Source organism: Myiozetetes cayanensis, unplaced genomic scaffold (assembly GCF_022539395.1).
Source record: "Myiozetetes cayanensis isolate MyiCay16 unplaced genomic scaffold, myiCay2020 scf4, whole genome shotgun sequence".
NCBI lineage: Eukaryota > Metazoa > Chordata > Aves > Passeriformes > Tyrannidae > Myiozetetes > Myiozetetes cayanensis.
The window spans coordinates 39,648,078-40,060,332 of NW_026087631.1; the positions used below are offsets into that span (position 1 = coordinate 39,648,078).

General features: G+C 39.3%; 6 protein-coding genes and 2 non-coding genes across 18 annotated transcripts; 6 read left to right on the forward strand and 2 right to left on the reverse strand.

The window, feature by feature from the left end:
- Positions 1-79,694: 79,694 nt before the first annotated feature.
- Positions 79,695-79,768, forward strand: TRNAE-UUC (transfer RNA glutamic acid (anticodon UUC)). The gene has a single exon. It is a non-coding gene; the product is annotated as a tRNA-Glu (tRNA).
- A 30,482-nt stretch (positions 79,769-110,250) lies between these two features.
- SLC24A2 (solute carrier family 24 member 2) lies at positions 110,251-223,092 on the forward strand. Of its 3 annotated transcripts, none has more exons than XM_050329215.1 (11): positions 110,251-110,386; positions 112,237-113,304; positions 167,312-167,350; positions 168,400-168,508; positions 183,066-183,116; positions 189,140-189,235; positions 190,925-191,007; positions 205,092-205,220; positions 213,243-213,332; positions 213,769-213,935; positions 215,991-223,092. In XM_050329215.1, exons 2-11 carry the CDS (start codon positions 112,372-112,374, stop codon positions 216,238-216,240), a joined length of 1,947 nt encoding a protein of 648 aa, XP_050185172.1. In that variant the 5' UTR covers positions 110,251-110,386; positions 112,237-112,371; the 3' UTR covers positions 216,241-223,092. The 3 variants fall into 3 exon arrangements, with proteins under 3 accessions (XP_050185172.1, XP_050185174.1, XP_050185173.1); XM_050329216.1 differs by lacking the exon at positions 110,251-110,386 and adding an exon at positions 110,485-110,618; XM_050329217.1 differs by lacking the exon at positions 183,066-183,116.
- A 21,212-nt stretch (positions 223,093-244,304) lies between these two features.
- On the reverse strand, positions 244,305-261,332 carry ACER2 (alkaline ceramidase 2). 2 transcript variants are annotated; one of them, XM_050329225.1, is made up of 6 exons: positions 261,185-261,332; positions 255,563-255,677; positions 254,544-254,685; positions 250,205-250,342; positions 248,170-248,307; positions 244,305-247,395 (listed from the first exon to the last, which is right to left on the reverse strand). In XM_050329225.1, the coding sequence occupies exons 1-6, from the start codon at positions 261,290-261,292 to the stop codon at positions 247,209-247,211; spliced, it is 828 nt and encodes a 275-aa protein (XP_050185182.1). In that variant the 5' UTR covers positions 261,293-261,332; the 3' UTR covers positions 244,305-247,208. The 2 variants fall into 2 exon arrangements, with proteins under 2 accessions (XP_050185182.1, XP_050185181.1); XM_050329224.1 differs by having other exon boundaries at positions 261,119-261,330.
- Positions 261,333-262,225: 893 nt separating this feature from the next.
- RPS6 (ribosomal protein S6) lies at positions 262,226-267,048 on the forward strand. Its single transcript, XM_050329226.1, has 6 exons — positions 262,226-262,337; positions 263,166-263,297; positions 264,173-264,383; positions 264,712-264,858; positions 266,008-266,165; positions 266,912-267,048. Exons 1-6 carry the CDS (start codon positions 262,332-262,334, stop codon positions 267,005-267,007), a joined length of 750 nt encoding a protein of 249 aa, XP_050185183.1. The 5' UTR covers positions 262,226-262,331; the 3' UTR covers positions 267,008-267,048.
- A 2,354-nt stretch (positions 267,049-269,402) lies between these two features.
- Positions 269,403-333,904, reverse strand: DENND4C (DENN domain containing 4C). Of its 5 annotated transcripts, none has more exons than XM_050329211.1 (33): positions 333,729-333,904; positions 316,918-317,245; positions 312,592-312,844; positions 311,598-311,667; positions 310,251-310,420; positions 308,435-308,676; positions 307,536-307,602; positions 306,835-306,893; positions 305,009-305,153; positions 304,488-304,663; positions 302,847-302,947; positions 299,867-300,085; positions 298,753-298,898; positions 297,588-297,623; positions 297,230-297,360; positions 296,006-296,138; positions 295,331-295,537; positions 294,549-294,677; positions 293,702-293,846; positions 293,327-293,374; positions 290,917-291,042; positions 289,972-290,109; positions 287,487-288,634; positions 286,595-286,775; positions 284,906-285,015; positions 282,396-282,571; positions 281,269-281,451; positions 279,611-279,800; positions 278,464-278,709; positions 276,957-277,074; positions 276,201-276,354; positions 275,050-275,114; positions 269,403-274,390 (listed from the first exon to the last, which is right to left on the reverse strand). In XM_050329211.1, the coding sequence occupies exons 2-33, from the start codon at positions 317,226-317,228 to the stop codon at positions 274,254-274,256; spliced, it is 5,760 nt and encodes a 1,919-aa protein (XP_050185168.1). In that variant the 5' UTR covers positions 317,229-317,245; positions 333,729-333,904; the 3' UTR covers positions 269,403-274,253. The 5 variants fall into 5 exon arrangements, with proteins under 5 accessions (XP_050185168.1, XP_050185166.1, XP_050185167.1 ...); XM_050329209.1 differs by having other exon boundaries at positions 293,228-293,374; XM_050329210.1 differs by lacking the exon at positions 297,588-297,623 and having other exon boundaries at positions 293,228-293,374.
- A 22,468-nt stretch (positions 333,905-356,372) lies between these two features.
- PLIN2 (perilipin 2) lies at positions 356,373-371,675 on the forward strand. 2 transcript variants are annotated; one of them, XM_050329222.1, is made up of 9 exons: positions 356,373-356,497; positions 358,488-358,542; positions 358,625-358,820; positions 359,473-359,555; positions 360,060-360,341; positions 361,672-361,860; positions 362,607-362,741; positions 363,415-363,705; positions 370,424-371,675. In XM_050329222.1, exons 2-9 carry the CDS (start codon positions 358,513-358,515, stop codon positions 370,556-370,558), a joined length of 1,341 nt encoding a protein of 446 aa, XP_050185179.1. In that variant the 5' UTR covers positions 356,373-356,497; positions 358,488-358,512; the 3' UTR covers positions 370,559-371,675. The 2 variants fall into 2 exon arrangements, with proteins under 2 accessions (XP_050185179.1, XP_050185180.1); XM_050329223.1 differs by lacking the exon at positions 356,373-356,497 and adding an exon at positions 357,000-357,329.
- Positions 371,676-371,861: 186 nt separating this feature from the next.
- HAUS6 (HAUS augmin like complex subunit 6) lies at positions 371,862-395,096 on the forward strand. 3 transcript variants are annotated; one of them, XM_050329218.1, is made up of 17 exons: positions 371,862-372,001; positions 373,079-373,174; positions 373,893-373,959; positions 374,914-375,046; positions 375,610-375,757; positions 379,183-379,248; positions 379,368-379,419; positions 379,621-379,788; positions 380,368-380,549; positions 381,153-381,279; positions 381,803-381,896; positions 383,540-383,621; positions 384,312-384,359; positions 386,004-386,058; positions 386,757-386,927; positions 387,361-387,496; positions 389,837-395,009. In XM_050329218.1, the coding sequence occupies exons 1-17, from the start codon at positions 371,907-371,909 to the stop codon at positions 389,848-389,850; spliced, it is 1,734 nt and encodes a 577-aa protein (XP_050185175.1). In that variant the 5' UTR covers positions 371,862-371,906; the 3' UTR covers positions 389,851-395,009. The 3 variants fall into 3 exon arrangements, with proteins under 3 accessions (XP_050185175.1, XP_050185176.1, XP_050185177.1); XM_050329219.1 differs by lacking the exon at positions 371,862-372,001 and adding an exon at positions 372,107-372,211 and having other exon boundaries at positions 389,837-395,096; XM_050329220.1 differs by lacking the exon at positions 371,862-372,001 and having other exon boundaries at positions 373,156-373,174; positions 374,878-375,046; positions 389,837-395,095.
- LOC126647707 (small Cajal body-specific RNA 8) lies at positions 384,710-384,840 on the forward strand. Its single transcript, XR_007630655.1, has one exon. It is a non-coding gene; the product is annotated as a small Cajal body-specific RNA 8 (non-coding RNA).
- Positions 395,097-412,255: the final 17,159 nt, after the last annotated feature.

Sequence of the window (412,255 nt, forward strand, 5' to 3'; positions counted from 1 at the left end):
AACTCATTAAATTTCATGAAACAATGACCTTTACCAGAAGATGTCTGAGATGTTGAATTGCTCTTGCTGCTCTCACATTAATGACAGTGCTTTTTTTTAGATATATATTTACACAGTGTAATTAGTTTGACTTGTAATTATCTTTCTGTTGTCATGAATTATTGTTTATTAGGTATCAAGAGGACAAATGCCAGTATTCACGAGAAGGAGCCATGACTAACCTGGTGGGAAGGCCCAGGGTTGACAAACCCATAATCATCTGTAGCTTCACTTTATTAACAGGCTTTGTGTCATCAGATGGACCATATAAGTGTGTACAAAGCATTTCCCTTTCTAAGAGAATGAATGAGCTGTTACATTTAGAATGCAACTTCTAATCCAACTATTTTTAATAAAAAGGCAGAGCATTTTACTGAGCAGGTAATGTACAACAGACAGCCTTGGGCATAAGGTTGGGTCACCAGGTGACAGGGCATTTTAGGGGCATGCATGAAGCTGATGTACTGGGGCTTTAGTGCTGTGTCCAACTGAAAGCAGGAACCCTCAGGAAAGGATGATTGCTGAGTTAAAAGGCACAGGAGACCATGTGTTCTCACGGCCTCTGGAGAGGGAGGGCAATGGTGGCATTTCCAGGCATATGGCCTGAAGTCCGCCCAGGTCTCAAGAGGCGTGTTGGGCCTCAGGAGGCATAATGGCCTGCAGTAATGAATCCAGACTTCAGGAGAGGGCAGGCTGAGGTGACTAAAGTGGTTGTGAGGAGTGCTTGGGAACCACAGTGGTGGTGAAATAAGCAATCTGTCTTTGGGAAGAAGGCAAAAGGACTTGTACTGAGATCTTAACTTCTGAAGAGAGAGCACCAGGGGGCAAGTCAGTTAGTGCTGTGAATGTTTTATTGTATGATCCCTCACAATTTTAGATAAATAGTGCTCACATGGGTTGGAGTCTAGCAAAGGAATTATGTTCTTCTTGTGCCAGCTGAAATTTGGAGCAACTCTGTCTTCACAGGAACTCTTTTTTTCCTCATCCCTCTCCGTGAGTGTTGACTAATGAGGTGGCAATCAAGAGTTGCAATCTATTTATTTTCTTGTAGTTTCTTGAAATGCATTTCCTAAAGAAGGTATACCAGTTCTACATGGCATCATGTACCTGTTAGACAATCTACCCCAAAAGTCTCTCCTCCACATCTGCTGGATTTGTCTTCTCTTACAATGAAATTTACCCATGTTCCCTTTTGGCTTTAGATATCTGGCAGTAGAAAGGAGCTTTCTTCTTAGTAGTTTCTGACTCTGAAAAATATTGTTCAGGCTACTTCTCAGCACTGTTGAGGATACTTCTCAGCTCATCTCCACAAAAAACTCATTTTCTTTTAGAAAGGAATAGGAATATTGAATCGCTTGTTTAGTTCTAGTGTATGCTGGCTTTGGACTAATAAACCCCTCCAAATCTCTTGAACAGATAATCCATCAGCTACTATTGTGAGCTACCTCTAGCATTAGCCTGGATACAGGGGAATAAAAATGAAGGAGACTAAACAAATGTTCTTGACAGTCTTTCACAATTTCATCATCAAATGCTTGATAGTAGCAGTGACCTCTCAAAGAGAAAACATATGTCAGGTATGCATTTGGAATACCTTTATAAACAAACTGAATTGATTCCAAGACAGACTTTCTTCTAGTTTTGACCTTTTGTATTTGGTTTTCTGTCCAGACATCTGCAATCAACAAAGCTCTCCAAGCATTATGGGCCTGTTCAGGACCTGCCCAAACACTGGTGCCTCCACACTACTGGATACTTGCATGCTTTGCAGTGCAAGAGTGCAAGTGTTTGAAAGCTTGGATGTGAAGCACAGCTTAACTATCAAATGCAGTCATCTGCAAGTAGGAGATGTTGTATTTTGCTAGCAGCTGAAAAACCATGCCCACCACATGACTGGGGAGTTGCACATAACACTGAAAGTGACTGAGGCTGTAGTTTGATGGTAGAAAGGGGTGATATTAATATAAGTATTTCCACCCTTCTTCCAGTGACTGCCCCATGAGCTCTACAGTGTAATGAGGCAGTTATCTTGGATTTGAAATCCAGTAATCTTTTGGATAAGGTTTTTTACTGCAAGCCATGTCTTCCCTCATGTAGCTCCCATTACTGAGTCTGGAGTTACCTGCGGAAGTGTTGCTGCAAGGATGCTGCTCAAGCAGGAGGAAACACAAGGGAGATCTTCAACCATGAGCATGGCTGCGTCATTGTTGCAGAGCCCATGCTACTATAGTGGTCAGTGGTATATCCCAAGCTGCAATGGTCAGCATGGGCTTACAAACAGTAGGAGCCAATGTGCAAATCAGTTGAGTGATGCTACATCTCTGCTGGTGAACCTTGTGAAAAAACTGCAAACAAATTCAGGAATATCCCTTCAGTCTTCCACATGAACTCTTCTTGTCAGGGCATGTGCTGCTGCAGGAATAACTGTAGTGTCCTGGTGTGTAAGGTAATAGGCTGGACTTGCCACCAAGACTGTCCATTCTGCTGAATTCAGCCATGTAACACTCACTCTGTATGTGATATCAAGAGCTGTTTTGTTTTGTTTGTAATGTGTGTTGTATGGCCACGTGGTCTGCAAGTCCAGACTCAAAAAGATCTTTAAATATATGAAACAAACCACTCGCAAGCAGGCTGCAATTTAAAGCTCTGTATAAACAAGTGTAACTTATTGAAACAACTTCACATACCCATTACAGTGGGGAAACTGTTGTCTTATAGATGAAAGTTCAAAACAGGGAGAGACTGAATATTGTTATAGGTTAGTTACTTTGTCTTATTGCAGATATGTATAGTAATTAGAAATAGAAGAGGCTTTGACATGTCACACACAGAGACACTGTCTTGAAATAACTCTCAACACTTTAGCTTTGATGCAGCCAATATGAAACAACTCCAACTCATTTCCTAATATATTGGACACTGTATGACCTTGTTTATGTAAGCCAATAATTTCATCATGATTTACAGATTTACAGACATTCTTCATGGCTTTTTATTGGGATGACTTACAGAGATAATTCCACATGCCCTGTGTGTCATCTGTATGTATTGGTGTATCAGCAAACTTTTTGAAGCCTTACATAATGATAGAAAGACCACCTGAAGTGCAAGAAAACACTTTCCTGCCCTCTCCTGCTGCACTGAGTCAGTGCACAGCATTTCTTTGCGTGTTTGGGTGTGTGTCAGGGTTTAATGGCAACTAAGCATCATACAACCACTTGTTCAGTCCTCCCTGGTGGAATGGGTAAAGTGAAAAGAACTCCTGAGCTAACGACAGTTTAGTAGGTAAAGCAGAGTCTTCCCATACAAGCAGAGCAAAACAAGGAATTCAATCATACTGTGGGCGGGCAGGTATTCAGCCATCCCCAGAAAGCAGTGTACCGTCATGTGTAACTGTGACTTGGAAGAAAAATACCCTCACTTCAAATGCCCCCTTTTACTCCTTCTTTCCCTCTTTTTATATACCGAGCACAGCATCATATGGTGTAGGATATCCTTTGGGCCAGTTGGGGTCTTCTGTTCTGGCTGTGTCCCCTCCCAACTCCTTGTGCACCCTCTGCCCATTCTCTGGTGGGGTGGTATGAGTAGCAGTAAAGGCCATGAATGACACTGCTCAGCAATAACAAAAACAGCCCTGAGTTATCAACAGTCTTTCCAGCACGAATCTAAAACATTTTCTCAGCTAAAATCAGCACAGGAGAAAAACCTGACCTAAACATGAAGCACTGATCGTAAGAGTTTTATGTTCTCACTGCAGATGGGTCTGGGGTGAGCAGTCTCTGCAGTGGCTGAATCTTAAACATTCTTACTTGGCAGCATCTTTGGGAGAGATTGTCACAAATATTGTCAAAGATGCCACTTTTTAAAAGTATATTCGGGTAAATAGACAGGGCCCATGAATTCTGGAGAAACATTATGGCTTTGAAGATGCTACTTGAGATGTAGGAGATATAATGAGAAATTTTGAACATACAGCATGGCCCAAAGTGCCTATTGATCTGGGCAAGAGATCCTGTCTTAAAATAATCTCCTCACTCAGGTCTGAGAAGCTCTATCAACAGTAGCAACAATGGGAGCTCATTAGTGCTAGCTATTTTCATTCTTTCAATATTTGACAAATAAAAGGGTTCAGCAAGAAATTTTGTCGTATGTGTCTTGTGATTCCTACAGTGGAAATAAAAGAATAATAAATGAATAATAATAAATAAATGAAGCAGAAAAAAAAAACTGTTCTCACTTGAGCCCTTAATGCTTTGCATAATGCTTGAATAAGGAAAAATATAAAAAAAAATTTTAGCTCTAGGTGAGACAAATTTGTTCATTAGCAGAAATATTTGTTAGTCAAGGGCTGAATGAGAAGCTCTGAAGCACTATCAAGGGCTTGAATAACACTTGTGACAATTTAGGGGCTGCTCCTTCACAGTTTAAATTAATTAAAAGTCAAATCTTTGAGTGAGGAAAGTCTCGCCTGTAAAGCCATTACTTTTAGAAAAAGTGTGAAATGAGAAATTCAGATCTTTAATGAAAAAAAAAGGGACTTTTATTTATTCTTGTCCGGTTTAAGTTTGAGACTGCTTACACATTGGTTCTCGCAGTTCATTTTAAGGAAAGAGCCTGAAGTTTATATGCTAGACTACATAACAGTAGCAGGTCAGTCAGATGGTTTGCTGAGAATAATATAAAAACCATAATTGAGCAAACATTCCTGAGTAATAAATAGGTTGTTCCTTCCATTAATAGCATTAAAATTCACTGTGTGAAGATAAAAGGAAGCACCGTATTTCCAGCAAAGCATGACACGTGTTCTGGCTTCATGGTTTAGTGAAATCATTTAATGAAGGGAGAATGGAGAAGTCTTCTGGCCTCTGGGCAGCTGGATAACTACAGACTTGGCAGTGCAGGGTTAATAGTTGTACTTGATCATCTTAAAGGTCTTTTCCAATCTAAATGATTCTTATTGCATGATACTCTGCATCATCTTTTTGAAGAAAAGATATACATAACAATTGCAAATACCATCTTCACCTGCCATGTTCACAGTATGACTTGAAGTCTCTGCCACTGTTGGTTTTCTGTAAAGCACAAAGATCTGAGCCAAAACTGTTTCTGAAGCCAGAGTTAAACAGAGGACACTGAGGCAAAGCAAGAGGAGGACCACCACCCCTAAGCTGGAGGAAGCTGACCCTCTAAGCCCCCACACCTCCTCCTGGAGCCCAAGAGCTTAGCTCCAGAAGGGCCTCCAATTTCTGGGAGAATTTCTGGAGAGAGATGCCTACCAGGAGGCCATATCCTTGGATGTCACAGCTTCCACAGTGTCGGGATCTGCTTTGTCTGGGAAAAGGCTATTTCAGTCTCATGTGCGATGAAGCTGCTCTACAGTTTGTACTTTCTCAGCCTTGTTTTGCAGATGTGAGCAGCAGGTGCAATAGACTGATCCTTAGAGCTCAGTGACAGTTAGGAAGGCTCAGTAAGGTTGGACATGACTGTAGCTGCCTATGGAGCACAGGCGGGATGGGTAGTGCAGGCTTAGGAGGGCCTGCTGGTCAATTGGGCTGTTCCCCGGCAGGTCTGTGAGTGTTGAAGTGCTGGGGGAAGGTGAGAGCTGTAGGGAAGGTCTCTGCATGGTTGTACTGCAGAGCAGATGCCTTATCACCCTTAGGGGGATTTTGCACCTACTTATGGGGAAATGCAGCAAACATCTCTGAAACTGCGTAACATCTCTACTGCCAGGGATGAACTGCAAAGTCCAGCAAAAAGGGGTGATGTGTTCTGAAGGGCAGTCAAGATGCTTCTCACTCAAAGGAGCTGTGAGGAGGCCTTGTGAATCCTGAGCACTGGGCCAGCTGAGGGTAGAAGCTTTCATGGCAGTGCTGTGTGAGAAATGATGAGATCTGCAGAGTGTTGTGCTTTCCCACCAGCATCAGTTCAATCTCATGATGATTCAGCTTAGTCGGGGCTCTCTGTATTTGGCAACAGTGCAATGCCGGGAACAGTGCAATGCTATAAACAGTGCTGCTGCTAAACAAAATAAACCTAATAAAACACAGGCACTGTCTGAACAGATCAAACTTCAGGTCCATCTATTCCAGTCTCTTCTCTCTCACATCAATGAGACCATTCAAAGAAACTGATGGAAAATAACAGCAAGCAGATGTGGATTGAGCTGCCCTGTTCCTTCCCTGCCACTGTATTAGGTCTCATTTTGGCCCATAGTAAATATTGGCCTGAGCGGTAAAGTATGAGTTTTAATATTCCTTCCAAAATATTTTTCACTGATTATAACTCCAGCTGTTGTCAGAACTTGTTTATAAAAGTGCACTTCTATTTAAGGCTTAATTTGATTCTTCTAGGTGATTTCAAAACAAAATTCACAGTGATCTTCCTATAATTTATTTTTAAATTTTTGTAACATTTTGACGAAATTCTGTATGTGGCCTTGGCATAGGGACAGTGGCTAATATACACAGAAATCTTTCTACTGTTCCCACAAAATTATTTTTGAATCCAAGTTATGAATGATAGGTAATAGAAAAAAGTGACAGCAAAGCAGGGGGAATACAAGTCTCGCTAACTCTGTCATACAGACAGCATTCTAGATCATTTCTTTTTCTACTCTCAAGACATAGCTTACTTTTTTGCTGTTTTGCATTTCTGAGTCCCTGAGTGTTTCAGGGATTTGCAGGACTTTTTAGTTTCCTGTTCTTGGATACCATAGCGTGAAAAATACAGGACATTTTGAAAAATACAAGAACATTTACAGAAAGCATGATTTTTATTTGTTCTTTGGGGCTTTATTGCTCCCTTTTATCTGCTAGCACGTCAGATGTATGCTCTTGTCAGGCTTTCCCTAAACAATTTCAGTTTTCCCATATTTGTTGTTTGTCTCTGTGATCACCTAGCAAAACTAACTTCTTGTCTTTATTTCTTTCTTACTTGCTTGCTTCTTGCTTTTCTGTATTCCTTCTTCTATCTCCAACTTTCCAACCACAAAATCCATCTCTATGGCTACATTAAATTCATTCCCCCGACGGTAAATTCACATACAGAATTCTGTGTGGCAGGTTCTGACCAGGGCTGCATACAAATTAGCTTGCAGAAAATTGCATCAAGTTAGGTAAAGAACAAAAGCAAACTGACTTCAAAGGGAATGCACCAAGTGGAATCTACATTTACTATACACCAGGGGTTTAACAGATCCTGTGTTAACAAAAACAGAAACCACCTACAAAACAAGCAGTAATCAGACTCTCCTTTCTTTCTGTGGTACATAGAAATTGCTTTTAGAAAAAATCACAATGAAAAAGTAGTGCTTTGATATGTGTTTGGGTTGCAACCATTGCTAACAGCACTTTGTTCTTCCTGGTATTCCACAATAATTCACTGTGACTCCTTGACTCACCATGTCTGGACCAGTTTATAGATACAGAGAGGGAGAGAGTCTCAGCTGGCAAATCTGAATTGGCTGGCTATAAATGAAATCTGGCTAGCATCCCAAAGATTAGGTGCCTGGACATGCTTCCTCTTGCTGGTTTGGGGGGTTTGTGCTTTTTTTTTTTTTCCCTTCCTCTTTTCTAGTCAGTCACTGATGTGTGTATATCTAGCAAAGACGCGGTGAACTCACAAACTGTCTAGCATGTTCTTATGCTTGTGCTCCCTGTTTCTTTTTCTTCCTTTCTTTTGAGAGGATGCAAAGGGGTTTCAAAACAGAGAGAAGGTTAACAAGACTTTTAAAGTCATTTCCCCTCTCTTTTGCTCATCAGCATAGCTGATTAAAATAAGAAAGATCTTGTTAAAACCATGTCTGCTCTCCTTTATGAGATGGTGTGTATTAAAATGCTATTACCACTTTAATTAGGTCTGCCCACTTGTGGATTCTATTATAATTTATAAGATTCTTCCCTTTTGAAGGCAAAACAGCTTTACAGACTGGAATTCAGAAGCAGCCATTACCTGTGGGTGGGTCTTACTGGCTCTTTTAACCCGAGGGGCCATGCACAGCAAGTCAAACCTGTATCAGACAATAGGAAAGCACCTATTTTTTGCATACTGAAAGTTCTAGGAAAGAAGTAAGAGGAGATGGAGGAAACAAAAGAAAACAAGGGACAATTTATATCCTAAATATGTAGAGGAGTGTTCACTATGTATGCCCTAGATCTGAAAAAGGCAACCATCCAGCAAGTTTGGACTTGAATGCCTGAGCTATATCACCGTCACTTCATCTTATTTTACTTTTAGGCATTCTCCTGTGTGCAGGGTATGAAGCCAAATTGCTAATATGTTAGTCACAGCTTTTATAATAACATTTTAGGTGAACTTTTTTCTCTCTCCCTCACTCTTTACTCCCCCCTCAAAACCCATTAAAATAGTTGATTGTCCCTGATTTGTCAGGTGCAAAAGAAATGAGTTGCATTGCTCTGGGAGATGAAAGGCACTCAGTTGTTTGATGTGGGACTCTGTGAGGGGTACCCCACTGTCTGCACGACGTGCAAACACAGAACACTCTTCCCAAGACAGGTTGAATATCCATTCTCTGCCCTGCATGCAGCAAATGACACTTTTTAGACTCCTGCTTGTGGCATGGAGATGTAAGAGAACATACGTCCGTTGCAAAAACCCTCTCATGTAAGTATGTAACCACAGGAATATCAAATAATTCTGTCTTTGTCCACTGACTGCCTTTTTCAGCTTTCCCAGATGAGTCTGCCAAACCTGGCTTTGGATACTTGTTAATGAGTACAGAGTAAGCAGGGAGAAAAGATGAAAGGAAGAATACAATCTGTGTGAAACAGTGGCCCTGACTCTAAAGAAGCAGATGATCTCAGGGAAGGAAGAGCTTCCCTTTAAACAAGAGACTAACATGCAATGCAAATGATCCCATATGCAGCTGCCACTGGCAGGCAGCCACCCGTCCACAGAAGAATAAAGTCAAAGCAACAATTCCCCTGAACCCTGAAGCTCAGTGACTTCAAACAAGAGAAAAAGAAAAAGTGACATGTTTTTTTCCAGTGAACTCTTTCCATCTCTCAACTGTATTGATGACCTCATCAGCTACAGCTGTCAACTTGGTGCTCAGCTTCTTTCTGTCCAATGATCAACATCTGATACCATCTATGTATTTGTAGCTAGAATGGGAAACATGTGGACCATTCTGCCTCAAAAATATGCAATAAGATCTTAAAAACAAACCTTGGCTTTTGCTCACAGCAGCAAGCACATGCAAATCCATTAACTTCATGTGAGTTACATACAGAGAGATGCATTGACATAGATAATTCAGGAACTATTGGCTCATTAGGGAAATTTTACCGACAGCTAGCTGTGATCATCTCAGCTTTATGTACTTGTGTAATCCCTACACAGAGTCAGAATGATAAGGAATCTCTCAGTAAGTGAGGTAAGCTTACTATCCCCACTGGACCCATCTATCCTCCTCTAAAGAAGACTGAGGGGTCTTGGTAGTGTATGTAGATATTTTCATGCATGGACATGTTGTGCACCTTGAAAATGAAAACCTTGCCTTTCTTTGGAGACAATTTTTCAAATCCAGCAGTGTACTCCAGTTTGCAATGTCTCTTGCTCCCCAGACATGAAGATGCAAATGCTTGAAATAAGTTGGGACTATAGTACCCCTGGTGCTGGGAGCATGGTAGTCTTCAGGGGGCCTTCTCTGTACTGTATACCAATGTATATTTAAATGAGTCATACTGGACTTCATGACTCCCCAGCAAATCTCTTCAATCATTGGATGCCCCCTTAGTAGCATGGGGCTGCCAAAAGATGAAGGTTGGTAGCTCCTGTCACTTTGATTGCTGTTTGCTGAGGAGCACCTTCAAGTGTCCACACAGGCTTATGTCTTGGTGCCAAGTACTTTGCAAATTCATGAAAAGAGTGGTGCCTCCCCAGAAAACTTACTGTGCAACATCCCAGTTCAGCAAAAGACATTTTGCTGTGCACTCATACACATGTATGTTTGTAATAGGGAGGAGGCCACTTGAGTGAGGATTAAATCCACATATTGAAGTCAATGGCAAGATGAACCAAAGTTTACTGGGAGTCAAGGAAAAGGACCAAGAGAGGGAACGTGAGAAGCCACGTGGCAAATTTAAAAGCTGCTTATGTGTTGTGTCTTGCTAACGTGTAGCTAGAAAGCACAATTTGTGATATCTATGTGCTAGGTGCTTAGTTTTTATAGTAGATGAAAATGAATTTAATGGCAGGATTTGAGGAAATGAGGAGATTTAGACAGTACTGGCAAAACACCCCTGTGGAAACAGCTGACAAGCTCACAGCTGAGACTGATACTAAGTGGAGTAGTAGAAATTGACTTCTGAAAAAATAGAAGTGGATAAGAGGTACACAAAGCTGTAGAAGAAGCTTAGGAATGAAAAATACTACTAGCTCTTTCTCTCCATCTGTTTTGGAACATGTGATGCTATCTTCCAGAGGCGTTAAGCTTTTGGAAGTCTCTTTGCAAATGAATTTAAATATTATCATGTTAATTAGTGTATTGAGCTGTGAATGCCACCCCTCTTCCTCACTCTTGTTGTAGTGGGTTGATCCTTGCTGGATGCCAGATACCCACTAAAGGTAGTTTATCACTTCCCTCTGCAACTGGACAGAGGAGAGAAAACATAACAAAGGATTCATGAGTTGAGATAAGGACTGGGAGAGATCACTCACCGACCACCGTCACAGGCAAAACACTTAAAGTGGGGATATTAATTAAATTGATTACTATCAGAATTTGAGCAGGTGAAGAAGTAAAATAAACCTTAAAAACACCTTCCTCCCACCCCTCCTCCCTTTCAAATTCAACCTCCTTTCCCCGCTGCAGCTCAGGAAGATGGGAATGGGGTTTAAAGTCACTTCATCGTGGGTTGTCTTCTGCCACTGCCCAGAGAGAGGAATCTTTCACCTACTCCCTGCATGGGAGACAGTCCTGCATGAACTTCTCTAGCCTGAGTCCATCCCACAGGCAACAATTCTTCGCAAACTACTGCAATATTTGTCATGTTTTCACAGGGTGCAGTCCTTCAGGCACAGCCTGCTCCAGTGTGGGTCCCCCCCAAGGGCCACCCACAAGTCCTACCAGGAAAACCTGCTCCAGCGTGGGCTCCTCTCCCCATGGGTCAGCAGGTCCCTGCCAGGACCCTGCTCCAGTACAGGCCTCCCCCAGGGTCACAGCCTCCTTCAGGCATCCACCCACTCCGGTGTGGGTCTCCTCCACTGGCTGCAGGTGGATCTCTGTATCCCTGTTCTTCACATCCACGGGCTGCACAGGCACAGCTGCTTCACCATGGGCTGCACCATCGGCTGCAGAGGAACCTCAGCTCTGTCACCTGGACCACCTCCCCCGCTCCTTCTCCACTGACCTTGGTATCTGGAGAGTTCACATGTTCTCATTCTGCTCCTCTCAGCCTGCAGTTTTCATCTGCTCAACAACTTTTTTTTTTTCTTCCAGTCTTAAAAAGGTCATCACAGAGGCATTACTGTCATTCCTCATTGGCTTGGCCTTGGCCACCCGCAGGTCTGTCCTGGAGCCAGCTGTCATTGGCTCTGCCAGATCTTAGGGAAGCTTCTGGCAGCTTCTCACAGCAGCCCCCCCTTTAGCTGCCTTGCTACCAAAGCCTGGCCATGAAAACCCAACACACTTGTCTTTTCAAAGATCTGGATTTCAAGCATTTCAGATGAATGAAAAATCAGCACTAAAAATAAATGAGATATGCAATAGAGTAAAGTGAAGGGAGGACACCTTAATATCCTCCCTATAGCCTCCTTAATATCCACAATCTGTCAATTTAAGTGGAGCAAGGAGCCTTCAGTTTTTGAGGAAGGAATTTGGTTGAAATGGTGGATGAAGAATAACTGAAAATTATCGTATCAAGATTTACTCATGGAAGAAGCTCTTCTCTATCATTTGTCCTATATCATGGGCTCTCTGTTATACTGCTGAAAAAAAAAAAGGCAGAAACAGGAATGGGCAAAACCACAACCCCAGAATCTCTAATTGCTATCCTTGCTTACAAAGAATGAAACTGAATGTGAGCACAGGTCATTTCAGACTTTCTGGGCTGCTTTGTCGCTCACAGGCCTGCATTTGGACATCAATAGACTTCAGTGGACTTTCTGTTGTCTATGAGACTATTTCACTTCTCTCCACACATGGATCCAATGCATTAAGTTTGGGATATGAAGGGAATTCATGAATGCAGCTGAAGACAGAATTTAGCCCAAAAGCCAAAAATATAAGTCTGGAATCAATTACTCTAATTTTTCCCATTTTTAGTTCCTACAATTACAAGGAAAAAAGTAGGTGTCTCATACAAAGAAAGTTCAGTGCCAAGAGCACCATTACCAGTTTGTTAACTGTTTGTAAATTATGCATCTCATCTTAAATTTTGTGAGATGTTGGTCAAGATGACAAATAGCTATGGTAAAACATTCTAGTTAAATTCAGCAGAACAGAACTGCCCCTAGAAATGTCTAAATTATACAAATTTCTGTGGAAATTTTTTTCTATTTTGTCATAGATTTCTAGGATTTTCCAGACACATTAGAAACAGGACTAAGTTCACAGTTGCTACTCATGCTAATAAACAACATGCTAAGTATGTCTTTTGTGCCATTGCTGAAATACTCGGCTGAATGTTTTCCTCAGCAATGTTAAGAACTACTTAGCTTTGAAGTTGTTCAGTACATGTATATGTTCTTGCTGTTCTGTGTAAATCCTACCTGTACATATTTTCAGTTCACAAACTGAATTAATTTCAGCTCATACATAGACACACATAATCTGTAAGTATGATCTGTGTTTTATAGATGAATGCAAGTTCTGTGCTTTTACTGTTACATACATAATACACCCTGGGACAGTGTGCAATTATATTGTGAGATTTAGACTACTGACTTGCCATTTGCTTTCCCAGCTTTGCCAAAAAACTCTCATATCTTTCTCAAAGAGGAACATCTAGAGTCAAGAGCTCAGTTTAAGTCTTTTTCAGGTGAAAATGTCTAGCTTCCAATGGAATTGTGTGCTTATCATATAGACCTGTGTTTAAAACGTGCAATCAGTCAGACACGCTAATATGTGTATCAAGAATGATGGGAATTACTTTTGTGCTAATATTCTTACTTGCCTACAGTGCCTCATCTGAAATGTTATTCTGCTCCTGCTACCTCTTTCTACTTCTAGCATTGCCACTGGTTCCAGCAACGATTTTATGTTCAGTATTAGAAACATATATCAAAGGAGTTATGTTTTCTAGGAGGAACAGATGAGAGAGATTGAAAGATCATCTGCAGATGTGTGCCTCATCACAAACTGAGACAGCTGTGAGCAAGTTATCTGTGATCTGAGGTGTGAGCAGAAATGCGAAACCCATGTCTTGTTTTTTTTTCCTATAGATGGAAAGGATGTAGAGCTCTTTTTATCTTCTAAAAATGAATAAAAAGTTCAGATGGGAACAACAGTATTTTTTCCTTAGTGAATTTTTTTACTGGAATCTCTGGGAAATTTGGTATATGTATAAGCCTGATAGAGAAAATATAGTGTTAATCAACTATGTGGGAAGTAACCCTCAATACCAATCCTGCTAAGAAGAAACAGTTCTTCAAAGAGGAGCTAGAAATATGTATACATAACACAGTCTAGTTTCAAGAACCAGGCTTTTGAATTTCAAGAATGCTTTAGGAGGAAATGTGAATATAATTTTAATTATATTGATTTGATCAAAAGGCTGAAGTACTGATCTTGCCATAAGATGTGTCATGCTGTCTTGTTATGGACAATATCTTGGCACACAAATTTTATTATTATTTTCTGTCATGTGAATTTATGAGCCAAGTCCACACTTTTAGGGCTGACATGTGCCCTAGACTGCGCTGTAGACTTCATTGATGTGTATTTTGTTTCACAGCAAAACAGTCTAGTAATGGAGTGTAATTTCACACAGATCACAAGATTTATTTCCCTAAATCACAAGAGAACAAATAGCATTTTCTTTCTGAAAATGTCTTTGAGTTCCTATTTGAATGTTATTTGTTGCCCTATTTGATTGGACTTTTAAAATTTATTCTTCTTTTTACCAGGAAACACCAGTTTAGGTTCTTCTTCATCCTTCTGCAAGATTACTGGTTGTTTTGAGCTACCAGTAAATTGTATTTCTTCCTTCAGTGGAGATGCTCAGCAGACTAGGGAGATAGAGGATGGTAGCACACTGCATTTGGACACTGCAGTCTACACTACCCCTTTGGACCAATTGTATGATCATTCCTCTAGAGCAGTAAAAGTATGTTACAACCCTCTCTAGCTGTATAACCTAGTAATAACAATTGTAAAACTCACAAGGCCCACAAGTTCAGTCTCAGTAAATGTAATTGAGTGCTGTAAGCAAGTTAGCAAGGCAAGGATGAGGTAAACTATTTATGAGCACCATGTGGTGCTTCTCTGTGTGTGATCTCTGAATGGCATCATTAGGCTGATGAAAGGCTTTGACCAGTGTCACACACTAAAGGAGAAAGAATTGGATTTTCTGTAAGTCTTTCTAGACCAAATGCTCACTATCCCACACTGTGGACATCTGTGATGAGATTGCAAAAGAAGTTGCTCTAGGAGTTCTTCTCAGCCTTGCTTCTCCTGCATGTTATCATAGAAATATAGAATCATGGAAAGGTATGGGTTGGAAGGGTCCTTAAAGATCATCTGTTCCAATCTCTCTGCTAGGGGCAGGGACACCTCCCACTACACCATGTTTGTCAGGGCCCCATCGAACGTGCTATTGACCACTTCCACTCAACTTCTCTGGACAACTTGTTCCAGAGCCTCACCGCCCTCACAGTAAAGAATTTCTCCGTAATATCTTTTTTAAACTCATTGTCTTTTAGTTTGAAAACATTCTTCCTTGTTTTGTCACTACATGCACTTGTAAATAATCTGTCTCCATCTTTCTTGTAGGCACCCCTTAGGTACTGTAAGGCCTCAATCAGGTCACCAGAAATCTTTCTTGTTTCCAGGCTGTACAAGCCCAAGTCTCTCAGCCTTTCCTCATAGAAGAGGTGTTCCATCCCTCATCATTTTCACATGTACAGGTGAGACTGATTCTGAGATAGGTGAGATACAATTATGAAATCCTTTAGTGTTAAGTGGGGTAATGACACTCAAAAATTGGAATTAAAGGAGTGTGAGATGATTTGCCGTAGAGTTATGACTAGTGACAAACACATAAATTAATTTCATTCCCTGCATGAGATCTAGTGCTGGATATACTGTGTTTTAGTGCAGCTGTTAGCCATCTGAAGATCTCACAGGAAGCTGCATTGCTGTGAGATGTGCTAACCTGTATCACTGCTGCACAGCAGGGGCTGTGATTAAGCTGTAATTCTTCCCAAACAGTTTCATACTTCTCCTTTTGCAACCATCACTAATTCTAAAGCATGGCTTTTCTGACCTTAACCCTCTCTAGACCCACAGAGACTCCACTGGGCAGGACTTTAGTATTTTAAAGAATCTGAGACTTCTTTTCCTAGTCAATCAGTCCTTCTTGAGGCACAGTTTTAGGGTAAACTGAGCACAGGACTTGCATCGGAAAATGAAGAGGAGTTTTTAAGAGTATGTCACTTGTATGAAAAGCTGAATTATGTAGCAACTTTACTTGGGGAGATAAAAGAGGTTTTAGCCTTGGATGCAAAAGAGAATATGTCATATTCAAACACTTTAGAACTCTGGTCAAGCTCATTGTTAGCTATTCAAAGGAAGTATCATGCTATGTTAAATGTAAAGCCTTTAAAAGCTTTTCTTTTGATGAGATCTTTCAAAATGGGTAAGTCAAACAATCTGCAGGATTCATAATGTCAAATGAATTTCATGGTAAAGATAGATCTAACATCACTTGTTAAAGCTTCTCCATAAACCAAGACTACTGAAAAGTTCTGAATTTCTCATGGGAGGGCATTGACTTTTGTATTTTTATTTTTTTCATTGAAAAAACTTTTTTTCAAACATTTTTGCCCTAGGATTTTTCCCTTGGATTTCTGTGATGATTAGCCTTGTTACCAAGATCCAGAAGCCTGAAACTGCTGGTTTACTTCATTACAATAGGTGACATCTTCATTGTTGGTATGAGAGTTTTGGCCTTCACAGACTAAAGAGGGTCTGAGATATAAAGATTACATTGAAAAGCATAAGCAGTCCCAAATAGGAATCTATCTTAAAAAAGAATTAACCTTAAAGGTCAGAATAAATGGGCTATGTGTTTCAAAATTTCTAGTTTTAGAACTTTAAGGATGAAATTTTTAGGTTTTTCTGTCTCATCATACCTTTCAAGTATTCTTGAATCTTTCAAGATTGATCAATAGACATACTTTTTGAAGTCCATACATTTTCTTTTCCTCTCTCTCTCTCTCTGAGCCCTTCTTCTTATTTATTTAAGCAACTAAAGATTATAAATTTCAGATAACAACAAAAGAAATGAACCTGATATGCCAGCTGGAGGTACTTGCCTTCTATTCCCACAGTGTAACTATTGACAATTTTAAAAACATGGCTGAACAGAATTCTTCTTTTTTCTAATGATTATATTTTTTATTTTTTGTCAAGCAAATCCATAGGAAACCATACCTCACAATATCACCACTATGCTAGGTTTCTCAGAATTCTGAAAGTAGATGGGCACATCACAATTACTGCAGATTCAGGTGATGACTCTGGATGTCCTATTAAAAAACCTCCACATGCTGTCTTTTAAGAAACAATAGATCTCTGAGAATTTTTCTACTTCTCTGTTTGTGCAGCAGGAATTTTTCTGAGGACTCAAAGTCTGGGTTCGAATTCTGCCATAGTCAGAAGAAAAGCGTAAAATGTGTAAAGGAGTAGGAAATCTGCAGTGCCAACAGTGTTGGCAAACCCCCATTCAGCTGAATACTGGCTGCTTTGACAAATAGCTTGTGATAGGACATCACTGCTCTGAGCAGGTCTCTGCTCTGTGTAAGCAGTTACATCGCCATTATCACCCAGAAGAGCTCCCTGTTTTTCTTCCTGAGAAGGTCAGATGATCATTAGTGTCTGATGATTTATTTTGGTTGCCATCTAGGAGATCACTGAGTAGCTGCACACATTTGAACAGGTAGCAGTTTGCGCTCCTTTTTTTCTGTTGTTAAAGAAGGCATACCAATCAGTCTTAATGCCAGTGTTAGTGCTTTCTGTTGCAGGTTTGAAGATAGCAGTATGTTTACTGAAGTGGTGGATTACCAGTATTTCCACAGCCTGGTTCATTGCAAATGATGCCTAAATTCAGATACCTGCTGCTAAGAAACAGCAATAATCCAGACTACAGGACTAAATCCAGACTTGGTGACAGGTTGTTTTTCACATAATTTCCCAAAGAGAAGAATAGTTGCCTTGGTATGGTAAGCATAGCTATTTATACTGGCATGAATATGGAGATTTGTATGTTCTTGAAACATTTCCTGATTTTACTTTCAAGTATCACTTAGCAAATGAACAGTTTTACATGCGCAGACAAATAGATGTTTTATTGCTCTGCTAGTAATGAGAGGTCTTCCTTCAATGCCATGAGTCTTCAGGACTCTGGAATAGACTACAGAGGGACTGTTAGCTGTTTAACTATCAGAAAAAAAGACTATTCTCCCCAGGGTGAGCCACACAGATAAGTTTGTGCTGTCAAATCTGTGAGACTTGGTACTAAAAAGTTGCATCCAGGTTATAACTTGTGATTGTTTGTCTCTTTAAACTCTTTCCAGGTGCTGGGAATCAGTCAGTCACAAATGATGATGGGAGCCTTGTGATGAACTCACTGGAAGGAGAACATGGTTAACTGTAATCTCTCCCAATCACCTAGATAATTGTGTTCAAAGTAAGGTGAAGTCTTAGGCAACTTCTCTATATTACTGGATCTCAAGGACACACAGGAATGGACAAATAGGGAAAGAGGAGAATTTATGTTGCTCAAACTATAATTCCTTAGGCAAAGCAGAGAAGTTTACCCAATAAATATTGTTCATGTCTCAGTTCTGTGTTCACTGGTTACCAAGATGTCATCAGTAATTTGCTAACACTTTTTGCCTGGGTGTTTGCCATAAGAAAAATTTTTTCAAAGATACAGACATATAATAAATTACTTAAGAGTATTTCACATATTTCGAAGGTTTCAGTAAGTGGAAATTTCAGCTGGGTATAAAAAAAGTGTTGACTATTTTAGAGTACAAATGAAACATTCAGAGAGTGGGTAGAAGAGAAGGAAGGCATTCTTATGCCTTTCTGACAGTAAGAAGCATAAGTATACAGATGTCTCAGTGCACTTCCTTTCCATGAGATGGAGGATTATAGAAAGACAAAGATTTCCAGCTAAGTCGATTTTATCCTATGTATGAACTTCCTGTAAAGAGAATAGTGTCAGCACACGGGCTCTACCACATGTAAATCCAGCAAGGACCATATCTTGGGGGTGTCTTTGTGGGAATTTAATATGCTATTGGTCACTGGGAAGGACCTCAAGTTCAAAATAAATTTTCTGCATAAAGCTTTGAGTTGTTCCAGAACCTGTTTTCAGAAGGCATTTGGACTAAATTCTCTGACATCTTTATCCGTCTCTCTCTATATATGTAGAATTAAGATGATTAAAATAGTCTCAGCTTTATCAAGCATTGTCAATAACACTTATCTGTTGTTTTTCTTGCTATTTGAAATGGAATAATCGAATTCTTCAAAGAATAATTTGTATTTTCAAGACAGGATGCTTTTTAGGTTTCTATGCTGGGACTTCTGTAAGTACCAAAATTTGACTTCTAAGGCAACAAGGCCAGTTCACACTGAACCTCCTCATTACTGTGCTAAATGAGGGATCAGATTAGTAGACAAGGAGGTAAAGGCAATGAGAGGGTGAGGGAGAAATCTTTTGTTAGCTTTGCCATGAAGAGAAATGAAACTGATACAGAGAGTATAGGATTTAGGGAATCCTAATCCTATGCTCCGTGCATGGATTGAATAGTTTGTCTGTTGAGCTCTTTCTTTGTACACATGCGAGAACCAAACACTCTTAAAAAAAAAAACCAAAAAAAGCCTCAAAAAAACAACACACAGTAAGAACTTAATAACTTCAGTTTTCTAGAAGGTAATTTCATGGTAATATTAATACACCTCCTATAGGTACTCTGAATAACTGGACATATTTTATGATTTGAACTGTGACAGATGTACTGCCTTTCACTGTCTTACAGAATAATGTCACATTATAGATGGTGTCAGCAATGTGGGGACAGACTCCTTTAACTTACAAATACCATACTTATGATCTCTTTTTTTCCCCGAATTTTAGTGCAAATACAGCTTTTTTTTGTCTACATCTTTCCCACTGTGTTATTTCAGGACAAACTAGTCCTTGTATTAGCAAAGTGTAGCTATTCTCACTTAGTGATGGTCCTGGAAAACCACAGATATGTAAAAGAACTTTCAGATAATGAGACTAATACGGAGTGAACTTTTGTTCTTACCTTTTTGACAACCACAGCAATTTGATTATCCTTTTTGTTCTCTTGACATAAACTGTCAAAACATGATGTAATGCAACTAATGTATCCACTTCTAATATGTCCATTTGTACTCAGCTAGCAGTGGAGATTATGAAGATTTTCTTTTTATGCAAACTACAAATTAATATTATTTTGATATTTCTTCTTTCTTTTCACCAATATTGGGGTGTCTTCATCAAGCTATTTACTGACTATAACAATAAAAATCTTATTTTTATTTCCTGAAATGGGAAGCCATGTCTTCAGTTGAATCAAAGTTTTGTTCTCAATGTGAAAATATCTGATAACATCCCTTGGAAGTTGGAAGTCTTCTATGTTCTGAAAGTGGAAACCAGAAAATGTAAGGGAAATATTTTCTATTTCTTTAGATATTTTTTTTAGCCTCCAGATCTCTTATTTGTTAGATTTGGTAGGCAGTTGAACACATTTGCTGAAGTTTCTAACAATCACTAAGACTTACCTAGCCCTAGGGAGGGACAGCATGTATTCATAAGATGTGTTAGACTACACAGAACAGCAGCAGATATTGTTGTTTTTTATAATCCATGGTCATATAAATTGCCTGAGTTCTAATTTCTATAATAAATACCTTTCTGAGCAAAACTGCAATTTACAGAAGCCTGGATTTTTTCTGTTTCCCCTAATCTGAAGTTAGTTGTCTGGTGAAATGAATGAAATCTGTTCCTTACATTTTGGAAATAGAAATGGTCATAGACTCATAGAGTGAAAGAAAATGCTGAGCTGGAAGGGATCCATTAGGATCATCACGTCCAAGTACTGGCCCTAAGCAAGCACGTGCCAGCAAGCATTGTCCAAATGCTTCTTGAACTCAGGCTTGCTGCTGTGACCACTTCCCTGGGGAGCCTGTTCCAGTTACCAACTACCCTCTGGGAGAAAAAATTTTTCCTGATATACCACCTAAACTTCCCTTGACTTAACTTCATGCCATTTCCTTGAGTCCTGATTCGGGTCAAGAGAAGGAAGAGATCAGTGCCTGCCCCTCCTCTTCCCCTCACAAGGAAGTTGTGACTGCACTGAGGTCTCCCCTCAGTCTCCTCTTCTCCAGGCTGAACAGACCAAGTGCCCTCGGCTGCTCCTCATATGGCTTCTCCTCAAGGCCCTTCACCATCTTCCTTATCGTCCTTTGGACCCTCTCTAAGAGCTTAATATCTTTCTTATATTGCAGTGCCCAAAACTGCACACAATAGTCAAGGTGAGGCCACCCCAGTGCAGAGCAGAGCAGGACAATCCCCTCCCTCGATTGGCTGGTGATGCTTTGCCTGGTGCCCCTCCGGACACGGTTGGCCCTCCTGGCTGCTAGGGCACTGCTGACTTACATTCAACTTGCTGTTGACCAGGACCCCCAGCTCCCTTTCCACAGCACTGTTTTCTGGCCTCTCATTCCCTAGTCTGTATGAACATACAGGGTTGCCCAGGTGCAGAATCTGTCACTTTCCCTTGTTGAACTTCATATGGTTGGTGATTGCTCATCTTTCTATTTTGTTGAGGTCTCTCTGCAGGGCTTCTCTGCCCTTAAAGGATTCAACAGCTCCTCCCAATTTAGTGCCATTGGCAAATTTACTTAGTATTCCTTCAATTCCTGCATCCAAGTTATTTATGAAGATATTGGAGAGAACTGAGCAGAGGATGGAGCCCTGGACAGGACACCGGCCTGATGTTATCCCATTCACTGTAACTCTGTCTTCTGTGACATTTCTGTAATTGCTTTGTGTTTCTTTTACAGATAGATTTTAGAAACTGGATTATTACCTTTTCTGGTGTGTGCTGGAAAGCTGCCAAAAAAAATAGGTACAGGTGCAGTGTGATTACATCACTAGGCTCCAGATGTTTATGTACCTGACGTGAAGGTGGAGTCAGGCAATTTAATAACCATGTTACCTTAACTGTGTCCAGATATATCAGCCCTTGCTGGGTCAGGGGAGGGCATATGGATTACAAAGAATGGTTCTGTCATGTTTTAACTCCAGCAGACAGCTGAGCCCCACATAGCCATTTGCTCCCTCCCTCATCATGTTGTGGGGGAGAGAACTGGAAAGGTAGAAGTGGGAAAACTCACAGATTGAGATGAAGACAACCTAATAAGTAAAGCAAAAGCTGCATGTGTAAGCAAAGCTAATTAAGTCATTCATTCACTATTTTCCATAGGTAGGGAGGTGTTCAGCTGTCCTGAGGAAAGCAAAAGAGCAAACCAAATTAAATGATTCCCTGTACAAATACAAAAGTGGATTTATTTCTTGCATGCACCATTAGTTTCATTGGGGATTTGTAAAATACATTGGCTGGGTATTTCAGAGCAGCCATTCTCATAACATGAAACCATAACAAATACCTAAAATTATTACAGGTGGGGAATAAATGGCATTGCATTTTTCTCACGAACAACCACTAAAGCAATAGTAATTTATTGTTCAGGGAGACATACTGAATTGCACTAGAGGCAGCTAACTGGGCTCTTTGTTAGTGTGCTGCTTGTCATTATTATGAATTGACATTTCTTGCTAGTGTGTGATTTTGTTTTTGGTTTTATAGGTGTGTGCATATATACTTGTGCTTGCTAGAGAAGTCCATGGTAACATTCCATTACTGGAACGGAAAATTTAAATAGTCTGTATTTGACTGACTGTTTTGAATGATTCTGTACAGCCTGTGTTGGATCAGCTAGGCCCTTGCATGTTAGTGCTTTAAGTCTAAATAGCATAGCACCTTATTCAGACTAAACACCATAGCAAGGGAAAGTGAACACATCCTTTATAAGAAACCAGCATGACTGGCTGTCTCTCAGAAGTGTCTGTCCCCCCATAGGGTGGGGTACACATAGGTGGAATTAGAGGTCTGTCTGCCTCTGCAGGTTATGGTTTTATTGGAATCACAAAGATGTGGTGGGATAGTCCACATGACAGGATTGTTGCCATGGGTGAATATAGCCTTTTCAGAGGGACAAGCCAGGAAGATTTTGTGTAAGGAGTTGGTGTAAGCCCTTTTTGTGAGATAGCGGTGGGAATGAATGGAGCTCTACCTTGGCAGATGGGCAGTGGATGGGCAGTGAGCCAGCTGAGAGCTTGTGATTCAAGGTTATTTAGCACACCAACACATGAGCTGCATTGCAGTGGGTGTCTGCTCCAGATCGCTTGATCAGGAAGTGTAAGTAAATGAGGCCTTCAGAGACACCTGCAAGAAACCTCACACTCATAGGTCTTGGTCCTCAGTAAGGACTTCAATCACCCTGGTAACTGCTGGAGAGACAGCCCAGTAGAGCCCAAGCATTCCAGGAAGTTTCTGGAGTGCATTGATGATAACTTTCTGACAGGTGATCAAGAAGTGATGAAGGAACATTGTCTGCCTAGCAGCTGACTTTGGGGAACCTTATGTGTCCTTCTACCTCAACAACACTTTGGTTATCATTTTTATTCTGCCTGGTGTATCAAATCCTTCTAGGGACATTGGTGTCCAAGCATTGGCTTCTACCTGAGAATACATTTCATGTCGTGGTGACTCTAAGTGCTGCAGCTACAGCATACACAAAATAACTTTCTTACAGTCTTTCTTTTGCAACCACTTATATTTTCTCCCTGTCCCACCACATCTTACCCCGAGCAGATGGTAGTTTATCTCATCAGTGAAGGGGCCATCTTATGACATTGGCTTTTTGAGCAGCTGGAGCTCTCAACTGCCTGTGATGAGCTCCCCACTGAGATGATGACTGGTATCATCTCAGGTCTGTCAGGAATAGAGTGAGATCTTACTTCTGTTATTCCAGCATGTAGCAGGCGAGAGAAGCAGCTGTGCAACGAGCCAGTGTAATTTACCTTCACTGGGTTTAATTATGCTTCCTCTGTAGTAATGTAGTAACAGATTCAAAAAATGCTTTAGTCAAAAGACGAGAAGAACTCCTTTTCAATTCAAATCCCTTTCTTGTAACCTTTGTATATTTCCCAATTACCTGCGAGCTAAGTTCCCCAGATGTTACTAGAAATCAGTTTCTACTGGACTTATTAATTGCTCATAAGACTCTCAATAGCTTGAAAGCTCACTCACACAATTGGAATATCATCATGGAAACTAGATTTCTGTCTTACAATGCTTATATAAACAAAGGTACAATTGATTATTCTCATTTCCTTTATAATGCTCTGCTGTGTATTATATGAAACAGATAAAATATATGCAGAAACACTGTTTACTTTTCTCTATTAGAAAGCCGGGATTTCCAGCTAGGGAATGTTATTCACATGCTGTTCTCCAGTGTCAGTCTCTACTGCTTATCTGAGTTCAAAAGCTGAGTGTGTATCTTATATTGTAAACTGAATAATCGGGTTTGCAAAATAACGATTGTCCCTTGTGCCTCATTAATATGCAAATACTGAATTAAAATGCTCAGTGAAGACATCATTGGGCTTTGCTAGTACAGTTCATATAATTCCTGTTGGGTCCTCTGACGGCAAGTGAAACTACTCTCTCTGAGGTCTCCCACCTGCCAACACACCCTGCCGTTTGGGACATCATCCTGCTCTATTGTCTCTGTTATTCTTGGAGAAAGAATTCTGCCTATTGTGTTTAAAAAGTAAAACAAACCAAAAAAAACTCGACTAAAATTGAAACTTAGGAAGGCTTTTAAGTAGGCCAGGTAAACACTGCGAGAGGAAAGATGTGCAGAGGAACAAGGTTTCAGGCTATGCTGTTACACCTAATTTCATGGCAGTCTTGGCATGGGAGCCTCTGTTCTGCCTGTTCCAGCTCAAGAGAACAGATTGCATTATTTGTCTTGCTTTGACTTTTCATTGCTTAGGATTTCTGTTCTGCATAATGAAATATATAAAAATATTACTGAAAATTGTAATTACTTCTTCATCCTCTGAAGCTGTTTGGAGGAAGGAGTTCTGGCATTTTGTCAGTTGTGTTCAATGTTTGATGAAATGTGTCTTTAGAAGGCAGACAAAAATGTCCTTTGTCCCCTTTGTTTGGGTTCTGTCCTGCACTGAGGTGGACTGATGCAGATGGCTGTACTGAAGCACCACCCAGGTTTGGAAAAGGCCCACGGAAGCGCTGCATTATTCCAGCGTGTTTTATGGAAAGATGGATTCAGATTGCTTGTACCATAAGTCAGCACCACATACAAAGTTTTGAGAAGCTGCTGCCTAGCTACGTGGAGGGCTTTGCCCAGGGATCTCAGCTATTTAGAGAGAGTCAATCACCTCCCTCATCTCCCTTCAGTACAGGCAAAAGTAGTAATAATGAGACTGGAGTACAGTAATAAAGAGGATTTCTTTCCTCAGCACTTTCCAAGTGCTTGGTAGACAGTGGTGAATGGTGTGGGACTGGCTGTGGTTTCCAAGCATGTGCACAGGCATCAGTCTTAAACTTACTTCTTTTTTTGAAACCATGATGACTTTTAGCTAATGTACACAAGACTGGAGATAACAATAAAATAAACTAATGTATTATTTCTTAATTTAAACATGGGACATGTGACATTGCTTGGAATGAAAAGCACGCTGTAGTCCCCAGGGTTGTCACATTTCCAGCCTCCTGAACATACAAAGGCCAGTCTGTTTTTGTCTCCCTCAGCTGCAGTTCTGCATGAGATCCTGCAAACTATCACCTGAGATGCGTGAGTCCCAGTAGTGGAGCTAACCTCAGGCATATGTGAGGCTCCACCTCAGCAGCTCCCAGATTTCAGTGGGTAAAAAACAAAACCAGCAGCAGGCAAAATTGATTCTTCTGGACCTAGATTTTTATTGCCCTCTCTGAGAGGTAGTGGTATATAACTTTCAGACACAGGGAGTAGTGTTGTTCTTTAGAGCACCTCTAGGAGCCCATTAGTCACTTGCATGACTGGATAAAAAGTTTTCTGTCCCTTGGATGGGGAAGGGTTTCACTGGTTTCAGAAACAGAAAATTTTCCATTCATGCTATACTACTATTATTGCTTGGCTTTGCTTAATTTATTTGCTTTGGAACATTTTTCATCTGGGACAGTTAATGAATATGAAAGAGATTGTATCTGTGTTGATTCAACTGGTTCCTTTATAAAGTGATCAAGACAGCTTTAATGGCTCAAAATGCGGCTGTTTTTCTTCAAAAACAAATGGTATCATAGCTGATAAGTCAAAGTAAGCCTGAATAAGCAAATCTAGACTACATCTCAGCAAGTTTAAAAATCAGTTTTAGAGACTTAGGATACCACAGTGGATACTATTCTGTATTATCTCGGTGTGTCATGATTTATACATTTATTAACTATTTACCACTAACAACATAGACACAGAAAATCCCAGTGAAGTATAAAGTATGCAGAGTTCTCACTAGTGTCACGGGGCCTCCACACAGAATGGAAAGAAACTGAAGAAACTAGTTTTGGATGTGTATAAATCCGTGCATTGGCATCCTTCCAGTGTGGTGGCTTTGACATTTTTCCTTTCCTTTTAACATTTTTTGAATATAGGAGGTTTCCATTATGAAGTCTTTAGTATGACAGAGGACAAGAATAAACAGAATTTGCACTGTTTAATATAGTCAGCTTCTCAGTTACTTCCATTCTACTGTTTACATCAGGACCAGTGTTGTGTGAGCTTTCCTGTTTTTCTATGCTTAACAGATTATTTGGTTGCTTATAAGCACAAGAAAACTGCATTTGATGCACAGATAAGCTGAAATTTAGGGAATCTTAAGCTTTAACTGTGCTAAATATGCTTTCTATACGGACACGTATCTCTGGGTAGCATAGTTAGGCTGCAAAACTGTATGTTGCCTCAAGAAAGGGAAGGACTCTCCCCGAGAGAAATTTTACGTGAGTTCATTCAGTGTACTGGCTGCCACTGTAGCAGAAGCAGCCACTGCTGTGTGCTGGTCTGCAAAGGATTGGCTTACTGCTCAGGAGGACCACTGAACACACACAGCCTCTCTCCGTCACAGGGGAAACTCACCTGGAAATTTTGGAGCTCAGTTCTTTGAATGGCAATATGTTTGAAGAAGTGAACTAACTGCTATTCACCTTGTTCTTTCCTTATCTCTCACCAGTGAACCTCACCATATATTTAAATTATTTAAAGAATTATTACCCTTGAATGAAGGAGATGGGGAAAAGCTTCATTTTTTATTGGTCACATTATTTGCATATTTTGGTCTATAACTTGGTACATTAGATAGCTATAACTTTTTAAAATAATTTTTATAATTGTAAAAAATGTTTATAATTTTATTTTTAGTAGTACGAATGCACCCTTTCATTTTCACGTTGCTTTCTCAATACTTTCTACACTAGAAGACATTGCCCCCATGACATAAATGTGTTCTCTAATATGCCTTTTTACATTTATTTACTCCAATCTTGTAAGACACAATCTATCAAAGATTTTAAGAGTTCTAAACTCAATTTCACAGGGATACAAAAGGAGAACCCCCCCTCTGCCCATTCACCACCCCAGTAGCTTACAACACGTAGGTGACACGAAGAATTCCACAGAGGACATCTATGTACTCCACAGTGGAGCAAAGCTCTGCAGGGCTCCAAGGGAGCTGGTGCAGTCACATGCTGCAGATGTGTTTGTCTGGGTCCTAATAAAATGAAAACTGAATTGATGTAGGGTTTTGCCTGGTCTCATGAAGCCTACCACAGATACTAGACAGTGTCTGGTCAAAACTGCATATAAATAGTACACGGAAATTCGCTGATGAAAGCAGATACAGGCATAAGTAAAGATTTCTAATTTTGTGACTGAAAAAGGAGCCACACTGAAGAAAAATCTAGTCATTATATCAGAGGCAGACAAGATAGACTGTGCTGTTTTATGAAAGTTTTGAGCAGCAAAAGTTCCAGCAGCAGGTTGCACAAATATCTGAGAAAAGAGTTGTAAGGTTATTTTACAGGTCTGTTTAGTACCTTTTAATCTACTGACTTTTATTAGTCTTACATTGTGTCCCAGCACTATCTCTGCTGAAATGTGCCATGACACTTGCTTTGCATATTCCGTTCTGGCCCTGAAACAAACAGGTTTTCAGCAGCTGGCAATGTCCCCTGAATATGGAAGGAGCTGTAGGACACTGTGTGTAAGTCTAGCCATTAGCTAGGGCATCTTTTATTCTCTCCAGGAGTCTGTTTGTGCTGTAGCTTTTCCCTTGGAAAATTTATGGTAATGTTACTTAACCACAGACCTAGTAACCTGGGAATGCTTAATAGGAGAGGTGGGAGCTGAATAGCAGTAATACCGCTCTTGGGCATAATCAGTTGCTTCTGTTTTAATGAGGAGTACAGAGAAACAAAATGCTTTATTAATATGCAGAGACAGGCCAATTTTACGAGGAAAGTGTTCAAAAAAGGCTGAATGCTTACATAAATAACCCCAACTAGAGTCTTTTCTGCAATGAATTGACCCTACCCTACACACTGTCATAAAGGGCTGGCTTTTTCAAGCCCCTTCTCCCTCATATCAGAATTTACCTGAGGACATAGCTTCAGAGAGTATTCCTGTCACTATAATGAATTTCTACTTTCACTCTGCGATCAACTGTATAAACACCGTGCTGCTCACAAACCAAACTTCATCAATTTAAATAAAGGAATAAGGAATAAATGATACTCCAAAGGCATGGAAATGCCTTATATGATGCAAGACAGTCCACTGAGGGATTTCAACCCAGCATGGAGCAGATCCGGCAACTGTACCTAGCTTGTCCCTTTGCATTGTAATTCATCTCTTATTTCTTCATCAGTTGTAATGAAGAAAATAAAATCAAAGAAGCTGGAGGCTTGATCTAGAGCAAAAGTATACTTGTCACATTAAGCTGTAACTAATTACCTACAAGCCGTGTCTGGTCACTGTTATGAAACTGTTGTGGGCTTCTTTAAAGGAGATTTGTAACTTTACAGCTTATGCTTGCTTAGCAGCCTGCAACTACCTGTAGTATTCATTCCTAAATAGTTACAAACCATTTTAAGCCATTCCTCAGCACTTTTCTAAACCTAAAATTCAGTTTGAATTTCGTTCCACTATTGTTTAATGCAAGTCCACAACATTTGCCCTCTCATCCTGTATTTTTAAAAACACTTTAGAAAAACTGATCATTACCTTGATGCCTATATTTTATCATATGCATTTGTTTTCAGAATAGCTTTTGAAGTTGCGCATCAATAGAAATAGGCCTGCAATGTTCCTGTGTCCTAGGGTATGCTTGGGCTGTTCACTGCCACTGAACATTCACGATTTTATTTATATGGGTTTTTTTAAACTGTCAAGAGACAGAGAAATAAACAAGTTGTGCTGTTCCTTTAGAAGTTGCTGTTCAGCAGTGCATATGAGACTTTTCGAGATCCCATGCTGCAAGGACTAATATGTGTGCTGCTCTTTGTTTTAGCTCCACACTGAAAACCTGGTTAACTTCCAATAAAAGGTTCTTGAGTAAAAGCAGTGTAGTTGCTGTTAAAAAATATTAAGCAACATGTGAGTGATTACAATGGCCCTTTTATCCTTCCAATCTTATCAACTGGCCTGAACTTCCTATCATGTGTTCCTTCCTCTGTAAATTTATGCCCTCTTACAGTGCACATACCTCTCTGATTGCCTGGACAAGAGCAATGAAGAGGAAGGCCTCCTGGCATAGTAACCATCAAAGTGATGAGGTGATTTTTCTTTTTTTCATTTTATATAGCAGGGAAGATCAAACAAAAGCAGTTTTATTTCCAGTCCTGGTGTCTGATTTTAAAAATAAATCCTCCTACTCAGAGTTACGTTAATTTCACCTAGCTCTGCCTTAAAACCCCTGCTTTTTGTAAATCTACCAAATACTTTCCTTTTTTTGTACATGCTGTTAGTTGTGAAAGGTGAATACTTTGATGTGAAAAAACTCCAGGTTTTTATTCTTAGTAAAGAGAAAGCTACAGAAAGCCAAATTTTTACTTTTCTATAGAATTTCTATAAAAGTAAATATTGCCTATCAATCACACAAAGCTACATTAGAACAAATGTAAGGACACATGCTGAAAATCCTTTTAAAACCTTTCTTCACTCAGTTATATTAGTAAACATTGTTTTCCATTAGTCATACTCAAGCTCTGAATAAAGCTTCTCATCACTGAAGAAGGAAAAATGCTCCTTTTTACAGCAGTGGTCAAGCAAGTGAAAGAATTGGGAAATAAGATAGGGAAGCTGTAACAGGAATATGAAATTAGAGACTTGAGAAAAGAAGAAATTGAATAAAAAACAATCTGCTCTTAATTTGTGTCAATTGGCAAGTAACAACCATGAAAGCTATTTTGGGGATGGATATTCCTTCTATAAGTCAAGTAACTGGAATCAATCCAGCATGGTTTTCCCATATCCTAAATTCTGAAAACATGTTGTACCTTGCGGGCAGGAAAACCAAGAAAGATTATTTTTCTCCCTTTGCTTTTTCTCCTTCCTTAAGGCCAAATTTAATTAGAAGAAGGACAGATTAAAAAAGAAAGGAAATCTGCTTTGTAGCTGCCTTGAAGAGCTATTTGAGAATGGGAGGAAAATGTGGGACACAAAACAACAATGGCTAAACAACAGAGCCAGTTCTGCTGGTGTGACATGACTAGACCACATCAGTGTCCTGACTCTAATCATTAGTGTCCATACTATTATGGTTGACCTTTCCTGGAGAAAGCCAACATATTTCTCAAATAAAGACACACTTAGGTGTTAACCTAGATCAGTCAAAACCTATTCCCATTTACAGAAGGAAATTAGGACAATTTTATCCTTTAAATGGAAGGGAAAATTTTCTGTTACTCTTTCAACTTAATGAACCTATTCAATTAAAGTATCCAACAAATCCTTAGTATGAAAATGCTATTTCATATTATCAGGTAAATCAGGTATTATCAGGTAAATTTCATATTGTCAGATGTTATCAGGTGTGAAATGAAAAGTAATTCTTAATGAAAATAATTTAAAGAGGCGTGGCCATCCTTTCACCAAAAAGAAAGAGTACAAACAGCACCTTATGTATGTACCTGCCACAGTCTTAGAAGGTAAATAACATCAAATTTGAAATAAAATTAAAATTATAAATATAATTGGATTACATGCCACCATTTTCTGGCTATCAAAACAAGTTATATGAATACTTCAAGGCACCCTTGAGTCCAGACAGCTTTAATAGTGTCATTAGATTTCACAATCACTACTTAATTAGCTAAAAATCACCTTTAAAAATTTCACCTCTCAGTTTCTTCCTGCCACATTAGTATAGTCAGCTTTTTGCACATATTAGCAAACAATAACATTTTTTTTTATTAATTTCAGGTTGCTGAATGAGCATTTGTCACTTTGTGTTAGTGGTATTTGTCACTTTGTGTTAGTGGCTGGCAACCTTAGACCTTAAAACCATTGTGACATTAATAAAATGTCATGCTAACTGCATGTCATCCATGGCAAACTGTGTTTTGCTCATTTTAACAGTATCAGACAAGATTGCCTATCAGTCACAAAAGATCCTATCTAGAGATGGGCACTTGGATACGGAGTGTTGTCTGTGGTTCATGGGGTTCAATGGCTGTTACTGGAGGCAATAATGACCCTTCCAACCTTAAAAACAACCCCATATGGCTGAAGTAGCAACGTCTGAGTAAACAACAGTTGGCATCAAAACCTAGGACTGCTTCCTTAGTCAGGGTATGTCAGTTGCCATCCGCTACAGGTTTGGGGTTCCTGGGGCTCTCTTGATTGTGTCAAATGAGGGAAAATTATCTAAGTGCACATTCCTGTGCATTAGTGCCTCTTCTAGACCTCTTCTTGGAAACACTTCAGATTATCTGTATTGTCATAATTTCAACAGAAATAGCTGAGTCTTGTCTACCAGGAAGAAGGCATTTCAAAGGAGTAGGGTCTTGTATTAGCTGTGTATTTAAAGTGTCTTGTGGGATCACATTTTCCTTGCTTTTATTATGTAGAATTTGTGTGGAACAAAACACCCACTTCACTACTTGTGTGAGAAGTTTTGGGAGGGGGGAAAGTCTAACACTTTTAAGGTGCATTTCAGTAACTATGAAAAATGAAACTTCTCTGCAAAAAGCCTTATGTCAGGATTCATTTCATCTGATACATTAAAAAAGTGTAATACAATATTAAAATTGTATTAAAAATCATAGACACACTGTAATATTTATTTGAGGAGTAAAATATAATTTTTTTTTTCAGGAAAACTTACTCAGATTTTTACAAGAGAGCAGAACCCCTCCCCCTGCCAAATGCACATTTTTTATCTTGTATACATGTGGTGACTCTTTGTCTGACCAGCTAAGTTGAGCTCTATCAAATACTGGTTGACATCAAAGAAACTGAATCCATTACTTTTCAGCAGGCATGTGTGTCAGAGCTGTTAGGTTGTCCCTTCCCTTCCCCCAGTCTCTTCAAACATCACTATTGGTGGTCTGAATCAGCACAGCTGGTCACTGTTCAGAAGCAAATTAACAACAAGGTCCAGGCTTACATTAATGTCAATGTTTGCTGTGTGTTTAGAGGTTCAGAATAATTTTAATGTCATAGCACTGGGGAACTTATCCCAAAGCAGTGCTTTTGCAACAGCAGTTTAGTCACATGAGCTTCCCTGAACTTGGAAGCAACTGTTTTAATGAGCATGGTTCAAGAAACAACTAGTCTTTTCTCCTGGGGAACAGCCAAGGGAGAGTAAATTCTTTAGCACAGCTGACAACTCAGTATTATGAATTTGATTATTAGAGTTAGTGAGATGTGCTATGTGTGTCTATCTTCACTTATGCACTTAGTTCTTTAGAAAGACTTTTCCTTTCTTTCTGCCTATTATCTAGTGTAAGCCTCTGTAAAGGTAAACAGCATATGGTGGCACCAATCCTGCCATCCCCCACTGTGCATGTGCAAGTGTCAGGTGTGCACACCCACACAGAATGCAGTTCTCTGGCAACTGCACTGCAGTGCTTCCTTTGCAATTTTGACAAAGTGGTTTGCAAACTCAGAGTGATTTCCATCATGAATGTCAGAGGACAACTCATGTCACTGCCTATATGTGTGGAAGCACATATGGCTTTGCTTTTTTCTCAGTGTTGCTTTGGGACGCTGGTGGAACAGGGAAGAACCTGTGCCTTACAGTGACCTTAGCTTCATGGCTGAAATTAACAATATTGCTCCTAGCAATATGTTTTGGGCTATAGCATTGGTAGACTATCTGTTTTGCAAAGTTTATTGAGAGCTGACAGTGACTATCTGAAATTGCCATGAGAGAAAATCAGTGCAAAAAGATGACCCAAAACTGTCCCCTCGACTGCTTCAACTCAGCCATTTCTTTCTAATCTAGGAAAGTTTATGATGTGCTATTCACAGCCATGAACATGACACTATGTGAACTGGTGATAACCAGGTAGTGCCACTGGAGCAGGGAAGGCAAGAAAGGCTTAAAAATTGTCTCCGTCTGCCCCTGATCTGCCAGGGCTGCTGCTGTCATGTAAACAGAGCCTCTGATGCCCTTGAAGCCTTGAGCTGAAACTGAGGCAATCCCAGATCCTATATCCCTGCCAAAGCCCTGTTTTCTCAAATATTCTGACTGCCAAACCAGTAAAATCAGTAAAGAATGGCAGTTGTTTTCTTATTCCAATCCAAAATTTAATGCAATCTCTTGACACTTCTGTTGTTTTGTGCCACTTTCTCCTGAGAGAAGCTCACATTAACCCAGTTCAAAAATAGTTTCTTGTTGTCACCAACAATTAGAAAATTTTACAGTTTTTCCCACTTTTAAAACTTTGACTGTCTGCTGATCCTGAACTAGGAGTCTCAACTTTATTTATTGCCGAGTTTTGCAAAAATGTTTTTTTCTTTTGTTTTGATCTTTATACTTCTCTTTACTTTTAGAATCTTTTAATTTTTCTGCTTTTAATCAGGTTTGTGCAATCAAAATGATGTTCTGCCTGCTGGCCTGGATTTCTTTTCTATGTCTGGTCTTCCACAGAGCTGACAAGAGATAAAAAAGCTCAAATGATGAATTGTTCATGGAAATTAAAGAAAATAGCATCAGGTTTTCCTGCATACAAAAAGCAATCTTCTGTTTCTCTTCCCCACCCTCCCCCGAATGGCCTTTTAAAGGCTATTCCTTTGTTTTCCTTTAATCTAAAATAAGTTTCCACAACCAATTTAGCATCTTCTTTTGTAGCTGATTGCATTAACCCAGTTTCACAGTCCCAGCTGCTGAACAGATCCTTTAGTACACAGCAACATAAACGCCACATGTGTTTCAAACAGGTAGACATTTTGGAGAAGATACCAACACTCTCCCCACCTCTAATTAATTCAGGTGTAAACCATTAATGGTTTGTAAATCTGGACCCAAATCTATAACCTTTGTGAAGTAAATCAAACCATCATTTGATTTGGTTTGATTGAGTTTGAACTGCAAGATTTGGGATGAAATAGGACTTCTGTAAGTTAGGAAGAATAACTGTGGACTACTCTCACAGTGAGCTGGATGGGGAAAGCATAGTGGATACGACTGTTACAATGTCTTTTCACAAAACTTCACTGGGTAGCATTTCAAGGAGGTAAGTTTAAAGATGCACAAAGAGTAGACATACATAGCTCTCTTACATTTGGTAGGTAAATAAAATTATTTTAGTATAGTACACCTAAACCTGACAAAATTAGACTTACCTAGGCATGGTTAAGATGTAAAACAGGTCCTAGTAGCATTGGGGACTGATGTGCTGTCAATATTTCAGTAGTATTGGCTCTAATCCATGCTGATAGGATTTAACATGTTTCCTGTTGATAAGCAGGGAATCTTTTTTTTCCCCTTTGAAGCAAAGGTGGTCTCTTCGGGACAGGGAAGGAGGCTTTTCCACTTAGCAAACAAACTTCCAGAAGGAAATCTGGTTAGCAATGTTTCTCCTTTGCTCTTGAAAACCAGCAGTGGCTGGTTAGATCTACATGTTCTGAAATGCATGAGAGATCAACCATGACCAGGGAACAGAGAGGAGGGGACTAACACTGAGAGTTTGGGACTTGAGTTCAGTTTGGGAAGTTCTGTCAATCAACAAATCCTTGGTTTGATTGTGAGTTTCCTCAAGTCACTGATTTCCATACAGTCACCTGGAAACCTCAAGTGTGGACCTATAGGTACGGCTAGGGGTGTTGGGTTTTCCACACCCTATTGTTACCCATGGAGAAGAGGCTTTTTCTACCCACAGATGGTTGCTTCAACTCTCCTTCTCTTACAGTGCAGGCTCAGCTGAAAGGGTGGTTGTTTGGCAAGCCCACTACCCTCACCCAGGCATCAACAGTGTGGGGTATCATAGTGCGGGTCCACCAGGAATACGGTGCAGCCCTTAAGTGAGGGTTTGCTGTGGTAATGGATTTACCCTATGTAGGATGGAAAAAGTCCTGTCAGAGATGGACTAGTGAAGGAAAAGAATAAAACAGCTCAGGTGTTATAGAAACAGAAGTTTTTAATGTTGTTTAAACATATCTTAAAATGGCTTTTCTGTATTTTTGCAAAGTCGCTGCTTCTCCTTCCCGACACCCCCTGCAAAGAACTCTTATACAGGAATGTCCTGGGAAGATATCCTGAGGTCTTCTCATTTGTTAACCCTTTTCTATTGGCTATTACCTCTTTACCTGATTGGTTTTTTCTGAAGTACCCTGAGACTGTAATTGGTTCTTTCTTAATCCCCCCAAAAGCCTTATAAGCCCCCACCCCCACAATAAACCCCTCTTTCGTGTGTCCCTCTGCTATGGTTTGTGTGAGCTTCTTACGGGCTCATAGAGCCACGTGCTGGGGGGGCAGGGTGGGAGAGCATTACACCTCCAGAGAATGGCTTAACACCCAGGACCTTAAGGTTCCCCCCTCCGAATCAGCTGTCGTAGTTTGCCTTCTGCACCCTTACTCTAGTACTGTGTGAAGTCCACCATGTTCATGTCAGACAGAAGAAAATTGTTACTCTGAGTTAGCTGGCTGAAGAAGTTCCTGCTTATTCTTCTTAGGAGAAATTCTACTAGACTTTTCCTCAAGAGCCAGACAGGTGATAAGTTAAAGATATCTGTATCTGGGACACTTTGTACTTCTCATCCTAAGAAGTCAGCATACCTTAAAATGAGACAGTCTCAGCAAGGTATCTGTCATTAGACAGCCTGGCAAGAAAACATTGGTGTTTCGAGTTTCTCATCTATTATCTCTGCTGAGGTCAAGTTCTACCTTTGTGTCATTGTACCCTCAAGAAATATGCCATTTCTCCTCACACTCACGAAGGCGTTTTGATGGTGTGCAGTTTTGGTGCTGACCTTGTTAGGAATAAATTCTCTTGTGGAGCATAAGTAATACATTTCTTAAACAGAGATCTGAAACACTTTAACAGCAAGTGATAATTCTTATATTAGTTGGCAGCTTTTGAGAAAAATTATGTGTTCTTCCAGCACCTTCATCAGCTTTGGGTACAGTGGGAGGATGTTTGTTCTTGTAACTGAAGCACTATACTGTTTCGAGTTTCAGGTTCAAAAGACTTTCCCTATGACCTTGAGCAGCCATATGCCTTCTCTGTTCCTCACTTCCATTCTACAAATGGACTGCAGACTGTGTTCTCAACAAGGTGTATTTTTTTCTAAAAAACCAAATTTTTTTTTAAAAAGCAAACATTTTAGCACCTATCATTTATGATCAAAGGTTCAACAGCAAGAATTTTGATATGCTGGTCCTATCAGTACTTTGTAATGAGAGAAAAAGAGGCAAAGGACTTAAACACTTTCCATTTTCTATTTGAAAATGCAGCTTTCTTTACCATTGTGTTTCACAGAAGCTTTTGAAAGCTATTACTTTTGTATTTTAAGAAAAATAGTTTTTGAAACATAGTGGCTTACACAGAACCAAATTGTCTAATTCATCCTTAATATGATATTTTTTCCCACTTAATCTGTCTTGATATTCTTGAGTGGGACCTTTTCTCCCTAAACAGTCCTTGCCTTTTATCAAAGTCCAGATTCTGATAAATTAACGTGATCATTTCCACATCTCTTCCAATTATCCCATTTCCTTCAACTTTCACCTTGCTTTCGGAATCAGATCATTTAATATGACTGAAAATATTTGGAAATATATTTCTGTTGTGCATATGGAGCATGTCAGTATGAAATAGTATTATAATAAAATTCATAAAAAATGTGAAAGTCTTTAAACCTGATTGCTTTTCTTTGAATCTGGTAACTATATTTTTGTACTGGTTTTAACATCACTTTTATCTGTGTTTTAACATTCACTTTTATTTGCCAACATTTCTGCCTTCCTCTCTGTATGTTTACAAAACACAGTCACAATGTTAGGTCATCTTTAATGCTTCTCTCTCTCAACTCTAGAAAATATGAGATAAAAATTGAGACCACATTTCTGAAAAAATAAAATCAAAACAGCCTGTTCTGAGAGGAGTATTTCTAGAAATGCAACATCTGTAAAGAATGCAAAGGAAAAGGAAGCAATACAAGCCACATATGTTTATGTTTGGAATTTGAAGAAAAGATGATGTTGTGCAATAAATAATACTCATTCCTTCTGATATTTTATTAGAATGTTATGAGACAAAAAGTGCTATGAGTTTTTTGCTAAGAGGCTCTGCAGGGTAGACAGTCATTCTCTACATCCTCTTTGCTTGAAGTGGTACAGGTGAATGTCTACATGAGGATTCAGAAACAGTCTTTGTGAAATGGTTCCTTTCTCTTACAGACCGTTCATTGAGCTGAAAAAGATTCTGAAATACAGGAGAAGCTCTGAGTTTTAAAACCAATATGGTAGTAAAACTTTTTTTTTCAAAGGTTTCTCGTGGAGTATAAAAAAAGGTAGAATTTGTCCACCTACACCATTCATATTGGAATGTGTTTTCAGAACTATATGTTTCACTTTATTTTTATAAAGTGTTTTCCAAAGGTGTGTGCTGAAGTGTCATCTTTAAAGTTTATCTATGTTTCTGTTCTGCAGACAAACAATAAAAGTCCTATTTGTTTGGGTTTCTGGAATGTCTAGTGCAGGTTTTGTGCATACTATAGTGCTTTTAGATCAGCCAAAAATCCTTTCTTTTTCTTAATGATAATGTTTTCAGCTCACTGAATGACAGTGCCCATGCCACGTGCATGAAAACACTACTACCAGTTTATATTCAGGGGTGTTGAATGTCTGAAACATTTAAACTGCCTAAAAACAAAGCCAGGGCTGAAAAACAGATGAGCATCTTCTTTGCATGATGGACTTTGAGATCCACCTAAAGACATCCATAGTTGCTACAAAATCTCTTGAAATATCAAGGTGGGCTCTGAACTGTTATAAAATTTTACGTGCTAGCTCACAATCTGACCAACTGCAGTTTTTCTGTTTGTGTGTGGTCAGGATGTGCTTTTAAATCATACATGGCACTAACTGACTGCAGTTGGAGGTTCTTTGCTCAGCATGTTTAAATGTCTTTTTTTTTTTTTTTTAATGCCTAAATATAATGCTGAATATCAACTATGAGGCACCTGGGTTTTCAAAAACTTTACCAATTGTTAAAAACCATATATAGAACTCAGATTGTGTATATACTTCTGCCAGTGAAGATAACATAGCTTCTATGAAGAACCCTCAAGATCTGCTTTTGTTGGACACAGAATATGGGTGACAATATTAGTGATGCATTTTTGACCAAATTACCCTATTAACATAGAAGTGTTTTCTCTGTGATCAGCTTCAGTGGGAGAGTGAGTGCATTTCCTGTCTCAATTTTTGGAAAAAAATTACTGTATAGTGTTACTTAGTCAGAACCACACTTCAAACATAGTTTATTGCACTGTTGACGGATACTTGAGTTATTTAACTCTCCACTCATAAAATTCTTGCACTGCACAGTCTAGACGTGTGAAACTCCTGTTCTCTCTAATGTAGGCTCAGAAGAGCAACTCTGCCATTGGAGTGGAGCTTAAGGAAGTGTAGACTTTTCTACTGAGACCTTTTATTAATAACAGATTATAATAATGTAATTACATCCATTTGCACAGAAATAGCAAGATGATTCTCATTTGCTGGTGAAGTAGCCTGCAGTGCAGAATGCTGCCACTGTATTCACAGATCCATATGAAGGGAGGACCTTAGAAGTAGCAACAAGAAGATAAGCTAATGCTTCGGAGAAACTCAAATCTGTTACAAAGGGTATTAGGAAAGAGAGGTTTGTTACCCTTGTTCCTCACCCAGTCTTTCTGTGGTCTATGTGCTGGAAGCAAGCTTGCTGAAAAACTTCCTGATGTATAGTGCAGAAGACGTACTCAAAGGATTCAGACTAGAAACTCCTCAAAAAGCCTGCTGGTTCTCAGTCTGGGAGCCAGCTAACAGCTATAAAATTCCAGTGGAAATGAATAAAAAATAAATACAAACAAAATAAACAGACAAATAGGATAGTAAGTCCATACTCTCCCTCATACTGATTACTTAGGCTGTTCATAATGCTTGTTCATAGTGAGAAACATGTTTCAAACAGGTTGCACAGGCTCTAAGTGACCAAAGGAGCTTGTACTCAAGGGAGGAATGTGAAGAAGAGGTGAGGAAGGCAAACACTGGTAGTTGCAGGCAGCTCAACTGACTTCCAGGTTTTGTAGGCAGATGATTGGTAGGAAATCTTGGGAACACGAGGGAAAAGACCACCTCAGGAAGTCCATAAAAGACTTAGAGGCTGGGTTGAGATAGACAGGAAGGTGGTTGTGGGAGAAGGCGACAGAGAAGCAGTCAATGCTCTTGTTCTTCCCCTCTTCTGGGAATGTAGGGGGAAAAAAAGGACTGATGGCTAGAGCATTGATTCTGTAGAGAAAGCACTTTTCTTCCCCACTCCCTCTTCAGAAAAAAACCTCTGCTGAATTAGTTGCAGAGATAGCACATCTCCATCTTAACCAGAACGAGACGTGAATGAAGCTCTCACTTAAAGATCTCAGGCATCTGGGTATATGTGCCATCCTTGTGAGCGCTCAGCCTGCACCCCTAGTGTGTTGGCAGGTGGTATCTGGAGGCTGTCAGCAATCTCTGACAGCTGGTCTTAAAAACTCTCCACTGGCTGGTGTATACAGAACAAAACCACACTGTAAAAATTCTCTGTGTGTAATGGAGAATTACCATGGCTGGACCTGAGGTCCTTCAGCATGGGACTTGGCAGTGCCATTTATAAAGATTTGGGAAGCAATATACCATGTGAGTTGCTTTTATATAATCCTGGCATTTTAATAAAACTGCTTGCTTCCCATTGTAACACTTTAACACCATTTCTACCAGAAGTGATATTGGATGCATTTGCTCATTATCAAGAAAAACAGACTGGAGATTCATTCTGAAAGGATTAAGAGGTAACTGAGAAAGAAAGGAAATTACTTCTGCATCACAGCAAATATTTGAATAATGTCACTCTCCTTAAGGAATACAACCACACATTGCCATGTGTGAACAAAAACTTTCCCAATCAAAGAGGATATAATGATAGTCTGAACTACTCAATGTTCAGTTCTCAATAGAGTCCAAATTAGTTAGCACCAATTGATTTGATGGTTTACTGCACAACAAGTTGCCCCTAAGTGAATAAGAGTTAATGGAACAATCACAAGCATCATCTTTTGCAGAAGATTACTGTTCTTTACAAGTCTCTGCAAGTATGAGTTTAATAATAATTTGAACGGGTACCATACTGTCATAAAGCCATCAGCATGCCAAATTAAACTTAAAATTCTTCCTAGACAATGTGAGGCTTGAATTAATTACAGATTTGCTGTTAATGCATCTATAATGGTACATTAGAGAAGGAATAATAACAAAAGCAGCCTGAAGCAAAGTATTCTGGTAAGAAAGAGTAAATTTTTAGCCTGTTCTCTCTGCTGCCATTTCCCAGACGGATCATGATTCATTATCAAATTGGATGGGGCTCTGAGCTACTTGGTCTAGTGGAAGGTCTCCCTGTACATGGTAAGGAGGTGGAACTAGACGATCTTTATGGTCCTTTCCAACACAAACCATTCTAAGTTTCTACTGTTCTATTGTTTATGTTTTATGTCTCTGGAATGAAATTCTTATCTGTGAGTAAATTGGAAGTAACTGTTTGGTGGCTCTCTCTTACCTACTGCCTTTATGGAGTCCTCTTTTCCTACGAGTTATTAGCTACAATTCTGAATACTCATACTGTGTTTTCTGGGCCTGCCTAGACTGTTGCTGAGAGTGCTACATAAAAGAACTGTTAGGTACAGTGTTAATGATGACATTGGTTCAAAACTCTGAAATCAGGAATAAACTGCTTTTCAGAACATTTTATCCTGTCTTCATATAGCTTACCTGGAGTTTCACTAATATTAGCAAGCCTGATCTGACAAGAGCTTCCTTTAGATTCTACACACTAGCAGTGAATCCCACCCTTTACACTACCAAAAGAGATAAAAACATGCATGGTGACTGGGAGGATAAAATTAAAATAAATTTGGCTGTTGACCTCAGGCTCTTCTGACACCAACACAATCCCTCCCTTCTTCCTTTTTTTTTCCCCTCCCCATCTCTATGTATCAGGAGCTCCTGAAAAGCTACAGGGGTCAAATGTTTGTATTCCAGTTAGGAGATGCATGCGGGGTCTCCCAAAAGACTCTCAATCACCTGAACGTTGAACAAATCCTTTGGCATATCAGCAGTTAGTGCAAAGACAAAGCTGTCCAGCTCAGGGTAGCTATCCATTAAAAGAGTTTGATGTTGCAGAAGGATGAATATGTGAAAGGAAAATTTCTCTAACACCCCTGCCCCTTCTTGGTTTATGCTTCCTGATGGAAAGAAGCGCAAGCAATGGAAGAATATGTGCTGAAACCTGAATTATGTTGTCTGTGGTGCTGATAGAAAGAAGCCTGCAGCCTCTTGCCTAGAATGTGTTCCTGGCACCAAAACTCAGCTGCAACTCCAAAGAAGCCTTGCTGAGAAGAAGTGTGATGAATATGTGAATGAATACTCTCAGAGAGGAGAGCAAGCCCAAAGCATTCAGTTCTGGTCAGTCTGATTCTTTTCTGCTTGCAGCTACTGAATATGACCGTATCTCTTGTCCAGGGCTTCTTTCATACAGGAATTTCTTGACTATTGGTCCTTCCAATCATCTGTGTCCTTTACAACTGCTTTCACACGCAGTGTAAGAGAAAAATACAAAACAATTGGTGCATTCTAATCCCACAGGACAGATATTTGTTCACTATGTGGATTTGCTACAGAATTCCTCTGATATTAAATGATACTCATTCACAGCCCATCCTAATGAAATAGTTGGTTCCTGTAATGCTGATTAGGAGGTAACAGGAACAGCAGTGCTTGAAAAACCAACAGTGCTTGAAGAAGCTACTTGTTGGATTCATTTTTCTTCTGTGAGAGGTGAGTGGAAAATAAGTATTAGTCTTGAGGGGAGATCAGCTCAAGCTCAGTTTGTAATGTACACATGAAACATGTAGCAGTGCACTGCAGCTTTTTATAACTGCAGTCAGAAGGATAATTTCAGCCCTTATAGGTCTAGCTTTGCTTGTTTTTCTCTAGGCAGTATGGATTGTACAGCGCAAGAGACATGAGTGCAAGCTAGCAACATAAAAAAACACTCACAGTCTCCAGATGACTTGTATTGCATTTGCTGAAGTTCATGATAGTGTTCCTATACCTCTTAACCAGATTAAAGTGAATCTGCATGTTTCTGTTTCTGCTGCAATCATAGCTTTGATTGCAAAGTAGCCTTAATGACCTGTCTCTAGGGGACTGCAGAGCCAGCCAGGAGAATACAGGTTTTGTTTTCAGCTCTGTCATGGTTTTATGTGGTGAGTTGGGGCACATCCTGTATCTCAGTGTCTTTACTTTGGTTATGAGGGGAATACTATAATTACTTTCCTGATTCTTTGGGGTGGTGTGAGGTAAGTGATGGTGAGATGCTCAGGAAAAGGTTTGAAGGTGTATATAAAAAAGACACAAATTATGCGCCAGTACAGTCGTATGGAAATGAGAGATCTGAACAAAATTCCCTTTGAGAGTAAGTCTTGAAGTGACAATGACACATTGTTGTAGTCAATCCAAGCACTATTGAGGGAAGTCGATAGTTGAGTAAAAGTGACATTGGTTAATATTGGGCATTTCGAATAATATTTCTAAGCAGAAGAATCATGTTGCGTCTGATTTTTTAGACAGGCACCTTAAGCAACATCTGTGTGACAAAGAACTTCTCTATAGTTTGTATTCTTCCTCAGCTATATTGGTCTACCCAATAAAAGATGGTATCTTTTGTCTGTAAATCATGCCTTGCTAGGACAGAGTATGTTATTTTAGCAAAACCCAAAAGGATTCCAGTATTAAGGTGCTTGTAAGAATCAGAGCGGTGGGGTATTCAAAAGCAAGAATGTTGAACAAAACCTTTTTCCAAGACAAACGGTGGGTGGTGGAGATGAGTTTTGTTAGAATTAACAACATCCATGATTATTATCAGGGTAATAAAATTTACAGCTGCCTAAAGAGCCAAAAGTTGGAGAAGGACTTTTTTTTTCAGTAATAACAGTTAGACAAAAAAAAGTACTTACCTAAAATTCCATTTTTGCATGTTTCTTTGGATGATTAAGTCTGTAGCACAACTATTACTGAGGTTTGTTCTCATTACTGATTAAACCACAGAGACTGACTTAGTGAGTGTTAATTGCCACAACAGTCTTGGTTTTGTGTGCTGCAGTGAGCAATTGCAGTAGGTGCAAAAGGTAAGTGCAATCTACTGTAGGAAAGAGCCTTGTCAATAATGCTGTACCACTCTGCATTCCATAGCATTATGTGTCTTTCTTTGAGAAAATAGTTAAAAACTGAAATATCCCACCTACTCTGACCTGGACTGCTGTATGTACTACTTAAAGCGTGAATCACTTGAAACATAATGCAGCAGACTGCCGAGGGAGCAGCAATCCTTCAGTGGAATGGATTCTTTCAGGACAATGTAACTGGGGCAGTCTAAATGGCTGCACACTCTTTTGAAGACAAGACTGTCCTTTCATGGTGGAAAGTGCCTCCCATTGCCAGCTTAAAGAAAGGAAAAGCTGGCAAGTCAAAGGTCACAAAAACTAAGAAGAGGAAGTTGTAAACTGATTTCAGCTTACAGAATTACAGAATCACAGAATATTCCAAGTTGGAAGGAACTTACAAAGTTCGCCTTAGGCACGATCCCCTTAAGTGCTGTCATTATCTGACACCAGAAGAGGATTCTTTCATGAACATAATAATAAGACTTCAATTTTTTTTCTATTGAAAGAGTGGAGTAAAGCATAACATCAAAGATCATACAATATAATAATGAAATTATATACCTGTATGTGTTTCTGTAATGTTTTATGGCACTTCTGTGATATCTGCCTATCTCCGTAATACTTTATCTAAGTTAGCATTCCTGCTTACCTATTAAATTTGTGTTGTAGTTTTAAGCAGCTAACACCCTGATACCTGTTCCACTGAAAGAAAGTAAGACAGGTTGGATACTGTGCCAGCCAGGTATGAGTTGGATACTATACCAGTCTGCCTGTGGATGCAGATTAATAAAAATGTATATTGTTTGTCAAGTAATGTTATATTGTTTGTCAAGTAATGTACGCTCTTCCTGAGGGTGGTAAAAGCCTCTGGGTTTAGAGCCTTCTGAACTGATAATTTCTTCTAGCAGCTGTGGAGCAGAGCAAGCACCCTTTAAAGGCACAGTGTGAGTGTTTTTCTGGAGCATTATCAAGAAGAATGTTAGGTCTTAGTGCACCATCAACATGCAACACTGCTTGTGAGGTACAGTATATGCATACTGAAATGTTGTTGTTTACTCCTCTCTGAAATAACTGTATTACATTTGAATGATCTCTTTGTCAAATCTCTTTTAATTGGACATTGCTGTAGTGCTGAACATATCCACATTGCTATCCATTTGTCTATGAAATCATGTAATTCTTCCTGTGGTGAATAAAAAGAAAGGTTTGTATTAGTTTGGCTTCACAAGAAACTTTGTCCTTACCACTAGAATTTGTAACTCCTTTTTCACTGTTCTACCCATCTGGAGCTTTTTTTGTACTCATATTGGTGTCTTTCATTATTATTAGGTGGAATGCTGCACCAAAGTTAACTCAATTAGTTCATTTTCAAAAATGCTCTAAACTCATTTACTTAGAGGCTGGTTGCCAAAAATCAAGAAACAAAATCTTTCTACTATTTTTGGCATGTAAATATAACTTTTTTTATTTGTAGTATACTGAGATGAACCGAGATAAAGCAGCTCAAAATGGCATCAGAATAACCTTATATTCCTAAAGAGAAAGTATAAAATTTATATCCTTTTTGTCCCTTTGTTCTCGTATGCTGTGTTTTGATCCAAAACCCTCTGCTCTATTTCTCCAACAAACTTGCTCATCAAAGAAAAATGTCAAATGCTACTCCACTCAGATGCAGGCATAGAAGTGATTTATAATTCTTAAAATTCCAAAGTGCTTTAGAAGGCAAAATTGTCCAAAACTACCATAGAGCTGCTCCACAGAACAATTAAACTTAGAAATCCTTCAGTTCAGCAGTGTCCACACAAACCAGAATAAATTTCTGTGGCCTGAAAGTCTGCCTATTGGGGAATGTCATCAGCAATAGTCCCATTCAGATGACTTTCACGTTTTTTTTTCATGTACTTGCCAGGTACCTTAAGTGCCTTTGTAGTTACATATTTATTACTCTTTATCTTGTTTTTATTCAAGTCATATGTTCCTTAATGAATTTTTTTCATGTAATTCTGAAACTCTGGAAACACTCAGGCATAGTCTGATATTCTACATTCTAACTTCCTTTACCAACTAGAGACCTACTTTCCTGAAACTTAGACTATATTACCAGACTCAGTTTTGGTGGAATAAATCTAACATACTTTCTCATTCAATAGTTAATGTTGAATATGAGCAACAATATGAACTGAATAAAACTCACCTTTTCCTTTTCCTTTTCCTTTTCCTTTTCCTTTTCCTTTTCCTTTTCCTTTTCCTTTTCCTTTTCCTTTTCCTTTTCCTTTTCCTTTTCCTTTTCCTTTTCCTTTTCCTTTTCCTTTTCCTTTTCCTTTTCCTTTTCCTTTTCCTTTTCCTTTTTTTCTGTTTTTTGTCCCATGGTACACATTTCTGCAAGGTAGGAGCATGTGTGTATATCTGTGTATGTGTCTGTATGTGTATATTCTTGAAAAACCACAAAGACTTCTATAAATTTTATTAACTTCTCTCTGTGGCATTAGAATCTCTGTCATTCTGAAAAATATCTGTTCAAAAACCGAGAGCTAACTTATTTTTGAAATATCACCAGAGACATCAATGCTACCTCTTTTTCTGAGAAGAAAGGAATATATATAGGTTGACAAAATTCCCCCAAACTGCACTTTTCTGAAGTATAGGATTTTAGAGTGAAGAATAATTGGAAGGTCAAGTATCACAGCAGGTCTCTCAGTAATTTCTGAATATTTCAAAAGAAAGATCAACAAACATGTTGATTTGCTTTTCTCCTCCTTTTATGTACTCCTTCCTTCTTGTCTTGCAAAGCTCCTTATTCATTTCCTAGAAAAAGCGCTTCTTACAAAGACACACTTGGAAGAAGGAAGTCGTTCTTAGAGCTGTCAGCAGCTGCAGGTCTGAAACCAGAGTTGAAAAATTCAAACAAAATAACAAGGAAAGGAAAGGAAACCTATAAACAATTAATCTGAAATTATATTGTTACTTTAAAATTTGCTTGTGCAAAGTCAAAAACATCTTTTTTTTTTTTTTTTTAGGACAGCACCATATTTCCAATTGTGATTCATGACTTATTTCTCACTCTACACAGGTTTATTTATTTCCCTTTTCTTCAGTAATACATGCTCAGTGTTTTTTACTCCTGCATGTTCACCAGCTGTGAACAGCCTGAGAGATTCTGCAGCATCCCTCACCTTCTCACTTGCTAAGGCCATCAACCAGATTCTCAAAAGGCAAAGCAATCGTTGTCAAGGCTACCTGTGATAAGATGTTGTTTTTCCTTCCCCTCCTGGTTTTCTGAGTGTAATGTGTTAATTTGAAGAAGGATTTGTGCCCTGTAAGATTTGTCCAAAATCTTACAGCAGGGAGCCTAGATGAGCTGTCACACAAGTGATGTGTTTGGGTTATGAGAGGGAATAAGCAGATGGAAGTCACAGTGTGCAGACTGGTCCCTAACCCCTCTTTCCATTCTTACTGTCTCTTCCTCTCCCAGATAATTGAGGAGGTGCTCATATATGTCATAAATAGCATACAGGTCAGGTGAGGGCAGAGTGCCAAACAGAGAAAGAATTTTGCATAAATTTAGTATTTTGTTGGATGGATCATTCCCAAATCAGGTTAGAGCTTTAGATACTCTTATTTTTTGTTATGGTTGTCCTTTGAGATGCAATGCAATGTGATCTTACAGTGACAAGAGCACAGTGTGGCTTTTACTTAGAAGCTGAGCTATGCAGACTTGGTGGGCTACATGTGGCCTTTAAAGCAACGAAAAAAGGTTTTTCTCTATTTATTTTGAAAGGCATATGTGTTGTTGATGTCAACATCAGCTTAGGTTTGGGCTAACTGCGGTTCCATGAATAAGTACAGGAAGGCCAGTTCCAACTTTTTGGAATCACGTTGGCAAACCTGTGATGAAATGGGCTCATCTTCTTCCTTCTTCAGTTTGACTAATTGGCAAACTTTTTATCTTTTGGTTTTCCTTTAATCATTCCTCATTCTTCTGAAGAGCAATCTAATAAATTCCAGTCTTCATTTTGGTTTCAGGTTTTTGGGGTTATTTTGAACTAGGGCTTGGGCTGAAAATTTGCAATAATATGGATGGAGAAATTGCAAAGAAAACTCTGTAAAGTTAAAAACCTCTTTTACTCTCAGTTTCTTATTAAACAAACACTTCTGTCAATATTCAGCAACTAGATATCACTTCTGTAGGTGCTCAAATAGGAAAAAAAAGAAATCTGGTTTGCGTTATCTCCCCTCACACATGATTCTTCTGGATTTCAGTGGTTTAAATTGTTTATTTAAGACAGAGGGGTTTTTTATTACTGAAACTGTGTTTATTTCTTACTGATCCTGGGGGAAAGAAGGAAGGATTGCTTACATGTTCACTTGCTTCATTCTTTCTATACACAAATCAAGTTTCACTTCAGAGATGCAAGTTCCCTGCAGTCAGAAGAGTGTGCATGTCTTTCTACTCTTGCTGTATAAGAGATGAGAAAATAATGGGAAACCTTCTCCCACAATAAGCAATGAAAAGCAATCCATGTTCTTAAACTTCTGTTCAATGTCCAGAAGTTAATGCAATCCAAAGGCTACAATTATAACAGAATTTTAACAGAGACACATTGTTCTCACATTAAGTTTTTCTGTTTCTATTTGCTTTCCTTTATGTAAACTCAGGTTTTCTATTGTGTTCTGCCAGCCAAGCAGTGCAACTGGAAATCATATGGAAGTCAGTCATCGTATAGGGAGCTTTTATTCTAGTTCCACTACCTGTACTTGGTCCCAGTGCAGGAGCAAGCTGTGGTAGCACAGCAACCTCCTCTTACCACACAGAGGCAATTGCTGCCATGCAATGTGCCGTGTAATGGAAAATGGCACACACACGGCACAGGGTAGAATTTCCCAGCTGAGGTAGAGAGTAAAATGCAGTAAAATTCTGTTTAACAAAGCACATTCTTTGCAGGTAGATAAATGGCTTTTAGCACAGAATCATGGAATCCTTTACATTTGAAATGACCCTTAAAATCATTAGTCCAATCATTAACCTAATACAGCCAGGTCTGGAGCCCCTGGTGGTCTAGTGGTAAGGACGCGGCGCTGTCACCACCGAGACCCGGGTTCGATTCCCGGTCAGGGCCACTCCCGGACAGATGGAGCTCGTTAGCCCTTAAAGGCAACCCACCTACGTCCTAAGGACCTCGCTGCCACCGTCCAAGCTCGCTTGGCCCCAGCAGATGAACCTTAGGATTAAAGGGTGGGCTCAGTTCCGTGCACACTGTGTCTCACCTAAAAAATCCAATGCGCAGGCTGGAAGGTGGAAAGACCTTCCCCGGATCTTCGCTCGCGAAGACTTGCCATTATTACAGCCAGGTCCACCACTAAATCATGTCCCTAAGCACCACATCTACATGTCTTTTAAATATCTCCAAGGTTGCTGACTGTACCACTTCCCTGGGCAGTGTGTTCCAATGTTTGTTAACTCTTTCAATGAAGAATTTTTTTCTAATATCCACCTTGAGTCCATTTTCTCTTGTCCTATCTTGCCCCCTTGGAGAAGAGACTGACCCTCACCTCACTACATACTCCTTTCAGGTGGTTCTAGAGGTCAGTAAGATCCCCCTGAACCTCCTTTTCTCCAGGCTAAACAACTCCAGCTCCCTCAGTTGCTCCTCATCAGACTTATGCTCCAGATCTTTCACCAGCTTCTCTTTTCCAGAGATGACAAAATTCTCTGAACTAGAATATTTTGTAAATCAAAATTGACAGTGACCATGTCTTATGCAAAACCCATAAAGAGACTTAGAAATGCCAAGACTAAAATTGTTGGTTTTTCAGAACTTCTGAGCACCCTCTTCTATTATAATTTTTTTTCTTGTTTCAAGAACAACAAATCATAACAAAAGAACATGAAATAAGATCAAATTTGAAGAGTCCACAAACTTCTTCAAAAAATGGTTTGCTGTGCAAAACCAACAAGGAATTGAAAATCACTGTTCTGATTCTACTGACAAGTCATAACAAAAAATCTGTCTGTACAGGAAGCCCTTCAAATAATGAGGAAATGTTTGCATTTTCCTAATCTTGTTTATTTCTTCTTTTAATTGATATTGTGAGTTGATTGGTTGAAAATTCATATATGTGAATCTTTCCTGTGTAGAGGATATTCTTAAGGATAAGTTTTTCCTCTTCAAAAGACCCATATTGGGATTCCTTGTTGATTTCGTTTGTTCCAATTTTCCTGGGGTACTGAGCAACCTACAGAGATAATCAGAAAGCTAGAGCCTGCAATCCCAGTTTTCTTTAATGTAGAGGGCTTGGACCGAGTAATGTCCAAAGTCCTGCCAATCTCTTCTGACACCTCTTCTATCAGGTGGACTGCGAAAAGCCTGAGAGCACAGAAAACTAACAACTTGATTTCTAACAACAGACAGTGAACAAATAGCTACAATGGAAATAACTACAAGAGAAACAGCTGAAATATTTTCATACAGATTCTTGTTTTTTTCATTGTATCTTTGATAATACCAGTGCTATCTTTTCCTAATGGGTGAAATGCAATACCCTAAAAGCTTTGTTCAGACTTGAGATTTTTCTTTGTGTCTCTAAAACAGCTGTTTCAAAGTGTTTTAAACCATTGGGCTGTTGCCAGTCCTCAGTGTTTTTCTGATTTCAAACACAGTTTTTACAAAGTTAAAATTGGAAACTATTTCATGCATTTCTGTGAACAACTCACCATGACCTTAGACCAATGTTTTAGTGGAAATAATGAACAGGAAAGGATTGTACTCTGTGAATTTCTTTACTGAAATACTCTTTTCACGTTAAACAAATAACAGAGAAACAAATTATTTGCAGCATAATCACTTATCCTTTGTAGGAGACAGACTGGATTACAGTTTGTTCTGTGTAACTGTGATAGTGTAGCTGATTTAGTTAGTAGAATTAGCATGATTATTACTGATTTACATGGAGATAAAATTATCATTGATCAGTGCTTTGTGTGTTCCATAAATTGCTCCAAAATCTGCCCCCAGGACAACTATGAAACTTGAAGGCTATGATATTTTTTAACAAGCAGCTTTTTAATGACTTTGTCTAAGAAAAGCAAGTGTCTAGCACCTGGGTGACCAGTATATTACAGGATGGCCACATCTTTAGAAAATCTCTGCACTACTTCACACTTTTTAAGAGTGTAGAAGAGTTCAGCGTTTGTGGTTGTTCTCCTCCTGCAGGTAGTTAAAATCAAAAACTAAAAATGCAAATTTTTCTTTGCAGATGCCTGAATTCATTAGTGAAGAGCGAAATATGAGAAGGTGCAGTATTTTAACACTTACTGTTAACAGGGTTTGTGATCCCAAGCCATTTTAAGTGAATCGTACTGGCATAAACCCTGAACTGCTGAAAGAAGAGTGTCTATGTGTTGGAGCAGTCTGAGGTGTATTTTAGGTGGTGATGTTTAAAAACTGTCTGTAAAAGCAAGCAGTGCTAATTGCACAGTGAAGTTTGCCAAGGTTGCAAGGAAATTCCCAGTGCGTGTTACAGCAAATACCATCAAGACAATTAATCAGTGACTGGATGACAAGCACAAATAGGGTAAGATTTTGTTATATTAGTAATGCCATTTGCCGGAACTAAAAAGGCCTGTCCATTTGCTTCTCCCTGTTCTTGTGTAGAACACCTACACTGATAGTTGGAAACATTATATAGAAACTGAGAGTGTTCACCACTCCCAGCTGGTGTTGGTGTGCAATCCCTTCTTCCTTATATCAGCTTCTGCCTCTGTGCTTTCTGCTCCCTTTCATAGTCACCACCAGCCTTTGTCCTCTGTGCAACTTTGTATGAAGTGCAAGTATGACATGGAACAGCTTTTCTGATTAAAAGAACAGAGTGTGAAAAGAGTTTAGGGAGGTAAACAAAAAGACCTGAAACAATCTCTGCCCCTGATGACTTTATAAAAAGGTTTAACTTTGGCTTTATCACCCTTGCCAGGGATTGCAGCCCTGTGTAGAACAAGGATCCTGAATACTTTGCCCGGTGATGTATAGGCAAGTCACCTGATTCATTTAGTTAGAGATTCTTTCTCTGTAAAACTAACTCAACACAATGTGTGAACACTATGAATCCTTTGTGCACTGTGACTGAGGGAGAGTAAAGTAATGAATCACTTTTCCAGTGTTTACCTAAATCACTGTGATATGTCGATGCAAATGGAAGCATAAAAATAAATTAAAGATTTTAATTTTAAGATAACAACAACAGCAACAACAATAATAACATCATCATATGTTCAATATCAAATAATCCATGGTGTCCTGGTTCTGGCCAGGGCAGGGTTAATTTTCTCAGTAGCTGGGAGAGAGCACGGCCAGGACATGGAGGTTATTCTATATCACCTTACATCATTGCTGGAGTGGGTGGTGGTGGAAAGGACTCTCATCCAGGTAAAAGGATTCCTTCTGGTAGAAGGGAGACAAACAATATTGTCTGTTATCAGGTTTTTTCCCTGTGTGAATCGTTTCTCTTCTTGTACACTCTATTATTAGTATTGTTGTTGTTGCTGTTCCTGTTAATTTTCTTATCTCGCTTCTATTTCCAGTAAATTGGTCTTATCTCAACCCATGATCTTTGCCTTTTGTGCCTCCAATTCTCAACTGCATCTCACTGTAGGAAGGGGTTGTGGAAGGGGGAGCAAGAGAGAGTGGTATGGTTTTGGAGAGTCTCAGTGGGGGCACTGAATTGAGGAATACCATTCCCAAACCATGACACACTGTAATCCTGACATTTGAATTATATTACCTTCAGGTCTTATTTGATTGGTCGTACTATCTGTCTACTGGTCTTCTCTATACCTTGTTTGAATATGTGGCACATAACTGTCTCTGTTTTATCTATGTATCACCTGTGGTGCTTCATGAAGAACACTGTTCAGCATGGTTTGTCATTATACTATTTCCAGTAAATAATATTTTACTTTGCTTAGAGATTATATTAAGTGTTCCCTCTTTGTGTTTCTACTTTTGGAATTCTGCACTAAGTGCTAGCCATCTAATTATTTTAAATAAAATGAACCAAAATAGCCTCATTCTGTCCTTTCCTAAATGACAGACACAATGACTGAAGAGTAACCAGGTAATTATGATTGAAATAAAAAAAGCTAATAATTTTTATGCTCTGTGATTATTATTACTTATCACTAGCCCACTTCATTTTCATTGTACCACTTCTGCTTCCATAGAACCATCATCTAGAGAAGTAATAGAATTCCAAGAGATGGAAAAGGCAGGGCAGGGAGTAGAATTAAACCTGAAAAATTATGCCTCATGCCTTTACTTAATTTAGGAGATTAAAGTGAATACTTTTAAAAAATAAATTGACAAATTCAGTATGTTGGTCCCAAAAGAAATAGTTTGTATTGGCCTCTTTGGAGTTTACTACACGAGACCTGGAGCTGCATCTGAGCACTGCTGTTGCCTAAAAGTCGGGAGCAAGAAAACTCCAGGCAAATTCAGCATAGATAAGATACAGAGCAGGTCTTTAATGAAGGCCTTCTGGCACAGGGAGTAGAAAGGCACGTACATGTCCAGTGGTTTTACAACTTTGTAGTATTATCCATCCAATCTGTCTGCCCCCAAATCTGCACCCGTGGCACACCTCCCCTGAATTGAATCAGAGTTTCTATGACCCCTTTCTTCCTCATCTTCACTTCACGAACTGTCTTTGGAGCTTCTCCAAGGTTCCGGGCTTGAACGTTGCTTTGACTATGATGGTATCTTGTTCTTCAGGCCTGGGGTGAAAACAGGAGGTGTTTACTATAGTCCTGCCTTGAAAGGAGCCTAAACAAGCCTAAAGAATTTAGAAAATTTGACACGAAATGGGGGAATAGGGTTTGTTAAGTGTTGACTACTATTCTAAAGTGTGAGAGACTACACAATTATACTAAAAAATTATATTTACTACACAGTTACTTTAAAATCTACAAAAAGCTAAAAATCCTAAAAATTCTGAGGCATCAGTACAAAACAAAACTCAGCAACTGAACTTACTTACACTCCTTTTTCCATTCTTGGTGATGATACAAATGCTGTGATAAAAATGCAGGAAGAGATCCTGTTGTATCTCTTCTGTTGATTCAACACAGCCCATGATAACAACTATTTTTAGGCAGAAAAATATGGGAGACAAGAAGCTTACAGGGACCCATGTTTGAAACTAGGACCTTTTGTTTATGAGACAAAGTCTCAATACCTTGCATGACCAGCAACTTCAAGCAAGGGCAGGCTACGTTCTTAAACGGAATGAAGGCCTGCTTTGAAAAGAAGTCTAAATAAGCTTAAGGAATTTAGAAAATTCTATATGAAATGAGGAAATAGGGCTTAGTGAATGCAAACTGCTATTCTAAAGTGTGTGAGACTATACAATTGTATTAAAAATCTGTACTTACTACACAGCTACTTTTAAAATCTACAAAAAAAATCCTAAAAATCTGAAGGTATCACTTGTGACAAACTCTGATATTGTTGTATCACTTGGATCACATGCAGTCCTCTGGTGGTGGAAGGCCCCAGGAAGGAGTCTGGGGGGTACTTGGGGTACTTTAATGGTTTATGATCTCTTTTCACCTGGTTCTCATGTGAATGTCCTGAGTATACGTGGTCTTCCCAGAGGGTGTGGGGTTTACTCCTTCTGTTTTGTGTGAAGAGATTTCCTCATCACACCCCCAGAGCCTTACTCCTCCACCACCCCCTGAGCCCAACTAGGGCTGATTCTTAGCACAGCTGCTGAGTTTGGGTTTATTTGTGGATATATTTTTCTTCCCTGATCCATGTTTACTTCTCCTTAGACCTGAGATAATTGGACAATGGACTTATTTTAAGTTGTTGTCACAGTCCAAATTCCTGGCAGGGGGTATGTTTGGGGTAGGGAGTGGGGATGCGATGGGAGGAGAGAGGATGCACTTCAGTGTCACAGAAGGGCAGTTTTTCCTGTGCAGTTTGACAAAAGGTCCTTCTATAATTTTGACTATGTTTAAAACATTAACAATATTTCAGTCTCTTACAAGGATGAGGATGGTCACTTCACAAACAGGGACAGAGTCAAGGCAGAGGTGTTTAATGCTTTCTTTGCATCTGTCTTCAACATGGATGAGGGACTAAGGGTGTCTTAGCGCCCTGAACTGGAGGACCATGACAGAACCCTGAATGATCAACTCCCAGTTGACCCTGAAATTTTGTGGGATCTGCTTCTCCAACTGGATCCCTAGAAACCTATGAAGCCTAATGGGATTCATCCTAGAACCCTCAAAGAGTTGCTGATGTCATCTCTCTCAATGATTTTTGAGCAGTCTTGGATATCTGGAGAAGACCTCGCTAACTGGAAGCTGGTAAGCGTTGTCCCAGTTTTCAAGACAAGCAAGAAGGAGCACCCCAGAAGCTACAGGCCTGTCAGTCTCACTTCAGTGCCTGGTGAAGTTATGGAGAAGATTATTACAGGTTGTATTAAAAAATACCTGAAAGACAATACAGGCACTGGTCATAGCCAAGCACAGCCTCATGAGAGGAAAGTCCTACTTAACCAACGTGCTTTCCTTCTATGACAAGGTTATCTACCTACCTCATCAAGAGAAGACAGTTTGTGTGATCTTTTTGGATTTCAGTAAAGCTTTTGATACTGTCTCTCACAGAATCCTGCTGGACGAGATGTGCAGCATGTAGCTGGATAAACACATCATGTAGTGGATGAGCAGCTGGCTCATGGGCTGAGCACAGAGTGTAACAGTGAATGGGTGACATCAGACTGGTGACCTGTCACTAATGGGGTTCCACAGGGCTCCATCTTGGGCCATGTGCTCTTCAGCATCTTCGTAAATGACTTGGTCACAGGACTGGAAGGGATACTGAGCAAGTCTGCAGATCACCCAAAACTCAGAGGAGCTGTTGACTCCTTTGAAGTCAGGGAGTCCCTACAGAGAGACCTCAACAAATTAGAGGACTGGGCAATCACCAACCAGATGAAGTTCAACAAGGGAAAGTGACAGATTCTGCACCTGGGATGGGGCAACCCTGCATGTTCATACAGACTGGGCAGTGAGATGGCGGAAGGCAGGGCCATGGAAAGGGACCTGGGGGTCCTGGTCGATGGCAAGCTGGATGTGAGTCAGCAGTGCCCTGGCAATCAGAAGAGCAACCATGTCCTGGGGGGCATCAGGCAAAGCATTGTCAATTGGTTGAGGGAGGGGATTGTCCTGCTCTGCTCTGCACTGAGGTGGCCTCACCTTGAATATTGTGTGCAGTTTTGGGAATTACAATATAAGAAAGATATTAAGCTGTTAGAGACCATCTGAAGTTGTGTCAGGACAGGTTTAGGTCGGATAGTAGAAGAAGGTGATTGGGCACTGGAACAGGTTCCTCAGGGAAGTGGTCACAGCACCAAGCCTGACAGACTTCAAGAAGAGTTTGGACAATGCTCTCAGGCACATGGTGTGGCTGTTGCATATGGTCCTGCTATGGGTTGGACTCACTGATCCTTGTGGGTCCCTTCCAGCTCAGCATATTCTGTGATTCTGTATCATAGAGAGCGGTATCAATCCAGTAGCAGACAACTACTTATACTCTGTCTTTTTTTTTTGGATTCTCCCAGCACTGCGGAAGTTATCCTCTAGCAGACTGTGAGCTCTTTGTCATCTCTGTGATCACTGCCTTGCCTCAGGGGCACACTGCAGCTGAGTTACAGTCAAAGGTGATTCAAAAGTGGCTGTTGGTGAGGAGGAGCTCTCTACAGCATGAAAAGCAAGGCAAGGTACAAAGCCTAGGAGTTACAAAAATCCAGATTAGGAGAGGTGTGAGGAGTATGTCAAGACACTTGTCTAGGCTCTAACTTTGTATCCACTAGTTTCCTGACCTTTCCCCCCTTCCTATGATTCCATGAATAGATATGAACCATTGTTCTAGTTACATGTTGCCTCTGGTCCACATTTTTTTCTCTCTTCATATTTCTTAGAAACTGGTAAAGACAACTACAATAACTTTATTATCATGTACAAACATTTCGTAGAATCATAGGGCATCCTGAGTTGGAAGGGACCCACAAGGACCATGAAGTCCAACTCCTGGCCATGCACAGCACAACGCCAAGAATCACATCATGTGTCTGAGGGCACTGTCCAAATGCATCTTGAGCTTTGGCAGGGTTGGTGCTGTGACCACTTCCTTGTCCAGTTCCAGTGCCCAACTACCCTCTGGGTGAAGAACCTTTTCCTAATATTCAGCCTGAACTTTCCCTAACACAGCTTCATGCTATTGCCTCAAGTCCTGGTCACCAGATAGAAGAGATCAGTGCCTGCCCCATCTGCTTCCTCTTTTGAGGAAGTTGTAGATTGCTATGAAGTCTCCCTTCAGTGTCCTCTTCTCTGGGCTGGACAAATCAAGTGATCTCAGGGGATCCTCATACGGCTTGCCTTCAGGGCCCTTCAGCACCTTCATGGTCCTTCTTTTCCTTATTTCCCTCATCACAAAGATGATCAAAACCTCTGGACTGCAATGCAGCCTTGCTGTTGTGATAATCCAGGGCAGGCCTTCCACGGCCCATCTTTCCACAGCACCTTGTGAAGACTTGTCCTCCCCCAGTCTCTACGTGGATTATTCAAAAGCTGGTAAGGTAAACAGGGTTGGGAGAACATATAATTTCAGAGCTGTTCTGTCCCCAAATCCACACTGGTGGAGGCAAGGACCAACCCTGATATTCCTGTGCTGTGACTCCTACAGTGTTCCCTCCAGATGGTTCACATAGAACCATCTAAATGATGAAGACTCCCCAGGCCTGTATTTGTATAGGATTCCTCGGTAAATGTTTTCTCTGACTGCTAATGTGAGATCAGATTCATTCCCACCTCACCCAGCACAAGCACTCACTGTAACAGCATATGAGCAATTCTTTAACTATAGCAGATTCTCTTTTTGCCTGAATCAGGCTAATGTTGATTATAGTTCATGCCCAAACAGAGTTTTCCACCTCTGTATTATAGAGTACATCACAACAATTGACAGTGATGACTATCTAACAAAGAAAACTGAGGCAAAAAGAGATGATGTGACACCTATGTCACTGAAGGTGACCATATCTCCTGTGTCATAAGCAGACTAAATACATAGCTTCCTGGTACAGCTGTATTCACTTTGGACAATGATAGCCACTCCAGCAAGTGCTTTGGTGTAGCAGATACTGAACACTGCAGGTCTGATTGCAAGACAGATGGAAGTTCATGGGAAAACCTCCCATTGATTTCCAGAGTTTTTAAATAAGTCATAGCAAGCAAGGAAGGAAGGAGGCAGGATGTAGGGGTGTGTGGAATTAAGTTGCTATACATGCAGCCCTCACTTGTTTCATCAGGAGTGGTAGGAGTGTATTGGAGGTAGAGTTTGACAGATGGCATCAACACTGCAACAATGTTTATTTTACTATGTCAATATAAATCTTATTGCTCCATTTAGAGAATGAAGTGGGAACTGCCTGATGGCTGATTCCAACCCTACAGTTTCCCATCGCTTTTACATTGCGTGGAGGACAGGGGCAAGCACATTTTATTATATCTCCCCATAGGGCCTACTTAAAACAAGCAGTTGATTTAAGCTTTGTCTTGAAGTCTTTCTCTGGCGCTTACAGACACAAAATAACTCATCTTTGTGGGATATTCTATCTTGAGAAAAGACATTCAGTGCTCTTGTTCAGTGGTGACACATTACCACTGAGTTTAATTAAAACCAAATGTTTCCTCATTGTAGTCAACAGTCTGACAGTACCTGTCTACATGCAAGAGAGTTCCTGGCAATATCAGAATGGTACAGTATTTGTGTTACACCTGTACATGCACAAGATAGTATCAGAGAAAAAACAGAACATAAAATATCTTCAATTGCTTTTTCTGTGCTTGTGAAAGATTCAGGGATTTGTGCAATGTCTGTGCTGATAGCACAACTTAATCGCTGAAAAAGGAGGGCTTTTTTCCCCACCACTTCTGATAAGGTATAATTAGCTTGTGATATTCAGTGCTGCAAGATATTATTAACAGTACACACTTTAGTAAACGGACAATGAGAAAGTCTCTAGTTTCAGAAGACAGGAAATGCATGCATGTATAAATGTGTTAAGAGGGAGAAAAACCACTCTGCTTTCCTTGATAACTTTTAGCATAAAATATTACCCTTGAATAGATTATACTCCAAAACTATTTTTATCTGCCTTCAGGATAGCCAGTGCCATCTGCAGTCAAAAACATTCTATAGGAGATGGAACGTGTAATATAGTCCTCTGTATTATGTTAAACATGAGAAATAAGAAAAAACCCTACAATTCTAATAAAACAAGTCCAGAAAAATATGCTATGAATACTTCACTATTTAGCACTATAACTAGGCTAATTGTAGGCTAAATTAAATAGACTTAAACAACTTACAGTTGACTGATATAAGCTTCATACAGAAAATTACAAAGCAGATACGGCAACTGATGTAGAATCACAGCCCAATCATCCTAAGTCTCTAGAGAGAAGGTAAGACATACAGGAAGACATAACATTATGCAGGTAAGACATACAGTCCCACAGATTGGTATAGTTAAATAAGAAACTGAGGCAAAGAAAACTGAAGGAGAGGACTCTAAAATAGAAAAGGGGTGAGGATGGTGCAGGTTTCACCATGACAAGATAGCACATAATGAATGTGTGCATGGAGGTAGAGGATGAGAGGATGTGTGCTGATCCAAGCAAGGATGAACTTGAGACTGGGTCATTACTGACTGTTAAACACTGAGCATGATATCAAAGTTATGAAGATTCTTTTCCAGCACCACTTCTTTGCCTTCACACACCTGTAATTTTTGGCCACCGTTGCCATTGCAATACTCAAGTGCCTGACAGAAGGCTGTAATCATACAGACCTCACTTTCATTGCTAGTGAAACAGCAGCTGTTGGCAGCTCAAGATTTTCCCCTTCCTCTTTCTTCCTTTTAAATCGTGGCCTTTAGTTAGAGGAATACTTTAGGGAAAAAGTGGAAATAGCCATATTCTCTGTACATGGTCTGTTTTGGCTCCATTTTATTCAATTCTATTTATAATTCTGAAGTTCAGAGACTCCAGCTGGGAGTAGCTTATCTCTGACTCCTGTGAGCTTTACTCAGTCTATTGAGCTGTATATGACAAATTATTTTAGAATTAAACCTTTGAAGGAGAACCCCCTTTGTCTCAGATGGCATAAACAAGACAAGACAAGCATGCCAAAAGCATGCTTAGAGAACTTTATTTCCTCATGTCAAACATGGAAAATAAGATATCCTGGCATGAGTCTTGGAACATCAGGCCTGTGCCATGGAGATGTCTGCCTATGTAACTGGATTGACAAAGAGGTCTGTTAGAGAGAGCTGCATGCTGATAGATCTTCTGCTCCTCAAGGTTGGAAAAAGCTTTGCTCCTATTTCAAAAGTTCTCAGAAAAGCATCTCATAAGTGATCTCCACCAGTCAGGATAAAGTTTCTGCAGGAGTTCATGCTCACCCTTTCTTAGTTTGGAAGCTTTTATGGAGAAGCTATGGATCAGTCTGTATTACTGTTGGTTTAACATTGCATGTAGAATGTGATGACAGCTAAGAACTTCCCTGTGAGAAGGAATTGCCCAGATGTACAAACCTATTTAGACCACATCCTTCTCATATAAAACCTTTTGTAGACTGCTGCCAGTAAAATGATATAAGCAGTTTACCCTGACTTTTCTTCCCTGAAGTATTTATTGTAAAGCATTAGATTCTGCGGGTTATCCCCTATATATCAAGTTATTGCTACACAGCTCAAACAGCTAATATAATTCTCCATGCTGCCCTAAAAAGCCATATCAACTGCCTAAGAATGTAATTACTACTGAATTCTCTTGCCTGCATTTTTGATGTATAAAAAAATCACCCCCAAGAAGACCACAGACAACCAGTCAACAGATCAAAGATTGACCATAACATTTCACATGAAATCACAAACTGATATGGGTTGATTTTCAGTTTACAGATATACCCGTGTTCCCTAAAAGCTCTGGGTCTGTAGTGGTAGGGGATACGTACCTCAGGGTGGCTGAACATCTAAAATGGTGAAGATGGTTTGATCTGGGACAAGGGGTGGGGTGTGTTTTGGTTGGGGTTTTTTGTTTGTTTGTTTGTTTGTTTGTTGTGGGATTTTTGGCTGTTTTTGGTTTCTGCTTTTATCTTCACATGTTGTGAAGGAGAAACTCTAAGCATACTGGACTCCCTGTTGCAATTAACTGAATCCCTCTCTTGCTGATGGTAGGTTATATGGATGGCTATATGATACAAATCAAGTTTCTGAGGTCATGGAAAAGCAGTGTCATTACTGTTAAACAAAAATGATAGTTACTATTAAAAAGCAAACATTTTCAGCTTGTCATCAAGAAAGATCAAGCACATGAAATCTGAATTTGGAAAGTAACTGTAAAAGATTTGGGGAGCTTTGGGACTGAAAATTAAAAATGGAAAAGAGGAAATAAGTGTAAATTACATTTTAAGTAAAGCACAAAAGTTTTTAATCCTGTGTTTTTAGCATAGGCTGTATAATCTGATTTATAACAACTTGTACTGCATGAGATATCTTGCTTTGTAATTTTCAAGACACAAGGAAAGATGGTGGATGATTAGGCAGCTTAAACATACCTGAAACTGTGCCACTTTTAGTCTACCAACTAAACAGATCAGCAGAATATTGTCCACACAAGACCTCAGCTAGGTAGGATAATATGACATATTAGGAACTTTGACCTAAGAGCAGGATGGAGATGGGATGTGAAAATACCATGCGTTAACCTGCACCTGTTGAGGCTGATGGAATTTTTGCCTTATGTTCTACAGAAACAGAAATGGGTACTTAGCATAAGCTTGACATCAATTTCTTCAGTGCTTTTGAGAGCTAAGATGAGCCCTGAGAGCAATTTGTAAACATAATTTCATTTTACATTCATATCAGTTTCCCTTAATGAGTATCTGCTGCGTCAGGAACTAGATATATATTTCACAGCTGCATGGCATTGTAGGCTTTTCTAAAAATTACTTCATCGGGAAATTTGGGGTGCAGATATTGAAACTGAAACCAGAAAAACAAAGCAACTTGACTGACTGAAAAACGATTTCTGGTCCCAAAGTCTTTACTGACATTGTTTCCACATGGCTTTCCTCAATGCAAGGCTGTTGGTAGCTCTGACCTGGAGGTGTCCAACAGAAGTGAACGGATATCTCTGAGTTCCCCAGGATCAGAAAAGGATTGTCAAGTGACCAGAGCATTGGTGGGGCCTCTATGCCTGGTTTCTACTTGGTCAAAACCTTACATTCAGAAAATGTGACCAGAGCCTAGCTCTGGATTTCAGTGGGACTCACAGGCCCAGTTCCTCAGATTTCAGCTCTTGTGTCTCCAGTTCCAACACATGCTGGTGTTCAGTTTTGCTGTGGCTGTGCTTAAGCACTTCAAGACATATTTTCAGGCATTAAAGTGAGCTAACAGTGGCTGAATTTCAGACAACTCTAGCAAAATTGCTAGTAGCAGAAAATATAGCTTTAAATATACCAAGTGATGATTCTGTTTCAGTACAGGCACAGCTGCATAGTACAAATAGGAGAAAATGCTCCTGCTGAAAATGCTAAATTTTGTAATTCAGCACAAGCAGTGTCTTATCTCCTTTTTCTTTCAGATATAGAAAATTTCATTCCTTATTAAAATGCATGAATTTCATCTTCGAATGAGCCTGTGGATAACCAAAGGCCTTGATTTTCTCAGTCAAGTCTGTTTAACTGTCTTTGGACGTCTCAGTAAAATATGACTATATTTGGTCAGAGGATTATCCAAGAAGATGTGTTCTTTCATTTCCGTCCTGCAAAAAAGCTGTACTAAGGAAGGTTCATGGTAGCTACTACCATTACATCCATCATTAAGTCACTTTCTTTCTCATTGCAGAGGCCAGTCTTGAGTAAAATGTGGCCAGCTCTGTGTCTGGTATAAACTGGAGACTGGACTGCAGGGAAGGTGGGATTTCAATTTTTGCCTGCAATGAAAATCAGAGATTCCTGGGAATCAGGATTACGAAAGACGGTCTAAGTTTTGAAACCTTGCCAGGGTTCAGTGAGTGGAGAGTCACTCTAAAAGTTCAGCTTGGATTCATATTCCAAGAAAACTCAAGACCTTTTAAGTATAACCAAAGCCTTTTTCAGTCCATCTAATTCTTCTCATTCACTAAATGAGGAATTAAAAGCCTATTACTGATTCCTGTGGGGAACTGAACAAGCACTGAAGAGGAACTTAGTGTTCCAACTGAAACAAGATCTCATGGAATCATGGAGAAAGCAGCGAGAGCTCAGCATGACAAAGAGTTATGGGGCAAAAGACAGGAGCTCCAACCCCACCATAGAACCTGCTGAGATGAGGTGTTGGGTTTTTTTGTGCTGCTAATTGTCTCTCCTCTGCAATCAGTGCAGAAACATTTTCAGGTTTGTGCAAACTGGCCCCTCCATCAGAAAAGTGAAGCACTTTTCTAGCAGTTGACTCTGCTTCTTCTGCACCCAGGCAGAGGCCTCTCCTCCAGTCCTGCTTATAGAGGGTTTGTAGAAGGCAGTGATTTTGGTTTTTTGGTTTCCATTATGCAGCTTTAATGTCTGCACATTTTTTAGAACATTTCAGATGAGATCATAAAAAACTTGGAAGAGGCATTTTTGACATCTGAGGAGGAAAGATGCTGAAATAAGGATAACTTACATGTTCACAGAGTTGACATACACAGGATATGCACTTATCTGCTGTGCCTGGAAGTTGGTGGAGAAGTTGTGGCCCCATTTAAACAGGATGACACTAAAGAGAAAGCAGACATGCTTGGATTTCAAGGGAATCTGCCAGACCAGAAAAACTGCGAAATGCCTTTGCTAAAGACCATACTAAATCACATTGAGGAATAGTAACATTTTGTGGTATGTATTAGAACAACACCTGGGAAGCATCATCTCCTCAGACGGTAAGATTGATGCAGAAATAGACAACAGGTTAGCAAAGACATACAGAGCTTTTGGTAAACTCCATAAAAGAGTGTGGTAAAACAAACACCTGAAGAAAAGTACTAAGATCAGCGTTTACAGAACCATTGTACTGTCTACTTTTTATATGGATCTGAATCATGGGTCATTTACTGCCACCACTTGCGTCTCTTAGAACCCTTCCATCAGTGCTGCCTCCGTACAATCCTAAACATCCACTGGACTGACTGTGTGACCAACACGTCTGTCCTTGAACAGGCAGCAGTCACGAGCATTGAGGCCATGCTGCTGAGAACACAGCTGCGCTGGGCAGGGCACGTCTCCAGGATGCAGGACTACCGCCTCCCTAAGGTCGTGCTCTATGGGGAACTTGCCTCTGGCTGCCCCAAGAGAAGAACCCCGAAGAGGAGATCCAAGGACTGCCTGAAACAATCCCTCAGCCTTGGCCATATTGATCACCACCATTGGTCTACCCTGGCCTCCAGTCAGGAGGCCTGGAGACACACCATCTATAACGCTGCTGCTGCTTTTGAGAACACACGCAGGATCACTCTCGAGGAGAAAAGACAACGCAGAAAGAATCGCATCTCATCGGTATCACCTGGGGAGTCTTTCTGCTGTGCCTTCTGCAACTGGACTTGTCTATCTCGCATTGGCCTTTTTAGCCATCAGCGCGCTTGTAGCAAGCGTGGGTAGAGCCCTTCTCAAATCTTCGTTCGCGAAGCCTAGCCATGATTAGAACAACACCACAATCATCAACTGCAGGAAATTCTTTAAGGCTTCTCTGCTTATGGAGCAACATAGCTGACTGTCCCCCTTTGTGTACTTATATCGTGTGAACCACAGAAAAGAGCCTGGACTGATATAGTACATCTGAAGGAGGAAAGCACTTAACTGTTGAACTGTGAGTCATCATTTTTCTAGTATAACTAAATTCTCAGCAGGGATTGTCTGATCAAAGCTGCTAATGAAAGGAACTTGTTCTGTACTTGTCGTTGTTTGTGAGGACAACCAAAATAATAAAACTGGGCATTCTATGATGACGGCCTAAATTCAGCTTTATTGCTCTTCGTCTAGTATATTACATCTTGTTCTTCACACAGCTGCACTCACACACTGTCTCCTGTAGAATCTTACATACTAACACTATTCTTAGCTCTATTATCTATATTTACCACTAGCCTTCACATATGATTGGATGTTCACCTCTTATTTACATTCTTTTCCATGCTGCTAGGCACCGTGGCCTTGCTGCATCCTCCAACATGTACTTATTCTGCAAATATTGAAATTAATGAGCCCAGTTTTTCAGTGGATTGATATCCCCTTGCCACACTTGCCACAAGAAGTTTAATTCCTTCACAAGCTTTCTTTGACCTCACAGGCCTTGCTTCTCCCATCATGGCCAGTTCCTTTGACTGTGTCCTCTGCACTGAATGCTGAGTAAGGGTGCTGGCAGTCTGGGCCAGTGCAACAGCAGCAGCACTGAAGCCTGTCCTCCCTCAGTGGAGGCATTTAATAGCTACTTTCTAATTTTAACAGCTACTGATCTTCACAGTGTTTGTAAATACTTGATATTCCTGAGCCTAGTATACCTTTATCACATTGGTCAATGGACTTTTAAGAAGGAGAAAGCATATCTCATTTTCTAAGGAAATGTGGTTGAAAAATCATACTCCACAGAAAGAAAATGTTGAATTGCAGTTTGGAAGGTTTCTTGGTAGTATACCCTAATTTCTCATCAAATACTCCTGCTGCATTCCATTTTTCCTACATGCTCACCATTATGTTGCCTATTTTAGTATGCTGTAAAAATACTCTATTTTTGAAACAAAGGAATAGGTGTTGATATTTTTGAATTTTTGTCACCATTTTATTTTGTGATTGTCCCTCTCCTACTCCCTTCACCCTGCTCCCCTTTCCCTCCCTGCTCCAGCAGAGAAAATATATACTAAGATGAAATTATTGTTTGGCACCACTTATATAGTGAAAATCTTCTGCTTTTAATTAAAAACACAGCATAAAACTTTTCAATATGATACTAGAAAAAACAATCCAACCTCAACCCATGTAGTATAATTTCATATTCCAATAAATGCAGCCCTCAGGGGAAGTTATTTAGTGATTTGCTTCCATAAGCATCAAAGAATTTCACATAGTATGTAATATTTTTTTCTTTTTATTCAGTGGTGGGAAGAAGTGACTAGGAGTTACAGAAAACTAACTGCACTTTCAGAACTAACAACACTTCAGTTTTGATATTACTGCAAAACTATCTCGTTTTGAGGTCAAATCCCCTTTTCTTTCACTTTTCTCAACTTCAAGGGCATAAATTAGATGCAGATAGCTATTTGTCTACATAGTACTGAAACTACCAAGTCAGAATAAGCAATAAAATAACAAAGATGGACTTCCTACTGATAAATATTTTTATCTGTATCTTCTATATCTAAAATATATATATGTGTTAAAGAAATATCTGTAAGACCATTGTACACAGTCAAGCTAGTCAGTACCTCGTGGTATACCTATACTTCCTCTGTGCTGAGCTTATACCAAAACATCTCTTTTGTTTCTGTATCTTGCACAAAGGCAGAAAGGGGTGATGAATTTTGCTGTTGTTGGGGTAGACTGAAATATCCAGAAGTGCTTTCATCACTTTTCTCTTTCTTAGACCTTGTCTTAAGCATGTCAGCTTTCTTTCTTCATCTCCTTTCATACCACTTCCTATTCACATATGATCCTCCCTCCCTTGTCTAGTTCCCAGTCAAGCATAACATGGCCAGCTGGTTTTATCTGTGCTGCAAACAATGGTACCAGACTCCACTGAATTATATTCTCCCAATGCCAGTCATGGTTCCCTGTGTCCTTAGTTGGTTTCAAGTTGTGGCCCAACTTTCTTCCCATATTTAAATACTATGTTTATTGGGGATTAAAATCTGTGAATGAGTGTTGATGGGATGGGGGGAGGGAATGGGAGGAGGAGGTCAATCTGAGTCCAAAGGGAATCAACACAGTCTCTTTGAAAACATCCATGTCTGTTTCCCAGACTGACCATCTGGGACACTGTGTGACACTAAATCAACTACAAAGACAAAAAGGGAAAGAGGAAAATGTAATTAAATTAGAAAAAGGAAAAAAAAAAATCCCAGAAGCTGTCATCCAATGAACACTATTAAAGAGAGATAGTGAAAAAGGATGGCACTAACAGAAGTCCACTTCCATCAGTAAAAAAATATCCCTCGTATTGTGAATGTGTCTCTTCTTTAATTTCTAATTACTTCTCTATTTTAAAGCACTTTCCAGTGGCCATGATGTCAAGAAGAAGAAATATGCCTACAAACACAGAAAGTAATGGAAACATACTAGGTTCAATATCTCTTCATAAACTCTGGCAAACTCTACCACTTGGGATGTGTTGTGTTGTCATTTAAGAACATTAGGTTTTTCTGGTTTGGTATTTATCAGAGAATAATACAAATTCACAGGATGCGTTAGCTGAGACACTCAGGTTTCAATCCATATGGAATTCTGGGTTCTGCATTTACAAACCAGCTGGGTGATATATTTGCTTCTTCAAGTGACAACAAAATCTGTCCATTTCCAGAACTAATCCAAGAGGATAGTAAACAGCAACTTCTGAAGCTAAACATCTTATATCTGCAGGAACTAACTTGATTACTCCCGTGAGTTTCTGAGCAGTGTTGCTGAGGAGCTGTCTAATCTACTGAAGGTGAAATGTAATACATCTTCAGTCATCAGGGAAGATTCAAAGAGTATGGGGAAAAAGCCAATATTGTACCAGTATATAAAATGGGTTTTAGAGTCTTGCATAAAATGCTGAAGAACTTTAAAAAGGACTCTGTGAATAATTAGTTTCCATTTTGTGCAATTACTGAGGGCAACAAAAGGATTTTATGGACAGTAGGTATTGTCTGGCAAATTTGAAATATGGAATGAGAGCACGTTCTTGGTTGCAAAAATAAGGTTGCTCTAATGCATACACAATATCATGTCATGTCACAGGAGATTTATCAAAATAAAAGAACTATGCCAAATGAATATAGTGTATTAAAGATATTGGAGCCCCTGGTGGTCTAGTGGTTAAGGGCGCGGTGCTGTCACCGCCGAGGCCCGGGTTTGATTCCCGGTCAGGGCCACTCCCGGACAGATGGAGCTCGTTAGCCCTTAAAAAGGCAACCCATCTACGTCCTAAGGACCTCGCTGCCACCGTCCAAGCTCGCTTGGCCCCGGCAGATGGACCTTAGGATTAAAGGGTGGGCTCAGTTCCGCGCACACTGTGTCTCACCTAAAAAATCCAATGCGCAGGCTGGAAGGTGCAAAGACCTTCCCTGGATCTTCGCTCGCAAAGACTGGCCATTATTAAAGATATTAAATAAAATTTATTGATAAATTGCAAAAGTTACTTTCAGTGTTTAGTTATTTGTCATTTTTCTTATGGATGAAAATGCAAACAGTGTCATTTTTAAATTTGGAAGATTACACCAACGTAAAGATTATTGTCATCAAGCAATTCCCTGCAACTGTTGTTTCTTACTCCTTTCTTTTGCATAAATTTATGCAAAATTTAGCTACAGATGTAGCTTCTTTAGGGCTTGGGTCTTCACAGTTCTAATGGGAAGGTTGTTCCCAGAGACTTGTTACTCAAATTATTAGGACTATTATAATTCCCAGATGACATGAGGGAAATGACATAGCATTTTTTTCCTCTGAGCTGAAGTTTTTTTTCTACAAATAACTCTTCTTCCTAAATTATATATACACCAGCTACATCCCTCTCAGGTTTGTTCTCATATTCTTGCCTAGCTGTTAGAACCCTCCTCTCTGACCTTTTCCAGTGTGAATTCCCCTCAATACACAGAATTCTGGATGAGGTTTTGTCAGTGATTACCACTGAGAACTATGTGTCATGAGCAACATATGCTGCAACACAGCAAACATATCAAGGAGTGAGGTATTTTGTTATAGAAGTAAGGAGTTATAGTGGGTTGACCCTGTTTGGAAGCCAGGTACATGCTAAAGTTGTTCTCTTCCTCCCCTCTGCATCTGGACAAAGGAGTGAAAATACAATGAAGGTTTCATGAGCTGACATAAGAGTTGGGAGAGATCTCTTACTGATCACTGTCGTGAGCAAAACTGATTCAAATTGAGGATATTAATTAAATTTATTACTGACAGGATCAGAGCAAAAGGGTGAGAAATAAAATAACCTTAAAAACACCTCCCTCCTCTGCTCCTTCCTTCCAAGTTGTACCTCCTCCCCCCCAAGCAGTGCAGGGAGACGGAAATGAGGGTTATGGTCAGTTGTTGTTTCTGCCACTGTCAGGGAGAAAATTCCTTCCCCTGCTCCCATGGGATCTCTCCCATGGAAGACAGTCTGACATGAACCTTTCTGGTGTGAGTCCATCCCTTGGGCAACAGTTCTTCATGAAACTGCTGTCCTGTGGGCCACTTCTTCGTGGGATGAAGTCTTCATGAACAAGTTGTTCCAGTGTTGGTTCACCACAGGTCCACAAGTCCTACCAGGAAAACCTGCTCCAGCACGGGCTCCTCTCTCAACAGGCTGCATGTCTCTGGTAGGACCCTGCTGCAGCATGGGCCTCCCACGGAGACACAGTCTCCTTAGGGAATCCACCTGCTGCAGTGTGGGCTCTTCCATGGGCTGCAGGGGGGTCTCTGCACCCTGGTGGTCCCCCGTGGGCTGCAGGGGCACAGGTGCTTCACTATGGTCTGCACCAAGGGCTGAAGAGGAACCTCAGCTGTGGCATCTGGAGCACTTCCTCCCCCTCCTTCTGCACTGACCTTGGTGTCTACACTGTTGTTCACATGTTCTCACTCTGCTCTTTCCTTGCTGCAATTTTCATCTGTGCAATAACTTTCTTTCTGTTCTTAAATATGTTATGACAGAGACGTTACTGTCATTCCTAATTGGCTTGGCCTTGGCCGGTGCAGGAAGCCTGTTCTGGGGCAGGCTGGCATTGGCTTCACCAGACACTGGGAAACTTCTAGCAGCTTCTAACAGAAGCCTCCCCTGTAGCCCTTCCCCCTACCCAAACCTACCCATAACAACCCAATACAGGAGTGAATGCTGGAGGACTAAGGGTTGTTGGCATGTGAAAAAACAATGCAGTGTGGAGGCTCAGAGTGCAGGCAAAGCCTCCAGACGCAGGAGCAGGAGGAGAGGTTAGTCTGGTGAGAGCAGGAGATGCCAGCAGCTGGAGTAACTTTTTTTTAATAGTTCAAAGGTAGATTACCTTGACTAAAAAATAAATGGGCTCACGGGCTGAAAATTGGTAGTTCCTTGTAGATATTTGTTTTTGCTTAGGACTACAGTGGTAATCTTGGATCTATGTAAGTTTGTGAAGCATGCCTTATAGCAAAAGCTTTTGCATTACACTTCTTTGCCTCCACCTTTACCATCCCCCTCTCTTCCAGTGAAGTACATTCTGGGATTCATCCACTCTGTACTGATGGAAAATCCTTTCCTGGCTATACCACCTATGCTTGACATCAAAATCTGACCCTCTCTCCATTTCTCTTTCAGCTTTCACTGTACCCTTCCATATTTTTCATTGTGCCTTCTCGGTTTCATTCTAACTTGTCTTCTCCTTCTCTATCACTTTTTACTGCAATTCTTCACAAGAAGAGGAAGTCAGAAACGTTTAAATATAACATTTAAGCCTGTTGAATGTCTGATTTGTAAGATGGTTTTCAAAACTAGACAAAGCAAACTCATGTATCCTCAAATACCACCTGGAACAATCAGACCAATTTTCATAAACTGTTGGCATCAGCATTTTGCCTACAGGGTTTGAAAAAAAGCATTCTCCACTCAAATTATTAGGTAGGCAACAAATCAAGTTCACAGGCTCTTTGTATCAGGCTGAGACTACAGTTATGTTGCAGAGTAAGGAGTGGAGAAGAAATGGCCTGGGGGGAAAGAGGGCCACCTCAGAGTAAAGGAACTGATCTGTTTAGAAAGCTCAGTCAGGGAAGAGACAACTTGCTTCCTCCCTAGTTCCATCAATGTGTATCCCACCAGCAATTCCCAGGTGTGGAGGGCAGGGCAGATCACATCAGGTAAGCCAGCTGGCTGGCAGACTTCCCCAGAGACAAATGTTTTACCTGCACACCTGGAAAGTACTGCCCTATAGCAAAGTAGAATTATGAGTTTGTGCATTAAGGGACAGACAATATAATTTTGAGGCTCTTGTTTCACTTTCAGCATTCTTCTTTGTAAACTTACTGTCACTATGCTGACCAATACTCCTTGCTGGATTTCATCAGAAAGGTAACCTTGGTAAAAATACAAAGAACTTCAGAATTTTGGCTCCTGTAGCTAACATTTCTGTTATTAGATTATCTGGGAAAATTCATACTTGAATGTTTCATTGAGTGAAAAACTTTCTCTACAGACAAGTGATAGATATCTCTGTGCTGCTTTTTGTTTTTGGTTGGCTAATTTTGATTTCTCAAATGACTTGGATTTGTCTCTTTCTTAAGGATACTTAAAGTACTTGAGACTAGTATTTAAGGATAATACAAGGATAGGTGTTCTCCATATGAACATGCAACTTTCTTGCATAGAAAGTGAATATAAATGCTGTGCTGAATCAGGTTAGAGAAGCTCCTTAACAATTTATTTCTGAGTATCTCATACCCCTTACCTGTTTATCTTGCCTTTTGAACAGGTGGAGGAAGCTGACATGAGAGACCCCTAGAGCAGAAAAGGTGAAGTTAACAAAATCTGCTGGATTTTTAAGAGAGAAAGACAAACAAAAAATGAAACAAACAACATACCAAAAAACCCCCTCCTCTCCAAACTCATCAAAAGTCATCTCTGCTCTTCAATTCTAGCAGCAAAACCCACTGCTACTTACTGTGCTTGGAAGCATTTCAGATGTGTAAAACATACAGATTCATGAGTTTTGTTTCTCATGAGTTGCTCAAACATCCCAGTTAGTGCCAGATTGTTCAGACTCCTTGAAACAGAACTATAAGAAAAATGGTAAGGCTTTGTAAGGATTGTAAATAGGATGCATATTTCTAGATTTACCTTAAGTAATGTTCATGCCTTGGGACAGGACAGCTAAAAAGGGATGCTGTCCATAGCAAGAAATTGCTTGATGCAAAGCTGTTTCTGCATTACAGGGTCAAGCACAGTACAGTCATCCCAGCCTCTGACAGCTTTTATCTCTCTCCTGCTTCTTTCTACTGCCCTTATCTCCCATTTTCCATATAAGAATGCCCCAGACTTTCTTTTTGGAATCAATCATAGAATCAAAGATTATTCTGAGCTGGAAGGGACCCATCAAGATCATTGAGTCCAACTCCTGGCCCTGCACAGAACAGCCCCAAGAATCACACCATGTGCCTGAGAGCTTCTTGAACTTTTTCAGGCTTGCTGCTGTGACTATTTCCCCGGGGAGTCTGTTCCAGTTCCCAACCACCCTCTGGGAGAAAAAATTTTTCCTGATATACAACCTAAACTTCCCTTGACTCAGCTTTGTGCTGTTTGCTCAAGTCCTGTCACTGATCATGAGAGTGAAGAGATTGGTACCTGACCCTCCTCTGCCCCTTGTGAGGATGTTGAAACTGCAATGAGGTCTCCCCTCAGTCTCTTCTTCTCCAGGTTGAACAGACCAAGTGATCTCAGCTGCTCCTCACATGGCTTTGCCTCAGGGTCGTTCACCATCTTCATTGCCCTCCTTTGAACACTCTCTAAGAGCTTAATATCTTTCTTATATTGTGATTCCCAAAACTGCACACAATATTCAAGGTCAGACCACACCAGTGCAAAGCAGAGCAGGACAATCCCCTCTCTCGACCAGCTGGTGATGCTTTGCCTGATGCCCCCCAGGACACGGTTGGCCCTCCTGGTTGCCAGGGCACTGCTGACTCATATTCAGCTTGTCATAGACCTGGATCCCCAGGTCCCTTTCCATGGCACTGCTTTCCACCATCTCATTCCCCAGTCTGTATGAACAAGCAGGGTTGCCCCACCCCAGGTGCAGAATTCAGCACTTGTCCTTGTTGAACTTCATCTGGTTGGTGATTGCCCAGTCCTCTAATTTGTTGAGGTCTCTCTGTAGGGCCTCTCTGCCTTCCAGAGAGTTGACAGCTCCTCTCAATTCAGTGTCATCAGCAAACTTACTTAGAATTTCAGTGTTTCCTGTATTGCAAAGGAGCCTGAAATAGCTTGATTTCTTAAGTGGTCTGATTTCCTACTACCCAAAGGTAGTATTTCTGACATTTTTAAAGAGGAGATGATTTTTCTGTATTTTTTTCCAACACTATAAATGCCTCCTTATCTTCTAGTTGGCCTCAATTAGTCCAGCTGAACACACCTCACACAGTACCTCCCTCAGCAATGCTAACTTGAATACAAGTAGGAAAACTTTGTGTTTCACAAATACAGTTCAGTCAGGGTTGGAATGTTATTTGTTTTTAATCAAAAATTAATTTGATATCTCCTAGTGGGAGAAATACTGAAGTCTCTCTATCACGATTTTAAACAACAGTGACTTTTTAAGATACCACTTCTCTTGTTATATCACTGCCTGTGAGACACTTAGTTCTGTGGAGTGTTTGAGCTGTTGTCACTGAAGTGCTTCAGTTTTCCTGAGTTTTTGGTATGATTGTTCATCCTTAGAATCTGTTCATGACTGTTTTAATTTGATTCTATTACAGAAAAGGGAGCAATTCTGACATGTTCTTTTACAGATTTATAGTAAGAGTACTAGAACCTTCATAGGAAGAATTTGCCAAATACTTGGCCACCAAATCATCTGTGATGACATTGATGTTTAGGAAGAAACTGGTAACTGCCTAATTTGATATTATTTTAACTATGTTCATTAAAGGAGTTTCTATGTTTAATAATTGCAATAATACTTGCCAAATCTCACTCATTTTACAGTTCTGTTTTTGGCAATTATATTGTGAAAATAAAAACTATCCACAACAAATTGTGATGGGTATTGTGTTGAACCATGTTTTAGAAAGAAATTGCAAGATAAAGACATTGGAAATAGTGCCATGCACCTTTTTATTTGTAGGTCTGAATCCACTCCAGAAGAGTTGCTGTGTTTTAATGCCTATAAATTTCCTTTCACAAAAGCTGTTTGATCTCACTCTCATTCCCAGTGGAAAAATATGTTTGTCACAAAAAACAGCTACAAGTCTCACTAATTGGTGCCTTTGTTTCTAGTTTCACAAAGCTTAACAGGCTCTGAATGGCTTCAGATATTCTCACCAGACCAGCACTGAAGTGAGCTACAACTGCAGAAACAAAACCATTAGTGCTATTTGTATTTGATACACACGTAAATGGAAACTCTGTCCTATAAATTCAGTAGCTTTTATGTAGGTACACTGGAAATACATACAAATGGGAAGAAAATGTGATTTTAATTTCATGTTATTGCAGAGGTCCAATCTGGATTCTTCACTCAGAAATCATTTTTAGTACCATTGATAGGACTAATGAGGAAGGAATGAATTCCATGGAGCTTCGAGTTTGTACAATTATTCAAAACATATCTATCTCAGTAGCTTTCCTTGTACATGATTTGTGATATATTCCCATACTCTATCTACAAGGCTTGATTGTCTAAGGCAACTTGTATGTATCAGGCAATTACTAAAGAAACTTTTGGGTAGCTCTGTGGTTAAGTGTCTGGTCCCGGCCTCAAGAAACCTCAAGCTGACTGTTTAGAGCATGACAAACTTCCTGTGAGTTACTGGACAAGGCAGTTTTGGTAGGACCAATATTGCCTATTTAGTGTGCTTGTGAGTGAAATGTCCAGTCGGAGTGAGCTCTCTTGGCTTGATTTTCAGTGAGGAGAGTGTGAAAAGCAGCTTCACAGAGGAATTACTTCTACAGTACAAATACTTTGTATCAGGAGTCTGAATTGAAACCTGGAAATGACAGTGTTACTTTCACTGAAATAGGATAGTGCTAGTTATTGTACAGCTCTTGTGAAGTGACTCCTACCTTAAGTTCTGCCTGAGTCAGCTCCCAGGTAAGTGTTAAGAGTACATTTGTCACACACATGTGCTAAGAAGCATACTAAACAGATAAATACAAGCCATATAGCTATGGCAGGCTGAGAATGATCATCTGAGCGCAAAACAGCCGGACAAAGTGATGTATGCATGCACAGTGTAAAATACTCCCCAAAAACTATTAATGGTCCAACTGTTCCCATAGTACTGCATCCAAGTGCTTTCTCAGAACTGGACCCTAAATCACAGCTTTTATGGTGCCATCACTGTTCTGCAGAGAGAGAGAGATCAGTCTCCATACTGTGTAGTATCATTTCATGCACTAAATTCATAAAGGAGGACCTCCCATGGAATAAACAGGATCCTCTACAAATAGACAAAGTAAATAAGGTTATGGTCCAAGTCAAAGTGATATGAGATAATCTTGCTCCATTTCTTTCTCCTGAAACTCTAGAAAGAAGAGCAAGTATCATCGATTTGCAAAGGAAACCTTTGTGATCACCACGGTAGCAGTTCTCACTTCAGGAGATGAAGCACCGTCCTCTGCTGGCAAAAGGAGGCAATATTGGCTTGGCTTTTTATGCAACACAATGTAGTGGAGAGCCTGAAAACACTGGGAACCTTGTCTCCCTGATTCCATTTCCACATGTACATAATCTCGTGGGGAGGTCACTGAAAAGAGACACTCTGCATACCTAACTTATGAAAGAAAATGTAAGCTCCAATGAGCTGGGGGACAAAAGAGAAGTCTAAATGCAAGGATACAGGAGAATGCAATGGTTTCCAGAGTTTTAATTCTCTTTAGTGCCAATCTGGGAAGAATGCCTGTTTGGGTTTGTTCGGTCTTGAGAAACTAGCAACAAAGGCACCAATTAGTGATAATTATGGTTTCTAATTTTTTAGGGTTTTTTATTTGTTTGTTTCGTTGTGGTTTTTTGGTGGTAAAAACATTTTTCCACTGGGAATGGGACTGAGATTGGTGATACAATTATCTCTATGTATCATGCCATCACTAGTTTGTTTTGCACATTTACTTGCATTAATTAAAGGCAGAGTGGTACATGGGTTTTTGAGACATCTAACACTTACTTCCTTGACACAGAAGGGCTTGTAATAGGCTCTGTTTTGTTACCATGACACATCAAGCCAAACCATTGTCAAAATCAGCTGGGAAAGTGTGGATCTGGAATTGAACCTTGTCAGTGCATCCTGATGCACAAAATGGGTGGGGTTCTGCTTTTTGCTGTTTTCTATCCAAAACCATGAATCAGTTGCTCAGGCCCCCAGATGTTTATATTTGTTTAACTACTGAGTCACCGTGTTTGGGGTTTCTCCCCTGTTAAAAATCAGCAAGAGACAAGTATTTGATTGGGATTATTTTGTAAGAAAATATTCTGACTCTGTTAGGCTTTATGTGTTTATTGACAATAAACATGCCACATGTAAGTGCTAAAAGTGTGGTGTACATATAGTCATCACAATGAAATATTTGGAGGGCAGCTTCATGGGCTTTTTCTAACAAAGGATACAAAACACTGTCAAAAACAAAGCTATGGCATTGGTTGATGTAATTTCTTATAATCATGTTTGCAGTATTCAGAACCACTACTATTATATGAAAACAATTTAAGGCCCGAACTTCAGGAGACTCTTTATAAAAGACAGATGACTGCATAGTCTGATGTTGTGATGCAGCACAAGATGCCTGAGCAAGCATTGCACACATAGTTTAGGACTGTGTAGAGCTGTAGAATTTCGACTGTGGCCATGAATCCTGATATGATACTGTTCAGGTTGAAAAAATAATCCATTACCAATGCCATTTTGTATCATATAAAGCTTCACTAGTTGTGGAAAAATGCTCATGTGTTTTAAATCTCTTGGGCCACAGATGGATACAGATGGACTTTGAAACTGTTGACTGCCTTTCACCTTGCTTCCAGACCTGCACTGTAAATTATACTTAGCTGTTTCTATCCCTGAATTTGAAACACTGATTTGAAATTAATTAATCATAGTTTTCCGTGGGCCAATGGTATCCAGTGGTATCCTCCTCAGCCTGTGGGGGCTCAAAGGGCAGGGGGGAAATTGTCCTCTTCCAAATAGTCCTCATCCATCCCAATAAAAGATCTGTGACTATTTTCTTAACCTACAGCAGTGCATATGTATTCTCTTTCTGCTTGGAAATTGTATCTCCAAACAAGATCCTGGGAACTACATATTTTTTAAAATGTGTCCAAAATTTTCCATCTCTTATTCTGTGGTTTGTTCTTTCTCACTCATCATTTCCTCACTCTTGCTTCATGTCTGCAGCTAATGCTTGACCTTGTCATAGAGCAACCCCAAACATTTTTAAATGTATACGGTTGATCCAGAAGAAACAAGCACTGGTCCTTGTATATGTTGAGAAATCAATGGAAGAAGCAAAGCAAAATTACAAGTCAATAGATTTAGTAAATATGAAATGACTGAAATACTCCCTTGTAGGAACACATATCTGTTATTTCTGAATATGACTGAAACTTTGCAGATACCAGCTTCCTAAAAACCTGAAACCAAACAGAAAATACAGATCAAAGTAGTGTGTTTTCTTGCAATGCTAAGACTGGATCCTAGAAAAAATACTGAGCAAGAGTTGTGGTATCCTTCTTTGACTACTATTGTTTTTAAAGGGGCTTTTGCACAAGCTTGTGGGACTGGCTGATGAGCTGGCACTGACTTAAATGTGTTTTTCAGGAGATTACAGATAATCCAAGAAAATAAAAATTGTCAAAATATGGGGCTATGTCTGGTGGGATTAAATTGTCTGGGAATTTGAAAACCGGAGCTCAATTTCCTATTTTCTGTATCATTTGAGTAGACTCTATGTATTTCTTTGGGCTTGTGCCAACTTTGATTTGGAAGCAGAAAGTAAGGAACATCTGGAAAGGAAGTATGGTGTCATCGTGTCAGTGACAAAATGCCTCTTCTAAAAGCATTGCATCAAAATAGGTAGTGATAAAAGAGGAATAGGTGCAGATAAAGAGGCTGAAAGAAAGCTTTAGCTTTTGCCTTGGTGCATCACTGGTATTCTGTGCATTAATATCAAGTGCCCTTCTATGTGTCCCTTCAATAAAATAAAGCCCACATGGGCAAAATTCTTCCTCCATTGAGACTGTACAGCCTCCTTAAACCCTCCCCATTTTTACGGGATTTAATATTCTGTTCCCCTTTACAATTAGTATTTTTGTCTTTCTCCCTGCACAGGCAGAATACACTCGGTCTCTAAATCTTCCTCACTCACCCTTGGAAGTTTGTAGGGGCTTTCGGGTGGACTTGCCTGAGTGTCATTGACTTCTGTGGCCTATGTTATTGACAAGAATGCAGATTCTTCTGCCCTCATAATAGATGCCTCTTTATCTCTCTGAAAGACAAAGAAATTACTTTTAGAATGACCAGGACCACAATAAAATCCAAAGCTAGTTTCCCAGCTTACCTTGCATTGCTGGACTTTGCAAGAATGCAATCACATAAGGGATCAGCATGCTTATAAAGGAGTGCTTTGAACTCTCTGATTAGATGGTCATTACTTTCCTGATGATCAGCTTAAATAATAACACTACTGGCAGTGTGTTCTGCTTGCCTATTATCAAGGTGAACACTGTTCTTGAAGAATAAGCCACATCATAAAACCATTGTAGGCAATGGAAATGTCCAGATCACTTAAACAGTCCTTTGTAATATTTGTGATCTGCTGAAGGTTTTTCTAAACCAAGTTTGAAATAGATGGAGTCCCACATGTGCGATTACTAAGCTTTCAGAACCACCAGCTAAAAATGTTGCCTGGTGGCTTTGATTTTCCCTTTACATAAGGATTCGTGTACATCCCTCAGAGCTGTCACAGCCTGGGGTCTTCAAGAAAGAGCAGCTCTCAGTCAGTTTCAGCATTTGTTCAGGAAGTCAGTACAAATGAGAAAAAAAGACAAAATAGATAAGTGTGGTGAAATACTTGTTGGGTGTTCTAAGCAATTGGCATGAAACAATTGAGATAAATTAGACATAAATCAACCATAAGACTCTTCATAAGTTAATGTGGGGAAAATTGTCTTTTAAGAATTCATTTTCTAGCATAACAGAAAGCTTGCATGAGTGTCTTGATGCAAAAGTAGCATTTGTAAGAGTGAGAATAATCAGTAAGGCGTATATATAATTGAAAGAAAAATAATATCGTACCACTGAAATCATGCAAAGGTTTGTCATACCCAGTTATAAAGGATGAAGTTTACAGTTAAGTTATTGAGGCATTATTAGCGTGGCTATACTTTTCAAGCAATGTGAAATATACATTCAAGATTTTAATACCTTACTAACGTGTGGTGTGTATTTGTGGGCAGAGATATGTGTGCATGTGTGCATGTATTTCTGTAGCAGTGTGTGTATATATTTAAGTTTCTGCTTACATTTTCATGTAACTCCAAAATCTCTCTTGAATACTTGGTATTAGAATATCTTAAAACTGATGGGAGAGTCAGACACCACTCTTCCATATCTTCAGAGATGTTTTTGTTTAAATATAGAGAAAACTAAATTTTCTGTCTCCCTTTATGTATGAAGCATAGGTATGCACAGAATGAAAACTGACACATAAGAAGGTGGTAAAATCACCATTTTTAACCCCCTACTTTTATTTTAAAAACATGATTTTTTTCAGCTTCTGCCAAAATCCAGTGGACAGCAAAATGGGAAATTTCTAAGAAAATGTAGCAGATTTTTGGTTTTTTTCAGATGTCAAAATTGAAAGCATTTTTGGTAACCATATCAGCAATAAATAAAATCTTGCAATTTGGTCCCAGTTGCGCAAACAGTGAGATATTCAGAAACTTACATTGGTAGGCACAATGGGTGAGTACAATGTACTGTTACTCCTTCTTTCACAGTGTTCTGGTTTTGATCAAGGACAGGATAAATTTTTTTGAGTAGATGAGAGGGGGTGGAGCCTGGAGCCATGTAGGTGTGGCCAGGACCCCAATGTTATTTGATACAATCTTACATCATTGCCAGGCTGGGCAGAAAGGGTCTCTCACTTCCCTCCAAGAAGGAGGGTGTCCTTTTCCAGTCAGGGAACCAAGTGTGTTTGGTGTTGGGTCTGCCCACCATTGTTTCATTGTCCCAGGCTTGGTGAGCATTTTGCATGTAAATCACCCTTGCTTTGTACACTTTTGTTATTTTTGTTATAGCAACTATATTACTGTTATTGTTGGTGTTACCGTTTGTTTTCTTATCTCATTACTGTTTCCAGTGGAGCCCCTGGTGGTCTAGTGGTTAAGGGCGCGGCGCTTTCACTGCCGAGCCCTGGGTTCGATTCCCGGTCAGGGCCACTCCCGGGCAGATGGAGCTGGTTAGCCCTTAAAGGCAACCCACCTACGTCCTAAGGACCTCGCTGCCACCGTCCAAGCTTGCTTGGCCCCGGCAGATGAACCTTAGGATTAAAGGGTGGGCTCAGTTCCGCGCACACTGTGTCTCACCTAAAAAATCCAATGCGCAGGCTGGAAGGTGTAAAGACCTTCCCCAGATCTTTCCTCATGAAGACTGGCCATTATTATTACCGTTTCCAGTAAAACTGTTCTTATCTCAACCAATGATTTTTGTCTTCTGTGCTTCAAATGTTCGACTCCATCCCCAGCGTGGGAAGAAGGAGGCGAAGAGGCGAGAGTGAGCAATGTCTGGTTTGGAGAGTCTCGGTGGGTGCACTTAATTGGGGAGTATCAATCCTAAACAATGCCACATGATCACCATGAAAGAAACGAACTCAGTTTCAGGTACATGGCTGTAACTGCATCCAGCGATCGTGCAACTGCCTTACTTTCCTCCTGTCCCTGTCCTCTTCCTTGAAGAAGCCATTGCTCACTAGAGATTTTTACAGCCTTGTCCCCAGCCACCCTGACTGCTCCCCACTGCTGGATCACATGTCCCTTGCAAAAGCCCATTCTATGTGTTTTTGTGTTAGCCTTGACGCTTTCCCTGCAGATCTCTGAAGGGAGTGATCTGAAGGTGCTCTGACAGAGAGGGTCTGGTGGCCTTATGACACTCAGATGGCTCCCAACAGGAGCTCACGAGTGCTCTTAAGGTAACAGAAGCTTTTTACCCTTCCTCTGGTAGAGATAAGAGTGGAGCCTCACTCTGACTTGCTTGTGATTTAAGTCAGACATAGCCTTAAGTGAATAACAAGCATGGTCCTTAACTCGATTACAGCTGCTCTAATCAGCAAAGCCGTTAACCTTTGCACTTAGTCTAGGCCGACCTGCATACCTCTGGGCAGTACAGACCTGCTTTATGAGGCTTTTCAAAAGTGACACGTTGTAATCAGTGTGCCTACATCCCCCTGCTGGGGGATGGGGCTGCGTGGGAGAAGATGCAACAGCTGTGGCAGTGGGCAGTGGCACCCGGCTGTTCTGGTGACAGGTACCTCTGCCTTGCTCAGGTCTCACGCAGCAAAGGTAGAACTGGAGCTTCTTAGCTGGCATTAACAGCTCAGCTTTTAAACCTGCCTTCTCCTTCCGTTCAGAATAGCCTACTCTGACATTTACTGACTTGCAGAGCCAGTATGGGACTCCTGTGTCACTACTTGGGTCTTCACTGTGCTACACAGTGCTTCCTGGTAGGGTGCACTGAGAAATGTGAATAACTCACATAGCATACCTTTTATCTGTTTTGTGCAGCTTCTGAACTATCAAGATCAAGGTCACTAAACATCTTGCACTGGGAGAGGAACTCATTCAAAATCTACATAACACCTGAAGAGTTGGTGGCACTGAGGAACTGAGTTCACCTGCCCTTCAGTAATCACTATGTATGTGTGCTACACATTAGCTTGAGTCTTGGTGAAACAATAGCAGTTAACAAATCTGTAGTGGTGAGTCCTTGGCTTACAGTGGGGCTAATTTCTTCATCCACAGCTAGCAAGTCTAAAAACTTCAATCTGCCATGGAGATTTTGTTTGTGTTTTAGACATGCAGAGCCATATTTCAGGATACCCTTGGAGACAAAAATGAGGACATCTATTACACAAAAATTCCTACAGTAAGACAGGATAGAGAAGAGAAGGGAGTTTGAAGTGCTCATAATGAACTTTTTTTAATGTCTTACTCTGTTTTATCTTTTGCCAGGTGCTGAGTGAAAAGACCCAAACTAAATTACTTTTTACATCAGTCAGGATGTACATTTGTTTGGCTGTAGACTCCCAGACAACATAAAGCTTCTTCCCCCTCCTTCCTTCTCCCACCTCAAATGCACTGAGTCTTCCCTAAACACCGGATAAGAACTGGATTAGGAAAATTATATAGCACAATTGCAAGTACAGGCTTGTTTTGACATTTCTTTTATTCAGAGCTCAAGAAACAAGTGTCTTAACATCATTCCTTATGAATCAAAAAAAGTGAACTATATGCCCTGACAGTAGCAATAATACCTTTACACATAGTGATCGATTTTGGTATAAGATGTTAAATTCTTTGAAAATCACTATTTAACATAGACAGTTATTGAGTTAAGAATGACAGTGATATTACCCATAGCGCATCTAACTTATTTATCAGTTGGATTGAATACATTTAGATGGGTACTGGAAGGAAGGCTAGAATTCTAACACCTTGCAGGGCTGACTGCCTATGTGTATTTTATTGTTGTATAAGCTTTACGTCATTTTTACTCTGTTAATTCTCCCACATTTCCATGTGACTAATACATTTTGGAGTTGGGAATTTTGATAATAGACATAAGAGGTTAACTTGTAGTTTCAAAAGAGATCAGTTTCAACTCCCTAATTTTTCCCTGCACCCATAGATCTTGCAAAATAAATCTTTCCATTTCCAGGCCAGCAACCAATAATAAATGCTACAAACACAGGAAGAAGTACCACCATCTAGTTCTCTCCACACAGAGGGTACCTTCTGTTCTATGCTTGTGCTCCCCATGACCACACTAAAGTTCATAGCTCTTTGTCTGCACGGACTTCCTTCAAATAAATTTATTTTGTTGAAGGGAAATCAGTGAAAAGACTGAGACAAAGATACTCAGAAATCACTTCTCCATTTATATATCTGGGGTATGTATATAGGAGGTATATATATATGCCTTTTCTACCACTCGTTTACCCTGTTTTATTTTATTTTTTATTTAATTTTTTTTTCAAGATGAGAATACTGAGAATTTATTATCCTCACTTTAAAATGATGGTGGTTAAAGTTATGACCCTGGATATTAGATGTGACTATGTGAGCTAGTCTTGACCTTCCACATGATACTAAGGTTGATTTATTACCTAACTCATCTTTCCAATATACTTCTATGCAACAACTTTTTCTGCAAGGTACCATATTTCTTGTCAGTGGTGGGTTTTTATTTGTTTTCTAGTTTCTGTTTTCCCAATGATGTTAAGTGCCTGGTTTCTTCCACACTGCCTCAAATCCCATAGTTAAGAGAATCATGTCTGCTTCTTCAAGTCCTTAATACCTTACCTCAGTTGCATCTCTTTATTAACTCTTTGATCTCAGGTATTTAATTTCTCAGTGGCAGTTCTTGGTGGAATGTTTTGCATAATCCTTCAGGAATAGTTCAGAGAGAAAATTAATATTTTCTGGTAGAAAACATTTCTGAAGGGTGAGAAAAGGAAGGCAATCTTGTTACTTGGATATTTTTATAACTGCCTTCCTTTAAGTCCATGACTTTGCACATATGACTGTAGGAATTAGGACCTTCCCTTGTAGCTGTTAACTGGACAGAAACGGCATGTTACTTCCAAAAGGCTAAATCATGTAGTGTAACACTCACACCTTGACAATATTAAACAGGTTCCTTAAACCAAAAGAATTATATTCAAGGTGTCTTTCTTGAGTTGCAGTCTAAGACAATTACTCTTTTCCTTACATGGTAGAGGTCTACTTTTTCAGAATACAGTACTGCTGTTTCAGCTGATATTTCTTTTAATAAATAAAAGGAAGCAAATGAGTAGACGTAAGTGCAACTACCCGAGTAGTTTCAATTTTCAGATAAGCTTATCTCAAGAACCATGGTGTTACATTTTTTAAGAAAATATCATGAAAAGAAAGACATTTTGAACTCATAAGTAACTCCTGTGTGCTTCACTGTATGTAATTATGTTCTGTCAGGTGTTGTGGACCTGTAGATGTCTTAGCCTGCTAAACCTGAAGTGGTGTCATAATGCAGGCCTGAGACATAAAGACAGCATTCCAGAAAATAGTTTTCTTGTGTGTTTTATCTTCATATTTCAGTACAGAAATAAGTGTAAAAAAAATTAATTATCTGTATTCTGTTTTTCTTTTACACATACTTGTAAATTGGAGGCTTTAAGCCACTGTTGCACCTTCCAGCCTTAGGTTGTGGTTTAATATCTGGAATATTGGATTGGCCCCCACATGCGTATTTTTTGGGGAATAGCTTCCACTTCTTGCATGCAGCTCATTCATTTGGATGTAGTCCTAATGACATTTCTGATCTGGTCCAGAGCCCCCAGCTCACAAAAAGGTACAGGAGAGCTAGGAAAAGTAAAACGAAGTGTAGCAAGGGTGATCCTAGGAAGGATGTGGAGAAGGTTTTCATGTGTGGAAAACTTTTTGCTTAGGTGCTTCACTTCATAAAGGAAGGAAAAAGGGAGTGTAAAAGAAATCTGTAACATCGTCTGTGGCTGGAGAAGCAGCTTGTTTAATGTATCTTCTAAAAATGCATCAAATGCAAACAGGAAATAAAGGGCTTCAAAGCAAACAGAATACAATAAAACTGGAAATCCATGATTCAGATTGCAATTACAAGTTTAGTCACGACAGGGAAGAGAAGCTGAAGTACAGAGAGCTATAAAATGACAATGTGCCCAATCAAGGTCAGAGATAAGTAAGAACTGTGGAGTACAAGTGAGCAATTTGGAAAAGTAGCTGTACATTCTTGGGGTTTTATAGTCTTCCTGAGGCATCTGCTATTGGTTACACTTGGAAACAGAATCACTAAATTGGATAGAGCTTTGATCAGATGGGATATGATCATTCTTATGGTCCCCATATGCTGCTATAAGATCTGGCCAGCTGGATATCTGTTGGCTTCATCTTAAGAAGCCAGGAGAAATCTAATAGATCCTTATATTACTGCAGCTACCAAGCTTTACATAGGGACTATGCAATGCCTTTGGTGCAGCCTACTGCAAGGCAGTACATCTCCTGGTTTCAGGGTTGAGGTGTTTCAGTTAAGGAGCACTGTTTTGGGCAGACTTAGTATTGTGGGAACTCTGTGCAGGATGCCCCAAGCTCATCACTGATTTTCACTGTTTACTGGAGCAAAAGACCCACCATCTAGCTATTGTGAGTGCCTTACCACCAGATAATGACTGCAACCAACCAGAAAATACAGTACACATGGCTTCCAGATGAGATTGTTAAAGCTTCTATTTTACAGCTTAGATTAAGAAAGGGCTAGAGAATGGAAAAAAACTAACACAAACCCAGTGCTGAATAACTGAAAATTTCAGAAATCTATCTCTAGGCCAAGTCACCATGTGAAGTTCCAAAGGCCAGTTGCTTTCTCCCTGAAGAAGTACACAACTTACAACCCAACCAAACCCCATCCAAAAAACCCACCACAACCCAATCCCAACCAAACCAAAATAAAATTACCCTCTCCCTCCCCCACAACACCTCCACAAACAAACAAACAAACAACAAACAACAACAACACTGCAAACAAACACACAAACAACAAACCAAACAAAGATGTAATCTTTTTGGATTTCAGTAAAGCTTTTGATACTGTCTCTCACAGAATCCTGCTGGACAAGGTGTGCAGCACATCATGTAGTGGATGAGCAACTGGCTCATGGGTGGAGCACAGAGAATAACAGTGAAGGGGGTGACGTCAGACTGGTGACCTGTCACCAGTGAGGTTCCATCTTGGGCCATGTGCTCTTCAACATCATAAATGACTTGGACACAGGACTGGAAGGGATACTAAGCAGGTTTGCAGATGACCCAAAACTCAGAGGAGCTGCCTCCTAGGCAGAAACTCCCTCGAAGGCAGGGAGGCTCTGCAGAGAGACCTCAACAAATTAGAGGAGTGGGAATCACCAACTAGATGAAGTTCAACAAAGGAATATGCCAAATTCTGCACCTGGGATGGGGCAACCCTGGATGTTCGTACAGACTGGGGAATGAGATGCGGGAAAGCTGTGCCAGGAGAGGGACCTGGGGGTCCTGGTCGATGGCAAGCTGAATATGAGTCAGCAGTTCCCTGGCAGGCAGGAGGGCCAACCGTGTCCTGGGGGGCATCAGGCAAAGCATCACCAGCCAGTCAAGGGAGGGGATTGTCCTGCTCTGCTCTGCACTGGTGTGGCCTCACCTTGAATATTGTGTGCAGTTTTGGGCACCACAATATAAGAAAGATATTAAGCTGTTAGAGAGTGTTCAAAGGAGGGTAGCAAAGATGGTGAAGGGCCTTGAGGGGAAGCTGTGTGAGGAGCGGCTGAGGTCACTTGGTCTGTTCAGTCTGGAGAAGAGGAGACTGAGGGGAGACCTCATTGCAATTTCAACATCCTCATGAGCGGCAGAGGAGGAGCAGACACTGATTTCTTCTCTGTGGTGACCAGTGACAGGATCCAAGGGAATGTCCTGAAGTTGTGTCAGGGCAGATTCAGGCTTGATATTAGAAAAAAGGTCTTCACCCAGGGGGTAGTTGAGCACTATAGCAGGCTCTCCAGGGAAGTGGTCACAGCACCAAGCCTGACAAAGTTCAAGAAGCATTTGGACATTTGCTCTCAGGCACATGGTGTGACTCTTAGGGATGCTCCTGTGCAGGTCCAGGAGCTGGACTCAATGATCTTGATGGAGCTCTTCCACTTTAGGAGATTCTGTGATTCCATGAACATAAAAACAAAACTCCCCCACAAACAAAATATATTATTATTGTTGTTCTCATAATAATGACAATCCTAATTACTATTATTGTTATCATCAGTATTATACTAATAATAACAGTAACAATCAACAATCAAAACTTGCATCATCAACTACTGTACATAAAAAAACATATGGGAAACACACTTTGTAAATATGAGACCCCTGCTCTCAGAGTGAGAGTGTGTACAATCAGTGAATACTGACGGGACCTACGTGTGCCCAAGGAGGGTGAACAAACTCCTGGGTTCCGTGGAAGGGGGAGCTCTGCAGGGACGCCTCCGGCCAATGGAAGGGGGCTCTGCGGGGTCTGCGGTCTGGGGCTATCCCCACGATTCCCACTGGGTGGTGGTAAAACGCTGCAGATGATCTCGCTGCATGCCGCTGTCTGCGAGGTGCGTGTGTCTGCACAGAAAGTAGTTCATGAACAGAAAATGTTTCAGGGTTTTTTTAAATTCTGAAGAACTGGTACATCTTTACAGCCTGCAGTAACACCCTGCTTATCTCCCTGGTGACTGAAGGACCTTGATGTCTACAATAGCTGCCCGCTCTGTACCCAGAGAAACCCCAGTGGTGGAAGATTTCTGGATGCCTACATAGTGTTCTGTAGAAAATAGAATAGCCTGGGTTGGAAGGATCTTAAAGGTCACCTAGTTCCAAACTCCCTGCCGTGGACAGGGACACCTTCCACTAGACCAGGTTGCTCAGAGCTCCATCCAGCCTGGCATTGAACTCTTCCAGGGTTCAGCATCCACAGCTTCTCTGTGCAACCTGTTCCAGTGACTCATCACAGTAAAGAATTTCCTCCTAATATCTAATCTAAACATACTCTTTTTTCAGTTTAAAGCCATTCTCTTTTGCTTTATCGTTATGTTCTTCTAAATAGTCTCTCTATAGCTTTCTTGTAGGTTCCCTTCAGGTACGAGAAAGCTGCAACTAGGTCATCCTGAAGCCTTCTCTTCTCCAAGCTGAACAAGCCCAATTTTCTCATTTTTTCCTTATAGACAAGGTGCTCCAACCCTTATATCATCTTGGTGACCCTCCCCTGGACTCACTCCAAGAGGTCTTTCCTGTGCTGGGGACCCCAGAACTGGATGCAGCACTTCAGGGAGGGTCTCACCAGAACAGAGTAGAGATGGAGAATCATCTCCCCTCATCCTGCTGCTTTTGATACAGCCCAGGATACGTTTGGCTTTCTGGGCTGCAAGTGCCTGTTGCTGGCTCATGTCCAACTTCTGATCCAGCAGCATCTCTAAGTCCTTAGTATGGCTAGAAAATTACCAGTGCAGAAGGGATTTCCAGCTTTCACAACTCATCCCCATGCTCTACCCCAAAGCAGCCAGGAGGGTATGGTGGCTCTTCCTGTGTGAGGAAACAGGCCTTTTAACATGCCAAGGGCTGTATGTGCTGCTATTCTGCCACTGAAGGAGACAGACATAGACACACCTAGGCAGACGTATGCATGCAGATATGGTGCAGCATTTAAAGTGCTGCCTGGCAGAGGCATATACTGTCTCCCATCTCTATAGTTAAAGGATTAGATGAAGTATCTTGTGGGACACATAATAACAAATTATACAAATGCACAGTTTTAGTTTAAATCCTTAACTTTCAGACCTAGGAATGGAAATATGACCAGAAGTTTCATAAACTCTAGAGAGTCAGACGGAGAATTATCCAGATCCAGTTCAAACCATGCAAAGATTTTTTTTTAATCTGTACTTCTCTTGACACAATTGGAATTTCTTAGTAATATTAATCAAAATCTTAAGCTCTAAAGATGTGTAAAACATACTTATACTTTCTCCTTCCTTATCTATTTCTCACAATTTCATCATTCTGGATTCCTCATATCTCCTTGGGAATGTAAGCTTTCATAGCATGCCAAGAAATGGGTTGTTCAGTAGGAACTGGAGTGTGAATACTGTGTGTGTAATAATGCACACATTACTGTGCAAATGTGTCAAACCAAAATAGCACACCAATGGCAATACTGCCTCTCTCTCTAAAAGTTACCATTTGATCTAAGAAATAATGTTAGAAGCATGCAACATATAAATCTACACACAAAGAAAGAGAAAACAGTGAATGTGTGGTCAACATCTATGTTACAAATAAATTTTCTTATGAACAACAAAGTACTTTTACTAGAGTTTCTTGGAAATGCAGTATGGATTTTGTGCCTGAAATTTTACTGGTTTAGCTGTAGACTTTCAGAAGGCCAAGTATATGCCTTTTTGCAAGGTGCAGTGTAACTGGATGCTGATGGCAAATTTTGTTAGCAGCCTGGTTTGTTTCCTGGCTGGCCGTATATAAGTTATTTGCCAAATAAGCACTTTTAAATTATCACATCAGTGGGTTCAGTTGGGCCTAGGGGAAGAATTGTTCTGCCTTTAGTCAAGGTAACATAGTACTGTAAGGTAACTGAAGCGCATGTTTTCTAACTGCTACATCAACTGCATGAGACTGGTCATCACCTTGGGTAAAGAGTACAAGGTCAATGCTGAAATCTACATCAGCTAAGTACCAAAAAGACTGAAGAAGAACACAAGGAGGAGCAATATCTCAGTATCAGGACACACTCCAGGTCCCTGTGAGCTGGACCAGATGTTAAAGACTAAGCTTGTAAATATGAAGCTGGTTCTAGACCAAGAGCATTCTCTTCTCCATATGTTCAGATTGTTATTTATATCCCTGGGATAAAAGGGCTTGTCCCTGTGTGGTAAGTGACACTTTCAGATCAATAGCACAGACTGAACTGTTACCGTTTGAAAGCAGTGGGGTCTGTACTGTTGGAGAGGACAGACCGTGTCCTTGTTAACACCTCAGGAAGTGCAATCCCATCTGGCTCTGTTTAGCTGAAGCTTTACAGGAAAGAAACTGCCTTCTGGAGTTTGTCCTTTTGAAAGAAGACTGAGGAAATACTGAAGACAACTTTGTCTAGCATTTTCAATTTTATCCTCTCATTGCATCAGGAGAAACTTTCCCCCTGCTAGGTTGTTGAAGGGCAATATCCTGTGCTTCAACCTGAAAAAGAGATGAGTGGGGACACTCTGACAGGCTCTGCATTCTTGTGGGTGATATGAAAGGCAGGTATCTACTTCTCTTCTGTCAAAAGAAACTGTGAAACAGGAGACATAAAACTGAAAGCTCACTTACACATTTTTTAGCTGTCTTATGAATAAAGCTGTGGAGCTCACAGCCACAGGGTAATTTTAATGGGCTTAGGGGAAGAATGTAGAAGTTAATGGAAAACAAAATCAGCAAGGCCCTTAAAAGGGAAGGGGGAAAAAAAACCTTCTGATTAAGTCCTTGATCATGAAAACATTGCAGTCTGGGAGAGCATATGGGGGAAACAGTGCTGTGTGCTAACTCTTACTTGGGCAGCACCCTTCAGCTGCTTGGATCAATGAACCTTTGGTCTTTCATGCTGTGGTGGTTTTCTTCCTGTACCATGAGGGAACTTACTTTGGACTGTCTTGGCAGACTTTTAAGTTGCCTCTCTGGCAAATTGGCATGATTAATAATCTCACTAGACGCTATTAATAACTTTCTCACATTTATTGCCATTGGTGAGCAGCAGGTGTACTTCGTAGAGTTTCTGAAGCTTCAAAGAGTAAGACACGACTGAGACAAAAGAGAATGATGCCTCATCAGGCAAACCTAAGGTGCTGAATAAGATATAGGATATGGAGTCTCTGTAGCATTCATAATAGTTTAAGAGCTTAGATGCAGTGCATGTCATCTACAATCATGTCTTTGTAGTATTACTTATTAACAATGATCATAAAAAAGTAATTTGCAAAATCTAAAGCATCGTGCTTCCCACTGGTAGAAAAGAACCAGGGCTTCTGAGTTCAGCTGCTTAACACTGCAAAATGTTTTTTCTGCCAGTACTTTGCTGGCAAACTCTGAAGAGGCACAGACGATAAATATCAACACTCCACCTGTAAATATTTTACCTACTTGCATTTCTACAAGGAGTTTGGGTCATCTGGGGAAAAAAATACACAAAAAAAAAATCTACATTTTTCTGCATTTCTTTAGCCTTATGATTCTTTAATAACCTTATGATAACCTAAGCTCTTTGTGTGTTTTGGATTGTTACCTTGAAACTGCGGACAATGGTCACACTGCCAAAAGTCATCCCTCTGCATTGCATCTGTTCTTCACACTTCCTTCATAGTGCAAGGCTGCCTGCCTTATAAAAATGTTGTATATATGTGTGCTTTTAGCTGTAGAAGCTTGAAGAGAGTTGAGCTGGTCTGACATTATTCTTTAAATGTCAATGACATGAGTTTGTTCTGCACTGAATATATAGGCCCCACAGGAGTCAGAACCTCAGTGTAATCAGTCATGGGCTCCAAAGCCCTGCAATTTTGTTTTCAGTAAATTACTTATCTACTGATTAAGTGTCCTCCTGAAAATTTATGTAACTGTGTTAGAGCGCAGAATTTCATTTTCTATTGTCCTGGTTTTCAGAGGTGAGTGGCTGAAATGCCAGCCCAGGCCCTGTCAAGGAAGTAGGATGCTCTCTCACAGTCAAGGCACACAAGGTTAGACCCAGTCTTCTTCATCTTCTTTATCTTTTGCATCTTGCATCTTGCAACTTTGTGCTGCTTGAGGTGTTTGACTTTGTGGTCTCCACTGAGCCAACCCATAAATCAGAGGAAAAGACAAGGAGACAAAAACCGAAATAAGTTAATTATTGGTTCCCCAGATGAGATGTGAAGTGTAAGTTCACTTAGCAAGTGATAACTGATTAGCTGGAAGTAGCCTCTTGTGATAATGCTTGTGCTATCTTTAGCCTGTACAGATGGGCTTCAGAAACAAGACAAATCATATAGCAGCCTGTATACCTTCAGATGTATGAAGGCCTTCATCTCTTGATTAATTAATTAACTTTTTAATCAAGACCTTAGTAAACATATGTGTGTTGAAGACCGGGCACTTCCATCAGAAATAGTCAACACACAAAGGACTGTCTGGCATAAAGGAGGTATGTTCCTGGCTGCTGTGCTAATCACCTCCCACGACTCACAGATGCACTTAAGAGTCCCAACTTCCTTTATTACCTCAGCTGTGAGAATGCAGATGCCACTTGAGTGAGGAAGAAAGCAGTTAAACATACAGCTGCAGCATGAAATAATTGCTTCTCCAATTCTCTTCTCCATGTTCCCTGAGGGTATTCCAAGAAAGTAGACCAACCCCATTTTTAGCTCAGTCTTAAATTATTGAACATACTATATACCAGGCTATTAACCAACTGAAAAAATGTTTAAGAAAAAGACTTACACGTATATAAGAACACGATATTTGTTAGAAAAAGCAAAGTACTTTCTCTTTTTTTGTGTGTGCCTCTGTGTGTGTGTGTGTGTGTAAGACAGATAAATCACGATTTAAAAAATAAAAGTTTTTTATCCTCTGAGAATCCAATTCTCAGAGTGAGTAGAATCATTACAATGATGGTAAATGCCATGAAATAAATTTCTTTCTTTTAAAGTCTCTTTATCCTAAGAGGATCATATAAAATTTAATGTTAATTCATGTGCATGTGCATGGAAGTGCTAACAATCTAATGCCTCTCACAGTAGAGGTATGTCTGCACTGCAAATCCAAGGCATGACTGCTGTTCACAGAATTATCTGTCTCACAGGTAAAGCAGTAAGGTACAACTGAGCAAGATGCATTCAGTGAGTATATAGAAGCTGTGTGGTAGAATAACTGTGCTGCGAGTGGTCTGCAAAACATTCAGTAAATCTACATCCAGATAAACTGTAAAAGCATCTCTGCATACACCATCACTAGTGGTACTAGTGAGCTACTGATGTTAAATCATGTTGGGCTAAAAGAAGGGAAAACAGACTGAAACCTGTACCCACAAAAGTACTCCACAGCAGAGCTGGCACAGGTGTACCACAGTAACAGTGCCACACTAGTGGCACAGCTGGCATCTGTGGCGTGGCATCTGTCCTGCCCTTCCTCCAGCATACTCTGCTTGCTCCATGATTCTCCTGGGAGCCCCAGGACCTCCAAGAAGAATGGCAGGAAGTGGTGGGGCACTGGGGGAGGAAGGTGCCTCCACTTGGGGGTAAAGGCTGAAACACCAGAACTGGATTGGGTTGCTTTAAAAGAGATTCAAACACATGCAGTGGACATCTTTCTAAATGGTTAACATTCAGCTAATGGCAGCAAAAAGAGCAATGAAGCAGCAAACTAGGACCTTAAAGAGCACAGCTAGTTCCCACCACTTCTTGCTGTGCTGATCTGTAACCAGGTGAAGGTTGCTGGCATCTCAAAATCCAGCCTGACCACCTGGACAATTAACCCACAGCAGCTCCCACATCACTTGCAAAATGCCATGTCATGTCAGTGCTGTCAGATTTATGCACATGAGAGGATGAATGAATTATACAGGGCTTTTTGAATGCATCTGTGCAATCAGTGAGGAGGAGTTACATAAGGCTCCTCTTCCTGATGAAGGAGAGAGTGCCTTTCTTCAGTACAGTTCATCCAGGGACAGGCTCCACACAGGAGAGCACTGACAGGCTCCCTTGTAAAAGACACAGAAAATAAGGTGACAGTCTTCTCTACAACTTTAAAAAATGTCTTAGAAGAGCCAAATCCTAGATCCTGTGGCAAGCTTGAGCAAAACAGCTGTTAGGCAAAGGATCTCATCAGGCAAGACTTTGAAAACATTGCAACTGCAGGTCAGCCTGCAGTTTGTGCAGTCCGTAGACCCCTTTTGCAAACAAGAAAGACTAAAAAATAGACATACATACTTACAGATCCCCAATCCCATATTTACATAATTTCCACTCTGGTAGGCAATGTATGAGCCCCTCTGGTATGCAGGAGTGGTGACCCACAGCTTCTATGTTAAGCAATCTTCAGAAAAAACCATTTTGGTATAGCTGCCCACAGAGCTTCCGGAATTCACAAATGAAACAAAACTTGTCTGATGGCTTGCAGACACAGGAGGGTAACCATAAAAGAGCACCTACAGTGTGAGGACCATTTCAGTGACTCCTTCCCAGTGCACAGAATAGTTGCTGATACCTCATGGCAAGTAGTGGGAACAGACATTTTTTCCAGTTGCTTTAAGAAGCTATTAACAGATGGACAGAGAAATGGGAGACCTCTCCTGAGATTTCTGCTTAATATTTGGAGGAGAAGGGGAAGATGTCTCTCCCAGAGATGCTATTGGGAACAGGTTTATATTTGAGTGAAGAAGAGTAGCTAAAGAAATTCCTGTGCACACACTGAACTGCAATGACAACACGCTGTTTATTAGAAGAAAATGCACTGTAAAGCATGCTATCCCTGTGGAAGGCATTTTTTCCTTCACTCTGCAGTGGATTAAGAGTACCAATATGGATAATTACCATAACTCAGCTACCTGTGCTAGCTTGATTTAGGAAATCAGTTTGTGTTTTCTGAAGATAATCTGTAGGAGAAAAGTTCTTTCTTATTATGTGTGTGTGTATACACTTTTTGTGATACCTGTGTGACAAAAAATGTCATTGCCCCCAAATGTTCCAGATACTAATTAGAAGTTTCCTACACAAAACCTCTGTGATTGCCACTGCTTTTGCTGATTAAGAGCCTTTGTTCTGACCACATTCTGTACCTGAATGCCTGGTTTAATCTGCAGTAACTCTTTTACCATTTTCTGAATCAAGCTGGCAAGAAACCAGATTTCAGTGTTTATTTACAGTGCTATTTAAAAATAAGAGATTGAGTAGAGAGTCTCTGCTGCACATGCCTTGTTGCAGATGGACTATCCAGCCACTGATCAGAAGCCATCTGAGCAGCAGATGTGGATTGTAAAGCAGTTTATTCATATTTTGTAACTGTGAAAATGCAGCTTTCTTCCTATGTCTTTGTAGCCTAGAAAGAAAGATCCAACAGCAGTAATAGTAACAGAAATACCCTAGCATGGACCAGAGCCCTATTAAGAATAAAGTTTTAAGTTTCCTCTGTCTCACACCTTTCTTTCTGTCTTGAATTCCCAAGTTTTTTAGAGTTTTTTTTTTGGCTACTAACTCGACAATCATTATCACAACAATATCAAAAACCAGTCAGGACCTAACTCACAGGGAGCAATAAGAATACAGCCATGAGTAGGAGTTTCATTGGTCATTTTACATATTTTGAATTCCCTGGAAGGAAGAGAGAAACATTTCTCTGTGTGATGCTCCTTTTCTCTTCCTCTGCAGTCATTGACTCAGTGGATCCTAACTTGCAAAGTCACCCTGCTCATTGCACTGCTGATAGACTTACAATCAGCAGATCTGCTCTCAACAGAGTTAATGCAGAGCAAGGGGCTTGTGCTGCTCACACCTGAAGAGCCAACGTCCCTCCAGGTAGGCACAAATCTGAGTACCCACAGCACAGCTCAATGTGAAAAACCCCAGCTGTCAGTGATGAAATACCATATTGAAGAGGTCATCTGGAACAACAAGAAACCTGAGCTTCTGAAAGGGTCAGAGAAGAACCAGATCTTTGAATCGCAATTGCAAGCTGTAGCTTACACCCCACAACTCCAGAGAAGACATGCGGAGGCTGGGACAGATGCTAGTTGAGCAGACCATCTCCGACATAAAATTGCAAGGCAGTACTGTTGCAGCTCCTTGAAAAAGAGGTCAGACAAGCATATGAGCAGACAGGTAGATGGGATGAAAATATACTGTCTTGGGTGAGTTTCTGCAGAGATAGGGAAGATGAGAAAATTCTTTTAATGTAGTAGACTGATGGAACAAACCATATTCTGGTTCACAGATATCAAAGTTATTTTATTTTTCCAGTCAGTCTAGTAAACCTTCTCTATCTGTCTCTGTGTTGCTTTTTCAGCAGTAATACGTCTCTCAAAGCTGCTAACACTGTAAATGGGCTAATAAATTTGTGTGTGCAAAGACATCCTCATTAAAAGAAGTGAAAGACTCATTAGTGAAATCAGCAGCACTTGAACACATAGTAGGCCTGACATTTTTTTATGCCTAAGCTTCTAGGAAAGGGACAGGACCTTACTGAAAAGATAAACACATGGAAAAGTCTGTAAGAGTAACAGAAAACATGAAATGAAGTGGAAAAGGAAGAGGAAGAAGAGGAGGAAAAGGAGGAAAAGAGGAAAGGGAGGAGAAGAAATTTGTCAAACATGTAATGTGTACTAGTTTGGTCAGTAACAAAATTAGGATTGCCAAAATTTGAAGTAAGTTTGAACTTCCAAAGGCAATTAAATTTTGTAGACACCAGTAGAGAAAGAAAATAACAACATGAAAAAGACACAGGACATTCCCCTACAAGGCTGAAGTAAAGATTAAGGTGATTTCACATATGTTCCAAAACAAAATGAACTTTTTAAAAAAAGATGATAGTGTTGAACATGGAAACAGAGCATGCAAATAAGAACATGGAAAAGGAAACTATAGCCCAAGTAGTAAGATTAGAGCTCAATATAGAGTAATAAATATAATTTTGAAGGTATTTATTATTTATTTACAAAACATGCTTTTTGAGGTTGATACTATGCAAGACACTAGATACTAGAAAGTGGTATCAATAGTACTTGTATTTGAAATAAAAGGAAAATGCAAATCCAGCCACTAGGCTGTGGTCATATTATTATTAAAGTCACATTTGCACAGTAGCAGATCATCTGGCAGAGAAGAGCTGAGCTGGACCAGAAGGAACACATGAATCCCATTTCTGTTGAATTAGCCAGCATATGTGATACTGTGTTATGTCAACTGCACTGTCTATAGAGGACAGATCTGGTGGAGAAACCAATTCAGTTCTTTGCTCTACATGGATAAAGTTTTGAAGCAGTCCTTTGAAACTGTATTTACTATAATACAACCACTGTGTAACAAAACCTTAATAATACAATTTTGAATAAGAGAATAGTTAAAAACTTGGTTGCAAATGGGGCAAAATAAAGAAGAGTTATACAAACTGCAAATGAAATGAAAACATGTTATCTTTATTGATCAGAGTACCTGAATTTTCCTGTTTCTCAGAAGAAATCTCATAGAGCTTCTGTGAGTGAACTTTTAATAAGCTTTTAATATACTACCATATGCAAAATTAGGTGATACAGCATAGTATTGAACTGGAGTTTATCCAGTCATATGTAGCAAGTTTTGCAGCAATAAAAATATAAATGATAACCAGAAGATGAGGGGCTGCTTGAGAGAGTTTCTGCTGAGCATCATGGTAAGTCTACTGAGTTTTGAAAAAGTATTATCCCTTATGCAGTGTATTTCTTTTACTGATGGTATTATAGAGTTTTTACTCACTCTAAACACTTAGTTCTTTGCAGCTCTCACCCTTTCTTAATACCTACAGAAAGTTATTTTCCTTCCTTAAAGAACAATAAGATACGTGACAAGGAGAAGGGAGCTTACTGTGGACTGTATGCTCTTCAGCACAATTTAGCAGTGCAGTGGTTGCTGTATTTTCTCACTTGCTCTAATACAAGGAAGTTTTACTTTGTCCTTACATCGCTACCCACAATGCATCATTAGAAGCCCTGGCTGATGGCAATTTATGTACACCTGATTACTTATTAAGTCTGATCTCAGTGAGGTCAAGGCTAATCTGTTCTAACATCCAGACCTTCTGCTTTTGTTTAATATAGCCCACTGAGATTAAAATAGGATTAGAGCTCATCTGATTGGGAGAATAACCTCTGCAGATGAACTCTTCTACTGTTCTTCTGCAAAAATCACGATGGTGTCTTGCAATGGCCATGTTTTCTATATATAAATAGACTTAAGACATTTGTGGTTTGTTTTTTTTTTTTTTGTCCCTGTGACAGTCAAACCAGACTTTGAGTGGATTATTTCCTGGAGTCAGATCTAATTGATACTCCACATATAGAATACATGAATGTGGATATCAGAGTGGACAATTTTCTCATTCATCTCAATGTTTTTTTCAGATTACTAAGCAATAAAGCTGAACCAAATTTAAATAACTGGAAATTGTCAAGAGGTACATTTAATAAAGTTTAATTTTTCACCTGCTTTATTAACAAGTTTTCATTTAAAAAGTTTTTTTTTTCTTTGAACACATGCAAATGCTAATTGTGAAGAAGTAAGATGTTTTCAATTCATCTTGGTTCAACATATACATTATATATAATCACAGAAATAAACATGTCTATCTTATCCAAATTATATGCCTCCAGCTCGATTTGTGACGAAGCCAAGCATAAGGATTGCTAAATTAAACTAATAGTACTCTTCTGTGTGGATATTTTTGTCTCTAGTATTTTCAGTAAAGCCATTCTTCTGCAGTATTTCCAATCTTGACACATTATTTTTATGTTAAAGTATAAGATTATGATGTGAGCCTAAAAGTAAATCAAAGCAAAAGTAAAAAGAACAAAATTATTTTGTCAATGTTCTCATTTTCCAGATTCTAAGAAATGCAAAATTATATAACTGTCAATGATAAGGATTATATAAAATATCACAGGTAACATGCAGCGAAAAGATCTACAGCGAGAGAATTTTGAAAGTGTTATTTTTGCACAGACTGGCTGCTTGGCTACTGTCCTAGATTTCAGCCTGCCCTAGGTGAGGTCATGCTGTGGCTAAAGTAATCACCAAGGTCAATCTGACCAGCTCAGTATAAACCTGGAATAACTTTACTCAAATATAAAACAAGAATAACTGAGAAGAAAACTTAGTATTTTTGTCCTGGGTTGCAGTACTGCCCATGCTAGCAATGATACCAGGTTAAGCTGCAAGCAGAATTTCAGGACTTCTTGTCTTTGGGATGATCCTTGGCCATTTCACTCAGCTGATGCAGGGAGTTATCTTTTGGGTGATGTTAGTTCCTAATAGCAGTCTGAGAATCATTTAACCACCAAGGTTTGATCCTTACCTTAATTAGCAGTTAAGGTGTGGTCATGTTTGAGTATTGAAGTGAAGAAAAACCCTCTTAGAAGACAAAAGTGCATGATAAAGAGTTGTTTGAGTTCTTAAAAAATTTTCAGTGGGAGCAACAGAAGAGACCTTTAGTAATATGTGTAATTACACTTCCTTAATTATATGGAATGACCTCCCACGTGCGTTTTACTTCAAGAGACAATGCATCAATTGAGAGTATCATGTATGTCACTAAATAAGAATGTGTGAAGACATCAGTATCATTTCATAAACTTTCAAATTTTTAATCTCATCAGCAAGTTCATAATTTATAATCTAATAGCGCGCAACTGCGAATACATGAAGATAAAAAAGCAGCATTATTGCAGACCTGGAAAGCAGATCTGAGACTGTTACATGTTTGTTTATCAAAGCTTTTCTTGCCAAACACTGTACAACTCACCTTATTCCTCTTGTCTATGTTTCTTACATAGGCATAAGTCTGATTTCTTAATCATTAAGACAGAAGAGCACATGACCATTGGACATGCATGTGCCTGTAGGAGAAATACAAGCTTTTAAGGACCAAAGCAGTAATTACCTTTACGACCTGGAGTTGAAGATGCATTCTGTGCTGTATATTGCCTATGAAATTATTTTCTAAATGTCATTTCCCGTTCTTGATTGCTTCTTGTGTGCTAGGTAAAGCAATGCAGTGTTGTTGGTTAGAAGGAAAACTGCTTTTCTAAGTTAACAAATACAGTCTTTTTTTTTCTTTTTCATACTCACAGAAAGAAAAATTTATTTTGCAAAAGTAAGAATTGACATGCAGATGATGTTGCACAAATAGTACTAAAATGAAAGATCTCATCCACAACTCTGTTTTCAGTTAAAAAGCTAGAATTTTTCCTCTGTGTCAGATGATCAGGCCAAGACAACACCATAAACATTTACACTGCAGATCAGGAAAAATTTGGCCCCTTTACCAAACCTGAGTTTTGTTGACTGGGCATTGCACTATTATTCTAATATCTCAGAGCCTACTTTTCTGGAAAACAGGTCACAGATCACTACATAATTGTTTACCAAAGTCTTTCTTGCCAAATACTATACAATCGGTGACGTCTGACAGCAGGATATTGTACAATAATCATCAGTTTAGGTAATTTTCATGAAGGTATATTTTGTGATTGACAAACCCTCAGAGCCTTGTTCAAAAAGTTGGTGGCAAACAATATAATAATAATAAATCAACCAACTCAAATGGTATTTGATGTCAAACTTTGAGGATAGTCAGCACTGTTAAATGGTAAGATAGTATCACTAAATCACAATTTGCCACTGCAGAGGTTTTTTGGTGACAGCAATTTGAAAATTGGAATATGTTGCTAAACTGAGGGCAGGAATCTGACAATTAGAAGACATGATGAAATGGGAAAAGCTGCACTTAAGAAAAAACAAACTATTTTTATGTTTATATACTTTTGATGGAAATTAATGATTGGAAACGATAGGAATTTCATGGTGTTTGAAAACGTGTAGCCCTCTTCTGGGACTTCACAGCAGTGGTATGGATGGTGAGAGCTGGGTCCCTTTCTGCCTGTGGTAGCATGTTGTGTTGCGCATCATCCGTGGGCCAGGGTACCTGTGAGGAGCAACCGGGAAGCAGGGCTGCTCTCTGCCTCATGCCTCCCCTCTGCAGGACACGTGCCTGCAGACTGCACCAAGCCATGGCTGCTCAATTGCCCACAGATCCTCACAACTGCCCCAGCAGCAATGTCTGACAAGGCTGTCTTGAGACCATCTGTGCAACACCATTTGGTAGCTCAGCCTAAAGGGCCATTTCTTACTTCTATCTGCAATTCATTCTTCATATGTTCATACATGAAACCAGAAGCACCCTACCATCATCTCTCTCCTCACAGTCCCCTTATTACATCTGTGTCTTTCGCTCCCCTCTAAAACTCATGGTAAACATACTGTGCTCATTTATGGGAAACCTAAGTTTGCTGGAGAGCAGAGAGATATTGTTTGGCTCTGAAGTGTGTTGACTTATTAAAAAAAAGCATTATTTTCTATTCCAAATAAAGTTTCAGCAAAATACCTTTATAGCATCTGAGTTTAGTATGCCTATATGAAGAAGGGTGTATCCCATCTGCATATTTAATTTTGGTTTTTAAATGTATTAATCAGCAGTTCAACAAAATTACTGACAGAATGTGACGGATGAGAAAAGAAATACAATAAATAATTACACTTCCAGTTTCTGTTACCAGCGAAGTCCTTCCTTTTGAAGCAGTCAACCTCTTCCCTCTCACACATCCAAAGTAAAACATCAAGCTGGGATAAAACTGAGTTATAATTAGACTGGTAGGATTTCAAACACCACATAAAACCTTGGTGATTCAGGTAAATCCAACAACTGATTCATCCACTTTGAACTCTTGGACTACTTAGGCCACAATTAAATAAAATATATTTCCAGCTTTAGAAGGTGGCAGAAATCACTCATAAATGGAACAGTTTCACAAAAGTAGATTTGGTTTTCATGGTTTGCAGGCAAGCCCACACAAGCCACTTCAGTGGAGCTAATTTCGTTCTGAAGGCACCTAATACACACATTTTTTATTTACTGTATAAACCCTTACACTGACCCAAGTGACTGAATGCCGGTGTTGAACTGCTTGATCCTATAAGTTCTTGCTCTACTTGAGGAATAAGGATGCACCTTAAAAGATGAAAATAAGGAATCTGTCCAACAAAAATGGATTAGCAATTTGGCCTTCTTTTGCCAGGGGTGATTTCCAAGCTTTCACTAGAGCTTAAACACACAAAACGTCAGTATGCAGCCACTCTTTTCCTCAAATCATACAAAATTGCCCCTTAACATGGTATTCTGTTCATTCACTGTTCTCCAAAGAATGTCTGACAATAAACTAATTGTAAAAAAAAAAAAAAAAAATCATATTGTCATAGGCTGACCTGTTGGATCTGCACTCGGTAGATGCATGAAAATCAGCAACACTGTTCTGAAATAGTTGTGTATTACCACACTGATTTCCAGGCCTGTTCTTCCTAAAGAAATGCCAAAAGTGTGCATCACAAAGGTGAGAAAGTCTCACAAAAGAGGTACAGCTTTCATCTCATCCTGCTGTAGATCTGAATACGTTCTTTAAGGTTTTAGATTCTACTTCTCTTGCTCTGTGCTAGAAAGATCACTAGAACAAGCTTCAGGCTAGTCAGTCTGAATGACTGTCAGTCATTTGCTCTATATGTTTAGGGAGAGTGAACAAGTTGAATGGACTCTCACTACCTGAGCTCTGCTGGAGCGGTTCCCAAGTGCATGGAGAGTACCACAAGGCATTAATTCCCTTTCTTGCCTCCCTGTTTCTCCCCAGGCACAATCTGCAGAGGCAATCCTCTTTCTTCTTTTACAAGTAAAAAGATGCCCTTGGCTCTAAGCTTTTGTGTCCCAAACTGTATTCCCATACTGAGAAAAACTGCTGTTTCAAGCAGTTGGAAGCTTGCCCTTGTAGCATCAGCTGCAATATCACTGACAAAAAATTTGTAAAGTCACTCTCCTTTCTCCCACTGTGGAGTAGTTAACCTTAGTTCAGCACTAGCATTGATTAGTGCCACTTTCATCTCATGAGAGTTTTTACAAGTATAGCTAAAATTATGGACCTAATGTTGTTATAGTCCAATACTGAGCTTAGAAACATTCACTTACCTGAAGAAATGTTGCATAGTCAATGGTATACATGTTTCTTATGGATCGGACTTGCACTTGCAGACGTGATCATGGATGTATGTGATAAAGACTTCATAAGCTGAAAAAATATTAGCTTTCTTTCTCCAGCTAGTGCTGCAAAATACAAATCTAGATAAAAGGGAGTCAACCTACATTTTATACCATACTTATAATGCTTGGTTTAATTTTAACTGTGTGTGTAAATGTTAGGTCTTCTTTGACCTGGGGCATGGTGCATACCATTTACTATTAGATATAAAGAAATCATAATAAGGCAACTCTTTTCCAGTGATTACAGACGTCAGTTATCTTTACTAATCTGTGGCATTAAAATAGAGTTATGTGAAATATAATTTACCATACAGTAAGTATTTTAAAATACTGTTTATATTCATACGTAATATAATTTATTGATAATTGATAAACCGAGTCTGAGCAGCACCTTCCCAGATCTTCTGGCATCAAATACTGATCACTGAATTCAAGGCAGCACTGGTCATTTGGTATTTGGAGGGAGACTTTAAGATTCTGCAGGAACTGATGCTCGTGGTCCAGCTGCAGAGAGCTGCAAAAGTCAACATCTTTTAGATCTGACATAGAGCAGAGGTTCTTAGCATTAAAGATCGCATATCTGGAAAAAAAAAACCCAGATAAAGTAATTGCATCTGTCTTCTTGAATTGTTCTTAATGTAATGAACATATTACAGTGACCTTTAGACTATCTAATGGGCGATGCATTTAAGCTTTTTGAATATTTAAGCCACCTTCAAATTATGCCTCCTTTGTTTATTCCTATCTTAGCCTGCACATTAAACTGCACCATAATCAAGATGGATTAAAAAAAGCACAGCCCAACACCTACATATGGATAGTTCCAGATCCTGTTATCATATTTTCTCTTAAATCTCAATTATAGAAATAATTCTTTGCTGTTTCTCTTGTGCTCCTGTGTTGATCTGTTTGGTTTTTTTTTTTTCTAATTATAAATGGTATATATACAATATATATATACAATGGTACACCAAAAAGATCACTGCACTTCTTCCATGTTCAGAATCATCTTACAGAATAAAGATTTGTAATCTTTGGAAATTTGACTGGGGTTTTGGGATTTATTTCTGTAAAGAGATCTTAATGAATGCAGGAAGATTGCACACACTTGAATTATTTAATTTGTAATAGAGAGTCTTCCATTTAAAAAACCTGGGAGTCTTGTCTTCTGAAAGCTTCTTAAATAATCAATTTATTTCAGTTCCAGCTTCCCTTTTATGTTCCGGTTCCAGATTCCCTTATCAGTTTGAAAGGTCTGGAGTTTTTTTCTTTTCAGGGGACCTAATTCTTTTGTGCTGCTTTAAACCACTCTTTTCATCTTATTCTAAAATTCAATATACCACAACTCGGTGCTGTGACCACTACCAAATACAAAGCTTACTATGTCAGCTATTCTTTGAAAGACTTTTGTTTCTATTGCAACTACTGCAAATTTTGAAATTCTGCTGATAGATGGGGTTTCTGGTCTATTGACTATGTTTTAGTCCATGGTATAAGCACTTTCTGTGCACGTGCACAGGACTCTTTAACTGAGCAATACTAATTGGTACTGTGCATGCAAGGACCTAGAAATGTTAGAGGGAGATGACTCATGAATTTCCTTTCCTTTCATTGGCAATGTCAAGGTGTTAGCCTTGACTTCAGTCCTAAAATGTTTTTTCTTGTATTTTTCTCTTCCATTGTGCCTCCTCTGCACACCAGCTCTGTGCATAGTTAAGTATAGTTCATAAATTCTCACCATTTCATACCTCACTATTTTAGGACAATTTTTACCTCATATTTATTTCCCTGAAACATTCCACGAGGGTGGAGGAGTTTACCTGAAAACTAGATTATAGCAGAGATGAAGACAAACAGCTTGTAATTCATCAAGTGCAAGGAATATGAGAAAACTGAACATAAGGATAGAGAAAAGGAAGCAAAAGGTAATTGCTCTGTGATGGTATAGCAATAAAGACAATTTAGTTTCTGAGAGGAGTACAGTCATTGGGAGACATTGCCTTCACCTTTGTCTGGACAATTGCCTTGTCAAAAATAAACTGTGTAAGAATTCCAAAGTTGTAGCTAATATCAAGTTTGACCTCTATCCCTGAGGAACTCCTTAGTGTTGCAAGTCACTGGGAGCAGAGGGTTTTAAGGTGAGGCTCCAAGCAATGTGATGTGTGAAACTCCCGGGCAATTGGCAAGGATGCTGGAGTTCATCCACCGAACCAACAACTGTTCCTAAGGCAGCTGACTAGCCAGTTTGCAGGTGTTCTTATAAATGAGGCTGGTAGGACACAGATTACGATGAAATAAAACATTCTCATCGACTTTTGGGCAGCTCTAGAGTTACATTAGATACAAGAAGCTTCAGAGGAGCAAGTTAGCACATCTGAAGGGGAAAGTAATGTGAAAGACATGTTGCTCCATCCTATCAGGGTTTTTGTAAAGTACAGTGACACCAGTAAGTAAAAATAATTATATGTTTATAATATACCAGAATTTTTAAGTGGATTTCAGTAATGATAATTACTCCCATAGTGTATTTTCTTCTGCCATAGCACTATATGTTAGGCTGTGGTGGTTCCACTTTTGTATAGATTTCTCCCGCCTAGCTCAAAGGAAGGAAGATTTGCACTTTTATTGAAGCAGATTGTCCTTTAAAGAGACTGGCATGCTACAATGACAATATTTACAACTGCCATATGTCTAATTACTATTGTAAACATTACATTAGAAAAACACATTATTTAGTGTTCTGTAAACATGGCCAAAAAACCTTTTGTCTTTTAAAGGTATACTCAGTTTATATTTTCCCACCACTGTATTCACTATCAGAAACTGGAATCAAAAAAGCAGTTAGCTTTAGCCTCCTTAATAAAGATAACAACAGTGTTTGGTGTAACTAGGCAGAACACAGGCGCAACCCCCATATTTTTATCCTATTGATTTCTAAAAACGAACAAGCAAACCAACCAAAACAAACAAAATAAAAACCCCTCAAAAACTCTCAAAGCCTTTCAAATCAATTGTTACAAAATGTAAATTTTCATTGCAGGTGATAATGGCATATAATAATCGTACCAAGGCTGTTTCAAAAGGCAAGTAGAATTTAACTCACTGCAAGTGAAACAGAAATATCAGATGATCTTTCAGGCTTAATTGTAAGCCAATGCTTGCAGTTAAAGGTAAAGCATATAGTTTGCATCTTTTACAGCTAAAACCCTAAGTCTGGTTAGTTGATGGTGTGATAAATATTTACAGTAGTTACACAGTGACACTGTTCTAAATGACAATTTACATTACAGTTTTGACTCTAGTGAAGACTGTACCATTGTGTATATGTTCATGTTTTATTTCCCAATATACGGTGTGCAAATAAGTAACGTTCCTATCTTCAGGCACTTGTAGGATTTACTCATCACTGAGAATTTAAAGTAGTTTCTGAATATTTAGTCTAAATACCCTCTAATGCAGGCTGCTGGAAACTTGTCACTGTAGTTAATTTAAAGAAGTCTGTTTAATTTTGCTGAATATATTCCTCAGTAATATATTAATCAGGTAATATAAACAGTTTCTGCTCCTCAAATACCATGATTTATATGAATTGTGTTTGATTATTAATACAAATTAATATTAAATACAAACAAATTATTCAACATATTTTAATTATAAAGACCATATCAGTGTCTTTCTGGTTTTCTCTGGGATAGAGTTAATTTCTTCATGTAGCTCGTATGGGCTATCTTTTGAATATGTGCTAAAATCAGTTTTAATGACACAGGGAATCTTTAATCACTGCCATGCAGTGTTTACACAGTGTCAAGGCCTTTTCCTCTCCTCACCCCACCTCACCAGTGGGTGGGCTCGAGGTACACAAGGAGTTGAGAGGGGACACAGCCAGGACAACTGATCCCAACTGACCCAAGGGATATCCCAGACCATATGGTGTCATGCTCAGCCTACAGAGCTGAGAGTAGAAGAGGGGATGGTTCCCTGCACATACCTACAGTTTCTTCAGGAGCAAATGTGCTCCAACATGGCCTTACCCATAGCTGTAGTCTGTCCAGGGGCATATCTGCTCTGTTGTGAGCTTACCCATGGCCACACATGTTGAGGTGCTTCAGCATGACCTCGTGTACAGCCTCTGATTCTTCAAGGTGTACCTGCTGCAGCAGGGACTTATGCCTGGGCCACAATCCTTTCAGAGGTGTACCTGGAGTGGCACAGACATAAAACCTCCCTGCATGTACTCCACAGGTCACAGTCCCTTTCAGGCAATTTCACTCTGGAGTCCCAGCCTGGCCAGTGCAGCAGCACAAAATGGGCAGTGAAGCCCTGGCCCTCTGCTGGCCCAGGCACATCACCATTGGCGTTATCAGAATGTTCCCAGGCCCAGCAGAATACGATGATCAGCAGCACAGCAACATGGCAAGCAGTGAAAGAGAAAAGCAGTCACTAACGAGCACTAGACTCTAATAGTCTAGGCAGGCAAATGAACCCCATGGCAAGCACAGGAGCCTGTTTATTAATAACTAAACAGCATAATTGCTATAAATTTGATCTAGCATATCCTAATCAAATGTTACTTCAAATGCTGTGAGACTCAAAACATTTTGGGTGCCAAAAAGAACTGTTGTGGTTAAACCCCAGCCATCAACCAGGCCCCGCACAGCTACATGCTCACTACCCCACAGCAGGATAGGGGACAGAATTGGAATGATAAAAGTGAGAAAACTCATGGGTTTTGAATAAAAACAGTTTAAAAAGTGAAACAAAAAGCCACACATGCCAGCAAAGCAAAACAAGGAATTCAATCATCATTTCTCCTGGGAAGGCAAAAGCTCAGCCATCCCCAGGAAAGCAGAGTTCTATCGTGTGTGATGGTGATTTCAGAAGATGAACACAGTCACTAAGAAAATTTCTCCTTCCTTCTTCTCCCCCCAAGCTCTATATGCTAAGTATGATACCATATGGGCTGGGATATCTCTTGGGTCACTTGTGGTCAGCTCTCCTGGTTGTGTCCTCTCACAGCTCCTTGTGCACCCCTAGCCTTCTTGCTGGTGGGGTGCTGTAAGGAGCAGAAAAGGCCTTGACCCTGCGTAAGTGTTGCTCAGCAGTAGTAAAAACATCTCTCAGTTATAAACACTGCTTCCAGCACAAATTCAAAATATAACCCTATACTGGATACTATGAAGAAAATGAACTCTATCCCAGTTGAAACCAGAACCAGTGTTTTAATTTAACTCTATGTCGTCATCTTTCCCACCCTATTTCAGTTGTTATACATTGCAAAGTGTGAAATAATTTTGATGTTTCAAATGTCACCTGTTCCCAACTGCAATTAGCATTTAAAAGCTTAAGATCCATTTTCATTCAAATATGCCGCCTCTGTAGTCATGGTAACCTCCTCATCAGTTTTATCTTTCAGCTTTAGAAGGTACTGCTGTGGTACTTGGAGATGCTGTTATTTAGGATTTTTCATTTGACTCCCTCCTCCTTCCCTCTCCAGTGCAAAAACCACCTCTGTGCTTGCTTTTACCCAGTCAAAGGTCTATAACAACAAAAAAAAGAGCTAAAATGAAAATAGTGTTAAAAAAAAAAAAAAATTATATTTCATGGAGTTTCCTGGAAATAAAAAGTGGTAAGGAAGAGTGGCTTATGATTTCAGATGGCTTGTCACAGATGATGCAGTAAACTACAGATAAGGTATTAAAAACCACGTATTCAGCATAAATATAAATAAATATAAATAAAAATAAAAATGAAAGCCTAGTCATATATACAAATGTGTAGGTGCTGAATCTAAGTACTTAGCAGATGTGTCTTCCCTTTTAAGAGGAGAAACATTGAACTAGTTGAGAGCCAATATTGTTTGCTTTAAAGAATGTAATTGTTCTGTGCTTAACCAGATAACAGGATATACTCTGGTGTTTAATTTTATGAGAAAAAATGGGATTTCTTCTATTGTTAGTTATCCTTCTTATACTAATTTAACTGTGGGGTTTTTGTTTCTGCCCTGATTATTACTCAGGATTTATACGAGAAAGGGTCAGCTGATTCAAAGTGCTTAAGTTATTGGTAGAGATACCCATCTGTGAACCACACAATTCTTGTTACAGATAGTGTTGACCTTGGCTTGTAACACGTATTTATTGTTAGCAGAAAAATCATTTCAAGTACAGAGAAAAAGATGGCTATTAGAATTCAGATGTATGGACTTTGGGCTAGTAGATAATGTAATTATAGGGACTAAAATAGCAGAATTAAATGGAATTTTCTACATATTCTCCCTGTGGCCATTTTCAAAACTCACCTGCTTCCACTTTTAATTCAGAATTTGATAGAAACTGAGGTACTACACACATATCCCAGCCTGACTCTGGACCATTTGTGAAGCTGTGCGATCATTTTTTGTACCTTTTTTAAGTGGCCACTTCTCAAAGACTACAAGCCAATAATTCAGCAATCACAAGAAATTGTATAAGCTTTCCCACCCTTAATCCCCATCACCACTGTATAGCAGGCACAGGCTGAGTGTTTGAGATGTAGCTACTTCATTTGGGTCTTGCAAATGTGGATATAGACAGTAAATTTGCATTCTAAATAAGTCTTATCTTTGTGGGGGCTCTAGAAGCATGGGTAAAAGCAATCTCCATGTCTCCTTGCATCATTCTGAGCCTGAGCAATGGAAGTCTTGATAATCAACAGGCACGTTCTATCAGCTGTCAGCCACTAATGAGAACCTCCCAATATGTAATGTAAAATAAATGTACTCTGCCTATGCAACTCTGGCTTTGAAGGGCACTTTGTGTGTGTGAGTCCGCCATGGCTCTCACTGGAAATCATTGAAATTTTGGAAATATCTTCTTAACCTTCTACACCTCTTTCATGGCCACATAGTCTCTAAGATGTTTCCTTGTACTTTGTTGTATCTGCTTTTGCCATTTTATATGCCTTTAGAGGAACTTACAGGTTTCTAATCAATGCTAAGGGTGACCCAAATTGCCCAGGTGCTATAAACTGATAGTGTAGAAATACAGAGTATTTCCACCCCAGGCCTATCCCTACAATCCTTATGTTTCCTGTGATACCCTAATGATTCTTGCAATATTTGTGTTTTATCGCTTAATAAAAATTCTTTTAGTTTTGTATTCTTCATGGAGCACCAAGTATCAGTTATTTTCTCTTTGTCAAGGGATGAAGTCAGAGTTCAAAATGAAAAAGGTAGAAGTTGTAAAAAGCAAAGTTATTCTTCACCCCAAAGAGACTGAGAGTTCACCTCTTACAGTAGGACTTTTCAGAATGTGAAAAGGATGTCACTGAAAGCAGAGCAGTGTTAGTGAGCTGTTTAACAAACTGCTCCCAGATTTCAAACACTGTCCCTCCCAATCCCCCTGAATCTCTTTGGTCTCATCTGCGGTCTGCGTTTTTTAAGGATTTCCACATGAAGGATCACTCCTAACTGCCCCATACCAATGAGGGTCTTTCAGGGGTGCTAGCCTTCCTACACCAGATTACTTTGATTTATTCATGAATTACCATGCAGGCTTTTCTAATAATGGTATAGAGGATGAGTGCAAGTGATATTTCAAAAGAGCATCACGTGTGTAACTCTAATAGATCTACAGCATGTGCCACTGGGAATTACCTAGGATAGAGCTGCATTGTAATAGTTTCAATGCATGTGAGTTTTGAATCAATTACTAACTGAAACACAGTTTCTTGGAGAAATAATAATGTTGAAAGATGAAGACCAAAATAGAAGGAGACAGTTCTGGCTAAGAACTTAGCCTATTTTCTTGTGTGTTCAGTGCATCTTTATTGTTCTCTGCGGTGACTTTGAATTGCAGTTTGAAGAAATCTCTGTTCAGAAGTAAACGAATCAAGATTAATAACTTTATCGTGGGCATGTCATCTTCCTTAAAAACAAAACCAAAAATAAATGTCTTTTTCTTTCATGTCCTGCTTTCCCTCCAGAAAACATTTGGCATAAAGGATATTTTAATCAGAAGGCCTTGAAATTACCTTACTCCTCGAGGCTTATGACCTTTGCTGGAAACGCTGAATTTCACCTAAGTTAAACCGTACCTGCTAACGCAAGATGAAGGGGAAAAGGGGGGGCAAAAAAAAATAGATTCCGTGCCAGCCTGGCTTGGCCACTGCCCAAGCTCCCGTGGGAGCGCGGCGGGCGGGGCGGGGCGCCTTCTGCCCCGCCTGCGCGGGGCGGACCCGCTGCCGCCGCCCGCCGCAGTCGGTGTGCCGAGGGACCGCGCTCGGATCGCCGGTGCCCGTGCCCAGCCCCGCTCATTCCCGAGCCCCTGCCCGGCGCCCGGGCCGGCGCGCAGCGCAGCGCAGCGCAGCGCAGCGCAGCGCAGCTCCGGGTGAGCGCCGCGGGGTGCGCGGGCGGGGGTTGGGCTGCGGCGATGCGGGGACTCCCGGCCGCAAATTCCCGCCTCCATGGGCGGGACCGGCTGCCGAGGGGGGACCGGTGCCCCGAGCTGCCCGGTCGGTGCCTCCGGGGCTCTTCGCTTTGGAACTGGACCCACTGCCCTTTCGGAGGGGAAAAAAAGTTTGTTTGCGGCGCGGAGCGGTGCGAAGTTGGGCTTAGGCGAGGTCTGCGGCATCTCCGCGGGGGGATGAGGGAGAAGGCGGGGCGGCCGAGGTGCTGCGCTGCGCTCCACCGGGGTCTGAGGTCCGCGGTGTCGGGAGCGGTGTAGCACGGCTGGCCGTGCAAGTTCCAGGGCAGGAGAGAGCTGAGCGCTTTTCCCCTACCCCGTTCGTGTGATGGTCAGGGGACCGCGGTCATTGGCCCGGCGCCGCGGGCTGCGCAAAGCGGCTACGGTGTCGTTCAGATGACTTCCCTGCTTGATGTTTTCGTGACAGTCCGTCGAGTAGTAACTCTGAGATGGAAAATAAAATATCTCCGCTGAGGTGCTGCACCTTGAGGATGGAGTATGTCTTAATGACATCGGCTTAGTATGGAAACTGTTTGAAAAAAAATCAGGAGAAACTGCAAGTTACTTATTAAGTGTTAGGGAAATAACCGCATGTAATAGCTGAAATCCTGCATTTGAGAATACAAAATCAATATTCTACTGATTAATAGATTGTTCAGTATTCAGCTGTTGCTACAAATTACTTGAAAAAGAGATATAACAAAGTATCTTTTGCGCAGTAATACTAAAGACTAATAATCAGTTCTATTAAGAGAGTATCTTATCTTTTGTTTCATATAAAATGCACACTACTGAGCATGATGCATATGTAACTAAGTTCTACATTACAAATATTCCTCCAATTCAATAACCAAAGCACCTAGATGTTGTCTAGATGTTTTTTTTCTGTTTTAGAAGTGGTGTTGGTCCAGTATGCTCGTCTCTGGCATACATGAATAGTCATTCTCACATAATTTCTCACCATTTCATTTGTTTCAGGATCAACTCTTTTGTAAATCTAAACTATTTTATTAAGGATCTGTAAGAGGAGCACTTTTAAAAAGTACCACATAGATATTCTCAGTAACATCCCACATTTCTAGATGAATGCTTGCCATAAACCCAAACGAAACCAGGGGTGACTGAAAATTTTTTCTTGGCTCATTCAGGCTAATGTCCTAGGTCTGATCAGAAGCAAGCTGAGTCTCTGTAAACCTGAGCTGATTTTACAGAGGAGCTAAAGAAACTCCACATTGATCCTGTTCGAACGGCATTGTGCTTTACGTACATATCATTGACTGTTTCTCTGTGCATGCGTAATATTTCAATTAATGCTGCCTCAGCTGCCCAAAGGTCTGATGAGATGCTTGTTAGCACGTTGCTTGTTTTTTTGGACATTATTGCCCCTGCATTTGGGATTTGGACATTATATGATATTAGTAGAAAGTAGTTAATGAGATAATAATCTTTGGTTTATCCATCAAAATAGTAGTTTCTTCATTTTTATGCAACATCTGTGGACAGTTTTTACCTTCCAGGAGTTGGTTTTTTTTTTGTCAGTAACTGAGGAGGACAGTGGCTCGTAGGCATATGAGAGGCATAAAATGATCATAGACTGTTATTCACAGAGTTATTGCTTAAACCAAAATGTCATTGCTGTGTCTGGTGGAATGTGTCAGGTCTTTATGTTACAGCTGGTAATATTCTGCTTTAAATTTTAAATTTCACTCAGTCCTTTAGAAGTTTCTAATTACATGCTCTTTCACTAATATTAATAATATGTTTGTCCTTTTAAGACTAATGAAGAAAATACATCCTGCGAAGAGTAAAAGTACTTGATTCTGGGAAGACTCTTAAAGCACTTCTAACTTCAAAGCTGGAGAAAAGTATGAAGGAACAGTTCATCTGACTCCCTCAGCATCTCACACAAAATGGCTCTTCAGAAAAAAACTCTTGCTGGTGTCTTGGAGGAGTGGTGTTTGGAAGAACCACTGTTTGGTTGCAGATGGCACCAGAATGTTCGGAAAAAACTGAGACTGATACGAGTTGTAGGGCTTCTTGTCAGTGTAGTTGCCATTAGTACTTTCTCACTTTCAATGAGTGCCTTTTTCAAGATGGAACCACATAGGATGGCACCGGTCAGCAGCCTAGATAGCCAAAAGCTGGTGCGTGGGCACCAAAGAACTCTGTTGGATTTCACTGAACAGAATCAAAGCGGCAGTCCAGACCAACATGTTTCTCTGAGATATGAAGCTGGGCATGACAATGAAACAGATGATCATTCAAAGGGAGAGTATCCCACGGACCTTTTCTCTCTTGAGGAGAGAAGGCAGGGAGCAGTGATCCTCCATATAATTGGAATGATTTACATGTTTATAGCCTTAGCCATAGTCTGCGATGAATTCTTTGTTCCTTCCTTGACTGTCATCACTGAAAAACTGGCCATTTCTGATGATGTGGCAGGGGCAACCTTCATGGCTGCTGGTGGGTCAGCCCCAGAACTCTTCACTTCTTTAATAGGAGTGTTTATATCCCACAGCAATGTTGGCATTGGTACAATAGTGGGATCTGCCGTGTTCAATATCCTGTTTGTTATTGGAATGTGTGCTTTATTTTCTAAAGAGATCTTGAACCTTACTTGGTGGCCACTCTTTCGAGATATGTCCTTTTACATCATTGACTTGATCTTGCTAATCATCTTTTTTCTGGATAACTTCATAATGTGGTGGGAAAGCATAACACTCCTGACAGCGTATTTTTTCTATGTGACTTTCATGAAGTTCAATGTTCAAGTAGAAGAGTGGGTGAAGAAATTTTTAAACAGGAACAAGGTTGAGAAGGTAACAACAGATGCTGAAGGAAAGGTTGGTCAATTTTCTATTGAATTATATGTAATAATATCCTTATAAGTGCTGAGTCCTTTGGTATTATAAGGATACTAATATAGTACAGTAACCAATATAAAATAGTTCCATGTTTTGCTCAAATGTCTTTTTGTTTAGTCAAAATCGACAGGACTGAAAATAAAAAACAAGGGTAGCCTTCTAGTAAATCAATAGCTTTTTGCTTCAGAATTATCCTGATCAAATAGAAAGAAAGAAAAAAAAATGCCAGCATACAGACACAAACCTTTACTCAGCAGTCTGGCACATCGATGAGGTCTGAAATATAGCTACTATTTTTTTCCCTAAGCTTTTGGATAAAGCAGTAACAATATCTGGGGAGAATCTTGTGGCAAAATTTGGCTTTTTAAAGACTTCTAGTGCACTTTCTTCCTCAAAACCGCCCAAATCATTCAGAACAGTATACAAATTTATTTTTTTATGCGTTTTTCGTCTACTGATGCTGATAATGAAATAATAACTTCCTGCTGTAGTTAGTGGCAATTAAATGAAAGAAATCTCTGAAAAACAGTGACCACAATGGCAAAAGTCGTAGATCCTCTGTTTAAGGAGGATGTTTCCCATTTAAGGTATTTCCAACTATGCGAACTAATTTTTGGCCTCAAGTGGAGAATGAAATTTACGCATAGAGGGCTTGGTGGGTCTTCAGCAAATATTACAATCTTTTAAACAGCTCTCTTCTTAAAGCAGGCAATATTTAAGGGATCTATGAAGCTGAACCCATAAATACGTATGTATGTAATAGTATTTTAACTGGATGCTTAATTCTGAAATTGAATTGTCTGTTTTTATATGACATTGGGGTTATTCATCAGATAAGGTTGTATTATGCAGTAATTACTCAAAGTATCAGGCAGCTGAACTGAAGTTCACTGTTTCCTTTCCTTTGTTTAACAGTCCTGTATGAAGGGTTTGGAAAAGACACAATCCAACAACATAAATGTACAACCATACAAACAGACCACATAAAACTGTAGAGAGGGCCACTTGTTCATGACTCACAGAAGCCTATATGCCTATCTTTGAGGAAAGAGCTGGATATTTTAGCAGTTATGACAGGTGCATTCAGTTTTAGGGCAAGAACAAAACAAGTCCATCAAAATTAAAATCCAGAAATTCTCACTTATTTATTTTTTTTTCTAACCAGGATTAACAGCTGTACACTTAACTTGTAACTTTATTTTTTTCACTTTTGTTATAGTTTTTTTTTTCTCAAAATAAGTGTACTCATCTTTATCTTTCTCAAAATGCGCAATTGGGATTTTATAAGTAAATGAAAAGAAAGGTCAACACCAACAAAGTACTTGCTCTAATTAATGAAGGGCTTTTTTAACTATGTTAATTGGTTTCTAAATAATGTAAGATTTCACAGTACATTGTAAGTACTTTGACAGTTTGTCTAAATTTGGGTAATGACAGGAAGACTACTGTATTTGAAACAACCATTTAATGCATTTTCATCTGTCCATAAACTGGACAGAAAATATAAATCTATAACTGGTCTTAAACAATTATCAATATGAAAAGCAACTGCCTTGTGTTGCCCAGGCTATAGGGTGAGGTAGTGAGAGTAGCTATATACCAAAGTAAATGCTCAATTATTTTGAACTGAACAGAAGAATAAATCATTTGCGGGCTGTTTTGAACATTATTTATATTTGAAGTACTCTAGGTGGACTAGATTTTAAAAATATACCTTTAGGACCACTCATTTATTGTTTCATATTTTTATTACTTAGAGTTTGTTCATAATATAGGTACACAATTTCAGGTAGTGATGAAAAAAATCAGAAAACTGGCTACTTTTCCTGAAAACACAAGCTTTGCATCATATGTTTCATGAAAATGTTTTTCCTGAATTATTTTGAAGCTAATTAAAATGATAAAATAATGTGTTCAAAAATCATTGAGGGGTAAAGGAAGATAAAAGATGCTTTAATTTTGTTGCAATTTAGCTAACAAATATTTTCTGCTTCCTGGTGAAGACAGTTTCTGAAGGTGTCAGACCATGTTTTTGCTCTTTAAGTCATGCTGTAAAGACTTGTTTTTGAATATTCCATTGACACTTTGAAATTATAAGTCATTATGAATTATTTTATTCTTTGATTGAACAACATTTAGCAGGATGAATGAACTCATTATTTTCTCATAGCAAGAATTATATTACAGATTATGTTCTTTGGGAAGAATCCCTGTGAAGTTCTTTGTTAATTTATTTAGTATTATTAATTACTATTTTTCTTGCTTTAAAAACAAACAATAAAAACAAAAGAAAAAACACAAGGAAAAAACCCTATTACATATCCTAGGCCTGATAGAGACGTCTAGGTTTTTTAGCTTAAAAGTTATAATCTAAAGCAAAGGATAAAATCTTTTTGTAGTCTGAGATCTGGTGCCTAGTACCAAATGCAATGCACATATATGTTTGTTTCATAAACACTGAGAGTTTTCAGTATCACAGAAGTGGTACTCTTGGCTATTGGAGGCAAAGGATACTTAATTTCTACAGTGTTGGCTGTTAGCTCAGGTTGTTCCAAGTCATCAAAAGTGTGCTTTGTCAATGCAAAATGAAATTGTATATAATCAAGTTAATATGCTAAACACATAATTTGCACTCTCAGGGGCTTTTAGGTAGAAGTTTTTTCACTCTCTTTTCCCGAATTAGGGCAGAGAATTGCTAGGCAGCTCTCTGAAACTGGTGGGTTGGTATGTCTTGGAATAATTTTATTTCAGGAGAGTGTAGAAAATTCTCTTTCCTCTAACCAACACTCCCTCTGCCTATCTGTTGTTGATTCTGCTGCTGCCAAACTGGCAAGTGTTCTGCTAAAAAACTTGTGTGTTGTATTTATCTTTAAGACTGTTGTAATCTGAAAGCAGCTCAAGAAATTTGAGAAGTCTAAATAAGGCATCATAAAGCTGGATAGTTGAAGGGTTAGGTGGCTTATTAGCAAATAAGTATCAAAGAGTAAAAATCTGATCAGATGAAAAACCTCTTGAGATACTAAAATGTGTTTTAACATTAATTTCAATACTTTTATTATCGGTTGTCTTGAAGGGTTGAAGAAGCTTTTACATTCTCAAGGACAGTATTTCCCATGAGAAAAGGTCTTAGATATGAATGATTTTTCTACTTAGCTTTCACCTACTCTAGATGTATTCATCAGGTTGCTGGAATGCATGTATATCTCTATAGATGCCTTTTAGATTCCTTTCCCATTTTTAAGAATTAAAGCACTTTTTTTTTTTTTTTTTTTTTCTGGTACTAGAAAAGTGTTACTATTTGAACTTAACTAGTTTTTCTGATCTTATTTAATTTAGTATGTTGGCTCCTTGTACAAATGTGAAAGTAGACAGAGTACTCTACATGAATTTCATTGTACTCACTATTGTCCTTCACAAGCTTTCAAAGAAATACAGTCTGGACTATTAAAGGGTCCAGGTTGACAAAATCTGGTAACTTGAATTTTCTGAATAATTTTGTGACATGGATGAGAACAGACTACAAGCTTTATGCATTTAGAGTTCATAGGGTGTATTGGCAAGGTCCTGTTCGAACTGTGGAAGTTGAGGTGTGGATAGCCCCATGTAACCATCAAGGAAACCTGATACTGAGGAGCTCTGGAGATCACTGTGAAAAGGGTGAATAAAAGAAGAACGGATGAAAAAGCAAGACGACATGAAAAGACAAAATAAAAAGCAGATTGTTTTGAAGTTGTACAATGTAGGATGGCATATGGCATATGCAGATCAAGGTGGGTCCCTGACAAGTGGCACTGAGCCCTGTGAGCTGCTCTGAATGCGCCGGACAGTAGGTAGTACGATCCCACCACCAGATACCCGCACAAGTTCCTTCCAGCCTAACTAATTCTGTGGCATGATTTTTAGGTTTTGTGTAGCTATCCTGCAAAGATGATTTTTTAGTACCGAGATGGAAACTTTAAAATTAATTTGACATCTTCCGTAGCTAGTGAAGATATTTAAAAACAGCAGCCTGAAATTGAGTATAATAGACAGGAAGAGGAAAATGGGAAAAACTGATGTTCAAAGTTCTTAAAAATTAGACTCTTTTGACCTTCTGCTAAGGTTGCCATCTTTTCTTTGTTGTCTGTCCTGGTGAAGATAGGTTGAATATATTATGTTGTGATAAAACGTCATATGAAACTACATGTCAGTTTTTAAGTACTTTCTTTAATGTAGCACGGAGGTCACTGCAGAAATGCTTGAATCTGATGGTTTCGGTAAATAACTCAAAACAGTTCTGTTTGGCAGCTAGGAGAACAGAATGTGGGTGGCACAAGGATATTGTGCAACGACATCTGTTTCACTGACAGTAGCGTTTCAGATAAATAGCTTATGGTATAGTTAAGACAGGTTTTCTACATTTACGGAGAACTGCATTTGGAAAATGAGCTTTTTTTACCAACAAGGCATAGTTATTATTTTATTGACAATTTGGTTGTCTTGAGAAACTTGCATAGCTTGTGTGTGATATTTTAAGATCCACATTGATCTCAAGTGTTGCCATGTTGTATCTGATGGCAGTATTTGCATTCTAAAGGAAAGGTTGTTAACAGTATTTTTGGGTACTTCTCTGCTCAGTGGCTGTATTAACACTACATATGCACAGTCAGTATTAAAATGTATGATCTAATATGTGTGCATTACAGGAAAAATATTAATTACCTGCATGCATATAGGAAAAACCGAAACTCCTGAACAGTTCTTTTTCAGGGCTTCCTAATGTTGAACCCATAGTAACTGTAATTCTATCTATAGATAACTTTTCTTCTCTCACTACCAGCAAAGGATTTTTTTTTCATAGTTTTCATAGTTCGTAATATTTCATGTTCTTAGGGAGGTAAGAAGCTTATTCTACAGACATTTCACATTTGGTCTACTTGTGCAAGCATGTGTGAGAATATAGAGCTATGATATCTGGATCTTGCAAGATAGCTATATTGTTTAAAATACATGTTTGGAACATGAGCATCATCACTGTCATTGTCCTATCTTTTGATTTGACAGAAGTCTGGTTTTGTGTTACATTTTATCTGCTTTTTTATGTCCAAAACTTTCAAACTACTTCTGTGTTAACTTACTGTTAGTCCAGTAGCAGTAACTGTTAGTTAATTTGCCTTGGGTTGTTAGGATTGCTGTTTCCGTTTGGGCTATTAACTGCCATAACCAAAGGCTGGCACTTATATATGCAAGTATTAATACGGTGAAATGGATACTATTCTCTGTTTCTTTTAGCACCTCTCAGTAATTTGCTGACTACAAAGCAATGATTATAGTTTTCACTACTGGAGTCTCTTGTTTTGTACATTTGTACCCTGGTAATGAACAAAAGTGACAGCATGCAAATGTACTGTAGATTAAATGCTCTTAAATCATGGGCATCTACTAAGATTCATTAGGCAGTCCTCATTAATTATGCCAGGAAAAAGAAGGCTAAAACCGTGCCACCTTTAATTAATAGAAAAGGGAAAACATACCCATCAATATATTAGAAAAATAAAAAGCATATGCAATTAGAAAGAAGTCAGATGATACTTCTTAGAGACTGCACGAAACCAGCTGTGTTGGCAATTGTTCACCATGCTGTATTTCAGAACTCCAGACGTGATTGAATTTGTTGTGCCAGAAGCTCTACAAGGAGAGGAATATGCTGTCCCAAAGTCTTGAGACTTTATAAATGTTTTTCCGTACTTTCGTCCAGATTGTCAACAGAATGTGAGAGCTACAGGAGACTGTAGGTGGAATTTCAGTCCCCAGATCATTATAACAGACCTCAAAATATCTGCCTGCTTTGGGGTTCTTAATCTCTGAAGGAGCTTTATTTTAAAACAGAGAAAAACAGAGAAGATGTTCAGATGCCTGTGTTTTGCTTCCAGGCATATTCAGAAATGCCAGACCTAGGTACAGCGGCATCGTACTGCTTTTCCATCTGACCCATATTATTCTCCTTTTCCCCCCAAGGTAGTTCTCCATATTTATCTCACAAATAAATGTTTAAAAAAATCCAGTGGCTTTTACAAGTTCTTCAGAGTTTGGGGATGAGAGTGCTCAGCTTCTGTGCCATTACATACAGATCTCCCGCATTCACTGCTCACTTTAAGTGGTGCTGCGCTCATCATATACTAGTTGTGAGTGGCAAGGCACAGCTGACTCCTCTATTTTTCTCATCTTGTTTTGAATGGCAGTAGTAAGCCTTCCACAACATGTGTTTCAAAGTGTGTGTATGGGATGGGAGTGGTGGAAGCTGCCCTAGAGCAGTGATTGTTGCAGTGTTGAGGGTGCCACACTTAGTGATGCTCTGGGCACTGCTGGCTTTGGGGTGACCTTGGCCTTTCTGAGTGGTGACACTCCCCAGCAGCCAACACTGCGCTGCCAGGGCCACAGGCCCAAAAAAATTAGATTTGATGAAGTGCTTCTTCCCTGCTGGTGATCTGGGGGTTTGTTGGTTTTATTAGCAGGAGTCAGTTTTCCACTGCCAACTGTAGAGGTGAGAAAACAGATTCTTTTGTGTCCTTTCTCTGATTTTTTTTTCCCCAAGAATTAATGGATTTTGCTTTTCCAATTGTAGAATAAGATTATAGCCAATTTGATTTTTTTGCTACATAATGGATAGTATGTTCAGACTGAAGAAAGTCCTACAACAAAAGAGATGTAGAAGTGGAAGTCAGGAAAGTTCTGAAAAATAAGGTATGTTCCCCTACTTGTCTTAAAAAGATCTGTGTGAGATAAGTGAGTTTTAAGTGTTTTATACACAGGATATAGAACAGATGGTAAGACATATTAGAGATGAGTGTAAGTAAACAGCTGCAACATCTGTAATAAGACATATCTATTTAGAAACCTCTTTTGCTGTTTATAAAATAAACTTCAATATGAAGAATAATACTTCCTAGTTTCTCCCCAGACATTTACCAAATTTTGTCTAACCTGCAAACTGTGACCAGTGTGGTGTTCCTATGTCTGTAGAATAAAGAATGGTGTTTTCTTTACCATAACCTAGATTAGACATATTCCATCGTATTTCAGCCATCTTTTATTTAAACATTCTTTTTTTTATTATTTATTATTTAACTTAATGGCTGGTTCCATAAATCTGTATGGCAGTAAGTGTGCTATTGGCACAAACTAGAGATTCAAATTACTTCTTGGCACTGACAACTATTTTATAACCTGCAATGACAAGAAAGAGCAAATACTGGGTAATTGTAATGAATTTATTATGCACAGATATGCATCATAAGAGGAGACATAAGAGATTTAGAAAAAGAAAGGTGACGGTTTTATGAGGTTTTTTTTTTTATTCAAAACCCCTCATTAAGTACTTATCTGGAAATCACAATCTTCCATTATCAGTACAACCCAAATATCTTAGTAATACTTTACTGTGTATTTGAAAATTCTGGAAATTTGGGCGGTGAAATAAAACTCTTTCTTATTGAATGCTCCTGACACCTTATTGTTCTAAAACAAGCACAAATGTTTTAACTATTATTAATTTTCTTACCAAAGTATTGAGATGATAATCTGGTCTCCATTAGACTAGGTCCTTAGACAACAGTATGAAATCACAGTTCCTTCTCTCAGTACCTTGTGGTGTACAAAGATAAATACTATTCAGAGTACCTGGTGAGAACATGATTTATTGTGTATATAGTTTTATTTACACTGATATGTGCTTACTGTTCTTCTACAGTTAGCATACCATTAGTCTTTTCCTCCTCATCCAAGCTGTTACTGAGTTGTTGATTATTTATTAAACATAAATGTCCTAGAAATAACTTAAAGGAATTGTTTATTTCTCTATGTGATCTAACAATAGATCTTTGCAAGTATCAGTCAATGATACAGCTGGTAGAAGGCAGCATTTTTTTGTAGAAGAGGACCTAAGTCAAAGTAGTACTATTGTTGCTCTGTTTTGCTTTTGGAGGAAACAGGCAGATCAGATGGTATGGGTATAGTTTGGTTTTGTTGCAAATTTGTGTGCATGAAATTCTTGCAGTTGTATTGTTAAGTGCAGGTCAGTGACACATCCAAACTGAAAATCCTAAGTTAGAGCAGCCTTAGGGCATACTCTTGGCAAACAAATTACATCTGACAGACAATGTATTGTAGTACATTACCACATTTCATTATTTTGCAGGCAATACCTGTATCTTTGAGGAAATACAGTTGGTATTTGCTGTCACTGGTCATTTGTTGGTTGGTACGTGTTCCTACCTGAAAAAAAAGAAATGAAAAAAAAATGCAGTATTGGAAAAACAGCCATTGCTTTGCTGGTAATGGAACAGAGCCTTGAGTCTTGGGAGAGCAATGTGAATTTTATGTGTTGATCATGTATTTGTTTCTACAGCAGGTGACGGGTTCAGAGCTCATGTTGCCTGCAAAGCAGCTATATCTAGCAGTATAACTATTGCTTTACTTTAACCAACAGTGGCTCACTTTGCATGATTTTACTGTCTCTGCCAGATGCAATTTCATCAGAACAGTTCAAAGAACAGTTACTGCTCAGTTACTGTGTTTTGCACTATTCTGTTACTATTCCAATGTCTTCTGTATCGTGATTTACATGAACAGCTATAAATAGCTGTGTTCTTGGATGACTTCCTTTTTGCAATGATATTAAAATTGCTATGAAGCCCTACACTTAAGGAATTAATAGATTGGCAAAAAATTTTTTCTTTTTTGAGGAAGAATTAAGATAGCAGGGAATTTGTACTACAATCTACACTGACAAATTAATCAAAAATTTTCCTCAGGAATTAATCCTTCTTTATCACCTCTTAACTGCTTAGTGCTACGAGTCTAGTCTGAAGTCAGCAGTAATACCAGTGACATTTATTGCATAACCAACTAGTGTAAACTCTTCACCCTCTCACATTGCTGTAAAACAGCTCTAGTGGATATAGAGCACTAAGGAAAAGGCACGTCTGCTGTCACAGCCTGTGTTGAGTGACCTTCAAGGCATCATTCAAGACCTGTCCAGTTATGTAGACTTTTGCCCAAGGGATAAAGTTAAAGTTTGCAGGGTTTGTAGAGGATGAGCACCTCTTTTGGGATTAATCAGATGTTAATTTTGTTGTTTTGTTTTGCTTTGTTTTGTTTTTAAATTTGTGCTGCAAGCTTTCATCAAATTGCTAATTGAAGTCCTTTTACTGATACCATGCACAATCATCAAATTATCATTTAGCTAAAATTTATGACAAACAAGTGTTTGAGTCGAAAAAATCAGATTTTAGAACTCCAAGAATTGCTTTGTTCAGGAGTAGTTAGAAATGATTCATATTATTATTTACAGGTCATCTGAAGTCATTTGAAAGCATCAGGCTGTCTAGCAACTACTTTTTCTGTATATTATTTATGTATATATGTATACATATATACATACTTTATGTATATTTTCTGTATAATTTTTTCTGAATATTATTCAAATATTCCTATTTTTTTTCACCTTTATTCTTAAATTCATTGTATTTATTTATTACACTTTGTTTTAATTTAGAATGTTTCTGGTGGAAACATATTCTGTTTGAAGTCTTGATCTGGGCTGGATTTATAATGCTGCAGTGATATACATAATTATTAAATACTCTGCAAAGCTTGGATTAGGAAGTGGTTATTATTTTCTCTATATATTGAAAACCATGAAAAACTGTGAAGTTCTCCAGTTCTGAATGAGTTTTTTGGAAGCAGACACAGCAATCCTAGTTTCTCTCCAGAAGTCACGAACAGAATATGTGAGTCTCCTCTCAAAACCAGTGGCAAAATTCCTTTAAAATTTAGTCAGAGAAAGATCATGGGCTGCATTGTGGAGGAATATTACCATTGTTTTTCGTGTTCAGTTTCTGAAATAAAATCACTATTTGCTGCCACTCAGAATCTTCTCTACACATTATAATTAAGTGGTTTTGTAACCTTTTGATTGTCTTAGTCTGTACTGGAACCATTAACCATTTGTGTGTGTGTGTGTGTGTGTAGGCACACCTGTGCATGTATGCACACAATTTTCAGTCTGAAAAGATAAGTTAGAAACAGTGCAGATCCATAGGGTGGTAATTTTGCATGCTTCCTACACCGTTTCACCTGTCTTCTGCCTAGTGACCCATTTCTGTAAGACCTACTCAAATATTTAAAGTTTCTGAGCAGCGCATTTCTCATAGGTTCGTTCCAGATTAGATATACAGGGAAAAATGTTTGGTTTTCTCCTTAAATTTGGACACCTAACAAACAAAAAATCATTCCTGCCTGAGGCCGAGGACATGACGTACTGAGCTATTGGCATATTTTATTATACCTTAATATGTCATATTAATAATTCCCTATCCTATGTCTCTACGGAGATAGAAACAGGAGGTCTTTATCGCTGTAGTGGGATGATTTCTTGCTTTCCAGTAAGCTAATGAGGACTTGATTCTATCATGGGAATGGCCCAGGGTGCTATTCTTTACAACATGACATTTCATGCAGAAAAAAAGGCCATTTCTTATACAGATGAAAGGCCAACAGCTGCAATTACAGTTACTTAAATTTGTTACATAAGCAAGAAACTGTGTAGTAAGTTGGGACGCGAATTTAAAGTATTACTTTCTTCACTTAAATTTAGCCAGGAAGCATAAGTCTTTTTAAACAAAGGATTAGAAAAGTTGCCAAAACTATTCCCTAGTTATTTTACAATATATTTGTACATACATTTGCAAATATATTAGTAATTATTTGCAAATATAAATATTGAAAATTGGTATTTTAAAATATATTACTGCTGAAATTACTTATTATTTGGATAACTTCCTGAGTCCTTTTTTTGCTTGCAAGCAATACCATAAGGGTATTTAGAATGTAACATAGTGTATATATATTTAGGGGGGGGGGGGGAAAAAAAGCATGCTATGGGAAATAAATCTGGATTTATAATCTCATACATGGACACATCTGAAAAAATACAAACTTTCATTTTAAAATAACGTCAATAGGCTCAGTAACAGGCATGGACTGAACTGCAGACTCATGCCTTAGCTTTGGATTTAAGGGTCAAGATGTCGTTCTCTCTTTCATTTAATCGTCTTAGAAACCTGTGGCTTTCAAGCCTTCTAGAAGATTGTAGAGTGTGCTGTAGGAAAGTTTTATTTCTGCTTGCTTGATTGGATTACTGTGGGCAAGAAAAAAAAGGTCAGCATATTGACAGCAAAATAGTCTTGAGGCAAGGTAAGAACATGTGACATCTGAGAGAAACATGGTTAGGCTTGGTGGAAACAAACCAGGTAGGATACATGAGACTGTCAGTTAGTGGTGTGCTATTTTTGAAGCATCTTGGTAAGCATGAGCTTTTTGCCAAAGTTTTAAATGTTAGTAAATTTTCTTCTTAAGATTCTTCCCATCACTAACATTATTGCCCCTCCTTAAAATTTTAGGAGAAATAGTAGGGAAAAAAAATTGAAATGGAAATTGAACAAACCTGTAGGTGTAGATTTTTATAATTACACTGAATAAAAGGTAGTTTTGACGTGGATGACAAGTTTTGCTGTCAATTTTGTTGAAAGTGAAATTAAATCGAAAAGTCAGGGCACTGAGAATTATGATCTTGCTGCTTCTCAGATCTCTATGTACAACTCTCTCTATATATATATCTTGTTTTTTATTAAATCATCCTTAGCAAACAAAGAAAACAATTTCTTTTGTACTTGCAGCAAGTAAAACAGGCATTATCAGTTTTCTGTGCCCTTGGACTCAAAGTGGAAAAGGGCACTCATGTTTCGCAGCCTGATTGGTCCTGTCGTGTGGTTAGTTTTTGGATTATTGATAAATATCAAAGCAATTATTATACGGTGGGACTATACTAGAATTTTCGTGGACACATCATCCCTAGAAACCACTGCTGCTGCCTTAGTTGTTTTTAAAGGGTGTGTCTCTTAAGGGGAATACTGGATATGGGTAAACTCAGTTAATTACTTTCTGAAAGGTAGGAAAAGCTATTGCTCTACAGTTTTTTAATTACTACACATGCAGGTACATTTTTGTGAGTTATACAGGGGAGGAAAACTTTTGTCTGGTCTTCCTATGGAGAAACACTTTGCAAAAATAAAAAGACTAATTTTAAAATCTACATTCAAAATTGCCAAGGAAAAGCTCCAGATGTAGACAATTGCAGAAACCAGTTCTTGGCCCCAGATTCATTTGGCTTAGCTGTGCTGTCTGACCTATGAATATAGACTCCACAGGTTACTTTTGTGATCACTACAGATCATTTTTATAGTATCACAGATTCACTGAGTTGGGAAAAGATACTTAAGATCATCTAGTCTTGCTATTAGCCTAGCACTGCCAGCTCCACCACTAAACCATGTCCCTAAGCACCACCTGTACTCAGCTTAAATACCTCCAGGGGTGGTAACTCAAAGCACTTCCCTGGGCACGCTGTTCCAATGTCCGACCACCCTTTCAGTGAAGAAAATTTTCTTAATATTGCATGTAAACTTTCCCTTGTACAACTTAAGGCCATTTCCTTTTGTCCTATCCCTTGTTACCTGGGAAAAGGGACCGACACAACTGGTAACAACTGGTAACTGGTAGCTGACCAGATAACAACTTTCTTTCAGATAGCTGTAGGGAGCAGTGAGGTGCCTCCTGAGCCTCCTTTTCTCCAGGCTAAGCAACCCTGGCTCCCTCAGCTTTTCCCCATAGCTCTCGTGCTTCAGACTCTTCACCAGCTCCATTGCTCTTCTCTGGACATGCTCCAGCACTGCAATGTCTGTCCTGTACTCAGTGAGGGGCTTAGAACTGAAAATGAGATCTGAGGTGTGGCCTCACAAGTTTGAGTGTATGAGGATGATCACTGTCCTTGTCCTGCTGCACACATTATTGCTGAGAAAGGCCAGGATGCCACTGGCCTTCTTGGCAACCTGGGCATACTACTGGCTCATGTTCAACCAGCTGCCAACCAATACTCCACCAATAATTCTTTCTTGTAAGGATTAATCTTTTCCTGACCTGAAACTGGGCAAAATTAATCTGGGCTGTCATCTGAAGCAATAGGCTGGTAAAATCTGAAAAACCATTTCCTGTGCTTTTATTGCAATACCCTAAATACTTACCTCAGTGTTGCCTTTTCTAACACCTGGAATTACATCAGGTGGTGTGAGAGTGACAACCTGATGTCATTTTGCAGGGAGTCACCTTTAAGATAGAGGTAACTGAAAGTTACTGTTTTTCTATGCTACCAAGCAAAATGATATGTGTATTGAACAGTTAATCTAGTCTGTGAATATTTCATTTGCTCATTCTCTGTTCAGGTCAGTATGTAGGTATCACGTGTGGTTCCAAAGAGGTACATAAGGCAAATAAGCTATTAAGTGAGGCTTACTGTTATTTATAGAAAAGTTACTGGCACTGCAGCCACAGACACTGTTAACATACATGATTCATAGCAGATTTTTCTGGATTATCTTTTTAATAAGACAAGGTATAATTTTAACTTTCAGAGAATTACAGTATTGGTTGACTACTTAACCCATTTGTTAATTAAGTAAAGTTTTACTAGCCTTCCGTGTGCATGTCTGAACATTTACAATGAGTGAATTAACTTGTATAGAGCTCCTAAAATAACAAGAAAACCCTTGCTAGGATTCTGCAACTCCAGCTTCCAAAGAAAAAGGAGTGATTAATAATGAAATTTCAGAATACATTTTTCCTGCCCATCTGCTTTAAACTGGTTTTAGATGTTTATTCTTCAGAATTAAATGGTAATTATTGTTTTCAAAAATTTCACAACACAGTGAAGGAATAGAGCCTGCTGTAGGGACGTATGTGTACACAGAGGCCTTAACAAAAGGAAATCAGTTTACAGTCATGGCTTATTCAGACTTGTTGGTTGAGTTTGGGCAAGTAATTTATTTTACAGCGTCTCAGATATGTAAAATCCTATGCCTGCCTTATTCATTTGTGGAAAAAACCCAACCCCTGAATGTCCTTGGAAGTCATTCCTTTAAAATAATCAGTGCTACAACATCTGTGTGTAGCATTTCACTCATTAAATATAGAGCATCGTCTGTTTCTTCCTCTTTCAGTGGTTCTGACCATCACCCTTTTTTGACACCATCAGTGAATTGTCAAAATAATGATTATCACATCATCACGTATCAATGTAAGAGTAGAAAAATAAGGCCTAAGGGTAGGAAATTGGTGATGAGAAATGTGTCTTTTTAAAAAGGCAGAATTCCTTCCATTGAGGATGTGATGCCATACCTCATTGTTATACCTATGCTACTTCATGTTGATCACTGATTTTGTACCAAAGATACAACTGTCCATTTGCCATGGAAAATGAAAAATTTACTGTCTTCCCTTCACTAAGCACACCCCTGAAAAATTAGTACATTCTAAGTGTAGAGGATGGGGTGTGGAGGATTGGCCACTGCTAAGCCTCAGTCCATGCTCCCTGACCTCCTCTAGGGCCAGCACTGGTTGCAATTTGTTCACCGAGCCTCTTGCAGCAAAGGAAGAATAAGCAAAACCAGGAGGTTTTGGTCAACGAGCTGACTTACTGGATTTCCTTATATCTAGACATTTCTGTCTGATGTGTAAAGTTTGCCAGATGCTGTCAGGGACTGAGGTTGTTGCATCACTATTTCCTTAAGTGGGGGTCAAGAAATCCTTTCTGGCAGCATGTGAAAGATCACATAGCAAAATGCTTCCTGACATCAAGAGCAGAAGGATCTCTTCTTTCAGCTCCAAACATCAGCCAGGATTATGCATTGCAAAGAGCTGACCAGCTGCGTGGGGCTGGCTTTCTGTTTACTGTGGGTGGATATTGGCATTGTTGTTTTTAATGAGTTTTGGATAGATTCAAAAAGCTAAATAACTTTATGTAATTGCAGCATGCTCTCTGCAGAAAGTGCTGACCATTATGATGTTGCTTGGCATCAAACACTGTGACAAAGGGAAGCAGGATTTTCTGACTCTTGATGGCATGCTGCACCTTGCTGACTTTTTTATTAGAGAGGGGCTGTACTGCCCAATATTAACACCTCTAGCAAGAACTTTGATAGAAATATCAAAGCCTTTCTAGTTTTTCTAGTCTTGAGAAAAATAGACCTGTTACTATAGGATACAGAACTATTACTCTAGGTGCTGTGTTCCTGATGTAAGAAGCTTACTTAAGTTTCTGAAATTACTTGGGATGAATATAAAGCTCAGTGATGAGTGGAAGTGCTAATTTCTATGATCAGAAATATATATTGAATATATCTGTGTTTATGAATTCTACTTTTGGTAAAATGCTGCACCATTTCCTGTGAAAAATGCTGCTGCCTTATTTATTCTACTACCAAAGTACAGTGCTACTATAGTCATAGTTGTTTGTCAGCTGAGAGAATTTATTCCTTGTAAAATACATGAAACCTTGAAAAAAGAAATAGAGGATAAATGTTTTTTATGTGATTGAACTGTATGTGGTGACTTTTTCAGTGCTCCCCTGGGCCTGTTGTGGTGTTCTGTTGGTTTTGATGAGTTCCACTTGGGTATGGGATGTTCAGGCTAGCATGAACTCTTCAAACCGGAATTTAGGAGGAAAGCTTTTATTTGGATCACCAGTAAGATCAGATACAATACTGAAAAGGATCCTTATCAGCAGAGGTAGTCATGTTTCTGATGTTGGCCAGTCTTTTTCTTTGCCAAGTTTGCTAGCATCTCCAATGCAGCATATACGTCAATAATTCACTTGTCATTAAGTAAACCTCTTTTATTAATTCTGCCATCACATGGATTCCATTTAAGATTATGGAGGAGTGACTGCATTTTGTCAGAGACAGATTCAGTCCATGAACCATGTGTGATTCAGGACTTTTTGTGACAATCGGGCATTTCAAAGTTTCCTCGCCTGATTTTTTTCACCTATTTTTCACCTATTTATTCACCTGTTTCACCTATTCTGAGTTTATTGATGTATAAGATATAGTTAATAAAAAATGTGTTTAATGGGATATGTGAAAGAAAAATAATGATTTTTTTTTTTGTCCTGTGAGTCAGGAAAAAGCTCATAAGCAATTTGTATAAGCTTTCAATAAAGCCGTATCTGAACAAAGCTAAAAACCCCCTACAACCTCAAAGAATTAGCAAGTCTAAATTCTTATTCTAAATTTCTTTTCCAACAAGCTATAGAATTAATCATGACACACATATCAGGGGATCACAAGTCAGTAGCCACGGAAATGCAGAGTGGTTTACTATTGTAAAATATACCTATCAAGAGTTGCTCAGGCCATTTGTAAATGTTGTGTCAATTAGGAATCTTGAGGTTAATATTTCTTCTCATGTTGTTAAAAGATGAGCTGAGGACAACTGAGAGAGGTTCAAATGTCAGCTTTCATTGTATGGAATGTTTTTCTGATAGGTGTGCAGATGCATTTAAATTGGGTCCAAGATGCAGCTTGGATATGCTGGCTGTCTGTTAGTATAACTGAGAAAAGTTCATATTAAAAGCATAGCTAGGGCTTTTAATCTCTGTATAGTGGCAGCAGAGGGTTTCTGCTTACCAAAGAGGAGAAATCAGCATAGGCAAATGTGTGTGTGTTCCTGCTGTGATGTGTTCCCATTGCAGATACATGCTAGTCCTTGAGCAGAGAAAGACATAAATAGCAGAACAGTCCGTCCCTTCATTCTTTGTATGTCTGTATTTAAATCTGTGAAAGAACATCTGGTTCTTAGAGGACAACTCCTCTGGAAGAATTTGTTAAGGCTGCAGAGATTAAAACAGAGATACTACTCATTGCACTTGTAATAAATGTAATGCTGCAGTAATAATACCACCAGTTCTTCCACAATTAAAAACTTGTGTATTAAGAGCCTGAAATCAGGATGACAATGTGTAATAGTGCCATCTGGTGACCTTCTTTCAGACTGTGGAGTGAAAATATGTGATTCAACATAAGACGTCTCACTTAGAAACACAAAAAGCCTTTAGGTTTAAGGTTTTTTAGATTCAGAATTCTTTCAAAGTTCACAGTTACCAGGAGAGGATATTGTTTCAGCCCACAGATAAGGGCATGCTGTTTCAGCATGGGTATAAAACACTGGAATGTTTGTTTGTCTAGTGATACTGACATTGAAAAAATACAATTTTTACATATCCTGATAGGCATTTATGGCTTCTCATTTCAGCTGAGAATTGCGGTGCCCATTGTTTGATGAGGAAATCGAGTTATTATTCCACTTGCAGGAGAAACACTGTTTCTCCAGGAAGTGGGATGACACCTTCTGTAACAGGCCAGCCTTGCTGATGCTGATTAGAGCTGTTCTGTCACGCCATTTGTCATAAGGCGCTGTCTCCGGTGGGAGCAGCAGATTCTCCACGCTGCTGCAAGCTGTGGCTCAGTCTCTTGCTTGATCCTGAGCTAATGGGGCTGAAGATCCTGTTCAACTTCCTAGCTGCAAAAAGCAGCAATAAAAAATATATATAACCTCCTAGCTTTGCAGATGGATTGCTTGGAGGTCTCTGTGCTGCTGCTGGGTCTACTCAGATAAGACAAGAAACCTTAATGTGTCTTGCTCAAAAGCAGTTGGATAATGAAAGATCATCTTAAACATTTTTTTTCTAAATATGTCTTCCATTTCCTTTACCTTCTGGTGTTAGAGCAGGGCAGGGATAAAGGAGATACAGTTGAGATCTTAAGTAAAAGAAAACTAATGTATGTACACTATTGTAATCAGAAACACCTTTCACCTGACTATACAGGTAAGTAGTTATCCACACTGTAGGCTAGAAAGTAATAAATCCTTTCACAGATCAGTCATCATGTATATCACGTACAGCAGATAAGTTCATATAAAGGTCCAGTTGTGTGGTGGATGATTTTCAGTAAGTTACCAATGTTGCAAGTTTAAACATAAAAGTACAAATAAATGAGTGCTTTTAACAGGCAAGGCTATACTCACAAATACTATAATTTTTGTTACTGGCAGTAGTAAAAAGAAGTACTGCAAGGCACACATGAGCAAAAGTGGTTTTTTTCCTCCAAGTCCTTAGATTCCAAAAGTTAGTTGCCTACGTTATATTTTGTGAGCTAGAAAGACTAGTATAAGTTTTTAGCTTTCTTTTGTTATTGAAGAAACTTGATTGTATATATTGCTCCTCTGAGCACAGAGAATGTAAGCAAGCTTATTGAAATAAACAGCTTTCATTAAAGTACCTCTAATGAGGTTCTGCATTTAGAATCACACCAGGGCTGAGGCTTATGCTGCCTCTGGAGATTGTCCAGTCTCACCCCACCTTAGGCAGCTCAGCCACCACAGGTCATGTCAGGGCCGTATCTAGTGGATTTAAGTATCTCTAAGGAGGGAGACTCCACACTGCCCTGGGATACCTGTACCCATTTGACCACCCTCACGGTTCAAAAAGATTTTTTTCCAAAGGTTAAGAAGAAATTTCTTCTATTTCAGTCTGTCCATTGCTTCCTGTCCTTTCCCTGGGCACTACTGAGAAGGTCTGGTCTCTTTACACCTTCCTGTCAGGTGTTTCACATCCACATGTGAAAGTTATCCCTGAGCCTGATCTGCTCCAGACTGACCAACCCCAGCTCAGTCTCCTTCTATGACATGGTCTGGCCTGCATACTACCTTGAATGCCTGGAATGGTAACAGGCATTTATTTTTCTTTCCAATTGGCAAATTCAAGAGTTCACCCTATTTCCTGAGACTGAAAATTGTCAGTTTTTTAGGTCATTATTTTCATTTTGATTATTAGTTTTCTGTGGGTTTTCTGAGATGACCAAGAACTTTATACAGAATGCATGTCTGTTTTGTGTATGAAATGAAAAGGAAGCAAGAAATGAAATTAAGCTTAGTCACATGCACAATCCCTGCATCAAAACAGCTAATTGTGTATCAGCTAAATTCTTATTAGTAGCCTCTGAGTCCAGTTTTTAGCCAGGGCAGTGAGTATTTGTATGCTGTGTATTAAATGTGTTAAAGATACTTTTGTCCCAGATAAATGTTTTACATTTTCAGAACAAATTCTTTCCAATATATTTCAGCTTAAATAATTGTTCAGAAGGGGTTACCTTGTCTCTGCATAGCGCTAGGTTAGATGGAATGATATTGAGATTTGCTTTAATGTTGATCTCCTGGACTTCTTGCTACCTATTTAAGATATCTTAGTGAAAGGAACAAAAAAATGGATATATGGAGAGGAGATAAACTCATTACCTGATATCCATGAAGAACATGATATAAACCGAAGTAGAACAACCTGTCCTTCTGGTGCAGATGGAATGTGAATGAGTAGGAAACAGAGCACTTTTATTATGGTGCTAAAAAGTAAAAGATGTTTGTTGAAAATGCTGGAGATATGCCACTTTATAATAGCACAAATCTGTTCCTTTGCCTGTCTTGCCCAGGACAGCCTTGTGGCTTCATCTTGCTGGAGAAACCCTGAGTAGTGCAGAGCTGCCAGAAGAGATTAAGTTCAGGAGAGCAAAAAGCAAGGTGCCCTAAAGCACCACTAAGACCAAGTCCTGGAAAGCTGGTGCACATTACAGAAATTCTGTAATTTCTCTGATTTCTGTTGGTGCATGAACTGGTATGAGGTATCCTTGCAATTATGAAGAAACAAGTTTAATTGAGACAACACCTGCTTTTATTTTATGTGTGATTATATTTTAAACCAGGCAGCCTAGTGGTAGCGTTTCTGAAATTTTGCTTTCCTAATTGTAGACTCATGTTTTAAAGACTATTGAGACAAAGGGAAAGTTTTTGAGAAGTTTTGGTAGCCTTGACTTATCAGGGCAGGTACACTGTCCATCACAGTAGTAGCTTTGTGATCTGGCAACAGAAACAGGAAGCTATACTCAGTCACCTGTTTTGTGGTAAGTACTTGCTCTTTGCAATAGACATATATAGTTTTGGCATATTGTTTTTTTGTTCAATTCATATTAAGTCTCTTGTGCAAAATGTAGGATTTATGTTTAGGTAAATGAGTTATTCCAATAAAACATAGGGAGATGCAGTTTTAAGGATAAAAAAGTATGACACATGAAAAATATTTATATGCAATGCAAACAGTTAAGAGTTTGCCTGCAGAATCATACCTTAATACCTGTCTATCTATAGGAGAAAACAGACAAAAAAATGATGTGACTGCATTCTAGAGATTTCTTTAAGCAATTTTTTTAACAAGTCTCAAGTCATATAGAGAAATGTGCCAATCTCTGATGAACGTGGGCTTCCAAACAAGGCTAAAGAGAATTAAAATTCTGTGTTCTCACTAATTTTTTTGTTGAAATTACTACTAACAGATCCTGTTCCTGAGCAGCTGTTATCTCTTCTCATGAAATGAAAATAAGTTTATATCACCTTTATTTTACCAACTGTTTCATCCTCAACACATTTATCCTGTGTGCCTCACAGATTAACGCCCCCCCCCCCTTATATTTGCTTACAGATACACTAGCATTTAGTTTTGGAGGGGAATAAAAATGCATAGAAAGTCGTATCTGCTCTCTTGCATGAACAACGAGGTGACATTATCTGGCATGACTCTTCCAGTAGGGCTGTTGTGATCTGACTCTCTTTACACACAGATGTAGATGCAGCTGTAGTGAATATCTAAGGCAAAAATTCCTCCGTTGCCCCAGGAAGGGTTTCTTTCCTTGTGATGTGCAGGGTGAAACTGTAGAACCCAGTCAGAATTAGATTACTGTATTTAGAATGATGCACCCCATCTCAGTCACCTGAACAAAGTTTGTCTTTAATTATATAGTCACTGCAAGGAATAAGGTTTCTGTTAATTTTAGGGCTAATTTCAACTCACATCAGCTGATTTCCTTCCAAGTATCAGATCATATCTGACAGTCCCTAAATGTGAAGATATTTTTAAAAGAGACAAGTAGCTGAGCAGGTATGTGAGACATGAGGTGAGGTGGAATGTGGGGCTGCACCCCACCTTTTTAAGGTCCCCCTTATTCACTACCCCAGCAAGACTCTTCACATATGGCAACACAGGCAGTCCTCCGAAGACTGATTGAGGTTGCTAGTACGGGATTGATCTGTGCCTGGGAGCCTGTAGCTAGCAATCATCATGGGCACGTAGGACATGGTTTTCTGCCTAACGTGTGGCAGGTACTAGGAGCACTTTGCCACAAAGTATTAAATCAGACTGAATTTCAGTTATGTCAGTAAAGTGGTGAATACCTTCAGTATTGAAGTGGGAGAATCACAAATATTTAAAGGATTCACAAAAATTTACCACCCTCTTCATTCTCCCGCAGTAAGCACATCACCCCATCGGGAGCAGAGAGGATTAAAACAATTGAATAATAATGGGTAACTGCCAAATGCAGTGTAAATGATCAAGAGGCAGAAGAGGAGTAGAAAAATCAGCTGGCAGATGTTGTAGCATTGCTATTTTCTATCTACCATGCACTGATGATAGAAAAATATCCTAAATCTTTATAAAAATAGAACTAGTTTACTGAAGAGTTGAACAAGGTGAGTGGCAGCTGTCAAGCAAAAGGGCTAATTGCAATTTTTAATGAGTTGCTTAGGAATAGGCAGGAACAGGCATTTGCTGCTGTGGGCTTTACTGAAATAGACATAATGCAACTGTTTACTTATTTCAGGTTTCTCCACTCATAGTTTTATGCCCATGTGCTAAACATAGAAGTATTTATAAGAAATCCTCTTAAGATACAGCAATGCTTAAACATCCATAGGTATCATGGCACACTCTGCCAGCACCAGGCCATGGTGCAGTGGCAAGTGAAAGCTGTGATTTGCTATTGTCTGCCACACCAATGTTCCCTGCCCTGTAGTGGTCTCAGCTGTCTGCAGGAGCTGTTGTGGCATTGCTGTGTTGTGTTCAGTAATCAAGGGGCAGTTTTAAAGCAGTTGCCTAGTTCAAATGTGATAAAATTTAAATTGTTCTTGCAAGGAGGCTTGTCTGTGTAGGAGTCCTCACTGAATTGCAGTTAACTAGGCACTCTGCATAAATTACACTGGGACTAAGTAGGGCTCTGTGGGGTTGTTATTCAACAAGAGCGGCAGAAACGTATAGTAATGTGGTTTGTGAAGCTGGAACACTTTGTGACTAGACAGTCTTGCTGTTTGTGTGACCAAGTCCTTCTACTCTGGTGGCAATAGATGGGGGTAATGTTGAGCTAAGATTATGTGATACCTGACTGAAAATGTCTGGGGAAAATTAAATCTTGGATAAGACCTAAATACTGCTACATCCGCTATTTATTTCTTCTTTCAGGAAAATGTGCAAAACATCTGGGAAGAAGGTTCTTACAAATATGGATGGCTATTTTATGATTCTCTGGGTAGAAAATAATCTTTTGTCTTCAGAGGCAGAGAGTGGTCTTTCATGCTGTATACAGAAAAGAGATATGAAACAAGATACATTCAAAGCAATACTACAAAACTTTCCATTTATGACCCTAATACAGTGACCCTAATTTGTGACCCTAATAAAGTCCTTCCTAGACTTTAATCTTTTTAGGTTCTTATAGGAGGTTATTAAGACTTATGTATGACAGCTCAGATATAGAAATGTAGCAGTGAAGACAACTTTGGTTTAAAAGTCCATAAGGAGTCCTCATCTCTTGAGGAAAACAGTCCTCAGACCCTACCTGCATCATCCTATTCTATGCAAAAATCTGTGGAACAATGGTGAATAATAGGCAATTAATTTTAAGGAAGCTAACCAATAAGGATAATGATCCCTCTGTCATATTAAAAGCTCAGAAAGCCTAGTAATTACTTCAAGTGAGTATTTACATGACAGCTAGAAATTCAGAGCTGAATTGTTTTATTAATCAGCAGGTATCCACGTATCTATCAGGTACCTGCTGGTTAACAAAACAGGAAAGGGAGAGAAAATCACATTTCACAGAATGTTCAGTTATGAACAGGTCAGTGGATCCTGGTGATTTGAAGCAAAGCTGTCTTTTAACAAACATGCCCGTATCTTTCTGTAGAAACACCGTTTCTTCCAGCCATCCAGCAGGAAGCAGAAATACTTGATTCAGTATAATTTTGCTCTCTTCCTACTTCAGGCACTGCTCTTCACCTTACACAGGCTTAGCATTCAGCAGCACTGTTATGTAAACTGAATTATATACAATTTTGTTGAGTGGAGCTCAGTAAAATAACTTGCAGCCCCTGGTACCTGTTCCTGGTACCTGAACAAAGACAGCATTCCGTAGGTTTAGCTCAAAATGGAGTTGTTGACACCATGAGGAGTGGTTACTTGTTTTTTAATTAAAGTCTATATGTAGCAGCACTCTTAACTGGCAAGGGTGATTTTCTGATAAAGTCAACCAGTTGTCGGTTCTATTGATTCTCTCAATAGAAACAATAAAACTTTTAATTATTAAATTGCTGCATTACAGTATCCATCATCTCGTTTAGGTACTGTGCTGATTCTAGCTCTCAGATAAGCCAAGAACAGCACTGTGATTCCTTTGTATTAATGAGCTGATTTTTCTGAAAACTTTAATATAATTTGGTCATTCTTAGGTAAGTGATGTTAGCCAAGAGTAAATTTCTGAATTAGTATATATTGTTAAGGGAGTGATTTATGTAGCAGTGTCTGCACCCCATAAAATGGGGATTAACTTGCATAAAGTGTAGAATTTTGATGATTTGAAAAACATTTGCTAATCTTGGAAGGACCTAACAGCAATGTTCCTGAAGTGTGAATCTGCACATGTATGTAACACTTTTTTATTGGTATCTTTTGATAGTTGAGCAGCTAGCTTGTACAGAACATGGTGTCTTATACATTTTTGTGAAGAGTATTTCAATGATCTTTGAATTCTTCGTTGTCATGGACCTGGATTGTGCTGTGTGTGGGCTAGGGAGAGGCAGAGGAAGGGGAGAACCAGTGAGGTCAAGGGACTATACAAGTGTTTTTCCTGGGGACCTCAGCAGCAGCAGCAGTGGTTGTTGTGTGGTGCCTATCAACTCTAAGGTGGCTTGCTGCACCACAGCGTGGGTGCTTCTGCACTGAAATGTGGGCAGCAGTAGCAGAAATGGCTTTTCGGCAGGCAGGAGCAATGCCTTCCCAGCTTTCTTAGAGCAATTGCTGACATTTAGGAGCCAGCCATAAGCTGGGGCACAGAAGCAAAATGTGCATCTTCTTGCCACCTGGGGTGAGGTTCTGAAACCTTCCTCTGTCTGTGTCGCCATGCTCAGCATGTCCTACTGTCTGTCTCAGTAGGTTCCCTGCTCATGAACATGGGCTGAGCAGGACTCCATTTTGAAGCACTTGTTCCATACACTGAATGGGAAGCCAGTGGGCCTCCATTAGGAATTTGGTTCCAGGTTCCTGAACCTAAGATCCTTCACTCTCACAAAACCTCACCTGTGTCTAGCTCTGGGGTCGTCAGAGAGGACATGGACCTGTTGGAGTCAGTCCAGAGGAGGGCCACAGAGATGATCAGAGGGCTGGAGCACCTATCCTATGAGGAAAGGCTGGCAGAGTTGGGATTCATCCTGGAGAAAAGAAGGCTACAGTCTGCCAGTACCTGAAGAGGGCTTGTTGGAAAGATGGGAGAGAGACATTTCAGCAAGACCTGTTGTGATAGGACAGGTGTTAGTGGTTTTAAACTAAAAGAGGGTAGATTCAGTTAGATATTAGGGAGAAGGTTTTTTTGCAATGAGGATGGTGAAACACTGAAACAGGTTGCCAAGAAAGGTGGATGCCCTATCTCTGGAAACATTCAAGGTCAGGTTAGACAGGACTCTGAGCAACCTGATCTAGCTGAAAATGTCCCTGCTCATTGCAGGGGGTTTGAACTAGGTGATCTCTTAAAGATCACTCCCAACCAAGACTATTCTATAATTCTAAGGTGTATTCAGAGGCCTGAAGACTTTTCTTGCAGCTGTATACAGCTCTGTGTAGTCTCAGCTACGTTTTTGCTCAGAGTGCATTGGAATATGGTTCCTCTGCTGTGCCTTGCTAAGCAAGAAATATTGGCAGGATGGTAATGGAAGATGTAGAAACAGAGGTGACCTTACTTTTGGTGACTGAAAAGCCTGCAGAGAAAGTGACAAACAGATTGTTTCTGATTCTTTAATAATTTCAAATAGGATGGTTTAATTTGGGTTCAAGGAGCTCACAATGGCATTTTCTGCTACAGGGCTACTGGTAGGATGGTTTAAATGAGTACTCCTGTTCCAAGAAAAGAACAAGATGACATGTTTAACTCCAGAAGTTCTTGGCTCACTTGTAGGCTATGTTTTTAACTGAGGATTTTCCAAATTTTGGAAAGAATTATTGGCATGCATCTTTATGAGTAATTTCTGCACATCTGAAGTATAAGCAGAATTTTTGTAAGATGTGGGAAAAGAGTGCACTATGCTTATAATGTGTTTATTGCTATAATTTATCTGATTTTATAATGTTTATTTTATTTCTTGTGTCTTTAAGTTTGCACTTATAATTGATGAACTCAAAATTGCAATTGAAAAGATTTCAATTATCTAATGTTACCGCATGCTCACTTTTTATATATAGAATATTGTTGATGTTAAGTAAAATTATGTATTTGACGATCAGGTTCCTCAGGGCCCTATCCAACCTTGCCTTAAACAATTCTCAAGATGGGGCATTCACAGCTTGTTTGGGCCTCTTCTAAGTAAAGAATTTCTTCCTAACATGTAATTGAAATCTGTCCATTGTTAGTTTAAAACTATCACCATTGTTCTACCACTATTTGCCTGTGTAAAAAGTCACTCTCCCTCTTTTTTGTTAACTTTATAAAATTGTAAAATATTGATGCTATTCATGTTACAGCCACAGGAGGGGAAATTATTTCCTATAAAATGTCATTAAGCTGTGTCTGTGCAGTAACAGAAAGTGCTTGAAAATGATCATGTTTTATCTCAGTTCATGCTTTCTTACATTCAGATGCACTGATATGCAAGAGTTTTCATTAGCACATTTTATATTCCTTTTTTGAAACATCCTATGGGTTTAACAATATTAAAAGGTTGCTACAGGTGATATTGTGTCTCTGCCTGATCCCATATGAGGTCCTAGAGGAAGGGCATCAGAGCGGCATCAGAGCAGCATCAGAAAGCTATTGCACAATGGCTAATTTGTGTCTGAAACTCAGTTAAATTTATGAAATATGAAATCAGGATCTCTCACCACACCTTGAGAAAGAAAATATCTTTATTAAGACATATTCATAGGACATAATTTCTGCCTTGGAGATTTAATTCCTTCTTTCTTCTTGCTCTAGAGACATGACTATTCACTGCTACAAGCCATTCTAGCTTTTTTTCTTCCATCTCTGTAATAGCTCTGATACATGATTCTTGGCATTTTGGAAGATTAAAGTGAAGGTCACAGTTTTCTTGAAGTCCATGTCTCTGTCTTAGCCAAAAATTAACTTACTACTATGTCACATTATCACATTGCAATGCTATTGCTGGCAAAGAAATCTAAGGGCAGTGGTAGGGAAAGAAGTAAATTGGCTATGCTTTTTTTCTAAGACTCTCTATATACATTTTAAGCAGATATTTAGTGGCTATTCTTGCTTAAAGTAATTTTCAGTCGAAGATAAAAAGAAATTATGCATTCAAATAACTCCATAGGAATGCTCTGAGCAAGTGAGTAGACGCCATCATCAGAAAAGCTTTTTTACTAGTCAGTAACTCCCTCTTCAAAAAACCCCCACCCAAACAAAAAAAAAAATTGGAAGAAAGAGCTAGACACTGCTACCCAGTGAAGCAGTGCAACAACTAATCTCCAAGCTGCAGGGACTGAACTTTCCCTTCCCTCTGGAGTGGAATGGAAGAAGAAGAGGGAAATAAAAAGGAAAATTTTAGTCACATTTAATGTCTTTTCTCATAAAACTTCATCCTTATCTTCTTTTGGTCTGAGAGATAAGACCTAAGAGAACAGTCTTTCAAGAAGTGGACTGGGACAGAAGAACATTTGGCCAGTTTTTCCCAAAGCTACATCTGCTTGAACTCATTGATCCCATTTCTAAAGGTTTAAACTTCTGCCTTATCAGCAGCTTTAGGAGAAATTGAATGAAATATTTGGGAGATAGGAGGGTTTCTGAGTCAGTTTCCTTGCCTCTCTACTTCTTAAATGAGTTCCATGGATGAGACTGCACAAATGGTCATGGAGGAGTTTAAGATGCCTGTTATGCAAGGCAAAATAGCACAATGGGTTTAAGGTGTCTATAGCCACCCAGGCTCCTTAAAGAACCCAAACTATGTTTGTAGTTTTAAATGTTATGTGCTTTCCACAGGTTGATGTCTGCCAGACCCCAGTGGTATGACTCAAAGGAGTGCATTGAATGCTTGCATTGAAATAGGAAATTGAAAATGGAAATAAAAATATGAAGAAATGGTGATATCTTCATCTTTTAGCACTCTTTTAAGGTACATTTTCTTAGCATCACTTGGACTTTAACCTAGGCACTTTATGTTCAGTTAAGCATAAAAGGTGCTTCTATATTTTAGCATTAGTGGTTTTGAAGAATATTTCATAAAATCACATAAATTAACTCCAATTAAGTGGGGTTATATGAGTTTTTTTTTTGGCTTTGCTATTTCTTTTTAAAGTCATAGACAACAGTGTGCCACTTGCCTGTGTATTACATCAGGAATAAGGGATTGCTACATCAGACTTCCAGCTCTTAGAAGGGTTATCTAAATATTCTCATGCTCAAATATGGTATTCAAGGTGATGTTGTTTTAGTAAAATGTTTTAATTTTTATTGCATTAGGAGGTCATTATTTTGTATCACAGCATATCATAACACTATGGTAATTTTATTGTGTTCTTCTTAAGTATTATAGGAACTAAATTTCTATATACAACCCAAATTAAATAATCTGTCTTTAAATTGAAACATTACAGTAATATTTATTTGGACTTCCTGTCATATAATTTTTATTTCTACCATGGGGGTTTATTTCACAAAATATACTAAGTGGATTTCTCATTTGAACAAAATAATTCAACACTGTATTGTCAAAGAATAATTTTTTTAAGTAAATCAGATTTATCTTATAAATTGTTTGTGATTTTGTAATATTTTAGCAATATGGATAAGTATTTTAATTAATATCTGTTCTGATAAATTAAATATACTGTTAGGTTTATATACTAGACTTAGTCAACCACATGATTTTCCAAAGAAATTAATACTGTTGCAACGTATGTCAACATATGTATTGCCCTGAATTTTAAGTGCTAGTACAGATACCCTTTTACAATTGCTAGGATGGAAGGATTTAAAAGGCAGTGATATGAATACAGTCCCCTGCTGAGTCCTCGATATTAGTTGCTATCTTCCATGGCTTAAGCACAAAATATCCCATCTCAGTAGCCATGAAATGATATATAATCTTGAATTAACTCTGATTATCACTTCACATCTTGTTCTAATTTGCTCATAGTAGTTCTGACTACAGTAAAAACCTGCAGAAATGTTTGTTTCAAAATTTCATTTAGTATGCACATAGAAAGCAATTATATGAACCTTCTTGCTCTTCCATGACAAAAATAAGCAGGTTTCTCAAAGTGACACATGCATTTCACTGAGATGCAAAAATTTGCTCACTTTCTGTCATTGAGATTTCTTTTTGTAGACCACTATAAAGCTTTCTAAAATATCTGTTCTGTCCAGAGTTTCTTCCTGGGAAATAACTTACCCTAGTTTTTCAATCTTCCCCATTCCCACGTTTGAAGTGGGGAACACTACCCACCCATCTTACCATGATTCTACAGAAGTCTACAAACAACTGTTGAAGTGATGTTGAAGTGAATCGTGTTAGCTAGAAGACAATTTGGAAAAAATAGGGTTTACTTATTAAAATAGAATAATGTAGTAGCAGAAGTAGTAGCAGTAATAATAATAATAGCAACAACTCCAACCACCACCACCACCACCAAAACAAAACCACAAATTCTGCTTCACTCTAAAGTGTAGTATTTTTGGGAGTGGAGAGTATGTATCTGTGTGTGTTGAATGTGTGTTGCTGCTTTGAATATCAGCCATTTTCATTTTATAATGAAGGAGAATTTTGTTACTTGCATATAATCACCAAATGGATGAAATGCTGTTTTGATAAATTCCGGTGAATCTTGCTCTGGTTTTTGATCAGGATATGCTGCAAGTACTCATTGCAGAATCTGACAACATAGCATTGGGGTGGACTTCTTTGTCCTGGTACTTGCATTCAGAGGCAATTACGTTATGCTATCCTTTGTAAACACTTGTCAAAGCCACAAGAGAAAAACAGATATAAGTGTGGGTGCTCAGAATTTCACCATTTCCACATGTTAAATACCTTCTTATTTCAAGAGTAATTGTTTCCATAACCAGTTTATATTTTTTTGTTCTGTCCTTGTTTCAGTGATAAATTTTTAAAAGGCCTTTGTGTTCCCATTCTCCCATTTTTCCTATACAGAGAAATCAATCTCTGAGGTCTTTTTTCTCCTATTCACCTGTGGGTCCTTCCCAGCATATGTCCTAGTAAGAACCCATATTTCCTCTTGGCATTGGACTAGAGCTGTTCACCATCTTGCAGCTGAGCCTTTGTCAGTGCCTTTTTGAAGGGCTGCCAGTCTCTACTGGAAATACTTTTATTGGCACATCCTATCATTTAGCTTTTTCACAATGGAAACATGTACATACATGGCTCATCATCATCCCATGACAGAATATGACCTGTCTCCTTTTCCATAATTTCTTACTGATAGTTCCTTGCAGATAGAAGAAACTATGGAACAGTTATGTTACTACTTAATGTACTGTGGGAAACATGAAAATTACATCACCATGGTAATGAGTATCTTTATAAAGCACCTTTCTCTATATGGACATAATTGTAGAGATCTATCCAAAATATGCAAGCTATTACTTATAAATGTAATGTCAGTGATTTTCACTGTTCAGTTATGGTAGGTGACTTCTGAAATCAGATGGTGATCCTTATTTTAACAGCAAGCTTGTGAAGCCAGTGAAGTTCATCTGTGGATCAAAATGTCATTAGAAATCATGCTAAAGAATTCCATTATAATTTTGTTAAATTTGAACAATTTTTAAGAAAACCAAGAATACTTGGTTCACAGATTTGATTACCATCATATTTGTCTTCATCAGTACAGAAGGGAATAAAAATGCTTAGGCAGTGAGATAGGGACAATGTATCTTGCTTGATTTGCAGCTTTCTGCTCCAGTAAGTGTCTAAGGTCAGACAGCATACACAGAATCATAAAATCATAGAATCAACCGGGTTGGAAAAGACCTCTGAGATCATCAAGTCCAACCCTTGATCCAACCCCATCCTTGTTGGTTATGAGACCATGGCACTCAGTGCCACATCCAGTCTCATGTTAAAAACCTGCAGGGAGGGTGAATCCACCATCTCCCTCGGCAGCCCCATTCCAATGTCTGATTATTCTCTCAGTAAAAAGTTTCTTCCTAATATCCAACCTAAACTTCCCCTGGCAGAGCTTAAGACCATGCCCTCTTGTCCTACTGCTAGTTGCCTGGCAAAAGAGACCGACACCCACCTGGCTACAACCTCCTGTCAGGGAGTTGTAGAGAGTGATGAGGTCACCCCTGAGCCTTCTCTTCTCCAGACTAAACAAGCCCAGCTCCCTCAGCCTCTCCTCACAGGATCTGTGCTCACGTCCCTTCACCAGCCTCGTTGCTCTTCTCTGGATCTGCTCCAGCACCTCAATATCCTTCCTGAACTGAGGGGCCCAGCACTGGACACAGCACTCCAGGTGTGGCCTCACCAGTGCTGAGTACAGGAGAATGTTAGATTTTTTTCCATTGTCTTCTCATAGATGTTGTTGCTGCTGTGTATTTTGTAATCAACATATACTTTTTGTAAGGTTGTAAATTAGGTCCTATGGAATTATTGAAAACTTTACAAATAGTAAAAAAACCCGAAGTCATCTCTTAACTCATATGCTCCCTTTTTCATTGTCACAAAACAATTCAAGTGAAAATACTACAGTCTATCTCTTTCCAGGCAACATTCAGTCTTTTTCTTTGACTTTTCACGTCTGCTGGGGAACATCTGCACTGTTTTCATCAGACAAGAACAGACTGCAGTCAGTGTTGTCAGCCTGGCTGACTTATCTGCACAGTAAGAACCATATTACAACACATGCAGGGAAGGACATGGACTGATTTCCAGTGCATCATTAGTACAAGGAACTCATCAGTCAAAAAACTCATATTACCAAATGCACTACTTAAGCCTCAACATTCTTCATGAAGTCCAACAAATCACAGTTTGTTTGTCAACAAAGACAGTTGAAAAAAACTTTACCTTACATTACTTCTGAAGAATGCATAAAATATGTACTCAAATAAAACAAATCAAAACAAAAATAAAGAAATCTTCATTCCACTGCAACTGATGCAATGGAAGATACTGCATCAATTAAAATTCTGCCCACTGTAACTGGAATCAAGGAGAAAAACAGTGGATGGGAAAGCTATATAAAATGATAAGAAAATTACTTGTTTGAAGAAATCTTACTCTGTAGGCTTGATTGAAAAAAAAATCATGGTATATACATTAGGATTTCATTTTCCTTTGCACTGTATTTTGTATCTCCTTGACTCAAAATTGATCAATAAAGCCAAAGAGCCATTCAGACTATTGGAAGATGCATTATGCATGCACCTGTAAGTGCCATTTTGTGCGGAGCAAGAAGCAGCCGTGGCAATGCACATTCATTTAGTAAATGAAAAGTATATATAGAAAATACTGGAACAGCAACATCAGATCTGGAAGAAAGATTTAATTAAAGGTAAAAACAGAACAGATCTTGAATTGAGATTTACACAACCTGCTATTTTGACAGTAGTCTAGCCTCATGTACAACAACTAAGAAAATTTAAGCTATCTGTGGCAAGGTTAATGCAATGTCAATATCCCTCCCTCACATCTCATAATGTCTGTGAAAATACAGATCTGTACAAAAAAAGCCTGTGTGTTGATAATGCTATTGTAATGACTAAAAGTACCTGAAAGCAGTGCATTTTTAGAGCTCTGATATGTCATGCAGTTTCAATGGTCACCACAGGGAAAACTGTGGTATCTGAGCTTAACCAGCATATTTACTGTGGACTCATTTCTTTCTTTATCATCATTTGGGTAAGAAACAAAGACCCTAGACTTCTAAAGAATTGGTACGTGACTTCTACTAAATCTGAGATGTATAAACATCAAAAATACATTGGCCCTGTCAGGCTGTTGAATGCCAAAACTCCTTCATGTAGTTTGAGAGTAAGATTTAATTCTTGTTTCATTCCAAGACTTCAGAAACAGTACCAGCAAATGTTCACCCAAAGGACAGGATCCTGCTCTTCTGCAGAATTCCTGAATGGGTACAGTGTGGCATCAACTCTGGGGGTCTGTCTCTACTCAAATCAGTGGATATTTTGCTGCTGACTCCAGAGACAAAAAGTTCTTGCCTTCAGTTTGACTGGAAGGTCTTGCGCATTTCGTTATAGTTTTGCCAGTATCCGAATATGAGTGCTCTGGCCAAGGACAGAATAGGATAGTGTCAAAGCTAAGGGCTCTCACTGTGGCCTGGGTGACTGACAGAGCCTCGCTGACACGAGCATCCATCTATACCAGTGGAACAAAGTACACCAGAGAAGAGTTTTTAGGTGAACCTGATCCAGTTTGTTAGCAGACTTCCCTTTTGCTCTGCTTAGAAGATTCCTGCTTCATGGAGTATTAACTGGAAAATTTATTAGCCATAACAGCAGAAAGCTAGAAACTACAAAAGGAGGATTTTACACATTCATTTCACCACTCTGCTGATGATTCTACTTATACTGATTTGGTCCTTGCTTATTACAGGTTAACATGATGGTACATGCTTACTGCTGGGCTGACTTACAGTACAGTGTTGAAAGGATGTTCTGTTTTGCAAATCTCAAACATGAAAAGTAAATATTTCTGACAATATTTCTAAGACATGCTTTGAATCTGTTTGAATTTATGTATGTATTGCAACAATAAAAATCATTCTGAGCATCACCCAGAAAGGGTAGCTCTTCAGACGTTTTTCGTCAATGACCAAAAAATATTGCCCAAGATGCGTGGGGTTAAACTAGAAGGATATGAAAGTAGAAATATCAATTGGCAAGGGAATAGTGAAGATCATGGGGGCTAAAACCAAATATTTAGCTCATTCTTTGAATTTTCCATGTGTGTTTAGCAAAGCACTTATTAAAAATCCATATTATTATCTTAATTTTGCAGATGGGGAAACAAAGAGCAATACAGTACATCAAAGGGAGTACCAAGAATACTTAATCTTTTGACTGTTTGGTCTCACTAAGTAGTGCCTATTTGTAGTTCATTCTAAATGTACAACAATGGTGCAACTCTCTCTAGAAAGAAAATCATCATGGAAAAGACAATTTTATCTCTTGACAGGTTGCTCTTGTTCTTTTCATATTTTCTATGGCTAGTCAAAAAGCTGCATATTCACTGCAGCCCTGCTTAACGAAAGTTCTTAAGCACACATTTTAGTGGTATCGAAGATACACTTAATAAGATTTTCAGTTTCAAAATAGGCCCCTAAGTTTTCAGCATCTCAAGCAGAGTCTGCATGGGTGGAAAGCAATATGCAAGTTATAGGCAGAAGGCAGATTAGGTTTTAGCTTCAACTAACATTATATAACCTCAATACTAATGTCTTACTGTATTTTTGCTAGCTATGTCAAAGAAGTACTTGTAAACATCTCTGTACTCTTTTCTAGGAGCCCCTGGTGGTCTAGTGGTTAAGGGCGCGGCGCTGTCACCGCCAAGACCCGGGTTCGATTCCCGGTCAGGGCCACTCCCGGGCAGGTGGGGCTCGTTAGCCCTTAAAGGCAACCCACCTACGTCCTAAGGACCTCGCTGCCACCATCCAAGCTCGCTTGGCCCCGGCAGATGAACCTTAGGATTAAAGGGTGGGCTCAGTTCCGCGCACACTGTGTCTCACCTAAAAAATCCAATGCGCAGGCTGGAAGGTGTAAAGACCTTCCCCGGATCTTCACTTGCGAAGACTGGCCATTATTATTATATTACTCTTTTCTCCTCCACCTCTGCTAGGACTGTCCAGGTCATCCAAGTCTTACCTATCTTAATAAACAATAAAGATTTCAGTAAAACCAAAATTCTCCTGCTTTAGGTCACCATTCACAGGACTAGAAAAAGTGCCTAGAGAACATTTTTAAACCTACCCTTTATTGGTAAAAAATTAGATCAGCTCCTGCCTTAAAGGAATATAACTGTATTGCCTCACATTGTAAGGATCATTGTTGAATCAATACTATTTTTGCTGTTATATTTTAAAGAATCAAATAAAGCCATATACAAATTCTACATCAGTGTCTGCTTAGCTACTTCCAGACTGTAACACGAGAACTTTCAATACCTTGTAGGACTGTTTCCTGCCCTCAGAATTGTAGAAATTCTGTCCCTGCTTTTGGTTATAAAGGTTGAGAAGTGATAGGACGTACAGGATTCAGCAGCATTAACTGGTGCTACGAGGGCCTGTTCCAGCATTTAAACAAAGAATTCCACCACAGTATAAAGAATTCCATTTTCTGTCTAGAAATAGGAAAACTAGATCTAGCTCAAGAAGTTGACACCTTCTTTGCTAGGACTCATGTTTCTTTCTAGCTCTTCCTTATCACACAAAACTGAGACCATTTGCCTGTCCAAAATGAAGGAAATACTAAAACTCAAGCCTACAAAGCAGGGCTTTGTCTGAGCACTCCCCTAGGTGACAAATCTGGGATTCTGCCTTCACTTGGAAACAGCCCTGACCAAAGTGTATAGATTGGCAGGTAAATAATCCCATTTTAAAGAAAATGTTAATAAGTTACAGTGTACTGAGGCAAATTCGGTAACTATCATGTGGAAAATCTGGAGGTGCTTTACTGAGGTAAATGGAATTGTTGTCAGGTGCACAATTGTTTGATATCTAAGTAAACTTGTGATTTACATTGTTTAAATAAAAAAGTAGATATATTGAGGGAAGAGACCTTTCTTCTTATGGAGCTAGGATTAGGCTCCCTTATCTCCCATCAGAGCAGAAATCTAGATACGGAGGGACGTAAGAAATGGATATTCTTGCACAGTGTGGGAATCATTTTTCTCTTTAAGAAGTATATGAATGAGTTTCGAGGCTTTTGAGAGAAAAGTGCTGTAGTACCCAGAAAGCTATGTTAGTGCAAGCAGGAATTGTCCAAGGATGAATGTATGCTTGTTCCAATAGAAGAAATTGAAGGAAGGTCTTATTCCCTCTCTTCTGCCAGGCAAAGTTATGGCCCTGCTGTGTTCCAGCAGATCACAAGGAGATGTCACAAATTTGCCTGGTCAAATGCCAGATCCTGATTATCCTTTCCATTTGCATAAGGGATAGCACAGCTGATCTAAGCTGACTGTAAAGCACCTCTGGTAAGAGCGATTTGGATAGCCTAAGGATCTTATATTTAAATGCGGTTTAAGTACACTACTAATTTTATTCCGTTTGAAGCAAAGATGTTTCTGCAAAGTTACTTAGAACCTATGTAACTCATCGGGCATGGCAAATTCCATGTACAAGTGGAAGTGAGTTTTCATAATTGTTTCTGTAGATCCTTCAAAGGACTGTAGGGACAGTTTGCAGTCATCTGCAAACCTGCTATTCCTCTCTGGTTCTTATCATCCATGTGGTATAAGCAGCAGGTCAGTGTTTGCCCCAAATCCACAGAGGACTACCCCCTGTTCTCACTTCAGTGGTTTATAGTCATCTGCAGTAGAAGGCCTTAGCAAAATTTCTGCTATGTTAGTCTAATCTGCTGATTTACGTAGATATTCATCGTAGTAAGATATAGGACAGGGGAATAGGACACAACAAAGAGAAGTCTCCAGAAATTATGGGACTCCTGCCTTTGGTTGTGTGTAGATGTACAAGGGATGCTATGAGAATCAGTACACAGCAAGGAAAGAAGCCTCATTAATCACAGCATGGGTGTGGCCTTCCACTGAGATTTGGCGTAATCCTTCTAGGATTTATGCAAAAGTCTTTTAATAATAAAACATTGGAAGGAGCAACTACTGTTACCTCTTATCCAGAAAGAAATTTTGAATGAAGAATACTGTAAAATAGATGGGAGTACTTCACAAACCACTTGACAGATTTGTGAAATGCAGGTGAAACACAGCAGCCATGTGGCAATGTACTACAATAGAGTGTGGCAATGTAAATAAAAATAAAGAAAAATATCACACTCTTCAGTAAATATTGAATATAAACCAAATAGCTCCAGTTTTCCCAAAAGTTTCTTGGCCTCTCCCTGTCTCAAATTTTTGTGTTGTTTTACAATGAACTGTAGCTGTCTTTCAGCGAGGCAGAAATAAAGGGATTTTCCTTGATAGACTGAGAGAATTAAAGGCATTAAAATCAATAGAAGTTTAGTTTTAATACTTCAGGAGCAGACATAGTGGTTTTCAGTCCACTTTTTGAAAAATGTTTTGTAAAATAAATACACAATCATTACAGTTATTTACATAAGGGTTAAAATAAACGAAATTACTGAAATTTGCTCCTGCAAGCCCTCTGACTGAAAAAAAGCAAGGGTTTGGTGTTTGAATAAAGGTACTTTATTTTAGCTTGCACTGTTAAAATATTTTTTTTATTTTGTGTCATTGAGACAAAACCTGGAGTATCTAATCTGAAAAATGTGGAAAATCATATAGTTGTATCCTTAACAAGAGCTTATAATATATTCTCTATCAATTCAAACTCACTATGCTCGTTCATTTTGAATACTCCTCAAACATGCAGATAGTGAGCACTATTTGATGAGAACAAAAATTATAAACATGGTGAAGATATTATTTCTATCCCCTCTCAATTCATCCTCCAAATAAACTTTCTGAACCACCAGTTTTTGTAATCTAAGACTTTCTGACACATATTTTCATTTGACGTGGTGGGTGGTACTTAAATAGCAGCTGGCATGAAATAAGGTAAAAGGGAAAAATAATAAAATCAGCATTACTTAAGATCAACCCTGGCCTGTTGTTAGACTCAAGCAAAAGATGTCTTCACTGCAGATTCTGTTTATTGCTGCAGTGCCCATCTCTAATATTGTAGTTACATTTTACCATGGAAACAGACTTATCTTTTTTATTTCCAGTTATAATCACTGTTGTTTGGTTGACTTATCTGTCAAGCCTTTCTAATTGTTATTTTCAGATTACAGTTGTGCATAGTCTTGTAAGTTAAACTTTTCCAAAGACGGAAAAGGAAAAAAAGTTAAAATTAAAGAAAATGCGAAGAAATAGTTTGTCAAAATGGGGACTTGGCAATTAAGTGAGAAACAGTGCATAATCTTATTGAATGGCTTAATTTTAACCACATTTACTAGAAGGACAAAAGAACAGTATTTCTGTGACTCTGAAATAGTAAAGTTTTGGAGATAAAAAAAAACAGACACCAATTTTGGAGACATTGATGAGTGCCATTACAGCGTAATGAATACATTGCCATTTTTCCTGTCATTAGATTACGATTATTTTGAGATATGTATAGGAAACCTCATGTCTGAGAATACAATGCCACATTTATAAAAACAGTGCCATAAACTGTTTTCATTCTGAAGAATGAAAGCTTCTTTTTCAACATAGATTAAATAGCCTGCTGTTGGGGGTAGCAAATGTGCACTTATTTGCTTATGGCAGAAAAGCTCTGATTATCACCTGAGATTTTAGCACATATTCTAAGGTCGCTATTTATACATTTGTGTTCGGCCCTACTTGATGTACCAAAAGAATATAAAGTCTATTTCCACTTCACTGAGCTAAAAACATATAGCTAGGATGCAAAATGGCAACCTCCAAAGAACATTAGCTAAAAAGTTACGTTTAATTGAGTTTTATTAGTTCGTAAACAGGCCTGTTATGATGAGCAAAAAAATGTGACCTTAAGTAGATTCTGAATGAAAGTGAAAAGAATAAAAAAGAAACAAATGCTTTTGGAGAACATCCAGCCAATTGCATGGAGCAGTAGTAACTAGTAGTAAGTGGAGCAGAGATGGCCATGGGAGTAGTGTGGCTGATACATTTTGCAGCAGGTGAAATACTGCAAACAAGTAAAAATATAAAAAGGCTAGTGGAATTTTAACCTTTAGTTAGTGTATTTTAGGCTAGTGTATTTTAACCTTTCTCTTAAAGAATGAAAAATCCTTTTAACAGAGAAGACATTTTCAAATATTTAAAGCGTGACACTGATATAACATGTTATAAGAGTGGAAGAAGTTTCCGGGATTTATATTCTTTTATAACAGATGCCGAAACATAGAAAATTGTCTTATAGAGAATGATTTCTTCAACCCTCTTTATACCACTAAGGAAGCTTCATGCTGAGCATTTAGACTGGAGACAGATCAAAATGCAGATGCTTTATTTGGTTACCTTAATAGCTTAATAGGCTTTACGGATTATTACTCTCACAAGCCTTTTTGAGCTTATAAAATCCTGATATATTTGCTATTAGAAATTATGAGCTCAGTACCAAAAACTCTTACTTGCATGAGCCCCTTGGTGAATTGCCTGACCTTTAAGGCCTTGCAAGGCCACCATCCTGTGCTTACAAAAACATGGAAAGTTCAAGAAATTCCCAAGGAGAGCCAGTTAGGTTATAAAACTATCTTATTCCATTCCACTTAGTCCTTTCCTAAAAATTTTTGCCCCATTTGCATTCATGCCGTAGCTAACTGAAAAGCAAATGGATTGTATGAGGTAGATGTTAATCAAAACTGTACTTATTTAAAAACTGTGGAGTTGGATGATACTGGCAGGAAAGAGGAGTCTCCTCACTTGGAGCAGGCACAGTGCAGGAGTTTGTAGGAGTATCAAAGTCTGTTCTTTCAATTTCAGAAAACTAGCTCCTCATAGGCAGGCACAAATCTACTCAACAATACATCTCCTCTAGTTTGCCATGGTTTTCCCAGGGATTAAGTTACACTGCCACTATCCCCTGAACTGCTGGGTGACCATCCCCTTGTGTATTCTAGCCCTGCTTTTTGTTTTGCTTTATGATGTGGATTTTTTCATATTAGACCAAGTCTTCTTGACCATTAAGCTGATAGACCATTAAGTCTCTTATGTTGTCATCCTTGGTCCAAAGTTAATGTTGATGGAAGTTTTGCTTTTTGACTACATTTCTGTCTGGAGCTGTTGCAGCTATAGTGTTAAAACATCTGTGAAGTTACTTGAAAAGGTGTAATGAGGAGTTTGTTATGAAAACTATGCACAAACTGATAATTCTTCAGTGTCCAGGGCTCTCTAGTTGACAGGCTGCTTCTTTTAACACTGAAGCTGTTTGTTCTTTCAATGTTTCTATAGCTTTTCCTCCAGATGTTTCTCTCATTTAGTGGTGTAGTTCAGGAAAGAGATAATTACCAACAATCGCTGCAAGAATTTCTAGCTTAAGTAGCATAAATGTGTACATTTGGAGTGTATCGACAGGAGTCATAATTGCATCTCTCCATGATACTTACTCAAAACTGAGAGTATTTCATCTACAGTAAACAAATGCATTGCCAGCATCATGATTTTTAGTAGTTGTGTCGATCTCTTGTGATGAAGTGAGATTTGCACTGCATGGTATTTTCCACTGAGGTATTTAAAGTTCTGTCAGATATTTCAGACTGCAGCAAAGGTCTTATGTAGCTCTTAGTCCTGAGATTAGTGACAGACCTTGCAGAAAAAACTGGCAGTTTTACAGAAAAACACAAGATATGAATATGTTAGTGCTAGAATCCTTCTCAAATTAAAAAAAAAAAAAAAAAGCAAGACTGATTCAGAGAGTATTAGGGGAAAAAATTACACAATCAAACAGTCCATCTTCTGAGAGTATCAATCTGAAGACCAGAACAGAACGAGAGTAAGAATCTGTGATCAAACCTTTTCTGCAGGACATTGTGAAACCTTGTTCGTTAAGTGGGATTATTTCTGTTTAACATCCTACAATTGTAATTATGTTTAAAGGACTATTATAAAGGCATAGGAAAAGGTTCATTTTTGTTCATTTGCGTGATTTAGTCACCTATTAGTTAAAGCTGAAGTTTCACTTAGAAGAACCTAAGAAACTAAGAAAAAACAACTATGAAGAAGCCAATACCTTCTCCCTGTAACTTTTTTAAACGACCCTTAGTCTTGCTGCAGCCATTGCTGAAAATATTTGCTGATGCCTTGGGGAAGATAAATAAAAAAATGTGGGGTATAATGTATAAGAAGAAGGTTTGCTTCTAACTATATGCTAGACTAGCTCTTGCATGTGACTATACCACCACTTTCAGCTCTTTAAAGCAGAAATGAAACTTGCTTGCTTTAACTTGTTTAATCCTAATAAGTGGCTTATGTCAATCTATGTTTCAAGGTTGTCTTTACAAGGATAAAGCAGCAAAAATAGCATTTTATAAATAAAACCAAGATTCATCTTCATGGTTTAGTTACTTTCTGGAATCAGAAGAATTTGTAGGTATTAGACACTAGGCATTACTTTGCATAAATAATAAGTAAGGCATATTTAGAGGAGATAAATGACCCAGCAGATGAAATCCTTTTTCTCATCAGTAAAAAGCAGTTCATAGAATTTGGATCACAGAGCAAGATTTCTCTTCAACTAATTAAAGAAGGGAGCAAATGAATTAAGAAAATCTAATGTATTTTTTCTAAAAAACTCAGACATGCAGACATCACAATAAACTGTGAGGTCCTAGATAACAAAACAAAGAGCAGAGATTATTCTAATTTTCCTTTCTGTACAGGGCTACACATTTTGAGAGACAAAATATCTGAAATAATTAACCAGATTAGTACTCCAATTTACCTGTTGAAAGAATTACATGAAAATTGATAATGAAAGATTTGCTGCAAAGCCTTTAAATCACTCTATTTCAATTAAATACCAAGCAGGGTGGAAATTCATAGTGCAGTAATGCCAGTGAAGAAACTCGCCTTTCTAAGTAAATCCACATTGTCACATCAGATTTTCACAGTTCTGTGCAACCCAGCTTCTGTTTGCAGAACTTGTGATGAAAGTGGTTGAGTTTTGTTTGTTTGGAACATTGCTACTCCTAGTTCTTTGGTGTTCTGATTTACTCAGTTGTAAGGTGCACTGTCTTTCTATTATTAGGTTTCCACAGTACCTTTCTCAGAGACATACAAAAGTCATTTTGTTGGGTATTCTTTCATGGTCCTGGAAGGCATTAAGTTAACTTGTGCCACAAATGTTTCATGATCACTATGATTTTTATAGAAAAAAATGCAGTCTTAGATCTAAAGATTAGTTTTACTTGGCAAGTCGTAGTAGGAAAGATTTAGCCAACAGGTCGACATTTCTCTGGAAGATTTCTGTCCTGTGTTTCTGAGCGGTGAATAACAAAAATTCAGTGTATTCCCCCAAGAAATCAATGGTTAGAATTCAGTCTGCCCCTGTAACTGCTTCTTGGGTAGAAAAGAAAGCCCTTATAGACAGAATTTTCAGGCAGTCATTTGATGTTTTATTTAATAAGAAGATAGATAAGAGAAATGTACCACTGATACTGTGGGTAGCACATTTTCTTCAGGCTCACAAAAATTTGTACTTTCTGTGTTTTGGCAGCATTTTTGCCTTTTTTAGTTTTACATTTCTCAACTTGTTTTCATCCAAGATACCATGTCATTGTCTGTGGTCTAAACCAAAGGATGAACCTTTTCTGTATTAATACAATTGTAAATAAAGCTTTTATAGCTGTGTTAGCCAACTTATTTGCATCAGTGGAATTAATATGCGTAGCTTTTCCACAGGACTGATGAGGCTCTAGAGAGCAGTTTTTCCATAGGGTGTACAAAAGCTTTGACTCTATGCTGGCTTTTCGGTCCAAAGTCTTTGGTGAAATCACCAGTCCATTTCCATGCAAATCTGTGTTTTGCTATTCTACAGCTGTGCCCAGAAAATTGCTAGGGATGGGCAATGCTCCGATAGAGTCTGTTAGTACACTAAAATCTGCTATCACACTGGTCAACTCTGGAGTCCTTTTTTTCACAGATGGCACTATTAATCCAGCAGACAGGAACAGTTCTTGTTTATACCCAACCTGAAGAAGCTTTCTTCTAGAAATGAGACATGAGAGGGTTTGAATCCTGTTATAGTTCCTGCTTTGCCATCCTTTAATGAGCTCAGAGTGTAGTTTATAATGTTGTCCTTACTTGCCTGTGACTGACTGTGGTGGTGGCCAAGAGTAAAAACAGTGAGTGGTGTGGCGTGTGGCTGAGCCACAGCGTGACTGCTCTCAGGGTGTGTAAAGCTGCTCTGGATACTGCTAAAACAAGAGTGGCCAGGCAGTCCTTTATCTGGGAGAAAAAGCAGCACAACTCACCATAATTTACTATGGCACTAGGAAAGCAATTTTAAACATGTACTATTTTTTCAAACAGCTGTTGATGTGAATGTTAACAAACATAGGTGTCATATGAAGTGACATAAAGGCTTTTACAAAAATATTTAGGCAATTGATCTTGTTGGAGCTGTTGAACTCCCTAGATCACCAATGCAGTCTGATCTGGCTTGTCAGGGTAAGTAACTGGATCTCGAGCCCCCGTCTTCTCAGCTCTGAGTGTTGCATGTCAGAGACATGTGACTTGAAACTGCACCAAGGTCTTGAAATCTTTGCATCAGGCTGTTTTCTGGGAGAGGTTCCAGGCTGAGCTGGCAAAATCCCGACAATTTGCAAGGTGGAGGTAGATCCTGACTATATAACTGCAAAAGCCGCTGTCAGGAAAGGTCTGGGAGAAGGTGTAAAATAGAAGCACATCCTAAAGATAAACGATAACTCAATATGGAGGCAGTAACATCCAGAAAGAGAGAATTTTTATTTAGTAGCTTATGATGGTTAGTACTTTAGTGATTCTTATAGCTGCAAATGCAGAGGGATCTGTTAGCCAGTAGAATTTTGAGGGTGGCAAATATTTGTATTGCAAAACATGTTTTATTTTTACTGTATTTTGCTTTGTATGTAACAAATTAAGAGATGGACACCTTTTTTGAGTGTTTGGAATAAATATCACATCTCTTCCTGCATGTGCAACCAGATCCTGCTCTCAATTAATTAGTTTTATGCTAATCCCATGGAATAAATTCATAGTGGTGTGAAACCACACTTTAAGTGAGGCTTTTTTGTTATTTTGATCTCTTGGAGGTTTTCCATGGCAGTATGCCCTGTGCTTGTTATTTCTTTAGTAAGATCATGATTTTACCTCACCTTCTTAATGTTTATCATGTAATTGCTAAATCTGTGTGAACCAGAATGAAAAGATTTTTGATAATTCAGATTTGACTAGAATATTGAAAAACATGAATAGTTTGAGAGCAGATTATTGTGATTGTATGTAGAAAAGTTCAGTTTGCAAACAGAACACTTAACAGTGACAGTTCTAATGATACTTTCCTGTTCAGTAAGCATAGTTTTGAATCAAAAGGAAAGAAAATACTTCTTTTCTGAAGATATATTTCTGAAGATATATTTTCTTCAGATAAGAAAATATATCTTCAGATATTTCTATAGATATGCACAGCAGAACTGCAGGAATACTATTTATGAAGCATATTAAAAATTTATGTACACAGAGATAGCTACAATAAAATTGCCAGTAAAGCAAACAGGAGGCAGACAGACTATGGGAGTTTTAAGCTGTCTTTCTTCTTGTTCTGGCCACACTGTTTTACAAATGGAAAGAAACATTACAAGATTCAAATACATTTATTCTTTTTATTCCCCTGGTCAGCACTGCCAGCATAAAAGCTCATTATCATGAAAGACCATATATAAAACCCCATATAATAAAAAGTGACTGAAATTCAAAAAATCCTGATTGGAGACTCACAAACTCACACATGTAAGAATCATGTTTACTGACAATTTAGCTTGATAGAGACAGAGTTACCTGAATTTCAAGTGAATATTATGAAGAAAATCATGTGTACATTGTTTACTGAAGTTTTTACATGCTTGTAGAATGATTACAGAATCATGTTGAAATATAAATATGTTGATTCATAGCAATAGGAATTTTCTAATTTATGGCTTACTTCCAGACAGAAGCAAAGCATATAATGTCTTCTGGCTTATCTTGCCCTAAAGTTTTCTTTTTATGATTAATTTAGTTGTATATAAAGTTTATCTTGGGGAACTAAGTTGTTCCCTCCTGGAACAGCCAGATTTTTGTAGATCCAGCCGTATGTGCATTCCCTGAAAACAGAGGTTTTCTTTGAGATGTCATTAAAGTCAAAAACATGGCAACCTAGAATGTAGGCACAGGAACTATTAAAGAATCAGTAAATATTTATACTAAGGCACAGAAAGTATTCTTATTTGTTTTAATGGAATTCATACCCAGTCTATTTCATTATGAGGGCCCAGCTTTGCTGTGCAAGTTCAAGTCTTAGTTTCAAATTCCCTCTGTCTTGGTGACTTCACTTAATGTAAGGGTGTAGTTTTTGTTAAAAACTTTCTCTGATCTTTCCATTTTGTGTACCTGTTATACTGAAGAAAACCTAGTTTGGCTGAACAGTATTGAAAGCAGTGGGGTGTGACAGTGGTAAATGCAGAGAGTTATGACCACACTTCTTATTGAAAGCAGATAGCTGAAACACTAGGTACATCTCTCTCAGGTACAAAGGTGTGCCAGTTCCTGAACCAGAAGTGCCCTTGGTGGGCTGGGTTTCCATGGGCATTGTGTTATGCGCCTGCCAAAGAGGTAGGAGAAAAAAAGGCCATAGGAGAGTCCAAGATGAAAGAACTACAGATTATGGGAGAAAAGTCGTGAGAGGAAAAGACCTCACTGTAGTCACAAATTCCTTGTGAGGGGAAGTGAAGGAGCAGGCACTGATCTCTTCTCTGTGCTGACCAGTGACAGGATCTGAGGCAATGGCCTGAAGTTGCATCAGGGGAGGTTTAGGTTGGATATTAGAAAAAGGTTTTTCACCCAGAGGGTACTTGGGCACTGGAATAGGTTTCCAAGGGAAGTGGTCACAGCACCAAGCCTGACAGCAGTTAGGACACATTTGGATGATACTCTCAGGCAGATGGTGTGAGTCTTGGGGCTGTCCTGTGCAGGGCTGAGTTGGATTTGATGATCCTTGTGGGTCCCTTCCAATTCAGGGTATTCTGTGATTCTGTGATTCCATGACAGAGGCAGACTGCATTTGAGGAATAACTGTTGGCTAAAAGGAGGCTTACAGCTGAGAGTAATGGCATGGTCTTATGCTTGTGACTCCTGCAGTCCTTAGAGAAACCAGACTTTATTTTTTATTGTAGTGGAACGGAATTACATAAAAGATGGATGGAGTTACTATGAGTTTCTCTTCTCTCTCTAATTCAAAGACCTTGCAGACTATGATTTTGACTGGTGTCCAGAGTAACATTTTTCAGCAAAAGTCTCCAAGAAATTTCATTTTTGCAATGAAGATCTCCTGGCAGCTTAGAGGTGAAGAAATGCATTTGTCATAGGCTGTAAATAGGAAAGAGAGGTGGAAGGCAGATACAAGCCTGAGATACGACCACTGGCTGCTTAGGCTGCCACCCTCACTACTTCACCATGAACTGTCTCATGTAGCTATATTCTTCTATTACACCCTTCCATGATTCTGTCTTCCCTAGCTCTAGCACATCTGCTTCCCCCAGTGCCTTATTCTCTTTGATGACAAGGGGAATTATCCTTGAAGCTGTACGTTTAAAATATTAATTAGGAAGCTGTTCTGGGAGGATTGAGCTTTGCGGAGGAGAGCAATAGAGCTGCTGCTTCTGCATTGGCATTAGGTTGCCTGCAGGCATCTGGTTCATAGCTATAGGGATAAAGCAGCAATAGGAAAGGCAGTGTGAAACAGCAGACTAATGGAGGATGGTGACTGCAAAGATTTTCTGACTATCCTTTGCTATGCCATATAGGACATAATTTCCCAAATGAGGTGTCCAAACACTGAGAACCAAAATGGGGAAGGTCTGATTTAAGGTCTTGATGTTGTAACTCTGCATTTAGAACAGTGTTGTTCAGGTTTTTCTGCCTCAGTTTCATCTCTTGGCTCCAAAGGAGTTAGAAGTAAACTGGTATGTGTATACTGCAGATTCTCCTGAATATGTGCGTGGTGCTCTGCAGAATCCCCGCATGCAGAGATGCTCTTGATTTCAGAGCCACAAATCTTACATCCCTTTCATCTCAAGGACAAGCAGAACACTGTAGTAAATAGTTAAAAGGCAGTAGTAATCAGAATAAGATAGAAGCTGATGTAGTCCTCTTTTTTCTTCACTTAGTTTGAAGAAAACTATTTGGTCTACTTTATGGTTGTAGATGAAATTTGGAAATTCTGACTTACTTTTCTGTCCCCAGCTCTATCAGGCACACTGGCAATACAGTGCTGGTTTCTTATCTGCAGGTTGTTCCGTAAAATTTCTTTTCTATTTCTTCTTAACAGATTTTCTCTCTATACCCAGTGGATATAAGACAAAACCTTAGATGTAATTTCCATGTTTCATATAATAAAAAGGACCTAGGAGGCAGTTGTAAAAAAGCTGAAAATGTTTATCTGGAGGATGAATATGGTGGCAGATGGTATTCATTATCAGTTATAAGGACAGTGAGCCTGAAATACTATTCAGTCAAATAGGCAAAATTAACATTTTTTTTTAGTAATACTTTGTTTTGTCTGGGATTTAATGTCTAATTTCACATTTTAAAACTGAGACCATGTAATATAATCCAGTTAGTGGGTGAATAAAAAAAAATTAAACCATCATATTTTCATTGGTTATTCTTTTACAATGTTGAAGAATCAATCTAATATCTTGTGGGATGTAAAAAGCACAAGTGTTCTGTGTGCTTTGGTTACATGAATTCTCATATAATCTTGTAAACCCATAGTCTCAGATCTGTTAGAAATATAAATTGTCCAAAAATTATTTTAAAAATAATGAAACATTGTCAGAGACACTTTTCAGTCCTTTATCTATAGCTAGTGGAGATGCTACTCTCAAAGAAGTTCTACTTTGTAGTTTATGGGAATGAACATCTATGTTGTGTTCAGAAGGAGATGGAAAGCCCAAAGAGCACAGTTAATTGCTGAAGATAGGGCAGCCGTACCTGCTCCTAAAGCAATCATCCCTCTTCATAAGAACAAAGTTCTTTACAAACAGTGTCTCTATTCCTAGTTTACACAGGGGAAATGAAGGAACAGAAACCAACTGCTAGATTTTGCCTATGATGTAAACTTGACACCCATAATTCTGCAACCAAGAGCTGCTGGTGTGTTCCCAGTGGCTGAGGATGTTATGTTTTGAAGCTCAGTTATCTGAAACATTTGTACCTTAATCCTAGTTGTATTTGTGATGCTTTCCTTTATCCCTGCTTTCTTGTTTTTAAAAAAATATGTGAATTAGACCACCTTAAATGTTATTAGTGTTTCATGGAAAAGGCAGTCCCGCAGGATAGATACAGCACACCAAGGCTTTCCCTTTGTCTCATTTAAGGTACAGTGTTCTACCTTCTATTCTTTGTCCCATTCTGACACTGTGGGAAACATTAACCCTTAGCAATGCTTAGCTAGCTTTCTGGGTATTATTCGTCATTTTATATGCCCCTCCCACATTTGATTATATTCTTTTTGCCATCCCTATCCTGAGAGCTAGATCAGGCATGACTTTCTGCCAGTTGACAATAAAGTCAGCAGAGATCCTGGTGGCAAAAAAGGCCCTTGGAGGGGAAAGGCAGTCATGAAATAAGATAAGTGAGAAGAGCTTGGTGAAACAGAGATGTGACCAGGGTGGCTGAGGATGGGCTGATTTGGCATTTCCTCCCTATGGGCAGTGCAGGCTCATTTCTTCTCTGCAGTGGAGATACCTGTGTCCTTCAGGATCTCCAGGTTGTTGGAGATGGGAAGGCAGAGAAACTGCAGCCTTTTTGCCCTCGTGATGAATCCTCTGCAGTATACAGCCAACTAACTGCAATGGAATTTATTCAGGAGTTGCAAATCAGCATAGCAACAGCCACAGTTGAGATTTGTCAAACACTTTCCTCCCTGGGAGTTGTTATGACTACTTTAAAGGCAAACTCTAAAACCTCTCCATAATCTGTAGTAGATCCTTTTTATAGTTAGGTAAACAGAAGTCCTAGGAAATGCTTTTTTTGATGGCTTCTTACTACATCACTGACACTTGATTGAGTTGTAAAAAATGAAGAGCAGACATCTCCTGTCAGTAGTCTCTAGGGTGTAGTTGGAGTTCAGCTGAAAACCTTCCCAGCCCCCTTCATAGAATTTTCACCTTGTTTCATGGGTTGATTTTAATGCCAAAATTTCTTAAATTTTGAGAACTTATTCTTGGAACACTCACTAATGCTTTCCCTTTTAATGCTGTTGATGAAGTAGCAGCATTTTAAAGACTTAAAATCCAGGTATTTTAAAGTTAGCTACATAAATCCAAAATGAAGTACTTAAACTGTCACTTATGAACAAATGTTTTGTGTGCATATAATGACCACTAAGTACCTAGTTTAAATTTTTTAAATTTATTTTTTAAAGGATTCTTTTATCCTCCTGAAAGTTATACAGGCATACAGACCGTGGTGCTAAATTATGTGACTCAAAAAATAGCAAAAGGTCACTTCATTGGTAAGTCTTGGAATGAGGATAAGAGGACAACTTAAAACTGCATAATTACTTCTGACACTAAGGTGATTAAAACCTCATGAAGTCTTTAAGCTTGAGCTAGTACATTGCCACCCTAAGCCAAAGATACCTGACTTTAAGCAAGTTCAGAGAAGGTAAGAGACATGGGACAGACTCTTTCTTACATATGTTGAATAACTAAACACCATATGATTGGTGTTTATAGACTGACTGGGAAAGCCTTATTTCATACAATGGGATGTACCAATATCTGAAATTAAATCAGTTGACCTAACTTTAGCATGTGATTTAGCAACTGATGGCTTAAACTATCAATTTGTCACTGCTTGAATCACCTAAGATGCATCTCTTCTGAACACTTATGAGGATTCACTATGTGTCTGCACATTAGATAATTGCATGAACAGACTGACATAAAAGAGACAACTGATCTGAATTAAGAAAGCTATTCTGCTTTGTCTGGTGCTACAAATTTCACACTAAGTGCCTGAAAACAAGCAGTTGTAATTGGAGCTGGATATTCCAATTTCATGGTCCAGGTTAATGTCTTTGGAAGTTCAAGTTCAAATTTGATAAATTCTTCATTGTTATGAGTAAAGCAAGCTTACAACCTCAGTTTAATTTTGGATGTGGTTCTTGTGAATCATACTTGTTTCTTCAAGAACACAGAAATCTGTTTCTTTAGGTAGAACACCCTCTTTTATTTTACTTTTAGGAAAGAGGTAAAAGGAAGAAAGAAGGCAAAGTGAAAGAGAATTTTAGTTTATTATTCTACAGTGTGCTTAATAAAGCTTTTTCTTCACCTGTTTTAACTAAGATCCAAAATCCTGTGTTAGTTCACAGTCTGGATTCAGATACTGATCTACTAAGCGGTGATATCTAAGCTAAAATCCATACCATCAGTTTACTATACCTTAAATATAGTAATACACCCCTACAGCTACTTGCAGCCTTTCTACAAAAAGAATCTAGAGAGTGGAGTAATGAAGTGCATTACCTCCAGTTAGAAACCTCTACTGGCCCCATTGCAGCACCTGACAGAGTTTCTGTAGATTGTGATAGTGATGATCAACTTTTATTTCATGGATATCTAGAAGAATTTTAGTTTAAATATATTGAGACCACTAGGATTTACTCTTTTCAGCCAACCATATAAAGCCTACACATCAAATAGGCTAAGGTTATGACTTTGTTTTGTTTTGGGATATTCACAGAAAGGAACTCTAAGGGATTCTAATTTCATAAAATCCAAAGATGTATGTATTAAGAGAATTAGATAAAATAATATCTTTATTTTTTTGTTCCTTCACTGGGCTCATTAGGCTTATTTCTGTAATCTGGCTAGATGAATTTATTGCTTGGATTTTAGTTATGCCTTAATCTGATTTACCATATAATTTCAAATAAATGCAGAACAGTTCTATTTCATGTTCGTTACTAGCACTCTTTAGGATACTGCTTTTTAGAAATTACCTACATTGTTGTAGGTTAACTAGATTGACTTCAGTGGCTGCCCTTGAAATGTATCTCATTTTCTGTAGTTCAGTCTAACAAAAAAAACCCCAGAACTTAAGTGCAAGTGTCTTGCAAAGATTAGAGAATCCTAGAAAAATGCTTCAAGAAAATTTATATCCTGTAATTTACTTCAGGACTGACGAGCAGTGACTCGCTGTTAGTTGCAGTTTCCGGATTCCACTTTTGAAAACAGGCAGGAGAGAGCGCAGCAGAAGTACTTCACTATAAAACATTTTGAGACAATTAGGCAAATCCCAATCTGGTCAATATTATATAATTGGAGACACGATACTGCATTCAACACTACTGGCAGCCACCAAACATCATGAAATGCCATTATTCCCATAGAAGCAGGCTGGGTTTTGTATTTTGTTTTGTTTTGTTTTGTAATATCTTTTAGTTAGTATACTTGGAAAATATCAATCAGAAAAGATATATGAACCACACTGTAGAAAGGGTGTTGAAATCCCATTACAGTTTTATCCACCGTTGTTTGACAACCTGCTTTTCTCTCGTTAGGAGAAGAGAATGGGTGATCCAGTTCACTGATTATTTATGGCTATTGATCCTGTAACACAGAAGCTTCATCTAGAGCAACAACTGCTAGACCTGCAGGCAGTCAGCTCTCCAATTCTGGTTTTGGATACTCAGTCTAATAGATGATTCAAGTTACTAGCTGTCCTTTACTAACAAGGGTAATTCTCTATCAAACACCTAGAGTTGTTTATACATTCTACTCCTCCTTGGCTTTCATGATGCCCCTTATTTCAAGGAAAAGCATAGGGAGACTCACCAGATAGTTAGTGAGGCCTCATCCCTTGCATGAATTACTTCAGAAGCTTGTTTTTCAAGAACACATATTCCGAAACAAGGCAAGGAAGTTGTCAGGCTCAGTCACTGATGGATTTGGGTCACTGAGGAAAAGAGATGTGTGAAAAGGATACCATTTCTACATAGCAAGTAGATTTTTTTTTTGTTATTATTCCTGGAATAAAATATTTCAAGAGTTTTAGCTCAAGCAAGCTTGAATATGTGATCATCAACAGAGGCAGGAGGATGTACAAATTCTTATGTGCTGCCTTGGCATACAAAAAATATTTTGTTGAATTCTCTAAAAAATTAGTTATCTTTCTCATGATTAATCATTTTATTACTCTGATAAAAACATAATAGTGGATTGTGCCCCAGATACCTTTGAAGTATACTAGAACGCGTTGTTTTCACTGTGCAGAGTTATAATAAATCCATGGTTTTAAAGAAATTATAGCATGTAATTGCAAAAGATAACTTTTAATAATAAATCCTAGAAATATATATACTGCATAGATGACATGGAACTTTTATCTCTCTTTGACCCTGAGGGAACTAATATGCAACAGTTGCCATGATTTAAGAACAAACTTAACTTACAGAAAATGTGTATTTTCTTTAAAAAATCATTATTGTGTCCAACAATATAGTATTCACTCCCAATACAAAGAAACATCACCATTGTAAGCTTGGACCAATTTTTAAGTGTTGTCTTAAAACTGCATAAAATGCTTGAATACTAAATGTTTCTGAAAGGGAAAAATGATGCTTCAGAATACTTTTCCATGCAGTGTATGATACCAAAATTAAATAACAAAGACCATGTAAATACAAAACTCACTGTAAAAAAAAAGAATTTAATTTGCCATCCTAGTGTGGAAAAATGCCATCAAATACAAAATGTAAGCAGCAACACAACTGAATTATTCACTGCCATAGTTTAAAATACTATTTTAAGGTGTTCTTCCAGAAAGTAATCCAGAAATTACAATTATTCAATATCACAAAAATGTCAAACCATTGTTTACAATCCTGATTTTGAAATGGTGGAGGCATCTCTGCTTTAAAATTCTATTTTTATTCCTGTCTTGACCATTTTTGCTGGAAGGTAACTTGACTGGCAGGTTAAACTCTGGAACAATTGCACTGCTAATCATGTGTGGAAAAAATATTGAAAAAATACATTTAATGGTGTATACATGAAATTTGGCAAACATTAATTCACACTTTTATTTCCTTAATGTATATACAAAATGTATTTCATTATTCTTTTTAATTATCTTCTACTAAAGAAATGATAACGTTAAAAATTACTGTCTAGTTGTTTTTATGTGTTCATGCAGCTTCATGATTCCCTTTCATGTAAATGACAAGTGTCTCCTTCAACACGATATTTTTTCTTGGTCATATGAAAAGTGATATTCTTCAGCCCTTTGTCAGGTAGAAACTATAAATTAATCATTTTAATCAATTATATATTCTCTTTCAATATTAAAAATAAGAAATAGATTTCCTATCTTCAGAAGTTTGAAGTCCCAAATAGTAATTTTTTAAAAAACTTTTAACAAAAAGTTCCCTTTTTGCACATTCATCCAAGTATCATAGACTTGATTTCTGTAACTATAGCCACTGATGGTTAGGAGTCTGCTGTACTAAACTGCTTCCTTAGAGACAAACAAAGCTTTTCCCGGCTTGTCCTTTTTGCTTTCTTGCCAATTTTGCTACAAGATGATTTTTCTTTCCTGTGAAGTTCCCTCAAATTATTCACAAATAAATCATGGATTTGCCAGCTTGTGTGGATTTACATCTGAGAGATACATGAGTATGTATACTATATAACTATATATAAACATTATATAAACATTTTCTAAGATACATCTACTGTTTTAATGACATTTTAGAACACAGATTTTGTATTTTCTGTTTCCCTTTTATTAATTTAAAAGTTCTTTCTGTGATACCTGTCTTCAATAGAGGCATAAAAGGGTTTTTTTCTAACATTTTCTCCCATGAGGGCAGATTTATTTTAGAGATGACAGGTAGTTCCTTGATCAGAACAAGGATCTTTTGATGTCTCATTATATTTTCTTAAGGTTAATATTCACAGCTGTGGTAATACATTTTTGACAAAAAGTTTAGTTCTTGTTATTCTGTTATTTATTATGGAACAGAAAGAATTTACTCTGTCGTCAGTGCTTGCTCATAACTACTTGCCTTCCACTTAACCTTCAAGGTTAATTAATTCAAAAGGCACGTCCAAAAAGTTAGTGTTGATGTCTGTCCAAAAACTAGATTTCACTGAATGGGGGAGATTGTTCCACAGAACAGTTGTGGTGTAATTTGTTTTCTATGTATGACATAGTGCTGAACAGGAGCCTTTGAGATGGAGGAAATTATTTAAGATCCATTTGAAGTCTCTTCCTTCACGGCAGAGCAGTATGTTTCTTGCCCTTAACCAGAGCTGAAAGACCTTTTTTCATTTCATTGCCTAGTCTCTTTCTGCAAAATACCAAGGTTATGTTACTCCTTTTTAGGCTTCTCATGGAACAATTGGTTGATCCTGAGTTTCTTATTGCCTTGTAGTCTTCAGTCCTCACTCTCTCAAACAGGTTGACATGCAGGGAATTTGCTTCCCTGCGTAATTTGCATGAAGTGAACATTGTGATCTGCAGCCCAGCTGCTGTGTACCAGGCCCTGAAATGACAACAGTTCCTGTCCAAGAAACTGACAAGAATAAGACTCCTGCAACACTGCAGTGTGAATTTACTCTGATTTGCTTAATCACTAGGATGATTTAATTTGAGTGGTTCAAAAACCTATCAAAACGGCATTCATAGTATCAGACATCTGTGATGTTCTATTGCCTTCCCATTCTATGTATGCTCCATCTGACACTTCTTTTTGTTCTTTTTCCTATTCATGCAGTCACCTAATGCTGGAGACAAGGATGACCAAACACTGACGGTAGGAAGCAATTATTATGCAACTGAGCATTTGTTTTTTGGGAGGGTGGTGAGGCAAGCCTTACTTTGGTTTGGCCCACATCAACATTTTTCTAAATTACTGGGATTTCTTTCCCTTCCTATGCTGTTATAGAATTTAAATAATTTATTTCCAAAGATAAAGCACTGAACTAATTTTCTAGTTCAGTTTCTATAATTTCTCATTTCTTATGTGTATGACACCAGAGATTAATCCATGTACCATGTATTATTGCAAAATATTATTTTCTTCAGTGTTGTTCCCCTCTAATTGGATTTCAGGATCTTACTAGTCAGCAATCTGTTGGCTGTCATTATCCTTTTTATTGGAACAAGCAGCCAGCCAGTCAAGAAGCAGTCTTACTCTACGGGATATATCAAAGGCATCGATTATTGTACTAGACAATTGCATGGGGAAAAGAACCTCAGAGTATGTTTTGCATTTCTTTAGAAGTAGAGAAGAGATGCTTCTACATTAGATCCATTGCTGTAGATGTCTTTATTGCCTTACCACACTCACAATCTGTTTTTGCAATGAGTACTTAATGGGTTCAACCAAAGCAAGGAGCATATTTCACTTTGACTGGGTACCACTGCCCTTTTTCTCCATAATTCTGATCATATCCATATTTGCAATGTACTGAGGCACTAAAAATTATAACTTACATCAGGGATTCAAACATAACTTCAGAGATTCAAACACAATGTTCTACAAAGGAACAAATTATGCATTCTTCCTTATCCACATCTGAGGTTTTTATTTTCTTTATACTTTATGAGCTTTTACAAAGAAGGATTCTTTTTGCCGGAGTCCTGGGAATGACTAATCTGGTGATCCATCACCTCCACAGAAATTGTCTATACCTATGGCAATGTTTGATACATTCTGTAGTTTAATATAATCTGCTGCAAGTAATAGTTGAAGATGTTTCACTGTGCAGTGTGATGTGAGATTAATTCATCCTGTTTCAGACCTCTTTTGATACAAACAACAAAAAGTGCCTAATTTTTTTCCCCTACTTTTCACCCTAGACCAAACCACGTCTCCAGCGAGGAGGAAGCTCTGCATCTCTCCACAACAGTCTAATGAGGAACAGTATCTTCCAGCTCATGATTCACACACTTGACCCACTTGCTGAAGGTATGTCTAGTTTCAGGATTTTTTTTTGCTTTTCTGATGCAAAAGTAAACATTTTCATTTTCCCTTCTACCCATGAAACTGGTTTTTGCATTTCTCTTGCATTCATGAGTCCTTTCTGAATGTGTCTAAATTTCCTGAGAGTTCTGCATTCTTATGGTGTGATATACATACTCCCACCAAGACTTTCAACTTAGGAAACCTGTCTGTTGCAGTGATAACTAAAGCTGATCGCTTCGCTGATGCATATTTTAACTACTGACTCTTTTAGTTTCCAGCTTCAGCAGCAATCTAAAAGTTACAAAATCTCTATCCCCTTGTACTTTTGTAAAGATTTTGTTTGTTTGTTTGTTTTCTTTCCTGGTTTTGATTTTAGTAAGTCAGAAAAAAATAGGTAAAATGTTGGATGCCTTGTCATGTGGACTACTGAAAAGAATGAGACTCTGCTGGATTGACTTCAGGTGGTTTAACACTGACATGAGAAAAAATGCAACAAATATTTCCTGTCTGTTACATATATTTTAACGGGTTACTTGCTTTTTACAAGAGTGATGTTATTTATTTTTCTCTTTGAGAAATTAGCAGGAAGACCATGATTGCTTTGATACGAGAAGTTGGCAGGAAAACCATGATGGTTTTGCATTTGTGTGGTGATTTGACTCTCTGCTTCTGGTAGAAGATCCAAAAAAATTCAAGGCCAGGTGTTTATTTGGTGTTTGCGTGTCTGTAGGACTTTTCTTGCTGCTGTAATAAATGTCTTGAGAAATAGCACTTGAGGGAATTGGGAAGGATTAAAGAGACCTAAAATATTACTGACAGACCTTCCAAACTTCAGTGACCAAAAACTATATACAGCACTTCACATGAACATTCATGGCAGATTAAAGACCACAATAAAGCTAGAATTGTTGACTTAATCTCAATTTGAACCTAACAGAGACTGAAAAATAAGATCATCTCTTAGGTGTTTTTCTACTGCTCAAGCTATTTCACTCGTTTCCCAGATGTACCTTATTCAGCGGTAATACCTCTCCTACTTTTCCTGTAGCAAGCTTGCACCATATGGTGTGATCCAGAGGCTTTCCCCTTCACTAAAGTTCAGCACAAAAGGGGTTTAATATTAGAAATTCATCCTGGGGAGAAATAGAAGCCCAGCACTTCTGAAAATTAGGTATTAATTATAAGTAAGTTTATGAGCTAACTCTATTCTGCTCTTCATTTTGTCAGTAAAATGCTTGAATCAATGTGGACTGATAAAGATGATTGCAATACATATATTTTATTTAAATTACTCCAGTACCATTTTCTTCAAGGTTTCTTTGCTCATAATACTTCACCATTTGTTTATGGCATTTTTCCTTTTCAAATTTTTATATTTGTCCTGGAATTAATATTCTTTAAAAAATGGAATATAAATATCTTGTGGCCTTTCTGTAAGTGCAAGGCCATAGACATCTCTTCATCTGTACACTTCATTAAAACTGGCACACTGAGTGAAAATTTACAAAGGGAAAAAAAATCTACCTACATTTAGAGTAAATAATTTTTTTAATGAAAAACTTCCATGAAGAAGTGGCCAAGAAAACACTAGAAAATAGCCTAGGTATGTTCAGACATTTGAGTTGGTGTTAATATCAAAGATGCCAGTATTTCAAGCTTTTGCTGACTTCACAAAAATTCAAATTTTAGTTCATGGGAGCATGAAAGAGCAATTCAATAAAGTTTTTTTGCACGTGGAACTCTGATTTTAGCTTTTTATAAATAGGCCCAGATGTGTAATAAAAATGTTTAAAAAAAAAATCCACCCATGTTTCTGTACACATTGTGGTTATTAACCTTTTCTGAGGCTCTTTTTACCTCATTTGTATATTTGGCTTTCAAGGTATTTTGCACTGCAGGCAGTTTGGAGGGCAGACTTGAGGAATATTGGATATCTCCACTGAACACTCATAGTGTTTTCTGGGATTTTGAACTGTGTCCGTATTCACTATTCAGTATTCATCTAGTTCTGCAAATTTCCATAAAAGAAAAGGTATTTTAGTTTGATGTAACTACTGTGGCTGGCCAAGGTAGGTAATACTAACTAATACATTTGGATAGCATTGTACTTGAATCTTGCATTTAATTAAAAAAATATGTGTGATAATGGATATAGGTACCTGCTGTGAAAAAAATTATTTATTTAGCTCTATATTTACCTACCAAACTCTAAGCGTGTTTTCATGCTTGAATCTACCTGTGTATAATGACATTGAACCAATGAATTGATGTATCATGTTTATGTTAAGAGACTTTTATCATGCTAGCTAAGTAAATTTTTTAAGTTGTTGTGAATTTTAAGTTTGTTGTGAATTAAAAGGGACAGTATTTATTAAAAGCGTCTGAGAACTGTAGTCCTTTGCTCTATAAACCCATCATTTGAGGGGATGTAGAAATGTAAAGGATTCCCTGGTGCCTTGTCTGGCCTGTGTGGCTTTCTCCACCTCACATGCGCTTTCATACTCCAAAGAAAACAACCCTCAACAGTCTTCAGTTTTCTATAAGCAAAGAAAATCATCTCTCTTGCACTCAAGTAATGAATGGTGATGGACCTGGTGCATGACCTGTGAGGTTAAAGGATTTCCTCCAAATAATTTGATGTGAGTATGGATCAGACTTGGAAGAGCAGAAAGAAGTTCTGAGCATTTTTCAGCCCTATTTTAATCAGCTTAGGTTTCCTCAGTATTTCTGCCAGATAATGTCTTAGATCAATAGGTCAAAAACATTGCATCATTTGCTGTATTTGTTGGATTTGCAGAAAAAGAACAGTTTATGAAAACATTACAAAGCGCCATTCTCAAAGGAAGAAAGTTTGAAAGGTTTATGTCAAAACTGACACATACACAGGGACTCTGGTATCCCCTGCTCTTGGGCATACTCCTGTCCTCCTCCCCCTCTCATTTCTGTTTTCCACATTTCACTAGCATATACTTCATTTGCCCTTCTCATACTGCATCTCAATCACCTGCACTCACTTTCTTTCAGCCTCTTTCCATAAGATGGCTTCTTCAGTGTTTGCTCTCTTTCTGGACTGTTGGGTCCATTAGTCAAATTACTTCCTGATAGATGCCAGCAGTCCTGCAGCTGTCATGGACAAGTGAACTGGGTTTTCAGTCTCTGGAAAAGCATTCACAAAGTCTGGGAGCTCTGTGGTTGACTCTTCATAGCTTCCAGATTGAATGTTGCCTTTAGGAGTTAAATTTCTAGTTGTTGCACTCTGCTGGGGATCCAGTTTTTCTTTAAGTCAGTAATAAAGTTCACTGTTACATTCTCTTGAATAAGTGCAAGGGAAATGGGGACATAAAAGACAGACTGCTCTGTCATTTGGAGTTCTGTGGGCTTTGCAAAGCTGACAGAGAAGTCCCATCTGTGTCCTCTTGATAGCATAAGCAATATAGAATGTATACACAGACTATTGTCTGTGTCGCTATTAAAGGTCAGCTTGGTCTACACACTGTTATTATTGCATTAACATTCAATGTATTTATAGAAAACCAGCTCATCAAATTTACTTCTGAATAATTCATTTGTGAAGTCAGAACCAATCTCTACTGGAATTGAAAGCATCTTAAAAATGCACTTACTTGTAGGTAAGATACCATGAAATGAGAAAGTAAGATTTACCTTCCACAAAATGTGGATAAACAGAGCAATCCCAATATACAATTATACATTCATGAACCTGTCCTTCCGTTTCCCTTCCTACACAAATGTTGTTTTGCATGGCTCGTGCCTGTCTTGTGAAAACCAGCTTGTAAATGCTTCAGAATCAGTGGGCTTGGAAGGTGTTCAGCTCACCTCTGACAGATGAGTAATATCTGAGATGAGTTGGAGCTGCTGGATATTTGGCACTTTGTATTCAGGCAGGTGTGCAGTAATGCTGTGGATTTAACAGTCTAGACAAGGAAGACTTCTCCCCTTCAAAATCTTGGTCTCAGCACAAAGCTTCTAAGAAGATAAGAGTTCAGCCACTCTAACAGGTGAATGTGTAGGATATTTGTTAATGGGACATGAACTTTACATTACAGTTGAAAGCTCATCGTTCATTAAAAATATAAATATCTGTATGACATTAGGTTTTTGTTTGCTTTTATCTTATTACAGAAATAATGACCTTGATACGGATCATTTCCTGAGGATTAAGATTAATGACTGCCTGTGCATCAGGCTATCATCAACTCCCAGCCAGTCACTAATCCCCAGGAAATCCTATGCCGTATTTGCTTCTGCTTAAGTGCTGGTCTGGCAATCCAACTGAGTAGTCAGCTGGTCTGTTCATAACAACATTGCCCATATGAGTAAGGTTGGCATCATCCAACCTGCTGAGTTGGTCAGGCCCAAATCCAAAATCCAGGTAACTTGAACATAAATCATGGCAATCACTGATCATTTCTTCTGAGTCCTGTACCTTAGATACCTTTGTCCTAGTTTTGAAAGGGACATTCTTGGGTTATAAAAATGTAGGATTTGCAAAGACGTCTCTACATTTTTTGGTGGAAGAAGGCTGTTATGCAGTGAGAGCAGTGCAAGGAAAAGCATGGGAAGTATTTTATGTGGAAGTATCTTCCATGCATAGTAATCCTACCTTCTCCCTACAAGCTGTAGGTTACCTTGAAGGGTGATTCCTTCAGGACTGTGGAGGGAGCATTTTCTCTCTGGAGACTTCTATGGGCAGTTTGTTGGAAAGGGAAGATATGAGTGGTGAAGTGAGGACTCAGAGCACCAGTGCAACCAGAGGCTACCTTGCTTTTCTTGCTCAGCTTTATCAGGGTACAAGAAGAATAAGATCTTTTCATTATGATAACCCATTTCTGCCTGCTGATAAGGTGCAACAGGCCAACAAAGCATCTCCCATGAATGAGAATTTAGCTAGTTGCTGACTTTCTTGCTCCTGTGTGACAAGGCTATAACTCATACGCAAATGCCATCCTCTGCATGAAAGTCAGTGTGATGTAAATTTCTGTCATGGCTCAATCCCCAGTCAGAAGTAGGTATCTTTGGCAATTTTCTCCTATTCCCGTTTCGAGTCCTATTTCCAAAGTGGAAAACTACAGGATGTACTTCTGCAGACAAAGTATTGTTTATCTCTTATTCTGCACTTTTTTTTAAAATGTAAATATGGTGCATTTTATTAGTGAGAGAAGTAACCTTCTGTTACATAAAGCTGAGCTTACAATTCTGTCACTTCCTTCACTGAATGCAGAAAAATACAGTACTGTCACTGTTCTGACAAAAAAATGAAACGTATGTTCATGCTTCTCAGGAAAATAAAGACAAATATGATCCTCAAAGTTTTTGACATAGTAATGAATTATTTAGAATTACTTGCTAGATCCTTTTGTGTTCCTAGATACCCATCTTAAGATGGTATTAAGAATTTCCCAACTTTTTTATTCGCCTAAACTGTTTTGCTTCTTTTGCTGATGCTCCTAGGATTCTTTTCTTAGATGTCACAAAAAATGTCAGCTTACCCCAAAGACAGCTGACAGAGGTTTGGTAACCTTTGTCTGTCTGGTCACTCAGCAGGCTCCCAGCTTTGGTATCAGTTAGTAAAACCCTTGTTCTTCCAGTGGCCTTGACTGCGTCATCATGTCTATGCTCACTGACATTGGAAACCTTGTTTGATTGACACTATTTTTTATATCCTCAGAAAAGTAAGACCAGGTAGCTCAGTTTACACCAACTCATGAGTAATGCTCAGCTCCTGTATTGCTGAAGTAATGTGAGCACTTCCACTTTCCTCAGCTACAGAGTGTGGATCTTAAATGTCTTTTCCAGCCTTAACGATTCTTTGAGTCTGTGATGCTGCAGGGCTTGAGTGCATTTCCTAGCACCATGATAGAGATGAAAGAAAGAATTCTTCAGAGCTTTTTAAGCACGACAGTATTTTATCTAACATGAGGAAATACGCAAATCTAGACCAAAGTGATGGTTATGTTGTTAACTATCTCTGGTCCAAATCCTTCATCATTCTTGAGCATCCTCTGGGCATACCTATGGGCTTGTGAAGAAGCTCAGCATTCTTCTTCTTGCACTCTTGTTCTTACCTAGCTTGTAACAGTCCTTGGTTCCTCTTCTGATCCACAAAGTAAGAAACAGCCCTCTGAGCACAGTGCTCGGAACATTTTGGTTTACCTCTCTGATGAAGACTGAAATGTTATCAAGGGACTTCTGCCAGAGAAGATGGGGGCTCCTTGCCAGGCTCACACAACAAATTAGTTGCTGTTAGTTATATTATCTTCCCATTAACTCCATCCCGTTATTTCAGTCTGATATGAGGATGGAAAACCAATAAAATGGACAATTAGACTTACCTTCAATGTGGAGAGTCATGTCTGAGGCAGATACTCATGCTCTGTTTATGTAGCTAGCTTTCACAGAATTGGTGGGGTGGGATTTCTTCATGTAGGTTGGAAGGGACTTCTCGAGTTATAGAATTCAGTCCAATCCCCTGCTCAAGCAGGATCATCAACTCAAGCAGGTTGCCTAGGCCAGATTCCAGTCATGTTTTGAAAATCTCCACAAAGGGAGACTCCACAATCTTTCTGGGACACCCATTTCAATGTTTGCCCATCATCCCAGTAAAAGCTGTTTTCTTGTGTCCAGATAGAGTTCTCTGGCTTTTAGTTTGCGTCCTTTGCATCTAAGGGCAGGTCTATTGAAATAGCCAGAGACAGTATTTTAGATAACCCAGTTAATATCTGTCAGAAAGTTGAAAGAGAGAGAGAAATTCTATATCTGTTTCCCCCAGTATACTTTTGTAGAAGCAGCTAAAGAAGAAGAAGAAAATACTAAAGCAATAATATTGTGGTCCTGAGCTAGCCAGAGCCAAGATTAGTGTGTGTGTGTGTGTGTGAAAGGAATCACAAGGTCAAGCTGGAAAGCCACTTGAAGCGTGGTTATCTCTGTGGCTGGAAGCAGTCATGTGAGTGTGTGTGGTATGTGGAGAGATAAGGAAACACCTGGCCTGGCTGGAGAGCTCAGACCCAGGGTCGGTTGAGAGTCTGTATATAGTTGTGGAGCAATAATGTTACACGAGAGTTCTGCCTGGATAAAAGTCTGTCCTGCTTGAATTCATTCACCACACATGGTGCAGAGTGAGGACCCTTTTTCCTCAAATGGTGCCCCTTGTGCCGCATATCTTAAGACTTCAAAGCCAAAAATGGATAGCAGTTGTATTTAAAAACTTCCAGATAACACACAGAAGATATAAATGTCCCTGTAACAGCTGTGCAACCTGAGCTCTCTACCAAAATGTATGGTTTTGGCATAGAGAAAATGATGTGTTAGGCTAATGAATAGAATTTTATTAGAAGTTTTGGTTCAGCTGATTTTTCTGTACATCAATCATAAATGTCTATTGACAGCCCAAGAAGTAGACTTTTGAAGTCTGAATTATTTTACTGAGTGATTTAGCATACATACACGAACCGTTTCATTCTTGACATATTTGAGGGACTTTGATCTTGCTTGTTGTGTTAGTTTTTGCAACAATTTACTTCTCCATTCCCTGTTTTGTTGTTTTGATTAGAATCTATGCAAGCTGCTCACTGCAGGCAAAACTCTTGTGTCTCTTCTCCATGATATTTTCCAGTCATGCCCAGTTCTTCAGACAGCATATTCTTCTTGAGATTCCCTACTGAGTGCACAAGGAAGACATGAATATTTAAAGACAAGTATGATCCCAGAGCAGGGTACATCTGTCCTGACTATGTATTTACAAGCTTAATGGCCTTTAGCTTCATTTTAAGTTTTTTCCTAACTCAGAATTTTCTTGTTAAAAATATGAACAATAAAGAACATGAATAATTTATAAACATGTACAGATCAGGGAATAGTAGTGACTGTGAGGGGCTTTCCATTGTAGCTGGAAGTGGGAGATTTTCTTCTGAGTTTGCACATGACAGATGACTTCATCCTCCACAGATTGGTTGGATTTTATGACTGGATAGTGAGAAGAATGCGTGCTGTTTCTTTTATTCTCCTCGGTCATGCTGAAAAACCAAACAATTGGAATTTATTTAGTTGGAGTTTCATTGTCCAGTACCCTACAGTGCCTGGCCCAACAGACACTCAGGAAAATCCTGACTCCAAAAGAATCAGTGGTAAAGCTCTCTGTGCTTTAACCTCATCAGTGTGATGAGGTTTTCACTTCTACATCTCAGAATTCCAATTTTTTTTGAATATTTAAAAATTCTTTGAGGATAAATACCATCTTCAAAGGCAGCAGGAATTGTGTTTGGTCCAGGCTGGGTTAATTCTGTTATATATGTGTTGTCTTTAGGTCTTACTACATTCTAGAGAATGTACAGCACTTGTCTTCAAGAGTTTGATGGCAGAAGGCACAAAGGTAACTTCTGAGTGAAAACTCTCAGGAATAAGCACTTCCGTGTTTTTCTCAAATTTAAGAAAAATAAAATCTCCTAAAAATACCAAAATCTGTATCTGACATATAATAATAATGTAACTTAGTTTCTGCTCCACTGCATATGTTTGTAAATAACATGCCATTGATCGTCTCCTTAAAAATATTTGCTTTTCAGCCCATATCAACTAAAATCCTAACAAATTTCCTTTTGTCACCACAACTGAAAACAGTGGGGTTTCACTCCTCATTTTAAAAGTTGCACTAAGAACAAAGTAATAGGTAGATCTAGCTTTCAGGTTTTGTGACTAACCTAAGCTGCCTAGAACTCTACTGATACGATTGTATAAATTTTTAATTATATTTCTATTCACACTCCAGTTTGATAAAATTGCAATAAACCAATTATATAAGAGCAGAAAACTCTAATAAGATTGCTATCAGGAAAAAACTATATACAATAAAAAACAGGGTAAGAACAAGTGAGGAGAGAGAACAGGAGCATCAGGTTTGCAATTTAAAGACAAGATGAAAGGTGGCCACGTGTTTTTAGATCTAGATGCACAAAATAGTAAGTAATTCAGTTACTTCTAATGCACTGCCTACTAGCTAAGTAACTGAGAGACTTAATTTATATTATTTTCTTTTTTTTTTTTAGGAGTGTTAGTAAATCAATGTGGTAGTAGTATAATCAAAAAAGATGTAATTCTGAAATGCAATGCAATGTTTTACTCTATTACTCAGATCCAAAAGAGGATTTTGTATTTTCCACAGCAACAGTTCAGTGGTAAAGCTTCCATATTTGAAGAACTGGCAGTTGAAAATTCTGCAGGTAAAAATGTAGGCTACAATATTTGATTATCTGGAGGTAGTAGGAGAAAAAGTATTATTCTTTTTAGAAGAACATTTGCTTTTTGCTCCTCTGCTTTCTGCAGTGATATTACATACAAACTCCCACAGCAGTTCCAGTCTATTCCAGATAGATAGGGATATAAGTACTCAGTAAGAAAGTTAAGAGGTTCACGAAGCTTAGGGAAGGTGGAAGTCAGAATAAGATGAAACTCACAGAAAGAAAATAATTTCAAATAATTCTTTCTTTTTAAAATTCACAATTCCTGATAGTTTTCAGTTGGAGGTATTTTTTTGTGTTTTGATTCAAACAGTGGATGGCATTATCTTTCATTAAAGATCTACTAGAAGTTAGGACTCTTATTTTACACCAGTAATGTTCATCTTCACTAGATCTTTCACAAGTTTATAGCACTGAGAGGTCTTTGTTCCTAATCTAACATCACTGACAAAACCAAACTAAGCTTTGATTCAAATTTACTTTGGATAGCCACTATAACTTATTTAGCAAATCTTTTAAAGTGTTCTCCTTTTTCTGTTTATGGATGAGACTCTGATAATCTGATTGACTTTTCTCAAGACCATGGCCTCTAATTCCTTTGGACTAATTCCTTGGCCTTCTTTGAAAAAGTACAAATAAAAAGAGAATGTCCTGATAAGCATGATGCCAACAGAAAGTGCAAATCAGAAAAATATGAAGGAGAAGAATGAGTTATCAAAGTAACGTTTTTGATTGTCAGGAACTTGTTGATTTGCAGAATTATGTGTGCAACTTCTTACACAAAAATTCTCTTCAGTCTCAAATATTCAGTTAGGCTTCATAAGTTTACAATCTTTTCATAATTATTTACTTGCTTTTAAGTTGAAGTTCTTGGCTGCATGCATATTCTCAATTTCATTAAGAACTGAGCTCTTACTTTCTCATTTCACTTCTCTCTTATGTCTTAGATATTCAGCCTTTTGGTAGTTTGAATTTATGGTATGAAAACTCAGGAAAAAATATGTGCTTTCCATCCGCTTGTTCCAGAATGCCTCAAAATTTCTCTTAAACCAAGCTCCCAGTGATGCTGATAAAGGATTATGCCTTGACACCTTCATGACTGTGGAAGTCAAACACAAGGAGTGTCTAGTAAATGCAATAGTGGAGTTGTACTAAAAATTCAGGGATTGTCACCATTAATTTCTCTTTAGCAGTTTTGTTTTGAATAAACATTATATCAACTTTGAAGCAGTTTAATTATCTCAGAAGAGTGTGACATGAATTCTCATAGAAATATATTTTTTATGCAGAGTGAAGGTCTTACACATGTCAAAGCAATCCACAATGCATTTCTTTTCTTTGAGAGTCTGACTTCATATTTTTCATGAAGGGATACATAACCTTAGCAGTGCGAGTTGCTATCTCTAAAATAGCTGTGTGGCTTATGAGTAGTTTGAGAAACTCTGAGACAGGCTCATTTCTGACATAACTATGGACAACCGCAGTCTGTATCAGAGATTGCAGTCGCAGGAGAGTAAAGAGAAATATTGGCTCTGCTTTTCTGCTATGGCAGGCTGGGGCTATACACTTAAAAGACAGAAAGGACTCTTTCATCGCAGATTGTATGTACATTACTTAGTGAGTAAATACTGAAAATAAACTGGGTAAATAACTATATTATTTAATAAAACTACAAAATAGCATGGGTTGGAAGAGACCTTTAAAGGTTATCTATCTAAACTGCCCTGCAGTGAGCCTCAACTAGATTGGTTGCTCAGAGCCCTGTCCAATCTGACCTTAAATGTTTCCAGGGATGGGGCGTAGACTGTCTCTCTCTCTGGGCAAACTGTGACAATGTTTCCCCATCCTCCATATAAAACATGTGCTTTTTATATCTTGTCTGAATCTACCCTCTTCCTACCACAAAAAGTCCTACTAAAAAGTTTGTCAACATCTTTATATAGTTCCCCTCTAGGTATTGACAGGCTGCTCCACAATCTCCTCAGTCTTTTCTTCTAGAGACTGAACAAACCCAATGTTCTAAGCCCGTCTTTGTGGGAGAGGTGTTCCAGGCCTCTGACCTTGTTTGTGGCCCTCCTATGGACTTGTCCAACAGGTCCATGCCCTTACTGGGGGACACCAAAGCTGGTGCAGTACTCCAGGTGGGGTTTCACTAGAGCAAGAATCACCTCCTTTGACCTTCTGGCCACACTGCTTTTAATGCAGTCCAGGATATGAATGAGTTTCTGGACTGCAAGTGCACATTGCTGGGTCATGTCCAGCCTCTCATTCACCAGCACCCCCAAGTCCTTCTTGGCAGGGCTGTTCTCAATCTGTTCATCCCTCAGCCTGTATTGATATTGGTGGTTGCCCCAAGCCAGGTGCAGCAGCTTGCACTTGATCCTATTAAACCTCATGAAACTCCCGTGGGTCCACTTCTTGAGCTTGTCTAGGTCCCTCTGGGTGGCATCCTGTCCTTCAGGTGTGTCAACAACACCACTCAGCTTGGTGTCATCTACAAATTTGCTGAGGGTGCACTTGATCCATTCATCTATGTCATTAATTAAGATATTAAATAATTAAACAACACTGGTCCCAAAACAGACCCCTGAGGGTCACCACTTGTTACTGATGTCCATCAGGACTCTGAGCTGTTGACAGCTACCCTCTGGATGTGACTATGCAACCAGTTCCTTATTCACCTATCAAATCTATCTCACTCCAATTTAGAGAGAGGGAGCTTGAAGGGACCTTGCAGATCAATGACGCCTGTAGCCCTTCCCTTGTCCACTGTTGTAGTTACTCGACTCTAGGAGGCCACTAGATTGGTCAGGCAGGATTTTCCCTTGTTGAAGCCATGCTGTCTGTCTTGAATGCAATTTGAAGTCACAGATAATGTAGCTCCATTGACTAACAACATTATTCTTTGTGTTTGCTTTGATGTGGTGTGACACCCACAAACAAAGCAAAGAACAGTAGGTAATAAGGCAAATGTTGTTGTAATCCTTTGGGAATGTTCAACAGGATTACCAGGAACCTTGTGTTCTCTGATGGTGTAAAGATATGCAGAAGGGAACAAATTATTAAATTATTTTCTAACTGTTGAGGATCAGCTGTTAAGGTGCATCTCTGCATCCTCTTTGTTTCATGCAACCAGTAGGGAGGCAGGTACTGGCTGTCATCCAGTTTGTCTCCCTCACCATGGGAGTTACATAGCAGATTCACAAAAATGGAATTGTCATTGAATTTGGGGATATTTTTTAAAGTACCCTTTATCACAGTATTTTAGATTTTCAATTCCATTTAAAATAAGCTTATTTTAAAAAACTTTTTAATTTTTCCAATACAATATTTTTTCAAAAAGTACTTAATTTTGAGTTTACTTGAATTCATATTGAACAGAATATGTCTTCTTCTAACAGCAAAACTCAAAACCAAATACCAAAGAGCAGATTTAGTCCAAATCTTACAGAAGAAGCCAGTGCAATATATTGGAGGCAGACTATACAGAGGCAGACCTCTCATGCTGCTGAGCAGCACTGGTCTGAGTAATCTTGAAACCAACAAAAGTAATTCAGATGAATATGTACAGCTGATGTTTTCTGGGATCATTGTTGTGCATTGCAGTCAGTGGGCTGATGACTGTATAAAATGTTCCACTCTGGGTATAGGACTATAACCTTTGGATAACATAATCTCACCAGCAGGATTAGAGTTTTCCAGGAAATAATTTTGCTAACTACAGGAATTAACCTAGTTTAATCCTTGGTGTGTTGAATTGCTGAAGTACCCAGAACATGGTTATCATCAGCATCATGCACTGTCATTCGTCACCTTGTTTCTCTTCTTTTTTTGGTCTCTATAAGGTCAGATTCACTTTTTTTTCTTTCCGTTTGTCTTTCATCTCTCATTTCAGATGTTAGCAAATAATCTAAACATGAGAGCCAATATGTGGTGGTTTGGTTGGGGGTTTTTTTGATAAACTGACTGTGAAAAATCATTACAATCTAATCATAATTATTAAAAAATCAACAATTAGAATATCCTATATTTTGAAGTTACATGGCATATGGCGTTCTCTATTTCTGCAAATGATGTAAGAAATGTTAATTTCCATATTCCAGTTTTTTATTAAAAAAAAAGATCTTTCAAAAGATTTGCATATCATCACAGTATTTTTCAGTAAAAAACTAATAGCTGTGCCTCTACTGAAATCCACCTCTGTGAAAAATTGTTGAAAGAATGTGAGGTGCATCAGCTAAAATCAGAATAATAGGGCATCATCAAGTTTAATTACTTAAGCTGTTTCATAGATATGAAGAGAGAATATTTCCAAAGGAAAGAGCACTACCAAACTGTTAAGCATACATTTTTAAATGATTATATTCTGTCAAAGGTTGGATGCTCAGATGCTCAATTGTAAAATTTTACGTAAAAATGATGAGTGAAATCATCCACAAATTCCTCAGCCAGATCATTTGCAAATTCCTCCTTGGGCTTAATTTTTCATTGGCCTGTTTTGTAGATTTACATTATTTATTGTTGTTATACATATATTCACATATATGCCAAATTAGAAGAAGAAAGCATTTCAAGAAAAGAAATGTAAAACAACGTCTTGAGTAAAAAGGTGATTTCATGCAAGGTTGTATCACACAAAAAAATAATAGTAGCCATAAAGGTCTGGAGATATCTGCATTCCATTCTTTTCTCTACCCTGCTAGAATATAGTAATGCAATATATACAAATCAATTTAATGATATAAATAATATAGGTCTAATATCACCTGATGAAGTGATTTTTTTCTGATTACACAAGTGACAAGAGAGTGGTTAAAGTAAGTAACCCCTCTAAAGCAAGCCAACATCAGCACTGCTATCAAAACAGTGTTTGTGGGACAACATTATGAACAGTTTCTTAAGTTATGTGTTTTTAAAAAATTTTTATGCAGAAGTAGTTGCATGTTTGACTTGGGGAATGACAAAAGAGCTTAGTTTGCAAAATTACTGCTGATTAGGCACTGTCAAGTTTGTTATGTTTTCCCAAATGCAGAGGCACCAAAGCAGCAATAACCATGAAAAGGCTACATTTTAGATGTCAGTGGTTCTCCTACATCTCACTAAGAAGTTTAACACTTACCTAAAGTCAGTGACTTCTGAAATTTCTGGGAGGAAAGGCACTGCTATTTCTGTAAACTGTGTTTTGTTGTCCTGCAGAATGTTTTGCATAATCACTGTTCAAGCTTATGAAGCACATGCAAAAACATGTACATATCTTGAATGTCTGCTGGTTCCTTATCTTTGTGTCTTTTACTGTGATGTTGTAGAGCTTGGATCATATGGAAACCTAAAATATTATGACACAATGACTGAAGAAGGTAAGAAATATTTTAGAATTGTTTGTATCAGCTTTTTTTGGAGCCCCTTGAGCTTCTTTTATGTATTTAATTTTTTCTTTGTTTTTCTTAGTTCTACTTTCAGTTTCTCCATTTTTGAATAACTCTTTTTTGCATGTCTTCATTGACGGTGCAATCTGTTATGAATCTTTTTTAAGGTTTTTATTTTCAACATTTCAGTTTTGCTATTTCAGATAAGGAAATACAGTGGAATGCTTTTAGTAAAGAACTTACACGCAGAACCATACTCCCAAATTATGTGGTGCTGAATAATATAGATTGTAGATGCTTATTTGATGCCTTATTTTACAGTGCATTCAAAAAGATTAATTAATTTATGGGTGTTCAAACCACTCAGTTGGAGAACAATTGCAAAGTGACTTCAGTTTACTGTAATTTTTAAAAGTTATGAACAAACTTTAAAAACTAAGCATGCTTATTCCTTGAGTATGCTTAATTGCAATGCGAAATTTAAATCCTGATTCTAGCAATACAAGAAGGAAGTAATTAGGGCCTGAATCAGGGCTCAATGAAGTCTTGGGAAAATTTTCTGCTGATTCAAAAGCACTGCAATTTTGTTACACTAATTCAGGAAAGCAGTTAAATGTGCACTAAATTTCTGACACATGTTTTTAGTCCTAGTGCAGTCAGCATTACTATAGTTTGGAATTATCCCCGAACTGAGACCTGATTGTCTGTAGGATAAAGGCCTCTTGTCCAGCTCTCTGATTATAATGCCAGACAGATGTTTTCATTATGTTAAGTTTAGTAATTAGCACCATGTTTGCAGATGGGAATAATTTTGAGCCCTGTAAAGAAGTTTAGCCACCTATTCCTACTTAATATTGGGAATTTGAGGCAAACAGTTTAATTCTCTGTTTTTGAAAACACAATTAGTAGATTAATCTTGAAGATTTTAAGACAACCTTCATTACATGACTTACTAATAGTCATTTCTTGGGTTGGGGTCAGGAGGGTGGGAAGTAATAACTTCTAGCTATTTCCCATCTTCTGTATCTGTTGTGGATACACCAATTTAACCACAATATTCTGGGGCTGTCTGTGGAAGACAGTTCTGTTTACCTTTGTGCCTGATGTTGGAAGATGCTGTTCTCTCCTGAGGCAGGCCTGAGCTCACAGAGCAGTCTTGTCTCACTGCCCTCTGTTTTCCAGATTAAGTATCTAGTAATAGGGGTGGCATCAGTATAAGAAAAGATATCTGAGAGAAGATTTAACCAGACAAACAGTGATGCCTCTGTTAAAATACACTTCTCAAGAACCTGAAATGAGCCATTATCCCAGGCCACTCAGATATGGCTACCAGAGCAAAAGCTTTTGCAGTATGTTTCATCTCAATCTTCATTACAATGAAAATGCAAAGGTAATTTCTCATTGTAGACCTAAACCTGGATATTTTAAGATTTCCAACTTTTATGGTGAAGTATTAAATCTACTATTTCAAAAGTAGCCTTCTGAAATTCATAAATATCTATTGACAATTTCATGTATTTGTGCGGAAACACCCACCAAGTTACGATACATACATATATATCTGTTATTACTGTACCTATGCAGAAGTAATGCTGTTAATATTCAATGTTATCTCAGAAAGCACTTCTTATGAATAAATAATTCAGGACCGTACTGTAGCAACAGCAAAAATCCAGAAGCAAAAACAAAAAGGAAGCTCTTTGTCTTTAGAAATACTAACACAAGAGTCTATAATAGTTTACCTTCCCCAAAACAACTCTTTTCATAATTTTCACTTGTCTTTCATAAAACAAGTAGTGAATAGTGTATCCCAGAAGTTGTAGTTCGATCAAAGTGTGCTACAATTTGTACTTTGCGTTTTGATTTTCAGAAGTATAATCACTACCAGTCTGCATCACACTTATTTGCATTACCCATTTTCTTCTTTCTCTTCCTTTTTTGACTGAGGTTTTTTATATATTTTGTACAGCAACTTAGTCACAGGAACACATAAATCCAAATACAAACCCATTGATTTTTTTATTTTTTTTCTAATAAAGTACATCTTTAAGTCCAGGTCCTTAAGCCCTGAGTGGAGATAGGGAGTAATCTTTCTGTCCTCCAGTAGAGAAACACAAGCTCATTTATTCTTGCTGCTACATCAGAACAATCAGGGACAAAAATTAGTGGTTAGGCTGCAATAGATATACAGCCTAGTAGCCAGAGAGCCACTGTGCCCCACATCTTAGAAACTGATCTCTGTTGTTTTGATTGCTTCTCTTTGGTCTAGAAGTGACTTTAAATTAATTTTAGATTAGTCAGGCCCTGGAAGAGAAAATATACCATTCAAGATTGGAAGAGACCCTCACAGTAATATTGTGCTTCACCAATAGCCTAAAACATGACAAAACTGCATATGTTTTCATTTGATACTTCTGCATGATCTTAAAGTAGAAAGCATGTAAAGTGGATTTCTGGAATTGATCAGTAGTGACTCACTAGTTGTATTCTACAGCTGGCCATGAGCAGAACTGATAGAGTTCAGACTGCTCAGCAGCCACAGATTTGACATCTTCAGACTCATGAAAGCTTGGCTCTAGCTACATAGATGCAATAATTTTCATTTGATCAGAGACTGGTCAGATGACTCTTAAGTAGAGCCCTGAATTTTTTTAAATAAATTAATTTCTGAAGACTAACTATTTTCTCATCAAATTGAAGACTTTTCTAACCCAGGGAATTTGTAGTCTGCAATTTAGGCTGTAGATAAAGGATTGGCTTTTTAACATATCCTTTATCAGGAGGAGAATCTCTGTCAACTGATGCCAGCTGGAGTTACTCATGCAAACCAAGGCATATACAATATTGATTTGTTTGTATATATTCAAATAAAACTAATTTAGTTTTAATTTACCTTCTCAGATAATCACCTGACCTTGATCTCTTCCTTCTACCCCATTCTTTGCAAATGAAAATGAGCTGCAAAATCTGTTGGAGTTCAGCAAACCTGGATTAACTAAGAATTTTTTATAGCTATCTATCCTCCTTTAGGTCCATGGAATCAAAGATTTTCATTCACCTAAACTCTCGTGGTAACACCTACTGTGAGAATTAGGTAGTCAAACCCATAGTACATAGGACTATTAAAGAAGACTGAAATAGACTACTCTAGAGTATTCTAGAAATAGAAACTGCAACATTCCTGTGGATTATTTTAGTAACCCCATCTAAAGATAAGAAAAAAGGCATGAAAGAAGATCTGTGCCTGTGATTGATCTTGGTGGCTTTCTGAAAATTTGAATTACTTAGAAATATCCTCAACTGGTCATTTCTCCTGGTGTCTCTGTGCTTCCCCTTCAGTCAACAAGTTTTGATTCGGTTTAAAGGAGGAAAATGGCCAAGAAAGAGATGGAGAAGGCATAGTGCTGCTGTCTTTTTGTATCTCTCTGTTTTCATGCAGGCTAGTACTATTGCTTTCCTCAGTTTAATGGTTTTGATAGTCAGTAATGTCTTTGAATCATTTCCTCTCACTTTTGTTACCTACACTGAGTGAACCAAATGAAAGGTAATGATGTAAAGCAATGGAAGCTGAACCATGCAGGTACTGGGAAATAAACATAAACCAAAATACATTTTCCATTTCAAATGTTGATGTTAATTTCTATTACAGTAACTTCCAACTGTGGAACAGTGTCCTGAATGAAGCAGTGTAACTTGCAATTGCTAAAAGTCAGTGTAAGAAATTCTTCCTGAAGATGGTGGGACGTTTTTGTAAATGTGAAAAAAATGGAGGGCATATTCAATTAAGCTAATCTAAACCAGTCTAAATCTCTGTGGAGGCATTTTCTTTTCAGTTCAGTAGTGGCTAACCTAAACAGTTTCAAACAATCTCAAACAAAATACTAGAATATCCTTACAGAATTCTGCATCGTATTAATTGAATTTTAAAACTGAACCTTTTGAATTGAAAGGTTCTACAGCATTGTGCAGTAGTTGGAGACATGAATGACTCCACAGACATTTCTTAGAAAATGTCTCAGTTGCATCATCTTCATTGTTTGCATAAAATCCGTTTGTATATTTGGGGCATCACAAGCCGAATTCTCAAACACATGAAGCTGAGCTGGAGTCTGAAAGCTAACACAATCCTTTTGTAACTGACGTTACAACAGCCACCTGTCAGTATTTACACATTCTTATGGATAAGCACTTTTAAATGCCCCCAGTATTTCAAAAGAAGTTAGGAGCAGCTGTGACTCTTAGCATTTTGGCTTCAAATATTTGGAAATAATGATTTGCATTTTTTCAGTTTTTTCTTTCTCTTATCTGATATCCCAAACAATTCCCTCCCTCCCTTCCTCCCTTCCTCCCTCCCTTCCTCCCTCCCTCCCTCGCTCCCTCCCTTTCTTCTCTTTTTCCCTCTTTAACCCTCTGTTTCTTCTTCCCTTCTAACTAAAATATCTGCATCTGACCCTGTGCACTGAAATAACGGGATGTTTTACTATTTATGATTGTGTTCTGTGCTTAGGTATTCTTCTGCAGGTGTTTTACTCCAGGTGCCAAAGAAGATTAATTTTTGCAAAATATTGTGAATGGCTAATTTTTTATTTTTTTTTTTGAGCATGATGTGTTTTTGAAAAGATAGGGACTGCAGAAAGGAAGAACTGCTTGTTAAATAGTTGTGGAATTTTTATTGCTTTCCAAGTGATTTGCTGTTGAGTTGAGAAATTAATTCCACTTCCCAGTGAATAATTCCCAGCTGCTAGTCCCTGGGCCTATGCTTTTGTGGGTACAGGAGTTTGAAACTTACATTTGTGGGGAGGGATTTCTTTCTTGACTAATGATTTATTCTTGTGTGCCTTTTATTTTAGCTGGAAAACTAGTGACTGTTATCCACATAACTGAATTCATTCATGGCTTCTTACTTCTCCTTTCCAGTATTAGGCTATTATATAATTCTATTGAAATATCTTCTGGTCTTAAGTCTGTGCTGGTTTTGCTGCAGGGACACCAACAGTTTTCAGTGCATTTTTTTAAGTGGAGATGAAGAATTAAAAGAGCCACAGACTCTGTGTTGCTGTAGTGTTCTTAATTAGAAGTATAGTGCATGATAGCCAACAGATTAACTTTTAAAAATATTTTAAAATACTAAAAGTGCAATAACAATGGGGATAACAATAAATGAAGGCAGACACATCGTCTTCATAGATAGTATGACACAACATAGGCTGTCATAGGGGTGTCCAAAGAGTCCTTGCATAGAAGGATCTACCAATGCAGAGAAATGATTAATTTCACTTAATATTTGACATCTTTGATATTGCTAAGTTTGAACATGTCATTTGGACTCCGTGGTCAATAAAGAGTGACAGAAACTGGTACTTCTCTTATGGTAGAATGGCTTGTCCTGGAGACAATGTAGAGAATGAGCTGCATGGTTAACCTCATGGGAGACAAAAGAAAACCCTGTCAGGTTTAGAAGAAAGTTTACTTTTGAGAATCTGATATGAAAATCAGAAATTCTGGAGGTTTCTTCTTCCCCTTCTGAAGCACATGTAGAAATCACAGACACAGAGAGGAGTGCAAAGTTACAAATTTTACCACAGTCACTATGATGCAATAGATGGGTTAATCTGAAATTTTGTGTTACTATCCTACTAATTGAGAACTGAAACTTGGTGTTCGTTTATATCTTGATTCATCTGTATTCATCTTCTGTTTGGGCTGAATTCTTACAAGAGCATGTCTATCGGTGGAATTTTACTGACTTCTTCCAAAGAAAAATCATAGCTTTTGATTTCAGTTTCTTTTTCTATTTGTTGCTGAATTCTCAGGAAAAAAAGGATTATTTATATTTCCATTAAAAAGAAAAAAAACCCTATAGATAGGAACATGAGATAGTGTTTAATAGCGTATTTGCTGTCAGGAGGAACTGAAATGGATTGTCAGCACTGATCTTTGAAGTCTAAGCTATGGCAAAGAAACTTTGCTTCTCAAAATGGCTGCATTTTAATAATGACAATGCTTTCTTTCAGGAAAGTTCAAGGAAAGGGCCTCAATTCTGCATAAGATCGCCAAAAAGAAGTGCCAGGTGGAAGACAGTGAAAGGCAGAATGGAGCTGCTAATCATGGTGAGTGCAGCAGTACAGATTTATCACCTATTCCTGAGAGTCACTTTCACTGCTTTATTTTGTTTGAAAATCCTTAGTCATTAATTTATCCTTCTACATCATTTATGCTATTCTAGTAGAAATATTCTGATTCTCTGTACCAAAGAGTATGAAATTTATGGATGGGACAGGAGTTGAGTACAAGAAAGTCAGTCAAGGCATATAGAAAGCCTTTTGGCAGGTTGAAAATAAAAAGCAATGCTGATTTTGGATAAGTGTTGAAGTGACAGAAATAGACATGCAAAACTTACTTGCAGTTTATATATAGAAGTTTAATTAATTTACTGAGCTGCTCTAGGAGAATATGTGTTTTTGTAGTACCACCCTGGTCATAAAGAGAATCAGCCTTCATATTTAAGATTTGATTTGTCTGTGTACTGCTTGCTGGGAGTCATTTAGGCCCGTCTTTGCTAACTGTGCAAAATTGGCTTACTGTGGTTTTCCATTAAGGTAAGAATTTGTATTTTAGTTCAAAAGTTCCTTGGCTAAAAGAAAAAGTGCTCTGTGTATTATTTTCTCTACTTTACTTCAGCATATTCTCTGCGTTAGAAAACCACATACAAATGCGTCCAATAAAATCTGAATCATGTTATTACTTGACACTTTTTCTGACTTTGTGTTATGTTTACATACAATTTGCTTCCAAAATCAGGCAGTTGGATGGGACAGTCTGTTAATAAACCATAATGCTGACTGTGGGGTTAAGAAACAACACACATATACTGAAATAATTACAGATAGTCTGGCACTCTGCTGTGTCTGTGATCTCAGATTTTTAATTTAGAAGAATCTCAGGATAGCAGTAATGTAACTAGACAGCTGTATTTGCTTCTATGCACAAGAGCATACCATAACGCATGTTGAACTTGAGTTAGAGATTTCATATTGCTATTCTGTTTTACTTTATATTGTCCAAGGGATTTTTGGCCATTGACATTTTTATGTAGTACACACTTAAAGAGGTAATTACTGCTTAGAGAATTCCAAGATAGTCAAAGTAAGAAAAAATTTGAATAAATTTGGCATCAGAAATCAAAGGCCCAACTTTATCCCTTTAATTCCAGTGCAAGTTTAGCACAAGGACTACAGGATTCTGTTTTAAAGATCATCTGCTGTTATTGGATGTTATTATAGCAGCTGTTTACTTTTTTCCCACATTTTTGCGTGACAGACAGCATGATTACAGCTTCGAAGTTACTTTACTAGTTGCAGGGGTTAGTGCATTACAGAAGTTATATCATTGAATGTATCCCCTCACCTGTAAATGCAACATCTTGCATTCTAGAATGTCTGTGGTGAATGCTTTATGTCAGTTTTTACCTCAAGTATCAGGCTCAGTTAGTTTATGAATAAACAAAGAGCGCTCAATATTGCAACGCATTTGAATATTTCTAGGGCATGAGTGCAAATAAAATAGTTTCTTCAAATGCTAGCTCACCATTCATAAGATTTTTATTCCAAATGTGTACTAATCAAATGAAAGACAAAATTTTTGTCTCTCTCTTTTAAAAGCAGATGTTGTCCCACGTTTAGTATTTGATTATTTACTCAGTCTAGATATATGACAGCTGTTTCACTAGCAGATTTGTTATTTAATATTCTGATCTGTTGTTTTCCCACTCTTATTTTTGGGTGATGCCACGGAAAAAGGTGCAAAAGTGGAAGTTGCAGTAACACCACCGAGTGATTCAGGACCAGTGCAGAATGGAATCGCCCATAATGTTGATGAAGAGGTTAATGACTTTTTTTATTCTTCTTTTTATTCTTGTACTGATAAACATATTGCATGCTTGATTGTGCTTTTCACTGAAAGTAAACATCTTAATAGAAAGAGGCTGTTAATGTGAACAGTCTAAAATGCATTTAATCTTCATTTACAACTAAACACAATGTATGGTTTGCCATATATAAAAGTTCTTCTTTTCTGCCCCTACCCTTCAGTGTAAGGTAAGATGGTAGTCTGGAATGCATTCTTTTAGGAAACGTATTTTTACTTATCAGATATGTTTACAGTCCTAAATATAGCTGATAGAAATTGCAAACACATTGCAGAAAACCTGTTCTTCTAAGAGAAGCTATCATGATGTGTATCATGGGATAGCAAAAATTCATTGTAAAAGAGGAGCTCTAAACAAGCTTCTCCATCATACCTTGTGTTATCTTGAGACAAATAAAAAATTAGGCTGAATGAGATAGCAGTATATTGCTCATTTAGATTCAGACATCAAAATCTGCATAGAGAGTGAAAGTTTTGTAAAAATAATCCTTGACACAGAAGCTTTTATAACAGTTTACTTCTTAGCCTTCTTTTTAGGCTATAGTGACAAAAGACAAACGCTGCAGGAGATGGCTGAGCAGTGATCTATGACATAAAATGAGCTTCCACATTTTAAAAGTGGGATGAGCTATGCATTGGCCATGGTTTGTTTTGAGTCATATCAGGGTTAAGTTCTGATATTTTATTTGGTTTGGTTTATTTATGGTTTAACAATATTGTTACTTCAAATCAGAGATCATGTTACCTTCTTCATGATTTGAGCAAGTAAGTAAAATTTTTTCCTTGAAAAGTTCTGCAAAGGAAAAATCAGGTGTGTACAAGTAATAGAGTGTGTTTATGTCTTTTGGATTCTTCCTAAAGACAAATATCCCTCACAAGGAGCTTATTTTGTACTGAAACATACTTAAAACAGGGAGAGGTCGTCCGGTTTTTTTCTACAATACTGAAAAAAAAATCCCACAGTAATGTGCACTAGGGTGAATCTTTGGGAAAAGATTGTATTTGCTTTACACAGCTGGAGGTGGAGAAATGACAAGATGATTCTGGCCAACTGGTGTGTTAGTGCACCAAGTATTAGCAGATGGCTATAATTCTTCACTATTTGCAGTAATTCTGTCTCTAGAAATCGAAATTGAGAATCAGAATCAAGGATCTAAAAGAGATGGATAGTTTTTGATATCATGAATGATCAGTAACTATAATGAGTCACCCAAGGAAAGAAGGGCATAGTAGAACATTCAATTACCTCTTCTGTTAATCTGAATTTTCAGACTATCATGATACTTAAAGATCCTTGTCAGCCCAACAGAACATTACTTTTATATAAATGAGGTGAGTAAAATCTATATAACAAAACCTCTCAGCACTACACTTCAACACAACATTTTAAGGTAAGGAAAGATCAAATTTCAGATCCATTTGGGTCCTCTTTTGAGAGTCCTGGCTCATGACTGTAGTGAAATATGTCTTTAGACTATTTTTTATATTCAGGCGGAAAAAAAATGGAAAAAAAAAAAAATCAAAGTCCAAAGCAGAGTGACTTTTAGACTTTTGTTCTCAAAGGTCAGTAAGGGATGGCATAGCCTGGTGTAACTTATTATGTAAATCAATCTGTGAGATACATGAAAACTCTAATTGACTCTAATAGAGTTCAGTAGCTTAAGAAGGAAACCAGTCATGCTTTGTAAGATTTTTTTCCACTGAGATTGTTCTAGTGAAAACAAGAAAAGGCAACCTTAAGCAATCACGTATCACAGCAGTGTCCACAGGCTATCATTTTACATTGTAATGAAGCATTTCGTAGGTCTATTCAGAAACCTGCAAGGCCACAGAGCTTCATCATTAGAGACAATGGTTTCAATTTCAAGCAACGGCAGGGGAAGAAGGAAAAATTGCAAGAGTACATTACTCAGCAATATCTTCCTTTCATCTCCCTTTAGACATTTTAAACTTGCAGTGAGGCAGGTTTTGGAGCTTTTATGTTAATTTCAGAAAGTATTAGGACATTCTGAACAACTATTCTTATGTCTTAGAGATGGGATACATTATTTATCCTTATCTGAATGACACAATAGGAGCAAGCAGGGAGGTTTTTAACTGGTGAAAGAGTGAGTCTGCAGATTTAGCTCCATCAGTCTGAATGAAAGGATTACAGGTGTCTGCTGTCACAAGAAAAAATAACAATCCCCTAATAACGTTTTGAGAAGTAATACTGAAGGCACAGGGTTGTATGGCAGCCAGTTCTCATCAGTATTCTCCTTCTCTTTCAAAAACTCACTCATTAAAACTGGGCAACAAGAACATGCTCATTCCAGCTCAGTCTTGACCTACAAATGATTTTCAGTTTTGATCTTTTTGTAACTGAGTGTTCTCCATTTTACACTGACAACATTATTTGGTTCTGTTCCTAAGTAGCATTCAATCAGGTGGCTCAAAGGTTTGGTAATTTTTCCTTACTCCAATGCAATGGAGTAATGCTGTGGTGTCAGAATTTGGAAATGTAGTATAAAATTCCTTCTCTCCAATTTTCCACTTGTATAGCCTAACAATATGGTTTTGTGATCCATAAGCGTTGGATAAATGTCTTAAAAAAACTTACCATTAGCGCCTTCATGTATTGTGCCTTGATGTTTGCAGTGAGGATACAGAAGAGCTGCATGAGGATCTAATTCCATTATTAAGTTCTACTATGGTCTTCGTGCTTTTCCCTCTTGCAAAAACAATCATAGTCATATTTCTGGGTTTTTTTTTCATATTTTTCACTGATGCACTGATTTTTCACTGGGTCTAAATCCCTAGACTCAAGCACTTTATAATATCAGTCTTTATATTGGACTTAGAATTGTCTGAAAATAAGTACATTCGATATCCTATGTTCTGCTAGTAAAAATAAAATAGAATATGCATCTAAATGCTTATAGCCCCCTTATTATTTTAAAATTATGAAGTTGAGCTTGTAAAAAAGAAGGTCTCAGGCTAAGACTGCAAGAAAAGGAGAAAAAATAACTTTTTATTTTCATATACTTATAAAATAAACTTATTTTTAAAAGGTGTAGTACTCCAATTGCAATTTTTTAGTTTTCCTTATACCTCTCCTTGTTTCTTTGTGGGCTTTTTTTGGTCATCTGTATGTTTTTCTGGATTCTTTCCTCCTTGCCTTCTTTTCCACTTACACGAGGCTGAAACACCACACAAGACAGTTGAGAACACTGTCAATTGATGTCTTCTGCAAAGTGTCATGAACTAGGTCTATTTCACCTAATTTGTGAGGTTTTTTTGTTTAATTTCTTTATTTGTCTCTTCCAAACTCCACTGTCTTCATTTTCCTTTTTTCCCAGGCCCAGGACCTTAAGTCCATTCTTCTTACTCCATTCTCCTCTGGGGAAATTCAGCTGTCCTCTTTATAAGTCAAGCCCTCGAGCAATAAGAAAAAAATCTGTCCTGATGCTGCTTGCAGAAATACAAAAAGGCTGTCCAGAAAATGTGCCCAGCAAGCCAGTCATTTGTGCCAGACATTAAGACTCATATCACCCCACTCCAACTGTAAGCAGCAGCTGATATCCTACACTTTGATGAGACAGGGATCATCAGCTTAGAAGGACAGACGGCTGTGGCCTCCATCCCATTCCCTAACCAGCACAGCAGGGAACAATATCTCCTCCCACCATACGGTCTTTAAGACATTACTACTTTATTTGCAGCCAGAAATAGCCTTCCCTTCTGCTGAATATTGCATCTTCCTTGGGGATTTTGTTCTACTTATGGCATTCTGTCTCTTAACCTTTAGCAGGTTGCCACAAAGAAGATTCTTACATAAAACTTCAGAGTGCTACCAAGAATGTGTAAGAAAATGAAAGAAGACTAAAAGGACACTTACTATCTCATTAAATATTTTATATGGTGCCCTTCAGAGAATTACCCTTCTGATAAGTCCAGTTGTGCCCCTTACCCCTGCCCAATCCCCACCACATTCTTAACAAGCATTTTATAGTAGTTTTAACCTGTGTCTTACCTAAAATTAGTTTCCAATCTAAAGATAACACCTTCTCCTCCCACCTACACACACACACACACACACACACACATATGCATACATGCACATGCGCACAGATTTTACTGTTTCTGTGGAAACCCCACTGGAAAATGTTTACATGCCAACCACGTGAGGGAGAACTTTTCCATGAAAATGTAAGAAAACTTGTAGGTCATAGAAGGTTGCCACAAAAGCTTCATTGGTTTCATTGGATTTAATGTGCGTACTAGAGCAAGTCTGGTAGAGCATGTTTTCCCTTCCCCACCAGAGAGCAGGGACAGTGCTGATGGGAACATACCTCCCCTGCCCTAGAGTACTAATTTTGTTCGCATCAAATTAGTATGGTGTGCACGGGAGTAACATTGCTTTCTCCATCTCAGGGTATTATTCTGGGCTATAAAATTATTTTCCAAAACCTAAACATTTTTTCAATTGCCACAGTCGGTCTAAAGTAAATGCCTGCATCTTGTTTGTTGGTATAGGGTTTTGTGACTTAAAGAGAATGGTGCTGCCATCAAAAAAAATTGATCTTTATATTTCCATCAATTGATATTTATGTTTTATATATCAGTTGCCTATTTTCAAGTAAGTTGACTCACTTGAAAACTAAGATATTGAAAAATGGCATGAAGACAAAGGTTTATTCTTCAGAATTATCTCCATCATACCATAGCTGTTATTTCTTCTGGTGGGCTGACTGCAGTTTTGACTGTTACATTCTGAGTATTTCTTTTCAAATTCCCCAGAGTGCTGGCAGTGACATGGGCATAAAAATTAGCATATAAGCTCTGGGAGCTGTGATTTTACTTACTTGTGCAAGACCCCAAGAGGACACAATCAACAATAGCAGAATCTGGACCAAAAATCTACCTGAGCCTTTCTCCTTCCCATAGGGTTCACTCATAAGGTAGCTCTTTTCAGTGAGTTCACAGTACAACAAGGATTAGCACAAGTTAGCTACCCTAAGAAGAGTATCCAGATATACAGAATGCATTCTGAAAGCTCAGGGATTTAACTTTATGCCCTGCTTGAATTTTACTCAAGAATTCATGAGGAAAGATGTTGCTTTCTATCTTAGTTACCCTATAGAAATTACATACTACTATAGTAGCTTACTATCTCACCTTTTTCACGCATATTTTTCCAAATGAGAGGTAGGAGAAGATAAATGAGTGATTCTGCTTACAGACAAGAAACATAAAGCAGAGATCTGAGGCTGTTCACAGTAGGGCTCCAATTGCCTATACTGTATGCCTTTCTAGTGAAATAAATTAATGTGAGATTTGCCCTCCTAAATAAAATAATCAGCCTCAGTTCTGAAAATCACCAAATACCTCTGGGACAGGGAACATTTGAGATAGCATAACTTTTTCTTGGTTCACTCATTATGAGAAGTTGGGTTGTACAGAGCTCATTTCCAACAACAACAAAAAAACAAACCCAAACAAATGAAAACAAAACCAAAAACAGTGAAAAAAAACCCATCACCACCACCACTAACCAAACCAAACTAACAAAACCAAACACAAACAAACAAGGAAAAAATCTAACCTGAGCAGTCTTTTGCAGCCCTATCAAGCAAAGGAAGAAATTGCATTACAGGTGGTGCAATATCTGTACTTTGGCACAAGCAAATTGAACTGCAAATAGTCCCTGTCTTCAGCTTTTTTTCATCTCGAGTCCTAATGCTAATTTTTATTGATAATTGTATCAGCAGTCAGAATGCACAAGCATGAGAATTTATAGATTAGCTCTTCAATTTAGTTGGACTAACAGAATAATCCTCAGAATATGGTATTTATAGTTCATATGCTATGGCTGTTATACAATACAGTTTACTTGGTGAACAGTGGCAGATTTGTTATTTCTGGTTAAGTTTGAGGTGGTTCTGTGTACTTGTTTTCCATTTTGTCCTACCTTCAGGGAAAAAAAAACTATAAAATTCTGTTTAATCTGCCAGAAAAGCAATTGTTTTTCCTAAGGTAATATGAGTGCAAACCTCCATGGAGACACTGATTTTCTGATGTTGGCTAGAAGGAGTGACTACCTTGTGACTTTAGCAGATGGAATTTGCTATAAACTGTTGTTTATAAACAAAATAGTTGTGAATGAAAATGTCACCGTATGTTTGCACTGTATATATAGTGTGAAATACGGCATCATTTCCTCTGTTTGGAAAAAAATTTACTGGGAAATTGGAAAATTGGATAGGTTTAGATTAGATATTAGGAAGATACTGTTTACTGTGAGGTTGTTGTGGCACTCAAACAGTTGCCCAGAGTAGCTATTGATGCCCCATACCTGGAAGTGTCTAAGGCCATGCTAGATGGGCCTTTGATCAACCTGATCTAGTGGAAGGTGTCCTGCCTATGGTAGGGAGCTTGGAACTAAATGATCTTTAAGGTCCCTTCCAAACCAAACCATCCCATGATTCTAAAAGTTGTCAGACCAGTACTGAGTAAACCTGTAAGAGCATTATTCCATACGATTACAGTCAAGTATTTGATAGATGTTCTTGCATAAAGAACTGTGAAATATGGAGCATCCAGAGATTTTGTACCTTTTTCATTGTTTGTAATGGTTTAAATAAAAGAATTGAAGTAGTAAGAATAGAGTTATTAATGTATGCAGATTGGTTTAAAAGAAAAGAATATTTGTTACGGATGTATAGAAGAGAACACAGACCAAAATAACATTTCTAATCTCATTTCTTGAAAGTTGGGAATCATAACCCTATTTTTTATAGGTAAAGATTAACACTGGTAGAATATACAAAGGGAGCATTTTCATATTAGATTATTAATTTAATTATCAATACTATTATTATTAATGATATTGTTAATATTATTAATAATAATAACAATATGTGCTAGGGTACCACATCCATACCATCTAGGCATTAGTATACATATGATATTCAGCATGGTAAATGTCCATGTAACAAAAAGACTGTCTTAAACACAAGGAGGAAAAAATGACAGTGCTGTTACACTCCTGATTTTAAGTCATAAACTACCCAGAGGGATTGCATTTTATTTAAGACTTTTTAAAAGCATTTTGGTTTGTTATAACCTTGAATTCACATCCAGAGAAAAACTACACATTTTTCTCTAAGAGAAATTCTTTTAATTTGGTGAGAAAAATAAGACATTTTGGCAAAAGGTTTTACAGGAGTAAAAATACAACCAAGAAAAATACTTCACTAAAAGAGCAGAAAGAATATATGAAGCTCTAATGCAACTATGTCTAAACTTTTAATGATTGGTTAAGTGATAAGGAATACGAATTATCCTATATTTTTCCAGTTGCATGTAATGATGAGGGACAAAACAGGAAGACTCAGAAGATCAATAACAGCAATAACTGACTCCAACAGTGGTCTCAGCAGCAGAATTTAGGGGGTTTTATCATGGATTGGTTTAAACAACACTGGGCCTGCTGGTGAGAGACAGGATACATCTGTTTCAAAGTGGCGAAAGGATCAGGGTTAGCAGGGCTCATTGAAAGAGCTTTAAACTGCATTTGAAGGAAGAAAGGAATAAAACCAGGCATGCTAGAGATCAACGTGGCCCAATAGTGTTTCAGGGACAGTGGGCTAGTAAGGTCCGTCAGGCTGCTCCATGATGTGCTGAGTACGTCAGAGCACATTTGTTTTTCCCTCCCTGGCAGGCTATTCCAGTCACTGACCACATGTACTAATTCACACAGCATCTCAACCATCTCAGTGGAGTTAGTGGACGAAGATCCACACAGCATCAAAGACATAAGCATTGTCAATCCGTTAAGAACAATGGACAGTCACACAGTAATTAGGGCTTCTCCCCCCAAAAATGTGACAAGACCGATAGCCCAACTAAAGTGCATGTACACCAAAGCATACAGCATGGACAAGAAACAGGAGGGACTGGAAACCATTTTGCAGATGGAAAACTGTGGTATCATTACAGTAACGTAAAGATGGTGGGATTACGTACACAAATTGAGTGATGTAATAGATCGCTATAAACTCTTTGGAAGGAATAGGCAAGGACGGAGAGCTGGTGGGGTAGCCCTGTATGTTAAGGAGTGTTTTGACTTTCTAGAGTTTGATGATGATGATTAAAAAGTTAAGTATTTATGGATAAGGCAAAAAAAACATATCCTGATGGGAATCTAGTATAAACCATCCAACCACGATGAAGAGGCAGACAAAAATATATTATAGGCAACTGGGAAAATCTTATGATTGTTGGATCTTGTTCTTGTGGGGGATTTCATCTCACCAGCTGTCTGCTGGAAAGACAACAGAGCAGAGAGGGAACAGTGCAGGAGCTTTATGGACTGTGTGGAAGATAACTTTCTGACACACAAAGGCACGGAAGGTGCCCTGCTGGACCTGCTGTTTGTGAACAGAGAAGGATTAGAGGGAGATGTGGTGATCAGAGGCCATCCTGGGCACAGAGACAAAGAAATGAATAAGCTTTCCTTTTCAGAGCGGTAAGGGGGAGGGGACCAGCAGAACTGCTGCCTGGGACTTCCAGAGGGCAGACTTTGGCCTGTTTAGGAGACTGGTTGCCAGAGTTCCTTGGAGGGCAGTCCCTGTGGGCAAAGGAGTCCAGGAAGGCTGGACATTCTTCAAGAAGGAAACCTTAAAGGTGCAGGAGCAAGCTGCCACATGTGCTGAAAGATGGGCTGGCTGGGAAGAAGACTGGCCTGGCTGAACAGAGTTTTGGTTGGAACTCAGGAGAAAAAGGAGAGTTTATGACCTTTGGAAGAAGGGACAAACTCAGAAGGACTACAAGCATTTTGTGAGGTTAGGCAGGTAGAAAATTAGAAGGACCAAAGCCCAGCTAGAACTTGATTTGGCTTCTGAAGTTAAAGACAATGAAAAATGTTCCTACAAATACATCAGCAACAGAAGGCGGGCTAAGGACAATCTCCATCCTTTATTGGATATGCAGGGAAACATAGTGACAACAAATGAGAAAAAGGCTGAGGTACTGAATGCCTTTTTTGCCTTTAATAGCAAGACTGGTTGTCCTCAGGGTACCCAGTCCTCTGAGCTGGAAGACAGGGATGAGGAGCAGAATGAAGCCTTCATAATCCAATTGGAAATGATTAAAGGAAGTGGGCCTGCTACACCACTTAGACACACACAGGTCTATAGGGCCGGATAGGATCCACCCAAGGGTACTGAGGGAGCTGGCAGAAGAACTCACTGAGCCACTTTCCATCATTTAGCAGTAGTGGCTAACTGTGGAGGTCCTAGTTGACTGGAAGGTGGCAAATGAGTTGCTCATCTACAGGAAGGACTGGAAGGGTGATCCGGGGAACTAAGGCAGTCTGACTTTGGTGCTGGGGAAGGTCCTGGTGCTGATGATTTTGAGTGCGATAATATGGCATATGCAGGACAACTTGGGGATCAGGTCTAGCCACCCTGGGTTTGTGAAAGGCAGGTACTACATGACCAACCTAATCTCTTTTTATGATGAATTGGCACACTTAGTAGATGAAGGAAAGGCTGTAGGTGTTGTCTATCGGGACCTTAGTAAAACATTTGATACTTTCCCACAACATTATTCTGGAGATACAGGTTTCCCATGGTGTGGACGGATACATTGAGCGTAGATGGTTCGCTGGGTAAAATACTAATTGGATGGCTCGGGACAGAGACAAGTGGTGAATGGAATTGCATCCAGCTGGCGGCTAGTCACCAGTGGAGTTTCCCAGGGCTCAGTATTGGCGCAAGTCCTATTTAATATCTTTATCAATAATTTAGACAAGAGAATCAAGTGCACCCTCAGTCAGTTTGCAGATGACATAAAGACACAAAGGTGGGAGTGTTGATCTGCTGGAGGGTGGGAAGGCTCTACAGAGAGATCTGGACAGGCTGGATTGATGGGCCAAAGCCCATGGTATGAGGTTCAGCAAGGCCAAATGACAGGTCCTGACCTTGGGTCACAGCAGCCCCATGCAGCACTACAGGCTTGGGTCAGACTGGCTGGAAAGCTGACTGGTGGAAAAGGATCTGGGGGTCATTTTGACTAGATGAGGTGGTTTCTAACCCTAACTATTCTGTGATTCTGTGATTTTGTACTGGCCAACAGCAGCTGAACAAAAGCCAAGGTGGCCAAGATGCCCTATGGCATCCTGGCTTGAATAAGAAATAGTGTGGCCAGAGGACTAGGAAAGGGATAGTTCCCCTATCCTTGGCACTGATGAGGCTGCACCTCAAGTCCTGTGTTCAGTTTTGGGCCCCTCACTTCAATGTTTCAATGATTCAATTTGTGAAAGATGAAAAAACATGTCGCATTCCAGTACTTATTTTCTGAGTGCACGTGTCTGATCATTGCCAGAAGCAAGATACTGGTGTAAACTGACCTTTGGTCTGACGTAATATGGCTGTTTCTTTATAATGGATTATCATCAGAATTGAACACGTCAACTGATGCAGCTTTCCCATATGTCCACATATGTATCATTAAAGTTGATTAGCTACAGAGTCATAGGAGGTAATGAGTTTTGGAGTATAGATAGGTAGGTACTTCAGCTACCCTAGAGAAATGGAGACTTTTGCACAGTGGTGGCAGGTGTGTCATAAATGAGCAGAGTATTCTCCACTTTTGGTGGAGCATGTGAAGGTCAAGGGAGACACCAGAAGGTATCTAAAATGGCACCACCATATGTATGCAGGTAGTTGAATTCCTGTGTGTATGTCATGTTTTCATTACATTTTCTTCATAGTGCTGTAGAATAATACTGAACATTGCAGCTATTGAATTTTCATCATACAGACTAAAACCATAGTTGAAGTATTAGTTTCTACAAACTGTGATAATGCATATTCAGTATGTACATTGCAGATAGGCTGGAGCTGCTGACAGTACACACAACGTCTGCCATAAATCTGTGCTGAGTCATTTTCTACCACTACTGCTTGGTCCACAGCATGACACATTTGTGTGGTTGTAGACCTGCCAAAATTATTTCCCATTCATTTCTTAAACATCAGTCGATAGTTCAGTATTGCACTGAAATTCATGGAACTTAGATCTATAAATACTTTGCACTTCCTTACTTACACTGGGTTTTGGAAGGTCAGCATTGGAAATCAGATGCCAAATCTGATTTACAAAATAGGAATGAATATCAACTCTGTAGCACGTGTAATGCATTCTGGAGTTAAACTAGCAAGAAGAAGGGTTTTGCCTGCACTGTGAGCCTAAGTTTGGCCTTGTATTTTGGGGATAGTTGTCTTGGGGAGAAGGATGAGGTAGGACAACTGGAAGATGAAAAGATCTCAAAAGGTGGATCAAGCTTTCTCAGGAGCTTGAGAGATTTGAAAATCTCCAAAAGCAATTCTTTGTGGTCCTTCGCTACAGCCACTCATGTTACATGTGTACTCATGCACACCCAATGGTATTTGACACAGCCACGAGACTAGAATGATACCCAGAGTTGAAATAGATGAGTACTAGTACAGTCCTGCATGAGCCAATGTAGACATTACTTTCTGTATATTTTTCAGACACACGTGCAAGCTCTGACTAATGTAAAGTTTTGTTGTGATTAACTAGAGCTGTTAATCATGGCTAATCTCTAAAGATGGCAATTCAGGAACTACTTTGCCACTCAGTGGTGTTTATGCAGCAGTCACTTACTGATCTTTATTCCAGCTGAGTCTCTGCTTGAATTACACACAGGCCATTCAGAAAGAGTTACCTAGGCAACCCTTTAATTGGTCCTTTTGTACCCAAATTTTATCTCAGTCATCATATTTCAAAGCTGAGCCTCCATCTCAGGTTAATTTTCCCACCCCAGTAGCATCTACCAAAATGGAAAAGGAATGGATTTATTTTTCAGGAAGAAGCCCCACAAACTCCTGCTCTAGCACAGTTCCCCAAAAGTCAGGTTTCCGTAGATTGCAGCAGTGAAGCATAGAGGACAATCTCTGTGAGAAACTGAAAGCTAAAGGAAAAAGCTAATCTCTAAGGTGCTCAGGAGCCTTTAAAGTACCGTGTTGAGTGTGACAAATTTTGCCTATATTCTTTTTAAAATCTTTTAAGATTATAACCTTTATGACCTGTTCACTTTACTGTTGTCTTACAGTCATGCAAGTCAGGAGTTTCACAAAGTATAGGGGTTAACAATGGATTGTCTTCTGTTGACATCAACACATAACTCAAAAGTAGCTGCAACCTGTCAATGTGTCAAGAGACAAACAGGGATTTGCTTCCAATCCATCAGTGTCAGGTGGTACCATCAGAGTGGAAGATCCTGAGCTAAGAACTAGGCTTGCTTTTCTAGATACTGATCGGGTCAGGTATCTGGGTAGTCAAACAATTCAAAAGTTCATAATAGTAGAATAACTAAGACCAGTTCTTCAGTCAAAATTAGAAATAAGTAGAAAATGTTATGAACAATACCAACATACGGTGACATTTCATCAATAACTCTTTTGCTTAGAAAAAAAAAACTGATATGGCCATTCAAATGTTTGCTTCATATATCATTGTCATAAGGTTTAGGTAAGCAATCTTAAGACAGAAGAAACCTATTATAAGAAACTTATTAAAGAATCCTATTATAAATCTATAGGAAGAATAACATGCATATTGCAGAACTGTCTCAATTGTTATCTTTTTCAAAAGAAAAAAACAAGAACACTACATGAAGAAATTGTTGTATACTTCTCATGCTTTCAAAAAGTTTTCACCATGTGCTCTTTTTTGGACTTGTTTAGCTTTCACTGAGCTCTCTAGAAGTCTTTCCACAAGATTCACAATTTGCATTACACACATTTATGTGAAAGAACCATTTAGGCCATTTTTTCAGTTGCCTTATTCTGTGATATGTGTTAGATAGATGTGCAATTCTGGAGATATCACTTACCTATGTTAGAAGTTTAAAAGTTCTTTCAATACTTGCATACAAAAAGCTGAATCATGCCCCCTTGTCAGTTTGAGAAGGGTCAATTTTGTTAGGAGGAACAGTCTAAGGAAGGAGAAGTGTATGGCAATCAAGTGTTTTCTGTCACAGGAGAGGTTCCTATACATCTATTCTGTAACAGAGAGATGACAGGTGGGCAGCTTACACATAAATGGAGACTAGAGATCAATGTGAAAATCAGCTACATCGATAGGAGAGGAATGTCTTTAGTTTTAGCACCAAGTTGTTAAGAACACTGCTGCACTGTGGCTGGTCTAAACACAAGAGTCTTTGGTTGGAGACAAGGAGAAGCCTATTCCTCAAGTGGGCAGCTCAGCAATGGTGTTGGGGCCCAGAGAAGTTAGGCCATCTCCATTATTAGTGGTTTCACAATTTGACTGGTCAGAGACCTGGTCAGCAGCCCAGCCTGACCACACCAGCTTAGCAGTGGAGCTCCACAGGTGTCTGCCAGCCTGCATTACCCAATGATCCTATGAACCAGACAATACATACATATACAGACACATATTTATATAGTAACTTCTTAAGTTACTCACAAAAGCTTAAAAATTTAGATATATGTATATGTCTATATGCACATTTAAATATTTATGTGCATATGGAAGTGCATATTTATGTGTGTGTGGAAGTGTGTACATGCACCTATGCGTGCACGCTGTCTCTCTTCCTCTCCTTCTCCCTCTCCCTCTCTCTCTCTCTCTCTCTTTCTCTCTCTCTCTCTCTTTCTCTCTCTGTCATTTGTGTGGCCAGGCTTTGTGCTGCCCAGAGGTGTCTTAATCCCTAACTAGACTAGCCCATATCCCAAGGGAGAGCTGTGGGAACACTTTTCAGAGACATTCTGTGCATCTCAAGGGCCAGCCACAATGATGACCTGTGCTGCAGGGATACCTCACAGTTTGGCCAGATTCTTTTTTCCTGTGTTCTAAATAATGTTGTTAGGTAGGTGCGGTGTTTGTGCAGTGTTTTCAGAGTCCATGGTTCTCACTGCAACACAACACCATTCTTGGAACTCCTTCTGGAAGAATCCCTAATCTCAGCCATCCACTTTGATATTCTGCTCACTGCAGCTTTCCTTACAGAATGAAGAGGATGAGGAGCAGCCTCTCAGCCTGGCCTGGCCTGAAACCCGACGCAAGCAGCTCACCTATCTTTTTGTGTTACCCATTGTTTTTCCACTGTGGGCTACCCTACCAGACGTTAGAAAACCTGTAAGTAGCTGTTGTTGGGTTATTGCAGTCTGTTCTACACAAAAGGGTGGCTCTATAGCTAAATGCCAAGAAAGCACTGTAGCAGATTTATGTAAAAATAGAGCTAATGTGTTTTTTTAAGAGTTTCTTCTTTGAAGAAGATGTCACAATATCAGTCTTCAAATGGCAAATGGGTGCTTATGAGCAAGTGGTTCATAATAGCTCTATAAAGATTGTAATTTATATTCATAATATTTTATAACATAAACTGAAAGGTCTGAAACCTTCTTTGGGGCCTTCACTTCAGAAGTCTGTATTTCTGAATGTCTGATGAATATCACATAAGTGCTGAATAAGTCTGTCCATCTTCAGTGCCCTAAAGCGTACAACTGGTAAGATTTTAGACTGCCTAAATGGAATGGTTTGGACCTGGCTCCCAGCCAAATGCTCCAGCCTACAGTTCTAGTCTCCCCTCCGCCACAAGCACAAGGGAAAAGAGGGGGGAAAAAACTACCAAAACCACCAAAACAACAAAACCAAAGCAGTGTATATATATATAAAAATATATATATATATTTACATCTATATACAGTTACAAAGAGACTATATACGTATAAACAAAGAGTCCTCACTCCCCAAAACTAAAACAGAAAATAAAAAACAATATACACAGATATACACAGCTAACACAGAACTAGCAAACAAAAGAATAAAACACTTTCCTTAAAAAGACAAAAGACACTTCACCAGACTTCTCCATCCGGATCGGAAAACAACAGGCCACAGCAGGCCTCATTCCCAGGTAAGTGAGAGCCAGCCACCAGGACCTGCTGTCTTCAAGTCCAACAGAAGAGAAGAGAGATCCTTCCCTCTCCTTCTTATTTATACTCTTGCTTACGTAAAAAACAGGATGGAATACCTGGGATATGAGACTTTGTTAGTTATGACCCGGTATCCAGAAAGAGGCCAACATGGGGCCTAAAATCCAAACCCCTACACTAAATTTTCTCCTTTTAAAAAATATAATGATATGCATTTCTCTTAAATTCGTATTCTGTTAGATGTTTGTCTTCTTCTTATCATCTTGTAATTTTCATACTAGGACAATATCTGTAAGTCCCTTCATGTGTAAGATACTTGCTAGTTTTGTCCCAAACACAGATTGAATTAATGTAAGACTGACAACAAAGGACTTACTGTAAAAAGTTACCAAACCTTACCAGTTTTATACTCACATATACAAAACATTTACCTGACTGGGAAGGCTCATAGAAAGTAAAAGAGGGAAATTCAAGAGCTGAAAAAGCTTTAGTAGTAATTGTGTTAATCTCTTTTCCTTTCTGGATCAAAAATAAGTTTAAAACTGCTGCAAGGGATGCACAGCATATAAGTTGATAAATCAACACCCTGAATTCTTTTTTCCTCCTCATGCACAATGAAAAACTTTCCCTTCCCACATGCAAAAAAACTGCAATTCAGTGCAAGAAAGAAGATAAAATAAGACCTCTGATTTGTTTTCAGATAAGGGTTTCTGAAAGGCTATAAAGTAACATTTTTTTCTTCCAATCTTTAAGCTTCCTTTTCCTAAAAATTTCAAACAACTCTGCTAATCACTTTTGTTTGGTAACAGAGAGCATACTAAATGAATTTCAGTATTGTTTTATTTCTGTATTTATGCCCTCATTTTGTCATTCAAAACCCACCTTGTAAGTTCTTTTTCATAATTTGGTCTGAAATGAATGAGAAATACGTATCGACAGTATTTTGAAAATCTGAAGTTAACATCAGTTGACCTGTAGGTTTATCCAATATTCTGTACTGTACAAATGAGAACAGCTTTTTAAATAATTGTTTTGGAAAGTGAGTATCTCAACAAGTTGCATGCAACTGTGTGATGCATGTGATTATTACTAACACTAGTATTGTTCACAATAGAACTGGCATCCTGACATCCTGCAGCTAAAATACCCTGACATAACACAAAAAATTAGCAAAGTTGTATGTGCCAGATAGGCAAGTGGACAACAGAGCTTTAAAACTTAATTTGCTGAAAAGAGTGGTTTTTTATAGCAAAAAAAAAAAAAAAAAAAAAAGCAAGCTACTTTGCAATCACATGTGGTATTAACAGAAGAGGTAAGAAGCTGTATGACTATGACAAGCTGCTTACTTTGAACATTACTGTCAAAGAATTAACCAGATGATTGCATAAACTATATAAAATTTCAAGTATTCTTCTTCACTGTGTCTTTAAAATACTCTCACTTGTGTCTGTGTGCTATCCCCACTGATTCCTTCCTAATAAAAACAAAGCCCAATATCACAGTTCAGCATGTGCATCACAAAACCACTTTCAATCAAATCTGTGAGGCAAAAGTTAAAGGAAACCTAAAATAATACTTAAATAGGTTTTCTTTAGGTAGGCCAACCATCAGAGGCTTGATTTGCGAGTGTAGTAATTTCAGTTAGAAACCAAAAATTCTGCATTGAGATGCTCAGATTAGCATGAGGATATAAAGTGAATGCTTGTGTGGTATATGCTTATTGGAAAGACTGTATGGAAGCCTTTGAAATCCTCTGTGGATGTCCAGTTTTCAAAAAATGAGTTCTTCTTTCCTCATAGAGTCTCTTTTTGCATGTATATTTTATCTCCACATAATGGAGATGGTTTGCCTGCATTTACTTGTACTATACCAAGCTATATTTAGCTCCATGAAACCCAGAAGCTCTAGAAAATTATTTCATAGACAAAGTCTCCAGTTCTAAAGTTAGCAAAACCCTGCTGCCTTATTATGCTCTGGTGTACAAATATGCAAATTTTTATATACTTAGAGTAGATTATGCATTAGTTCAGCTGTCAGCTGATTCACTAGCTGAGATGTTTTAATGTGTTTAGTGCCTTAATAACTCCTGCTGACAATAAGCCAGTATGTATTAAAATCCTTACTATCACATCAATAATATTGTTGGCAGTATCCCAGGGGTATGTGTGCCCTTGGGGAATTTTGTACCCAAATTTTTGTTCCGGTGTTTTGAACAGTAACAGGTATTTTTCCTGTACTAATGGCTTATTTCCCTCATAACTCTGTAAAGGTCGCATATGTAACTGTCCACCTCCTGCAGTAACAGATATTGAAAGATTTAAAGAAAAACTATGTGACCAAGGTGCTCCAGTGGCTCAGGAGCAGATACTGAACACCATGTCTCCACGTCTTTTATTATAACCTTACTCCACTGTCCAACCTTTGCGGTACAGGCCAGAAAAATGGCTGGGGCTCTGGTCATGCTGTCACTGGAGTATAGGGAAGTTCATTTTAACCCTGCAAATTCTCATTACAAAGAGTTACAACTTCCATGAACTCTTGTTGCCATACAGAGATGCACTGTTACCAAGGGGACAAGGACAACATGTTCCTGTACAGATCCAGTTAGAGGAGCCAGTTCTGAGTAATCAGTTAAGCACTGTTAAGTGTGAAAGAAAAATGAAACTTTTCAATGCAGATAAATTTATTAACATGACAAATGTATGAATCATTCAAGTTGTTAAAGATGTTGGTAACACTGGCATGAAATAAATAAAGAAATTTATCAAAAAAAGCATCCTTAAGGTTGCTTATGGTCAGGAATAGTACTAATCCATCTAATCTACAGTAAAACTAGAGAATTCTTTCTCTTTTGTTAAAGGAAAATAGCATATAAACTGAATGAGCCATGGCTTTTCTTCCTTGTCTGCTACCAGGATCTCAAAAGAACCAATTAGTAACAAACTAGATACTCTGTCTTTACAAGGCAACAGCTACCAGAAGAGGTGGAGAGAAATATTGCTGTCTGCTTTCTCTGGCCAATTCTTCTAGGAAAATGCTTAGAATTGGCAGCTCTCTGTATTTCAGAGAGCTAGGGAGATACAATGAGATATATCTCAAAAGTATGCTGTTATTAGTTACAAAACGACAATGATTATTATTATACTCTGTAATAAAATCCAGCATAAAAAACCGCTTTTTAAAGTTTTCATCTATCTACAAATTAGATAGCAGCATCCATGGAGTTCACAGAATCACAGAATATGCTGAATTGGAAGGGACCCACAAGGGTCATCGAGTCCAACCCTTAGTCCAGTGCAGGACCATCTCCAGGAGTCACACCATGTGCCTGAGAGTATCATCCAAACGCTTGAACTCTGTCAGGCCTAGTCCTATGACCATTTTCCCAGGGAGCCTGTTCCAGTATTCAGCCACCCTCTGGGTGAAAAATGTTTTCCTGATATCCAACCTAAATCTCCCCTGACACAACCTCAGGCCATTCCCTTGATTCTTGTGGTCACCACAGAGAAGAGATCAGTGTCTATCCTTCTCTGCCCCTCATGAGGAAGTTGTGACTGCAATGAGGTCTCTCCTCAGTCTCCTCTTCTGCAGGTTGAACAGACCGAGTGACCTCAGGTGCTCCTCATACGGCTTCTCCTCAAGGCCCTTCACCATCTTCACTGCCCTCCTTTGGGTGCTCTCTAAGACGTTATTATCTTTCCTGTGTTGTGGTGCCCAAAACTGCACACAATATTCAAGGTGAAGCCACACCAGTGCAGAGCAGAGTGGGACAATCCCCTCCAGAAGCAGGACCACAGAAATTACAGGCCTGTCAGTCTCACTTCAGTGCCTGGTAAAGTTATGGAGAAGATTATTGGGGGAAATATTGAAAAGCACCTGAAAGACATTGTAGTCATTGGTCAGAGCCAGAACAGCTTCATGAGACAAAAGTCCTACTTATCCAACCTGATTTCCTTTTATGACAAGGTGACCCACCTATCTGATCAAGGGAAGCCAGTTGATGTAATCTTTTGGATTTCAGTAAAGCTTTTGATACTGTCTCTCACAAGATCCTTTTGGGCAAAATGTTCAGCACACAACTGGATAAACACATCGTGTGGTGGGTGAGCAATTTGCTCACAGGTTGAGCATAGAGGGTAGCAGTGAATGGGTTAACACCAGATTAGTGACCTATCACTAGTGGGGTTCCACAGGGCTCCACCTTGGGCCCCGTGCTCTTCAACACCCTCATAAGTGAGTTGGATGCAGGACTGGAAGAGACACTAAGCAAGTCTGCAGATGACACAAAACCAGGAGGAGCTGTTGACTCCCTCAAAGGAAGGGAGGCCCTGCAGAGAGACCTCAACTAATTAGAAGGGTGGGCAATCGCAAACCAGATGAAGTTCAGTGGGGGAAAGTGACAGATTCATCCAGGACAACCCTGGATGTTCATACAGACTGGGGAATGAGATGCTGGAAAGCAGTGCCATGGAAAGGGACTGGAGCTCATGGTCAGTGGAAAGTTGAATATGAGTCAGCAGTGCCCTGGCAGCCAGGAGGATTTCACCAACTGTAAAATGTACAAGCTTTAAATTTTGCCCTTTTTGACTTTAAATGTTCCCATTTTAAAATAGGTAATTTAAGTGTTAAGCCTATTAAAGTATTCTTAGTCCTGAACTGCGACTTAACAGTTAATTTTAGTGGGAGATGATTAGCTAAGACAGGCGAGGAGTTCACATGCTGCAGAGTTACTGACTCGTAAATCTTAGCCATTTGAATTACGTGGGTGTCTGATTCAGATAGGCAATGTCTCCTTGTTGTACAAGAACCATTTGATATATATATAAACTCACTATCAGAGCTATTACTGGTCAGTACAACTCTTGTTGTATGAGTTGTGCATAAGCCAGTGTCTGCTTGTATCTTGAGTGTTGTCAAGTGATCATTCAGATTGCATTGCTACAAGGTGCTCTGTGCAGATTTTGTGCCAAGTGTATTGCTTCATCTCATTCGCCATATGTGTTGCCAAAAACCCCCAGTTTTTACAAGAAAGACAAAAAATATTGTAAGTTGAAAGAGCTGGCTACTAAGAATGGTGAAGAAAAAAAAAAAAAAAAAGAAGTGCTAGGTGTTTTGTTTTAAAAAAGGAAGTTTCTGTTTAGATTAATTTATCCCTACCAGACTCAATTCTACTCCCAGAGGTGTCAGATCACTATTTTAAAAGTCATCTTTGTGTTCCTTTCAAATTATGTTCCTTTTCAAACTAAGGTCTTCTGTCCCCCAATAAATATAAATTTTTCATTTTAAACTTAGAAGTCCATCTGAGTAGGTTTAAACATTATAAGCTCATTACCTGTAGCATTTTTAATGTGTATTCCTATGCATATTCACTTGTGGAGAGGTACAGGCCATGTTAGTCAATGTTTACATTCTCAGGTGTCAGGAGGACATTTAGTATTATGCCAAGCGCACACAGGGAGTGAGTAAATGCTCTGTAGCACAACCTACAGCTGCACCTGCTGCTGGAGCAGATACAGACCTTCTATTTGTCCCGTCCTTTAACTGAGTGTGCACAATTGCCATTGCTGACTTTATGTTTTTCCCCACCAGTAATGTCCTGATCTCATTCCAGTTATGTCAGCAGAAAGAGTCTACACAGTCTCATTGAGCTGCAGACCAGCCTCAGTGTTTTCTGGTTCAGCTGACAAGAGAATGACATTCCTGCTTGACCAGCATTAATGGCCAGCCCAATTCACTGATCACCTCTTTGTCTACAGCCACCCTATTCTGCCATGTTGATCAGTTCCTAAATGTGAGGCTGTTCTATATAAATGCTTCTTGTGTTTGTTATACAAAAAAAGCTGGCTGTGCAGTTCTGTAAACTCCCTAAAAAGAGGTATTTGTCATGGCTTGAGCAAGCTAAATTGGCAAAATCCAAGTAGTATTTTCTCTCCAAAAGTCACATTCAGGTAATGCTCTGCAATCCTGTCTACTCCCACAGCACCTAGGAATGATCCACAGGCTAATGAGTCTCCTGGTGCAGCAGGGGCATGAGCAGCAGTGAAGATAGGCACAAAAATTCTGGAGTGGAAGTGAATTTATCAGGGACCTAAAGGAAGAAGTAGTGCAGGAACAGCTGGAACATGTATTCAGAGTGGTGTAACTTACTTTCACACGCAGTCCTAATGCTTATTTATGAAAATTTGTAGGATTCTGCTCGTCGCATGTCAGAAATCATCTGGGATAGGGATCTGTGTTCAGAAGGTCCATGATCATAAAGATAGTGGTTTCATTCAAGACTGGTAGAATTCATTCACAGTACAAATATAATTTTAAATTGATTTAGACAGTGATTGCCTGATGCAGTACTGCAATCATGTTTCCTTTCTTTAGTAGTTAACTTGATCTGTTTTCATTACATAGATCCTGTTAGTAACAGTTAGTTAATCAAAAGGAAATATGGGAGATCCAGAAGATTGGAAAGAACAGAAACTAAAATAAATCATTAATCTGAGTATAATGCATTAATTGGCTGCAAGAACACTACCTATTCAAAATTTGACATTAGTAAGGGAGGCAATGAAAATGAAAATTAAGTTACTTCAGTGTTGCAGAATTTTTAATTCATTGAAAGGTCTCACTGTGTTTTGCATGTTTTTATAACAAATTTCTCTACAAAACAAAGCATGGGAAATATGTTTTTAGCATATCTTCTATTGTAATAGAGGAAAAGTAAATGCCCTAATATATTTTTGATATGTTTTTATCTCTGTCGTATGCATTCTGTGTTAATACTGATTGTGAAAGGTGTTGCACAAAGTCACTAATGTGTGAACCCGTTTTATCAATTTGAAAAGATTCATTATGAATAAGCATGAAATTATTAATAAATTTAGAAGTCAAACTAAAGTTCAGCTAAACACATATGCAAACTGCATCATTACAAACTATGATACAAATGACAACCCAAAATTTGCCATTTATGATACAAGTTGTTATGAGGTCTTATTTTATAACTGAAGCGATTGGAAGAATTAGGCATAGGTAAATACCTACCAATATAGGAATTCAGTTTTTTACCTTTCTTGAACGTATTTTGGTCATTTAATGATGATAAGAATACTTGTTCAGAACAGGTCATCAGAAGAAATGACAAGCCACTCTCATTTTGAGAAGCAAATAAGAGCATGGCATGTCAGCCTTCAACATAAGTTTTTACTGTTTCTCTTTGTTTGTGTTTCAGACATCAAGAAAATTTTTTCCTCTCACGTTTTTCGGCTCTATTAGCTGGATTGCCTTCTTTTCTTACTTAATGGTCTGGTGGGCACACCAGGTAAGGAGGTGATACTGGTACAAAATAAAAGCCCTGCATTATGCTTTGCACTGTGAGAGATCACTTAGAATTAGAGTCCATCATCTCTGTCATGCTGAGTAGTGCCTTATTTTAGAAGCTGCAACTATGGATGAAGGAAATCACTACTCACAAAGTGGAAAATAGTTCAGAGAGCTGTGGTTCTCCCGTCCACAGGACTTGATCATTCTCGTTATCAGCAACCGTCTGTCAATAACTTGTACTTCTATGTGACAGTCTTATCTCTCTCCTGATACATGTGGAGATCTGTGAAAATGAGTATTTCTTCAATCTTGCTGGTTATTCTTCAAGAAAATCGGCAAGTCCAGGATAAGATTCCTGGTTGAACAGGTTTACAGCAGAAAATGTTTCTTCACTGCAGGATACTTTTTTTCTGTTTTTCCTTAAACCCTTTTAGGTTGGAGAGACTATTGGTATTAGCGAAGAAATCATGGGACTGACTATTCTAGCTGCTGGTACATCCATTCCTGACCTTATTACCAGTGTTATTGTAGCACGCAAAGGTCTGGGGGACATGGCTGTGTCCAGTTCTGTTGGAAGCAACATATTTGACATCACAGTGGGGTAAGTCCTACATAAAAAAAATTGTGTCCATTTTAAACAAGTCTTTTGTTGTTAGAACATTGCCATGGTGTCACCCACAAGCAGCAATCCTTAAAAAGGAGATTCATACAAATATTCTCTGAATGTTACTGTGTCAAGTCGTCTGAAATGTATAGACATTTGCATGAGAGAATTGTTACTAATTTGTTCCCTGATTCTTGCTTTGAGACATTACAGAGATGCCTAGGCAAGTGAATTGCATTTTAAAAAGTATGCAAAAGCATTTTTCCAAGAAGGAATTTCAAAGCTTTTTATGCTTTTGTGAGGCTGCTGTTTGCTTTCCATTACCATTCATCGTGCTTGTACTAGAGCTTTCTTTATAAATGATGATCAGGAACAATTCATTGCCTCTGCAGTATTCAACACGTTTGCTGTAATAACAACGGAATGTCATTGTCTTGAGTAGCTTGTTTAGGCTGCTGTTGATCTGTGATTTATTTTTTTTTACATACCTGGCAAGTCCCAAATTACAAAGCAATTCTCTCTTTACAGAAAGCACCCTTTATATAGCTCTTGACAATGTGAAGCTACACGAGATTGTACAGAAACTAGCTATTTACACTTAGATTCACTAAGATAATGATGTGTGACATGAAGTTGGAATTCAAAATCCTTTTTGACCCTTTGAGACCAAGGTAGATCAGGACCAGAAATAATGTAACCTGTGCCTCAGTATTTGAAAAATGTGCAGGAAATACACAGATATGCTCTATCTTTATTGCCACATCCCAACACTAGAGGATAGAGGCACTGAGAATCATGTCCATACTGTCAGTTTCTCTATCTTCGGTTGTTTCTTGCTATCACACAAACAGAAGAGCGGATCTAATCACAGTCGTAGTGCCAAACAGCCTAATCATAGAAGAGATCATGGTTTTCACTGCTGAAAGTATACCAGCAACTGCACAGGTGCAAAAATGGATCCTGAAGTAGGAGTAGATAGTAAATGTCTGTTTTACTTCATCTATACATATCAGTACCTTAGACATAGGAAAACTGGGCTTCTTTTTTCTATTAATCCGGAAGTATGAAGTGTTTGAAATAATATCTATATGCAGCAAATCTGCAAAATACATGAAACCCATGTGCTCCAACTTGGAGTACATAGGGTACATTACAAAACTTTTCTCTTTTGCAGTGCTTTCTTACTTTTAAAAAAAGGTTTAGCCTCTTCCTGCCAGTAGAAATGGTTTTGTCCTTCACCAGTCTGCTAGACCTGGTGTATTTACAACAGAAATGGCACAGCTGAACTGTAGACTGGTGTAGTCAGTACTGCAGCTGTAATAAATTATTCTCTCTTGAGCTGCTTATTCAAAGTTTTAATGATGTAGCTTCTGACAACTCACTTCATGCTTTCTAAGCCTGCTAAGCTCCAGTCAGAGTCTTAAATATTTATTTCAGCCTGACATGTTGCAAAGGGATATTACCTCATTCTGTGGTTTGAGAGATGAGAAATGCAATGACAGCAAACACAGAAATAGAAATTAAGCTGAAGTTCAATTGAAGTTCACATTTTAACACAAGTTTATACAGTAAATGTGGATTTAAGGGCCAAATTTCAGGCATTTAAGGGCCAAATTTTGCGGGCAGTGTCTTGCAGAGTGACATTGCTTCATGGCAAGGACATGTTTTTATGTAACCCATCCCCCTGTCATGCACACACTTGGAAAGAGAGTGTGAATAGATTCTCCCACAGATGGTGTGAAATACAGGAACAAATGAAAGAGGTCTTCTTGCTCACAGACAGGATGCCAGTTGATTTGTCAGCCAAGGGAAATATGGTTCACCAGTGTAACTAGTGGAAGAGTGGGGAGCATAAATCCTATGCATTCTCCCCAAGAACTATGAGCAAGTTGACAAGTTAGATTTATGTACATATTAGAAGAGTTGAAACTCTTCCTGCCTCTCTTTATGCAGGAAGCCTCTAGTTGTATTTTGAATTGTCTCCAGAAAATTTCTAGTGCCTCTTTCTGGTCTTCTGCAATGTTTTAAATTATTTTTTCTGTTTCTTAACAGCCTTCCTCTTCCATGGCTCCTGTATGCTGTGATTAACAGTTTTGCCCCGGTGGCAGTCAGCAGCAATGGTCTGTTCTGTGCAATTGTCCTCCTCTTCATCATGCTGCTCTTTGTCATCCTCTCCATTGCTTCCTGCAAGTGGAGGATGAATAAAATCCTGGGTTTCCTCATGTTTGGGCTTTATTTTGTGTTCCTGATTGTCAGTGTCCTCCTGGAGGACAAAGTGATCCAGTGTCCTGTCTCCATCTAGTGGAAAGTGCTCAACAGAAAAAAACCCAAAACATATATATTTATTAAAGAAAAAATATGTATATCAAAACAAGACACCAAAAAAAACCGCAGTGGAAAGCTTCACTGAGAATAACCCATGGATATGTGAATTTCCTCTTCCTCGATTTTAAAAGAGCGAAAGAAAGAAGATGACGCAAAGGGTGGATCTTGGAGCTGAGGAATGACTGCTGCTGGACAGTGCAGTTACGCGTGAAGGGCTGAGTTCAGCTGCACTGAGGTTTTCTTTGCTGCACAGCATCCTCGCTGCCCAGTACTGGGCATGCTACGCACTCACGGAAACAGTGACAGTTCCTGCTTCTCCTTGGGCTGCGGTGCAAACCCACAGACTTCTTGTTCTCTCTAGTCGTATACACAGACACACAGTGTACTCAGTTCTTAAGGCTCTCCTCTTCTAAGGAGAATGCTGATACTAACTTTGTGGAGGCACCGCCCCCCACGCACCCTGGTACAGGATTTTTCTGATGATCTGCTGAAACTCTTGAGTGGAAAGCATACACCAAGTACGTGAGTCACGGGTGGGGAAGAGCTTGTATGTCTCTTCATATGAGCGGATTTGTATGATGTGATTTCAGCAAAGCCAGGGAATTCATCAGTGTTTTGATCATCTGCATCACAGGTCTGTAAAGGCAATCAGCAGGATCTTAACGGTGGTTTTTTACGTCTTGCAAAACTCTTCAGATTCCAGACACTCTGTCTCTGGCACTGAAGGAGCCTCGATGCCTGACCATTTTGTAACTGGTGCAGATTTTCATTGCATTCTCATGCAAAGACCAGAATGGGGATACTCTTTCTTCTCTAATAGCAACACAGCATGCAATGACATCATACAGCTACGTGAACACACCATTTTTTCTAATGCAGCAATATTTACAGTACCAATGGCTTTCAGATGCTGTTATGAATTTGCCTTTTCATGCCAGAATAAAAAGGCTAATTTGCTTATGCATAGTATATAATACAGAAAATAGAAATAAGTAGTTATAAAGTGGCAGCCTAATTGCTAAGTGAATATATGTTTTACAGGCTTTCACTATTGGAGTGTAAGGACCTTCACAGCTACATATAGTTATTGCTGGAAGAGATCCCCAGTTGTTGTACAAAGCTGGGGCAGTTCACATTTGCTGTTATAAGTCTTGAAACTAGGTAGGAAAAACACAGTTTAATTACAGTGGAGCTGCAGGAAGCTTACATGAAAATTCTTCAGTATTGCTGGAAGTGTAAGTGATAAAGAAGCCCAGGAAGGAGTAAAAACGCAATATCCTTTTACTGAAATATTGAGAGAAGGAGAAGGTGCAAACCTAGAACAAAAAAATGAGAAGGGAGAAAACAACTAATGTTCATCTTCCTTGTAGTTTGGATGATTGTTGAAAAAAATGGGAGAACTAGAATGGGCGTTAAGAAATTATTTCAAATAATCATTTGTTGATTCAAGTCTTTTGTGCAGTTAGAGTTCATGAAGTTTCAGTGCATTTCTGTGACCTGTTTCAGCATTGTTTTATATGCATATTGTGCTCACAATGGTAACGTCATGCTCACAGCTGTGTAACAGAAGGCTTAGCACATTTTGTCTCGTTAGTTTTTCTCTGCTACATGCTGTTTGTTTCTCACTCATCCTCTTTGTCCTTTACTGTTTTCCTGTTTTATCTGTTTGTGTGTAATGGTATATGGTTAGAGAGTAAGGACAGAAAACAATGGTAGAGAAAAAAGTACAAAATTCATATTAGGAATATTAATATTATGTAATATCATGAAGAAAAAAAAGTTACATAATAATGAACAAAATGAAGGAAACTAGAAGTTACAACATCTGCTACTCATATATTGTCCTAAGATATTTAGTCCTAGCTACATGCAGAATCAGTATTTGATCTTAACCAAAAATTTGCAATGTCTCTTGCTTTTTTAGTACTTTTTAGAGTGAGCTTCTCTCATTGTGAGCAAAAACTTGTTGTTGTATTTAAGATCTTTCATTGCTCCAGAATCCTTACCTGTCTTAACGATAGTGCTACCCACCTCTTTAACATTTGTTCCTGCGAGTGTACACGATGGAAAGTAGAGTGTATTTACTTACCTGCGGTGCCCTCTACTGACAGGAACAGCAACCTTGCTTAAGCAAATCTATAAACCAAAATCTGAGCTCAAAAGAAACATGTGTCCCAAAATACCCAGCTGACTCCACAGTATAATCTATTCCAGGGGAGTCACCAAATGCTTTTATTTCTGATGACAATGCTTTAAACATGCAATCCTTTCCCAAGTGAGCAGAATAAGACAGAGTGACGTAAAGGAGTGTGTGTGCAGGATCATGAGAGGGCTGTGTATATGGGAATGTACAAAATACTAAGATGCCCAGATTTGACATTTCAAATAAAGAAAACAGACTGAAGTCTGATCTCTGTTCAGTACATTACTCCATTACTCCTTTGTTTTTGTTTTGTTTTCTTTTCTTTTGTTTTCTTTTTTTCTTTTTTTTTTACTTCATGCCAGTATGGTGTAACAACTCCCACACTGGAAAGGAAAAAGCCCTACCTGACCTTCAGAGCTGTAAGAGCACTCCAATGCACTCTGCAAAGTGGGGGGCAGGTAGGGAGAAGAGAGTAACTAATTGAAAGCCCTACGCAGTGGGAATATTTCAGTCCACAACAGGCATCAACAACTTAAAGGAAGGATTTTATGTATAGGGTTAAGGACTGGTATCCTATAATGGCATTTCTATACTGTCTTAAAGTGTATCTCATTTCTTTCCTGTTTCTACTTGTCCCTATCAACATATTTATCTTGGAAGGTATTAAAAATAATTTTTCCCCTCCAGAATAAGACACCTCATGGCTCCCACTGCCTTGCATCTGTTGGGGAGATCATTTTTCAAATGGGTGAATGACTGTGCAGTCAGTGGCAGCTCAGCTCCAGAGGTAATAGGACATTTCACCTGTGTGGTGCTTTCTGTGGAGACAGCCTGTGAAAGCTGGTTCCACTTACCACAGCAGCTTTCTGCTCCTGAGGTAAACTGTTTAAAGATACTTGCATGCCGATGTGCTCTTTGATAACAAAACAACGGCTGTGCTGGCTGCAGATAAAAGAGAGGAGTGGGATGGAGAGAGAAGTTTACTCTCTTATCCTGTGCAAGAGGTGTTCAATCTTTAGCTGGAACGCTGAGAGAACAGCCAAGAGCTGCTGCAACTCAGTGACTGGATGTCCATGAGCTGTCCAGGGTCAGTGCTGATAAAAATGCACACCACCTGTTACGACACTCCTATTTTACAGTGGCAGCAAATTTCCCAGCATTAACTGTTTATCATTGTTCATAATTATTTCACTGTGGGATTGTGAACGTTTCTCAGCATTGCACACCTAGAAGTCAAAATTCAGTTTCTATTTTCTTCAGTCAAAGTTCTCAATGACTTCACTAGGGATCTGGTTCTGCACACTGCCCAAATTTTACAGCGAGTTTGTTGGTGTTGAAGCCTCTTCCACCTGCCTGTATGCCTGTGCTCACTTATTCAATTGATGCTGCTGTCTGCATAATCCTTATGAAGCATAAATGAATAATTAATAGAAAATTTGGTGTTATTATAAAGATCCTGTTCTAACTTAGTATTTTCAGAACACCAGCTTGGCAACACAGTAAGTAAGGCAAGAATGCAATTTCAGATTAAATAGCCAGCTCACTGTGGCACCATCATATCCAAACAGAACCAATGCTGGACATGATTTTTGGAAGGGATTTCCGGTAGCATTTGAGTAGGGTCATGGTTCAGATTGTAACTTGTTGTAAAGGTTTTCTGCACTAACTTCATTGGAATTAAATATGAGAATGGATCCCATTGGTACAAAATACCACTGGAGTCCTACAATTATTCTCTGTTTTACACACGCGCACACACTCACACAGAGAGAAAAAAAAAAAAAGAAAAGAAAAGAAAAAAGCAAGCTACCTTCCCTCTGCAGAAGCCACCCTGGTCACATCTGTAGGGTAAATGCTATAAAAGTGTGGTAAGAGGATGTTCTCCTCACAAACTACATGTAGACATGCAAAAATCTTTCAGCAAAGCTCTATGGTTTCTAAATTAAATTTCTTACTGAAAGCTAGTGCATTCTTGTAGTGCAAACAGGCTCTTGTGTCTGTATGCTTCTGCTTATGTATCCAGTTGATGTGGCTGACTGCATAAACTTCATGAAGCATAAAACACAGTGGGTGACAAGGAATCTTATCTAGATGTCAATTAATGTTTGTAATGGCAGTGAACCTACCATGTAATTTCCGCATATACTACGTCAAAGTAGTTTATGGTCACTGTCACTCATGGTACTGTTGTGTGTGGATATGAAGGTCCACAAAGCGGTAAGTTAAACACGTAGTAAAATCCAAGTACAGTGAAAAAATAGATGCTTAGAAATATTACTAATGTTTGGGTGTTTTTTTAAGGGATTATTTCTCTGGTTGTCTTTTACTTCATTATGTATTTTGCAAAAAAGGGGATATACAATGTTTTTTAATTAGTATTCTTTCAGCAGTAATTCCTTAAAATAGCATCTTATGGTCCATATAACTTATGTTCTGAATCAAGTATGAGTCTGTATCAGATGGTTTTATAACAAAGAAATAATCCCTTCTCCAACAACTGGCCCAACAAAAAACAGATTTCTGCCATTAACCTGGACAAGATAGAGACTTTTATCTTAGGATCCCATATTTCAAAATTGCAGTTGCCTAACAAACCTAATTGTCCTGGGAGCTATGTTCAAAGAGAAAAATTGCACTCACTTGTATTCTTGGAAACAATTTTAACTTTTGTAAATAACAATTGACACAACTATCTGAGAAGGAGTCATGGTTTGAGCAGGTGATTCTTGTCTTCCTCCTGTTCCTGGAAAGTTAAATCGAAGTGTTTGCACCTGGAAAAATACTTGCAGAAAGTGCACTCAACAGTATGAAGAGGAGTCCTGCTCCAGTCCTCCAACAGGAATGGGTTTCATTCCTCGCTGATGTCAAAATTACCCTTCTTGGGTCTGTTGCCATCAGTTACAGGAATATCAGTATTTCCACTGGGACTGGGGAGACTAACTTCCAAATTCAAATTACACAATTCACTGTAGCCATCAGATACAAAATCCATTTATGGATCACAGTTCCATAGTTCAGACAAGTCATCCTGTAGATCCTCTGTGTGTTGCTAGAGGTCAGTATGTGGTGTCTCAGGGCTTGTCTGCTTGGATGGGTGCAGCTAGTCTGCGCTTTCCCGTGCCCGTGCGCCTGCCTCCTGACTGGATGCAAGCCATGCATTCCCCAGAAGCCATGTAATCACATTAGCATGGCGCTGAGCCCATGCTCCAGCCAGCCAGGTGCAAGTCAGCCCCAGCCTAGAAGCCACGTAACCACTCGGAGCGTGGGCAGACCAGACACACACTTGGCCACATCACTCCCACGTGAGCCATAAGTGAAGTGGCACAGGACAGGACTGCGTAATTCAAGACAGGTAAATATACTGTACATTCATGTAAATTTATTGTAATTTCACCACTCATCAAAGACAAAACCAACCCCAACAAATTTGTACACATTTTTAAAGATCTTGCACTTTACTATTTTTTTTTTATTTTTTATTTTATGTCACATAGTTGTCTTAATGCAAAAAGAAGCCATAAAAAAACCCAGAAGGCTAGTATGGGCTTTCTAAATAAGGGGATCATTAATTTTAAAGTAAAGAATCAATTTCATGTCTCTGTTTAAGGTATAATGTAAAATACTGACAAATAAATGTACAGTAAAGCAGGATCTGGTTTTGCCTTAGTGAAGCTGTGAGTAAGTCATGGGGAGTTTGCTCCTCATACTCTTGAGTTTTCCTGCAGGGCTGTACAAAATGCTACACACTACCTTTGCAGCAGGGACTCAGTCCTGCCATCCTTGTTCACCCCAGGAGAAAGTCAGGCCCAGTGAAACAATTAAAGCATTCTACTACTCCAGTGTTTTCTCCCACTGAGATCACAGTAAAGGAAGCTCCTGATGTTTTAGTAAGTTTATAAGAGATGAGTTAATTTATCACTTTTTCCAAAAGTTTTCAGGGTCAGATTATCCAAGAAAAATCAACTATTTCACTTAATCCCCCATTAAAGTTACATAATGCCAAGGATTTCACCTGGGTTTGTGTTCATTTCCATTATCGAGATCTCTGTTGCACGGTTCTAATTTTGTAATCCTGACTCTGGGGAGTTGACTTAAGTGAGGTGAAATGATTTCTGTCACTTAAGATGGCAAGATCAGGACACTGTATTGTCATGTGAAAATAGTAATGTGTTATAACTGACAATCAGATGCTATTTTTGTAATAAAGCTTTTTTAGCTTGTTTATTCCACTTTTTAGTTTTCCCACTCCATAATCTCTCATTTTCAGTTTATTTTAAGAAAAACCTGAAGTCCCTTACCTTTACTCATTTCAAACTTTAAAAGAAAAAATACATTGCCATGTATTTTTTATTTTGCAAGTCCAGGCAACGCCCTGAAAATTCCAGGTTTTCTCATATGTATGGATCATTATTCACTAGATGAAACTCTTATCTCTGAATCAGTATATGCTCTGTGAATATAAGTTTGTATATAGTATGAAAGTTACCTTTATTTGTACATAGACTCTTGGAAATAATCCCTTCTATCAAAGGTCCTACTTCATTGTATCTACAGAATATTTCACTGTGGTGTGCATACTTTCTCACCTTATGATAATAATACAGAGCTCTTCATATAAATCACTTTATGTAATTGAGTTGTTTAAGTGTGAATAACAATAACAACAATAAATACTAATAAAAAGACTGAAGAGTGTGTCCTTTTGCTCAGTATCTTCTGTCTTAATTGTCTTGTACTTGCTGTGGCTCTGAAAATGGTATGTGAACTACCTGCTTTGGGTTGACTGATGATCTGCGGTGCTGCTCATCATTATCAGTGTTCAAGCAGTGCTACTTGCCTCTTGCCATTCCACTACTACCTTCTATGTGTACACAGAGTAAGGAAAACATCTGTGTTTCAGTGAGTTTAAAACTTAGTTAGACAAGGATTTTTCTCATACAGACCAATGTGAATCCAAACTTCCTGGAACTGTGTATGTCTGAAGCCCTGTGATTCTGTTTGGGGCCAAGTTGCCTTACATTTCTTTACTGACACATTTGATCACAAGTCATTTTGAATGGCATTATTTAGTTTGACACCTTGTATAACCTTCAGGCTGCACAGTCTGTTGTGCTTGCTAGGTAGGCTTTTTTTTTTAGTCATTTAAACAAAAGAATGATATTCAGTAAATGAAAGCAAAAGAGAGTAATGCTAAAAATTTCCCATAATCAACCAACCTTACCATTTTCACAAGTTTTAAAAGATTGCAAATGGACATTATTACTTAATATTTCTCCCTCAGTAGCCCCAGGAAGACCTCCTCCACGATGAATTAAGGAATTTTTTGTGAGGCATTGTGCCAAACCTAAAGGTTTAGCCTCAGGGCAGAGATTTTTCATTCACCTTTAACCATTCTAGAGCTTTAAAATTTTAGATTAGAAACAACAGAAGAAATTTGCAAGTAGACTAGACGCTGAGAATGGTGGTTGCCGTGAGATATTCATGCCTGCCAAATGGGAAAAACAGAGTCAAGCCCATCCTACAAAAACTAAAGTTGGCAGATGCTCCAAGTCACAGAGGCATAGAAGCTTTCAAATTTAGGTTGGAGATAGAAAGTTGGCAGGCTTTGTTTGAAAAGTGAACATGCATACATACACACACATACACACAGAAGTGTTCACAGCTCTGCTTTATGGGTGTGTGTTGTCTTACCCACTGCTTGCTGACATTTGACCTCTTCCTCAACTTCAGCAACTTGTGAAAGGAAGTAATAATGGCCAGTCTTCGCGAGCGAAGATCCGGGGAAGGTCTTTACACCTTCCAGCCTGCGCATTGGATTTTTTAGGTGAGACACAGTGTGCGCGGAACTGAGCCCACCCTTTAATCCTAAGGTTCATCTGCCGGGGCCAAGCGAGCTTGGACAGTGGCAGAGAGGTCCTCAGGACATAGGTGGGTTGCCTTTTTACAGGGTTAATGAGCTCCATCAGCCCAGGGAGTGAAAGGAAGTAGAGGATATTAAAACCTTCAGTACCACAGCAGGTCTTAATGATATATGACTGGTGTAAGCAGGGAAAAGAGAAAAAATATATGAAATATCCACCACACTCCTGCCTGGGGGAATGAACACAAGTTTCCTTGGCATGTGTTGCCTCATCCACAAGCAAGTACTTCACTGCCTTACTCTAGTTGTATTTGGAGTGTTTATTGACAAGAAGAAAAGCAGTATGTGTGTTTAAACTCAGTTAAAACTTCCCTTTCCTGGAAAGGCTTCAGAGGTTCCCTTTAAAACAGGGAATTCCCTTCCTGTTAACATGTATCTCAGAGAAATAAATATTTGTGCCAGAAACTTGCAAAAAGTAAAGAGAGATAGACTACAGATTACAAGCCTAAAGAGATATTTTATCATCCCTTTATCTCTTATTTATGCACATCTTCTCATCATGGTTTGAAAAACATATATTTTTTGTGGACAAAGTTTTTTCAGCAAGGTGATGAGGTACTAAGAAATTAGTTGTAAATCTACAGTGTTGCCTCTGAGGCATCAAACCCAAACCAGACCATTTCTTGCAACCTAAATATGAGGCTTATAGGCAGAGAAGTTCCAGCATCCTGTAAGATTAAAGCACACTGAACTGGATATTTAAGCAACAATTTTACAAGGATCTTTAAATGAAACAAGAGGTGTCCCACAAAGCTTTGGGCTAATTGCATACAATTTTTTTTTCCTGTTCACCAGCAATGATGAGTAAATACCAGCCCTTTGCTACAACTTTCCACTAACTGTTATTATAAATGTGTGAAATTGCATATGCTGATTTTGCTATGTAGGAGGATTGCCTGCAGTGGGGCTGGGTCAGTGGAGGAGGAGGTCTGGCTTGGGCTTGCTGTCTGAGGCAGAGGACAAGGTGGGAGGGTATGTCTGTGTGTACTGTCTTGCTAGGAAAAACATGCCACTTCAGTGGACTTTGCATTTCATGCTGTATTCCAGAGAGCAAGGCAGGAGGGAAAGACAATGAGGAAAACTGACAGAAAAAAATTACCAGTTACAATTTATGTCTAAAAGGATGCATAATAGACTGTTTTCCTTCCTGTCTCTCTGCAGCCGAGTTTAATTGTGTTGTAACATGAAGAAATTACAACCCTGAGAAACATGCTCTAGGGGGCAGAGGCTGGACTAGATGACCCCAATAGTGGTCCCTTCCAACCCTACCCACACTGTGGTTCTGTGATTCTGTGACTGGTGTAGTGCACCGTTCCATAACAGTGAAAACAACTGGTCCTACTGCCCCCTCCCTGCCCCTCCCTATTTCCTATTCTTTGTTACTAACTAGGGTGAAGGAAAATAGAAGCTACTTCCAGAATTTTCAAAGCCTCTGTTGAGATCTGGACCTACTCTTGTCTTCATGTACTGTCTGCCTGCTTTGAAACCGTGCCATATTGCTGGTCAGAATTTGCCTCTGATGGCAATGACCATCTCTTGCTAATTTGGTATCAACCTTTTCATGACTAAGGAACTGTAGCCTGATGCTCTGCAACTATGAGATACCGCTAGCCAAAACTAGTTCTAAAGAGTTGGACTTAATCTCACAACATGCAAGACTACTCAAGAAAAATTAGTTTAGGTGTTAGAAACATTAGCTCATTCCAGGCTAACATGCTGTATTGTTCATTTGTGCCTCTGTCAAAAGTGTCAGTAAACCCATTTTCTGTTATATTTTATAGCCAATTTTTAAAAAATTATTCCCTAGAATCCAATGTACTGTCCACTCAGAACAATGATTTTCAGCAAAGCTCTTACCAGAGACTGACTGAAGAAGCAGTTCTTAAGGTTCACAATCATTAATATACAATTTTTAAAAAAATAAATTTCCTGAACAACTTTTCTTTACCACCATCTCCTGTCCTGCTAAAAAACCCATTAAAAACATGTCAGAGTATTGTCCTGAGAAGAGCCAGTACAAGCATAGTGGAGACAAATCTTCCTTGTCCTCAGGCCTGTTTTTACTGCCCTGGCCTCCTCCATACTCCTTCCTGTCCACTCTCTTCCTTACACTGCCTGACATCCCAAATAATTGCTGCCAAAAGCAATGCCCCCACACAGGGAGAGGCAAGTGATGCTCGGAGCTTGAAAGTCTCAGGTCTTTTTTACCATTCATAAGGACCAGGCAGCAGGAGGGACCCCCATTTATAAGTAAATCCACAGCCCTGGTTGACCTAAGAAACAGTCTAGATGTAGCTCAGGTTCTCTGTTTGAAGTTTTGTTTTATAATTCCTGGGATTTTCACCTTTTTTTCATCTTAATTAGTATCTCAGTAGGCCATTTGTGCTTCTGTAACTCATCATACCCCTGAGAGAAGTGTGGGTTTTGCTTACGGAAAATAGCAGCCTAAGGGACTAATGCCAACACGATGCTCCCTCAGGTTCACTGCAGGCGCTGCCAGTTTGCCCCAGCTGGCAGCACAACTGACACCACTTTTAACTGTCTGTGGTATCACTTGGCAGCCGAACACAGAGTGACAAGGTCAGCTCTGCAGGCACCATCAGGCATCATGGAAGGAGCAGATAGCAACTGGCATAAGCGAGGCATCCTCAGTCATTTCAGTGTGGGTTTGTGCAAAGTCTGGACACCAACAGAAAGGCGATGCTCTCTGTACATGCACCCACTGCTGCACCTGCCCTGGTGAGCGCTACCAATCCTGTCTTACAGAGGGAAGTTGGAACAATTTATTGGCATAAAGGTGCTTTGGCACCTCTTCCAGCTTGTCTAGAGCTGCCAAAATCAGACTCCAACATGCAGGCCTTGTGAGGAGACATTCTGGGAAGGGGCAAAAAAATTAAGATCTGCTAGCCACCAGGACTGCCACAAACTGCATCAGAAGTGTTGGGCACAGTGAACTCCCAAAAAGGCACTAGTCTTGGGAAGTATTAAGGAGGTGGATGGATGGAAACGCAAACAGGTCATGTCCTCAGTGCACAAAAGGTGGCTTATCTGGATTAATAGCTGGTGCTAGCATGGTTCCTGAAGCTCTCATTTTCTTGGAATTACGTTAATACCAAAGTGTCCGGTAGCAGGTGTGCTTGCGGACATTTGCAGGCAATTATCTCTGCTGACAACAGGGAGATAATAATAAACCTCCTAATGCAGGAGAGAAAAAGGCACAAGCAAGCAAGCACATTAAGCAGGGCAGTACACCTCACTGTGTCCTTGTTCCAAATATATACTTCTCTTAGCATTACAGCAACTGTTTTCCTCCCCAGTCAAAATCCCTGCTGTCCTTTCTTGCAACAAAAGCATCCCCCTCTGGGCTGATTTTAATTCTGAATGTAAAGAAGAAAGGCAGTGATAGAGATAATAAAGAGTGCAGTACTGACTACACTTGCCAGTACAGGGTAGGTGCCTAAACAAAGCTCTAGGTTTTTCACCAGTCTCAGGTAGAGCAGCTGGGCTTGCATGAACTTTGCCTTTAATCATGAACCACATAGGGGGTGATTTTTCACTTACACTGGCACAGTGAACTTCCTCAGCCTCACCATACGCCTGTAAACAGCTGTGGATTGTGTTTTCCTTGTACACTAAGAATTCAGTAGATTTCCTTCTACTGTTCACTGTGTATCCTGATTGCATTGAAGTAACAGAATGTATCCCATCATTTTTGAGGGAGGGATGATGCAGGTCTTTGCACCGGCAGGACGGCTCTGGGTGAAAGCACACATCTGCTCAGCATCCAGAGCTACACAAACTCACTGTGCAACCTGCCAGCAGGCTGCAGGGAGCAACTTGTCCAAACTGGTTGCATCTGAAGGAATGGGCCTTGCTGATTTTAACTTTATGGACCACCAATGAGTCAGCAGCACAGTGAAAAAGGCATTGATGTCTTTGGGAAGCTTGGAAGGGAATTATGTCAGATTCCACAGACCTAGAAACAGCAAGGGGAGGAGGCTCAATGAAACTCTTTCTTTCTCCTGGGTTGGAATCTGGTTTTAATCTCACTTAATATGCAGCTAATTTGAATGAAATAACAACCAGGAAAGTAAAATTCATACAGGTCATTTTTCTAGCTTAAACTTTACTTCTTCCTCAATTTCTCATTTATTGTGGGTAGAGTTAATCTGAGAAGATAATACCTTTATTTAGCTCCAGAAAAAGCAGTGTAACTAGAACTAGGAGAAATCAAGTAAGTACATTTAAACTGGTGTTTCTGTGGAGCTGGGAGACATCATCAGGGCACGTGAATTTGTTGCTAGGATGGTTGGCTTTGCATGCAAGTATGGAGGTATTTGCTGTGGGATAAGGTAAATGCAATCCACTTTGCAAAATTGCAAACACCAAAATTGCAAACAAAAAGGATCTCATCTATTTGGAATCCTTTAAATAGTGAAAACCTATGTTTGTTTCCACCAGAATTAAAAAATAGTTATTAAAAATATTTCTGGCCTTTGTTGTATTTAGTGTCCTTTACTTGTAACAATGTCCCTTTAATTTACAGTCTCCCCTATCCCTGCCTCTCGTAGTAGAAGATGCTGCAGTTACAAGATGTCTGGCAACTTGTTTCACATACACAGCTGGAATATAGCTTATGCTGCAATTTCAGGCATTCAGTGCTGATGTCTTTGCTTCCCTTATATTACCTTCTTCAGACTGATGCAGTAAATGTTTTGGGTGTGTAACTTGTCTTGCTTGCCTATTTTTTTTAACACGTGAAGAGTAAGCACAGTGAGTTCCTGAGGTTATGGTTCCTCTTCTGCTTTTGTCCTCCAGGCTATGAAATGGTTAATCACTTGTTTTGTTCTATTAATAGTCATCCTCCAGAGATGCTCATCTTTATGAGTTATGAGCAAAACCCTACCCTGACATAAGGTGTCTGTTATCTGTGGACTATGACAAGAAGAGATACAGAAATCTACGGGAGAGGCCTTGTTAACATCTTTCTGTCCTTACACCCTACTAACTGGGATGTGTTAGCTAACACAGGATGAAAATCTAGCAGAACAGCCATATGTTTTTATTAGAGTGATAGTTTTTAGACCATAAAAATCAAATTATACTGGAAATCAGCATATATTTAATTTTCCACTGCAATACCTGGTAAATAACAGAGCTTACTTTATCAAAACAGGTTTGAGGTAGGTGACAACTAATAGCATTCCTGCTACTGACTTCTCTTTAATCTGATACTCCACGCTCTATCATGCATTTCAGCTTTCTGTTCACAGCAGCATGAATGAGAACCCACAAGGACTGATGATTTCTCCTCCCTGAGACACCTACCCAAAGAAATACATTGTACATTTCCATAATTGCCAGTGGTTTTACATGACTGTCTGAAGGAAGGTATTTCTGTTGTAGATAAACAATGTTCAGACCTTGAAGCTGAAGAAGTGCTGTGAGTTTTCCAGACTGTGGGATGTTATCTAGGTCAAGAGCAATACTGGTAATCATAGGATTCACAGAAGGAAAGGAAAAAATGCCCCTTGAATAGCTCTGAAGAACAATCTATTCACTTTATCTTCAGTGCCTTTGTCAGGAGGACAATGGGGAAAAGTTCAGGCAGGTGACTTTAATGACAGAGCTCTCTATAGCTCTCAGATCAAAGCCACAGACAGCACAGCTCTGCTGCTTGAGTGATGATCACACTGTAGTTGCAAATAGAAGAGGTCAGGGAAAGAGTACAAAGGGGAAAGAGATTTCTGCATGACACAGTCCCATGTCTTGTTTCTGTCAGGACTATACTTCTTTATCCCCTTTGACTAATCTGCATTACTCCCCTTGGAATTTGTATTCTCTTTAATTTTGTAGTGCAACCTGAGTTAACAAGCAAACTAGCTTATTTCACATTCTAAACAGCCTCTATAGGACTGGCCTTGCCCTCAGTGACAGTAAAATCTCCATGGGCTTCACGTTGGGAGGTGAGCTAGATACACGAAGAATGAGCCTAAAGGAGTGGTTTTGTGTCTTCGTTGTTGGACCACTGCTTTCAGAAACTGTATAAAGAGAACCAAGAGTAAGATAAATGCATGAGTGCCAATGAGAGATTAAAGCTACACACAGATGGGTACGATTTGTGCAGTACTTCTTCATGAACAAAAGGTTTGGGGAGGCAGTACATTAAGTTCAAATTCATTATATTGCTGTAGGAGGAAAAAAAAAAAGATAAAATGCATCCTGTGGAATGGTAATTGCTGATTTTAGACAATTGTCTCAGAGTTCCAAGGTGTAATGAAGAAATATCCTGGAAGTAGGAACTCTACTGTAGTCAAAACAACAGGGAATCAGTAGCAATACACATTTTTCCAGTATTTCAGTTGTCCCTGTTTTCTTTAAAAGTCCAATATTATTTCCTCAGAAAACATGATAGGATGCCTGCCTTTGTGCCTCTCCCAGCCAGGACTTTTTCTTGTATTTAATTTATTGGCTAGTTTCACTCAGGTTTGACAGAAAGGTGAAGATGACAAAAGCAGATCAATTCCCATGAGTTTCAAGGAAGCAGCTACCTTCATGAAGAGTAAATAGTTGCTATCAAGTGCCTCTCTTTAAAATGATGTAAATTACCTTCTGCACTTTTAGACATAGTGAATTCATGGGTGGAAGAGCCAGAGACATTACAAATACTTCAACGACATGAAGTCTTTCAATTTGTAAAGCAGAGAACTGTTCTAAGTTCAACTTCCCCAGCTTGTGGAGCTCCATATGTCCACTTTCCCTGTCTGGCTGGCTTGCTTTTAGAGTAATTACATCCTTTTCTGTAGCAACAGTCATAAAAGTAGTGTATGTGGGTTAGCAAAACTGAGGAGCACTGGAGGGTATGGTTCTGAAGACACAGGTTGCCTGCTACAAGATCCTGTGCAGCATCCCCAGGCTGTGTATACAGTCAGTCTCCTGAGAGAAAGAATTTTAAGAACTTTTTAACAAGAAAAACCCAACCTGGATATCAGGGCAGCTTTCCAGCCACTCTGTCCCAAGCCTGTAGTACTGCATGGGGTTGTTGTGAACCAGGGGCAGGACCTGACATTTAGCCTTGTGCAACTCATGCAACTGGCCTCAGCCCATCCATCCAAGCCCGTCCAGATCCCTCTACAGAGCCTTCCTACCCTCCAGCAGATCAACACTCCTACCCAGCTTGGTGTCATCCGTAAGTTTACTGAGGGTACACTCAATCCCCTCATCCAGATCATCAATAAAGATACTGAACAGGACTGGCTCCAATACTGAGCCCTGGGGGACTCCACTAGTGTGACTGGATGCCAGCTGGATGTAACACCATTCACCACCACTCTCTGGGCCTAGCCATCCAGTTTTTAATCCAGTGAAGTTCAAACCATGTTTTTTTTTTTTTCAAGGCAACTTTTCCAGGAGAGTGCAGTGGGAGACAGTAGCAAAGACTTTGCTGAAGCCCAGGTGGACTACATCCACAGCCTTCCCCTCATCCACTAGGTGGGTCACCTGCCTTTCCAAAATCCATGCTGTCTGGGCCTGATCCCTTGGTTCTCCTGTATGTGATCATCCTCAAGATTACTTGTTCCATAACCCATCATTGGTAACAATGTTCCCCTTTATATTCAATAGAGAATGGAGATTTTCCTTGGCCATCCTTTTTATTGTTGATGTATTTATGAAAACATTGTTTAGTATGTTTTACAGCTGAGGGTAGGTTTAGTTTCTTGTTGTCTGGGTGTTTGAGTTCCAATTTTCTCTCTACGCATCCTATTTGGTACTGATAAGGTTCATGTGAAGACAACAGAGACTTAAATGATTAAATATTTGAGTGATTTGGATGGAACTGGAATGTCTGTCAGACTGAACCATTCCCTCTTACTCTCTCATGAACAACAACATCCAGATGACAGTCATATGATTGATGATAAAGATAGTGCAAGTAAATTCACAGACTGTGCCAATGAAGAGGCAAAATGATGACTTCCCTGTTGCTTAGATTCAACCCTCCACTGATCATCTGCCATTTAGTCAGAAACTCAAACCATTATGGTCTTTATAGCCTGTCTCTATCACACGCAAGGTCAAGTTCCCATGTTCTCTTCAGTGACATTTCATAGAACATGAGTGATATCTGCTAGATCCCATTCTCAGAGAGCAACTCTCTTCTCCTGGAACAGTGGAGGTGTAACACACAGATAACATAGAAATGTCAAAAATTATGTTTCGCCATTGTTCTGCCCATCAAAAACTTCCTACCAAAAATTCTCTGTCAGCTCTCTGCCAGAAGTTCTCACCAGGACTTCCCATGGGACTTTTCCTGCCAAAAGATCCTGCCATTGTTTAAGGTTATCATATCTCCTCGGACATCTGAACTGGCTACATGCCAAGAAACCACGTACAACCTCCTCTGATCCCTATAAAACTTGAGGAAAAATTTTGGAAAATCAGGGAAGAGGAAAGGAAGACAGAGCTGGTTGCCCCAGGAGCCTCTTCTCCCCTCCCTTCCCCTTTTCTCTGCCACTGCATGCTGCTTACTTGCCATGGGAGACTGAGACACTGCCGGCCTGGAGAGAACTGAGACCACCGTGCCACATGCATGAGTTATATCTTATCCTTCCAGCCTCACTATATTTTTGAGCGCCAGGGAGCTGCGGCTGAATGGAACCCTGCACGGCCTGGGACACGGCGGCGTGAGCAGCAAAACCACACATCCTGCATTCCAGAGAACTAAAGCTGCTAGACCTCCTGCAGCTAAAGAAATAACACTGAAAAGTGGCACAGACAGAAAAGAAAAAAAGGCAGAAAACTGTTTCTCCCCCCTACTCACAGCAGCAAGGCAGTAAAGTAGTTTTCGGTGGTATCTTTTCTCTGCTTCTAAAAAATAATCTTAGCATTTTCCAATCTTTTCTTATTTTTTCCTCTTTCTCTTTGCATGTCTTAGCGTTTAATAAAACCAGTTTTTGGTATCAACAGATAACTTCTGTGAGTTATAATTTTGATCAAGGGAATATTCGAATCTGAAGTTCTTTCTGCAAGATTTAAGCAGATTATAAGAGGAGGGGAACAGTTAACAAAAAGAGTTTTGGAACATTAGATGGAGTGGCTGGGCCATGTGTAAAGTGTTCAGATGGTACAGCAGCTAACAGCTATCAACCCATCCATAAGGCTAATACAAAATGGACAACCACCCCACACTTCCTCTGGGTTTTGTAAAAAACACTTTTGAAGGCCCGTATCCTATATACCACATCAGGGTCCCTATCACTGGCTTTCATAGCTGAGTGATGAGAGGTACCACAAGTACTTCTGTATCTATCAGGAGTGTAAAACCATCCAATTCAAAAAAACCCCAAACCTCTGCTTTGAGAAGCAAGGAAGTATCTACTTCAGATGATAAAAATATCATAGAGAAGTTTCATCTTCTCTATCAGCTAGCACAAATTTTGATACTCAGACACTGTGGTATGCACAGAAAACAATGTCTCACCCATTTTTCTAAATGGTTTGACCTTTTAAAACCTTTCGGCTTTTAGAGCAAGGTCCAGAACTGTACAACCTTTTCAGATGCACATTTATACAGTCACAAATAATGCTATATATGCTTGCATTCACCTCAGACAGTTTTCTATTATATGAGTCATCCTTTTCCTAGAATGGACATCTGGGGTCAGATAAGGGAGAAGCAATGGAAACAGAGAAAAAAATGAGTTCACTGCTGAATATTTAAAAGTTTTTTCCATGAGGATGTACACTTTTTCCTGACAGTGTGGTTACTGCTAGGTACAGTTTAAAGGTCAATCACACATTCCATTATGCCAGTTTTGCATAAAAAAGGAACAAAGAGTTGGTTCCTCACAGAGAGAGTCTGATGTGAGCTCTCATGATGTACCTAAACTGGCATTCAGCTGCAAACCTGTCACTGATTTCAAAGCTGTTTACACAGTCAAGGGATTTTTTCTATGTATTTCTTCCTACTATCAAGATGTTATCTTCCTCCATTATAGCTAAACATTATAGAAAAAAAAGGCAGTTCTTACTGTAGTTCTGCCCTTTCCATTTCTGATTCCAGCTGAGATACTAAAGAGGCTGAAATTCCCAAGGTTGCAATTACTTCCTAAACGCTGTTTAGCTTCTATAAATAACAGCATATGGTGCCTTTTCTCTGATACAATACTTTTATCTGCCATAAATGCCAGTCAAGCTTGGCAGATGAACACATTTTAATGATCTTACCTGTCTGTCTTTCTCTCTATGTTACATTTGTCAATACCCTGCCTAGGATATAGGTTTGATCACTGCAGCGACCAGTGAGATCACAGATAATGAATTGTATTAATTATGCCATATCTAAGCTTCCCAAAAGGAAATAGTAATATTAACAGATTCTCTACTGTAACTAAGTTGTGGTTAATTAAACTCGTAAGAATTATTTGCTTATCTAAATGCTCATCTTTATTAGAAAAAAATTATAGAGCCTTAGAGCAGAAACCAATACTTGCAACCAATTGCTGGCCAGGAAAAAATGTGCATTTTTAAATTACATTTATTATTCTTCATTATTGTGGATAATTCTTAGCTATAAAACAGCAAGCTACAGTTTGAGGATAGACAGATCTTAAGTTGTATTCCTCGGTTTTCCAAGTATAAAAATACTATAAAAAGAACAAACTCTCACACTTTACAATCAAATGCTGAAGCTCATGGTTACAAGGTATATTTGAGATCAGGCATTCATCACAGTTTGATGGAGGACTGGTCCTTCATATAAATGACAGCAATGTGCAGCATTAAGATAACACAGTCTTTATGCAGAAGCTGATCCCCCTTTCATTTTAGGCAAAGCACTCCTTGTGGAAAGGTCTTTATATGATGGTTTACATTAAATGTTATTATCCTTTGTATACTCAGGTCCAATGTATATTAATGTATTTAGGCATTTCTATGCTGCTGAACACTGCAGCCACAAAGTGCCACAAGGTATCAGCAGGTTGGAAGGTATCATGTAGCTCTGCTGTCTTTATTAGTTTTCAGTGCTGCAATCACTGACACAGTGGTTGCACAGAAAGAGAACTTAAGATTGAGTAACTGCTAGCACAGGCATTAGTTTGAAAGCCAGGACACAGCAGCTTTATTTGCTGCAGTGATTAAGAGAGAGAGGAAAAAAGGACAAATACAAAGATATCAAATTGTGAAAGCACATATCAGGTTCACAAGCAAAATAGATAACCAGCATGGAAAGATTTCAAGAAAAGGCACCAAGTAGTGAGATTAAAGCACAAGGCTGTTGTGCCACATAGTCTCTGATTGCAAAATACCACAAAAGTGCTCACCAACATTAGTTAGGATACCATGGGTTATTTTCTTTTCTTATATATTTTACTCCCTGCAGCACTTCTCCCTTTCTGCAGACAAGGTAAAACTGGTATCAGCAACACACATCACAGCTTTTTTCTGGCATACCAGGCTTCTTTCCTTCTGAGGCTAATTATCCCTTTTCCCTCAGTGGTAATACAAACTACGGTCCATCATAGTTCAGGAAGTGACACAAAATGAACACAGAGTATGAAATACGAAGCGAGCATTTGTTAGAAGCAGATGTAGCCCTGCCTTTGCTGGGTGCTCTCTAAGGTGCTGCAGTGTCATTAACTCTCTTCCCCTCCCTTGTGCCTGTGGAGAAGACATGAGCCACTTACCCAGTTTGCTCCTCATGATCTTAACTGAGCAAAGACTTCCTATGGTGGAAATCCAGTGCAACAATCTGTCTTTAAATCCTTTATAAGTGCACCTTCATTTGACAAAGGCACAGCACTACAGCATGAAAAGAAACAAGCACTGTCTGGGAATTGACATCATGCTATACTTCAGAGACCAGAATACCCAAGCCAGATAGGCTCTGGCCTCCTCATTCATTATCCTGAGTGGATGAATATCAGGTCACTCAAAATTCTTGATAGCATGCCTTTGGTCTGCGATTGTGATATCTGGTTCTATAGAAATAACATGGACTGTTGACTTCGGGCTCAAAGTTATAGCTCTTATTTTAAAGTAAGGAATGGAAGCATTACACGAGTATGTGAGCTAATACCAGAAAGAAGTCTCATTTCCCGAAGTTTGAAATAGTGTAGCATTTTGACACAAACCTCTTCATGATCTTGGGCATAGACTCTCAATAACCTATATAGCTCCTGCCTGTCTTGACTTCATACCTGGTCCTCAGATATTTAACACTGACTTTGATGGGAATTTCCCTAATCACCTGCAAGCAGTGAGCCAGAGCTGGAGAGCAGCATATCAGCATATCTGCAGGTATGGGATATGGTTACAGCAGCATTTCAGAGGATTCACACAAACACATACTTGAATATGCCATAGCAGTCCTACTGTGGTATGCTTTTAGAGGCATTGGAACCCTCTGCCTAACTACATGCTGCCAGAGGCAGAATTTACATTGACTTTCAAAAGTCGGACACCACTAACACAGTCACAAAAATTGATTCAGCAGCTTTTCATAACAGTGCAGCTTCATGAACACCAGGAAAGTTAGGGCATCTGGAGATAGAGAGTTTGGGACATGGTATAATAGCATAGCAAGTAACAAAGCTAAAGATTTCTAAAAAAGTCAGAAGTGTTAAAACCAGTACATATGAGGGGCAAACAGCAGGGCAGGGCAAGTTAAGATCCTGCTCATGGGTTTAAAATTTCAGTCTTCCAGTGGCCCTAATAACTTCCAAGAGTTTACACAAACTAAGATAAAACATCACATTTTATAAAACTGTCAAGGGCAGGTTCTGGAACCAGATTGCTTCAGTTGAACTTTTGACTTAGAATACTTTTTACATGAGTACCTCTTCAGTTTTTCCAAATATCATAATGGGACTTCAAAGACAGCTACCAGATAGCCCTTTTTCTAGATTAGGGCTTATTCACATTACAGAAGTGGATTAGTAAAATCACATTGTGATTACATCTGTTTTTACAGTAAGATGTAATAAGCAACACTAATTTAATGAGTCACTTCTGCAATGTTTTTTTGTTTCACTTTCTGGGGTATACAGTCTTTTGTTTGGTTGGTTTTGGGGTTTCTTTTATGGCTTAATTCAGAAGGCTAAGGTAGTATCTTCTCACCCTCTGCCTGCAGTTCACAAAGGTGGCAATTAGCTGGCATGTTACTTGGGTGCTTCTGCGCTGTTAAAGCCCTGGCTCAGCCAGACATGTGAGTGCAGGACCAGCAAGGAGCCTTCCCCTACTGCATCTTTCTTCATCATACTGTACCACTGTGCTGGTAGTAAAAGGCTTGCAGTCTGTTTACCCACTGGTCCCTTCTGCTTGTGTTACCAGAAAAAAGGGAAAATGTGGGTATTGGAGAATTGGAAATTTTGAACAACAGGCTAGACAAAAATCTTCCTGTGACATTTTTGAAGGGCTGAGCCTACTTTTGAGCTGTTAGTGATTTACATGACTTCCTGAGAACTTTTCTAGCCTTGTTTTGCTGTAATTTCATGAGAACGAACTTTATACATTCCTTTTACTGTCTTGATCAACTTCTTTACTTTTAGAAAACAGATTAGCAATTACCAAAGGTAGTTCAGGCACTGGGGTCAGCAAGATAGGCCACATCACACCTCTGTACAGTGCTACTACATGTAGCTGTGAGAGTATGATATGAAACACTGAGTTATCTGTTTGCCTAGGACACTGCGGTCCTTGCTCAGTGCACTGCAAGCTGAGAAGCAGACCACAGCCCTGCAGACAGACATATAAGGACTGCTTGACTCCAAAATGTGTTCACGTGGAGAATCACATTGCAGTGCAACCAAAAAGTAGGTCATCTTCCCTTCTCTGCAGTCCTCTTACAACTCCCACTTTTGATTTGAGGTTTTTATCCTTCCCAGTCTCTCCCTTAAGCAGCTGTCTGCTTATCACTTTTCCTCTCTTACCTACAGTAAGGCCATCATTAAGAATTTCCTTTCCAGTTCTCTCATGGGCAACTCTTGTCAATAGAACATCTCCCCTGAACTGACCTTACAGCCCTTTTTTTGCCACAGATGTCTAGTAAGGCACTTGTTTAGCACCCCAGCTTTTAAGTAATTTCTCCAAGTAGTCATTAATGTCAGTAATGGGAGTCACTTCTGTGCAAACACAATATCCATCCTTAAGAAGATTTTGCCCTCTGGCTCATTGTTTAAATATGCACTCTTTTCTTTCTTTCTCTCAGAGAACAATTTCTACCAAGCCACGTCACTCACCTGTCACACTAAAATATCATCTGCAAGGGTTGTAGCTTCCTTTTCCACGGTGAAAGAGCACCTGACACCATGTGCCTCTTGAATATTGTGTGCAGTTTTGGGCACTGCAATATAGGAAATATATAAAGTTCTTAGAGAGAGTCCAAAGGAGGGCAATGAAGATGGTAAAGGGCCTTGAAGGGAAGCCGTATGAGGAGTGATTTGAGGGCACTTGGTCTGTTCAGCTTGGAGAAGAAGAGATGGAGGGGAGACCTCAATGATACACTACAAACATAGTGAAGTCCTACAGCAAATAATGTAAATATTGACTGTATTTAGTGTTTCAGAGTAACCTTTATCTTTTCACATTAATGCCTATTTTTTATCTAATTGCTTTTGCTTTCATTTTTTACCTCATGTGGTTGCTTAGGATGTGTCTTTTAACACTTGAATTGTTCAGGCCATGACAGTATTGCACTGCTTTTTCTTGACCAAATATGTTTCATCTTTCATCCAGTCCCATGAAAGTCATTCAGAGACAACTTCCAGATTCTTTAACTTGCTTGAACTCTCTGTGTTTCCCACTAATTCCAAGGTTATTTTCTCAACTTAATGAGACAGACGTGTTTGCTGAGGAGGGTGAGTTATGAGGAAGACCAAGCTCCTCCACCTAAGCAACTGTAAATTCAAAATTAAGGGGCTCCAGTTGAGGAAATATGAAGTAAAAAAATAACAGCCCGTTATTAAAAAAAAAAAAACATATGTATAGGTAACACAACAAAAGAAAGAAGAAAAAAAAAAAAAAACAAACACAATCCTGCAACCAAATTCCCACCAAAACCAGTTCCGTCCTTTCCACCTTTTGGCATAATTGCAACCACGACCAGCAGGGGGAGCTGTTGGATCTCTGCAGGAGCAGAGCCTGCAGTTCCTCTCCACGGCCGGCAAGGGGCGCTGTTGGGCTGAGGCGGCGCCGGTGCGTGGGAAATGGGGATACCCCCCGCGACGGAAGGGGAGACAAGGGGAGAAGGTATCCTCCCTGATGACTCACGCTGTTACTGCCTGTGACTGAAAACTCCTCTTCCTCCTCAGTGGACACAAGCTCTCTGCTGTCGAAGGCTGGCTCTGGCTGGGGTCCCTTTTATTTCATCAACAGGCACAAGCTGCTGCCGACCTGGGGAAGCAGGAGTGGAGGGGCAGCCTTTCCCCTCAAAGGTTCCTCCGCAGATGGCACTGGCTTTCTGATGAATCCGAGGCAAGTCCAGCCAGTGGGCAGAGCAGGACCTGAAGAATTGGAGGCAAATTGGGACCTCCTTCGGGGCCAGAAGAAGCCAGTCACTTGGCCGAAAAAACCCCAAATGAATCCCCGAGCTCTTTCTCTACACACACCCCCTCTCAGAGTCAAGGCAAAAGTAAAAAAAAAAAAAGTGCTGTCTCCAGAGGAAAAAATACCTTACCCGCGCCACACCCCCGTCTTCTGAGGCCCATTAGCTTGGACTGTGGGCCCATTACCCAGTCCTTTTTTGTGCCTGTTCACTCTAGCCACCTCCCCCTCTCTTGATCAACATCTTTCTTTCACAGTGGTAAAGAATTCCAAGCAGGGTGGGTTTTTTTCCTTCTTTTTTACAAACAATAAAACCTCTGACATTATCCACCCCGAGTTTTTTCCCATACCACCACACTATATCAAATTAAACCTTTGAACTATATACATATTACAAATATTTACATACAAATACAGGCATACAAATACTGTTAAGGACAGTTCACCCAAAGATGAGGTCCCCTAAGGTATAAACCGTGTTTCTCCATCTTCCTGCATTATCCACCAACTGCAGCCTGGTCCTTGAGCAAAAACTATCCCACAAATGGGTTTGCCTCTGCTTGAGGCAGGATTAATCTGAAATGTTTTACCTAACATACCTCTCAAGTGTATTACTGCGACTTTGTCTCCATCTACCATGTGAAGGGACTCTGATTGGATAGGGCCAGCTCGACTGATGGAGCCTCTGGCGTTGACTAACCATGTGGCCATTGCTAGGTGCTGATCCCAATGCTTGAAAGCCCCTCCACCAAACTACTTCAGGGTGGCTTTCAACAATCCATTACACCTTTCAACCTTCCCCACAGCTGCCATATGGTATGGTATGTGACAGACCCACTCAATGCCATGCTCCTTCACCTGGGAGTAACTAAGGTATTCTTTAAGTGTGTCCCATTATCTGACTCAATTCACTCTGGGGTGCCATGTTGCCACAGGACTTGCTTTTCAAGGCCCAGGATGATATTTTGGGCAGTGGCATAGGGCGCCAGAAGCATTTTCAGCCATCAAGTGGTGGCTTCCACCATGGTGAGCACATAGCGCTTACCTTGGCAGGTTTGTGGCAGTGTGATGGAATCAACCTGCCAGGGCTCCCCGTACCTATACTTATTTCAACATCTACCATGCCACAGGGGCTTCACTCTCTTAGCCTGTTTAATAGCAGCACGTGCCCCACAATCATGGATAATGTGGGAAATAGTGTCCAGGGTTAAATACACCCCTTGGTCTCGTGCCCATCTGTAGGTGGCATCTCTGCCCTGATGGCCTGAGGCATCGTGGACCCATCGCACTAGGAACAATTTTCCTTTATGCTGCCAGTCTAGATCCACCTGTGACACCCTGACTTGTACATCTCAGTCTGCCTGTTCATTGTTGCAATGCTCCTCACTAGCTCAATTTTTGGGCACATGGGCATCTACATGGTAGACTCCCACAATCAGCTTCTCTACCCAGGTGGCAATGTCTTGCCACATATCATCAGCCCATATGGGTTTCCCTCTGCGTTTCCAATTGACCTTCTTCCATCTATCCAACCATACCCACAGATGATGGCCATCATCCATCACCCATGTGTCAGTGTAGAGGTAAAGCCTTGGCCACTTCTCTCATTCAGCAGTGTCCAGTGCCAACTGGACAGCTCTGAGCTCTGCAAATTGACTTGGTCCACCTTCCCATTCAGTAGCTTCTGCTATTTGTTGTTGCAGCTGCTTTCCATTTTCAGTTTGTCCCTACAGTGCAACATGCCAGGGGTTGTCCTGATGAGGTGCAGCACGTTGCACTTGGTCTTGTTAAACCCAATTCCCATGGGACCACTTCTTGAATTTGTCTAGGTCCCTCTGGATGGCATCCTGTCCTTCTAGTGTGTCAACCACACCACTCATCTTGGTGTTATCTGCTAATCTGCTGAGGGTGCACTTGATCCCTCCATCTATGGCATTAAGGAAGGTATTAAATAACACTGGTCCCAATATGGACCTGTGAGGGACACCATTTTTCACTTATGTCCATTAGGACTCTGAGCTGTTGACCATTACCCTCCGGATATGACCATCCAACCAATTCCTTATCCACCTAACAGTCCATCCATCAAGTCCCTCTCTCTTCAATTTACAGGGCAAGATGTTGTGGGGGACCGTGTCAAAGACCTTTCAGAAGCCCAGATAAATGACATCTGTAGCCCTTCCCTTGTCCACTGATACAGTCACTCTATCACAGAAGACCACTTGGTCAGGCAGGGCTTGCCCTTGGTGAAGCCATGCTGGCTGTCCAGAATCAACTCCCTGTTCTCCACGTGCTTCAGCACAGCTATCACGTAGGGCCAGATATGTCCATGGCCTATATAAATGCCTACAGCTTCTCCAACTGCTCCTTAAATATCTACATGCACAAGTAAGAGACACTGAGCTTCCAGAGTTTACCCCTGTGCCCCCTGTACTTTACTTCTCCTAATGCCCTGAATCTTTGCACACTTCCTTATATATATTTACTTCTTGTTTGTCTATCTCATACTGTTTTTTAAGGCTGAATAGGTCTGTTTCTCCACACAGGGTTTTTTGTTGGTGTTTTTCTTTTTCCAGTATGATGATGTCTTTTTTCTTTTTAATGAGATGTCTTATATTTGGCTCCTGATCCACACCAATCCTTCAGTTCTACAAAGAACTGCTTCCTTCCTAGTTTTTCCACATTCAGCATTGCCAATAACGACTATATAGATATAATACATCGTTACTCAATTTTGCTCTTTTTTTTTACAATTCAGCAAGCCACCTTCAGATTTTTTACTTTTTTCTCAAAGTATTCCTGAATCTTCCCAGACTTTATCAGTGACTTTCATGTGGCCACTGCTGAGCAACTAAACAAAAGGTGACCCAGGAAGGACTCCCTGCTGAAACTCCACTTGACACCCTCTTCTGATTTTATAATGGATCATCAAGGACAGTTCAGGAGCAGCTATTCAAACAATTTTGCACAAATTCACAGAACTTTTATCAAACACAGATTTTCTACCATTTTTAGTGTTCTCTCAGACAGTGCTACAACTCTTATGAGTCAAAATCTAACAGTACATTTTTTTCCATAGCCACAGGGACAGGAAATACCTTACTGTATAAGAAAACTAAATCAGGCAGACACAACCCGTACTTAATAAACACCCACTCACCTTCTCACCACATGCTGAGAGTTTACAAACAGGTGTTTACATTTCATGAATTTGTGGCCAGAAGTCACTTGCTTCAAACTGCAGTATTTCTCAACTTGCCCTGTCTTGAACTGACAGCCTGAGTTCAGTGATACGAGATTTCTAAACAACCCTTGTGGAGTTCTAAGTTTGTCTTACAGCTGTCCTGTAAGTCTAGGGGAAAGGCAGATTTGTGTGTGTTACAGCAAGTGATTCCTCTATATCCGGAACAGAAGCTTGTGAAATTTCTTCCAAGTAGTAAGTAGCTCCTGATGCTTCAGCCAGTACAAACCACAAGCCACTCCAGAACTTGGGCATTGCTTCCATTTTCTTCCTGGGTAAATTCTCTATTATTTTAGCAACAGCTCGTTTCAGGGGCCTGGCTTCTCTACCTGACCATCTTTTGCACAGCTTGTAGAAAACTGTCTCCAAGACTTTGTCTATGTCAGATTTGGTCAAAATGAGCCTGGAGCTCTGAAGTTACCAGAGAAACGCCATGGTATAATGATGTTCTCCTAGGCTCCGTGGGATAGGATAGTATATGAGCTAAGCCACTAGCTGTTTCTGACTCCTAAAAAGATATAGACATTAACTTGGAATGAGTAACATTCTTGAATTATAGCTGTGCTTTCACACAACGGCTATTTCAAGCTTGATTATAACTGCTTATGAGGACCCACGAATGTCTCAAAAATTGTCTTTTACATGAAGCGAGAGGAACTCTGGTAAAAGGGAAATGGGAGGGGTAAGTGCAAGGCTACTATGCACCCATAATCTCACTCCCTTAAATTGGGAGCAGAGTCTTATACTGAAGATCCACACTTTGTTCTCCCAGATGTACTCACTCTGACCCAGTTTCCTCTACTTGTGGAAATACAGACCACTTGTTTTTAGCCATTCTTGCTACTCATCCTTGTTGTTTCATGGGTTTGCAGTTTTCAAAGTATTTGCTCTGGTTGCAAGAACCAGTTTGCTAAGCAAAGTAATCTCTGTCTCACTAATTAATGGTCTTATATCTAACACAGTCTCCCTTCTCCTCCATGAGTTTGCTTTTATCTGTGTAAGGGAGAAATTATTCTTACTATATTTCAAGGAGTTGTACTGGCAGCTACATTTTTCTCCAGAAACATGATGTATGAAAAAGCAAACAATATGTACTCCAAATGCAGATTAATGCTGCAAAGTATTACATGCTTTCCACAAACATTTAGCATATAGACTTCAATGGAGACAGGAAGAAAACCCAGCCCAACACCACTCTTTACATACTATTTATTGAGTTTTTAATGACTGTGAATTGCAAAAGTGTTCGCCACCATGAAAAGTTAACCATCCTGTCTTAAAAAACAAAGTTTAACATTAAAGGAATGATGAATATCACATGCCAGTATCTACAATATGCTCAACACACCATTGCATCCCACTAAATAAACTTTTAACTGAACCTGAAGTCTAGGAACCAACTCACTTCCTGCTGGTAGGGGAAGAAAGCATTCTGAGACTTTAAAGCGTGCAGGTGCATATACCTCACTTCATATGCTGCAACGTGATAGAGCTACTTGGGCATGTGTATATGCATCTGTATGATTCAGTGCACAAACTCCTCTGTATGCCACTCACACACTTTTCTGGGTACTAATTTTATCCTGAAGGTGCAATCTGTGAAGACAGAAAAACTGCATGTTTTTAACTCTTTGAAATAAATTTAGCTATTTTCAGAACACAGAAGTTAATACTAATTTAATGTAAAGTGCACTAGCTACATCTAAAAGTGGTGAGCTACAGTGGAATACACCAGCTAGTTCTACAGTGAAGCTTTGAATAACACATAGTGATCTTTGTTCACAGAATCTCCTATGAAGAATATGAAGGCCAGAGGTTACTTACTAAAAATACAGGTGATTCTTGGCCTGTTTCTGCATTCATTTACCTCTTCAATAGCTGAATGCACTGAGATTTTTTAAATTATGAAATTACTTCTCTGTGAGCAGTCAGACTCTGCAGCGCAGAACAGCAGTTAACAGCAGATTGATTAGAGCCCTTTGAGTCAGAGGTTGCTTTCAAACAAAATATTACATAGGAAGGCTCCGGTCATTTTGAATAGTACATTATGTCTGCAGTTATTACATTCCCAAGCAATACTGAAAATAACTTACCATTACATAATAATTTAGCAAACAATATCAAAAAATCTTACTCAAAGTAGGGCCATATTAGGCATCAGAAACCTTAGCTGGGTTCCAGCCAGTAATCCTATCTGTATAATCATATCACTTTTAATACCTGAGAAGTATTTGAAACTCAGCATTTCATAATCAGGGAGAGAGGAAGGAAAAGGACAAAGCAGCTGCGTTTCAAAGAGTAACAAAAATTCCTATATAATTTTTTACAAACAGGTTTCATAAAAAAATTGTATCACTTTGTGTCAAAAAAGATGTTTCAAACCTACTAGCAAGCAGTATAAATATGCGCTGTTCCACTGGAAAGATTTTGCTGCTTTTAGGATCGGGCAGTCATCTGACAGCAGTCTACTTATCCACTTTGAAGGTCTCAAGAAGACAGTCATATCTTCCACTAGCAATCTGCTTTAAGTATATCAGCATACAACATAGTTGTTGCTTTCTAAGCATAAATTTGAATACAAAAGTTTTTAAAATGCTTGAAAGTTAATTTACTCTGAAGTTCTTGCTAGAAGTCACTTTCATGAAGATCATACTGTATAGAATACATTTTCACATTGATAAAAAAAAAGTACAGCTTGAGTTGTGTTAGCAAGAGAAGAAATCGTATTTCCTGGTCTAATACTAAAAAAGAAAGTAACACTTTATTAATAAAAGTGTATATTTAAAGCTTTAACCCACTTACAGTTCTGATAATACAGTTTGATGGAATGTAAGTAGACCCTTTTTTCTCCAAAACTGCAGCTATTAGCAGCTACAATGGCTAATATTTAAAAAACATGCCTGCACTTAAACAGGCCTAGTACAAATTGCTTACAAGAACCGTAGTCATTCCTGAACTTCAACCCAATAATCTTAAAACTAAATCAGCCTATACATCCCTTATCTTTACAAAATAGGCTGAAAAGCAACAGAAAATCTAAATCTACTGTTCTTTCCTAAGAATGCAAGATGCAGTATCACATTTCACTGCTCACTGAAATCTAGGTCTTCAGCTTGGTTTTTAAGCAGTTACTTACTTTCTTCCTAAGTATTATCAGTGGAACACTGGACTATTTTTTACATCACTTTGCAATGCACTGGTGAGAAGCCACCTCTCAAATGAGATGTGCAGCCAGGCACATACAAGTTTTTGCAGTTTAATCACACTGTCAATCCATGCTGACCTAAGATCTTACTGAAGTTAGTATTAACACTTCTGTGTGTGCTTCAATGCCAAATTCAAGACCAAAAGTGTCCACAGAGGTAGAGCGATTTCTGTGACATTTCTGTAAAAGAGAAATATGCAGCATACAAATGTTCATAGGTGAAATACAGTAGAGCATTGAACTCCTATTTAGTTTTAGCGACTTGCATCAGCTACTTCAGCATCTACACTGCCTACCTGCGCTTACACAGTTACCCAGCTGCAAACACCAGTTTCCTGTTGTACTTGGGGATGAAACCATGTACCCTGTGAGATCCAATGCGATGCTCAGCCAGACTTCCTGAGTGCCACACCGGGCTTTGAGCACACTCTTGTGGCCGCGTGCAAGCACAGCAAAATCAGAGCCTATGAAGGACACGGGATGTCAGACAGGCTTCTTGGACTGGCTTCTTTCACAAAGAAGGCCTTAATCCAGCAGTTACAAAAGAAGTGACTCAAGTATCACAGGTGACTTGCTGCAGAAACATCATTCCTCGACGCTGGTATTTGGAAAGAGCTTTTATCAAGAGAAATGTTACATCAAAAACATTCAGTGCAAAACAGAGACAACCAGAGAAGCCATTTAGTTCCTTTAGTGTTCAAGTGCCTCCACATTCCTGCTTCCTCTCTCCTCTTCAGAGAGGAAAGAACACACATCCCTCCTCTTCCTATGACATCTGAGGTGCTGCCTATCTTAGCAAGAAGAGAAAATACAACACTAGTCATTTATCATTATTTAAATATTGTCTATGCTTGAATGTAAATTGAAAATCTATCCCCATTCCATTGTCAACTTCATGTAATCTTCACAGGTGACTTCTTGTGTGCGCAGAGGAGGGTGACATAGGGAACTCCAATGAATGCCCACCTTTCACTGGGCCAGAACTTTATGACAGGGCCCTGTTCAGGTATCTCAGAGGCAGCATCAAAGTAGGCAAAGCAGACACAGCCCAGGTATGCAGCAAGGCAAATCAAAATGTGCCTGAGAGTAGACACCCACACATCCAAAAAAAACAAACAACCGCCCCAAAAACAAAAACATAAAAAAGCAAACAAAACCCCAAACAGAAACAAAACAAAGACAAACAAACAAAGAAGAGAGAGAAAAGAAAGGGAAAAAAAATCAGTAACATGACTTCGGTAAAGTAGCCAACTAGATCACTATAAAATCAGTCTGTCCTTCACCATATTCCCCCAAGTGCCCCATAGGGCTGCTGCCTGTCCAAATACAGAGAATAAGGAAAACTACAAAACTAGCTTATTGCTGGTTTAAACAGGCTCCTGCTTTTTGGCTTCTCTGCACCTGACATATCTGTGCAGAAATGCTGACATATGGCCCCTGAGTAAGCGACCACAATTTGCCGGGGGGTAAAAGAGAAAAGGCATCAAAGCCCTTCACTTTTCCTCTACTTCACCATCATTAATTAATCACAATGAGGATTACCATCACTGTTATTGATGGAATAATCATCATATTCCATAATTTATAATCACAGCTTCAGCTGAGCAATGATTTTTTTTTTTTTAATAATCAGTATGGTAAGGAATTGAGTTACAATTAATGAACTTAGGTGTCTGAAGAATTTGATCAGGCCAAATAGATTCCTAAATCTGTCATGTTGAATAGTGTGACTTGCTCTGGGCTTATAATTTTATCAGAAGTTCTGTCTAGAACGAACCAGAAATAGCCACGAGGCAGCACAGAAGGGTAATGTGGTGAGTTTATAATGTGGTGGACTTTATACACAACACTTACCATACACAGTGCAAATAGGGGAAATTAAATGAGGACCAGATCTCACAAAATGCTTTGTCACTGATCCAGCAGAAAAGTGCTAGCATCCACCAAAGACCCGAAAAGAGACCCAGTTTGTATACACGCAGGTTTTCACACCTGAGAAGAAAAACATAAATAAGTTGTTATAAAACAATGCCAAACACCCATCTTTAAAATTACTCTACCATAAATGTCCTTAACAGAGGAACTTCAGGTAAAGTAAATCTGGTTTTGATGCAAGGCAGCGGTGAGGTAACAAAACAAACAAACGTTTTATCAATAGCTGTGTTTTGGGTATTGTCTCTTACACTGATGTGCAAATGGTGGGCAAACATCAAACCATTCCCATATCTAGGGAGGGGTATTCAGGACAACTAGTAATTAGTTACACATGCTGTCAGTTAACAACCAGCCATTCAGCAAGTACTCAGATTTGGTCATAGGTGGAACTTCATAAAGATTCACATTATTGCCAAGGCACATTTACAGTCTTCACTGAGATGTACAACTGTTTGTAAGAGCATGACACTAAACCGTGTACCTAAGCCGATACACGTATGGATCAATTTCATACGTTTCACAGATAAAACCAGACTAGTGAAATGGGTACTTGTGCATTCTGACAGAGGAAAGGGTGTGTGCATTGAGAATATGAAGGCTTTCCTGGCCACGTCTGAAGTACATGAACAAACATGTGCAACTGCGTTCCATTTAAGATAAGAGGGTTGGCCTCAAACTTACAGTTCAAATACCAAGAGCAGAAGGCAATTAACTTGCACGGTTCAAAGAATTCAAGGCAGCAAAGGAAAACTGAAGGCTTCGTTACCCAATGCAAGATCAGCCATAGAAATGGTACAGACTGTTATGAGAGGTTTGCTCAGTACCATCACCAGGTACTGCAATTTATTTTTATAAAATATAGCAGTAGATGATGCAGATGTTCTGCAAAGGACTACTTTAAGGCAGAAAGTGTCTGATCTGCATAATACTCCCGGGTTTTCTGTGATCACCCATCATGGAGTCTTCAGCTCCTGCAGTAATTGTGCTTCAGAGGGCTGGGGACATGGTTGCTGAGGAGGGAGGAGATTGCAAAGCAAGTATTTCTAATACAATGAAGAGATGTAATAGCCTTCCTTTATTTGTCAACAGACACTGATCATTCCAACTATCACTGAAAGAGAACCTGTTAGCAGAAGGCCTGAAAGACATGTTCCCACTGCTGTGCACAGATCTGTGACATGCTCCTATCCTAGTCTGAAAGAACCTGGATCCCACAAAGCTTGCACTTCCATTTGCACCTTTTGCCTACACAATGCACTGGTGTTCCCTATTTAACACAAAGGGCAGTTATTTAAATATCAGAGTTGCTGCAGACACTGGTGTGCTCCAGTCAATGTAACAGAAGATCTCTTTAAAATGTAAAGATCAGTCTCAGGTTCTTTTCTATTTGCATTCTGGTTTTATGGTTTCTAAGGTCCTGACTGATAGCTATCCTCCAAAACCTAGAGATTAACCTTATTTGTCAGTTTGACTGTATCATATTCTCCACAGCAGAAGACAGTGCTGTAAGAAGAAAGTGCTGTAAGACTCACAGCACATCTTTGAGAACTGGAACATCTTCCACACATGCCTGGGCTTTGCTCCACATTCCCACTAGTATTCAGACTGCAATCATGCCACCACCTTAACTTTATGCACACTCTACAGAAGAAATGCTATCCATGAAGTGAAACCCTTGCTCTGATTCCACAATAAACGGATTTGAGTTAGATCAAGTTGCAGCATGAGGTATGCTGCAAGACAGAAGACTGACCTAGTGTAATGGCATATGGAAAAAAAAATCCTTGACAAAGATGTCTGAACTGCCAAACAAGTTTACATTAGATCTGCTCTTGAATGTTGAAGAAGCATTTCTGAGCTGCTATCAGAAGCACTGAAGCCAGATCTAGCATATCATCACACTTGGCCTAAGGACCTCAGAAGGCAATGCCGCATTCGGGAGAAATATACTCACCTCTTCAACTCTGCAATAAGCAAAGCTGTGCAGGGAACACCCAGAGTCATCAGCGAGATGTTGTTGATGGCAGGTTTAATGAAGGCAAGGCAGGTGGTAACTCCAGACAGGACACCCACAGCAGCTTTAAAACGGCTCCTGAACAGGGTTTTTATGGGGCAGAAAGACTGCTCTTAATTCAAAGCTTATAATTGCTAAAACCAGAAATCTTAAAATTATTTTAATAATGTGACAAAATTTAGGTTTCTCTAGTTGTGCTGAGGAGATGCAATGACGACACACATAGAGTGGATGTGGATCTGGCACAGACTTGCATGTGAACGCAGAGTTAATCATATACACAAACCTTTGCTATGCAGTGGTCTTCTACACACATGTGCACACACACACTCATCACTGGCTTCAAAACAAAGACCACAGTCCAATCTTCCTCCTCCCACAAGCTATGAACAAATCCATCTCTGCACACAACACTGTACTTCCTCAAAAAAGTTCTGTGTCATCATTCTTCAAGCTTTTAACACGGATTTTTAGGATATTTTGTTACTGTTAATGCCCCAACTTCTACAGTCATCTTACAGTCTGCTTTCCTTTATCTCTTTTAAGCCTTAAAAGATATTGAAAACACATAGTAAGTATGAACATTTCTTTTAATCAAATTCAACAGTAGGTGAGCAATTCCCAAAAGGATCTTTTCTGAGACTAGGATTTGGTATATTCCTAGCATAAATGAAATCAAAATTGGGCCCTCTGCAGACAGCCTGACAATTTTTAAGTTAAATATATGTTAACAGTTGTTTAAACTTCAAGTTTGGACTTTTAACAACCTATTTCCGGTCTGTGGGTGGACTATGGCAGACAGAGGATCATCACACTGCCCTTCCAACTACTGGCCCACAGCTTTATAAAACAGTTGCTGCCCAAGAATGGCTTTTCTATGTCTGAAGTAGGGTCTCAATATACTTCTGCAGTACCATTCCATGGACACAAGTGTTAACGCCTTTGCCGAGCTCATTCAATTTGCCTTCTCCTATAATGTTCTCCTTTCTCCTGGAAGGCAATATTTAAGATACTTAAGTAGGAAGATCTGATCTGACATGAATATCTTCATGAATAAAGACATCACAAATTGGTCGTGATAGATAATAACATTTGCAGCACTGAAAATACAAAATGTGATGAGAATGAAGTAAGTGAAGACCACAGCACTGAGCACAGGATAGACATAATAACAGAGCATTAGCTAGGCAACACAAAACCCCCAAAAATATTAACCAAACTTGTTCTAGGTTAGGGCCTGTTGCCCAGCATGTCTCTCTCTTGTACCCTTTAAAAAGGAATTAAGACATTAACAAGTAACTGTTTTGACAGATTCTCTGGAAGAGACATGTCCTGAAATGTTAAAGGATAGGGGACATCCTTCACCTCATCTCAGTGTTTTTATGGATCAGTTATAACCTGGGAGATTTAGTATTTACAGTTTTAACATGAAGTTCAACAGTATTCCACCTCAAAAGTGCTGTTATTCTTTTAAAAAAGAATATAGTTTAACATCTCGGCCCATTCTATGTACATACCCAGCGTGAGGGACTGAAAAAAGTTTCTAAAAAGTTATTACTAGCTGGAAACAACTCTGTGTGGGAGAGAAGGAGGCAGATCGGGTTCTGCCAAGGTGGGATTATGCTGTGCTGCCTCCATAACCCCACCTCCTTGAGACCACTGGTGCAGCTGTCAGCCACTGGTACGTGAGGAGCAGTGCCCCATACCTCTGCCTGACTCTGGAGCCTTTAGTCCAGCCCACACCACATGCCCTGAAGCCCCAAACCCAGCCCCAGAACGGCTGGCACACTGGAAGCCCCACCTGTGGGGATGGCCACAGGAGTCCAGAGCAATAAAATCAGCACCATGTGCAACTAGCACGTATTTGCGGCCCTGCTGCTTCCTGGACTCCTGGAAGCTGGATCTATGCTGGATCTAGGGTGGTAGCTAAAACTCTCTTTTTCTCTCCTTCTTTCTCTCTTTTTTTTTTCTTCTTCTCCTAATTTCCTTTTCTTGATAGTTGAGTAACTGAAACCTGGATGGGTTGGAATTTGCTAAGTCAATGCTTTGTAAAATGCTCTATGTTGATTGAATGCTTCTTTGAAATTTTTGCTAAGTTCCTTTATTTTCCAAAATTTGTCATTAGAAGTGTATTATTTGACCCCCTGAGAAGCATCGTAGTGTTTCTCCTGTGTCTGGCCTCAAGTTATAAAAGAACTGAAGGCCCCTTTTAATAAATCTGTAAGGTGAGGTTTTTTTAACATAAAACCCCTACAATGAGCTCTTGGGTTGAGCCTGGGGTGTTACACCCAGAACCACCAAAAGATAGTGACAGATGAAATAAAACATCCCCTTTAGGCTTCTGAGGGATAATTTACAGAGTTTACATAAATTACACATCAATTCAAGACTCTGAATCCTTCTTCACTTGAACTGAACCTCTAAGATTCACACCATAAACCAAAAGACCCCAGTAAAGCCTGTTTGCTTGTTAAGCTGATGGTGTTCTATAACAGCACTGTGCTGCAATATGCAGATGTACTAAATGACAAAGCCATTAAACCACATAAAATCATAGAATAGGCTGAGTTGAAAAGGACTCATCAGGATCATTGAGTCCAACTCCTGGCCATGCACGTCACACCCCAAGAATCATAATAGGTACCTGAGAACATTGTCCAGATGCTTCTTGAACTCAGACACGCTTAGTGATGTGACCACTTCCCTGGGGAGCCTGTTCTAGCGCCCAGCCACTCTTCAGGTGAAAAACTTTTTCCTGATATCTAACCTAAACCTCAATCCAACTCAGCTTCATACTGTTTCCTCGAGTCCTGTCACTGGTCTCTAGGAGTGAAGAGACTGACACCTGCCTTCCTGTTTCCCCTCATGAGGATTTTGAAGACTGCATAGAGGTCTCCCCTCAGTCTCATCTTCTCCAGGCTCAACACATCAAGTAGCCTCAACCACTCCTCATGCAGCTTCCCCTCAAGGCCCTTCACCGTCTTTGTTGCCCTCCTTTGGACACTCTCTATAAGTCCAAAACTGCACACAATATTCACCTCCCTTAACTGGCTGGTGATGCTTTGCCTGATGCCCCCAGGACACGGTTGGCCCTCCTGGCTGCCAGGGCACTGCTGACTCATATTCAACTTGCCATCGACCACGACCCTCAGGCCCCTTTCCATGTCAGTACTTTCAGGCATCTCATTCTCCGGTTTGTTTGAACAAGCAGGGTTGCCCCATCCAAGGTGTAGAATTCAGCACTTCCACTTATTGAACTTCATCTGGTTGGTGATTGCCCAGTCCTCTGATTTGTTGAGGTCTCTCTGCAGGGCCTCCCTGCCTCTGGGGGAGTCAACAGCTCCTCCCAGTTTTGTGTCAACAGCAAATTTATTTAGTATTCCTTCAAGTTCTGTGTCCAAGTTGTTAATGAAGATATTGAAGAAAACTGGGCCATACACATAGGCTGTACACAGTAATTAAAAGTACACTCTTCCCAGTGCAAGTTATTTTGAGGAATGGCCAATCTCATGAATAAACTTCTCTTCACCCACCCTCCATTAGCAGCTTCTAATCAGGATATGTCGAGGAAAAAGAGAAAACCAAAAAAACAAACCAGTCCTAGCAGACTTCAGAGAGAACAACTGGTGCTGGAATTCAAACCTCTGCACCACCTCAACTTTACTACATAAAAGAACAATATGTACAAAGTTTATAGCATAATTCTTTTAGCGGGGGGCAAACCAAAATCAAATTTTTTAAACTGGCTATGATGTGCTTTTTTCTAAACCTGCAAGAAAAGTAAAAAATCCTTTTACAAAAACACTAGGCTTCTAAAGAAATGCTTGGCCTTTGAATATTGAAACACCATCCTTAACTACTGCCTCAAATATTCAGATGAACATTCAGCTGACTTCCAAAAGTCCACTTGTATTTACACTTCAGGATATACAAAAGGAAGAGTAAAAGATAGCTTCTTTTACATTAGCTGTAACTTATATAAACTACTCATTGTAAACATCTCCCTGCAATAAATAAGAATAGACTCTTCCAGAGGCAAGTCACCTCATCCCAATATCTGAAGTTACAGGGTGCAAACCCCACCCTCAGCAACTGCAGACTTGGAATCCAGGAAAAAATGGGCTGAAATATAAGCAACCATAAGAGAATGGAGTTAGAAAAGACAGCAGCAACAGTGGTAAGGCCGGATGACAACTCAGTGCCGTTATGTGCAGGTTTAGGTGTTAGCACAAGAAGTTTCAAGAAACTTGAAAGTGTACATGCATGATTGTATGATTACCTGTCATTTCGAAAAACTCTGGGTAGGTATCTCCTAGGGAACCACATGGCAAGAGCACACATCAGGACCCAGAGAATAGCCAGCTCATCCAGCATCTGGCCCAGGAAACTGAGTGTGGCATGAAAATAAACAGATCCAATTCCTGGAAGAATTAATCAAAAGACAACATGAATAGTTGCAGTACCATAATAGACTGAAATGCACTGCTTATGCTCAGAACTTCAAAGCAAATGGTGGATACCATTTGGTCTACAAAAGATCATTAAAAAAGAAAACCAGAAAATAAATGCCAAGTTTCCTAAGAGGCAATTCAGGTCATCAGCCCCTCATTAATTACAAAGCAAACACTTCACAGAAGTAGCAGCTGAAGATGTCAGCTCCTACTGAAAAAACAGATGTATATGAAGAGACATCGTGTGGAAAAGTATAATGCAAAACAAATCAAGGAATATAAGCCAAATGGTGCTTCTGAATTTTCTCAATAGCACAAGAATAGGTAAGACAAAGATAAAAAGCAGCATCTGATGACTACTCATTCATATAAGTTTACAGGTGGAAAGGGTCACACTGTCCCAGAGGGCTCTCATTATCCCTTTAAAGTGCCTCCAGGAATGAACATACTTCAGAATCTCACATCCACAAAACAGCTCAGCTTTTGGCCCTTCTCAATACAATGCTAAACCTATTCAGTTGCACTGGCACTTTCAGCTTTCATTTAAATGACAACACAGGAAGGAGGGTAAGCACTGCTGTACAATAAGCAAAAACATGAAAAAAAGAAAAGCATGCAAAAGGATAGGAAGGGAACAGAACTATGGCCAAAGTTCCCACCAACCTCAAACTGCAAAAGGCATTTTCCTTTCAGAAACTATGGCTGTTTCGGCTTTATGCAAGTAAAGTCAAACTCTTCTGTACATGTCAAGATTGCTTTGTTTTGCAAAACAATCAAGTGCAAGCAATAAGAACGGACTTCCTCCCTCAGTTCACACATGAGTTGGCAAACAGACTAACCAACTTACCAACCACGACTAGCAGAGTCCATATTAAATATATTCCACTGTTGAAGCAGATTGCGTATTGACGGAACAAGCACATACATATGGGTGGTAAAACGAAAAACAAGACGTTGCTTATCTAGGAAAAAAAACAACAGTCTCACAAAGACAGAAAGTAAACAAACCTTAAATATCCACAGGGTTTCTAAGACATCTATAATAACATTTTGTCATCCAGTGAAGCCCCAGCTCAACAAATTATGGCCCTCTGTTTTCTCCAATGCTTAGATGTTTTTGCAAAAGCATTAACTTGTTTTGTTTAGTATCACTAACTAATAACAGCATAAAACCTTTAAGCAACATAAAATGCAGCTAGTCATCTTTAAACTACATTTCAAGTCAATTCCCAGAGGAATTTTATTGAGAATCTACAAATATTCAAGACTGTGGCAATCTGGAAGGCATACAACAGCAAGCAGCTGAGGAACAGGATGTACAGACCAGTGACTTGTCCTCTCAATGGCTGTCAAGCCTAGCATGGAAAAAGCACTAGAAGTACTGGCACGAGACAGAACTAATAAAGCTGGAAGTCAATTTACTGAGCAACAGTTCTTATGTGGAAGGTCTGAAATACAACACTAAGCTAAAAGAGTTAGAACCTTTTTCGTGCAGGGCAAAAAGAGCATGGAGCTTTAAGTCCTTTCACATTTCATTTTTTTCTCTTGGTTCTCCATTACAGAAACAACTGAATATGAAGTGAAACTAGCTACAGGAAGGTGAAAAAGCTGATAATTCAGGCCATTGCTAGAGGCTTTTGTAATTTAATATGTAAGATTTGAATGAAGTCATGTTTTATGTTTTCTCTTGCCTACCAACAGCCTAAAGCATGATTCTCCAGTTAAAGATTGAAAATACTTTACTGGCAATTAGCAGGAGCTGTCACTCTGGTAGTGATCACTTGGTTTTCCCCAGAAGGAGCTTCCACTGCTGAGGGCCAGCCATGGCACTGTAACTGAGCAGCTATGAAAAGACTCTACTGCTGCTTCACAATGGGGCAGGGGACAGAATGAGTTCTCCAGCCTCAGCTTTCTCATGTTTGCCCACTTAGCCTAAGCACAAGAAAAAAATCATCCCCTGCAACATTTCCATAAAGTTGATGTAGAAAACAACTCTGAATTGTTTTGGCAAGAGCACTCCTTTGGGAAAGATCACTTCCGCACAGAGACTTACAAACTTTTACTGACATTAGTGAAAATCTAGTGGAGAAATAATTCAAGAACGACCTATGAATTTGTTCATTCAGCCACTGTTGTCCACCATTCAACACAATCTGAGAACAGATTTTATGAAGCAGAACAATTTGCTAAACCCATGTAAAGCAACCTACATGTTCAAAGAAAGGCTCACTTGAGCATCTTCCATTCACAAAAGGAAACAAAGAACTCCATGCAGTAATGCTGGGAACACAGTCATGGACCAGGATCCCAGTGCTGATACACCCACAGAGTGGGAGGACTCCCCTTTCCCCAAGGCAGGCAGGAAGCATACATGGTGACAGCTGGGATGATGGAATATGAACAAGTCCTCTAGGGGCCTGGGAGTGCTCTATGCATTTTAGGCTTTTAGACACCGTTAGGTCAAAGACAGCTGTCAATGGGCAAAAATAGATGGTTATAAACAAAGTGGATTGGAAGACAACTCTTCCATCTCTACAGCTGAAACTGACTAATGAGGAACATCAGAACAGGCAATCACAGTCTGTAAAGTTTGGCGAGAAAGTCCTTATTCCGCCTAGGAACAAGACAACGAAGGAAACTCTACATCTGCTTACCGCAGCTGTAGCAATGCAGATTTACACTAGTGATGAGCCAACAGGGGAGCAGTTCTGTCCTACGGTAGCACTCCTCTGGCACTGAACTACCATTCATGCTAAAGTCCTGTCTGCAAATGCAAGGAAACCCTTGCAAACTGGAGCCTGAGCACGACTTGTACTCTTTGCAGTGGCCAGCAGGAAGATTTCCTAAAATCTTAGAAGTTGAAATAATTTTAGTACTGACAGTTTCAATACTACAGTATGATTTCAGAAAGTAAGGTTTCAGAAAGTGCATGTGCCATTTTTTACATAATAAATTGGCCTGCATGATTTCGTAAAGTACAACTCATGCAGTGAAGAGCAAAAATTGATATCAGTAGTAGAGAAAATTTCCTTCAGGATCTGCAAAAGGCAATGATTAAAAGCTACAGTTCTAGAAAAAAGGCAAGCAGGCCATCAATAACAGTCCATCCTTTGGCTTCATATAATTCTGGACCTTTAGTTTTAATTTCCAACTAATTAATTATACATTAAGAATACAGGACATAGGCCAATTGGACAGAGAGAATGCCAGAGGCTTGCTCAGATCATGATCACAGAACTTCACTCACATCTGGCCACTCCTGACACAGTATGTTTCTTGCAGTCCTACCAAAGGTCCTGTATTCTTCACTATCAGCTACATCTCCCAGACATCAGCTGCAGCATTTCATCACCATAGGAAAACTTACTGCTCTACCTCTTTGTGAGCAGAAAGCAAAAGTGGACTGAAGTAGCTCTCAGTGAGATCAGAGAATTTGTTATCTTCTATATCCCAGTACACGAGCGTGCTACTCACAAATACTAAAAATCTTCAGTGACAAAAAAGATGAAGCAGAGAGAGTACAAGCATTCTCTCATAATCCTAAGACTACCTCACAGCTTTTTAACACTTTTATCTCCATGCCACTAGGGAATACAAAAAGAGAAATAAACTCCTGGCAATTAATTCCCTTCTTACATGGAAATTTGGCAAGAAAGTACAAGCACAACTGAATACAACATATTGAACTGCTAAGTACTGACTTTGCTAACAACAGGGAAAAAATACTGGTTTCAGGCGTTTAAAACACAAAAGCTTTTTTTGTAAGTATCTCTTCAGAGAGGGTTATACTGCATCAGGACACATTACTTTATTCATTTCAGAGAGAAAAGGAAAAAAAAAAGAGATAGTTTTCTTATAACTATTCTTTCAATTTGAGCCACAGAGTGTTTTGTGGCCTCTTTATTGAAGAAGTATAAGACCTGAATCACTTTACTGGACAAAATCACATCAGTCTAGCTTGTGTATGTTTCAAAAAATTAGTCTGATCAATTTGTTCAAAACCTTAAAACAGATATTCTCCTACTGATTTTAGCATGTTGAGTACTTTGGTTTGAGTCCCACCAGAGTAAATAAATGTTTCACAAATGCACTACAGATAAGCTGCTCCAGTTTTGTGCTTACACGAATATTGCGTGAGACCTTAACCAAAACTCTGACCTTAGCTGTGACAGCTTAAAATGCGGATTAGCAAGGTTTTAATCTAAAGCTTAACGACCCAGATACCAGATTCAGGTTTGCTGAAGAATGGTTCCTGACACTTCAAGAGGTTTGATTGAGTCAGTATCAGAACTGAAGCATCCTAAAAGGAATAAAATTTGGATGCCACCTAAGATACCTATTAGAGTAGGGCCAAAATTTCCCAACTGTCTTGTGAGCATCAGTTTTTACGCTGACACAGTTGTACAACCACACCAATCCACTTCATGTAACTAGCTTTAATTTTCAGAAGTTGCTAATGCAAAAATCCTTACAATGACTCGCTACTCCTGAAGAGATGCTAAACATGACTATCCTCAACACAGCCTCTTTTTTCCCTCTGCTTTTGGTGTACAGCTTGCTGTTTATACAGAGCTGCCACAATATAGCAGGCTTCAGGGCAAACCTTTCCCTCATCTGTTTGGAACCTCAGTTATTCATCTGGACACAAATGCAGCTTCTAGCATTTTGCAAGCTTCTATAGCACTGCTAATCAGCTCAGTACAGTGCTGTGGTTTAAACCTGCCAGCAACTTTTTAGTGGTTTAATCACTGCCCAGCCACTCGCTCATGTTCTTCACAGCGTGATGGGGGAGAGAACTTAAAGGGTAAATGTGAGAAAACTGGGTGGGTTGAGAAACTGTGGATTGAGAAATAGACACTTTAACAGGTGAAGCAAAAGCTGCACACATAAGCAAAGTGAGACCAGGAATTCATTCAGAACTTCCTATGGGCAGAGGAGTTCAGCCATTGCTAGGAAAGCAGGACCCCATCACGTGTAACATGATTTTGGAAGACAACCACCATCACTCCAAACCATTTCCTTCTTCTTCCCCCAGTTCTATATGCTGACCACAATGCCATAGGCTCTGGGATATCCCTTGGGTCAGCTGGAATCAGCTGTGCCAGCTGTATCCCCTCCCAACTCCTTGTGCACCCCCAGGCCACTCACTGGTGGGGTGCAGTGAGCAGCAGAAAAGGCCTTGACCTGAGGAGCGCTGCTGAGCAGTAAATGAAAACATCCCTGAATTATTAACACTGTTTGCAGCACAAAACATCACCCACAGAAGTGACTATGAAAAAAATTAACTCTACCTTAGACTGAACCAGCACATACAGTCAGATGGATACCCATCCCCCTGCATAGCTGGCTCCCAAACACATTTGCTGTCTTCAAATAACTTTGTTTATCCTGACCTTTTCCTCCCTTTGTTTTTGGTTCTTGCAGGGTGACATCAGACACACAAAAAAGCCAACAGTTTCCCTCATACACCCTCAAAATTCTCCCGCAGCCACCACCCATAGGTCTTTGGCAGCAAAGCAAAAGCAAAAAAAAATCAGATTAGCAACGTACACCATACAATTACTTGCTCTGTATGTGCAGCACCTCCCATTATACAAACTCCAGTGAGTGAAGCCAGACACTAAATTCTTTCTTCCACAAGACATTGGCTTGAAAGGAAAAGATAGATCAGAAAAGGATGGAATACGAGAGAAAAAACCTGCACATTTTAAAGCACAAAAGAGACAAAGCAGAAGCTCCAGCTCCTCATTTGAGCAAATACCACCTCTTATAGAACAGAAAAGAAACTGGGCATTTGCAGGTTTGCTCCTGGACACCTGTTTCTCATGGAAAGGCAAACTACTTGAAAACCCGATGGGTTATCTTACTGTGGTGTACCTATTTGTCACTGTAATTCTTTACATCAACAGGTTGTCAGGAGCATTGCTCCCTTTCCAAGATGTGTGTACTGGGCAGTCCAGCTCTGTTGCTAAGACTGGGCTTTCTTAAGTTTTACATCCAAAGACCAAGGTGTTTTTATCTTGACCCATCACTGCCGTGCAGCCGTCAAGGGGATGCCACCTGTCTGAGCAGACGGGTACCAGACGCGGGCAATCCGGCACCGAAAATTCTGTGCTTGGCCACCACAAGGCTCGACACAGACGAGGAGGGGGCCTGCTGCACACTACTTACTCGTAACAGTATGGCTACTATGACTAGTAACCTCCCCGTTTTATACCTGCAACACCAAACCTCTCCTTTTCCTTTAATTTTAGGCATGTCAGGGACTGGAGAAGGAAAAGAAGGAGGCAGCCACAGAAGGATACGCTACATTTCCACGAAAACCGCGCAAGAGACGGGGGCGGCAGGCAGCAGGAGCCCCCAGAGCAGCAGCGGACCCTGCCGCCGCCTCACGCTCGCCCACCCGCCGCGCCCCGGCTCCGAGGGCTCGTCGCTCCCGCATCGCCAGGCAGCGGCCGCCGCCACGCACCGTGTTGTAGAACTCGGCGATGGCGGGCACGATGGTGTAGTTGTCCTCACACCAGTCCACCTCCGAGCTGCCGGCCCGCAGTGGGTCCCACCACAGCAGCGCCCCCATGGCGCCCGCCCGGGCGGCCCCGCTCCGGCCCAGCGCCGCCGCGGGGCGGACACCGGGGCGGACACCGCGGGGCGGACACCGCACCGCCCTGCCCGCCGCCCGCGCAAGGGAAGGGGCGGGAAGGGGCGGGAAGGGGCGGGAAGGGGCGGGGCGGCCCCTCAGCGCGCAGGCCGGCGGGCCCGGTGTGGCGGTCACCGTGCTGTGACTGCCCCGCGGGGCTCCGGCCAGCCGGGCGGGCTGAAGCGCCACTTCCCAGCTCCCCGGCGCCCCTGAGGAGCCAGATACCTGACCCGCGTGGGCTGCCCGCCCGCATCCCTTGCCTCCTTAGAAATACCACAGAATCACAGAACTACTAGGGTCGGGAGGGACCATTCAGTCCAAGGCAGGGTCACCTAGAGCAGGTTACACAGGAACGTGTCCAGGTGGATTTTGAGTGTATTCTCCAGAGAGCGAGACTATTCGACCTCCCTGGGCGGCCTCTTCAAGTGCTCTGCCACCCTCAGTGGAAAGTTCTTCCTCATATTGCAGTGGAACTTCTTGTGTTTTAGTTTATGGCCATTACTCCATGTCCTGTCACTGGGCACCACTCTCTGTGAGATATTTATATGTACTGATGGGGTCCCCCTCTCAGTCTCCTCTAGTCTTAACTAAATACGCTCAGCTCCCGCAGCGTCTCCTCATGAGAGAGATACTCCAGGACCCCTGATCATCCCTGTGGCTAAGGAGCACTGCCTCGCTGCAGGAGAGGTATCACAGGAAACAGTTGCCCCCGGGCAGGTGCCGGGTTCCCGCCGCGCCACCCCGAACGGGGTGGCGCGGCGGGAACCCGGCACCTGCCCGGGGGCCAGGCCACGCCCCCTCATGCCACGCCCCCCCACCCAGGCCACGCCCCTCTCGCTGCCCAAGCCTCGCTCGCCATAGGGCAGCCCCGGTCACGCGGGCGTGCGGGCGGGCGACGCTCTCGCGAGAGCTGCGCGGTGTATGTGGGCAGTGCGGGCGGAAGTGCGGCCCTTTCCGGCGGCGCCGAGGCTCGAGCAGGATGAAGGTGAGGCGGTGCCGGGCCGGGCCGGTGCCCCGGTGCGAGGGGTGCCGGGCCCCTCCTCGCCGCAAATGGCCCCGCCGCAGCCCCCGGGGCTGCCGCCGCCGCCCGATGGCCCCCGGCGGCGGGGATGGAGCGCTTTGGCGCGGCGGATGGGAGCGGATTGGCAGCGGGCGACATGGCGGCCGCGCTGGCCCCGCCGCCTCGGCCGGGGCTCTCCGGACGCCGGGCAGCGGAGCGCCGGGCTCGGGAGCGGCCGCTTCTCGCTCGGAAGGGCCTTGCGAGCGAGAGGCCCGTGCAGCCGGCAGCGGGGCCCGGCGGGGCGGCGCCGTGCGCTGTTCCCGGGCCCTGCTCGGACACAGTGCCGGGGTGCGCCCCCCCCAGCGCTGCGCTGCGCTGCGCTCCGCAGCAGCCCCAGGGCGTCACAGGGATCACCCACGGCAGGGGCCGCTCCCCTGAAGTGGCTGTGGTGGTTAGCGCGGCGTGTGCTACGAGGGGTTTCCAGGAGGAGGAGGGCACAGGTTTCTGCTGCCCTCACCTCGTTCTGCTCGCGATTGACTGAGCTCGTGATTGAGCTCCGGCTGCGATAGTCAGTTTTCTGTGCGACTGAACGAGTTGTGCCGCCCAGAGTGGCCGGACGCTGACCTCCCTGGCTCGGCACCCCGAGTGCCGCGGTGGTGGGCTGTGCCTGGTGAGCGTTCGTGGAAGCGGGTGGGGAATTTCAGCTCTCGAATGCCGAGATCAAACCAGCAGGTAAATACTGATCTTTTGTTAAGGTGCCTCAGAATTTTCAACCGTATCTGTCCTTTTCTCTTACCTTTTTCTTCTTGTTAGCTCAACATCTCTTTCCCAGCCACTGGCTGCCAGAAGCTCATTGAAGTGGATGATGAGCGCAAGCTGAGAACATTCTATGAGAAACGGATGGCCACGGAGGTCCTGGCTGATTCCCTTGGTGAGGAGTGGAAGGTAAGTAACCTAGAAGGGCGTGTCAGAGTTGTATTTGAGGAGCTTATATTACAGAATTTGTCAGAAACGCAGAAGTCGCGATATAGTGGTTGTATGTCGTATGTTTGGCAGTTATCTTGGAAGTTTCTCTGGCTGTGTATGTACAGAATTAAGTGATTAGTCTAGCCTGTTCTGGCACTTTGATTTATCAGAGTGGAATTTTTTCATTCTTCTTTAGAGCCTTGTGTTTGGGGTTTCTTGCTGTGTTTTGCAGTAGTTTCTTCTTCATGTGAGTGCTCTCATGGTATTCAGGACAAATCTGCAGTGTGAAACTGCTGATCCTTTCTTTAGTGAACAAGCTGGAAATGGACTTTGTCGTGTTTAAACTGCTGCTAACACATGGAAAAAAGCACGCTGGGCCTGGTGGATGGGTTTGGAATACTTCAGTGTTAATACAGACAGTGCACCTGGATTTAAAGAAGTTGATATTTTGTGCTGCCACCTTTGCAAGGGAGGCAATAAAAGCTTTACTTTTTACCTTTATCTCCCTACTCCAGACACTCTTGCAGTTTTCCAGTTTATGATAACAAGCCTTAGTTAGGTTTAGATTAAAGAAAAGCTAGATAATAATGGACAAGATTTTGTGTGGTGTAACTTGAACAAAACTTTAGGAATCGCTAAATATAAGTTATGGTATGCAGAAGTATTTTTTACGTCTTCCAGTAAAATTCCTGAACCATTACAAAGGTGTTGGTTAAAGCAGTTGTTTCCAGTGGCAGTGACTTGTGCTGAATCAGGGACACAGTGTTTAGAGCATCCACTGCGTTGTGACGCCTGCTGCTTTTTGAGGTAATAGAGACAAGGGCAACTAAGAAGCGTGTTTCTGTTTTTTGTAGGGATATGTTGTCCGGATCAGCGGTGGCAATGACAAGCAAGGCTTCCCCATGAAGCAGGGTGTCCTGACTCATGGACGTGTCCGCCTTTTGCTCAGCAAGGGCCATTCCTGCTACCGCCCCAGAAGGACTGGAGAGAGGAAGCGCAAATCTGTTCGTGGCTGCATCGTTGATGCCAACCTGAGTGTTCTGAACTTGGTCATAGTGAAAAAGGGTAAGAGTCTGCATGAAACAAGTAGAAGTAGGCTGGCAAGTTATGTGAAACGCAAATGCAGTCCCATCTTTGTCTTTCTGTGAATGTGTCTTCGGATTCTCTCTGCACATTGCATTCTGGTCACTGAAAGACTTTTTATTGCTGCCAGCAATCTGATCATGTTAAACCAGCCAAGGGTAGCTGGGGTGGTGCTATTGGCAGGCAAACCCTAAGAATTATATAGTATTATCTTGAATTTTTATGTATTTTAAACTTAGGGTTTTGCTGCTGAAGCTGGTGTTCAGTAGACGTAGTAGTAATTGGCATGTTTAAACTTGCATTTTCCAAGGTGAAAAGGACATTCCTGGGCTGACGGACACAACTGTGCCCCGTCGCCTTGGTCCCAAGAGGGCGAGCAGGATCCGCAAGCTGTTCAACCTGTCTAAGGAGGATGATGTTCGCCAGTATGTTGTGAGGAAGCCTCTGAACAAAGAGGGTAAGAATTCCAGTTTTTCAGTTCTTTGGTTTCTTGTAATCACTGGCAACAAGGTGTCCAGCCTACTGCAGTGAATGAAGCACAACTAATAGCAGATCCACGTGGTCACACTCACTGTATTTAAGCTTTGTCTGCCACAGTTTGTGGAAAAGAAGTTTCTTGGTTGCCTCATTTCTTTCACCCCTCTTCCCCTTTTGTTTGATTTTTTAAATTTTTCACAGTTTGTTTTCAAATGTTTGATAGAATCTAGACTAACATTCTAAGAATAACCCAACAGTAGTTGTTACAAAAACAAGATTAAATATAAGGTGAAATGTTGTTGGAACATTTTTATGTTGCAGGAGGGGAAAAAAGCCATTTATAGAGTAGATGGTAAGATTTTGCCCCATTATTTATGGCAATCTCTGAAATAAGCTTTTATTGGAAGGGCACTGCTTTGCTTACTGTCTGTCTCTTGCGGTGTAAGATACTAATTTTGGGTTCTCTTGCATTTGATCAGGGAAAAGAAGTAGTGCAGATTTTTAGCAGAAAGGACACAATAAAACGCAAGCCACTGAAAGGTTTTGGGGAAAAGACTGCATCGTAGGAACTATTTTGTCCATTTTAAGAATGTGATCCTGGTAGATGTCAGACTGTTGCTTGTGACTGCAGAAGTCAGTCAGCACTGAGAAGTGAAATTTTATAGATTTCTGTGATGGTGTTGGTTTTTTTTGCTCAGTGTGGACCTTGTAGATCTGTTTTTGGGGGGGATAAACCATGTTAAACCTGTATTAAATTGTAGATTGCTTTTTAACACTGAAAACTGTTCTGAAAGTTAGATAATGAATATCCTTACTCTTAAAACTTTGAAGTCTAGGAGGAGTTACTATAGACAGACCTGCTGAGAAAGTAGGAATTAACACTTGATTGTTGATAACAAAATCACAAGCATTAGGACTATGTATTGCTAATGTTGCATCTTATACTAATTGATCATTTTTCCTTTAAAATTTGTCAAGATGTTGCACTCCATATAAGTCGCTATAATATGTAGTGCACTAAACTATGCTATCATAATAGTAAGTAGAACTTATTCTAAAGTTGGCTAGAAGAGGCCTGTGGCCTTTTTGGAAGATAGTCTGCCACTTCTGATTTGTAATACTTCCGTAGGCAAGAAGCCCAGAACCAAGGCTCCTAAGATCCAGCGGCTGGTGACTCCTCGAGTGCTGCAGCACAAGCGCAGACGCATTGCTCTGAAGAAGCAGCGCACTCAGAAGAACAAGGAGGAGGCAGCAGAATATGCAAAGCTCTTGGCCAAGAGAATGAAGGTGCGTTTGCAATTTTAATTGCCCCAGAATCTAGGGATTTTGCAAACTTGGCTGTATGCTTATAGCTGCTCTGTACCTAGTTCATTTTGAATGAGTGCCTAAACATGAATATAAACACAGCTGGTCAGCGGGGGGGGAGGTGTTGAATATTTGTCTGTTTCTGCCAGTCCTAGTGCAGTAGAACCTAAGCAGGCCCATTAGTTTGAGAGCTTACTTTGAAGAAAACAAATAGCTACAGCCTGTGAAAATAACTTCTTCAGTAGGAATTTTAGTTCAATGTATCCTGGTTTAATTCATGCTCAAGCATTTGAGTGGTTGTGCGGAGCCAGTGAGATTTAGCAGTTGATCTCAATAGAAGATAACTTGGCAAGAAGGTACTTGTTTGGATGAGTTTTCTCTTGCTCCTAAAACTGCAGTGCTGCTTCAGTGGTACTGCTGTAATACTTGGCACAATAGTTCCTGAGTTCTATAACTTCCAGATGGAAATGAGAATAGATCCACCTCTCCTGTGTTGTGACCTCTGCATTATTTTCTTTACTATTATTTTGGATGCATACTCTTTAAAGACATCAGTCTGTACCGGTTTGGATACTTGCAGAATTTTTCTGTGAAGAAGGAAACCATTTTGCTGTATTGACTTACAGAATCCATTCCTCCAACCTGTATTTTCCCTAGTTTGTTTGTTTGTAGATATTTTAAAGTGCTCGATTATGCATAACATTTCTGTACTCTCTTCATGCTTTCAGGAAGCTAAGGAGAAACGCCAAGAGCAGATTGCAAAGAGACGCCGGCTTTCTTCATTGAGAGCTTCTACATCTAAGTCTGAATCAAGTCAGAAGTAAAGATGTACATGATATTAAAAATAAACCCTTTTTGTCGTTAACTTTCAGTGTGACACTTTCTTGTGTATGCTGTTAACCAGCCATCTCTTAAATAGTAGTTCAGACTAACTGCATCGCACAGACCAAACTGGACCCGGACCATAGTCTTGATTCAGTTCTCTTTGAGAACTTGGGTGTCTTCATAATCAACCTGTGCATGCATGTGGATGTCACTTCAAGCGGGATTTACCTGCAGGGACAAAGTCATGCATGATGGTTTGGCATTTCTGTGGGCAGAACTCCACTCACATAGTACTTATTTCAGTGGTTGGTTTGTGGGTGTTTTGTGTGTGGTTTTTTAATCCAAAGCACAGGATAGTGCTTACATATGAGAAGACTGCTTTTGATACTGAGTAAGATGGGTAAAACTTAAAGCCTCCAGCTGATTCTTGGCAGAGCGAAGTGCAGTTCTGAGACTTCTGTAACAGGCTCCCCACAGAAATGGTCACAGCCCCAAACCTGCCAGAATTGAAGGCGTGTCTGGATAATGCTTAATCAAATGGTTTAGTGTTAGGTAAACCTGCAAAGAGCAGGAAGATAGTCTTGATCATTACGGGTACCTGCTGACTCAAGGTTGTCTAGAATTTTGTAGGTATTGTACCATTCTGCTTTTGAAATTGATACCAAGCATGAGTAAGCCAGCAGCTGAAAGGAAATCTAGAAATTTCACTCAAGGACTAAAAACTTCACAGTAGTCTTAATGTATTCAGATAGTATTGGGAAATGGGAACTTGGCTCTAACCTAAAAATACATGTTAAGTGAGGTTAGCCTAGACGCAGAGGACCTAGATGTGTCACCAGCACTGAGGGGAAAGATCGCCACCTGCTGGCAGTGCTTAGTCTGACTCAGCCAGGACACTTGGCTTGCTTTGCTGTGAGGTGAGGCTGGTGTCCACCAGGAACGCGAGGCCTTTCCTTGCTCAGCTGCTCTCCAGCCAGGCTGCTCCCAGCTTGCACTGGTGCATGAGGTTACTCCTACAAAAAGGCAGGACCTTTATGGTTACTTGCAGACCCCATCAGTTCTCCAGCTTGACAAGTTAGCGACCCTTCTTCATTCCTCTTGTAGAAAGCTGAAATTCGTTTCTACAGAGGCGGGGAGAACTACCACTGATGAGTACTCAACAGTACCTCTGAACACATGAAGGATCAGAGCTTCCTTAAGCCAGCACCTTCTGCTATTGCCCTCTACCATCCCATTCCCTCAGATCTCCCACCTGATTCTGGTGGCAGTTCCCTCCTCTACAGCTTCAAATCCAAACTGCTTGTGCTTCTCTGGGGATTCCTCAAATGCAAGCTTTTGTTCCGGTGTTAACATCATGCCCCCTTCAGCCTCCTCCCTCAGTATGCCACATGAAGGGTAACAAATTCAAAGATGGTGTAACATTCTTAGCAGTGAGGAAAGCAGTCAGAGGAAAACATAGAAAGTCAGCAGGATATTGACAAGATTACTGAAGTTGAAAAGACTTAACTTCTTCAGCTATCTAAAAACAGGCCTGGAACTATGAGTTTACTATGAGCCTTCTTGACATGTACCAGTCTGTTCTATGCGTATCAGCCTCTTCAGAGAGAAAAGCCTTTGGAGTCTGGTATTCTTATTTTTACTGTCAGAATAATGAAGTGTCTGCCATACATGAAAGTTTGAAAGTTTGAAAGTTTGAAAGTTTGAAAGGTACTCACTGTGAAGGTGAAGGCCTGAAGCACTTGTAACTTGCAATTCCACCGCTTAAAATTTCATCACAGCCTCACTCCTATTACCACCCCTGCCCAATTTAAAAACAAATATCCTGGAAACTGCATGTAAATGTGCAAGTATGAGGCAGGAGGTCCACTGTTGTAAGCCGGGATGCATCAACTGAAAGCACCACTCTGTGCCCCATTATGAAGCCATTGAGAAAACAGAACTCCTGGGAAGTTCAATCAGCAACCTGTTCCTACCCCTTGATTAACAATTCTTCTCCTGGTCAGCAGAGAGCAGCAGCTCTGCTGTTGGGATGCCAGGGGCTGTAACTTCCCTATAAACAAGATATTCATGGATTCTGTCTCCCTGAACCTGTTTGTAAACTCTTCCTACCTCTGCTAATTCCTATTGCTTGCTTAAGCTGCCACCAAGCCATCCATTAGCATGAAACAAATCTCCACAAATGAATCCCATCTCTGATCTCCCTCTCCCCCTGCCCCTGTGCTGTCCCACCATTCAGCAGTCACCGAGGTACTGTGAAACAATGACTCAAGAAGGCAGTCAAAAGTCTTTCCTTTTTTCCAGCTATAGGCTGAATTTGCATTTAAGATCAAATTCTATCAGGCATGTAAGTTCCAATAGCAAAAAAGCTTAACAACTGGAATTTTTTCTGTAGGATCATACGTATTTTATTTTGGGAAATACATTAAAAATTGTTTCTTAGGTTAGAATATACAGAATTCAGAATATGCAGTGCCCTTTTAAAGTCAATTTTTTTTGTCAAATGTACAGAAAACACTACAGAGAAACACTTGTTAATTAAAGCACAGTAAATGAATGCCATTTTTCAACAGTTCAAAACAGTCTCTAAACCAGTGCAAATTTTATAGCATTAAACTTCCCAGCTCACTTAATAAATTCATAATTTATTCACACAACATCATTTCATCCTCACTACAATGCAGTCTAAGCTCCTAAAAGGAGTTTAATGTGCTTCTAAAAAACCAGCAAACAATCCCTTTTATTTGCACCCTTGGTTGATGCAGACTGAAAGAACAAACAAAAACGCCATCCGTTTCTCTCGTCGTATGCATCATAATATACAGCACAGGAGAGCAGAGAACTAGTGTCCAATCATTTAGTTTCAACACTTAAAAGGGTCTTCGTTTCTTAAAAACATATTGAAAACCTGATATACAGAACGCATTTTAAAGGTTTTTATTAGTTGAAAGAAAAAAACCCCACCTTTGTTGAAAATGTATAATTATGTGAATAAGATGACCTGCTTACCGTTTAATGAAATAAAAGTTATCTGCATTGAAATAATTGTTGAATTAAAAGTTTTAAAAAGAGAAAACTACTGAGTGGATTCTTGAATTACATACATTTTAACAACCTGTTTTAAAAATATAATTTCTATGATCTAATTTAATATACATTTTGAAAATATCCCCTGTGTTGCAGTTATTCAAGGAAAGCAGTAAACTCAATGAAAGGTATATTCTTCTAGCTGCAGCAATACAAAAAGCCATTAATTCACAGTTAAAATGGAATAAAATTACTCATTCACAAGTGCAATGTAGCTTGAGCTTAACTAATGTGAAATTCTGGCAGGAACAAGACTAAGTTACTTGCAAAACAAATGAATTTAGTTTGAAGCACATATACTAAATAAAATAACTTCCATTATAATTGTACTTACTGTCTTGCTTTATATAAACAGGGTATGACTATAGGTAACATACAGATGCTTCCAGTAGCATGTAAAATCTGTAACCATCTACTGCGCCAATCCTGCAGCCACGTCAGTCTCCTGATGACACCTAAGGGGGTTTCTATGTTTTTAGGTTTTAGTGATGCACCAGAATATAATTCATAAAGAAAAACTTAGTAACTTAGGAATCCCGATTTTAAACACTGAAGACCTCACTTGTTGTTTTAATTCTACAAAAATTAGCTATTTTCATATGAGCACACAAGCTACATATGTAACTGTTTTATAGCTGGGTGAAAGATGCAAGAGGGTATGTTCTCAGCCTATCTGACTGCCGCTCAACATCCTCAGAGCAACAATTCAAGGAAGCTTCTCTTTGATACTTGTTATTCCAATACAACCTTCCTAAGTTCCTGGGTAGACCTGAAATTCATTGTTTGCGTCCACATATGTAACCAGATAATTTATATCCTCACTTTCTGCGCACATTGTAAGTTTGAAGTTAATGGTTATTTGAAACGTTTTCTTCAGGTTACAAGTGAGAATTACAAAATACACACAGAAGAGCCATCTCCTCCTGAACACTGGCTGTCTAGCTACTAGAAAGAGTAGTTTTGCAAGTGAGCAAAATGCTACTTTTTTGCTTACACTGAGTGGAAAACAGAACTAAAAATCAAGCTTTTCCACACTCCTCCTTCACGACATTTTGCTCAGATCAGTCATGTATTATGGACTGAGACAAATCTGGATTCCTAAGAGTGAGGTGCCAAACAAATTAGAAGTACTTGTAGGTAACTAAGTCATTCCCATAAAGCCCAAGAAGTTCATGCTGTCAACTAACTTGCAGAGAAATGTGCCTTTAGTGCCCAAATGTCAGAAAAACAAAAGTGTTTGCAATGCACTCACAAAAAACTTTTGAAACTTTTCCCTGCTTAATTTTGGCCAGATTTTCAACTATATAAATATTGAGCCATGCCAAGCTATTTTATTCCATGCCCTTTTCTTATGCACACTCAACAGTTCCTTCACTATTCAAATTAGGGAAGCATACATCTCAGAAAGTTTGTGTAGGAAAACCTGCAGTCTCTGCCTATTTGCAGGAGGAGACCTAAAAGTCCAAGGGAAACCAGCAAGTGCCATTATGCATTTAAAATGTGAGAACTCAATTAGGAAAAAACTAGTCAGTTCTTAAATTCTTTAAAATTTTTGTGAGCTCTTACTTTTTTTTCTCTGTTAAAAGCATCTTCTGAGATGGAACTCAATAAACAAATCACTTTCAGAGATCTCCCTTTTCATTTGAGCTATGGATTACATTCAAGAACCAACTGATTAATTAGTTATTAAATACTAAGCATTAAAAACTCCCTATTAAAAGGAGTAAGCCCTTACTTTTTTCATTCTATACTAGAGAATCAATTTCAATATGCAGATTCAAGATTTCAAGTAATTACATGCAGGACTTCTACCACTCTGAAATCCACATGCATACAACAGGAATAAAAGTAAATTTGTAGTGTACAAAAATGCCAATATGCAGGAGCAAATCAAAGCAAGTTCAGTCCTCTTCCCCTCAGGCTTTAGTTTCGTTGGGGTTTTTTTTGTTTCTTTGTTTAGTGTAGATAGCTGGGAAAAATAATATTTAGCACTAGATGTTATGACACAATCAGCTTTGCTGTCTTTACAACACTACTACCTGATTAATCTGTATTTTCAGCAAGAGATGAGGAAGTTGTTTTGAAATGAAGGTGATGTGTTTACAGAATTTAGTTCATAGTAATATTATTTACTAGGTTTTAAAACTATTTGGATGTCACCAATTATCTAAAACAGGACTCACTAGACAGATTTTCCTTGTAATTTTACGAGCTGGAATAATTTAAGGGTAACAACAATTTGATTCCTTGCACATTGCATATCACATGGTTTGTCCATTTAATGCTAAAAAATTGTCTTTGTGTCTGTTGAAGATTAAATGTACAGAGTTATACAGGAAAATGTGCTGGTTTGACTCATAGAAGTATTCAGCTGTTTGGATGAATGCTTTAGACAGACTTTTACTTTAATGGACGGAACCATGCAAGTCAACTATGAAACAGAAGAGAGGAAAAGATTAAGAATCAAGGCCTACTCTTCCTTTGTGATGTAGGTCAGATATCAGCAAGCAACTATGCATAAACACAAAGAATAATAAAAAAAAGGTCAGTTTGTGCTTTCTCACTTTTAATTGTTGAGAAAACACAACAGTTTCATCAGGAGAGACTCTGTCCAGATAATATCCCCATATAAACTTAGGATCAGCACTTAAAATACAAGGCATCAGTCTATGATGCAAATGTATTTTGTCACAGGTAGTGCAAATCCTTTATCTCATGAAAAAACAAAAGTTGGTTTTACTTTTTCATATAAAAGCTGTTCCAGACAGATCTTCATCCCTCATCATTTTCAAGAATGAAAAACTTTAACAGAGTAGTATAAAGTAAATACATTCATACTCAGATAAAATTAATATTTTAGCTATGCTCTTTTTATATGCTACAAATCTTCTCTTTTTTTTCCTCTAGGAATTATTCCATCATAAAAACCACACCACTAAATTTCAGCAATAACCTGGAATAAATCTCATCATATTCTTCAAGTAACAGAAACGTTTAAACTGTTGACCAATATCCAGGCTCTCCTTGCCAAGACCGCATCTACTGTAGTCAGTTAAATATGTGAAGTGAGGAAGTGTTTTACCTACTAGAAGCAACCCAAAAGATGAATCCATCTTTTCAGATCATACACATAAGCACTTCATTTCTGCTAATATACACCTTGAAGACCACACTTATAAATACATTATAATTGAAATATTGAATTTAGGCTATCAGTGCAAAATAATTAACCCACAGGCTGGCATGAAACCTAGGGGAGATAAAACCTAGGGGTGATAAAGAATTCAAGGAAGACACTTTTTAAGCACACACACATAGTAAAAGCATAATTTTTTTCAGACAGTATCTGTTGCAACCCTTGTATGTATCCTAATGCCACTTAAGTTTCTTATTTAATTCTTTAGAAAAGAAATACATTTCTGAGCTGCTTAGAGTAGAAGCCTACCCTCTTGGAGAAAGAGGCCAGTATATTTCCAGGATCTTATATTATGTCATATAGAGAATAAGGGAAGTTGAGTCTAAGTTTCTGGGTTTTTTCACAACTACAGATATACATTATGAAAAGGTCAGCCAAAGATAATTTAAAATACTGAATTGGGACAACTGTCAGGAGAGGAGTGACTACTTTAGGTACTGTGATCTGACTAAAGCAGCTGCATTGCAGCTTCCAATCCAAGGTTTCAAATATTTACATTCACACATTTATTCACACTTACAAAAAGATCCCTCTTTACATAAAGGCCATTTTAAAGAAGCAGTAAAAAATCTAAGTATTCTGTGGCAAGAAAGGTGTTTCGTTAAAATACACATATATCAGTGGCCCTTAAGAAAGCCACTGACCATAGGCTGCTGTTTAATCATAACCTTTTTGAACAACTTGATACTGTGTGGGAAAAATTTGAGTAAATATAAAGGGGCAAAAAGATCAACCACTGAAAAAAATCACCCTATTAATAATGTTTTAAAACATTCTGATGTACTTTGCAATGTGTCTCATGAGATGAAAGACAAAAATATACGATGCAGCTCAATTAAATTTCTTTGACAAATTGCCCAATTACCACCGTTTGGGATTCGAAGTGTATCTATCACCGCTTTTCTGGGGTTTTTTTCCATTTCTGCTTTTGTATTTCTGAAGTTTAGTGCATGTCTTCCTCATTTTTATATAAAAGGTGCTCCAAAGCACTTCCTGCAACACTCAACCCTGCTGCTTGGTGGAGCATCTATTTTCTGCATCTTTTCAAGAACTTCCTTTGGTAGTTTTTTAAGTGCAAGTCTGTATTCACTGTCAAAGACCTCTGAAATAGAGAAAGCATAGCTGAGGTTATTCAAGAAACACTGTACAGTGCACACTACTGTTCTTATAAAATGCTTTTGGTCATCTATATAGTAACAAAATTATCTTCACTAACTAGCTGCTGAGTTTTTTTTCAAAATGCACCTTCTCACAGAACCTGAAAAGCATCTTCGTAAGACATACGACATCACAACACATCACAGTGGATGCCCATTAGTTCTATAACAGTTCAGTTTGCCTGTATTTCCCCTATCATATTCCATAAGGGAGTCACTGTGCTTACATAGTACCAAATAGAAGACAGGGTAGAGCAGATCAGCAGGGGCTGGGAAATCAGGTCAGAGAGGGGTCAGAGAAAGATGGACAAGACTGAAAACAAGCTTTCATACATGAGGAATTAAAACTTCAAGCTAATACTCTTTGTTTAAAATAACTGATTACTGGTTTCAAACAAAGTCAAAATTAATGGCCCTATCTGAATTACATTTACATAAAAGCAACTCTTACTTGAAAACTGGCAGCCAAGTACTCTTTATTAAAACACAATCGAAACTTAGAAACTTATGGATGAAAATTCAGTTTTATACCCTAGTTCTCGTGGAAAATATCAATACACGCCATAATACAGGCACTGTGCATTTCAGAGTATTTTTTACTTACCAATGTCAATGTTTTCTCTCCCAAGAGACACAAGAGACAGGAAAAGAATTTCCCTGTAAAAACTCCTAGGGGAATATTTTGAAGGCTGAGTTAATGAAAGCACCAACTATCCTAAGTCTACAAAGTCATTACTGAAGATGCTAATCTTCCATCATGTAGTTTCTGCAACTGTTCTGTTTAAAAAGTGAACGATCTACATGACTACCAGCTTTAGGGTTTTTAACTTCTGTGTACTTTTACTTAATGCAGAAAGCTGTATTATTGCCAAATCCTAGCAGTTACATTTTTCATGAAAAATTCCTCTGCCCAACGTGCCATAAAAATATCAAACAAGAAAAATGAACTTAATCACCACTTATTTAACAACTATTAACACTTATTTAACAACTCGTTCCTGCCTGAGGGTGAAGCACTAGGTGTGGGTTTATTTCAGATCAGCCATATTTTGGGTTTTTTTAGTTTCAAAATATCATGATCCATCTCAGAATTAGGTACCAATGAATAATCAGATATTAATTTTTTCCCTTGTGGAAGTCATAAAGATGTTTCTCTAGGCAGATTAGTTTCTGCTTCTTTTTAGTAACTACAAAACACAAAAGTAGAGATGACTTAGTATGACAGACTTCAAACACTGTAATTTACTTTAGAGGCTCCTTTGTACAAAGCCCCTGAATTCCAGTGCAGGTGACAAAATGTACAAGGGTTATTTAAGCATCTCTGTTTGTGGATCATGCTGCATCTTCTTTTCACAGCCAATACTTCTGGTTGCTAGAATTTCAACAGATATAAATAGGGAGACACACTGCAACAGGATGCTGTACACTACACTTGCATTTATCAGTTTACTAGATCTGGAGTAACACTAAAATCTGCATAGTTAATATCTGCATTTTTCTTACTCATTCGTAAAATGCCCATTTTGATTTAAGAATCCCATTCACCCATTTGACCTGGATGAACTATGCACAGGGATACAGAACGCATCTGTTTGTAAACAGGTGCATAAACAAATAAAACCATGGTGTTTGGTGGACACAAATGAAACTGAATATTCCCCACAGGTTCTTATGAAATTATCATTATGAAATATATATGGTCTGATCTTGTTTAACTTTTAGTGGGGAGAAAGTAAGAAGAGATTATCCCTTTACCTCTGTCGTTTCAGATCTGGCTTAACTTTCTGCAGGAGGAGGTTGATAGGCTTAACAACATCATTGTGCTGAATACTTAGTTTGATGTTCTCTAACAAAGTGTTTGTTGCCTGCTGATCTTCTGCCAGTGTGGAGGGTCTCTTTTCAGAAGAATCTGGGAAGTGTCACCATATAGACTATTAAAGCAGTGATGATTTTTTTCTTACTTTAATAAGCAGAAGGTATTTCAAAAAGTTAAGATACATATAGAGAACCTGTACTCAATCTACAGACATTTGTTAAAATGGAAGGAATTAGTCTGCTTATCGTCTTCATGCAAAAATTACTTTATACAAAAGTGACAGGATACATCAAGTATCCAAGTGCAAGAACTCCCACATGACAGAGAAATACAAACCCAGCATCAGATGTTGCCCGTGATGGTTTGTTGGCTGACATGCCTGCATAGCTACAGCCCGATAACGCAGTGAAGCATTCAAATCAGGCGAAGCTTATTTAGCATCACATCTAGAGCAACTTCTCCCACCCTCTTTAAGCCTATGACATACAATGAACAGATTAAACTTTTTCACACAGAGCAGTAAGGTATTTTCACACCTAATTTGATACTCAGAATATGTCAAGTACCTAAGGGATTGCAGATGTTCCACATACTAAAAAAGCTTTCAAGCTGTATACACTTCAGGCACTACAAAACAACTGTTTCTTTCCACAGTCTCTGCTCCTTCTGTTTTCTGTAACATTTGTTTTACTTACTGAGATTTCTCCAAGATATATAGAGGGGCTCCCCTGGCTCCTGGTGGAGGTTGATATTGTCCCACAGTAGCTGGATGTATACTAGCCTGCTATCTTGAGCAAGAGACGTCAAAGGAAGCTAAAAAAAACAAGAGGAAATGGAAACCAAGTTTTGACAATATCAGTACAGTGTTACATTATTGAAAAAACCTACTCTTTTATTAATTTTGCAAATGAAGACTTATTTATCTTGAATCCAGCAAAAAGAAGATAATGTCTTCTAAGGTAAACTGCACTCAACCAGAGCAGTCACAAGTACTGAAACATTTAATTGTCATTTCTAGTTTATCCTAATGTATGAAGAGCATTTAGTTTTCTACAGACATCTGCAGAAACTATTTCTGATTATGTATCTGGAAATATTTTTAAGCACCAAACACCTTACTTGATTTTTACCACTTACCACTTACCATACCATACTGTAATATTTTCTGACCTGATGAAGACCTGGTATGCATGCCTATGTGTTGGCCTTTCCAAAAAGTAGAAAGAATCTTAATTTGTATAAACAATGATAAACTATATAAAAATAGTTCAACAAATATGAACTATTTATTTCCATTAAAAATATATGGCAGCAAAAACAATAGTTCTGTAATTATTTTGTAACATTAGGTCCCTCTGAACTCACTAACACAAGTAAGAATTAGCAGGCAAGAAAAATTTACCACTTAGTGTGTCTATTTAAATAGTAATTATGAGACATTTTGTCCCATCTTGTGCTTTTTTCTGCTAATGCAGTGATTTTCCCGTATGCTTTAGAAATCATTAGTATTGTCTTCAACTATGTTTCTTGAAAAATTGTTCTGGGTTCTAGGTGGGTGTTATTTTGAAAACTGAGGAAAAGATTTTTAAAATTGAAGTGTATGTAAGTATATAGGAAATACTACCTCTTTTGCAGCCATTATATACAAACACATACTGAATTTGGTACCTACTTACACAAATTACACAGGTTTTAGAAAAACATCTACTCCCTAAAATAAGAAAATCAAAATACTAAAAAGATACATCTGTTCTACAGCTTTTGTTCTAATTATATGGTAATGAAACTCAGTGCAGTTTGAATAGCAACACCTATTACTGTAAGAGAACAAAAAATACTGACTTTAGTAACTTAAAAGGTTATAAATGCAAGTATGTACCCACTGTATTGTGTATTGCCATATGTTGTTTTTTTATGAGTTCTTCACAGACACATCTCGTTTCCTTCTACATATCAGCCTCCTCTTTAATGAATCTTACTTTCTGGTTTTTTTGAAAGAGACCAGCTTGACTAGAATTTGAAGGCAGTTTTTATTCATCTTCCTTCAAGACTTCTTGTGGAAAACAAACTTATCTACTCATATTATAAAAAACAAGAACCCAGATTCAACCTACTTAGAAATTACCTACCTACTTGTTTTGAACCACTCTCCAACTTAACTCAGAGTACTATCTGCCATTCTAATACGAGGAAGCCACCTACCTGCACTCCATCATTACAGTGCTCAGATGTCAGAATGAGTCCAGGTAAGTTGCTAGGTAGATCCAACCGCTGGAAATACCAGACTAGGTTCCAGAAAATGATGGGGTGTTGATTGATGAATTTGGATGTATGAATTACTTGCTCTCCCTCATTCTCCAACAGTGATTCAAGCTCCTTATGCAGTACCAATGGGCTCAAGTAGGGTACAGATACAGGAAGAGGGTTACGTCTTTTTGCTAAAGGATCCTAGAAATAGAACACCGCACATTAAAAAACTGTTTTGTTTTTTACAAAATCAAAGATTTTTCTTCCAGAAATACTTTTCAGGATTACTTGCTCTGGAAACCTCCACTGCAGCTTCTTCCAGATGTGGAAGATGCCTCTGGAACTAATGAACACACAATAACTTTAATAGCAGCAGTTTTCACTGTTGTGATATTTTTAACTGTGAAGAACAATCATCTAGGTTCTCTCTCTTATGTAAACATGAAATAAATGCTAATTTGTTAGGACTTGTTCCTGATTGTGCAGTTTCAAGCTATCTAAACCAGTAGCTGGTATTTCTGTATTCCAGCCTATGGCTGGTACAGAAAAATGTCAGCAATTATATCAGCTGTGACACTGAATCATCAGTTCACATTTTAAGACAGTTTCTGGACAATAAAAAGCACCGAGAGAGAGGAAACATTTGTTTCACAAGTAAGAATAACGTAAGAGTTTCAGTACCGCCTCTTACTTTCTCCCATGCACTCAACAGATAAGCCTAACAGAATATACAGTACCAGTGGAAACAAATGCACAGAAGTGGAATGAACTTCCACTTTTGCAACATTGTGTTGTTCACACCACTGTGTTTAGTGTGCTGTAGAAGTTGCTTTGTTATTAAAACAAACTTCCGGATTTAGAAAGACAAAGACTAGGCTTCATTCCACTAGAGAGAACATTCCAAATCATGCAGAACCATTTGTACAAAGAATTGAAAAGGCAATTTTAGATTAAGTGAACCAAGATTTTTATCAGAAGAACATGAAAATATGCCTGGCCATTCGCATTTCCCAAATGGACAAGAATGCTAGCAGTAGAATATTAATAAGTTCATTGTATTCAATGCTTTTCTGTCAACTGAATACACAGCTTCTAAACTTACCACAGCTTCTTGCAAACTGTTTGGAAGACTAACTGTTGAAATGCCATGAGATGGTCTCTGGGAAAGATCAATGTTTTGCAGTGGACCTCCAACACTGTGGCTCCTAGTCAAGGACACTCCTCTTTTTGGTGGATTATTGGCATGTGTCTTCACGGTTCTGGGATCTGTAGTCTGTTTTTTTGTCACATCACTGCATGAATTTTAGAAGAAAATATGCTAATATGAAACTATTGAACATTTCTATGGCAACAGGAAGGAAGCAGAGAAAGGCTGCCAAGTAAAGATCCCAAATCAACTTTCTCTACTGATAAGGAATCATTATTTGCCCTGCTGTCTCCACTGTTTAGAGAACACAAACTAAAATGCCTCTCAGAACGGTATAAATACCCCTCCAGAAAAGCAGCCAGGCATAACCTAAGACATGAATCTGAAAGCACTGCAGTTCTGTACAGATGCCATTCCTCTGGTACAGCCTTACCCTGCTTAGAAAAACAGCAATATACAGTTTTGCCAACCTACAAAGACAGTCTTGTTTTGGCTACACTTAATTTCACTTCCTCTTCCCTTTATGTTTACTTTCTCTGTCATAAACAGAATAAAAATGTAACAGAAAACAATACACTGCATTCCAAAATAACTGAAAAAAAAAAATGGTGTCAAACTCATCCAGCAAGATAATTTAAGCAAACTCAGGTTTGCCAGATTTAACCCATGGAATCAAGCTGTTTGCAGATCTGGGAATCTTCATGTTGTGTTTTTATAACTGAAATAATGGATAAAACAATATAGAAGAAGTGAAATAGAAAGTGTCTGCTTCCAAATAATCTCCAAGAGGGAGGAGATTAATTTACAAGTGACCTTCATTCTAAGTTTTACTTTAATTAACAATATATGTCATCAAAATAAGACATGAACACAAGCAATACCACCTTTTAGTTTATTAAGACTAACTACTACCACATTGATTTAAGTTTTAATTATCTGACACAGGTTCATTAGTTCCCAGGCACTAATACTCCAGAATTCTGAACTGAGTAATGACTTAAAAAAAAACTACAACAAAACATAACCAATCCCAGAAGAAAGGTCACAATTCACAGCAGCATTATTTCAGTTCTTCCCTGTTTCAACATGACACCTTCCCCATAATGCTATTTTCCTTCCTCAAACTGTTTCAAAAGTGGTATTTTTTTTTTCAGTTTCAGTTTTATGTAGGTTTTTTTTTTTGTCATGTGTCATAGAACACACACTCAGCACAATTGTTCAGTGCTCTGTTCCAGACTTATTTTTACTCATAAAGCAGCATTCCTCTTTTTAAAACACACATACAAGGAAAGGAGAAATAATGCTTGAATTTTGGTGCGACTTTAAAAGGCAATATGTTTTAACAATTAGAGGTTTTACCTATTAATCAACAGTAGATGGACATGAAGTTTTATTTCTATAGCTGTATCTCTAAAACCTACTCATTTACTGTAACAAGTTTACTTCAAACTGATAAAAGCATGCTTAAAACACGCAAGAAGGAAGAGAGGAAACACATGATCATCAAGTAAAATTTGTACTTTACTGTATTTGTTATAGAACCCAACCTTCACTTTAGAAGTCTGGAATTACTGATACATTTCTGACAGAACCAACAATCCTGTTTTACCTACCTCTGCTCTGCTGCCGAGCTAGTTTCTTCAGCTATGGTGTGGCTGGACTGCAGGTGATCTGAAAAACTGATCAAGTCAGCGACAGCCGGATTGGACAACAGTTTCTGCTCCAGGGGATCCGTGGTTAATGGAAGGGTACCACTCTGCAAACTATCTCCTGAAGTACTTTGCTTCAGGAAAAAGCTAAGTTACAACATGAATGAGAGGAAAAAAAAATACCAAGGGTAAGATATAAGCACAAAGTCATAAAGTTCCTATCTTCCACATTTACTTTTCAAAAGTAGCAAAAAGAAAGACATAAAGCATGGACAAGCTTGACAACAGGACACAAATTTCATCCTACTCTTGCCCCTGAAACTTACACAGGCAGAGCAAATGAACACAGAGAGATCTGATCTGCAAAAGAAGAAATCTTACACTGGACATAAATCATTACTAATGACATTAGTTTGTCAGGGTTCCCAGGAACAGAAATAGTGTATCAATAGCTGACACATCACTGAAAATGGTTGCTATTATAATGTGACATTACAGACTACATGGTCAAACACCATTAAAGGCACAAGATAACATGAATGTGACTTTCTTTCATAAGTTTTAACTACATATTCTACAGTTGCTACAGATACTCAATTTTTGCAGTAGAGAACACTAATGGAAGCTCTTTTTCACAGCAATAACCACTACAGTGAGAACTGGAACTTTAAATCAAGTTCTGGATTTCACAGTACAACTACAAGAGATAAAAATAGTAAGCAGAGAAGCCTAAACTGCAGGAAAAATAAAATGGAGCATGTGTAACTAAAAGCTGTTAGCAAATTCAACCTGGGAAAAATTCTTTGCCAACAGATTTAAAAACTTCTTCAAAGTTCAAGATCCATAGGCTTTGTTTTAAAATCTAAACAAAATGAAAACAGGCCTACATCTTCTGTACAGTTACGCTTAAAAAGAAAGTATGGAAAGTACGAAAAGAAAAATTGGTAAAAAGGCAACCAATTCTTTGGGTTTTGGCTGATATACAATGAAACTTGATAGTTTACACAACTTATGATTTCCCTCAGCACAATCACGATTGTCAGATAGTCTAGAGTACAAAGGCAGAAAGAGTATCTATAAAACCCACTGACCTTGCAGAGCTACGTAGGTCTTTAAATTCAATATTAAGCAAAGGCAGAAAGGTACTTTTACAGAAAGGACAGGTAGTGTTCAAGTTTGAATCATCTGCTGTCCATCCAGCCATAATTTCTTCATCATAAACCAGAGCGCCGCAAGCCCTACATTGAGAGCAGCTTGACATCAATACCTAGAACAGCAAAGAATGAATATTATCAATCTTGTTTCAGGGTTCTTTTGTAATTGTTTTTTATGCGCTTATTATCCACAGGAGTTTAATAAGTATCAGAATACCAATGGGGAGAATTGTGTTCACCAATATTTTCTCATCATCAGAGTTCTTTCATTCACGTAACTTTTACCTTCAAAATGAAAATATTAATAATTTATTTTTGACCTAGAAAAAGTATTATCCTGAAAGGTTACTAATTTGGCTTTTGGAACTACTTGCTTTTTTGAAGCTTTCAGCATATACGAATTGTTTTGAATTGTATAAGTAAATGGGTGCCTACTTATCCAAAAAACAAAAAAACCCAAACCAAACAAGGAGATCACTCAGCAATTACTGTCACAGGCAAAACAGACTCAACTAGGAGAAATTAATTTAATTTACTGCCAGTTAAAAGACTGACTGCAGTAATGAGAAATAAACCCCACATTTTAAAACACCCTCCCCCCACCCCTCCCTTCTTCCTGGGTTTGACTTTCACTTCTGACTTCTCCACTTCCTTCCCTGAAGTAGTGCATGGGAACAGAGAATGGAAAACTGTGGTCAGTTCATCACACATTTTGTCTGATGCTCCTTACTCCTCACACTCTTCCCCTGTTGCAGTGTGGGGCCCCTCCCACAGGAGACAGTCTCTGTGCTCCTCTCCATGGGGTCACAAGTCCTGCTAGGAGCCTGCTCCAGCATGGGCTCCCCTCCCCAGGGTTAGTCTCCTGTGGGCATCCACCTGTTCTGGCATGGGAGGGGATGGCTGCAGTGGGACATCCTGCGTCACCATGGTCTTCACTGCAGGCTGCAGCACAATCTCTGCTTCGGTGCGTGGAGCATCTCCTACCCCTCCTTCCTGACTGACCTGGGTGTCTGCAGAGCTGTTTCAGTCATATATTTTCACTCCTCTCCCACAACTGCATTTTTTCCCCTTCTCAAATATGCTATCCCTGCAGCACTGTCACTGACAAGTCTGACCTTGAGCAGAGGTGAGTCCATCTTGTAGCCGGCTGGCACTGGCTCTGTTGGACCTGGGAGAAGCTTCTGGTAGCTTCTCATAGAAGCCACCCCTGCAGCCTCCTCACTACCAAAACCCTGCCATGCTAACTCACTACAAATGGAAAACCAGAAAGGTCTTTGCCTAATAAAAGTCTCATCACTAAACTAGATAGAGAACTGGAGAATATATGATAAAATTAATCCTGTATTAACTGCAGAATGGGATATACACCTTGATTTTTAGGCTTCCTCTTACTTGTTTCCCTTGCATGGAAACAGAACCAAAATCCTACCATGAAACACAGCATCTGATGTTTTAGATATCTGCCCAAAGATGTTTTTATTTTACTACACTACGCCCCTTACATAATGCACTACAAAAGTTCAACAAGGATCAAACGTAAATGAAAACAACACAGGATATAGCAAAATAACTCTACAGCTGAAAGAAAAGTGTCCAAGGCAAACACAGTGACGATCGCTTACATATCAGAAATCATCTAGAAGCAATAACTGAAACAGACAGGCAAACGAAAACATTATCGTGTCAGGTTCGTCTGGGACAGAGTTAATTTTCTTGTTAGCATTCTTTACAGTCCCCTGTCTTAGACTGGTGACCAGCTCCACCAGTGTTTTAGTTGTTGCTGCACAGTGCCTTTTACACCACCAAGGACTTTACAGCCGACCAAAAAGATACTGTATTAAATCACACTCAGACATAAAACTTTGTGTTCCTTTGTTTTTTCAAGACATCTGTTCCTTGGGGTGTCATGGTGCTGACAGCTGTATTGCTATTTTTTTTTGTTGTGTCTCCGTCCTGTTTTATTTTTTCCCCAATTCACTTATTAAATTGTCTTTATCTCAACCTTCAAGCTTTTTCTTGCTTCTGCCCCTTCAATCTTCTTCCCCATTCTGATGAGGGGGGAGTAAGCAAACACCTGTGTGAGGGCTTTGCTGCTGGGCGTGGCCAACTCATACAATTATTTAGTAACAAAACATAATTTTCATATGGAAAAAAAATTTTAAAACCCCACAAAAAATTCTGTTTCATCTCTAACTTCTATTTCACTACAAGTTTTGACCCTTCCCTCAATAGTCTTTTCTCTCTACATATGAAGGATACATAAAAGTACTTAAGATACTCTTCTTTTTTAAAGCCACTGTCATACTCCAGGCTACAAGTATTAACTATATTTGCAGTAAAAACAAGAAAGAGATGTTTTGAAAAAAACAATCACAATCCAACTAACCAGGTAATTAATGCATACAGTAATAATGAATAATTTCAGTTTTCAAGTGTATAAATCTTACCTCCATTGCATAGTTCTGGAAAATGCTGGATAAACTAGTATTATGTGAAGAGCTGTGCTCTGACCTCTCAGAATCTAGAACTTTTGTACTTCTGGGGAATGAAACTTCACCTGCACAGAAGGAGTCGTTTTGAGTCTTGTATTCAAGCAAATAGTAATTAATCCATTCCCAAAGAAAATAACTGTTGCTCAACCAAGGCAAGAAAATTGTACCAAAAGATCTCCAAAGATACGTGTAACTCCCTGACATTATGATTACAGTATAGATAAATATAATGCTTGTGATTAACATTTCAAGGTTATCTTTCTAACACAATATATCACAGATTATTAGAAGTAAAAACACAAAATATAAAGACTGGGAGAGAGCAGTAAGATTGCTCGATGTATATACTTTAAAAAGTTGGTCATGATTTCCTGAATGATACATCCATGTGTAAACTGCAAAGACAAGGACAGTACCAGGTGAAATGCATGATACCAAATATACCACTACTCTGCTTCAGTTTTTCCTGGTTAACACTGCAGTAAAACAAATACTCTTCTTTGGTAAGGGTAGGTTTCAGGGTTGTAAGTTTCACTAAAGAGAAGGGGAAAAAGAGTTGTAATATATTCACCAGAAGGAAATAGTTGGAATCAGTTTTAGGAGGTAAAATTATCAGCATTACTTTTGACAAGACCAAACTTTTCTTTTAAAAAAACACTCCCAGAATTCCCTTATCATAAAGAAGGCTCTTCTGTTTTTTCAGCTCAAGTTTATGTTTGTGAACAAATTCTACATAGCCTGTTGGATGCCACTCTTTACAGTTAGTTCTAACAGCTTTTCTAACTAACTGGAACTACAAGATACCTTGTCAAGATTTTGTGAGACAGGGCCAGATTATCTCCAGTCTGCAAGACAATTCTTCCTCTCCTGATGCAGACAGCTTTACAATATTTGCATCATTTCAGTATTGCAGAGACCTAAACCAACTTCAGAGCTGGTTCAGTAACACATCTTTTTTTTCCTCAAAACAAGAATCAAATCTGAACTGAAAATTATTAGATTTACTTAATCCAGTTTTACATCTGGCAGTGGGGAGGGAAGCACAGTTCAGCAATAGGTATATAGTCATCAATTATTTTTCTTCACAACTTCAAATCAAGTATGCATCCAATACCTCTTATTCCGTGGCAAAGACGGAAAATTTTTGCTTTGGATTTTTTGTGGGGTTGGGGCTACAGAGTTGGTTTTGTTGGCTTGGTTTCGGTTTTGTTTGCTTCTTTCCCCCCTCAAAAGATCTGTCTCTTGTTAGTTATACACCTATTTGCAGTTCTCGAACTGCTCGCCTTTTCTGTATTATTTCAAGAATTTTCAGGGTATTATGACTACATAAATGAGCAGGTCTTTCTTGCTATAATCAGTTAAGAATCTTCCTATCATATACAGAGAGGAAGTATTTTTATGGTTAAATTCTGGCATTTTGTATCAGCTTTTTATACATTCAACAAAGAGAGAAACATTAGCTAAATATTCACTTCTGCAGGAGTACAGAACAGAAGTAAAAATTTACTTGTAGTTCTCTTAAGGGCTTGAAATAATTTCAGATTAGCATAGCTTCCACGGTTTTAATGATTTCACATAAAATAGTTTACCCTGTTTGTTATATTATAATCAAGTCATGGGGAAAACAAAACAAACTAATCTCACCTGCACTGTAATGCTGTCTTCCTGCATCGCCACTGCTGCTGCTACTGCCAAGACTAGTAGTGCTTTGTCCAAGCTCATTTGTAATCAGCCCTGGGGCTCCAATTCTTGACGACAGATTATCTCCTAACATATTATCTTCAAAACCCACGGGGAAGTTATAGTCTGGTTGGTTGCTTTCATCCTTTAATGCAAGAAGAAAAGTAGTGGGTTTGAGTACTTCCACATCCATTATTTGACTTCCATCTTTATCCAAATGAATAAATAATTAAACTGGACAATGCAGGAGGATATTGAAAAAAATGACAGGCTTTAGCAATGAAAAGACTTTAGCTGGGGCTCAAACTGAGTGACAAAACTGCGAGGATATAAACTTATTCATTACAGGAGAAAAAGGGAAAATGAGGCATAATTGTGATTTGTTAGACATTACACAAAATGAAGGAACTGTCTAGAATTTACTAGATCTCAGGCTGTACCTTACGACTTTCAACTTTAATTCTCACCAATCAGATTTCTTAGGCCTTTGAATTGTTTTCACAGCCTTAGTTTTCACAGAACAAGACACACAGTATGGCATCATTTAAGGTAACACAATTTTGTTCTTACTAAAGTTTCTTGGTTCAGTTTCTTTAGATATAAAGATAAATAAATAAATGGGGGGAGTGTTGAGAACAGAAAGTTCAAACTTTCTGCATCAAGACCACTTAATTTGCTTTTGTCTGAAAAGCGTTTTTTTAATGGCAAGGGAAAATACCATAGATAAAGCATAATTTTATTGCTAATGTAAGCCAATAATTAATAAAAAACACCTCCTTGAGAAACAATCTTCTGAACACAGAAGTTATCCCTCTAACTTTGTCTCCCCACATTTTTCATATTGAAAAACACTTACCTCATCATCTGAGTAACTATATGCCGAAGTTACAACTCCCCACATCTTACTGGCTACATTGGCAGCCTGCTTCATGCCTGATTTCAAAACATCCATTTTTGGTCCAGACAGTATATTGTCTAACTTCAGATTGGATAAAGTTGTTACAACAGTTCCTAATGAGCCATGTGGAGAAGAACGAGCCAGTCCTGTCAAAGATGAAGACCGCTCCTTTTGGACTTGTGGATGGGTTTGTTGCTTTGATCGTCCAGTGAATGTTCTGGATCTAGAGACAGAAGGACTTCTTCGATTTTCATAAGACTTAGGGCATGGTAGGACAGAATCCAAAGGCAGGCTTGACCTCCTTTCTTGGGAGAGACTATGTGTATCAGAAGCTTCTGCTTCCTTATCCAGCTTATGCAGCTCCATGCTGGGAAACTTACTACTTAATGGGTTCTTCAAATTCATATAGCTCTCTATTTCATCTGCCAAATTACGTGCTGCAACTGGTGATACCAACTTTTCCCCAGGTTCTGGATAACTTGGCTGCATGCTGTCAGTAGCTAGCAAAGATAGAGGGTCCAAGCCTACTTCAACATCTTCCCTTTCGACAGGTTTAACCACTCCATAGAAGCTGTTTCTTTTGGCAGTTGCATCTTTGGATTCTAGTTTTTGGGTTTTGGACTCAGCTGACTGTTCAAGGTTCATGTCTTCCACTGCCATCATGTTTTCATCTCTTCCATTCTCAAGATGCTCCTGCCCTTCCCCAGGTTCTTCCAGCCCTTGTGAAGACTTATACTCTAATTCCCAATCAGTCTCAGTCACACAACTCCAAGTGCCACTTATATCAGAAACCTGCTGGTCAATGATATTTTCAAAGCTGTGGGATTCATTCATATGACAGGGCGAAGTTTTGCCTCCTGACAAAGCTGCTGTTAGAATCTTGGCATCCGCTCCCATCATTATTGCTATTTCTTTAGAATGCAAGTCCAAGCTGCCTTTTTTCAGCAGCATTCCTGCTCTGCTTTCACTGCTGAAGCTGCAGCTTCTCTCTGAAAACAGTTTCTGCCTCTTCTGTCTTTTTTCACTTGTTTTCTTAGGAAGAACATCACCAAAAACTACATCATCGACTGAATCCTGAGTTATAAACAGCGGGCTAGAAACAGTTTCTAAAAGAGAAAATGCATTAATATGGTATCCATAGTCACAAAAAATGTTTATTTTCTGAAATGATGTGAAATCTCCTTTATCTCCTTTTTAGTGAGAAGACTCTGAGTTCCACAGTCTCAAGTTATCCATTAAGAAGTTACACTAGCATTAACAAGTTATTTCACTGGCTGCAAAGGCATGCTGAAGATCAAAAGCTTCTTTGGAGTCAAAGCCATTTAGGCTTCTACCTTCCTTCCCCGTGCCAACATCGAGCAAAGAGGAGGTATTACATCCATGAACTAAAGGAAGGTAAAATTTCAAGTAAAAATTGCTCTGGTTGTTTGTGGGTTTTTTTTGTTTGTTTATGGGGTTTTTTTGTTTGGTTTGTTTTTTTCCCCGAGAGCTATAGTCACAGATCTGTAACATCAAACTCAGTAGCTCATTCAAGTTCTGAAAAAAATCTATCGTGTTTTGGCCCAATACAGATGCATTATTTCATTTATAACAGAGCAATTTAGAAAACATTAATTAAATTTAACATGTAGAAGATACAAACTGATCTTATAAATATTCCTAATTCCTCAGGGGAATTGGGAACATTAATTGCCTAGATAACTTTCTGCTAGCTAGGTAAAAACCTCTGTAAGTATGGAAATTCTACTATATTAGTATCTCAAAAGAGGACCCACTGTACCATATCCAATCCTGGAGAAAGTTTGAGTCTCACATTGTGCTGCTTCTTGGCTAGCCATCAGTTCTTATAATTGCCAAAAAGGTTCTGGGCAACTTTGTACCTCAGACTCTCAATTCTTTGCTGTCAAGCTACACTGAAACTGGACTACCTTGTCCTAGTAAAGGATAGACATAAAGGCAGAAAAAAATTGAGCCCCAAGACTTGGCTTTTATATATCCATAAATCTTCCTCAAAGTAAATCTCCAAATAAGTAAAAAGATTTTGTGCAGCACAAAGACAACATGCACTGTTCCTACATTATACATTGGCTATGTAAGCTACATGAACAAAGAGACTTGTCCAAGATCAGCAAGGTTTAGATGACAAAATCCAAGAGGAGACACACTTAATTCTCCTTGTTTTCTAGAATATTTCTGAAACACTCTCAGCGTGGGACAGGGAACAATCTTGATTTCGATCTACTCAATAGTGATTTTCAACCTTAGAATCAAGAGGTTCCTCCTAAGTCACCTGCAAAGGATAATGGTGAATGCAAATGTCCTGTGAGGTATTTGCATCTTGAATAGAAGTTTTGTTTCTTTCCATAACATAGAACAGATCGCAAAACACTGTAGCACAACAAGACCAGGACTTCAGCAAGCTCTGTTTCACCCAGTGACTTACCCCCACTGCTTTTCCTTCCACTATCAAAAATGCCAGATGGAGCTTTCACAATACTGTTACCCCAAGGAGGTGGATCAGTTGGACTTGCAATTTCTGTATTCAGCTGTTGCTTTTCATAAGATTTCTCTGCAGAAACCTCTGTAAGAAAGAGAATGTCATCTTCAGTGGATTTAACTAAATAATTTCGTTTGCACTGTTAGGTAAAACACAAACTCCAACGCTGTTCCCTTATGTAATAACAGCCTAAAGGATCAGTCCTATTAGGTACTGAGCATTTCCTGAAAGTAATATCCAGAAGGGTGACAGTCACCACTACTATGCAGAGACTGCTTCACTGTTCACAAGCTTTCAGCATTTGCCAATTTCTCCCCTTGGTATTTTTCAACTAATCAAAGTAGAGTAGGAACACCAGTTCGCACATTTTCATGCAGGGCTACTTGTTTCAAAAAAGTTTTAGAAGTGTAACTCACATAAAGGATCTAGTAACCCAGATATGAAACATATTCAGTATTGAAAACAATACAATACAGAAGAACTAAGGGCAAAATTTGGACAGAAGACAGATGACCATAGCATCATCTATAGCTGGGAAGAGTTTGTAAAAAAAAGCAGTGTCTTTTATTAGGTCAACTGGTACAGATAAAAAAAGTGTCAATATTTCAAATATATAAATGAGAGGAATGTAAAATATAAAGTACTGTGTGCTCCAGCACTTGTACAATTTTTCTATCTACATTAAATTAGTCTAATAAAAGGCTATTTCTATCTATCTATATATTCCCCTTCCATTATTTAGGGCATAGAAGTAATACAAGAGATTTCATACAGTTATATTTTGAGCTTGGTAACATTAGTAATTCAATACATCGAGTATTTGTGGTTGTCTAATGCATGAAACCCATTTATTACCACAAGCCTTCATCAACATAAACATGCATACTTAACCTTCTATTAAGTCTCCAGCTTTAGAAGAAATATCTTTGTTTAGTTGTGTTTCAGTTGCAGGAAGACTGTTTCCATCATCTCTTAAAAGTTCATCCTTGGATCCATAACCCTGGTCTGACTGACCACCTGTTTGAAGAAATACAAATATGTACCTCTAATTTGTTTCTCCTTCCCAAATTTGTTTTTCAATAAGAAAATAAAAGAACTAATATTAATTTGTTTTGCATGTAGTTTCTCCAGAAAAGTTCATAGTAAGATCTCCAAAACGCCTAATTTGTGGACAGACCTACTTGGTGATGATGACAGCAGACATAATTAGTCCATACCAATCCAAATTTACTTTTCTAATTAAATTACAGACCATTTCTTCCCCCAGAAACATTATGGGGACTAATACACTCTATCCCCTTTCATTCCTTTCCTATCTCATTAGCATGAAATATTTAACTGCTGGACAAGCTAAATTCTCAAATGCATCTGCAAAAGAAATTTAGATGAGCACAAGAGTAATTAAGCAAGCTTCTAACAAAGAATACAGTACTCAAAAAAACTGTACCATAAACTGTGCTATATCTTTGTATTGTAGGGCAACGTATAAATTGTAACAGGAAAAAATCAAAAATGTAAACTTTTTAAAAAGTCTGTTCTTCCGCAATACCACTAATTTTACACCTGTAACTCACTCACTCACTCACTCAAAAAAGGAAGTTTATAATAGTCCAAAAAGTCAGTCATAGGAAACAATCCAGAAAGACTCTCTTTTCTCTGTTATTTTTATCTGAAGTACCGCTGCATGTGCAAAAAGACAAATATACTGTATGGGACATATCCCTCAGCAACACGTTAAACAGGACTGTTTATATGCTTTAGAGTACCTATTAGAATACATTGCTGTACCAAAAAAGATCAAAGCGTAAGTTACTGAGTGTGAAAGGGGTTAAGAAGCTCCATAAAACTTGACTGACAGATGCAATTTATTTGCCATATATATTACTGCTGTTTATTTTACCAACAAATAACAAATACGCAAAAAAGAATTATAAATTTGAGCAGACATCAATTAATACAGTTTGCTACTATATTAAAAACTTTTATATAGAAAATTAAGTTCTGAAATTCTTTGGTTCTTATTTTCTCTCTATCGTAATTTCAATAATGTTACTATCCCTGCTCTGTGCAGGAGTGAAAATACCCTATCAATAAATGGGTGAATTACCTGCAGAAGTAACATTCAAGGGTAGAAATAATGCACACGTGCATCCAAGGCTTCACACCATATGTCTGCACCCCACACCGTGATAGCCAAGGACAAATGCGGCACCCAAGAGACAGCAAAGAGCAAAAAGCAGAGCAACAAAGAGCAGAGAGAAGGGAAGTTCAGTAATCTAGGCAGACATATCAGATGAAGCACAGGAATCAGACTCACAGTCCTTTTTACAGAAGGGCTCAAGGTATTAAAAACTTGAAGAGTGTGCAAGAACCATCTGTACATTAAGTTTTGAAGTACACACAGAAAGGAAGTTTAGTTGAGACTGTGCACAAATAGGATGTGATCAGTACTAAAGCAAATATGAAGAACCATGCATTTTGTCTTGCCATCTCAAATAATTAACTTTCTGTGCACTCTTTTTAATTAGGTTTCTCTGGAAGAGTGCATACCATGTTTAAGGAGGAGTTTTCTGCAGCTTATCCTGTCTTTCCATTCCCCCAATGTCTCCTAAAAATTGCCTTCAAAGGTTCAGATAATTTCTATATTTATTTCAAAGTTTAGCAACTACCATTAAAAAAGTAAAATATGCTTTTAAAGGCCATATTCAACTATAATCAAACATAAAATACTACTTCCATGAATGCCAATTTGGCTTTCCTGGAATATCACCAGAAGAAACATTTTCAAGTGTTACCTTCTGATCACCTCAACAACTATCATTCCTGTCCTTTAACACAGAGCAAGAGTTTACTGACACAGACTATCTCTTCTATGAATAAATGACAATGTGCAAAAATTAAACAGCTTCATACTTTTTCTGAAGATTAACACAAAAAGTAAGGTACATGAGACCACAGCAAGACATTTATTTTAACTTAACAATATTTCCACTATGGTTCATTCTAGTAAGAAACATGATCTGCAATAAAGGAGTAATATTCAACAACAGTGTATTTCTTTTCTACACAGGTTAACTCCATGCTTCAGTCTCTACAGCTTCAAGAGGGGAAGGTTTTAGTTATGAAGGGGAAATCAACAGGAAGTAAAAAAATTTAGCCTTTTGGAGAACTGTTAGTAGTGAAACCCAGCAGAATCTAGTACCTGTGCTAGAGTGATTATCAATGGAATCAAGCCTGACTAAGTCACTGACGAAGAGGGTGTGCTCCCCACTGTTAGCATCATTAGAACTATCCACGCTACCATGGCTCACCATGTCCCCATCACTTCCACCTGTGGGACTCCGCAGAGCTAAAGACACGAATGAGAGCTGGTTAGTAAGAGAGGATTTAACTTCTCCGTTTTTTAAACAAATCTAACCTTTTTAGACAACAGTAAATACTTCTGCTTGCACATATAAGAATATGAAATTCTAGCAACAGAATAAAGACAATTAACTCTTCAGTGCGTGAAAGACATTCTAATACTGTTTAAAGCATCAAGTTGGCAACTGCCAATTTTTATATATTTAAGGACAGATTTTCCACTTTAAAAAGACACAATGTTAGCTGCAATCCCTCAGAAAGCACATCATGCTCTTGTTCAGCAGCAATAAATCCATTTCAACTAACTTATTACCTGGTATCACAGGCACTTGTGGGCTCCGCGTCGATTTCTTTAAGCACTGCCTAAATTGTGCTGTGCCGTGAACTACATTTCGTACCTTTGTCCACAGGAATATGCCACTGCGGTTACTGCTAGGCCAAGAAGACTCTAAAACTGCCTACAAAAAGTGACATTGCAATAACAAAAACAGTAAGACAGTCACAGTGAAGAAACATGGTATGGTGAGCAGCTTTTTTACCCTAATAAAAAACCACATTTCCTGTAAACCACGTGAAGTAGGAAAACTACTTGAATTTTTATGAGCCCTTCCACAGCTCAGTATACAACAGCTGATTTAAAAATAAACAAAAGATTTCTTTAGTAAACAAAGTAGGGTTTGTTCTTATTTATATAACTTGATAGCAACAAAAGACCACAGTAGCACCTCCCTTCTTATTACTTCACATAGTTTATAATGAAGTTTCATCAGCATATTACAGGAACTTGGAAACAAGGAAAAGAGGGGCAGGCTACTTCCACTAGCCCAATTCCAGCCTTCATCCATCTTGGATCTTGCTATCTTAAAAGAATATACCTTGGAACAGATGTATTCAAAATGGAGGCACCAGAGGGTTCCAGAATTTGCAAATGGAAACACTATATATTTCAGTAGAATTTCTGGTTGGCCAAACAGCACAGGAATGTAAATTTATCAGTGTAAAAATATGCTGTGTAGATCCAGTGAACTGTAAACATGTCCAAACGGATTGCTTGACCAAGAGAATCAGCAAATCCAAGTGAAGAGCTGTAAGAAACAATCTTCAAAACGTGTTACAGGACTTTCAGAGTGACAACAGCAAGAGAGACACTGGTCCCTTACCTTATTGTAATAACCATAGGTGATGGCATTTGGCTGTATTCCAGCATTTTTCATTTCAAAAAGGACTCTCACGGCCTGAACAGGTTGACCCCACAGTCCACAGAGCTGCATTACTACTCTGTAGCAGACCTGACAAGATATAGAAGTTCAGAAATGAAATGATGCCAGGAATTGTGAAACAGCTTATGCTCTTCCCTGATTTCCAACTTATACACATGTGAAAGGGAAAGCCATATATTTCACAGCCCGAAGAGGGAGCAAATTAAACAGGAAATCACAGGAGCTGAAATAACATCATCAGTCACACTGACGAGTATGCTGATTTTTTTCTCCTTTTGGCTCTTTTGTTCAAGAAATAAAGGAAGTAAGAAAACAGCCATGAGAAGATCAGGATAACTTGCTGCTGTGTGCCTGTGGATACTACTAAAAGAATAGTATGCTGCACACAAACCCATTATCCCAACAGTGCAAGATGGCTGCAAAGCATTACATCAAATTTAAAAACAGGGATACTCAAGAACTTTCTTCTGGAAGTCATTTGGGAGAAGATTAGCAACACTAAGCTGGAGTATATAACCCAGCTAACACTATGCTGGGGATGATGAAGGAAATTAACTTCCAGTTGTCCCAGTTAAGCAGACTTACTTGAGATGATTTTAAAGGGGCTTTAAAAAAGGTCAAACCATAAGTATGCTTAACCTGGTGGTGGCAGCGAAACACACTGTATTTGCACCTTCTGCCCTATTCAAAGCTCACAGTAGCTCTTTTTAATTTGCACTTGCCTCATCTAGTGGTTCCACATCGGTTTTCCTCATTTTAATTAGAACATCATATGCCTGCTGCAGTGCTTTGACCTTAGGATGTGCAACTCTGACATAGGCTGGCAGACAAATAAACCATAGACTGTAACTGTGACTGAAGAGACACTTAGCCCACTGTGGGGGGCTTACGTAATACTTCTTGGCTAATTTATGAGCTGTTTTTATCTCCTGTGAGGGTGAAACAAAACAAAAAAAAGCAGACAAAAGATACAACATCCTGAATCTAGAAGTCATTACTAACTCAGATACTGGCTTCTTAAGAGTAAGCATTTAATAATAATTCACACATTCAATGGAAGATCCCTTGTTATCATTCTCATTATTAAGACACTCTGTAAGCAAAAACTAGCATCAGGATTAAGTTTTTTTCCCATTAAAGCATAAATTTTAATTTAATTTTATATTACAGTCTAAAGATTAAAAATGCATTTGACAAACTGTAATTTCAGATTCTAACTTGTTTATCTGTTCTCTTCTCTTCTTTTTTTTTTTTTTTTGCAAGTGTTCATTCTCAAGACTTACAAAGACCAAACCTCTAACAAATTAACTTACAGTATAAATAGGTAGTGGTAGTTTTACCAAAAAAATTCCTATCTTTCAGTGTTCATACAAGGATTACAGTGAGACTCATCTGACCTGTTTTGTCCTCTTTGCCATGAGCGCTGGACTATTTGAAATGCTACTTCCAGCTGCGTGTCTGCTGAAGGAAAGCTTGAGCTCCTGTGGCCTGTCAAAGAGCTTGAAATCTAGTCGTGGGAAGTTTTTATAGCTATATAGTTGATTAAAAAAAAAAAAAAAAAAAGATTTCACATACCTGCTCACAGCAGGAAAGTCATACAATGACACTGGTGTGGAAAGAATCATAGAATTAACTGGTTGGAAGAGATCTCCAAGATCATCAAGTCCAACCCATGATCCAACCCCACTGTCATTACTAGATCATGGCACTCAGTGCCACATCCAGCCTCGTCTTAAAAACCTCCAGGGATGGTGAATCCACCACCTCTCTGGGCAGGCCATTCCAATGCCTGATCACTCTCTCTGTAAAGAACTTCTTTCTAATATCCAACCTAAACCTCCCCTGGCAGAGCTTAAGCCTGTGCCCTCTTGTCCTCTTTTTTTTTATTCTCCTAGAACTAACAAACAGGAGAATAAAAAAACAGGGGGGAAAAGGGAAGACAGTAAGCTCTTTTTAGCCTTATTCATAAAGATACCACAAGAAGATGGTTTAGATATTAAATATCCAGAGACAATGGAAATAAGAAACAGACTGCTATGCAGGTCATGAAGGTCAGGGAAGTACAGACGATGATCAACAGGAACAACAGCTGAAAACAGAACCTTGATGATCTCCAAGAGAGACAGGAAAAAATCGTACCCGCAGTGCCTGAAACTCCATACTTTCTGCAAAGGTTTGAAAAAGACTGAATTCAAGAAATCTGAAAAGCAGATGTTCTATTGTTTTGGTTCATCATCTGCAGATCAATAGTAGTGAGTAGATTCATAACCCACCTTTCATCATTCCCAGCATGGAACAGAGTGCACTGCACTAGCTACAAAATACATATAAATGGCTCAAACAGGAAGAAAGATATTGCATAAGCTTAGAAAAGTATTACTATGAAGTTGGCAAGAAGTTACTGAAAAATTAATACCATAATCCATGTGCCCTCAAATATACATACAAAACACCCAGACTTCTAGAACTTTAGAAACTTACCAGAATTTGCGCAACTCCTATCTTTTTAAGGGTTCTTCTGAGCATTGTATTAAAGCAAGTCTTGCACCAACACGGAACATCTGCCCTGCTAAACATCATAAGCATTCTAGTTTCACTCCATGTGGTTGTTTAACTTGTACCTGTATTTTGGCACTCGGTCCTGTCCATCATCAGCAGGGGGCTCTGGTGGCATTATGAACACTGTGTGTTCACTTTTTAGTGACTCATCAAGCTCAATCAACCGTGCATCTTCGACAGAATCTACATCGACCTGAAAACAGAGTTTGTACACTAAGTACAGAGTTTGGCTTTGTAACAGAAACGTCCTCTTAACTTTAATTATGTTAGAATATGTAAAAATATATTTAATATATGCTGTATTTGATTAGATATCTAAGTTATACTTGTTCTAATTACTCAAATACCAAATCCACAGCCTTGTCTTTCCATTTTTATTTCATGATCAGATATTCCTAAACATTCTGAAGGATGAAGTACCTTCTCTCCTTTTTCTGTTCCTTTATCTGGAAAGAGCTGGGGGAAAAAAAAAAAAAAAAAAAAGGAGTTTCTTCTCAGCTGAAAAAAAAACCCCTAAATAATTGTATTAAAGTGGTGTCATTTACTGAAATATTAAAGAAGAAACAAAAAAATTCCATATTACTGTAGAAGCAATTAAACTGTTTTCCAAATACTTCAGTAAAGAACTCAGTAATCAGCATGTGTTCAATCTGTTGACATGATCTACCAAATACAAAATCCTAAATCTATCAAAATAACAGTGCTTTCTTTTAGTTTAGATCAAAAAAACTGCTGTTTTGCAGATATTTTCAATATGACAACCTGCAAAAATATCCAGTTATTAAGTAAGTATTGTCTAGCTGCAGACTGAGAAAAATAAAGGCAAATAAATTTTTAAATATTTATTTTATTGGGTTTTTTATGAGAGTTAATTTGATTAGAATCAATACTGAATCAAAGACTCAGTCTATAAGAATATGGTATTAAAATGAAGGTTCTGCCCAGAAAGAATCATATATATGCACCTTAAAAAAACCCCAGAATTCCCTAGCTCCTAATTTTTATATTCCAAACTTGTTATTTTAAAAATGAAGCTGTAAATTCCATGGCCCATCTAGACCAGAACCATACCAATGACACTTCACAAAAAAAAAAAAAAAAAAAGAAAAAAAAAAAGAATAGGATACAGTAATCCTTCTCCTATAACAAACATGCAATGAAAGGGGAACCTACTTATATAAATCAGTTTTGATGATAACTGGAGCACTAGGCACATTTTAAGTCAAAATTGTGTGAAAAGAACAACAACACAGATGACCACCGGTAGTAATTCCATATCCTCCATTAGGGAGGATAATTAAAATTTACAGGGAAGACATAGATGGTATTTTGCTAAAGTGTCAGCTACTGGTATTTCTTGCACAGTCTTATGGATTGAAATCCTACAGGGCTTTAATCAAAATTTCATGCAATAACACAGAAAATTAAGACCATCCAGAAGACGAAAAACAGGACTAAGCAATAACCACCAAGAATTCCAATCCCTTCAAACACTTCCTGCAAAGGGTATCTGCCTTCTCAACTTAAAGCCAGGACAAAACCACAAAATGAACAGAAGCATATAATTTATTGCTACATTTTTCACCTTTTCTATGCAGTCATCAAAAAATGCCAAGCCAGTATCCTTGTCACTCACAAAACTGCACTCTTCAATAAAGCGGCTGAATATCTGTGTTTTGGTGAGATGCGTGTAGAACTTGGTATAGGCACGGTCTCTGCTTTTTAAGAACCCTGGTTATAAAAGGGAACACACAACTAAATATCAGTTCCATATGACTTCCATACGAAATTAACACATAAATTGTCTACACAAAATATTTAAGGTGCTAATACATAAAGTATTTGCTCTATCAATAAAAACAACTACTTCCATTTGGAAGATTAAAACAGTATTTTTTAATAAACTATTCTTTTACCATAGTTAACAATACAATCAATCACCCCCATGTAATCCGCTTACCGTGTTTGTTAACTCTTTGTGTAAGAAAAAGACTGTGACCTCATACAAAAGCATTAACAGTTAAAAAAATACTAAAAAAAAATTTATGATATCCTAAAAGGTAATGGGCCTGGTAACATTTAAGACTCTCCAATTCACTGAATAAAAATCACTTCTCATATCTGTCATCCAGTAATTAAAAAAAATCAACCCCACCAAAACCAAAAGAAAACTCACACTACAACATAAAAACCAAAACACCTGTGACATTTCATGTAGTATTCAACTCACGAACAGATCTGAAAACTTAACAGTGATGAAGAAAATTACACTTGTTGACTATCGCTTTATTACGTTTTAGATCTTTGCCCCATTTTCTAATATTTTCCCATTTATACCAAGACCTTTACTTCATTCTTCATTACTGGGCTTTAAGTATTTTGGCTCTGTAGAAATTGAGAAATATTTTTCCATTCCCAAGAGGTGTCCTTAAAGAATACACCATGAAGAGAGAGCATAATGCTACCTAAAGAAAACTTCTTTAATACCAGAGCTAGTGCAAACCTGTACTTCTATGTCTATATATCTGTGTTCTAAGCAACTTTGAACAGTTCAACTTTATACAGTTGCAATTCCAAATATTGCCACGGATACACGGCACAACTAAAGGGAACTTTGGCCTTTTAAAGTTAGGCAGCTCCTAAGCTCTAAAGTTGTAACACTGCCAACACTACCAGCAGCTGGTCTGCCTCACCCTTACCTTGATGATCAAACAAGGAATCAGCAGCAGTTGCTTTATTTGAAGGTGCCTGTGTGATTGGCTTGAGGAATGTTCTGTAACCCTTTAAAATAGATGCCATGAAACGGAGAAAAGCCTCCTGGATCTCCATCTCGAGTTCTATCATCTTCTTCTGCCAGGAGAAATCTGCCTCTATAGGAGTCATTTCCACTGCAGAGCCTTCTTGAGTTTTCCTGTGAACTAGCAATGAACAACATGTACAGTCCTTTATTAAAAATTCAGTGCATTCAAAAAATTTTTTCTACTTGCCCATGTTCAGAAATGACAAGCACTAGAACTCCTATAATTATTTCTCAGTTTAACTGGCCCACACAAAAGGCAGGTTACCAGAGTTGATTGTATGTTTCTCTAACTCATGCAGCAGTTTGGGACATAAAAGGAGGATGAATGTCAGCTCAGTTAATGTTATTCTATGCCCAACTGAATGTCGTCTATCAGTAATAAATCAACACAAACTCAAAGCACCATGTGTCCCCTCCCTGCACCCAAGCAGCTTTTTCTTGGGCTGCTCTACAATCTCCAGTCTCCTCAAGAATTCTCTTCAGACCCTGGCTTTGATTAATAACTCCTGAGCAATTAAGTTTCCCTAGAGCTTATCAGAAACACTGTCTATTCTCAGCAACTGCTGCTGCCTAAAGAACAGCTGTTGCCTCATGGAAAGCCTTGGAACACTATCTGCCTGACTCATAGCCTGAGCCGAACAATATTACTGTAACCAGATTTTGAGGAAAATTCCAGCAGTTATCAATCTCCAGGAAAGATACCCATAGACCGTCTTGTAACACTATGAAGTCGAGTCTTAAGCCAAGCCCTCTGAGGTCTCCTGGGCCACTGAGACTGCACCAGCACCTCCTTCTCAGTGGGACCTCTTGGAGCTCACGAGCTCTCCAGTTCACGATATTCCAAGGATCATAATCAAAAGGTGCCAACAGGATCTGGGCTAATACCGCCACGCTCCTTAAGGCTCAACCTGTCACCCACTGTGGGTTGCCAAGGCATCCAACACTGAGTATCTCACTGAACTCAAGGTGAATTTTTGACAGATAGACAATTGTACACAATTCTTTGTGTCTGCTGAATGCATGTGTGAAGGGATTTAAACACCCAGTAGCAAGTATAGTATGAGTATTTCCATCTCAGATCTGTAATTAATTTACTGTGGTGCTTACAGTAAATCCTACTAAGTAATTCTGTAAATGTTAGTCAATGATTAAGTGCTGTTAACATGTTTAGACTGGGCCTTAGTTTGGACTTAGCTCTTAGTTCGGACTTAGTCTAGGGATAAGTTTGGACTCAGTTGCACCTAGGCTCCACCAGGGGTTTAGACAGCAAGGGGATCTTCTCTGCACCTCTTGTCTCAGTAGTAGGGTCTCTGTTGCTCCTTTGTACTGCCAGTCCCTGTTAAAATCATTCTGCTTTGATTCTAACCCAATTTTCCTTTGCATGCTTCACCCATGTAGTAAGTAATGGGGTGAATCTCGGTACTGAACTTCACTCCACTTTCACAAATTTTATATTAAACCTGCTTTTACTGATATCTTTGCTGGTGATTCTTTAAGTGACCTAAAGTGACACCATGTTTTCCCTGTTCTGAAGACTGTGCATCTAAAACAATTCTTCTGACAAAAATTCCAAAATTTTAGTGTGCCAAAGGGTAGAAACAAAAAGGTGACATTCAGAGTTTATTCTTGCATTCTTAAAAAAAAACAGCAACAAGTACTGCTGAAAATGATAGTTTCACACTTTTTATTACTAAACCCACGATTTTCTGCTTCTGGAATTTACAAATGTTGTATATCTTGTGTATCTATGAGGCTATAATTGTCTCCTTCCCCATAATGATGTAACCTAACACCCTGAGCCAGATTATCTGAAAGAACCTACCAACAGTTAAAAAGAAGCAAAAGCTGAAAACTGTTAGGTTAGTTAGAACTTTGCCCTTATCTGTCCAAGTCATTAGGCTGAAGATGGTTGGTTTTTATTTTTACTTTGTCAAAACACTTTGTCAAAATTTAGCTACTCCATTATTTTGGTAGAAAAGTCATTATCTAAGAAATTCACCCGTACTGAACCCTGGGATCTACCAACCCATCAGCCATGCCTTGGGAGATCATGGAACAGAAGACCCTCCTAGAAGCTATGCTGAAGCACATGGAGGTCAGGGAGGTGATCTGAGACAGCCAGCACAGCTTCACCAAGGGCAAGTCCTGCCTGACCAACTTAGTGACCTTCTATGATGGAGTGATTATATCAGTGGAAAAAGGAAAAGGCTGCAGATGTCATCTATCTGGGCTTCTGTAAAGCCTTTGACACAGTCCCCCACAACATCTCTGAACTGGAGAGAGACGAATTTGGTGAGTGCACTGTTAGATGGGTAAGAAATTGAAATTGAAATTGAAATTGAACGGTGGCATCCAGATGGTAGTGGTCAACAGCTTAGAGTCCTGATGAACACCAGTACCAAGCGGTGTTCCTCAGGATCTGTACTGGGACCAGTGTTATTTAATGTCTTCATTAATGACACAGGCAGAAGAACAGAGTGCACCCTCAGCAAATTTGCAGATGACACCAAGCTGAGTGGTGTGGTTGACGCACCTGAAGGACAGGATGCCATCCACAGAGACCTGGCCAAGCTCAAGAAGTTGGGCCCACCAGAATCTCCTAAGATCAAGTGCAAGATGCTGCAACCTGGGTTGGGGTAACCTCCAGTGCCCAATACAAGCTGGGGGATGAACAGATGTTTGTTGAGAAGGACCTGGGGGTGCTGGTGGATGGGAGGCTGGACATGACCACGAGTAAAGGTTAAAGAAAAACCTTAAATTTTAAGAAGTCACAGAAAAAAAAAAAAGAGTCTAAAAAATAAAATTCACATCTCATGTGACAGAAGGAAGTCCTTACATATATATACTAATTACAATTCATTTTATTTTTTCTATTTCACCTGCTGCCAGTTGTGGGTGTAGTTTCTTTAAGGTGCTGAGCAGACTTTTACATGGCTTTTTGGGAAACTGCTTCCAGTTGGTGCTCTTCTTATCATCTGATCTGTAACAGAGGAGAGAAAAAATGGACATATAAAATACAGTTAGTATAAAAAAATTCAACAGCCTTAGTTTTCTTCATTTACAGCAGGCATTATTTTGAAATTTTGTCACTGTCCCTATTTGTAACAACGAAAAAAAATGGGAGTGACATAAATCAGAATTTCATTCCTCAGATACAGAATAGTATAAATTGAGTAATGAGTAGAGTTTTGTCCAGTCTGTAAGGAGGATGTAGATTAAGACTTGATTTAGACCTTTTAGATGATTTCCCTTTCAGATTTTTCTATCAGTCTTGTTACTACACCTAAGTACTGTGCAAAACCTATTCTACCATTAACATCCCATACTGCTACTGGTACAAATAACAGCAGTTCTGAATACAGCATGAAATTGTTACAGCAAAATGTTGCAAGATAATTTGGTAATTTATGGTCATATGGCACACTGGAACATGGTTATGGTAACTCAGTCCCATCATTATTTGTACTCACATTACAGAAAACCAGGCTCTGAATTAGCCTCTCCTCAAGAAGGTGCAAAGAAACTGTTCATGTAATACCTTTAAGTTAAGATATGTATTAAAAATTTAATAATTAAGTGAAAATATTTTAGAATTAAGACACTAAACTTTGCTTGCTTGATCTCACAAAAAAAATTGCCCTTGTAACTTGAGAAAAAATTCTTTAACACTAACTTAAAAAAGTGCAAAACAGCATCAGGATCTGTCATGAAGGGTCCTGAAGCATTCATGTTTGTTTAGGTTGGAGGAAACTTCTAAGATCATCAAATCCAATCCCTTACCTAACACTGCCAAGACTACCATGAAACCACATTCACCACTAAAGCAAGAAACACATCTACATGTCTTTTAAAAACCTCCAGCGTTGGTGACTCAAAGACTTTCCTAAGCAGTCTGTTCCAATGCCTGACCTTCAGTGAAGAATGTTTTCCTACTACCCAATCTAAACCTTCCCTAGTGCAACTTGATGCCATTTCCTTTCATCCTGCTGCCTGTTACCCGTGAGAAGAGGCTGACCTCCACCTGACTACCATCTCCTTTTAGGCAGTTGTATGTAAAGAGCAGTAAGGCCTCCCCCCCAGGCTTCTTTGCTACAGACTAAACACCCTAGCTCCCTCACTGCTCCTCAAAACACTTGTGCTCCAGACCCTCCACTGCCCTTGTCTGGACTCACTCCAGCATCTCAATGTCTTTCTTGTCATGAGGGGTGCAAAACTGAACACAGGATTTGACGTGCAGTCTTACCAATGCCAAGTACAGGGTGACAATCCCTTCCTTAGTTACTTACCATTGTTACTAAATTTACAGCAACATCTGCATCGCATTTTTATAGGAAGCACCAAGTGTTGAGCCTTGACTTTATAAATTTTAATTTGGTGTGAAGCATTAGAAACAAGGAAAAGAACAGGGGACAGTAAGAAATAAACCATACTGGATGAAAGAGCATTAAACAATTTTATCTCCTGAGCTTTTCAGCAATCTCTCCATCTACAGATAAATGTAAAATCTCCACAGAACTTACATGTACACCATGTTTGTGTCTAAGTCAACGCACACAATATCCTGAGGTGGATCATACAGATCAAAATATCGCGAATCAACTCCAACAATAAACGGAACCGGTGCACTGAGTACGGTGGCCAGAGACAAAGGACAGAGGGGGATATATGGACATTGCCACTGAAATGGAAATATCATCTGAAGGAAAAATTAAATTAACACATTAAAACAAGACAACGGATACTGTATAATAAAAATCAAGAAGCAGCAAGCAGCACACTGAAATGAAATTGCTAAAAGCTTTGCAATACTATTAGAAAAATGTCCCCAAGTTTGATCACTTATATACAGCACATCTCTTAGTTAGATATGCAAAAATTATGACCTTTCTAACAGTTATTAGCTACGGCTCTTGAATTAAATGGTGTTCCTGGGAAAAATTATCATCTAATACATCAGTAATTTTAATTTAAAAAAGCCTTGTAACAACTGTGGTATTTAAACCAATTTGTCTCCTTGCTGTACAGAACACTTTGTACTTACAGCTACTACAGCTTCAGCAACTCCTGTCAACACAGCTGGTCTAAGAGAATGGAGTAGGATCTTGCCTTCTAGTAATACAAAGAGTAACAGAGTGGCACAGTTCTCTGGTCCAAGATTCATAAGCAGAGTGCTAAAGTTTGCTCCACTAAGGAGTGCACGGAAAGGGGAAGAAAAGAAGAATGTTACCAGGTTTAAAAAAAAAAAGTCAGTACTATTAAACTTCTGACAACTGCTGGAACCAACTAGTTGAATGGTACTAATATTACCTCACATCAAATACCTAACTATCTAACAGTTCTCATGTCATTATAAGACTTAATTAATTAATTAATTAATTAATGGCCAGTCTTCACAAGCGAAGATCCGGGGAAGGTCTTTACACCTTCCAGCCTGCGCATTGGATTTTTCAGGTGAGACACAGTGTGCGCGGAACTGAGCCCATCCTTTAATCCTAAGGTTCATTTGCTTCATCTGCTGGGGCCAAGTGAGCTTGGACGGTGGCAGCGAGGTCCTCAGGACGTAGATGAATTGCCTTATTATAGGGCTAACGAGCTCCATCTGCCCGGGGAGTGTCCCTGACCGGGAATCGAACCCGGGCCTCGGTGGTGACAGCGCCGCGCCCTTAACCACTAGACCACCAGGGGCTCCCATAAGACTTATACTACCACAACAAAAGCCAAATTCAAATTCTATTGCTAAAGAAAGTTACACTAAACCATTCTACTGCTGCATTTGTGTTGTTTGAGGCACTCTCTCTCATAGATACCTAGGCATCTTGTCTTCATAACAGTAAAACAAATCTAACTGGTTAACAGCTAATTTAAACAGAAACACCAGCAGTTTCGTATGATGGGTTACCTCAGGCAAAAATCATGAACTGGAGCACCCATCTGATCTTAGAATCACAGTATCGAATTCTAATACAAGTCAAGCAAAATTAATCCACCATTTTGATAGCAAAATGCCTTTAGTTTCTACTGTTTAGACTCCATTTCATTTGTATGCATTTAGGAATTGCAATAATATCTATTAGAGCACAGGGGTGTAAAATCTGTTCTTAGAAAAGTGCTTACATGTTACTTTGCAATTTGGTGGCTGGTTGTGATTTTTCACTCAAGTACCTATGCAACAGATGTGATTAAATACGGGATTCTTCTGCATAAAGAATATTATACAATAATGTTTTGGGGTGCAGAGAATAAAAAGGGAGAATATTTTGGTTTTTAACTTAAAAACAAACCAAAAGTCAACAACACCATCAAACCAAAACCTCATGTCACTATCACAGGGAGCTCTAATCCAGAAGATGCAGGCAGTATTTACAGAAACTGCCTTCAATCAACCTTCAATCACAAATACTGACTTTTTAGGTGTACTTTTGAATTTCTGAAATGTTTGCACTTGTGCATTCACACATTTCACCTAATTGTCTCTCTTAGATCCAAAAAAGAAAAAAACCCAAAACAACAAGTCTCTATTACTACTAAAAAAAAAAAAACCAAACCCAAAGCTGCTTACTACACAGGTTCTCAAATACAAGATCTTTAAATACATGCATTTTTTTTCCTCATAGCCACCTTCTATTTCCTTCAGAGTTCCTACAATAATCTGGTAATTCATATTTATTTCAGGATAATTAGTTGATATTACACTTCCAAAACGGACACACCTATGATCAGATGACAACACTCTATAACCTTATAAATGCATACTGAACTTTCTGTTTAGAATGTCTAACGATACTTGACTTCCTTCTACAACTGACTACTGTTTGCCCCTGAATTTTTCAAGTAGTATACATTTAAAGTATTAATAATGAATGATACCTTAATGGCAATGGTGTAGAAACTGGCTGTGACAATATTAATGCATCATGGGCAGAAAGCTGAAACACATAAAGTAGTATGTGATTGGTACAGACAAGTCCAAACGTAATACAGTATAATATTCCAATACAAATGTATATCCATACTCTCATGAACTGCCTGGCAGACAGACACAATGTCACATATCAGCGATAATCTTTGAGACTTGTGGTCACTAGGTGAACAGAGCTTGTATCAGTCACTGAAACAGTTCTCAGAATAACAGAAAATTGTCTGTGACTCAGGGTTGGACATCGTGGCTGCTAGGTGATTAAACAGAGAAACACAACAGACAATGCCCCAGGGGACTAGACTCTGATCCACAGCAGTGGATGGACAAGTGAGGGAAAGCTAGAAAACAACCCTACCGGTGAGATAACACAAATGGTGTCTATACAATGAAAGGGTAGTACGAGGTAGAAATTTTAGAAGTGCAAGTAGGACACTGCTGCCACCTACACCACCTGAAGCCTGAAACTGTCTCCTTTGCTAACTTGTCCCAGGTTTATATTCACAAGACAGAAGGTCAACCCAATTATCTCCTCCCTGTTACTTTCCAGCAGGTGGGTATTCAAAGCCAAGCAAAAAGCCTAAAGAAAGAAACCAAAGAAAGAGGGTTTGCCATTACTGGAGTTAAAAATAGTTGCAAATGTTTTGCTTACCTGCACAAGAATTCTTGGCCTTTGTGGTGAAGGAAAAGGTATATTGTGCATAAAATGGGATATATGCCTGCAAAGTAGACAAGATGTTAGAAAACCAGCACTGGGGAGTAATGAGTGACTCAAAACAATGTTAACCACATTTTGGAATTAATATTGTACCATCTTTTAGAAAGGCTGTTAAGATTTATTTACTGTTGTGATACATTTAAGAGCCCAACGGAAACAGAAACAAAGACTCTCCATTCAATTTCCAAGCATGAAATGTGAGTAATACTGACAATTTCTGATAAGTCAAAGGAAAGAATACAAGGGCATTTAGGCAAGCCATTTAAAATCCCAGGCAGCCTAACTCCATTCTAGTTTTTAAAGAGACTTTGCTAGGAGGAGCTACATACCTCACTGCCAGCGGCCTCACTGTTTTGAAAATAACTTTGTATTTCAGTAAACTTTAAGGACCCTGAAAAGCATCCTCTGCAGAGGTTTTACACACACACACAAACAATTTGCATTACTTGCAGTGCTTGGACACTCATATTCATTGCTACTCTCCAGCATTCCGAAATTTATATTTATTAAGCTAAAATGCAGGACTGCAAACGTAGCATGTATCATAGCTCAGCCATTTTCTGCGTTTGATGTAGCTAAAAAAAAAAGGAAAACACACCTGACATATTTTAAGAAAAAATCCCAAGTAAAATCCAGTTAACTTGCTGGCACTGCAATAGCCAGTACTATTAAACAGAAGAGCAATAATTTCTATCAGTACAAAATAAGCTAAACAGTGCAAGCAAGATGATGCATCAACTACACCAACTAGGCAAGTGTGACATTCATAAATCGCATGATTTCTTGAGCTGATAACTACACTCCCACAACAACTTGAGAAATGTTCTACATACTTTTCAATGGGAAGAGGATGAGGTCCAGAGACAGAGAGTTTGTAGATGAACATAAGAAATTTTCGAAATGCTTCAAAGAAAGGCCAGTGTGAGAGAAGGCAGATGCATTTGTTCGAATTGATGGACTTGGAAGTAATCACTTTCCTCTCTACAGTTGTCAGGAGACCCAGCTGCGACTGCTGCTTTTCTGTTAGCAGCTCCCGGGGATACGGCTCATAAAACTGAATAGCAGCACCGTACACCTAAAAGATGAAGGAAAACAGCTAAGCAGACCCAGTATTTAACAGGAGATCGGGTTATAACTTCTGAAGCATCCTTAAGTCTTTCCTCTTTGCACACACTATAGTGCTTTTGCTGGTAGCTTATGAAATGACTTTTCATTTATGTAACACAGAAAGCATCCTTATAAACAAAATACTTTGGACTCCCGTGTCTCTCCTCCCCACTTTCATTGCACTTTTCTCAACAAAATATTCATACTTACATATGTGTATATAATATATACATACTTACACAGTAAATTGAAGGGAAGGAACCAAACTGCATGCTGTGAGAGAACTCTATCCATTAACCATGAGGGTAAAGAAAAATCAAAAACCAAAAAACCCTCAACTCTCATGAAATGTTTGTGTTCAATAAATTCCCCTATCATTACCAAACTAAACAACAAAATTATTCTAGCTTTGATTTCACCTACTTTATCAAGCTAAACCTCTTCCAATATTCGTTTCCTATTTGTCAAAGTTTCACAATTAACCAAATTATTCTGCCAAGCTTAGCAAAAGGACATGGTAAGAAAAACACTGCATCCTTCCTTGTAAAAGAAGTGTTAATATTTTGGAGAAATATCTTTTTCCTATTTGGAAACGGAAAAAAATATAATTTTCCTATTAGGGAATTTATTAGGGGAGTGAGACAGAGTGGAAGTTGAGCTGTTATCAGTAACAGAGCCAAACTGCTGTTTATTAACCACAGAAAGATACTCACACATTACACTCACTTATTCCCTTATGTAGTTCACACACACACAAACACAGACACACACAGCTGGCAAGCTGAAACAACACCTGGAAGACCAATCCTAAGTAAGGTTCCCTAGTTTCATCAGATGTACCTATAATCCTGTAGTATCTGTCTAGGTATAGCAGACACTGCCTTCCCACATGTGGGTCAAGTCATGCAAGACCTTTTTGGTGTCTGTGTGTTGGTGGCCTTATACAGATTCAGAAGACAGATCGTGTTCTGAATCTGTCTCTTCATACAAATTCAGAAGGATCACCAGTCTTGGGAGATCATTGGAGTCTTTCACATATTCACTTTTCAGTATATATTCTTTCTCTCCCTGCAATCCTGTTTTCTGGTAACTAGTTTCCAATTCATGCGCATAAACACCTACAGAGCCCAATTACACAAATTCACAAAGAAGTGGCTTTTAACATAACCATATGAAAACTTTTAACAACTTAAACATTGCTAACACACATCCTAAATTCTATTTTACATGCAGAGTACACTTCCATTCCCAGAAACTCCTTCCTTGAAACAACAGGGAAATCCATGTGCTGTGAGTTTTACTTTTATTAAGGGTATCTGATTCAGCCTACACGGGACTAAACAGCACACACTCTTCCATCTATTTCCTCTTTTGGTTTACTTTCATCTTACATGAAGGCTTAAGAAATACAATTTTAGAGGGGAAGTATTTAACAATTTATTTTGTAATATTTCTAAAATACAAAAGAAACAATCTCTATCTATCTCCATAACAGCTATCTGAAATAAAAGAAAAAACCAAGTTCACAGTGTGGAGCCATACCTTTTCTGCAGAAGAGCAGGTCAGCACAAATGTTGAGAACACTGGTAGTGGATATTTGGTTTGAGGGTCCCAGCACTCAATAGTGGCTCCCATGGGAAGGCAGAAGAGAGGAACAGATTCCGACAGTGGGAATGATTCATAGTTCTCTTGAGGATATCTGAAAATTAAGCCTGAAGAACGGGAAAAGGAAAAGTAATTGGATTTGTTCTAAGCCCTAAATAATATAAGCAATACATTTTCCAAAACATATAGCTAGATCTGATGATTATCTGGACTTCATAATTGAAGATTACATCTGCAAAGAAGAAAGTCTCTCATACGACAGACTAAGTGATCCAAGTAACAACCATTTGAAAACAGAGTATGAATTACTGATTGATTTTACCCTTTTGGTAACTGCTCAAAATCAGTACACACTGAAGATTTTTACATCAAACCAGTTGGGTTGATGTGCTATTTAAATGTGCCACTGGAATGGATTTTATTACAAGAAATTCCTATGAAGAAAGTGATTATCTACTGTAAAAACAGTAGTAACACCTTCATGGAAAATAGGATGAACTAGATGACTGCATGTTCTGCTCTCAGACACTATGTTCAGTTTCAACAAATTGTTCATTCAGCTTTCAGACTCTTGCTGGTAAAAAATAGGCACATTGGTTTACTATTGCTGCTCATCTAGCTTGTTTTATGGTACACTGACTTCATTATCTATACTTTTCACTTCTGTTTGGTAGTTTACTCCTTTCAAAGGAATTTGGTGCACTTAGTGCTGAGCAGAAACAGTTATGGAAGTTTTTTTTTTGGTTTCTTCAAAAACAAAAAGAAATGCATCTAGCAATGCATTAAAAAACTTACAAAAGCCAGACTTGTCATTTATTGTTCAGAATATTTTTCAATCTCCTCAAATAAGGAGCAACAGAATAGTTGTGGAACTGAAGGGAAGAAACACATTTAACTTTCAAATAAAATGAAAGATGTTGAGACATAAAAAGAAATATGAGTAAGGCTGAACAGAACTTTTAGTTACTCCTTCTCCAATACCACCAACACAAGTTTTGTCTTTTGTTGCATCTGAAATAGTTGCTAAGGTTTCTGCTAAAGCTTCTAATCTACCAAGCCACGATAAGAACTAAAATAATACAGGAAAATGCTATTCTTATTAAGACTTTTTTTTTCCCCCAGGAAAAAGTGAGGAGAGCAAAGAAGGCATTACAGGAGTTAATTTCAATTGACATCCTCTAGGAACAAAATTCTAACAGACAGTCCTTAAGCTTTTAAAATTATTATTCTATTTCAACAAAGCATTTAAATCCTTCTGTTTAGACAGTTTCTAAAATTACGTACCAGCTTTATACGCTAAAGAGTTAGAAGCTGGCACAGACTTCTTGTAACAAAGGTATACACTGGAACCCCACTGGAAGACAAAAGTTTCATCTCAGAACCAGCAAAGATAACAAAAGGCAACAGAAATCAAATATAGGCATTGGAATATATTCCCACTTACAAACAAGTCAGACATTTTAATAAAAAGCATTACGGAACACTGAAATACAGTCTGGTTGGCCACTGAGTGCATGCAAATGACAAAAACGAGATTTCACTCTTCTCTCATTTTTTTAGAGATTACAGGATTTACATAAACTAATGACACCACCACACTACTCCCTGATTTATTCCAACAAAAGAACAAGCTAAATTTGTGGCTTTACATTTCTATGGTTATTTAAAAGCAGAATCTTACAGGAACCTCACTGGGGAACTGAAATTCTAATATTCATCACTTGAAGCTTCTATCATACTTCCATAAACTGGTTATTGACATAGTATTTTTGCAGCTTCTCTAAACATGCTCTACCATTCAAAAACCCCACTTATTCCAGCCTGAGTAAACTAAATGCAAAACAGACTAAGTAAAAGAGAACCAATTAAAGCAAAGCACATGGAGAAACTGTAAGCAGTAATTATCATTCTTATAATGTCTTTCTTAGGAAGACAGGCATTATTAACAACTAAGAAAAAAGTGTTTGATTCATCCTGACTGTCAGCATCACTAAAGGGTGGAGGAGAGATAATATTAAAAAAAAAATAAATAAATTCCAGTGCACTCCTAAATAGCACCTAGACAAGCATATGCAAATGAAAGACATGAGTAATCAGTATGAAACAGTAATTTCCAACAACACAGGAAATCAAAGCAACATGTTATGAAGAATGAATTACAATGTAGTGATAGAAAACAATTATAATAGTGCTATGAAAAGTTCAAGAAGCTACTCCTTTAGGTGTATTTGTTGGGTTAAAAAGAGAAAAAAAGCGACTCAAGCTTATAAATACTCACCATACCACAGTTTAAGTTCTTATCAACTTTACAGAATGTATGAGGAGGAGTTTCTCCCTTGCTGGTAACAATAACACAGATATCTGTCACTGCCAATGAATTCTGAGGTCGTACTGCGGGAGCCCTTCGATACGTGATAAAGATCCGCTGAGAAGAAGCTGAGCTGTTGTTCACATTAGCACAACGACCATAAGGAGTAGCTTGGATCACTTCGCAGTCTGAAATTATGCGTTCCTTCCCTTCATACAGAACTCTGCAGACATGAAGGAAATAAATATATATGAAGTTACTTGAGCAATTTCAGAGAAACTGTCCATGCATTAGCACCCTATGTCATCATTGCAACTTTCTAATGTGCATTTATCTTTGTAATGTGCATACTATCTTTCATCATGCAGTGCCTGAGGTTAAAGAAACTGCTTCAAAATCTTTAAAATTATACAGAATTCTCTGTGGGAACAAATGAGAATTATGGAAAAATAAAAACCAAGACACACTGAAAAGGATTTAGTTATAGAACTAGTAGGAATGCTGCACTATGAAAAAATAAATACAAAGTAAGCCTTAAGTTGCTTCCACACGACACCTGACAATTTCATCACTAAAATGTCTGGTAAATCATTTAAAACTTGTCTTTATCTGGGGGTTTTTTTGTGGGTAGGGTTTTTTATTTCGGTTTGGGGCTTTGTTTGTTTCTAATTGGTTGTTTCGGGGTTTTTGTTGTTCTGTTTGAGAGTTTTTTGGAGAGGTATTTTTGGTAGGCTTTGGTTTGGTTTGTTTTTAAGAAATACTCTTGGAAAAGAACAAGGTAGAATGCTTCCTAGATGAATTTTTCCAGGAAAAAAATTAATCCAAACACAGTAATAAGTGACATTCACAGTCTGAATAACACTCCTTAGGACAACGGAGCAGGGAGACAAACTAAAACCCTGCTCTGCAGAGAAGGAAGAAATAATAACTACAGTTGCTTGTACTCCTAGAAAGCGGAATATATCTTGTGTGGCCGTACAACAACATTTATATGGTGCATGGATTTTATTTTTTTTAGCAAGATCACTAGTTTAGATCACTGCATTCTTAGTAAAAAATGAAAAATCCTTTACAGCTTCACAGTAGCTAAATGAGCTAAAGCTTTCCTTTTCCAAATATAAAGCTATTGAGAAGTCACTATGAGAAGAAATGTGGAAGTCAAAACAAACATCATTGAACATTTTTAATGCACAGATGCTATTAAAGGGCAAGCTTTATCTCCCATTCAACACCCAAGTAACAAGTGGTTCAGTTCTCTGCAATATGTACACAGTAATTCCAGCTGCAAATCAGTTTTCATCATTACAAGATTAAGGATAAAGGTAATACAATAAAATCTTGTATTTTGCGATCTCCAGCTTCCCACACGTAGTCCCTCACAATTTCAAAATAAAAAATAAGCAGGTAATACATATTTACTGTCCCAAAATACCCTTGGTTAAATGTTTGGCAGACTACAAGTAAGTATGTATTTGAAAACTTCAAAAAGTTATGTGTCTAAGCCCCCCCCCCAAAAAAAGTTTTCATATCCAATCATTCTCAGAACTTTAAAAAAATAAATATATAATTAAACTTTCAATATTACTTAAATACTATTCCCATCTTTAAACTGGAATACAGAAATATTACTGTTTATTCTGACTCAATAAAACGAACACATATCTTGTTATAGCACTGATCATATACATGAACTAGAACTTTAAAAAAGCATACAAATCACGTAAGTTGGCAGTATAGTGATGTAGCTACCAGGCTCCCATAGAAATTTACTCAACTAGTTCATGTACGATGATAATCTTTAACAAGAGTTTCAGTTGTAGAGAGTCTGATCATCAGACTCATTTAAAACATTTAAAACAATGTGTAATCTCAGGCTCAAAACCAGCCTAATACCAGCATTTCCAACTGAAACATTAGTTTTAATACACTACCTATCAAGATATGTACTGAGAAAGTACATGCTAATCAAATCATTTCTAAACTAACTAATGTTCTGGAAGAACATGTATTTTCCACTTTTTATTGGGTTACCTACTTAACGAAGTTAAAAAAGAACCAACAAAAACAGAGTCCCAACAACTACAATGGCAGCAGCTCTCAGGTCACATTAATTGTGCATAAAGAGTTTACATGAACTTTTCACATCACTGCCAATCAGAATCTTAATCTGAAGAAAACTTTTAACAGAGCAGTCTCCAAACAGAAGTTTCAATTCAGTTTCACGTATTTTAAATAAAATCCAAAATACAAATTTATTCCAGAAACATCTGTCAGCCAACAGCTTTTGAGAAGGAACAGCATTAATCAGACAATTCCAGCAGTTCCATTTAGGAAGTTTGCAAGTATTCTCAGAATAATACTTAAGGGCCTGACCAGTGCTCAAGACTGTAACAGTGGGGTCACCTCTCCTCAAAAGCAAAATGAAAATGAAAGCAACACTTACCTCTACATATACACTGGAGCAGTATTAAACTCACACCATTTCCTGACTTCATGTTACAGTGTGGTATTGTATTTGCAAGCAACAGGAGGACAGATAGGAAGGAACAAGGATGGAGGGCAGACAAATACAGAACTCAAGGACATAGCAGAGAAACGGCAGAGCACAGCCCCAACCTCTCTCTTCTTCAAACAGCATTTGCTTAACTACTTTCCCTAACAGAAAGAAATACGCAGACACACACAAACACTTTTCAAGAATCATTTGAATGCCTGGACTACAACATAACCCATTTTTATACAATACTAACAACCTTGACACAGGACCATGCACTATACCCTTTCAAAGGACAAGAAAGGATGTACTCTTTCTCCACCTACTATGTTCACTCAGCATGTCAGACAGGCTTAAAGGTAAAAGATTCTGTCACATTTGGGTTTTTAATTAAAATAATAGAGAACAGCATAAACTAGCCTTCAGACTGTGCATACATCTCCTACTCAAACGCCACTTCCATTTGAACACATTGGAATTTACATACACTAAAAAAAAGATTGCTCTAACCATCTCTTGCACATAGTTGCAAAACAGAAGGAACAGCCGGGGGAAAATATGCATCACTGCTCAGAGAGAAAAGCCTCCCACAATGTGTTAGGTGTGACACATTAGTTAGATCAAATACTAACTAGAAATACTATTTGCCCAATATCACCATCTTAGCCAACTATTTGTGTATTTTGTTTAGCAGGTATTCCCTACAAAATCTACCCAGGCATTCAAGCTCCTAAGGTTGTGGGAGACACAAAGATAAACGTGCTAGTCAAGTTGCTTCCTTAAAGCCACATGCCAAAGACTGGTTGTTCAGCAATTCCCTTGTGGAATCTCTTACTGTAAAAATTCCTCCTTCTGTTAGAACTACCATTCAAAGAATAACTTCACACTGCAATATCTCTTCTCGCAGTGCCACTCACACTCATAGAAAAAGATTATTTTAAAAATCAGTTTTGCTGAAGACAATTAGAACATCGTTTAGATGAGCAAGATGAACAGAAATTAGCATGTACCAGGTTAATTATTTAACCTGAACTGTAGCTCTTAGAGAAAACTGTCGTACGATGAAACTACTTTCATTATTAAGATTTCAGTATCAGTCTCCTCCTGACTGGACTCTGCTTGTCAGTTGGCACTCAAACTACAGGCCAAAAATGGTATGCATAGGCTTTATGCCTAATGTATTTAAGCTTATAAATGAAAAAACTAAACTTATGATAGTTTACATAGAGATGCATGACTTTTACTCTACTGTTTAATATTTATTTAGTAACTAAGGAAAAACACATGCATTCCTTAGTTTGCCATAATCATAACAGCACCCCCACCCATGCTCTATTTTCTCTTTCTCATTATATCCCCAGTAGTTCTAAAATGTCCTTATATATTCTTAAGTTGTATCTTTTACTATGAGCATTAAATTGAATTCCACAAGGTGGTAACTTTTGTCTCCTGAAGTCACTGTTTTCAGATTAAGTATGTTAATATTTCTGGATTTGGACTATACTATTTCTATAAATTAATTTTGTGCTATTTTCTCACCTTTCATAAAACTGCATCAGAGAACTTGATTTTCATATTTGCTTTGCTTCGTCACTCTCTCTCTCTCTGATCTTCTAAAGTAAAACATTACCATTAATTTTAAAAAGATAAGTTCACTAAAAGACTGACACTTTGTTCAACCTATTCCAGATTCAAACAGTGCATTTTTAAAAAGCTTTCTCACATCTGTTTTCTTCATCACCTATGAAGAGTAATATTTGATCATTATGGAAGGAGGAACTGAACTGTGGTAGAAATCTCACCCGATGTCAGTAAGTGGTGGTTTGTCCCGCCCTCTCTTGTAGCAAAGAAAAAGTTCAGGACTCTTTAGACTTCCATAGTTTAAGTTGGCTTGAAGGGCAGTAGGAGTGGCTTCAACACAGGTGTATCCCTCTGGGACTGTTTCACCAGCCGATTTAATTATCACAGCAATGTCAGTAATTGGAGCCTTTGGACCGGTTGACTTTGTTTCATGTCGGCTTATTTCTTGGTCCAGCAGGGTTGCCGTATCTGTATCAGTGAGCCCTGCCACTACAAAATAGTCAGCCACCCGTGGACCTTTGTCTTCTATCATGGTTATGTCAGTACTTCCTGGGGAAAATAAAGAGACAGAAATCAAACATTCTGCTTTCAAACGCAACCCCTTCCCTCAACAACTATAAGGATTTAGAACTTTTGAAGAAATTTTTGCAAATAGAAAAATTCCTACATTGAAAATTCTAGGGAGACTCCAAAAACATCTTTGACTTCTGCTGCTCAAAAAAGATATTGAAAGATACTGTCAGCAATTAAATTTCAGTTCCAGTACTGTAACAGTCATGCTTAGGGCGAGATAAAGGATAATTCAAAGCTGCTGACACAGCAGCTACACAGAAAACTGTTTTGTGTTCGCTGTAAGACCATTCAAACTCTTCACAGATTATAAATTAATGCAGATATCCCAATCTAAAAGCATCTGTATTTTCCTGCCAATGCTTATGAGCAATTTCACTATAGAATCATGTTCTCTTTTTTTGAGAGAGAAAGAGAGAGACACAGAGAGAGAGACACAGAGAGAGAGACACAGAGAGAGAGACACAGAGAGAGAGACACAGAGAGAGAGACACAGAGAGAGAGACACAGAGAACAATTGCAAATACAGGCTCAGTACTTTATCTTCTGCACATTTCATCCATTTTGTTTCATAACCTAGACCTATCAGTGCAGTCTTGAATATTCAGCTGGCAACTGTAACATCTGGAAGCCATTTACAAAAATCACTCATCCAAACCCACATTTCATCAGCTGATCAGGCAGCAAACATCACTGCTCAGCTGCACATTCCAGATCTGGAAATAGTAGTTCTTCCAACATCACCAATGTTCACTAAGCATATCATGTTAAAGCAGTGAAACACAAGTTTTTATTAAGAACAAACTAGCTGGCAGCTTATGTTCAAGTATCTCAAGTATAATTTCAAGTACTTGATTCTCATTAAATACTTGTATTTTTAGAAGATGTGTAAGAAGTATTTAAACAGTGGTTGCCAAGCAATTAACCTGCATACTGTTGTACCCCTACAGGAAGATACGGACCACCTTGCTTTAGATCCCTTTTTTTCTACCACCAGATTTCTGGGGATCCCATCTACAAAGCTAACCAAATAATGGCAGTCTGGCTCCCATCTTTGAAAATAGGAATGCCACAGCTGCAAAGGTTCCAGCAATCAAGGTCCATAGATATTAACAAATAATAAGTGCACCAAGATTGAGAAGGTTCTTGAAATCAGAATGCCCTAGTCTGGTAACTGCAGAAATACTGGCCTCTGCTAACAGAACGGTGGTTTGGTGGAGGCAGTGTAATTCTGTTTCCTACAACCTGGTTTACCATCTTCCTCTTCTTATCCTGCTCTTTCTTACTGAAATTATACTAAAAAGGTATTTCTCATCTTCACAGTTTACAATACTTCTAAAGTTTTTGAATAATAAGTGTACTGAGTACTGAGGGAAAAATCAATTAGCCATCCTGCACATTTACTAAGAAATTTTAGCATACAGTTATGCAACTTCTCCTGAAGAACAAGAAAATTACTCCAGAGCCATAGCTACTTGCGAAGCTTCTTGTCGTGCGTTTGCGACACTTTGTTATCACATTTAGATACAGAACTTGCACCAGATTACCCTTTTTACTGTCATAAAAAACATGAAATGAGCAATAAAGCCCCTTACAGGCAATCAAGTCAGAAAGAAAATCAGGGGTAATGGCTTCAACTTCGTCTTCTGTAAACTGGTATTTCTGTTAAAAGGTCCCTTCTCATACTGCCACTGCTCATTTCCACCTTCACTTCTGTCTGGAACTATAGTTTGTGCAATTTTGTAATGAACTGGAACAAGAAATTGCTCTGGCTGAATGCTAGCCTGGCAGAGACTACTCAGTGTTCAACCAGAGCAATTCTACAGCGATTCCCTGTGTCAGCACGAAAGCAGCAGCAGTATGCCCCTTTCAGCAGCAGCACTGACTTACACTGGATTAATCATAAAACCATGAACACGTTTCAGTCTGCCTCTCAGATGCCTGGACTTTTCATAGAATTACAAAGAAAGAAAGAAAGAAACCAACCTCTCCACGCTCCTCTCAAAAAAGAGTCCTGAGCCAGAATATCTTGTAATCTGCAAAGAACTGTTTGTACTTGACATGTAAGAAATAAAATTACCGGGAAAAGCTGCTAAAACTAGCAAAATGGTTGGCATCCTAATAATTTATTTTTTTAAACCCAAAACATTTGTTGAATGTTCCAGCCTTTTATTACCTGAGTCATGTTCACACCATTCAGTACCATGTTCTCTTGATGCAATGTTACAATCATGACCCACATTTACTTTTAGCACAGAGAACAAGAAAAAAAAACCCAGTTATGATAACAGCATACGTCAAAAATCTCACAAGAGTCTGTATTTTTAATCACAGCTGTAGTTCCTGGAATTGCACTAATGTTGTCCTCAAATATGTTTTAAAGTGAGAATTTATTTTTCCTGGGAAAACAGAGAGAAAAATTTAAAAGCACTAGAAAAAATTAAATATTAAGATTTGAAAGATTAGAATGCAAATGAAGAGAACCCATTCCTAAATTTTTACCAGGGGGCAGGAATAAAACCATAGCAATTGTTTGCTAAGGAGCATACACTTATGTCCATGTTATTTCCCTGTTTGCCATGGCTATGTTTTACTTCACAGAAACCCTGTGTACCATGTGGCAGGCAAAAGTCGGAGTCATCAGACAATTCAGCTAAGAAACTTGGCACAAAAGCCTTGTATATGTCAGCACAACATTTAGCAAGTTTTTCAAAATGTTCTGAGTCTCTCAAAACAGTCCATTTTCCACATGGATAAGTAAGGTTTCAAATAAACACTACAAGTCAGCTCTTCAAGAATTTGTTCTCCAGTTTCAGAACGATTTAAAGCAACAGATCACTCAAAATAGACCTGAAAGTAACAGCTTAATATAGTCATAGCGATCTTCTTTAATGCAACAGCTTTGGAAAGACAGAGACTAAATTATGAACACTGCTACTCTTAATAGACAAGAGAACAAACATATCATAAGTTTATCACAGCAACTTTTCCTAAGAATAAATTCAAAAGCTATTGTCCTCTATTTTCCACAAGCAGATTTTTGTACATCACAAGACTAACAGAAAAACTCAACACTTGTGATTTTTATTGTAACATACCTTCAGGGGAAAAAAAAATCTAAAACTGAAAAGTGTTACCTTCATGTTGCATGGTGACAGTGCAGGATATGTTGAAAAAAAAGCCAACATACAAGTCCCATGAAAGACCTTATTTTTAAAATCTATAAAGATACTTCAGTTTAAGCCAAATAAACTGAAAACAACAACTGGAATTCTGTTTAAAAACGTGAGCAATACTGTTTGAGGAATTACAAACCCCAGTGTCCATACAGATCCATAAGGGATGGTGACAATTTTTAACTATTTCCTAACTGTATTATACAGCAACAGAAATAACACAGTAAAGGTGCTTCTCAATGTTAACTCTATGCAATTAATCTGAATGACTGCCCTTGTTCTCACTGCCTCAAATTTTGTCTCTTTTTAGCAGGATTTCAAGACATGGAAGTTAATAATTGAAATCACTTTGAAAAGGAATGAGAAATGCACTCATGGACTATACTTGGCAATCAAAACTTCAGATCGTTTGTTGGGTTTTTTTTAAACACAAAATACAGTTATGACTCTAACACACTTATGTATCCAGGCTCACATATATGTATAGTTTTATATATATATATATACACACACACACACATACTTATGTATACAGGCTCATATATACACCAAAAGTGCAAAGACAGCCACCAGTAATTTAACAACCAACATAGTGCAGTTGGCAGCCCAGTTTTCTTGTCCATTCCAGCATACATTCACTGTTACTGCTCACATCAGTGTGCTTGTCTGTATCACAGTCACTTTTAAGCAAATCCATTTCTACTCAGGCAAGTATGCAACTGCAGCTTATGATTTCACCTTCACAGCAGAAATCAGACCTTGCCTGTGCATCACAGGTAACTTAAAATAACTACAGAATGGAACATCCCAGGCAATCAGCAGTAGGACAAGAGAGCACAGGCTTAAGCTCTGCCAGGGGAGGTTTAGGTTGGATATTAGAAAGAAGTTCTTTACAGAGAGAGTCATCAGACATTGGAATGGCCTGCCCAGAGAGGTGGTGGATTCACCATCCCTGGAGGTTTTTAAGACGAGGCTGGATGTGGCACTGAGTGCCATGATCTAGTAATGACAGTGGAGTTGGATCAAGGGTTGGACTTGATGATCTCAGAGGTCTTTTTCAACCCAGTTAATTCTATGATTCCATGATTACAAACTATTCAGCAAAGGTAAGTGATTCAGATGAAACAATGTGGATATCAAACACTTCAGGTGTCACTTGCAACACACAGGAAAGTTACACACACATCTATATGTAAGTTCTCTGAAGCACACTTTACAATGTGTAAGACTATACAGTGCATACACCACCCCCACCACACCCACACCCACACTTATATACACACCACAGCAAAAGACAAGGTAAGGTAACATTACTTCAAGCACACCATTAGCACTGGACAGGATTAAAACAGAAAAAAAAAAAAAAAAAGACCACAAATTATTAGCCATGGACAGTTCACAGCAAGAGGAAAACAATTATTAGAAATGTCTTCAAGAACTTTCTTTTTTGGATTGCATATCGCACTGTCATGATTTGTCATGAAAATTATTGAATGAAGTAACAGTCCCTTGTCTAAATCATGTGAGTATTAGAAAAAACAGAGTTGCAAAAATAACTTCACAGACATGCAATGCCCACCTTTTACCTGTCTTAACACAACCAGCTGTGGAACAAGAATGGCTGGATGTCACATGCATTTTAGTCTGAACATGCACGTATAAAAATATAGAACCATTCCCTCCTAGAAGTTTTCTTGGAAACATTTGAGAATGCAATAGTGGCACAAATGCAATATTAAAACCTACAAGTTGATTATCTTACAGAGGCCTCTAACATTGGAAAAATAAACTTAAGTTCAAGGTGAAAGATAAAATAAGACCGCTTTCATGAGTTAATTGAACTTCATCCAGAAAGCAAATTGTATCAAGGTCCTGTACTGAATATAATCTAAACTGGTTTTTTGTGTCAGATAGCTAAAGTGTTGCAAATTTGCACAGATGCAAAGAAAACAATGTTGACTTTGCACTGGCTGTTAGTGTACCAGACTGTTTTCTGACAGCATATGAACACAAAAATCAGGCACAAACTGAATGTAATCAACTTGGTGGGAAAGTTTTCTAAAGCATTCCAAACAGATCAGGGCACTAAAGTAGGAAACAAGAAAAAATATTACAGCAAATCATCTCGGGTAAGTTATTCCCAGGGAATCAAAGGCACCAAGCCTAGAAATAATTTGATGAAATAGTAGGGGGATTTTTGCGTTCACTTTACAAAAAACAGTTCTCAGAGCAGCAGAATTCTGCAAACTGTGAATGTTTGAAAATAAAGTCACTTCTGCTTTAAGCTTCTGGTATGTCATACACAGTTCTTCAGCTAATACTGAAAAACAAACTGCATTTTATAAATTGATTAAATAAATAAATCTTAACTATCAAATTAGCAGACATACTTCCTACCCAAAGACAGAAGGCTAGAACACCACAGGGGGGAAATCAAAAGATCTTTTTCACATATTTAATTATAATTTCTTCTATGACTAAAGACAACCATAATCTTTTAAAACTCAATTATGACAGGTATTTGGTGTCTCTCTTTGGGGATTTGTAACTAATATTTTCATGAGAGTCACTAACAAATACATCATTCACATAACAGGAAACAGGAAGATATTCTCCCAGTGTAGATTTCCTTTTCAATTTCAAATCATGGTTTTTAAATGATGCAACAGTGTGCATTACAGAAGAGGTAGTGATGAAATGAACTGACTTTGCAAATCCAGTATTGTAATCTGATAATTAGATAGCAATAAATCTCTAGTTTTCTCAGTCATATACAGTTTGCCACTTAAGCATCCATTTTATTACTGAGAAGTCATGTTTTTCAGACATGCTTTAGAAAAAATGGAGAGCACTTTGGCCTTTAACAAAATATATTATTGTTCCCCATTACCTTGAATTTTTTTTGCATTTTCTAAGTTTTCCTGTCCTGTGTGCAATTCCTTAGATTGCTGGAGCAAAGATTATCAAAGGAAGTGAGGAAACTAGCTCCAAATTTTGAGCTGTATTTCTAATAAATTATATTTATTCAGAAAAGACACAAAAACAGAATACTGACAATTTAAGACTCTGTCTAAGGAAGCAGAGCGGTACATTCAGTCTGATTTATTCTGATTGTCAGCAAAACCAGTTACCATTGCTACAAAACAATGGGGCAATGACGTGATGACATAAATGCCAGTAGCAAACATAACAAAGCTTTCAGAAGCAAACTTTTGTGATAGCAACTTGAACAGATACTTATGAATTATAAATGACTGAAAATATCACTAAGCTAATAGACACTGTAATCCAGGAAGCTCAGGACTATAAAAATTTGTCACTCTGAAAAATTTTAAGTGAAGAGAAAAAGAAAACAAAACACAACACAAAACCAAAACCAAAGTAACAATCAATCAAACAAAATCCCCCTCTAAAACAAACAAAAAACCCACCACCACAAAAAAAAACCCACCACCACACATATAAAAACCCCCACCACCAAAAAAAACCCCAAACAAACAAAAAAAACCCCACAAAACCCTAAATCCAAAAAATACCCAACCTACTCTGGACTATCCAGACTAACTCTAGTATATTATTATTTAACAGTTTAAATTTTCCTATTATACAGTAATATCAAGTTGTCCAATGGTATAAAAATTGGAACAGTTATAGACATGGGAGGCCAAAAACCAAACTCTGAGCTGACCTACACAGTCTCGACAAGCAGCTGGAATCAATGGAGACAAGTCCGGTACCAGTAAATTAAGTTCTATTGCCAAGGACAGAAAACAGAAATGGAAAAGATGTGAGACAGGAAGAATGATAATCAGCAAGCAGTCCAGCTACACTCATTTAATAAACCAGTTTAATCTTGTTTCATCAGTGTTGTACCCAAACTCTTCGTTCACGTAACAGAAGATGGCAACTACTCCAAAGACTGCAAAGAAAATAATTCAAGAGAGAAAATTTATTAATAATAACAACATATTTCTCAGAGCAAGAAGAGTACTTTATAAAATGCACTTACTGCCCCAGCTGAAAGCTTTAAAGGTTAGCTATGTTCAGTATTATGTAATGAGTGAAACATCTGCTGCCCTGGAAACATTCTTTGTTAGAGAACTCTTTCTGTAATTGGAAACTCCTTTGGAAAAAAGCCAAATATAGTAGCCTAAAACAAAAACAAAACACTGAAGGAAAAGTCAAGAGACAAAAGTCCAGTGATTAAATTCCTTCAAGCCCAAATCTCCTAGATTGCTTTTTATAGGTTTTTTGGTGCCCTTTTTTGTTCAGGGTGAGGATGGACTATGTTTTAGTTTTGAGAGGTCAAAGGAGAGATGAAAGAATATTGTTTCAAATCTACCTGAGAAGTTACTCAAAGTAAGCTGTAAGAGTTTGAGATATTTTCATTCTTGTTGCTCTCTCTACTAAGCACTGAAATAGTTAAGTATTAATATTGAAAATATTTTGCTAGAATCATCATGGACAGAGATTTGCCTGACCACAGAATCATGCGTTGACTTAATTTTTGCTAGCCACCTACAATATAATCAGACGTAAGTTGCTTGAAATTATCTTCTAAGGGCTCCACAAATCCACACTAGAAAACTCACTCACTGGTTTTGAGGAATATGATTTTCCTCATTTTTATCTTTTGGTAAAAAAAACCTTTGTAGGAAGACACCATTCTCCTCTATAGTTCTCTCCACTGACGGCTTTACCCACCAAACACAGGTTGCTTCATGGACAGGTTCAGAGCCTTGCAGCCTATCCTCACCCCACTGAACTCTTTCCATGGCAGTCAAGACGATGACTCCCACTTCTGGTTGGCCTATGATACCAGCCTCAAACCACTAGTTTCATGTCAGCATTTTCATTCTTTCTCAGCTGCTTTTCAAGCTTGGGGGGAGCTTATTAACACTTCAGAAGTCTGTCTTTTAATCCTCTTGCCAACTCCTCATTAAGAAACTCTCTTGTGCCAAGATGTCTTAAAATTAAGTCCAAACCACACACTTGACAGCAGCTAGAATATTCATGCTTTTGGTCTTATGCTGCAGCAGTGAGAGTTTTATGGGAGGAACTGTCTTTTTGCTCTTTGTACTGCACCAGCACACCACAATCTTGATCTACAGCACATTTCTTCAGTGAGGGTTTGCATTAGCACATCTGCAGAAGGTGTGGAAAGAGTCTAGTCTAGACCTACGAGTCTAGAGCACTCACTGCATAGGTCACTTGCAATGAAGCTACCACCAACATAAAAAAATGCATAAAGATCTTAGGCAGGAGTATGGTTCCTGAAAACTTATGCCTTCAGCTTTTGTTTTTCTGTAATGCCAAATGTTTTAGCTAAATTTTCTAAAGACAAGCTCTTTACTTAATATCTATGCTACTCTCCCCATTCCTGGAAAATCTGACTTGTATTTTCTTTTCTCTTAAAATTTTCAGCCACTTTTGAGACACACAAGACATCTGATGTTTACACAGAAACTTATTGCAAAACCAATAAATCTTTTTTCTCTCCAAATTCTGTAATACGTGTAAAGAAACCTATGTTTCCAGGCCTTAAAAGCCCTTGGTTATCAAATCACGCTTCCTGCTGTGCTCACTTATGTTCCTGAATATATATATTCAGGAGAACTGAATATCTGAATCCATTTAAGCCCATATTTTAGTATTCTGGATATACGTTAAATTGAGCTCATTAGAATATTAAAATGGTGTGTATTGCAAGAACTTCTGAAGAAAATAATCACAAAAGATAATATAATAGAAAGGTACTACTTATACAGACATAGGTATCAATACATATCTTCCTCAAACATGAAAAAAGCTACCAAGGGATAGCAAGCTTGAGATTCTCTTCATGAAGTCCTATCACACACCAGATGTGATAATTGCGAAGTCTGACATTACATCTATTTTGAGCCTTCTTATTATATCACCACATGACACTCAAAATATCTATACTGTATTACTCAACACACTGTGGAGCTGTCAGACAAAACAGCTACAGGGAACCTGATTTTCTGGGATAAACTTCACAGACTTTAGCCATGAAAATAAGTGCTTAAGTCAAATCATTGCTAAGAGTACACTATCCATTTCTGTAATTATTTAACACATGCACTTGCTTTCCTATTTAAAATATTCTTTATGTGTGTTTTTATGTATTTTTTGTTGTTTTGATACATAATATTTTTATTAATTTATTAATATGTTTAAAATAAAAAATATTTTCTAAAGCAGGCCATGACAATTGTGGATATAATACACAATTGTTGGCATGCCTATTTCCAATTTAACTATTTAGAAATTGATTAATTCAGTTTACTTAGAAAACTGATCTCAGATTTTTCCAAATCATTTCCAAATCCCAAGATTTGATCCCACATGACTTACAGAACAGCACAGTCCAAGTGCTCAGCTGCTGTGGCACGCATAGAACATTCAGGATCCCCTACATTCATATCTCTGCATAAGGTGGAGGGGAATTCATAATTTTCATTTGGGGGAAAAAAAAAATAAAAAATCCCCCAAAAGAAAACACAAATAAAAAAAAACCAAACAAAACCTAAACCAAAACAGTAACAACACACCTATTCCAAGCCTTCATAATCTTCTCCCAAGTATACATTTTCCTCCACTGATACTGCTCCCCTGTGCACTTTAACATACTACTGGCTCTTGGAAGAGGCAGGTGGGATGACAGTTATGTTCTCAGAGGATTTACCTTACAGGTAAATCTGACCATCATTCAGTCCCTGCTTAAAAGAAAAGGCATCACACTGTCTGCTATGATACAGTTTTAATCCTTTACACTTTTTTTTTTTTTTAAATTTCCTTCTTCCTTTGCCAGGTCTAGAGCACTATCAATACTCCACATAGACAAGTAGAGCAGGGACAGAAATGGAAATACTAGTTTTGCACTTAACAACCTGGACAACTTAATTGCAAAGTATTTCAACTCAGACATTCAATCCAGAAAGCATACCAGCTATGGGTAAGATTTTTAAAAAAAGTACAAGAGACAAACATTTTAGGCTCAAAACAGTTTCCCTTATCAGACTTGGGCATCATCTGACTACTAATATAACTAGAAAAACATTTTAATATTAGAGTAGTGACTTAGTAAACAGTATCTTTAATTCCTAGCAGAATCAGCTGGATCAAAGAGACTAAGAAAGAAGGGTTTTGAGATTAACAGTGCACATACACTGTACAACTGAATCGCAGAAGAAAGAATAAAAGCTGTAAATGTCTTTATTTGTTCGGTTTTCTTTAAAATAAACTGGAATGTCACATTAGTCATTACATTCATGGTGAATGAGTCATCATAACCCAAAAGAACTTCAGGCTTCCACACATCTCACAAGTAGATGTCTACAAAAAAAGTTCAAAGTAAAAATGCAGCAAAGTATATACATCAGAGTTTGAAATGACACTGTCTTTTAAGAAAGCAAAGGTCACATACTGTGCCTTTTTTCAAAGGTAAACTTGCTACTTGATCTACCCTGAAAAACATGCTCCTCCTTTTATTATAAGGTTTGGTCCTAGAAGAACTGTACTAGCATAGTCACAAGCCCACAAAAAATTCTGCTCTGCACAGACATATAGGTATTCTCTTCACAGACATACAGGTATTCTGGTAGAAGCCGTTTTGTAAGTATATCACTGCTAGCAAAACCAATATTTTGTTTGTTAAGTCTGTTCTATTTGTGACTTGAGATTTTCTTATGCCAGTACAACTCCAAATTTGCCTACTCTGTTTACCAGCATTGGAAAACTTCAGCGATATGTTTATACTATATGCAGAAACAAAACAAATGGTCCAGTGTACAGGGAGAATTACTACTTACTTACTTACTACTAAGGTAAAACAAAAAGGGAAAGGAAAAAAAAACTAAGTAAGGATGCACCCCCCAGGTCATTCAAGAATTTAAGGTCAGAAAAAACGCAAGTCTTTCACTGATGATTCTAACTGCAAGAATTCACTTTTGAGTCAAATAAACATTGTATGGGAGACATGTAGACTTGCTTTTTCTGGTCTCATCACAACATTGAGAAAACAAACATTTTTATGCAGTTAGGAAATTTGATATTTTATGTCCTGCTTATCTTTTTATACTCAGGACTGAAAACAAATCTGGATATGACCAGTAAGAGGCATATTGCTCCCAATTATTAGCAAATGACTCTATACATTACAGTGGTTTGTAACTTCCAAAGCTCAAATAAAATTATTTGTACTCTTCCTTCTCCTGCCAGATCCAAATTTTACTCATAAATGTATGTGACATCTGTTCAGAAAACCAAACTTAACCTCACATGGTTATCCCTCCCAGATTTCTTCTACAAGATCCATACGTTTTACACACATTAAACATTTCTCAAGTTATCCACATCCTTGAAAGCGTCTCCTCTGTCAGAGACACAGCTTATTTTTTAGGACTCATTTTAAGGAAATCTGAGATACTATCTATACCCCCTAAAAAACTCCACCTTGGCATACTTAAGTTCACATCACCTTCGAACACAACAGTTTTCTGCCACTTCCATCTAGATATCCAGCAGTTCACATTCCCATTACACTAATTACTTAAAATGCTATCATGAGATTTCAAGCTCAAGAAAACAATAAAGGCATAGGTACAAATTACTCTGTAGTCTAGGCATAGTGCTGCTGGTATTTCCAAGGATGGCTGGCTGATCAGCTATTGAGAACTGGCCATGCCAGTTTTCAGATTTTGCGATAGGCCTATTTGATGATTAGAGTAACCAAGTGAATAATCTGTTGCTGTGACTCAGCAGTTTACCTTATTGTTCCTTTCTATAACTTTCTCTGAGACTAAGACGGATATCCCATAGAAGCTTCAGGACTTAACTATACACCTATAGATGCCTTGAGTTCTCCATTTTTATGAAACTTTAATTAAATGTTTGAACTTCTTTTTCTTCATATGCTGCTCGTAGGTAGCTGTTCTTTAGTTGTGGCTCTTTCTCCCAACTTTTATCCCTTTTTATCCATGCTTTTATCCCTTCCTAAAGCAGAGAGATATACACATTACATAGACACAGGAGGAGGATATTTTACTCACAAGACTTACACCCATGTCAGGTTTCTTATCTGGGCGACAGTATAGCTTCTTCACCAGATAATAGCAAAGAAGGCTGGAGCCATGTTACGTGACACCAGGAATAGCAGCACCGAGTTGCTCAAGAGGGAAAAAAAAAAAAAAAAAAGTCTTGCTTTCACCAGTCACACAATGCCTCAACACTGCAAAGACTTGCAACAGGGAAGAGTAGTATGAAGAATGCATTAGTAGCTAGACTTCAGCTTATGCATTATTAATCAAAGGTTGTACTTAACTTTAAAGGCAAAAGCTATCACATTTTCACTGAAATATGTAGGTTCAGAGAGAAAGCAAAAACATGGGGGTTTGCCCCTTTGGTGGTTAGTTTTGTGGTTGAGCTGCTGTTTGTTCACAACTAGAAAATACACTTCGGATGAAGCTTCTACTACTTTGGAGACTTGTAATCTTAGCTTTTGCTGCCAGAACTGAACAACTTGATTTGCAAATCAATCCTTGATTTACACCATTTTTAATATCTTTTAGGCAGAAAAACATAGGCCCTTGGTTAATACTTGTAAAGCATCAAGTCTCTTTAGAGAGGTTTTTGAGAGTAAAGGAAAGGAACTGAAGTGGCACTAAATATGAAGATGAAAGCAGAGTAGAGGAAAACTGGCTCACTGCATTTAACTGAAACAAAGTAAATGGAGTGCTTAATGACGTTTTTACTGTTCTCTATATCAACAATCTTGAGTTTGCTGTTCTTAAAAAAAAGAAAGACAAAACAAAAAAATCACATGCATAAACAGAGAATATAATTATAATCTTAGTAAGTCTGAAAACCTTTTTCAAGTTTCCCATCTTTCAAAGCAAATAGTAAAAATCAGGACCACATTTTATACCCTGAAGCAGTGTAACCGTATTCCTGAAACTTCAGAATAAATCTGCATGCTCACATTTTGTGACAGAGCACTCACAAGAATAATTCACAAGAACATGAAACAGTCACACTTCACCAGAAGTCAGTCCAGAAACAGTATTGAACTTACGTCACTTCATTTCTAATAACCATTTGCACAGAGGTCAGACTTTCCAGAACGAAAACATTCTCATTATCATCATGGGGATGTAGTATTTTCAACACCACTACCTTTTTTATTGGATGGGAAAGAAGCAGTATCACATTTCTGTATAACCAAGGGCAACAACTTTGAGAGAAGGACGATTTCAGCAGTAAACCAGAAGTTCAAAAGCAGATAAAAAATCCCAGAACTTCAGTTTACAATTGGAAGCACTACAGGAGGAAAGTACTTCTCATGATACACAGTGCAGCAAACTGATTTTCATTTTACATTATTTGAATAAGCAGCATGGACAACTATCTGACAAGTCACATGGGAAGCAATTTAGTAACTATGACTGTGATATGCAAGAACTTTTTTATAGGTCACGTACACCAAGGCTTTCAATATCCGGAATACTATTCAAGAAAGCAGTATGCCAAAGGTGGGCAGCCCTTGCCTTGGGATGACTAGCAAACACAGGAAAAAAACATTTCTGTCAGATAACCTTCTACAGCGCAATCTACCCTTAAACAAAAAGATGCCACATTTAGAGCTCAGAGGTGCCTTTTATTGTCATTTCAGTCAGAAGGGCATGAAACCAGTAAGAAAATCACCAAACATGCTAGCCTTTATAAATACTGCTCTATGCCGATAACCCGCCATTGAAATATATCTGAAAGCTTAACAGTAAGACATAACAGCCACAGGACTACTTTACCTTCCTCTTACAACTTTGCAATTTACCTGTCCTACCTCATTCTACCAAGACTTTTCTCCTATTGTACTTTAAGGAAACCCAGACAGTGCATCAAGATGAGCAGTGGAACATATTTGTCCTTAAAGCATATCGAGGCTGAATTCCAAACTCAGTTCTCCACTGGTCAAACACATACCTAACAAAAAGAACTAAGCTTCCAAAGGTACCATTTCAAGTACTGTATTTTGACAATATGTATTTCACTGCCACTCCAAATGAGAATTCAATACACATTGAGTCAGATGAATGTTATCCATACCAACACTTAACATTCCAGTTTTGCTTGAGGTTTTTTTTTTTTTTTTTGTTTTAATGAAAACCATGTAAACATTGATCAGAAAGAAATCACACACACGATCTTCAAATGAGCAAACAAATATATAAGACATGCTCTAAGAAGATGTCATTACTTTACTTCAGGCTATGGAGAGGCCAACCTTAACCTATGAATAAACAGCCAAATGTAACATTATATTTATCCATAAGTATTTAAGAAAATGCCCATCTTAATTTGTAAGATATCCTTTTTAAAAAGATCCAGTCATTGAGAGTTTAGCAGTTAATAGGCATCAAGTTTTACTACTATCTGTTTTAACACAGAAGTCAGAAATCATGTAGGCAAATATTTCTGGTTTCTATTGAACTCTTTCCTTGCACTGCTCAAGACAAAAATGCATTATTAGCATTTAATATTCAGTGGAATGGTAAAAAGCAGTCAATTCTTAAAAAAAAGAAAAATCTTAAAAGAGACAGTCACATTTATAATAAGGCATTCTTGAACTAACAGTTTTGAGTTTTTTTACTTTGTGTTCTTTGTGCCAAGGATCTGAAATATATATGGTAGTATGGTTAGTAATCTGGTTAGTCACTTTAGTTTGGTCATGACTGCTTTTCATAAAAAAATACAAATACAAATTCTTTCATTTTCTGAACAGATATGAAGTACTTTGCATTTCATCATTATTTTTCACCAAGAACAGAACATTTACTGTCTCAACTCCTAACATGACATTTAAAAAGAGAGATGCAAAACTTCTGCTAACTTTGTGTTTAGTCTACACAAAGAAATAGCCAACAAAAGTAACAGCAAATAATTTTCTTTTTACTAACATGTCCATGTGCACACTCAAATGTATCTTGGTTAAAAACTTCATAGTAAGCCCAGAAAATATTAGCGATGTCACATTAACACAGCTTACAGAAAAAAAAAGAAAGATCAAATATCCTGTTTGTTTACAGGCTATGCCTTAACAAAGATATAAAAGCTTAGCCACAGGCATTGTTTAGTATCAACACAACAGTCCATGTCTGCCATATGTTTGAGCTAAACAGCAAAAGAGAACAGCATTAAAAAGACTAGTATAGAAGAGACATTAAATTTAGATTTAATATAATGCTGTTCAGTTTTCACATGCTTTCCAAGGTTGCAGCATCAACAATTAAGTTAAATTGTGCTCTGAAAACTCTGAAAGACTGTGTTTGACATTAACAGCACAGTTACTCAGCTTACATCATATTTAAAGCTTTCGTGACTATTAGTTTTCACTGTTTGACAGATGAAGGCGTATCACCGGATCCTGTCGTTACACAGACTATCTGGTCGTGCAGCAAAGACACATCAGATATCCTCGGATGATAGTACAGGTTGATTAAAAGTTATGGCTTTAGCTCTTCCTTTTGTCAAATCTGCAGAACCGTACGTTTCTTACTGATACGATCAGTCCCTGCCTGTCTATGAGCTACAGTGCCTTTATCACCAGGGTGCAGGCCGGGGAGGGGGCGGGCAGGGGGACCACCCTTGCTCTTCAAACAACCCTTCCCACAGCCACGGCACCGCCACTGACCGTCTCCATTTCAACACAGACCCCCGTAAGGGTTAAAAGCGCTGACGCCGGAGCTCAGGGGAGGAGTCGGGGTATGGAAAGGGAGAGGAAAATGGAGAAATAAGGAAGGGAGCTGCTCGGGGACTCACCTGCAGCGGCTGCCACCTGTGCAGCCCAGCAGCCCCGCTCTCCCCCGGGCGGCCGCGGCCGACGGGAGCAGGGAAAATAACCATTATCATGATAATAATTAAAGTGAAAAAGCCCGGAAAGCGTCTCCGCCCCTCCCGGCCCCGCGCGGTGCGGGTTAAGGACGAGCCCCAGCAAGGAAGTTCTGCTGGGGCAGGGCAGGAGCCCTTCTCAGGAACCAGGTCGGCGCCAGACGAACACCCCGAACCCCCCTGCCTGTCCAGTGAAGAGGGAATTTTCCTCTGGACGCGTTCAGGAGAAGGCCGAGGAGAAGCGGGGAGAATAGGGGTCCCCCGCCGGAGCCCCACGCCCCGCGGCAGGGGGGGTGGGAGGTGGGACAGGCGCCGGGTCCAGAGCCTGCTCCTCGCCTGTCAGGCCCCCTCCCTCCGCTCCCTGCCGCCCCGCTCACCTGCCGCCGGCCCGCACGCCGACAGCCGCCCCTCGTACGCGCCAGTAGAGGGGGCGCTCCCCGCCCCGAGCTTTTCCCCGCGCCCGCCGCTTCCTCAGGGGCTGCCAGACACGCCGTCGCTCCTGTTTAGGGAGGAAACGGCCACCATGTTACTTTCTCCCCCTCCAACGCCTACAGGCTGGTCCAGGGCCCGCCCCGAAAGGAGGCGGTGGCGCCGGGGCCGGGAAGCGGCGCTGCTGCGGGCAGGGGGCGCCGGCGGGAGCAGCCGGAGTAGCCCGTGGTGTGGTGCCGCTGACCGGGCACCTGTGGCGGGGAGCCGGAGGGGCTGGCCCGGGGTGCCCCCTCAAGCAGGAAGCGGGTGCGGGTTACTTGGGGTGCGTGTGCGCCCGCACCCGTCGCGGCTTCTGTGAGGGTGTTGGGTTGTACCAGGAAAAAAAAAAATGCCAGAAAGGGAACTTGGCATGTCGGAGAATTGGAGAAGATTCTGAGTTGAAAGGGACCCACAGGGATCATCGAGTCCAACTCAGCCCTGCACAGGTTCATCCCCAAGAGTCCACACCGTCTGCCCGAGAGCGTTGTCCAAAGACTTCTTGAACTCTGCCAGGCTTGGTGCTGTGACCACTTCCCTGGGGAGCTTGTTTCAGTGCACAACCACCTTCTAGGTGAAGAACCTTTTTCTAATATCCAGCCCAAACCTCCCCTGACACAACTTCAGGCCATTCCCTTGGGTCCTGTCACTGGGCGCCACAGAGAAGAGAGCAGTGTCTGCCGCCTTTCCCTCATGAGAAAGTTTTGACTGCAATGAGGTCTCCCCTCAGTCTTTTCCAGGCTGAACAGACCAAGTGACCTCAGCCACTCCTCAAGTGGCTATGGTCGTCTCAGCCACCTATCCAGATGAGACTGTGCACTTCATAGGTGACTCTCGTTAGTGCTCATCACATTTTCTGGAAGATATAAAAGTGTGAGGGGATAGACAGGCTCAGAGGGGCTTCCCTCGGGTAAAGGGAAAGTGGTGGATATAGTTTTTCTGTATTTTAATGAGGCTTTTGATGCTGTCCCTTGCAGCATCTTCCTGGACAAGTTGTTCACCTGTGAGAGGAGCAGGTTCACAATGCTCTAGGTGAAGAACTGGCTGAAGGGCAGAAATCTAAGGGATGTAGTGAATGGGGCTGCATCTGGCTGGTGATGGGTCACCAGAGATGTTCCTCAGGGATCAATTCTAGGGCCAGTACTATTCAACATTTTTATCCATGATCTAGATGCAGGAGTTGAAAGCATGATTGGTATGTTTGCTGATGATGCTAAACTGGGAAGCGCTGTTGATTCTCTTGAGGGACAAGAGGCCTTGCTGAGTGATATGGATAGATTGAAGCATTGAGAAATAATCAGTGGCATGAAATCTAACAAGAACAAATGCCAGATTCAACATCTGGGATGGAGTAGCACTGGACACAAGTACAGACTGGGAGAGGAGTGGTTGGAGAGCAACCATGCAAAAAGGGATCTGGAATGCTGATAGGCAGCAGCTCAGTCGGAGTCAGCAGGGAGCCCAGGCAGCAAGGAGTGCAAACCCCATCAGACACAGCTGGCCAAAAGAGAGAATCATCCCACTTTATTCAGCATTGTTGCAGCTGCACCCTGGGTTCCATATGCAGTGCTGGGCCCCACAATTTAAAAAGGATGGGAAGATCCCTGAATGTGTCCAGAGAAGGGATAAAAAACTGGTGAAAGGGCTGGAAGGAGTGTTCTGTGAGGAGTGGCTGAGGATTCTGGGTTTGTCTAGTTTGGAGAAAAGGAGTTTGAGGGGTGACCTCATTGCTCTTTACAGGTTCCTGAGAAAGAGAAGTAGCAAGGGAGGTGCCAGTCTCTTCCCTCTGGGGTCCAGCAACAGGATGCATGGGAATGGCTCAAAGCTATAGCAAGGAAGGTTTAGAGTGGACATTAGGAAACATTTCTTTACTGAGAGGGTGCTGAAACACTGGAATTGACTCCTTAAAGAGGTGATCAGTATCCCAAGACTGTCACTAAAGGGCTTTTTTTATGGTGCCACCAGTGGGGGTGTCTAACTTTTGGTCAGCCTGGGAGTGGTCACACAGTTGGACTAAATGATCCTTGTAGGTCCCTTCCAACAGGAACTATGGTATTCTATTCTATTCTATTCTACCCTAAGATGTCTTCCTTTCTTGCTACAGATTTCTATTATCTCTTGGCAACTCTGACATCCATCAGATGTTCCACTGTGCCAGTTCTATTCACTAACCCATTAGGAAACTCAAGAGGTGTTTTAATGTGTTAATTTTTTTTCCTGAATTTTTGAGTGATATAAGATACCCTAAAAAGTCACTGAGCAGCAGATCTGTCATAAAAAATTACATAACCAACCTTTTGGTAGCACTCATGCCATCTTTAAGTTCCACTTATCCAAAGGAAAGAATGAGGCAAAAAAAAGGCAGCTAATTTATGTATTTTTGAAACTCTTTCACCCAGAGGTTTGCTCTCATTCTTGCATCTAAAATAATAGTGTTTTTTTTTTTTTTTTCCTGGAATACTATGAGTTTCTTGGTCCATTCTACCCTTATTATCTTTTAACTGGAGCAGATAATCAGTATTTTTTTGTCTCAAAATTAGTACTTTGTAGCGTGCATGTGCCAGGAAGCTTGTGACGGATCTTGAAAACTTACAATGGAAGAATTTTATATTATAGCAAATCGTTCTGTTTAATTTCAATCTGAGTAGCAAAAAAGCTTTCTATTCAGTGTACTTTCAGGTAATTTTCAAGAATTGTCTTGACTTTGATTGGTCACAGTTGCCAAATCTACAACTCCAGGAGGGTCTGACCCTTTAACCTAGTTGGAGCAAATAATTTGTGTACTTTGGGTGTCTCTTCCATACACAGGTAGAGGATTTATGCAGATTGAGTCTGTGATAAGATTACCTAACCTGTTAATTAACTGTAGGTTCTTATGTAGGTCTTATTGGCTGTGTTTAGTAACAGAATATAATTTTTAGTTTATTTTCCAAGAAAACTAGTTTCTTAGAAATGAGAAACCTCTTTTTCTTGAGCAACAACTTGCTCAGTTTATCAAAAGACCTGGACTGTCCTGATTAAAATAAATAAGTACCTTCACAAAGAATGAATAGGACCATTTAATTTAGAGAGAAGCAACAAGAAATAATGTCTGGAATATAATGCCATACAAACTGCACCTGGCTTGGGGCAACCCCCATTATCAATACAGGCTGGGGGATGAATTGATCCAAGAAGGACTTGGGGGTGCTGTTGGATGAGAGGTTGGATGTGAGGCAGCAATGTGAGCTCCCAGCCCAGAAAGCCAGTTGTATCCTGGGCTGCATAAAAAGTAGTGAGGCCAGCAGGTCAAGGAAGGAGATTCTGACCCTCTGCTCTGGTCTGGTGAGACCCCACCTGGAGTGCTGCATCCAGCTCTGGGGTCCCCAGCACAGGAATGACATTAACCTGTTGGAGCGAGTCCAGAGGATGCCACCAAGAGTATTAGAGGGATGGAGCACATCTCCTATGAGTAAAGGCTGAGATAATTGGGATTGTTCAGCCTGGAAAAGACAAGGCTTTGGGATGACCTAATTGTAGCTTTCCAGTGCCTGAAGGGAGCCTACAAGAAAGATGGAAGAGACTACTTACAAGAGCAGGTAGTGACAGGACTCCAACTTTTAGTTATTTGTTTTTAAAAACAGGGCCTACCCCACTAGCCTTTTGTTGGTCCTCAGAGGACTGACTGGAAATGTGTAACACTAAGCAAAATTAATTTGCTAGTTTATCTGTGCTTAACAGAAAGATAAAATATAGAGATGGAAAGCATTGTCAATATTAGTAGGATGTTCCCTGTTGAATCTCAGAGATACTGCTGAAACTAAGGGCATGATACTAAAAACTGAACACAAGAGAAAAGTAGTTGGATGCAAGTAAACATAAACATTATCATTCTATTGCTCTGTTTTTATTGAAGAATTAGAGAAGCAACAGTTACACTACGGGAGTGCAAAATGCTTTCTGAGAAGGGAGCAGGGATGTGGCTGGGAACTACAACTACTGTGACGTTCTTTGAGTATGAGCCCAGGTGTCTGAGATCTGCATGGCATCAGTAATCCTCACTGGAAGCATCTGGAAGTGTTTCTTCCTAGAGTGAACCACGTCTCTGTTGCTTGACTGTAGCTTTCTAAATACTTTGTCCTCTGACTTTACCCCTCCCCTAGGAATTTCTTCCCTGTTACCTCCTGTTGTCTAGTCCCAGTGTCAGCCACATGTCCTGGGGAAAACTTGCTATTAAGCAGTTCTAATACAAGGGTCCTCGACTACATACTAGTGAAGGCTAGGTTTCGTATATCTACAGAGACAGATGTCATAATGCAATCTGAGACTTGTTAACTCAGGTTGTGATTCCACAAACACTTGAAGCCAATGGACGGGGCCTCTGTCACATGCTAGTGCATAGTTCTTACTTATCTTCTTAACTCTATTATGCTGACAAGACAGTTCATATTCAGGTGGAGTGATTTAAGCCAGGCAACTAACATTTGGGGGGGAAAAAAAAAAAAAACAAACAGAAAATGTAGGTTAGCTTTCTAGCAAAAGAAAGGCATCAGCAAGAGCAGTCCTTTCCCAAGCCACTCAGTCTGCTTAAGGAGTTTTTCAGAAAGTACCTCTCAAAAAGCAGCAGGATACTCGTAGTAGTTTTAGTCACAATGGAAGCAGATAAGTAATGTTTGAGGTGCAGGACAGCAGGTAGAGCTGCCTCATCCAGAAAGTTTAGGCTTCTATAAAAAAACTATTTACATTTGAAATAAGTGAATTTAGAAGTTAAGTGGATTTAGTAGCTAAGTCCACGCTCACGATTTTAATCCTAGAAGCACTTATCTGAGACCCGTCCGTCAAGGGGAAAATTAGTCACTCAGTGTAAATAAAAGGGTTTGGCCCCATGTTGCAGAGCATATGTAAATACAGCAAATGGGTGTGTATGTATTTGGCTTTGCTTTTTTTTTCCTTTCACAGCTCCTTTTTCATTAATTAACTGCTTTATAGAAGACAATGGTGGGAAGTCAGATATAAGAGTAGACTATGTGCAGAGTCTGGTTTGTATGTAGAAATAGAATATTTGGTCCTGTTGGAGAATCCTAGCGTACAGAAGTGATTGTCTTTCAAGACTCAACAGGTAAATAGTTAACTAGATGAATGCAGCCTAGCCCTTTTATTTTCTGAGCTAATAGTGTTTTCATTTGAACACAAAAGACTGCAACATTCACAGAGGTCTCTCTGTTCAAGTTTTCTATCTCCTGCTTGAGAAAGCTGGAGGGAATGACCTTGTAACATATTTCTGGCATCAGATGAGTGAGGAGTAAGGTAGGATATCTCCTTACTCAAGGTTTATATCACTGGTTTAGGAATGACTCAGCCTTTCATCTTTCCTAAGTAAATAGAGTTCTCTGCAGTTTACCATGGGTGGTGGTTTCAGTCATGACCTTAGAAGTTTGTGTTCTCTTTGCTGCATGTGTTTCTCTTCACTCTCTTCAGAAAAGTAACTTCTTATTGTACTTTTTTCCTGAATCTTTGCTACAGTTTCCCACTTCTTTCCTGATTTTTTTTATGTATCATATAAGTAAGAGGAAGCGTAGATATATGATGAGATCAATGTTATGTGGTGGTAAAATGTGCAGATATGTTCCAAATGCATGCTGTTCATATTTATCTTTTCAGGAAATAGGAAAATCTAGTAAGTAGAACATATCACAAAGGCACAAGAGATACACACAGCCACTCTGTTTCTACTTCTTCCCTTGGGCTTTTAAACTACCTTTAATAAATTCCTTAATCTCTGTATGCTAATCATGATACTGTATAAATAATATTTTCTGTAACATTGTGAGATATCAGGATAAAAACACATTGAAAGTACTAACTGTATATGTATTGATATTACTATTAACCAACTAGAAAACTTAGTACTCAAATAGAAAATATTTCTCCGCTAAGAACAATGTTTTCACACTTCAGTCAACTGTTACATAAGTTTATACATGAAATATTGCAAACCTCTGTGAAGACTCTGTTTCAATCTGAGATAATGCAAACACATGCAGACAACATGTTCCTTGAATTATCTGAAAGCAAATGTTATTTTACAAACAAAAGAAATAATAGCAAGAATAAATGTATGGTTAGCAATGGATAAAAAACACTTATATGAATTAGTTCCAAAATAGTCGCCTGATAAAATAGTCAGCCTTGATTATGTGTTGCCCAAGCACAACCAGATGAAACTGAGAGCATGGACTGATGTCAGGTGCTGTATGGCATTCTGTGGATATATAATTTCTAAGGCAGTTGTTGCAGTACAGTGATATTCATGTGTTCTTTTTAAAGTTTGTATGATGAGAGCTCAAACTTTATGTAAATCTTCATTTAAGTCTAGTATTCTTTGGCACTTACAAAACATAAAAAATACATTAATTGTACATTGATTTGGGCCACTATCTGGTCCGTACTTTATCATGTTCCAACCCTACAAAAGTTTGGATAACACTTCTTGAACATGGAAATGTGATGGGATTCTTGAGGTGGACCTGCGCAGGGCCAAGAGTTTGACTTGATGTTTCTTGGTCCCCCCCAACTTGGGATATTCTGTGACTGTATGATTTTTGTAATTTTGAGTGTATTTCAAATTATGGAGTGATTAATACTTGATAAAAAGCTTTATAGGCTCATACTGGATACTGTTGTATGGCAGCAAAAGCTGTTCCTTTGGTGTTTTATAACACAAGCATATACGAACAGTTTAATACATGTATGCTAATTTTAATCAACTTCAGAATAGCTCTGTACTGTAGCTTGAAGTCTAAACTTACTTATTCATATACTACAATATGTACATTTCCAAAATAATAAGCTTTCCTATTTGCAAAACTGTAGGAATAGAAGAGTTCCTTATAAAAAGTGAAGGAGTTTTACTGTGATTAGAATCTGGATCACTAAGTATTTTAATGAGAAACTTGTGTTGTATATTCCATACTTTCATATATTTTCATTATGGGTTTACTGGTTTTCTTTTAAACATGAAATTTTTCAGAACAATCTGTTTTCAAAGTGATGTTAATGACAATGCATTCTAATGAAAATTTTGTTGGAGTAGCTATGATTTAGGTACAATAAGTTTTTTCTCAATTCTTAGCAAACTAAAAAGTTTTAATGGCTTTTAAAATATATTTCTATTAGCACATGTTAATCTATCTTTTGGGGTCATCTTGTTCCTCTTGTCTATTTAATGTTGATTTTTGTTGTGGTGGTGGTGGTGATGGTGGGGTTTTTTTATTGTTTGGGTTTTTTTCCTGTTTTTATATAAATTCCCAAGGAAAGAAAATAATGGTAGTTGCTGATATAATAAATATACCATCATCCTATTTAACAGAACAGCGTATAAAACACTTTTTGAAGTATCTTGTGGTATGTTGTTCTGAGTATTCTCTGATTATATAGCAGAGCAAATTGTGTCACCCATGTTCATCTCCCATCAGATTATCAAGTAGGGAAACATGGAGTGGTTATCTGCTTTAGCATTCATTCTGGGACAGAATTACCCTTCCCTGGAGCCAATCACTAAACAAGCTAGATCACATTTCAGCTGTATTCTGGCCCTTCATAGAAAATATGTAACTAAGCCCAAATCTGTACATACTTGGTTATTTGGTATCTAGAGCCAGAGGCAAATTAGGAGATGGAAGCTAATACTAAAAAGTTTTCCATAAAGGTCTGTTACCACTATTGAAGGTGTTCTGTGCATGTTAGCAAAGATAAAGATCATTTGGATACTATATATGTGAGAACAGCGTTTTGTTTTGTTTTGTTTTTTTAAAAGACAAACTATTTCAAACCTTCCTTAGTAATTTATGGCACTTAGGGAGAATTTTTTTTTTAGCTTACATATGGCAGTGTTCACAGGAATATTCAAGCTGGATTACCTACTATAAAAATCCGCCTTATGCAGCCATAGGTATCTTCACATTGTTTTTCTCAAAATGTAGAAGAAAGGTGTTTTTCATTACACGAATTGGAGTAAACACAGAATTTTTGCATATCTACATTAAAAAAAAAAAAACCTGCAGCATGTCACTGACTTGGCCTGATGCTCTTGATGCTCCATGCTAGGTAAATGAATAGTAAAAAAAAACACCTGCAAGTACCTAATGAATTATTACATAGAGCTTTGAGTTCCATGTTTGAAGGACTTTGTTTTAATCTGGAGAATGCATGTCACACAAGAAACTCGTACAATATGGAACAAAGCTTCAGCAAACTAAGCATTAACATAATGACGAGATCTTTGCCAATGTAAGTTCATGCAGTTCGCTCAAGTGCTGTCAATCTTTACACACAAAGGATCTTTCCCATTATTTAACGTACAAATGCAGCAACACAGCCTATTACCTGTTCTTTGGAAATTACCATGCTAAACATTGACATAGCTCCAAGGATAGCAAAAATTCATTAGCTGTTGAAGTGAGGTAAAGTTGCTGGTGTTTCTTGGTTATTGCTACTCTAAGTCCTACTTATAATGTTACTTTGATATAATTATTTTTATTACTTTGATACACCCTATTCAGTTCTGTCTTCAGATAGTGATTGTGTAGCAAATAGGTGTATGGGAAAATATTTTCCTTTCTGACCATTAGGTGGAGCTAAAAATCCCGCAAATGGGAAAGTTTTAATTTCTTTCCATCAAGTTATCCCGGCCTCTATCTGGTTTTGCTGTGCTTTCAGTTTTCCCTGACAGAATATGGCATTTTATAATCTGTTCTCAGGAAATTTCAGATGCTGGATTCGGTGATACTTAAAAAGTTGAAAATGTTTTCGAGAGTTCAGCAATCAAGTTGTCATAATGAGTGCTTCTGTAATTATGGAAGTTTTCAAGCTTTTAAGTTAAATAAATGTTTAAGCACTTTAATGGATTGCATCTTTTGTATTCCTTATATGTCTGAATTGCTGCAATAAAATATCTGGTGAGATAATAACATGGGCCTTAACACCTTACTACTTACCTTTCTGATGCAGATTTTTTTAATTGTTAAAACAAGCTAAAAGTGATGATCTGGGAGGTCCTGACACTTCAAAGCAGTTTGAATGTGTTGTGTCCCACTGATGTTACATTGGTTTTGTTTAGGCAGAGTGTTACTGCACATATACAGTTAAAATAGGAGGCTGTAACTTGAAGTGCAAATGTCTTAATTTTATTTGTAATTCACAGAATATGCAAATATCCTGAAGTGAAGGGAGAAGGGGATGACTTCTGGTTTACAGAGTTTATTCTTCCATGGGATGAAGGGAGGAAGCACAGCAGGTTCTGAATGTGTTATCAATAGTGTGATTTTTGTAGGAAAAAAGGGAAAGTATTTCAAATTATAGCTACTCTTTTTAAAGTTGGATATGTAAGTAAATATGTTTGTGGCTATTATATACTGAATAAACTGCTGTTTAAGTTTTTTTCATTCATATCCACTGAGATAATTTGAAGATTTCCTGAATGTTCCCCCACACTTCCTTCATACTACATATAGCCTTTTGTAAAGATTTTACATATTTTTTTAGTGATGTGCACAGTGTCAGAAAATTTAAAATTTTGGTTAATTGTCTCAACTTTAATTTCTGTTGTGACACTTGCTTCTTTCCAAATCTGATGTAAAATGCAGAAGCCAGCATTCTTTTAATGTGTTATTTTATGGGTTTTGTTTTCAATAGTATGGAAACTCTAAGCCATAAAATACTGTTGACTTGGTTAGATGATGCATGCAAGGCAGAAGTATATCCTTCAGCTGGTTTTACTGAGGAGAAAACAATTTCTTTAAGCAAAGAAAAAAGGTATTTCTGTCAAATGACTCACTATTCTATAGTTTTTGAGGGACAGAAATCATAAACCATCATTTGCTGTAGTAAGGTCTAATACTGTTTTCACTAAGAAGATAATTACAACCCATAATGGTTGTCAATGTTTTGGAAACTGAATCAGAGAATATTTTCTCCTGAGTGAAACTGTCCTGGTTAGTTGTCTCAGTCCATTGAAGTCACTTATTATCTATAAAAGAGTCTCTTGCTGCCCCTTGTCACAGTGACTAGTGATCATACCCCTGTTCTTAGCACCGGTGAGGTCACACCTCAAACCTTGTAAGCTTTGGGCCTCTCACTCATTACAAGAAGGACACTGGGGTGCTGGAGCAGGTCCAGAGAAAGGCAGAGAGGCTGGTGAAGGGTCTGGAGCACAAGTCCTGTGAGGAGCAGCTGAGTGAGATGGGGTGTTTAGTCTGTACGTTGCACTTAGTGTCATGGTTTAGTTGACGTGGTGGTGTTCGGTCAAAGGTTGGACTCGATGATCTTGGAGGTCTTTTCCACCCTTAATGATTCTGTGATTCTACATCAAAAATCAAGGAAAGAAATTTACTCATTCTGAATTATATATGTACTTTAATTGAAGTATGAGAAAAGCTAGGAAGATCAGAAAGAAAAGCTGGTAAAGCCATAGTTGCTAAGAAGAAAGATTAGTAGGCTTAGGAATTGTATACTTAGTTACAGTCCACTGTATGAGTCTACTCATTTTTTATTCAAATACAGAATACAAATACAAATGGAGTTTGCCTGGAAGCCAACAGACTCGAGCGATTTGTGTAAGTTCATAAGGGTTTTCTTTGAAAGAAGGATGTGAAAGTGAACATGAAAGTTACATCATTCTACAAAAGCAAACACAAGATTGTGAGGCTGTTTCACTTGAGGAAACAGAGTGCATGAAAGGTATTAAATTGTATGTACTTTCAAGGTTTATAATGGTGTCTGAGCTTATGAATACCAGCCATTTTACAGCACAATGCTTTATTTTTATGTTTTGAATGAACCATTATCTGCCAATAACCTAAGAAACAAGAATCTTTTTCCTCAGAATCACTGACATAGGAGATAGGCTTCCAAATCCTGAGAAATTAATGCAATACCTGTTGGAATCTCTGGCTGCTCATTGAGGATCACTTGAAGTATAATCCAAAACTGAATGAAATTAGTAACAACTTTTTAATGTATTCTTTAAGTCTGAGAATTAGGGCTGTCAGAAGTGGAGTGCTTGTTTAATAAAAAAGAAAAAAAAAGTTCTTTTGCTTCTAATTGAGTACTTATATATTTCATTAACTGTTGGTGCAAAATCATTCTGAACATCATTACTAATTAGTGTTATTACTGTAATTTCCAGGAGGAGCACTACATTTGGTGCTTTAACAGTAGTGTTGTGCTGGTTTTGGATGATATGGAGTTAACTTTCTTCACTGTCTCTTGTGTCAGGCTATGTTTTGGATTTGTGCTGAACACAGGGTTGATAATATAGGGATGTTTTTGTCATTGGCTTAATGACAGCATACTTCATACTGCCACACTGGCAAGGGGCCTGGGGGTCCATGGGAGACTGGGAGGAGACACAGCTGGAACAGGTGATCCAACCGACCAAAGGGATATTCCAGACCATATCATGCTCAGTACATAAAGTGAGGCAAATTCCTTGTTTTGCTTTGCTTGTTTGCAGAGCTTTTGCTTTTCCTATTAAACTGTAATTATCTCAACCCCTGAGTTTTCAAACTTTTACTCTTCTGATTCTGCCCCCAATCCCACTGGTGGGGGAGTGCGTGAGTGGCTGCATGGGACTTGTTTGCTGCTGGCTGGTGTTAAACCACAACAAGTATATAATACACTTTGAGAAGATCCTTTAGCTTTGGAAAGTTAGTATTTTTGTTTTGGAATTACATTTTACATATGTCACTATTAGTAGTTCAAAAATTTGAAAAAATTTGAAAATTTGAAAATTATGAAAAAATAGCATGAAGATGTGGGTTTTTTTGCTTTGTTTTCCTTCATTGCAGCTGCTATAAGAAACATTATGTGCCTATAAAGGAAACCATGATGTCCTTCTTCTGCCAGAAGCTCCATAATCTTGCAGCTTCTTCAGAAAGAGCTTTCTGATAGACAACAGTAAAGAGATTTAGAAAAAAGTGAGGTACTGACATAAATCATTTAGTGGAATAAATTATTGTATTTCTGCTACCTGACTAGTTCTGCCCTTAATATTTGTGTTAATGAAGGGCTGATCGAGTTAAAAAAGGATCAGGGAGAAGATACCCTAATTTGGGAATCTGTTATCTTATTTTTTAAATCAATGGAGTTAATTTTGATACAAAAGACAAGTATAAAATAAAGTACAAAAAAATAAAAAAGAAAAGAAAGAGAAACTAGGGGAAAGGTCAAAGATGAAGTATTAAGCAGTTCTAGTAAATATATGTAGCAGTTTGGCAATCTTTGTCTGACACATCCTATCATATTACAGAATAGAGAGGAAATGGGGACGGCTGACTTCACTCAGGAAGCTTGTTGTCTGCTGACTCTCTGACTCACTATTGTGCACATCCAGGAAAAGTGTTTCCACATTAGAAGACTTCAGAATTAGCTGAATAGTTCTGAGCAAACTCAAGGGAAAATCATGAGTTTTTAAATGTAACAGAATAGGTTTTAACTTTACATGATATGCTTTTTTTTTTAATGGCAATTCAGCTAGAGCAGAAATGCTGACTGAGAGAAAAACATACCTAGAATAAAACCTAATTGTGACAAAAGTAAGAAAACCTGAAGAAGCACTGACTTTTGTTAGGTGTAAAGAAGAGACTAGTGATATTTTGATAAGTAATGTTTATCGTAGGTTCCACTTGCTTAAGGTACTAAGGGGAGGTGCTTGACTTATAGAGAGATACTTGCAGATGTTCAGAAAAGAGGTCTTCTGAAAGTAATCCATCTGGAATACTCCTGTTGTTGGAGTAGGAAGGACATGGATATTCAGATGGCTCTGTGTACATCTTTGGACTCTGTGCCTGCTTCCTGGACTTTGGGTGAAAAGTCACTTGCAGAAGTCTCTTGCTGTCCATTCCTGTGTGATGCTACTAGCAATTTCATTAAATAATTGTTACTGGATATCTGCTGTAATTGTTATTTGAAAGATCAGTCACAACCTTAATGCTACTTATTTACTAAGCAGCTAAACTGAGGTGAATTAATAAATCTACTGACCTAACCTCTTTAAGGAAGAGGCATAATATTACCTCTTTTAGCTAGCATGTGGTAACTTAGAGCATTCCCTTCTGTTTTCCTTTGGTATCATCCTTCTGCATGTAAGCTTAAGTATAGAAACCTTAAGTATCTGGCAGAAGAAGGAAAAAGCCAAAGAAGGCTGGAAGGAGCTAGAAGTTGGTTTGGCAGAACATAAGAAATCTTCTCAGGTCCTGAGTTACTTTTTTTCTCCTCTCAGCGGCTGTTGGTTACTGGAGTTATGAAATCCACTTGTTTAAAGGGCCTTGAGACGACCCCTCCTCCTGGAGGTTTGGTTGGCTGTGCTCAGGACCAATTTAGTACAGTTGAGGACTGTTTCCTCCCTCTGGTAAGCTTGGAGAGACCCTCCAAGAGAGATCCTTTCCATATAGCACTGCAGGAAGTTCTCAGCCTCCTGTAGGAACTGATCTAAGGTGTTGCTCTAGTGCTTAGATCCCATCTGAGGTACAGCTGCTACTGCATCCTGATTCTGCCTATGCCTGGCCATTGGCAATATGGGCCCAGATCCTGACCCACATCCTTACCTTGGACCTTCCTCATCACTACAGGCCTATCTGGTGATCACTGGTTATCTTTAGAGGGCCTGATCCTAACTCTGAATTGCTGGTTGTATTCCTGATTTCCTCTGGCCCTGTCTCCTCGTCTTGAAGTGATGGCCTTGGGCTCTGGGCAAGCTTTTGGGATCTCCTTTAACTCCCAGCTCCCCTTCCTTAGGGAGTAGCCAGCCTCTGACCTTTTTCAGCTCACAGACCCAGCAGCCAAACTTCTGTGAGGAGGGATGCAGTCACAGTACTGACATTTGCATACACTAGTGTGTGAGTTGACACAGGCAGGCAACCAGACAACCACAAACTTGCAGCTATAGAACACAAAGAGTAAATTTTTTTCCATTACCCTGTGAACCAGGGGATCACCAAAGTAATACCTGGGCAGAAGTATAACAATTGAAGATATAGGCATTCTTAAACTCAGTTCCTGCTAGAGGATGACTGGCCTGCTCTTCACACAGGCTTATCAAGAGTTATTCCCAGCTGCAAGGTCACTCGAGCAATTTACAATCCTCCTCACTATTATTTCACCTTTTATTGTACTCCTGCCAACAACTAATATATATACATGTGTAAGTGTTTGGCATTTATTTTGCCATTTGAAGCAGTAATACTGAAATGTGTCCTGTGCAAAAATTGTGCTTGTGAATGTGTCTAACAGAGTCAGCACAATAAAAGGTGACTATCCAGACCCAGGAAATTAGGAACCAGAATTCAGTCTGTTTATAGAAAACCATTAACCAAAGAGGGATCTACAATAATCTATAACCAGTACATAAGATACATATGCTTTTCAAGAATGTATTTGAAGAAAATCTACCCAAAAAATCCCACTACAGATTCACCTGGCATTGATGCAGTCCCCAAAATAAACTGATGGTCTTGATTATTCCGTTGCATCCTTCTCTTTTGTAGTCACCGTCGTCTGTTGTGATCCATTTTTAGACTGGATGATGCAGTTCCAACAAATGAGCTTGTTCTGTACACCTAAATCAAGTTGGTTTTACCTTTGTCCTGCAACCTCTTATGATCACAGTTTCACTGTCTTACTGTAGAGTTTTTCATAGGCTCAGTATCTGTTGTTCATTTGGTTACAGAACAGGGCTTTACAGATATAGTATGAGGGTACTCTGCCAAGCCCTCATTCAAACTGGTTCAAAATGAAATCTTAGGAAAGGCATACGAAATTTTACTTTGGTGAGAATGTAATTCTACCAAGTTTTGTTCTGTGATGATCTTACTGCAAGATTACAGGGGAGACACAGCTTCTTTTTGTTTCACCAATGCTGATGGAACAGATTGTTATCCTCTACTAAGATAAGAGTTACAAGAGTTTCAGATCTAAACGTTGAGTTGCTTGTGTGAATTATTTATTCATTATCCCTCACTATGTAAACTATCTGAAATAACCAAGTTTAATTTGATGGACATGGGTTGGGGATTATTACACAATTGTCTCCTTTGGTAGATCTGAGAGGGTGTTGACACCTCCCCTGGCAGAGAACAGTAGATAGCTGGGAATATATTAGAGTAGCAATTTCTTCTCAGTTTCTTTGTATGATTTTGTCTTTGCATTTAATATTCAGGGTCATCAGAGAAATATGAACTTAGTGGTTTTGTTGACTAAAAGGTCTTTCAATTCCTCTTCAGTGAACTTTGTACAGGCTTCAGAATACTGTGTCATCATACCCCAAAACAAATGTGGTTTCTCCCCTCTATAACAAATGAGGAATTAATATCCCTTAATTGTGAACTTGGTACAAGTGGATACATTTAGATGGGTAGTTGCCAAGCTATCCAAAGTAATTCTGACGGTTTGTGGCTGATGGAATCCTATCCTGGTGGGCATATGGGAAAGAAGACCAGATTCTTTAAACCTTCGGAATATACTAACAAAATATAGTGTAAGTGCTGAACTTCTTTCACTTTCAGAAATTCAACTAAGTCTAATAGTATCTGGAGATACTATTTTTTATTCTTTACAAGTGCTTTTCTTCTTCTTCTGGACTCCATTTCAGTTGCTGTTACAGATTTGGACTGTCATGGGCTTACTGATATCTGTACTCCTGTTGTTTTAAGTGGAAACAGGAGCTGACAAATAAAAACCTTCAGTGTCTGTCTGTTTTACTAGCTTTCCTTGAACTTCAGAGGATGAAACATTGAGAAATATTCCCCCAGATCCTCATGTGAGCTGCTTGTTATCTGCCTTGAGCGTGCCTAAGCGAGCTGATCTTGCAAGAAGTATATTAAGAAACTCTCACAAGTCCTTTGCCAGTAAATCTAGGGATGAAGTAACTTCATGAAGCAAAAGGAAGATAAACAGCTTGAGAAAGTAACCTTTTCCATCTGAAATGGTGGAAAGTCTCTTAGCCTTCTCTTAGAAAAAAAAAAAAAGTATTCTTAAATTAGCCCTCTGAATGTATAATCAGTGAAGGTATAGGTTTCACACAAGCTTACAGAATAAATACCAGGCTTCCTACTATCCCACTGATACGAAACCTACAAACACTTTTCCTTTATTAGGATTTTTAGTTAGTTCCGATGAAGAATACTTTCTTACTCAGATTAAGAAAACTTTTCCCACTCCTGTAGTAGAGACAAAGCTGTGGGTGCTAGATTAGATACAGATCATAAAACCACAGAATCATAGAATACTTTTGGTTGAAAGGGACCTTAAAGATCACCTTGTTTAAAGTTTGAACGACCGTATCGTGGGTAGAAACATCTTTTACTAGACGAGGTTGCTCAAAGCTCCATCCAACCTGGCCTTGAAGACTTCCAGGGACTGGGCATTCCTACGTTTTCTGAGCAACCTGTTCTGGTGCCTCACCACCCTCACAGTAAAGAATTTCTTCCCAATTTAGGAAGAGTTACTTTTTTTCAGTATGAAGCCATTCCCCCTTGTCCTATCACTACATGCCCATGTAAAAAGTCTCCAGCTCTCTTATAGCCCCCTTTAGGTACTGGAAAGTGCTATAACATCTCCCCAGAGCCTTCTCTTTTCCAGGCTGAACAGTTCAAACTCTCCTCAGCCTTTCCTCATAGTAGAGGTGCTCCAGCAATCTGATCATCTTTATGGCTCTCCTCTAGATCAGCTTCAATGAGTCTGTGTTCTTCTTATGTTAAGGACCCCAGAGCTGGACACAGAACTCAAGGTGGGGTGTCACAAGAGCAGAGTAGAGGGCTGCTGGTCATGCCTCTTATAATGTAGCTGTTAGCTCTCTGGCCTATGAGCACATTTTGCCAGTTCATGTTGATCTTCTTGTCCATCAACACCCCCCAAGTCCTTCTTGGCAGGGTTGCTCTCAATCCATTCTGCCACCAACCTGTACTTGTACTTGGGGTTGTCCTGATCCAGGTGAAGGACCTTGCACTCCCCCTTCTTGAACTTCATGAGGTTCACACAGGCCCATCTTCCAAGCCTGTCAAAGATGACATACCTTCCCTTCAGTGTGTCTACCACAACACTCAGCTTGGTGTTGTCAGCAAACTTGCTGAGGATGCACTTGATACCATTGTCCATGTTGAATTTGAATGTCTGACTTGGATATGCCTTTCAGATGCACTGAGTATCTGGAAACTCCAGTTAGAGCTGAGGAAAAGTTTGCCCTTGCACAAAGCCACATTAGCTGCCTGCCCAGACTTGCTGATTCGAAAGAGAACACTACTACGTTATAAAGCACAGTAAGATATGAACCTGAAACCAGTTATATTAGCATTATTGGTTTATTAAGCTGACTTTACTGCTGTTTCTGAGAACTGTGGGTGAGTGGCTTTGTTTCTGAACATGGGAAAAGCATTCAGAAGCAAACAAGCAACTAAACCTCACAGCATCCCTGTGAAGCATTTTTAGAGAAAATATGGAGAAATTACCTAACTCATTACAAATTCTGTAAGTCAGGGTAGATCAGCACAGATGAAGTTTGGTTCCCCAGCCTTATGCACACATATGACTGGAAGACAAATACATGCAGTCTGGAACCTGTGCATCATTGTCACTAAAATGGGATGCCTAGACTCCGCCTCTCATTGGAGCTGGTGAATTTGAAAGGAATGGTACACTAATAAAGCAATAAAAACTTCTGGGTCACCAGTTTTGTGTCACTGGTATGAATTCTAGGGCAGACCCTCTGCGTTATCAGTGGATTTCGAACCTTGATCTGCTGATTTTCATTCCCCTGTATCACTGATCAGAATACATAATCTTGTGTACACGTGGAATAATTCTTGCATCTTATGCCTGCATTGCGCAATGTAATTAAGCAAGCATCTAATAGCTTGATTTAAAAGTTGTGTTTGATTTAGCAGGTTGGTGAACTCTGCTCCGCAATAAAAGGTGACTCATTTTTATAGATTGTGGCAAAGCAGCCAAGTGGAGTTTAACCAGGGTTTGTTAACACTTTCATGCATTAGTTGCATATCAGTAGTACATATTCAAAGCAAGTATCTTGTCAAGAACACAGTTTCCAGTGCTATCCAGGGACTCCAAAATGCTTCTAAGAGAAAGAAATTTAGCCTTGTTCAAGAAAAAAAGCCACAAAGGTGGGGAACTTATGGAAAACTCAGAGGATCAAGGAAGGACAAATGTGGAGGAGTAAGAACAAGGCTGCCATGGAGGCCTCTTTGCATTCCAAAAGAAGAACATCTTCCACACTGTCAGACCTGAGGCTTGATTCTGTCTCCAAAGGCTTTTGCAGCAAGGTCTTTTGCAGCTAAGTCAGCACAGAACCCATGAAATCCGTGATGTGAAAATGATTTCTAGTAGCTGTCTGCCTGGCCCTCTTTTCTCTTTTTGTATCAAGTAAAAGGAAATGTAAGTAGAGAAAGCTTGGATGTTTTGTAAGACATACCTCTTAGATTTCTACGTAATATAAAAGAATAAACACACTTCCAGTAAGGAACCTTTCTGAACTTAATAAAGGAAACTCTCAGACCCAGATGAAAAAGGAATAGTTAGTTCTATTAAGTACCTGGTTGCTAAAACATAAAAAAGGATATTGTTTAGGGGGAGAGTTACATGAAGTATCTTAGATTTTGTGGTGGGAAGGTCTTACATGAGAGCCATTTTAGTTCTAGTAACTATATTTTACTGACTATATTAATAGTTCTAGAACTATTCCTTAGTTCTAGCACTATTCCTTAGTTCTAGAACAGGGCCTGGATATTTTTGTGCCGTGTTTGTGTTGTATCTACCCCAACAAAATCTTCACCCATAGCTACATCTCCTGGGTGTTAATACAACACAATTAAACAACTACAGGATTATATTAGCATCAATACAATACTTGCTGTATTGCTTAACTGATGGTATCTAGATAATTGCCAAATACATAGGATTTTTTTTTTTTTCTAATGGTATTTGTCTTTTAAAATACACTGCCTTATGGAAAACTTCTGCCACGGCCTCATCTAGTGTGTTTGACTATGTAAAGAGTGAAAACTAAAGGGCTACATGTGGGCTGGTGGGTATTATAAGTCACATGAGACATGAAGGCCTGCTGTTATCTTTCTGAAGGTGCAGCAGGTTACCATAACAACAAGTTGCTGCCTAGCCTTCCGAGTACATTTGGCAGGGTTATAGACAAATTGTAAGCAAATGAAAAATAATTCCTGTACAGTATATAGATATGTGCCCCTTGATAGGAACTCTCTGTCCCTATCAAGCCAGCATGAGTTGATCCTCATCTTCTTGTCTCTTAATTAAATATGTCACTCACATCTGTTGTAGGGGTGGGTTCATATTCACTACCTGGGTTAGAGTACCTGTCTGTCTGTAACTGATGGTACTGTTGCTTGTCTTTGTCTCTCCTCAAGGAGAACTAGCTTTGACCCAGTTAGTCTCTTTTGAATCAAATGTCAAGTTAAGAAGAGCTGAAGAGCTTTGGACAGCTAACTAAAGATAAGTCACATTGCAAGATAACTACATTCCAGAGGAAATAGAATATGCTACATAGAAAACCTGCAGATCTTGCTGCTCAGAAACAAAGGGTGGCAGTGCTTTACTTTTGGGCAAAGCAAAATAAAGATTCTATTCTTGTAGGAACAATTAATGTGGACTTACAAAAGGAGGATCAGGCCTGAAAAATCTGATATCCTCTTCTGGAGAGGGGAAAACAAAGTGAGTCACAGCAGGGAAACTACTGATGTGACTAACCAAGACAAAGAAAAAATTTTCATATGGGAGCATACAAAAGGCTTAATCCCAAAACCAAGGAGTAAGGTAGATAGACAGTTTAAGTGGGTAAGAATTTAGTTGCAAGTCCAAAGACAGACTGGTGCAACGTAGAATTTCAAAGCCAAGAAATGGATTTCTGTGGGACTGGAAAGAAAAAGGAGCAGTGAGAGAGCTGACAGAAGACTGCCTTGTATTCAAGACAAGTCTGTTGATTTCCAGTTCAAGAGAATCATTTGCATCTACATTACAAAGCAACTTCTATAAACATGTAAATTGAATATTAGATATCTTTAAGGTCAGATGCACTGGTGTTATCAATTGAATTGATTATTTGTGTTATGAACCCTGAACCATCAATTCTTCACATTTGAGAACACATTCTAAGGTTGGGGGTTCGATCTCTATATAGGCCATTCACTTAAGAGTTGGACTTGATGATTGGTGGGTCCCTTCCAACTCAGAATGTTCTACGATTCTGTAATTCTTTTCCTTTGTGTCCCTGTGGCAATCCTGATTGCTGAGAACTACTTCAGTGGTGGTTTATGTTAAGACCTTGAAGCACAGAAGGCATGTCAGTTTTCCTGTACTTCTACTCACTGCAGACAATTGTGGCTGGAGGAGGTCCTTTAAAGCCTGCCAGCTTCCAAAGGCTGTGTCTAGACATACTTTTTTGGCAACTCCAAATGGCCACCTTTCTACGCTCTCTGTTTTGCAGGACAAGGGCATGGATAGTTTCTCATATGAGTTATGAGTATGTCACCACTTCACTGCTTTGAACATTCATCCTAAAGGCTGAGTAAAGACTGGTTAGCCATCTTGATGTGCAAGCATGACTACTTTTTAGTAAAGTAGCTTTAATCTGTTGTGAGAGCTCTCACTGCCCCATTTTTGAGTTCCCAGGACATCACTCCATCCACCAGCTGTGAGGCCAAGTGAAGATCCCTGTATCAGATTTGGGTAATATCCTAGCACTCTGTCAGTCAGCCCTAGCTCAGCATTTAAAGCCATATCTGTTCCTAAAGGAATAGTAGCGGACTACTCAGCACCCTACAGACTTACTACTGCTCTCCCCTTTGGCCTTTCCGTCACCCTGTTAGGAACAGCTGATAACCTGGTCTCAAGAGGTTCACAGCTGAAGTGAAAATACCTGTTACCAGCTGGAACTGTCAGGCAGGGCCTTGATGGCACTGACAGGGCTTACTGGCCCTGCTCAGCCTTCTCCAGACCCTGCCACATCCTTCCCCATCAGCTCCCCAGGGCTGCCAGCCCCTGCCCCAGTGACACCACAGCAGGGTCATGCTTCAGCTCCCCTCAACCCTGATGAACCCTCACGTTGTTGTCCCAGCAGCTGCTCCATTTGGGTGTACTAAAGTTGTAAGAATAGCGGAAAGACCCATATTCTGTCTATCGCTGCTGTCTCTGACAGAGCTGTGTTACAGAGCTAGTGAGGCTGAAACCTGAGCTACTCCCTATCATGGAGGATATTATAATGAGTTTAAAGGACATGCACCAGAGAATAGTTCATTTTTTTATGCATTATCTCATATATTTTAATTTTTTTTTTTCTGAGGTTAAGGATAAGTAGGGTTACATATGTTCTACAGTACTAACTGTAGTTAGTACTGTAGATGCATTATGTGACTTTAAACATCTGCCTTTGCCTTATGGAAAAGAAGAGTAGGGTCTACTATTGTTGCCTTCCTCTTTCAGCAAGGGTTGGTGCTTTATGTTTTTTTGTTATCTGTTACTACTGCTTTACTTGATGCTGTCCTGCCTTCCTCTTCTTCAGTCTTGACTGGGACCACACCTACTTCTGTTCTAAGATATTTGAAGAATTTGGTTCATCCAAGAGGTAACATCATCCTCTTTCTCTCTCCAACCTCCCCCCCAACCATAACCCAGGCAATGATCTCAAGAGGCAAGTTCCTAGATTTCCAGAAATTTGGATAAGCCCCTCCGAGTTCATCAAATCTACAGAAGGGCACCTAGTTGTGAAGAAAAACATGTCCAGAATATAAATACTTAGCCAGCCAAGGACTGTCAAGGGGTTGATACTGTCTTTAATTACTGCATTCTGGCAGAGTGTGTCCCTGGGCTATACAAGTCGCAGGTGTTCCTGAACTACAAATAGTGGTGACATACATTAGTAAATAAATCCCTGGAATACTCAAGAATTCTCAGCAGAGACACCCCTGAGAAAAGGGGTTAATTTATTTTTTGGTTGTCATGGGTACACTGAGTGGTTCACACTTGAGAAGCCACATGACTCTAATTGAGAAATAAAGGGAGGTCTCGGATGACAACAATGTAATCAAAGGAGTGGAGTGCCTGTAACTGTTTGGTATGCATCCTAGCAGAGGTGTAATAAATCACAGAAGTGAAAGTTTCTGTTTTATTCCACTTATTCTGCTCTGCATGAAGTTGTGTCAGGAGAGGTTTAGGTTGGATATTAGAAAAAGGGTTTTCACCCAGCGATGGTTCCCCAGGGAAGTGGTCACAGCACCAAGCCTGACAGTTCAAGATGCATTTGGACAATGATCATCGTCATGGTGTGACTCCCGGGGCTGTCCTGCGCAGGGCCAGGAGTTGGACTCGATGACCCTTGAGGGTCCCTTTGAGCACAGCTTACCTGTGATTGTGTGACCTGCCCTCCTGCAGGCCCAGGGGCACAGGGCTCTCTCCCGGTCCGGGCAGTGCCCTCCCGCTGCCCGCCGCGGGCTCGCTGCCTGCGGGCTCGCTGCCTGCGGGCCCCGCCCCGCGCCGCCGGTGACGCGCGCCGCCGGTGACGCCCCATAAATAGCGGGGCGAAGCCGGGGCTCTGCAGGCTGCGGCGGCGGCGCCCGTGACCCGGATCCTGCCCGTGCTCCAGGCGGCGGCGGCCCCTGCTCCCTCCTCCCGGGTGAGTACGGCCGCCCTGGCGCTCCGGCCCGGCTCTCGCCGGCCGCAAGAGCCCTCGGCGCTCGCCCGCCCCGCGGCGCTGACTCCGCAATATGGTGGAGCCTCGGGCAGAGCGGGCGGGGGCTGCGGCTCCGGCTGCGGCGCTCGCCGCTGGCTCCCCCACCGCTGCCTCCGCCCTCGGGGGCCCCGCGTCCCAGTGGGTTTTGGTAGGCTGGCATAAGTTCTTTCGGGACCAGAAAGTCCCGAGATCCTGGAACGCCCCCGCGAGCGGCGTTGGAAAGCCTCACGCCGGAAGCGGCCCGCGGTGGCACTTGGGAAACTGGGGCGCTTTCCTGCCCGGGGCAGAGCGGTGAGCCAGGGCGGGCGCCGTGGCCCTTCTGCATGGCCGTCGAGCCACTTGCTGGCCTTTCACTTCTTCCCATAGCGAGGAGGGAGAGCAGAAATTGAGTTTGTGGCGTAACTCAGTGTGCTTTCCTGTTTAGAATCGCTTGCTGTCTCTGACATATGCTTGGACTTCGATTCCAGGCATCTCACTCACCTGCTCCAGAGAAGTGGATCTGACTTTTGCCAGCGTTAAAGCTTTTCAAGGGATCTCCGAAACTGCGCAAGATCCTAACTATCTTCATCTTCTTTAAGAGCAGGAATAACTTCAGAGGCTAACTCTGATGATTTAGTGACTAGCGTGTGGATGGATCTTGTGGGACACATTACAAATATTGAATAATCCTTGAAGTAAAGGCCCTTCCTCATTCACAGGCCAGATTCTGTGCTGTTAGCCGTTTCTGTTATGGAGCATACTTTGAAGTTCATAGTGAAATTTGGTTGTACTCCAGGTAATCTGACTTGTAATGCTATGTGAGAAATAAAACATGTTTCTGGGGTATTTCAGTTCTTGATAAATGGAAGGAAAACTTCTCTGTTACTGCTGTGACCCTTGTCTGTTACCTCCTTGTGTGTTCCATTACAGGCATTGCCTTATGGCACATGTATATTAATATGTGCAAAAATGCCTATAAAATATTAACAACATGCCTTTGTGCTTGTTCCCCATTATGTAAGGGGGAAAAGTTTTACTTTACCTCAGGTGGAATATTAACACACTCCTTTGGTGCTGTCATACATATGAGACACAAGACTGCTGTTGATTCTTTTATAAACCTAGCAGAAAGCCTTGTAAACCACAGTTCTCTTAAGAACAGATTCAGTCTGTTTGCCTTTTTGTTGCCTTCACTTATGCAGGTTCTTATGGAGCTTAAATGTTGTGTGAAGCTCCCAATGCAAAAAGTGCTTTTTGCAGATTTACTTCGCCCTGCATATGTGATAGGATGACAATGTGCTTCTATGTTCTCTTGCTATAATGTACTGCAATACCGCTTCTTTTATAGGGTCCATGTGGAGAATTAGCTGTATTTTCTCCATGGGAATACATGTTGGAATACATGTTGAGCAGTGTAGACTTGTTGAATAACCAGTGTTTGCAACCTGTTTCAGTGGGGGATAGATAATATTTTGGTCTAAATTAACATGCTCTGTGTATTACAGGAATGCTAACTTTTGAGAAAACTGAACAAGTGTGAGCCTTTGGTGGGCTCCCCACAGAAGATATAATCTGATTTAAAATGGTGCTGGTGGATTCTTCATCTGACTTGGACATCCTAAACTAGATTTTGGTGCCTTGTGGCCTGGCTCAACAGATAAGCCCAAGTGTGTCTTAATTCTTCTAAAAAAATAAAGGAATCCACCAGCTAGTTATTCAGCAATGAACTGCTGTACCTCAAAAGTCTGTCTCGTGTGTGTGCCATGCTTGTGTTGCCTAAACCAAGTTCTGGATTTCTAAATTGTTACAATAAAATCTAATTCCTGTATGCAAGAAGTGAACATTCTGATCCCATTAAATAGGATGGATCACAAGAAAGTTGATGATTTCAAAGTTTGGTGCTTAGATGAAGTGGCAATGAGAACACCATGACTTAAATGTGCTTCTTTCACAGACTGTAAGGTTCAAGACCTGAAAAAATGGCATTGGCAGCAGTTGATCCACAGCAGGTATGTCTGAGTTAGCCCCATAATTTTTTTTTGTCTAGATCAGAAAAGTAGGAGTCAACTAATCCCTTTATCTTTTAAACAGAATGTTGTATCAAGGGTTGTCAACCTTCCTTTGGTGAGCTCCACCTATGATATGGTGTCCACAGCTTACATCGCCACTAAGGATAACCATCCTTATTTGAAGTCAGTGTGTGAGATAGCAGAGAAAGGAGTGAAGACAATTACATCGGTAGCCGTGACTAGTGCTATGCCTATCATCCAGAAGCTGGAACCACAAAGTAAGGCAAAGATGTTGATAACTTCAGTTCAACTGATTGTTTTATATATCCAGATGCACTTATAGTTTAACATGGTCGTGCAGGTCTGGAGTGCTGTCTCGGGTAACTGACAGAACATGTTGCCTGGCCTAAGTAACTGATTATAGATGGCTATGACTTAAAAAAAAAGTATTAGTGCAGAGCAAAAGCAGATTCCATCTTTCGTAATACTAAACTGATTGATTCCTTTTGATATGCAAGATGATTAAGTAATCTCTTGCTCAACACCTTTCTTGCCTTTCACCTGGTTTCAAATGCTACTGTTTCACTTTCACGAACTGAGAGCACTGGTTAATTTGGAAACTGTGTCACAAGGCTGCCCTAACCGGAAACCTGGTTTCATGAAGTGGCAATGGGCAAGGTGTTTCAGCTTTTTCTAATAGTTGCTTGTAAGTTATTGAATGGATTTTCTCTGCCTACAAGTGAGTTTTTTTTTCCTGGCACTGTAAATCTGCCTTGTTCATTGGCTTTGCTGCCTTGAATCTCCCTGAAGAGGGAAGGAAACTACTTTAAGAGAGTTGCATGAGTTCTGTCTCAGGATAAATCTTCAATTTGAGTTATTTATACCAGGGGAAAAAATAATTAAAGCCAACTCTTGTAATTTCTTTTATAGTTGTCGTTGCCAACAACTATGCATGTATAGGTCTAGACAAAATTGAAGAGAGACTGCCTATACTGAATCAACCCAGTGATAAGGTAAGTTCTTTCCATGTAAATATGTTAAGCTGAAGAATCATACACCCTTCTTTTTTATTATCACTGAAAACCAGGGAGACAGATTTCAAAAAGCCATGCCTGAACCACAGCTTTAAAGAAATGAGGAAATCAAAGGTGTAGCTGTAGAACTGTTTGATGCTTTTGGGAGGCCATTAAGCTTTTTTTACTTTAAATTTTCCTATCATTTGACAGCTGTCTTTAGATGCAATTCACTGGTGGGTGTCATTTTTTTACGCTTGAATCTTTCTCTCTTTCCTGCTCAGTATGAATAAAATAGTGCCTGGATTATATTCACTGAAGTGTTTTCAGCTGAAGGTTGCATGGCAGTCATATCTTGTTGTGTCTTGTACATGTGTTTTCAGGGCAGAATTTCTCCTAGATAACCTAGACTTTTACAAGCTTTAGCATAAATTTATTATTTCCTGGATTATGTAGCTCTCACTAATAAGTATTTTTAGTGAATAAATATATTTCCTACGGCAGGTTGTTGCCAATGCCAAGGATGTAGTTGTTGGAGCCAGAGAAGCTGTAACAACCACTGTGACTGGTGCCAAGGAAACTGTTGCTCACACGATCACTGGAGTTGTGGGCAAGACTAAAGAAGCAATGCAAGACAGCTTAGAAATGACAAAGTCAGTTGTCAATGGCAGCATTAACACTGTCCTGAGAAGTCGTGTGGTGCAAATGGTGAGCAGTGGAGTGGACAGTGCTCTCACTAAATCAGAGACCCTTGTAGACCAGTATTTCCCACTTACAGAAGCAGAACTAGGTAAGACCAATTGAAGCTTTGATTTTGTTGGATTGCTTGTATTAGAGAGAGGGAAGCTGTGGTGGTTTGGACTTGGCCCCCAGCCAAGTGCTCAAGACCACAGTGATGGCTCCCTTCCTCCCCACTTTTTATGAACACGGGAAGGCAAGGGAAGAAAAAACTACTAGAAAACTGAAATAACAAAACCAAAACAATACGGTGGTGGAGCAGGTCCAGAGAAGAGCAACCAGGCTGGTGAAGGGACTTGAGCACAAGTCCTGTGAGGAGAGGCTGAGGGAGCTGGGGTTGTTTAGCCTGGAGAAGGCTCAGGGGTGACCTCATCACTCTCTACTACTCCCTGAAAGGAGGTTGTAGCCAGGTGGGGGTCAGTCTCTTCTCCCAGGCGATCAGCAGTAGGACAAGAGGGCACAGTCTTAAGCTCTGTCAGGGGAGGTTTAGGTTGGATATTAGAAAGAAGTTCTTTACAGAGAGAGTGATCAGGCATTGGAATGGCCTGCCCAGAGAGGCGGTGGATTCACCGTCCCTGGAGGTTTTTAAGATGAGACTGGATGTGGCACTGAGTGCCATGATCTAGTAATGACAGTGGAGTTGGATCAAGGGTTGGACTTGATGATCTTGGATACCTCTTCCAACCCAGTTAATTATATGATTTTATGAATATATATATATACACACTTATATACAGTTACAAAAAACTATATACATAGAAGAAAATGAATGCCAACACCCCAAAAACAGACAAAAAAAGATATACACAGCCAATAAGGAACTAGCAAACAAAATCTTAATACTTTCTTTAAAAAAAGCAGAGATCTCTCCTCTTGAGGTTGGGAACAAAACAACAGCCTCTCAAAAGCCTACAGGCCTACCCCCACCCAAAGGAGCCCAACCACAGGGAAAGGTTACTGCTTTTTTCAGCTCTGACGGAAGGATCTAACTTCCTCTCCCCTTCTATTTATATTTCTACTTACATAAAAACCAGAATGGAATACTGGGGTATGGGTACTTCCTTAGTTTTGATCTGGTTACCAGGAAGAGGCCTAAAACCAAACTATTACAGAAGCAATCATCCATTTATTGCTTATTCATAGTGGGGAGGGACCATGTGCTTCCCAAGCTGCCTTTTGCCTTACTGGGTGTAATAGCATCTTCACAGGGGAAACATAATGAAAGTAAGGACTTCCATGTAAGGTGGCCTGTCAGTCTCCCTTGGTGCTACAGGACTACTCAGCAGCTTCAGTATTCAGCTGTTACTAGGCAGATAAAATTGTCTCAGACCTCTTTTAAGTTTTCCTCTGATGATCAATTTGCTTCCTTTCAACATACCTAGAGAAAGAAGCTGCAAACGTTGAAGGTTTTGAAGTTGGAGTTCAAAAGCCAAGCTACTATGTTAGATTAGGATCCCTGTCTTCAAAACTCCGCACACGTGCCTACCAACAAGCCTTAAACAAAGTTAAAGATGCTAAACAGAAAAGCCAGGAGACAATCTCTCAGCTCCACCACACTGTTAGTCTGGTAAGTTCTAAGTTTTCACTTGAGGTATAAAAAGCAAATATTGGCATAGTTTTAGAGTGAAATAAACAGCCAAAAGAGTAATAGGAAGACTGTAATCTCTGCCTCACACATTCAGAAATGCATTTTCTAGATATAAAGCATTTGCCATTAAGAGATTTTCATCACGATTCAGGAAAGGTCCTCAATCAGGCTGAGCTGTGAACTAATGAGCAACTGCTTGTAACTGTAAGCACTGCAGAAATTAAAGTGGCACGTTTAAAATTGTATTCATGTTTTGTAGTCCTGGGTTTGACACTTAATTCAGTGAAGAAAGTGTTTTGCAATTTAGAAACACTTCAGTTCTTTAAGTCCTTTTTGTTAATAAAATGTCAGATTCCTTTGAGGCTTGCTGCTCTTGCTGGTTCTGTCTCTGGGCATTTCTGGGTACTTCAGTATTCTTATCCTAACAATGTACCTTTATGTACAGGACACACTGCACATAAAGAGTCATGGCCACCTATACATTTTCAGTTCCTTATATAGGATGCCAGTGGGGGAGGGGGAAATGGTTGAGGCAGAGGGGAACAAAACATCTCAAAACTGCTTCCAATGTTCAATTCTTTGAAGAGAAGAAACACACTGTTATACTCCCAAAGATTTTTATACTGAAATTCTGAAGTATTTAAAAAGCAGGTTACAAAACAGTCAAGGTAGGATAGCCCTAAATGAACTGTTTGGACTCTTTGCTCTATTTGGCTGTATTTCAGATTGAGTATGCCAGAAAGAACGTGAATAGTGCCAATAAGAAACTTCTTGGTGCTCAGGAAAAGCTTTATCAATCCTGGGTAGAATGGAAGAAAAATACAGGCCAAAATGACGGTGGTGAACTGCGTAGTGCTGAGGTAAATAGATGTAAATGTTCACTAGAAATAAATGGATTGTATGCTGTCAAGGTAATGGAAAACTAACCATCCCTGAAGTATGCATCAGAGAAACTTAGGTGCAAACATGGAATCGATATGCTGAAGCTCAGGGCAGTTGACTAGTGAAAAGTAGGGGACCCAAGCTCTTGAATGAGCCTACTTCCTGCAAACATTGTAGGGTTCCTTCTCCTCTCATGAGAATGCTCATCCTGTGTGGTATGTGAACCTGTGTTGGGATGTCCATATGTAAATCAGCCAGAGCTCAAACTTATCTGATGTGTCCAGACCAGAAATAACAATTTGTCAGCATAAAGCAGTCTTAGGCACAGACTCACAGAGTCCTAGATGTAGCTTTAAACAGTGCTTCACAGATTAGAATGTACTTACCTGCTTGTTATCTGGAACTGAAACAAGAGTCTGCTTGTCTGTCGCAGAAGCCATCGATGTTTCTGTTCACAAAGTACTTGAGTATTGAAGAGATACCAAGTACTTTTAAGTCTCTGACTCTTCAGACTTAAGGCCCATTTTATTATGTGCTATAGCTTTATTTCACTTGTATCCCCTTTACTTTGCTTCTTCATGTATCTTGAGCAACATAAAGTTGCTCTAGTCATAAAAGACACTAATGTGGTATTATGCTTTTTCTTTCTAGTACATTGAGTCAAGAACTCTAGCTATTGCACGGAGCCTCACTCAGCAACTTCAGACCACTTGCCTCACACTGGTCTCAAGCCTACAGGGGCTGCCGCAGAATGTGCAGGATCAGGTTTACAGTGTTGGGTCAATGGCAGGTGATGTCTACCAGAGCTTTTGGTCAGCATCCTCCTTCCAAGAATTCTCAGACAGCTTTCTTACAGCTAGTAAAGGACAGCTGAAGAAAATGAAGGAGTCTCTGGATGATGTGATGGATTATCTTGTTAACAACACGCCGCTCAACTGGCTGGTAGGTCCCTTTTACCCACAACTGCTTGGCATTCAGCATGCTGAGAGCAAAGGTGAAGGGGAGAAAAATTCCAGCCAGAAAGACAAACAGCCTGAACACGCTACTGAATAAACTGCACAGCATGCATGTACTCTGCTGAGTGACAAAACAAGTGACCTTACCAAGTGTAGCTGTCAAAAAAGCCTTGGTGAAGAATCCATAAATAGAGGATTGGAAATCTATAGAGACAGGACACTCTTACATGTAACCTGTGTATTGTCCTGTGTAATTAAGCCACTCTAAAAACAAACTGTCTCAAGTGCCTAAATATTGTCAGCTTACAGTTGTCAAGGTGCCTTGTTTGTCTGTTGAGAAACCTCACTATGCTTATCAGTGGTATTAATGCCACTAGTCTAAATGAAACCTACTTTAGCTAAAAGCTTTTGTTTTGTTCCTTGATCTCTACCAAAAGACTATAAAAGCCTTAATACTATGAAATGCATTTAAAAGCCCTGCAGTCTAGTTAGGTATGCTTTAAGTTTATGTTTGCTGCAGATCACAGTTTTGATAATTATGGATTGGACTGTCTCAGATCTGTTGCTACACAATTCATGGCAAAAGTTCTGAGAATACAGATTGACAAAGCTGAAAGTGGGGTTTCGGAACGAGTCGGCTGGAGTTAAATGCTGTGACAGTGTTAACATTAATATAAACTTAACTATTGTATAAAACAGTAACTTGACCACAGAATCATAGAATATCTCAAGCTGGAAGGGACCCATAAGCATCATCAAGTCCAGCTCCCTGCTCCTCGCGGGATTACCTAAAACTAAATTGTATGATTAAGAGTGTCGTCCAGATGCTCCTTGAACACTTCCCTGGGGACCCTGTTCCAGTGATGGACCAAATAATTATCAATACCTTTTTTTCATATGCAGTATAAAGGTATTCATTCATGCTGTTTGTACCCAGATGCCTGCTGTTGTGTGTGTATGTGTGTCTTTTATAGGCATCCTTTTGTAATTCATTTTGTATGTTAGTAATAAATGCTTTAGTAGCCAAAGTCTGTCTTCATTTCAGTGGTGTTTTAAACAGAGCAGCTTGCTCTTCTGTGACTCCTTCGAATCAGGTCTAGCAGAAAGCAAGCTTGACATGAAAATAAGGTAGATGTGCACTGAAAATGTGTTTGTATATGTATATATAGATAAGATATTGCTGCAGCATTTCCTTCCTCCCTTAGAGTTTCTGTGCATCCCTCCACTGAATCTTAGCTTTACTGCTGCTTTTTTTGGTCCTTGCTGTTGTCCACCTTTAATGATGACTTAAGCTGTGAGTTGCTGGATGTTCTAATATTGAAAAAAGAAGGATATGCACAAAAGAACCCTCTCCTGCCTTCACAGTAGGTGTTGTGTGTGCTTGAAACTGCTGGTTGTCTGCTGGCTCCCTATAAACAGTGTAGACTTCTCAGCTGTAGCACCAGTTTAAACTTGTTTAACTTCATCTACCCTCTTTTGAACTTGAGTGACAAATGTACATTAACCCTCAGCTACTTGGTTAGAGTTGTTCCTCAGTAAATACTGTGAATCCCTTCATGGAAAATAATTACTATCACTATGAAATAAGCTTTCTTGGTTTAGGGCTGTCCAGGTAGGTTGTATCTGTTTTCCTAGTGCATGCCCTGTACAACTTTTGAGTTGCAATCATTTCGTGTAGCAATGCTGGCCACCACTTTCAGAGAGGTCACCAAATAGTGTGAAGCAAATGGAGTTTAAAGGAAGCTTATCACATAGTGGCACATTGCTGCAAGGAACAATGCCTCCACCTGGCACAATGTGGGCACTAAAGCAAATTACCTGTTATTGTGGCCATCCACTGTGAGAGGAATTGCTTAGCTCTTAAGTCAGGTTTGGCCTAGAAGTGTGAGGAAGACTTTTTAAGCACAATATTTAACAAATTGTAACAACATAATTAAAGAATCATTATCATTAATCCTCCCTGCTTTAAGAACTCACGTTATATAAGGGAGCTGTTTAACATAAAATTACATGAGAGGATGGGATACTCTTTTCCAACTAGTGCCTGAGTTAAGATTTCTGGAGTGCTTTCAGCAATTAACTATCCTTCTTTATCTCCATTTGTAATAAAATTTTAGAGTGCATCCACTGTTGTAGATGTGTGCAACAACAGAATGGTCTAGGAGCAGCTGGCTGTTTTAAAGAAGGGAATTCCCATTCTTCTATACATTGTAAAATCTAATTGCTCTAGCACTTCATCTTGAGGTGATCAATCAAAATACTGAAACTTTTCCCTGTTTTTTTTAAGGATTAGGAAATAAACAACATCATCTGCTATTAGTGAACAAGCAGTACCTCTCTCTGATTTGCCTTAAGTTCTGCTACTGGTTCGTACCCTTACGTGGCTGTCCAGCTTTACTAAGCCTCAGCAAGCAGATGAAGTAGAAAGGGAGGGAAACTGATACCAGCCTAAGATCTTCAAAGCACTTCTGCCTCACCATGTACTGTTGGGTTGCTTCTGTGTAAAAGTTCATTGACTTCTGACAGCTGACCTACGACTGGTGGCTGCAAACAGCAGTGCCTGGTTAATGCTTATCCAGTGGCTGGGCATATAGCCTATTGAACTAAAATGCTGTATGTAGGTTCCTGTGCTGTGCTGTTGTCATAAGCGGTTGTTTTGTTGGATGTTACCCAGCCACCTAGTGTTTTAAGTTTCTATCCACCCTCCACCCCCCAAATAAATTAGGAACCCTTCCGTAGAGGAAGAAAGGACTGACTAACAACAAATGAGTATACTCCTCATTTATTATACAGAATAAAGTTCTCTGGATTGAGATTATTATACTCTGCTAATACAGACAGCACTGAATTGCATTGCAACTAAATTGAATTGCAGTTGGAGCTTGCGTGGATATCTTCTTGTAGGTAATTTAGAGCAGCATGTCCCCACACTCTAGTCTAACTGCAGCTGTACAGACACAATTTACTTTTCTCTAGTGCAGCAAGAAAGAACAACTATTATAATACCCACTGGGGGCAAGAATGATGCAGATACCTTCCAAAGTCATCTTTCTCTTTATGCCACTGTTGTTTTTGACTGAAGCTGAAGTGCTTCCTCTCAAATAAAGGAGGGAAACCAGAGCAGAGTTTGCTCATGAATTTTCCAGCCATCCTACCTATTTCTCTGTAATTGCATGTATCAAGCAGTTCAGGTGCACTGCACAGAAACTTACTTGCTCTTAGTCCAAAATCACTTTTGAGGATATATCTTGGGCTAGAAAGCTGTGAAGTTTCTCTAAACTGTGAAGTTACCTTCTAAAAAAAGGTAAGACCAGATGTGTTGAAAATGATAGGAAATAGGTTCAGCTAGTTGCAGCAAGGCAGATAAACTAGACGAAATGGAAGAATGTCAAAGGCTGATAGCCATACAAAACCTGGGAAGATAAAGTTTAAAATAGTAACATAATTACCTATGCTATTTAGGGTTTATTTAGAATTCAGGTACTGTTTCTCTTTAAGAGATCACTCAAAAATTGTTCATACTGGTTGACACTTCCTCTTTCCAGGTGCAGTCCACAGAGAACTATTATTCTATCATTGCAAATAATCCTTTTCTACAAAAGCTCTAAATATAAGCATTTGTAAACAGCTCCATATGGTATACAAGTTTTGTAAACATATTTATAGCATTGGCCAAAGCCAAATTACAAGATTTATGTAAGGACTGGAGTTGCAGCTGGTTTGTCTCAAACTAAAGAAAGGTGGAAAACTTTTGAAATGTCTTCTTCAAGATTAATTTTTTTGCAATAGTGTTTTCTGGATTTCAATTTAGAATAATATTTTATAGCTAATAAAATAGGTGAAAGGATTTGGGAACAACTGATGAATTATGTCTTATTATTAAAAAAAAAAGCATAATAACCAAGGAAAAACTTATTTAAACCATCTAATTAAAAGGAGGAAACAGAACTAAACATTTTTAAGCATTATCTGTTAGCAATTTGCATGATCAGAAAGTTTTACATGCAGCAGCTTGCTGCAGGTATTGCATAGTATTTTGTTAAATTTATTTATGATCACATTAAGATGGCAGTTTCACTTCTTTTGGATAATGCAATCTCTGATGACTAAAAATAGATGCTTTGTTTTGAAAGTGCACAGAAGAACAATCTATGTTCTGAAAACAGTTCTGAAAATATATTTAGCAAGAAATAAATTGATCAAAGTTGTTAGTAGTTACATTAATATTTGTATATGAAGACAGCAAAACACTGAAGTATGTTCTGTACTATTCTATGTAAGGTTTTTGCAAGTTTTACACTATTCTGTGTAAATGATTTAACTGCATCTTATGGAGAAATAACATGAAGAGGAGTCATATCTTACTCTTCCTGCAAGAATTGATAGGAAGTTGAAACAAAGCAGTAAGTCAACTATGAAAAGTGAAATGGAAGTGAAGGTCTTTTACCTAAGCAATCCTATAATGCCAAGAGTTTTGCATTGTTTCAATTAGGCTGGTGCAGATGTTAGAATGTACAATTCTAATACAATTTAGCATGTTCAAAACTGAGATAAATCATAATGACATCCACTCTGTTTTACTCTGGTGCTGAGATATACTTCAATTCTTTTATGGCTATGAAAATCTTACATTAAAAGAATCAGGTGCTTTTGCTGCATGCATAAGGAGATGAAGAAAGCACAAACTTAAATTTCAGTGATTATTCTGTTATCAACAGAACAATGCGGGTGTAAGTAAAAGCCTCTTAAATGTAGGATATAGTGAAAATTCTCACTGGTCAGACACAGTTACTGAACATGGTTATATGTCCTGCTCAGTGTAAATAAAGAATAAACCAACTCATTTCAACAATCCTTTGGGCACATTTTTAAATGATTTTGTATGTGGACTACTTAGCCTTAGTCTTGTTAAGGTACCCCAATTTATAGTACATTGTGGAATGCAGGGTCATGTACTGATAATGGGAAAACTTGTTGATTTCTCTAAGTTCAGCAACTGAGTTTTAGGTAAATTGCCATAAGCAGAAAGATGCAAGATAATTGTTGCTGGTAGAAAGATGTGTTTCCCCCATTCGTAGTGCCTTTTGATTTTGATTTTTTGAGACAAAAATGACTGATCTCATTTTGATCAAGCTTAGGTTCTCAAAATAGTAGTGCTTGAAAAGTCACACACTGCTTAAGTTCTTCTAAAACTCAGTTTTAATTACTAATATTTCTAAGTCCCTGGTGCCCTATGACTACCAGCTCCATAAGAAGCTGAGTGATTCACATGCAGTGATTCCGTGCTGTGTACAGCTTGATAGCTGCAACAGTAAGCCCCTTTTAGTTTGATATATTCTGACATGCCTTCACAGCAGGCACAGCATAGCTTTTTTCTTGCCTACTGTCTTTCATAAAAGTAAGTCACAAGGTCTTTTGCAGGTAGGGAATGGATTAAAACTGCTTCTCCAGTCAGCACTGAGCTTAAGTTACAGAAATGCCTAGAAACCTCTGCAAGTTGTTGCTGCTGCTTTGAATGTGTAGAACCGAAGTCCTTTGAGCATGCAGTAGTTGTTATTTGGTGATACTGTATCTGGCTCCAAGTAGGTCTCATCACCAACATTAAAACTAACTATTAATCAAACTACAGATGTAAGCATTTTTCACTTGGCGTAAAAAACTTATGGTTATGAATAAATTGCTTAATTATATCCCATTTTTCAGAAGTGCCTAAGTAATCTAAGTCCTACTAAGGGGACTTAAGGGTTGGGACTTAAGCTCCTAAGTATCTTAACCAACATTTTTAGAAGTCTGTAACATCCATGTATCCACTAATGTCTCTGGCAATTCCTGAAACCTGGTGCTGCTTAAGAGTACAGAATACTTACTACACGTGCAGTTAAAACAAAGACAAATGTGAGATTGCAGTTCCAGGTATTTTTTTCCTTAGGAAAGGTTTAATTCAGTAGGCAGACAAGGCTGTACAGAGCAATCCGTATCAATCTCCTTAGGGCAGATTACTTGGTGTAGTCCATTGCTTTTATGGAAAGAAGAAAGGCAAATTAAGTTTAAAAACCTTCTTTTTTTTTTAATTTTCTAGTCACCACTTTCACCGGTTTCACCAAATTCAGTCCACTGAGTTCAGCTCTATTCCATCTCTAATGTAAGGGTCGAAACCACACAGGTACCCCCAAAATACCAGGTAGTGGAAGGACTTAGAAGAATTTATTTTCAAAGTCAAGCACTTAACATATTGGTTCAAAACTGCACTAGGCCTAGGAAAAGATATTCCTGTGGTTCTCAGGGCTTTTATCATTCCTGGTCCTCCTAGCCTTCAAATGTGTCTGTAAGAATTTATCTTTTCTCATACCAGGGAGAGCTTCTCTGGAATTCAGGAAGAGAAAATATCTAAAGCTGTTTCTGGCCAAAGACGAAAGTTTTCTTAAGCAAAAACCCCTAATCTCATAGTAAACTCTTCCGGAAGGGTCTTCTACACTTACACCTACTATAAAATCCTGTCTTCTAAGCAACTGATCTGTATCTTGCATAGTATTTGGTCTGTCTTAATGCTATGTGTTTCATATGTGACTGAGCATAGTTCACTCTGTATTCAGTATATTGGGTCTGATTTCTAGATTTCTGATGTGTCGTGACTTCAGAGAGGAGTACTGCACAAATTTATTTAGTTTTACTTTTAAATTGATTGAAATTTCATTCCTACACAGGTTCCAGATTTCACTATTACAGACCTGTCTTCAGAGTCAGATGATATCCCAGACATTTTGGATTTGGATGAAGAGGATCAACAAGACTTTTCACGCACAAATGGCCCTTACACTACAGGGCAAAGAGCTGAATAGAGAAGCGTAAAAATGTATTTTGATACAATGTACCTTTGCCATGTTTAATTTAGATTTCTCCTTTTTAAAGGTGAACCTGCCTAGTTTAGGGATTATGGGGATATTTTTTTAAAAATCACTGCCGTTTCATTTAGCTGCATCAAAAATCTGTTTGTTTTTTCTACATAAGGAATGCACTCTACATAAATTCATTAGCATGGGCGTCAAGCTCCCTTTCTATAAGCCAGGTATAGCCTAACCAGTGTATCCAACTGATCTGATCTTTGTTAATGATTTGTTCTCCTGCTGGTAGCAGCCATGAGAATACCTCAGTGCTTTGCATAAAGGGCTGCCAACAAAAGGAGTTGATGAGGATTTGCCCACAAAATTTCCCCTTTCGGTCTACGTGAAAAGGAATTCTGCATCTACCTCTTTGCTGCTGGAAAGGGTAAGAGACTTTGTCTATCTCAGATTTTTGCCAGTTTTTTTTGTTAGGCTCTGCACCTTCAGAGCTTAGAAGCTTAGAGCTTTCCTTTGGCAAGAGTGCTTTATGCAGAGAAGGACTCCCTTTCTCTCCACATACCTTCTGTGTGCAAATATTTTGGCCATTGTGATGCTATCAGTTGTGGCGTCTAAGACTAGAAGAGGGTAAATGCTTAAAAATTAAAGTTTTCCACAAATAAGGGTAGGAGTTAGAAAAGGTAAGAGACTGTAGGAAGTGAGGGAGAATGGAGGACAAAGAGATTCAGATGTGGGACGGAAGAAAATTGGGAAAAAAAAAAGAGGGAATTGAACATGACGATACTTCTGGTAACAGTGTGGGGTTTTCCTCTGTTTAAATGCCAGTTATTTTTTGAGAGATGTTGAGGCCGCGTTTGCTCGCACACAGTAAGTTCTGTAGGAGTTGGGGTGAATGAGAATGGGTCTGGAGGCGGGCTTGCTAACATTTGTTTTCAAGGACCAGGCTGAGCTGCTCCGCCGGGGCGATGCAGCCCGCCGGGAGCCGTGTCATGCCTCTGCTCCGTCCAGCGCCGCCGGCACCGCATCGCCCCGCTGCGCGGCACCCGGGCACACTGCTTGTGAGCACCTGCAAGTCTAGTCACTGAAATGCCTTGGAATAAAAGTTTGAACCGCACAACCCGCCTGCCGGTGTAGGTTTCTTTTTTATGTTTCTTTGTTCCGTGTTAAATTTCGCCGTCCGATCACAAATCCATTTCGACGGGAGTGCTGGGCGCCCGGACTACACCTCCCGTGAGGCAGCGCGGCCAACTCGGTCTCGCGAGAGCGGGGATGTGGCGCGGGCGGGCCGGCGCGCGGCGGTTGTTGGCGGGCTGTGGCGCGCGGCGGGTTCCCGCGCGGCCGGGCAGCCATGAGGACCGTGTGGGAGGACGATCACCTCCGGCTCTACTTGCTGGCCCTTGACTTCGAGCCCAGACAATGCCCGGAGAGCGTGAACATGGGACGGTTAGTGCGAGGGAGCCCCGGCGGAGGACGGAGGCGTAGGGGGTCGGGGGATGCTCTCAGGCGGGAGCGCTCGGCTGCAGCGGGGCGGACGCGGTTCGCCGTAGGCACCGAGAGTCCTGGTACCCCTGGCAGTGTGTTGCGCACGGTAAAAGCCCGCAATGCCGTCGCGGTCCATGTTACCTCTGTCCGAAGGAAGGAACCTCGGGAACGGTGAGAGCTGCTCCCCCGCACAATCCCTTAGGGAGGGCGATTCGAGGGGCTCCCTAGCGCGTGTTTTGAAAACTAGCCTTGGAAGATAACGCTCTCACCAGGATTATTTCACAGAATAATTGAACGTCAGAGCGTTGGAAGATAACCCCCTCCCTCACGGGCAGGGGGACACCTCCCACTAGACCAGGTTGTTCAAGGCCTTATCCATCGTGGTCTTGAACACCGCCAGGGATGGGGCATCCACAGCCTCCTTCGGCCAGCTGCTCCGGTGCCTCACCACCCACACAATAAGGAATTTCTTTCTAACATTGTACCCAAATTTCCCCTCCTTCAAGTTTTAATCGTTACTCCTTGTCCTGCCACTGCAGTTCCTTATGAGGAGTCCCTCTCTGGCTTCCCTGTAGAACCCCTTCAGATACTGGAAGGTTGCTGTGAGGTCTCCACAGAACCTTCTCTTCTTGAGGCTGAACAGCCCAACTCTCTGCTTCTTCACAGGGGAAGTGATCCGATCCCCTTAGCAGTTTTATGGCCCTAGTCTGGACTTGTTCTGGCAGTTCCGTGTCCTTTTTGGGTTGGGGGCTGCAAAACTGAATGCAGTACTCCAGGTGGAGTCTCACAGGAGCAGAGTAAGGGGGAGAAGCACCTCCTTCGTCTTACTGGCCATCCTTTTGATGCAGCCCTGGATTTCGCCTGTGTTAAATATGCTGGATGATGTATACTTTTACACACAAGTAACAAAGCATTCAGTGTATAATTTGTAAAGCTTTAATGTAACTTAGTGTTTTGTAATCTTTAGTGGCCAGTAAAAATGCTCTGTTAGTTTGTCACCGTAACTACTTCTCGTGGTGCTCTTTATTTGTGTGTTAGGAACATGTTTGATAAACCAAACAACAAAGCGTTTGCTGTCGTTGCCCACTTCTTGTTTGCCAAGCTGGATAAGGACCGTGCGGAAGAAACTTTTCAGTAAGTAATTGGCTTATGAGGTTATTTGCTGCTCTGCCCTTAATTAAGAATATGTTTTATACAGTTGCTGGAGGGAGGGAAGTGGTCACTTGGGGAATACTGTGGAAGAAAAGCATACCGTCAGAATACTTGTTTTCTTTTGATCATTCTTCTGTGTCACAGCCTTGGCTTAATTAAAGTTGTGTCTGATAGTATCTATAACTTGGTGACTTTGATATAAACTTAATAGCTGCAAAGTAATCTATCTTTCCCATTCATCTCCCTGACCAAACAGGGAGTAACATTTCCTATTCATGGATTGCTGCCACGATCTTCAGCATGGCAAGAACCCTATGTTCATTAAATGGTTTTCCTCTTATAGCTGAGCTTTTTTAGCTTATGCATCTGAAGACATGGCAGGAGGAAGACTAGTGATATGAAAATGGTCAGTTATGACTCCTTTTTTGGTCTTCTTCCCTTATCCCAAGTTAGAGCTGCAGACAAATGTCTCTGAGACATTCTATAGTTAACTTATGGAGAGAAAACATTGTCATTTAACAAACCTTAGGTATTCTTGGTCTAGGATATATGTCCCTTATTTGTGGGCTCCACCAGTAGGCATTAATAAGAAATCTTTGTCTTAGTCTTGTTTTTATAATGGTTAATTAGGTATCTGGATATTTGAACGCATTTTGCATTTTTTTCTTCCTTTTCCTCATCATTTTTAAATGGAACGAAGTTGTCCATTGCCAGAAGGAGCCACTCAATTTAGGAAGCAGTGCTGTGACTGGCTAAGAGAACTTTCAGTAAGTATCATGAAGAGTGGAAGATGATGCTGTACTGATTTCTGTGACCTCATTTTTAATAAGAGTTTTAAATAAGAATTTTTATCAAAGAATTCGGTTTTACCTTATGTATTCTTTCACATAGTTTATCTAGGACTTCTTTGAAGAAGATTGTGGAATTTAGATAACAGGGACCTAATCTTGTGTCTTAAAACTGCTGTGGCTTACTTCTGGATAATGGTATTTAATTAAATATAAGTCTAGGGAGTTCCTTAGCTCTGGGTGAGAATAACTTCTTTTAGTTTGAGAGGTGTTTGTTTAAGTTGCCTGGCAAGGTGTTTACTATTCTGAAAGCTGTTTCACATGCATGAAAAACTTTAATATTAGTCTTTCCTTGTATATGAGAAAAGGGACTAAAATTTAAGGCAAACTTTTTAAAGAGCTAAGCCAAAACTGGTTGCTTCAGGTATCATTGGTTATTATGTTAGCTTCTTATGCTGCCTTTGTCTTAATAATTGCTCTAGAAATCTCATCTTAATCTACTGCAAAACTTTCGGTTTTTAGTAATAGTGGACAAGGTGAAAGCCAAGAGTGCAGTATCTTTGAATATGGTAAAACTGCATTAATTAATGACTTCAGGGGAAAATATGAAAGAAAACTTTAATGTCTTCAAAGATAGGGATTGCCAGTTAGGAGGGCACTGATTTCTCACATTTATCCAACACTAATTTCAGTCTTTGCATTGAAGCTGTCTTGTGTGCAAAACTAAGGGTGGTGGTAGGAATATTGAAAAAAACTTTTTTCTCTTCTGACTAGAGGAAGTGTCAGCTGTGCTAGCAAAGTCATTTAGCTTGGCATCAGGCTTGCTAGCAAGTAATCTGTAGTGTTTTGGTACTTAGCTACGTGTTTGATAGCTGTTGTTTATGCTTTATTTCTTAGATTACTTCTGTGTTTAAAACAATTTAACTTTTCTAGAATGATGAGAAAAGCAATATTCCAAAGATTACACCTTCATCACTGATTTCTCCTGTTGGTGCTAAATTTGTTCACACTCTCTACAAGCTTGCAAGATATGTAATGATTGAGGATGTGAAAAAGTTCTCTGTGGGTAAGTTGTAATAGAACAATAAAAATGCTTTGTTTGTTATGTTTGTAAATCTATCAGGTCTTTAATGTGTGACAAGAGCTGTAAGTAGTTCTGAGTTGGCTGCTCAGTTTAGAGTCTTTCACAGTGTCCTGTGTACTTGTATAGAGCTACTGCTGTTAGAACAGTGTTGATTATTTTGCTCTCTGTTGCGTTATGGGTCTTGTTCCAAGGCTTATCTGTGCAATACTCTACACCACTGGCTGCACAAGCAATGATTTGGTCCCAAAGTATTGGCTTGCTATACCATATTCTTCCTCAGAACTTGATGAATTCTGAATCATCGGAACTGTCTATTCTAGGCATCTTGTATTGTTTTGATAACCTAAAGAAAACAGAGCGTGAGGGAATGAAGATATGTACAACAGAAAAAAAATGGCAAAAAAGGCAGTACATTGCATGCTCTATTTCAGTCCAGGTAAAATGAGCATCTTGATTTGTGATTTTTTTGGTTCAAATAGGTAGATTAGGAAGCTCTCCATTTGCTAAAAGTGAATGATGTCATCCAAACATTAACTTCTGTTTAGGCACTTGTATACCATTTGCTGAAGCTGTAACATTGAGACCTGAGGACATGTACATTGCAAAAGCAAGACATAGAGTTGGATACAATAAACTGCTGCAAATTCTTCAAAAGACAGACATTGTTATTCAAGAATATGTGAAAAAAGCACAGTAAGTAATGCATTTGAAGAAATTGAGTCTTTTCATAAAAACTGACTTTATGTGTATGTATTTTTGAAGGGATTTGAGGAGGCTACCTCTGCTTTACCTCATGAGTTCTCCCATATTTTCCCTCTTTAACTCTTCTAATTGACAGTTCTACTGTTTGTAGATGTTTTGTGAAGCATAGTAGTCTAAAGAAATTAGTTCTTCATTTAGGAGATGCTGTATTTTGGAAGCTATGATTAGTAGGGCATTAAAATGACCAGGGAATTCTGCATATTTAGCACTATGATTTCTTAGTTTTTGAAGGGTCATATCTTTAAAATATAACTGTCTCAGGATGAAACATTTGGTCTTACTTAGTCATTGTGAGACACATTTTCTTTACATGAACCTTAATTGTTTCACCAAAAGTACGCTATTCGTCACTCTTTTTATGGAAAATATTCCCAGCTTTAGAAATAGGAAGAGCTGGAACTTTCTGTGCAGGCACGGAATGTATGTATCAGTGGAATTTAAAGGATCGGTGTGGGATAGTTTGTGACCAGAGCACTGTCATGGACAGCTGTGGGCTGTTCAGTAAATGGCAGCAAAGGGCGATGAGTGGCACTGTAGGTAAAAGAGCAGCGACAGTACATGTAGCATAGCTCCATACAAGAGGACTAGTCATGCTTTATGCCTTTGGATCAATAGATCCGAGGGTTGATTATGGCCTTGATTCTAACAGAGGACTTCAGCTTACCCTGGTATTTGCTGGGAAAGCAAAAGTGGTGCATTAGTGATGTGGGAAGTGGGAGTGCCTAGAAGATGACTTTCTAATGCAATCACAGACTATTCTAGATAGGATTGGTGCTCTTTTGAACTCACTGCATGTTAAGTAAGAGAAACTTCTCTGGAGACATTACAGGACTTCTGTGGTCACTGTAACTAAGACTGTAGAACTTAAGATCCTAAGGAGAGTGAGGAAGTTGAGTGGAAAACTAATAACAGTGGATTTATAATTTGAGTGGATTTTCACTAGCCCAGGGAACTGTTCAGGGGCATCTTGTGGAAAGCAGAAAGGCTCAGGAGTGATATTTTCAGATATCCTTGATGAAGCTTACACGTGGCCCATCACCTTAAGCAGAAAAAGAAGCGGGTGTAACAAGGAAACAACCTGATTAGGACAGTAAGCTTGTGATAGAGTTCGGAAACCAAAGTAGCAGGATATGGAATATAGAAAAGGGAACTGACTCCCAGACCTGAATACAGAAGTGTTTCTTGGGTATGCAGTGATGTACCTATGAGAGCCAAAGTTCACCTAAAGCTCTAAGAACCTGGTAAGAGCCTGAAAAAAGAATCATGTAGGTATGTTGTTAGGAAGTGGAAGTATATGGAGGCTTTAGGTCTGCCTCTGAACGAAATGGTAAGTTGAAAGTTTCACAGGCTGAAATACCCAGTGTGTACTTTGCCTCAGTGTGCGTGGCTAAGGTCAATAACCCAATCACTATGCCAAGAAGCAATAATGAAAGAAGCAACAAAACACTGATTGAAGAAGAGGGTACAGCAAAGCTTTCACTCCTACCTGATGGAATGCATCCAAGCATATAGGGAGTCTTACCTGGCATCATTTCAGAACAGCTCTGACATTTTTGGAAAGACAGAAGACTAGCTAAAGGGGTGAGCCCAAAGAGTGATAGTGCCTCAAAGTCATAACTGGTGTAGCTGTCCATGAGTGGAGTTCTTCTGTGGCTGATAACTGTCTTCATAAGGGAGATGAATGACAGCATTGAATGCAAACTGGCCAAACTTGCAGAAGGTGCCAAACTGTGAGGAGAGAAGAGACACTGCAATGAGGAGGCATTACACAGAGAGACTTTGCTGCATTTGGAGACCTGAACAACAAAAATTGTGTGAGATTTAACAAAGACCAGTGTGAGGCCCTGCACCTGGGTTGAAGTAGTTCCCAACAGCAGCAGAGGCTTGTAGGTGATTGTCTGGGGAGTAGCTCTGCTAAGAAGTACCAGAGGTGAGAGCAGTGTGGGGCCATAAGCTGAACATGAGTGAGCAGAGCGCCCTGGTTAACCAAGGAGGTCAGCAGCGTACTGTGCTGTATGGAAAAGAGCACTGGTCAGGTCGTGGTGAGCAATTGTATTGTGCATCACTTGTTTTTCTTATTTTATTCCTCTCTCTCTTTCTCCATTACATCTCTGTTGTTACACTATTTTACTTTATTTCACTTATTAAACTGGTTTTACCATTTTTCAGATCCTCCCTATCCTGCTGGGGCTGGGGAAGCGGGGAGGGAGTGAGCAGCTCTGTGGTACTTAGTTGCTGGCTGGGGTTGTCAATTCTAACGCCACACCTGGAATACGATGTTGAGTTTTGATTGCCCGATTGAGGGGAGAGAGTGAAAGATGGGAGAGATAGTAGCAGAGGGCCACAGTGTTTACAAGGTTGAAGAATTCGGCACACAAGTAAAAGCTGCAGAAGTCAGGTTTGTTTAGCCTGAAAAAGGCAATGCTCAAGGGGTTTAATCACAATTTCAGTATCTAAAAAGTAGTTGTAAAGAAGATGGAGGTACTCTCCTAACAAGGGTGTAGAGCGGCAGGACAAGGCGACAGGCACAGGGTACTTAGTGGAAAACTCCATCTGGTTTTTAAAAATGTCTCATATGAGAACAATTAAACATTGAAAAAGGTTGCCCAGAGAAATGGAATCTCCATTCCTGGAAATATTCAAGACTTGGCTTGACAAGACCATGAGTAGCATAACTAAAGGCTCTGCTTTCAATGGAAGGCTCAACAATACAATTTCTGGAGGTCAAACTCTCATGAACTTCTCTGATTTCTATAATTCTGTATCTCCTGTGACCTTGCTTGGGAAACATTACTGCTGTTGCTTAATGATATCCTTCAAAAATGCAATTCTCTATAGTTTTTTTTCATTCTTGACAAGGGATCACAACTCTGAAGATCCTTTCAAATTCAGTATGAGTAGGCACCCAATGTTTCTGAAAATCAGACCACTATGTATTTACATGCTTAAAAAGTCAATAAAAGCGCTTCAGCAAAAGAACCTAAGTGGTCCAACTGCTTGTACTCCAGTATTCTGTTCTCTGGTCTTTTGAAACTAAGGGATGTGATACAATTGACGAATATGTTTGGAGGTTGATGTTGATAATATACATTTCTAGTAACTTCATTATTGTTGTTGGGTATAATAAAAACCATTCTATTGCGACGGTTTGGTTGCTTAATTTGTATATATCTTAGTGGCTTTCCTGACTCTAATTCTACACAAAGTCATGGCAAGGAAGTTTTATTATCTTTTTTTTTTTTTTTTACATTATTCCACAACTCTCTCAGTATGCTGATTTTGAAAGAATGAGTAAGATTGGTTAGTGGCTGCAGGTAATTCTGATAAACCTGTGGTAACTGTTAACTTTTTCCTAGGGTTTTAATTAAAGAAATAGAAGAGACAAAGTCTGAATATGCAGTCATGCAGAGACAGTATTCAAGGTAAGTGTTTTTCTTTGTAAGTTAGGATATATAAAATTGTTTACTTGCTCAGTTTTATGAAATAGGGACTATAATTTCATTGTGGTCCACTTGTACTTTTGTTTTGCATGTGCATATAGGATGAAACAAAATGACCAAAACAAAAGTGACACAACTGAGAGAATTGAAAAGGTGAGCATTTTGTTTCTGCTGTGGCAGTGCATTGTATTTCTTCTAACATTTCTGCAACACCTGCTCTCAGATACTTTTATTTCCCTTCGTCTACCTCCGATTATGCTGGTCCTTTCATCTGCCTTTATGTTGTTTTGATATTCTGTCTTACAGGTATTATGGCAAACAATTTAACATGGCATTTTTGTCTTGCCCATTAAGGTCCGCCGTATGTGGACACTTATAATGGAAATGCTTACATCTCTGAAAAAGGATAAGGAAGTTGTGGATTCTGTACTTGAAACTTGTGTTCAGCCGTGTATTTTAGATGGAAGTGATGTTGTTTTGAGAGTTCCAAAGTTGTTGGCTTACAAAATTGAAAATGACAGCGTAAGTAGTTTTTGTCCTTCTTGCTAAGTTGCTAAACTGCCTTTTTTTTTTCAGTCCTCAGGAGTACAATTAGATACCTTACAAAATAAATACTTCATGGATTATAGGAGATGATTGCTAAAGGATGCATTAAATATGTTGTCTGTATGCAAAAATTTGTTAGGATTATAATGCTCTTTTGTATTTGTTATGTTTAACCTATTAACTTTTTTGGTTCAGTAACTGCACTCGTAAGTCTGCCTGTTTAGTACTTGACTTTTTTATTATTTAGACATTAAAACTAGGTTGACTGGTTTAACTGTTGCTTTAACATTTGTTTCCAGTGTGTAGTATGTGGTGTTGTTTAGTTACGTCATTGGTGTTTGTACTACAGTTTTGAGACAGTGGTTAGATGGAATACCTCATCAGTTGAAGTTCTCTTGTTTCATGTTGGTTTAATCTAGAATGCATTTTTTGACAAATGAAACAAATCAGGAACTGAATCAAAGTATATAGTGTCCCTGCTCTTACTGCAGAAGACCTAACTTTCTGATATTGGTACTGTTCATTAATTTTTTTTCTTTCTTGCTGAACTTCAAGAGTTTTTCAGGAAATATATATGAGGATGGAAAATTGGATTTCTTAGCAGTCATTCATGTGCTAAATGAAGGCTTGAGGATGTTGAGAAATGAACACTGTCTGTCTGAATTAAAAGAACTTCACAGGATTGAGAACATGGTTAAAACCTGCAATAAATTACTACAGGATTTGAACACAGAGAGGTAATGTTGGCAAATTTTCTCTTTTCCCTTGTTCTTAAATCTTAGGATCATGTCTACCTACCATGGAGACTTTTCTAGAAAAATGTTACTTATAGGAAAAATATTTAGTTGAGTAATTTTCCTTTCCCTGTGGAAAATTAACGTTTGTCTTGATTATTTATGTAAGTTTAATTGGGACTCTTCTCTAAGTAACTTCAAGCCAACTTGCCTTGGCTTTATTAATATTCCAGGCTTTGTTCCTGGGAACCTCATTTGCTAGCTGATCTGATTTTTACTTTTTTTTTTCTTGTTATGTTAATAAGTTCAGAGATTTTTAAATCTTTTACCTGAATCTAGGCTAGGGAAGTTTAAAGAGTGTATCTAATTTGTGTATATATTTGAGTATAGTTCTTCTAATTCTTCTGTTAGAAACATAAGGATATCTAGTAGCCACTTCTTGGGTTTGAATTTCAGTTAGTTCTTAATACAGGTACAAATGCACGAATAATTGATACATATAACGGGTTTTGCAGAATAAGGAGAACACATCATACTGTCCATCTTTATCCAGAGTTGTTATCTCCACCAACAGATATTACCATTTTTCCTGCTTATATGTTACAGGCTAGAAGGAGAGCAACAAGGTGTGTCAGTGTGTGAATCTATTTCTAGAAAGGAGGAAGACTGGGAAATGAAGTGGAAAACATTTCTTGGCCAGCATCCTTTTAATTTAATCTTTAAAGAGGATCTAGTAAGTAGTGTTCAATTTATCTGATTCTGGGGAAGAGAAGGTGAAAGAGGATGTAGATCTACACTTAAACTTTATATGTAAGGCTGGGGGAATCATATAGTGCAGTAAAGCTCATTATGCTTTATGAAGTCTTTCTAAAAGAGAATATATTTGACTTTATGACAGCTGGTGTCTTCACCTGAGGTGGGGGTTGGAACCATCTTGTCAAGACAGTAGATTAGTGTAAGAGTGAGTTAGTTGGTTTTGGTTTTGTCTCTGTTCATTCCCCTGTGGAAGCTGAGCATCTCTATGCTATCAGTCTGAGTTTTCTGGTTTTCCCCTTTAGAGTGATGTGCTTGATGAATGAACGATAATTTCCATTCTGACACTCAAAGGTTATCCCCTTGCCTAGCTACCCAGCAGAGGGAGAAGCTTCATGTTGAGTCTGACAGCTGATTTGTAGAAAAGCTGTTGTAAATAACTGTCTGTTAATTGCTGTTGATAAGCAGATTTTTTCAGCAAACTTTTTTCTTCATTTTGAGAGGAACCTAGTTCAACAGCTTCACCACCCCAATCTCCTAGTCCTCCAGAAGAAGATGAAGACAATGTCTTCCATCAACATCTAGTGCCAGTTTCAGGTAGGTGACCAGGAGAAGCTTCTTTTTCTTCGCCCCCACTGCCACAATTTTTTAAAAGTTACTTGGAGTAAAAAAGGCTCCCTGCCTGTGTTTGCAGATATTCTTTAAAAGTCTGTGGTAATCTGTTTCCAAATGACTCTTTGTCGCAATTTTTCAGCCTTGTCCTGTCAGGGAGATCGGCTGAAGTTTGGAAAAACCTGGTGCTGAGCTGTTTGATATTTTGTTGTTCTTCTAAAAATGATGTTGAGACAGATTTATGTGTACAAAGGTTCATGAGTTCTAGAATATATATTCAGTAAAGATATTGGGTGGAAAGAGTAGTACGAAAGAGAGAAAGAAGATAAAACTTTACCCGCTAGCCATATAGGAAAAGAAATTGAAGATGTCCTCCCAGGTAAGTATCTTTCCCTGGTGCATTCTGAAATACCTAATTCCATAGTAACTGTGCCATTTGATCAGGACCTTACTTAATGCTTTCAGTCACTAGGTTACCAGTGTTGATCCAAACTCACTTTGATCATGGTTACTGCACATTCTAATCAGCTGATAGGCTGATTGTATTTTACGGGGTAATGCTTATTGACAAAGTGCTGATGTCCCTAGGATAGAGTTAAAAGCTACAAAGCAAGGGGGAAGACTACTTGAGTCGTGTCACTTGCAGTCTCTCTTAGGAAAAATGGCACAGCAGAGGGGTATTGGAATTTCAAGATAAAACAACAGCAAGAACGACCTTTCCATTACAAAGGTGAAAGTGCTTCTCCAGCAGTCTGAGGATACGTGGGTATAAGGCTAGAAGCTACAAAGGAAAGGCCACAGAATTGCAAATGGAAGGTAGTTTGCCTTAAAAATTTTAAAGATTGTACAATGATGACTGAGAATCCAGCCATTAAGAAAACATAATTTTCTGCCTGTTGATATAGTAAGCTCTAAAAATTAACCTCATCTAACTGTCTGAACTGAGCTTGGATTTTGGATATGTTGTTGACGTAAATGCAACAGGAAATGCCATTTGTCTTTGCAGAAGCTGTAATTTAGGGTTAGTAGAGAACTACTGAGGTTAAACTTCAGCTCTTCATTAGAGATGTGCCAAAATTAGTGTTTATTGTTCTGGAGGATCCTTAGCTGAGGTATATGTACCTCTGATAATGTGCAAAACATTTACTTACAGTGTGCTTTGCCTTGCTTAAACTGAGACAGCAAAAGGGATGAGAAATATTTATTAATTAGTGCAGTTGGAGTAAACATGAGTGGAATCGTGCTTTGTATAGTTGATGTGCCACACAATTGATGTATTTGTGGAGAGTTGAGGATAATGATGTGGCTGGGATTGCAGTTTGGAGGACAGTGGAATATGTGATTGATACATGGAGGGCAGCAGATAGAACCATTCTTCTTGAACATGTGTTCAGGAACAACACAAAGAGGTACTGGCTGCTAGTGGCATCTGTGGTACCTGAGGTGGTACCTAAGCAAAAGGATTGATAACATTGTCCTGCTTACATATGAATTTATTTTTCTTGAAGTGTTTCATAAAGTCCATTCTGTGAGTAGTCTACAGAAGTGATCTGAGTCAATCATGTCACCTGGAAAGCCTGAGCAAAGAAAATTGAAGCAATAATAAAACTTTCTACTTGCTTTTCTAGATACTTTTGACTCTCTTCATAAAGAACATTGTGAGAAAGATGAGGGAGCTTTGGACTCTATGATGGATAAGTCATCAAAATGGTATGCCACCACCAAAATGGTATGCTTAATGAGAAAGTGATAAAAAAGCAGAGGGAAAAAAAAAGAAATTTACTTGCTGGACTTGAATATTTTGCATGTCTTGAACCTTAGTGGAATATTTGAGTAACTCACTTCTTACATGTCACCACCACCTAATTTAGAAAGATAGGCTTAAAGTAGTTGCTGCTTTCTCTGGCTGGTGACTGATTGATCAACTGGTTACTGCTGAATAGGATATATAGCAGGCAAGTTGCAAGGTTTTTATCTCACTTTTTAAATATATTGTTCCAAGCTTTAAGACGTTGGTGGAGAGAACAGAAGATTCTATTTCTCAGGCTAAACCTGCTCAACAAGACTTTTTTCATGACTCTTCTTGAGAGTTACTATTACATTGTTCTGTAACTACTCTTACTATATTACCAACAATGGATAGAACATAAAACAATGATATTACAAAATTTTTTGCCCATTTGTCATTTGCTTAGTCCGGGAATGTTTCATGACCATTTGAATAATGCTATATTTCATAATATGAATCCTACAGATACTTGAAAGTTTCTTACTAGGAGAGAAAAGGAGTAAGCAAAGGAAGGTTGTCCTTTGGGCATATTAGGCGTCAGTAGAAGTAGTTGATTGTAAGTCTCCGAGGTTGTCAATGTAGTTAACAATTAAATCCTGGATTTCTTTCAGTGACGTCGTACAGCATAGATTTTTGTCTTCTTCCGATTCTGCAGACAGGTAACAGCAAATATTAAGATTTTAAAGTGTGCTTTTCCTAACAAGTGAGGACTGCATTTTTCAGAGCTATGGAATTAGCACTAAACTCACCAGAAGTGTTGAGCCTGAAGTCTTTGGTAGCCAGGGGATTGTTAAATGTCAACAAGTTTGTATAGGAACAGACCTGTGCATGCCAGGAGTGATTCAGACAAAGAATGCAATATCTAGGGAAAAGAACAATGTCAGTCCTGCAGAAGACTTTTCAGTTATCTTTGATAGCAGAATGCTGAAAACTTGTTTACAAAAGTATTGCAAAATCGCTTCTTTTTCTGTATAGTAATCAAGGGCAAAGTTTATTAATTTATAAATTTTGGGAGACTGATACACAAGTAGGGCTAAATCTGCCCTAATTGTCACACTATTCTCCCTATAGTAAAATTGCTTTCTGATGACCGGGACGAATTGAGAGAAATCGTAACGGACAGATACGGAGCATACAATATGTAACAGCCTGTTAAGATGCCAGGTACCCACTAAAGCCGCTCTCTCACTCTCTCCTCTGCAACTGGACAGAGGAGAGAGGAAAAAATAACACCTAAGGATTCATGAGTTGAGATGAGTTGAGAGAGATCACTTACTGATCACCTTCATGGGCAAAACAGAGTCAAAGTGGGGATTGTACTTAAATTTATTACTAACAGGATAAGAGCCAAAGAGTGAGAAATGAAACAGTCTTTAAAAAAACACCTTCCCCCCACCCCTCCTTCCATGTTCTCTCTCCTACCCGCCAGCAGTGCAGGGAGATGGGAATGGGGGTTACAGTCAGTTGTTATTTCTGCCACTACTCAGGAGAGGAGTCCTTCCCCTGCTCCCATGGGGTCCCTCTCACAGGTACAGTCCTTGATGGACCTCTCCAAGAGGAGTCCATCCCTCAGGCAGCAGCTCTTCCCAAACTGCTGTCCCGTGGCTCACTCCTCCATGGGATGCAGTCCTTCACAGATGAGCTGTACCAGTGTGGGTCCCCCACAGGGGCCACAAGTCCTACCCAGGAAAAACCTGCTCCAGCATGGGCTTCCCTCTCCATGGGCTGCAGGTCTCCAGCAGGACCCTGCTCCACCATGGGCCTCCCACAGGGTCACAGCCTCCTTCCTGCATCCACCTGCTCCAGCATGGGCTTCTCCATGGGCTGCAGGGGGAGTCTCTGCACCCCGATGGTCCCCCATGGGTCACAGCTCCTCCACCATGGTCTGCACCACGGGCTGCAGGGCCTCAGCTCCGGTGCCTGGAGCACCTCCTGCCCCTCCTTCTGCACTGACCTTCGTGTCAACTTTGTTCCCATATTGTCACTCCGCTCTTTCCTGACTGGAATTCTTTCTGTGCAATACCTTTTTGTTCTTAAATATGTCATCACAGAGGTGTTACTGTTGCTCCTGATTGGCTCGGCCTTGGCCAGCGGCAGGAAATCTGTCCTGGAGCTGGCTGGCATTGGCTCCACCGGACAGGAGAAGGTTCTAGCAGCTTCTAACAGAAGCCACCCCTGTAGCTCCCTGGGCTACCAAAACCTAGGGACAGAAACCCACTACATTCCACTAGTTTTAGTTTGTCTCTAAAATTGTTAGTGTGAACTTTTTCCTTTTTTTACACTTTCTTTCTCTCCCCCTCAAGGATCTCTTCAGTGATGTTGGCAGTACCTGAAAACAGAGACGTCATGATCAAAAATGTAATTTTCTACCTGTCAAATAAGTTAAACTTAGGACTTGTGCATTTTACATTGATCAAAGCCTAGACTTTGTGGGAGATGGTTGTGGGATTTTGTTGGTTTTTTGTTTGTTTGTTTTGGTTTTGGTTTTGGGGTTGTTTTTGTGTTGTTGTTGTTTTTGCAGGTATGTGTTTGATTGGCTTGGTTTTGTGTGTGTTTTAGCAGCATTTTTACCCATCTGAGTCAGTCCTGTAAAACCATAAATAAGACATGAGGAAGTAGGTGCACTTGTACTTGACTTCCAGGGTAATATACAGTGTGTGACTGATTCCCTGCTTGCTGAAACAGTCTTTTTAGTGTGACCTGTAGTCAGACTTGGTTTCTTTGAGTGTGTATGAACTTGAAGGTTAAAAAGTGGTGTAAAAGCAACGTGGATGTACAGCTGTCAATTGGACAAGTGTTCACTCCACTGTGTTGGAGGTAGTTGCAAATGTGTTGCAAATCATCTGCATTGTATGTAATAACCTGTCCTAGTCACTACTTATGTCCTACTTCAAATACAATTGCAAAAATATTTTGTCTTTAGTTAAAATTCAAGACTGAAATATTGACTTAAACATTTGGGCCATTGCTGTTCAAAATTCATACAGCAATTTGTTCATGCTAATATTCTGGCACATGAGTTTAAAACTCCTAGTAATTCCTGTGTCTTCCTCTAGCATTTGCATACAGAAACTTGTGAGGGAAATAAAAAACCTGTGCCTCTGCAAATCCTAAAAAATGGAAAGGAAGAAATGCGAGAGAGTTCAAATAAGGATATTGCCTTGACAGAGTGTCCTGTGGAAAAAGAAGACCTTCTTGAGAAAGCCAGAGATGAACTGGCAGAAGAGGTTAGGAAGGAATTTGTTTGTTTTTAATAAATGGTCGTAAATGGAAAATAAATTGCATTTTTCACTAATAATTTTCACTAGTTACATTTCATCTTCTAAAATGTTTTACTTATATAAATATAGCTCTAGTCTTCATGCTTATGTAGTTCTTGACTAATGTCTTAAATATATTTTAAGCACAATTTCTTATTTGAAAGATAGATTCATAGATGATGAGAGAACTTAGAATTGAATTCTAATTTCAGTTCCTATCTTCATTTTGTAGGACACTGTGGTCGTTGTGAACCTAAATAATAAATAACGGAAAAGTCAAGATATTTCAAATTCTCCAGATGATTTGGAGAATGGGATTTATTTTGAACCGTAACTGACAGAAATAAAGAAGTTTTAATTTTATTTTCTCAGAATTTGCCCTTCTCTTAACATCCTACAGGTTGCAAAGGCTGTGATGTCTGAGTCACGTGGCATTGCTGAAGAAAAAGGAATGTCATTAGATGATCTCATAAGCTCACTGTGTTTTAACCCATTTTTAACAAGGAGAGAAATTCCCCGAACTCCAGAAAAGCTGTGTAAGTCTGAAACTGTTTTTATAATGCCCCATGATTAGAAATGTGATTAGTTCATTGACATGTTGCACAGGAAGAACAAGTGAATTATTTCAGTAAAGCTGCAAGTTACCTGAATGGCTCACTGTAACACAATATAGTAGACCTAATAAGATATAAATACTGTGAATTTGATTCAAGAGATTTTGTTTTCCTATGTAGAATCCTATTTATAGTCAGAAAACAAGTCCCAGTTAAGTTCCGTGGAATCTAGTCCTCAAGAGCAGGTGAGGATAAGTCATGTTTTTGAATCTGAAGATTCAAAAACATCTGGAATACAAGGGACTGAGAGAACTGAAGCACAGGCTAGATCGAACTGTTTCTATAGAAGATCTGAATCAGGCTTTGCAAAATGGAGTGAAACTGGCTACATGGGGGTATGGGATGAGACATTTCCAGAATATGGTAGCATGGATCTCAACTTGTCTCCAGGCTTAGAATCTGATTTTACTATCAGTGCAAATGTAACAAGTAATTCAGAAAATAACAGGGATATTGAAAAATCAGATATACCTCTACAGTCCCTGTCCAACTCACATAAAGCACAAAAAAGACATCTAAAAGTGAAGAAGAGCTGCATAAAACACATAATGGAGGTGAACCTGAAAGCTATAGATCAGACCTAAGTCCTACACCAGAAGAAAGAAAGAAATATGAATTCTGCAGTCCTGTAGTAGTATTCTCCTTGGATGAAGAATTTATCAAGACACCATTGCCAAAATATAATAAAAGAAGATACTCCCTGCCATGTTTGCTGATATCCTCTGAACAACTGGAGGAAATGGCATCAATGGCACATGAAATCCCGTTAGACCTATATAGCATGTAAAAGACAAGAAGGTCATCAGGAATAGTCAGCATGGATTCACAGAGGGGAAATCCTGCTTGACCAATCTGATAGCTTTCTGTGATGGCATGGCAGGAGGGGTCAATGAGGGCATGTTGTCTACCTTGACTTCAGCAAGGCTTTCCACACTCCTCCCACAACATCCTCGTCGGTAAGCTCAGGATATGTGGGTTAGATGAATACACAGTGAGGTGAATCAAGAACTGTTTAATGGCAGAGCTCAGAATGTTGTGATGAGTGGAGCAGAGTCCAGTTGGGATCCCCAGGGATCAATACTGGGTCCAGCCTTATTCAACTTCTTTATCAACAGCCTGGATGAAGGGACTGAGTGCACCCTCAGCAAGTCTGCTGATGGCAATCAACTGGGGCCGGTGGCTGATACACCTGAAGGCTGTGCTGCATTTAGTGGGACCTTGATAGGCTGGAGAGCTGGGTAGAGAGAAACCTAATGAGGTTCAACAAGGCCAACAAGTTTACAGTCCTGCACCTGGGGAGGAATAACCCCAAGTACCAGTGCAGCTGGGGACTGACCAGTCCCAGAGCAGCTCTGCAGAGAAGGACCTGGGAGTCTTGGTGGATGACAAATTGACAGCAGTGAGCCCTTGCAGCCAGGAGGGCCAGTGGTACCCTGGGGTGCATTGGGAAGTGTTACCAGCAGGCTGAGGGAGGTGATCCTGCTTCTCTACTCGGCCCTAGTGAGGCCACATCTGGAGTGCCGTGTCCAGTTCTGGGCTTCTCAGTACCAGAGAGATGTGGAGGTACTGTAGAGAGTCCAGTGGAGGGCCACAGTGATGATCAGGGATCTGGAGCATCTCTCTTATGAGGAGAGGCTGTGGGAGCTGGGCCAGTTTAGTCTGGAGAAGTAAAGACTGAGAGGGGATCTCATCAATATGTACAGATCTCCCAAAGGTGGATGTTAAAACGTGGTGCCAGACTCTTTTTGGTGGTGCCCAGTGACAGGACAGGGAGCAGTGACTGTAAACTAAAAGACAAGAAGTTCCACTGTAACATGAGGAGGAATGTTTTACATTGAGGGTGGCAGAGCACTGGAACAGGCTGTCCAGGGAGGCTGTGGACTCTCCCCCTTTGGAGACATTTAAAACCCGCCTGGATGTGCTCCTATGTCACCTGCTCTAGGTGATCCTGCCTTGGCAGGGATTTTGAACTGTACGGTCTCCAGAGGTCCTTTCCAAGCGTAACAATCATGTGATGCTGTGATTTAATGAAGTACTAGAAATTTAACTCAAGCGAGTCTCAAGGAGTAGTAAGATTTACACTTTGTGCAAAGACTTGCTGCAATGTAGCTTTAACTGAAAATTTGGCTTTATTGATAGCATCCAAAATTAAAATACTGTTTCAAATACGTCTTTTTAATATACCCAGAGCATTTTCAGTGCAGCATATCTGTCTAATAATTGAATATTATAGAGTGCAAAGTAATATGCTTTGTCTTTCAGGTAAGAACAGTTGAATGAGAAGCTGGGCACCAAGGAGCCATCACCAGGATAGAATACGTAAAGCAGAAGCAGAAGCATTGTAGCGCAATTATGGTTCACTTGACCAAGTATCTTCTCCAGTCATTGTGCGGATGGAGAAGTTGCACTGCTTTCTTTTTTGTGGAGATTGTATTCCAGCCTCCTTGTCTAAGAGTGTCAGTTGTCTGCTCTGGTTCTGCTAACTTCATGTCATCCATGGTGACATTGTATATGCACACATCTCTTTACAGAACTGTCTTTTCTTTTTTAAACATATTAAAAATAGCAGATATCGAGTAAGTGGCAAAATCCTAGAAAATGGAAAAATGAAATCTCAGATGAGAAATAGTGAGATCTGTGGTGTTTCTATCTTGCTCCTAATGCATACCGCATAGGCCTGCAGCCCTCAAAACCCAACAAATTCAAATTTAGATTGGTGCTTTACATTCTGTTGCATTTGTCTCTCTTCCTGAGAGTTCTGGTCTATATTGCCACGAATTCTGCCTCTTAATAGAGGCTGTTCTCTTCTTACAAACTTCCACTGGAGTGTATTACTTAAGGTGTATTACTGAATAAATACTTTACACTAATGTTACAAAAATTTATGACTTGTGATAATTTTAATGCAACTTTATTTTAAGAACTGACATATATATGTTACATCGTGATGTGAGTAACTGATAATAGAGCCTTTGATAAGGTGAGAATGTAAAAACTGAGATTCCAGCAGGTAAACTTCTTAATGTAAAAGTACTAACCCCTACCCTGATATGTTTAGTGTTTGGAAGCATTTTCAAATAAAGTTGTCTTTCTTCTCCTTTCTTCCCAAACAGTTGCATTAGGTTTTAAGAAGAATTTCCACCTGTATTTGCCATCTTCCTTATGTGGCAAAAGTTGACAAGCTTTATGAAAAGACATATTGGTGGTTGAGGAAGCTGTTATGTGTGTAATGTGGCTGTGTACATGTTAACAGATAAGAGGGAAGTGCTGCTTAATAGCCTATTGACATGTTGACCATGGTGAGACTGAGTTTGCTGATCTGCAGGTCTGATGATTGGCAGGTGGGGGTCAGTGTCTTCTCCCAGGTAACAGGTGAGAGGATGAGAGGAAATGGCTTCAAGTTGCACCAAGGAAGGTTTAGGTATTAGGAAAAAATTCTTCATGGTAAGGATTGTAAAGTATCGGGACAGGCTACCCACAGAAGTGGTGAGGTCACTATCCCTGAAAGAGTTCAAAAACTTCAGAAAGAACATGGCACTTGAGTACATGTTTTAATGGTAGGCACAGGGTTGGTGTGAGGTTGTTTGTTGGACTTGATTATGTTAAAGGTCTTTTCTAACCTTAATGATTCTGTGATATTGTTATGACCTTAGCTGTTGGCTCTCTGGAACAGGCCCAGCTGTGTTTTTTACAGACCTGGGCTCTAGAGCTTGGTGCTGGTGACCTCACAAATGTTGCCCAGGTAGCTAGATGAGTTAGTAGAGTAGCTACATGTAAGGATGTGGATAATACCTTGAGCATGGCCTGTCTTAACAAAAATCAAACTGTATTTTGGGTTACTACAACATTGACAATTCAGGATTAAAAAGTGACAGCTAAGAGTTTCCTATGAACAACTGACCTTCACAGTCCAAGTTATATGTATGAAAGCAGAATCTTTACTCCTTACAGTTAAGTACAACACTATGGTCTTTGCATTATAAGTAATAGCTCACCTGTACACTGGTTTGTTTCTGATACTTAGGTAATTTTTGGTTAGGCTTATATCAGAAGGCCATCATAATTAGATTAAAATTCTGGATTAAATTCTCTTGTAGAGCAATGATTTACTGATTAGCAAGGGGAAGTTGAGAACATCAGGGTGTTACCAGCAGCCACAAATACAACTCTGTATATATTTCTGTGACTTCTTTAAACCTGGATGTTTGCTGAAGATGAATACAATATTCCTAATGTACAGTGTTAAATGTCTTAAGGTACCTGTGATGAAATACCATTCAGAAGTTCTTGCCCATTAAGCATGGGGAAATTAAGTTTCTCATGAACCTCCTAATCAAAAGATTCTTCCATTTAACTTACTAATAATATGTAATTTGGGCTTCTGAAGTTAGGTGCACTGGATTATCATTAGCTGAAAGACACAGTGCAACTACCTTGCTTTACTCTCCAGAGGAGAATATGCCATAATTTTGTGCAGCACTGCAAAGCAGACAGTGTTTCACAGTTTAAGTTTGCCCATCCTTGCCAGGCAAGTTCCAAAAGGACAGGTTTATGAACTTCTATGCTCCTTGGTCTCTTTTTTTACTTTGTAAGGTTATACTAAAGTTTTCTTGCCAAAGCTTATAAACGTTGCTCATAAAGGTTTGATGAAGTATCTGGAATATCTTTCCTCCAAGTACAGTGATATTTATTATATCATGAGCAACATGATAGACTGAGAGAGTAGGGCCTGTTCAGCCTCAGGAAGAGAGAACTGAAAGAGGACCTCATCAGTGTGTTCAAGCACCTGAAGGGAAGTCTCAGGAGGGTGGAGCCAGGCTCTTTTCAGTGGTGCTGAGCAACAGAACAGCAATGGCAATGGGCAGAAACCAGTGCACAGGAAGTTCCGCCTGAATATGTGAAAGAACTGCGTGGGTGATCATGCACTGGAACAGATGGTCCAGAGATGATGTGGAACCTCCCTCACTGGTGATTCAAGAACCATCTGGATGTGATTCTGTGCCATGTGCTGTAGGATGACCCTGCTTGAGCAGGGAGTTTGGACCAGATGTTCCACTGTGGTCCTTTCCAACCTGACAGATTCTGTGATTCTGTGATAGTGTCAAGTACTACAGTGTTTGGTAGTACCATATCCAATAATCTGTAGTTATGAAAAACCACAGATTGCACTACAATTACATAAAGGATAGCACATAAACTTGCAGTCTGTCCTGTGTATCTGCTGTCTGTACTGAACATACATCAGTCTATTTTTATTGAGAAGTAAATCTAAAAGAACATATTTGAAAGTCTCTAGTTCACTGAGCGTTGAAAAATGCAAGTACAGTTCTGTCAGTGGATTTCTGCACATAATGGGAGAGAATCAGAAGAGTAAAATCTAGAAAACTAGTGGATAATGCTTTTGGAACTGACAAAAAATCCTGACTTTATCAAGGACTTATGGTTTAATGATCTGTTGGTGTTTTCTCACAGTATTGCATAAGTAAAAGGGTTAAATTAATATATATATATTTACACATAATTTCAAAATAGAAATTTTGAAGAAGTTTACTGAGTAGAAAAATAGAAACACTAAATTGTAACGCAAGTGGATTCAGAAGAGAGTTTTTATAATATCAGGTGTTCTCACTTCTTTCAGAGGCATGAACATGGCACTGTAGAAGCAAAAAATGCCAAAACATGGAGTAGAATATTAAAACCTTAAATTATTAAAAAGTGAAAAATTGAGGACAGATGAACACAGAAGCACAGCTGCTATTAAAGTCAAAGAAAAATATTCTCATTACATTGTCAAAAAATCAACTGATTTTCAAGGATTGTTTCCATCAGTACCTTCTAATAAGCAGCTGTCAAAAATTACTGGTTTTTTCTATTACAACTTGGATCAGTGTTATGATGGCACAGATAGTTGCTCTTGGCAGAGTTTTTAAGATAGGTACTGGTATAGATGTTGTGGTTTCTGAAGTCAGATGTGAACTTGTGACCTTCAGTCAATTTTCTTTGCTTTTCAGGCCGTGGTGAAGCTTATGTTTGAGTGTACCAGAAGGCCTGTATTTCCTATTTCCTAAGTGTCGTGGAAAGGAAAGGAGTGGCTGTATGCATATGAGTACTGTATTATTTTTTTCAGCCTTGTAAAGCATTCTGGAAATTATGCATCTGACATTTTTGTTGCTTGGTGTGTCAAGAGAAATTTTCAGAGCTGCATGTTGTATCCCTAGTAATGTTCAATGCTCTGTTGACTTATGGCAGCATTGCCCTCTAAGTAACCTTACTGTGAGCACGTTCATCTAAATGTTTGAAATGGTGGCACTCTAAATAATAGTTTTTCATTTTAGTCAACTTCGGTTCATCAAAAGCTAGTTATGGTTGGATTAAATGGGTTAAGGGACTGCAAATTGCCATCATCTTTCTGCTGGATATTCCAAGCATCAAAACTAAAACCTCAGTGCGCTTAAGATAATTTCCTCCTCTGTATTCCTTATCGTTACCTTGGATAAGTTGGCTGAAGAATTTCCTGCTCATCATTGCAAATATGGGAAGTGGAAACTTGGGCATGTGAATTGCACATCTCCTCTTGTAATTATCATATATTGATTTCTCATGTCCCAGGACTTATCACTTTGTGAGGAACATTTCCCAGCTGCATATGCTTTGGGCAAAGAGCAGGCAAGTGTGAAGAGTAGCTGGTAGGAGAAATGGGTGGAGTGGTGTCTATTTATAACATAACCTGATTTTGCCTATTCAGTATCAAATTCTGCCTTTCCTGACTTTAGTGGTGATTTTGTCTCTCCTATTTACAGCGCATACACGTAGATGGTTTCTGAAGTGTATTTTGTTGTTGTTGTATTGGTGTATTTTTCCAAGTAAAATAATAATTACTACTTAATGCTGAAGGCACTTCATCCTTTTGACAGTCACTGTCCAGATTATTGTACATATGGTGAAGGGTCACTTAAAAGGGATTTATGAAGAGGGTCCTTAATCCCTGTGAGATCACTAACCTGCTTGTTTCTCTCTAAGTAATTACTGCACCAGTAATATCACATTGCTTTACTGTGGGATGAAATTCAAAGATAAGGGGAACAATTGCATTTGCGATTGTTTAATGTCCTAACTTTTCACCAGAAGGTGGCAGCAGGCTGATGTTAGTCACAAATATTTCAACTGCTTACTGTTGGATAAACATAGAGGTACTGGGCTAAATACCTGGAACTGAATTTACCGTAGCTCATGGTGAGAAACTCGGCATTACAAAGCATTGCATGTCAAGCTGTTTTGTGGGTTTGTAGGCCTGGCTGGCTACTGGCCTGCAAGTCCCCTGCAAGTCCTGGCCATTGTCCTTCAGCGATGTCATTTCACTTGACATTTTTTCAAGACCATTTATTTTGGAAGAAAAATCAAAGCAGGTAGAACTGTTGCTTAAAGAAGTTTGAATTGTTACACATTGTATTTCAGTTAAAGAAAATGTTTCATTCTGTTCTTAGAATTAATTTTCCTGGCAATAAACTTCAATTAAACATGAATGCATGTTTTGTGATAAACAGCGAAAGTGGAGAATGGACTGGAATTGATACTGAATGGTGCAGAAAGAATTCAAGTTTTCAATGAAAAGCCTATGTAAATATTGGTAAAAAGTGTGGAATTCAGCAGCTCTTGCAGATGTTTTGTGGAATCTTTAGTGGAAAATAAGCTGTGTTAGCCAGAGAAACAAAGATATTTTTTACCCTCCAGCCATAAATTAATCTTCACCATAGTATATGTTTAGCATGGAAAGAAGCCAAAATATCAGAGAGTTAGATACACTTTTGAATTTTCTATTTTCAATGCATTCAGATATTGCAGAATAAGTTCACCATTGGCAAAACCTGCCTTTTAAAGAATGTAAGGAGAGGAAGATACAGGTCTTTTTCTTTGATTAGAAGTAAAACATCAAATCCAGCCACTGTGATCCATTGCACCATGGGCTGATAAAATGTAATGCCAAACCTTCATATTTCCGTGTGTGCCTGAGGCTAAGTTCCTTTAACATGTTCAATATGGGCAGACAAATAAGAGGAGGTAGTGCAGCCTAAGATCAGTTGGTCTTGCTCAGACCCACATGTCAGCTAACAAGCTACAGATTGAGTCCAAGATGCCACAGTCTAAATATTCATGCTGTTGTCATTTATTCCTACATGTTGATTCCTAATCCAAATCCAAAACAGTTATATCCTGCAGTTGTTTTTAATGACCTTTTTACAGCAAAACATACTAATGCTGTGAAAAAAAAAAAAAAAGCAAAAGTGAAAGATCCAATTCTTTGAAACTGTGGCTATCAAACAAGTCTTCACCTGTGGAAAATTTGGCATTTGAAAATGGAAGAATTAAAATGCCCATTAGTAGTGCTTGCCAGCAATTTCAAAGTTTGACAGATGCACATGGAAATAAGAAAGAACACAAAAGTGTATGACCATTTTAACACAAAAGGTGGGAGCTTTGCTTCACATGTGTAGGTTCAATTCAGCTGACTCACAATTTTTATGTAAAAAACACTGGTAATTTCTAGTAAATGTAGCTGTAGAGGGAGAATTAGATAGCTTGGCTACCAGGACAGAACCGCACTGCTCAGCTGCTTCCTCAGTCCCCATTCTACTGTCCACCCACTCAAGAGGTGTGGGAAGAGAGGTGGCCATTGAAGACTGAGGCAAAAAAGTTGTTGAGTATCTCAGCTTTCTCTTCATCCATTGTTATCAGCTTACCAACATTGTTTATCAGTGCAGATATACCTTCTTTGACCTTACTTTTCTGATTAACATACCTGTAGAAGCCCTTCTTGTGATTCTTTGCTTCCCTTGCAAGGTTTAGTTCTAGCTTCACCTTGGCCTTCCTCACCCCATCCCTACACAACCAAACTTCATCTCTATACTCTTTCCACATTATCTGTCCTCATTTCTACTGACTATGCATCTGCTTCTTTCCATCTTTTTTGACCAGCAGTTCCCTACTCAGCCATGCTGTCTCTTGCCTGCCTTGCCTAAATTCTTGCTCCTGGGGATTGCTAGCTCTTGCACTCTATGGAAGACTTCCTTAAAGGTCTGCCAACTCTGTTCCACTCCCTTGCCTCTGAGGGCAGTCTCCCAGGGGATCATATTGACTGTCTTCTAGAAGAGCTGAAAGTTTGCTTTCCTAAAAGGGGCCTAACTTTACTCCTTATCTGACTCATATGCCTCAGGACTGAGGACTCCACTAATGCATGATCACTGCAGCCCAGGCTGCCTCCAGTCCTGATGTCCCTGACAAGCTCACTTAATGTTTGTAACCCTCACGTCCATTGTTGCATTTCTTCTGGTAGGTCTGCTTAATACTGGCTCAAGACATTATCATCTATGCATTCCAGGAGTCTTCTGGATTGCCTACAGCATGCTGTGCTACTTTTCCAGCTGATGCTGGGGTGGTTGAAGTCCCAGCAGGACAAGAGCCTGTGAACATGATGCCTCCTGTAGCTGGAGCAACAAGGCTTCATCAATAGCCTTCCCTTGATCAGGGGCTTGTAGTAGACACCAACCACGAGGTTTCCTTTGTTGCCTCAATCTCTGATTCTTCCCAACAGGCTTTCAACCCATTCACTGTTGTTCATCAGAGACAACTCTTCACACTCAACCCACCTCTTCCTCCCCTGTCTCTTCCAAAAACCCTTGGTAGAGCAGTGCTCTTCTCCTTTTGCTCACTTGTCTACACAAATTAGCTCAATCTATGAGCAAACTTAGTTAATAAAATTATGAGAAACAGACTAAAAAGGACATTAAACAGACTTTACAATCCAGCACAATATGGTGCCCGTGGGTGTATCCCAGCTTTTTCTTCATCTAGGTGAACTTGGTTTTCTTAGGCCATTTGTTCTGGTTTCATGGATTTCTTTGACTACAGGCAGTAGTAGTACACAGAAGTAACCCTTTCTCTGTGCAGGTTATGCTTTTGCACTTTAAATAATCAGGACTGTAGCACCCATTGCAATGCTGTCTTAGTATTTTGTAGTTGCAATCACAAAATGGTTTAAGTTTAGAAAGGCTGGGTCAGCAAGGCGAGGTGGTGGAGTTGTTTTTTATGTGAGAGAGCAACTGGAATATAATGAGCTACATCCAGGGACAGACAAATGAGTTGAGAACTTATGGGTAAGAATTAAGGGACAGACTAATATGGGTGATACTATTGTGGGTGTTTACTGCAGGCCACCTGATCAGGAGGAGGAAGCTGATGAAGCTTTCTATGGGTAGCTGGAAACAGCCTCATGATCACAGGCCCTGGTTCTGCTGGGGGACTTCAACCACCCTGATATTTGTTGAAGGGGCAACATGGCTCGGCACACACCTATTATTGACACAAGTGGCCGAAAAGCCCACAAGGAAAGGTGTGTTACCGGACCTTGTACTAACAAACTAGGAGGGACTGGTTGAAAATGTGATGGTTGGGGGCAGCCTTGCCTGCAGTTACCATGAGATGGTGAAATGCAGGATCCTGTGTGAAGGAAGCGAAGCATTAAATGGGACTAGAACCCTAAACTTCCTGAGAGCTAACTTCAACCTCTTCAAAGAACTACTTAGAGGAATCCCATGAGTAGGGCTCTAGAAGAGAAGGGAGTACAAGAGAGTTGATTAATATTCAGCATGACTTCCTCCAAGCTCAAGACTAGTGTATCCCCATGAGCAAGAAATCGAACAAAGACAGCAGGAGACCTGCATGGATGAGTGGTGAGCATCTACCAAATCATAAACAGAAGAAAAAAATTTCTGGGATGTGGCAAAAGGGACAGGCCAAGTCAGAAGACCATAGGAATGCTGTCAGATATGCAGGGATGTGATGAGGAAGGCCAAGGCCCACCTTGAATTGAGTCCAGTAAAGGATATTGAGGACAACACAAAGGGCTTCAATAAGTACCTCAGCAGCAAAAGGAAGATTAAGGGAAATGTGGGGCTGCTGCTGAATCAGATGCGTAACCTGGTGGTGGAAGACACAGAGCATGTGGAATTACTGAATGCCTTCTTTGCCTCAGTCTTTACTGCAGAGGCCAGCCTTCAGGAATCCCAGACCTTAGAGGTAAGAGAAGAAGGCTGGAGAAAGGAAGACTTCCCCTTGGTTGCAGAGGGTTGGGTAGAGATTGGTGAGGCAGATTTACCACCATAAATCCACGGGCCCTGATGGGATGCACCCACAGGTGCTGAGGGAGCTGGCAGATGTTGCTGCTAAAGCACTCTCCATCATCTTTGAAAAATCATGGAGAACACCAGAGGTGCCTGACAACCGGAGAAAAGCCAATGTTACTTCCCATTCAAAAAGGGCAAGAAGGAGGACCTGGGAAACTACAGGCCAGTCAATCTGACCCCAGTCCCTGGCAAGGTGATGGAACAGATCATTCTGGAGGTCATCCCAAAGCCTGTAAAAGACAAGAAGGTCATCAGGAATAGTCAGCATGGATTCACAGAGGGGAAATCCTGCTTGACCAATCTGATAGCTTTCTGTGATGGCATGGCAGGAGGGGTCAATGAGGGCATGTTGTCTACCTTGACTTCAGCAAGGCTTTCCACACTCCTCCCACAACATCCTCGTCGGTAAGCTCAGGATATGTGGGTTAGATGAATACACAGTGAGGTGAATCAAGAACTGTTTAATGGCAGAGCTCAGAATGTTGTGATGAGTGGAGCAGAGTCCAGTTGGGATCCCCAGGGATCAATACTGGGTCCAGCCTTATTCAACTTCTTTATCAACAGCCTGGATGAAGGGACTGAGTGCACCCTCAGCAAGTCTGCTGATGGCAATCAACTGGGGCCGGTGGCTGATACACCTGAAGGCTGTGCTGCATTTAGTGGGACCTTGATAGGCTGGAGAGCTGGGTAGAGAGAAACCCAATGAGATTCAACAAGGCCAACAAGTTTACAGTCCTGCACCTGGGGAGGAATAACCCCAAGTACCAGTGCAGCTGGGGACTGACCAGTCCCAGAGCCGCTCTGCAGAGAAGGACCTGGGAGTCTTGGTGGATGACAAATTGACAGCAGTGAGCCCTTGCAGCCAGGAGGGCCAGTGGTACCCTGGGGTGCATTGGGAAGTGTTACCAGCAGGCTGAGGGAGGTGATCCTGCTTCTCTACTCGGCCCTAGTGAGGCCACATCTGGAGTGCCGTGTCCAGTTCTGGGCTTCTCAGTACCAGAGAGATGTGGAGGTACTGTAGAGAGTCCAGTGGAGGGCCACAGTGATGATCAGGGATCTGGAGCATCTCTCTTATGAGGAGAGGCTGTGGGAGCTGGGCCAGTTTAGTCTGGAGAAGTAAAGACTGAGAGGGGATCTCATCAATATGTACAGATCTCCCAAAGGTGGATGTTAAAACGTGGTGCCAGACTCTTTTTGGTGGTGCCCAGTGACAGGACAGGGAGCAGTGACTGTAAACTAAAAGACAAGAAGTTCCACTGTAACATGAGGAGGAATGTTTTACATTGAGGGTGGCAGAGCACTGGAACAGGCTGTCCAGGGAGGCTGTGGACTCTCCCCCTTTGGAGACATTTAAAACCCGCCTGGATGTGTTCCTATGTCACCTGCTCTAGGTGATCCTGGGCATTTCCTGAGACTCTGTGGCTGACTTCCAAAGTGAGCTACGATTAATCAGCTATCTATTAGTGTCTAACTCCTGTGCTGTTTTTGTCCCTTGCAGATGTCACCATTGTCAACACCTACCCACTGGGCTCTATAAAAAGTGTAAGAAGCCCTTGCCTTCTGTTTAAGTATGTGGAGTACTCCCTTTATCCCTTCACTTTTCCCAAAGTCTCATTTAAGCCAAAAGAAGTGTACAAGAAGGCAGAGATAGCATCTTGGCTGCCAAGTACAAAAAATAGAATAAGGCCCATGGCTTAGGTAATGTATGTGAGAGCGTTGCATAATGGAGAAAAGAAAAAATAGCGGTTTTCACAAGGGGAGCCTGACAAGAACAACAACGTGGTGGTATAGTCATGAGGACTGTGTGAAGGCGGCATGAAGGTCTATCTGAAGCCACTTGTTGCAGTGGAGGCAAGCAGCATTTTCTTGCACTTTTGGAGACTGAGATGTGATCTAATCAGAGAATACATGGACCACAGAAGCACAGTCAAGGTCTTGGATTTTACTCACTTTCTGGATTCAAAAATGTTCTGGGAAACCAGAAGAAACGTTGTCTGGGAGGGTACTGATGTTATCAGAGGAGTATTCTTCTTTTGTTCTGCATCTGGTGTGGTACTTTGTACACTGTAATATGAGTACCTGATTTCCAAGGAGGCCTGAATATGCTGGATCTTGATGGTTGGAAAGGGGGTGCAGACATTTCCTCAAGACAGTTGCTGTAGTTTTCTGGGCTGTTTCTTTTGTTCAGTTCTGTTGTTTCTTAGTCTTGATGTTTGGAAGAAGTCCTCATATTTACAGTGTGCCCATTTCCCTGATGGAATTTACTTCCTTGCTGCTAGTAGGATGATGTTGCAAGCACTTTTCCACAGGAGGAGCTTATAAAAAATAGGAGTCTGATCCTTTAATATGAATCTGAGAACTTCCCTTTCCTAAAACAGTTGCTGCTGCCTGATCTTGATGTTTACTTCCTTTGTTCTCCTTCACAGTCTTGAGCAATATCCCTTTTACCTTTGCTGAACTGAATTAGAGACCTGGGAGATGCCAGGGGCTATTAAAAAAGCCTTAGCAGCTAACACCACCCATTTGACCTCATAGAATAATTTACGCTGGAAAAGGCCTAAGATTACGAAGTCCAACCATTAACCTAACAAGTCCACCACTACACTAAGTCCCTCAGTGCCACATCTACATGTCTTTTAAATATCTCCAGAAGGGTGACCATGTTCCTGGTCAACCTATTCCAATCTTTGATGACACTTTTGCTGAAGAGATTTTTCCTAATAACCAACCTAAACCTCCCCTGGTGCAACTTGAGGCCATTTCCTCTCATTCTGTCACTTGTGACTTGGAGAAGAGATCAACTCCCCACCTGGACACATCCTCCTTTCAGGTAGTTGTAGATAGTAATAAGGTCTCTCTGGAGCCCCCATCATGTGCAACCAGGCTAAACAACCTCTGCTCTCTGAGCCATTTTCATAGAACTCCAGAACTCCTTCACCAGCTCTGTTTCCCTTCTCTGGACATGCTCCAGCACCTCAACATCCTTCCTGTCATGAGGGGCCAAAACTGAACACAGGATTTAAGGTACAACCTCACCAGCACTGAGTAGATGTATTCGTGCTTAAAGAGACGCTGTTACTTTTGGTCTGTGTTTGGCCCAGCCACCTGCAAGAGTCTGTTCTTTTCCTGCCAAGAACCGATAAATGGGAACTTTGTCCTTTAAGGAAGCATCTTGTGTAAACTGAAATTTATTGGAGCCTGGCTGTTGGCTAAAGGCTGTTCAATGACAATTGAAGGAGAAAGTGAAGAGGTGGGTGTTGAAGTAAGCCCCCAGACTCATTAGGAAAGACCCTTGATGTGAAGCACATGTGCACAGGAGGGGGGTATCACTTACATAATGGGGGGAGGGACTGAAGGCCTCTAACTGGGTGGTGCTGGCCACACTTGCCCAGGTAGACATCAGAGATTAGCTGTATAAAAAGCAGACAGTTTTTTTCTCAGGCAGCATGCTTGACATTGGAGACCATGTTTTCTTTGCAGGGATGCCTGACAACTGTTGAGCCCACTGACACCCCAACAATGCAGAAGCTCATTATATTGAGAATCTTGAACGTTCTGGGGTCAGTATGTTCAACAACTTTGTGAATAACAGCTGAGTGAGTGAGGGGTTGTCTTGGGGCTTGTTTCCTGTTTCCTGTTTTGGTTTGCTACTTCTTGGTAACAAACGCTGTTTTGTTGAACTTTGAGCGGTGTTAATTGTTTTACCCCAGTAGTCTCCCTATTACAGTAGAGGGGGACAATCTCTTCTCCAGTCCTGCTGGCCATACTGTTTCTGTTACAAGCCAAGATGCCATTGGCCTTCTTGGCCACCTGGGCACACAACTGGCTCATATTCAGTAACTGTCAACCAGCACCTCCAGGTTCTTTTCCAGAAGAAACCCAGGTTTCTTCTCCATCTGTTTTCCTCTGGGCAGCTTTCCAGCCACTCTTCCCCCAACCTGTAGCACTGTCTGGGGCTGTTGTGACCTGCCAGGTCCCTAGAGGGTAGTCCTAGACTGTCTACTCTGAGGTAGCTGATGCTCAGAAGTGATGGCAGGAATGCTAACATTAGCAGGATTTAAACATTTATAAGCAGCTTGGGGGTTAAACTTTTCTGAACACACATGGCAACAGAGATCTTTTAGCAGTCCTCAGGAGCAGCAATTTAAACTTTTGAGGAGAGGAAGAAAAAGATAGGGAAATAGAGGTAGAGAAGAAAGATCTGGGTTACCAGCTAGGGTTCCAGTACTGTGACTGGTCTGGTTCCTCTGGATGGCAGGTAAACAGATGTTGGGTGCACAACCCCGCTATTTACAGACTCGTCTTTGCACATATGCAATTTGTTATTCTCAAGCTCTTCAGAAGGGTGTTGGAGGGGCTCGTGGTTTCAAACCCCCTCCCCCACCAGACACAATTGTAATGTTGCCTGAAACTTGTTTCTAGAGATAGTTACCCAAGATAAGGAAGTTGGTTCCAGGCTATAATGCCTCCCAAGATGCTCTTTTCTAACCACACGTTATCTAGTCAGCATGGTACCATTCCTTTTCTACTGAATGTTTGAGACATTAACTCTTTCATTTACATTAAGTCTTTCAGGTTTTCAGTCTCTCATATGACCAAAGGGCCAGAACTGGAATTTTGCCTTGTTGAACCTCATACCATGGGCCTGGGCCTGTGGATCCAGCCTGTCCAGATGACCTTTAGAGCCTTCCTGCCCTCCATCTGATCAATTTAGTGTCATCTGATCAACATTAGATCAGCTCCTGTCCAACTTAGTGTCATCTGCAAATAGCCTGAGGGTGCACTCTATTCCCTTGTCCAGGTCATCAGTAAAGATGTTAAATAGAACTGGTCCCAGTACTGAGCTCTGGGGAACACCCACTGGTGATGGGCCACCAGCTGGATGTAACTCCATTCACCACAATGCTCTGCGCCTGGCCATCCAGCTAGTTTTTTACCCAGCAAAGAGTGCACCTGTCCAGGCCAGGAGCAGCAAGTTACACCAGGAGAATGCTGTGAAAGGCGGTATCAGAGGCTTTACTGAAGTCTGAGTAGATAACATCCAGAGCCTTTTTCTCATCCACTAACCAGGTCACCTTGTCATAGAAGGAGATCAGACAGATCAAGCAGGACCTGGGACCTGACTTCCACAAACCTATGCTGACTGGGCTTGATCTTCTAGTTGTCTGCACTTGCGACATGTTGACGCTCCAGAAGGTCTGCTCCATGACCTTCCCTGGCACTGAGGTCAGGCCAATAGGCCTGTAGTTCCCCAGATCCTCCTTCCAGCCTTTTCTGTAGATGGGCATCACATTTGCTAACATCCAGTTTTTCTGGGACTTCCTCGGTTAGCTAGGACTGCTGGTAAATAATGCAGAGTGGCTTGGTGAAGTCTTACCTGCTCCTGCAGAACCCATCCTGACATGGAACTCTACCAACTTCTTTCCCTACCTATGCCTTTTTATTGTTGATTTAAATCACAAATGTGATTGATGAAGTCTGAATTGCCCAACTCACATTTGGGATGTCTCTGTGTGGAAGTTTTCGGAAACAGAAGATCAGAGGGTTTCAAAGAGCAGCCTGCGCTTCTATAAATGCCTTCTATCTCCAGAATGAACCAAAGCAGTTAGACAGCTTTGTGTCTACCTGTGACTAAACTGTGGGCTCACTGGTGTTCTCTTAAGGCAGGCAAAGAGGGGCAGTCACCATGTGGGGTTTGTCAAGGAATCAATCCTTAGAAACTTTGTGCTCAGTCAGCAAAACTGTTCTTGCTCAGACAAAGCTAATGATTTCCACAGTAACTGTTGCCCCTGGATTTTGTACAACTTCTGAAAAAAACCTCAGACTAACAAGAAAGCACAGAAACTACTTATATTTGCTTCTTCAAAGCATGTACTCTGTCAAATATGTAAAACTTGCCTACCTTAGTAAGACGAAAAAACAGAGAATGAACAGTTAACTACTGGATTGCAAGTTTTCCTTGCAAGTATGTTTTCAAAAGAAAACATACCCAATGTGAAAGTATCAAGGCATAGTGGAAAAATGCTGCTAGCTGTTAGAGGGCTACTGAAAACTCTGGTTCTGTGTGGCTAAACATAGACAGAATTAATTGACGGAGTGTATGGGAATAACTGCACGGAGTGTGAGGCAAGGAAACACTGATTCATCACCAGCGTTCTCTAGTTACATTTCACTGAGTGTTGCGACTGCAAGACCCCTTGATAAGGTCTGGGAGTTGCAGGCAGCACCATTTTTCGTGGTGTCTTGGATATAAGTTACCACCAGTTTATCAGCAGATCAATCTCTCTGTAATCTCTGCTGCAGGTTCTATTGTATTGCAGCAGTCAGAGTGGAAAAAGGTATTCCCACTGCAGAAAACACTTGATCACACTGTTGAAGAATTGTCTACCTGTGATCTGTTACTTGCTTCTGGAACAGGCTTGACTGTTTCAAACATGGGATTGTGCAGTAAGTGGCTTGGGAAAGACCCTTTCCATTACTGAACTTTCCTTGCTACTGAGGATGCTGAATGTCAGTTCTATTCCTTTCTTGTCCTTTCTTGACCCCTTTTAAAAAACACAATGGCTTCAAATTGCTGACACAAGCGTGCCAAGGGGCTGTAATCTGTGTGATACTTACATAAGCACCTCTTTATATTCTTGGTTATTTTTTGCTTCTGCATTTCTGTTTTTGCCCCTGTACCTAACACATTGCCATGTGAATTCTCTTCCTTTTTGCTGTATACAGACTTTTGAGAACCTTGTTTATTTGCTAAAATGTATAAGCAATAGAGTATATTCAGAGGCTTAGGCTCTTGCCCACTTTGATGCATCATTACTCCATATGCAAAGTGCAGTACTAATATTAGAGTAGATCCTGTACTGACTGTTTCTCCTGACTGGCTGCCAGTGGTCTAAGGATCTTTCTTTCCATGTTTCAATATCCTTAACTTCTTTGTATCTGAAACAGATGTATATCTTTGTCTTTTATAGGTGTTTGGGTCAGCACCTTAGCTGTAGCTGCAGAGCTCTATATCACAGACACATTTGGTTATAATTTGCAGTATTTTTCAAAACACTGCAAATGGAAATCTTTGTCCAAACCCCCTCAAAGATCAAGCTGCATACTGAATGAATTTTCTTTTAAAGGCCCAGGTTCAACAAAACATACAGGTTTTCACTGTGTGTGCTGGTTTAAAGGCAAACCAGCAGGAGAAATGAACCCAACTCAAAAGAGATCATAAGTTAGAGTTACAGTTTAATAAAAATAATACAATAAATACAATTATACAGACAAACAATTGGTCTTAACCCACAAAACAGAGATATATAACCCATCACCCTGGGGCACAAACAGGATGGTGTCCATTGGCCCCTGTACTGAGCCCCACGTGGTCTCCCTGAGTCCAAAGTAAAAGCAAAGGAAAACCTCTTGGTGCAAATGATGGTCGCAGTCTGGCCGAGAGTGGTGGTTGCAGCCCGGTCGAGGTTCTGGTCCTCCTCTGGATCTGATGAGTGGGGGCCAGAAGTTCCAAGACCCCAAGATTATATACACACTGGTTTGGACAGGAATGCCCAGGGTACTGAGTTCCACAATGGGTGATTATGAGTCGTGGGATATTTTTGGAATCCTTGATGGCCCATTAGCAGTCATGACCTCTCAGGCTGGGTGTGGACGTGCTAATGACTCCTCGCAGGGGAGTTATCACACCTGAGTCATTGGTGTGAGGACAGGAACATCCTCCTACCTCACAGGCTTCTTAACACCCAGCTTATAGCCTGAGGGGTCAGGTGTGCTCTGGGCAACTGCTGCAAATGGTCTATTGTTAATAGTTCCTGGGAAATGACATAGAGGGTGTAGAATACACAGTTTGGGTTATACCCACAAAGTGATGAACTGGTCCTGGATGCTCTTACTAGGACACTGTGTTATTCTCTAGGCGTTGCTGGGTTTTACAGATCCCTACTGTGGTGGTTTAACTCCAGCCATCAACCAAGCCCCATGCAGCCACTCACTCTCTGCCCCACCCATGGGATCATGGAGAGAACTGGGAAGGTAAAAGCTGGAAAACTCATGGGTTGAGATACGGACAATTTAATAGGTAAAGCAAAAGCTGTGCACCCTAGCAAAATAAAACAAGGAATTCATTTACCACTTCCCATGGGCAGACAGATGTTCAGCCATTGCCAGGAAAGCAGAACTCCATGATGTGCAACTGTTACTTGGGAAGGCAAACACCATCAGTCCCAATATCCTTCACTTCCTCCTTCTTCCTCTTATTTTATATATATGATGTTATATGGTCTGGAATATCCCTTTGGTCAGTTTGGGCCACTTGTCCCAGCTGTTTCTCCTCCTGACCTTCCATGTAGCTCAGACTTCTCCAGCATGGCAGTGTGAAAAGCAGAAAAGGCCTTTGCTCTGTGTAAGCCCTGCTCAGCAATAAAAAAGACACCTCAATATTACCGGTCTCGTGTTCAGCACAAATATAAAAGACAGCCCCATACAAGACACTGTGAAGAAAATTAACTCTACCCCAGCTGAAACCAGCACACCTACTCAAGTGTGAAAATCTGAAACTTTCTATTTAATTAATTATTGTAACTAAAATATTTGAACAGCATATATAATAGTGCTGCATTGGTATTAAATTACCTTTCCTACTGTATAGTCATGTACCTTCCCACTAAACACACCATATGCCAAATGACACTGTAGGTTTAAGATGATGCTATTGCATATTAGAGTTCATGTCAGATGATTTTGCAACTTAAGGTTTTAAAATTCTCATCTCCTCCAGGCTACACACATAGCTGTCTCTGTCTGCAGATCTGTAATTTAATTTTAATTTAGTCTTGCTTGGGTACAGGGAGATGTGCCTAACCCTCCAACAACATATGGTTCATATCCTCCCTTCCCTCCTGTACCCCCTAATGTTTTCAAGATTGTGCTACATGGGAAACTATTAATATCTGTGGGATAAGAATTAGAGTTACGATAAAATTGTAACATATTTTGAAGGAATAGTAGCACTGCTGGCTTACACAAAGTAAAATAAATTCATAATGCCCAAGAGGTCTCCAAACATGTAGAGCTTATAAATTTTAAAAATTGAAGACAGATGGACTTGCTTATCATATTCTGAATATTTTGCAAGAGCTGTGGTTACATCTAAAATGCATAGACTATTTCCCAGCAAAGATGGAAGAACCTAAAAAGCTTTTTGGTAACTCTTGGTTGGCATCTGAAATGTGAGATCTCTGAACAACTCTTTGCTTAGAGATGGGCTGAATCTCATAGACTTCTCACTTTTTAATACTTTAATAATGTATCCGCTGCAATAAGACATCTGTCTATGGATATGCTCATGGTTCACCCTGTTGGACCATTTCTCCAGGAAAATGATGTACCCTGGGCATGGGCACAAGGTCAGCATCTCACCAGTGCAGTGGTGCCTGGACATCTCCTTTTGCTCCAGAGAAATAGGAGTGCCTGGGGCAAATTCCATTTGGATTGGAGAGTTCAAATATGCTGATACCTAATTGCATAATTTATTCTGTAATACTTTGAAACCTAGACTTCCTTCCTGTGCAAAGTTAGCTGGAAGCTTATTTGCCTCATGACTCTTAGTGTGGTTTGGAAGGAAGGGAAAAACCCCAAAAAACACAACCAACAAAATCCCCCTTGGCTTAGCCCCAAAACTATTTAATTTCAACTTCCTACCAGTAACCATAATGCTCTCTAAGGGAAGTTGCACAAGATTGCTAGGAAGGGAAAAAAACCCCTACAGTCTTGTGGCTGCGACACTGGTCAGAGAGTTAGGCAGCTTTGTGATAGATTACTAGTCTGACTGAGAGAAAATCTTTTTAAATTACAGGGCCCTCCTCTATTCACCAGAAAAACTGATGTATATCTTCCTCCTCTGGACATAATGGACCTTTACACCACTACTTAGACATATTACAAGCACTCAAATGGCAAGCCAGCCTAGATGTGTCAGCCTTTGGCCCACGTTAAAAAAATTACTGAGCCATTCAATAGCTCTTCTGTAATGAGGGAAGAATATATGCCTTGCCTCTGCAAGAAATTAAAACCTATCACTCATGTTCTGGAGCTAACTATCCCAGTAAAAACAGTAGATTTCTTTTGGACCCATATGCACTTCATTCACTCACAGTTATGAAGACCTATAAACCTGTCTGGTTAGGCCCAAAGCATCACACTCTGCTAGATGCTGAAACAACCTATGCTGCCAGCTACACACCAGAGGGTATTGTTTGATGCTTGATCTCTAAAGTGAGTCTTTATGACTCACTTGGTTACATCTTTGAGGGAACCGATGCTGATGGTCACAGTCTCTATCTCGCTACTCCCAAGAGTGAGTGCCTGTAAAGGAAACTGAAGTAAAAAGAGAGTGGACACAGCCTTCGTGGAAATGGGTTCAAAGAGCAGTGCCTCAGTGAGCTACAAATGACAGTTTGATTCTGTTTGTAGCCTTCTTTCAAACCAATCACTGGTTTTGTAGAGAGCTCTTAAAATACACTTAATTCCCTCTCAGTAACTTTTTCTGGATCATTTGCACAAATGAAGGACACAAAATCCAGGGAAAAGACACACTGATCCTTATTTCTCTGCATTTTTTATTTATTTTCCCCACCTAACATTTGCTCATAGATTGAAGGAGATGTCCTCCTGAGACACTAACAGAGAGGAGATGTTTCCTGAGAGACTAATAGAGAGACCTCTTGGAAATACATGTCACTGTTGGTGTAATGGGGGTTCAGCCGCATCCATAAAGCAGAGGTAGAACAGGTGGATTATATGTTGTGAAGTCGCACTTAAAAGTCATTGCTAGATAAGTCTGAGATTTCAGCCTTTTCCAGTACTCCAAAGACACATACAAAAGGTACAATTGCTGAATAAATATTTCTGAATATTGCACCTTCAATAATTGTGTCGCTGTGCTGCCCAGAAGTAGGCTATCAGATTTTCCTACCAGAGGTTTTCCTGCTAAAGATACCACCCTAAGCTGACACCTTGCAAGGGAAGCTTTTCAGTAAAAGTTCTTCACTGCAGGATGCTGGACAGGTACCAGAAACGTCAAAGGGTCGAAATTGTCATGCGTTGCTACAGTTCAGCCAGCAGCTAGAGTGATACTATCTTTTGGATACAGCCAGTATTAAGCTTCTCACCAGAGCTGTTCGTTTCTCTGTCCAAAGTGCTTTCTGTAGGCTTACAAGTGTTCCATTAGCACTATAAAACTTTCTGACTTCTAAGAGCATTCCACTTTCCTAGCATTCCATCCTCCTCTCCCTTACTCCTGGCAGCTCTCACTGTTTTCTAAGTATTTAGTTTGAGAGCTAGCTAGAGCTGTTGTGTGCTTGATAATTCTTGTGGGTCCCTTCCAACTCTACTTATATATGATCCTGTGCCATGTGCTCTAAGAAAACTCTGCTTGAAGAGGGAAGTTGGACAAGATGACCCACTGTGGTCCCTTCTAACTTTAACCATTCTGTGATTTTGTGACTTTGCACTCATGACGCAGCACAAAAAAACACTTCTCAGTGAACAAATGGGTGGAGAGAGAGAAGTTAGCTGTAGTCAACATCCTACTTTTGAAGAATGGATAGTGGCATTGCTGCTTAAAGACTGGGAACAGAAAAAACTCCAGGTAAATTTAGCAGAGATAAGATATAGAACAGCTCCTCAATGAAGGCCTTCTGATACAAGGAGTACGAAAAGGCACGTCCACCCCGTGTCCAGGGCTTCCACAATTTATGGTCTGATCTGAGAACCACCCACCCCCAGGTCTTCCCCCCAGGCACACCTCCTTGGAAACTGAGTTGGGGATCCTAAGACCCCTTTCTTCCTCATCTTCCTCTTCTTCACAGCATATACTGTCTTTGCAACTTCTCCGAGGTTCCAGGCTTGAAGGTTGCTTTGACTATGATGGCATCTTATTGATCAGGCCTGGGGTGAAAATGTTCTTAAACAGGGGCTATTTACTACAGTACTACCTTGAAAGGAGCCTAAATAGGCCTAAAGAATTCAGAAAATTTGATATGAAATGGGGGAATAGGGTTTGGTAAGTGTTAACTATAATTCTAAAGTGTAACAGACTATAAAGCTACATTAAAATCTAAAAAAGCTAAAAATCCTAAAAATTCAAAGGCATCAGCATGAACACCTAAACACTGGCTGAAGTACAAAGGCTACAATCAAGCAGTGTTTCAAAAGCTAAAAGGAAAGGATGAAATAAAGGTGGCTTTGTCCTTGGCAGGGTTGAGAAAGGCATCCAGGGGAGTTGTACCATGAAGCCTGCAAAAAAAAGCACAAGGAGAATTGTGCTAAGCATAGTGGATGAAAAATGTTACTGCCAAAGCCAGTTACTACAGTGGTATTGATTACTGCGATCATTGCCAGTAAATGTTAGCTGTGCACAGGAACAGTTCCATGTATGTACACTGCAGAGACTGTTTGGAGGGATAGCTTCTATTTGCATCCCTGAAAACATAGAAGAGGAGAATTCACCAGCACTACTGAACTCCAGGGCAAAGCACAATCTGCCAAGTTTTAAGCACAAAATCTGAATTAAGGATACATGTTCAAACTACATTTTAGGGTGGCAGCAGCTAACAGAAAGTTACAAATGTTTCCTTAGCCAGGAGGAAGGCAGCACTTCAGTTCCTGACTCTGAAAAGGCTGAGCAAAATTACCCAATTCCCCTATTCTCAGTGGGAAACAAAATGAAACTCCAAAAGAAACCTAGCTATCTGGAATAATGGGGGCGATAACTAATCTTTTCAGTTTTGACTTGTATGATATCCACCTTCTAACCACCTGTGCCTGCAAGGACTGCCAACCCCAGTACCTTAGATCTGCAGAAGGCAATCCATCTGGGAAAGATTTGCAGTTGGCAACAGGTGAGAGGTCAAAAAAATCAGTAAATTATGTACTTATGGTCTAGAAATATGAACAAGCAGTAAATCTGTGAAAACTTTACCACTAAAAATTCTAAAAAGGGCTTCACCCAACGCTATAGATTACTAAGGAGAGCAAATTGTCAGCACCCAGAGTGTTTCAGAGCTATGGAGAAAGTGTTGAAAGACAAGTGGTATGCTTCAGCAAGGACTGAGTGTGTTCATATCACAGAGGGAAGCAAAATAGATCCTGGGCATGGTATTCAGGAAGCAGAAGGCAGCTGAACTTAATATGTGAAAAAACAAACCTTTTCTTTCCAGGACAAAAAAAGACCTTCCCTGGGGCATGGGTAGGATCTTCCCAAGGGATCCACATTACCTCATCTGGAAAGAGGTGTGCACTGGGTTCACTGGGATGGAAAACTTCCATAACGAATTTTCCGAGCAGACTTCGCTTTTGGTTGATCCCACGAAAAATCCCTCTTCGCCCTGCTGTAGTAGTGGCTGTCTCTTTCCCACACTGGAAGCAGTAGTGTGGTAAGTTGTGCCTCTCCTCTTGCTTTTGGGAGAAATACTGCTTTGGAGCAACATGATTTTCACTT

What these genes read in the sequence shown, in the direction of transcription:
- SLC24A2 (XM_050329215.1), top strand. Translation starts at nt 112,372, where the DNA reads ATGGCTCTTCAGAAAAAAACTCTTGCTGGTGTCTTGGAGGAGTGGTGT. An exon ending in TGACACAATGACTGAAGAAG is followed by an intron (nt 183,117 to 189,139) that starts GTAAGAAATATT and finishes GCTTTCTTTCAG; the next exon opens with GAAAGTTCAAGGAAAGGGCC. An exon ending in TACCAGACGTTAGAAAACCT is followed by an intron (nt 205,221 to 213,242) that starts GTAAGTAGCTGT and finishes TTTGTGTTTCAG; the next exon opens with ACATCAAGAAAATTTTTTCC.
- DENND4C (XM_050329209.1), bottom strand. Translation starts at nt 317,228, where the DNA reads ATGATAGAAGACAAAGGTCCACGGGTGGCTGACTATTTTGTAGTGGCA. An exon ending in GAACAGAAAAAGGAGAGAAG is followed by an intron (nt 297,361 to 297,587) that starts GTACTTCATCCT and finishes CTCTGTTTTCAG; the next exon opens with GTCGATGTAGATTCTGTCGA. An exon ending in TCCAGAACTATGCAATGGAG is followed by an intron (nt 282,572 to 284,905) that starts GTAAGATTTATA and finishes TTGCTGTTCTAG; the next exon opens with GTATTGATGTCAAGCTGCTC.
- ACER2 (XM_050329224.1), bottom strand. Translation starts at nt 261,292, where the DNA reads ATGGGGGCGCTGCTGTGGTGGGACCCACTGCGGGCCGGCAGCTCGGAG. An exon ending in GACTCTGCTAGTCGTGGTTG is followed by an intron (nt 254,686 to 255,562) that starts GTAAGTTGGTTA and finishes TAATTCTTCCAG; the next exon opens with GAATTGGATCTGTTTATTTT. An exon ending in AGAGTTTTTCGAAATGACAG is followed by an intron (nt 250,343 to 254,543) that starts GTAATCATACAA and finishes AACCCTGTTCAG; the next exon opens with GAGCCGTTTTAAAGCTGCTG.
- PLIN2 (XM_050329222.1), top strand. Translation starts at nt 358,513, where the DNA reads ATGGCATTGGCAGCAGTTGATCCACAGCAG. An exon ending in CAGCAGTTGATCCACAGCAG is followed by an intron (nt 358,543 to 358,624) that starts GTATGTCTGAGT and finishes TCTTTTAAACAG; the next exon opens with AATGTTGTATCAAGGGTTGT. An exon ending in TCCACCACACTGTTAGTCTG is followed by an intron (nt 361,861 to 362,606) that starts GTAAGTTCTAAG and finishes GCTGTATTTCAG; the next exon opens with ATTGAGTATGCCAGAAAGAA.
- RPS6 (XM_050329226.1), top strand. An exon ending in CCCTTGGTGAGGAGTGGAAG is followed by an intron (nt 263,298 to 264,172) that starts GTAAGTAACCTA and finishes TGTTTTTTGTAG; the next exon opens with GGATATGTTGTCCGGATCAG. An exon ending in CTTGGTCATAGTGAAAAAGG is followed by an intron (nt 264,384 to 264,711) that starts GTAAGAGTCTGC and finishes GCATTTTCCAAG; the next exon opens with GTGAAAAGGACATTCCTGGG.
- HAUS6 (XM_050329218.1), top strand. Translation starts at nt 371,907, where the DNA reads ATGAGGACCGTGTGGGAGGACGATCACCTCCGGCTCTACTTGCTGGCC. An exon ending in TGTGAAAAAGTTCTCTGTGG is followed by an intron (nt 375,047 to 375,609) that starts GTAAGTTGTAAT and finishes ACTTCTGTTTAG; the next exon opens with GCACTTGTATACCATTTGCT. An exon ending in TCTTCCGATTCTGCAGACAG is followed by an intron (nt 384,360 to 386,003) that starts GTAACAGCAAAT and finishes CTCCCCCTCAAG; the next exon opens with GATCTCTTCAGTGATGTTGG.